The 542033-nt window shown below is 41.4% G+C and overlaps 1 protein-coding gene and 1 pseudogene across 8 annotated transcripts; both read left to right on the top strand.

Annotated features, from left to right (window-relative positions):
• The first annotated feature begins 1316 nt into the window (after nt 1-1316).
• On the top strand, nt 1317-393633 carry SASH1 (SAM and SH3 domain containing 1). Of its 8 annotated transcripts, XM_049904100.1 has the most exons (21): nt 1317-2287; nt 149400-149452; nt 216194-216322; nt 274021-274071; nt 274199-274248; nt 308082-308122; nt 311705-311791; nt 314336-314448; nt 319309-319410; nt 344756-344888; nt 352784-353130; nt 358859-358933; nt 361869-362012; nt 365871-366006; nt 367089-367258; nt 368659-368868; nt 370137-370287; nt 376435-376548; nt 385013-386151; nt 387893-388024; nt 390294-393633. In XM_049904100.1, exons 3-21 carry the CDS (start codon nt 216278-216280, stop codon nt 390555-390557), a joined length of 3504 nt encoding a protein of 1167 aa, XP_049760057.1. In that variant the 5' UTR covers nt 1317-2287; nt 149400-149452; nt 216194-216277; the 3' UTR covers nt 390558-393633. The 8 variants fall into 8 exon arrangements, with proteins under 8 accessions (XP_049760057.1, XP_049759969.1, XP_049760224.1 ...); XM_049904012.1 differs by lacking the exon at nt 149400-149452; XM_049903927.1 differs by lacking the exons at nt 1317-2287; nt 149400-149452 and adding an exon at nt 71045-86267.
• LOC126057838 (uncharacterized) lies at nt 152487-152585 on the top strand (annotated as a pseudogene).
• Nucleotides 393634-542033: the final 148400 nt, after the last annotated feature.

The raw sequence follows: 542033 nt of genomic DNA on the forward strand, positions 1-542033 counted from the left end.
ACAGGGAATGGCCAAATTAAGTGAATACATTCTCTTGGATCCCGTGAGGAGTGCTGGGTCACATAGGCCAAGTGTGAGGAATTTCCACGCCTTTATTTCCCACTTTGTCCTTGCCTGTCATCAGCTACATCAATCGTCTTACCTCTGTATCTCAAGGCTCCAAAGCAGCATTTGTTACCTCCAGTGTTGGTAGGCTCCATGAGAGAAGTGTGTTATCATAGCCCCCAAAGGAGTGACAGTGCTTTCCAGCCAATATGCCCCCCTTCCAAAATCTGCTGCCCCAGCCTCTTCTCTCTCTGCTGCTTTTCCTTCCTCGTCCTTCTCCCACCTCACCTGAATCTAGTCCCAGCGATTGCTCATGGAGACTGTCTTTGATTTTACTGAATTATAGGTAACAAAGACAACGTGCACACTAACAAAAACACACACACAGCGATAAAATTTTTTTTCCCCAAGGTTTTTTTCGGGGATATCAAAAATAAGCTACGGACAGAAAGGAAAATGTAATTTGTCTGCAAAAACTTACATAGACTTTGTTTACTGCTGGGCCACATAATGTTGAAATTATAAAATATTAGTATGGAAAAGGACCTTTGGCCTTACATAGCGATAACATTACACCCAACAGCTGCAGCTTTTCGCAGTTTCTATATTAATAAATTGGAAGTCATGTGAGTTCATCTGTACCCCAGGAAAGGAAGGGAGTAATTAAATAGAAAGCTACTCAAATAAGCTTTTAAATCCAAGGTGTCTTAATTCCCAAAACCCATGTGAAGCCCTCAGTGACTCTGGGACCTAAAGGACGTTGCAGAATTGGTCTGGTCATTTCAATCTGCTTAAACCTGAGAAATTGCTAGAGTTAAGCTCTAATGAATAATAGTTGAGGATTATGAAAAGGGTATTAGGTTGTCAATCTTCAAGTCTTACTTTAAATTTAGATGTCTTCTTAAAAATACAACCCTTTTAATACTAGTTGGATGTATTACTTTAGGATGTATTACTATACCTATAAAATTAAGGGGTTTGTTTTAAAAAGGAAACATCACTGAGTGAAAGACCTGTGGCAGTCTAACGCGGTCTCCTCATTGAAGGGAAGTGTGGTTATTTGGATCATGAAGCTATGGCTCAGGCACCCTCAGCCTAGTGGGCTCTTACCAAATTGTGAATATTGGATTTAGGTGTGCTGGAGCCCCTGCGTGGTGCAAACTGTTAACTGCCCTGTTACTAACCAAAAGGTTGAAGGTTTGAGTCTACCCAGATGTACCACAGAAGAAAGGCCTGCCAATCTACTTCTGAAAAATCCTATAGGAAATCCTGTGGGGTGCAGTTCTACTCCTTCACACATGGCGTCATCATGAGTAAGAATCAGCAGCACCTGGTTTTTTAAAGGTGTGCTGTGAACCTCAGAAAAAATTGCATTCGTTCATTCAACAGTTGATTACATGTCTGACCTGGGTTCAGACCCTGTCCTGGCACTAGGAATAAATCCACAAAGGAGACATGCTCCTACCTTTCCACGGTCTTCCAGACGGATAGGGGAAAACCTTGGCCTGAGCAGGCTACAGAAAAGGATCATATACTTATTAGGACATTTATATTCATTATGTCACATCCTCCTAATCACAGCCCTAGTCAAGTAGGTAATATTACCCCCATCTTAGAGCTGAAAACCAGAGAATTTAAAGTAACTTGCCCAAGGTCACACAGGATGTGAAAGCACAGGAATCAAACCCCGGAAGATGTGATCATGTTCTTTCCACTACACCAATACTAAACCGCATGAGCCCCATGGCTCTGTAGTGGAACGCGGGTGACCTGTGACAGCTGGGGCTCCCATTGACAGCTGCCATGCCCCTGGAAGTTTCCCCCTCAGCTGTTATGTAGATGTTGGAGCCCACATGTGTTCTTCTAGGACACCTGGAATGGGGACAAGAAGCTAGGAGGTCTGTCCCAAGAGGGTTTGCTGCGTCATTCACTAGCCACCTGGAAACAGCTCTCAGGCACTCCTGACTGGAACTGAGGAATTTCCCCTTTGTCTCCAGGTGAAGAGTGTCCTGATCAGTGAACCAACCAACCTGGCTGAGAGTGTCTTTGATAGCTGCTCAAGAATATATTAGACAGGCAGGAGACAGCTACTGGAAGAGTGGTGCTGTGGCTGAGGGGCTGCCTTGGGAATGGGGAGAGCTTAGGACAAACCAAGAGAAGAGGAGCTTCTTGTTCACCCATATCATCAATAAGAGAGGGAAGCTACTGCGTTAAGCAGAACCCGGTTCAAATGAGTGTGAAGGTAGGAGACCTGTGCTGGGTAGCAGGTTCAGCTGTGGGACAAGCACTGGTACTAAAAGCATGAATGTGGGGGTGAGCCAAGGTTAGCGTGACTCAACAGTCATAAGAATGAGGACCTTGGATGCTGAAGGAAGTAGGATTCGACCAACAGTTGTTGATAGAAGACAGGTCCGCAACTACTAATCCTCAATTTCAAAATCTAAGAGGTTCTGAAAACAGAAAGTTTTTGGTGATAAAACTCGTCCTGAATTGATGTAAGGCTGTCTGTAATCTTGATTCATCCCTCTTAATGTGAATATTCATACTGTTTTGTTGTAAAATATTAATATATTTGATTACAGGTGCTGCTGGTGATATTAAATAATAGTTTTTTTTTCTTGTTGGCAGCCATCGAGTCAATTCTGACTCATGGCAACCCCATGTGACAGAGTAGAACTGCCCCATAGGGTTTTCTTGGCTGTAACCTTTATGGAAGTAGATCGCCAGGTCTTTCTCCCACAGAGCTGCTGGGTGGTTTCGAACTGCCAACCTTTCGTTTAGCAGCTAAGCACTTAACCGTTTGTACCACCAGGGCTCCTGTTAAATGATCTAGAGTATATTGTATTTCTAAAACCCAAAAGCCTGAATTCTGAAACACACCTGGCCCCGAGGGCTTCAGAGAGGGGACTGTGTATTGTGCACTTACTCCCACAGCATCTCATTTAATCCTCCCAAAAGTCTATTTCATAGGTGAACAGAATAGCCTGTATGTCTATTTTATAGTGAAAAATACAGGCTAGGGAGGCATTTATTTGACCAAGGTCATGCAACCAGTAGAAAGTCACAGAGCGAGGACTTGAACCCAAAACATCTAAACTTAGTTCCTGTGGTATTGCCAGGACTCTGGGCTGCTGGTCATCTACAAAGTGCAGATAGGGAGCTGCAGGGTAGCACACAATGGCTCCCAGGGGAAGGCACTTAGGGACACTGCCTGGTAAAGCCTTTACCTCCTCCTGGTAGCACCAGGATGGCTCTTAATCCTCAATGCCTTCGTGTCCTCCTGCTCTAGACCCTGACATCTCCTCACTGTTGTTTTGTTTTTTATAAAAAAGAAACAACTGCTGGACTACAGCCTCCTGTCAGCCTGAAGTTCTAGAAAGTGTTGAGCTAAAGTGAAACTGGATTCCTTTTAAACTCTAATGTCTTTCAGCTACACGAGAGAACCTCCAGGACAATAGTTTTGAACCCTCAAGGGGTCTCTGATTCCTTAGAGAGTCTGATGACAGCTCTGACCCCTCTCCCCAGGGTATTGCACCTACAACCCTACAGTCTAACTTCTTCATTCCGTTTAACAGGGACTGTATCTGTGAACCCCAGAGTGGTCATCAGCTTTTAAGGGATAATTAAATCTTTCATGAGAAAATTAATAGGAAAGTTCAGCTTTAAGGAGTAAAGGCCATTTCCATTAATATGTGGTAATACTATTAATTCTATGAATATGACTCAATGATTCAGTCAAGATGTAATTGCTTATAAACCAAAACCAGACCCGTTGCCATCAAGGCAATTCCAGCTGGTAATGGCCCCATGTGTTACAGAGCAGAACTGCTCCAGAGGGTTTTCTCGGCTGTTGTTTTCACAGAAGCAGATCACCAGGCCTTTCTTCTGCACCACGACTAGGGGGGTAACTGCCGACCTCTTTAGGTTAGCAAAAAAAATCTTGTTGCCGTCGAGTCAATTCCTTCTTATAGGGACCTTATAGGACACAGTAGAACTGCCCCGTAGGGTTTCCAAGGATTAGCTGGTGGATTTGAACTGCCAACCTTTTGGTTAGCAGCCAAAAGCTTAATCACTGTGCCACCAGGGCCCCAAGGATCATATATAGAAGCCTAGAATTTCTTAGCTAAAGGATGTGTGTGTGTGTGGTGTTAGGGAGTTTGGGGGAGACAGGGAGTGCTTCCTACATCTTCTCAAGAAAATTTTCGATGGAGGTGTTATTAAACCTTTACAGTTCTGTTGACCTCACCACTCTTCTAAACAACCACCTGGTGAGTAGTGAAAGTAGGAATTGCTTCAGAGGTCACTTTTAGCTCCAGAATCTTATAATTATCTTCTGTCTGTGCTGTGTGTGCTTGGAGACTTTGGATCTCCTAGGCAGATTCCTTTTCATCATCAGCAGGCAACACTAAAGCTTGCAACCACTGTCAAGGCCCAACTATAAAGAATCTCCAGCTGGCATCTTAACTGTCTAGTTTATTTTCCCCCTTGCTCTTTGATTTACTAGAGTTCTAAGCCATTATTTTCTGAGACTAAATGTTTCCTAGTCTTTTATATCTCTGGTTTGATAGTTATGATAGCCTGTTCCCAAGAGTATAAAACTGAAAGTGATAAATAGAACAAGTGTGTTCATCATTAGCCGGTGCAGAAAATAACTCCTTCTTGGAAAATCAGAAAGTTGATAATGGCAGATTTTGTTTTTTTACATGATTACCTTTATGACAGTTCTGTCACTCCTTACCAAGTGCAATTTATCCTGGCTGGGTTTTCTCTGACAGGAGTGTCCATGGCTCATGACACTGGGCTGAGCTGTGTTTCTGATTTGCCCGTTTGGTAATTGATATAAACTGATGGTGCGTGCATTTTGACAGAAGGTTAAAAAGTAGGTATGTTCAGATGAGTAGAATGTCTGTATGCCCCTCATTCCCCCATTTTAATAAATAAGATTAAATGATAACACAAGTTAGCAAAAACAGTTAAGTTCTTGGAGTTAACCCAACCTGGGTTTGCATGTTGAATCCATCACTGATCAGCTCTATGACTGTAGACAAGTTACTTCATCTTTCCATGTCTCATTCTCTTGATCTGTAAAATGGGATTAAAAGCAATATTACCCCCTGGAGTGTTTTATAGATTGAGATAATGCATATAAGGCACTTAGCACAGTGTCAGTACAGGTTGTTCTGTTGTTGTGTGCCGTCAAGTTGATTCCAACTCCTAGTGACCCTATAGGACAGAGTAGAACTACCCCAGAGGGTTTCCAAGGCTATAATCTTTACATGAGCAGATTGCCAGGTCTTTTCTCCCGCAGAGCCATTCTGTTAGCACACAAGAACTTAACTATTGTGCCTCTGGACTCCTTCAATACGTGTTAGCTATTGTTAGTATGATCTTTCAGGATAACAGTGATATTCCAGCTCTATTCTCCCACCGTAACTTTATCTAGCATTTTTGGGGCCTAAATACAACTAAGTCCTAATTTGTGCCAAGATGTATACATAGTACTTCTCCCAGCTCTGGGATGTCAGAGAATTAGTGCTTGGACAAGTGTGAGGAGAGGCGACTCACCCTTGCGTGGGAGGTGAGGTTGCAAGCCTCTTCAGGGCAGCAACATGACAAATAGGTCGTTTTGAGGATGGTACGATAGCCTGATAGGGACTCAATATTTCTGCTGGACTGAGCTGAGCTGGTGAGACAGAGAATGATGGAACCCATTTTACCTACTTTTGCTCGCTCGTGTCTTGTCCATATCTTCCCTGTCCTTGTGGTCATGACTAGGTGGAATGGACACAGAAGCTGTGTTCCAGGCTGAAGCATTCTGAGAAGCCAGGCAGGCCTTTCCCAGTGACCTGTGGTCCCAAGGAGACCAGAGATGCTGGGTTCCCCTGGGATCAGCATGGGGAATCAGCGTGCCATGACAGACTCTGCAAAGTATTAGACTGAAGACCCCCAGGGACACAGGCAGTGCTGGGTGGGCTCGCTGTGTGAATGGCCGCTGGCCTTGCTTCATCTGTCAACCTTCAATAGCTCTGAGCCAAAACGCACCTGCCTTATTCCAACTGAGGTCCGATAAATGTCTAACAGAAAAGAACCTCATTTGGAAATCAGTAAGAAACCCAGTCGACAGAGTTCCTTGTTCTATCAAACTTTGCACATCTTAGTTTCTTGGGAAATTAATAAAATTTCAAACTGTGTATCACACTGAGGCAGAGATTCCAAATGAGAAAAAGTTTATAAGACTGACTATGTTTAAGCACTAATAAGTAGGCTCTCCCACAGCTTGGCTCTGCAAAAGTTAATCCCGTGAGTTGCCTACGCCTTGTATGTGCATGCGTGGTCTGGAGTGGCTCAAGGCTGGCTTTCTGAGTAACACATGCAGGGACTTTGCCTTGCTACCTCTCCTCAAGGCTAGTAATAAAAAAAAGAGAACTTATAATGAGTTAAAACATTTGAAAAATAGATTCTCAGTTATAAACACCTCTGTATGAGGTAATGTAAAAAAGCAACATTTTAATGACTCGCTTATAACAGTGGGGTTTTTTTCTTATAACTGATGATAAATTACAGTCCTTCCAGTAGAGCCCAAGGTTCGAATGTAAAATCAATTAAATGTAAAATCAGCTTGCAGAACATGCCTGAACTTTCTCATGGAGCTAAAAAAATGTGTTCTGATGTCTAGTGGGCAAAAGTAGCAGAAAATACCTAATCCAAAAAAAAAAAAAAGCCCAAGAACAAAAAGGCTTTTTCCTGGCAGAATTATAGAACCAGCAATACTTTCTAATATGTAACTGTGCGTAGTAATTTTCCAGAATCTGAATAATACAAAGGAATTTTGCAGTATTACGTTCCCACATCTGCTTTTATCGAATTTTAGGTTGGTTTTTTTTTTTTTTCCTACTACTTTTATTTTCGAAAGAAAATGCCCAGATTTCTTGTTTACGTGGCCTTCTGTACTTCCTTGTCCATGTGCAAATTAGGTTTTTAATATTTATTCATCATAGAAACTTTTTGGTATTAGAAGACTTGTGGCTGGAAAAACATGAAAACATATTGAATGACAGTGGCAAATGATATTGTTATTATAATACCATAAACAAAAACAATGGGCTGAGATCAGGACACGTGGGTTCCACTCGTGTGCCTGCCGGGAAGCCTGTTGGCACCCTGGGGGCATTTATGTGAGTTGACAGGTCAGGTCCACCCAGCTCAGAAGGGTCCAGGTCAGTGCCCTGCTGTGCCAGGAAGGAGGTTAAGAGCCCAGTCTGGAGGCCAGACCTGGAGGCCAGCCTCCAGCTCCGCAGCAGATTTCCTCTCTGACCTTATTCGACCCCTCTAATTTCCCTAGTATTAGGGAAGACAGCAATAGCTTCCTCAGAACAAGATGGTTGTTATTGTTGGTAGTTGCCCTTGAGTAGATTTCAACTCATGGCGACCCCATGTGAGCAGAGTAGAACCGCTGCACAGAGTTTTCAAGGCCGTGACCTTTCAGAAGCAGATGATGAGGCCTATCTTCTGAGGTGCCTCTGTGTGGGTTCGAACCATCAACCTTTTGGCTAGTAGTCCACCACTTAACCATTGCGCCACCAGGACTCCTTAGAGCATGGTTAGGGAGTTAAATTAAATCCTGTGCTATATAGCCAATTAATGTAATTGCTGTGAATATATTGTAAACCTGTAAAAAGTTGAATTGGCAAAAGTTGTGTGGTAGATATATTTACAACAACAACAAAAAAAAAAGAGTGGCTGTTGAGGCTGCTTATGTACAACAAATCACCTCATGGGATTTGGTTCCTTGGATGGAGGGTTAGGGTCATGGTTTCATGAGACAACCCAGTTAATTGGTGTAATAAAATGTTTAGTGCTTTTCTGTTCTACCTCCTAGTTCGTTGAGTAGTGCCTGAAATCTTAAAAGCTTTCAAGTGGCCATGCAAGGCACAACTGGGTTCTACTAGCCTGGAGCAGAAGAGGAAGAATGAGCACCAGGGATTGGAGTAGGATATGGAATGGCTGTCTAATTACCTCCATCAACAACTGCCTTCTTCGCTGTGAGACCAGAGGAAGTAGATGGTGCCCGGCTACCATTACTGAACATTTTGGCCAAAGATTCTGTAGAAGAATCCTCACCAAAAAGGGGAGAACGTAGGACAGAATTTCACCCCCAGGCTTTCTGGAGCCTTGGAGGTTGAATGAACCCCTGAAACTATTGCCCTGAGATAATCTTTAAACCTTAAAACAAAAATATCCCCTGAAGGCTTCTTTAAACCAAACTACAGTGTAGCTTAACCAGTAAAGAATGCCTGGAGCACTGTGCCCTTTTAAGTTCTACCTACATGGTATCAAATTGACAACAGCAACTCAAAAGATTAGATAGGGACTTAGGGGTCAGTGAGTTTATGCTGATGGAAGAGGAACAACTCAAAAAATGAGGGTGAGAGGAATAGAATTAATGGCACAGAATTGTACATGTAGAAATTGGTGTATATTATGTTGTATATAATAGCAACCAAAAAATAAATTATTTTAAAAATCATGTATAATAATGCACTTACCTCTAGTGCCAGGCACAGAGTATGCACTCCTCTTTATGTACCAGACAGCCCCATTTAGCACTGACGGCAACCTACAGATTTTGGAGCCAGCCTGCCCTGCCACTTATTGGCTGTGCCACCTAGAACAAGTTTCTTAACCTCTCTGTGCCCCAAAGTCGTTGTCTGTAACACAGTGATAATCATATTAATAGTGCCTGTTATGGATTGATTTGTATCCCACAAAAAGATATGTTGAAGTCCTAATCCCTGGGATCTGTGAATGTGACTGTATTTGGAAATAGGGTCTTTACATGTATAATTAGTTAAATTAACATGAGCTCATATTGGAGTAGGGAGGGCCTTAATCCAATTTGACTGGTGTCTTATAAAAAAGAGCAGAAGAGACACAGACACCGGGCAAGACAGCCATGGAGTTTTGCTGCCACAAGCTAAGGAATGCCTGGGACCACCAGATGCTGGAAGAGACAAGAAAGGATCCTCCCCAGGGCCTTCAGAGAGAGCATGACCCTGCTGACACCCTGAATGCAGACTTCTAGCCTCCAGACCTGTGAGAGAGTAAATTCTTGTTGCTTTAAGCCACTGAGTTAGTGGTACTTTGTTATGGTCACCCCTAGGAAACAATATAGTAACCCACCCCATAGGATTTAAAAAATCTAGATAGGGATAATGATACTATTTGGCATTAATGTGTGCTTACTAAATCTCAGCCGGGAACCAAGGTGTTTCACATACACTATCACGTTTCATCCTCACAGCAGCCGATGAGGTCCAGTTCCTATCTTAGGCCCATTTTACAGACTAGAAAACTGAGAGTGTTGTCCAAGGTCACACAGCCAGTAGGCAGTGGAGGCAGGGTTCAAGCACAGGTCTGCCTAATCTAAAGCGTGTGCCTGCCAGCCCAATAGCATGTGCAAGGCCTGTGATCCTCAGGAAATCACACGGGCAAGTCCATCATGCTAAACTGCTTCCAGGGCGGGGCCAGGCACTAACCCCGTCCCCAGGGACTCTGTCGGGATATTGAGCACTCCCAATGCAGGAAAAGCCCATCCCAGGCTGGCTAGCACACCAGCACCCTCATTTGCAAAGCAGATTCAGGACTGAGTAGCGGCGCCATCAAGAGGGCACTACAGACACTTGGCTTAAAAGTCAAGCACTTTTGAAAACATCTGCTTGAAATTTTGTGCCACTGATTGAAATGAAAAACAAACTCAGCTGCCAAGCAACAGTGGAAAGAGGAAGGGAAGGGAAGAAAAGCCCTAGTGGCAAACAACTAGTTAGCACATCAGCACAGATGGGCACAATAAGGGCCCCATCCCCAAATAAAATAACCTAGCAAGCAAGGATTACTGAGGTTCTTTGCCAAGAGTTATTGTATGTTCCATTATGAAAAATATGAAACTGTTATTTGTCTACTGAATGACATAAACCTATACGGCTCATTTTCCTTAGTGGGAAATTCCTTTCATTCTCTTCACGCAGAACCTGTACACTGACCAAGAGGCAGTCCTTCAGAAAGAATGAGAGGATTCTGCATGGTTTAAAGTCAGGAAAGGCGTGTGTCAGGGTTGTATCCTTTCACCATACTTATTCAATCTGTATGCTGAGCAAATAATCCGAAAAGCTGGACTATAAGAAGAAGAATGCAGCATCGAGTTTGAAGGAACATTCTTTAACAACCTGAGTTATGCAGATGATACAAACTTGCTGAAAGCGAAGAGGACTAGAAGCACTTACTGATGAAGATCAAAGACTACAACCTTCAGTATGGATTATACCTCAGCATAAAGAAAACAGAAATTCTCACAACTGGACCAATAAGCAACATCATGATAAATGGAGAAAAAATTGAAGTTGTCAAGGATTTCATTTTACTTAGATCCATAGTCAATGTCCATGGAAGTAGCAGTCAAGAAACCAAATGACATATTGCATTGGGCAAATCTACAAATGACCTTTTTAAAGCATTAAAAAAAACAAAGATGCCACCTTGATGACTAAGGTGCACCTGACCCAAGCCATGATGTTTTCAATAGCCTCATATGCATGTGAAAGCTGACAATGAATAAGGAAGACTGAAGAAGAATTGACACCTTTGAATTGTGGTTGACGAAGAATATTGAATATACCATGGACTGCCAAAAGAAGGAGCAAATCTGTCTTGGAAGAAGTACAACCAGAACGCTCCTTGGAAGCAAGGATGGTGAGAGTACATCTCACATACTTTGGACGTGTTAGGAGGAATCAGTCCCTGGAGAAGGACATCATGCTTGTTAAAGTAGAGGGTCAGTGAGAAAAGGAAAACCCTCAATGGGATGGATTGACACAGTGGCTGCATCGATGGTCTCAAGCATAGCAACAATTGGGAGAATGGCACAGGACTGGGCAGTGTTTCATTCTGTTGTGCATAGGGTCGCTATGAGTCCAAACCAACTCAATGGCCCCTAACAACAGCAAAGTTAGGGAGAAATGGACTAAGCTAGTACTGGTAGGCTGGGTAGTGCATGTGAGGTTCCTCAGAGTACAGGGTGGAGCCAGAGTGGGAAGGGAAGGGCATGCCTCACGCCAGGGACCAGGAGCTGGCTCTCCCAGGCCACTGCTAAGTTCCAGAGAACTCGGGAATTGGAGTCCACTTTCAAACCTAGCTTTCTCGGCGGTCATAAGGTATATTTGTCAAGTTAAAATGATAGAGCATATTTTATTTAAAAGTTTGTTAGCTTGATTTATAACCTTAAAATAGATAGAACACATTTTATTTAACGGTCTGTTATTTTGATTTATGACTTTAAAATATTAATACATGTGATGTGTGGGTTCCATTTGTATTCCTGCCCCAGGCTCTGCAAATGTTAGGGGCAGGCCTTCCCTCTGCTTCCAGTTAAAATTTTACCCACTTTTAAGTTATAGATCAAATCTGACCTTTACCAAATACCTTCTCTGATCATCCCAGCTATAAATTATTTCGCCTTTTGCTTCCTTCAACAAACCAGTCTTAGTAAACAACCTATTATGATTCAGGCACTGTGCTAGGAATGGAAAAACAGATATACAGAAACAGTTCATGTCCCCCGAAGAGCTCACAAGCTAGTAACAGAGTCACAGAATTAAACATCCACCCACACAATTCGTCAGTCCTCCTAGTGGCATCAGTTCCAAACTATATCCCAAACATGGCACATCTTGCACTCTGCCTTGCTAAAGCCTCTGTCCAGGGCATCAGATCCTCTACCCTGGACAACACCTCTGCTCTGGCCCCACCAGCTACCATAAGAATCATCTGCATGCTTTCAACCCCCAGTAGCTTTTCACTGTGATGACAGTAATAGCCAAGCCACTCCCTGGCCTACACTGTTCTACAGAACCTGACCCCTGCCGACCTCTCCAGCCCACCGCCTAGCTCTGTCTGTCTCATCTCTTCAGTGACACTGGCTTTTTCCCATTCCTCAAACATCTTGTCCCAATCCCAGGAGCCTCTGGCCTTGCTATTTCCTCTGCCAGGAGCCTCTTCCCCTAGATTTTCACCGGGCCTCCTCTTTCTCACCACTTATTTCTCAGTTCATGTGTTATCTGCCCAGAGAGACCTACCCCAGCTTCCCTAAATAAAGTACCTCCAAGTCCCTTACTCTTCCCCTACTCTTTTATTTCATTTGTTTACGCTTTTACTATCTGGTTCCCTATCTCGAATCAGACTCCCTGAGAACACAGGCTTTGTTTTGTTCATATCTGTTTCCCTTGCACAGACTAGTGTCTGGCAAGTAGCTGGCTCTCCCTAAGTATTTGTTAAATGAATGAACGTTGGCAATAGAGTGTGATATGTAGAAGCCATAGGGAGGAACCTGACTTTAACTGGGGAGAGTTCATTTTGACTATAGATTAGGCTTGAGGAGGAGGGGATGGTAGGAAATATGGAATTATAGCCAGAGCTGATGATACAATAGGCCATGTCAAGAAGTTTACATTTATTTCCAAAGAGGGTTTGAGCAGAACGTGATTAGATTTGTGTGGTAGAAAGATAACCTGGGGGCAACAGTGTGAGGAAGCACTAGAGAAGGCAAAGGTAAAGTCAGGGATTTAAGTCAGGAGAATATTGAGTATGTAGAGGAGGAAAGGGACTCTTGTCAGGAAAAAAAGTAGGACCTAGTCAGCAAATAGAGGCAATCCCATGGAGGAGTGAGAAAGATGGAGCTGTCTCAGGCTGCTGGGTCTCAGGTTCGACAATCTTTCTCAACCAGGTTCCAGGAGAGATGCCCTGAGGCACCCATTGTCAGTGATGAAATAACTTCCCACCTTAGTATCTAAGATGGTTCCAGATATATGCTGTCTGTGGGAGAATTGAGAAAATAGTAACTCGAATCATTTCCTGTGATCTGTAGGTCAGACGAGGACACCCACTGAGAGAGAGCCAGGTGAATTGTGGTATCACTGGGGAAATTAGAGGTAGAAGCATATTTGGAGGAAAGATAAGGAGTTCAGTTTTAATAAGCTGAGTTTGAGGTGAGGAGTGAGCAGTGAACTGTGAAAAAGGGAGAAAATACAACATATAGGGATTAAAATCAAGGGTATAAACACAAGGTTGCCACAAGAAAATAAGATCCATGGCAGAGCCCTGCGAAAACTTGGCAGTTCATTTCAAGCCATATGTTAAAAGGGTTGGCTGAGTCAAGGGATCCCTTGAGGGAGACCTAGAAGGAGAAGACAGAAGTTTGCAGAGAACCAGTTCAGAATGGTGCATGGTATTGGGGAAGCCAAATGAGACTCAAGAAGAAAGAGAAAGTCAATCTATCTCATGGAGCCCTGGTGGCATACTGGTTAAGAGCTCACCTGCTAACCAAAAGGTTGGCAGTTCAAATCCACCAGCTGCTATTTGGAAACCCTATGGGGCAGTTCTACTCTGTCCTATAGGATCACTATGAGTCGGAACCGACTGAAGGCACCTAACAACGACATACCCATCATGTGGTTGATTCCAACTCATGGTGAGCCCATGTGTGTCACAGTAGAATTGTGCTCCACAGTGTTTTCAATAGCTGTGAACTCTTGGAAGGAGATCTCCAGGTTTTTCTTTGGAGACACATCTGCGTGAGTTCAAACCAACAACCTTTTGGTTAGTAGCCCAACAATTAACCATTTGCACTACCCAGGAATTTCAGTGGTAAGTATAACAAAGGTGAAATAGGAAATGCACAGAAACATACATGTGGATTTAGCAATATGGAGGTCATTTTCATCCTGGTGGTGTGTGATTAAAATGCTCAGCTGCTAACCAAAAGGTCAGCTGTTCAAACCCACCAGTGGCTGAGTGAGAGAAAGATGTGGCGGTCTGCTTCCGTAAAGATTACAGCGTTGGAAACCCTATTGGGCAGTTCTACTCTGTCCTGTAGGGTCGTTATCAGTCAGAATCAACTTGATGGCAATGGGGTTGGTTTCTTCCATTTTCATCTAAGCCTCGGAAAGCACTCCTAGTAAGTCTTTCATTTTGAAATCAAGTGTACTCTTGTATTATTAGTATCATTACTAGTGATGTTAGCTGTAGTAATTCAGATTGGACAGAGAAAGCAGGAGTGAATTACCCTAATGATGTTAGAAGTGATTGTTCGAAGCAGGGCCTCAGAAGGTAGAGTCACCATGATGGATTGTGATGGGCCCTTCACCCATCAGAGGTATGGCAATCCACAGCTAGCTTCTTCAAAGTGGCCAATAGATCCTACAACTAATAAACTAGCTCTGTGTAGTTCACCATTAAAACAAAATCTCTCTTTTTTTCCAGTGATGTGAATTTAATTTATTCTCATTTTTAAAGCTACTTTCTGGGACTTGAGACTGCTTTCTAAATGTTCATTCCATTTTTACATTCGCAATCCATTTCATTCAGCACGCCCTGCTGCAGATTGAATTGCTTGCTAAATTTGAAAGAGATCAATAAATAGCAGCAGAAACCACAGGAGGTCATTTAATTTTTTTTTTTTTTTTTTGAATTAACAGACCCAATAAATCTGAGCCTATTTTCTTCAAATAAATCAGCTGGAAATAAAAAATTGCTTTTGGACAATTTACAAGGTTAAACCTAAAAATAAAATTTTACTTTCATTTGTGGCTGATATTAACATGACAAAGCCTCAACAGGGCTTGCTTAATGCTGGATTTATTTCCCCCATTTGCACAAATATCTTTTGCTTAGCTGTATACAAGTAAGGCAACAGATTTGAAATGGAATACAGTGAAATGGAAAATGCTGTTGATGAAGAAAAATTCTCTGTACCTAAAGGTTTTAGGGTACATGTTAATGTTGAGATTTTTAGGCAGAGTTTTTATGGGAATGGTTCATTTCGAAACTGACCTGGATCCCATAGAATTTACAGTGGCTGCTTAAGGCAAGATGAGGGAGCCTTTAACCTCCAAAACTGATTTGATTTGAGTTTATCCAGACAGGAGGTGATACTGCTTTGGCTACAACCCAGAGCATAATTTTCCCTTAGGTGAGCTGTGGTGGCTGTGAACGGTGATTAATTGGCTAATTAGAATTTCAAAGGGCTGTGATTAACAGTGGTAAACAGAAGGAAGTGACACAAGTTCAAATCCACTAAAACACTTCTCCGTGACTGAGACTTTACTTCTGTCTTTCCAAGTCTGTCTTTCCCTCCATCTTTCTGTTTTGCAAGCTTCTTTTCCCTGTGGGTCTCTAACCCTATCCCTTACCTCTCACCACATCCACCCCCCTCCCACTTGCCTTTTTTTTTTTTTTTTCTCATTTCTCCAGTCTCTTCCTTTATATCTTTCTTCACTACCCACGGTGGTGTAGTGGTTAAGTGCTATGGTTGCTAACCAAAGGGTCAGCAGTTCAAATCCATCAGGTGCTTTTTGGAAATTCTATGGGGCAGTTTACTCTGTCCTATAGGGTCATACTAGTCAGAGTCTACCCGATGGCAACAGGTATCACTACCCATAAAATGAAACCAGAAGACACTAAGCTTTTCCTTTATGCAATTCTTAGTTTTCCTCTTCTTTAATTCCAAAGCAAGTTGAGCTTTTTTTTTTTTCCTCCTAACCTACAATCGGAAACCCTGGTAGCATAGTGGTTAAGTGCTATGGCTGCTAACCAAAACGTTGGCAACTTGAATCTGCCAAGCGCTCCTTGGAAACTCTAAGGGGCAGTTCTACTCTGTCCTATAGGGTCGCTATGAGTCGGAATTGACTCGACAGCACTGGGTTTGGTTTGGATAACCTATGATTACCTTGATTTTGTTTTTCCTCCTCCGAATCAGTGGGCCACATTATCAGATGGATTCCCAGGTGAAGGAGACTGTTATGGATTGAATTGTGTCCCCCAAAAATATGTGTTGTAAATCTTAACCTCTATATCTGTGGCTAAAGGAGCCCTGGTGTCACAGCGGGTAAAGCGATCAACTGCTAACCAAAAGGTCAGTGGTTCGAAAGCCACCAGTGGCCCCATGGGAGAAAGATGTGGCAATCTGCTTCTGTAGAGATTTACAGCCTAGGAAACCGTATAGTGTTGCTATGAGCCAGAATCAACTTGATGGCAGTGAGTTTGTTTTGGTTTCGTATACCTATGGATGAAATCCAGTTTGGGAATAGGTCCTTCTTTGTTTTGTTAGTGAGGCCATATCCATGTAGGATGTGTCTTAAACCAATCACCCTTGAGATATAAAAAGAGCAGATTAGGTACAGAGACACAAGCACCAAAGGAGAAGACATGCACCACGTGAAGATCATCAAGGAACCAAGGAAGAGAATCTGAAAAGAGACAAAGACCTCCCCACCGCCCCATCCACCAGAGAGAGAAAGCTTCACCTAGAGCCAGTGCCCTGAATTCAGGCCTCTAGCCTCCTACCCTGTGAGAAAATAAGTTTCTATTAAAGCCACCCACCTGTGGTATTTCTGTTATTAAAAAAACCAAACCTATTGCCGTCAAGTCGATTCTGACTCCTAGCAACCCTATAGGACAGAGTAGAACTGCCCCATAGGGTTTTCAAGGAGCGCCTGGTAGCACACGGAAAAACTAAGAGACCCTTAGGTAGCTCACCCGTGGCCGTGGAGCTGACTCCTACTCATGGCCACCCTACGTGTGTCAGAGCAGTACTTCGTTCCACAGGGTTTTCAATGGCTGACTTTTTGGAAGTAGAGCCCCAGGCCTTTCTTTTGGGGCACCTCTGAGTGGACTCAAATCTTGAAACTTTCAGTTAACAACCGAGCATGTTAACCATCTGCACCACCCAGGGACTCCTTTGATAGCTTAAACTTGCCATTGAGTCAATTCCGACTAAAACCGACCCTATAGGACAAGGTAGAACTGCCCCATAGGATTTCCAAGGAGCAGCTGGTGGATTCGAACTGCTGATCTTTTGGTTAGCAGCCAAGCTCTTAAACACTGCACCGTCAGGACTTCTTTGGTAGGTTAGCAATAACGAATTTGTTTGTGCAGATAAATCAACAGCTAGGATTTTCCCCAGACACAATCAATATCACTATTTTAATAGCTTAGCAATACACAGGAATCAGATCGACTACATCTGTGGAAAGAGGCGATAGAAAAGCTCAATATCATCAATCAGAACAAGGCCAGGGGCTGACTGTGGAACAGACCATCCATTGCTTATATGCAAGTTCAAGTTGAAACTGAAGAAGATCAGAGCAAGTCCACAAAAGCCAAAATACGACCTTGAGTATATCCCACCTGAATTTAGAGACCGTCTGAAGAATATTTTTGACGCATTGAACACTAATGACCAAAGACCAGATGAGTTGTGGAATGACATCAAGGACATCATCCATGAAGAAAGCAAGAGGTCATTGAAAAGACAAAAAAGAAAGAAAAGACCAAGATGGATGTCAGAGGAGACTCTAAAACTTGCTTTTGAAAGTCAAGCAGCTAAAGCAAAAGGAAGAAATGATGAAGTAAAAGAACTAAACAGAAGATTTCAAAGGGCGGCTCAAGAAGACAAAGTAAAGTATTACTATGACATGCGCAAAGAGCTGCAGTTAGAAAACCAAAAGGGAATAACACACATGCTCAGCATTTCTCAAGCTGAAATAACTGAAGAAAAATTCAAGCCTCGAGTTGCAATACTGAAGGATTCTATGGGGAAAATATTAAATGACCCAGGAAGCATCAAAAGAAGATGGAAGGAATACACACAGTCATTATATCAAAAAAAATTAGTCAACATTCAACCATTTCAAGAGGTAGCATATGATCAGGAACCGATGGTACTGAAGGAGGAAGTCCAAGCTGCACTGAAGGCATTGGCAAAAAATAAGTCTCCAGGAATCGACGGAATATCAACTGAGATGTTTCGATAAACAGATGCAGCACTGGAAGTGCTTACTCATCTATGCCAAGAAATTTGAAAGACAGCTTCCTGTTCAACCGACTGGAAGAGATATAAATTTATGCCTATTCCCAAGGAAGGTGATCCAACCAAATGTAGAAATTATCAAACAATATCATTAATATCACATGCAAGTAAAATTTTGCTGAAGATCATTCAAAAGTGGCTGTGGCACTGTATCAACAGGGAACTGCCAGGAAGTCAGGCCGGATTCAGAAGAGGATGTGGAACCAGGGATATTTTCTCTGTCAGATGGATCCTGGCAGAAATCAGAGAGTGCCAGAAGGATGTTTACCTGTGTTTTATTGACTATGCCAAGGCATTCAACTGTGTGAATCATAACAAATTATGGATAATGTTGCAAAGAATCGGAATTCCGGAACTCTTAATTGTGCCCATGAGGGACCTGTACATAGATCAAGAGGCAGTTGTTCAGACAGAACAAGGGGATACTGAGTGGTTTAAAGTCAGGAAAGGTGTGTGTCAGGGATGTATCCTTTCACTATACCTATTCTATCTGTGTACTGAGCAAGTAATACGAGAAGCTGGACTATATGAAGAAGAATGGGGCATCAGTATTGGAGAAAGACTCATTAACAGCCTGTGTTATGCAGATGACACAACCTTGCTTGCTAAAAGTGAAGAGGACTTGAAGCACTTACTGATGAAGATCAAAGACCACAGCTTTCAGTATGGATTACACCTCAACATAAAGAGCAAAAATCCTCACAACGGGACCAATAAGCCAGATCATGATAAACAGAGAGAAGATTGAAGTTGTCAAAGATTTCATTTTGCTTGGATCCACAATCAACAGCCATGGAAGCAGCAGTCAAGAAATCAAAAGACGCATTGCCTTGGGTAAATTTGCTGTAAAGGACCTCTTTAAAGTGTTGAAAAGCAAAGATGTCATCTTGAAGACTTAAGGTGTGCCTGACCCAAGCCATGGTATTTTCAATCGCATTGTATGCTTGTGAAAGCTGGACGATGAGTAAGGAAGACCGAAGAAGAATTGATGCCTTTGAATTATGGTGTTCATGAAAAATATTGAATATACCATGGACTGCCAAAAGAAAGAACAAATCTGTCTTGGAAGAAGTACAGCCTGAATGCTCCCTGGAAGCAAAGATGGCGAGTCTGCGTCTTACATACTTTGGATGTGTTGTCAGGAAGGATCAGTCCCCGGAGAAGGACACTGTGCTTGGGAAAGTAGAGGGTCAGCGAAAAAGAAGACCCTCAACGAGATGGATTGACACAGTGGCTGCAACAATGGGTCAAGCATAACAAGGATTGTAAGGATGGCGCAGGACCAGGCACTGTTTCGTTCTGCGGTACATAGGGTCGCTGTGAGTCAGAAACGACTGGACGGCACCTAACAACAAGAACAGCAGCTACATAATGAAAAATATTTCATAAATTGCCCTTCCTGCTGAAAGTAAAAGCTCGAATCAGGACAGTGAATTAAGCTATTCCTGAGGTAGGGAACATGCCCACACAGGCCAGGTGTGACTTGCCTCACTTTGGGCTCCTACACTTGAGGAGGAAAACGGTGCCACTCCCCTCAGGAAGAGACGCCGAGGGCAGTTAGCCAGAATGCCTTCAACTCGCTCAGGCCTGCAGAGGGCTGAGATCTTGCACCAATAAGTGGAATTGCATTAGCCTCTGCCTTCTTGAAAAAAAAAAAAAATTTTTTTTTTCTAGAAAGATTTGTAACCAGCTTGTCAAGTTAATACCAATCACATTATGTTTATGATCATATGATAATACATTGTGGTAATACATTATCCCTTATAAAATTTTTTTTTTTTTTATATAGTAAGGAGATTTTGAAAAAATATATAAAATCATTTTGCTTCCAAACCCGTTGCCATCAAGTCAATTCAGACTCATAGCTACCTTGTAGGACAGAGTACAACTGCCCCATAGGGTTTCCAAGAAGCAGCTGATGGATTTGAACTGCCAACCTTTTGGTTAGCAGCTGAGCTCAACCACTGTGCCACCAAGGCTTCATTTTGCTTCCATTATGTTATAAATTTGATTATTGCAGGCAAAGGGTTTTGCATTTGAGGTTTTTCCTCCCCTTAAATGATAGCCGCTCTCCAAATCTGTTTACTACATTACTCCTAGGTATAGAAACTCCTCTTATGATTAGATCACAGGGCTGGAGACTTCTGTTTCCAATTTTGTCTTGAATGCACTTAACTGGTGTCTTTGTTCCTCCTTTCCTTATCTATGTAATGGGGATAATAATACTTTGCATGCAAACTGATCTTTGGATAAAAGGTAACTAACTGTTATTAAATGTTATCACCATCATCCTCAAACAGTGGAAATGTTCTAGGTGTGACCAAGGCAATCAGGACAATTCTGGAAAACTCCCCAAAGCAAGCCAAGAATTGAAAATGTTTCTGGAGAGACCACCTTAGCACAGTGATGAAGAGGAAGCTGGTGTGAAGGCCCATTTACTACTTAGTAGCTGTGTGTGCTTCTTGTCTCAATTTCCCCAAACGTGGAATCTGGGCATAACGGTGACCAACTCTTAGGACTGTAACCAGGGTCACGCCACTGATCTTTTGTAAAGCTCTTAGAATGGTGCTTTGAATGTCAAAGAGCTGTGCAAACATAATTTATTTTCGGTGGGGAGGGCCATAGAAACTACAATTTATTTGTTGACATTGTTATAACAAATACTGTCAACAAAATTCTGTGTATATCCATTCGCTGGTCCTTTAACTAGCTTTAATTTAGTAAAAAAAAAAAAAGTCTTATTAGTAAAGTAGCCAGTGAGCAGCCTGTGAGCCAGTGTGGTCCATCCATCCATCTATTTTGCTTGAGCCACAGGTCCTTGAAAATACAGGCGGTCCCCAGCTTACAACGGGGTTCGGTTCTGATGACTCCAACGTAAGTCAAATCTTTTTTTTTTTCTTTTTAGTTTTCATTATTATTACCTTTTATTATCAGTATCTTTATAAATCTGATCTTTATCTTTGGGGTTGGAAACATTATGTATAAACTTACAAATATATTTTAATACATACATACATAAAAAACTACACATGTCCATAAACAAAATGGACAGCTTTGGCATTTTGTCGGTTGTGCAAATAGAAATTTGTCATTTCTAATTCTGCTGAGAAAAAGACCCCTCTTTGTCTGAAAGGAAGCGGTTCTGGCTGTTGTCTCTCACAAGCAGGAGTGAGTTGAAACCAAGGGCTTTCAGCGACGAGAGGAAGGGGTGGCCCTATGGTGGAGGACGTAAGACTCCATCCACTCGTGGTCTTTAAACTGTTTTTCTTCTCTGCCTCCTAAAAAATGTTTGCTCATGTAACTCACACGTTTTAAATTTGAAATCTGAAACTTCATTATAACTTTAACTAAATTTAAGTTTATTTTTGTTATTAGGAGACAGAAAATATGAAATAAGATGAGAATTGACTGTAATTGCCAAAAAAGGTTTCATGATTTGATTTGAAAAAAACATAGATTTTTACCTACCTTACTGAATAAAGCATGACAAATCTGAAAGAAATGACATAAAATACTGATGTATGTGTTTATCGAACATATCACTAAAAATTTTAGTAAAGCCACAAAACATTCCAGTTGCATTTTAAAAAGTTAGCCATGATGGCCTGTCCTGCTTTAGCTGTTCAGAATTGAGAGCACCCATCCCTACATGATCTCCAATATTTTTTACTAGCACGAAGTTTTTACAGAAATACGTGTAAGACAGGGAATTGTGTATAAGGTGAGGCGCCCTGGTGGCGCAGTGGTGAAGCACTCTGCTGCTAACGAAAAGGTCAGCAATTTGAACTCACCAGCTGCTCTGGGAAGAAATATGTGGCAATTTTCTGCCGAACAGACTACAGCCTAGGAAACCGTAGGGTCGCTTTGAGTTGGAATTGACTCAACGGCAACAGGGTTTTTATACATAAGGCAGGGAAAGGCGGAAAGTCTTACGTGTTTAAGTAGCCTTTATAAGTTATTTAAAAATACTTCTCCAAGCCATGATTTCTATTTACACCTTGTTGTTGTTAGCTGCCATCAAGTTGACCCTGACTTTTGAGAATCCAAGTGTAATAGAGCCAAACACTGTCCACTCCTGTGCCATTCCCATGACTGGTTTCAATTTGGACCACTGTGATTCATAGGGTTTTGACTAACTGATTTTTGGAAGTGGATCACCAGGCCTTTCCTCCTAGTCCATCTTAGTCTGGAACTCACACCCAGAAAACTCTGCTGAAACCTGTTCAGCATCACAGCAACATGCAAGCTTCCACTGACAGATGGATGGTGGCTGCCCGTGGAGTACGTGGGGAGGAACTCAAACCAGGGTCTCCCACATGGAAGGCAAGAGTTCTACCACTGAACCACACCTTTGTTTGGTTCTCCAAAAGTTTCTACCTCCTGTGCAATGCACCATAACAAGATTTGGGGCAGGTGATGAGGTGTGCTTTTATTTTTTCTAAGCTGATAGAAACAATTTTGCAGCAATGTCGCTAAACAATTATGAACAAAACTCCGTCTCAAGTAGATAGCTTTAGGAAAAACATACATGGACATTCAGGATACCAAAAGTGATTCCTTTAAAATATCCGGGTTCCCTCTTTCAGATAAATGGAGGGAGTGCAGTTTACTCCCTGTCTTAGTCATCTAGTGCTGCTATAACAGAAATACCGTAAGTGGATGGCTTTAATAAAGAGAAGTTTATTTCCTCATAGTAAAGTAGGCTAAAATTCCAAATTCAGGGGGTCAGCTCCTGGAGAAGGCTTTCTGTCTCTATCGGCTCTAAAGGAAGGTCTTTGCTGTCAATCTTCCTCTGGACTAGGAGCTTCTCTGCACAGGACAGGCTCTGCTCCAGGTGGTTCTTTCTTGGTGATATGAGGTCCCCCTGTCTCTCTGCTGGCTTCTTTTATGGCTCAAGAGATAGCCTCAAGACACAATCCCATCCTGTAGGTTGAGTCCTGCCTCACTAACACAACTGCCGCCCATCCTCTTTCATTAACATCATAGAGGCAGGATTTACAACATACAGGAAAATCACACAATACCGGGAATCATAGCCCATCCCAATTGATACACACGTTTTTGGGGTGACAAAATTCAATCCATGATACTTCCCAAGGGCCACTGAAGTTTAGTGGTTATGGGAAGCAAGTAGGAAGAAAGATTTTGGTTACCTGTTACAGGTTGGTAAGGTAGAATGGACAAACTGAAAGGTGAGCAGAGCAAGAGGTGTTGCTGGTTATGGGTGGAAAGCAGACCTGTGGTTGTTTTCATCATGAGTAGTTCCTTTCAAAACTACATCACCTGACCACCCCCAAAGCCAGACAGTGAAAAACAAAGACCAAAGCAGAATTGATACATTTGAATTATGGTGTTGCTGAAGAATATTGAATAAACCATGGACTGCCAGAAGAACGAACAAATCTGTCTTGGAGGAAGTACAACCAGACTGCTCCTTAGAAGCAAGGTTGGCAAGACTTTGTCTTATTTACTTTGAACATGTCATCAGGAGGGACTACTTCCTGGAGAAGGACATCATGTTTGGTAGAAGGTTAGCGAAAAAGAGGAAGACCTTCAACAAGATGGATTGACACAGCAGCTGCAGCAATGGTCTCAAACACACCTACTATTTTAAGGATGGTGCAGGACCTGGCAACATTTCCTTCTGTTAATGAGTCAGAGCTGACTGGACAGCACCTAACACCCTCCAAACCTCGGAAAGCAGTTCCAACTGTGTTCCTAATTGCAGTTTACCAAACGTCACAGAGAGAGTTACACCTACTGACGTAGCTTCATGAAAAACATAAATATTTGGATTTTTCATCATTGTAATTCCTTACCATTTGTCCTTTAAAAATAAAATTTGAGCCAATAGAATCCAACAACACATCAAAAAAATAATTCACCCTGATCAAGTGGGATTTATACCAGGTATGCAAGGCTGGTTTAATATCAGAAAAACCATTAATGTAATCCATCACATAAATAAAACAAAAGATAAAAACCACATGATCTTATCAATAGATGCAGAAAAGGCATTTGACAAAGTTCAACACCCATTTATGATAAAAACTCTTACCAAAATAGGAATTGAAGGAAAATTCCTCAACATAATAAAGGGCATCTATGCAAAGCCAACAGCCAATATCACTCTAAATGGAGAGAACCTGAAAGCATTTCCCTTGAGAACGGGAACCAGACAAGGATGCCCTTTATCACCACTCTTATTCAACATCGTACTTGAAGTCCTAGCCAGGGCAATTAGGCTAGAAAAAGAAATAAAGGGTATCCAGATTGGCAAGGAGGAAGTAAAGCTATCACTATTTGCAGATGACATGATCATATACATGGAAAACTCTAAGGAATCCTCCAGAAAACTACTGAAACTAATAGAAGAGTTTGGAAGAGTCTCAGGTTATAAAATAAACATACAAAAATCACTTGGATTCCTCTACATCAACAAAAAGAACACCGAAGAGGAAATAACCAAATCAATACCATTCACAGTAGCCCCCAAGAAGATAAAATACTTAGGAATAAATCTTACCAAGGATGTAAAAGACCTATACAAAGAAAACTATAAAACTCTGCTACAAGAAATTCAAAAGGACATACTTAAGTGGAAGAACATACCCTGCTCATGGATAGGAAGACTTAACATAGTAAAAATGTCTATTCTACCAAAAGCCATCTATACATTTAACGCACTTCCAATCCAAATACCAATGTCATATTTTAAGGGGATAGAGAAACAAATCACTAATTTCATATGGAAGGGAAAGAACCCCCGGATAAGCAAAGCATTACTGAAAAAGAAGAAGAAAGTGGGAGGCCTCACTCTACCTGATTTCAGAACCTATTATACAGCTACAGTAGTCAAAACAGCCTGGTACTGGTACAACAACAGGCACATAGACCAATGGAACAGAATTGAGAACCCAGATATAATTCCATCCACGTATGAGCAGCTGATATTTGACAAAGGACCAGTGTCAGTCAATTGGGGAAATGATAGTCTTTTTAACAAATGGTGCTGGCATAACTGGATATCCATCTGCAAAAGAATGAAACAGGACCCATACCTCACACCATGCACAAAAACTAACTCCAAGTGGATCAAAGACCTAAACATAAAGACTAAAACGATAAAGATCATGGAAGAAAAAATAGGATCAACCCTAGGAGCCCTAATACAGGGCATAAACAGAATACAAAACATTACCAAAAATGATGAAGAGAAACCAGATAACTGAGAGTTCCTAAAAATCAAACACCTATGCTCATCTAAAGACTTCACCAAAAGAGTAAAAAGACCACCTACAGACTGGGAAAGAATATTCAGCTATGACATCTCAGACCAGCGCCTGATCTCTAAAATCTACATGATTCTGTGAAAACTCAACCACAAAAAGACAAACAACCCAATCAAGAAGTGGGCAAAGGATATGAACACACATTTCACTAAAGAAGATATTCAGGCAGCCAACAGATACATGAGAAAATGCTCCCGATCATTAGCCATTAGAGAAATGCAAATTAAAACTACGATGAGATTCCATCTCACACCAGCTAGACTGGCATTAATCCAAAAAACACAAAATAATAAATGTTGGAGAGGCTGCGGAGAGATTGGAACTCTCATACACTGCTGGTGGGATTGTAAAATGGTACAACCACTTTGGAAATCCATCTGGCGTTATCTTAAACAGTTAGAAATAGAACTACCATACAACCCAGAAATCCCATTCCTTGGAATATACCCTAGAGATACAAGAGCCTTCACACAAACAGATATATGCACACCCATGTTTATTGCAGCTCTGTTTACAATAGCAAAAAGCTGGAAGCAACCAAGATGTCCGTCAACAGATGAATGGGTAAATAAAGTGTGGTATATTCACACAATGGAATACTACGCATCGATAAAGAACAGTGACGAATCTCTGAAACATTTCATAACATGGAGGAATCTGGAAGGCATTATGCTGAGCGAAATGAGTCAGTTGCAAAAGGACAAATATTATATAAGACCACTATTATAAGATCTTGAGAAATAGAAAAAACGGAGAAGAACACATACTTTTGTGGTTACAAAGCGGGGAGGGAGGGAGGGAGGGAAAGGGCTTTTTATTGATCAATCTGTAGATAAGAACTGCTTTGGGTGAAGGGAAAGACAACACTCAATACAAGGAAGGTCAGCCTAATTGGACTGGACTAAAAGCAAAGAGGTTTCCGGGATAAAATGAAAGCTCCAAAGGTCAGCGGAGCAGGGGCTGGGGTCTGGGGAACTTGGTTTGAGGGGACTTCTAAGTCAATGGGCAAAATAATTCTATTATGAAAACATTCTGCATCCCACTTTGAATTGTGGCGCCTGGGGTCCTAAATGCCAACAAGCGGCCATGTAAGATACATCAATTGGTCTCAACCCACCTGGAGCAAAGGCAAAGGAAGAACACCAAGGTCACACGACAACTAAGAACCCAAGAGACAGAAAGGGCCACATGAACCAGAGACCTACATTATCCTGAGACCAGAAGAGCTAGTTGGTGCCCGGCCACAATCGATGTCTGCCCTGTCAGGGAGCACAACAGACAACTCCTGAGGGAGCAGGAGACCAATGGGATACAGACCCCAATTTCTCATAAAAAGACCATACCTAATGGTATGACTGCGACTAGAGGAATCCCAGAGACAATGCTCCCCAGAACTTCTGATGGCACAGGACAGGAACCATCCCTGAAGACAAATCATCAGGCATGAAAAGGACTGGTCAGTGGGGGGGAGAGATGGTCAGTGGGGGGGAGAGAGATGCTGATGAAGAGTGAGCTAATTAAATCAGGTGGACACTGGAGAGTGTGTTGGCAACTCTTGACTGGAGGGGGGATGGGAAGATAGAGAGAGAGGGAAGACGGCAAAATTGACACGAAACGAGAGAGTGAAAGGGCTGACTCAATAGGGGGAGAGCAAGTGGGAGAAGGGAGTAAGATGTATGTAAACCTACATGTGACAGACTGATTGGAGTGGTAAATGTTCACTTGAAGCTTAATAAAAATTAATTAAAAAAAATAAAATAAAACTTGAATTGCTAGGTATATTACACCAATGAGATTGTGGCTGCCTTTCTGGCCTTTGTCCAGAAAATAACAAGTCTAGTAAATATTCAGAAGCTTTGACTATATCAAAGTGACCAATAGAACATTGCAAATGAGAACCAGAAAATATTTGCAAGACAATTGGCATTTCATTTTTAAAGAAAGCTGTTTTCTGACAGCAATCATTTAGCATTTGTTGCTTTCATTTTATGTAAAAGTAGATCCAATGAAGAAACTGTATTTCAAAGAAAAGATAGTATGAAAGGGACCCCACTTCCCCCTCTCATCTCCATGCATAATGTATGCTTGTGAGAGCACTCTCTGGGGAAACAAACAAGCAATTGATTGCCATGACTGTTCTTTATTTATTCCAGTCATAAAAGGAAAGACTGAACTCTACATCAGATTTTTTTTTTTTTATTAAGAAACTCAACAAAAAACTGGTTTATTTGATGTCATATTCCTTCTTAAGCAGTTAACAACAAGTTTGTAAGCATTCATTTTTAGGGTAATACCACCACATTTGTAATTAATTTTTTAATTGTAGTGATTCTGACATTTAGTTTTCAGCCCCCAAATTTTCTCATTCTACAGTTGCTTCTGCCTAAAGAAAAAAAATAAATAAATGTCACAATCATAAAATGGAAGAAGGATGTAATTTATGCCTGCGTATAGATTTAACCTATCAGTCAGCATGCTCATTGTGTATGTGCATTTGTATCTTCTTTTGATCTGTCGAGATGCTTTAGGCTGCTGATCACAGAAAACTCAAAATGGTTTAAACAGCAAGGAAAATGCATTATCTCACACAGCAAGAACAGTCTGAAGGGGTGCCTCCAGGGTTGGAAAATTCCGTGGCTCAGCTATGTCACAGAGGCAATAGTTTCCTTCTTTCCTCCGTGCCTTCTTGGCTGTGTAGACTATGTACTCATACTAGATTTTTATGGTTGCAAGGTAACTGTTGCAGGTACAGGTATCTCTTCAAGGACATCACCTGAATTCCAGTCATAGAAGTGGCCATCTCTTCTTCCTATGTGTTATTTTTTTTTTATTCTAGTAAAAATATATACAACAAAAATTTGACAATTCAACAATTTTTACATGTACAATTCAGTGACATTGGTTACATTCATCATGGTGTTCCACCGTCACTGCTATCCTTTTCCAAATTATTTACCCCCATTAACAGAAACTCAGTGACCCTAAGCAATGATTCCCCTTTTCCCCCTTCCTCTCACCCTTGGTAACCACTAATAAACTTTGGTCTCTATACATTTACCCATTTCATATAAGTGAGATCAAACAATATTTGTCCTGCTGTGACTGACTTCATTTCACTCAGCATGATGTTGTAAAGGTCCATCCCTATTGTAGCATCTTTCAGGACTTCATTTCTCTTTATGGTCGAGTAATACTGTGTGTTACTCTAATCAGGAAATCTTTCCCAGACCTTGAGTCTCATTGGCCACTTCATTGTACACCTCTGTCTATAACAGTCACAGTCAAGGAAGATGGGGCCACTCTGATTGGTTTAGAGGGTTCAGATTAATCCTTTAGTTTCTTGGAAGGAATGGAAACCCAACAAAATTTTGGACTGATCAGCCCAGAAGTTTGGGAGGCAGGTGATCTGAGGTGTCAGGGGGCTGTCAGGGAGGCAACCAACAGTGTCAGACACAACATGGAAAATATATTAGCTATGAAATATGAATTATCAATTCTGAAATGTTCCTTATAACTCCAGGGATTCTTGTCTTTAAAATGAGAGACACCATATTGTTTTATTTTCTTAATGACTATCAGAAAAGATTTTTTGGACAGAGTTGTTTTTTGCCTGTCTCCTCTGCTAGAGTGTAGGTTCCTTGAGAGTAGGACTGTCTTGTTCACAGCTGTCTCCAACACCTATAGCAGTGTGATGAGCACACAAGAGGCACTAGGGAAATATTTGTCAAATAAATAAAAATGAAACTTACAAGTAGGACATTGTAATCCCTATCCAGCCGCATGATGGAAATTCATGATTTAATATAATGTTTTTATGTTACAAACCAAAACTGTAAAGCCCTTCATCTTTTTATACAAGTGTGATTCAATTTCATCCTCTGAAATGAGAGAACACAGCATCAGTTACTATCTACTCTTCTGTTAAACCACAGGGGTGGTTCTATGACACGGTGCAGAGAGCAGAGATTAGATTGTGCTACACACCAGTAAAACCTAGGTTTGGAAGAACGTGGCCAGAAAAATATGCCTATAAACACCACCACCAAAGAAGTCCAAACCAGTTGCTGTCAACCCATGTGTGTCAGAGAAGAACTGTACTCCATCGGGTTTTCAGTGGCTAATATTTTGGAAGTAGATTGCCAGGCCTGTCTTCCAAGGTAACCTCTGGGTGGACTCGACCCTTCAACCTTTTGGTTAGCAGTCAAGTGCTTAACTGTTTGCATCACCCAGGGAGTCCATAAGCACCATAACATAAACAATTATAATTCAAAGTAGCATAGGATGCATGTCTGGAGAGAAACAACCAAAACATTGTAGCAAATTAAATAGAAGAAGAGAGATATTCTGGCTGAGATGATCAGAGAATGGTCAATGAAAGGGGTAGCATTGGGTATGATGGGTGACTTCTGTCAGATGGGTTTTTGAGAGGTGGGTAGAGGGGCATGCCCAGAGTGGTTCCAGCCACTGGCCTCAATAATGGTACAGTTAGCTGGAGCCATTAACCAAGTCTGTCTTCAGGTGAATGTTTCTTGTTCCACCAGTCCTTGTTCTCATCTCTGTCCTGTGCAATGTTTTCATCAACATCTTGGAGGAAGATAAATTTGTTTGTGATACAAAGCAGGTAGAAATAGAAGCTACACTAGATAACAGAGAAAGGATTCAAGAAAAGCTTGACTGACCAGAATGACTGAGGAGATGTAACAAGATAAAATTTAACAAGTAAACAGTACTCTCTTCATTTTGACTAAAAAAAAAAAAACAACATGTACTGCCCAGTATCTTAATCAGGTTGCTCTAGAGAAATAGAACCAGTGATGTGTGTATGTATACAAGTGTGATCTCTCTCTCCCCGTCTATCTCTCTCCATAGATCAGGAGGTAGGCTGGAGACTCCTGCAGGCTTTTGTCCCAAGATCCATAAGTCAGAAAGAGCAGGGTAGAGAGAGAGTTCTGCCAGAATATCTATATATAGTCTGGAGACAGAGCACACCCTAAAGAAACTCCCTTATCAACTGAGTGATTGATTACATTATATTAGCTTATGTTATGGAACAGCAACGAGGCTAGCCTTTGGCCGAAGTACTGGGAACCATAGCCTAGCCAAATTCTCACATAAAATTAAACATTATATCCAAGTACAGAATGGAGTAGGACTGATTTGACAACAGTTCACATCAAAGAGACTTGGGTTGGGAAGTGGGGGGGGTTAGCTGATTACATGTGAAATGTCCACCTAAATGATAATGGACATTACATTCAATCAGCCTAAATTTTATTCATTCAACAAAATTTTTTTTAAATACTCCACACAAAGTACTATACAAAGTTTTGGAAGCATTAAAAAAAAAAAAAAATCCCTGTTTTTAAGGGACATATAACGTATGATCAAGGCAATCAACAAATACAATTACAATATAGTAGCTATAAATATATAAAGTATAAAAAAAAAACCTTGCTGTCCAGCCGATTCTGACTCATAGCGACCCTATACGATAGAGAAAAACTTCCCCATAGGGTTTCCAAAGAGTGGCTGGTAAATTTGAACTCCTGACATTTTGGTTAGCAGCCAAGCTCTTAACCACTGTGGTATCAGATCTCCAAAGAAAGTATAAAGCCCTCAAAAATAACAAATAATCCCAATGAACAAATAATGGTCAGATCATACCAGTTTTACGCAAGTTTGGACATCACATTTTTTTTTACACCTTTTTGAGATATAATTCATATACAGTATAATTCATCCATTTAATGTGTATTGATATACCACATCTTATTTTTCCATTCATCAGGTAATGGACATTTGAGTTGTTTCCTCTTTTGGCTATTATAAATAATGATGCCATGATCATTTGTGCACAAGTTTTTTTGTGTGGACATATCTTTCATTTCTCTTGAGTATATACATAGGTAGAAACCTTGGTAGCATAGTGGTTAAGTGCTACGGCTGCTAACCAAAAGGCTGGCAGCTCGAATCCACCAGGCGCTCCTTGGAAACTCTATGGGGCAGTTCTACTCTGTCCTATAGGGTCACTATGAGTCAGAATCGACTCAACAGCAATGTTTTGTTTTGTTTTGTTTTTAATACATAGGAGTGGAATTGGTGGATTACATGATAACTCCATATTTAACATTTTGAGGAATTGCCAAACTCTTTTCAAAAAGCGACTGTGCCATTCACATTCCCACCATCAATATCCGTCTCCACATCCTCATTAACACGTTATTATTTTTTTGTGAAGTGGTACCTCATTGTGGTTTTGATTTGCATTTCCGTAATGATTAATGATGTTGAGCATCTTTTCACATATGTATTGGCCACTTGCATATCTTCTTTGGAGAAATGTCTACTCAGATTCTTTGCCCATTTTTAAACTGGATTATTTGTCTTTTTATTATTGAGTTCTTTATATATTCTAGATACTAGCCTCTTCTTAGAATATGACCTGAAAATATGTTTTCCCATTCTGTGAGTTGTCTTTTCACCTTCTTGTTGGTATTGTTCACACCACAATTTTTTTTTTATTAAGTCCAATTTATTTATATATTCTTTTCTTGTTTATGCATTTGGTGTCGTGTCTAAGAAAGCATTGTCTAACCTAAGGTCACAAAGGTTTATGCCTGTGTTTTCTTCTAAGAACTTTATTGTTTTAGCTCTTATATTAAGGTCCATGATTCATTTTGAGTTAATTTTGTGCATGGTGTGAGGAAGGGGTACAACTTGATTCTTCTGCATGTGAATATATAGTTGCACTAGTACCATTTGCTGAAAGACTATTCTTTCCTCATTGAATTGTCCTGGCACCGCTGTCAAAAATTAATTGGCCATAAATGCAAAGATTTATCTAGACTTTCAGTTCTATGCCACTGATATCTATTTATCCTTATGCTGGTACCACACTGTCTTGATTACCTTAGCTTTGTAGTAAGTTTTAAAATAAAGAAGTATGAATCCTTCAGTTTAGTTCTTCTTTTTCAAAATTGTTTTGGCTAATGTGAGCCCTTTGCATTTCCACATGAATTTTGTCTATAGAAATAGATGGATTTCTGTTTGTCTGGGGTGTAAGCATAAGGAAAGAATCAACTTGAGACATCATATTTTAAGAAGGATATTGATAAATAGAGCAGATCCAGAGGATGTTAGAAGAAAAAACTACAAAAATTTGTGATGTTTAATCTGCAAGATAGAATATAAAAATGGAGCATGAGAGATGACTTCAGAAGTTTTAAGAGATGATGTAATGTAGAAAATGGTTTCAGTGACTTCTGTGTTACTCCAGGTGGTAAAAATTATTGGGAAAGGCACCTCAATTCAATGTAATAAAGAACTTTATAACAACTAAATTTATTCAGAAATAAATCAGATTTTCTTACACTCTGATCCACCCAGCCCTGAAAAGATTAAGCCAAGGCCCGATGACCTAATCTTCAGGAATGTAGTAGAAGAAATTCCAGCATTGGATAGGAGATGGTATGACTCTATGATTAATGAGCTCGTATAGCAACAAGAAACTGAATATATACACTGAACATAATCTCAATTAATCCACCCAATCATACAAAATACGTACTATTATTCTCCCTTTTTCTAGATGAGAAAAGAGGCTTAGGGAAGTTGAGTAACTTGTCCAATGACACATAGTCAAGAAGTGACAGAGCCCGCACTCGAACTCAGCTCTGGTTTATACCAAAGTTGATGCTCCTAACCTCTATAATCTAAGAATAAGTTGTGGAGGTAAATACAGGAAGAGAAATGAATGTGGTAGACTTTGTAAAGGAAGAGGATCAGGAACTATTGAATTTGCTGAATGTGGTCACTGAGGAAGAATATGTTGTCAAGGATGAGTTTCAAGTTTTAATAACTGCAGTGAGGGGAAGTTGTTAATAGGAACATGGGAGTCAATAGAAGGAACAGGTTTGGTGGTTGAAGACAATAACCTCATCCATTCAACTACATGGAAAGCGCTGTGCTAGGCACTCTGAGTATACAAAGATGAATCTGACAGAACCTGCCCTCAGGAAGTTTATAGCCTAGATAAATAATACCAAATGACAAGGTGGAAAATGACAAGTGCCACAAGATATTTACAAGTAAAGTGCCCCAGAAATTCAGGGGAGACAGAGCTGATACAGGGAGGACATGACCCTGGACTTGGGTTTTGAAGGGAAGGAATGAATGGCCATGCAGAGATGGGAGAGGAGGACAGTGGGGCAAAGACAGTAATAAGAGGATAAGCCACCAAGAAGAGAAGCATGGTGCACTAGGATGTCTATTTGTCTGGGATATAAGCGTAACGAAAGTGATTGGGGAAGGAAAGGCTGGGAAATTTAGCTTGGGTTCAAATTATGAAGTACTATGAATACCAGGTGAAGGAGTGACAAAGAAAGGGAAGAACAGTTTGGAAACTGTTATGGATTGAATTGTTTCCTCTCAAAAATGTGTCTTTGTAAATCCTAACCCCTATAAAAAAAAAAAAAAACCTATAGTGATTATAATCCCCTTTGGGAACGGGCTTTCTTTGTTACCTTAATGAGACAGCATCAGTGTAGGCAGTGTCTTAAATCAATCTCTTTTGAGATATAAAAAAGCAGATTAAGCAAGTGAGTAAGAAAGGTGGGGACAGGCCACAGGAAGATCACCAACGAGCCAAGGAACAGAAGCTGAAGAAAGACAAACACCTTTCCCCCAGAGCCTACAGAGAGAGAAAGCCTTCCCCTAGAGCCAGCACCCTGAATTTGAACTTCTAGCCTCCTAAACTGTGAGAAAATTAATTTCTGTTCTTTTAAATCACCCACTTGTGGTATTTCTGTATAGCAGCACTAGATAACTAAGACAGAGACCATGGCAGTCCAGCAAGTGATAACTGTCATCGAATCTGAGGTGTGTCTGAGGGACCCTAAATGGATGGAGGCAAGGAATAGCATGGAAACATAATTCAACTGGTTTTAGCAACATATTAAACCTGGAATGAGCAAGAAAGCATCAGTTCCTGCCCTCATGGTGCTTACAGACAAGAGAGAGAGAAAGACATTAAGCAATTAATTACGTATTGGTTGAAACTCTTTAAGTGCCCCTCCGTTTAGCTGGTCCACCAAGAAAGAGAAAACAACTAGCTTAATCATTTTTTCTAGGTGCTATAAAATGAGAACCCCTTAGGTTAATTATAGGGTCATAACTTTAGTTTTGAAACAAACCAAATTCAATAAGAATTTCTTATTTCTATTTAAATTGTGCATTCTGCAATGCAGCCCCTTTAAAAACACCTGTATCCATCAGAGTTCTCCAGGGACACAGAATCAATAGGAGGTATGTGTCAGCTGACAAAAATACCTCACAGAGGGAGGGAGCAGTTGGCAAACAAATGTAGAAGATGTGTGCTATTTGCATAAAAATATGGATGTGTGTGTGTGTGTGTGTATATATACACACACAGAGTTTATGTATGTATATATGGGGGTTATTTTAAGGAATTGGTTCGCATGATCATGTGATTGAGGGGACTTGCAAGGCTGAATTCTCAGGGCAGGCTGGCAGGCTGGCAATTCTGGCAGGATTTCTGTGTTAGACCCTTGAGACAGAAGTTTTTGCCCTTAATGCCTTCAGCTGATTGGATGAGGCCCACCTACGTTATCAAGGCTAATCTCCTTTACTTAGAGTCAATTGACTATAAATGCTAATCACGTCTACAAAATACCTTCATAGCAACACCTAGGCTAGTGTTTAACTAAACAATTGGGCAACGTAGCCTAGCCAAATGGACCCATAAAATTAACCATCACAACGTCTCAAACAAACAACAACAAAAACTAGCAAACTTAAGTGAATCATTTTTTGTAATTGATTTGAGTGGTTTGTAGATATGAATTTCACTGATGGGGGTGTGTATGTGTGTGTGTGTGTGCGCGCATGTGTGTTTGTATTCACATTTAGCTTCTACCACTGAGGTTTCTGCAAGGCAGCTGGGGTTTGGCATGACCTTTTACTTCTCTCTAGACATGTCTGGGCTTGGCCGAGTTTTGGGGCAGGGAGGTGAGGATGAAAAGAAGATGGAGCTGGAGCTGAAGCCAAAGCCAAGTAAGAAGCAGAGAAACTGGCAGAGCCTGAAAATCCTTTTTCTCCAATGTGTTGAAAGAATCTGAAATATGCTCTAAAATTAATATTTAATAAATCTTTTTTTTTTTTTTATAGGCTATTTGGGGCCCTGGTGGCATAGTGGTTAAAGAGCTCAGCTGCTAACCAAAAGGTCGGCAGTTCGAATCCACCAACTGCTCCTTGGAAACCCTATGGGGCAATTCTGCTCTGTCCTCTAGGGTTGCTATGAGTTGGACAGCAATGGGTTTTTATTATGGGCTGTTTCGGGCACAAGGCGTGATAGAAACTCCTTTTTTGTAGTCAGTTATCTTCTCACAATGCATGGATTCTCTCTTTCTTCCTCAGTACCTCCACCTGATTTAGGCTCAGACTTCTAAAGAAAAAATGGTCCCCACCTCCGGGTCACTTCTGTGATAAGGATACATGTCAATTTTAATCATAACGAAATCTGATTCTTCAAAGAACAAACATTTTAAAACACAGCCAAGGTTGGGAGGAAGAGTTGTAGGTAAATCAGTAGACCTTGACTGCTGACCTTATATAACCATATGCTGGATCTGGTCAAATGCAATCAACTCATTGAAAGAAAAGACAAAATCAGGAAAATAAAATATCTCTAATCAAAAAGATATGTTTTGTGACGCTAACCCCTCATTGTGCTTATTGACCTACTCTGTTATGGAGGGATAGCAAATTCTTTTTTTTTTTTTTTTTCAGCCTGATAATGTTTCACAGAACGTATTAAATTGATTAGAACTATGTAATTTTAAAGGTATGTATTTATGCTTGGTTACACTAACTCAGCAATTTCCAGTCTATAATAACATGTCCTGGAGTTCTGTGGTTGACTCTTATATATTATAAAGAGTCAGATCCACAGCTCCTTATTTCAGCCTATTTATTCAAAGGGACCAATACAAACATGTTTCTGGGTATTATAATCAGCAAATAATAGTACTTACAAATAGTGGTAGAAAAGTCATGAGTCAAGAACTTGAATCGCAGAAGAGTTCCTAACTCATTCCAAAAGTGTCGTGAATTTTTCCACTTAGCTGGATACCTGGTATTTCTAGTCCCTCTGTTTTAAGCTTAAAAGGTGAATAAAGTCAATCAGGCTTTGAAATGTCTCCCAAAATTAATGAAAATGTAAAAGATATATGTAGAGAAAGTATTGGCTTGTTTTCTTCTTTTTACATTTTTAAATTACTTTCCTCAATCCAAGGGGGCTCTGAGAGGACCCTGCTCACTCATTATAAATACCAGGACTCAGGAAATAATAGACCACTGGGACTGTTAGCAACCTGACGGCACTTACAGGGTAAGGATGAGGGTAAGATGGTGGCATAGGAGAAATGATCCCAGTGCGATCATAGCCTCTAGGTCCCCTACAGGAGGGCTGTCCCAAAGGTCATGGAACAAGAAGACACACAGACCAAACTGAGATACTGGAATCACACACTTTACTTAATTGATTTAAAACACACAACAAAAGCAAGAGGAAAGTGATGGGGTCAGTTCATAAGCATAGGGTGCAAGCAGGTTGAAAGCACCATCCTCCCTGCACCCTGGAGTATGCTATGTCATGTGTTCTATTTCTCTGCACTGATGCTGAGGTTGGAGCAAGGGGCCCATAGACAGGAGGCCCCCTGGGCCAATGACACACATTTACTTTATTGGAGAGATACAGGGAGAAAGATACCTGGCCATTGTCTGTAACTTGCCAATTCGCTTACCGGCCAGCCATAGGTTTTATCTACATTTTGAGGGGCACAGCTCACATCGGGTCAACATGGGATCATTGAGTGTTACCAATGGCTGGGTAATTTAGGAGTAACTTAGCTGTCAGCTCAGAGGTAGCAAAAGACTAACCTAAAGGTCGGCAGTTCAAACCCACTCCATCCTCCATGGGCGAAAGATGTGGCAGTCTGCTTCCATGAAGGTTTATAGCCTTGGAAACACTATGGGGCAGTTCTGCTTTGTCCTATAGGGTCACTTTGAGTAGGAATCGACTCGATGGCAACGAGTTTGGTTTTGGTTTTTGGCCAGAGGTAGCATGATCAAGACTTATGACAACATTTCCATCTATTTCTATCTACAAGCAACATTCTTGTTTGTTCCATCATATATTCCATTAACTCTATTTTTATTATGTCTTAAAATGTACTAAATTACTTTCTATCTATACTTACCACTAAGGTTGTATACCTATGCCTAAGGTTTCTTGTGGATTTCATCATCCCATTTTCTATCTATGCTTAATACTTTCTATGAGTTTTGCCTGTATCACATAAGATACTAGCTTACTCTCTCTCTATGCCTGAGGTTTCTTATGGGTTTCATCATTCCATTTGTTTTCTTGTCCTCTAGAGTAGAATTGAATATTCTCAAATAATATAGCAAACTTGCATTATAACTTGTGTCAGTTCTGATGGAAACTTTCATTTCCAAGTTCAGCAGGACGCTGGAGAATTGAAAAACCACCATTCAAACAGAAACATGTCACTTTTATATCTCCTTTATGGAACTCACTTATTAACTATCAAACTCAAGTACAGGCATACCTTGGAGATATTGGGGTTCAGTTCCAGATCTCCGCAATAAAGTGAACATCGCAATAAAGTGAGTCACATGAATTTTTTCATTTCCCAGTGCATATAAAATTTATGTTTACACTATACTGTAGTCTTTTAAGTGTGCGATAGCATTATGTCTAAAAAAAATGTACATACCTTAATTAAAAAATACTTTATTCATTTAAAGCCAGCACAACATGTACAAGGCAATGTCATGGAAGCTCCATAGACACATCCAGAACCTAAGGGATCGAATTGCTGGGCTGAGGGCTGTGGGGACCATTGCCTTGCAGAGCATCTAGCTCAATTGGCGTTACACAGTTCATAAAGAAAATGTTCTACATTCTACTTTGGTGAGTAGCGTCTGGGGTCTTAAAAGCCTATAAGTGGCCACCTAGGATACTCCACTGGTCTCACCCCTTCAGGAGCAAGGAAGAATGAAGAAAACTAAAGATACAAGGGAAAGATTAGTCCAGAGGAATAATGGACCACAACTACCACAGCCTCCACCAGACTGAGTCCAGGACAAATAGAAGCTGCCCTGCTACACCACTGGCTGCTCTGACAGGGATCACAATAGAGGGTCCTGCACAGAACTGGAGAAAAATGTAGAACAAAATTCTAACTCAAAAAGAAAGACCAGACTTACGGCCTGACAGAGACTGGAGAAACCCTGAGAGTATGCGCCCTGCACACCCTTTCCGTTCAGTAATGAAGTCACTCCTGAGGTTCACCCTTCAGCCAAAGGTTGGACAGGCCAGGAAAATAAAACAAGTCCAGCCCAGGGCCAAGGACTAGGAGGCAGGAGGGAACCAGAGAGCTGGTAATAGGGAAACCAAGGTTGAGAAGGGAGAGTGTTGAGATGTCATGGGGTTGTTCACCAGTGTCATAAAACAATATGTGTACTAACTAAGGAGAAACTAGGTTGTTCTGTAAACCTTCATTTAAAGCACAGTAAAAATAAAATAAAATAATACTCTAGTGATTTAAAATGCTAACCATCATCCAAGCCTTCAGCGAGTCGTGATCTCTTTGCTGGTGGAGGGTCTTACCTCAAAGTTGATGGCTACTGACTGTTCAGGGTGGTGGTTGCTGAAGGTTGGGGTGGCTGTGACAGTTTCTTAAAATAAGGCAACAATGAAGTTTGCCACATTAGTTAACTCTTCCTTTCACGAAAGATTTGTCTGTAGCATGTGATGCTATTTGACAGCATTTTACGCACAGTAAAATTTCTTTCAAAATTGGAATCAGTCCTCTCAAACCCTGCTGCTGCTTTATCAACTAAGTTTATGTCATATTCTAAACTGTTTGTTGTTGTTTCGACATTGTTCACAGCATCTTCACCAGGATTAGTTTCCATCTCAGGAAACCACTTTCTTTGCTCATCCATAAGAAGCAACTGCTCATCCATTAAAGTTCCATCATGAGATTGCAGCAATTTGGTCACATCTTCAGGCTCCACTTCTAATTCTAGTTCTCTTGCTATTTCCACCATATCTGCAGTTACTTCCTCCACTGAAGTCTTGAACCCCTCAAAGTCATCCATGAGGGTTGGAATCAACTTCTTCCAAACTCCTGTTAATGTTGATATTTTGACCTCCTCCCACGAATCACAAATGTTCTTAATGGCATCTAGAATGGCAAATCCTTTCCAGAAGGTTTTCAATTTACTTCACCCAGATCCATCAGAGGAATCACTATCCACAGCAACTATAGCCTTATGAAACGTATCTCTTAAATTATGAGACTTGAAAGTCAAAATTACTCCTGGATCCATGGGCTGCAGGATGAATGTTGTGCTAGCAGGCTTGAAAACAACATTAATCTCCTTGTACATCTCCTTCAGAATTCTTGGGTGACCAGGTGCCTTGTCAATGAGCAGTAATATTTTGAAAGGAATCTTTTTTTTTCTGAGCCGTAGGTCTCAACAATGAGCTTAGAATATTTAGTAAACCATGTTGTAAACAGACGTGCTGTCATCCAGGCTTTGTTGTTTTATTTATAGAGCACAGACAGAATAGATTTTGCATAATTCTTAAGGGCCATAGGATTTTCAGAATGGTAAATGAGCATTGGCTTCAACTTAAAGTCACCAGCTACATTAGCCCCTAACAAGAGAGTCAGCCTGTCCTTTTTTTTTCTGTGTTTCAAACTTTTTTTTTCTTTAATTGCGCTGTAAGTGAAAGTTTACAATTCACATCAGTTTCTCATACAAAACCTTATACACACATTATTTGACCCATGTTGTTCTCCCTACAATGTAACAGCACACTCCTTCTCCCCGCCCTGTTTTTCCTGTGTCCATTCAACCAGCTTCTGTCCCACTCTGCCTTCTCATCTCGCCTTCGGACAAGGGCTGACCACATAGTTTCATGTGTCTACTGGAGCTAAGAAGCACACTCCTCAACAGTATCATTTTATGTCCTATAGTCCAGCCTAATCTTTGTCTGAAGAGTTGGCTTCGGAAATGGTTTTAGTTTAGGGCTAACAGAGAGTCTGGGGGCCATGACCTGTGGGGTCCCCCTAGTCTTAGCAGACCATTAAGTCTGGTCTTCTTACTAGAATTTGAGGTCTGCATCCAACTTTTCTTCTGCTCCATCAGGGATTCTCTGTTGTGTTCTCTGTCAGGGAAGTCATTGGCGGTAGCCAGGCACCATTTAGTTCTTCTGGTCTCAGGCTGGTAGAGTCTCTGGTTTATGTGGCCCTTTCTGTCTCTTGGGCTTATATTTTCCTTGTGTCTTTGGTGTTCTTCATTCTGCTTTGCTCCAGGTGGGTTAAGACAAATTGATGCATCTTAGATGGTCACTTGCTAGCTTTTAAGACCCCAGATGCCACTCACCAAAGTGGCATGGAGAATATTTTCTTAATAAACTTTATTATGCCAGTTGACCTAGATGTCCCCTGAAACCATGATCCCCAGACACCTACCCCTGCTACCCTGTCCCTCAAAGTATTTGGTTATATTCAGGAAACTTCTTAGATTTGGTTTAATCCAGTCGTGCTGACTTCCCCTGTATTGTGTGTTGTCCTTCCCTTCACCTAAAATAATTCTTGCCTACTATCTAATTAATGAGTATCCCTCTCCCTCCCTCCCCACACTCATAACCATCGAAGAGTGTTTTCTTCTGTGTTTAAACCTTTTCTTGAGCTCTTGTAATAGTAGTTTCATACAGTATTTGTCCTTTTGCGACTAATTTCCCTCAGCATAACACCTTCCAGATTTCTCCATGTTATGAGATGCTTCACAGATTCATCATTGTTTCTTATACCACCAAACCAAATCCACTGCCATCGAGTCAATTTCGACTCATAGCGACCCTATAGGACAGAGTAGAACTGCCCCATAGAGTTTCCAAGGAGCGCCTGGCAGATTTGAACTGCCGACCTCTTGGTTAGCAGGCGTAGCACTTAACTACTATGTCACCAGGGTTTCCTTGTTTCTTAAGTTGTGTAGTATTCCATTGTGTGAATATACCATAATTTTTTCACCCATTCATCCATTGATGGGCACCTTGGTTGTTTCCATCTTTTCGTTATTTTAAACAGTGCTGCAGTGAACATGGGCGTGTATATAGCTATTCCTATGAGGGCTGTTATGTCTCTATCAGCCTGTTCTTTGAAGCTTTGAAGCCAGGCCTTGACCCCTCCTCTCTAGCTATGGCATCTTTCATTTTGTCTACACTGAAAACCTGTTGTTTAGCGTAGCCAGCTTTGTCAATTATCTTAGCTAGATCCGGATAACTTGCTTCGGCTTCTGCATCAGCCCTTGCTGCTTCATCTTGCACTTTTATGTTGTAGAGATGGCTTCTTTCCTTAAACCTCATGAACCAACCCGTGCTGGCTTCACAATTTCCTCTGCAGCTTCCTCACCTTTCTCAGTCTTCATAGAAGTGAAGAGAGTTAGGGCCTTGTTCTAGATTAGGCTTGTCTTGAGGGAATGTTGTGGTTGGTTTGATCTTCTCTCCAGACCACTAAAACGTTCTCCATATCAACAATAAGGCTGTTTTGCTTTTTTATCATTCCTGTGTTCACTGGAGTAGCATTTTTAATTTCCTTCAGGAACTTTTCCTTTGCATTCACAACTTGACTAATTGTTTGGTGCTAGAAGCCTAGCTTTCAGCCTATCTCAGCTTTTGGCATGCCTTCCTCACTAAGCTTAATCATTTCTAGCTTTTGAAGTGAGAGATGTGCGACTCTTCCTTTCACTTAGAGGTGATGGTAAGGTTATTAATTGGTCTAATTTCAATATTGTCATGTCTCAGGGAATACAGAGGCCTGAGGAGAGGGAGAGAGATGGGAGAATGGGCAGGTCAGTGGAGCAGTCAGAACACACACAACCCTTATCGATCAAGTTTGCCATCTTATATGGGTGTGGTTTGTGGTGCGCGGAAATAATTACAATAGTAACATAAAAGATCACTGATCACAGATCATGATAACAGATATAATAATAATGGAAAAGTCTGAAATATTACGAGAATTACCAAAATGTGACACAGAGACACAAAATGAGCACACACGTTTGGAAAAATGGCGCTGATGCCACAAACCTTCAATTTGTAAAAAAAAAACAATGTCTATGAAGTACAGTAAAGCAAAAGGCAATAAAATGAGATGACTTAACTCCCACACCGAGTAGGTTGGGGAACAATCAATAATGGGTCACCTCAAAAAAAAAAAAAATTACAGTCAAGTCAATTCCAACTCGCAGTGACCCTATAGGGCAGAGTAAGAACTGCCCCATAGAGTTTCCAAGGAGCACCTGGTGGATTTAAACTGCCAACATTTTGGTTAACAGCTGTAGCACTTAACCACTATGCCACCTCAGAAATAGTGATCAAAAATCACCCTGGAAATGCCGTTCTTCTATGACAATACTAGCAGACAGATTGTAGGAAGCTGAGCAGGGTTAAGGTCAGGTGGATGAAGAGACACAAACTCTAAACCTCCAAAGACTTCATTGGCTTGAGTTTGATATACCAGATGGCTGGATAAACCAGAGATATTATAATTACTTAAGCACTATTTGTTGTTAGGAACTTTTGAGTCAGGTCCAACTCATAGCAATTCTATGTGCAACAAAACAAAACATTTCCCAGTCCTGCCCCATCCTCACAATGGTTGCTATGCTTGAGCCCATTGTTAAAGCCACTGGGTGAATCCATCTTGTTGAGAGTCTTCCTCTTTTTCTATGGCCCTCTACTTTACCAACCATGATGTCCTTATCCAGGGCCTGGTCCCTGCTGATAACATGTCCAAAGTATGTGAGAAGTCTCGCCATCCTTGCTTCTAACAAGCATTCTGGCTGTACTTCTTCCAAGACAGATTTGTTCATTCTTCTGGCAGTCCATGGTCTATTCAATATTCTACACCAATGCCGTAATTCAAAGGCATCAATTTTTCTTTGGTCTTCCTTATTCATTGTCCTGCTTTCACATGGGTCCTATTATGAGGGACTTTGCAACTTATTTGAGATAGAGTTTTTTGCTCACAGATCCTAAGTATATTTGTTTGAGTAAGAGAGCCATTTCCTCGGGAGAAAGTGGGGGTTGTTGCTCAGCAGGAACTTATGAGGGCTAGTTGGAGGTGTTGGCATTTCATAAAGGAAATGATAGCATAATACGGTGCAGTCCTTCTGATTGTTGTCATTGTTAGCTGTCATTGAGTTAGTCCCTAACTCCTGATGACCCCATGCACAATGGAACAAAATGCTGCCTGGTCCTACACCATACGCATGATCAGGTGTGAATCAGACTGTTGAGATCCACAGGGTTTTCATCAGCTGGTTTTCAGAAGTAGCTTGTCAGGCATTTCTTCCTACTACATCTTAGTCTAGAAGCTCCACTGAAACCTTTAGCATCATGTAATCATCCACTGACAGACGGGTGGCGGTTGCGCATGAGGTGCGTTGGCTGAGAATTGAACCTGGGTCTCCTGTATGGAAGGCAAGAATTCAACCAATGATCCACCACTGCACCTTTCTAGTAGGAAGATAATCATACTGGCCCCCTCTCAGTGTGACATGCCTTGGGATGTTTTATTAGAGGGAGTGCGGCTCCATGCTGACCCTTCTACACTTTCCTGCTCCCAGCAGTAGTGCTCTACCATTGCCCAGGCCATGGAACTGAAAGATGCTCAACCAGCTGGCCCACTGTGGAAGGGAAGCTGTGCTTATAATGGTTTAACTCTTTTTTGTTTGTTTGTTTTAAATGCATTTTTAAATTTATTTTGGGAAAACACATAGAACATTTGCCATTTCAACCATTTTCATGTGTATAATTCAGTGACATTAATTACGTTTGCCATGCTGTGCAACCATCACCATTATCAGTTTCCAAATTTTTTCATGATCCTTAACAGAAACTCAGTACCCCCTAAGTAATACCACCCCATTGTCCCCCTCCCATCTGCTCTTGATAACCACTGATAAACTTTCACCATTATACATTTGTCTACTCTAGATATTTCATATTAGTGAGATCATGCAATTTTTGCCCTTGGCTTAGCTCTTTGACCTTCTTCCTCTGCAATATCAGGACTGCCTTAGATTATCAGAGTTCAGGAGCCAGTATCAGACATTTTGAATGTACTCCAGGTCCTGCTGTGACTTGCTGATCAATCTCAAGCCAATGGTTATACCACCGTCTTTGTCTTCTTTCCTTTTGGTTCTTTCATCTGTAAAAGTGGGAACTGGCTAATCAATTTCTCAGCAAATCGACATATAGATCATCTCAAAAATGGTGAAGAAAGACTACTTTTGGAAACGTCATTCTATAATAGCATTTCTTGGTTCTTTTGCTAAGTTAAATCCATTCTCCTGCCTCCCTTCTAACAGGGAATAAATGTCAAGACACGCAGCAAGCCTCACCCCTGCTGCGAGCTCAAACGTGAGCTCCCATGCACTCGTAGGCAGGAGGCTGACGGGTGTCAGGGCATCCCCAGCCACATGCCTGAGCCCCTAGCCTCACCCCACCTATGGCCAACCTGCATCAGCCCCATCTTCTAGGACACTGACATGTCACAGAGAGGGTGCTTGTACCGTGTGTCATTCTTTCCCATAAAGAACGCAGAGTTAAAGCAGAGAAATATCACTCAGGGGTTCTAAACTACACAAATCCTGGGCCTGATATGAGGGGCATTTCTGTTGGTGCCAATCTTGTTTTTGTTTTGTTTTGTTTTGGGGGGGGGTTGTTTGTTTAATCCTGAGTCAGGTCCCCTAGTGGCACAATGGTTAAGTGTTTAACTGCTAACCGGAAGGCTGGCGGTTCAAACCCACCCACAGCTCCACAGGAGAAAGACCTAGAGATCTGCTCCCACAAAGATCACAGGCTAGAAGCCCTATGAGGCAGTTCTACTCAACCACATGGGGTCACTATGCGTCAACATCAACTTGACGGCACCTAACAACAACCACCACCACCTGAACGGGTGTCCAGCAGAGGCAGGAGACACTCTGCTGGTCTCCTGGGATGGAACAGGATCCAGGCGGTGTCCGTCACCACTTGGCCTGAGGTTGCCCTGCAGTTCTAGTTGTCTGGGTTAAGTGCAGGCTAAATGCAGATCCTCGCTGTTTTCCACGGAATAATTGCTAATGCATAGAATCATGATCAGATGTAATTTGTTTCATTTGCAAGTTGGCAGGCCCGAAGAAGCCAGCTTTCTTTTGAAATGATTAGAACAGGGTTATTAGGGTGAGGTCATGGGTTTACAATTAAGTCATTTTTTTCCCCCTACAGTTATAATAATAGTGACAGAACCCAGAATCTCATAGCTGGCTCTTTGGCAAAAGGAGGATATCAGATTTTCAGAGTTTGGGCTGGAGTTGAAGGAATAGTTTCCCACACCCGAGGCTGCTGGTGGGGGCTGGCCTCCTCATACCACACACATTACTCTGCATATCGGGCCGTGCGGGCCGAGGGGTCTCGAGGCCCCCTCTAGCTGGGAGCCAAAGGGTTCACGTCATGACAGGGTGGGAAAAAGTTTCAGTTTAAATCTCAGGTTGGATTTATTGTCACTTGATCTGTCCTGAGATAATAAGAGAAAGAGGAATTCTTCAAAGGAGGAGAAAAAGCATAGCTAACTATTCTGTGCTACCCATGAAAGCGAAATGTCTTTTTACGGGGTCAGGGAAAGTGATCAGCTTCGGGCCACGAGGCATGGAATTTAATTTCCCATATCATTATTTTTGCCTGCTTAGTCACCGTTTTTCAAAGTTATGTTTTCATCTCTTTATCTCCCTTACAAACAAAACACTTCAGAGTCTCCTCAGGACTATTTTTGGCAAGCTCTAAAAAAAATCTGTAACATATTTAAAACCCATCCTGAGGGAAAAAAAGATCCGCTGGAATTAAAATCATCAGATTCTAGGTAGTCATTGAAATTCTGTTGCTCCATGAAAGATTGCTTCTGCCTGTTCTTGGGTTTAAGCTGAAGAAACAGCTGGGAGAACCCTGAAATGGCCATATTGTTAACTAGTTCTCAGACCCTGAGCAAGTCCGTTAACCGAGCTGAAGAGGCTGGATTATGAAAGTATATTGTGACCACGGGAGTCCCTGCAAACAGTTAAAACACTCAGCTGCTAAGCAAAAGGTTGTAGGTTCGAGTCCACCCAGAGGCTCCTCAGAAGAAAGGCATAGCAGTCTACTTCTGAAAAATCAGCCACTGAAAACCCTATGGAACACAGTTCTACTCTGACACATGTGGCGTTGGCCATGAGGCAGAATCGACTCATTGACAACTGGTTTATTATGACCTCTGCCAATCCAAATGCCTCTAGACAAGTGGACACACCCACAGGTTCTGAGGTCATGCATTTTGCAGTTGTACTTCTAGAAGACATGCACTGCTAGAATTTTCCTAAAAGGAGACAGATGGCTTCTCCTCTTGCTGTTAAAATTTACATACACCTTGAACTGTATCTAAGAAATTCTTAGGAATGTGGCCATTGTAAAGTCTCAGGGTACATGCTTGTATTCTGTGTAAATCTTTAAACAGAGAATTTCTAACACCAGATAGTCATCAAAGAAGGAGTAAGCTGCAATATCTTATAGCTTCCCAAGCAGTAACACTTTGCAGTTAAGAGTGTGGGTTCTGGAGTCGGAGTGCCTGGGTTAAAATCTCTGATCTGCCACTTATTAACTCTGTGATCTTAGAAAATTAACTTACCTTCTCCATGCGTAAACCTTCTCATTTGTACAAGGGACTGATTTTACTATCTAATAGAACCGTTATAAAGATTCAAGTAAGGAACCCTGGTGGCACAACGATTAAGCTCTCGGCTGCTAACCAAAAGGTCAGGGTTTCGAACCCATCAGCCACTTCGAAGGAGAAAAAACCTGACATCTGCTCCTGTAAAGGTTATAGCCTTGGAAACTCTATGGGGTAGTTCTGTTCTTTCCTGTAGGGTCACTATGAGTCAGAATCAACTTGCTGGCACACAAAACAAGGATTCAAGTAGCTAATACACTTATAACAATTACCTTAGTTATTGCTCACAAGAGCTCTCAATATATATTAAATATGATTTTGATAAAGTCGATTTGGGTGAAAAAATGAAGAGCATGAGATCTTTATCTACGGATTATTGTTTTAAATCTCTCTTGTTATTTTAAATCTGATAGGAAGAGTTATGTAAAAACAGTCAAAAGTGGTCTTTGCTAGTTCCTTAGTATCTTAGTTGTGTCTAAGTATAGACGTTAAAAAATAACATAGAACTAGGTTGGCAGTTTGAACCGACTTAGAAGCACCTCAGAAGACAGGCCCAGCAATCTGCTTCTGAAAAGTCACAGCCGTGAAAACCACAGGAAGCCGTTCTGCTCTGCACACTTGGGGTTGCTGTGAGTCAGAATCGACTCAACAGCAACTAATGACAACAACATTTAGAATTAACTGTAGTCAACTAGGTTTTTACTACTTGTCATGAATTGAGTTGTGTCCCCCCAAAAATATCTGTCAGCTTGACTGGGTCATGATTCCCTTATATGATTGTATGACTGTCTACCGTTTTATCTTCTGATGTGATTTTCCTACGTGTTGTCAATCCTATCACTGTGATGTAATAAGACGGATTAGTGGCAGTTATACTGATGAGGTCTACGAGATTAGGTAGTGTCTTAAGCCAATCTCTTTTGAGATATAAAAGAGAGAAGCAAGCAGAGAGACATGAGAAACTCATACCACCAAGAAAGCAGAGCCGGGGATAGAGTATGTCCTTTAGACCTGAGGTTCCCACACTGAGATGCTCCCAGACCAAGGGAAGACTGATGCATCACAAGGACCTTCCTCAAGAGCAGACAGAGAAAGAAAGCCTTCTCTTGGAGCTGACGTCCTGAATTTGGACTTGTAGCCTACTAGACAGTGAGAGAATAAATTTCTCTTCGTTAAAGCCATCCATTTGTGGTATTTCTGTTATAGCAGCTCTAGACTAAGACACTACTTATATGCAGTTAGTCAGCAAGCAAATAGTGAAAAATTGACTGCTAGTTCTAAGTGGTGGTTGGAAACAGAAGTATTTTATCATGGATTTATTTTAAAATAAGATTTTAAATTCATTTATCAAAGCACCTTTATTACAAAAAACATGGTAATTTTACTCCTTCGGACAACTACGCTTAACATTTTGGTGTTATTATTTACTTCTGGTTCTTTTTTTGTGCATAATTTTTGTTCCATAGTTGTAGTCATGCAGTATCAAAAAACCCATTGTCGGTAGGAGAGAGATGCTGATGAAGAGTGAGCTACTTGTATCAGGTGGACACTTGAGACTGTGTTGGCACCTCCTGTCTGGAGGGGAGATGGAAGGGTAGAGAGGGTTAGAAACTGGCAAAATTGCCACGAAAGGAGAGACTGGAAAGGCTGACTCATTAGGGGGAGAGTAAGTGGGAGTATGGAGTAAGGTGTATATAAGCTTATATGTGACAGACTGACTTGATTTGTAAACGTTTACTTAAAGCTCAATAAAAATTATAAAAAAAAAAACAAACCCATTGCCATCGAGCCAATTCTGACTCATAGAGACCCTAGAGGATAGAGTAGAACTGCCCCATAGGGTTTCCAAGGAGCGCCTGGTGGATTCGAACTGCCGACCTTTTTAGTTAGCAGCCATAGCACTTAACCACTGTGCCACCAGAATTCCCATGCAGTATCCTGCTATTTTCATTAACCTTTTCTCTCTTTTTTTTTTTTAGCCTGGAAAACTACTCTTTGGCTAATTTCTTTTCTTTTTTGATAGACTTTAAATTCTTAGAGAAGCTTTAGGTTTACCAAAAAATTTGGCCTGATTTCGAGGTACCGCTTTCCTTTTGTAAATAACAAGTTAGAATTAAAGGCATTGTGATTCAGAGAGATCAGCAAGGGTGGGAAAATATGCGAATGGCTTCTCCATTCCAGCGGGAACCTGGATGGAAACCCTCTTTTTGGAAGCCAAGAAGGCAAAGTTCCATTTTTTTCTTGGCAAGACATTTTATGAGACTCTGGTGTCTTTGGACTCTGTGTTTTGGTAGCTTGGAACTAGCCTGAGAACACTTTCATGCCCAACTGATTTCAGAATCTTTCTCCTAACAACAAGGACTCCTTATCAAGCAACTATTTCTAATGTTCAGTCTGATTTCTCGAGGCCGAGGAAGGCAAGTGTTTGCAGCCATGTCAAATCCCCATTTCCTTCTCCCTCATCACCCAATGTGTATTACAACTTTCACAGAAAGAGGGTTTATCATTCACAAGGTGATTTACAAGTTAAGGGATTATCTTAATATCCCATTAGTATTTCTCTCAAATACCGTAGCTGCCACTGTAACAAATACATATTACATTTTATTCTGATCTCTGTCCTTTGGGAGAATATACTTTGGGTTTCTCGGGGTCTCCTATGCCATTGACTCATCTACAGCTGGACACAATTAACACCGGATATTTTTGTCATATAGACCAGCCCAAACTAACAAAGAGAAAGAATTTCTTCCTTTAAGGACCACGGGCCATGCTGTAAGCCTGTGTTTCCTAGTCTGTTGGCACCCAAGTTGGGCGATTTTTACCCTTACCAATAGTATAAATCCCATATGTTGACCTCCCCCTGAAAACTAGATGTTTAGGTTGGCAGATTATGTGGGAGAGTTGGATGTAATCATGAAACTTGAAATCTTGCTTTAATACTGGCTTTTAACTTTTCACTCTGTAATCAATCATGATAGCCACTGTTGAGCTTTATCAGCATGTTAGTTCCTGGGAAGACTATGGAAAGAAATGATCACCAGTCTTATATTTTGGAGAAATGATGCAAGGAAGCTCACTCTTCAGTAAAATCAAACCCTGATCCTTCAAACTAGCAATGCAGGAGATATTTGTCACATGGGAGCCCTGTGGGTTGACTTAGCTAAGGCTTGGCGTCTCTCCTGTGATCAACCACCACACTGGCCTTAGGGACACTGCCTCCCTCTAACTCTAATTCTCAACTGCTGACCTAAGACCATCCTCTGGATTCCCAAAAGTGCTCTATGGCTCAGGGTAGTGGTGGTTCAATGATAGAATTCCACCTTCCACACGAGAGACCTGGGTTTTCATTCCCTGCCAATGCACTTCACGTGCAGCCACCACCTGTCTGTCAATGGAGGTGTGCCTATTGCTGTGATGCTGAACAGGTCTCAGCAGAGCTTCCAGACCAAGACAAACTAGGAGGAAAGGCCTGGTGATCTACTTCCAAAAATCAGTCAATGAAAGCCCTATAAGTCACAAAGGTCTGCTCCACAACCAATCATGAGAATGGCTCAGGATCGGGTAGTGTATTGTTCCATTGTGCATGAGGTCGCCATGAGTCAAGGACTGACTCGGTGGCAGCTAACAGCAACAACAGCAACACTCTATTACTAGCCTAGAAGACTTCAAGAGGACCTTTCCAAAGGACTGGCTTAGCAAAAGGAATTAAGAAACACACGTATGTATGACGTGCCCTCAGTGTGGAGCCTGCTCATGTTCCTTCTTCCGCAGTTCAAGGCCTGTCTGTGCCCATATTGCAAGGTCATCTTTCCCCTCCGACCTCGTAGGGCCTGGAAATTTGCTTGGATTCCGTGAGGCCCAGACCTAACTCCTACTATGTCCTGGTTTCCTGCCCTCGAACCCATGTAAAAAGTCCCTGCACAATTGACACCCTCGCAGGGGAGATGAGCTTTAATCACAGGGCATGGCCTTTCTCACAACCTCAGCAAGAAAACCCTGTCAGAGTACCACATCCATATATTGATGGGTGGACACTCCCAGTGATGGGAAGTTACTTTATTATAAATGGTTATTTTGATAATACATGTTTCAAAGATACACTTAGAGAGGGGCTAGTGTTCTTGGGTGCTGAGGAACTATTTGAAGCTCCAATTAGAAGGAAGTAGACTATGGTATGGAGTCCTGGGTAGTGCAAATGGTTAATGTGCTCCACCACTAACCAAAAGGTTAGAGGTTCAAATCCCACCAAGAGCCACCTTGGAAGAAAGGCCTGTCAATCTACTTCTGAAAACTCAGTGATTGAAAACCCTGCGGAGCACAGTTCTACTCTGACACACAGGGGGTTCCCATGAGTGAGAGTCAACATGGAAGCAACTTGTTTAGACTGTGGTATAGAACAAACAGAAGAACAAAATTTAGGGCACATATTATAGGCCTCCACCTTCTTTACAGAGAGGACACTGATGCATGCATGGGGCGGTTTGAAGAGGAATTGCTGCTGCTGTTGTTGCTGCTATCGTTTCCCCTGGGTGGCTTTTCTGGTGGCAGCTATGCTCCTGCCACGGGGTTCCACTGAGCATAAGCCCCTGGAGGGACTACTTGAGAAAGGTTGCTTCACTGGACAGAGGAGTGCTGGATTCTTGCTTCACCCAGCTGGGAGGGAAAGAGGCCATTAGTTGAGCCCTCACAGGTTCTAGGGCCAGAGGAGCCTCTGTGTGTGTGTGTGTGTGTGTGTGTGTCTGTGTGTGTCTGTGTGTAATTACAAGCTGTATCTCTATCTCAGCATTCCTTTTTCAAGCCCACATTCCATTACCCCATGTTCAACTCAGTTGGCTTCCAGGAGCCCTCCCAGGAGAAACAGCTGCTTTATGCCTTGAAGAGGAAATGTTAAAAGCTCTTGAGGTTTAGAATTTTAAAATCTTCAGGTTGATAACCTCCTTTCTGCTTATGAAAACAAACAGTATTAACTCCTCTCTTGATCAACACAAACACAATTCCCAAATGATTGTTCATCTCCCAAATTCATTCTATCAAGGGAGTGAAGGTGATACCATACAGCCTGTAATTATGTAGTTGTTATGTGCCACCAAGTCGGTTCTGACTCATGGTGACCTTATGGGACAGAGTAGAATTGTCCCATAGGGTTTTGTAGGCTGTAATCTTTATAGGAACAGATCGCCAGGTCTTTTCTTCCATGGAACCACTGGGTGGGTTCAAACTGTCGACCTTTTGGTTAGCAGCCAAGTGCTTAACCATTGCAAGTTGTAGATATTGCTAATAAAGTCAGCTGTTGATATTACAGTATGGGTACTGTTTGTCATTGTCCTACAGTCAGAAAGTAATGCAAAGATAGAGGCCAAAGGATTCCAGCTTGGGGCTGGAAAGTTTCCTGTCTCACCTCTGAAGCCACTACTGATCTAGAAATATTGTTAACCTAGAGAAATTCATTATCCCTATTAAATGAATTGTTGGTAGTCTCTGCTAGGGTTCTTTTTTTAAAAAAAAAAAAATTTTTATTGTGCTTTAAGTGAAAGTTTACAAATCAAGTCAGTCTGTCACATACAAGCTTATATACACCTTCCTCCATACTCCCACTTACTCTCCCCCTAATGAGTCAGCCCACTCCCTCTTTCCAGTCTCTCCTTTCGTGATGGTTTTGCCAGTTTCTAACCCTCTCTACCCTCCTATCTACCCTCCAGACAGGAGATACCAACACAATCTCAAGTGTCTACCTGATACAAGTAGCTCACTCTTTCATTAGCATCTCTCTCCAACCCATTGTCCAGTCCCTTCCATGTCTGATGAGTTAGCTTTGGGAATGGTTCCAGTCCTGGGCCAACAGAAGGTTTGGGGACCATGACTTCCGGGATTCTTCTAGTCTCAGTCAGACCATTAAGTCTGGTCTTTTTATGAGAATTTGGGGTCTGCATCCCACTGTTCTCCTGCTCCCTCAGGGGTTCTCTGTTGTGCTCCCTGTCAGGGCAGTCATCAGTTGTGGCCAGGCACCATCTAGTTCTTCTGGTCTCAGGATGATATAAGTCTCTGGTTCATGTGGCCCTTTCTGTCTCTTGGGCTCACAGTTATCGTGTGACCGTGGTGTTCTTCATTCTCCTTTGATCCAGGTGGGTTGAGACCAATTGATGCATCTTAGATGGCCGCTTGTTAGCATTTAAGACCCCAGACACCACACTTCAAAGTGGGGTGCAGAATGTTTTCATAATAGAATTATTTTGCCAATTGACTTAGAAGTCCCCTTAAGCCATAGTCCCCAAACCCCTGCCCTTGCTCCTCTGACCTTCGAAGCATTCAGTTTATCCTGTAAACTTCTTTGCTTTTGGTCCAGTCCAGTTGAGCTGACCTTCCATGTATTGAGTATTGTCCTTCCCTTCACCTAAAGTAGTTCTTATCTACTAACTAAGCAGTAAATAACCCTCTCCCACCCTCCCTCCCTCCCCACCTCGCGTAACCACAAAAGTATGTATTCTTTTCCGTTTATACTCTTTCTCAAGATCTTATAATAGTGGTCTTATACAATATTTGTCCTTTTGCCTCTGACTAATTTCACTCAGCATAATGCCTTCCAGGTTCCTCTATGTTATGAAATGTTTCAGAGATTCGTCACTGTTCTTTATCGATGCGTAGTATTCCATTGTGTGAATATACCATAATTTATTTAGCCATTCATCTGTTGATGGACACCTTGGTTGCTTCCAGCTTTTTGCTATTGTAAACAGAGCTGCAACAAACATGGGTGTGCATATATCTGTTCGTGTAAAGGCTCTTATTTCTCTAGGGTATATTCCGAGGAATGGGATTTCTGGGTTGTATGGTAGTTCTATTTCTAACTTTTTAAGAAAACGCCAGATAGATTTCCAAAGTGGTTGTACCATTTTACATTCCCACCATCTGCTGGGGTTCTTTAGTAAGGCAAGTCACAGAACCAGCAATGTAGTTCATAAGAATTGAAGGAATTATTTTTTTTTCTTTCCTTCAGAAGACATGCTAGTGATAGAGGGATGGAATATTTTGTTTTGATTTGGTTTTCAAGTTTGCAAAAACAAGAATTAAGCTGTAAGGCATCTGCTTGCCCCTAACACTCACACACCCACACCCACACAGGCACACATACACACTTGTTCACTATTTAATCTGGATTGCTCTCTCTCTCTCTCTTCCTCCTTTTCTTTTTCTCTCTGTCTTAAGTAGGTTATGCATATTCTTGAGGGTTGATAGGACAGTAAAGTCAGAAACAAGAGCTAACAAGAATGGATAGCTGTGATAAGTGGAACTGTTCTTTATTATTTCTCTTATCATTCAGTTCGTGCGTTTTCTTCTTGGTCTTCTCCTTTTTAACAAAGGATATTTCCATTAGAATTATTTTCTTTCCCTCAACTTCAGCTTGAAAATTTAAATGTAGTAGATAAGTGGTGAGTGTATGTGTGTGTGTATGCTTTAAAGCAAGCAGCAGATTTTTCTGTGTGTTGAAAACGATCCATGATAGCATCGATACCATTTGTGTGTGTGCCTTTTTCAATAAAAGGGTTCATCTTAGGACTGGCCTATTTTTAATACAACTGGCTTCTCATGACTGGATTTTAGTGCCAAGTACAAAATGATTTACAAACTCCCTAAATATTTGCAGATCTGATAGACATAAAACAATAAAGGGACTATATTATAAAATATTATAAGGAAAGGATTAATTTATCTCAATGATGGCCCACATAAATGTGAAGATCCTCAATCTTCAAAGTATTATGAATACTTTTGTAATGAGAAAATAGATTAGTTAAAACAAAATGATGTATAAATTTAGCTAAAATTTTCATTTTTATTAGTCTACTGGTATCCAAAGAATATCAAACAGTGTTTATTATTCCATTCACTCATTCACTAAATATTTATTGAGTTCTTCTGTGCTGTGCATTTGGGCTAAGTGTTTGTGATACAGATGGCCCCTGTTCTCAAGGAGTTTACAATCTAGTGGGGTGGTAAATAAACAGTTCCAATAAATTACTGCTGGAAATAAGGGAAGAAGGCCAAGGACAGTGGAGTAGAGCATCTGTCCCTGGAGAAAGAATGTTTATTTTAGTCAATTTGCCGTGTCCAAAGTCTAGCTTCATGGGCTCGGAAAAGTTAGCATAGAAGTGGACTCGCCTTGGCCAAGTAATTAGAATAATTCCTAATAAACTAGCATGCCAATTTATTAATTTATCATGAGAAATGGAACCGCCCAAGGGAATAGACCCTTAAACTCTACAACTAGCACAACAGGCGCTAAGTCATAATCAGAAAGGTTCTTGGTAGGAATGAAATAGAAGACGTTAATGTTTGCTGAAAGATCATAATAGATGATGCTGCCAGGCAGAGAGGGCCTGATGCATCCACCTCCAAGGTGGAGAGACCTGACACTATGACGGGACAAGTCAGAGCTTTGGGCAAGGGCACCCTGTCCAGTGGACGTGAAAGTCTCCAAGGGCATAGCCAAGGTGGGCCCATCCCTAAACCTTTACGTAGATCCCTTAGTTGGTTGCTGTTCATCCTTGTAGGCTGGGCTGATACTGGGCTGATATGCACAGTTATGGCAATGTTGTTTTTAGTTATGTTGAGTAGGTGCCAACTCACGGTGACCTTATGTATAACAGAAACATTGCCTGGTCCTATGCTATCTTCACAATCATTGGTATGTTCAAGTTCATTGTTGTGGCTGTTATGTCAATCGATTTCATGGAGGGTTTCCCTCATTTTCACTGACCCTCCACTTTACCAAACATGATGTCCTTTTCTAATGAGTAATCTTTCTAATGACGTGCCTAAGCAAGCGAGCCAAAGTCTCATCCTACTGGAAGCCTAAAGCCTGGTTTTGTGGGAGCTAAAGCTTATGCAATTTTTCGGGACCTCTTACATAAATTATATCCGTTTGTGAATAAAAGTTAGGCATGAAAGTGAATATTTATTTGGAAGGCTTGCAGGCAAGTGAGGGCCCATATACTTCACAGAAAATCCACCTCTGCAAACCAGTTGTTAAATTATGGAAATACTTTCATAGTAGTTGACAAACTGCTCTGTCCTGGTTGCTGCCACCCTGACCATCCTGCCCCCTCCCTGGGAGACCCTAGACCTCCCCACAGCCCAGAAGCTGAAGAATTAATGTCTACAGTTAGCATTAGTAGCATCTGCTCTGATCATGGTGAGTGGTAGATATTTTTACCAGGTCTTTCTCTTTAAGGCATTTTGTATACATCTCTGATCTAATACATTATGGATTGATTTTGCCGTTTAACTCTCACCGTTAATCCCTTAGTTCAAGTTCTTGACAGAAACTTCACGGTAACCCCTAAATGATGGCAATTAGTACAAGCCTGAAAATATTTAAAATGTTGTTTACAGTGCTCTATGTTGTCAAATAACAGGGAAACATTTGCCTCTTAAGCAAACTACCTTCTAGGACATTCCCAAGAAGAAAGCATAAATAGAAACCCAGCAAGGGTAGCAATCAACAACATTCACAGCACAAATTCCCAAAAGATTAGGGGAGAAAGCAATAGGGTATTTTGCCTGTGTGATGCACGTGTGCATGCGTGTGTGTGTGTGTGTGTGTCCGAGAGTCTTTACAAACCTTTCTCCTGGGGAAAGTTGACATGTTACTAAAAGTAGAAAGAATGGATGCTCAGGGAACAGCCAACTAGAATTTGTGCCATATGGATACAAACCTCCGAAGTCTACTCCCCCCTGATTCAGGTACATTTGAAGGGGTAAGGAAGCTGTGCTTCTATGTTTCTTTAAAGGAAACGTTACTATATTTGACTGTGGGACTTAGTTTTCCACAAATCCGTCATCAACTTGCTGTAATGTTGCTCTTTGGAACGTGTGCAGTATTTCCAGCTTCATCAAGTCAAAAAGAATGGTTTATGGAAGCAGTGGCTCCGCCCCCTCCACCACTCAGGTATCTCCGTATAATTTGGAACTGTGTGTTTCCCAAGGGGCACTATACAAAGGACACTGTGAGAAAATATGCTTCTCGTTTAAGCTGCGAAGTGTTGATAGAACTATCTTCTTCTGACAGTCAGTGACAACCACTGGAGATATTAAAAACCAGCAAACCACCATTGTCTTTTGCTGCATTCTGTCCTTTTAAATTAATTTGTAAAAAGATCTGCAATTAGGACTCAATATTTCACCTACTGAGAAACCATCACGTGTGGTTAATAAATATTTAACATCTCACCTAGTGTGGGGCCTGGCTCCCAGTGAATGTTTGGTGAATAACTGAATGAATAACTGAATGATTGAATGTGCAAGACAGCGAAACAGCTTACTCCCAGCAAAAAGTACACAGGTTCAACAGCAGTGGATGGCAATTTTGCTAAACGTATAACGAACAGAGTAATTTCTATGAGGAGAGAAGCCTCTGCTCAAAAGGAATGCTAAGTGCAGGGACTGGAGACGTGAGAGCATGTGTGTGTGCACATGTGAGTTTGTATGTGTGAGTGTGTGTGTGAGCACACTCTGGTCAGGAAGACCTGGAGGAGATGGGAAGGGACATTTCAGAACTACAGAGGAGTTTATATGTAAACAGTCTCTGTGATGCCAAGCAGAGCATTCAATGCTTCTAGAAGGCATCAAAGTACAGTAGGAAAAGCATGGACTTTGGGTCCAGACAGATAGAAGTATCAATCTGCTGTTTACTGACAGTTCATCCTTGAGCAATTTGCCATACTTCCCTAAACCTCAGTTAACTCATCCTTAAAAGTTGAGATAACAGCATTTACTTCTCCAGGTTGTTTCTGAGAAACTGAGGTAATGACAGCCAACACTTCTATAACATGTATTATGTGTACTATTCTAACCACTTTATATATGTTAAGTCATTGAAACCTCAAAACAACCATATGAGACCAGAATCTTCCTTCATAATGAAGAGAACTAAGGCAAACAGAAGTTAAATAATTGACACAAAATGTATTGTGTAGGGCTTGCTCACAGTAGATTCTCAGTAGATGATAACGGGCCATTATTTATTGCCTCAGCACTAAGCGCTCTGCATCCATTCTCTCCTTTGATCCTCAGAACAACCCTATCACGGAGGGATCTGCAGGGCTTAGAATACTGCCCGGCATATAGCAGACATTTTTTTTTTTTTTTTTGAGAAATAGATATTAAATTACTGGATGAATCTTCACTGTGTCACAGAATTAATTGAGGTTTACGTGAGCAGCTTCTGCAAAGTCACACAGTGAAATCTGAAACCTGCCAACTAACTCCAGGACCTGTGCTCTTAACTGGCATTTAGGGCCTCTGTATCCATCCCCCCAGGGGATCTGGGGGAAAAAGCCCAAGGTAATAGGGAGGGACACAACACCTGGGCATATCAGAATCATTTCAAGTTGATAAGACTGACCTACTTCCCGGTTGTTTAGAAGGCGTGGAATCAATTGTCTTTCCTTTTCCTTGATCTTTTTCCTCTTACCCTTGATAACTGCCTTCGCCCCTAAAAGCATTTGCTTTGCAACTTCCCATTTCTGATTCTGGCAAGGAGAAGGAAAAATATTAAAAATCATACTCTGAGCTATCTATCATTTAGGTAAGACTTCTTAAGGGTTCTTAAGTAATCAGCCATTTGAGATTTAGGATTGTGTTTGATGAGAAGAGGGCTATAATAAGATGGGCGAATAAGTATATAATCTATTTCAATATAATTTTCATATGCTGTAAATAACAAGAGCCAAAAAACCAGTATCTTAAGAGAAAGCTAATTTTAAAAAAGAATGAAATTTTAATTAAAGTATTACACATTGGCATGTAACTGCACATTAAAATTGAATTAATTACTTCTGTGTGCATCATGGAAACCCTAGCGGTGAAGTGGTTAAGTGCTACAGCTGCTAGCCAGAAGGTCGGCAGTTCGAATCCACCAGGTGCTCCTTGGAATCTCTATGGGGCAGTTCCACTCTGTCATATAGGGTCACTATGGGTCAGAATTGACTCAATGGCAAAGGGTTTGGGTTTTTTTGTTTGTTCGCTTTTGAGCATTATTTCTATAATATCGTAAGTGAACAGGGCTTCCAAAAACTATTTCTTTGATTTAGAATTAGAAAGTATAATAGTTATTTGCTTCCAGATTGGTGGACTAATTATTGAATTCTGTCATTCTTAATGTTTCAGTGCTTGATATGATTAAGCATGGATTAAAGACTAAAATTAATAAAGAAAGAAAGAAAGGCCCGTTTTCAAATACCAAACAGCTTCAGTAACTTCATGCCAGCCTCTGAAGGACATTCATGCCTTGTTATGACAACGAATTACTATAAAGTGTGCCTAGCATATAGATTGCACCCTTTGAGACAAAGAGTCATCCTTAGTAGCTGATGGAAATAAATAGGCCAGCAAAATTTAGAGGGAAGGGAAAAAGACCAGCCAGTTAAGCTCTATAATAATTGCTTGTCACTGTAACATCAAGAAGTTCATCCTTTTAGGAACTCGTTATGTGGCTAGGCCATTATGTTCTTTGGATGGAAAAAATGCAGTAATTCACAGCAAAAGAATGACAGGATTCTGCTGGTTTACCTAATGGTATTGACTAGACAGGAGAATTATGGCTTGCAAGCAAAGAGTGATTCTGTATTTGGAATTGTTTTGCTACCTTAGTGCCCTATCTAATTTTTTTCTTCTTTTTAAAAATATCAATACACTTGAAAAATATCAAAGAGACAACCACCAATTTTTTGATCCACTGGTAGAGTGCACAGTTTCCAGATTCGTGCTCAATTACTTGCCAGTGAAAACCTCTGCTGTTCCTGGGAGGAAACTGGGAAGAGATGCTATGCTTTAGTGCCCCTTGCTGGTCAACCTGAAGAAAATCTGAGTGTAGTGATTGCCAGAGCCCAGGTTTTTATAAACGATATGGCTCGTTCTATTCAGATGAGTAGGAAGCCAAATTAATTTAACATAAACATCTATATAAGGAAGAGATGATTTATATTGAAATGCACATATCAGAAGGGAAAAAGTTCAATATAAAGGCAAGTAAATGTTAAGGCCTAGCCTAACTTCAAAATAAATCCAGGTAATAAAAAAATACATCCCTGTAAATGCACCCTCGTTTTAGGTACAGTCGAATCAGTTCCAACGCATAGCGACCCTACGTACAACAGAACGAAACACTGCTTGGGTCCTGCACCATCCTCACAACAGCCCATTCTTGCTGCTACTGTGTCAATCCATTTTGTTGAGGGTCTTTCTCTTTTTTCTATGACCCTCTACTTTGCCAAACATGATGTCGTTCTCCAGGGACTGATCCCCCCGATAACATGTCCAAAGTACATGAGAGGAAGCCTCGCCATCCTTGCTGCTAATGGGCATTCTAGCTGTACTTCTTCCAAGGCAGATTTGTTCATTTAAAAAATCATGGACAAATTACGGCTAAATGCACCCTTACAAAGTAGCAAACGTTTTCCAGGCCCAAAGTATGATTTTTCTCAATTATGCCTCCAAAAATGTGTCTGGCTTCTCAAACCATGAGGGAAACAATAGATACCAAAAGATCCCTTATTGAATTCCCCATTCAAATTAACTTCCAAAAAAGAAAGAAAACTTCTTTCTATAGAGGCAAAAGAGCATACCTACATTAATGCATGAGTTGATTGATAATTACTTTATAATCTGGAATAAGGGGGCTCTGATTATGGTGAATGTTTTTTCTCTGTGTGCCATTTTCTTAGGTTCTGACTACATTATGCTAATAATTTAAAAACAGCAGCCACCATATGATTATGCTCACAAGCTGTCCATCAAAGCTAATTAACTCTTAGGATTCTACAGCGAGCCATCAGACCTAACATTATCAATCTTATTTGAAACACCACTGGAGACTGGGCTTAGATTCAATCTCTGGGAAATGGTGGGAGGAAGAGTAACATCATCAGACCCTGTCTAACTTCAGGGGGGATTAATGTGAATCACCATCAGCACAAAGCTGATTCCCATGAGATGGAGGTCTCCAACCTTTTTTACCAATTCTGACACCAGCCGTCTCTTCCATTGTACTCTCTACTTCTCTTCTGGGTTCAATAATCCATTGCAGTGGCCACATAGAATTCACAGGCCGTACTTACAATTAAGTAGTTTATTAAGGAATAGGGTAAAACTCAGGATCAGGATCAACGGGCTACAACTTGGGATCAGGATCAGGAAGCATGTAGGCAAAGTCTCCCTTCTTCAGTGCAGGGCAGCTCTCTCAGCTTCTCTTGGCCCTGCTGTCTTTTACGACCGGTTCTGCCTCTGACCCCGTCCAGGCCTGTCACTGTCTTCAGAGTTACAGCCCTTCACCATGTCAAGCTCTTTTAGGAGGTTCCTTGCCTCCTCTCTCTTTCTCTTTCTCTGTCTGCTTCTTCCTGATGCTTCTCTTCCTGCTTCTTTCTGTCTCAAAAACCTCTGTGGATCTGGCTGCTTATATCTACAAACTCCTCATCAATTTCAAGGCATGGCACTCCCACCAGTGAGTGACTAATCCTCTCTCAGTAGGCTACAGATACTTCATTTGCATAGTAGGCTACAATTTACCTCATTTGCATAGTCTGACCATTTCCTGCAAAGTGCATACCAATAATAGGGCAGGCTGCAGTCCAAGGCCAGGCAGAAAGTCTCAAACCATCCTTGTTTACAGCTTACCCAGGAAATGTCAATAAACCCAGACAAAAGTAACAAACCCCCTGGGGTAGAAACTAGAGCAAAGGTAACTCCTCAGGGCAAAAAAAAAAAACCTCTCAAGCTGTTTTTCCAAAGAACCAAGGCAAAAGGCCATATAAAGGAACTCATTTCACCATACTCTCCTACTCCACAGGAATTTGAGTCCACAAGATCCAGCGCTGAGGCTTGAAAAAAGTTTATTCAGGCAGACCAGATAATACCAAGGTACATGGGGACCACCTCATGTAGCAGCCTTGGCATAGGTACAAGCCAACCTCAGATCTCTTGGCCAACAGATAGATCTGGCAACAGGCACCAGAAAGAGGTGATCCTTCGAAAGCCTAGAGGCTTCAAGGAATCCAGATTATCCAAATCGACCTTGAAAAAGAAGAATAAAGTTGGAAGACTCATACTCGCAGTTTCAAAACTTACCCCAAAACAACAGTAATCAAGACAGTGTGGTACTGGCATAAGGACAGACGTATAGATTAATGGAATGGAATTGAGAGTTCATGAATAGACCTATAGATTTTTGGTCAATTGATTTTCAACAAAAGTGCCAAGACAAGTACATGAGGAAAAAATAGTCTTTTTAACAAATAGTGCTGGGGCAACTGGATATTCACATACAAAAGCATGAAGTTGGACCCCGATCTCACACCATATACAAAAATTAAATGGATCAAAGACAGAAATGTAAGAGCTCTAAAACTAGAAAACTCTTAGAAGAAAACATAGTAAACCGTCACGTCCTTGGATTAGGAAATGGTTTCTTACATATGACACCAAAAGCCCAATTAACAACAGAGAAATAAATAGGACATTATCAAAATTTGAAACTTTTGTGCTTCAAAGGACACACTCAAGAAAGTGAAAAGGCACCCCACATAATGGGAGCACATATTTTCAAATCATATGTCTGATAAGGAACTTGTATCTAGGATATATAAAGAACAATTACAACTCAATAGTAAAAAGACAACCCAATTAAAAAATGGGCATAGCCATCTAAGATGCATCAATTGGTCTCAACCCACCTGGAGCAAAGGAGAATGAAGAACACCAAGGTCACACGACAACTAAGAGCCCAAGAGACAGAAAGGGCCACATGAACCAGAGACCTACATCATCCTGAGACCAGAAGAACTAGTTGGTGCCTGGCCACAATCGATGACTGCCCTGACAGGGAGCACAATAGAGAACCCCTGAGGGAGCAGGAGATCAGTGGGATGCAGACCCCAAATTCTCATAAAAAGACCATACTTAATGGTCTGACAGTGACTAGAGGAATCCCAGCGGTCATGGTCCCCAAACCTTCTGTTGGCCCAGGACAGGAACCATCCCTGAAGACAACTCATCAGACACGAAAGGGACTGGACAGTGGGTAGGAGAGAGATGCTGATGAAGAGTGAGCTAATTATATCAGGTGGACACTTGAGACTGTGTTGGCATCTCCTGTCTGGAGGGGGGATGGGAGGATAGAGAGAGTTGGAAGCTGGCAAAATTGTCACGAAAGGAGAGACTGGAAGGGCTGACTCATTAGGGGGAGAGCAAGTGGGAGTAAGGAGTAAGATGTATATAAACTTATATGTGACAGACTGACTTGATTTGTAAACGTTCACTTGAAGCTCAATAAAAGTTAATAAAAAAAAAATTGACTTCACAGCATTTAAAGACAAGTGTGGGAAAAAAAATGGACATAGGATCTACATAGACTTTTCTTCAGAGTTGACATGCAAATGGCCAATAAGCACACGAAAAGATGCTCAAATATCATTGGTCACTAGGGAAATTCAAATCATATCCCCAGTGAGATACCACTCCATATCTACTAGGATAGCTATAATAAAAAAAAGGCAGACAGTAACAAGTGTTTTAAGAATGTGGAAAGATTGAAACTCTCATTTCCTGCTGGTGAGAATGTAAAATGGTGTAGCCACTTTGGAAAATATTTTGACAGTTCCTCAACAGTTAAACATAGAGCTACTGTATGACCCAGCAATTTCATTTCTAGATATATACTCTGAAAAATTGAAAGCAGGAACTCAAAAAGACACTTGTACACCAATGTTTACTACAGTATTATTCACAATAGCCAAAAGGTGGGAACAACCCAAGTGTCCATCAATGGATGAATGGGTAAATAAAATGTGGTATATCCATATAATAGAATATTATTTGGCAATAAAAAGGAGAGTAGTACTGATACATGCTACAACATAGATGACCCTTAGAAACATTATGCTGAGTGAAATCAGTCAGTCATAAAAGGACACATATTGTATGAATCCATTTATATGAAATATCCACAACAGGCAAATCTGTAGAGACAGAAAGTAGATTAGTGGTTGCCAGAGGCTTAGGGGTGGGTGAGAGGACTGAGGGTGTCAGTTAAGAGACAAGTTTTCTTTTGGGAATGATGAAAATGTTCTGTAGTTGATTTTGCTGATGGTTGCAAAACTTTATGAATATCCTAAAAACCATTGAATTGTACATTTTAAATGAGTGAATTATATGGTATATGAATTGTATCTCAATAAAGCTGTTTCCAAAAACAAACAAAAAACCCTAGGGAGCAAAAGAAGTCATTAGCTAGTAAATCTTTAATAGATTACAGGATTCTATCATTGGCTTTAGTTCTTAGCCAGGACTAGAGTCCTTAAATATGGGTAAGGAACGAAGTGTCCAGTAATGATCCTAAGCATGTTATTTCAAGGAATTGAGGGCAGAAGGGCAGATAATGATGGAAATTGATTTGGCACTTCCTTAAAAAGCTAGAAATAGAAGTACCATACTATCCAGCAATCCCACTCTTTGGAATATATCCTAGATAAATAAGAGCCATTATACCAATAGATATATGCACACCCATGTTCATTGCAGCACCGTTCACAATAACAAAAAGATGGAAACAACCTAGGTGCTCATCAACAGATGATCGAATAAACAAATTATGGTATATTCACACAATGGAATGCTATGCAAAGATAAAGAACGATGATGAATTCCCAAAACATCTCATAACATGGATGAATCTGAAAGGCATTATGCTGAGTGAAATTAGTCGCAAAAGGACAAATATTGTATGAGACCACTATTATAAGAACTCAAGAAAAGGTTTAAACACAGAAGAAAACATTCTTTGATGGTTACAAGGGTAGGGAGAGAGGGAGAGTGGTATTCGCCCACTAGATAGTAGACAAGAATTATGTTAGGTGAAGGGAAGGACAACACACAATGGTCAGCAACACTGGACTGAACCAAAAGCTTACAAGCTTCCTGAACACAACCAATTCGAGGGACAGAGTGGCAGGGGTCTGGGGACCATGTTTTCAGGGGACACTTAGGTCGATTGGCATAACGAAGTTTATTCAGAAAATGTTCTGCATCCCACTTTGGTGAGTGGTGTCTGGGGTCTTAAAAGCTAGCAAGCTGTCATCTAAGATGTATCAATTGGTCCCAACCCACCTTGAGCAAAGGAGAATGAAGAATGCCAAAGATACAAGGAAAATATTAGCCCAAGAGACAAAAGGGGCCACATAAGCCAGAGATGGCATCACCCCGAGATCAGAACTAAAATATGGTGCCCAGCTACCACCAATGACTGCCCTGACAGGGAACTCAACAGGCAGTCCCTGATGGAGCAGGAGAAAAGTAGGGTGCAGAATACAAATTCTAGTAAAAAGACCAGACTTAATGGTCTGACAGAGACTGGAGGAACCCCAGAAGACATGGGCCCCAGACTCTCTGTTAACCCAGAACTAAAACCGTTCCCAAAGCCAAATCTTCAGACAAAGAATAGACAGGACTATAAGACGTAAAATGATACTCACGAAGAGTGTGCTTCTTAGTTCAGGTAGACACACGAGGCTAAATGGTCAGCTCCTGTCTGGAGGAGAAATGAGAAGGCAGAAAGGGATAAGAGCTGGCTGAATGGACATGGGAAAGGAAACCCCAGGTGGAAAGGAGGAATGTACAGTCACACTATAGGGATAGCAACTAGGGTCGCATAACAATATGTGTATAAATTTTTGTGTGAGAAATTAACATGACCTGTAAACTTGCACCTAAAGCACGATAAAAAAAAAAAAAGGGCAGGTATGAGACCCGGTCAGGGCTGCCCTGGCTGCAAACGTGGCTTGAACCTGAGTTGCAGAGGGTTTGACTAGAGCTCCTAGAACCTCTGCCCAAGGCCAGAATCCTCATAAAGACCAAAAAGTGACATCCCGGGCTGGGGAGAAGAGAGTTCCAGAGGCTGGGAACTGGGCAGGGCCTGAGGTAACCTCTTCTGTGTTCCTGTTTTTAGTTGCCACGGAGTCAATTCTGACTCAGCAACCCCATGTGTACAGAGTAGAACTGCTCCATAGGTTTTCCAGCCTGTGACCTTTTGGAAGCAGATCACCAGATCTGTCTTCTGAGGCTTCTCTGGGTGAGTTCAAAACACCCACCTTTCAGCTAGTAGTTGAGCACTTAACCATTCGCGCCACCCAGAGACTCTATTATGTCTTCCTAACTTCCCTTTTTGATTCCTTTAAAATCAGAATGTTAGGCTTTAGTGAGCAGGTAATTCTTTCAGTATTCTTCTCTTACTAGCTCTGTGTTTTCTAAGCACAGGTCTGCCAACTGCACTTATTAAGCCCATATGCTATATTGTCGTGTCAGTTTCCTTATCGATCTTCTTTACTGGACTTCAAGATCCTGGAAAATGGGAACTATGGTTTTTATCTCTGCAACCCACAAGGCCTCACCCACTGCACATAGGAAACGCTGCATAGACGTTTGTTAAAAGAATGAATACATGAGTACTTGGCTTTCGCATTTTTACTTGTTAGAGTTCATATAGCTTCCTATTATGCTAGATTGAGCCATTTCAGAGCTTGTTAACTAAAGAATCCTAACTAAAGCATTGATTTCCCATAGACTGACATACTTACCAATAATATTAGCTTAACATTTATTGAATATTTCAGGACTGGGCTTCATGCTAAGCAATTCATATTCATCATCTCATTTCATCCTGACAACAAACCCATGAGTAGATATTTTTATTACCCCCGTTTGACAGATGCGGAAACTGAGGCTTACAGAGATTGAATGACTTGCCCAAAGTCACAGACTTAATAGTAGTGAAGCCATGAGTGAAACCTCAGACTCCAAAGCCTGTGACTCCTTGATATTTTCTCAGTGGACCCTTGTCAGAGGCCAATGGAAAGAACAACAAGAGTTGAGGCTTGAGTTGCTGGTGGTACTAGATCTTTGCTTAAGCATCTTTGCACACAGCTTCCTCAGAAACTCTGGCTGCAATGCTCTGAGATTCCCTTATTCCATAGGCACAAACTAGTGCCCAAGCAACCCCTTCCTTTGAGGAGGGGATCATAAAAATAAGGCAACCATAAAAAGAACGGGTGGGTTTCTCCCCTTTGGCCAGAAATTCAGTCTATATTCAACTCAAACTAGAAAGCCTCTTCAGATTTTTTCAGTCTACGACCCAGCTTCCAAAGTTTTCATTTTGCCCTCTTTTATTCCCCCTTTTTTTTTTTTTTATACATTTTAGCTGCACTTCACCAAGCTCTACACAAAGGGAGAACTCACAAGGAGTTGAATGCTTACCAGAATGGAACATTCTGACATTTCAAAACGGGTGGCTCAGCTTGAGGAGTTTCAAAAAGGCATGCTTCAAATGTCCGGAAAGTTGTTAGAAGAGGTTAAACAGCTTTCGCATCGACCTCAGTCAACAAAATTAAATGTTTGCTCATTACATGGTCACCATGTCCCAGTGCAAACAGCCTGGTATTTTTCCTGTTTTCTGCTTCCCCCCATCACCTTGGCTGTGTATATGTTATGACTGGATGGCACTCAGGAATTGTTTTCTCCAGGAAGGGTGGGTGTTCATGCCCCAAGTCGGGGCAACTCCTGCTCCAGGAGAGCCTGGAGTCATTCAAGACCAATGTCTACCATTAGGGAAGTTAAGATAGAACCAAAGTTGGATCCAAAGCAGTTAGGGCATTCAGCGTGTCTAGAACTAAGCCCAAATTCTAGGAAGTGACAGGGTTGCCAATAGTGGAAACTCTCTTCAAACTTCAAATTAACTGTATGGGCAGAGAAAGGAAGTTCAGGCTTCTTCTGAATTCTTCTTTCAAAGCAACAGCAAAATACCATCTACCCCTTACAGTTCTCCTCAGTACTCCTGGGTAGGTGAGCTGCACCTGTCGGAGACCCCAAGATAACATTCAGTCCTTCTCCCATCATCATACCTCTAGAACTCAGCACAGACCTGACTTAATTTTTATTTATTGCTTAAATGACTTGTAAGGTCAGTGGAGGGAAGAAATGCCTTGCGAAAGCATGGCTGGGAACTGACTCCTCCGTCATAAGGAAGACTTTGGATCTCACGGGGAGCACCCCTTACAGTAAGAAGGAGCCACACCTAATCTGCTGATAGGCTATTCTGGGCATCATAAAAAACCTGAGGAACTTTTCATCATTTTCCAAATCAGTGGCTGGTAAATTGGCCCTGACTCCTGCTAACCCTGTGTATATCAGAGTAGAACTGTGGGCCGTAGGGTTTTCAGCGGTTGGTTTTTAGACGTAGGCTGCTAGGCCTTTCTTCCAAGGCACCTCTGGGTAGGCTGGAACTTCCACTCGTTCAGTTAGTAGCCAAGTACTTCAGCCATTTGCACCATGCAGGCACTCCTTGATCATCTGACTACCCTTTAAAAGCATTGTAAAGCTTAGCTTTTAAAATGATGCCTTCCTTTGTTTTAAATTTCTGAGAAAAATAGTATTTTAAAACCAACACTTGTCTTTAACATAAGATTAAATATGTTGTTGTTTTTGTTAGGTTCCATCGCGTCTGTTCCAACTCACAGCAACCCTGTGTACTACAGAATGAAACACTGCCCGGTCCTGGACCACCCTCATAATTGTTGTTATGCTTGAGCGCATTGTTATAGCCACTGGTCAGTCCATCTCCTTGAGGGTCTTTTATGCTTTTCCTCTGACCCTGTCTGGCGAGGTCCACATGTATATTCGACGTTTATATTGTTGAAAAAAGGTATTTGCAATGAAGTCATTGGTCTTGCAAAATTCTATCATGCGATCTCCAGCATCATATTTCTATCACCAAGGCCGTATGTCCCAACTACTGATATTTTGTTTCCAATTTTAGCATTCCAACTGCCAGTAATTATCAATGCATCTTGATTGCATGTTTGATCAATTTATACTGCAGAAATTGGTTAAAATCTTCAATTTCTTTATCTTTGGTCTTAGCAGTTGGTGCAAAAATTTGAATAATAGTCATATTACCTGGTCTTCCTTGTAGGCGTATGGACATTATCCTCTCTGATAGTGTTGTACTTCAGGATAGATCTTAAATTGTTCTTTTTGATGATGAATGCAACGCCATTCGTCTTCAATTTGCCATTTGTCAAGATTACATATACTGCATATATATTTGAAATATAAAATACTTTGAAAATATTAAAAGAACAGAGATCAGAGAATACCATTTTCATAATGTCCCTTTCCATTTTCATGAAATGTGAAGAAGCTTACTTTTTTCAATTATGAAATATTTAATGGACAGAGTCTCTTAAATCTAAAATAGTTTTTAAATATCACATAAATGATAACGTTAATCATCTCGTGGCTGCCCCTTCCAAAAAAATCTTAGGATATAATTTATGCATTTGATATCTAAATATAATAACATTAACCACAGTTTCTTATGTACCTTGTTTTCAATCTGCATAATGTTTGGTAAAGCTCCTAAAACGGCTTTTTTAATTTTAATCCATTGTCCAAATTTTCCACCACTGAAGAAAGCATCAGGAAGATTTCTACCTGGTATTAGATAAAAAAAGGTCAATGGTAAATCCTAAGGTAGAAAGCCAATTTTCCCTCTCTGTATTTCAAACTCAGGTTCTCACTGAAAAGACACGCTGAGCCACCCAGGTCTTCCTGAGTTGGAAGCACATGAGCCTGACATTTACTTTCTATTATTATCTGTTGGGCCCCTTACATCCTTGCCTTCCTCCCACTTATGAGACATGTGCCTATCTGCCTAGGAGAAAAGAGAAATGATCAGAATATTTCATGCACCAAATGGAAATGGAAACAGGGCAATGTATAAGTAAGTAGAAGCAGAACATGTCATGAAAGCTAAACGGGGAGAAGAGAGGAGACTGGACACATTTCACAGCCTTAGCAAAGGATTTCCAGATACAGGTGGCAGAAGCAAATTGCCTGTCAAGAGATTCATTTCATAACTAGGCCAGCCATGTAGAACAGCCACCGTGCCGTGAGGACACCACCACTGGCCCGCATCTTGGGGGCTCCGAGTCAGGCTGCTGGAAGGACAGCGTGGGGCTCCCCAGCAACAACCACATTGCAGGTGACAGACAACAGGGTTAATGCCCCCAGCCACCCCTTCATGCTGCCACTGCCAAACCATCCATCAAACAAAGAGTAGAAGGGGGATGGGAATGAAGGAAGAGGAGAGGGGAACTGAGAGCTAGGGGGTGGGGCAGCAAAAAGAAACGGGGAGGAGGAACATCCATTTATCTCCAGGATCATTCTGTCACCTTTGGTTAACAATCAAGAAGTACAGAACAAGCAAAAGGATAGAAGAATTGAATAACACTATGTCCTGGCCGTGCTTTCTCACGTTTTTCCTCAGGCTGGTGCTCTCAGATGCCCAGGAAAACACTGCACGCTTCTGCAGGCTCACACATACACACACACCCACACATACACTCACACTCACACACATTCACACTTACACACACTCACACATACATGCATACGTTCACGCACTCATATATACACTTGCACCCTTACACATGCTCACACACAATTCTACTCACTTGCACACACTCACACTCGCACACACACACACACACACATTTCATGGTATCTTACTCATGTCTATTCACCTCTGTGCTGAAAGCTGACATGACAGTAGGAAACCTGCATTGTGGCCAGTTTGCTCACCTCCTTTCTCACCATTTAGCTCCTGTATCAGATAAATTTCCCTGGACAGCAAGGCAATGTCAAACTCAAAGTCAAGATCAATTCCAAACCCTCTCCCTCACACTGAGGAGAACCCATTTTTAATTCTTGAGCCATCGTTCTATCCCCGACAGGTGACTTCCCTTTGAGAATACAGACAGGGACAGGGCTGCATCTGTGCTGCCCCCCTTCCTCCCCTCCCCCCCCCCCCCCCCCGGTGCATCTGGAAGCCGATTCTCAGTCCCAGGTGTCTACACCAACTTGACATTGCCCAGGCTGGGCACTAGGCTGAATTGCATAACCCACGGCTGCCAACTTTAAGGAAAATCTGGCTTCAAGTCAGATGGACCCCAGGGACCAAGTTGAATAACAAAAGTTCAGTGGATAGGGGTTTAAGCTTAGGGAAAAGGAGATGCCAGTGACATAAAATATGGCAAACATTCAACAGTGGAAAAGCGCCATGACCTTGAAGAGCCAGGGAGAAAGGATGGAGACGTGCTTTTCGAGAGACAATTGTAAAGAGGTTGGAAGAAGAGACCAGAGCAGCAGGAATCACTGCAGGGTGCCTGGGGGCACACACCTTGGCAGGATCTTCCATAACTCCTCCAGGGTACCTGGCACAGGGTAGGGACCCAAGAACAGCCTGACAAGTCAGTAGATAAATATGCAGGGAGTGAGGCTTTCACTGAGAAAGCAGAGGTTGTTAGATGAGTGTCATTTTCTTAGCAAAGCCTGGACCTGCCTTTTGAGGGCCCAGCCTTCTTGCATTCTTAAGCATGTTTTCTAAACTTGGGTCCTGGGGAAGCAGAAGGCTGTTCTCAGGTTCACTGAACTAGAACAGCATTTTGATACAAACAGACCTGGACCCACTGAAAGACTTGTGCACTTGGCAGCAACACCACCTTGAGTTCAGACAGAAAGCACATCTGTGCCGCACTGATAATGTAATAACCTACATTGCATTTTTGGCCGAGAGCACCTGTGTGCAGCCCAGAATGTCAGCCCAAGGCAACCATTCTGATGGAGGTAATATTAACAGCTCTCATTAAAACTGATGACTATAGCGGTGCCCAGTAGCAGGGTGACGGTGAGGTGTCTGTCTGCATTTCCATTACAAAGCCCCTATTTCTGGACTTCATAACTCAACCATAGAAATCTGCTTTGCAGTTGAGCCGAACCAAGAAAGAAAACTGTCGTGGGGTAAAAACAGTTTGACTTTTCAAGCTGTCGAAGTATGTACGTTGTGCGTTCATGTCTGCAGGTGTTCCACTCTATGTCACATGGAACATTGCTGTCTTCTTGCCCCTCTCTGAACAATGGAAAGAAGAGGTTGTTTGAGGATGGAGGTTTCACTTCTGAGCAAGCCCAGGGGCAGTTTGAATGTCTGAATAGACATGTTAAGGGTTTATCATAATGGGCCCCGAAACTATGGCCCTGAGATCATCTTTAAATCTTAAACCAAAAATATTCCCTGAAGTCTTTTTAAAACTGAACAGTAAACCAAAACCCATTGCTGACAATTTGATTCCAACTCACAGTGACCCTATAGGACAGAATAGAACTGCTACATAGGGTTCCAAGGCTATAATCTTTATGGAAGCAGACTGCTACACCTTTCTCCCATAGCGCGGCTGGTAGGTTCAAACCTCTTACCATTCGGTTAGCAGCTGAGCTCTTAACCACTGCGCTAGCAGAGCTCCTTAACCAAACAATAGTTTAACTAGTAAAGAATGTCTGCCTTGAGCATTGTGTTCTTTTGAGAACTATCTAATGGGATCAAATTGACAACAGCGACTCAAAAGATTACATAGGAAACTTGGGGGCAGTGAGTTTATGTTAATGGGGAAGGAATAATTCAGAAAAGGAGGGTGAGAATGGTTGCACAACTTGAAGAATGTAATCCATGTCACTGAATTGTACCTGTACAAATCATTGAATTGGTGTGCTGCGTATATTCTCAACAACAAAAACAAAAGATAAATTATTTTTAAAAAACAAAAAGAGTTTATTGTAACGGGAGGTGAAACTTGGACACCAATCATATATCCTAGGTATGTACTTTTGTGTTTTATTTACTGTTATCCATCCAAAAGGAGGAAGCAAGAAATTCTCCTTGTGCCAGTTGGGTCTTCCTGAGGTTACATACGGCTGAATCTTGCATACTTTCAACACCGCACCTTTCTCTGATGAAGGAGAGACGCGAAGGCATGCGTTTCACTTTCACTGAGTTCTAGGGACTCTGCTATCTTTGCTTTTGAAAAAAACATATTGGGAAATGCATCCTTGCCCTCAGTTAGACAGATTAAAGCCTGATGGTCTACATTTCTGTAATTCTGTCCCAATTTACAATGTAGATGAACTATTGTTACTGCAAAAATATGAAGAATTATATTCATAGAAGATTGTTTTAAAAATATAAGCAGATTCCTTTTATAATTTCTGCTCTTTCCAAAAAGTATTGCTTGGGAAGAGAAAGGTCATCATTAGCTACAGTAGCCTCTAATCCTTTCACCACAAAAATCATATTAAAGCATGAATCAGCTCATGCCACTTCTCTGTTTAAAATTCTTTGATGGCTTGTTATTGAGCTTAAAATAAAATCCATACTCCTTACCATTCTCCATGAGAGCTGCGTAACCTAGTTCTTAGAGAGACTTCCGACCCCACATCATGCTTTTCTCCTGTGCTGTCCACCCGCCAATCATACTTGGCTTTTTTCAGTTTCTCAACTGTTTTGGTTGTTGTTAGCTTCCGTCCAGTCGGCCCCCAACTCGTGGTGACCCCAGGCACAACTGAACAAAGCGCTGTCGGGTCCTGTGCCACCCGCATAATAGGTTGCAGATTGGACAGTTGTGATCTATACGGTTTTCGATGGCTGACTTTTGAAAGCAGATTACTAGGCCTGTCTTCCTAGTCCATCTTAGTCTGCGAGCTCCACTGCTACCTGTTCAGCCTCAGAGCAACAAGCAAGCCTCCACTGACAGATGAGTGGTGGCATGAGGTACATTGGCTGGGCATCAAACTTGGCTCTTCTACATGGAAGTCGAGAATTCTACCACTAAACTAACTGCATCAAGCTTTTTTCCTGCCTCAGGGACTTTGCACGTACAGTTACTTTACCTGTAAGTCTTTTCTTCCCACTCTTAGAAGAGTGGCTTCTTCACTGTCTTCCGTCTTAAGCGTTGGCTTCTTCTGATTGCCCTATCTGAAGTGGGTACCCTCTCCAAACAGTCTCTGTCTTAGCCCCTTTTTGGTTTCTTTTAAAAAACTTAGCACAGGTATTATTTTACTGATTTTTTCATGGACTTGACCATTCTTTGTACATTCATTTAAGAAGTATACTTCATTATGCTGTTTTAAGAACTATCTATATGGGATCAAAGTGACAATAGCAACTCAAAAGATTAGATAGGTGCAGTGCGTTTATGTTAATGGGGGAGGAACAACTCAGAAAAGGAGGATGTGAATGGTCGCACAACTCGAAGATCATAATCAATGCCACTGAATTGTACATGTAGAAACTGCTGAATTAGTGTATGTTTTTGCCGTGTATAGTCTCGACAACAACAAAATAAATTTAAAAAAGAAAAAGTACGCTTCATGAGGGCAGAGTCTTTTCCATACTGCATTCCAACGCCTAGCACATAGTAAGTGCTCAATAAATATTTGTTGAATTAATTGAAAAGTATATATAGGATGATACGCATTTAAGCTTCTTTTAGTTACCTCAGTTGCCCATATTGGCTCTTTAGTGTAGATTAAAAAAAAAAATTCTTCCTCAGTATTTACATAGGCTCACACTTTGCAGAAACGGACTAAGATTCCCACACCAGATGAAATTGGAGAGAGAAAGGAATTCTATTCTTTTTTTTTTATTATTGCGATCAAAACACTCACCAACAAAATAACTTCCACATTTACAATTCAATGACATTGATTACATTTTTCATGTTGTGCTACCATTATCAATATCCTTTTTCAAAATATTAAGGCACCATTAACATAAACTCCACACTCCGTAAACAAAAACTTCCCTTTTCTGTCTTCCTTGCCACCGCTAGTAACCATTAATAATCTTTGATTTCTATATATTTGCTTATTTCATATAAGTGAGATCACACAGTATTTGTTCTTTTGTGACTGATCTATTTCACTCACCATAACGTTTTAAGGTTCATCCATGTTATGGCATGTATCAGAACTTCGTTTCTCTTTATGGCTACATAATATTCCATTATATGGGTATACCACATTTTGTTTCTTCATTCATCTGTTGATGGGCATTTCAGTTATTTCCACCTTTTGGCTGTTGTGAAAAGCACTGTACTGAGCATTGGTGTATAGGTTTCTGTTTGTGTTCCTGCTTTCACATCATCTGAGTATAGGCGTAGGACTGGGATTGCTGGGTCATATGGTAATTCTATGTTCAACTTTTCAAGGAACCACCAAATTATTTTCCGCAGTGGCTGCACTATTTTACATTCCCACCAGCAATGGATGAGGGTTCCAATTTCTCCACAATCTCACCAACACTTGCCGTTTTCCTTTTTTTTTTTTTTTATCATTGCCATTCTAATGGGGGTGAGATGATATCTCATTGTGGTTTTGATTTGCATTTCCCTAGTGGCTAATGGAAGCCCTGGTAGTGTAGTTGTTAAGAGCTACAGCTGCTAACCAAAAAGTCAGCAGTTCAAACCCACCAACCACTCCTTGGAAACTCTATGGGGCAGTTCTACTCTGTCCTGTAGGGTCGCTATGAGTAGAAATTGACTCCATGGCAATAGGTTTGGGTATTTTGGTTTTAATGTCTAGAGATGTTGAACAACTTTCCATGTTCTAGGAACTCTGTTCTTTTACATCTTTCTCCTTCTTTATAATATCATAAATAATGCCTAGTTTATTAGATGAGTTTATGTAGCTAACCAGGAAGCCCATGCCTCTTGAACTTTTAAAGCCCAGATTCTTAACTTGATTTACTTTGAGCTTTAGGTAATGAAATGATAAAAATAAGTTCAGTATTTTAGAAATCTTAAAATACAGGTATGAAAACACTGATTAATGTGCCAACTAAGCCTAATTCTCTCAGAACACTAAACCACATCCTGGATGTAACAGGCTCAAGAACCCATAGCTAATAAAAAAGTATTTAGGACCCAAGCCCAGACCTTCTGGAGCCAGGTAAACCTACTGCCGTCAAGTAGGTTCCACAATTCATTGCACTGTGACTGTCGCTGGGAAGGCAAAGTTAGCCTTCTGCATAAACAGGGTACCAATAAACAAAACAGGCAGTTAAGGATTAACATCAACCCAAGATTCTGCAATTGAACTATTCAAATTCTAGATACTCTTTCTTTTGAATTAAAGAATGGCTGGCAGTAACTAGATAGTAGACAAGAATTATCTTAGGTGAAGGGAAGGACAACACACAATACAGGCAAAGTTAGCACAACTGGACTAAACCAAAAGCTAAAAAGTTTCCTAAACACTTTAAGGGACAGTGTAGCAGGGGCAGGGGTCTAGGGAACATGGTTTCAGGGGACATCTAGGTCAATTGGCATAACAAAGTTTATTCAGAAAATGTTCTGCATTCCATTTTGATGAGTGGTGTCTGGGGTCTTAAAAGCTACCAAGCAGCCATCTAAGAGGCATCAATTGGTCCCAACCCACCTGGAGCAAAGCAGAATGAGGAACACCAAAGACACGAGGTAAATATTAACCCAAGAGACAGAAAGGGCCACATAAACCAGAGACTCCATCAGCCTGAGACCAGAAGAACTAGATGGTGCCCAGCTACCACCAATGACTACCCTGACAGGAAACACAACAGAGAGTCTCTGATGAAGTCGGAGAAAAGTGGGGTGCAGAACTCAAATTTTAGTTAAAAGGCCAGACTTAATGGTCTGACAGAGACTGGAGGGACTCCAGAAGACATGGTCCCTGGACTCTCTGTTATCCCAGAACTGAAACCATTCCTGAAGCCAACTTTTCAGACAAAGAATAGGCTAGACTATAAGACATAAAATGTTATATGTGAAGAGAGTGCTTCTTAGGTCAAGTAGATACTTAAGAATAAATGGGCAGCTCCTGTCTGGAGGCGAGATGAGAAGGCAAAAAGGAACAGGAGCTGGTTGAATGAACACAAGAAATCTGGGGTGGAAAAAAGGAGTGTGCTGTCACATTATTGGGATAGCAACTAGGGTCACATAACAATGTGTGTATAAATTTTTGCATGAGAGACTAACTTGAGCTATAAACTTTCACTTAAAGCATAATTTAAAAAAATAAAGTAAAATGTTAAAAATGCCAAAAAATAAATAAATAATGGCTGGTTCCAGAAGGGCATCTATGTAAAACCAACAGCGAACATCATTCTTAACGGAGAGAGGCTGAAAACATTCCCCTTGAGAACGGGAACAAGACAGGGAGACTGTTTATCACCACTCCTATTTAACATTGTGCTGGAAGTCCTAGCTAGAGCAATAAGGCAAGAAACAGAAATAAAGGGCATCTATTTTTTTTTTTTTAAATGGGTAATGAAGAAGTAAAACTGTCACTATTTGTGGATGATTATGATGGTATACATAGAAAACCCCAAAGACTCCATGAAAAAACTACTGGAACTAATGTAGAGATTCAGCAGTGTAGCAGCATACAAGATAAACATACAAAAATCAGTTGGATTCCTATACACCAACAAAGAGAATGATGAAAAGGAAATCAGGAAAACATTACCATTTATAATAGCCCCTAACAAAATAACATACATAGGAATAAATCTAGCCAGGGCTGTAAAAGACCTATACAAAGAAAACTTCAAAACACTGCTGCAAGAAACCAAAAGAGATCTACAAAAGTGGAAAAACATACCATGCTAATGGATAAGTAGACTCAACATTGTGAAAATGACAATTCTACCCAAAGCAATTTACAAATACAATGCAAACAATCCTGATCCAAATATCAACAGTGCTCTTTAAAGGGATGGAAAAACTAATCATTAACTTTATGTGGAAAGGGAAGAGGCCCCAGATAAGTAAAGCACTATCAAAGAAGAAGAAGAAAGTAGGAGAACTCACATTACCTGACCTCAGAATCTACTTTACAGCTACTGTAGTCAAATGAGCCTGGTACTGGTACAATGACAGATACATTGACCAATGGAACAGAATCGAGAACCCAGATATAAACCCATACCTATGGCCATCTGATCTTCAACAAGGGTCCAAAGTCCATCAGATGGGAAAAAGACAGTCTTTTTAATAAATGCTTGTGGGAAAACTGGATGTCTATCTGCAAAAAAAAAAAAAAAATGAAACAGGACCCATACCTCACACCATATGCAAAAACTAATTCAAAATGAATCAAAGACCTGAATATAAAGCTAAAAACTCTAAAGTTCATAGAAGAAAAAATAGGATCAACACTAGAAATCCTAATACAGGATACAAACCATAACCAACAATACACAAACTCCAGAAGATAAGCTAGATAACTGGGATCTTCTAAAAATTAAACACTTATGCTCATCAAAAGACTTCACCAAAAGAATAAAAAGAGAACCTACAGACTGAGAAAAAAATGTTGGCTACTGCAAATCAGACAATGGTCTAATCTCTAAAATCTAAAGGAAAATCCAGCACCTCTACAACAAAAAGACAAATAATCCAATTAAAAAATGGGCAAAGGAAATGAACAGACACTTCACCAAAGAAGACATTAAAGCCACTAACAGATGCGTGAGGAAATGCTCATGCAAATCAAAACCACAATGAGATACCATCTCACCCCAGCATCCTGGCACAAATCAAAAAAACAGAAAATAACAAATGTTGGAGAGGTTTAAGCTTGGAATTCTCAGGCACTGCTGGTGGGAATGCGAAATGATACAACCATTTTGGAAAATGATATGGTGCTTCCTTAGAAAGCTAGAAATAGAAATACTATATGATCCAGCAATTTCACTCCTAAGAATATATCCTAGAGAAATAAGAGTCATCACACCAATAGACATATGTAAACCCATTTCTTTGCAGCATTGTTTGTAATAGCAAAAAGATGGAAACAACCTAGATGCCCATCAACAAATGAATGGATAATCAGATTGTGGTACATACACACAATGGGGTATTACACAACGATAAAGAACCACGGTGCATCTGTGAAGCATCTTATAACATGGATGAATCTGGGGGGCATTATGCTGAGTGAAATAAGTCAATCACAAAAGGACAAATATTGTATGAGACCATTACAGTAAAAACTCATGGGAAAGTTTACACACAAAAAGAAATAATCTTTGATGGTTACGAGGGAGGGGAAGGGTGGAGTTGGAAAAACACTAGACAACAGATAAGTGGTAATTTTGGTGAAGGGTAAGACAGTACACAACACTGCGGAAGCCAGCATAGCTTGTACAAAGCAAGATCATGTAAGTTCCATAGACACATCCAAACTCCCTGAGGGACCAAGTTGTTAGGCTGAGGGCTGTGGGGACAATGGTCTCAGGGAACATCTAGCTCAATTGGCATAACATAGTTTATAAAGAAAATGTGCTACATTTTACTTTTGTGAGCAGCGTCTGGGGTCTTAAAAGCCTGTGTGCAGCCATCTAAGATACTCCACTTGTCTCACCCGTTCAGGAGAAAGGAAGAACGAAGAAAACTGAAGACACAAGGCAAAGATTAGTTCAAAGGACTAATGGACCACAACTACCACAGTCTCCGTCACACTGAGTCTAGTACAACAAGATGGTGCCCAGCTACTGCCACTGACTGTTCTGACAGAGATCACGATAGAGGGTCCCAGACAGAGCTGGAGAAAAATGTAGAACAAAACTCTAACTCACACACACAAAAAAAGACCAGACTTACTGGCCTGACAGAGACTGGAGAAAACCTGAGAGTACGGCCTCCGGACATGTTTTTACCTCAGTAATGAAGTCACTCCCGAGGTTCACCCTTCAGCCAAAGATTAGACAGGCTCATAAAACAAAACGAGACTAAAAAGGGGCACACCAGCCCAGGAGCAAGGGCAAGAAAGCAGGAGGGGACAGGAAAGCTGGTAACAGGGAACCCAAGGTTGAGAAGGGGAGTGTGTTGACATGTCGTGGGGTTGTTAACCAATGTCATAAAACAATATGTGTACTGTTTAATAAGAAGCTAGTTTGTTCTGTAAACCTTCATCTAAAGTACAATTAAAAAAAAGAATTTTAAAAAAAGAGAAAGAATGGCTAGTTCCAGAAGTTTCTTAAAAGATCAGACCCTCACGTTAGAAGTGGTAGTACAGTAAAACCTGCGAAAGCCAGAACTTGTGTAAGGCAGAAACCTGTCAGGGAAGGAAAACTCAGGAATTGACTGGATGGCAATGGGTTTGGTTTTTTTTTGGTTGATAGCGACAAAAAAGGCAGAAAACTTACTTGTGAGACCTGGAAAAACAAGGCAGTCCCATAGAGTTCCAGCTCTCACATATTTCAGTGTACAAGTCAGGAAAGCTGTAATAGTCATTGATAGCTTACCCTGAATTACTTTCAGATTCTTTCCCGTCTGCCGGTTGCTGAAATTTGGTTGACTGGAAGGAAAATAGGAAGAGGTTTAGATTATGAGTGTTGCATACGAATGTGACCTTTGGCAAGTTACTCACCAAGCCTCAGTTTCCTCACCTGTAAAATGGGGATATAACCTACCTCATGGTGCCCATGAGGACAACTAAGATAATGTATGCAAAGCATTTAACACAATGTGTAGTAAGGGTCCAATGTTGGCTGCTGCTGTTGTTATTGTAATTATTATTATTAATGGCTATCCCAATGTAAGGGGAGTTCTAAGCGGCAAGCTTTTTTTTGTTTTGTTCTGTTTCTTTTTTTAAAGGGGGAGCCTGTGAAAGCTGGAAAGCCAGTAAGGAACAAAGGGCCATAGAGAAGTAAGGGAAAAAAAAAAAGGGAATAGAGTACCTAAAACAAACCTCACCAATTCCATAATTCTGCTTGAGTAGGGTCTCCACCAAACCACTTCACCTCTCTGAGCTTATCTGCAAAAGATAACACCCACTCTACCTACCTCAAAAGGCTGTTAAGAATTCAAATGAGACACGTGTATGTAAAAGCACTTTATAGATCTTAACAGGAATGTTTGATGTTGCTCTCACATGTTACAGGACTAACTGTTGTTTCAATCAAGTCTGTGGTTCTCAACCCTGGCTGCACACTAGAGTCTCCTGGGAATCTCCTGGGAGCTTCTGAAAATCCAGATACCCAGGCCACACCTCAAACTAATTAAATCAAAATCTCTGGGGGTGGGACCCAGGCTCAGTACTATTTTTTTAAGCTCCCCAAGTGGTTCCAGTATCCAGTCAAGGTTAAGAGTCGGAGAATAAAGTGTTTCTCAAACTTGCCTGGTGATAAGGCTCCTCAGAGTCCCCTTTAAGTACAGAATCATTCTTTCAAGGGAGGAGGCCTGGGAGTCTTTATTGTCAACAAGCACCCTGGGCTGATGTTTATCACCAGGCAATTATGAGGAACATCGGGTGGAATCAAAGTCTGAGAGCTGGAAGGGCTATTGCTCAAGGTTTGCAAGCTTGAATCATCCCTAAATGATGTGAAACTTTATGAATCCTATGAACAAAAGGTGAATGTGTGTCAACCAGTTATGTGAACAACAAATAAGAAAACTGTTAACTATTTCTGTTTGTGCAGAAATCATCGCCAGCGACATTCTAGTTCAGGAAATCTTGACTGAAAGAAAAGACTGTCAAGGTTATGAAACATTTCTTAATCAAACAATGTGTAATGCCAGCAAACGCATTAAAAGATGAATTCTTTCATTTAAGAATAAATGTTTGAGTATTGTGAAATAAAGTAATAAACTCAGCTTTTTGGTGTGCATGATGGGAACTGACTTCCAGATGGGACAGACACAACTAAATTTTTTATTTTTTCCTCTCCAAAAAGAATACATTGTACGGCTCCACAAAGCCTCTGCTATTATTACTTTTAGCTTCATGAGAAAGTTAGGCAGATCAGGTTTAATGTAAATAACATACAGAGAGGTTATTATGGAATAGAAAAGTGGCAAATATGGAGAAAAAAGAAAAGCAGAGTGGAAATATGAAGGAAAAGAAGTTGGTCAAGTGCGGATTTCCAAGTTGAAAAACTCAGCCCAACTCTGATGGTGCATGGCGGCACCTATTTCCGGTCCTCTTCACTGTAATGAAAGCACCAAACTCTGCCAGGACCATTGATCTATCAGTTCCCACTCAACAGTCTAACGTTGTCTTTTGAAAACTTAAGTCTTCAAGAATGCCTTTTCCTCTGGGGGCCATACCTTCATGCCAAGCCTGGGTAGTCAACCTGAAAAACTTCCCTCCTTCCTATTTTCTACATTGTTTGAATCCAGCCATCGTCAAGGCTTTGCCTGAGCCATAAATACTGTCCGTATTTAGAGATGGTTTACTTCTAAGCTTTTAAACAAGAAAGATAATGGAAATTGATTTTAATAAGTCTTAAAAAATATGTGGCACAGTGGTTAAGAGCTACAGCTGCTAACCAAAAGGTGAGCAGTTTGAATCCACCAGCCGCTCCTTGGAAACTCTATTGGGCAGTTGTAGCCTGTCTTACAGGGTCGCTGTGAGTCAGAATCGACTCAATGGCAATGGGTTAACAGGTTAATAAATGTGTAAGATCCTTGGGTGGTGCAAACAGTTGGCCTTTGCCTACTAAACTAAAGGTGGAGGGTCGAACCCACCCAGCAGCACTGCAGAAGAAAGGCCTGGTGACCTGCTTTCATAAAGATTACAGCCAATGTAATTTTTAGAATGAGCTCAGTTCTGTTCTGTAACACATGGGTCAGAATCGACTCAATGGAAACAAGTTTAGTTTGGTTTTAATAAATATATATGTTTCGAATATTTGCATTTGTAATGATTTCTTATAAGTTACTCACTTCTAAAAGTTTGTCAGTAAGGCGATTAGGACTGATGATACTGGGTTCAGTCTGAGTTTTATCTGTAGAAACTATATCACATTGCTCTAGGCAGTAAGTACTTGTTTTAATGTGTATTCACCACACCCATTTCTGAGCATCTCCTTTTATTTTTGATAAAGGGCTTTAAGAGAGAAAATCAACGTAGCCTACCTTCTTGTGGTACGAATTAACAGTGCATTTTCATTGAATTTGTTTTTATTCATCAAAAAGTTTTTATAATTAGTAAGAGTATGTTATAAATAGAAGTCCCTGGATGGCACAACAGTTAAGCACTTGGCTACGAAACAAAGGTTGGTGGTTTAAATCCACTCAAAGGTACCTCATAGGAAAGGCCTGGGGATCTACTTCTGAAAGGTCACAGCCACTGAGAATCCTACGGAGAGCAGTTCCACTCTGAAACACACTGGGTCGCCGTGAGTCAGAATCGATTTAAGAGCAGCGGGTTTGGTTTTGGGGTTTGCTTGTGTGTTTGGTGTACTAAATACTTAGAATCATATGCCCCATAGAGGAGCTGGCAGGCAACAGCGGAGCCTCTCTTGTGCCAGTACATACAGAAACCTGAAACAAGACTGGGGACATGGGCATCCCCAGGGGTGTGTCCTCCCCATCACCCAGTTTCTTTGGGTTTTTATATATTTTTTTGTGCTTTGATGAGTCATTTGGGATATTAGGCTATGCTAGAGGGGAGAGGGGGGACATAGAAATGTTGGGAACTGTTAAAAACTAAAAAAAAAATTCCTGTTCGTGACCGTTTCCCATGGTCAGCCCACTCCCAGTGCCCATTTCTTCCAGCTCCCACATTCTTGAGCCCTAGAGAGCCTTGATGTGTTTCTAGTGAGTGTCTGACACATAGTAGGATGCAAGATGTAATGCACCGTGGGGTTCAGAGACGCCAGTATTATAGGTGACATTTTTAAAGAGTGTCCATAGATTACCAAGTCATAGTTGAGAAATGAAAACAGGTTTGTGGAAAGAAAACCTTAATTACTATGATGTTCTGAATTATTATGATGTTCTCTACAAAAGGATTTTATTGGTGCACGTCTGAGTACTTTTCTGCAGGCAAGAGTAGGCAAGACTGTTATCTCTTATAGTTTGGAAAATGACCCTATCACAGGTTAACCATAGATATTTGCCTGACCTACAGTTCTCATCTGATATACAATGAACTTTTGAGTTTATAGCCTTGGCTTCTGTGTTCCTAAGAGTCGAACTCTAAAACAGAAACTACATGCTGTGGGGCAGGAAGTCTCTCTTGGTTGTTGGGAAACTGAGACCTAGAGGAGGGGAGGGATATGACAAAGGTCACAAGGTACTTAGTAGCAGCCCTGAACTAGAACTGGGGCCTCCTGATTCATAAGCCACTGCTCTTTGCCACCCCACTCAACCCCCTACCTGGTACCCCAGCTCTACCCCCGTCACAAAAATAACCCACTGCTCACTGACAACATCTGGCTTTCCTTACCCAGATTAAAACACACACACACAGAGATGAAAATTAAAACAGATCCAGAGTCCCTGGGTGGCAGAAGTGGTTAACTGCTTGCTCAACTACTAGTTGAAAGGCTAGTGGATTGAACCCACCCAGAGGCACCTCGGAAGATAGGCCTGGCGATCTGCTCTCGAAAGGTCACCCCCTTGAAAACCCTGTGAAGTAGTTCTACTCTTCATACATGGGGTCTCCATGAGTCAGAATCAACTCGACAGCAACTAATAGCAACAACAATAAATTTGCTAAGTATATTATTGATACCCATTAGCAGGGTCAGAATTGCAGAGATGTTGGCAATTGTTTCAAAAAGAGTCTATCGACCCAAAGAAAACCTGGGTGTCTAATTTGTATAAGGTAGTAGGTTTCTTTCCTCTTCAGATCCAATGTATTAGCTAAAACTTGCCTTATCAGCCATAACTGTATGCTCCAAGGTGGAAAAAATTTGGAGATTTCAAGTCAGTGGCAATTGGTGATTATGCCCGATATCAAGTTAAGGAAAGACCTTTGCCCTCTGTTTTACCAGGTTGTTTGTAAATCATCACTGATTTTAGAGGTTTGGAATCATCTATCTTGTTGAACCTCTTTATAAATAAGGGAGCAGTGACCTGGGCAGCAGCTTGCCCAGGGTCACGTAATTTAAGAGAGATCCAAGGATAGGTCCCTTTCTATCTCATCCAGAACACCCCTTATAATGCTTCCTAAACAGTTTCTGAACCCATTCATAAGCTCCCAGAAGTTTAATCTTTCCCATAAAAATAGAAGAAATAGTAGCCTGATATTCATTAGTGATTGAATGCTTTATCATATAGCTCTATTATGCCACATTCATAATATTTATTTTAAAGAATATATGGATTTTCTGAATATATTTTTTAATGTGACTATCTTCTAAGGAGCTCTGTGGCACAACAGTTAAGTGCCTGGCTGCAAACGGAAAATTGTCAGTTGGAAACTATCCAGCGGTTCCACCAGAGAAAGACCTGGCAATCTGCTCCCTTAAAGATAACAGCCTAGAAAACCCCATGGGACAGTTCAGCTCTGTCAAATGGAGTCACTATGAGTCTAAATAGACTCCACGGCACCCAACAGGAATATCTTCTGACTAGTCGCTGAGATTACATATACCTAAACTTATCTACGTCTGCTTAATGGAAAAGTGTCATATACATGAACTTGTAATATTTTAAAGCTCCATATAAAACTTTTATTTAAATGAAAGTTTAATTATTTTTTCTTTAGGTTTCTTAGAAATTAATATTTTTCATGTTTTTTTCAAGGTTATTAAATTGGGTTAAGAGAAGGGGCTCTGAGGTACAGTCATGCCACGTGAACACTAATTCTAGAACATTAAACTTATTGTGTTAAATTGATTTCTGGATGTTTCTCTGTGGAAGTCTTGGAATAGTCCTCCCTTCCTTTTCTTGAGCCAAGAGGACTCTGAACCAGAACAATTCAATTTGTGGACAAACTATACTCAATGAACCAAAGACAAGCATTAAGATAGTTTTGTGGGGGAGAGGGGGTGACTTTTTGATTACTTTTGTGTGTTTTGAAAATACCTGGATTTCTAGTTAAAAGTTCTGAGATGGAGTTATAAGCTTTGCCTCTGAGGCACATATAAAAGGTTGGTTTTGAAGTCTGAGAACGTAGAGGAGAGCTCGCCTTTCTGTCGTTTCTGTCCTAGTCATTGTGTTATATGTTAAACATTTGGAAAGAGCCCCAGCTAGGCCTCAGGAAGCAGTTAACTGCCTCTGACTTATCATCCTGAAGGCGATTTGTTTTAAAGTTGATAATCCCTAGGGCTACAAGAGTGTCCCACATCTGCCCTGAATTGAAAACAGATTCGCTTTAAGGGCCTTACATCAGTGCTGCGGAGTCATTCCATGTGAGTCAGAAGGAAGTCGGGGAAGCCTTGGACATATGGCCGCTGGACACCCAGCAGCTCGCTTCATGGAGGACCAAGGCTGCAGGGTATGTCTGCTGTCAGTGTTTGGATTTTAAGACTGTTTTTCGTGTCCTTTTCACGTGTAGGCACTAGGACTGTTTGGGAGGGAACTGATGGTGCGGTATCTATTGTGGAAAACAGGTATAAAGTAACTTTCAGTCTCTTGGGGTTTACCGGACTATAAATGAATTGATCGAAATTCCAAGAGGTTAGTCAGCCTCTGCTTCAGTGCTGCGTATTGCCGTTTTTGTGACTTATTTATGTAAAATATATTTATTTAAACATGCAGAGATTTATATAAAAGTTTCCCTCCAGGACACTAGGAAGACTTTGTAAGCCAAGAAAAGTTTTTACTGTTAAAAACTAGAGCTTTTCCACCCTCTGCTTATCTATGAAATGATTTTAAACTATTTCCACTCATGCTAAGAATGAAGGCTGGAACTATGTGCTTCATATCACAAACCTCAGGGGATCAGGGCCAGCAGATTAACTATTTAGCATCTACTGTTCTCCTGAAGGAGTTTTCTTCCCAGCTTGCTCAACAACTTTCAGTCTTCTCTCCTGAAACAGTATATTACAGAGTATGAAATTCTTTTCCTTTCTAATTAAAAAGGAGATTGAATTTGTTGGTTGTAAATGATGAAAGGTTATGCCAATATTCGTTGCAGTATTATTCACAACTGCCAAAAGACGGAAGCAACTCAAGTGTCCATTAATAGATGAATGGATAAACAGAATGCGGTCTGTGCATACAATAGAATCTTACTCGGCCATAAAGAGAAATGAGGTTCTGATACATGCTACTGCATGGATGAACCTTGAAAGCATTACGCTGGGGAGAACCAAACCCATTTCGGTCAAGTTAGTTTTGACTCATGATGACCCCATGTTTTATAGAGTAGGACTGCTCCCTAGGGGTTTTTTGGCTGAAATTTTTACCAGGCCTTTCTTCTGTGGCATTGCTGGCTGAGTTCCAAACACCAACTTTTAGGTAAGTAGTTGAGTACAAACCATTTGACCAAGTAAGACCCAAAAGGATAAAGATCATATGATCCCACTTATATGAAATATCTAGATTAGGCAAATGCAGAGTCCAAAGTTTATTAGCGTTACCAGGGGCTGGAGGGAGGGAGACTGGGAAGTTATTACTGAAAGGTATTGAGTTTCTGTTTTGGGTGATGTGAAACATTTGGTAATGGATAGTGGCGGGAGTAGCACAGTATGGTGAATGTCATTAACGTCACTGAACAGTACACTTAAAAATGATTAAAATGGCAAAGTTTTTTAATATATACTTTGGTGGCATAGTAGTTAAGAGCTCTAGATGCTAACCAAAAAGTCAGCCCTATGGGGCAACTCTACTCTGTTCTATAGGGTTGCTATGAGTCAGAATCGACTTGACAGCAATGGTTTTTTGTTTTTTGTTTTGGTTTACCACAATCAAATTTTTAAAAATGATTCAAGGAAAATAATAGTACAGGGGCCATGAATCAGGGCCTGAGGGCCCAGCAGCCTGCTGCATGGATACTGAGCCCTCCGGCCTGACTCCCCAAGGCCCCTCCTGCTACCCTTTGGTTCTGACTGGGCTTTGGCAAGTGGAGGCCTCTCAGGTTGACTTCCAGAAGTCTCTTCTGCGCACCATCAGATCTGAGGAGCTGAGGACAGTGGCTGGCATAATCGGTGCCCACTAAACACTGGTTGAGTGAGAACAGAATGATTAATTGGAACTCTAGAAGAAATGCCTTTTTTTTTTTAGACCCTTGAAGTAAATCTTTTTTTTCTTTAATTTTTTTTTATTATTATTATGCTTTAGGTGAAAGTTTAAAGCTCAAGTTAATTTCTCATTCAAAAATTTATACACATATTGTTTTGTGGCATTAGTTGTGATCAGAAATGCCAGTTCTAATGTATGTAGCTAATGAGTCTCTGCCTTGGGGGGTTTCCTCTAGTCTGTTTGGTCAGTTGTCACAAGAAGTAGAGAAGAGGGGATGATGGGTAGTTGAGAGGAAAGTGCTAGAGTACCAGTTAGAGCCCCTGTGTAGGAAATGTATGACTACACGGTTATGGTATTAATAAACCAAAACCACTCTGAAATATGAGTTTTTAGAGGTAACACTCATACCCTGAGAGAGTGTTCCAGAGTCCAAGGAAAGCTGGTATGGAAGAAAGGGAACGAACACAGCTGGCCAGCTTCCCCTTCAACTTGGTGCAGATGTTCCAACAGCACAAAGACTAGTCTTGTTCCATGTGCTTCCCTTGGTTTCAGAAACAATACGTTAAGAACAGCCCAGTTGGCAGGTAACAACCTCGGTCCAAATGCCAAGACACTGCTCCATCTTGACTGGTTGCCCACAGTTCTTGAAAGAGGAAAGGTTTTGCAGATGCCAAAAATTGACTGCGAACTCTGTCATGGAACTATGCCCTCTTAATCCCCGCAAAACAGAGGCTTTCTTTCAGAAAAAGAAGCACATTTGGGTTTTTGTGCTAGAGGAGGCAAAAAGATTTATTGATCGACTCAGACAGAAAGGGGAATTATCAGACTTAGAAACATCATTTCTGTCCTAGCTAAAGGGACTGGTGAATGAGCCTTGAGATCTATAGAAACAGTTCCAGTTCAGCCCAGCCTCCTCTCTGAGGGATTGTATATGTATCTATATATATCATATATAGATATATACACCATATATATCTATATATACAGGCAGACCCAGGATTACAAATAGGTTCCATTCCTAAATCTGTCTTTAAGTCAAATTTGCATGTAAGTCGAAACAATTAGGTATGGTCCATATCTAAAGTCAGTTAGTCAAATGTTTATCTTAGTATATGGTATATTGTGTACCTTTCTATGCATAAAAAACATAAAAGAAGCACTTCCAGGTACACCAAAACATCTCTAACATGGTAATATGGTAATAATAATGTTTTGATGCGCATCGCAAAGTAGCGCATCTGTTGTTTCTTATTACGAACCATTGTATGTACCTCAAATTTTTAATATAATAGGCTTTATGGGGGTTGATTCATAACTACAGGCTGTACATAAGTCAGACGTTCATAATTCAGGACTGCCTCTGTGTGTGTATTTAACAAATAGAGCTAATCTGTATTATTAATTTCTCAATCCCAGAGGTTTGGAAAGGAAAAAAAGGCATGTGGCAGAGGCTTCCACAGTGATACCTGTAGTATAAGTGTGACTACGGATGTTGTTGTTAGCCGCCGTTGAGTCAACCCCCAACTCATGGTCACCCCAGGCACGACTGAATACACTGCCCAGCCCTGCAATCTGATAGGGATTGGACCATTGTGTTGCATAGTTTTCTTTGTCTGATTTTCAGAAGTAGATCACCAGTCCTTTCTTCCTAGTCTTAGTCTGAAAGCTCTGCTGAAGCTTCTTTAGCATCATAGCAACATGCAAGCCTCCACTGATGGACAGGTGGGTGGTGTCGGCATATGATGTGCATTGGCTAGGAATCCAGCCTTGGTCTCCCACATGGAAGGTGAAAATTCTACCGCTGAACCACCACTGCCCCCTTAATTACCATATGAGACTCTGGCTCATCGCGAACCTGTAGGACAGAGTAGAACTGCTCCATAGGGTTGCTGAGGCTGTAATCTTTATGGAAGCCAACTGCCACACCTTTCTCCCACAAAGTGGCTGGTGGATTTGAACAGCCGACCTTTCAGTTAGCAGCCAAGTGCTTAATCACGCACTACCAGGGCTTCTTTAACTACCGTTATTTTAAACATCCACCCCTAAAAGCCTTCTACCTCTTTTTAGGTAACAAAGTAAACAAATCTTCATGTGTGACTATATCCCCTTTCCCTTCTCTGTCCTCTCCTCCTTAACTCAACCCCAAATTTGAACACTGAGCATTTAGTGATATTCCACCACTCACCAAGGGGTTATGTTTCCATGCCTGTTTACAGCCTCATTGCTCTCCAGAAGTTTTGTAAGCCATTGTTTGGAATTCAGAGCACACTATCCCTCTGAAACAGATTTAGGCTCCCAGCTCAGGACCTGAATGCAAATTTGTCCCAAACTATAAAGAAATATGTTACATGTTTCTGGAAAAGGACAGGAGGAAATTCTGTTGTTTTGGTTAATGTCATTGGGGAATAAATTTTACAATGAACTGTAATAATGTTTGTGAGAGCATTTTTAATGTCTTTGAAAGGTAATGCTTGGCCTTGCCCCCTATTCTCTCTTGATCTGGACTCTAACCACCTATCCCAGGTACATTATCTCCTGCTACTCTCCCAAATGGTTCCCTAGGCTAGAATCCTAGCAAATTATTTGCATGTACTTTTCCACTTGTGGTTTCTTTTGCCTGGAATGCCTTTTTCGGATTCTGATTCCTATAGAATTCTTGATCACCTCAAACACTTACACAATTATAACACCTTTGTACTGCCGGCATCAAACTCCCGCCTCTACTTCATTGGCCACAAACCCCTCTGAGAAAATTCTGCACGCAACTTCAGGTGGTTCTTCCATTGACCTTCTAAGGTCTTAAAGACTCTGGTTTAAATACCCTCCCCGAGGAAAAGTTAAAAATTCCCCTTCCTACCCTTCCTGCATTTCTATAACACCTTGGAAATACCTCTATGTATTAGCATTTATCATATTATATGGCAATTTTTATTTACATGTTGTTGTCTTCCCTAGACTTCGAGCTCCTTTAAGGCAGGGATTCCCCCAGAGCTTACAACAATGCCTGGGAAATAATAAACACTTCATATAAGGATGGATAGATAGGTGGATGGATGCATGTTTGGATGGAAAGATAGATAGAGGGAGGGATGATTGAATGGATAGATATGTGATTGGATGGATAGATGAATGGGTGGAGGAATGATTGGATGGATGGATGGATGCATGAATGCATCATGGGTACATGGGTGCATGGATGGAGTGCTGGAGAAAAAGATGGTTTATTTATTTATATGAGTTATACAGAAACTTTAATGGATTCTGAAAGGGCTTTTAGATACTTTCAAGGATATGAGATTGAAGACATTTGTCCTTTATTCTTTTTCTTCTACTATTTGCTTATTGGAAAAGAGGAAGGAATTTTGAGCCATAGAAAAAGCAAGGAGCTTGGAGTAAGAACAACCCATACCCAGTGCCATGGAGCCGATTCCGACTCATAGCGACCCTATAGGGCAAACGGACTCTAATTCTGACTCTCCACTTTCTGGTTGTGACCTTGGGTATTTTTGCTTTTCTTCATCTGAAAGATGGGGAAAATACCTCAAGGTATTATCAAGGTATTATTCAAGGAGTTGTAGGGAAGATTAAATGGTAATACATCTAAAAGCCTAGAATGGTGCTTAATCCATAGGAGGTAGAAGATAAGTGTTAGTAAAATATGAATCTAAATCTAAAATGGCAGACATAGAACTTTGAATCCAGCCTCGGATTCTCTGTCCAGCCTTGGATGCTTTTTCCTTCGCTACTAGGACTCCTTCATTTTAATGCAGGTATGTCAATATCATGATTCTACCTTTTATCAGCCACTTCTCATATCACTTGGGTGAAAAAAAGAAATGAAGAAGAGGGTTCAAGGGATTTGTGAGTAAATCTAAAAAAGAGTTTGCCCAAAGTAGAATTAAGTAATCTGGGTGAAGGCAGAGGAACAAAGAAAGTACAAAAAAAAAGGAGGGGGGCGTGTGGTGGGAAGCGTAGGTGATGATGAGAAAGTTGTTTGGTACAGATAGTAGCATAGAGAAAAGAAAGAAAAAATGGCTCCTTTGTGGAGGAAATTACACTCCCAAGGTTAAATAAGGAGCAATTGTTATTTAAATACTCTGTAGGTAGACTTTGTAACCTGGAAGTGCTTTATGTAATCTCAAGAACTTTACACAAATAATGATAATACTGCATTGAAATTGTCAAGGATTTCATTCTGGTGGAATCAACAATCAATGCCCATGGCAGCAGCAGTCAAGAAATTAAACGACATATTGCACTGAGCAAATCTACAGCAAAAGACCGTTTTAAAGTTCTAAAAAGCGAAGACATCACTTTGATAAGTAAGGTGCGCCTGACCCAAGCGGGGGTCTTTTCTATCACTTCATACACATTTGAAAGCTGGACAATGAAAAAAGAAGACAGAAGAAGAATTGATGCATTTAAATTGTGGTGTTGACAAAGAATATTGAACATACTATGGACTGCCAGAAGAATGAACAAATCAGTCTTAGAAGAAATACAACCGGAATGCTTATTAGAAGTGAGAATGCCAAAACTTCACCTTGCTTGCTTTGGACATAGCATCAGGAAAGACCAACCACTAAAAAGAACATCATGTGTGGCAAAGCAAAGAGTCAACAAAAATGAAGAAAACCCTCAATGAGATAGATTGACATAATAGCCACAAAGATGGACTCAAACGTGTCAAAGATCATGAAGATGGTGCTGGCAATGCTTCACTTGGCTGTACATGGAGTGGCCATGAGTCAAAGCTGACGTGACGGCAACTGACAGCAATAACAACAAACACTTATAAAGCGCTTACCAGGTGCTGGGCACTGTTCTAAGCTCTTTACACCTATTAACTAATTTAATACTGACAATAACCCTGTGGAGTAGGTACATATAGTCCTTATCTCACTGAGAAGGGAAGAGGGCACACAAGAAATTGCACTCCAGTATATATGGGAGTCAGTGTTTGAATCCAAGCAGCCAGACCCCAGAATCTGCACTCACAATCAAATGACAAGCACATATGGACTCTCTGCATCTGATGTGACTCCTGACACTGATCATACTGCTGATTCAGCTGCTAGGCTAGTAGCATCGTTCAGTCCAGTTTGATGGGCATCCGATAAAGATGCCTTTCAAGACATTAACTCTAACACCTGAAAAACTAGAATGGTAGAATTTTATAGCTTGGAGGACATTTGGTTCATCTCACCCAGACCAGCCAGCTGATTGTGCTGAGAGCTTCCAGGGCAAGTCCAACTCAGGGTCACTGGTCAGAGTCTCTGGGGATAGACACAGGGTAGGGGTCAGATGATCTTAGCCAGCCACATAGCGTTGGAGGGAAAAAAGAAGACATCATCTGTATTCCAGATAATGTCTGGGAAACTCTTAAAAATTCCTTCTGAAAGCTTGTAGACATTATGATGTCAACACTGCAGAATTTTATACATATAAAAATAAATTGTACTTTCTTTTCTTAAGAATCATCTGTTTTTGCCCTTGGGGAAAAAAAAAAACAAGGTACACAGTCTTTGAACATTGTGTCCGTCTTTACTGGATTGGGCTTGACAGGTCCACATCCTAAAATAATTCCATCGCACTTGCATCTGTCCCTCAGCTCTTACCTCCCTTTATGAGAGCCCCGAGCAATTTGATTCCATTGTCTCATATCAAAAATACGAATGTGTTTGAATAGTTAACACATTCAACAAATTCTGATATAAGAATGTTTTAGGCTGGTAGGAATCATGTAAGTACTCCCCTTTTCTATCTGTTTGAATCATTATAAGCATTTCTATAATAAAGAAAATCACTCTCCAAGTGCTTCCCAGTTGTTTAATTCTCTGGGTATTTTAGTCATCCCCATTTTAAACACTCACATGCCCCACTGATTTTCAGGGTGTGATCCATGGGTGAATGTTGTCTTGTGCCATCAAGTCAATTCCAACTCATGGCAACCCTGTGTGTTACAGAATAGAACTGTTCCATAGGATTTTCTGGGCTGTAATCTTTAGGGAAGCCGACAGATCACCAAGCATTTTCTTCCCCATTGCCACTGGGTGGGGTTCTAACTGCCAACCTTTTGGTTACCAGCTGAGCACAAGCCAAATGTGACACTCAGGGACCTTAGGGGTGAATAGGTAGGTAAGATTGTTTGAAATGTTGCCAGAAAGTTTTGCCTATCCCCAAAGCTTCCCCTCAATAACCCATCTGAAATCCCTATCTTCCAACTCAGGAGAACAGGGAAAATAGCATTTGAATAGCATCATGAAAGTCAAGAGCATTTTGTAGACCAAGATGATCAGGCTAGAGGAAGGGAGAGGGGCAGTAGAAAAGCAGGAAGAAGGGCAGTAGGAAGTGGTTTTCCCAGGTCTTTGTCCCCATTTTTTCTCACACAGCCTGGCTGGAGAACATCTCACCTAAAATCATTTCATGTAAAATTCAATCCCCTTTAGAGCATTGTTATATCTGTTCAGATGTCCTGGAAATAAATATTAAATTAAACTTTAATTTAATTTAGATTCTGAATAAAATCCTTTACATAAACTGACTAAAAAGAGCTTAACTATCCAAAAGTAGGTCAGATGGAAAAAGGCACTTTCAACCATACAAAGCAATCCTATCATTTAGAAAATCCTGCAAATTTAATAAATACCTATTAAAAATACAAAATTAGGTTAGATGTGCCCTTTGAAAAACTGATTTTTTTTTTCTTTTTTTCCGTCTTTGAACTTCTCCAAAATGCCAAGAAAATACAGGACACCAAAATGAAGCCCAGAATCTCAAACAAAGGTTGAATTTTAAGCAAATTGCTCACTGGGCAAATGGATTTTTAAGGAACTGGTTTAAGGCCAGCGGGCTGCCTGGCAGGGCTATTGTGAGGGTAGGAAGATATTTAATGAATGTAAATCTCTAGTCCAGTGCCTGACATGTAATGGACACTCGATAACTTTTTCTGGAATGAATCCTGAATAATTCTAGACTAACTCAGCCAAGCTGACTTAGCTATCTCCTCTGGCCTAGCTGACCCCTGAGTAAAGGTCATTTCTCAGATTACGTGAAGCAATACTTCCTAAAAAGAGCAATCCATTGTGAAACAAAAGCCTCAAATTTCTGGGACTTGTTGCCTAGCCTGTTACAAAAGGGTAATAGTATAAGCGTTATGACAGGGTTATTGGGAGAATTAAATGAGATCATGTTCACTTACTCACTCATTCACTCATTTATGCATTGTTTCAAAAAATACTGATGATATATTTACGAGGCAAGATGGAAGACAGTGATGAGCAAGCCAGACAAGGTCTCTGCCCCCACGGAACTTAAATTCTTCCATAAAACACTTGGCAAACAAGTCCTGCTGTCACTAGCCCTGAGCACTCCCTCAGGGTGAGCAGCAAAGTGTTCTGGAAAGGACAGTCAGCTAGGAAATCTAACTGACACCCACTGGAGTCCTGGTCCACCACTTACCAGCTGAGCTTCCTGAGAAGTTTCTTAGCCACAGTCCTCGTTTATAAAATGGGGTTAATAACACCTACTTGCAGGGATTCCATAAGGATTAAATGAGACATACTGAGTGTGAAGCACCTAGCACAGTGTCTGGCACATAATGGGTGCTCAATAATTAGTAACCCTTATTCTCTTAATGAGAAAATAGATCACAAGGTGTCAAAGAAGGGAATAAGAGGAAGTAACAGTTACTTTCTCAGAGCGCATTCAGTAAAAGCAGTACCTTTTCAATCATTTTTGAGGTTGCATGTTGACCCTGGAAGGAGCGAGCCCTGGTGGTGCAATTGGGGGTTCTAACCCTCCCAGCGGCTCTGCAGAAGAAAGACCTAGTGATCTGTTGCCATAAAGATTATAGCCAAGAAAACCCTATGGGCAGTTCTATTCTGTCACATGGAGTTACTATTAGTTGAAATCCACTCAATGGCACCCAACAACAATGTGTTGACCTGGAGGTTGTTAAAGTGTAATATTAAGACATAAGAGAAGCAGGACTTCTGGTTAAACATAGTACATTAAACCATGTTTTTTTCTCCACTCCCTCCCCACTTCCTGGTAAAGTACAATTAAGGAGGGGATGCCACAAGAACGACAATGATGGAAGTAGGGGAGGAATAACAGAAATGAGAAACATCAACAAAAGTTGGGGAGATAGATGTTGATTGAGCATAAAAGTAGCAACTGATGTAGTACAATGGAGAAAAGCGAAACCTAATAAATTGCCCAGGGTGTGGGGTCTGGAGAACAACCATAAGAATAAGCTAATTGGAGCCACTAATCCCAGAAAGGCTCTGGGAAGGGTCGGGGGTGGGAAAGGCTGAAAATAAGAGGATTCTTTGATTTTCTGCATAGGACTAATCAGAACCCCAGAAACCTCTTCCCCCACCACCACCTCCATGTCTTTCTGGCCAGCCAGAAAGCTAAGCCATTTCTTTCCCCATCATAGCAGAAGACTGGAGGAGAAGCTGGAGGAAGCTCTGGTCTCAGCACCACCAGGAACAGCTGAGAAGGGGAGTAAGGCACTGTTATGAATTGATTTGTGTCTCCCCAAAGTATGAGTTGGAATCCTAAACCCTATTCCTATGGATGTAATCCTGTTTGAGAATAGGGTTTTCTTTGTTGTACTAATGAATCCATATCCGTGTAGGGTGTGTCCTAAACCTAATCACTTCTGAGTTACAAGGAGCAGCACAGACAAGAGGCAAGCAATCACAGAAGCAGGAAGGCAGACTCTATGTAATGAAGATGGAGGCACATGAAACTACAAGCCCGGGAACTCAAAGGATTGCCAGCTACTAGAAGCTGAAATAGACAAAGAAGGATCTCTACCAACAGCCACACACTGAGTTTGAACTTCCTGCCTCCTGAATTGTGAGAAAATAAATGTCTGTTCTTTAAAGCCACAGTTGTGGTATTTGTGTCATAGCGGTACTAAGACAGGCACCATCCTAAAAACGGGAAATGAGTGAAAATCTACAGACTGAAAGGCAAGACTTCCCAGTCACTTTTACCAACTCAGCTTTCAAATGTTGGTATCCATGTTTTTACACCACCTACCCACTCCCCAACTACCACTATCAAGAGAGGGAAGGCAGGATTCCTCATTGTTGCAAATGGCCTACCCAACAGAAAAAATCTACAACGACTGACATTTGGTGATTTCCAGCAAGAATCTAAACCCTCTACCGTCAATCTACAGTGAGGCCTACCAGTCAAAAGACCCACCAGGCAGGGCTTCCAGTCTCATTCGTGGTACCTCATTCTTAACTATGAACAGAGAAAAACGGGTCATCAAACAATGGAAAGTCTGAATGGGAAAGGTACATACCTAAACACATGAACAGGGAAAATGATCTTAGAAGTAACAGAGACAATGGGGTGAGGGGCAGAAGAATGCATCAAGAATGTACAATAAGGGGCTGGGGAAGGGGGGATGGATAGCAAAATAATGATATCTGTTTTGGACAGGTTTGCTATCACCAACAATCTTTATCCTCCTCCCAAAGCAGTCTGAAAGACCCCACCAAAAACCCTATCACCTGATCTGCTACATTTTCCCGAGAGCAAAATGGGCACCTGAGCATGAAACAGGACTGTCCTCACCTGAGAGCTCCATATGCTGGGATTTTCATTTACAGCCCTTCGCCACTTTTCTAAAGTGACCCCAAAGTGGCCAACATTCAGTGCAGTCCTAAAATATGGCAATCCTAGTCTCTTTTTTTTTCTTTAAGCTGCTTGGTCAATAACTGTATTGTCCTAATATAATAACGAAAGCACAAAGAGCAAAAAACAAATGAGACCTCATAAAAATTAAAAACTTTTGTTCATCAAAAGACTTTACAAAAAAAGTGAAAAGACAAGCTATCAACTGGGAAAATATCTTCGGAAACTATATATCCAATAAGAATCTAATATGCAAAATATGTATAAAACTTCAACAACTTAACAACGAAAAGATAACAAAAAAAAAAAAACAATCCTAAAGTGGACAAAGGACTTGAGTAGACCTTTCACCAATGAGGACGTTCAAAGAGCCAACAAACACATGAAAAGATGCTCAACGTCATTAACTATCAAAGAGATAGAAATCAAAACTACAATGAGATACTGTCTCACTCCCACTAGGATGGCTAACATTAAAAACAGAAAATAGAAGATAGAAAAAAAAAAAAAAACAGAAAATAACAAATGTTGGTGAAGATGTAGGAAAATTGGAGACTTTATCCGTTGCTGATGGGAACGCAAAATTGTATGGCCGTTGTGGAAAAGAATGTAGTGTTTCCTAGAAAACTAAAAGCAGAACTACCATATGACCCATCAACTCCACTCCTAGGTATATACCCAAAAGGCTTGAAGGCTGAGACTCAAACAGATGCTTGCATAACAGTGTTTATTGCGACACTATTCACAATAGACAAAAAATGGAAAAAACCTAAATGCCTATCAACAGATGAATGGATAAACAAAATTTGGTACATACATACAATGGGATACTGCTCAGCCAGTAGAAGAAATGAAGTCTTGATGCATGCTACAATACTCATGGAACTTGAAGACATTATGCTGAGTGAAATAAGTCAGTCAGAAAAGGACAAATACTGTATGACCTCACTTGTACAAAAACACACACACACAAAAAGGCAAATGTTTAGAGACCAAAGTTTATTAGTGGTTACCAGGAGCAGGAGGGAAAGAGGGGCTAACAGTGATGGAAAATCACATTGATCAAGGATTGGGTTGGATAGCCAATTTTTGTAATTGCAGTCAATAAGTTGTACACCTATAAAAAGTTGAATTGGTAAAAGTTGTGTGGTAGATATATTTACAACAATGACAGAAAGAAAAAAAAAAAAAGAGTAGCTGTTGAGGCTGGCTTATGCACAACCAAACCCCTCATCGGATTTGATTCCTTCGTTTGGAGGTTTAGGGTCATGGTTTCATGGAACATCTCAGTTAATTGGCCTACTGGTGTGTTTAGTGCTGCTGTTCTATTCTACCTCCTACTTTGTTGTGTAATGTCTGGGGTCTTAAAAGCTTGCAAGCAGCCATTAAAGGCACAACAATTGGCCTCTATTCACCTGGAGCAACAGAGGAAGAAGGAGAGTCAGGAATAGGAGGGGGATGTGGAATGCATGGTTAATTGCCTCCATGAACAACTGCCTCCTTTGCCATGAGAACAGAAGAACTGGATGGTGCCTGGCTACCATTACTGAACATTGTGATCAAGGATCCTAATAGAAGAATCCTGATCAAAAAGGGAAAAATACAGAATAGAATTTCAAATTTTCATTGACTCCAGATTTCCTGGAGCCATGGAGGCTGGATTAACCCCTGAAACTATTGCTCTAAGATAATCTTTAAACCTAAACCAAAAATATTCCCTGAAATCTTCTTAAAATCAAACGATAGTTTAACTTAACTAGTAAAGAATGTCTACCTTAAGCATTGTGCTCTTTTAAAATCTATCCATATGGGATAAATTGACAACATCAACTTGAACGTTTAGATGGGAAACTTAAGAGGCAGTGAGTTTATGTTAATGGGGTAGGAACGACTCAGAAAGGGAGGGTAAGAATAGTTGTACAACTCAAAGAATGTAATCAGTGTCATTGAATTGTCCATGTAGAAACTGTTGAATTGGTGTGTGCTTTTGCTGTGTATATTCTCAACAATAAAATAATTTTTTTAATTAAAAAAAGAATACACAATGAATATCCTCAGAGAGAGAAACAAAAATAGATCCTATAAAAAAAAAAAAGAACGTTAGAGAACAAAATCAATCTATAGAAGGCTTAGAAGATAAAGTTTAGGAAATCTGTTAGAATGAGATAGAAAACGGGGGAGAAAGTTTTAGGAAATGAGAAGACTAGCCCAATAAATCAGATTTTCAAATAATAAGAGTTCTAGAAAGAGAGAGCTGACAAAAAGAAAGAAATCCATGAAATAACAAAAATTTCTCAGAAATGAAAGACATGAATCTTCTGCTTAGAAAGACCCACCTAGCACCCAGCATCGAGAATAAAAAGAAACACATGTGAAGGCACGTCACTGTGTGATTTCAGAACACTAGGGATAAGCAGAAGATCCTATAAGCTGCCAGGAAAGAAAAAGAAAAAAGGGTCTCATAACATCAGAAATCAGAATGGCAGTGACTTCTCAACAGGAATTCTAGAAGCCAAGAAACAATAACTTCAAAATTCTGAGGGAAAGTGATTTCTGACCTAGAAGTCATCAATTAAGTGTGAGGGTGGACTAAAAACGTATAAGGGACCAAAACAGTTACATCACTTATACCCCTTCTCAGGAAGCTCCTGAGGACATCACAAAATGAGAGAGTAAACAAAGCCCAGCCAACCCAGACAGGGGCTCTGTGAGGAACATCAGCAAGAAAAAAGAAATGATGCTGGCTGATGTCCTTAAGTATTCAACCATGTTGCAAGGTGTTTTCTATTTCTGTCTGAAAGTTTGAATATGGGCAGGTACACAGGGAAAGCCATCACCCATCTGTCAGTTTGTCAGACTGTGGTGACTTTCATGTTGCTGTGATGCTAGAAGATATGCCATGGGTATTTCAAATACTAGAAAAGTCACCCCGGATGGACAGGTTTCAGTGGAGCTTCCAGACTAAGACAGAGTAGAGAAAAGCAGCCTAGCAATCTGCTTCCAAAGTTAGCCAATGAAAACCGTATGGATCACAACAGAACATTGTTCAACGCGCTTGCCTTGGACACGTCATCAGGAGGGATCAATTGCTGGAGGAGGATGTCCAGCCTGGTGAAGTAGAGGGCCATCGGGGTCAAGGAAGACCCTTGGTGAAATGAAATGGCACAGTATCCACAACAATGAAATTGAACATGCTGGCAATCATGAGGTTGACACAGGACCAGGCAATGTTTTGTTCTGTTGTACATGAGGTCACCGTGAGTTGGAGTCCATTCGATGGCAGGTATCTGCCTGTCTGTCCATCCAGCTACATAGAATACCAAGCAAATTATAAAAGAAAACTCCAAGAGAGGAAAAAAATTAGATGAGAAGAGAAATGTGATTATAGTACCCCATGTGACCCAACTGTGAACAATATTTACTAGATCGCAATAATGTGAGCACTGAATAGTCATATAACCATAGGTTAGAGTATTATTGTTGTAGCCAGGAAGGTGCACCACTCATATCTCCCTCTTTAAGAGACAACCTGCTGCAAGGAGTGTATCCCGCCTTCAAGATCCCGAGCTGTGTTCACACCAGAGTGGTGGAGTAGGGAACATTATCTGTGGAGAAGGGAGGGGGGTAAGGTCTGAGGACTCTTCAGCTTATTAAATTTGACTTATTAAGCATCTAATATTATTATGATTTTAATATCTAATTATATATATATAGTTTTTAAAGACATTTGATCAAGATTTTGCTAAGGAGCCAGACGTGGGTCATTTTCCTGTTGACCCCTCACTAATTTGCAGCTCAAGCTTAGCCCTCTCCCCAAGCACACGCTTCTCCCCCGTGATAGAACCTGACTGCAGCCTCTGGTTGTAGGCAGAACTCATTGTACTGCCAGAGAGGACACATCTAGAGGTGTGTCCAGAGAGCGTAAGGAGGCAGGGAAAAACACCCACATATCTCAGGAAGGATACCGGAAGAGCTCCAAAACAAACCGCTTCAAATTTTATCAGGCGCTCCACTCCAGAAGGCTTATTATGTGCTTGCAGCGAAGCAAGGATTTACCAGAACGAGTTGCCATGGAGTTGACTCCGACTCATGGTGACCCCGTGTGTATCAGAGTAGACACTTGTCTCCATAGGGTTTCCTAGGGCGGATTTTTTGGAAGTAGATCACCAGGAAGCAAAGATTTCTTTCTTCCTTACTCTGTGACATTAGCAGCAGGTTAAACTAGTCAAATACTTTTCTGCTGTATGGCTGCTGGACTGAAGAAGGAGACAGACATGAAGAAGAGAGAGGTGATTGCGGGGCAGCTCTGTCCTCCTCCTCACCCCTGCCGCCCCAGCAGCTGTGGCTGCTGCCCTACAGCCACCTGGGCCCTGAGACAGCTGCTGCGGAGCCCCTCTGGACTCCTGCCACATACCTTCCTTCACAGAGGAATGTAGGCAGGGACACTGGGGGGAGGTGAAGCATGTCTGTGTATGTGTGTATATGTGTGTGTGTGTCTACACACGTGCATGTGTGTGTACAAGAAAACTTCACACAACATCACACAATCATAGGAAGAACTTGCTCAGAAGCGTATCTATCTACCTGGGTTTCATACTGAACTGGTGAAGAGCTGTCCTCATCTACATCTAGTCTTGGGATGGAGTCCCTGGGTAGTGCAAATGTTACCATGCTTGGCTATTAAACAAAAGGTTGAAGGTTCAAGTCCACCCAGAGGCACCTCAGAAGAAAGGCCTGGAGGTCTACTTCCCAAAAATCAGCCACTGAAATCCCTGTGGAGCACAGTTCTACTCTGACACAGGCGGGGTTGCCATGAGTTGAAATCAAGGACAACGGTTACTGGCTTAGCCTTGGGATGGATGAGGCACTACGGGAAAAACACTTCGTTGTGTAGGGGTAGGGGGGGTATCTTCACGTATTCAAAAACAAAAAAAGTACGGTAAACAGTGGGTCCGGGAGGGACCAGAAACTCCTAAATCCCCGCCCATTGCCCTATGAGTGAGCTACAGATTCTGTTAGCAGAAGCAGCATATTGTCCCCTTCAGACCAAGGAACAAAAGTCATCCCAATTACCAGCATAAGAACCTACCAGAAACATTTGATGACAGAAACCAATGGGCAGACTGTTTATTACTATTTTTTTCTTTTTTATAGAAGTAATACATGCCCAATTGTAGAAAATTTAGAAGCAAGTTCAAAAGGTCCATAATTGCACGACCCTGGGGCACCCACCATTTTTATTTTGCTTTCTTTCAATCTTTTTTTCAGTCTTCCCAGAGCTTTGAAAATCGTATTTTATGCATAATTTCATCTCCTGCTTTTCCACTTAAAATTTTTACTAAATGCATTTCCTCATACTGTTAAAAACTTTTTGTTAGCATCCTTTTTTTTGAAGTCTGTATAATATTACATCTCATGGATATATCATCATTTGTGCAATCATTCTTCTTTGTTGGACTTTTAGGCAATTCCGGGAGTTTCAAATTGGAAAGAATGCTGTGATGGACTTCTGGTGTATAAGTCTTTGTCCTCTTTTCAGATGAGTGCCTCAGAATAGATTCCCAGAAATGGAGCTTCTCAGTCAAGTGATACGAACATTTTTGAGGCTAAGTAAATCTTTTTAAGACAGATAGTTAAAAAGTATGTTTAATATTAATAATATTCCTGACTTTTCAGGCAGAAATGTATAAACCAGCAAGCCTATTGCCTAGCTTAAGAAAGTATATTACCTGTACAGCTAAAGCCACTCTGTACCTCTTCCTTTTTCGTATCCTCCTCTTTCACCTCCAGTTGTTGCTGTTAGTTGCCCACAAGTTGGCCCCCAACTCGGTGACCCACGCACAGCAGAACAAAACGCTGTCCAGTCCTGTGCCACCTCATGATCTGTTGCGAATCAGACCATGGTGATCCATAAAGTTTTCACTGGATTTTCAGAAGTAGATCTCCAGGCCTTTCTTCCTAGTCTGTCTTACCCTGGAAGCTCTGCTGAATCCTGTTCAGCATCACAGCCTCCATCCCACTGCCTCCAAGTCTATTCCAACTCATAGGACCCTACAGGGCAGAGTGGAACTGTCCCATAGGGCTTTCAAGGCTGTCATCTTTATGGAAGCAGACTGCCACATCTTTCTCCCAGGTAGCAGCTGGTGGGTTCAAACTGCCAAACTTTTGGTTAACAGCCACCAGGGTTCCTTATAGCCTCCATGGGTAGCCTTTATTCTGAATTTGGTTTGTCACAAATTTTTTAAGGAGCAGAACTTCAAGGATATAATGTTTTTCTGTTAGAGGATCTGAGAGAATAAGACGAGAGAGACAAGAAGAGAGGGAAAAGGAGAGGGAGAGAGAGTGAAAAATAGAGAGATTGAGATTGACTTGCTTAGTGTTGAACCACAGTGTCCTGGAGTAGTTTTGTACTGGAATAGTTAAGAGGTAAAATTCAGGCCGTTTTGTAGGCAGTTCCTGTAGTGTTTATGGGATGGCGATGGGAGGAAAGACGTGTATGCAGACTGAACGTACATGCTACCTCCTCTCCTCCAGCCCCAGCCGTTTCACCACCACCCACCTCTCTCCATAGGGATCAGACACAATTGCTGAACCACACGGCAAGGCAGGACGTAGTAGAAAGACGCAGGTCTGGGCTGGAGCTGTCTGCGTGTGAATCATAGCTCCAGTATCTGCCATCTGTGTGGCCTTAGAAAAATTGCTTAACTATTTCCCAGGTTCCATTTCTTCCCCTGGGAAATGAGAATGAAGCGAATGCTATTCACCTGCTAGGGTTGTGGGCCAGGTTACAGTGAGATAAGCACCTAGCGCCCGGTTGTTGTTGTTAGTTGCCATGGAGTTGATTTAACTCATGGCGACCCCATGTGTGCAGAGTAGAACTGCTCCATAAAATATTCAAGCCTGGGACCTTTCGGAAGCAGATCGCCAGGCCTGTCTTCTGAGGTACCTCTAGGTGGGCTCAAACCACCAATCTTTTGGCTAGTAGTCAAGTGCTTAACTGTTTATACCATCCGGGCACTCCAGCTCAGCACCCTACCAGGTGTATAATGATATTACTTAGAGTGTGGCCTGAAGAGTGGATTGGTTTTAGCATGTATCAAAACTGCAACGCTGGACATGTTTTCACTAGGTTCTAACCTATTAGCAAAGCACCGCCAACAGTTTTCTGTATAAACCCTATGTTAGCACAAACATAATTAAGGTGGTCAGATGTCTGGATTATAGGTTTGGTGATCTGTGATGAACAGGTGCCTGACATTCATTCCATGTTACCAGAAGCTCCGCTGCTGATCTGAGTCAGAGATTAAAAAACTCAAGTTTGGCTCTGAAAGGCACCTTAGAGGTAAGGAGAGTCCATGCTTGCTAACTTTCTTACTTTAGCAGCAACTTTTCAAGTGTGATTCTTCCCTAAAGAATATATACCTTCTCCTCACTTATCTCCTATCTTGTTATCTGACATTTAACACTTATAACAATAGTGAAAAATCTACTATCCAACTATTTTGCACATTAACGACGTTAAGTCTGGTGGTAACGAAGGCCAAGGAGCAAGGCAAGAGTCACGCTGGCTGTGATGGTTAAGATTATGCGTCCACTTGGTGGGGCCATGATTCTCAGCAGTTTGGCAGCTGTGTAATGATGTAATTTGGCAATTGTGTAATGATGTAGTCACCCTTCATTTTGTGATCTGATGTGGTCATCCTTCATTTTCACATAACATCAATTTCACATAATGACCTGGTCTTTGGAAACTAACCATGTCAATAAGTGAGGAGAGGGTGTATTCTTTCTCTTAAAAGCACACATGTACACATCCACATAATGTTTACACAACGTCAAGCGTTCCAGACCTCCCTGAAGCCAACTCATGAACAAGTTGATAGAATTTATAGACATCTCTGATCTAGCTAGGTAACTGAGACATCAAGGGACTTGTCTGTGAACACACAAATGTTTAGCAGCAGAGGCAGAACTACCACCAAGGTGTCCTTTCAGCCAGTCTGCTCTACCACCCTGTCTGCTCTCCAGGTGCTTTCTTAGATCACAAGGTGTTGTCCAGGGGTCAGATTTTAGGCATGGGGCAAGAGTGGAGGTGCTACTCTTGTCCTGGTCTCCGATGGCATTAGGAAAGAGCTGGAGAGCCAGAATTCACAAGGAAGATTCCACTCTTTTTTCCTGGAGATGCCTGTGCAACACTCAAAACAATAGCTTAAGAAGTCTGCTGCTAAGGGCTTCTTAAGGCTCAGTAGGCTGATCATGGGGTCGATTTAACCCAATGTGATCCTTCCTCTACTATCAAGATCCAGTGTGGTCTGGACCATTGGCTCCTGCAGCCTTGGAAAATTAGGGGTCTTAGGGACAAGTATTTAGGGTGTAGGAGTCTCTGGGTTGTACAAACCATTAACATGCTGTGCTGCTAACCAAAAGTTTGAAGGTTCAGGCCCACCCAGAGGTGCCTCAGAAGAAAGGCCTGCCAATCTACTTCCAAAAATCAGCCATTGAAAACCACATGGATAGCCATGAGTCAGAGTTGACTCAACGGCAACTGGGTTGGTTTGGTTTCTGTTTATTTAGGGTCTGGTGGCATGTTACCATCAAGGGTTCTTCAGTCACTGCTCTCCCTCTGTTGGTTTCCAGTGACCCCTGTTCTCTCTTCTCCTGGGTGTGTCCAAATCTTTTCCAGGATCCTTTGAGGATGGGCGCACCCCCGCCACCACATCCGTAATCAGTCTTCATTTCCCCCGCCCCTGCAGCATCCCAATAACACGCATTAGATGCGGCAACTTGCTATTCTTGAGTCGTTGCCTTAATTCTATATTAAATCTACATTAATGTTCTCTTAAATATAAATATCTGTATTTAGGATTATTTTATCTTGGGGCTGTTTGCCTAGCAGAATGTTACTTCATTTCCTGCTTTGTGTGTGTGTGTGCGCGCGCGCGCACGGGAGTGTGTGTGTATAATTAGTGTGTGTGTGACCCTCTGTTGTTTGCAACACCTCCCAGTGGGGATCATTTGTAAATTTAGTTAACGAGCATTTAACACATTCCCTTTGATGAAGCTGTTCAATCGGGGCTCCACGCTGGTATCCCACCAGACATTTCCCCCCTCTCTCAAACCATTTGTATTTACCTATTCTTAACGACTTAGTTATGCTTTCTCATTTGTTGGCACAATATCAAATGACCTTTCGTCCTCTCTGGAAAAAAATAGGGCTTGGGTTGTATAAGAAAATGCTTCAATCTGTATTCAAAGCCCGTGCACTCGATTGGTGGACTTTCATTTTCGCCAAACAAAATAAACTGCAGACAGAACAAACATTTCATAATTACCCTCGCTGGTCGTGTACGTGCATCAGCTATCGCTGTCGGCTTTTGCAAGCACAAATACCAAACTCCAAATATGCCGGCTCCAGCTGTCAGATTGTTTCCCCAGATTTAATTATAACTTGATCTCTGCAGAGGGCGTGTGTGTCAAGTGTGCTTTTCAATCACTTAGAGAAATCAGAGTGAGTGGCAGAGCAGCCTCCAGACCCCCCATGAGAGGAGCCCTCGTTACGGTAGTACCCTCTTCTAGAGGCATCCTGGGACTCACCACAACCCTGTCACAGCCACAGAAACACAGTCTGTCCCCAAGGTTGTCGGGCTTATGCCCTTCTAAGTTGCAAGTTAAAGAAGACACAGCACACAGATGTCTCTAGAATAAATGATTTAAACTTCATTGTCACTAAAATATAAAAAATAAACAGAGGGGTGGAATCCTTTGGAAAAGGACAGCGATAATGGTTGCACAGCCTGAGGAATGTAATCAGTGTTATTGGATTGTAAACGTAGAAATTGCTGTATTGGTGAATGTTTAGGTATGTGGATTTTCACCACAATAAAAGAAATGAAACAAACCAAGGGGCTGGAATGAACTATATACTCATTATCATGTGAAATAGAAAGCTCTCTCCCAGCTGAGACCATCTTCCCACTGCTTCCTCTGTCTTTACCACATGTGTTCCTTGTCCACCATTCTCTGATTTCAAAAAAGATATTTTAGTTCTAGAATTCTCTATTTCTCAGTTCTCTTTCTGTAACTGTCCACCCAATGCTAGAGCACACGCACACACACACACACACACACTCCTTTAAGACCACTCTAAGGTCAGAAAAATGCCCTGGTCGCAATTACATTGAGGTGTCCAACCTGGTTTGAGCATCTGGCAGCAGAATGTGTGTTCAGTGGAACACAGCCTCCTGCTCAATTCATGTACATCAAAGCCTGGTTAGTGAATGAAGATAGGCCGGGGAACGTCCGCCTTCCAGCCTTCAGGTTTCCTCTAGAGAGGAGAGTCAGCCGGAGATAGCTGAACCTCATGTGGTATGCATGGAAGGGCATGCCTGAGCCTTTTTCTTTCTTACTATTGGAGCCCTGGTGGTGCAGTGGTTAAGAACTTAGCTGCTAACCAAACGGCCAGTGGTTTGAATCCACCAGCTGCTCCTTGGAAACCCTATGGGCAGTTCTACACCATCCCATAGGGTCGCTATGAGTCGGAATCAACGGCAAAGCGTTTGTCTTTTTTTAATGAGTAAAAACCAGAATACAATGTCAGTTTCAAGGGATTACTTGGGTTGATTCCCAGCCCAGGTCACCTGACGTAATCCATAACTTGGGAAGTGCTTTATACTTGGAGTCATGGCAGGCAAGGAAGAGGAGGGAGGGAAGCGCTGGTATTGACTCAGGACAGGGAAGGCCACTAACCTCGTGCAAGCATGGCCACTGGCCCATTCAGGTGTGAAGGCGTGATCCTACCCAATCCTACCTGATTTCAAATGCCTCCCAACCTCAAGCCTAGAGCCTCTTCATTTTTATTGCTCATTTCTTTTCCTATTGACTTTGGGGCAAAAGGTAGAGAAATGGTTAGAAGAAGGGCTGGGCCCGGAAGAGTCCCCTGCCGTCTCTGGTGGATTTGTGTGGAGGGGGTATCACGGAAGTCTTCACAGTAGCCGATGGTAGCCTTCTACAAGGAGAACAAGCTTAAAGAGACAGCTTCTCGGCAAAGGTGTTTTTAAGCCTGATTAGCCTCAGAGGCATAGACAGTTGGTACTGATAAGGCTGTTGGATTTAGAGAACATCTGAAAATGTTGTTGATAGCTGCTATTGAATAGGCAGCCCCATGCACAAGGCAACAAAACGCTACCTGGTCCTGCATCATCCCCGTGATCTGTTGCTGATCATACTGGTGATCCGTGGGGCTTTCATTGACTGATTTTCAATAGATCACCTAGCCTTTCTTCCTAGTCTTTTGTAGTCTGGAACCTCCTCTGAAACTTGTTCAGCATCATAGCAACACGCAAGCCTCCACTGCCAGATGGGTGGTGGCTGTGCTTCAGGAGCATTGGCCAGCACCAAACCGGGTCTCCAGCGTGGAAGGTGAGAGTTCTACCACGTGAGGAATTGAACCACCAATGCCTCATATATGAGAAATAGGGGCCAAAAACAAATGCAAATGAGTTTTTTATATTGGGGAGTGGGGGCTAGGCACACTCTTTCCTTTAATATATAACTAGAGCCTCGTTTGATTTCTATCCTGCCAGCCTATGTTTGTTATATACCAACCACAAACACGAATAAAAGCCATGAATTCTGTGCACAAAGGCCTAACAAAATGTTCAGTTTTTATCTGTGATTACAACTCAAAGCCTTTCGCTCTTAGTCTTTGATTCCCAGGAGTATGGTAAGGATTTTTCTTCTCTGTTCTAGGAACTGGGAATTAATGAAAAAGTTATTATAGATCTCCATATGCTTTATGAAAGAGATGAAAAAGTATCGTACCCTCCAGCCTGCCCTGTTCTCTGCATTCTCCTACCCCATTCTGTGCATTTTGCTATCATTCTATTTGTGCTTTCAGAGCCAAAAGGTCCATAATATCACTGTAGTTGAAAAGGTACAGATTTTTCTTTATGAGTATTCTTAGACTATTGTTTGATCCATGCCCATGTTCATTTAGGTATTTCCTTCTGTGATGAAGAGTGAATATCATAATAACATGTGTGACTGCGATGATGCTTTTTGGTCCTCACATTAATGGCCACCACTGGGAAATCTTCAGAACATCTTCAAGTGGGCGGTTTGGCCCACGCAGCCAGGTCTAGGAGCCAAGACCGTGAGGACCTGACATTCTTTGCTTCACTGAAAGTACAGTTAAGAAGGGGTCACACTGAGAGGAGCATAATGGGCCATTTTCCATTTTAAGTATCTCTTAAATAGTGGATAAATCTGAATTTCAACAACTTCAGAGCCATAGAGAAATATCATTGCTTGGACTATTTCCCTCACTTTTCTGGAATAAAGTTCAAGATAGTTTATATAAGTCTTGTTTAGCAAAATGCAGATTACATCAGAAAAGGAAAAAAATATTTAGCTTTATCAAGAAACGCCAAGGCTTTTGATACAGCTGAGAGCCAACGAGTTTCTCCTGCGGCATGTTTGATCTTGAATGCCTCTTAATAGCTTGAATTATGACTTAATCAGACCAGGGTTGTCCAGGTTACTGAGAATTCACAACCAGGGCAAATGCTAAGTATGAAAAGTTTGGTTTTCATTCGATAAACTAAGAAGCTTTAAAAGCAGAGATCAATAGTAAAAATGTGCTCTATCATCGAATTTCCACTAAGGTTAGCCTTCTCACCATTGTCTATGCTAGACCAACTGGGTTGACACTAGCAAATTAAAGAAGTTAGGAAAACCTAGTCTCTGTCTTTAGTCTTCTAGATTTCTTCTTTCTTTCCTCCTTGAATGGCATCTTCTTTCCCTGCTTCTTTTTAACCCTCTGTTCTTTTCAAAATAGGAAATTATATGACATTTTAATTTCTACTTTGGCTGCAACTCTTTCTTACTTTTTCTACATTTCTAGAATACAGGACTGTCTGTGATTAAAGGAATTTCAAATAACAGCAGACAGTTGAGGGAGACACTTTGAGGGCTAGGAGAGTAAAACTTTTACTTAGTTCAAGGTCTTGAAAGAACCAGTCAATGGGTACAATGGAGCACTTGGACCATATCTACTTTTCATTTTTCTACTTACCTTAATGCTAATACTTCCCCTTCTCTGAGCCAAGTCTCCAAATACGGAGGCTCAGAGACCATTTCATTTGTCCTCTCTTTGCCCTTTATTCCCCACCAACTAGAGTGGAAATCTGCTATTTTCAGCTACCCAGCATCTATCCCCCCTTTTTTGGTGACAGCATCCCAATTATCCTTTGTGGCCCACTATTACCTACTATCCATCCACACGGTCCAGTGGACTGAGTCCTCCTCCAGCTCTAAGGGTTGTGCTGTGACCTAGCTCTGGCCATTGAAGCATCACATCTGCGTGGCCTCCGTGTTTAGTTCAGGACAGGGTCCAGTAAACCCAGCCAGGCAAATCAGAGTTGATCTCAGGAATTGTGCTGGAACTATTGGAAAAGAAGGTCCCTGGATGACACAAGTGGTTTGCACTCGACTGCTAATATAAAGGTTAGAAGTTCAAACTTACCCAGTGGCATTGTGGAAGCAAATACCTGGCACTCTGTTTCTGTGAAAAAGATTACAGCCAGAGAAACCCTACGGAGCAGTTCTACTCTGTAACACATGGGGTTGCCATGGGCCAGAATTCGACAGCAGTCGGTTTGGTTTGGTTTAATCGGAAAGAGATGCTTTCTTCTGTAGTCTCTGAGATGGTTGATTTCATCTGGAGCTGTTGGTAACCATCTTCTCACCATGCAGAAAACCCTGCCAAAGATTAATACAGCACAGAGAAAAACAGGGCTTAGATAAAGAAACACATAGATACCCAATGACATCCTTGAGCCCCTGGATCTGCCCCTGATATTTCACTTACGGGAGACCATAAATTTCCCTTGGTTTAGAACATCGTGAATAGGTCCACAGTAACAAAGAGTTCACTTTTGCCCACCAACCTGGGCCTAAGCCTTTCATTCCCCTTCCTACGGCTGTCTCATTCTCTTTCACATGAGCCCCAGCACCACTCCCAACCACAACTCCAGCATCCAGGACATGGTAAAAAAAATAGGAGAGAAAAAAAGCACAGGCAGCAAACAGCTGTTGAAGGGTTCCTTCAGGGTACGAGTTTGGGAGAAGCACGGGAGTTGGGAGGGGCAAGTAGCATGGACAAAACTCAGGAAGTAGCTATCTTAGGGTAGGGATTAGGGAAAGGAAGGGACAAGAAAACCCTAACTATTGAGGGAAGGGGTGCAAGAGTCATCACCTTTGCATGTGATGATGAGGTGACTCATGGAATCACCACGAGTCAACGCCAATACCCATTTTAGATCTTAGAACAGTAAACATGAGCAGAGAAAAACCTAAAAATTTGGTCTGACTGTGTAAAGTCACACCAATTACAGTCATTTATGTGGAATGCGTCTATTTATGCCTCATTACTATGTGACGTAAGAACGATTATGTACTTTATTAAGTTTGTGTCAGATTAATTTAATTTCTTAGTTTTTATTTGATGACATCTATTTTTATAAATAGGATACATGTGTGTTCTGGCTTCCCAGTTTTACTATCAGGGCTTTGATCCAGTTCTTCCTGGTTCAGTCAAGACCTAGGAAGCAAAACTAGAACAGACCCAAATTTTTAAAATACGGGTAAACTGGAATGATAACCAGAGTGGGAAAAATCACAGGTCGAAGCCCTGAGAGAAACGTAACCTCCCTCGTAGAAAACAACAGCAGTGTACTCATTGCATAGCAGCCAAATCTCTTGCCCATTGGATTTTGAGCAGAGTCGGAAACAGTGGTGCTCCACTCAAAGATGGCGGCAAGCTGCACCACTTGGAATGTGTGCTGTTCTCCAGAGTCCTGCCAATAATTCAGTCTCATGCATCAGGCAATTCCGAGTCTCCTGTTCCAGGGTTTCAATCCATAATTTTTTCTGTTCCAGTTATCATTCTGGATCACTCAAACTGTAAAAATTTGGGTCCGTTCCAGTTCTGCCTCATCAGCCATGACTGAACCAGTTCGAACTGGTTCGAAGCCCTGATTGTAATACAGGCAGTCCCTAGGTTATGAACGAGATCCATTCCTAAGTGTGTCTTTAAGAATTTGTAGATAAGCTGGAACAGGTGTACACAGTTCTCATTTAGCCTAACTTTAGTGCAAGAAAAGGCTCAAAGCCTTTTCAATGATTTAAAAGCTGCACATGCAGCAAGTGAAGGTGACCGTGATGAATTTGTTGCAAATAGGGGTCAATGGTTTCAAAGCGAGGGCAAATTTACATAACGTTAAAGGGCAAATACAAGTTGTCCATAAATCAGATGTTCCTTTGTAAACTGGGGACTTACTGTACATACAAATTGGCCATCTGCCTACAACTTAAAAAAAAAAAAAAGGAAGTATTTCTCCTTGAGGAGATAAGGGACTACAGATTGGTAAGTAAATGTCACTGTTCCTACAGTTCAGTTTGTCAGCAGGGAGACCTCGCCATTGTGCCTCGGGCAATTAAAAAAAGCCAAACCCATTGCCAACGGGTCACTTCCAATTCATGGCAACCTCGTGTGTCAGAGTAAAACTGCACTCCACAGGGCTTTCAACGGCTGTGATCTTACAGAATTAGATTGCCAGGCCTCTCTTCCACAGCACCCTGGGTGGATTGGAACCATCAACCTGTCAGTGAGCAGCCAAACACAAATCATTTGCACCACCCAAGTGGTGAATAATTTGTCCATATTCATTTTAGGCGAAATCAGTCTAAAAGGAATATGAAGAATAGCTTTAAAAAGAACAAGAAAATAAAAAAATCCCACTGCTGTTGAGTCAAATCCAACTCATAGAGACCCTATAGGAAAGAGTAAGACTGCCCCATAGAGTTTCCAAGGCTTTAATCTTTACAGAAGCAGACTGCCACATCGTTCTCCTGTGGAGCAACTGATGGGTTCGAACTGCTGATCTTTCCATTAGCAGCCAAGCACTTCAACCACTGCACCACCAAGAGGCAGTATGGTAGAGGGAAAAGTGCAAAGGAGTAGAATGAGGCAGACCTGACTTTACTCAGCCTTGCTGGGTCTCAGTATTCAGATATGTAAGATGGGTATCATCTTACCCCATAGAACTGGTGTGAAGATGTTGGGAAAAATGTAACCGATGTCACTGAACAGTATTATTAAAAAAATAAAATAAAATCTCATTGCCGTGGAGTCAATTCTGACTCATAGTGACCCTATAGGACAGAGTAGAACCGCTCCATACAGTTTCCAAGGGGCGGCTGGTGGATTTGAACTGCTGACCTTTTGGTTAGCAGCCTGAGCTCTTAACAACTGAGCCACCAGGGCTCCAAACAATATGTATGGAAATTGTTAAAGGGGAACCTAATTTGCTGTGTTAACTTTCACCAAAAACATAATTATTAAAAAAAAAAAAAAAACTGGTGTGAGGATTAAATGGGATGATGCCGATGCTGTTCAATGAATACTAGTGGTTATCGTCTTTAGAAAAATACAGTATGCAGCCTGAAAAGGGGAGGGGCCACAGTCTTTTTTTTTTAATTGTGCTTTAGGTGAAGGTTTACAGAGCAAACTAGCTTCTCATCAAACAATTAATATACATATTGTTTTGTGACATCGGTTGCCAACCCCACGACGCGGCAACACTCTCCCCTTCTCGACCTTGGGTTCCCCAGTACCAGCTTTCCTGTCCTCTCCTGCCTTCTAGTCCTTGCCCCTGGGCTGGTGTGCCCCTTTAGTCTCCTTTTGTTTATGGGCCTGTCTCATCTTTGGCTGAAGGGTGAACCTCAGGAGTGACTTCATTACTGAGCTATAAGGGTATCCCATGGCCATACTCATGGGGGTTCTCTGGTCTCCGTCGGACCAGTAAGTCTGGTTTTGCGTGTGTGTGTGAGAGTTAGAACTTGGTTCATTTTTCTCCAGCTCTGTCCAGGACCCTCTGTCGTGATCCCTGTCAGAGTAGTCAGTGGTAGTAGCCGGCCACCATCTAGTTGTGCTAGACTCAGTCTGGTGGAGGCTGTGGTAGTTGTGGTCCATTAGTCCTTTGGACTGATCTTTGGGGAAAGACAATCTTACTCTTTCTGGTTTATGATTGACCATGAACATGAGCCTCAAGCTCTTATATATTTTTTTACCATATGAAATTATAACTTTTATAAGTGAAAAACGGCCCGATATTGCACAACATAAAGAATGTAATCAATATCACTTAATTATACGAGTAGAAACTGTTGAATCAGTGAGTGCTTTGTTGTGTATATTTTCACCACGACCACAACAACAAAAATGCCATTTTATAAATGCCCCAATATTGGCAATTTCATGGGTTCACCCTAATAGGAGTTAGGGAAGTTACTTCCCCAAGTCTGGTCAACCTCAATGCCTCCAAATTGTGAGAGCCATTCTCCCAGTCTGGTGAGTTAGACTAAGGACTCCGAGTTGTTGGACTTTGGGAAGATTTTTATATCTGAACTAATATTTTCAGGTTGTCAGAGTAGATAATGTAATAATGGTTTGAATGCTTTACAAGAACTTAAGAGGCAGAGCATTTTTCGTTTAGTTTATAAGGTTCTTCTTCTATTAAATAAGTTTGTGAATGAATTCTGAAACCCTGGTGGATTAGTTCCCTAGAGCTGTACCAAAGTACCACAAAATGAGTGACTTAAAATGACAGCCATTAATTCTCTCGCAGTTCTGAAGGCTAAGTCTGAATTCAGGGTGTCATAGGGCCATGTTTTCCCCAACGGCTCTAGGGCAAGATTTTTTCTTGTCTCTTCCAGCTTCTGGTAGCCCCAGCTTGTGACAGCATGACTCCAATCTCTGCCTCCATCTTCACATGGCCATCTTACCCTGAGTCTAGGTCTTTTCTCTTTTATAAGGACACCACTCATATTGGACTAGGGCACACTCTGCCCTGGTATGATCTCATGTTAACTAATAACACCTTCAAAGACCTTATTTCCTAGGTCACATTCACAGTACTGGGGTTAGGACTTCAGTATATCTTTTGGAGGACACAATTCAATCCATAATACCTGGTTTTCTGCTCTTCTTTACTTCCTTCTCCAACCACATAGGGTAATGAGAAAGTTGCACTACATATTTACAAAATAATGAGGCAAAGTTTTTTTGAGAACTGCACATGTCTGCAGACCCTGAGTATGCTGGTCCCCTGACAACTGACTAGGAATGAACCAAAAGCATCCTGTGCCTTATAGGCTAACTGAATAGGTACAGGATATAAATTGAGCCCATCTTAATGTATTTATGTACCCTTATTTTCTCTATTCCGGTGGTTATTGACCTTATTTCTACCTCACTGTTCACATGTGCAGACACCCCCAATTAGTGTTAACACTTTGAGTTAAGGTTAGGGTTCTAATTGAAGGGTGTATGTCAGAAATTAAAATGGAAACTGGGATGCTTAGAAATCTAGATACACTCCCTAGAAATCTAGAAGCCTCTGATTTGACTTGATTCCTCCCCACTGGCCCAGTTGAACTCATAAATGAAAACTGACTAAAAGAATTTGTCCACTCTTCTAGTTAGCCTCCCATGTCAACACCAGAATTTAGCCATGTTTAAAATAGTGCTTAAAAATAGTGCTTACCTGACCCAAGCCATGGTATTTTCAATGGCATCATATTAAATTTGATGGTTTATCTTCCTAATGTGCCCATATCACTAGAGACCTTGACAGAAATTTAGGGAAATTCTAGTTATCACAATCATAGTGTCTTTTCAGGAGACGGAGAGCAGGAAGATGCCGTTACAGTGCCTGTACCATCTCCCCATGGTGTCTTGCAAGGCGAGGGAAGGGGCACACAGCCAGAGTGGCAATGAGATCTGTGGCAGAATATTTTGTAATTAATCTGAAATGAACTCAGCAACTGAGGATAAGCTACAAAACACAACTGATCGATGATCAATACTGATGACTCTTTTTTTCTTAATTTTATTGTTGTTGAGAATATACACAGCAAAAACATACAGCAATTCAGCAGTTTCTACGTGTATTATTTACTGACATTGATTACTTTCTTCGAACTGTGTAATGATTCTCACCCTCCTTTTCTGAGTTGTTCCACCACCATTACTATAAATTCATTTCCCACTAAGATTCCTGACTAATCTCTTTAGTTGTTGTTATCAGTTTGATCCCATATGTTCATTTGTTGTTGTTAGGTGTCATCAAGTCAGTTCCCACTCATAGCGACCCTAAATACCACAGAATGAAACACTGCCTGGTCCTGTGGTATGCTCACAATCACTGTTATACTTGAGCCCATCGTTGCAGCCACAGTATCAATTCATCTCGTTGAGGGTCTTCCTCTCTTTCATTGACCCTCTACTTTACCAAGCTTGATGTCCTTCTCCAGGAACTGACCCTTCCTGACAATATATCCAAAGTATGTAAGATGCAGTCTTACTGTCCTTGCATCTAAGGAGCATCCTGGTTGTACTTCTTCCAAGACAGATTTGTTCATTCTTTTGGCAGTCCATAGAATATTCAATATTCGTCATCCATGGCACAATTAAAAGGTGTCAATTCTTTGGTTTTCCTTATTCATTGTCCTACTTTCACATGCATATGATGCCATTGAAAATACCATGGCTTGGGTCAGGCATGCCTTAGTCTTCAAGGTGACATCTTTGCTTTTCAACACTTTAAAGAGGTCTTTTGCAGCATATTTGCCCAATGCAATGTGTCTTTTGATTTCCTGACTGCCGCTTCTGTGGGTGTTGATTGTGGATCCAAGTAAAATGAAATCCTTGACAACTTCAATCTTTTCCCCATTTATCATGATGTTGCCTATTGGTCCAGTTGTGAGGATTTTTATTTTCTTTATGTTGAGGTGTAATCCGTACTGAAGGCTGTAGTCTTTGATCTTCATCAGAAAGTGCTTCAAGTCCTCTTCACTTTCAGCAAGCAAGGTTGTGTCATCTGCGTAAAACAGGTTGTTAATGAGTCTTCCTCCAATCCTGATGCCCAGCTCTTCTTCATATAGTCCCATATAGACAGTTCTTAATCTTTTAAGACTCAAGGCAGAAATTTTTTTACTATATTTTTGTTTAAATATTGTTTGGTTTTAAGAAGACTTCAGGAGATTTTTTTTGTTTGTTTTTCCAAAGGGATTGATTTGTTTATGATACTTTAGATGAAGGTTTACAGAACAAACTAGCTTCTCATTAAACACCTAGTACGTGTATTGTTTTGTGACACTGGTTGCCAACCCCATGACATATCAACACTCTTCTGTTCTCAACCTTGGATTCCCCATTACCAGCTTTCCTGTCCCCTCCTGCCTTCTTGTCCTTACCCCTGGACTGCTGTGCCTTTTTAGTCTCATTTTGTTTTATGGGCCTGTCTAATGTTTAGCTGAAGGGTGAACCTCAGGAGTGACTTCATTACTGAGCTACAAGTGTGTCCAGGGTCCATACTCTTGGAGTTTCTCCAGTCTCTGTCAGACCAGTAAGTCTGGTCTTTTTTTTTTTTTTTTTTGGTGAGTTAGAATTTTTTCTACATTTTTCTCCAACTCTGTTCAGAACCGTGTATTATGATCCCTATCAGAGCAGTTGGTGATGGTGGCCAGGCACCATCTAATTGTGCTGGACTCAGTCTGGGGGAGGCTGTAGTACTTGTGGTCCATCAGTCTTTGGGACTAATCTTTCCCTTATGTGTTTGGTTTTCTTCATTCTCTTCAGGAGATGTTTTTGATTTAAGGTTTAAAGATTATTTTAGGGCAATAGTTTCAGGGATTCATCCAGCCTCCATGGCTCCAGAAAGCCTGGAGGTAAATTGTATCTGCATTTTCCCCCTTTTGATAAGGATTCTTCCATAGAATCCTTGATCAAATGTTCAGTAATGGTAGCCGGGCACCATCCAGTTCTTCTGGTCTCATGGCAAAGGAGGCAGTTGTTCATGGAGGCAATTAGCCACACGTTCCATATCCTCCTCCTATTCCTGACTACTTCTTCCTCTGTTGCACCAGGCAAATAGAGACCAGTTGTTGTGCCTTGGGTGGCTGCTTACAAGCTCTTAGGACCCCAGGCACTATGCAACAAACTAAGAGGTAGGACAGAAGCACTAAACATACTATTAGGCCAATTAACTAGGATGTCCCACAAAACCATGACCCTAAACCTCCAAACCAAGGAACCAAATCCCATAAGGTACGTGGTTGTATATAAGCAGCTTCAGCAGCTACTCTTTTTGTTGTTGTTGTAAATAAATCTATCACACAACTTTTGCCAATTCAACTTTTTACAGGTGCACAACTTGATAGCAATTATAATAATTGCCTATGCAACCCTACCTGCAATCGATGAGGTATTTCCATCACCATTAACTCTCCCTTTCCTCCTCTCTCCCACCCCTGGTAACCACTAATAAATCTTGATAGGTACTCTCCATGAATATGAACAATTTTTCCTCATAAATATGGACCTAAAGTGTTTCATATAATCCAAGGGCCATCAGTGGTCAGAAAACTAAATTTGGATTTTTGTTTTCAAATTGCCTTTTTCTGCTTAACAATTATATTTTGAGGTATTTGTAGCATATCCAAATATTATATTTGAATCTAGCAAAGTAATACATTATGCATGTATTTATTCCTTATTCCCAATTTTAATTTTAGAGTGGCTCTTTAAAAAAAATTTTTGATATAGCAATATAAATAGATTAATTTTCTGATAATTGATGAACTTCACACTATATATGTATACCATGATATGCACCCTTGAAGGAAATTCCAAGGTTACATACCAGTTGCCATCTAGTTGATTCTGACTCATGACAGTCCCATGTGTGTCTGAGTAGAACCATGTTCCTTAGGTTTTCGGTGGCTGAGTTTCTGAAAGAAGATCACCAGGCCTTTCTTTCAAGGCACCTCTGGGTGGACTCAAACCTCCAGCCTTTTGGTTAGCAGCCATGTGCGTTAACCATTTGTACCACCAGGGGTGCCCAAGGCTACATACCAAAAACCTGTTGCCGTCGAGTCAATTCTGACTCATAGCAACCCTATAGGACAGAGTAGAACTGCCCCATAGAGTTTCTAAGGAGCAGTTGGTGGATTTGAACTGTCAAACTTTTGGTTAGCAGTGGTAGCTCTTAACCACTGTGACACCAGGCTCCCCATAGATATTATATTCATTTAGTAATTACTTTAATAGAAGTCTGTCAGTAGTGGTCTTATTAGCAATAAGTGAATAGATCATTGCAAAAATGTAAGAATATGAATGTTTCCTAAAGACCTGATATAAACTTATTAACTGCTGTGATTGTTTTCATACTTCAACTAGGAATTTTATAAGAGATGCCCCCATCAAGGAATCTATCATACCGATTCATACTTAAGAAAGTATTGCAAAATCAGTATTACCATCATTTGACAGGTATTTTGATAATTCACTGTTATCTGTCACAGATAGCACTGAACTGGTCTGTATTTATATATATATATCCATTGCCGTCGAGTCAATTTGGACTCATAGTGACCTTACAGCACAGAGTAGAACTGCCCCACAGGGTTTCCAAGGAGCACCTGGTGGATTTGAACTACTGACCTTTTAGTTAGGAGCCATAGCACTTAACCATTATGCCACCAGGGTTTCCTTGGTCTGTATCCAATATAAAATATAGATTCAGCCAACCAATTAGAATCGCCTAGTCTGATTTCTAAGGCAGGTCCTAATTAACTGATATCTCCAGGAATGCTAAGCAAATCACACTTTGAAGGAAAAAAATGAAGGTGGAGGGAGAGGCAAGGTGTGACTTCTCTGTTGTGTGCTGAAATGCTCTTTAAGATCAAATGAAAACAAAAACCAAGAGAGTAAGAAAAAGAAAACCATAGTTTGGGGGCTTAAAGTCTTTATTGTAATTGTTGTCCTTGTTGTTGCTGTTTTCCCAGGGGGGCAGTTGGGGTGAGGTAAAAGAATGGAAAAATCCAGACTTGGAAAAGTTTAGAGCCAAGAAAAATAGATACTAGTATTTAAAAGAAATCAGTTATTTTAAGTTCCTCCTGCAAAAAACAGCTAGCTTCTTTAACACTGGTAACAAAATCAGGCAAAGGAACAAAAAAAAAAAAAAAAAAAAGGCTGAATATGGAACAGGAAGGAACTCACTTTGTAAAATGTGCATAATGAAGTGTTTTTAAATGTTATTTGAGATTAGAAGTTAGACAGAGCTGTCATCTGTGATGATATTTTCATAGAGTCATGCACTGGAATAGGTGGTTTAGTCATAGCTCCTGCCTCAAGGAGCTGTATAATGAAGCCATCCAACTTGAATGTTTTTCCAATTGTTTTTTTAAGGGTTTTAAACCACTCTCTGTCCTGGGCGCTCTGGCCTGTCTGCAGCCACCACTGGGCAGAGGGTGGCATAGCTGCCCAGGGGCTGCTGTCTACTCCAGCCCCCGCCGCCACCCTGCTTCATCCTGAGATTTGAGCTAATGGCACTTTCCAGAGAAACAAGATTTTCTTTGGTGTATGGATATTACAGATATTAACAATTGAGATTAGCAAACTCAGCCCTCAATCGCTTCCAAGTGTTTTTAGAAATGCGTTCTTCAGCCTGTGGAGCTGTACAACTCCAAAATACTATTTCGAAGCCTGCACTTGGGTGGTGCAAATGGTTAACACATTCAGTCGCTAAGTGAAAGGTTGGAAGTTCGAGGCTACTCAGAGGCACCTTGGAAGAAAGGCCTGGAAATCTACGTCCAAGAAATCAGCCATTGAAAACTCTGTGGAGCACAGCTCTACTCTGATGCACACGGGGTCGCCAGGAGTTGGAATTGACACTCTGGCAACGGATTTGGCACCTGGAAGAGAGCTCCGAAGGACACGCTTCTCAAACACCGAGTCTCGAGAGAACTACTAGAGCCAGAGCTGTGCCTTGGCAGCTATGCCTCCACAGCACTCTACAGTAAATCAGCATCAGAGCAACAAATCAATCAACCGTAGCTTCTATGTCAGGCTTCCAAAGGAACCTACAGCAGCCTGCTGAGGTGCGTCAGATCTACCGTGATCTGTGATAACCTGGAGGAGCACGTTCAGCCTGGATGCCGCTCACCCAGAGTGACCACAGAGCAGCCTGCAAACCCTAGATGATCCATACCCTGTGGTGGTCAGCGGGCTGGGCTGGACCCTTCAGGTATGCTCAGAACCAGATCACTCCTGTACTAAAACAAAAACCAAACCTACTGTTGTTAAATCAGTTTGACTCACGGCGACCCCATGTGTGTAGAGTAGAACTGCACTCCATAGGGTTTTCAAGGCTGTGACCTTTTGAAAGCAGACTGCCAGGCCTTTCTTTCAACGTGCCTCTAGGTGGCTGTGAACCACCCACCTTTACCATTCGTAGTGGAGCACTTAACCATTTGCGCCACACAGGGACTTCTCACTCCTGGACTAGTGATGAGCAAAGGAGTTGCTGTTTGCTTCCTTGTGTGGCTCCTTGTGTGCAGCAAGAAATCAGCAGCCAATGACATATCCCCAATTGCCTTACAGTTTTGTCAGCTAAATGCCTGGCCAGGGGTGATCAAGGATAGTTTGTTTTTCTTCCCTTCAGAATGGAAGTGGGGTTACTGTCTGCAAAGCATGTCCGCGAAGGCAGCGAATCGGTATTCTACTTGCTTATCTCAGAGCCAGGCAGCACTGAGAGGATGCTTTCCACATACCCTGCCACCCCACCCTTCCTCTGCAGCTGCATGGGCAGATCTTAGAGCCAGAAAACCAGCTAGTCTGGGAGGAGGAGGTGACTTTGAGAAATCTTGTTCATGCCGCTGATGCTAGGATCTAAGTTTTCTACAAGTCTCCCTGCCAGGGCCTTGTAGCCTATCTAAGAGGCACCGTGAGTGTAGAATACTGGGGAGGCCATCGGCCAGTAGCTTCCCACAGCTCACAAGACACTGCACACCAGATTCTCTGCCCACTCTGCTGTTACACAGTCCTTACCTTAGTTCAGGAGTCCCTGGAGGGTGCAAACGGTTAACATGCTTAGCTGCTAACCAAAAGGTTGGAGGGTTGAGTCTACCCAGAGGCACCTCGGAAGAAAGGCCTGGCAATCTGTTTCCCAAAAATCAGCTACTGAAAACCCTATGGAGCACAGTTCTACCCTGACACACATGGGGCTGTCAAGAGTCAGAATAAACTTGATGGCAACTGGTTAGCTAGTTACCTTAGTTCAACCTCATCCATTATCCTGGGAGGAGTTAAAGTGAAGGTTCTATCCCCTTATTGAAGCGTAGGAAATGTTTGTTATTCTTAAACACTCTGTGAGCATTAAGATTCTTCACGCAGCAAGAGAAACCTGAGAAATAGTCATTGGCCTAATTTGGAGAGCTGGGCTGTTTCATGGAATAGCCTGTGAATTGCAATGGGCCCTTGGCACAGTTCCGAAACGCCAAGGGGAATCTATTCCCTGAAAAGGGCGACGTGTCTATGTCCATTGCACCTTGGCAGGCCCCTGCCAGTTAAAGATCCTGGTGTGACGGTAGTCACTTGGAGTGGGGTGTTTAGATTTTGCACAGAGAAATTCAGGTCCATGACCACAAACTGCTTTGCAGATGTGTTGTTGGTTGTTCAAGAAGGCAGACAAGAATATGAATGAGGCCACACACAGCCAGGAGACTGTCACAGAGTCAGAGGTCAAAATGGAGACCAGCGGCCCAATAGAGCAGTGGTTGAAAAGCATGGGCTTCAGGGTCAGGGTTCTATGAATCTGGATCCTTTTTTTTACTAGCTTTGTGACCCTGGACAAATGATCTAACCTCTCTGAACCTCGAAATAAGGATGATGGTAATAGGTCCTATTTCTCATCAGGATGTAAGAAGATTAAGGAACAACTGGTAAAACTCTTGCTTACAACCTGTCTGGAACATAACTAAGGACTTGATACTTGGTTGCTGCTGTTATTTTTACTATTATCTTCACAGAGAAAGGACCATATGCAGCATGGAAAAATTTGTCTTGAAAATGTAATTTTCCCTTATACCTTGTTGGGTGGAAAAAAGCACCAATTTTCTTTCTAGCGTGATTCAGCAGCTCTGTAGGGTATTCTAGCCTATGCTCTGTCTGCTACATATTAACATTTACTTTTTCCGAAGAATGCAGGTTAAAAACTACTAGCACAACCACGTTGCTAAAATACATAGAATCTTAGAATCCGTTTCCCACTTTTCAAATACCAGTGCGGTTGCCATGGAGTTGACTCTGATTTAGGGTGACCCCATGTGTGTCAGAGTAGAACTGTGCTCCATAGGGCTTTCAGTGGCTGATTTTTCCTAGGAAGATCACCAGGCTTTTCCTCTGAGGTGCCTCTGGGTAGACTTCAGTTGCCTGCCTTTTGGTAAGCGGCCAAGTGCGTTAACTGTTTGTACCACCGAGGGTCTTCACTTGTCAAATAGGCAAAGAAAATACTCATGAATGCCTAGTTACTACTTTGTATTACTACATAGGCATATACACACGTATACACATGCGACAGTGTTGCCTTAGCTTATGGTGATTTCCACTCAACTGTCCCTGGTTCATTAACATAATACAAACATTTTAGGTCTGGAAAGGCCTGAGATTGTCTCAAATCCAGTGTCTTCATTTTAAAGGTGAGCAAATTAAGGCCCAGGAGAATAAAGAAATTTTACAAAAACAGGTAGTATCCACATATCCTGGCTGCCCACTTTTAAGGTAGTTTATATTATTAAGGAAAATAATTGCCCTTGTTTGATGCTTCAGGCAGGCAGGGAAGCTCATTATAGAGACTTTTTAAACCCTTAGAGAAAGGAGCTCTGTGCACACATACATGCGTGCTTACACACTTACACAGACACACCACACACCACACACTCTCTCCCAGTTTTTGCTTTGTCCCCAAAATTCTTATACTGTCCTTCAGAGAAGGCGCTGAAGTAAACAAATCAACAATCGAGGCATTTTTGAACAGAACAGATCCATTATTCTTTGGGTGAGCAGAATTCAGATTCTGATTTCTTATCCCGGTTTCTTCTCCCTTGGAGAGAGGGAGAGATGAGGACAACTCTAACAATGGCCGAGGAGAGCTCTTTCTACTTCATTTTGAGCACGGACTATATAACAACCCCACAGGGCAGGGAGGCATCTTCTCAGCTGCCTGTGGTAAGTTCTGTGTAAGCCGACGGTCAGCACAGGCCTGTGGTGAGTTCTGTGTAAGCCGACGGTCAGCACAGGCCTGTGGTGAGTTCTGTGTAAGCCGACGGTCAGCACAGGCCTGTGGTGAGTTCTGTGTAAGCTATTGGTCAGCACAGGCCTGCGGTAAGTTCTGTGTAAGCCGACGGTCAGCACAGGCCTGTGGTGAGTTCTGTGTAAGCTATTGGTCAGCACAGGCCTGTGGTGAGTTCTGTGTAAGCTATTGGTCAGTACAGGCCTGCGGTAAGTTCTGTGTAAGCCGACGGTCAGCACAGGCCTGTGGTGAGTTCTGTGTAAGCTATTGGTCAGCACAGGCCTGTGGTGAGTTCTGTGTAAGCTATTGGTCAGTACAGGCCTGCGGTAAGTTCTGTGTAAGCCAACGGTCAGCACAGGCCTGTGGTGAGTTCTGTGTAAGCTAGTGGTCAGCACAGGCCTGTGGTGAGTTCTGTGTAAGCTATTGGTCAGTACAGGCCTGAGGTAAGTTCTGTGTAAGCCGACGGTCAGCACAGGCCTGTGGTGAGTTCTGTGTAAGCTATTGGTCAGCACAGGCCTGTGGTGAGTTCTATGTAAGCTGACGGTCAGCACAGGCCTGTGGTAAGTTCTGTGTAAGCTGACGGTCACTGCAGGCCTGTGGTATATTCTGTGTAAGTAGATGGTCAGCACAAGTCTGTGGTATGTTCTGTACAAGCAGGTGGTCAGTACAGGCCTGTGCTGAGTTCTGTATAAGCAGGTGGTCAGTACAGGCCTGTGGTAAGTTCTGTATAAACTAATGGTCAGTACAGCTGTGGAGAAAAGCAGAAATGCATTTTCCTAAGGGTTTTTTTTTTTTTAGAGTAATGTATATATTTAGAGTCATGTCTCTCCATACACTTCCTATCTTATTAAAAATAAATTAATCATATATAAACTTCAGGCCTCTTTCTTATCATCTTTCATCTGAGGCTTCTCCTGCTGTTTGAAGTGGTAGCCTCTAAAACACAATATAGATTATCAAGCTGGATTAGAGTTGCCACTGGTACAATAAATATATATTTGAAACCTAAAAAAATAATAATAATTTTTTAAACACAGAGAACATGCATCTGGAAAAAAAAAAATCCCAATAGCACAAAGGATTATAAAATGACAAGTAGTTGTCTCTCTAGAACCTCGGCCCCATTCCTAGAAGCCCAGTCTCTTACCCCTATCCCAGACCCTACATGCACTCCCCCACTTTCTCAATAGGAATGTGGTCACACTGGTTGCTGTTCTTTCTTCTGCGGCTTCAGCTTCTTCCTTCGCTGGCATCTAGGCATTTGCTCTGGCAGGCAGCCAAAGGTGGGCTAAAGGGTGAACCTCAGGAGTGACTTCAGTACTATGTTAAAAGGGTGTCCAGGGGCCATACTCTTGGGGTTTCTCCAGTCTCTGTCAGACCGGTAAGTCTGGTCTTTTTTTTTTTTTTTAAATTGTACTTCATTTATTTTATTTTTTCAGGTTTTTTTTTTTTTTTTTTGCACTTTAGATGAAGGTTTACAGAGCAAACTAGTTTCTCATTAAATAATTAATACATGAATTGTTTTGTGACATTGGTTGCCAACTCTACCACATGTCAGCATTCTCCCGTTCTCAACCTTGAGTTCCCCATTACCAGCTTTCCTGTCCCCTCCTGCTTTTCTTGTCCTTGCCCCTGGGCCGGTGTGCCCCTTTAGTCTCAGTTTGTTTTATGGGCCTGTCTAATCTTTGGTTGAAGGGTAAACCTAAGGAGTGACTTCATTACTGAGCTGTAATGGTCTTCTGGGGTCATACTCTTGGAGTTTTTCCAGTTTCTGTCAGACCCGTTTAAGTCTGGTCGTTTTTGTTTGTTTGTGAGTTAGAATTTTGTTCTACATTTTTCTCCAGCCCTGTCCAGAACCCTCTATTGTGATGCCTGTCAGAGCAGTTGGTGGTGGTAGCCGGGCACCATCTAGTTGTGCTGGACTAAGTCTGGTGGAGGCTGTGATACTTGAGATCCATTAGTTCTTTGGACTAATCTTTCCCTTGTGTCTTTGGTTTTCTTCATTTTCCCTTGTTCTAGACAGGGTGAGACCTGTAGAGTATCTTAGATGGCCACTCACAGGTTTTAAGACCCCAGGTGCTACTCACCAAAGTAAACTGTAGAACATTTTCTTTATATACTATATTATGCCAGTTGAGGTAGATATTCCCAGAGATCATGGTCCCTACAGCCCAGGAATTTGGTCCTTCAGGGAGTTTAGATGTACCTATGGAGCTTCCATGACCTTGCGTTGGTCAAGTTGTGCTGGCTTCCCCAGTATTGTGTACTGCCTCACCCTTCACCAAAGTTACAGCTTAACTATTGTCTATTTAGTGTTTTTCCTTTCCCATAACCATCAAAGATTGTTTCTTTTTGTGTTTTTAAACCTTTTCATGAGTTTTTATAATAGTGTCTCACATACGATATTTGTCCTTTTGTGATTGGCCTATTTCATTCAACATAATGCCCTCCCTCCAGATTCATTCATGTTGTGAGATGCTGCCCAGATTCATCATTGTTCTTTATCTTTGAGTAGTACTCCATTTTGAGTACATACCATAGTTTGTTTATCCATTTATCTGCTGACGGGCACTCAGGTTGTTTCTACCTTTTTGCTACTGTGAATAATGCTGTAGTGAACATGGGTGTGCATGTGTCTATTTGTGTGATGGCTCTTATTTAAAAAAATTTATCTAGGATATATTCCTAGGAGTGGGATTGCTGGATCATATGGTGTTTTATTTCTAGTTTTTTAAGGAAGCGCCATATCATTTTCTAAAATGGTTGTACCATTTTGCATTCCTAGCAGCAGTGCATAAGTGTTCCAATCTCCTCGTACCCTCTCCAACATTTGTCATTTTGTTTTTTTGTTTTTTTTTTGATTCATGCCAGTAATGTCGGGATGAGATGGTGTCTCATTGTATTTTTTATTTGCATTTCTGTAATGGCTAATGATGGAGAGCATTTCCTTATGTGTCTGTTAGCCTTCTGAATGTCTTCTTTGGTGAAACTTTCCTCCTATTTGAAGAAGCATGGTCACCTGAAGAACAGTACAAAATTGTTCCCAGCATGGCTCTCTCCCTCAGACGCCAGCACAGATGAGAGCTGAGTGATCATACCTTGCCCCTCAGTGAAATGACTTAAGCTACATGTCAATAATTCCAGAAATCCCCACAGTCTGTGTTCCATACTCCGCCCTGGTTCCATAGTGACACTGCAGTTCTTAAAATCTCCTTGTAAGTGTTGGGAAGACAACTGCCTAGAATTTTTCCAGAAATGAAAAGGATGCTATTCTTAGCCCCATATTATAGATGGGAAACTGAGGGTCAATGGGGTTGAGTGAGTGACCCAACGATGGTTTTGAACTCTGCTTGGTCAGCACCTTTAGTTGTGATCTACAGAAAGCCCCATGTACACACATGTTCACTGGCTGCCCCCTTCTTTGTTGGTGCTGGCAGTTTGGAATAAGGCAGGCAAGGGCAGGGAGAAAAAAGGGTGATGAAAACAGGAGTCGGAGGAGACAAGGTTTTCTTTACCACAGAGCACTCGGTGAGGAGCTTGCATGGAGGGTGTTGTTGTTGTGTACCATCTAGTCAGTTCTGACTCACAACGACTGCATGTGACAAGAGTAGAAATGCCCCATAGAGTTTCCTAAGCTGTCATCTTTATGGGGCTAGGTTGCCAGGCCTTTCTCCTGAGAAGTCACTGGGTGAGTTCAACCCACCAACCTCTCAGTTAGCAGCCAAGCTCTTAACCATTTGTACCACCAGGACTCTTGCATGGAGAGTGTTAAAATACAGAGAAGTTTACTATTTGTCTGTTGCTGAAAGGATTTGGGAAATTTAGCAAACTAGTGAAGGTGCATATTTCCATCCTTGCAAAGGCAAAGACAGAGCCGAAGGCCTGCGGCTGTGCATGCTTTCACCTCTGTGTGGGGTTAACCTGAGGGAGGAAAGTTCTGTGGGGAGAGAATTTCTTTGTTACTGAATTCTTAAAATGTCTAGCATTTCCACATGAACTGAGCCACTTCTCCAGAAGTGGGGCGTATCTTCTGCAACAGTACACTGATGAAGGTCTGTAATCGGAAACAGGACTTCCTCACAGAGAGTCAAACTCTGGGCCGCAGTGCCCTGGGGATTTGTGACCTTACAGAACTTCAAAGGAGAGGCCCTGTGGAGAGTCAGACCACTGCTGTCACTCGGGAGGCCATTTTCTTCCTCAGATTGTTTATTCTCCTGAAGAAAAACCATGACAGAATAGCTTAGCCTAATGACATTGTGTTTGAAGACAGTCAGTTATGGGTTTATGTGTTAGCAACATTTGTTTGATTGTGACAATAATATAAGATAAGGGCAATGACACTTGCTTTGAATCCAGGGTTGTCAGATATAGCAACAAAGAAAAAAAAAAAAATACAGGACACCCAGTTAAATTTGAATTTCAGATAAACAATGAAAAATCTTCTAGTATAAGTACACCCCTGCAATATTTGAGACATACTTCAAAAAAATTGTATTTTACCTGGCAACCCTACTGAAGTATCAGTGTTAACAAAATGCTACCACTTTAGGTAATAATTAACACATGTCTGAAACCACCAGTGGCTATGAGGGAGAGAGAAGTGGCAGTCTGATTCTGTACAGATTTACAGCCTTGGAAACCCTGTGGAGTCGCTATCAGTCGGAATCGACCTGATGGCAGTGGGGTTTTTTTTAACAGTTTACGAGGGGCCTTGGTGGTACAGTGGTTAAGAACTCAGCTGCTAACCAGAATTTCCATGGTTCAAACCCATCAGCCTCTCCTTGGAAACTCTACAGGGCAGTTCTACTCTGTCCAATAGGGTTGCTATGAGCTGGAATGTACTTGATGGCAACAGGTTTGGTTTTGGTCTATAGTTTACCAGTTTTAAGGGATAACATTCAATTAAAAGAAAATATAATAGAATGTTGATTTGAAATTAATTTTACCAGCTTTTCATGTGACAGCTTCCCACTCCAAATAAGCGTGCCATTAGGGAAAGAGTAGGATAATCATATTTCCTCTTGAGTTGAAATACCATTAAGTAATTCACAAATGAAAGTATACAGAAAAATTTACAAGCATTAAAAAAAAATTTTAAACCGTATGTAAATATTCAAGTGTTAAAAGAGGAAATTCATTCAAGAAACACCTATTGAGCACTCACTCTATGCCAGACAGTGTTGGAGGTATTTGTGGGACATCAAGAAACCAAGTGGATGTCTCTGCTGTCATGAAGCTTACTTTCGAGGGAACGGTGTTATGAGCATGTGTGAATTTTAAGCTATAAACGATTCCAGAAGACGTAGTAATATTTTCTGTGACAATCTAGCATTATAAAGATTTCTACTTCATTGTGACTTTGGAGATGGGTATTTATTAGTGTGGCGAGAACCACACATCCTGGTAAGTTTTTTTAAAGAAGCTCTGTGGAGTTTTATGCCTGAGAATTATATAAATTTCAGAATTTTGAGGGCTGAACAGTCAAACTGAATCAGGACACCAAAAAAAACATCAGTTCAGGATGTTATTTTCAGTTGCCACTGTTGTTGTTAAGTGCCTTCAAGTTGGCCCTGACTCACAGAGATTTATGTAAAACAGAATGAAACGTTGCCTGGTCCTGCCCGTCCTCACTATTGTTGCTATGTTTGAGCCCATTGCTGAAGCTACTGTGTCAATCCACCTCTTTGAAGGTCTTCCTCTTTTTCCCTGACCTACTTTACCAAGCAAGATGTCCTTCTCCAGGGATTGGTCCCTCCTGATAACACGTTCTCACTGCTAAGGAACAGATTGGTTCGTTCTTCTGGCAGTCCGTGGTATATTCAGCATTCGATATCTTCAAAGCCTCAACCCTTAAATCACAATGAATCTACCTGGTGCCCACTCCTGACTCTGGGCCCAGTTTGGGTGGAAGTTTTTCTTTTTCACAGCAAAGGATGTAGTCAAGACGTTGGAGAGGAAAGGCACTTTAAGTTCCTAGAGCCCGTTTCCATTGGTGCATGGATATCAGTTTAGCAACACATTGTAGTTCTCATTCTACACCTGAGAGGTAGTGAATTGCTTTTGGGTAGAAATGAATTAACTCTTTCCTGTGACTACATTACCATAACGTGCTGTCAGTAGTGATTTAGTAAACTGAATCTGGAAGGCTAAAAACCTTAATATAATCCCAAGAAATAAATTGATTATCGTGTCCTCTTTTCATTAACAGGATCAGAGTCACAAGATGATTTTATGCTAATACTCATTTTCACGGCTTCTATTGTCTATCTCAGTAAACTCAAAGTTAGAAGGACGTTAGAGGTTATCTAGTCCTGTGCCCATCAGATGTTTACTCCCCTCTACAATATCCTGGGAAAAAAACAAAAACATAAAAACAATTATGCCTCCCGGAAAGAAAACATTTCATTTCTTTTATTTAGATCAAGGAAACAAGATCAGGCCAGAGTTTCAAAAAATGCTAAAGCATTATAAAGAAGGATTCCTTGATCTCATACTTGAGGGAAGAATATGAACAAGTAAAAACCTTTATTATTAGTAGTAGCAGTTCTGTATCTAAAAACAACTAACATTCATCACCAGGGCTCCATGACATGATTACCATGTGCCAAACAATATGCTAATTCTTTTTCATTTCTCATTTAATTCACAAATTCATCATTTAATTTTCACGAGACCCCTAAGAAGCTAGTAGTATTATGATCTTGGTGAATAAAGATGATGGAAATGAGAAGTAGAGCGGTTAAGGCATTCTCACTCTAGAACAGAGAAATTCTCACTCTAGAACACAGAGAACATACATTTGTCTGTGTGCACAGTAGAATATGATCACTTTAATGTTAGAAGGAATCTTTGGAATCATAGAATTCACCTTTCTAGTTTTCAAGAGTCAGAGTTGTGCCAGAGATTCAAAGATGAAAATCTTAAATCTATGTAGTTTCTCTTACCTCATTCTGCCACATCCCCAACCTCATATAACATGCTACAGAAATTACCTATATCTGCTTCTACCAAAAAACAAACCAAACCCATTTCCATCAAGTCGATTCTGACTCATAGCAACCTTTTAGGGCTGCCCCATGGGGTTTCCAACTAGCTGCTGGTGGGCCTTTTGGTTAGCAGCTGAGCTCTTAACCACTGTGCCACCAAGGCTTCATCTATGTCTACAGCTGTATGTATAGCTATATATAGTAATAACCAATTACTACTCTTCGTCTTCTCCCAGTCTGACCATGAGTAAGGTGAAGGAGTTCAGAATGTATTTGATCCCAGGAACTTTGTGTCTGAAACTTGGTTAAAAAATAAGGACATGGCTCCACCCAACAGCAGCAGAATACATATTCACCTCAATGCAAATAGAACATTCTCCAGGATGGACCATATACTAAGCCATAAAACAAGGCTCCATATAATAGGATAGAAATCATACAAAGTATGTTTTCTGATCACAATGTAATTAAGTTAGAAATCAATAACAGAAGGAAATTTAAGAAGTTCATAAACATGGGAAAAGTAAACAACACACTTCTAAATAACCATTGGGTTCAAAGAAGAAATCACAAGGAAAATTAGAAAATACTTTCATATGAAGCACAACAAAAGCACAACGTACCAAAACTTATGGGATACAGCTAAAGCAGTGTACAGAGGGATATTTATAGTTGTGAATTTTTTGTTTACAATATTTAAAAGAGAATAAAGATTTCAAATCAGTAGCCTAATCTTCTGTCTTAAGAAACTAGAAAAAGAAGAGCAAACTAAACCTAAAGCAGTCAGAAGGAAAAATAATAATAAAGACTAAAACCCAGAAAATAAAGACTAGAGCAGAAATAAATGAAATAGAAAATAAAAAGAAATAAAGTCAAGCTAAAAGTTGTTTCTTCATAAAGATTAACAAAAATGACAAATTTTTAGCTAGATTGATCAAGAAAAACAGAGAGAAGACTCAAAGGAATAAAATTAGGAATGAAAGAGATGGTATCACTACCAACCTTACAGAAATAAAATGGATTACAAAATCAATACTAGGAACAACAGTAAAAAATCAGATAACTTAAAATGGACATATTCCTGGAAAGACACAAATTGTGGAAACAGACTCGAGAAGAAATAGAAAACATGAATAAACCTATAACAATTGAATTAGTAATCTTTAAACTTCTCACAAAGAAAAACCTAGGACCAGATGGTTTCAAACTGGTGAATTCTACCAATCATTCAAAGAAAAAATACCAATCTTTCACAAACTCTTCCATAAAATAGGAGGGATACTTCCCAACTCATCCAGTCATTCTATGAGGGCAGTATTACCCTGATATTAATACCAGACAAAGACACTAAAAGAGAGGTACAGACCAATATCCCTTATGAAAACAGACACAAAAATCCTCAATAAAATACCAGCAACATATAAAAAGAATTATATAAAACAAGCAAGTGGGATTTATCTCTGGAACACAAGATTGATTTACCATCCAAAAATCAATTAGTGTAATACATCATATTAATAAAAGAAAAAAACTGTGTGATTCTTTCAATAAATAAAGAAGCATTTGACAAAAATTCAACCCCTTTCATGTAAAGAACACCGAACAAACTAGGAATAGAAGGGAACTTCCTCAACCTGATAAAAAGGCATCTAAAAAAATCATACTAATTGCTAAAAGACTGACTGCTTTTCCCTTTAAATCAGGAACAAGACAAGGATGTCCATTCCTGCCACTTCTATTTACATTATAGTGGAAGCTCTAGACAGGGCAATCGGACAAGCAAATGAAATAAAAGGCATCCACACTGAAAAGAAAAAATAAAACTATTCCTGTATAGATGACATTATTTTATATACAGAAAATCATAAGGAACCCACTAAAAATGATTAAGCCAAACCTATTGCCATCGAGTCAGTTCCAACTCATAGTGGCCCTATAGGACAGAATAGAGCTGTCCCATAGGTTTCCAAGGTTGTAACTTCATGGGAGCAGATTTTCACATCTCTCTCCTGTACAGCGGCTGGTGGGTTCAAACTGGCAACCTTTCAGTTAACAACTGAGCACTTAACCGGTGGAACCAGGGTTCCTATAGTTAAAAATGATTAGTACTAATAAATGAATTCAGCAAGGTTGCAGGATATAAGATCAATACAATTCTATAAATTAGTGATGAACATTCAGGAAATGAAATTAAATAAATATTTTCATTTATAATAGCATCAAAAAGAATAAAATACTTAAGTATAAATTTCAAAAAGGAGTGCAAGATTTGTACACTGAAACTATAAAACATTGTTGAAAGAAATTAAAGAAGATCTAATTAGATGAGAAGACATCCTACGTTTATGAATTGGAAGACTTCATATTTGCAAGAGGGAGTACTCCCCAAATTGATCTACGGATGCAACACAATCGCTATGAAAATCCCAGACGCTTTTTTGCAAAAATTGACAAGCTGATCCTAAAATTCATGTAGAATTACAAGGGACCCAGAATAGCCAAAACAATTCTGAAAAAGAAGAACAAAGATGAGGGTCTCATACTTTGTGATTTCAAAACTTGCTGCAAAGCTACAGTTTATCAAGGCAAAGTAGTGCTAGTCTAAGGGTAGACATAGAGATCAATGGGATAGAGTTGAGAGTCCGGAAATAAAGCCTAACATGTAAGGTCAATTGATTTTTTTGACAAAGATGCCAAGGCAACAAATGGTACTGGGACAATTGAATATCCATATGCACAGGAATGAGGTTGAACCTCTTCTCACACCGTACATAAAAATTAACTCAAAATGGATCATAAGTATTCATATAAAAGCTAATTATAAAACTCTTAGAAGAAAATATAGGCCTCCATCTTTGTGATCTTGGGTTAGGCAGTAGTTTCTTAGAGGTGATTCCAAAAGCATATGTGACAAAAAATATATAAATTGAACTACATCAAATTTAAAACCTTTCATGGTGCAAAAAACCCATCAAGAAATAAAAAGACAATGCACAGAATGTGAGATAATATTTATGAATCATATATCTGATAAAAGACTTCTATGCAGAATATATAAAGAGCTATTGCAATTCAATTATACAAGGATAACCCAATTTAAAAACAGGATAAGGATTTGAAAAGACATTTCTTGAATAAAGATATCCAAATGGCCAATAGGCACATAAAAAGATGCTCACCATCATAGACATCAAGGAAATGCAAATATAAACCATAATGAGATGCCATTTCATACCCACCACGGTGGCTACAATCCAAAAGAGGGACAATAACAAGTGTTGGTGAGGATGTGGAGAAATGAGAATCCTCATTCATTGCTGGTGAGAATGTAGAATAGTACAGCTGCTTTGGAAAACATTTTGACAATTCCTCAAAGGTTAAGCTTAGAGCAACACATGACCCAGCAATTTTACTCCTGATTATGCCCAACAGAAATGAGAACATATGCCCACATAAGACTTGTACACGAATGTTCATGGCAGCATTATTCATACAGCCAAAAAGTAGAAATAACTCAAATATCTATCAACTGATGAATGGAATCCATACAATGAAATATTATTCAATAATGAAAAGAAATGACTTACTGATACATGCTACAATGTGGATGAATCTTGAACACATTATACTAAGTAAGTTAGTCACAGAAGACTGCGTATGTATGATTCCGTTTATATAAAATATCCAGAATAGGCATATTTATAAAGACATAAAGTAAATTAGTGGTACTTGGTGCTGGGGGATAAGAAAGTGAAAAAAAAACCCCAAATCCATGGCCATCGAGTGGATTCTGACTCATAGCGACTCTATAGGACAGAGTAGAACTGCCCCATAGGGTTTCCAAGGAGCGCCTGGTAGACTCAGACTGCTACCTTTTGGTTAGCAGCTGTAGCTCTTAACCACTAAGCCACCAGGGTTTCCTGGGGGAAAAGAGCAAGGGGTAAAATGGGGGAATTACTACTAATGGATACAAGGTTTCTTTTAGGGAGCAGGAAAATGTTCTAAAATTAGATTGTGGTGATGGCTTCATAACCCTGTGAATATGCTAAAATACATTGAATTATATGCATTAATTGGGTGAGTTTTATTTTATGTAAAGTATGTCTGAGTAAAGTTTTTGAAAACAAGTAGGGACATGCCCCCCTCAGTCTACTAATACTCATACTATCCCTCAAACCTCAATTTTATCATAGCTCTCTCGAGACCTAGCTTTAAAAAAGAACAACAACAAAAAAAACACCTTCTGGGAAACATTCTCTTCTTTTTTTTTTTTTCTTTTTTATGACATTTGTTAACAACCCTGAGACATGTCAACACTCTCGCTTCTCAACCTTGGGTTCCGTATTACCAGCTATCATATCCCCTCCTGCCTTCCAGTCTTTGCTGCTGAGCTGGTGTACCCCTTTAGTCTCCTTTTGTTTTATGGGCCTGTCTAATCTTTGGCTAAAGGGCGAACCTCAGGAGTGACTTCATTACTTAGCTAAAAGTGCGTCCAGGGGCCATACTCTCAGGGTTTCTCCAGTCTCTGTCAGTCCAGTAAATCTGGTCTTTTTTGGTGAGTTAGAATTTTGTTCTACATTTATCTCCAGCTGTGCCCGGGACCCTCTATTGTGATCGCTGTCAGAGCAGCCAGTGGTGTTAGCTGGGCACCATCTAGTTGTACTGGACTCGGTCTGATAGAGGCCATGGTAGTTGTGGTCCATTAGTCCTTTGGACTAATCTTTCCCTTGCATCTTTGGTTTTCTTCATTCTCCCTTGCTCCTGAAGGGGTGAAACCAGTGGAGTATCTTAGATGGCCGCACACAGGCTTTTAAGACCCCAGACTCACCAAAGTAGAATGTAGAACATTTTCTTTATAAACCATGTTATGCCAATTGAGCTAGATGTTCCCGAGACCATGGTCCCTACAGCCTTCAGCCCAGTAATTCGTTCTCTCAGGGAGTTTGGATTTATCTGCGGAGCTTCTATTACCTTGCCTTGGTCAGGCTGTGCTGGCTTCCCCAGTACTGTGTACTTCACCAAAGCTACTACTTATTTATTGTCTGTTTAGTTTTTTACTTTCCCCACCCCTCTCCACCCTCGTAACCAACAAAAATTATTTCTTTTTATGTGTAAACCTTTTCATGAGTTTTTATAGTAACGGTCTTATACAGTATTCATCCTTTCGTGATTGACATTTCACTCAGCATAATGCCCTCCAGATTCATCCATGTTGTGAGATGTTTCCCTGATTCATCATTGTTCTTTACCGTGTAGTACTCCATTGTGTATGTACCATAGTTTGTTTATCCATTCATCTGTTGATGAACATCTAGGTGGTTTCCATCTTTTTGCTATTGTGAACAATGCTGCGATGAACATGGGTGTGCATATGTCTATTGGTGTGATAGCTCTTATTTTTCTAGGATATATTCCGAGGAGTGGGATTGCAGGATCAAATGGTATTTCTATTTGTAGCTTTCTAAGGAAGCCCCCATAACATTTTCTAAAATGGTTGTACCATTTTGCATTCCCACCAGCAGTCCATAAGAATTCCAGTGTCCTCACAGCCTCTCCAACATTTGTTATTTTCTGTTTTTTTGATTCTCGCCAGTAATGCAGGGGTGAGATAGTATCTCATTATGGTTTTGATTTGCATTTCTCTAATGGCCAGTGATCTTGAACATTTTCTCATGTGTCTGTTAGCTGCTTCAATGTTTCCTTTGGGGAAGTGTCTGCTCATTTCCTTTGTTCATTTTTTAATTGGATTGTCTTTTTTGTTGTAGAGGTGCTGTATTTTCCTGTAGATTTTAGAGATTAGACCTTTGTCAGGTAGCCAAAACAATTTTTTTAATAGCCAATTTTTTTGTAATGGCCAAAATTTTTTTCCCAGTCTTCAGGTTCTCTTTCTACTCTTTTGGTAAAGTCTCTTGATAAGCATAAGTGTTTAATTTTTAGAAGATCCCAGTTATCTAGCTTATCTTCTGGAGTTTGTGTGTCATTAGTTATAGTGTATCCTGTTAATGCCATGTATTAAGGCCTCTAGCGTTGATCCTATTTTTTCTTCCATGATCTTTATAGTTTTTTTGGTTTTTGGAAAACGTTCTTAAAAATAACTCCTACATTCTATGGTAATCAGTTCCTGAATGGACATTTCTTGAGAATGTATTCAGCTGTTTAACCCCTATTTATACACTTTGGTTAATTGTTTCCTCATTTTCTCCTTGACATCCCTAATCTGAGACTTATTTCCTTAAGTCTTTTACCTCCATTATCTACTGCTGCATCGTTAAGGAGGAAAGTTGATCATGCTGTTTGTTCCAAAGCTCAGGCTCAATCTATGGAAAGTTTTGACCTTGATCCCTATGTCAGTCAGGGTCCTAGCAGTAAACAGGCAGCAAACTCAAAGGGTTTGGCAAGAGTTGAATGAGGGCACTGTTGAGCAGAGGTATGGGCAGGATTAGACAACAGGCAAGGATAGTGAACCACTAGACACTAGCAAGGGTAGGAAGCCTTAGGCCTAAAGGGAAAACTGGAGGAAAAAGTTGTTAAATCAAGAACTGTGTCATGGATTGAATAGCGTCCCTCAAATTTGTGTGTCAACTTGGCCATGATTGCCAGTATTGTGTGACTGTCTACCATTTTGTCATCTGATGTGGTTTTCCTATGTGTTATAAATTCTACCTCTGTGATGTTAATGAGGTGGGTTTAGAGGCAGATATGTTAATGAGGCAAGACTCAAGCTACAATATTAGGTTGTGTTTTAAGCCAATCTCTTTTGAGATGTAAAAGAGAGAAGTGAGCAGAGATACAGGGGGACCTTATACCACCAAAAAACAAGCCAGGAGAATAGCGTGTCATTTGGATCTGGTGTCCCTACACTGAGAAGCTCTTAGTCCAGGGGAAGATGGATGACAAGGACCTCCCCCAGAGCCAACAGAGAAAGGAGGCCTTCCCTTAGAGCTGACGCCCTGAATTTGGACTTCTAGCTTCCTAAACTGTGAGAGAATAAATTTCTCTTTGTTAAAGCCATCCACTGCTGGCATTGCTGATGCAGCAACACTACATAACCAAGACAAACTGTAACCTTGGAAGTGGGGCTACTCCTACTGAGCTGAGGCATTAGATGTATGGCAATCCCATGCACGATGGAACTAAACACTGCCTGGTCCTACACCATCCCCATGACTGGTTGCGGATCAGACTATTGTGATTTATAGGGGCTTCATTGGCTGATTTTCACTAACTAAATCTCCAGGCCTTTCTCACTAGTCCATCTTAGCCTGGAAGCTATGCTGAAACCTGCTCAGCATCATGGCAACACTCAAGCCTCCACTGACAGATAGATGGTGGCTGCACATGAGGTACATTGGCCAGGAATCAAACCTAGGTCTCCTGCACGGAAGGTGAGAATTCTACCACTGAACCAAACTGCCAAACACTGGCAGGAGTGGGACTCAGTCGGGGTGGACATAAATGATCTACGCTATCTCTTTTCTACTCTCTGATTCCCTCCATTGACCAAACTCAAAGGAAGTGAAGAATTAGGGAGTCAAGACCCTGTTTCTAGAGGACTGGAAAACTTCATCCTGGTACAGGACTTGGCCAGTACTTCTAGGGACTCACTGTGTGCAATGTGCTCAAGTCAGAGATGTGGGGCAGGTGACCAGGCCTTGGTATTTTTAAACATATGTGGGGACAGTTCCTCTTAGTCATCCTTGAATGCCCCCAGACAACTGCCTCTTGCCGTATCCTTAGCATAACCCTCATTGGCAGCTGGAGAGGAAGCTGAAAGCCCTGCCCTAAAAAAGCTTGCAGCATAATGAACTGCCAAACCAATTAAATAATGGCACCTTCCTGGAACAGGATATTTATGAACCAGGTTCCATGGCTGCCCCTGTGCTTCGTGCATCCTATTATATTTGCAGTTCTTCCACCACTTGCTGATCTCAGGTTTCAAGGGGTGATGAAAGACTTTCTGAGAATCCAGTCCTACCAGAATGGCCTGTCATCTCCCTCAGGCTGCTAATGGGAAGCTGTTTGTTGAATTATGTCATTAAAAGTTCTGCTTAGTTTCTTAGTCGGTGTACCTTGGCTTTATTTTATTTTGGTGGAAAACAAATCCCTTCGTTAGTAGAATTTTGTTTAATTGGCCACTTAGCTCAGAATTTGATGGCTTTTCCATTAATGCTTATACAACAAATATATTTCTCCCTGAAATAACCCAGGTAACCCTGCCTCTGAATGTTCAAGATGTGCAGAGCACTAAAGAGGAGGCATGGTCCCAGAATGAATTCTATGATAATATGAAGACAGAAAACACAAAAGAGACACAGCCCAAACATTCGGGGATTTACCAAGGGCATAAGCAAGATGGACAACCAACCACAACTCTCTCACTATTTTTTATCTCTTTCTTTGCTTTTTCTCTGGCTTCTTAATCTATATGTTTGCCTATTTTTCTCTCTCTTTAGTATCTTGGGTGTATGTGTGTGTTGCACCTTGTGCAAAATATAATATTGGCTAACAGTGTGCCATTTCTGAGAGCTTACTCTATACTGGATCCTGGTTGGAAAAAGAAAAAAAAAGCTTTCATTATTTTATCAGTGGCACATCAAAAAGCAAGTATTTTTTTTTTTTTTTTTTTGCTATTCCTTCTTACTGCCCTGTTTCTAATAACTGAAAAATGGAATTTTTTCCTTTTCAGTATGTGAGATTCTCTTCCTCTAAGTGGCCCCATCAGAAGTGGGTTGGTACCTGTAGTTATGTTGCCTTGGAAAAGAAAGTGTGGATTATTGATGAGCCCTAAAGGTTATTATAATCTAAAACCAGTAATGGGGTATAAATGCATTATCATCTAAAGTAGGCTTTGTAAGGCTTTCTTGCCTTTTCTGTGGCAAAGGCTAAACAATGGTCTGCTCGCCTTGCCCTCTGTTGAGTTCGGAAAAGCCTTTGCTTACAAATCCACAGAGCTGAAGGTCATGCACAGGGCTTGCCCACACTAGGTTGTTTACTCTATGATCAGAATCAAGACCTCAGTTAATCTCAGTTATACTGGTGTTGCATATTTCCCGCTCCACCCACATCCACCCACTAGTTCTGGCCCCAAATTTCTCCTAAGCTGACCCTCCCACTGGTCAGAACAGACTGGTAAATAATCCTTCGTTAGGACAGCCAAGGCTTGCACATGGGGCAGGACTGCTGTCAGAGGAATACAATTGTCCTCATGCCATTGGCAGACTAGGACTCATGTTATGTTCGCATATTGTTGTAAGGAAGGGCTAGTTCCTCTATCCTTGAATTAAATCGCGTAGGGCATGGAGGTCAATTCTGAATATTGGACAAGTGACCTTTCCCTGCCTGCTAGGTGGGCCAGACCTCTAAACATACAGGCGCCATATACTAAGATCCTGTTCCTTTCTTGGTCAAAGGAAAACAAAGTTCGGCGAGCTTTGAGTAATTATTATTGTTCTATCCTCCATTGAAACAGTCAATCAGAGGTACTTAGTGAGGATGTACTATGTTCAAAGCACTGTGTGTAGGAGATATAAAGAATTCTGTCAAAGCGTTTAGGATCAAGCAGAGAATTAAAAAATATACAAACATAGTACAAATTGTACTAGAACAATTGGACATCCATATGCAAAAAAAACCTATACAAGAATGGGGAGGGAGTGAGGGAGAGAGAGGGGTATTCACCAAGGAGATAGTAGACAACAACTATTTTAGGTGAAGGGGGGTCAGCACAACTGGACTAAGCCAAAAACAAAGCAGTTTCCTGTATAAACTGAATGCCTTGAAGACAAGAGTAGCAGGGGTGGGGGTTGGGGGACCATGGTTTCAGGGGACATCTAAGTCAATTGGCATAATAAAATCTATTAGGAAAACATTCTGCGTCCCACTTTGGTAAGTAGCGTCTGGGGTCTTAAACACTAGCAAGCAGCCATCTAAGATGCATCAATTGGTCTCAACCCACTTGGATCAAAGGAGAATGAGGAACACCAAGGACGCAAGGTAATTATGAGGCTAAGAGACAGAAAGGGCCACATAAATCAGAGACTACATTGGCCTAAGACCAGAAGAATTATGTGGTGCCCGGCTACAGCCGATAACTGACCTGACAGGGAACACAACAGAGAGTCCCTGATGGAGCAGGAGGGCAGTGGGATGCAAACCTCAAATTCTCATAAAAAGACCAGACTTAATGGTCTGACTGAGACTAGAAGGACTCTGGAGGTAATGGTCCCCAGAACTTCTGTTAGCCCAAGACTGGAACCATTCCCAAAGCCAACTCTTCAGACAGGGATCGGACTGAACTATAAGATGGAAACGATAATGGTGAGGAGTGAGCGTCTTGGCTCAAGTGGACACATGAGACTATGTGGCCACCTCCTGTCTGGAGGGGAGAAGAGAAGGTAGAGGGGTACAGAAGCTGGCTAAATGGACACAGGAATACAGGGTGGAGAGAAAAAGTGTGCTGTCTCTTTAGGGGGAGAGCAACTAGGAGTATATGGCAAGGTATATATAAATTTTTGTATGAGAGACCAACTTGATTTGTAAACTTTCTCTTAAAGCACAATAAAAATTAAAAAAACAAAAAACAAAACCTAGAGCCATAAAAAAAAAAAAAAGATTAACTCAGAATAGGTCATATACCTGAATGTAAAACCTAAACCTATAAAAGTTCTAGAAGAAAACATAGAAGAAAATTTTTGTGACTTTGTTAGGTATAGATTTATTATATGAAATGATGAAACACAATCCATAAAAGGAGAAAAATGGATAAATTTGACCTAATCAAAATTTAAAATTCTACTTCTCAAAAGACACTAGGGAATGAAAAGATAACCACAGACCGGGAGAGAATTTGCAAAACACATATCTGATAAAGGGCTTGTATCCAGAATATATATACAGAAATTTCAAAACTCAATTATAAGGAAACAAACAGCCCAATTTAAAAAATGTACAAATGAATAAATAGAAACTTCACTGGGGAAGATGCAAGGATGGCAGATAAACACATGAGAATATACCCAACACCATTAATTTAGGAAATGCAAATTAAAACCACACTGAGATACTTTTATATACCTATTAGAATGACTTAATTAAAAAAAAAAAACCCAACCTGGTAATACCAAATGCTGGCAAGGACGTGGAGTGAAGGAAACTCTTTCAGACTGCTTTTGGGAATGCAAAATGGTACAGCCACTTTGGAAAAACAGTTTGACAATTTCTTATAAAATTAAATATACACTTACTGTTTGTCACTGCAATCCCACTCTTAGGCATTTACCAGGGTGAAACGAAACCCAAGTTCATACAAAAACCTGTCCATGAATATTTATTGTGGCTTTGTTCATAATGGAAACCCTGGTGGCGTAGTGGTTAAGTGCTATGGCTGCTAACCAAAGGGTCGGCAGTTCGAATCCGCCAGGCACTCCTTGGAAACTCTATGGGGCAGTTCTACTCTGTCCTATAGGTTCCTTATGAGTTGGAATTGATTCGACGGCACCAGGTTTGGTTTTTTTGTTTGTTTTGTTCATAATCAACAAAAACTGGAAAATCCCAAACATACTTCAACTGGGGAATGGATAAACTGTGGTGCATGCATACAACGGGCTACTGTTATTGTTAGGTGCCCTCCAGTCAGTTCCAACTCATAGTGACCCTATGTACGATAGAACGAAACGCTGCCTGGTCCTGCACCATCCTCACAATCATTGTTATACTTGAGCCCGTTGTTGCAGCCACTGTGTCATTCCAGCTTGTTGAGAGTCTGCCTCTTTTTCAATGACCCTCTCTACTTTACCAAGCATGATGTCCTTCTCCAGGGACTGGTCCCTCCTGATAACACGTCTGAAGTAGTCTCGCCATCCTTGCTTCTAAGGAGCATTTTGAGTATACTTCTTCCAAGATAGATTTGTTTGTTCTTCTGGCATTCCATGGTATATTCAATATTCTTCGCCAGCACCATAATTCAAAGGCATCAATTCTTCGGTCTTCCTTATTCATTGTAATGGACTACTACTCAGCAATAAAAAGGGACAAACTCCTGATATCCAGAGCAACATGAATGAACCTCAAACGCTTCATGCTAGGTAAAAGGATCCAGACTCACAAGGTTACATGCAGCATAATTCCATTTATGTGACGTTTTGGAAAAGGACAAATCAGATCAGTGTTCTCTAAGGTTGGGGTTGGAGAAGGGGGTTGACTAAACAGTACAAGGGAAGCCTTTGGGTTGATGAAACTGTTCTATATCTCCATCGTGGAGGTGCTTACATGACTGTAAAACTCATAGCACTGTACAGTAAAAAGCGTGAATTTTACTGAGTGTAAATTGTACCACCATAAACCTGACTAGTACTTGGTCATTGCCAAAAATCATGAAGGTAATATTAAAAAAAAAAAAATTTTGCTCTGTCACTTAAAGTTGAGTGAGTGGCCTTAGGCACCTTCCTTAACCTTGGTAAATATCCATTTCATGGCCTTTAAAATGAGAAAAATAGCACAGTAAAACCTATGAAAGCCAAAACCTGTGTAAGGTGGAAACCTATCGGAGAAGGAAAACTCAAATACTTGCCACTAATAGAGAGCGGTAGAAAAGTGATAGGGCTGTACCCTGGCAAACGTGGAAAACTTGTGAGACCTGAAAAAACAAGGCAGTCCCGTTGCGTCACGGCTCTCACAGGTTTCAGTGTAGTAGTACTGCAGGAAGACGTGGTCTGAGAATTAAGTGACATAATGCATACAACAAAATCAGCTGAATTTTATTAACCATTCACTCAGGTGTCTTCATACTCATTGTCTTAGTCCATTCTAACAATCTTAGAGGTAGGTTTTATTATAAACATGCTAAAAACAGTGCCAGGCATATAGTAAGTACTCTATGAGTGTTGACTGTGATTATTACTATTTATTGAGTCTCTAATATGTCCAGGGAAACCCTGGTGGCGTAGTGGTTAAGTGGTACGGCTGCTAACCAAGCTATCGGCAGTTTGAATCCACCAGGTGCCCCTTGGAAACTCTATGGTGCAGTTCTACTCTGTCCTATAGGGTTGCTATGAGTTGGAATCGACTTGACGGCGGGGGGTATGGTTTGGTTTGGATTATGTCCAAGTACTGTCATCCAAGGATGACAAGGAACAAAACAAAACCTTGACTAATACAGGAGACAATCAGAGAAATTAACAATGAAAATGCAGTGTGATAAGTGCTATAGGGAGGGTTTGCAGGATACTGCTCTGGAAACAGGGAGCCCCTGGGTAGCGCAAATGGTTAACATGCTCTACTGCTACCAAAAGGAGTCCACCCAGAAGCACCTTGGAAGAAAGGCCTGGTGATCTACTTTCTAAAAAGAGCACTGTTCTACACTAACACACATAGGATTGCCATGAGTTGGCGTGGACTCGAAAGCAATTGTTGGCTCCGGGAACATGGAGGAAGGGAAGTTCTTAGTGAGTGGAGACATGGGGAAGGCAAGAAAAGCTTCCCTGGGAGGTGGCCTTTAATTGTGTCTTGAGGGATAGGTAGAAGTGTTAGCCAGCACACAAAGCTCCAGTGGGGTGTGTGGTGATTGAGGAGACAGACACACCAAAGGATACCAGGAAAAATAAACAGGACATGAGAGTTCGGTGGCAGAGGAGGAAGAGAGCAATTGAGTTGAATGTCCAACAGTGAAGATGGACTTAAATATTGCAGGAGAGAGGAAACTCCATCAGTGGAGGCTGGATCAGAAGCACACAGAGCTGACATGGTATCTTGATTCTGACATACTATTGTAATTTCCAGATATTTGGGAAACGGCTTTCATAGATCACCCCCATACCTGTCCCAGTATCTTAATCTTCACTCTGAGAAAATTCATCTTTAAGTCAAACTTAAATACTCTAGGCTGCAGTTTTTCTTCATGTTAATTTGTGAGTGTGAAGTAGAGGATGGTTCAAGAATAACTGAAAAGTTTAGGGGGTAGTGAGGCTACATCGGAGCCCTGGTGGCTCAATGGTTAAGAGCTAGGCTTCTAACCAAAAGGTTGGCAGTTTGAATCCACCAGCCGCTCCTTGGAAACCCTATGGAACAGTTCTACTGTGTCCTACAGGGTCACTATGAGTCCTAATAGCGAATAGCGACCCTGTAAGGACAGGGTAGGACTGGTTCATAGGGTGTCCAAGGAGTGGCTGGTGGATTTGAACTGCTAACCTTTTGGTTAGAAGCCTCACTCTTAACCACTGAACCACCAGGGCAACAGGTTTGGTTTTTTGTTTTTTTGAGTCTAAGTCAATGGTGGTGAAAAACTATGGGTAGAGATAGCGAGAATGGTGATGCAAAGTGAACAGTGTAACCGATGTTACTGAATTGAGTGTGTAGAAACATTGAATGGGTGTAGGTTGGGCTGTGTATATTTTCACCAAAAAAAAAGAAAAAAAATTTTTAAGGGAGGAAAATGAATAACTTAAGACTGATTTTTTCTCTTATTTGAGGCATATTGCGTATTTTTCAATGTCCTCTAATCCTTGGGGAATGCTATTTAAATACAACTGACGCTCTCCTGAATACAAAATACCACTGCAAAACTATTTGAAAGATTTCTGGCAGAGAAGGGGAGGAGAGAGGCTGGTGGGAGAGGGAGAACATAGAATCAAGTGGCTCTTTGTTTATATAAATATACAAACCTATGCCGAGACTCTTTTACCCTCTACTGTCCCCCACAGCCACTCAACAGGTGGCAAGAGCTCACTGACATTTGTAGAGCAGGTGGGATGTCATTTTAATGCTGTTTCTAATTGACAAGGGCCTTGGTGGCTGTGGCACGTGCCGCTGCATGCCTGGCTTAGGGTGGGCAATGGGATTAGAAACTGCTACCTGCTCCTTCTGGCAGAGAAATGAGAGCTGTAATTGTGTTAACTGGCTTGAGCACATGGTGCTAACTCCTAATCAAAGACTTATTTTGCTGGGTTTATTTCCCTGAACTTGCCAACCCTTCCCTCCCCCTTGCATAACTCTGAATTTTGGACCACTTGAACAAGGAAACCTTGTTCCTCTGACATTACCCTTAGAGCAAGCTCAGTGTTTTCCTGTCCAAATTTCTATAAGCAACTCAGGTTGCATTAAATTTACACCAGAAACAAGCCTGTGCTTCTCAGAAGTGGTCCAGAGAGGAAGCAAAAAGGGCTGGCAAAGAGCTCGAGCCGTCCTTGGAGCCTACCAGAGATTCTCATCAGAGCAGCAACAACATGGAGTCCGAAGCCCTGGCCCTGAGCAGCCATGATTTTTGCAGTTCTCATTTCATAAGCCATATGGTGGATAGATGCAGCCCCCTTCCTGTAGCGAACACATTCAATGCCAAGGCTACCGCTAGGTACTTCTTCACTCAGCGTCCTTGAGGACCCTGCATACTAATTATAGTACTTTTATTCACAACAAAACAAGAACAGCAAAAAATACATAATCAAATTTTGGACTGGTCTTTTAAATCTTATTGGGTTCCCTTCAATCATTCAGCTTCTTGGAAGACAAACAAATCCCAATTATCAATCATAGCTTCTTAGACCAGACTCGAAAGCAATTTATATGGTAATGAGGACCTTACTGATCCCACCGAGTATATTATTTTGTGCCTGAGTCTTGGGGTTATTTCTACAACATTCATGGTCATTTCCCTTTAATCAATGGCATACGTCTTCACTTTAGGCCTTCATCAGAATTTTGGAAATAGACATCCTTTCTAGCTCACCCTTTCTCTCTTCTCCACCCAACATCATTACTGTGTCCTTAGCTCAGGAGGAGGGACAAAAAAAAAAAAAAAAAAAATAGAGTGGATTTAGAATATCTTTTGCTCTCTGTCTTAGTTGTCTAGTGCTGCTATAACAGAAATACCGCAAAGGGGTGGCTTTCACAAATTTTTTTTTCTCTCAATTTAAGAGGCTAGAAGTCTGAATTTAGGGTGTTCACTTTAGGGGAAGGCTTTCTCTCTCTGTAGGCTCTGGAGGAAGGTCCTTGTCTCTTCTAAGCTTCCTTTCCTGGGCAATCTTCATGTGCCTTGGCACCTCACGATTCAGTGATCTACTATTAATCATTAGGATATAATAGAATTGGTGGTACAATAATTAAGCACTTGGGTGCCAACCAAAAGGTTGGTGGCTTGACCCACCCAGTGGCTCTTCAGGAGAAAGACCTGTCAATCTGGTTGCATAAAGATTACAGCCTAGGAGACCCTATGGGGCAGCCCTACTCTGTCACATGGGGTTGCTATGAGTTGGAATCAACTCAACGACACACAACAACAACAACAACATTAGCATTTTTTGAGTGCCCCTTTTGTGCCAGGTAGATATTGCATTAAATGCTTTTGCATATAATAATAATAATAAAAGTAGCTAATATATACTTATCCAGCAATTTACTATGTGCCACTCATAGTGTTAAGTTCCTTATATACTATCTCCATTTATTCCTCTCATCAACACTATATGATAGACACTATCATTAATCTTGTTTTATAATTGAAGACAGTGGGGTTTAGAGAGTAACCTGCTGGAAGTTGAACTTGGTCTGTCTGAAGTCAAAGCCGATGTGCTCAGCCACTGTCTTAGTTCCTATGATGAATCCTTAAGTGGATAGTGTTTTTTTTTGTTTGTTTTGTTTTTTGTTTTGATGCAAGTAACTCCACTAACAGATCAGATTCATATAAATTCAAACTTCTTTAAATTTAAGGGGCCTTCTTACTTCGAGGAAACCCCGGTGACATAGTGGTTAAGAGCTACAGCTGCTAACCAAAAGGTTGGCAGTTTGAATCCACCAGGTGCTCCTTGGAAACTCTATGGGGCAGTTCTACTCTGTCCTATAAGGTTGCTATGAGTCGGAATTGATGGCTGTGGGTTTTTTTTTTTTTTTTTCCTACTTTGATGGAGCCCTGGTGGCACAGTGGTTAAGAGCCCAGCTGCTAACCAAAAGGTCAGCAGCTGGAATCCACTGGCTGCTCCTTGGGAAACCCTATGGGGTAGTTCTACACTGTCCTATAAGGTCTCTTTGAATCAGAATCAACATGACGGCAATAGGTTTTTCTCACCTTGGTGGAGTCCCTAGGTAGTGCGAATAGTTAATGTACTCAGCTGCTTCTGGAAAGGTTGGCAGCTCGAGCCTACCCAGAAGAAAGGCCTTGTGATCTCCTTTTGAAAAATCAACCATTGAAAACACTCTGTAGCACAGTTGTATTCTGATATACATGGGGTCACCATGAGTTGGAATCGACTTGACAGCAGCTAAATCTCAGAAATCAGAATAGCCTGCTGCACCCCTGAGCATATCGGCCGTCCAAATCCTGGTGCTGTGGACCAGCAGAGGCTTCCTGCTCACAATCGTGAGGATACAGTAATCCTTTTGTGCATTGATTTCCTGAAGCATCAGTGTTCTCAAAATGCAATCAAAACATAGTCAAACATTACTTCTGCCTAGCTTGATTTACAAACATTCACTGTATTTCCAAATGACTTACTTAAAATATATCATTACTGGAATCATGTCACCGTGTTTACTATTTAATGTCAAGTGGTCCTCTTATCTAGGTTTTTCCAGTTGGAGGTGGTTCCCATGGCCTCCCCTCTCTGTCTTCTCTTTTAGATGCCTAACCTGGGGGCTGAGTGGAAACCCACGGGAGTTCCAGTATAAGCAATGTGAGCAGACTGGCCTCTTTATTTTTAATTCACTGAATATGAAGGGAACCGCTCTGTAGCTGTTTTCAGTCTAGACAGGATATGATGATAATAGCACAAATAAAAGTTCATGTATCCCAGCCAGGGACAAATTAAGTGGATACAGGGCATAGATATATGTCATGCTGCCATGGACGTGGAGCAGCACATAGCCCACCGCAGGGCATGGGGCCCAGATTAATTGGCTTGCCCAGAATGCATCTACGATTAGAACAAAGCCCTCAGGGTGTGCTGGACAGTGTGCATCTGGACTCTCAAGTTTTCTTCTCCTAGGCCCTGGAAGTTGGCCATTGGATTTTATAGGCCAAGAGATTGAGTGCCTTTTGACACCAGTGGTTTATGAAGTGTTTTGCTGGTTTTCCTTCCTACGTTATAAATATTTCTGAGGGAGAGCAGTCACTGTATGTTGATATGCTTCAAGCAGTATTTATTATTACTTAAGTAAGGTGCCAGAGCTGTGGTACAGCTGGGATTACAGAATTATGGGAAAAGGTGTGTATCTTGAGTATCTGTGTGCCGGAAAGATCAAAGTGAGTTCCTTTATGTCACATGAGCTACTGAAATAGAAGAAGCCCCGCGATCCCTGTGCTGAAAAATACTGGCATTTGTGCCCCAAGAAGTATAATGGTGATCATACGTGGCATCTGGCTGACTTTGAACTCCATTCTGAGTCAGCCGGAAAGAGGATGAATCAGGAGAAATGCCAACGGCACAGAGCAACTTCACAGTGTTGCTCAGTGGAAAAGCTAGAGATGAATAGTAAAGAAGATAGACTCTGTATCCAAGAAAAATCAAGGGTGAAATTGCTTGTGTTACTGACCAAAGGCTAAATACTTGTCTTGAATGTGGAAGAGCAACCCCAGTGGCCTCCACAGAACCTGTACCTGCATAAGCCAACAACAAAATTTGTCCAATAAACGGCTCTTGTTAATCTATGATATCATGTTTATCATCAAGCCTGAAAAACCAGGAAAGTTAAACACTATGGGTGGATCCAAAAAAGATGGTGCCTGAATATTTATTATTATGAAGGCAGTTAGAGAAAATACTAAGAAAACTTTTTTTTAAAAGATAACTCCCAATGGATCCTGCTTGCTTTTGTTGGACGCTGGTTCCTTTCAGGTTCCATTTGTGAAATATTTACTGTAGTACACTCCTGTTCCTTTTTGGAAATGATATGATATTTAAATCTTGAGCAACACATTCCATCATTTAGCAGTGAGGCACTTGGGAATTATCATATATATTTTTTTTTAATATAAAAATTTATGCTTTCTGAGACTGTGTCTTGAGAAGAGCGCTTTGTTGGTTTCTTGGCTTCAGGGACTTAATCATTCCAATTCTAGCAATTATTTACATAGAGAACCTAGAAGCCTGGGACATAGACTAGGTGAATACTGAGAATTCACACCCAGGCATCACACCAGAGACCTTGTGGTCTAAGGCACTAGTGTCAAGGGCCTCAGTCCCTGTCATTCTCATTCACTGATGTATCCATTCATCCATCAGACTAAGTCCTAGGGACATGTCTGTGGTGAGCTGGCATTGAGCGTGGCTCCATGAAGGCTTGAATCTGGAGTGGAAAAGTAGCAGGCATATTTTGGAAGTTGATGAATAGGTAGCATTAAAGAGCATATCATATATTGGATAGTGTCTGTAGATAGTAGATACTCAATGAATGTTGGCTACTGGCATTAATTTTAATTGTGTTTATCATTAAACAGCATAATAACAGCACAGAAAACTTACCTGAAGATAATTTAATTCAAAATCCTACCAGTCTAATGTATCAATAGTTTTCATTTTACATACATTTATTTGTTCAAAAAATATTTATTGTGTTCCTACTATGTTGCAGGAGCCAGTCATACTTCAGTGATAGGATTCTCTCCTGCCATTTGGAAGACCCCAGATCAGTTCTCAGCCAGTACACCCATCCTCAGTCACCACTCATCTGTCAGGTTTTAGCAGAGCTTCCAGATGAAGAGTAGGAGGAAAGTCCTGGCAATCTATTTCCAAACATCAGCCAATGAAAACCCTATGGGTCACCATGACCCTATCCGCAACCAGTTATGGGAATGGCACAAGATCTGGCACAGTTGTGCATGAGGTTGCCATGGCCTGGGGTCCAACTCAATGGTGGTCAACAACAACAACTATGTTGCAAATACAGGCAAAGACCATGTGCAGGTTTTCTTCACCTTTGTGCATATGTACTCTAATTTTTCAGAGTTAAGTTTTTCATACAGACAATATTTTTTCCATGTTGTTATATGTTATTTATATTAACATTTTGATCAGTGTCTATTATTCTTGTTATTTATTTGATCATTCCTCTATTGTGGAATATTATGGTTCTTTGAAAATTTTCGGTATTACAGAACAGGCAATGATAAGCATTTGATCACAGAGCTTCTGATTTCTTTTATGTAATTTACTAGGGTAAATTCCCAGGAATCTAAATATTGGGTCAGAGGATATGAACATGGTTATCGCTCCTGAGTCATCCTGTCAAATTTCTGAATCTTGTACCAATTTACAGTTAAAATGTTCTTTCTATCAATCACACTCATGGGTGCCTTCGTGAAGATACTGCTTAATTTCTAGATGGAGAATTGAGGAATACTCTAGTTTCATCAACAATTAATGCATAAGCCATTTCTTATATGGATTATTCTCCAGATGCCTTAACCCATCCATTAGATAGACAGACAGACGGATAGATTTCATTAAGCAGGAGAGACGTTCCAGTTCTCAAGCTTTTAGTGCCTTCTTACTTCCTTGTTCCTTAAGCCAATTCCTGCACCTCAACACCTGCTCATAGCGTGACAGAATGTTGGAAATGGAAGAGACTTCAGATATCTCTCTATCCCCTTCATTTTAGAGTGAAGGAAACCAGAACCAGGGAGATAGCGAATTAACTTCACACAGCTAGTGGGAGAGCTGGGCTGAGATCCTCTCAGCTGTACTCTGGTACAGCCACTCTAAAAACTGAGGGCGTAGCCTGTATACTAATATTAGAAAGAAAAAGAAAAAATTAACATGGCCTTTGGGCAGGTATGACCTGCACATTAGTGAAGGATTCCAAATTTTACTCCCTCCCTCCGTAACGTGCCCATGACTTTTCATGTGCACTCTGTTATGGTGGTTCTGGAAGTACCTCTTCAGCCCTGGGACTGTAGGTGGTACTTGATGCGCTTCACAAGTGAAATGAAGGTCACCGTTTTAGAAAGGAAATTAGGGAGCATCAAAATACAGAGGAGAAGCTCTTCCAGAAAATTAAGACCAGCCTCCTAAGCCAGCAACATACAAGGTGCAGTGCGATTGAGGACCAGTCTACCTTGAACCTTGGATCCAGCATTCCCTCTCTCAATTTTTTTTTAAACAGAGGACTTCAAGTTCCTTCAACACATAACCTTACTTTACATTTTTGTGCCTTTGCTCCTGTTCCCAAGCGAAACCAGTTTAGCCACCCATGTGGCTGGCTAATTTGACTCTTCAAGACTTACTAACTCAGGGAAAGCCTCTTACAGGAAGTCTCCCATGCTGCCCAGAGGCTGCACTGTCCGGCTCTGTTCTGTGCATCACTTTAGCACACTGGGTTGATAGTATTTGTTTTATGTATCCTTCCCAGACTGGAATCTGTGACTTATTTTCATGTTCTCAATGCCTAGTACAAGGAGCCCTGGTGGCACAGTGGTTAAGCCAAAAGTTTGGGGGTTAGAATCCACCCAGCAGCTCTGTGGGAGAAAGCCCTAGTGATCAGCTCCTGTAAAGATTATAGCCTACAAAACTCTATCAGGGAGTTCTGCTCTGTCACATGGAGTCACTATGAGTTGGAATCGACTCCGCGACACCAAACAACAACAACAATGCTTAGTACAGAGTAGAAATTCAGTAACTATTCATTGAACTGAAATATCTGAATAAGGATAGTGTGAAAAATCTGAAATCCATTGAAAATGCCCTGGGAATAGTCTCAGGGAAATGTCGCTAGAATGCAATTCTTACTTAGAATGCTTAACCTGATCAATTGTATTGTATTATTGAATGGGAAAAATGTGTTAATGGGCACTGGGTCCTCTACTTGGCCTCTATAAAAGAGAAGCCCCACGATAATAATTTCACCAAAATGTAAATTATTAATAGTGTTATCACCATCATCTGAGACCTTATTCTAGCAGTGCCCTTTCTTAAATCTTTAACCTGTTCTTCTCTACTTGTTCTTTTCTCCTTAACATACAAATTTGTTCACATCTTTCACATCCTTACAAACTCTTCTTCAGCCTTGTGATCCCCTCTGACAATAATCTTTCTTTATCCATTTTTCTCCCAGTCATCCTTCCATTTCTTGCAATCAGGTTCTACTCTTTGCCCTGACCCTGAAATACTTAGTAAGGTTACCTGTGACCTACAAGGTGCATGGTCAGCGGATACTTCTCCCTTCTTTGACTTTTCTGTGGCATTGGACACTGCCAGTCTCTCACTCCTTCCTTTAATTCTTGCCTTCCTTAACATCGTGCCGTCACGAGTCTCCTCCTGCCTCTGGGACCACCTTCTCTCACACATTGTATCAAACAAGGTGTTCTCTTCCATGCTGGTGTTCCCCTGTTCAGCCTTTCCTGCTTTTCCGTGCCAACGTACACCGATGGATTCAGCCCTGTCTACCCAGCAGAATCACCTGTGGCTCTTCTAAAAAATACCAAAACCTGGGCCCCATCTCCAATGCTTCTGATTTAGGAGTTCTGTGTGGGGCCTGGGAGCCCTCATGGCACAGTGGCTAAGAGCTTGGCTGCTAACCAAAAGGCCGGCAGTTCAAATCCACCAGCTGCTCCTTGGAAATCCTATGGGGCAGTTCTACTCTGTCCTATAGGGTCATTATGAGTTGAAATTGACTCAATGGCAATGGGGTTTTTTGTTTTTAGGTGGGGCCTGGACAACAGCCTTTTTTTTTTTAATTGTACTTTACATAAAGGCTTACAGAGCAGACTAGTTTCTCATTAAACAATTAATACACACATTGTTTCATGACATTGGTTGCCAGCCCCATGACATGTCAGCACTCTCCTATTCTTTACCTTGGGTTCCCCATTTCCAGCTTACGTGTTCCCTCCTGCCTTCTAGTCCTTACTCCTGGGCTGGTGTGCTCCTTCAGTCTGGTTTTGTTTTATGGGCCTGTCTAATCTTTGCCTGAAGGGTAAACATCCAGAGTGACTTCGTTACTGAGCTATAAGGGTGTCCTGGGGCCATACTCTCTGGGTTTCTCCAGCCTCTGTCAGACTACTAAGTCTGGTCTTTTTTCGTGAGTTAGAGATTTGTTCTACATTTTTCTCCAGCTCTGTCCAGGACCCTCTATTGTGATTCCTATCTCGGCAGTTGGTGATGGTAGCCGGGCACCATCTAGTTGTACAGGACTCGGTTTGGTGGAAGCTGTGGTAGTTGTGATCCATTAGTTCTTTGGGCTAATCTTTCCCTTGTGTCTTTGGTTTTCTTCATTCTTCCTTGCTCCAGAAAGAGTGAAACCGATTGAGTGTCTTATGTCTTAGATGGCCACTCGCAAGCTTTTAAGACCTAGACATAGCTGTCATTTTACAAAGTCTTACTGTGATGCTGACATATAGCCACATTTGATATTCACTGCCCTGTGTCATTTTGGTAGGTGACTTCATTTATCAAATAATTTTTGAATACCTACTCTATGTTTGGAAACCCTGGTGGTGTAGTGGTTGAGAGCTATGGCTGCTAACCAAAAAGTCAGCTGTTGAAATCCAACAGGCGCTCCTTGGAAACCCTATGGGGCTGTTCTAATCTGTCCTATAGGGTTGCTATGAGTCGTAATCAGCTCAACGGCAACCGGTTTTACTCTATGCCAGGTATAATGCTAGTCACTGGAATATTAACAGTGAGTAAGATATCCATGGTCCCTGCCCTCAGAGACCTTGCAGTTAAACATAAGAGACATAGTTCATTAAGTAATTACAATAAAGAAGGATACCAGTTGTTATGCACTGAATTGTGTCCCCCACCCCCCAAAAAATGTGTTGGAATCCTAACCCCTATACCTGTGGATATAATCCCATTGGGGAATAGGTTTTCTGTGTTATGTTAATGAGGCCATATCAGTGTAGGGTGTGTCCTAAACCTCATCACTTCTGAGTGATAGAGTAGCACAGACAGAGAGACCAGCATGCACAAATGGGGAAAAAATAGGTGTTATGTGGAGATTGCCAAGGAACCGAGGAATACCAAGGCTAGAGCTATGCTCCATAGGGTTTTCGGTGGCTGATTTTTCAGAAGTAGATTGCCAAGTCTTTTTTCTGAGGCAGCTCTTGGTGGATTTGAACCTCTGATCTTTTTGTTAGCAGCTGAGCCCATAACCTTTGGTCCTCCTCAGGGACTCCCTGCCACCATCACCCACTGATTCCAACTCATAGTGACCCTGTAGGACAGAGTAGAGGCAGCCGCCAAATCGGGAAGCCCCTGCTGCAGAATCACGGTGCTTCTCTTCCATATGCGTGAGCGGCTGGAAGCTCTGCACTGAGCCTCTCCCCAGTCATGAATCAAAGCCTTATTAAGCAAATGCATTCTTAGGTCCTTAACCACGCCAGGCTGCCAGGGAGCCCTGAGAAATGGGGTTTTTAGCTCTCCAGCACGTTAGAAAGGAGTTGGAATGGGTGTTGGGTGTGCAAATGCAGGGCAGTTGCCATGGTGCCATTGTAACCTCTTTCCCAGATTACTAACCTGACTTAAAAGTTGCCTTGTCTCAAATTTCAGCCTCTTCTAGGTCAAGCTCCTCATTGCCATCAATTATAAAATGAACCTAAAAGCAACAGTTAACACTTTCTTGCTCAAAACCCTCAGATGGCTCCTATTGCTTTTATTACACACCTAAGTGGTATGATTTAATCAGTTGTCAGGTAGTTGAGATTTAGATGATTCAAAAAGTGGCACAAATTAAAATTAAGGTACAGATGTTTGTGCGTGATTTTATATACATATATATAAAAAAAGAAAAAAAATTTTTTTCTTTATATATAAATCATACTACCTACCTACCTGCGACCGTCAGTCCTGACTCATGGTGATCCCATGAGTGCCAGCAGAGTGTAACTGCTCCATAGGGTTTTCTTGGCTGTAATCTTTACAGAACCAGACCTTTCTTCCACTGCTGGGTGAGTTAGTAAGTGAGCACAAACTGTTGCACCACCCAGGGACCTTATAAATTTTAGTAGGTAATATATATTCATTAGTTTTGTGTATTTATGAATAAGAGTGGATTAAATTTTATCACACATTTGCATTTCTACTCTGCTTTTTTGATTGGAAGATAAAGGGTGATGTTACATCTAAGCATAGCACGGGGAGGGACTTAATAATATTCTCACTCCTTAACTTGGCATGCAGGGCCATCCATCCTTTTGCCTTCCTTCTGTCCTTCTGCTAACATCCTATCATACCCTCCATGCTAGGACTTTGTATTATTTTAAATTCCTCTGGCTTTTCCTTCTGCCAAGAACACCTGTCCTAGTCTTCTTTGACTGGCTGATGGATTGTGTGGTCTTCAAACCCGTGATAGGGATCACCTCCTTAGTGAATTCTTCTCACTCCCCTCCAGGTTGACCATTCTTGCCTCTCTTATTTCCTCTGTTGTTGTTGTTAGCTGCCATTTAGTTGGTCCCCAGCTCATAGCAACCCTATGCACAACCCTATGCACAAAACGTTCCCCAGTCCTGCACCTTCCCTGTGACCAGTTGTGGATCAGACTGTTGTGATCCATAGGGTTTTCAGTGACTGATTTTCAGAAGTAGGCCAGGCATTTCCTCCTAGTCTGAGTCCAGAGGCTTCACTGAAACCTGTTCAGCATCGTAGCAACACACAAACCTCCACTGACAGGCGTGGTGGCTGTGCATGAGACGTATTGGCCGGGAATCAAACCTGGTCTCCCTCATGGGAGGCAAGAATTCTGCCACAGAATGACCAATGCCCTCTCTTTGCTCTCAGCACATCTTTATTTCATATCTATGCCTATTATTTACTCTTCCATCTTCCCTACTAGATTAAATGCTTCTAAAAAGCAGGGCTGTTTATTGCTGGTACCTAACCCTGTGTTCGAGACGTAATAGACACTCAGTAAATATTTGTTGCATGGACGAATGAATGATGACCACAATAAAATCTCTATAATTTAAACCAGTAGGAGACTCATCAAAATTAGGGAATATTTTCAAAGAGTACAAAAATTAGTATAAGTTGAGTGGTCTAATTAGAAGAAGTATAAACAAATTATTTTATGGCACTTTTAATCAGCTTTAAAAGATTATTTTCTTACATTGGTTAAGCACCCTCCTCTTTCTCCTCTTCAAGTTTATCCTTTACATTTAGTTAGTAAACTCTCTCTTTGTCTCGCTCTTCCTCTGTGTACGAAGGTAAATCTTGCCCAGCCTACAGTGAATCATCAGGAACTGTGATTGGTTAGTGTAGATTCAAGCAGACTTATTTATGGATTTACCAGAGAGTGAGTGATTTGTCCCTTTGCTATCATTTAGCTACGGCCTTTTAATTTTGCATTTCAGTAGTTAGTACAGAAAGAACGACAATTTCATAAAAGTATTTTACTGTTTTTATTTGTTTTCATCCCGGTACAGCAGTTCTTTTTTGGAGAATCCCTATCTCCTCTGCCACTGTTGAAAAAATTTTTACTGGGTGAAGATCTGTTGTTTTTTTTTTTTTTAATCTTTTTTCCCCTTTCATGTGTGTTCCATTTAGATCAGGAAATTGACATTTCAACCCAGAAGACTTAGGCCAGATGTTAGTTCACGGGGCTGAAAGATGGATTTCCTGCCCCAATAGGTGACCTCTGCAAGCCAAATAGGCTTTTTCTTAATGGATAGACTGTCCAAATGACCTCATTTCTAGAACAAGGGTCCTTTGTAAGTGTCTTTTTGTGGTTAGAGTCAACATCATCTGATTTTTGAGAACATTCATTAGATAAAGGGTAGTTAGTACCTACTGCCTTCATTTTGAGACCACAGGGAAACAAAATTTGCCTAGACAAATCGATTTCTTTTCTTTTACAAATATTCATGCCCACTGAGGGGGAAATGGTGCAGAAAATCTGGTGCCTGCTTGCTCCTATTAATATTTCTTGTAGATTTCAGGCCTTATTCAGGCCAGCACTAACCACAGGAGCAGAGCCTGTTATGGGCCTCCCCACTCAGGGAATTGTTTCTAGAAGCCTGACCAAGGCACTGTTTAAAGTGGTAGCCATGACCCCAATGTCCTGCTGCTCAAACCTTCTATCTGCCTGTATGAGAAGCTTATTGAGACCTTCCTGAGGCACCACCCCTTTTGATGATTCTTTCCCAAGTTCATTTATTTATATCTTCAATTGTATAAGGCAGCTCAGAAAAAAAAAAAAAAAGAGAGATAACTAAGCTTTTGTGTGTGTGTGAGAGAGAGAGAGAGAGAGAGAGTGAGTGTGAATGAGTGTCTGTGTGTGTATGTAACAGGAAGGGGGCAATTTCAAAGAAAATGCGTCATGGAAAGGAAAACGGCCTTGAATGGATGGAGGCTTTCTATATGTGGAAAAAAAGGGAGTCAGATTGTATGACAAGGCCAAGGAAGATATATGTTTCTGAGAGTCTAAAATTATAGAATTTTATAGCCAAAGGGAAAATTGAGAGGATTTTTTGGGGGGTGGCGGGGGGAGGGTGTCTTTATTTATTTATTTATTTTCAGGAACAGGAATGGGAGTGTCTGTTTTTAATAGCCAGCAGAAAAATTTTACTCCCATAAAAAAATCTTGTTCCTTGTGATTTTGAACATTTTGAAATGTTGTCTAGGGTAGAGGAAAGCAGAACCCTACACAGAGTTAACACCAGGGTTGGACAGTGCAGCTAAAGCTCACAGTTCTTCCTCACAGTTTATATAGTAAAGAGATGATATATAGATTGTGAGATAAAGATATATATGCCAAAACCATCCGAACCCACTGCCTTCAAGTCGATTCCAACTCATGGTGGCCCCATGTTGCAGAGTAGAACAGCTCCATAGGGTTTTCTTGGCAGTAATCTTTACTGAAGCATATCGCTAGTCCTTTCTTCCGGTGCACCTCTGGGTGGACTCAAACCTCCAACCTTTCAGTTAGCAGCAGAGCTCATTAACTGTTTACATCACCCAGGGACTCATATCTACACAGAGATATATACAGAGAGAGAAAGAGAGAGACCTATAGCAGCTCTATTCATAATTGCCAAAAGTTGAAAGCAGCCAAGATGTCCTCCAATAAGGCGAATGAATAACAAACTGTGGTATATCCATATAATGGAGTGTTATTATTCAGCAATAAAAAGAAACGAGCTATCAAGCCACCAAAAGACATAGGAGAATCTCAAATGCCTGTCATTAAGTGAAAGAACCCAGTCTGGAAAGGTTACGTAATGTACGATTTCAACTCTATGACATTCCAAAAAGGCAAAACTATACAGAAAATAAAAAGATCAGTGGTTGCTAGGGGCTGCAGCTGGTAGGGGGGAATGGATTAACAGGTGGAGCACAGGGGATTTTTGGGGTACCGAAACTGTTCCTTGTGATGCTCTAATGGTGGATACATTAAACAGCAAGCAAAACCCTCAGAACTGTACAACACAAAGAGTGACCCTAAGGTAAACTGTAGATTTTAGTTAATAATAATGTATCGATATGGTCTCATCAGTTGCAACAAATGTATCACATTACTGAACGAGTTCAATAACAGGGGAAACCATGGGCATGAGAAGAGGGATTATATGGAAACTGTACTTCCTGCTCAGTTTTTCTGTAAACCTGAAACTGCTCTAAAAAATAAAGTCTATTAATTAAAAATGGAGTCCTGATGGTACAGTGGTTAAAGTGCTTGGCTCCTGACCAAAAGATTGGCAATTCGAACCCACCAGCTGCTCCATGGAAGAAAGATGTGGTAGTCTGCTTCCATAAAGATTATATAACCTTGGAAACCATATTGGGCAGTTATACTCTACCCTGTAGGGTCGCCATGAGTTGTAAATGACTGGACAGCAACAGGTTTGGTTTTCTGGTTCATTAATGGAAAAAAAAAAAAAAAAGGCAAGATAAAGAAGATGTCACATCTTTCTTCGTTTTAATAAATCAGCACATTTTTCCCAGAATGTTATACTCAGCTCAGTACCTTTTTTTTTTTTAAGTCATACAAAAGTGTCATTAATCATAAAATTTTGTTGTTATTGTTCAGCCAAAATATTCTGGATAGTACTTCAACTCTGGAGAAGATGGTAATGATCTTCTGTTTATTTACATTAATTAAGCAACTGAGAATCTTTGTCCTATGTCCATAATGTTATGACACCTCAAAATAACACAGCAACAGTTTTAACTGGTGTTTTGAGACTTACTGGAATAAAAATATTTCCCGCAGCCATGTTGAAGGACTAGAGACAGCCAAGTAGGCACAGTCATAGTGTGAAGTTTATAAAATGGACAAGGTTGATGGAGCAATTTGGTTTGTGGATGCTACTTGCCAGCTAGGCTTTTAAACCTGTATTTGCATGATTTGGAAGTACATAAGCATAACTTCCGGTCTCTTATTAACACCTTCCTTTCTTTTCCCCTTTCATGCTTCCCAGCCAAAAAAGATAAATACCAGGGTACGTGATGCAAAGATCATTCTCTTTCCGTGCTTCCTTTTTCTTCTTCTCATAAGTGCCGGGTTGCTCTCCTCAGGAGGGTCTGCTCTCATCTTAATTCAGAAGTGCCTTCACGGTGAGGGGAAACTCTGGTGGTGTAGTGGTTAAGTGCCGTGGCCACTAACCAAAAGGTCAGCAGTTCGAATCCATCAGGTGCTCCATGGAAACTCTATGGGCTGTTTGACTCTGTCCTATAAGGTCATGATGAGTCAGGATCAACTCGACGGCAATAGTTTTTTTTTTTTTTTTTGGTTTGATGGTGAGTTGGTGTCTTTTGGCTCTTTGCCTTAAACATTGTGGAATTCAGTTCACATAGCAAACAATTTTGATCCTCATGGGCACTTATAGACAGCCCACTCAGAACTTTGCTTCTTGTCTATAATGTGGATTACTAAATAGTTCAGAATTCTAATATTTTTGAAGTACAAGTGGCTTAGAAATCATCTAGTCTGATCCTACTATATAAAATTAAATATCAGTCATGGTACTATTATGTCTGATGGGATAATTCCCAGGCAGAACACTGGGCTTATGTAACACTAACAGAGCTGAGGGCCTCTCACTGGGTAGGCACTAGTAGCAGCTCTTCTGGGGGCAGTGGCATCTCGGTGGTAAAATTCTCACCATCCATGCAGGAGACCTGGGTTTGCTTCTGGATCAATGTACTTCGTGCACAGACATCACTCATTTGTCAGTGGAAGCTTGCATGTTGCTATGATACTAAATAGGTTTCAGCAGAGCTTCAAGACTAAGACAGACTAGGAAGAAAGGCCTAGCAATCTAAGTTCAGCAAATCACAGTGGTCCCATCCCATTGTGCACGGGGTGACAAAGAGTCAGGGAAGGACTCAGCGGCAGCTAACAACGACAGCATCTCTAATCAGAGTGGAAGAAGAGATTTCAGAGAAAAGTCTTTATAGCCCTGTACATCCTCACTTGGAGTATTTACCTTTTCTCTGTAGCCTGTTTCAACATCTTGGCTTTCTTTTAGTTTCTGTTGAGCTCTTTTCCCATCCTTTTTATCAAGTGTTCTTTGATGATGTAGCTTTTAACCAGGCGAAGCTTTAGCATTGGGCTTGGCTAGCCTCTCAGGCATATGTGAAAAAACTTTGTTTGGGATTATGATGAGGAAAAATGTTTTAGCATTTCAGTCTTTCCTTGAAGTTAGTTCCCGCGAGGCATTGCGGAATGCACGTAGGAGTGCCAGGAGAGGGTTGCTGACTGTAGGCAGAAATGAAATGAGCTTATTATCTATTTTCATTGCTCAATTTCAGCACCAGGCAGTGTGGTAAAAAAAATAAATTGGTCTCTTTATAATCTTTTAGACTTAATCTGTGCTGTAAGCAGAAAAATGCATTGTTGTCTTTTAAAACTAATAGGTATTTTGAAGCTGTGTTCCCAAAGCATGTGCTATTCCTATTGGTAATACATTTTAATTCCAATATTTATATTGTCTGCCCTTTGAAACCAAATATATCTGAATATCTGACCTTAGAATCTTCATTTGATTGTCTCATTACAACTTGTTTTAGAAATTAATTTTAAAGAATCTATTGGTATAGTTTTTCGATATATTATGTTTTAAAACTTCATATATCCTTAGCAATGTGCTCCCATTCTTTATTTTGATATACCCGTAGTTCCTCTAAAGACACGGTTCTCAAACTTTAGCATGCTTACAATCACGGCAGGGGCGGGGGGGACAGGGGGGTGCCTGTTACAACACAGATTGCTGGGCCCACCCCCAGAGTTTCTGATTCAGTAGGTCTGGGGTGGGGCCCAGGATGTGTATTTCTAACAAGTTCCCAGGTGGTGTTAATGATCAGGTTGTCGGGGCCACACTGCCTGAGATAAAATATTAGAAGAGATAATGGTTGCATGGACTACGGTGTTGGTAGTGGAAATGGAGAGAAGTGGCTGAATTTGATACATATTCAAGAAGTGGGATCAACAGATTGATCCATGTTTTTTATTTTATTTTTCTACGGATGGGAGTGTTGGGGAGGGGGAGGGGAAAGACTGTCTCTGATGCTGGTAGCGCAAGTAAATGGATAGCTGTAACAGAACACTCAAATGGGAAAGGAGCAGGTGTGATCATGGTGGGAAATGATAAATTTCATTTTTGGAATGTTAAAGAGTCAATAAAATATTTAGATGGTAACCTCCTACCTCCATTACTCAACAAGTGCATTTCAGAGCTAGAGAGTTCATATGCGTAAGCCTCAAGATCTAGGTACGAACAAGGAAGCTTCTTGCTTATGAATGTGGTGAGTGCGTAGCGGTGGAGAAAGCAAGGGAGGAAAAAAGCAAGGAGAGGGTTCAAATTCATTGAGGCGTCTGCATTATCAGAGACATCTTCCCGACAACCGTATTAAATAGGCAGAATTAATCCACTTTACAGGTGAGATAAGTAACTTGCCCAGTGTCTTATAGACAGTTGAGTAAAAATTCAAACGCAGCTCTGTCTTGACCCCACTGTACTTGTGCTTTCTACTACTAACCTGGACCTTTACTGTTCGGCAATGGATTGGTTACCTTTTCTTATGTTGGAATGACCACCTCATATGCTGCAGGCAATACCCTGCAACTTCTAGACTAGTGGCTTTTAAATTTTTGTAATCTTGACCCACAGTAAGAACCACTTTTTACAAAGCAAGCGAGTATCTCCATGTCTATGTGTGAATATATACACATATACACATACATGGACATGTGTGCAACAATACAACTGAAACACAATTTTCAAGTACTACTTACTGAAATGGCTGCATTATCAATATTCACTCTGACTAGCTGCACTCTGATTCTTTTCATTTATTGCAGTAAATGCTTATTGGCCCCCACAGAATTGATTTCGCAACCAACTATTGGGTCTGTACTGAAAGTCTGGAAAAACTTCCTCTAGATACCTTTCCCTGGAGCTCACTCACAAACATCACGGCACTTCCAACGCATGGGATGAGAGCCCTGGTGGAAAGGTGAAAAAGCGAGAGGAGGATTCCTGTATATTTTCTGCATAAATATCTTCAGTGGGTCATCTACACTTGCTTACCTTGCAGAACTTTGTGAGAATCAAATTAATTACAATGTAGATGAAAGGGCTTTTCAAAGCAATCAGATCCTTCTGACCTTGATTCTTCCCCCGTAGCTGTGTTCATTTGGACTTACCATTTGAATTCTCTGGAGCCCATTTCTTCATCTATACAATGAGGGATTCGACCCAGATCACCTCCAGGGCCCCTTCCAACCCTCATGGGCTATCTTCTGTTATAAAAAGCCCTTTGTAAATGGGACCCTATGGAACTCCAGGATAGTGTGATGATGATGATGATGGTGGGGGGTGGTGGTGATTCTTAAATAAGGGAAGGAAAATTCTGTAAAAGAGCCTCTGCAGAAATTTTTGGAAATAAGGATTGCCATTGACCAAAGAAGAAAAGACTCAATCTTGGGAGTAGTAATCAGACTCCTTTTGAGCTAAAGCATCGTGAAGTCGGTAAGTAAAGAGAGTCAGCTTCATTTTGAGACCAAAAACCAAAAACCCAGTGCCGTTGAGTTGATTCCTACTCATAGTGGCCCTATAGGACAGAGTAGAACTGCCTCATGGAGTTTCCAGGGAGTGCCTGGCGGATTTGAACTGCTGACCCTTTGGTTAGCAGCCGTAGCACTTAACCACTATGCCACCAGGGTTGAAACCAGCCAGCAAAATTATTCAATTTCCGGAACTAGAAAAAGAACTTCAAGTGATACATCAAACGTAAAATTTCACATTTATGTACAGACAGCAAAATCATAGCCATCAACATTTCTGAAATCTATAATTTATTTCATTTCACTATCCATTTATTGAAACCCTGGTGGTATAGTGGTTAAGTGCTATGGCTGCTAACTAAAAGGCTGGTAGTTTGAATCCACCAGGCACTCCTTAGAAACCCTGTGGGGCAGTTCTACTCTGTCCTGTGGGGTCGCTATGAGTCAGAATTGACTCGATGGCAATGGGTTGTTTTTTTTTTTATCCATTTATTAGGGAGCACCAGGAAAAAGAGCTTAAAAACCTAGGTTAGATCAATTTAAATGCCAAAATGCTGGCAAAGGTTATATTAATGTGTATGTATGTGTTGTTGCTAAATACTGCCTTTCTTTAGATGACCCAAAAATATCACCTATGAGGAGGTCTTGGCAATTAGTGTGCTTTTCCTCATTCTGGATGGGGAAACTACAGCACTGACAGGTTAATTGCTTTGCCCCATGTCATCTGATGAATCAAGAAGAAAAAGACCCATGATTGGTACTTGAGAGTCAGCCATATTCTCACTCCAGGCCACGCCACCCTGTTTGTGTGGCTCCTTGCTCAGTCACTTGCCAGAAAGTGTTCATATAGAGAACAAGCTATTCCTTGGTGGAAGCAGCAGGACTTCTCTGTATTTTCTTGAACTTAGAAAAGTATCACAGAGGTCATAAACTGAAATTCTTAAACATACCAGTAATATCAACTCTAAAAGGCTATTGTACCTTTTCCCACGTGTCTTAGTTGATTAGTGCTGCCGTAACAAGACTAAAATGGGTGGTTTTAAAGGACAGAAATTTACTTTCTCACAGTTCAATCCTGTTGCCTTCGAGTGGATTCTGACTCATAGCGAACCTGTAGGACACAGTAGAACTGCCCCACAGGGTTTCTTAAGCTGTAATCTTTACCAAAGCTGACTGCACATCTTTCTCCCATGGAGCAGCTGGTGGGTTCAAACTGCCCACCTTTTGGTTATCAGCCGAACACTTAACCACTGCGCCACCAGGGTTCCTCTCTCAGTTCAGGAGGATTTAAGTCTGAATTCCGGACACTGGCTCTAGGGAAGACATTCTTTCTCTCTCAGCTCTGGGGGAAGATACTTGTCTCAGCTGCTGTAACTCCTGTGTTCTTCCATGCCTTGGCGATCTCCACGAGGCATCTTTTTTTCTTCAAAAAAATTTTTTTATCAACAACACAACAACTTCTACATTTACAATTCAATGACATTGATTACATTTTTCGTGGTTTGTGTGTGTGTGTGTATATGTGGGGTAAATAGTGGCATGTATCTTTATCCCAAGGAGTCCTGGTGGCACAAGAGTTAAAAGCTAGGCTGCTGCTAATTCAAAGGTTGGTGGTTCAAGCCCAGCCAGCAGCTCCTCAGGAGAAAGACCTGGTGATCTACTTCCGTAAAGATTACAGCCAAGAACACCCTATGGGACAGTTCTCTTCTGTCACATGTGGTCCCTATGAGTCGAAAATCAATTCCAAGGCACCTAACAACAACATCTTTACTGATTTTTACTGACTTTTCCTCTGTCTAATCTGCTCTTTTTGCATCTAAAAGGACAGACTTACTGGTCTGGTAGAGACGGGAGAAACCCCGAGAATGTGGCCCTGGGAGACCCGTATAGCTCAGTAATGAAGTCACTCCTGAGGGTCACCCTTCAGCCAAAGATTAGACAGGCCCATAAAACGAAATGAGACTAAAGGGGCACACCAGTCCAGGGGCAAGGAGGAGAGGCAGGAGGGGACAGGAAGGCTGGGAATGGGGAACCCAAGTTCAAGGAGAGAGTGTTGACACGTTGTGGGGTTGGTAACCAATGTCACAAAACAATATGTGTATTAATTGTTTAATGAGAAACTAGCTTGCTCTGTATACCTTCAACTAAAGTACAAAAAAAAAATTTTTTTTTAAGTTATTAGGTTTAAAACACACCCACGCTGATAAGGCCTTATTAACATAACCAAGAAGACCTTATTCCCAAATGGGATTACTTCCACAGGTACAGGTGTTAGTTAGGATTCTAACACATATTTTGGGGGAAAACAATTTGAACCATAATACCATCATTTACTTATTTTAATATTTATAGATGTGACAATTAACAAAGCAAAACAACCAAATCACCACTGCTTTAACTGAATTTAACTGAAATCATAGCATCATAGAGCATAAGGGAGCCTTGGAATCCATCTGGTCTACCGCCTGCACTGGCCCAGAAAAGCACCTGGCCTGGGCTATGTTGACTCTTAGACCAATGTTCCTTCCTCTTTAACACAATGCCTCACTACTTTCAGGGAGAACTTTCTCATTGTTTTTCTTTTCATTTCAAAAATGTTATCAACAGGAATTTTGCTCATAAATGTAATTACATTTGAGAAAGTATTTTACTTTTGAACTTTCCTGTAATGGTTATTGGAAACCCTGGTGGCTAGTGGTTAAGTGCTACGGCTGCTAACCAAAGGGTCGGCAGTTCGAATCCGCCAGGCGCTCCTTGGAAACTCTATGGGGCAGTTCTACTCTGTCCTATAGGGTCGCTATGAGTCGGAATCGACTTGATGGGCACTGGGTTTGGTTTTTTGGTTTATAATGGTTATTCATCCATTTGCATTGATTGGTGCTCCTAGTAGTTAATGTTTAGTAAGGGAATTTCAAGGACGTCCTCTGATCCCCATTCCTTTTATGTGGGCTCAAGGAGGAAAACAAACCTCTAAAACAAGCAATGCCTGTCTCCCTGGGGCACCTCACCTGGTTCTTGGTACCACACAAGCCTTTAAGAGAGGGGCAGATTCCCTATGGTTTCCTGTTTCACAGAGTGACCAATCACAAAATCAAATGTGACGTGTATCCTCTGAGTGGTTCTTAAAGAATGAATCACAAGTGGAGAAATACCTCTACAGGGCTATTTCCCTCGTAAAACAAATTCGTCATGGATTCTTCCCCTTGGAAAAACAAACACAGAGCCCCAAGTGTCCATTGGCTGAATGGCTACAACCATAACATTTCGTTTTGAAAACAGCCCTTCCCTACGGCCCTCGCGTAAAGGGACCATTGAAACTCAAAGCCCATTTAATCTACTTGGTTGAAACTCCCAGCAATGCTCTGCATTGTGGGCGCTCAGTAGCCAAAATGTCCCCACTAATAAAAATGATACAAAACAATGGCTCGAGCCCAAGCTTTCAAACCGTGTTTTCTAGTAAAGTCTTGGCTGACTCAGGCAGGGTTGTAATTCCTTAGGTGGCGCGACTTCACGAGGGAAGAGGCGGGGATGGTAACGACGTTACTTGTGAACTCTTTCGGCAGTAGTAGTTTAAAGATTAACTTTCTCCTGTTTCAACCAGCCAATCTGTGGCAGTGAAGAGCGTGATTGGAAACGTGCAGGCCGGAGGCTGCGGCGTGGCTGCTCTTTCAACAGGCGATTTGTTCTCCTGTCTGCGGCTCATTTCCATGCAAAGAGCCTGACATCAGAGCACCTTTTGTTGCTAAACGCTTTCTTTAGCATCGAGGGGAAAGAGTCATGTGGAGCTGGAAGAGCTCATTTTGAAGAGAGGGGTCCCGGGGAGTTGCTCCCGTGTCCCAGAGGCACCACAGTCACCCCTGCAGGGCTCTGCCCAGGCTTGCTGAAGCAACAAGTCGCGTGCCTTAGTCACTGGGTCCCTGTCACAGGAAGAGCCGCCTTGGCAGTGGGTTGAATTGCTCCTGGGAGGACAGAGTTCCCCGCGGTAAAGCCTAGTGGTGCGGACTTTGCCTTCTGCTACCCTGTTGCCGGGCCGAGTTGGGGTGGGAAAGTTTCTGGAGTTGTCAGTCGCGCGCGCAGCCTGCGGCCACCTAGAGCCGCGGTGCCGGCGCCTGCCAGGGGCCCCGCGGGTGGGCGGGCCGCAGGGGGATGTGGCGCGGGGGCGCGGCTCGCTGACGCCGGGACCCGCTAGGGGCAGCCGGCCGTCGTCTGGTGCAGGCAAGCGCGCCCCGGGGACCTGGACTCCCGGCCCGCGCGCGCAACGCAGCCATGGAGGACGCGGGAGCAGCTGGCCCCGTGCCCGAGGAGGAGCCCGCGCCCGAGCCGGACACTGGCATGTCCGAGGCATTCTCCCGACTCTGGACGGATGTGATGGGGATCCTGGTGAGTTACCTGGGGAGGTGGGAGGTACGGGGAAGGGGGCCCCGGGGCTCGTAGAGCAGGTCACCCATCTGAAAGAGGGAGCCCCCTTCTCACTGCCTGACTTGGCCACTCCGCTCATCAGAGTTCTCCTTCCCTTGCTCTGGCTCTTCTGGGGTTAAATACCCACGGTATAGGATTTCAAACCGTAATTAAAAAACCAGCCACAGATCACGTCAAGGATATTTTTTAAACGATTGGGTATTGCAGTCAATAGTTTAATCTGGGACACCTGCTGAGAAGTTGACTTGGAAAAGACAAAGATTTTTTCAAAGAGTGAACGTAAATAAAGAGTATTTGGCCGTGTACTTTCACAGCTGGATTTGGGAAGGGGTTGTTACTGATGTTTATCTCTTCACCATTTGTTTGACCAGGAGAGGAAAAGCACCATGTTCTTACTCAGAACCTCCAAAATTGACTGTGTGTTTGCACTTTTTCAATGCTTAGAATTACAGGATATTTGTTGTTAAGTGTTTGGCACTAGAAACAATGGGACTTATTTTGCTAAATCTGTACTGTCATGTATTTTGAAATGTCCAGTAACTAAAAACGCCCATGGATTTGGCATAATTCCTGAAAATAATTCTTCTAGATGGAGGACGAAGCTTTGACCTGCTCAGGGTTTCATGCCTTTGGGAATTAGTAGATTTGCTTTGGTGAGGCTGTAAGTACGCAGGTAGATTGGGATCAGAGGTTATTACACTAAGACATTTTAATCCACACGTAAAAAAGGTCAGTTTTGGTTGAAAGAGTTTGAAATTGCCAGTTGTGTAGATCATTGAACAAGGCTCTAGATTTACTTTGAAATCTTTTATTTTTCTAATAAGAGGAGGGAAGGTTTTTAGAAAGAAACTCCTTTGGGGTTGAGACACAGTGTACAATTTTTTAGCACAGTGATTAAGTTCTTGGGCTTTGGAGTGAGTTAGCCTGGGTCAAGTCCCAGCTCTTCAATGGACCGTCTGCATGATTTGGGCCAAGGAATTTAACCCCTCTGGGTTTTGATCCTTGGTTTCATCATCTGAGAAATGAGGAAAGGAAGACTTGCTTCTTAGGTTTTCTGAGATTTAGCCACGTTGATGTGTATCAGTCAGTGCTCAGCATAGTGCTTGGCATATAGTAGGTGCTCAGTAAATGATAGCTCTGTTTTTTCCCCCTGCAAATGGAGTCATGTCTTTTCAGACATCCCTAGTTAAAGTCCCAGTTATTATTCCATTTCAGGTATCATTGGCATGTATGAATATTACTGTTCAGAGAACCGGGAAGGTTGGCCAAAGATTTCTTTCTCTCTGGTATTTTTAAAATGTATGTATCGTTTGAATTTAAAAGCTCATTTTTTGCAATATCTGAACATTACAGATGGATATGGCTCTTCACTGAAATTCCAGAAAAACCACAGAGTGTGTTTAAGTTATGCTGAAAGATTGTTTTTCAAGTTCATCAAGCAGGAAGCCTCTCTTGTTATTTCTTGGTTAGATCCTGCTGTGTACACCTTCAGTCGTTGGGAAAATGGGTTCGATAATTGTGTGGGGTTTTACATTGGACCCCTTATGGAGGGTATGGGTTGGGGGAACTGAAGGGGTTGGCTTAAATCAAAGTGTGGGCTCAGGGTCATTTTGGGGGTTTAGCAGGTGGCACTTTCTGAAGACAGTCTTTCCCTTCTTTGGCAGATTCCAGTGCTGTTGGGTCACTTGTAGCAGAGTGTTTTTTGGCTGACTTAAAAGATGGGGTGGGGCTCAAGGAACTCAAACCTGTTATTCAAAGGGCAGATGCAAGAGAAAAGAAAATATGTACTTCTTACAGAGCTAATGGTTCAGCGTGAGGCTGGAAAGAATGTAAAGCTCATTCCAAACGGGTTGTATTCACTTGTTTCCTCATCCTTTATACAGCCTTATTTTCCTTGGGGTAAACTTGGGTGTTAGGGTTGTTCCTTAGTAAAAGTTAAATGAAGACTCCCTCTCCTTTGTACAGCACCTGCAGGAAGACACCCGGTTAAAAGGGGAGGACCTTCATTCTACTAGTAGAAAGCTGTCACCCAAGTATTTATAAGTGAACACATCTTTGGGGGAATATACCAAGATAGAACACGGACAATTGACGTTCCCTGTTCGTGCTGAAATAAAAGACACCATCAACTCCATTTTGTATTTAAAATATGGGATTTTTAGGCACCAACTTCAGCGTAGATGATTGGAGTGACTTGACCGGTGGCATGTGCCTTGTTAGTGACAGTGTCAGGCTGGAGCACAGCTCTCTGGCCCCCAGCATCAGCAGCTGGACATTTTAATACTCCATAGTTAGCTGCCTCATTTCGACTTAGTAGAAATGTAACTTTGTCCAGTATTTTAAGTGCAAGGCCATTTGAGGGATACTTTTTCAATACAGAAGTTGAGGAGAGGGGATCAGAGGTGGTGGAGGAATTATACATCTGAACATCGTACTTAGCTAATTTCAAGCACAGTTGCAACTTTACTTTCTTAGATTCTTCTTGTGCAAAAATCAAACCTCATAGCCTATTGAATAAAAATGTTTTTAGGTGAATGAGCACAGTAACCTTTTTCTGACAGTATAGAGAGGCAACTGCCCAGGAATTTTGTTGGCTTTACATCAGTGAAGGGTGTTACCCAAGAGTTGTAAACCCAAACCCAAACCCATTGCCGTTGAGTTGATTCCAACTCATAGCGACCCCACAGGACAGGGTAGAACTGCCCCGTAGGGTTTCCAAGGCTGTAAACTTTACGGAGGCAGACTGCCACATCTTTTCCCCTGGAGCATCTGGTGGGTTTGAATTGCCGACCTTCTGTTAGCAGCAGAGCGCTTTACCACTGTGCCACCGAGGCTTCTTCCAGGAGTTGTAGATCTCAGTAATTATGGAATGGTTGTTTGAGTTTACTAGGACACATTTTGCTTTAAGTTAATTCAATCCATGCACAATTCAGCCCCAAATAGTTGCTTTTAGATAATTTTTAACAAAGTTCTTATTTAAAGAAGAAATAATACTATAATTTATGGCATGAAAATGTTTGATAGTGCTGGAATGAACCTTGGTTCTCATAAGGAATGTTAATAAGTGAATAAACGGACATGGAATTAAGAGAAAATGAGCTTTACAAAAACACTGGATTGTGAGTGGCTGGAGTGCAGGGCCCAATCTTACTCATTTTACTTCAGGAAGTGCTTGGGACTTACTGGAGAACACGGTTTTGTTGACTGAAAAAGGGAAAAAGTATGTACTTCTTAAACACAGGAGCAACATCAAAACACAATTCTGTAAAGACTCATGAACCTGCTGTACTGGCATGCATGTATGAAGATGGCAGTAAATTCTGCTCTTGCTGAAACTACCATTTGGGCAGTTCAGTCATGCCAGCTAAGATCCAGGCCCTTCCCGCTGGAAATGGTAATGGTAAGTTGCAGAAGTTGGTAAGCACTGAGCAATCAGACCATGGCGTTCTTGCGAAATGTGCGATTTTATTCACTAAATCTGCGACCTGTGGGCTTTCTAAGAGGTTTTCTGAGCATATCACCTTTCAGTATGACAGGCTTTGGCATCTCCTGGGAGATGTAAACTGAGTTAGAATCTTGTGGGATTTTCCGCTTTTATCTTTCACTCCATGGTTGCAGACATAACATTTCTTTTTTTGAGGGGGGCGGGAAGGGGTATGTGTTTTTAAGAGTAGGAATTGCCAAGGTTACTAGATACGGTAGATGCTTAATTTTTCTGATTATCCATTTGCTAAATCACGATGGTCCTTTAGCTTCTGCCTCCAGAATTTCATGACCTGTAAAACTGAGCCTGGCCCACGCGGACACTTGGTATTTAGAGCTAAAGTGTTAATGAAGGAGCCCTGGTGGCACAGTGGTGAAGCGGTTGGCTGCTAACTGAAGGGTCAGCGGTTCTAATCCACCAGCCGCTCTACAGGAGAAAGATGTGGCAGTCAGCTTCCTTAAAGATTTCAGCCTTGGAAACCCTATGGGGCAGTTCTACTCTGTCCTATAGGGTTTCTATGAGTCAGAGTTGACTCAAGGGCAACGGGATTGGTTTGGTTTTGTTAACTGTTAACTGGAGGGGGGGATGGTTAGTAAGTGCCTATTGTTTGCAGGATCCTGCAATGTGCACCTCCCCCAAACCTTAAATTTCCTCTGTTCCTTGCTCTGTTCCTACAGTTTACATCCATTTCCCTACAGTGCTTAACAAATATTCATTGTGTATGGCCCCCTCCCCGCCCCCAGGTCCTACACAAGCTACAGAAAAGTATGTAGCTGTCCACAAAACTGTTGAGGTTATCCTATCTTGCTATTTACTCTTTTTTTTTTTTTTTTTTAAACCCTCCTTTTGTCGTTTTAAGGAGCCCTGGTCGCGCAGTGGTTAAAGTGCTTGGCTGCAACTGAAGGGTCTGTGGTTCCAACCCACCAGCCTCTCCTCGGGAGATATATTTATAGCAGTCTGCTTCTGTAAAGATATACGGCCTTGGAAACCCTATGGGGCAGTTTTGCTCTGTCCTACAGAATCTCTACGAGTCAAAATCAACTTGATGGCAATGGGTTTGGTTTGTTTTTTTGGGCAAAGTGTGGGGGAGGGGAGAGGTAGTTGACACCCTTAAAAGCCAAAAAAAAAAAAAAAAAAAAACCAAGCCCATTGCTGTCAAGTCAATTCCAACCCATAGCGACCCCCCAGGGCTTTAAAAATGCAAACTCCTTTGAAAGCAGTTAATTTACATATCCTCTTGGGAGGTGTCTTACATTAAGCCCATGGCTAATGGAATTTGAGAGTCAACCCCAGTTTCAAATATTCTGACTTCGTCTTAATTTTCTTTTCCTTTTAGCCAGCTGAAAGCCTCCTGGATTTTATAAGTGGAGACCCTCACCTAGTGATGTAGTGTGAGGGACGGAAGGGACCTTGTGGATAAGCTCTCAGCACCCTCATTTAGAGAGGAGGAGTGGATGGGCCCCAGAGTGTAATACTTGCTTAGGGTAGCAGAATGGAGACTAGAACCCAGGCGTCCTGATTTTCAATTCTTTGCTAAAGATAATTTCTCTCATAATTTTGGCTCGGGTGGCTGTCTTTTCCTGGGAAAGGAGACCCCTATGCTGAGTGAAGAGTAATACTGTTGTTGACCTTTCTCTTCTTTCATGCTCCCCTACTCCCTTTCTGCCCCCACTTCCCATTCTCCATCTTCTTCCTTTTGCTCAGAATTGTAACTCTTCTGTTTCCCACTTGGCTTGTTACCAATGTCCTGGTTTTTCATCTTTTACTCCAGTTAAAAAAACAAAGAACCAAACCCATGGCCAACAGTCGATCTCCACTCATTGCAATCCCTGTGTGTTGGAGTACAACTGTGTCATACGGCTTTCTTGGCTGTAATCTTTACAGAAGCAGATGCCAGGCCTTTCTTCTTAGGCTCCTCTGGGTGGGTCCAGACCGACCATCTCTGGGTTAGCAAAAGAGCACAAACCGTTTTCGACACCCAGGGACCTACTTACTCCAATTTAGGACATCATACTTGGTAAAGTAGAAGGTCGTCGAAAAAAAGACGACCCTCAACGAAATGAATTGACACAGTGGCTACAGCGATGGGCTCAACCATAACAAGGATTGTGAGGGTGGCACGGGACCAGGCAGTATTTCGTTCTGTTGTACATAAGGTTGCTATGAGTCGGAACTGACCCGAGGGCACCTAGCAACAACAATGAGTGGAGCTCTGTGGGGACAAGGAGGCAGAGGCATGCTCACAAGTACTGAGAGCAGGTTCTGGGTGCTGCTCAATGCCTTAACTTACCCAATTCTCTCCATCAGTGTGACCAGTATTAGTGCCCCTGTTTTATAGTTGAGAGATAAATGTGCTTATCCTAAATTACACCAATAGTTAAGTGGAGAAGTTAAGCTTTGGCTCTTGTGTTATTTCCCTAAAATTAACTCCTAGTTGCAATTTTATAGTTCATTCATTTACACGTCTACCCAAAAAACCCACACGTCTATTGAGACATTTATTGGCTCTCACTCTTTTGGAGTAAGCTACTGAGGGAAGTATTAGCAATACATGCCCCTGACTTCTAGAAAGGTAGAGTTTTGCAGGAAAACCAGTCTCGTCTTCCCCTCCCCTCCCCTTCCTGCCCCCCATAATATACAACCTCACAGTACGTGGGCCAGAAGCTAGGAGGGCAGTGTCCCATAGGTGCAGGGGAGGCCCATTTCCAGAAATTCCTTTCAATTTTGGCCCTGGCAGAGGATTAGGGAGGAAAGGTGGGCAGAAAGGCGGGAGGAAGGGCATTCTGGGCAGAGCAAGGCCAGACGAAGATGTGGGAGGATAGAGGAGCGAGTGCTGGATCATACCACTGTGGCTCCAGTATTGCAGATATTTTTAAGCTAACACGTGATAGGATTGCTTCTGTGTTTTAGAAAAGTGAGTTAGGCTGGTGTGGGTGATGATTTGGAGATACAAGAGTTTAGAGAGAAAGAAAGCTACTTTAGGATCCAGGCAAGAGATGATGAGAGCCTGGTTACCATGTTTGTTAATCACATCAATTCTCTATCTTCTGTCTTCTATCAGGCCCGATATTTTACTCTGTGTCTTTGATGGTGTAGTGGTTAAGTAGTCAGCTCCTAACTGAAGGGTTAGCAGTTCGAACCCGCTAGCCACTCCATGGGAGAAAAATTTGGCAGTCTGCTTCCATAAAGATTAACCCATTTCCGTTGAGTCAGTTCCAACACATAGCAACCCTATAAGACAGAGTAGAACTGCCTCGTAGAGTTTACAAGGAGCAGCTGGTGGATTCAAACTGCCGACCTTTTGGTTAGCAGCCATACTCTTAACTCAGGGCCCACCCTGGAAACCCTTTGGGGGTAGTTCTACTCTTTCCTGTAGTGTTGCTATGAGTCAGAATCAACTCCAACGCAATGGGTTTGGTTTTCTGTATTAGTAAGGATTGCTGCCTGGTAACTTTCTTTTGTAATTCTTTTAAGCTCTAGAGTGGGCTGAGTTAATGCAAGAAAATCTTAGAGCTGTTGTATGTCTTGTGATTTTTTCCCCCCCCTGAGGATTCTCTCATGTCTTTCATACGCACACATATAAGGGACACATACACACGTAACTCTGTCTACTTATGTTTGAGTGAAAGGTGTGGTTTCTTAAAGAGGAGAATTATTATTGATTCATAAGAATATACACATAAAGCTATAGCGAAATGATGTTTTAAATCCATCTCTTAAAAGCTAAATACTAGAGGACAGTGAAGTAGAGGAAAAGATTCAGTTGCATAAATTCACAAAGAAATCTGTAGCTTAATTTTACACAGGATTGTAGAGGAAAACCTGTCATTAGAAGCTCTCATATGTTCTTTTTTGTTTATTTTCTATAATTTAGTGCTTCAATTTGGAAAGACTATTTTAGATGACAAGGTATGTATTTTAGGTCTTTTTCATTTTTAAAATACCTATTCAGCTTTTGGTTTTGAAATCACTTTAGACTTACAAAAAAGTTGCACAGATTATGTTCAGAGATTCCATGTATCTTTCATCCAGCTTCCCCAGATGTTAACAGCTTCCATAACCCTAGTAAAATTGTCTAACTCAGGATATTGGCGTTGATACCGTATGATCTAATGTATTCTTTTTAAGAATGCCGTGGTACTACTAATTTGTCTTGGAATAAAGATTTAACCATCATAATCCCAGGTGTGATAAATGATGTTCTCACTGTGGTTTACCATACCCTTCTCATAGCAGACATGAAATTGATCTAAAAATAGTGAATTAAAATGGGTAGAGGCTAAGACTAAAAGAGTTAACCAACCTTCAGACTCATTTTGAGGTAAAATGTGTTTCTGTGAGTACACAGAATTGTCATTTTCCAGACAGAATGCTCATTTATTTATTGAAGTAATTTACTTTTGCTAATGAGACTCAAGAATGGCGGATCTGTTCCTCGTTAGCTTTGCTCCCAGCCAGCTGTCTGAGCTTCCTTCTTTTGTTCCATAAAATGTTTTACTGGGCAGCATGAATTCTTTATGGGAAAGACCATCTCACGGAGATAACCGATCTTGTCTCTTTTTCTTCCCTGTCAAGTTGCATAATGCAGATGTCTCCCTCCCTCCAGGGGCCTGTGTATCAAGCACTTTGGTGTCTGTGAGATGCAGAAGACAAAAGCTTGATAATAGGATAGTTTTTCCTCTCTGTAATCAGTATTTATTCCTTTTCTGGAGGGATCTCCTTCTATGTTTGACCTTTCCAAGATGGTTGGTGGAAACATTAATATGTTTGTATTTATAACGAATGCTCATCAGACTGGGCAGTTCATCCATAGAGATACACTGCAGTTCTCCTTGGGGGCCTGTGACACAGATTCAGTTCATTGTTGGTTTTGGCACTTCATTTGTTAGTTTGCTTTTGCTGCAAGTAGTGAGCGAGGAAGGTCTAGTATGTCTGTACCTGGTGATGGCTTCATTCTTTCCCCTGGCATGCAAATAATAGTAGAAATAAAAGTGAAAGAAAAATAAAAACATTGAAAGAGTCACACGATTTTAACTAAAAGTGCCATTGAGGAACAGAATAAAAAAAAAACCTTGGTATGTGTCCAAAGCCCTGGCTACTTTTAAAATTTTTCTTAGGCACCCTTGACTTTATTGACTTTGTTTGCCTAAGGCTTGCTATCAGCCAACAAGTTTTTTCGCTAGAGCTAAAGAAAATGTTTATATGATTTTATGTGTATGTGTGTGCTTTTAGGAAACCCTGGTGGCGCAGTGGTTAAGTGCTATGGCTGCTAACTAAAGGGTTGGCAGTTCAAATCTGCCAGGTGCTCCTTGAAAACTCTATGAGGCAGTTCTACTCTGTCCTATAGGGTCACTATGAGTCAGAATCGATTCAATGGCACTGGGTTTGGTTTTTTGGTTTGGTGTGTGCTTTTAAAAATACCGTGTTTCTATATGGAGTCACTTCTAGAAGAAAGGAATATTCTAGCCCAAGAATAAACATCTTGTCAATAGGCTTACAACATTTTCAGAGGATTTTAAAAACTTTACTTATAAAGTAAGCCAAATTTGCAAACTTCTTTGATTGGTGCACCAGGGTTTAAAAAAAAAAAAAGTTTTTAAAGAGAAAAAATAACTCTAATTATTGAATTAAAACATTTAGAGACAAAAATTTCATCAAACATTTCTTATAAGATTGAAGAACACAGGAACTAGTTCACATTGTTTGAGTTCAAATCCTGGTTTCGACTTTTAGTAGATGTGTGACCTGGGTGAATTATTTTCCCATTCAAGTGTTTTATTGTGTTGTTGGGTATAGTGACCCCATGTGACAGAGTAGAACTGCCCCATAGAGTAAAACTACCCCATATGGTTTTCTTGGCTGTAATCTTTACAGAAGCAGATATCCAGGCCTTTCTTCCTCGGGGCCACTGGGTGAGTTTGAATCACCAGCCTTTTAGTTAGCAGCCACGTACTCTTAACCGTTGTGCCACCAGGGCTCCTTCGTAAATGTTTTTCCCAGTTGCCTTAGAGTTGATTCCGACTCATACTGCCCCTATAGGATAGAGTAGAACTGCTCCTCCACAGGGTTTCCAAGGCTGTAACCTTTATGCAAGCAGACTGCCACATCTTTCTCCTGTGGAGCGGCTGGTGGGTTTGAACTGCCAGCCTTTCGGTTAAAACCACGGAGCCACCAGGGCTCCCCAGCCTTTGAAACCCTATGGGGCAGTTCTCTGTCCTGTAGGGTCACTAGGAGTTGGAGTTGACTTGATGGCAACAGGTATTGATTTAATTTAGGCCAAGTGTCCTTTTAGATTACACAGTTTAGAAATAAATGTACAATGTGCTTCAAAGATTAACCTTCAGGTTGCATGTTATGAAAATATGCTCGCATAATATTCTTTACTCGAGAGAATGAATGTATGAAGGCCTTTGAATAACGAGGATTTTTTGGAGACAAGAAGATATTTGTAACAAAAACATATTTTCTATTCAAATGATATCCAGGTTGCTATTTTCAGTTCACTTTGTGGCTAAGTGGCACAATACTGTTAAGAGCTCTTTTTAATAGTTAACTTATTAGAAACATGTGAAGTATTAAAAGCATCCACTTAACTAATGATTTCATATTTAAAGTGCTGGACTCCTGGATGCACTAAATCTATTTTCATTACCCTGATTCTTTTTTTGAAAAGTTATTTTCCCAGGATTTCACTGAATTAAGAGCTGTTTCTGTCAGGGTTGCAAATCATTTACCCTGGATCTTTGCGTTTTAAATTAGGAGTCTTCAGTCTCCAATCAAAGAATTTATAAAGGTATCACATGGTATCATGGTGAAGAACTGGGTGTTGCAAACGGTTAAGCGCTTAACTACTAACTGAAATGTTAGTGGTTGGAACCCATCCAGAGATGCCTCGGAAGACAAGCTTGGTGATTTGCTTCCAAAAGGTCACAACCTTGAAAACCTTGTGGACTAGTTCTACTCTGCACACATGGGGTCACCATGAGTTGGAATCTATTCAATGGCATCTAAGAACACCAACAGTCACATAGTAGAGGTCCTGTTGTTGTGCGCCATTGAGTTGACCCCATAGGATGGAGTAAAAGTGCCCCATACGATTTCCTAGGCTGTAAATCTTTATGGAAGGAGCCCTGGTGATGCAGTGGTTGAGCACTTGACTGCTAACTAAAAGGGCAGCAGTTCAAACCCACCGTCTGCTCCATTGGAGAAAGATGTTGAAGCCTACTTTTGTAAAAAATCCACTGGGGCAGTTCTCCTGTGTCCTGGAGGGTCACTACGAGTCAGAATTGACTAGATGGCAGTGGATTTTGTTTTTTATTTTTAATCTTTACGGGAGCAGATTGGCAGGTCTTTTCTCCCACTAAAGCGGCTAGTGGGTTCAGACTACAGACCTTTCGGTTAGCAGCTAAGTGCTTAACTATTGTACCACCAGGGCTCCTGGTAGAGATCCTACCAGAGCAAAGAGCAACCTGATAAACACATTTCAGTGTGAATATTGCAGAACGTGGGGTTCATTGTGGTTTGAAGAAGAATCGTTAAGTCTGGAATGAATAAATTTGCCACTTACATAATTTTTTTTTTTTGGTGAAGCGGGGGTTGGTAACTTCATTATACTTCTAAAGAAAACCAGGATTTTGAAACATTTGGGAAAGTCTGTAAAGACCATGAACATTTTATGCTGGAAAGATAAAACATTTTATTCTAAAAGCATATTTCATTTTGAATTACAATTTTATTAAAAACTTTCTAAGAAAGTACAGTAGTATTAGGACATAGTCTACTAGGGTATGGCCATTACTGCCTTGTCCAGTGTGTGGATCTGGCTTAGGTAACGTGCGGCATCCAGGTGATAACTTTTAATGGAAGAGCCTTGTAATATTGATGTGTAGCAGTGGCGTGCCTTGATTACAATATTACAAAATTGAGGCTTTATAATGAGCATTAAATAGGTGTCAAATGATTCATAAATGACACATGAAAGATTAGTAAATTGCATGTGATATGACTTCAGCATTAGCAAGAACTATTCACTATTTAAAATGTCAGGTAGTAGCTCACACATAAACATGCCGTGTCAGAGAGCGCCCCAGCCTCTTTGCCTTATGGGTCTTCGGGTCTGAAATGGATGTGCCTTCCGAGTTTGTGTCTTTAGGAGTCAGGATGTCTTCTGTAGTGGAAGAGCCTCCATAAAAACCAGGAGAAGAGACAGATAGGACTAATATACTCCTTACATCAAGGGATTTTTTAGCAGGTCACATTTTTTACTCTAAGAAGACCTAAAGTAGAGATTGTTGTTGTGTGCCGTCGAGTTGATTCCCATGTGACAGAGTAGAGAGTAAAAGTGCCTCCTGGGCTTTCCAGGAGCAGCTGGTGGATTTGCTGGCCTTTTGGTTAGCAACTGAGTTCTTAACCACTGTGTCACCAAACACTACTCAGCAAAGCGGGATATAGAACATTTTCTTTATAAACTATGCTATGCCAGTTGACCTAGATGTCCCCTGAAACTATGATCTCCAGGCCCCAGTCCCAGCTACTCTGTCCCTCAGTGTTTGGATGTGTCTAGGAAACTTCTTTGCTTGTGCTTTGGTCTAGCTGTGCTGACTTCCACGGTATTGTGTGTTGTCCTTCACCAAAGTTGACCCTTGTCTACTATGTAATTAATGATTTTACCTCCCCACCCTCATAACCATTAAAGAATGCTTTTTTCTGTGTTTTAACCTTTTCTTGAGTCTGCATGGATGCAGACTCTACTAGGCTTTCAGTAGAGTTTTGGGGGTGAAGCCTGCCTGGCTCCTGGGGCCTTGGATGCCATAATCTAGGTCAGTGTGGTAACTACTCAGTGCTTTGGCGGCTCACCTATTCCAAGGAGGCAGAGAGAAGCACAAACTGGTGCCTCCTTGTCATTAGCGTGTGACAGGTTCTCGACCAGCCCAACTTCTGTTCCCATGACTTCCAGTTTGCTCTTCCATTGTGGAAAATGGGAGGGCCCATCCACAACACTGGAAAAGACAAAGTCTCTTCTTGTCAGCCAAAAAACATTTCAAGATGCAAAGCAGTTTGGTTTTATAACATTAGGTTTGGCTTAAAAAAAAAAAAATCAAGATTTTAAGACACGTAAACCTATATTGTTTGTATACCTGCAGACTTATCACAAACAAGTTTGAGGATGTTCTTTTTCAAGTCCTTACATATGAAAGAAAATCCAGGGCAATAGATGCTTAAGGGCACTAGTTACAAATGATTCCAGAGGATCAGTCAAAGACCAGGTGAACAAGCCAAAGCAAGACTGCTTGAATCTTGATTCTGCTAGTTGGGTGAAGATAAGTAAGAACTGAATTATGCAATGTAGTTGGCAGAGAGGATTGATAAGGCCCTGAGTGATGTTTTGGTAGAAAAATGACTTGATAAAATGAATGGGGGTGGGGGGAGGGTTGTGACACTCTGCTATCCGGGAAAGTCCAAATCAAAACAAGCTTTATGAGCACCGAAAAAAGCACGCCTCTGTAGTGAGGCAGTGCCTTGGTCCTGAATGCACTCACTGCTGCTGTTGCTGTTAGTTGCCCTGGAGTTAATTCGGACTCCTGGTGACCTCCCGTGTGCAGAGTAGAACTGCTGCATAGGACTTTCAAGGCTGTGACCGTTAGGAAGCAGATTGCCAGGCCTGTGTTCCAAGGCGCCACCGAATGGGTTCGAACCACCAAGCTCTCAGCTAGTAATCATGTGCGTAACTGTTTGCACCACCACTGGTGATATAGTCAGACTTTTAAATATCTTTATTTTTTAAATTGTGGTAAAAATATATATAACAAGACATTTGCCAATTCAACATTTTTACATGCACGGCTCAGTGACATTGGTTATGTTCATCATGTTGTTTGTTGTGCAACCGTTACCACTATCTTCTTCCAAGTTATTCCACCACCATTAAGAGAAACTCTGTGCCCCCTAAGCAATGACTCCCCCTTTCTAAATATCTTTTAAAACTAGGAGTGATCATGTTTTTTTTCTTTAAGTTACTCCTTCCTAAACAGTTGGTTCTTTGGCTTCTGGTTTTATAATGCTATGTTTAAGCGTCGGCTGTTTTTCATGGACTTTTTTTTTTTTAAGTAAGCATATATTCTTTTGGGTAATACAGGGAAACCGTGCCCTGGTGGCAGAGAGGTTAAGAGTTTGGCGCTAAGCAAAAGATCGGCAGTTTGAATCCACCAGGCGCTCCTTGGAAACCCTATGGGGCAGTTCTACTCTGTCCTATAGGGGGTCACTATGAGTCAGAATCGACTTGACGGCAATGGGTTTGGCTGTGGTTTGGTGCAGGGTAGAATCGAAACTTTTTTCTACAAATCAGAGGAACTTGGAAATTCAGTTATCAGCAAATTCTTCAAAGGACTTTCGTTACTGGTTTCTGTATGACCCGTGAGGGCAGTGGAGGTTCAATGGGAGAATTCTTGTCTTCCATGTGGCAATTGCCTTCCCAGCCAGTGCACCTCATGTACAGCCATCACCTGCCTGTCATCGGAGGCTTGTGTGTTACTATGATGTGAAATAGCATTCAGTGATGCTTCTAGACTAAGACAGACTAGGAAGAAAGGCCTGGTGATCTACTTCTGAACATCAGCCAGTGAAACCCTATGGATAACAGCAATCCGATCTGCAACCGATCATGGGGATGGCACAGGACTGGGAAGCATTTCGTTCTGTTGTGCATGGGATCCCCATGAGTTGGGGGAGAAGGACAGCTCTGCTTCAGCTAACAACAACAGCATACAGCTCCACATTCCACGCTTCCTTGGTGCACCACAGCTCAGTGACTAGAACAAAGAGCATCCTACGATTAAGTACCCAGTCAACTATTTTAATTATTTTTTCCCCCAAGGAATTTGGTTGGAGGTTATATTTTTGTTTGATTGATAGTTGGAATATTTCTCTTTGAAATTTGACGGCCACAAAGACTTGCTTATAAAGCCTTTTTAACTGAGATGATATGGTACAGAAAGACTAGATGATCTAGTAATAATAACAATAGCAATAAGAATAATATTAATGTTTTTGTTGGGTACCATTGAGTTGATTCTGACTCATAGTGACCCCATATGACAGAGTAGAGCTACCCCATATGACAGAGTAGAGCTGCCCCATAGGATTTTCTTGATTGTTGTCTTTACAGAAGCAGATCGTCAGGTCTTTCTCCCATGGAGCCATGGGGTGGATTCTAACCGCCAAGCTTTCAGACGGCAGCAGAGCACTTAACTGGTGCACCACCAGCACTCCTTACAGTAGCGAATAACGACGTAATGAGTGTATACTACGTGCCAAACACTGTACTAAACTCTTTCCATGCCTTATTTCTTGTAATCTTCCCAATGTCCCTGTAAGCTAGATACTTTATTTTCTCCTTTCTATAGGGGAGCAGCTTTGGACTGTTGGAGAAGGAGGAAAGTATAAAGAGAGAATCTTTTTCCAGTTTTAGCACCTTGCACTGGCCAACACCTTGACCAGCAGAAAAAAAAAAAAAAGAAATTGAGAAGATAGATAACTAGGGAGGTGCAGTGCAAACCATGAACCCAGTTATGGTGGCATATAAACCTAGTCAACAAACCTTTATTGGATATGGGTGGGTACCACCAAAGTTAAGTAAGGAAGATGGAGTCCTTTCCCAAGGAGCTTAGAGAATAACAAGAGACAAAGGTCCAAAGGTAGAGGGAAGTATATTCTAGTTTCCTTGATGAAGGTCCTATTGTATATGGAATTTCTTATTAGGTTCCATAAGATGAAGGAATGAAGTGGATTTAGGAAAAGGGAAGCAATTACAATGTGTCCTATCTTCCCACCAGAACAAGGCCTCAGCTCAATTCATATGACTTCTCTTTCTTTCTCGTTCACCATTATTACTGTTTTACATAAATATATATAGATGAAGATGGGAGAAGGTGGGGTGGGTGTGATAAGGAAAAGGAAACTTAAGAATGCTTTGTTTAAGAATGCTGAAGTGGTGGAATTGAATTAAAGTCCTCAAAGAGGACAACCCTTTTTTGCCTTTTCCTCCCCATCTCAGCCACCACCCAGGACGGAGTTGGGAGAGGGTGTGGAAAGAAGAGTCCGAGCTCCATACAGATCAAAGTCCCATTGCTGCTAGATTTCTTGAACTGACCTCTTAGCCTGGGGCAGATAAGGTGAGAGGGGATCAGGGACTCTGGCAAAAGGGTTTTGGGAGATTCAGCTACCTGACTTCAAAGGAATATCAGTGGTGATATCATTAAGGCCAGGGCTGCCTTGCCTTTCCTCTTGGGCTCGCCCTTTGACTTCCCTGTTCTTATTCCTTCAAATCCAGTAAGAGGGGGATGAATCACATCATTCCATGAAGACTGAGTTGGGAAAAGAATGATAGAGGTAGCTGGATAAAAATGTTAACCTCTGCTTAAGACCCCTCTTGGTACCATTTTACCCTCTGGTTGTTTGAGGCTGTGTAGAATCCAGTTAAAATACAAGATCTGGGAACTCCTTACTGGATTGCAAAGGGTTAGGATTGAAAGTAGAAGATATGGAGAAAATGGAGATAATTATAGCATATTATGTCTTATTCTGTGTGGATTCTATACTGGGCATTATAATCAAAATCTTGTGGGACATTCATTCTAAAAAGTTCAGACCCTTGAGTAAGTTAATTTCCTTTCTAGTCATTTGTTCAGAGCAAATGCTTTCAGAGACATGTCTTCGTACAGTCAAATATCAGTGGATAGTTAGAACAATGACATTTCCTAGATCATCTGTAGCCCATCCTGTTAGTAAAGAGCTGCTCCCTACAGTACTATTACCGCCAATTACTTTTTCCAACTCCAGTTCAGTAACACAACCAAACTCTGTCTCACTTCCCTTTGGAGACTATTACACAGCCCAGCAGACATCCTATTAAGAAACTTCTGATTTGCAGAGGAAAAGGAAAGTTTTAAAGTTGAGATTGAGAAGGAAGGTGATTCATTGTCCCAAAGGAAAAGTGCCCCAGAAGTTTTAGGAGATTACCCACAGCCGGTTCTCGTTCCTGTTGAAGACAAGCGTGCTCACCAAGTAGCCATGGAAGTTAATGGAGCGTGTGGGACACCATCACTTAAAAGAATGACCGAGGAATCGATAATTTGAGATCAGGTTCAGAAATGGGTGTAGCGTAGAAGCTAAAGAAAAAAAGTTGCCTGTCCTGAGCAGTTTTAGAGTTTATGGTTAAATATTTAAGGAGAACATAAAACTAGAAATTTCTGTAGTTGTGACAGGAAATGACTCAAAGCCAAAAGGAAGATAGCAGTAAATACAAGGTCAAGGTGAGAATAAGCCAGGCCTTTTTAAATAGACAGGCTAGCTGACAAGAAACCTGGGGGGTGGGGAGGTGGGGACACAAGGGTAGCATTAGTACTGTTCCCAAGAACTCTGAAAATGGGGAATAATTATAAAAGAGTAAAAGTGAATTATCGCCGTTTTGTTTTTTGTTGGATTGAACTCTTACTAACTTTTTATTTTACTCCGAGACCTGTTGGTTTTCTGCAAAGATGTTGTTGGTTCTTCTAGTAAAGGATATGAGGAGGGAGCCCCCCTGAGGTATTCTTCCCCTGGCCTACCCCCAACCTTATGACTACATTTCTCTTTAGGAATTCAAACGATGTATCTTCCACTATCCGTAAGCACTTTTTTTGTCTTGTTGCCCCCTACTGATAAGGGCTCATTTAAGATAGGGCTCAGTTAAATGGAGCTTTCATGGAAGCAGAGATGGGGTTAGGAAGATAGAGATCATTTTTGAGGAAGAGAGGTTCAGGAAAGGAAGAGGCTATGCCATGTAGTTATAAGATACAGGCATAAAGTGTTAGATACATGGAAGGAAAAAGCCATGAAATGGATGGAAAAGAACTTCATTTACTCTGAAATTTTGTCAGATCCTGGTGAGATGATGGTAGGTTTCTAGGTCTGATTGGAATGTCTGGTCTCTGAATACAAGCTTGACCAGCATTTTGGGTTGAGCCTGAGTTTCATCATTTGTGAAGTGAAAAGAAAATGGGTGATGGAAAAATCTGGAAGTGGTGATGGTGGAACATGATAAACATATTTAATGTCACTGAATGGTACATGTGAAGATTCTTGCTATGGCAAATGCTTTGTTTTCTGTATGTTTACCACAATTAAAAAAAAAAGAAAGAAAAAGGGGCCTCTACTTAGGATACTCTTCTCCCAGTAGTTCCCATCCTTGCTTCTTCATCATCTTTGTAATGGGTTCTAGAACTAAGGAGTGGTTTTTAATCCTAATTCTTGGTGTTTAGGATTTCTTATACTGCCTTATTTTTGTTGATGGCTTCACTCTCTACTTATATATTGTGAATTCCTTGAGAGAGAACATCTTTCACAGCATTTAGAACTGTGTATCCTTAGGGAGATGACCATGTTGGAGTAGAGTTCTTTTGAAATAGACCATGTTGTTGTTAAGTGCTGTCAAGCTGGTTCTGACTCATAGTGACCCTATATGTACAACAGAATGAAACACTGCCAGGTCCTGTACCATCCTCACAATCCTTGTTATGTTTGAGCCCATTGTTGCAGCCACAGTGTCAGTCCATCTCATTGAGGGTATTCCTCTTTTTTGCTGACCCTCTACTTTACCAAGCATGATGTTCTTGCCCAGGGACTGGTCCCTCCTGATAACATGTCCAGAGTGAGATGAAGTTTCGCCATCCTTGCTTCTAATGAGTGTTCTGGCTGTATGAATGAAGATTTGTTCGTTCTTCTGGCAGTCCATGGTGTATTCAATATTCTTTGCTAACACCATAATTCAGAGGCGTCAGTTCTTCTTTGGTCTTCCTTATCCGTTGTCCAGCTTTCACATGCATATAAGGTGATTGAAAACAGCATGGCTTGAGTCAGGTGCACCTTAGTCCTTAAAGTGACATCTTTGCTTTTTAACACTCAAAACATGGACAAGAACAGGATAAAGGATGGTTTTTTCTTTACCTGCACCGCTTTAAGAAGTGTTTATTCCTTATGACTTTGAGTTGCCACCTCAAATTCATTGTGAAACAGGGCAGGATATAAATATATGTTATATAATTTATATTCTTGTGGTCTCTTCAGTCCTACATTGTAAACTCCTTGAAGTTTGAGTAATGTGGTCAAGTTTCCTCAGGGGCTAGATTTAAATAGGGTAGTCAGGAAAGGAGATGAAAATGGGCCAGACAAATGAATACTTGAGTGAGAGTACTTTCAAGGCAGAGGGAACATCAGCCCCAGAGGCCCCAAGATGGGAATGAACTTGGTGAATTCTAGGAACAGAAGCATCCTAATATGACTATTGTTTAGTGAGACTGAGATGTGAGAGATTAGGTCAAAATGACAGAGGTCAGATGACATAGATCATAGTAAGAGTTTTATTTTAAGTATGATTGGAAGCCAGAGGGTTTAAGTTAACTTATATTTTTAAAAGGTCATTCACAATGTTTTGAAAATGGATTTTGACTTACCTGCAAGTGAGAGATGATGCTGGCATGGACCAGGTTATAGTCCTGGAGTTGGAGAGAAATGGACAGACGTGGAATATGCTTTGGAAGTAGAGCCTCTGGACTGGGCTGGGCGTTAGTGGGAGGGATGGAAGGGAAAGAGAAGAGTTGAGGATGACACTTAGATTTTTTTTGGCCAGTTATCCAGGTGGACTGTTGCAAGTTGTGAGGGTTGGGTAGAGGAATCTAGATAAACCCAATACCATTGTATTAACTTATAGTGAGAATGTAAGACCACCAAGCTGTGACGTTTTCTTTCCTGTAAGAAAGTTGTCTTGGGGAATTTAACAACTACCAGAAGGGTGTGTAGAATTAGTACATCTTGATCATGCTGCTCTTGTGCCATCTACAGCTAGACCAATTGAGCTGCCCAGGATACTTGCTTCTCCTGGACAGCATTAGAGGCCCCGTCACTCATGTTTTGCTCCTTCACTAAGTGGCAGTGTGACTTGTATGGCAGAGCAGAGGTGCAGGGCACAGATACATCTCAATTACAGTGATGCAGTTGTCCACGCAGAGAATGGTGAGGAGCTAAGGTAATGGAGTGAATAGATCAGAGAGATGGTTCAGAGATAAACGATGGGGTTTGGTGAGTGATTCGTGGTGGGTTGGGATAAGAGGGAGAGGAGTGATTCCTCTCCTTAATTATACTTCAGAGCCTGAGGCACATCTGGGAAGAGGAATGGAGGGTATGTGCTAGGGGGGAGCAAAAAAGATGAGTGGCCTTAATGTGAGTGCACTCTTCAGCTAACTTTTTTTTTTCTTTAACTTGCTATCCAAATTAGTCTGCTCTGTTTTCTTGTGATTTTCAAGGGCATTTGACCAATTAGAAAAGACTTTCATTGTTCTCTCTGCCCCTCTTGTGTTTCATGACCATATGCTTTTTTCTAAAATAAGATATACATTCAGGTTAATTTCATTGGTTCTCTCAAGAAGTGAGGTGATAAAAAGCTGTACAATTCCATTCCCCTGCAAGATGCAGTCATTTGGCTGGAGTCCCCGGTGGTCATAAACACGACTGCCCTCAGCGGCCTGAGATCTCTAACATCATGTCCCACCAGACTGTAACATCACGTCCCACCAGATCCTAACGCCAGATCCCACCAGGCCTACCATCACGTTCCGGCAGCTCTAACATCAGATCCCACCAGGCCCTAACATCACATTCCACCAGCCTTATTATCACATCCCACCAACCCTAATATCACATCCCACCAGGCCTAACATCACATCCCAAGAGCCCTAACATTACATTCCATCAGCCCTAACATCATGTCCCTCCAGGCCTTGACAGCAGATCCCACCAGGCCCTAACATCATGACCCACCAGCCCTAACATCATGTCTCTTCAGGCCTTGACAGCAGATCCCACCAGGCCCTAAGATCATATCCCACCAGGCCTAACATCAGATCCTACAAGGCCCCCAATATCAAATCCTACCAGGTTCCAACATCAGAGTTGACTTGGGCAGCTAACAACAAGTCTGATGTGTAAATAGAGGAGATAATTATAGTCTCTGTATCTCATCCCCTAGGACTGTTGTGAAGAATAAAAGAGTTAACCCACGGACCTTAATATTGGACCCTGTGGTGTTGGTAGAATCCACTGCATGGGTAGGGTGATAAGTCCCACAGTCCAAATGATTGTTAAATGATACAAGGAAGGAGTTTTTTCTTGTCCTGAATCAATATCTCTAGGTGATATGAGTAATAACACTCATGCTGTTTCTGGTACTTAAAAATATGATTCCAAATAATATTTAAATGAATACTTGTATTTCGAAATCTCACGGGGGGAATAATTGTGTCAGGCTTAATTAAATGACTCAAAAATCTCTAATACCTCTGTGTTACTGTTCCTAAAAATAAAATACTTTACGGATAGAGGCATCCTAGGGCTTCGTTTAGACAATTTAATTCTGTAATTTTGGTAATTAATAATACCAGCTATGATTTATTGAGTGCTAACCGTGTGCAGGAACTATGCTAAATGTTCTCTGTGGGTTATTTCTTTTACTCTTCACAATAGTCCTATGAGATGAGATATAGAAACCATTATTACCTCTTCCATTTACACATCAGACTTGTTAGCTGCTCTCAAGTCATCTCCAACTTATGGCAACCTTATGTCCAACAGAACAAAATATTACCCAGTCCTGTATCATCCTCACAATCACCAGCAGGTTCGAGTCCATCATTCTTACTGAGGGCCTCCCACACCCTTGCTGCCCCTCTACTTCACCAAACATGGTATCGTCTTCTATTGATTTATGCCCCCTAATGACCTGTCCAAAGCAAGCTAGTCATACAGTGTTCTGTTGTGATGCATAAGGTTTTCATTGCGAGTTTTCAGAAGTAGGTCAACAGGCCTTCCTTGCTAGTCTGTCTTAGTCTGGAAGTTCTGCTGAAATCTGTCCACCATGAGTGACCCTGCAGGTATTTGAAATACCGGTGGCATAACTTCCAGCATCATAATGACATGCAAGCCACCACAGTGCAACAAAGGGGCAGACCAGTGGTAGACAGAGCAGACTTATCAAACCCAAACCAACTCATTGCCGTCGAGTCGATTCCAACTTACAGCAACCCTGTAGGACAGAGTAGAACTGCCCCGTAGAGTTTCCAAGGAGCAGCTTGTGGGTTTGAACTGCCGACCTTTTGGTTAGCAGCTAAGCTCTTAACTGCTGCACCACCAGGGATCAGACATAGTGAGGTTAAATGTTTGTCCAAGGTCACACAATGCTGAAACTGAGATACGAACTCAGGAATTCTGGCTTCATAGCCCATGTTCATTTCAAATATACTATACGCATGAAACTTTATTGCATTATTAATATTCCCCCTTAACCTAAGAAGTTTAACAGTCTTTACCACCCTGGAGGTGAGGTCTGATGACCAGGTACCAGCTCACTGTACATTTTGGCAGCGCCAGAGAATTGCCTTCCTGCTGAGTCACTGTGATTGGTGAGATGGATGTGTAGAAAAGTGGGCAGGGAAGAGAAGGGAGAGACAGCTTTCTACACTGGAGTATAAGGAACAAAAATTCCATCAGGCTTCCTGCAGCCTGAATTTATTAAGATATCATAAGAGAGAATGTATAGTGAAGCCCCGTGTTTTGATATTTTGAGTTACAAGAAAGGCAGGTACCATATTGTACTGGGAGTTTCTGTATTGTACACACAGTTAATGTGCTTGGCTGCTAACCGAAAGGTTGGAGGCTCTTGTCCACGCAGAGGCACATCAGAAGAAAGGCCTGGAGATCGCCCAAAACATCAGCCAATGAAAACCCTTTGGAGCACAGTTCTGCTCTGACATACATGGGGGGGTCATCACCACGAGTCGGAAGTAACTCCTAGGCAACTGATGGTATTTTGTCCTGAGAAAGGCTGTGCCTCAGGGGCCACAGACATCACTTGGCCCCAAGGAAATGCACCAAATGGTACGGGATGGACGGAGATGGTGTGAGCAAAAGGGATGGGGGTGGCCAGTATCCTTTCTCCTCATTTTCTTTCTCTTCCTTCATTTCTTTCCCAACCTAGTTTAGTAGAGTTCTCTTGGTGTGTATGCATACTCTTATGTGTGCGTGTGCAGTGAACCGTGTGGGGCTTTGTTATCCCCGAGAGAAAAACTCTTCACTCAACGAATATTTATTGAGCATCTTGCCATGTGCCAGGCACCATGATAAGTCTGAGGGTTTACACCAGGGAACGTGGTCCTCACTGTGTGGAATTTTATCTCTAGCCAGATGGGTCTGCGCCGGAGCTAGGCCAGTTCTAGGCTGTAAAGCATTTTGGCCTCTGTGGCTGGAGAACACCCCTTAAACGTGCTGTATTTCTTTCTGCTATTTTTTGTAATTATTCTTTTTTAAACTAAAGGTGTGCGGGAGAACTCGTCAGTCCTTCCAGCTAACCTCGGTTGAACGGCCAGCACATTTTCACTCATCATTTCTACTTCTCTGGGCCATCACTCAACCCAACTTTGTTGTACAGCTGCCAAAAAATTATTTAGCAGAGGCCCAGCTTGGGCCTGCAGGGCCACAGAACAAAACAAACTGCTCCTGTTTACATCCTCAGCCACAGCCACCCACTTCTCCAGAGTAGTCAGGATTTCCTCAGGAAGCGTTCCTGGTGGAGGGTGGACCAGGCTTAGCCAGGATGTGACAACACAGAGTCCCCTTTGCCCTTGGGGAGCCAGCATTGAGGCCAAACTTAGATTCTTATCTGGGCCCACCCTTTCAGCCTAGAGGTTTCAAGGCCAGTTCTCCTGCTCCTGCTGAAAGGCGGGGGAGTTGGTGGGGCCAGACTGGGTTCCTGCCCCCTTCCACTGGGGCTCCTTTTCCCATTTCATGCTGGAGTGAGGAGCCGGGTAGTAGTGTGCCCCTCAGAGGCCCTTAGAGTCGTGGGCAGCAGCAGCTGTGTCAGCATTTCGGAGTCCCAGCTTCTCCCGCAGGACCGGGGTGGGGTCGTTACAGGCTGCTGGATCAGCTGTGCGGTGGCCTCAGGAAGAAATGTTGGATTGGATGATGTGACGATTTGTTTGGCCTGGCCAAGCACCCAGGCATATGTTTCCTCATCTGTGGTCAAGTGAATTATTCAACCATAGGCTTCGTGCGGCTCAGGAGTACTATTAACTAACACCCAGTTTTATTTAAAAATAAAAGGGTGGCAGATTCCTCCTGCGCAAGGCCTCGGTAGGTGGCTTTATAATTTAAACAAGCAGTCAGGTTAGCTTAGGTGTGTTATATACACAGCTGCTATAAGCCTGTAATTCTGGGGTGGTGGAGTCAGGTTTTGGAGTAGTGTAGACGGACATGTTGGAAGCCTGGATCTTCGATTTATTAGCCCTGTGACAGTGAACACATTCCATCAACTCCCTATGACGCTCTCATTGTACAGCATTGTAGGTTTAGTAAAACCTATGTGAAATCTTGTATGTTTTAAGTAAAATAACATACAAGAACACCTGACATATAGTATGTTGTTGTTGTTAGTTGCCTTTAAGTCAGCTTGGACTCAGGGCGACTTTATATATAACAGAGTGAAACATTGCCCGGTCCTGTGCCATCGTCATAGGATCGCTGAGTTGGAATTGACTCGACGGCAGAGGGTTTGATCTTTGGTTTTGCACCATCTGCATGATCTTTGATATGTTTGAGTCCGTTGTTGTGGCTGTTGCATCAATCCATCTCATTGACAGTTTCCCTTGTTTTCGCTGACCCCCCATTTTACCAAACGTGATGTCAGCGAATAGATACTTAATAAATGTTAATTTCTTCCCTAACTCTCATCCTCTTACCCTCCGCCCCCACACGCACACACGCGCACACACACACACACACATTCTTTTGTCTGTCTAACACAGATACAGGAGTCTTTCTTTCCAGCCTATGAAGCCATAAGTGCAAGGAAGTCAACAGAAGGCATTCATTTTGTTTTACAAACTTTATAAATGGAACAAAAGCAAATAATTTTAAAGGCATCCCTATGATGTATGAAAGCTACATGCTGCCCCTTAGCTTGGAAAATAAAGATTTCCTCAATTGTTAAGTGTGTATTAAGTGCCTGTCTCATGCTACCTTGCATTCCAAACCAAAACCTGTTGCTGTGAGTCCATTCTGACTCATAGCGACCTTATAGGACAGAGTAGAACTGCCCCATAGGGTTTCCAAGGAGTGCCTGGTGGATTTGAACTGCTGACCTTTTGGTTAGCAGCCATAGCTCTTAACCAATATGCCACCACAGTTTCCATATATGTATATTTATATATATACACATACATATATATGTGCTAAGGCAATTTGATTGTATGGATCGTAACATTTTGAAGAATGGCAGTTCCAGAACACTTAATTGTGCTCATTGTGGAACCTGTACATATAGCAAGAGGCAGTCATTTAAACAGAAAGAAAAAGGGGATACTGCATGGTTTAAAATCAGGAAAAGTGTGCATCAGGGTTGTATCCTTTCGCCATACTTATTCAGTCTGTACGATGAGCAAATAATCTGAGCACCTGGACTGTATGAAGAAGAACAGGGCATCAGGATTGGAGGAAGGCTCATTAACAACCCGTGATACACAGATGACACAACCTTGCTTGCTGAAAGTGAAGATGACTTGAAGCACTTACTGATGAAGATTAAAGATTAAAGCTTTCGGTATGGATTACACCTCAATATAAAGAAAACAACTGGAACAATAAGCAACATCATAAAAAATGGAGAAAAAGTTGAAGCTGTCAACGATTTCATTTTACTTTGATTCACAATCAACACCTATGCAAGTAGCAGTCAGGAAATCAAAGGATGTATTGCATTGAGTAAATCTGCTTCAAAAGACCTCTTGTCAAGTGTTAAAAAGCAAAGATGTCACTTTGAGGACTAAGGCACCTGACCCAACCCGTGATATTTTCATTTGCTTCATATGCGTGTGAAAACTGGACAATGAGTAAGGAAGATTGAAGAAGATTTGAACTATGGTGTTGGCAAAGAATATTGAATATACCACGGACTGCCAGAAGAACAAACAAATCTGTCTTGGAAGAAGTACAGCCAGAGTGCTCCTTGGAAGCAAGGATGCGGAGACTTTGTCTCGCATACTTTGGACATGTTATCAAGAGGGACCAGTTCCTGGAGAAGGACATTATGCTTGTTAAGTTAGAGGGATCAGGGAAAAAGAGGAATACCCTCAAAGAGATGGGTTGACACAGTGGCTGCAACAGTGCACTCAAACATAGCAATGACTGGAGGATAATGCAGGACGGGGCGGTGTTTTGTTCTTTTGTTGGGTCTCTTTGAGTTGGAACCAACTCTGTGACACCTATCAACAACAACATTACCAAATGCCTCATGCTTAGTATCTTCCTTTTGGTTATCTCTTTGAACGTTACTGTCAGAAAACCAGCCTCGTGGAACTGTATTTTTCAGGAGTTGCCAAGCTTACTCCTTACTCTTTCTTTACCTTCTAGTAGCTTTGTTGCCACAGAGGGGCAGTGTGAAAAAGGGGTGGTAAGCCACTGGTTTAATGTTTAGCAGAAGATGAAGTGAGGCTGAAATTAATTGACTAATCTCTTTTTAGGCATTTTCTGAATTGGAAAATAGAGTTGACTCTTCAGCATTTTAGCTTGGGAGTCATGTCAAACCCCCAGTGCCATTCTTGTCTGTAAGGGAGGTGGGTAGAAGACCAAAAGTCATTCTAGTCCTAGAGTCATGGTACTCTGGGTTCATGCTGCTGGCAAAGCAAGGAAAGACAGCAATGGGAGCAAGTTGCCTTTCCCCACCCGGCTTCCCAACCGACTTGCCTTTTCTGATCCAGAAGTTCTGAGCATTAAGTTAGAGAGTTAATTACCTTAATGGCCTTTTGAGAATCTTTATTTCCCACATTTAAGGTCTTGGTTTGCTCTTGGAGGTCACAAGTTCTCGATATTCATTAACAGAGCCCCTTCCCCCTCCCCATTAGCAGTTGATCATACAATTTTCTCTCTAAGTGTAATACCAAGAACTCTCTGGAATTATGAATCTAAATCATTTATAAAGTGGATACAGATGTTTTCAAATAGTCCTCACTCATTTTTGCAAAGTGGAATACTGCATACCCTTCTTTTCTGATTATGTTTAAATTAGAGTTACGTAAGGAAGCACACCACCACCCTGCCATGAATTCCCAACTGCTAGCATGTGACGGCCTGTTTCCTGTGCCGTGTTTTCTTTCCCCACGTTCAGTCTGGCAGACCAGAGCTGGTTCTGCATAGTGAAATGATTTCTCTTTTTTAGTGGCTGTTTTGCAATATTATTGCTTTCTACATTTGACTTTCTCACACTTATGAAACTAATAAACAATATAAACTTAAAAGTGCTAAGTGTTGGAACAGACACCTCTGAGAGGTTTGTTTTTAACTAGCTTATGTAATTAACACCTTGAACTATATTCCATTCGTTTCTTTTGAAACCATACAAAGAGAGCAGGATGATACACATACAAAGGGCACCAGCATAATTAATATTGGCTTTTTAAATCATGATGAAGTCCACAAGTGTTTTAGAAGTTAAAACATGCCAGCTACTTTTAAGTCCAAAAACTGAAGAGTAGATATGTTACTTAAAGAAAAAAATTAAAATGTAAGGCAGCATATAAATTGTTTATATTCATCTTCCCAAAGGTCTGAGCCTAATACCTGGCACGATGTTTGTTGATTGATGATTTTATTTATTCCATTCGTTCATTCATTCAGTAAGTTTATATTGAGAGCCCACTAGGCTCTGTTTTGAGCAGTGAATAGTGAGCAAAACTTAAAACATTGTCTGCTGTCGTAGATTTTACATTTTAATTGGAAAAGCAGAACAGTTAAAAAAAAAAAAGATGAACACGTAATATGTAAACTGTTTTAGATGGTGAAATGTTCTAAGAAGGGATAGAAGGCATAGAATGGAGTTAGAGTGTATACGTGTGTTGTGATTTTAAGTAGGATGGCCCTTGAGAAGATGATGTTTGAATAAGATCTGCAGGAAATGAGGATCAAGCTGACTTGATAACCGGGAAGGTAGTTCAAGCGGAGGGAAGAGCAAATTCAAACGCCCCGCCAAGGCTTAGTGGGCTTGAAATGTTGGAGGAGTAACGTGGGGGCCAGTGTGGCTGAGGGCCGTGAGGCCAGGAGAGGTGGTGCAAGACAATGAGGCAGGAGGGAGCTAGGAGATGGGGCATGATGTGAGGGGCCTTTTAGGGCCATCCCGAGGACTGGGGCGTTTACTATGAATGACATGGGAGCCATTTAAGGCTTGCAGGTGGATCCACAGGGTCTGACTTTGGTTCTAGCCAGATCTCTCCACCTTTCCAACTAAAAGGTGTGCAAGAGTGAAAGGAGGGAGACCAGTATTTGAGTTCCCAGCATATGATACAGTTGTTGAAGTCTTGTACATTGTGAACGGAAAAAATACAGCCTGTCCTGCAGAATCAGCTTTTTTTTTTTTTTCCGTTTCTTTTTTTAAATTAGGTGATCTTAAGAAGCTTGCTAGGTACCTTTAATTTTCTTTGTAGATCCCTCCCACCCCCCCTTGAGGTAGCAAACAATTAAAATAAAAAGATTTGTTCTGTGCACATCACAGAGGAAAAAAGTGAAACTTTCCTTTTTTATAGAACCATTGAGACGCATACAAAAGTTTGGGGAGGTGTGGTAGACATGTTTGAACTAGTTCATTTCCTTTTACGAGATTGTTTCGTTGTAAATCCAAGAGCCTGGATGGGAAGGAGGGGAGTAATCCAAGAAAACACTGGCTGCTCCAACTGTGAAAGGGAACAAGAGTTGGTTGATTAGTTGATAAAAATGTTATTCACTGAAATGAATTACTCTGTCCACAAAAGTGCATATTAGGTATTTGAACGTTAGATGTCACGAAAAAGTCCGTGAAGTGGTGTTAGTGGATTCTCAGCTCGTGAGCCAACTGGAAAAATGCATATTCTCATTCTTCTGATCGTGGGCTTGTTAGAATGCTGTGCCTTCGTCTGAGGTTATTTTGTTCTTTTAGGCGTAAGATGACTGTCAGGTTTACATTGTAGCCCTGTATGGAATGCAGAACAAAGCAAATAGTCCCCACTTGCAACTTCCAATATGTTTTTAATCTATGAGTAAAAACAGAGCCATGTGTTTAGGATGCTTTCTCAGAGCGCTATCTCGTTATATTCTTGGCAAAAGTAGAAATCTTTTACGGTGAAAATTGAGATCATCTTGAGGGGAAATGATATAGTTGGAAAAGAACTTTTCTCTGCAAAGAAACTGCGGTGACAGCATGGTCATCATGTCATATATAATATTTTATCTGTTTATACTGACAGATGGACAGATATGTGGGTATACATACAGATAACCTTCACATATGTGCCTGGAGGAGTCCCCGGGTGGTGCAAACGGTTAATATGCCCAGTCGCTAACTGAAAGATTGATGGTTCAAGTCCACCCAGAGGCACCTTGGAAGAAAGGCCTGGCGACCTACTTCTAAAAAACAGGCATTGAAAACCCTACGGAGCACAGATCTACTCTGACACACATGGGCTTGCTATGAGTCAGGGGCCAACTTGATGGCAGCTAACAACAGCAACAATGACATTCTCTAAATTCGGTTTTTCCTGTATGTTATAGGCTAGAAGGTGATTCAGGATGAAATCAGTAGACTTTCCCTACATTCACAGGGGGCCTTTGAGCTGCTAAATAGAATCCTGGTGTACTCATTGTTACAGTGAGTGTCTTGGAGATCAGGGACTTGGTTAGAAGAGCAAATGTCAAAAACTAAGCAGTATATATACTTAATGAGGGTTAGGTGTGTATAGAAGAGTTGTTTTTGGATCACCTGGAGTTTTCCAGGGCAGTGGGTGAACTGGTTTTTCCTGGACTTGGGAAAGAAACACTCAATTGATGTCACATGAATGAAGGTCTCTTAAAGTCTGCGGTAAATAAGAGTAAACAGGTTTCCCTTCAGCCTCAGGATGGAACATATTGCAGCTCTCTACTTTAAAGGGAATCAGCATGATTTTTGCGACCACAGCATTTCTGTATTTTATTTGATCTCTTACAAGATCTGAACCAGTGTAGAGTGGCATTCCAGGTGTGTTGTCTTACTGGTTTCCCTGACTAGCACTGAATACCAAGGGTAAGTTCCTGGTGTATTCTGTGCCTTTTTGTATAGTCTGTCTTTGTCTCAAAGCTCTTTTCTGTTTGTTTATTTGTTTGTTTGTTTTAATCGGTCAGGGTGTGAGAAGAATGTGATTCTTTAGTGACCTTCAGCCCATCTCACCAAGGAACCTTTCCTTTAACCTATTGGGTGTAAGAAACTTCCGTTGGATTCAAACAAGATCTGTGGCCCTCAGCATGTTAACAATTATTAGCAATAGATGAAAATAATTAGAAATCAATAATTTCTGTACAGTGACTTAGAAAGCTTGGTTTCTTGTCTTCTGGTACAAGCCACTCAAACTCTATGGCCTTCATTGCTATTTATTCACCTTTAAAATAAAGTCATCAAATGAGATTATATATAAGGCCCTTTCCTGTATTGAAATTCTAGGTCTCGATGTTTATAGTAAATTGGAACCCTGTGTCCCATCGTGTGATATAACCCAGTTCCATCAAATTAAAGGGGAAATATCCTTAGCGTTCTTGTTAGTGGCATGAGGGCTCCCACTGAAGTGTTGTTTGTTGTTAGGTGCCGTTGAGTCAGTTCCAACTCAAAGGGACCCTGTATACAAAAGAATGAAACACTGCCTGGTCCTGCATTATCTTTACACTTTTATTGCTATGTTTAAGCCCATTGTTGCAGCCACTGTGTGAATCCATCTCATTGAGGGTCTTCCTCTTTTTCACTGACCCCCTACTTTACCAAGCGTGAGATGTCCTTTTCCAGGGGCCAATCCCTCCTGACAATATGTCCAAAGTATGTGAGACAAAGTCTCGCCATCTTTGCTTCTAAGGAGCATTCTGGTTGTACTTCTTCCAGGACAGATTTGTTCGTTCTTCTGGCAGTCCATGGTATATTCAATATTCTTTGCCAACACTACAATTCAAAAGCATCAATTCTTCTTTGGTCTTCCTTATTCATTGTGCAGCTTCGTATGCATATGAGGCAATTGAAAACACCATAGCTTGGTTCAGGCACACTTCAGTCTTCAAGGTGACATCTTTGCTTTTCAACACTTTAAAGAGGTCTTTTGCAGCAGATTTGCCAAGTGCGTCTTTTGATTTCCTGACTGCTGCTTCCATGGCTGTTGATTGTGGATCCAAGTAGAATGAAATCCTTGACAGCGTCAATCTTTCACTGTTTATCATGATGTTACTTATTGGTCCAGTTGTGAGGATTTTTGTTCCCTTTATGTTGAGGTGCGATCCATGCTGAGTCTTTGATCTTCATCAGTAAGTGCTTCAAATCCTCTTCACTTTCAGCAAGCAAGGTTGTGTTGTCTGCATAACACAGTTTGTTAATGAATCTTCCTCCCATCCTGATGCCCTGTTCTTCATATAGTCCAGCTTCTCATATTATTTGCTTGCCATACAGATTGAGCAAGCGTGGTGAAATGATACAACCCTGACACACACCTTTCCTGGTTTTAAACCACGCAGTATCCACTGGTTCTGTTTGAACGACTGCCTCTTGGTCTAACTACAGGCTCCTCATGAGCATAATTAAGTGTTCTGGAATTCCCATTCTTCATAATGTCATCCATAATTTGTTATGATCTGCACAGTCGGATACCTCTGCATAGTTAATAAAATCTGAGGTAAACATCTTTCTGGTATTCTCTGCTATTAGCCAAAATCCATCTAACATCAGCTATGATATCCCTTGTTCCACATCCTTTTCTGAATCCAGCCTGAATTTTTGCCAACTCCCTGCTAATGTACTGTTGCAGGCACTTTAAAAAAAAAAAAAATTTTTTTTATTGTGCTTCTAGTGAACGTTTACAAATCAAGTCAGCCTCTCATACAAAAATTTATATACACCTTGCTATATGTTCCTAATTGCTCTCCCCCTAATGAGACAGCCTACTCCTTCCCCCCCCTCTCTCTTTTTGTGTCCGTTCTGCCAGCTTCTGACCCCCTCTGCCCTCTCCTCTCCTCTCCAGATAGGAGATGCCAACATAGCCTCAAGTGTATACTTGATCCAAGAAGCTCATTCTTCACCAGCACCTTTTTCTATCCCATTGTCCAGTCCAATCCCTGTCTGAAGAGTTGGCTTTGGGAATGGTTGCTGTCTTGGGCTAACAGAAGGTCTGGGGGACATGACCACTGGGGTCCTTCTAGTCTCAGTCAGACCATTAAGTCTGGTCTTTTTATGAGAATTTGGGGTCTGCATCCCACTGCTTTTCTGCTCCCTCAGAGGTTCTCTGTTGTGTTCCCTGTCAGGACAGTCATCAGTGCAACCACTTTTGAATGATCGTCAGCAAAATTTTTCTTGTGTGTGATATTGATCTTGTTTGACAATTTCTGCATTCTATTGGACCACCTTTCTTTGGAATGGGGACAAATATGGATCTCTTCCAGTCAGTTGTCCAATAGTTGCCTCCCCCTTTCTTGGCATAGACGAGTGAGTGCCTCCAGCGCTGCATCTGTTTGTTGAAACAACTCACTTGGTATTTCTTCAGTACCTGGAGCCTTATTTTTCGCCGGTGCCTTCAGTGTAGCTTGGACTTCTCCCTTCAGTTCTATTGGTTCTTGATCATATGTTGCCTCCTGAAATGGTTGAACATTGATCAGTGATTTTTGGTATAGAATATAGGATTGATTCGACGGCACTGGGTTGGGTATACTTTTCCTAAAATAGAGCAAACTCAAGTATTGTGCAGGATTTAACCACATAGCCAGAGAGGTCAGGATGGTCTGTTCACGTCCACAATTCTAGAGATATCATTGTTGTGGTGACTGATTTCGACTCATAATGACCCTATAGGACAGAGTAAAACTGCCCCATAGGGTTTCCTAGGATGTAATCTTTTATTTATTTTTTAAATTGTGCTCTAAGTGAAAATTTACAGCTCAAGTCAGTTTCTCATAGAAAAATTTATATATACATTGTTATGTGACCCTAGTTACTCTCTCTATAATGTGTCAGCCAGCACGCTCCTTTCCACCTGGAATTCCCCATGTCTGCTCAACCACAGGCTGTAATTTTTATAGGAGCAGATCACCAAGTCTTCTCTTATCCCTTGGAGCAGTTGGTGGGTTCGAATCACAGACCTTTTTGGTTAGCAGCAGAGCTCTTAATCATTGTGCCACCAGGGCTCAGAGATCACTTTTTTCAGATTTTGAAAGTGGACCTATCGATGGGTCATGTGCTTGAGAATGTCCTTACCCTCTGATTTGTGCACCAAAGCCAGCCAGAGACAGTGCAAAGTGTGGTTCGTACATGTCAAAAGTCTATGAGCCTGGTCTGAAATTGTGACTTCATTCCCTCTCGACTAGCTCTGCTGTTCTTTCCAAATCTCCTCTTCTATTAAGCTCAGGGTAGTTTACAAACTGGAAATGAGTTCAGCCTAAAATTGCCATCTGTGAAACCCATGTGTCCTTTTTGAGTCTGAATCTATACTTGTACTGTTTTGAACAAATTAGTCATGTTCCAGTCATTTCCTAACATTTTCAAGTTCTGACAGTTCTTGTGTAATATTCCTTTGAGCCACTGGTAGCCTAGCAAATCGAATCTTTCAGAGCCTTCAATTCCAAAAGTCCTTATACTAACTGCAAGCTTAGTACATTGCTTCAACGAGTTTCCATGACTTAATCATATAACCACATTCAAATAAAGGCCACGCTTGGCTCTTCTGTCTAGTCATAGACAGTCATGTTTCTTGATTTTTTATATATATATGTATTTTATTGTGCTTTAGGTGAAAGTTAACAGGTCAAGTTAATTTCTCATACAAAAATTCCTACACATATTGTTTGGTGACATTAGCTGCAACCCCTGCAATGTGACAGCACACTCCCCCCCTCCCCCGTCCATCCCAGATTCCCTGTGTCCTTTTGGCTGTTTCTCTCCCTTTCTGCCTTGTCTTCCTGTTTTTGGACAGGAGCTGTCCATTTGGTCTTGTATATCTGATTGAACTAAGAAGCACATTCCTCATGTGTGTTATTTTTTGTTTTATGGTCCTGTCTAATCTTTGTCTGAAGAGTGGGCTTTGGGAATGGTTTCAATTCTGGGTTAACAGAACATCCAGGGGCCATAGTTTCAGGAGTTCCTCCAGCCTCTGTCAGACCATTAAGTCTGATCTTTGTACGTGAATTTCAGTTCTGTTCTACATTTTTCTTCTGCTCTGTCCCGGTCTCTCTATTGTGTTCCTTGTCAGGGCGGTCATTGGTGGTAGCCGGGCACTGTCTAGTTCTTCTCGTCTCAAGGTGGTGGAGTCTCTGGTTCATGTGGTCCTTTGGGCTAGTGTTTTCCTTGTGTCTTTGGTTTTCTTCATTCTCCTTTTCTTCAAGTGGGATGGGATCAATTGATGTATATTAGACGGCTGCTTGCAAGCTTTTAAGACCCCAGATGCCACTCGTCAAAGTGGGATATATAGAACAGTTTCTTAATAAAATTTGTTAAGCCAATTGATCTAGATGTCCCCTGAAACTGGTCCCCAGGCCCTAGCCCCAGCTACTCTGTCCCTCAAAGTGTTTGGATGTGTCCAGGAAACTTCTTAGCTTTTGCTTTGGTCCACTTGTGCTGACTTCCCCTGTATTGTGTGTTGTCCTTCCCTTCGCTGAAGTTGATCCTTGTCTGCTATCTAATTTGTGATTTTCCCTCCCCCTCCCTCTACGCCCTTGTAACCATCAAAGAATGCTTTTTTTCTCTGTGTAAACCTTTTCTTGAGTTCTTATAATAGTGGTCTCATATAGTATTTGTCATTTTGTGACTGACTTATTTCACTCAGCATAATACCCTCCAGATTTCATCCATATTGTGAGATGTTTCGAGGATTCATTTTTGCTCATCATTGCATAGTATTCCATTATGTGTATGTACCATAATTTGTTTATCCATTCATCTGTTGATGAGCATTTAGGTTGTTTCCATCTTTTTGCCGTTGTTAATAATGCTGCAGTGAACATGGGTGTGCATGTGTCTATTCGTGTGACAGCTCTTATTTCTCTCTTGGGTATATGCCTAGGAGTGGGATTGCTGGATCATATGGTATTTCTATTTCTAGCTTTTTAAGGATACACCAAATCATTTTTGCAAAGTGGTTGTACTATTTTACATTCCCACCAGCAGTGTGTAAGTGTTCAGTCTCTGCACAACCTCTCCAACATTTGTTATTTTGTGTTTTTTAAATAAGTGACAGCCTTGTTGAGGTAAGATGGTATCTCATTGTAGTTTTGGTTTGGATGTCTCTAATGGCTAATGATTGTGACATTTCCTCATGTATCTGTTAGCTGCCTGAATGTCTTCTTTGGTGAAGTACCTTGATTTTATATTTTACACCGAGCATCTAGCACAGCCCCTGAAACATAGTAGGTGTACAGTAAATATTATTTGAATTAATGAGATATTCTGCAGTGTTGATGGCTGTAGAGTATTAATGCAAATGCATTTTATAGCCTTGACCATTTCCTTCCTCCTACCCGACAACCAACTTGACGTGTAGAGGTGCAGTGCTCACCCTCCAGGTAAGGACTCCAGAGAAGGACTTTTTCCTCCCATTTTCTTGTAGCTGCTCCTCTCAATGGCCACTAAACTGAGTTTGGTCATATTGGGACTAAACTTTGCAAATTCCTTTCCAAGAGGTAATTGTCATTGTTGTTGTTAGTGGCTGTCCACTCAGCTGCGACTCATGGTGACCTTATGTATGACAGAGCAAAACATTGCCGATCCTGCACCATCTTCAGAATCTTTGATGTGTTTGAGCCCGTTGTTGTGGCTGTTGTATCAATCCATGTCATTGAGGGTCTTCCCTGTTTTCATCAACTCTACTTTACCAAACATGATGTCCTTTTCCAGAGATTGGTTTTTCTTGATGACATGCCTAAAGTAAGCAAGACGAAGTCTCGCCATCATTGCTTCCAAAGAGCATTCTGGTTGTATTTCTCCTAAGATTAATTCATTCCTTCTGACAGTCCGCAGTATATTCAATAAATTTTTGCCAACACCACAGTTTGAATGCATTAATTCTTCTGTCTTCTGTTTTCATTGTTCAGTTTTCGCATGCCTGTGAGGCGATAGAAAAGACCATGGCTTGTGGCAGGCATACCTTAGTCATCAAAGTGACATCTTTGCTTTTCATATGTAAGTTTCTTGCATTAGTTTTTGGTAATAACATTTTTGCTTAAAATCTCGAATATTTTCCATCATAGGGTCAAACAGGCTGCACTGGCCCTGAGAAGGTAGAAGAAAATGCTTTCTCTGGGGGCTTTAACTCCATTTAACCACAGAGGACATTTCCCCAAAAGAGTAAAGGGCATTAGAAGAGAACAGTGAAAGGGAGAGCCTGTGAAGCACCTGCATTTAAAGGAGGAGCTGAGGGAGGAGGGGTTCAGAGTCAGCAGGAGACCCACAAGGCTGTGGGGCTCTAGAGTAGAGACGCCAAAGTGCAGGGGTGCAGCCTGGGGGACAGGCTGCATCGGTGACTTGCGAACTTTTCGTCACCCATTCCCGGGAAGAAATATATTTTACATGTGATCAAGTACAGTAATGCATATATGTAACTGAAGCAGGTATTGCAGGAAACAGTATCCTTTCTTCATGAGATGTGCTCCAACAGTTTCTATTCTGTTCTCTGCTCTTCTTGTCTATGCTTTGCTAAGTCATTTAAACAAATGATAATGACAGTGGTCTTAAATGTCTGTTTCTTAAGACTCTGCAGTGCTTCGTACTGTGACAGCCCTTTCCTGTGTGGTTCTGAGTTCAAAATGGCCGCAAAAAAATACCTTTGGGAGATTTGGAAGCTGAAAGCATATTAGCAGCTGCCATACATTTAGATGCTAAAGGATGCCAGGCATTGTAGCGGCTCATCCAAGGTGTCACTGATCTGCTGGCTTACTTTGTTGCCGTGAGAAGGAGCCTGGACCCACAGCAGCCCCAGGCTTGCCAGATCTCCATCTCCTCAAGTCCTCAGCCACGTGTGTATGTGCATGTCCATTGGGATGAACCAGCTTCTCTTGTAGGTCACCCCTGGCATCAAGGTTGCAGTTGAGGAGAAGTTAACAGTCATAGATTCCAATTGTCTTTGTAGTTCTCCTGTCCTTATCTGTCCTTGGTCTTCTTTCCGTACGACTTCTCTTTTTGACTGCCAGCCTGGCTGGCATAGAGTGACTTTGGGCCTGAAAGCAGACATGCAGACAACAGACTGTATGGACTGTGTTACCAGTTCCCATATCCCTGGTAGGACTTCTGCTTCTCTGATCCAACCCTAACCCATACAGTCCCTAATGTGTCATGATCTGCATGCTGGATAACACTACAGTTGCTTATGCATTTGTTGTCAGGAGAGAACTTAGAACTTTTTATTTATTGAGTACTGAAGTTACTCCTGAGGTTCACCCTTCAGCCAAAGATTAGACAGGCCCATAAAACAAACGATAATACATGTAGCTCAACCACGTGTATGAGATTAAATGTGCACACCAGCTCAGGGGCAGGGACGAGAAGGCAGGAGGGGACAAGAAAACTGGATGAATGGAAATGGGGAACCCAAGGTTGAGAAGGGGGGAGTGCTGATATGTCACGGGGTTGGCAACCTATATCACAAAACAATGTGTATTAATTGTTTAATGAGAAACCAATTTGCTCTGTAAACGTTCATCTAAAGCACAGTTAAAAAAAAAAACTTTTAATTAATTTATATTTGTTTTTATCTCATTTAAAACATCTAATTTTTTTGTGTTTTAGTGTAAAAAGTTGTAGTTGTAAATAGATATAATTCATATTCATTAACAAAATCGTATACAGTAAAACCTGTGAATGCCAGAACCTGTATAAGGTAGAAACCCTTCAGAGAAGGAAAACTTTATTTTCCGCTAAAACTGGCGATAGAAAAGTGGTAAGACTGCATCCTGTGAAAGGTGGAAAAGCAAGGCAGCCTAGTCACATCGAGTTCTGGCTCTCACAGGAGGTTTCACTGTAGTTGTAAGTAGATATATCATGTCTACTCAGAAATAAATATGCATATGTTGAGGAGAACACAAGCCCCAATTTTTTTGTTTCCTGATATTTTTTTCTCAGAGATTTGGAGTCTAGAAGCTGAAACTGAGAGAGGCTGGGAAGGAGAATGTGACCAGCCCTGTCTTTGCTAGGCCATTCATTCTTTATGAGGACATGTGTGTTAACAGGGACCACTGGTGCACAGTAGCCGGGGCTGTGGACACCTTGACCGTATTTACCAAAGCAGGAGTTAGGAACAGGCTCTGGCAAATTCTGAGGGTGCTTTTGGAGAGAGGGGAGTGATAAGTGTGAAATCAACCCTCCTCCCACCACCTACCATGTGGCCCACCCTCACTCGCCTACACCGTCTAATGTTTCTTTTGTATATGTGTTTCGTGGTTATTTGTTAAAAACTTTTTCTTGAGACAAACTGTATTCCAGCTTCAACCTTCTGTGGGAACGCTGGGAGTGATCACACCTTGAAGAAAAGTATTTCACTTAGATTACCATAATTTCTTCAGAATGATGGGGCCTGGTGGGATGATGGAGCCAGTAGCTCTGAGTGTGGTATCGCACTGATTCAATGAGACTGAACAAGAAACCCGGAATTAAAGTCTGGTTTATGGTGGTAGCAGTTTCATCTGAATGGTTGCCAAAATTGTTTATCACCTCCAAATCTTTAAACAAGCTAATTAAGACTAAAAACACACTGTGAAGTCATTCAAGAAATCACTTAGGCTTTATTGTATTGTAGTGATTTGTTTTAGTGGATTTAGCTTATGTCGTTGTTATGAGATGCTGTCAAGTAGATTTCGACTCATAGTGACCCCATGTGATAAAAATGAACTGTCTCACAGGGTTTTCTAGGCTGTAGTCTTACGGAAGCAGGTTGCCAGATCTTTCTCCTGAGGAGCCATTTGGTGGGTTCAAACCACCAACCTTTAGTAGCCGAGCACATAACCTTTGCACCACTAAAAAAGAAAAAAAAAATCCTGTTGCCATTGAGTGGATTCTGACCCATAGCTAGGGGGACTGATACTATTTATTGCTCTGTTTTGGAGATATATCTGTGTATATATATATATCAGTGTCTATATCTATATGCCTATATATCTATATGGAAACCCTGGTGGTGTAGTGGTTAAGTGCTACAGCTGCTAACCAAAGGTCGGCAGTTTGAATCTGCCAGATGCTCCTTGGAAACTCTATGGGGTGGTTCTACTCTGTCCTATAGGGTCCAAGGAGGAGCAGCTGGTGGATTTGAACTGCCAGCTTTTGGTTAGCAGCTGAAGGCTTAATCACTCTGAATAAATGAACCAGGAGTCTGTTCTTTTTCCTTGCCTCAACTTTGGGGAGTCTAGAGCAATACATTCAAGTTTTTCCCTTGGGGCCCTATCTTTATAGATATGTAAAGTAGAAACACCACAAGTTTATTTGCATCAATTTGCATATAATCTACATACAACAGCACAGATTGCATTGTGTCTCCTGGTGTTTTCAGAGTAGTTTTTTTTTTTCTTTTTTCCCTTAAGTCCCTTAAAATGTTCTAAACCATAAATGACATCTGGGGAAAGAAGACAGTAAAAATAACAAAAGCAATGAGACAAATACCCTATATTTTCACAGTACTTTTAGTTTTCATACTTTTCAGGGCTAGAGTGAATTGGGATAAATATTAGAAATTGTGTTAAACCAATTGTGGAGAGAACTGTATTCTGCGTCTTTTTCTCCTTAATTTCAGCTGCAGCCCACCGTATCTGAATTGTTTGGTACAATGCCCATTATACCTATATTTTTGATTGGTCGCATAATGAATGGGTGTTTAGTGTAAATGTGCCCTATGGCTTTGTGGGAAGATTACTCGGGTTTTGTCTTCCATCAAGCTGACACTGGTAATATGACCACAGATTCACTATAAATCTGTACCAAGTGGAATAGATGGTGCCAAGGAAAGATACTGTGTCCTGGTTCTGTGGTGAGACAAGAAGCAACGAGAACTTGAACTTGCGTGTACTATCTCTTTTCCTTTTTCTTTGAATCAGGAATAGGAAAATTCTTCTAAAAATGTAACGTGACTCAAAAATCTCATAACTTACTTAACGACAAGAAAATTCTTTTGAGGGAAATAAGGTTTTCCCCTGTGTCAACTTGAACTAATACTGCTTTAGCTTAATGGATGAGAACCAAAGAGGGAAAATAAGAAGTGAAACAGATTAAGTAATAAATTCTAGACCAGAAACTATGAGCCCCTTAAAAGGAAATCTGCTTCAGTGTTTTCATAATCATCTTGATTATACTTGAGATGGTTTAAAGTCACATTATAGTTAAAAGTTTATTTTGTAACATAGTAGAATATTGAATCAGACACAGATTTCACATTCCCTAAAAGAAAGAAGCCATAGCTGTGTGATGCTATTGAAACATTACCTGCTTTGTTTAAGTGCAGACAAATGTTGCAAATATTTTTAGTGGAAGTAAATATTTTCACTGAGGACATTGTGGTTCATTGATAGAATTCTTCCCTCAATGCTGGAAACCTGGGTTTGATTCCCAGACAATGCATCTCATTTGCAGCCACCACCCATCTGCCAGTGGAGGCTTGGGTGTTGTTATGGTGCTAAACAGGTGTCAGCAGAGCTCCTAGACCAAGACAGACTAGGAATAAAGGCCTGGTGACCTACTTCGGAAAGTCAGCCAATGAAAACACTATGAATCACAATGGCCCAATCTGCAGCTGATCATGGGGAATGGTGCAGGATTGGGCAGTGTTTCGTTTACAAGGTTGTGCATGGGGTGGACATAAGTCAGGGCTGATTCGAAGGAGCTAACAAGAACAGCAGGTCCCTAGCTATCTCTAGGAAGAACACATTGGATAAAAATGATGCAAAGATTGCCAGATAGTCCAGAAAAAGCATGGATTTGGGGTGAATAAGGAAAAAATTATCATGTGGTTCATTTGATGATTAGGGTATAACAGATTCATTTTCAGGGATGGCAGAAATGATCTATTTCTTTAAAACACACATTTTTATTCTTTTGTGTTTCTTGGCACTTAAATCATCAAGACTGATGAAAGGGGTAATTATGGGAATTTAATTCACATCTGGAAAGTGATTTGGGAAACCATCAAGGCAGCTGTGCCACCCTCTTCCAGATTATTATTTGCTGAGCACCACGTGGGGAGTGGATGTGGCAGCCTGTGGCAGGATGTGAAATCTTTGCTGTCTGTGGCCTGAGCCGAGCTGAACAACTGTTCTCTGTCTCATGAGCAACAGATATATTTTCCTGGCCCCTAAGCTGTTGGGAAGTTGTGAGGGGTGGAGAATTACACTTTTCACTCTTAGAAAGAAAAACTTTGATCAGTAATTGGAAACTGTGGGCCAGAATTCAACATTTGGCTTTGATGGTATTCCCAGGAGAGAAAAAGTGAAAAAATTATATTTTGTTCAAGAACATTGAACAAAACTGTGTAAGTTGTTTTTAAAATTTTACCTGGTGGCCTTAATTGTCATCCTTTTGTTGTTAGGTCTGGTCTCATCGTTTCCGACTCGTAGCTACCCCGTACAGGACAGAACGAAACATTGCCCGGTCCTGCACCATCCTCGCAGTTGCTGCCATGCCTGAGCCCATCGTTGCAGCCACTGTGTTAGTCCATCTCCTTGAGGGGCTTCCTCTTTTTCCCTGGCCCTCTACTTTACCAAGAAAGATGTCCTTCTCCAGGGATTGGTCCCTCCTTAATTAGTCCAAGAAAACAGTTAACTGTGAACAAGTCTTACAGTTCACAAATGGAAAAGTGGGTCATTTTTGAGAGAAGCCAGAATTCAACATTGAAGTGCCTAGTCTCCAACATTAAAACTTGGAGTGCCATATGAGTGACAGAGATAGTTTGATTCAGTGATTGGTTGATGTCCATTCAAGAACAGCAGGCCCCTAGGAAAAGTGTTGAAATAATCCCTCTAACAATTTTTTTCAGGTATTAGAACACATGGGTTTTGAATTTGGTCATAGGCAGATACGTTTCATTTCTTGGATGGATAAAGGCAGAAGAAGTTTCAGTACCAGGATAGCATCACACTCTTTTTTTTTTTTTTATCACATTTTTCTTTTTATTATTGCTAGTTTAGAAAAATTTCACTTTTATGTCTTGTTAGTGGTGGTGGTGGTTGTTGTTAGGTGCCATCGAGTTGGTTCCGATTCATAGGGACCCTATGTACAATACAACGAAACACTGCCTGGTCCTGCGCCATCCTCACAATCATTGTTGTGCTTGAACCCATTGTTGCAGCCACCCTGTCAGGCCATCTCATTGAGGGTCTTCCTCTTTTTCGCTGACCTTCTACTTTACCAAGTGTGATGTCCTTCTCCAGGGACTGCTCCCTCTTTAGTGGTAATGTCACATATATTTTTAGAATTTTTGTTAAATTTTGTGTATATGCTTTAAAAAAAATTTTTTTTTATTGCACTTTGATGAAGATTTGCAGAGCAAAGTAGTTTCTCATTAAACAATTAATACACATATTGCTTTGTGACATTGGTTGGTAACCCCATGACATGTCAACACTGTCCCCTTCTCGACCTTGGGTTCCCCGTTAACAGCTTTCCTGTCCCCTCCTGACTTCTTGACCTTGCCCCTGGGCTGGTGTGCCAGTTTAGTCTCATTTTGTTTTATGGGCCTATCTAATCTTTGGCTGAAGGGTGAACCTCAGGAGTGACTTCATTACCGAGCAATAAGGATGGCTAGGCACCATACTCTCGGGGTTTTTCCAGTCTCTGTCAGACCAATAAGTCTGGCTTTTTTGTGTGTGTGTGAGTTAGAATTTTGTTGCACATTTTTCTCCACCTCTGTCTGGGGCCCTCTATTGTGATCACTGTGAGAACATTGGTGGTGGTAGCCGGGCACCATCTAGTTGGATAGCATCGCATTCTTGAGAGACTTAAGACAGAGTCCAGGTTACCTTCCCTGGGGCTGCAATTGTTGTGAGGAGTGGCAGAATCGGGGCTATAGCTTATAAAAATGGGTTCTCGGGTAAAGTTGTTGCCAGTCCTGTTCTTCCCTACTTCCTGAAGAACACAGTAGGAATGAGGTCCTTGAGGCAAACAGGAATGGTGAGGGCTTTGTTTTTTTGTGATATAAGCAAACATTCCTAGATTAATAGATGGCGAATGCCTTGATGCTAAAGGTAGCTGAGTGCTCTTCCTTCTAGGAACTGCCACGTCCCTTCCACAAACGGCTGAGGCAGCTGGGAATTGAGTTCCTGCCTCTCATTGTCATGGCTCATAGTCGCTGGTGGTCAAAACAGATGCTGCCACCAGAGCTGCTACTCTGCTCTCCTCTTTCCTGAAGTCTCCCTCAGTTCCCCGAATGTTAAGGGATGAGGAGAGAGTGGGGTGAGAGAGGGCCTGCCCTGAGGAGAAAGCTGCTGCTGTTGGAGGCTGGTTTGATGCTATCTGGCTCCTAGACCATAAGTCTGCAGGGCTCAGGGCAATACATGACACATGACAGCCTCCTTTCTCCATGGGGCTGGAGCTGGAGGTGATGGGAACCGAGAGCCAGGTTGGTGAGTTTGGGATTTATTTTGTAGGATGGGTGATGAAGGTGGCATGGAAGGACGTCCGTTGGCAGACAGGGAGACCTAGTCTGATCTCTGCTTTAAAGTCACTTCGGTGCTGGGTCAGAGGCAGATGAGGTGGAGAAGGAGACAGGAAAGCCAGTTGGGAGATTGTAGATTATAAATTATAAGACTTAAGTTTGATTTATCTTGCTGTATTTCCAGAGCCCCACCTTAAGATATTCTAGCCTGATTCCTCTCTCCCAAGAGTAATTCTGTTTTCAGGGAGTTTCCTTGACTGAAGCAGCAAAGGAAAGGCTGTGGGCTGGCCGCCTCCACATTTCCTCAGTGGCTCAGCAGCAGACATCCTTCTTGCCCATTGCTGATTTCCCCACAGGACACCTGACAATGAGCACTGTGCAGGGGATGGTGCGGCTCACCGCCTTTACTGTGTCCATGTTGTCCCCTGTCCCAGCCAGCCAGACTGCTCTCAGGGAAAGCCTTTGTCCAGACATGTTCAGATGTCTAAAGACCTTACGGCCCGTGTAAGAGAGTCCTTCTTGACACTAGCTCTGCACTAGGGGCTTGGAGTTGATTACCACAAACGTAGGACATTTTACGGGTGGGAGAGGATCTTAAAAAAAATGTTTTTCTTTCAATTTCTGTTTCTCTTTTTCCTAATTTCTGCGAACTCAGTGAAAGGAGAAGTGAGGGGAGAGATCCTTGCTTTCATTTACCCAAGCCTTTTGACCAGGGCCTCTAGGTCTTAGCAGAAAGGCTTTTGGAGAAGTCTAACTCCCAAACCCTGCTTGTACCTGAGTCTGCTTTCCAGTATTAGACATGCGTTGCTATGGGTAATGTGCTAACATTAATTAATCTAACGCACTGGTAGGCAGCCTGTAAAATGGAAAGTATGTGTGCAGCTTCTATGCTGCTTTTGTGTTTTCCTTGGTTGTCCTGGTAAAATCACTTATTCATAACTCAGAGAGGACATGTTGAGAGATAAAAAAGAGCAGTTTTTTTTTTTTTTTTTTGCCTGTACAGACAAATTGGTAGAAGAAATGTCGTAACTTACCAGATGTACACAGTATTTCTGTCATCATAACGGGGCACATAGCTAACTGGCTCAGCTGCTAACCAAAAGGTTAGAGGTTTGAGTCTACCCAGAGGCTCCTTAGAAGAAAGACCCCATGATCTACTTTAGAAAACTCAGCCACTGAAAAACCTATGGAGCACGGTTCTACTCTGACACATGGGGTAGCCATGTGTTGGAGTCAACTCAACGGCATCTAGTTAATGGGCACCTTCATGTTTGTGTTCCTGGTGGCACAGTGGTTAAAGTGATCGACTGCTAACTGAATGGTTGGCGGTTTGAAACCAGCTCTGCAGGAGAAAGATGTGGCAGTCTTCTTCTGTAGATATTTACAGCCTCGGAAGGCCTATGGGGTTGCTCTGAGTCGGAATCGGCTCGACAGCAGTGGGTTTGGGTTATATATGTGTGTTCAGACATGTATTTAGGAGTCAGCTACCCTAAAGGAAGACTATAGGATGCAACATAATCTTGCAGTAAATATTAGCTAAATAAATTTTGAGCACTCTCTGCGTGCCAGGTATTCCATGAGCAGGCCATGTTCTAAGTGGTTCACATATGCCAATTCACTGTGAGATGGGTACTGTTATTCCAGGGTGACAGTTGAGAAAACTAGGTGCTTTAAGGTTAAGAAAAGTGCCTGTATTCCTTTCCTATGGATGCTGTAAGAAAATACTGCCATCGGGGTGGCTTATAACAGCAGAAATTTATTGTCTCCACTTCTGGAGAAAGTCCAAATCAATGTGTTGGTTGTGTACACTTCGTCTGAAGGCCCTCGGGAAAGATCCTTCCTTGTCTCTCAGCTTTTGGTAGCCCCAGGCATTCCTTCGTTGAGGATGCATCTTCACATGACTGCCCTCCTCTGGGTGTGTTGATCTCTGTGTCTGTTCTCCTTTATAAGAACACTGCTCAGATGGTTAAGAACCTGACTGCTAACCAAAAGGTCAGTAGTTAAATCTACCGGCCGCTCCTTGGAAACCGTATGGGGCAGTTCTACTCTGTAATATGAGGTCTCTATGAGTTAGAAGGAAACCCTGGTGGCGTAGTGGTTAAGTGCTATGGCTGCTAACCAAAAGGACAGCAGTTCAGATCCACCAGGTACTCCTTGGAAACTCTATAGGGCAGTTCTACTCTGTCCTATGGGGTTGCTATGAGTCAGAATTGACTCGACGGCAGTGAGTTTGGCTTGTTCTTGGTATGAGTTGGAATCGACTTGACAACTTGAGAGCAACAGGTTATTCCAGTATGACCTCATGTGAACTGATAACATCATCAAAGACCATGTTTACATACAAGGTCACCTTCACAGGTATCAGGGGTTAGGAATTCAACATATCTTTTGAGGGGAACACAATTCAATCCATACAGTGCCTAACACCACTTAATGGGTAAGTGGCGGAAGAGCTGGGTGTCAGCTCAGAGAGTGGGATCTGGAGCAATACCCTGAACTTCCCTCAGTGAAGAGACAGATAGTGAGTTTACCTATTTATTTAGGTGAATTTGTAAAGCATCCTCTTGCGCCTGTACTTGAAATGACTCAGGGAATAAGATTTTCCATGTTTCTCAAGGTCTCATGAGGGTGTTTGGTTCAGCTTATGTCCCAAAAAGACAAAAACCAAAGTGACTGCTGTTGAGTTGATTCCAACTCATAGCGACCCTACAGGACAGAGTAGAAATGCTCCCGTAGAGTTGTCAAGGCTGTAAATCTTTACAGAAGCAGATTACCACATCTTTCTCCCACTGAGCAGTGGGTAGGTTTGAACCACTGACCTTTCAGTCAGCAGCCAAGTGCTTTACCCACTGTGCCACTAGGGCTCCTCTCAGCTATGTCCCAGACCAGCATTCTCCATTGGTTTCTGAATTCTGGGTTCCACTCAGAATTTCTGGGAATGAGGACCTAACCCTTTGCCGTTGAGTCAATCCGACTCATAGTGACCCTAGAAGACAGAGTAGAACTGCTCCATAGGGTTTCCAAGCCTGTAAATCTTTATGGAAGCAGACTGCCTATGGAACGGTTGGTGGTTCCGAACCACCAACCTTTCAGTTAGCAGCCAAGGGCCTTAGCCACTGCGCCACCAGAGTTCCTGACAACTGTGTTTTTCAAAAGCTTCCCAGAAATTCTGAGCAGCTGTACCAACACCAGCCTGGCCATGATTGCACTTTAGGGACCTCTTACTTACATGGTGCCTTTGCTGAAGGCTCTTCAGGGGACTTTGAGAGGTGGGGGCTGTTCTTCTCACAGCCCTACTATACAGCCAGGAAGGTGTGGATTTAAGATGATACCTTTGGCACAGAGAGTCCAGTCTCAGGCATGGCTTCCTTGCTTGTTAGCATTGGATCCCCGGGCAGTCACTCAACTCCTTGGAGCTACTGTTTGCCCATTCGTACTGTAAGGAGAATAATCGATCCTGTCTTGGAGGGCAATCCTGAGAATAACAAGCCTTCAGTGTAGAACTCGAAGCCTGGCACCTGTTCACACTGAATAAATATTGGTTATTATTGCTGAGGAGTCCCTGGGTGGTACAAACATTAAGGCCCTGGGCTGCTAACAGAAAGGTTGGAGGTTTGAGTCCACCCAGAGGCACCTCAGAAGAAAGGCCTGGCAATCTAATTTTGAAAACTCAGCCATTGAAAACCCCATGGAGCATGGTTCTGACACACATAGGGTCACCAGGAGTCGAAACTGGGTTATTATTACTGTAAACCTTGCGTAAAGGGAAAGATGATCAAATGCCTATGGGGCTTTTCGAGGGTGGACTGACAGCCTTTGTTCTTTTCCTGTTCCTTCCTCCCCACCTTCCTTACCCTCAGGACGGTTCACTGGGGAACATCGATGACTTGGCACAGCAGTATGCAGATTATTACAATACCTGTTTTTCCGACGTGTGCGAGAGGATGGAGGAGCTGCGGAAGCGGCGGGTTTCCCAGGACCTGGATGTGGTGAGTGGGCTAGGCTGCTTCTGTTTGCTCTCCTGGTCTAACACCCACTCCTGGTCTTTCTAACAGTCCCAGCTGTGTGTGGTGCATTAGTCTACAGGCCATTGCACTGGGGTGGGGTAAAAAATTCAGATCCCTAAAGGATCAACCCCATTCTTCTGCAGATATCAAGTTGAATCAATCTTGGCTGGGGCAGTATGATCGAATCTTTGCATTTATGGAAAGATTGAATTTTTATTTATTTATTTTTAAGTTAAGGGAAAGGCGTGTTGGTAATTGGCCAGTGTATACTACATTTTACTGACTCTGAGCCTGAACCAAATTGGGGTTTTAGAAATTCTCCTTTCAGTGTTTTTGTGACATTTGTATATCAGTGATACAATCCTGGATGGGTGGGTGGGTGGGTGGATGGATGGATGGATCGATGGAAGGATCGATGGAAGGAAGGGAAGGAAAGGAGGAAGGAAGGGAAGGAAAGGAGAAAGAAAGAATCCTAGATAGAAATCACGATGGTCAAATGTTGATTCTTTTTCCTTCTTGTTCATCAATTTAGTGACCCATAGAGATGGGTGTTAGTTTAATGAGTAGATCGGGGCTGAGAAGTGTCAGTTGGAGTAGAGGCAGAAAGCCATTTTCCCGGGAGCCCGACACTACGGCACAGGGAGGCACAGGGGAATCATTGTTGCCAAGGGCTTCTTCCTATAACTGTGTCCTCTGGTGTGTGTGGATGGTGGAATTCTTGCCTTCCTCTTAAGAAAGCAACCTCATGCGGCAAAAGACTTCCATGCTCAGTTCAAATTAATTAGACTCTTCTGTTGGGACGTAGTTAATGAAAAAAATACATTTCTTTTGCAAGATCGCAGCAGAACGGCAACATAAATGTTGCACTGAATTCTTTATTGTTTTATGACCCATGAGACATACCTTATCCCACCATTATTTTCCAGCGCTCAGGTTTCTTGGGACTCTACTTTTCCAGCTGAAAGTATTTGCTGCCCTCCAGTGGGGACTTATGCAATGGTGAAAGGTGAAAGAAACGTTCATTGAAGCAAAATAGCTGGGGTATCAGCCTTAAATGTGAGGTAGTGCATCCTGGAGGTGTGACTGGTTAAAAATGTTGTCTTTTTTGGGTTTTGTATAGTGAGATAAGCCTTGTAAGCATATTTATGGCTTCCTAGTGATTTTTTTTTTTTAGGGAGTCCTAGTGGGTTTGGGTTTCTTTGTGTGTGTGTGTGTGTGTGTCAGAGTGGGTGTCACAATAAATCCTGCCACCTATGACCAGTGGGACAGACAGGCAGTCACCAGTCCTAGTGCCCGAAAACTCTCCGAGGTTTGTGGGACCTATGTATTCCCAAATTATATTTCTCAAAATCCATATTACTAACCAGAAATTTAAACACATTCCATGACTCAGCATGCTTCCATTAAGGAAAACACATGGTATTAAAAAAAAGTTCAAAGCAGAAAATAATAGACTCTTGAAAGGGTTAATGTTGCAATTAAAAAAATATTGTGGTAAAATATGTATAACATAAAATTCACCATTCTAGCTATGTTTTTAAGTGTACAGTTCAGTGACATTAATTACACTGACAATGTTATACACCCATCAGAACTATTTCTAAAACTTTTTTCATCATCCCAAACAGAAACTCAGTACCCCTCAAGTAATAACCTCCCATTCCCTTTCCTCCTTGCCCCGATAACCTCTATCTACTGTGTTCTCTGTGCATTTACCTAGTTTAGATCTTTTTATAAGCAGGATCATATAATATTTGTGCTTTTGTGTCTGACTTATTTCACTTAGCATAATGTTGAAAACATTAGTATAAAGATCTATACTAGGAAAATACACAAAGTAGATTAGAGGTTATCAGGGGCTGGGGGAGAGGGAATGGGAAGTTAGGGCTTGAGGGGTACTGAGTTTCTGTTTGGAATGATGAAAAAGTTTTGGAAGTAGTTCTAATGGGTGTATAACATTGTGAATATAATTAATGTCACCGAATTATACACTTAAAAAATAGAACGGTAAATTTTTCAACCACACGCATCTGTCAGTTTACCATACTGTAGGGGCTCGTGTGTTGCTGTGATGCTGGAAGCTATGCCGCCAGTATTCAAATACCAGAAGAGTCACCCACGGCGGACAGGTTTCAGCTGAACTTCCAGACTAGGAAGGAGGACCTGGAAATCTACTTCTGAAAAGCATTAGCCAGTGAAAACCTTATGAATAGCAGCCAAACATTGTCTGATATGGTGCCAGAAGATGAGCCCCTCATCTTGAGGTTGGAAGGCACTCAAAATGTGACTGGGGAACAGTGGCCTCCTCAAAGTAGAGTCGACCATAATGATGTGGATGGAATCAAGCCTTTGGAACCTTCATTTGCTGACGTGGTATGACTCAACATGAAAAGAAATAGCTGCAAACATCCATTAATAATCGGAACCTGTAATGTACAAATTATGAATCTAGGAAATCTGGAAATCATCAAAAATGAAATGGAATGCATCAACATTGAATTCCTAGGCATTAGTGAGCTGAAATGGACTGGCATTGGTCATTTTGAATCAAACAGTCATATGGTCTACTATGCCAGGACTGACAACTTGAAGAGAAATGGCGTTGCATTCATCGTCAAAACAGAACATTTCAAGATTTATCCTGAAGCACACACTGTCAGTTATAGGATAATATCCCTATGCCTGCAAGGAAGAGCAGTTAATATGACTATTATTCAAATTTACGCAGCAACCGCTAAGGCCAAAGGTGAAGAAATTGAAGATTTTTACCAACTTCTGTGGTCTGAAATTGATTGAACATGCAATCAGGATGCACTGATAATTACTGGTGATCGGAATGCAAAAGTTGGAAACAAAGAAGGATTGGTAGTTGGAAAATATACCCTCGGTGATAGAAACAATGCCGGAGATCGCATGATTGAATTTTGCAAGACCAATGACTTCTTCATTGCAAATACCTTTTCTCACCAACATAAATGGTGACTCTACACATGGTCCTTGCCGCATGGGATACACAGGAATCAAATCGACTACGTCTGTGGAAAGATATGTTGGAAAAGCTCGATATCATCAGTTTGATAAGGCCAGGGACTGACTTTGGATCAGACCATCAATTATTCAGGTGCAAGTACAAGATGAAACTAAAGAAAACTAGAACAAGTCCACAAGAGCCAAAGTACAATCTTGAGTATATCCCACCTTAATTTAGACACTATCTAAAGAATAGATTTGACTCATTGAACACTAATGACCAAAGACCACACGAGTTGTGGAAGGACATCATACATGAAGAAAGTAAGTGGTCATTAAAAAGACAGAAGATAAAGAAAAGACCTAAGTGAATGTCAGAAGAGACTCTGAAGCTTGCTGATGAACGTCGAGTAGCTAAAGCAAAAGGAAAAAATGATGAAGTAATAGAGCTGAACAGAAAATTTTAAGGGGCAGCTTGAGAAGACAAAGCAGGGTATTGTGGTGACATGTGCAGAGAGCTGGAGATAGAAAACCAAAAGGGAAGAACATGCTCAGCACATGCTCAGCACTTCTCAAGCTAAAAGAACTGAAGAAAGAATTCAAGACTCCAGTTGCAATATTGAAGGATTCTACAGGGAAAATATTAAATGATGCAGGAAGAATCAAAAGAAGATGGAAGAAACACACAAATACCAAAAAGAATTAGTCAATGTTCAACCATTTCAGGAGGTAACATATAATCAGGAACCTGTTATACTGAAGGAAGAAGTCCAAGCTGTACTGAAGGCTTTGGCGAAAAACAAGGCTCTGGGAATTGACAGAATACCAATTGAGATGTTTCAACAAATGGTTGCAGTGCTGGAAGTGCTCACTCATCTATTCCAAGAAATTTGGAAGACAGCTACCTGGCCAACCGACTGGAAGAGATCTGTATTAATGCCTACTCCCAAGAAAGGTGATCCAACCGAATGCGGGAATTATCGAATCATATCATTAATATCATGTGGAAGCAAAATTTTGCTGAAGATCATTCAAAAGCAGCTGAAGCAGTGTATCGAAAGTAAAACTGCCAGAAATTCAGGCCAGGTTCAGAAGAGGATGTGAGACCAGGGTATCATTGCTGATGTCAGATGGGTCCTGGCTGAGAGCAGAGAATACCAGAAAGATGTTTACCTGGGTCTTCCTGACTATGCAAAGGTATTCGACTGTGTGGATCCTAACAAATCAGAAGAATGGGAATTCCAAAACACTCAATTTTGCTCATGAGAAGCCTGTACATCGATCAAGAAGTAGTTGTTCGGACAGAACAAGGGAATACTGTGTGGGTTTTTTTTTTTTTTTTAATTTCAGCAAAGATGTGCATCAGGGTTGTATCTTTTCACCATACCTATTCAATCTGTATGCTGAGCAAATAATCCGAGAAGCTGGACTATATGAAGAAGAACGGGGCATCAGAATTGGAGGAAGACTCAGTAGCAGCCTGTGATATGCAGATGACAGCCTTGCTTGCTGAATGTGAAGAGGACTTGAACCACTTATTGATGAAGATCAAAGACCACAGCCTTCAGTATGGGCTATACTTCAACATAAAGAAAACAAAAATCCTCACAACGAGACCAATAAGCAACATTACGATAAACTGAGAAAAGATTAAAGTTGTCAAGGATTTCATTTTACTTGGATCCACAATCAACACCCACGGAAGCGGAAGTCAAGAAATTAAAAGATGCGCTGCATTGGGCAAATCTGCTGCAAAGGACCCCTCTAAAGTGTTGAAAAACAAAGATGTCACCTTGAAGACTAAGATGCATCTGACCCAACCTTGTTTGCTGAAGGTGAAGAGGACTTTGAAGTGCTCAAAGACCACAGCCTTCTATATGGATTACACCTCAACATGAAGAAAACAAAAATCCTCACACCTGGACCTGTAAGTAACATCTGATAAAAGGAGAAAACATTGAGATCATCAAGGATTTCATTTTACTTGGATCCACAATCAAGCACCATGGAAGCGGCAGTCAAGAAATCAAAAGATGCATAGCATTGGGCAAATCGCCTGCAAAAGACCTCTTGAAAGTGTTGAAAAGCAAAGATGTCACTTTGAGGACTAAGGTGCTCCTGAGCCAGGCTGTGGTGTTTTCAGTCGCATCATATGATGTGAAAGCTGGACAATGAATAAGGAAGACCGAAGAACTGATGCCTTTGAACTGCGGTGTTGGAGAAGAATATTGAATATACCATGGACTGCCGAAAAAATGAACAAATCTGTCTTGGAAGAAATACAGCCAGAATGCTCTTTAGAAGCAAGGATGACGAGACTGTGTCTCACATACTTTGAACGTATTATCAGGAGGGATCAGTCCCCGGAGAAGGACATCATGCTTGGTAAAGTAGAGGGTCAGTGAAAAAGAGCAGTACCCTCAATGAGATGGATTGACACAGTGGCTGCACCAGTGGGCTCAAGCATAGCAAGAATTGTAAGGATGGCACAGGACTGAGCAGTATTTCATTCTGTTGTGCTTAGGGTCACTATGCGTCAGAAACGACTCGAGGGCACCTAACGACAACTAACAACAACAATGTTTTCAAGGTTCAACCATGTCATAGCATGTATCAGGACCTCATTTCTCTTTGTAACTGAATTGTATTTGATTGTATGTATATACTAAAGTAATTTTGGCCATGAATAGTTGTCTAGTAGCAGACTTGCTTGAACATTTCAATTGTGCAAGGAAATGATTGCTTTGAATTGGTAAATGGCCTGTGATACAACATTGAACTACTTTCGTAAGATTCAATCCGGGTAAGAGTCAGGGTTACAATACTTGCCCTGTGGTGTTTGGGCACCTTGGAAGACAGCTTCTAGGTAGGAAATTAAGCCTGCCTGTTGATAGATAAACAACCTCCTTCCCATTTAGACAGATGGGCCTAATTTGATGTGCTGTGTTCCAGAGCTGGGAAAGACATTCTGGGGAGAAAAACACATGAGTTTAATTAGTTTCCATCAAAGGTGTGAGAATTTGGTGGTAAGTAAAATTGATGGAAGCTAATTCGAACCAGGCTGGAAAGTTGACTGTTCATTCTTTAAAATGTAGTTAGTGAGGAAAGTAGGATCCCAGACTGGCCCATTCAAGTTTTCTTTGTATGATATCCCAGGCAAGTTACAGTGGTACAGGGGAGTCCTCAAACTGAAGTATCAGACTTGATGCTGTGTGTGTCACATGTTATGTACCTGGTTCTGGAGTCTCGAAGTCCACATGTGATGTAAGGTTGCCCATCATTCAGGCTGTGTATGTGACATTAGTGACTTATTGAAATTTCCCTCCCATGGTGGCTAGCTGATCACAGATTCAAGTCTTGTTTGGAATTTATTTTCTTGGAAAACTATAGTTTTCCATTTATGATTGTTGTTAGGTGTCATCAAGTCGGTTCCGACTCATTGCAACCCTACATACGACAGAACGAAACACTGCCTGGTCCTGTGCCATCCTCATAATTTTTACTATGTTTGAGCCCATTGTTGCAACCACTATGTCAATCCATCTCTTTGAGGGTCTTTGTCTTTTTCACTGACCCTCTTCTTTAACAAGCCTGATGTCCTTCTCCAGGAACTGGTCTCTCCTGATGACAGGTCCAGAGTATGTGAGACATAGTATTGCCATCCTCGCTTCTAAGGGGCATTCCTGTTGTACTAATTCCGAGACAGATTTGTTCATTCTGGCAGTCCATGGTATATTCAATATTGTTTACCAGCACCATCGTTCAAAGGCATCAATTCTTCTTTGATCTTCCTTATTTGTTGTCCAGCTTTCACATGCATATGATGTGATTGAAAACACCATGGCTTGGGTCAGGTGCACCTTAGTCCTCAAAGTGACGTCTTTGCTTTCAACACTTTGAAGAGGTCTTTTGTAGCAGAGTTGCTGAATGCAATATGTCTTTTGATTTCTTAATTGCTGCTTCCATGGACGTTGATTGTGGATCCAAGGAAAATGAAATCCATGGCAACTTCAATATTTTATCCATTTTCTAAAGCTTCTTTTTATTGCATCAGAATTTTATCTATATTTCTAGGCTTTCAATTCTGCCTTCAGACAAGTGGACAAGCTGTTCCCTGTTTGGCTGTTGGAGCAACTTCAAGGGCGAGAACTTGCAGCTTAATATTATCCTTTTCATGTTAGTAAGCAATCTCCAGATGAAGCTGACTGGGAGAGGGCTTTGAGAGAATATAAATGTTGCGGATTGAATTGTCCCCCCCCCCACCCCGCATGATGGCTAAGATTTATGTCAGCTTGGCTGGGCCATGATTTTTGGTGTTTATATTTAGTCACCCCCATGACATGGAATCTGCTGCGGGTAGCCAATCAATTGAAAGGGAGTTTCCTTTGGCTTGCCTCTGAATATAAGTCGACATTTCTACTTTTGCCTGCTTTGGATCCTGCAGCTGCCCCCTGTTTGTCTGACCTACGGTTCTTGAGAGTTGAGCTAGCAGCTAACCTGACTATCTTGAGATTCATCGATCTTCACAGGCTGTGAGCAAGATCCTGCTCTCTGACCTGCTGATCTTGGGTTCGTCAGCCCCTGCAGCTACATGAATCAGCAGAATCCTCTATCCTGATCCACAGATTTGTGACTTTCCAACCTCCACAATCGTTTGAGCCATTTCCTTGATATAAATCTCTCTGTACATATATTTATACACTTTACTGGTTTTTTGGAAACCCTAGTAGCATAGTGGTTAAGAGCTACGGCTGCTAACCAAAAGGTCTGCAGTTCGAATCTACCAGGTGCTCCTTGGAAACCGTATGGGGCAGTTCTACTCTATCCTATGGGGTCACTATGAGTCGAAATCGACTCAATGGCAACGGGTTTTTTTCTTTTCTTTCTTTTTTTTTTTTATACTGGTTTTGCTTCTCTAGAGAACCCAGTCTAAAAACCAAAAAACCAAACCTGCTGCTGTTGAGTCAGTTCTGACTCAGCGACCTTATAGGACAGAGTAGAACTGCCCCATAGAGTTTGCAAGGAGCGCCTGGCAGATTTGAACTGCCGACCTTTAGGTTAGCAGCCGTGGCACTTAACCACTGTGCCACCAGGGGCACCCCCAAAATATAAGTTGTATTCCTAACCCCTATACCTCTGGTTATAATCCCATTTGGAATGGGTTTTCTTTATTGTGTTAAGAGGCCATATCAGTGTGGGGTGTGTTTTAAGCCAATCACCTTTGAGATAGAGCAGATTAGGCACTGAGAAGCAGGCAGAGATGGGGGAAGATAGATACCATGCCACAAGAAGATCACCAAGGAACAGAGAAACAGAAGCTGGAAAGAGACAAGGACCTTTCCCCAGAGCTGACAGAGAGAGAAAGCCTACCCTTAGAGCTGGCTGCCTGCATTCGTACTTCTAGCCTCCTAAAGTGTGAGAAAATAAATTTCTGTTCTCCAAAGCTACCACCCGCTTGTAGTATTTCTGTTATAGCAGCACTAGATAATTAAGAAAATAACCAAAAGCAGTCGGGGAAATAGTTACATAATAGGAGCCTAACACATTTTATAAGGAAAAAAGTAGCATGAAGTTTGTTATGTCTGCTGTAAAAAAGTCATTTAGAAGACAGCCTTGAGTGTGGAGAGGTTTAGGTGTTGGGGTCAAATCAGTAACAGCTTCTGACGTTTTCATTTCAAATCCTCTGGGTGAATTTTAGGGATTGAGGGAATATTCTGTAGCATAAGCTCTTTAGATATTTGTGTTTGGCTTTAAAAAGTCAAAGATGCATCGTCATTAAGAGCTAATTACATGTCAACTGGAGAACAAACAAAGATGCTTAACTTCACCCTGAAAGATAAAGGTTCCGCTAATTATGTTAGTAATTAACTTTCTGGACTCTGTATCAAGCTACTATTTAGTATCTAATCACCTGGCTTCTCACTGGGATAGAGCATTTGATAAAGTGTCTTTAGGTCCAGATAGTTCAGGTGAAGGCAACAGAAAGTGCAGGTGGGTAAAAATTCAACAGTATAAACCAGGCTTACAATTCAAATTTATAACTCTGACGAATCCATTTATTTATCACCACATGGGCCCTGCAGGATAGGTGCGTTTGGACATGGCCTTCGTCTCTGCTGGGGATTGGGACATTAGTGCTGGTGAACAGCAGGGAGGTGCCTGTCCTTCCTCACGTTTGGCATGTCGCTTTGCACCATGTGATTTTTTGGCTGGGAAAAGCTGCAATCAGAAACGACAGCAGCTTTCCAAGTCTATAATAGACCCATCTCTAGTGATGCTAAGTTTGACACCTGTCAAAGGGACACCATGGCCAGGAAAGGAACACGTTCAAGGTGGCCTCTTATTACTGGCAGTATCAGCTTCCTCTGCCTCTTTGAGGTTGAATCTGCTCGGTTGTTGGCAGAACACAAGTTTGTGTGGCTGTCGGTGCGGGCACGGAACTGATGGAGACGCCCCACCTGCAGGCCTGGGCACTGCTGATGGTGGGTTCATCAACTGCCAAAGCCCCACCTGGCCTCAGTGCCAAATTGTTCTTCATGACTGTGCATACAAGGAAGAAGGAACCTGACGCAGACTCACACCCAGGTCTAACGACCTGGAATGCAATGTAAAGTACTTCCTATTTTAACAGGAAAATGTGATATCAGAGCCATTGCTGACGGTCAAGGGGTAGTTCTGAGCCATAAGTATTGTTCCTTGCAGTTTTAATAATTTAATCTTTCCAAATGAAGATCTTGACTAAGACATAGGCAATAAGAGTAGTGACTATTATGCCTAGTGGTAATTTTGGGGGTTCCATCAGACTGTAATACCCAGGCCCCAAGCAAGAGTCCTAGCCCCCAGGCTAGCTGCAATAAGAAAAAAGGTGTGAGAAACACTGGTGTGGAGAGACTAAAGGAATTCGACAGACTTAGGTTCAAATTCTGGCTCTTTTACTTATATAACAAGTTGCATAATTTCTTCAAGCCTCAGTTTCTCCATTTGTAAGATGGGGGTAAATATCTCATGAAGCTGTTACGAGAATTAAAAGAGAAAACTGATATAAAATAACCTGATATATTATGCGTGGCCTGTAACTGTCAATTCCCCTTTCTTCCCTCCCTTTCTCGTTCAGAAACTTCTTAATAATGCTGATGAGTATCCTATTCGTGCTTTATTAATATCCATTGACATGGGTACAGGGATTTTTTTTTAACGGAAATTTCGAGCACACAAGGAAACAGCATGATATAATGAACTTCCTGTGCCTATCACCCCCTTCAACAGTTACCAGCTTTCTGTCATTCCTCTTTCTTCTTAACTCCCCACTTCCCCTTGATTATTATTGATTTTTCTTTTTTACAGTTCTGTTTTTGAGGTAAATTTTACATACTTTGAAATGTACAACCCTGTCCTGTAGGGTTGCTGTGAGTCGGAATTGACGCGTTGACAACTTGTCTGGTTTTTAGTTTTTTTTTTTTTGACACCATCATGATACAGAACATATCCCTCGCCCTGGAAAGATACCTGTGTCCCTGCCCAGTAAATCCTGCTTTGAGGGCAGAGGTTTTGTTCAGCCGTTTCAATCATTTCTGTATGCCAGTATAGAGAAAGTGACTGGCACACAATAGGTGCTCAGTAAGTATTTGTTGAAACCCATCCATGTATATAATTATTTTTTTAAAATGTAGCTAGCATCGAGCCTGTATCTGGGATTTTACCCCTCTTGAAACACAGATAAACTATTTATCCTCTATTCAGAAAGAGGTCAGTATTTAACTGGGGCATGTGACAAGAAAACAAGACTATTAAAATGCTGTGTAGGAATGCAGAAGACAGGCCCTGACCCAGTTTAGGAAAGTGAGGAAGGCTTCCTGGAGGAGGTTGTACCCAAGCCTAACAACAAAGAACATGGACAGTTAACCTGATTGCAGGGGGAGGTGCTGACACTGAGGACTATCTTAAAGGAAAGTCACAAATAACCCAAAGGCCAAAAGTTGAGAGAGAAAATGTGGCCTTTAGTGGTAATTGCAAAAAGTTCATTGTGGCTGGAACTTCAGATATAAATGATGAGGAACAAAGAGATACATGCTGTTCTTTCACAGGCCCTTGGATTATTAACGATATCAAAAGATCTAAGGGAATGTTGTTCTGGTGCATTCACAAAACAAAAATAATTGCCATTTCGCAATAGTTGCTCAGCTGGGCCAAGGTGAGCTTGCTTGTTCTTGGTTTGCTGTGGCTTCATGCAGACATGCACGCACACATAGTTCAGTCTGTGTGGTTTTTTTTGTTTTGTTTTATTTTTTGACTGTTGTAAAAAATTATTTGCTACAAATAGCAAGGCATGTGGAAAACAGGTTTCCTACATGTTTGCATTCCTTGAATATTCTAGAAAATAATAATGAGAGTGGGTTGCCCCTGTCTCCATTCATAGGTCACTGGTGTTTTGAGGGAGTGCTAGTAGGCCCCCTAAACAAACCAAAAACCCTTTGCTGTCGAGTCAGTTCTCATACCAGTCTTACAGGACGGAGCTGAAGTCTTGCTCCATTAGGTTTCCAAGGCTGTCATCTTTACGGAGGAGCCCTGGTGGCACAGTGGTTAAGCATTCAGTTACTAACCAAAAGGTTGGTGGTTCTAATCCAACAGCTTCTTCTTGGGAGCCCTATGGGGCAGTTCTGCTCTGGCCTATAGGGTTGCTATATGTCTGAATCAACTTGAGGGCAACAGGTTTGGTTGTTGTTGTTAACCTTTATGGAAGCAGACTACCACATCTTTCCTCCGCGGAGTGGCTGGTAGGTTTGAACTTCCAACTTTTTGTTTAGCAGCCAAGAACTTAACCACTGTGCCACCAGGACTCATTGAGGGCCCCCTAGAGGCACAGAAAACAAGTTACGCCCCTGAATTATTCTTTTCATTTTCACAGGGTGAGAATGAGAACTGTGTTGCAAGCTGCCCTAAGTTTATGAATTAAACTGCTGAAGCCCAATTATTGCTCTGAAGGGTTTTTATTTTTGCCTTGCTTCCTTTTCTTTCAACATAGCCAGCTGTGGGTTAGAGGTGGAGTTCCCACCTTCCTTATATACCCGGTTCGATTCCCAGCCAGTGTGCCGCATGCACAGCCACCACCCGTCTGTCAGCGGAGGCTTACGTGTCACTTTGATGCTGAGCAGGTTTCAGCAGAGCTTCCACACTAAGATGAACTAGAAAGAAAGGTCTGGCAACCTACTTCTGAAAATCAGCCTGTGAAAACCTTATGGATTACAGCAGTCTGATCCCATTGTGTGTGGGGTCGCTGTGAGTCAGGGGCCAGCTGGACAGCAGCTAACAACAGCAAGCCTGGGTTACTTCTGATTTTCAGATCGCAGACTGAGATGGCGGGCATTAACTGATGAGCCTGACCTATGTTCTGCTGTGGGATTCGCACATGTGATGTCAAAATACACTGAGGCATTTTATCCCACACCAGATGGTAACACTGTTCTCTGCTCTGGCTGCTTCCAGACAAAGTTGCATTTGTAATCAAACGCTCAGTCCCGGCATAGTCCGTATTGCTGTACACCAACTGTGTTTACATGTCCTTAAGCAAGATCTCTTTGCTGCCTGAGTTGATCTTGTTGCCCTGTACCTGTCACAATTAAGGTTTTTTCTTAAAATGCTTACATGTAGACAACTTCGTAGTCGGCTTGTGCGATGACGGAAACCGATTAGATGTATGAGTCAGAATCGATTTGACATCAATGGGTTTTTATTTTATCTTTTTTTATGTGATATAAGGTTCTAAGAGTTGAGAGAGCCTCGTCGGAGTTTTCACGTTTGGATTAGCAACTTCAGCATCTTTTTCTGTTTGCTCCTGAGCATTTAGAAATGATGGGTTTTTTGTTTGCTTGAATAAAACGTAATATGCCTGGGGATTAGAAACCAAAATGGCACACTGCTTGAAATACAAATCCTACTAGAGAAGGAAAAGTTTGAGCTTTGTTGTTTTCACTTATATATCACAGAGGGAATTCCTACATGTTAATCAGATGGACACTAAATGGGGAGAAAAGCCAAAGGACTAAAGGAAAAGAGGCCATTTTGAAGGCAGATCTAGCCCTTGGCCAGGGCTTGGCCTGGGTGTGGTCAGGGTTTGGGAGGGTAAAGAAGCGTGGCTGCTTTTGGAATCAGGATCTTTGAGAAATTAAGTAAGAGGCCCAGGCCGGGTGCCTTTGGGAGCTCTGGAATATTAAAACCAGGTTACCAAAATGGAGGCATGACTAAATATTTACATTTAACAAATAAATACTTTTAACATAGAAGATTATAGTGTAATTCATTTGTGCCAATCACAAGGTAATTTTGGGCTACTTAAAAATGTTACTTTGTTGCTAACTAGAGGCAGTAGGGTCTTGAAATGAGACAAAATTTAAAGGAGTGTGTTGTTAGTTGCGTTTGCGTCCGCTCTGACCCGCCGCTGCCTTATGTATGACAGAATGAGATGTTGTGCCATGCTATGCCATCTTCATGATCACTGGTGTGTTCGAGCCTATCGTTGTGCCTGTTGTATCAGTCTAGCTCACTGAGTTTTTTTCCCATTTTTGCTGACCCTCTACTTTACCAAACATGGTGTCCTTTTCTAGCAACTGGTCTTTCCTGATGACATCTCCAAAGTAAGCAAGACGAAGCCTCCCCATCCTTGCTTCTAAAGAGCGTTCTAGCTTTATTTCTTTCAACACTGATTTGTTCCTTTTCTGGGAGTCCAAGGTATAGTCAGTATTTTTCACCAACACCACAGTGTGAAAATATCAAATTTTCTGTCTTACTTTGACATTATTGTCAACGGTCTAAATTTGAGGCCCCTGTTGAAGACTAAGTTGCCCTGGCCACATGGCCCACCTGCCCTCCCAGTCCCTGCTGGGGAACAAGGAGGGAGGGAGTCTGGGAATGAAGTAGGCAGATGACTACGGAGGCCAGTCTGTAAGTCACCTGGGGCAGCGTGTGAACCTTTGCTGGGGATACCACATACAACTGACACTGGCTTCCTGATCTGTAGGTAGGTATTTTAGACTGATCTCCAACCATAGTTTCTATGTACCAAAATGGCTAGGGCAGAAAGAATTGGGCCCCCGGGACACTTAGTATATTGATTGGGACTTTCTCTGGCCACTTCTTGCTGGAAGATTATTATACTTATTTCAGCAATATTTTTATATTTGGAGCTGTCTTTTCTTTCAGCTTGGAAGTTTCAAGGACTTTAAGAAGAAGAAAGCAAGATGGCAAAAATATGAACTAATTTGTTGGAGGCAGTTGGCTCAGTTATTCTGACTCTTCAACTATCCCATCTCTGGAGGGGAGGGCACAATCAAACTAATGAGGTGGCTGGAAAATCCATTTCAGTACCCCAGAGCACCTTTAGTGTTTTGCTGTATTACCCAAAACATAACATCTGGTTCTAGCTTTTTTTAACCCTCTTAATATATCAACCTGTACATTAGAAATGGAGGCTTAATTTAGCAACTGTAGCGATGATATTATAGTTCAGGTTCGGGAGTAAGTCAACTGCTCTTATCTCTGGCTGCTCTGAGGCTTGTGCGTGAATTATTTATTTATAAAGGGTAGTTTGAGAGACTTTCTACAATTATGTAGAATATTAAGATGTTCTCAATTTCTGCTACAGCAACACTGTCCATCTCACGTGCCCCAGCAGAAGCTGGTGGAACTTAATCAAAAATAAATCAAGGGCAAGGCCAAACCAAATTGGAAGCACATCATGAATATTCGTGAACATCTGGATGTGTTTGTGAGGGGGGAGTGTTGTTTTTATTAATGTGTGCGACAGCAGAGACGTGGCTTCTTAACAAAGATGCTGAAAGGAGGGCAGATTCCCATCTGTGATTTCAAAGGGCGTTTTTGTTTGTGTGTGTATGTCCTTTCTCCGTCGGGTGTGGGTTTTGCTTCTGCAAGATATTTCTTCGATCTCTTTCATCTTTTGGGACCTGTTTTGGTATTTTATCTACATTCTTCATTGGATCAATCACTTGACTCAAGAAAAGTAAACCTTGCTTTCTAAAGGAGAATTTTAACTTAGGGAGAAAGGTACTATTTAATATTTTTGATGCATCTTTTAAATGCCTGTGACATTATGATAATTATTGATGAAGCTATCCCGCATCATTGATCATGGGTAAAACCTCACATGTCTAACACTCAGGATACTTTGTCTGCCTGGCCGCATGAAGTACTGCCGAGACCTAGGGAGCAAGGGACAAAGTATGAGAAGGTCATAATAATGATTAGGCTGATAATTACCACAATAATGACATTTTTAAAAGCACATTACAGTTTATGAGGCATCCATGTCTATTACCATATTTAGTGCTTTTAATAACCCTGTGAGATGAATATTAGTGATCTTACGATCCCAGCTGGGCAGAGGCAGAAACTACTGCTCTGAAAAAACTGAACAAAACAGTTGCCGTCCGTCTATTCCAATTTACAGCGACCCCACGTGTGTGTCAGGTCGAGTAGAACAGTGCTCCGTAGGGTTTTGGATGGCTGATTTTTCGGAAATAGATCACTAGGCCTTTCTTCTGGAGTACCTCTGGGACTGCTTTTCTTGTGGTAAAACCTGTGTGAAATTGTTCACTGCAGATTAGTGAGTAAGCACAAGTAAGCCCGTGCTTACCTTGTTTACTGAGTCTTCCATCCCTGTCAGGGATTATAAATTTAAAAAGAGGCTTTGATTTTGTAGGAAGGAGAGAGACTGATGCCAGCCAGAAATCTCTGACCTGGTGAAAAAATGTGAAATTGTTCAGTACAGGTGATCTGGTAACAAGATAAGCATTGTGCTTACCTTACCTATTGGATAATGCACCCCTGGTAGTAACAATAGTAAAAACTGAGACTGGTTAAAAGCCAAATAGCTGAGAAGTATCAGAAATGAGATTTGAAACAAGGAGGTCAATACCAAATTCCCTGAAGCCCCCAGTCCACTCATTAACCCTGTGTTTTACTCTCAGGAGATTTCCTCAGATTCCATGGTGTCTGGATATAGAAGTTATTTACATGCTTTGATAATGTAATATAAACGTGTAGTATTATAAAACAAAATCCAATATAAAATACTTATGTACAATTTTTTATACAAATTATAATAATACAGTTATTATAAAAAATTGAAACAATGCAAAATTGTTTCAAGTAGAAGTTTGAAGTCTTCTGATACCCATTTCCCAAAGATAGCAATTGTAAACAGTTAGGTTTTAGATAACCTTCAGGAGTGCCACATTATTTTCTGCTCATTCTCCGTTTTCCCTTTTCTTTTCATCTCTCTCTCTGCGCACACACACACACACACACACACAGCAGATTTGTTGTTGTTGTTGTGTGTCGCCGAGTCGATTCCAAATCATAGCGACCCCATGTGACAGAGTAGAACTGCCCCATAGGGTTTCCTAGGCTATAATCTTTTTGGGAGCAGATTGCCAGGTCTTTTCTCCCATGGCATTGCTGGTGGGTTTGAACCATCGACCTTTCTGTTAGCAGCTGAGCAATTAACCATTGCACCACCAAAGGGGTTGACAGTTCGATATCAGAGGCTTCTATAATGTTGTAATTTAAGTGTATGGTTGTAGTAATTATTTTAGAGATCTTCAAATTGTGGCATACAGTATTCTTCCTGAGATCAGGTGGTAGAGAATTGGTAAAAACGGTAAAATAAAAACATTGACTGGGTTTCTGGTGTGTTTTAGTAACTTACTTGGTGTAATGGGGAAGTTACTATTAAAATAGAAAATATAAGCCACTTTTCGGGAAGACCATGTTGCAATAGGACAAGACAGCCAAACATTTTCTTAGTTATATTCGTAAGTGGCTGACACAGATCCACTTACCACAAAGTCTAGCTCTCCGTTGGTTCACACGGAGATAGATTAAGCTTTAAGACAGTAGAAAAGGTAAAGGTAGTGATGTTTGTTGTGAGGCAGCTTAGCTGAACTGGTCTGGAAGAGTATCACCCTAGGGCTACAGTCTGGACTCTGAGTGATTGGGACACGGACAAGTACAATTGCCCAGCTTACCCTGTGCATCAATGGCATGAGCTGAGCCAACAGAAACAAACATCTGGGGTTTATATGAAGGGGCCCTGGTGGTGCAGTGGTTAAGCGCTCAGCTGCTAACTGAGAGGTCAGTGATTCAGACCCACCAGCCGTTCTGTGGGAAAAAGATGTGGCAGTCAGTAAAGATTACAGCCCTTGAAAACCCAGTGGAGCCCTGGTGGCACAGTGGTTAAAACGCACTGCAGCTAGCCAAGAGCTCAGCAGTTTGAACCCACCAGCTGCTCTGCAGGAAAAAGATGTGGCAATCTGCTTCCGTAAAGATTTACAGCCTTGGGAACCCTATGGGGCCGTTCTGTCCTGTCCTATAGGGTTGCTGTGAGTCAGGATCAACTCAATGTCAACAGGTTTGGGTTTTTGTGATTATTCTCATAAGGGGAGACTCTGGCTTGTGCAGTTAACACACTCAGCTGCTAACTGAAGGATTGGAGGTGTGAGTCCACCCAGAGGTGTCTTGGAAGAAAATCCTGGTGATCTAATTCTGAAAAATCAGTCATTGAAAACCCTGTGGAGCACAGTTCTACTCTGATACACATGGGGTTGCCAAGCGTCGGGATCAACTCAAAGTCAGCTGATGGAGACAGTGTCTTTCCAGATATCGTCTTTTAATTGAATGCTATAGCTGATTGTGTTTTCTTTTATATATATATATATATATAATGATAATAAACAAGACATTTATTTTCTAGATTTGGGAGAAAAGGGAAAAGTCAGTTTGCCCTACCCAATGATAGCTTTTCTGGAACATTCTCCATTCATTCCATAGAATTGGATAGGTTGCTTGGTCTTAAGGAAGATTCTGTACACTTAATTCAAAAAGAAAACTTCTTTTGAAGAGAGTGGTCAAAGAGTGAGCCTCTGAGCAGCTTCGCTGGTGCACAGCCAGACTCCCTCTTTGAGTGAAGCTTTTTCCACATTGGCCACACAGATAGGGCGTCTCTCCTGTGTAGATTTTGCCATGCAGAATACAATTCCCCCTAGTGTGGAAACTCCTCCTGCACTGTGAACAGACATAGGGTTTCAGACCTGTGTGGACTCTGATGTAAACAATTAAGCTTCCTTTCTGATTGAAGGCTTTTCCACATTGATCACATCTGTAGGGCTTCTCACCACTGTGAACTCTCTTATGAACAGCAAGGTTATTTTGATTCCTGAAGCTTCTTTGACAAATAATACGCTCATAGGGTTTCTGTCCACTGTGGAATCTCTTATGAACAGCCAGATTACCTCGTTGACTAAAGCTTTTCCCACACTCCTTGCACTCATATGGCTTCTCTCCTGTGTGCATTCGCTGATGTGTAACAAGATTTCCTTTGGCCCTGAAGCTTTTTCCACAATGTGTACACTCAAAGGGCTTCTGACCAGTGTGGATTCTTTCATGTAATGTTAGGCTACCTTTTTGCCTAAAGGATTTTCCACATTCTTGGCAATCATAGACTTTCGGTCTCACTCCGGATGAATCTTCAGGAAGTATCTTAGAATCTGGGGATTGTTGTTCCAGCTTCTCTCTTCTGAAAGAATTCTGGAAATCCTAGCTTGAGGATCCTGTGGCCTCAGAGTGATCATATTTGTGGTGGGCTTCTATCATCACATTGAAAAATGCTACATTCTGGGCATATCTTCCATGACAGTCCAGCAGGGTAGCTGTTGGAAATCCAAACATGTCCACTCTTGCTGTATGACCTTAATCACCACTTCTTCATATAATTTTTCCATGGGCTGTTCTTGGAAACCTCAGCTGCGCATGCCCGCAGACCTGATTGTGTTCTTTAAAAACATTTATTGAATATTGTATCGTGTGAAAGCACATAGTACATGTTCTCTCCCTTCAGGATGCTTCCATGTGGCTTTTTTTTTAATGAGTTTTTTATTTACTAGTTGATGTATTTCACATACCATAGAATTCACCCTTTTAAAGTGTACAGCTCGGTGATATGTAGTATATTCACAAGGTTGTACAACTCTCATACTACTTAATTCCAGACTCTCATATTACCTTGAATTCTATTTTTCACCTTTTTATAATGAGTGTGCAACAAATATGTTGTCCACAGTGTATCACTGTGGCTAGAACAGTTCCAGCATGAGGGAGATGCTCAGTATCTGTGAAATGAATGAATGACAGTAACTGTGCATTTTGGAGATACTTGGATTTCTCTCCTCAAAGAGTATCTTCCTATTGTCCCCCTTGGCTTTTAAAATAAGTATAAATAACAAAAAGTCTTTTTAAGTAAGAAGGTTTGGGGAAGTAAAATTCTGCAAAAGAAGTGACTTTTCTACAGAATGAGCCCTCTGCCTAATAAAAGTGTGAAATATGTTCAGAGGCTCAAAAATAGAGGTTTAAAGGAGCTCCATGAAAGCATATGGGATAATGAAAAGAACCTCTTGTGGTTTAAAGGTTGCTTATGTTACCCTGGTGGCGTAGTGGTTAAGACCTATGGATGCTAACCAAAAGGTCAGCAGCAGTTCGAATCCACCAGGCGCTCTTTGGAAACTCTATGGTGCAGTTCTGCTCTGGTCCTATAGGGTTGCTATGAGCCGGAATCAACTCCAGCAGCAGCGGGTTAAGGTTAAGATGGATTACGTAAACCTATTTTTAGGTGGTTCTAGGATAGGCTGTTGGCTTACAGTGGATGTCAACATGTAAAAATCCAGGGTCCAATGAGGATAAACCACATAAAACCTGAATTAGAAGGGAAAAGTGCGTTTGGTACTCCAGTCCTTTCTCACTGCCTTAGCACCACCATAGTGTGGTTGCTCATGCCATCTCCCTGCTGAGTTGCCTGTTGCATCTGATAGTGAACTTTCCAAGGCAACAACTTTTGTCTTTTGTTTAACACTGCCAAGCCTTTGTGTGGTCACATGGAACTGCAGAATAGCAGAGAGAAAAAATAGTGCAGTGTTAGAAGTCAGGTGGGACCGATGAAAGAATCAACACTAGTTCTTCATAGTGTAGGCGAAGACTGTTGAGATTGCACTCATAGGATGCCTTGGTTAAAAGTTCCTAGTTTATGGACTTTTCCTGCAAGTGTGCAGGGGCTTCAATGAGGGGGCACTCTTCCCCTTTCCCTCTTACCTCTCTCGCCCCACTTCCTTGTTCTCTCTGTTCTGCACAGCCTGGGCATGGGATGATTCCATGCCTTCTTCATAGACCTGACTGTCCTTCTAGCGTGGCATCCTGGTCCTCATCCTCAGCCTACGATCACCTCATTGTGCGTGTATGAATGTGTATGTGTGTGTGCGTGTGTGTCAGCAAATAATGGTGGCTAGGAATAGTGGAAAATACCGTAAAGAGAAGGAATAGGAGGGAGGAGAACATAGAAAATGTACCTTCTGCAATGCCCCTTCTTTCTCTCCCCTACCCAAGTGGTACTTGGTTCAAAGGCAAAGAGAAAAAGAGAATTAGCTTCTGTTCCCATCCTGCTCCACTCCAGGGCTGGTTGCATCAGAATGAAGGTGCTGAGGAACTACCCTATCTCCCACCATCTTTCTTCTCAGGGCGTCCCTTCCTCACTCCTGTAAAGTCGTCTTTACCTTTTCCAGCCTTCATTCCCTCCTCTCACCTCCTACTCCTCCATCCACCTGGAGCTCATCCACACTCCTGTGCCCTCAGCTCCACCACAGTCCCAATAACAGCCACCAGTAATGCTTGGAGGCTGAATGCCCTCACTCCTTCACAATGTTGGGGAGGATTCATTCTGGATTCTCCTGTTAGATCTCCTGTTAGACTTCCGACTCCATTTTCCCATGGAAGCTTGTGCATCATGAGAAAAACTGGACTTTGCAGTCTGACCAGGGGATATGTTTTGCTAACATTAAAGGTCAATTTGTTACTCAAAAAAAAAAAAAAAACAGAAATTTGCAACACAACCCCTCTTGCTCTGGGAAGTGACCTGCACGGTAATGTAAAACTCTGAGACGGTATCTCAGGTGGAGATGTGCTGATGTGAGGGTGGGACCAGGGAAAAGAGCAGAGCTTGTAGAACAGGTCAGATGTAGAACAGGCATTCTTCTCATTGCTGGGTGATAGACCACGGCCTGGCCCGAGGAGATGAGAATTTTGAACACAAGCCAGCGTTTTGGTCAAATTTGGATTTATTCAGCAGTCCTTTCTGCTTGTTATGGCTGGAATTCTCACCACATGCGCCTCAAAGAATACCACTGAAGGGTTTCATGAGGAGGCCTAGTGTGAACAGTGCTGATGTGAATGAAATTTGTTTCTGAGCTGCAAAGCATAAAAAGGAAGTTCTAAATAAAAGCGCTTCAAAAAAAAAAAAAAAATTCTGACTCATAGTGACCCTATAGGACTGAGTAGAACTGCCCCATAGGGTTTCCAAGGAGTAGCTAGTGGATTTGAACTGCTGACCTTTTGTTTAGCTGCCAAGCTCTTAACCATTGCACCATCAGTGCTCCAAATAAAAGCACTTAACATGTTTAATGCTATTTTAATTTGTGGTGGTGTATTAAATGATTATTAAATGATGTTACTGTGTGCATAAAGATTCTAAATTCCAATGCTCAAGCTTAGATAGAAGAGAGTCCTACCCACCAGCATCCAGTGGAGAGGCAGCCAATGTATGTATGTCACCTTCTGGGACAACTTCTGGGGATTTCTGGGGCATGGAGGCTAATAGGTTGGGCCTAGAGATCCAGGAGCCCTGGTGGCCTACCAAGCTTGCCTTGCTTATTAGATAATATGCCCCTGGACTCCCTGCCTCCTGTCCACCACCTTTCTTGACTCTAGAACTTCATTCTGTCTATGCTTGTCACTCTGCCCTGCTCTAATGCCACATCCTCAGTGGGCTTTGCCTTAGTTTCTCAAGGGAAGTGACACTTACTCTTTTGAATGCCTGTTGCAGTTTTCTCGTACTTCTCCTCTGGTGTCTGCTCTTTTCTAGCTGGTATGATTATTCATATACTTGTAGCCTCTCTTCCACAAATTATCAGCACGCTGATGGCTGGGTGTATGTTGCATCCATGTTTCCTTCAGGGCATCAGCCATAATGCTGAGTGCCTCCTGGTGCCTTATACCTTGGAGAGGCTCAACAGCTGTTAATTGAAAATCCAACTAAAGGAGTTATTAGAAAAAAATATTTTTGTAAAATATATGTAACATGAAATTTTCCACTTTAACAATTTTTAAGTGTACAGTTCAATAGCACTAAGTACATTCTTAAGTGAAGGTCTCAAGTACATTCACAATGTTGTATAACTATCACTACTATGTATTTGTAGATTTTTTTCATCGGTTCAAGGAGAAACTCTGTACCTACCCATTAAACAATAACTGCCCATTTCCCCTTCCCCCCCAGCCCCAGTAACCTCTCTTCTAGTAACCTCTCTTCTACTTACTGACTCTGTGAATTTGCCTGTTCTAGCTACATCATATATGTGTTATTGTTGTTAGGTGTCGTTGAGTTGGTTCTGACTCATAGCAACCCTATGCACAACGACCGAAACACTTCCCAGTCCTGAGCTATCCGCACAATTGTTGCTGTACTTAAGCCCTATTGTTGCAGCCACTGTGCCAATCCATCTAGTTGAAGGTCTTCCTCTTTTTCACTGTCCCTCTACTTTACCAAGCATGATGTCCTTCTCCAGGGACCGATCCCTCCTGAGAACATGTTCAAAGTATGTGAGATGCAGTCTCGCTTGCCATCCTTGCTTATAAGGAGCGTTCTGGTTGTACATCTCCCAAGACAGATTTGTTCATTCTTTTGGTAGTCCACGGTATATTCAGTATTCTTCACCAACACCGTAATTCAAAGACGTCAATTCTTCTTCTGCCTTCCTTATTCATTGCCCAGCTTTCGCATGCATACGAGGTGATTGGAAACACCATGGCTTGGGTCAGGCGCACCTTAGTCTTCAAGGTGACATCTTTGCTTTTCAACACTTTAAAGTGGTCTTTTGCAGCCGATTTGCCCAATGCAATGCGTCTTTTGATTTCTTGACTTCTGCTTCTGTGAGTGTTGATTGTGGATCCAAGTAAAATGAAATCCTTGACAACTTGTATCTTTTCTCTGTTTATCATGATGTTGCTTACTGGTCCAGTTGTAAGAATTTTTGTTTTCTTTATATTGAAGTGTAATCCATACTGAAGCTATGGTCTTTGATCTTCATCAATAAGTATTTCAAGTCCTCTTCACTTTCTGCAAGCAAAGTTGCATCGTCTGCATATCACAGGTTGTTATTGAATGTTCTTCCAATCCTGACGCCCCATTCTTCTTCATATAGTCCAGCTTCTTAGATTATTTGCTCAGCATTCAGATCAAATAAGTATGGTGAATGGATAGAACCCTGACCCATACCTTTCCTGAAATTAAACCATGCAGTATCCCCTTGTTCTGTTCAAACGACTGTCTCTTGATCTATGTACAGTTTCCTCATGAGCACCATTAAGTGTTCTGGAATTTCCATTCTTTGCAATGTAATTCATAATTTGTTATGATCCACACAGTTGAATGCCTTTGCATAGTCAATATAACCCATGTAAACATCTTTCTGGTAGTCTCTGCTTTCAGCCAGGAACCATCTGACATCAGCAGTGATATCCCTTCTGATATCACGTCCTCTTCTGAATATGGCTTGAATTGCTGGCAATTCCCTGTTGATATACTGCTGCAGCTGCTCTTGAATGATCTTCAGAAAAATTTTACTTGTGTGTGATATTGATGATACTATTTGATAATTTCCGCATTCGGGTAGATCACCTTTCTTGGGAATAGGCGTAGGTATGGATCTCTTGCAGTCATTGGCCAGGTAGCTGTCTTCCAGGTAAGTGGAAACATACAATAGTTGTCATTTTGTATTTGGATTCTTTCACTTGGCATAATCCTTTCAAGTTTCATCTGTGTTGTAGTATGTGTCAGTACTTTTTTCCTCTTTATGACTGTATAATATTCCATTGGATGTACATACCACATTTTGTTTATCTGTTCATATGTTGATGGACACTTGGATTGTTTCCACCTTTTGCGTATTGTGAATAGTGCTGTGAACACTGGCGTACAAGCATCTCTTTTGTGTTTCTGCTTTCAAGTCTTTGGAGCATATCCTTAGCAGTGGAATTGCTGGGTCGTATGTGTTAAAAATGTAAATGCTCAGAGAAATACCAAAATTTAATGTAATAGAATATATTTATCATGAGTAGATATGATTCAAATCAGGCAGTATAAAACCGAGAGTACCAGAATGGTACTCTGAAGATGGGGTAGTGATAACGGGTTATGTAGGGGCATCCGGGCAGGGTAGCCTCCTGAAAGTCATTGTAAATTCCTTTCGTGTTGGTTACTCAGGAGATAGAGTCAGAGGATGTGCAGGGTTTCATGATCAAACCAAATACCAAATCCGTAGCTGTCAAGTCGATTCTAACTCATAGTGACCCTGTAGGACAGAGTAGAACTGATCCCTAGGGTTTCTAAGGAATGGTTGGTGGATTCGAACTGCTGACTTTTTGGATAGCAGCCAAGCTCTCAGCTACTGCGCCACCAGGGCTCCAGTGTCAGTAAGGACATACTATATATCCTAAAACACAGCTTCCAGTCAGAGGCTGGAATTCTTATTTCTTGAAACTGACTGCACATAGATAATTCTCCAAAAAAGCCAAAAACTTAAGGCAAAACAGTAGTCTCCTGTCTCCACTAACCTACTTACTAGGCTGCTGTTTGACTTGAAGGTGACTTTAGGAAAATCAGTTCCTTAAAGGCTCAATGTTCAACAGTACACCTGAGGGCAAATGGCGTGGCTAGGCCACCCCAACTCCGTGGACCCCAGAAATGTGGATTCCAGGAGAATTGGAATGGTTTCTCATATGGTAATTCTATGTTTAACTTTTTGAGGAACTGCCAAACTGTTTTCCACAGTACCCGTACCATTTTACATTCCCATCAGCAATGCTTGAGGCTTCCAATTTCTCCACATTCTCACCAACACTTTTTTTCATAATAGCACCCAGGGACTCCAATAGACATTCTAAAAAAAAAAAACATCCAACAGACATTCTAGTGACTGTGAAATAGTTTCTCGTTGTTGTGCTGATTTGCATTTCCCTAATGTCTAATGGGAAACCCTGGTGGTGTAGTGGTTAAATGCTATGGCTGCTAACCAAAATGTCGGCAATTCGAATCCACCAGGCGCTCCTTGGAAACCCTATGGGGCAGTTCTACCCTGTCCTATAGGGTCACTATGAGTTGGAATCGACTCTATGGCTACGGGTAATATCTAATGGGAGCCCTGGTGGTGCAGTGGTTAAGAGCTAACCAAAAGATTGGCAATTCGAATCCATGTCCTGTAGGGTTTCTACGAGTTGAATCGACTAGTTGGCAATGAGTTTGGTTATTTATTTTTAATGATTAATGAGGCTGAGCATCTTTTCACATGCTTATTGACCATTTGTATATCTTCTTTGGATATTCAAGTCCTTTGCCCATATTTTAATTGAATTGTTTGTTGTTGAGTTGTAGGAATTCTTATAAGGAGTTTTAAGTAGATAGTATTATGTGAACAACAATATTGAATTTAGAAGTTTTCATGATCCAAGCCTTGCTTAAGTGAATCCTTAATAAAAGTTCAGTTTTTATTTCCTTTAGGCATCAGTAATGCTATGAAAACTGCCATCAGTATTAGCGAAGTAAGAAAAGGGAGGCATTTTCATAGAACAGCACCTTGGAACTAAGGAATTTCGTACCTAAGGGGACTTAAAGGTTGTCTTTAAAACTGGCAATCGGCATTTAAAGCCAGACTACAGAAGAAGGTTTCTTTTCCTTGTGCTTTTAGTAAAGTTGAACTGCTGGAGGCAGCCGTGAAACATGGATCAAATGACAAAGTCTGGTCGCTTTGAGAGTCACTTTCTCCACAGACCATAGGGAGCACATTCTTTGCTGGACACAAACCCTCATAGTTCTCTTCTCACATCAAGATGTTTCCTGCAGAGAACCTCCTGTGTGTGTAAAAGAGAGCTTGTGATGAATGCATGTATATTAGAGTGACAGCAAACTTGGAGAGTGTTTTTGTAGCGTGATCCTGATGAGGACCCACCATCGCCAAGATATTGAGGTTAGCGTGTGTTTTTATTATAAGACAAGGCAATGTTTGTGAAAGCAATGCTTCACAATTGGATTTTTAATGGCTGCATATCCAAACCAAAAGAGATGACTAGTAATCTAGAACAGATGTTTCTTTTCTCAGAAAGTTCTTACAGTTCTCAAAATTTGTTCTCTTGAGACAAGAGCCATACCTTCCTATAAACTGATGAGACATATTATCAGTGTTCTATTTTCTCTTTGGGGCAACCTTAGTTACATGTTGTCCATAAAGTGACATTCCATTTTTAAGTGGAAACCTCAAAATGTAGTAAACAACCACGTAGCATTAGAGTTAATGTGTCCTGAGATGAGTTAGTTTTAAGGACAATCTCATTATAAACTAATGGAACACACTCTAAGTGTCACCAGCTGCCCAGTGGTGTAATATAAAACTTTGCCAGCACATCTGTGACACAGACACCAAGATTGCTTCCCAGATCCATATTTTTTTCAAAGAAACTTCAAGAATTCTAGTTAAATACGTAGTACACAATAAACCTACCAGTTGCCATCAAATTGATTCCAGCTCATGGCAACCTGTAATGTGTTAGAGTAGAACTGTGCTCCATCTAGTTTTCGGTGGCTGATTTTTCAGAAGCAGATATCCAGACCTTTCTCCCGAGCTACCTCAGCCCAATCTTTTAACCATTTGCCACCTCTCCCCAGGACTCCTGGGAGTTAATAAATTGCTAAGGATTAATTGACCACTTTACTTGATGTCCTGGAGACGTAGAAGAATACAATTTAAACAAATATTCACATTAAGCAAACACATGAAATGATAGACAACAGATTTGTGTAATTCATCGTGGTGCCAATTACATTCAGTCAGTATTTCTTGGGTCCTCACCATGTGCAAGGCTGTGCAAAAACTGTATGGAAATCCCAAATTGCCACTTGGGATTTCAGCAATTTTCTATGCAAAATTTGATACAATGAATATGAAGCACGAAATCTTTAAATTACCAATTGTTTACAAATTTACTACTAAAGACCATAATGAGTGCATTTGCCAAAACCTCTGTGCAGTCTTTGATCTGGGTGAATTTTCACATGCTTAATCCCTCCACTTTGATATAATTCATGTTGTTACATAACCCCTTCATAGCCTGAAGCTAGACTACACGATGACACTTCTGACTTGTTATAACTCGTACTTGAGGTGTTCAAGAAGCATATGTATGTCTGGTCTGTCTTAAGGTATTTAAAGATGTCCAAAATGGTTACATTTTTGCAAATAAAAAAAAAAAGAAAAAACAGTTGTGGTGGAGTCAATTTTAACTAGATTTTGATGTAAGAAGTGAGAAAATTATAGTTAATTTAAGAAATAACAGTGTTTGTTTTCGCCATAAATTTCAAGGTGTGTCTCACTCTTTCCTGGCAACAGCAGCAGGTTACTACTTAAGTGCCAGCCTTTTGAGATAAGCATTCTTTGCTACATTACAGTTAAAACGAAATCATCTATGAATGAAAGAAAAAACAAATCGTTGCTTTAGAAATAATGTAAAATGATACAAAAAGTATTTACTGTTTGATTCTTAAGCTTATAAATTGCACCATCATTGCTACAGTTTGCAATGAGTCCCTAAAAGCCAGGATACTATATAGCATGAAGTGTATACAGGGGGGAAAATCATAGAAAAAAATATACTGTTGCCCCCCCGCCAAAAAAAATCATTTCATGAAGAGAGCTAGTCAGTGTACCAAAATACTAAGGTTTTTCCCTTACTTTAGTCATTTTTCTGTTTATTTATTTTTGTTGTGCTTTAGATGAAGGTTTACAGAGCAAATTAGTTTCTCATTAAACAGTTAATACACAAATTGTTTTATGACATTGGTTGCCAACCCCACGACATATCAACGCTCTCCCTTTCTCGACCTTGGGTTGCCTATTACCAGCTTTCCTATCCCCTCCTGCCTTCTCATCCTTGCCCCTGGGCTGGTGTACCCTTTTGGTTTCGTTTTGTTTTACGGGCCTGTCTAATCTTTGGCTGAACGGTGAACCTCAGGAGTGACTTCAATACTGAGTTAAAAGGGCGTCCGCGGGCCATACTCTCTCAGTTTCTCCAGGCTCTGTCAGACCAGTAAGTCTGGTCCTTTTTTGTGAGTTAGCATTTTGTTCTGCATTTATCTCCAGTGCTGTCCAGGACCCTCTATTGTGATCCCTGTCAGAGCAGTTGGTGGTGGCAGCCGGGCACCATCTAGTTGTGCTGAACTCAATCTGGCAGAGTCTGTGGTAGTTGTGGTCCATTAGTCCTTTGGACTAATCTTTCCCTTGTGTCTTTGGTTTTCTTCATTCTCCCTTGCTCCAGACAAAGTAGGACCAGTGGGGTATCTTTTTAGATGGCCACTCACAAGCTTTTAAGAGCCCAGACACTACTCACCAAAATAGGGTGTAGAACATTTTCTGTATAAATTATGTTATGTCTATTCAGCTAGAAGTTCCCTGAGCCCATTGTCCCCAGTCCTTAGCCCAGTAATTTGATCTCTCAGGAAATTTGGATGTATCTATTAAGCTCCCATGACCTTGCCTCGGTTAAATTGTGCTGGCTTCCCCAGTATTGTATACTGCCTCACCCTTCACCAAAGTTATCACTTACCTATTGTCTAGTTTGTGTTTTTCCCACCCACCTCCCCCTCCATGACCATTAAAGATTGTTTATTTCTGTATGTAAACCTTTTCATGAGTTTTTATACTAGTGGTCTCATACAGTATTTCTTTTTGTGATTGACTTATGTCACTCAGCATAATGCCTTTCAGATTCATTCATGTTGTGAGATGTTTTGCAGATTCATCATTCTTCTTTATTGTTGAGTAGTATTCCATTGTGTGTATGTGCCATAGTTTGTTTATCTATTTGTCTGTTAATGGGCACTTAGGTTGTTTCCATCTTCTTGCTACTGTGAATAATGCTATAATGTACATGGGTGTGCATGTATCTATTTGTGTGACGGCTCTTGTTTCTCTAGGATATATTCCTAGGAGTGGGATTGCTGGATCTATGGCTTTTTAAGGAAATGCCAAATCATTTTCCAAAATGGTTGTACCATTTTGCATTCCCACCAGTAGTGCATAAGAGTTCTGTGTCCCCACAGGCTCTCCAACATTTGTTATTTTCTGTTTTTTTGTTTTTTTTTAATTCTTGCCAGTAATGTCAGGGACTACTAATTAATAATGAGACTGTCTAGGGAAATGGTTACCATTTGTGCGAACCTGGTGAGTGTTTCGATTTCTTACGAAATGCACAGTTCTTTAGTATTACTTTAATAGTTTGGAGAACTTTAGTACTGAGTTTGGATCATGTCTGGTTGCTCAAGATTAAGTACTCGGAGAGTAGTTTGGGCCCAGATTGTGGAAACCTTGAATGCCAGTTTCATAGTTTGACGTTGTTTTGTTGTTAACGTGAACATTCTTGATTAGGAGAATGATATGAGAATTAAGTTCGTGGAAAGTTTCCTTTAGCAATAGTGTATACAATTAATTTAGCAGTTAGAAGGCAGATGCTGAAGACCAAATGGAAGGTACCAAAAGCCTGAGCACAGATACTAGGTGTAGAAATGCGAATGAGGAAATGGGTACAAGAAAGGTTTTGTTGGTAGAATTTAGAACTTGATTGACTCTGTGGAGAAGGACAGGGATAAATGGAGATGCTGGGGTGGGGGTTGCTGTGGCTCTTAACAGGTGAGGGAGAGAAGGAAGCTAGATGTACAGGAAGTTGGGGAGTTCAGTTTATAATGTGTGGAGTCTGAGGTATTGTCAGGACGTTCTTGTGGAGCTGTGTAGCCTGGGGGTTAGGAAAGCTGGTCTCAAACTTAGAGAAGTAAGTGGAGTGAGAGAGGCATTCTGAGTCGTATTCATCATTGTCATCAGCACCTAGCTTGATGCATGGCCATAAACGAATGGGCCAACGGGAGGTGAATGGAGTCAGTGGTATAGAAAATTCATTCAAGAAGTTTGAACTTTGGCTCTGAAGGAATGGATGCAACGAATGAGTAGTGAATTACCTTTTCTTCCTTCTTCCCTCTCACCTTGCCTTCCTTTTTTTTCCTTCCTTCTTTCTTACCTCCTTCCTTATTTTCCCTTCCTTTCTCTTCTGAAATCTTTCATTCCCTTTTGTCTTTCTATGGGGAGCATTGAACATGTTTGGATGCCAAAGGAAAGAGAAGAAGAGGATGATGAAGAAGGATAAAAAATAGTAATAATAAAGAGGAAGAGTAGGTATATGGTGAATCACCCTCCTTTTTCTGAAGTCTCTATGAAGACAATGGAAGAAGTTTGGGCGGCTTCTGTGATCCTCCTTTGGCCAGGGGTACATCATTAATATTCATAGCAGGCACAACTCATCCCACAGGATTCATGTCTCTACTTTTGTTAGTATAATATTTGCAAAAAAAAGAGTTAACTATGTAAGAAAATAGAAGAGACACCAAAATAATTAGGTTTGAGAACCCAAACATGCCAGGTCATAAGGCACAGTTAGAAAGCATATAATGGGAAGAATTTCTAGAGTGTTCCTGCAGGGATATTCATGGGGACCTTGTGTTGAATGCAAATGGGTTTGGTTGGTAATTGACAGTAGGAGACTTCAGCAGCAGAGCGGTATGGATCAGAGAGAGCTCGGAAGGCAGGCCCACCTGGGTGGAAATCCTGGTTTTGCCACTTACTATCTATGTGACTGGGGCTTGGTGGAACAGTGGTTAAGTTCTCAGCTGCTAACCAAAGAGTTCCAACCCACCAGCTGCTCTTGTGGGAGAATGATTTGGCAATCTGCTCCTATAAAGATTTATAGCCTTTGAAACACTGTGGGGCAGTTCTACTCGTCCCGAGATTGCTATGAGTCAAAATCGACTCAATGGCAATGGGTTTTCCAGTATCTTATGTGACTGTCAGTAAATTACTTAATCCCTCTGTGCCTCGGTTTCCCTTCCTGTATAAGCATCACACCTACTTCCGAAGGCTGTATTGAGAACTATGGGAGGTAATTTTTTTATTCATTCAGTAAATATTTGAAGAAAAGTATTCTTTGTAGGAAATAACCTACAGGATAGTTTTTAAAAATAAAGCGTGATTTAAATCAAAGGCGTATCACTGTTCAAAGTTGACTAAGTCATTTGGTATGAGCAGCAATGTTGTCTGAGAGCATAGATATTAAAAAGATAAGTGCATGTGAGTCTTGAGAGCGTGCCATCTTCTGCCCCAGCAAAGTCTAAGAACCTAAACATTGATGGCTCTCATCTCAGAGCCAGCAGGACAAAGGTGGCCATGGAGCCCTCCTGATGGTGTACTATAGAAGGAAAAGCCCAGGCAGAAAGTCAGCAAAATCCAGTGTCACTGGAGGAATCCTACTCTTTTGGGACACTACCCTCAGTCCTCTTAGCCAAAGGCAATCCCCTAGACCAACATACTCAGTCCCTTTGGTAAAAGGAGGCTTCCTGAAAGAGGAAATTAGGAACCTACCCTCATTAATTAAAAATGAGCCTTTTATTTTTCCTGAAGCCAGAAAAGCTTTGTGTAATTATACTCTGTGGAGGCAAAGGAGCTCACACGTAAGTCTGCATCCACCAAGACACTCAGCTAACTGCCCAAGCAAGCCCAGCCACCACTTCAGCGGCGCCAGCCTTGGTGTTCACAGGTTACGGGCATCCCAGAAGCCTCCTCAGATGCCCTCAAATGGCCCACTGGCTGTGACTCACTTCATATACGTGGAAATGCCAACTGGACGACAAGGAGCGATTTGTTCCCTCCTTTGCCCCTCGAATCACTTGTTTTCAAAAGAATAGATGAAACAAAGCAAACTCTTTGAGGTTTTTCCTGAAAAGCTGTCATTGATTTTAACTAGCTTTTTTTTTTTTTTTCCATGTGTCCTTTGTATCTTATTCAATAATCCCCACCAGTTGTATGCTCTTTTTGAGATACTCTCAAATAAAGGGGAATGGGCTTACAATAATCCTCAAAAGGAGACACTGTAGGTTTTGCTCAACTGGTAGATGGCTTTTAAAAATAGCTCTTACATTTTGCAATGTGAAGTGCCATGTGTGAGATCCCAGGACAACATGTGTGCTACACGTTACAAAACCCTTCACAAGTGTTACCTAATTAAACAGCATAGTATCTGACAGGTGGCAGGCCCGTCAGTGGATTTCAGGGAAAGGGAGCTACTGTGCAGAGACCACCAGCTCAGAATAGTGTCTTTGTGACTTGGGGTTGTGCTATCTCTAGAGAGAATGCCCCCTCATTGGATTACAATAAAAACAATTAGATAACCCAAGAGTCCTCCCTAGGACACAGGTAATTCATATCAAGCAAGATTTCAGTACCAGTTTGGGCAGTTTCAGGCAATTGCCAGGCAAGGCCAGTTATTGAAATCAGGATGAGAAATATGCATAAGAGACCAGCACTTGGATATAGAGGCAATCAGTTGAAGTCTGGGTAAGCAACCAGTGATGGTGCCCATAAGACAGAGTAGTGGGGTGGAGCTGGCACTTGGAAGCTTAGAGAAGCCCATAGTTGGATGTCTACCCAGTGTGAAATTTGTGAGCAGGTGGAAGGACCTCAGTCACCAGGCTGACCATGCATGGGGCAGAGCCGCAGTCCTAGGAGACCAGGGCTACTGTGTAGTTATCAGAACAGGGCCTTAGAAGAAATAAAAACAAAACACTGGGGCACAGGCTAGGGAGCAGAGGGAGAGGACAGGGACTCAGGAAGCTGCAAGAAGCCTGTCAGCAACAGAGCCCTGACTGGAAGGGCCAGTAGATGTTACCGTAGCAATGAAGCGAGTGCGCCCCGGCATCAAATAGACTCAAGAGATTCTTCCACCTTCTAGCAGTGTGGTCTTGGGCAAGATACTTCATCTCTCTCTGCCTCAGTTTCCTCATTGGTAAAGTAGAAATCATGCAAGATCCTATCCCATAAGGTTTTTAAAAAAGATTAAACGAAGTAGTATATGTAAAGTGCTTAGAATGGTATCTGGCACCAAGTAAACACGTGGTAGATGTTGGCAGTGATGAGAGAGAAGTGAAGAAGATGGCGACTGATGATGATCGTCGTCTTGGTGATGATGGTTATCTTGATGATGTTGACATTGATGGTGAACCACAGAAAGTGCTATTTAAGTACCTGCTCCTTAAGACAGGTTTGGCCCTGGGAGCTTGTACTCAATTAATGGATGATGATCCAGGGTACCAGCACATGGGAAAGTGGAATGCGGTCTGTGGTCTGAGAACTAGCCTGGTGGACTTGGTGGGCACATAGGCTAGGCAGCCCCAAAGGAGTCTGTTGCTGCTCCTTCTATAGTTACTTAATAAAGTCTTGCTGTCCCGAAACAATAAAAGCTGTTGCCGTGGAGTCAATTCCAACTCCTAGTGACCAAGAGTGGAACTGCCCCATAGGGTTTCCAAGGCTGTAAATCTTTATGGAAGCAGACGGCCACATCTTTCTCCTGCAGGTCAGTTGGTAGGTTCGAACCGCCAAATTTTGGTTAGCAGCTGAGCGCTTAACCACTGCGTCACCAGGGCTCCTTTAGAGTCTTGGTGTAGGTAACTGAATTAGTCCTTCAGTTCAAGTTTTAAAATGTGCACCAGTCAAATATAATTATTTTAGGGGAAATTTTCAAGAAAATCATCATTTGCTTCACTGTGTCCCCAAACCAAGCAATTCAGTTTTTTTCCCCCTGGTTGCCCACTCAAGATAAACAAGCACAAGTGGCAGTCTATATGATCCTTCACAAAAGCCTGACACATGTGGTAGAAGACATATATAGCTCAGAGTGGTTTTTGTCCTTTTTTGAACATGTTTCTGTCATGGTTTTGTTCTACTGCCTCAATGTGCTGTCTCTCTCATGTTTTGTGGATGAAATTTATAATGTCAGTGCCCAGGGACTTAAACGTAATAGAAATGTCAATTCAGTGATTTCTTACTATGTGCAAGGCACTAGGCTTTATCTGCTACTTCCATCTCTTACACTCCACTACCTTTTATTTACTTATTCATTCAATACCTGTTAAATACTTATTCTGTACCAGGCACTTTACTAAGTCTTGGACACATAATGGTGAGCAACCTGTAGCTCCTGCCCAGAAACAAAGTGAAGTTCAAGCAGACAGAAAATGTACAATTACAGTATATTGCGGTACTGCTAACCCAATCTTGGGAGATCAGGGAAGGATCTGGGGAGAAGGTGACATCTTTACTTTTTCTAAAGTTCTGTCAGAAATATTCATTAACCTCCAGACTCCAAATCATGACTTTTAAAGCTGTTAAGGCAAGACTTTATCTCATGTACTTTGGACACGTTATCAGGAGGGTCCAGTACCTGGAGAAAGATATCATGCTTGGTAGAGGGTCAGCAAAAGAGAGGAAGACCCTCAATGAGATGGATTGACAGCCACGTGGGTGCAATGATGGCCTCAAACATAGCAAGGATTCTGAGGACAGTGCAGGACTGGGCAGTGTTTTGTTCTGTTGTACCTAGAGTCACTACGAGTCTGAACTAACTCGACAGCACCTAATAACAAACAACAACTATTTCGGTTAACCAGTCTTTTCCCAACCTTGTGTGGTAATTATCTCCTTCCCATCTTTTGTCTATTCAGTCATTGTCATGTGGTATATTGCTCATTCTGTCTTTATGGCGTTTTTTTAGTGAAATTTGGGGGCTTTTCCTATATCGCTTTGTGGGTGGTTTATGGAAAAAAACTCTGTTTCCAAAGATCATTTTCTATTTAGTATAATAAATGTTTTCATGAGTTGTTAAGTCCATGTGTTGGGTGATCAAAATTTGGAATATCCAGAGACCAAATGGTCAAAAATTACTCTAAAGCAAAAATGAGAAGGGAAGGAGGCAGGGAAACTGGTTGTACTGGCAACAACAGTACAGCCAGAACAGAACGAATGAGAATGATGACAAACCAAAACAAAAACCAAACCCGTTGCCTTTGAGTCGATTCCTACTCACAGTGACCCTATAGGACAGAGTAGAACTACCCCATAGGGTTTCCAAGGAGTAGCTGGTGGATTCGAACAGCCAACCTTTTGGTTAGCAGCCAAGCAGTTAACCACTGTGCCACCAGGGCTCTGAGCATGATGACACATTGTGAAAAATGTAAATGAAAAATGAGTGATTTGTGTAGAAATTGTTAAATGGAACCCAATTTGCTGTGAAAACTTTCACCTTAAACACAATAAAATATTTAAAATTTTTGAAATATTCAAATAATAGACTCTTCATAGCAACTTTCAAAATGTAGATGCATGACACGTTCATTTTATACTAGAATGATAATGACTTCTCACCTAGCGATTAGTTGGGGTCTTGTGGCAAAGGTGAGCATGTCGATCCTTGGACTCCCTTTATGTTGAATTTCATAGAATAAATGAAGGATTCAAGTGTTAGTACTTTGAATTGGCATACATTGTTTTAGGGCTTGACAGGGAAATAAATGTCGGTGATCTAGAAGCGATATCATATCAATACAGGGATTGCATCATTTTAACAGATCTGATTGTACCACGCAGGAATCTTGATGATTTTGATGAAATAACTATCGTGTATTTGAACTCATACCGGCCTTTTTAGATGCACATGTGGCCTTTAGGGACACATTCAGGTCTCCTAGCCTGGTTCCCAGGCACATCAGTCATTGTATTTAGACTCACTGCGTTAATCTTCGCTGCTGCAGATGTTAGGGAAGTACTACCCATCTGTTTTCTGCCCTTGGAGACCAGGTCCTAATAGGCTTCCTGTTTATATTCTCCTGAGGTTTTTGTTTGTTTGCTTTTCCTGAGAAAAAATGCTGTCTGCTAGGGGAACATTGGCTTAAGTCAAATACAAATTTGTGCATATAATATGCATAATCTTACATGAAATAACCATTTTCTAATTAACAGTCTGGTGATATTTGGATGATTCAGGCTAGTTAAGAGGACAAGAAAAATATTCCTAGTTCTTTCTTTCCATGCTACTGGAAGAGAGAATTTGACAAGGTAATTTAAGAAAAAGGGAAAGCAGAGCACACTTTTTGTGGGGGAAAAAAAAAGAGCAACATTCTAAATTATTGATGTTTTGGAATCTTTAAATATAATGCAATTAAAAAATAAGAGGATACTATAATGTGTGTGTGTTGAATAGAATACATTTAAATGAGAATGGTCCACAAAGATCTATTTGTGGAAAAGAAATTGGTCACCATATGGGATTTCTAGAAATTAACATACCTCTTTTATGTCATGGCTCTTCTCTGTCCCAGTTATGGTATGGACCCTTGATAGTGTGCATATGTGTTTAGGTAAATTTTGAACCAAATCTGATGCTGGGTCTACAGAAGGAGTAACATTAGGAAAAATGTATTTTAAATAGAAACATTTTTATTTTGCTTTCTGATTGTAAAAGCAGGATATACCCATTTACACATATGCAAAAGTAAACAAAACAAAACAAGAAAATACAGAAAAGCCTAAAAGATTATCTTTAATCCCCCTCCCACCTCCACTCCCACCCCCATCCCAGTGATAACCAGAGATAACCACATGGTGGCTTATTTCCTCCCAAGCTTTTACTTCACTCAACAAATGCTGAGTATCTATTTATTAAGTGCCAGATACTCTCCTGGGCTCTGGGGACACACCAGTGAACAAAACATACCAAATTTCCTGCCCCAGTGGAGTTTACGTTCTATATGCATACATGGACCCCCGTATACCCAAATACACATTGGGATCATGCCCTGTGAATAGGGTACTCGCTTGTTTTCCTTAGCCTTCTGAAGGATCATTTTCCTCTCATTAATTAGTCTTCAATATTGTGATATAAATGGTTATATATGTTTTGTCTTGTGCATATATCATTATTCTTTAACTATCCCTCAATTTGAGCTATTTAGGCTTTTCCCAGTTTTTGTGATTATAAAAATAAGTTACTGTGAACATCTCTGAAGGAGCAGCTTCATTTCACCTTCACAATTTTTTATTTCCTTAGGGTAAATTGCTAGACATGAGCTTACCAGGCCTAAATGTATGGACATTTTTAAGACTCCTAAAACACTGTTAAATTACAATCTGGAAAAATTGTGTTGTTTACACTCCTATAAAAAAAAAATTCCTACCAGTGATGATGTCTGTGTTTCTTATTTCATAACAGTATTTAATATTATCAGGGAAAAAAAAATCTTTACTAGGTTGATTGGTGAAAAGTAGTCTCAGACTGCTTTTTAAATTGTGTGTCTCTGATTATTTTTAAGAACAGATTTCATATCTTTGTTTCTGTGACTCATTTCTTAAAGTCATTTGCACACTTTTCTATCTAAAATAATGTTTTTCTTATTTATTTATGTATTAGTATTCTTCATATATGAGCCATTTAAGCCATTATCATGTTTGTGGCAAATTTTTCCGTAGGTGGAAAATACGTGTTTTTTTCCCCTAACTTTTCTACCAAGTAAATCACGAGGAGGGGAAATGAGGAGGTCCTGTTGGTATGGACGAGAATGTAGATTATAAACCAGATTCTCACTCCCCAGCCCAGCAGCAAGGACTTCAGTCGCTGCGATAGCAGTACCAGCAGGCAGTAAACCCAGCAGGCAGTAGTGCCTAAGAAATGCACTGTTTCTGTGGGCAGGGCTGCTTTTAGTGTCATCTTTACCTGTTACAGAGCCATTCAGGGTACATGTACATATGGGAGCACATGGCGTGAACCCTCTAAATGGTACTCCACTTTGCCCTCCCCATTGTAGCAATTATGGTGCAAGTGAATTTAATTGAGTCCTGTTACTGTGTACCTCAGTATCTCACATTAGGGTTGTAAGTTGGGCCTCATTCGTGGTTATGTATTAATGAGCGGGATTCTAACAAACAGCCGCTGTTCTGAACAGTGGAACAGGTTCATGTTTAAACCTGAATAAACAATCAACCAGGTAATGATTTTGAGCAATGGGAAGTTTGCTACAGTAACTGTTAAAGAAACAGATAAATCACAGAGATTTCACTGTGGCACTTTGCCATTCAATAAACAGGTATTTTAAATTTCATTGGCTTTTGAACTGAGTTCAATAATTTATAGGGTAAGTCACTCCAAGATTAATGCTCAGACAGGAGAAAAATCACTGTTCAAGAACGGAAACATATCATTTATGTATATTACATTGAGGCTTGGTTTGCTTATGTTTCCGATATAAACCTGATTTTGCCAGCATTTGTAATCCAGCTGTAAGAAGTTTGTCCTGGGCTAAAGTTTAGCATTTGTCTCAGTCTTCTGAGATTCTAATTTTTATTTTATTCTTTCTTTTCTTTTTTTTAATGATTTTTATTTTGCTTTAAGTGAAAGTTTACAAATCGAGACAGTCTCTCACATAAAAACCCATATACACCTTGCCAGGTTTGTACACACTCGCAATTACTCTCCCCCTAATGAGACAGCCCGCTCTCTCCCTCCACTCTCTCTTTTCGTGTCCATTTCACCGGTTTCTAACCCCCTACACCCTCTCATCTCCCCTCCAGGCAGGAGATGCCAACATAGTCTCAGGTGTCCACCTGATCCAAGAAACTCACTCCTCACCAGGATCCCTCTCCAACCCATTGTCCAGTCCAATCCATGTCTGAAGAATTCGCTTCGGGAATGGTTCCTGTCCTGGGCCAATAGAAGGCCTGGGGGCCATGACCACCAGGGTCCCTCTAGTCTCAGTCAGACCATTAAGTCTGGTCTTATAAGAATTTGAGGTCTGCATCCCACTGCTGTCCTGCTCCCTCAGGGGTTCTCTGTTGTGTTCCCTGTCAGGGCAGTCATCGGTTGTAGCTGGGCACCGTCTAGTTCTTCTGGTTGCAGGATGATGTAGACTCTGGTTCATGTGGCCCTTTCTGTCTCTTGGGCTCATAATCACCTTGTGTCCTTGGTGTTCTTCAATCTTCTTTGGTCCAGGTAGGCTGAGACCAATTGATGCACCTTAGATGGCTGCATATTTTATTCTTATTTGTCTTTCTCAAATAGTATGATACCTGTCCATGTGTTTTTTAATGTTTTACGTTATTAGGCAACACTATTAATTCAGACATTCGTTGTGGCTGTTGATTTCAGAATCCACTGAATGTTCACAAATTCTGGAGCTTTTTAGGATGGTCACAAAGTTTTTTAAGGTGGCTTGAATATATGTTTCAAAGAGTAGAGAGAAAGGTAGCTAATTGTCAAAGTAGCATCATTTGATTTTACAGCAACAAAGACAGTAAGAATGACACTCCACCATGACAAAATGTGAGCTATTTTATTAGAGGACTCATTAAAATTTGGCATCCTCTACTTGACCAGGCTACATAATTGTATAAAACCCATATTCAGACACTCCATCTGCACGCTCATCAGTTCAAATGTTATTTATGTAATAACATGGAAGCTTTCGGTGTTTTGTTTTCCATTATCTGTTTCTCTCACTGCACTGTGAGGTCCTGAAGATCAGTGACATGCTTTATACACCCAGCATCCAGCATGTCAACTACATAGAGTCAACACTGAGGAAATACTGGCTGAGTACATGGATATGTGAATGCTTGTTCAGTTACAGGCTATCACCAACATGAAGGGTATCTGTTCCTAAATGCTCAAGAGTCACTGGGTTAGGACTTGTAGTTCATCGTCTCATAATGATATAATGCAAATGGTAAATTGTCCCAGGAGAGCTGGCGTTGTTGCCAGTGAGGACACTCTAGCACAAGGAAGAGCATCACAGCAGTCAGTCAGAGGTCTGGACCAGTGAAAGAACTCCAGTCCCAGGCAGCAGACGGTCCTGTAATCTGCAATCATTGCTTGAATCTTCCAATAATATAGATTCCACATATCATAAATAATTTAATCTGTTGTCATACACCTGGGGCTTTACTTGTTTTTCTTTCTTCAATCATGTCGAATCAATCTCTTCCCTTGTAACTTTCACACCATTAAAAAAAAAAATCCCCTTTAGCACACTTAAGCCCAAGCCAGGGTTCAGGTTTGGCTCAGGGTATAGTGATCCTTTCAAAGTCCAGACCACTGAATCCCAGACTAGAGGCAGCTCTGAGCTCAGCTGGGGCGACAGTTCTTAAAGTCTGGTACCCAGACCAGCTGCATCAACGTCACCTGGGAACTTGATAGAAATGCACATTAACCAGTCCCACCGAGACCAACAGAATCAGACTCTGGGGGAGGGGCCTGGCAATCTGTTTAACAAGCCCTCCAGCTGTTTCCCTTGCACTGAGTTTGAGAACCACTGCTGTAGAGCTTTTTGGATGGTGGTACCAGGGCAAATGAGGTGGTACAGTGGTAGAATTTTCACCTTTTTTTTTTTTTTATGTGGGAGACCCAGATCTGATTGCCGGGCGATGCTCCCCCTGCCATGCTCAGCCACCGCCTGTCAGTGGAGTCTTGTGTGTTGTGATGATGCTGAACAGGTTTCAGCTAAGCCACAGGTATTTCAAATACCAGAAGAGTCACCCATGGTGGACAGGTTTCAGCAGAGCTTCCAGCTAAGACAGAATAGGAAGAAAGGCCTGGTGATCTAATTCTGAAAATCAACCAATGAAAAGCTCATGGGTCACAATGGTTTGATCTACAGCCGATCCCAGGATGGCACATGACCAGGCAGCATTTCCTTCCATTGCGCATGGGGCTTCATGGTTCTCGGCCAACTCAGTGGCAGCTAATAGCAACAACAGCCAGGGTGAGATCTATTCCTCTGGGCAGCAAGCAAGTCAGCAACCAGCTACCCAATACACTGCTGTTACAGACCGCAGTCAAGGAGCCTTGGAGCTGTTGGAAGCAATTGGCTCAAGGCTCAAGGTTCAAGCACATAGCCCAAGGCGCAGTGGTCAGAAGTGGTGGTGAGGCACGGGGACATTCTGGGCCGGTGGATCCAATCTAGCTTCAGGGTGAACAATGGCCAGGCAAGTCTGCATGTTAGTCTTTGTCAGTATTTTGTAATGCCTAATATGAAAATATGAAAAATTCCAGTTTGATTTGAAATTTGTTATATTTTCATAAGAAATTTCACTATGGTATTAATCAAAGTGCTGTTAGAGTCTTGAAATATAATTTAAATTGTTGTTAGTACTTGAGTGGTTGTACAAATGCTTCAAACAGTTTTTATCACTTAGTTGTTTGGATTAAATTTCTTCTTAGTGAAGACCAGCAAGAATTTGAAGAGCTCATCATTTGACCAGGAATGGCTTATAGCCACTTCAAGCATAAAATCTGATTTTTTTTTTAAGTTATTTTCAAGAAAGTAATTCTAAGGTTATTGCTTTAAAAAAATGGAAAAGATTTTATTTGGAAGTTTTATACCAATTCAATATACCAGTTTAAAATCTTGATTGATAGCTGCCTTCAAGTCAGCTCTGACTCATGGTGACCTTATGTACAACAGAACAAACAATTCCCTGGTCCTGCATCATCCTCATCATGGCTGGCATGTTCTAGTCCAATAGTGTGGCTATTCTGCCAGTCCACCTCACCGAGGATCTACTTTGGCCTTGCTGGCCTTTACTTTACCACACATGATGTCCTCCAGTGATTGGTACTTCCTATTGATCTGTCCAAAGCAAGCCAGCTGGACAGTGTTCTGTTGCAATCCATAAGGTTTTCATTGGCTAACTTTTGAAAGTAGATCTCAAGGGCTTTCTTCCTAGTCTGTCTTAGTCTGGAAGCTCTGCTGAAATCTGTCCACCATGGGTGACCCTGCTGGTATTTGAAATACTGGTGGCATAGCTTCCAGCATCATAGGAACTTACAAGCCACCACAGTGCAACTGACAGAGGGATGATGGTTCTTCACAAATACTGATTTTACTTTCTTTATAAGCATTGTATATTATTAGATAACATAATAAAATTTTTTCCTGCCTTAAACCCTCCCTGGTTTCCTTGAGTAGTATGTAGGATGTTCTCATTATCTGTGTTCTACTGTGGGAAAAACCTGAAATGCTCCAGGCTGGGCCACCCCCTTGCTCCCTGGAAGCCTTTGTTGTTGTTAGGTGCCATCAAGTAAGTTCCAACTCATAGCGACCCTGTGTACACCAGAACTAAACATTGACTGGTCCTGTACGATCCTCACGGTCGTTGCTATGTCTGAGCCCGCTGTTGTAGCTGCTGTGTCAACCCATTGCCTTGAGGATCCTCCTTTTTTAAAAAATTTTATTGTGATTCAGGTGAAAGTTTACAGTGCAAATTAGTTTCTCATTCAAAAATGTATACACAAATTATTTTGTGACATCAGTGCAATCCCTGCAATGTGTCAGCACTATCCACCTTTCAGCCCTGGGTTCCCCATGTCCGTTCGCCAAGTTTTCCTGTCCCTTTTTACCTTTCCATCTTTGCTTTTGCGCAGGTGTTACGCATTTGGTCTTGTGTACTTGATTGAACTAAGAAGCATGTTTCTCACTTGTGTTATTGTTTGTTTTATAGGCCTGTCTAGTCTTTGGCTGAAAGATAGACTTTAGGAGTGGCTTCAGTTGTGAGTTATCAGGGTGTCCGGGGGCCACTGTCTCAGGGATTCCTCTAGTCTCTGTCAGACCAATAAGTCTGGTATTTTTTTGTGCATTTGAATTTTGTTGTATATTTTTCTCCCCCTCTGTCTGGGACACTCTGTTGTCATCCCTGTTAGACCAGTCCATGGTGGTAGCCAGCCACTACCCAGTTCTTCTGGGCTCAGTGTGGTGGCATCTGTGGTTCGTGTGGTCCTCCATTAGTCCTTTAGAATAATATTTTCCTTGCATCTTTGATTTTTTTCATTCTCCTTTGTTCTGGATTATATGGGAAAAGTAGATATATCTGAGATGGTAGCTTGCAAGCTTTTAAGACCCCAGACTCTGTTCACCAAAGTAAGATGTAGAATATTTTCTTTATGAACTATGTTATGCCAATTGACCTAGATGTCCCCCAAGACTATGGTCCCCACCATCAGTCCCTCAAGGTGTTTGGACGTATCTAGAAAGCTTGTATGACTTTGCCTTGGTCAAGTTGTGCTAATTTCCCCTATATTGTGTTATCTTTCCCTTCATCAAAGTTAACGCTTGTCTGCTATCTAGTTAGTCATTTTACCACCCCATGTCTCCCTCCCTCATAACCATCAAAGATTTTTTAAATTCTGTGTGTGTTCTCTTGAGTTTTTATAGTAGTGGCCTCATACAACATTTGTGCTTTCGTGATTGATGTACTTCACTCAGCATAATGCCCTCCAGATTCATCCATGTTGTGAGATGTTTTGTGAATTTATCATTGTTCTTTATTGTTGCGTAATATTCCATTGTGTGTATGTACCATAATTTGTTTATCCATTCATCTGTTGATGGACACTTTAGGTTATTTCTATCTTTGTGCTATTGTGAATAATGCTGCAATGAACAGGAGTATGCATATGTCTATTTTTGTGACGGCTCTTATTTCTCTAGACTGCATTCCTAATTGTGAGATTGCTCGATCGCATGGTATTTCTATTTCTAGGTTTTTTAGGAGGTGCCATATCGTTTTCCAAAATGGTCGTACCATTTTACATTTCTACCAGCATGCATAAGAGTTCAAATCTCCCTGCAGACTCTCCAGTATTTGTTATTTCTATTTTTTTTGCCAAATCCAAAGACAAAGAAAGAATCCTTAGAGCAGCTTGAGAAAAAAAACTTACAAAGGGGAAACAATAGGACTAAGTTCTCATTACTTGGCAGAAACAATGTAGGCAAGAAGTCAGTGGGATTACATATATAAAACCCTGAAAGAGAAAGAGAACTGCCAACCAAGAATAATATATCTTGCAAAATTCTCTCTCAAATGTGATGGCAAAATTAGGATATTTCCAGATAAACAGAAATGGAGTGTATAGCAAGCATGATGGCTTTCTCCAGGGACTAGTCCCTCCTGATAACATGTCCAAAGTACATGAGAGGAAGTCTCGCCATCCTTACTTCTAAGCACTCTGGCTATACTTTTTCCAAGGCAGATTTGTTAGTTCTTCTGGGATCAGTTTTTCTTCTGTCTTCCTTATTCATTGTCCAGCTTTCACATGCATATGGGGAATTGAAAGTACCATGGATTGGATCAGGTGCACCTTAGTCATCAAAGTGACATCTTTGCTTTTTATCCCTTTAAAGAGATTTTTGCAGCAGATTTGCCCAGTGCAGTATGTGGCTTGATTTCTTGACTGCTGCTTCCATGGACATTGATTGTGAATCCAAGTGAAATGAAATCCTTGACAACTTTGGTCTTTTCTTCGTTTGTGATGATGTTGCTTATTGGTCCAGTTGTGAGGGTTTTTGTTTTCTTTATGTTGAGGTGTAATCCATAATGAAGGCTGAGGTCTTTGATCTTTATCAGTAAGTACTTCAACTCCTCTTTGCTTTCAGGAAGCAATGGTGTGTCACCTGCATATCACCAGTTGTTAATGAGTCTTCCACCAGTCCTGATGCCCTGTTCTTCTTCATATAGTGCAGCTTCTCAGATTATTTGCTCAGCATACAGATTGAATAAGTATAGGGAAAGGATACAACCCTGACGCACAACTTTTCAGATTTTAAGCCACCCAGTAGCCCCTTGTTCTGTCCGCACAGCTGCCTCTTGGACTATATACAGGTTCCTTATGAGCACAATTAAGTGTTCTGGAATTTCTGTTCTTCTCAACGTTATCCGTAATTTGTTATGATCCACACAGTCGAATGCCTTTGTATAGTCAATAAAACACAGGTAAACATCTTTCTGGTACTCTCTGCTTTCAGCCCAAATCCATCTGACATCAGCAATTGTGTCCCGTGTTCCCCATCTTCTTCTGAATTTGGCTTGAATTTCTGGCAGTTTGCTGTAGATGAACTGCTGCAACTGTTTTTGAATTATCTTCAGTAAAATTTTACTTATGTATGATATTAATGATATTGTTCAATAATTTCCACATTCTTTTGGATCATCTTCCTTTGGAATAGGCACAAACGTGGATCTCTTCTAGTCAGTTGGCCAGGTAGCTGCCTTCCAGATTTGTTGGCATAGACGAGTTAACTCTTCCAGCATTGCATTCATTTGTTGAAACATCTCAATTGGTATTCCATCAGTTACTGGAGCCTTGTTTTTCACCAATGCCTTCAGTGCAGCCTGGACTCTTCCTTCCATATCATTGGTTCCTAGTCATATCTTACCTCCTGACATGCTTGAACATTGACCAATTCCTTTTAGTACAGTGATTTTGTGTATTTTTTTCATCTTCGTTTGATGCTTCCTGCATCGTTCAATATTTTGCCCATAGAATCCTTCAGAATTGCAACTTGAGGCTTGATTTTTTTTCTTCAGTTCTTTAAGCTTGAGAAATGCAGGGGGTGTTCTTCCCTTTTGTTTTTGTAATTCTAGGTCTTCGTACACTTTATTGTAAGACTTTACTTTTTCTTCTCAAGCCACTCTTTGAAATCGTCTGTTCATCTCTTTTACTTCACCATTTTTTCCATTCACTTTAGCTACTCTACATTTAAGAGCAACTTTCGGAGTCTCTTCTACCATCCATTTTGGTCTTTTCTTTCTGTCCTGTGTTTTTAATGGCCTTTTGCTTTCTTCATGTATGATGTCCTTGATGTCATCCCACAACTTGTCTGCTCTTCAGTCATTAGTGTTCAGTGTGTCAAATCTATTCTTAAAATGACCTCTAAATTCAGGTGGCATATACTCAAGGTCACCCTTTAGCTCCTGAAGACCTGTTTTAATTTTCTTCAGCTTCAGCTTGAGCTTACATATGAGTAATTGATGGTCTGTTCCACAGTTGGTCCCTGGCCTTGATCTGACTGATGATATTGAGCTTTTCCATCGTCTCTTTCTGCAGATGTAGTTGATTTGATTTCTGTGAATCCATCCTGTGAGGTCCACATGTATAGTCACTGTTTATGTTGTTGCAAAAAGGTATTTGCCAAGCAGCCGTCTAAGATGCATCAACTGATCTCAACCTACCTGGAGCAAAGGAGAAAGAACACCAAGGACACAAGGAAATTACTAGCCCAAGAGACAGAAAGGATCACATAAACCAGAGTCTACGTCAGCCTGAGACCAGAAGAACTAGATGGTGCGTGGCTACAACTGACGACTGCCCTGACAGAGAACACAACAGAGAACCCCTGAGGGAGCAGGAGAGCAGTGGGGTGCAGACCCCAAATTCTCGTAAAAAGACCAGACTTAATGGTCTGACTGAGACTAGAAGGACCCTGGTGATCATGTCCCCCAGACCTTCTGTCAGCCCAGGACAGGAACCATTCCCAAAGCCAACTCTTCAGACAGGGGTTGGGCTAGACAATGGGATAGAAAAAGATGCTGGTGAAGAATGAGCTTCTTGGATCAAGTAGATACTTGAGACTATGTTGGCATCTCCTATCTGGAGAGGAGATGGGAGCACAGAGAAGGTCAGAAGCTGGTGAATGGACACGAAAAGAGAGAAGGGAGGGAAGGAGCGGGCTTTCTCATTAGGGGGAAAGAAATTAGGAGTACATAGCAAGGTATATATAAATTTTTGTGTGAGAGACTGACTTGATTTGTAAACTTTCACTTAAAGCAAAGTAAAAATTAAAAAGCAGAACATTATGCTGAGCAAAATAAGTCAACAACAAAAAGACAAATACTGTATGATCTCACTTATATGAAATAAGCAAATATATAGAAACCAAAGATTATTAGTGGTTACCAAAGGTGGAAAGGAGAAAAAAAGGGTGAATTTTTGCTTAGGGGCATTGAGTTTATGTTTATAGTGGTAAAATAATTAGGAAAAAGATAGTGATGGGGGTTGTATGACATAAAGAGTCAATGCCATTGAATTATGCATGTATAAACTGTTAAACTGGCAAATGTTTTTTGTGCATATTTTCACCACAAAAAAAAAAAATTCAGTCCCCCTACCCTCCCAAAAAAAAAAAAAAAGGGTATTTGCAATGAAGAAGTCTTTGGTTTTACAAAATTCTATCATGGAATCTCCCATGTTGTTTCTTTCGCTATGGCCATATTTTCCAATTACTGATCTTTCTTTGTTTCCAGCTTTCACATTCCAATCACCAGTAATTATCAATTTTATGTTTGATTAATTTGAAACTGCAGAAGTTTGTAAAAGCCTTCCATTTCTTCATCTTTGATATTAGTGGTTGGTGCATAAATTTGAATAATAGTTCTTTTAACTGGTCTTCCTTGTAGGTGTCTGAATATTATCTTCTCACTGACAGCGTTGTACTTCAGAATAAATCTTGAAATTCTCTTTTTGACAATGAATGCAATGCCATTCCTCTTCAATTTGTCATTCCCAGTGTAACAGACCATATGATTGTCTGATTCAAAATGGCCAATATCAATCAATTTCAGCTCACTAATGCCTAGGATATTGATCTTTATGCATTCCATCTAATTTTTGATGATCTGCAACTTTCCTAGATTCGTACTTTTTACGTTCCATGTTCTCGTTATTAATGATTGTTGGCATCTGTTTCTTTTCATTTTGAATCATGCCAAATCAATTATTGAAAGTTCTGAAAGCTTTACTCTATCCCCGTCCTTAAGGTTGACTTTACTTTGAGAAGTCAGCCCTTCCCTAGTTGTATTTTGAGTACCTACCAACTTTAGGGGCTCGTCTTCTGGCAGATTATCAGACAATGTTCCTTTGCTATTCATGAGTTTTTCAGTGGCTAGTTTTTTTTTTTTTTTTTAGAAGTAGATTGCTAGGCCTTTCTTCCAGGTCCATCTTACTTAGTCTGGAAGCTCCACTGAAACCTGCCCACCCTGGATGACCCTGCTGGTGTTTGAAATACCAGTGGCATAGCTTCTACCATCACAGCAACACACATGCCCCCACAGTATGACAAACTGACAGACAAGTGGTAGGGAAGCACTTTATATGTTTGTATTTTCTTTTCCTTTCTAGGTAAACAGCCTCTGGTCCTTCAATTAATCCTATTTATGTGATATTTCCCAGACAATGTTCTAGTGGAAATTTTCTTTATTTTCATTGCCCCCCCCAGAAAATGTGGAATTAGAGCTAAACACCGTTGTCCAGGTGTCATCTGTGTGGTGGACTTTACCGGATGGAAAACACAGGATTCCAATCAAGTACATCCATGGAAAGAGTCGATCAAGAAGCTCAATATCATCAGTCAGAGCAAGGCCAGGGGCCAACTGTGGAACAGACCATTAATTGCTAGTATACAAGTTTAAATTAAAGCTGAAGAAAATGAAAACAAGTTCGCAGGAACCAAAATACGACTTTGGGTATATACCACCTGAATTTGGAGACCATCTTAAGACTAGATTTGATGTATTGAACACTAATGATCAAAGAGCAGACAAGTTGTGGGATGACATCAAGGACACCATACTTGAAGAAAGCAAAAGGCCATTAAAAAGACAGGACAGAAAGAGAAGACCAGAATGGATGTCAGAAGAGACCCTGAAAGTTGCTCTTGAACTTAGAGTAGCTAAAGCAAATGAAGAAACGATGAAGTAAAAGAGCTGAACAGAAGATTTTTAAGTACAGCTTGAGAAGACAAAGTAAAGTATTATAATGAAATATGCAAAGACCTGGAGTGAGAAAACCAAAAGGGAAGAAGTCGTTCTGCATTTTTCAAGCTTAAAGAACTGAAGAAAAAAATTAAGCCTCAAGTTGCAATTTTGAAGGATTTTATGGGCAAAATACTGTACAATGAGGGAAGCATCAAAAGAAGATAGAAGGAGTATGTAGAGTCATTGTACCGAAAAGAATTGGTTGACGTTCAACTATTTCAGGAGGTAGCATATTAGCAACAGCTGGTGGTAATGAAGGAAGAAGTCCAGTCTGCACTGAAGCCATTGAATAAAAACAAAGCACCAGGAGTCGACAGCATGCCAACTAAGATGTTTCAGTGAATGGCTGCAGCACTAGAGGCGCTCGTTCATGTATGCTGAGAAATTTTGGAAGACAGCTACCTGGCCAACAGACTGGAAAAGATCCGTATTTGTGGCCATTCCAAAGAAAGGTGATCCAGTAGAATTCAGAAATTATCAAATATGTCATTAATCTCACACACAAGTAAAATTTTAATAAAGATAATTCAAAAACAATTGTAGCAGTACATTGACAGGGAGCTTCAGAAATCCAGGCCTAATCCCGAAGAAGACGGGAAATGGGGATATCGTTGCTGATGTCAGCTGGATCTTGGCTGAAAGCAGAGAAAACCAGAAAGATGTTTTCCTGTGTTTTACTGACTACGCAAAGGAGGGACCAGTCCCTGGAGAAGGACACCATGCTTCATAAGGTGGAGGGAGGTTCAGTGAAAAAGAGGAAGATCTTCAACGAGATGGGCAGACACAGTGGCTGCAGCAATGGACGCAAACATTCCAAAGATTGTGAAGGAGGTGCAGGACCAGGTGGTGTTTCATTCTGTTGTAGGTAGGGTTGCTAGGAGTTAGAACCCACTCGAAGGCACCTTACAACAACATGTTTTAAGGTGGAAAAGCCACGCTCCTCTCTTCTCAAACTGATGCCTGCCCCTCCTCTGGATATCTCTTCACTCCTCATAATGGGGAAAGGAGTGTGCACAGCCAGGATACTCCCTTGCTAGGTCCCTCACATTTCCCAAGGGGATGTCAGACCACCCTCTAGGTTGCTGAGTGTTAAAGCACCTAACAGATCAGATGCAGTTATGCAGGAAGGTGCTTGTGATATCCTTCAGTACAACGTCGTGTCCTCTCCACTAGAACAATGGATAGGACGTCTGCACATTAGTCCTCGTCAGTATTTTGTAATTAACGCCTAATACGAAAAATTCCAGTTTGAATTGCACTTTGTTATGTTTTCATAAGAAATTTCACTGTGATATTAACCAAAGTGCTGTTAGAGTCTTGAAATATAATTTAAATTGTTGTCAGTACTCAGATCGTTGTAGAAATGCTTCGAACAATTATCACTTAGTATTTTTTTTGTTTGTTTGTTTGAATTAAATTTCTTGTTAGTGAAGACCAGCAAGAATTTGAAGAGAACCCAGAGGAGAAATTTTCCCTGGCAGGAACAGGGGTGTACCCTTTGAATACCTTACAAAATAAAAATACAGATCACGCCAACCTTGTAATGAATCATGTCTTGTTTTTAACTTTCAATACTGCAAAGTTTAGTGCAAAATTCGTGTAGGACCTCAAGACTTGCGTTTTGTGAACTAAGCTAATTCCTGGATCAATTTTACCTCACAACCTTCGTTCATTTTCCCCTTTGCATCACTTAAATTAGCAATTTAACCTTATTTTATGGTGTAACACTGAGTATAGTTTTGGAAGTTAGCTCCAATTGTTTTCGGAATGTGACGAGGTCTAAATATATCTGTAAGTATCCTTGCAGAACAGAGACGACTGCAGCAAGGCGATGCAATTTTTTTTTTTACTACGGAGCCGTAATGACCAGGTGCAAATTGTCTCTTCTGGTTTCTTCCTAATCAATGGTTCTAGAAATTCACTGATCTCTTAATTATTGAGAGGCTTAAAGGTTGCAGTTTGTGGAATAGCAATCATCAGCTGTGAAAAAATAATTTTCCTTGAAAACTTTCTTCTTTGATGTGATGGGATGAAAGTGCTTTTCTGTTCACTTTCACTCATTAGGAGAAAGTTCCTTGTATCAAGCCATGAATTTATGGAGCCATAAACATTATTAACATTTTCTCTTTCACCTAAGACAAGTCTGGGTGAAATGAGACATAGAAAGGTGAAAAAGTAAGAACAGGGTTAAAATATACAGGCCATTGCTGATTTTTCCTCTGAGTATTGATCAAACATAGCAATATTTGCTTTTTAAATTCTTAGAGATAAAGGTTGTAGATCTCTTTCAAAATATTTGCTGAATTGCTTTTTACCTACCAATAGAACCCTGCAAACTAAATCTTGAGTCAAAACGTGCAAAATGCATGTCCCAGTGTGTGAAATTGCTAGCAGAAATTAATACAAGAAAAAGCCAAGCTTAGTGGCAAAGTGATTCAACTCAAACACGCCAAACCCATGCACACCCATCCAGCACTTCTCTAGTGCAGAGAGCCTATACAGTGGCCTAGCTAGGGTATTGCACCAGCCCTGGGTGTGTGGCGCCACCGAGCAGCTTCTGTTAACCCTGTGCTGATTGCCAGTGTCCTTCCTCAAGCAAGGCAATGTGTTAATTAAAAGATTAACAAGTTTGACTTGTATTTTAGAGCTGGTATTATGGTAAGGTTATCTAAAAGATGGGTGTCAGATGTTTGGAGAGGGATGCAATTTCAATTCTTGCCATAGGCACCATTTCCCATAGATATGTTGCTGGCTGTACTGGGTTAGGAAACCCCGGTGGTGTAGTGGTTAAGAGCTCAGGCTGCTAACCATAAAGGTCAGCAGTTCAGATCCACCAGGCACTCCTTGGAAACCCTATAGGGTGGTTCTACTCTGTCCTGTAGGGTCACTATGAGTCGGTTTTTGGTTTTATGCTGGATTAGTAGGAACTGCTCAGTGGCACCACTTGCCCAGGGCCGGTGCAATGCCTGCCATACCCTAGTTATGCCTCTGTCTGTGCAAGGCTTTAAAAAGTAGCATCCTTGAGGGGAGGGACTTGTGTCTTGTTCAGTGCTCTGTCTTTAGCACTTTATATGGGACCTGGCACATAATAAGTGCTAAATAACTGGTTTTTGATGAATTGTAGGGAATATGATGAGTCCCTGTTAGGAGGACATTTATAATCTTATTGACGAAATAAAACACAAATAAGTTGAGCAGAAGAGTTGGTACACATAGGTAGTTAACAAATAAACGATGTTGCTGGTTGTTATGACCTTGCTCAGTCATACCATTTAAGGCTCAGGTGGGCAGGGAAGGCATAACAGGAGGTGGAACTGGAGTTGGATCTAAATAATGAGTAGGGTTTGGATAGACAGGAAGGAGAAGAATATTCCAGGTGGTGTAAGCAAAAGGGAGAGATACCAGGTTCAACGTGCATTCAGGGGACAGTGGACCTAGCAACCCTCCACTAAGCAGAGAGTGTGTGATCAGACCAGACTGTGGAAAGGCCTCTCCTTCAGAAATGGGCACTGTATCCTGCTGATACTGTTTTCATGAAAGATTGGGACAGAGAAATGACAGAGCAGTGGGCTTTTCAAACAGAAATGAGCATGCAGTTCACCTGAGGACCTTGGTGAAATGCAGACTCTGATTCAGGAGGTGGGGAAGGGGGTACACAAAGGAGCCCTGGTGGAGCAGCGGTGAAGCATTAGGCTGCTAAGTGAAAGGTCAGTGGTTCAAACCGATGAGCTGCTCCATGGGAGAAAGATGTGGCAGTCTGTTCCCGTAAAGATTTTCAGCCTTGGAAATCCAATGGGGCAGTTATACTCTATCCTATAGGTTGCTATAAGTTGGAATTGACTCGATGGCAATGGACTTTTTGGGGGGAGGGGGGATGGGGCTCAAGACTGTACATATCTAACATGCTCCCAGGTGATGCTAATGCTGCTGGTCCATAAACCACACTTTGAAGAGTGAGGGGCATACAGTACTATTTCTTTTTTTCTTTCTTTTTATTACTGTACTTTAGATGAAGGTTTACAGAACAAACTGGCTTCTCATTAAACAGTTAGTACATATGTTGTTTTGTGACATTGGTTACCAACCCCATGACATGTCAACACTCTCTCTTCTCGACCTTGGGTTCCCTATTACTAGCTTTCCTGTCCCCTCTAATCCTTGCCCCTGGGCTGGTGTGCCCCTTTAGTCCTATTTTGTTTTATGGGCCTGTCCAATCTTTGGCTGAAGGGTGAACCTCAGGAGTGACTTTATTGCTGAGCTAAAAGTGTGTCCAGGGATAGAGCACTATTTCACGATTTATTTGACAGTAATGATTGTGAGGGATGTGAGACTACTTCATCAGAGTTTTAGAATCAGAGTCAGGAAAGCAATGTAAAGATAATCGAATGGTCCATTTTTTCATGGCTATTGGACAAACCAAATCAAACTGAGGTCCAAGTGATTTGCCTAATAAGGTCTCACTGTAATGGACTTGGAAACCCTGGTGGCATAGTGGTTAAGTGCTATAGCTGCTAACCAAGAGGTCGGCAGTTTGAATCCACCAGGCACTCCTTGGAAACTCTACGGGGCAGTTCTACTCTGTCCTATAGGGTCACTGTGAGTCGGAATCGACTCGATGGCAGTGGGTTCGGTTTGGTTTTGGGCAGCGGACTCAATTCTCCTATTCCCAGTAGGAGCCTCCTATTCCACCCTGTAGTGATGGCTCAGGTCCTGTGGGGCTAACGACCTAAAAGAAACTAATGTCTGTGGGAATGGAATGGATTGGTGGATCCAGGAAACCTTGGAGAGCAGTAGCTCCTGGTAGCTGGTTTAATGGGGAGTGAGAAAACTCCCAAGACAACGCTGAGATTTAAAGCCTGGTAAAATTATCAGTGATGACTGAGTGATTGACTGACTGTAATAGAGAAATTTGACAGTGGAGCTGGTTTCCAGGCAATGGTGAAATTAATATTTATAGCCAAGATTGCTTTGCATTAGGCTGTGTGTTGCTGGCAGGCTATCTAGTGGGACTCTAGGAAGGATGATTAGCCTGGTACAGAGGGGGAACATGCCCATCTTTTCAGCTCTTCCATCAAGGCAGTATTTGTTATGCCATCACACACTCTTTCTGTTGGGGACAAGCAGAATGGGAGATGGAAGAGGAATGTGTAGTCTAAAGATGAAGTAGAACTTTGACTCGTTTCTTTGAAGACGTATATATTTGAAGTCATCTTTAGTAGTTGACGTTAATGGTCCTGGGGCAGGAAGTGAAGGAGATCTAATATTCATTATCATTCTCAGTGATTTACACCCAATCCCTCATTCAGTTTTGCACAACCTCATGGAATGGGTACAATTCTCCCTCATTTCTTGACGTGGATATGGAGAAGTTAAATAACAGCCACTAAGTCGTGGAGGAGTCAACACTTGAACTCTTAGGACTTTGTGAATAGTTAGGGTATTTTTTACTTTGAAATAACAAGAAAGAAGTGATGAAAAAATTTTTTTAATGTTTAAAACTTGAGGGAAGGGGACTGTTTTAAAAGTTAAAAAAAAACAATCTGTTAGAATTTGATAGCACAGATTCACTTGGCAGTGAGAGGGAAATAAAAGCCAAGATTAGGTTGTGTGCAAGGTAGTGCTTTTTTTTAAAGTAGCATTTACCTATAAGTTTCTCTGTCTTGTTTTTCTGTTATTTTGCAAGGGTTCCTCCTGAGAAAGAAAAACAATTTACTTTGCCAACTGGCAGGTACCACAGCTCTGTGGTCTTCTTATGAACTGGTAAATGCCATGTGAGTTTTAAAATCTACCACCAGCAGCAACTTTCCCCAGCAATTTAGAGCTTGGTTCCCTGTAGATAATTGGATGCATCAGTAATAGACACGTGGTATTTTGCTTTCTGGCTGAATGTTGCTAAGCCTGCAACCCTCTCTGTCTCTTGCCACCTCCTCCTTCCTGTACCCAACATGGAGGAGGAGAACTTGGCTTTGGGCTGAGCTGGTGGGCGCCTGATGTTCTTCCCCCCCATTTTTGGAAGAGGACAGGGGTTTATTCCTTCTGCTTTTCCATCTGTAAAGCTCATTTGGCTTCAAACGCTGGCAGTATCAAGGGAGGGAGAGATGTGGATTTCCACAATAAAGTGGAAACAAAGTTGGAGTGGGGATAAGGCATGATATTGGTTTTCCAGTTTCTTATTCTGCCCTGGGTGGGTTTTTGACTCTGTTGTATGTATCACCAATGGGTTGTGGCCTTTAAAGTGAATGTATTCATTTAGGTGAGTGTCTTTCTTATATTTGACCAATGGCCTTTCAAGTGTAACTGTAGTTGTCATGTGTTATATAAGCAGGTGAAAACACATGTGTACAAATATTTTTTGTTTGCTTTAGTTTTGGCAAACCACTGACTCCATCTTGAAATATTTGTTCTTTTCTTGCTTCTATGTTAGGCATAATAAACATTTAGGGAAATATTGTTTCCAGAAATTGTTCAAGTTGACAAGAAATGGATTTGAAGTTTTTCCCCCCAGTAATTTTTTGTCATCTGATTCATTTTTGAAAAACAAACTATACGGTACTATAGTTTCATTTCTTTCATTCAAAATATGAAGGAGAAGTTTCTTTCTTTCTTTTTTTTTTTATTGTGCTTTAGATGAAGGTTTACAGAACAAACTGGTTTCTCATCGGACAGTTAGTACACACATTGTTCTATAACGTTGGTTAACAACCCCACAACATGACAACACTCCCTTTTCAATCCTGGGCTTCCTATTGTCAGCTTTTGTGTTGTCTCATGAAAGGAGATGGTTTTAGTATAAAAAACCTTCTTAGTTAGTCATAAAATGCATACATGTTTTTATTAAAACTCTAACACCGCTACAAAATATTTTAATACATGGCATAATGTAATTCAAGAGATTAAGTTTTAATATTTCTTAGGTAAATATTTAGTTGAACTTTTGGGATATAATTTGTATTTTTTTTTCCCCACCAAATTTAGTTTTTCAAACTTTATTATGTTTTTTAAAAAATATAAAAGTAATATATGCTTGAAAAATACCTCGGTGTCTAAGAATCCTTTTGCATGTTTTCTCATGCATTCGTAAACATACACGTATATAGTTGAAAAACATATAGGGTATTTAGAGAATGTATTTTTAAGCTGATCTTGACCTTTCATCTTTAAAAGAATAAGAGAAGTAATACACAACTATATGATTATAAAAAAATACCAAGAGAACAGAAGCATAGATTGCTGCTGTAAAAATTAAGTGTATATCCTTTCAGACTTTCCCCTGTGCATAGACACGTACATACACATACAAAAATACATGCACATGCATGCAAACATGTTGAGACATATTTATATTTTAGTTTAGTTTTGACTGTTACGCTTCATTAAGTTGGGAAAGTTTTCTTAAGAGTTTATATGTTAATGATATTTGTCATCCTTAACTAAAGTATCCATCTATGGCTTAATGAAGAACATTTTAATACATAGGTTAAATTCCATTCATCCACTTTTTTTTATTTTTTAAAAATTTGTAAAAATTCTAGTTATTACAATATATTGTAGTATCCTAACATTCCAAGTTATGATATGACAATATATAATTATAGGTTATTGGGTTTGGCCACAAGTGTTATGCGACCCTTTCAGGTAATTGTGGATCGTCATATCCAACATGGACACAAGGAGTTATTAGAACTCTCTGTTTACTGTGAAGACAATGAGCGTATCCTTCTCAAACACTGTGACGATGATGTATTTACCCTGGGAGAGAGCAGCCGGTACTTTCCTAGTGAATTTCTGGTTGCATTCAGTTGTGGAATGCCTTTCTCTATGTTCCGCTGTAACATTTAGGTGGAATATCTAAATTTGATGACTGTGATTTTTTTCTCTCTCCAGTGGCCAGAGACAGTCTTCAAGTGTTAAGAGTCAGAATCCTGACAATTGAGGCATTTTCTCAAGATTAAAATCTCAAAATGTTTTAGGCTATGCAATTATTATCTCTCTCTTGTTTCAAACTTATTATTGTAGAAAATCTCAAATATACAAAGATAGATCAGTATAATAAACTCCCAAATACCACCACCCTGCTTCAACAAATACCAGCTCATGGCCAACTTTATTTCAACTCTACCTCCCCCATGCCTTGTCTACATGAAGAAAATTGTGAAATCACATCATGAAATATCACAATATTTAATGGGATATTTTTTCATAACAAGGCCTTGGGACTAGGGGTGAGTGAGTTGCCAGTCTATTGTATACTTACTTTGATATTTCACTGCTACTCTTATACTTCAACAACACTTTTAAAAATATCAATCAAGTTTTGTAACTATGTTAATGATGAAATGTACAGCCTTAATATGGCAAACGGTAATTTTTTAGATTTGTAAAATAAGATCAAGTTAGTTTTCCAATTTCCTAAAGTCACCTGAAACTTTTAGCCCTACCTTACTCTTAGAACTTGAAAATCAGGTTGGAACTATATTGTTGCTAAAAAATAAACAACACGGATGGATCACAGTAAATTCAGTGTCTTGGTGATATTCTGGAGCCCTGATGTTGCAGTGGTTAAAGCGCTTGGCTGCTAACCAAAAGGTCAGGGGTTCGAACCCATCAGCTGCTCCGTGGAGAAAGATGTGGCAGTCTGCTCCTGTAAAGATTTACAGCCTTGGAAACCCTATGGGACAGTTTTATTCTGTCCTATAGGGTTGCTGTGAGTCAGAATTGACTCGATGGCAGTGGGTTTGGAGTGACACTCTTAAATCCATCCAGAGAATTATTTCCCCATTAACTCTAGTTCGATTGTGCTTTTTTCTTGTGCAGTAAAGTCAGCAGTGTCAAGCAGTGAAGTTTGGTAACAATTCAATTTTAAGAGACCAGAGCTCTCATTTTAAAAATACTGTAGTTTTTACAGAAGAATCTGTTCATCTCCACCATCTCCTCCCACTATACCCCAGTGTTTCCCAAATCCTCCCGTCTCTTCTTACACATCTATTTGTCTTTCTGGCCTGTGCCACGTTTGGACATCTCATTAAACCAGCATCTGTTCTGTTTTAGGAGAAACCCGATGCCAGCCCCACGTCACTTCAGCTGCGGTCCCAGATTGAAGTAAGCATCATCTATTTTTGCTTCTGCCTTTTTCTTTTAAAAAAAAAAAAAAAAAAGTGATATTCTGTACAAGTCAGATGAAGCCTGTTGCTCGGCCTGCACTGACGCTAAGATTCCTCTCTTATAGGAGTCACTTGGCTTCTGTAGCGCCGTGTCAACGCCAGAAGTGGAAAGAAAGTAAGTATCCCTCCCCCTGCCCAACATCAGAATTTCCAAGGTGTCCTTTGAATCCACACTGATGGAAATCAAATAGGTGATTGTGTGTGTGTGCCCTGTTCAGTTTGATGTCATTATCTTACATGCTGTGTGTACTAGATGGTGTAGAGTGCGTGTATTAGATGGTGAAAAGTGTGTTTTGTAATTCAATTGGCGATGCCTAAGGATTCTGGGAAGAGTAAGTTGATTGCACACTGCTTTTGTGAGTGAACCTTGAACAGAAATCTGGGGTAAGCATGGAGAAAAGGGAAACGGCAGTAAGTCAACCAAATGGACTTTCTTCTTTTATATTAATTTTTTTGATAGAGGATAAAAGTTGTAAAGAAGCAAGGCACAGAAATAAAATGCATGCCAGCGTAAAACAACAATTATAAACGCTTCCCCACCGCACCTCACTTTGGTAGGTGACCTTAAACAAGAATGAATGTGTGTGACAGAAGACAGCAAACACTTGCTAACCTTTCCTGGTAGAAGTAATGTTTTTTCTTCCTGTCCTAACTTGGACTCTGTAATTTCTACTCTCATGGAAGGTAATTCTATGTTACATCTCCTCTATTTCCAGTATTTCTTCTAGGCAACTTAAAAAAAAAAAAAAACAGTGTTGTTGTTTATCCCCCATAACCTTTTTGTTTTCTAATTTATTCCATCATAATTAACCCTAAAATGTTCTATTTGTGATCTTTGGAGGTAAAAAAATTTTAAGAAAGTCCAAATCTCTAAACAGACACTTCCTTTGGCACAGAGCCACTTATGCAGTTTCATGCCAAGAGAAGCATAGAAGTGGTTTTAGGAATAAAGTATTCCTGGAATGAGAAGCACACATTGGGAGAGCGTGTGTCTGCTTTACAGCCCAGCTCTGCCTAATCCATCCACGTGTGTGTGCTGCTGGCACAGAGGCAGCTTCAAGGAGGGAAGCCTACTGCACCAGGAAGCTGTACTTCTAAACTTAAGAGGCTCTGTAGGATTGGCTGAGGATGGAGGAATATCGAAGGTGATAAGCCAAAGAGAGCCAAGGACATTGTCCAGTCAAGGTTAGGAAAAATGTGCGAATACCATGAGCTTCCCTTTGTTTTAGTTGCGTTGTATCACTCCAGGAACGTGGGAATGTGGAGACTGAAATGGACAAAAGGTTTGAGTTGACATTGATTTCTGAAACTGGAGGTAGTGTGGTGGGACTCCCTGGGTGGGACAAACGGGCAACTCCCTCAGCTGCTAACTGAAGGGTTGAAGGTTCAAGTCTACCCAGAGATGCCTCAGAAGAAAAGCCTGGCAATCTATTTCAAAAAAAATCCATCATTGAAAACCCTGTGGAACACACTTCTACTTTCTGACATTCATAGAGTCACAATGAATCTGAATCAACTCGACGGTAACTGGTTTTATAGTGGTGTTGAACGGGGTGTGAGCAGAAGCATTGAGTGAATGGGCTATAGGTTCTCCTAACCTAGTTTACTGCTTGTTTATATGTCCTGATTCTGACTAGAACTCAGTATCTCTGAATCCTTCAAGAAACAAGAAAGTTTGCCCTTCCTCCTCAGAGGAAGTGACTCACCAAATTTGTACTAACCTTAGTTGGTTACCCTCAATTGTGGGAAATCATTCTTTCCGTGTTTATATCCTCCACTTGGTAAAATGTGGCATGACGCTTGTGGTCAAGAGAGCGACTGACAGCCTCCTCTGAGGCTTCTCTGAGGCTAACAAAAAATTTAAAGTACACGCGCGTGCACACATACACACACACTTACAACCTCCAGCCTTCCATCTGTAATACTGCCATTTCACTGTTGCTCTTTTAAATAATTAAACTTATATATTTCCAAACAATTTGAAAGTTTTAATCGATTTTGTTCTTTATTTCACTATTAATGACATTTGAAAATTGTGGTACTCTTTAAAACACTTTGTTTTGAAGCAATTTTAAACTTACAGAAAAATTACAACAGTGGTGCAAAACCAAGAAAAAGAAAAACAAAACAAAACTCACTACTGTTGAGTCAATTGGGACTTATAGTGACCCCATAGGACAGAGTATAACTTCCCCATAGCATTTCCAAGGCTGTAATCTTTACAGAAAAAGAAACCCTGGTGGCGTAGTGGTTAAGAGCTAGAGTTGCTAACCAAAAGGTTGGCAGTTCGAATCCACCGGGCACTCCTTGGAATCTCTGTGGGACAGTTCTACTCTGTCCTATAGAATCGTTATGAGTTGGAATCAACTCAATGGCAACAGATTGGTTGTTTGGTTAATCTTCATGGAAGCAGACTGTCGCAATGAACTCTTTTATAACCTTCACTTAGACCCGCCAGCTGTTGACATTTGCATGTTCTTTCTTTTTCCTACACACATAATATAAAATACTGTTAATAATTGTTATCGCTGAACCATCTGAGAGTAAGTTGCAAACATCATGACCTTCCCCCTTAAATACTTGAGCATATATGTCCTAAGAACAAGGATATTGTCTTATAGAACTCTATTACTATCAAGTGGATTCTGACTCATAGTGACCCTATAGGGCAGACTAGAACTGCCCCCATAGTGTTTCCAAGGCTGTAATCTTTACGGAAACAGATGCCACATCTTTCTTCTGCTGGTGGGTTCGAACTGCTGACCTTTTGGTTAGCAGCCACACCCTTTAACCCCTGCACCAGTGGGGGTCCGTCTTATAGAACCACAGCGTATTATCAAATACAGGAAGTTTAACAATAGTTTTTTTCTAACGTACAGTTCATATTCAAGTTTCTCTAACTGTCCCAGTCATATGTCTTTAGCACTTTTTTATTCAGTCACTCTTCACATTTATGTGCCATGTCTCTTTTCATCACATTTAATCTGAAAGGGTTTTTTAAGCCTTTCTTTCTCTTGCATTCTTTTGACTTTTTTTAGTTTAGTTGTTTGGTGAAGTGTTCCTTGATTTGGGCCTGATTGGTTCTTTGGTAGATTCAGATCGTGTATTTTTCATGTTCTGTTCCCTTCAGTACATCACATCAGGAGGCGCATGACGTCAGCTTATCCCATTACTGGAGATATTTTGTTTGACCACTTGGTTAAGGTGTTGCCTGCCAGGTTTCTTCTGAGAGCTGACAATTTTCACTTTGTATTTAATAAATAATCTGTGGGAAGATAACTTGAGACTGTGTGAATATCCTGTCCCTCATCAAACTTTTACCTAATAGGCATAAAAAAAAAAAGAAACCCAGTGGCGTCAAGTCGATTCCGACTCATAGCAACCCTATAGGACAGAGTAGAACTGCCCCACGGAGTTTCCAAGGAGCGCCTGGTGGATTCGAACAGCCGACCCTTTGGTAAGGAGCTGTAGCACTTAACCACTATGCCACTAGGGTTTCCCTAATGGGCATAGCGTTCTTTAATTATTCTTGCCTAATTTTTTTTTTTTAAATCAGTTATTACTATGATGGTTACAGAAGGATGATACAGTCTTAAATCAATATATTGGTAATAATTTTGATTAAATCTTCCAAAAGTTTGTGGATTGATTACACTCTGAGTAGGTTTGGTACAGTGTTTATGTTGAACAGTTTGTGTTCTCTGCATTTGAAAATGCCAATACTTACAAAGCAAAATTCTGCTATTCTTCAGATCAAAATGTTTGCTGGTAGCTTTGCAGTTGGATATTAAAGCCCTGGAGGGTGATCTCGAAGACCAGTTGCTTGTGTCTGGTTGGTGTCTGCCAACCAAATTGTGGTTCTGTGTCAATAGTGCTGTTTTACGGGTAGAAATTTTCTTCTGTTTTTTATTCAAAAGGCAAGAGAACTCAGTAAACAAAATTGGACAAAGTCTATAGCAGCCGCCCTTAGAAGCAGAGGTGTAGATGGCACAGAAAACAGGGGGAGTTGAGACCCACAGGTTTCACCCCAGTTGTCTCAAGGCCTCAGTACAAGTCATTCCCTCCCTTCTCTCCTAATTAAAGCCTATGCTAAGGAAGATACCTGCATTATGATGCAAGTGCTTGATTTCTTTAATTAAAAAAAAAAAAAAAAAGCTTACCTCTCCCAATGGTATTTAGCATTTAAAAGGTTTAAAGTCTTAAGTTACAGAAATGTAGCCCTGACCAGAAGAGGTAGAGAAGGTTTGTTTCTGTTGTGGGGAAGTGAGAATTCTCACATACCTGACATCACACCACCTGGATACTCTGCCAGATGGGCTGCTGGAGCTTTATTTGGCCTCTCAATGAGCTTGGTCTGCATAGTAGATAGGTAGGTAGATAGATGGGTGGATGGTTAGGTAGGATCTGATTTTTTTTTGTTTCTTTTTTTTTTTAACTTTAAAACAGCCTGTTTTGAAAAAATTCTGAGAGTAAGCTGTAGACATCATGACCTTCACCCCTAAATACTTGAGCATGTATGTCCTAAGGACAAGGACATTGTCTTACAGAGCCCCCATTGCAGTTGAGTCTATTCTGACTCATAGTGACCCTATAGGACAGAGTAGAACTGCCCCATAGGGTTTCCAAGGCCGTAATCTTTACAGGAGCAGCTGCCACATCTTTCTCTTGCTGACCTTTCAGTTACCAGCCAAGCAGTGAACCACTGCACCAGCAGGAGTCCTCCTTACAGAACCACAGTATGTTACCAAATACAGGTATTCCTCCTTAGAATTCCCATTCATCCTTATTTTCTTAGAATCCACCTGGTCCCTCCAAACAATTTTTTTGAAAATGTACCAAAGGAGGCCTAGTGAGCTTTCACTTGAGCCTCTTCTATTTATATCTATTTGTTGCTTATTGATGAGGCTCCCTGCTTTATCACACCATTCTTGGATTTGTGTTAACTGGCTGAAAAATTCAATGTTAGTTAAATTTCTCATTAACCATCAGCTAGTCTCAAGAATATCTAGAGATAAGACTGTTTTGCTGGGAAATAGCTTAATAACTGTATCTACTAGGAATGGGAGTACCTGGGTGGTACAAATGGTTAGCGCACTCTGCTGCTAACTGAAAGGTTGGAGGTTTGAGTCCACCTAGAGGCACCTTGAAAGAAAAGCATAGTGATCTAAAACGCAAAAAAACCTGTTGCCATTGAGTCAAGTCCAACTCATAGCCACTCTATTGGGCAGAGTAGAACTGCCCCATAGGGTTTCTAAGGCTGTAATCTTTACGGAAGCAGACTGCCACACCTTTCTCCCATGGAGTGGCTGGTGAGTTCGAGCCTTTTGGTTAGCAGCCGAGCACTTAACCACTGTGATCACAAGTGGTGACCTACTTTTGAAAAATCAGCCATTGGAAACCCCATGGAGCACAATTCTGCTTTGACATACATGGGGTCTCCATGTGTCAGAATCTGTTCTACAGCAACTGATTGGTTGGTTGGTTATTAGGAATAAGTTCAGCCACAAAGAGCAGAAAATCCGACAAATAGTGGCATAAACAAATAAGAGGTTTATTGGTGCATCCCTGTTGCAGGGATAGGTCCAGGACCAGCACCATGGCTCAAGTAGGCCTGCAGTGACCCAGACTCTGCTTTGTCATCCTTAGCTTGCAGCTTTTGTCCTCATGGCCCCGAAGTGGCTACTGTATTTTTCAGGTGGGAAGGGGAAGCAGATGAAAGGGAAAAAGGCAGTAGGGCAAAAAGCCCAAGGCACATCCTTTTAGAAAGCTTTCCTAGTCACCCTATCCAACACAATCCATGTTATCCCATTCTTTTCTTCATCCAGCAACTGTTTATTGAGCACTTACCTTGTGTGCAGGGTATCCATCTAAGTGCTAGAATATAGTGAAAGACCAGACATCAGCTGTGTATAGATTACACTCGAAAGTAGGAAGACTTAATAGGGGGAAAAATCATATATTTCAAATGGTACTATGGGCAAAAATACACTAAAGAAAGGGGAACCAGAATTGAGTCACTTGGTCATCATAGTTACAAATGAGTTTGGAGAAATGCGTATTTTTAGCAGAGCACATTAGTTCAGCTACCCTGAACAAAATGGGACTCTTAAAGGAGGAGGGAGAATGGATGTCGGGTAGGAAACTAGCTGTATTTTCCATAATAAGTTAATCTTTTATTTGTAAATGTATACGTGTAAAACAGGGTAATCTGAAAATTAGCAGGATGTTCAACAAATAAGCCCTTTGTCAGGATTTATTTAGAGTCTTTACTTTTGAGGAAGCTAATTGTGTGTAAGGCCATCTGTTTATTTCTGGGTATGGCATAGTGGTTAAGTGCTATGGCTGCTAACCAGAAGGTCAATAGTTCAAATCCACCAACTTGGAAACTCTATGGGGCAGTTCTCCTCTGTCCTATAGGATTCCCATGAGTCAGAATTGACTCGACGGTAACAGGTTTTGATATATAGATAGTGACTCAGTCTTAAAAGAAATACACCCAGAATACTCTTTAGAATGGAAGCTGATAAGACTTTGGCTCATTCACTTTGGATATGTCATTAGGAAAGACCAGTCTGTAGGAAAGGACGTCATGGTTGGTAGATTAGAGGTCAGCAAAAATGAGGCAAAACCTCAATGCATGGACACGATAGCTAGAACAATGGATTCAACCATATCAACAATCGTGAACATGGCACAGGAGGGGGCAACATTTTATTCTGTTATAGATATGGTTGCCATGAGTTGGAACCAACTCAACAGCAGCTAACAACAACAGAAATATAGTTTTTATGGGGTTTTTTCATGTGAACCGACAATTGGAAAAGGAAAAGCAGATCATTATAGTAATATTTATTGAGTACTTATTACATGCCAGGAACTGATCTCAGCATTTTACACTTATTTAATACTCACAATGACTTTATGAAATTTGGTATAGTATTATTCCCATTTATGAATGCAGAAACTGAGGCACGGAGTGGTTAATACATTGCCCAGGGTTACACTGCTAATAAGTGGGAAAGCCCAGATTTGATCCCAGTTGGAGAGCCCATGCTCTAATTCCAAAGGATTATGCCAACCAATACTACAATTCTACTGCCTATAAAAAGCATTGAATAAATAAACCAACCAAACCAAACCCACTGCTGTCGAGTCAATTCCGACTCATAGCGACCCTACTGGACAGAGTAGAACTGCCCCATAGTTTCTAAGGGGCGCCTGGCTGATTCGAACTGCCGCCTTTTTGGTTAGCAGCTATAGCACTTAACCACTACGCCACCAGGGCTCCCATTGAATAAACAGCCGCCGTTAAAACCCATAATCCGGTGGTTCTCTTGGGAATGTAAGCAAGTTTTACCCTCATCCAACTGTAAACCAGGTCTCAGTTATTTATCTGTAGAAGCAGGAAAGCCCGTAATAAATCTGCAAACCTCACTGTACCCAACATTTATAACCTCTTTTGTACGAAGTCTTTCACCAGAGTTGAAAAGTCACTGATTTAGTTTCACTTTCTTTCATTGCGTTTGACTATACTCGAACTAGTTTATAGTGAAAAAGTCCAAAAATATATGCCGCGATGGAAGAGAAAAGTAAATCAAAGGAAGGAAAGTCGATAGAGCAGTGTTCTGTGCTTGAACCTAGTGGAGAGAACATGGTTCATAAACGTTTTATGCCCCTCTTCGCCCCATTGGGGCATAGCTTCGCTCTCACATTTGTTTCACCTGACAAGCTGATGACTCTTTTGACTATGCCACCTTTCCTTTTCTCTCCTGCAGACATCTCTGTCTTCCCGCTCTCTTTCCCCTTTGACTGCAGGGAAAAACCTCTCCACGTGCCCCTTTGTCCCGTTTCTGTATCTGCCTGCCTTGTTCGGGTCCTGTTGTTCCTCTCTGCTCATGGTCTGCCCTCTGTCTACCTGTCTGCCTCACCATATGCCACCTACTCTCCATGCAGATGAACTGAACCAAGCCTGTTACTGTTGAGTCGATTCCAATTCATACATAGCAACCCTACAGGACAGAGTAGAACTGCCCCATAGGGTTTCCAAAGAGAAGCTGGTGGATTTGAACTGCTGCCCTTTTGGTTAGCAGCCGAGCTCTTAACAACTGCGCCACCAGGGCTCCTGCAATTTCTCATGCTGACCATGTTCTCCCACAGCAAGCTGAGCGTCTGAAATGGCTGGTGCTTCTGTTGGGGTGCCCTGCCGTCCACTCTCATGGTCTGACCTAACCTCCACCCCTGGGCAAGAGCCATTCAACCTTAAAAACTCAGCTCTCATTTTGGCTCCTCCCACAAGCCTTCTCTCATCCATGGAGTTGAGGTGAAGTGTCCTGCTGCTGGCTCTACAACTCCTGGGGGCCTCTGTTACTGCCCCAGTGGAATACAGTTGTGTGCCGGAAGCACATGCATGAGTGTGTAAGGGAGCGTGAGTGTGTGTGAGAGCGTATGTAAGAGTGAGTATATATGACCATGAGAGAGTGGGTGGGAGAGAGTGTGTGTGAGAGAGTGTGTGAGGAAATGTTAGTGTGTAGTCCCCCCTGTCTGAGCTCCTTGAGCCCTGTGTCTTTTATTTCTCTATCTCAGCACCTGGTATAGGGCCAGGTGCATAGTTTCCTTTTCCCCCATTGCTGTCGAGTCAATTCCAACTCATAGGACCCTATTAGGACAGAGTAGAACTGCCCCATAGGGTTTCCAAGGAGCACCTGGTGAATTCAAATTGATGGCCTTTTGGTTAGCCCCTGAGCTCTTAGCCACTGTGCCACCAGGGTTTCCAGTTTCGTTTCAGTAATGTTGAATAAATGAATGAGTCATTGTGTACAAACATGCTTAGTTCTCTACCCTATAAAAATTTTGCCGTCCTCTCAAAGTGTAATTCCTTCTAACTGAACCTGTCCCTTGAAACCTGAAGGCTCTCTTCATGTCCTGTGAAAAATGTTCTTTTAGAGGTCAATGAGCATAATAACCCAACCAGAGCCTCTGCCACTCACAGCTCACCTGTCACACTTGGTACTGCAGACTTTTCCTCTGTCTTCTCCCTTGGTGTCTGTGGCACTGCCGCTGCCAGTTTCTCCTCCTCTCTTTATGTCCACTCTTTGCAGTTCCCTTTTTTCTGCCCACCCCTTTCTGTGGGTGTTCCCTGGAGCTGTTTATCCAGCCTGCAAGCTCTTCCTAGGCACTTATCTGTCCCATGGCTTTGAATTGTTGTCTCTAGGCACTCACCCACATTGACATGTCTGTTGTTGTCAGTTGCAGTCAGTCATAGGGACCTTACGTATAACAGAACCAAATGCTGCCCGGTCCTGTGCCATCTTCGTGATGGCTGGTATGTTTGAGTCCACTGTTGCAGCTATTGTGCCAGTCCATCTCACTGAGGGTTTCCTTGGTTTTCACTGACCCTCTACCAAATAGGATGTTCTTTTCTAGTTGATTGGTTTTTCCTGATGACGTGTCCAAAGTCTCACTATCCTTGCTTCTAAGGAACATCCTGGTTGTGTTTCTCCTAAGACTGATTTGTGCATCCTTTTGGCACGTTCTTCACCGACACCACAGTTCAGGCACATCCTTCTTCAGTTCGAATGCATCCATTCCTCTTCTGTCTTCCTTTTTCACTATCTGTTGTAGCCTCTTGCTGGATGCCTGATGGCACTATTCCCCATTACTCCGAGCTGCACATTCTCAGAACAGAATTCATCATCCCCTCTTTATCTTCCTTTCTCCTATCCCTGACAATCCGCCTTTTGTCCATCCTTCCATATTTCTAGCCTAAGGACCACTTTTTTGCCCTTCACCCAGTCTTTGCACCTTGGAGGCATCACAAGCTGCTGTTTTTAATCCTCAACCCCAAACCATCAATTGTCATGTTCCTTCTACTTTCATAACGTTCCCCATTGTGCCTCTCTTTTTCTCCCTCAAGGGGAGACCCCTAATGCTCTTCTCATGAACTAGTGAAGAGTGTTCAAGAAATACTACCTGGTTATTCTTTCCAAAATACAAGTAGGCAACATCACAGTGAGGTGATGCTCAAACACCCTTAGTGACATCTATAAACTGGGACCTCTACATGCCTCTTTCTTGGGTTGTCAAAGTCGCCAAGAGACAGCCCAACCCACCTTTCTTACCAGATCTCCCACACCTCTCAGTCACATAACCCAAGCTCTGGCCCAACTGGATCTTCTTATTTCCCAGATGCCTCCCGGGCTGTCTGGAGTTCCTGCCTTTTTTCGTATTTCTACCTCACCGCTCCATCTTAGGTTGTTGAAAACATTTCCCTCCCATAAGTTCCATTGTAAGGACTAGGACTGCTTCTCCTTGAATGCTTTCTTAATCCCTTCACTGGCTGTGTTCTCTCCTTGCTTTTGGACCCCAGTAGCATTTTGCATTAATCTGATCTCTGTCTCTTTAAAAGCATTTTATTGAAGAACAACACGCATATAAAAAAGTACATATATCTTGAATGTACAGTCAAACAATTTTCACAAACTGAACACATTCCTGTAACCTGCACTCACGATTTCATGTCTCCTAATATACTGTAACATGTATCATCAATATCATGGCCATTTTCATCATCAACATCATCATCAGTCTCATATCATCACTTCTTGGGTTATTTCTGTGTTGGACACCGTACTGATCCCTTTTACTGCATCTTATCACTTAGTTTTTCATGAACCCTTTGAGGTATATACTATTCTTGAAAGTGATTAGGTTGCCTAAGATCCCAGAGCTAGGAAGTGCTAGAGACAAAAATCCAAATTCAGTCCATATTCATGATAGCCTTGGGGTTAGGAGGCCCTGCCTGGAAATAGACTCTCTGGGCTCAAATCCAGGCTCTCTTCTTGGGCAAATCTTGGGCAAATTCCTTAACCTTCTATCTATAGTTTCTGCAGCTATGAAATGAAGATGATCATTATAGCACTTACTCCTTTAGTGAGCTATCTGGCACATAGTAGGTGCTCATTAATCTTTGTTATCACTTTCTATCCTGTGTGGCCCCAAGTTCATGCCCTTGGCCATAGCTCAAGACATTTTGTATACTTTTCTGATCCCACCTGAGCCAGCATGATGATGGAGCAATCTGTCTTTCTCTTTGGGATTTTTTGCAAGTGCTCGTTAACTATCTGCATCCAGTTCATTGAATGTCCCTGAAATAGGGTTGAAAATGGATTGTTTCCAGGACTGGAGTTACAGAAGACCTTCCGTGGTCTCACCTGTCACTCAGCATGTGCCAGTTCTCCCCAAACTGGTAGCGGTGTAATAAGAAGTGCTTTCTGTTCACGAATGTTAACATTAAAAAAGACACCTGTTACAGTTTTTAAAAGCATTCAGTGGACAGAATAGTAGCTGCCACAAATCCCCAGATCTGTTTCTAAGAGCTCCCCCCTCCCCGCCCAGTTCCATACTGCAGTTTTGTTCAGGTCATCCCAGAGTTTCCTCCTCTGTAAAACAGAAATGATAGACTACGCGTAATATCTCCAGATACAGGTATAATATTAACAAATGTGTGCACAATAGAATAATTATTTAAACAACCTTCCAAACTTTTTAAACCTGACATTTTGTAATTCTTTGTTAAGAAAATGTAAATGTAAAGAAAAAAGTAAATTTTTGAAAGAAAATGTATTTGTTTATAACAGAATAAGACTAAAACGTTGAGTCCAACTCTTGGTAACTTGGTGCCCAACTTCTTTGAAATTATTCTCCATTTTGAACATTGTTTCCTAACTTAGAACTACTTCCCTTTTACTCAACAAGCATGGTCCCAGAGGCTGGGATTGAGGGGAGGGGGTCGGGTCCCCTCCCGTTGTGGAAGCACCCTGAGGACAGGGTCTGCAGTCTGTGGTCATTGCTGACCACCCTTTCTACGCTCATGTCTAGGAGTGAACAGTAGAAATCCACATGGTGTGTGGTTGTAAGTCATCCTTTGGAGGTCGACCAGATGTAGGGAGAACAGCTGATGAAGTTGTGAGTTTGCCGGGAAATCCAGGTCAAGCCTTATTCCCTGTAGCCGAGACGGATGCATCCTGTTTCCACATCCTGTTTGTGGCCAGACTGTGGTGTGGAGAAGGAACACCAGTTTTTTCCCATGGGGAAGGTGAATGTGTACACAGGGCCTGGAGCCTGAATCTGTGTATTAGAGTGAGGCAGCCCTGTGAAGGCAGGTCCTTCAGAGCAGTTAGCAAATTGATTCTGTCCTGTCGACGTGGGTGTGTCCACTCTTTGCCCGCCCTTCTCCCAGGAAAGGGTGGTGGTGCCCGTGGCCTGTTACCACAAGTTGGCCACTGTTGTTTGGACCTTTGAGCTCACCAGGGCTAGAAGTCAAGGCAGAACAGCAAACTTAGGTTTCAGAGAATAAATTGAGTTGGAAACAACCAGGAATTAGAATGTTGTTGTTGTGGTTTATTGCCGTCAAGTTGACCCCAACTCACGGCAACCTCATGCACAATGGAATGAAAACCTACCGGGTCCTGTGCCATCCCCATGATCCGTTGTGGATTGGATCATTGTGATCCATAGGGTTTTCACTGGCTGCTTTTCAGAAGTAGATCACCAGACCTTTGTTTCTAGTTCCTGTTAGTTTGGAAGCTCTGCTAAGGTATTGGTATATATATTATATATCCTTTTGTCTTTATGTGACATACATCTACAGAGGCTGTGGGACACGAGGGCAAGGTTCTTGGCTGGGAAATGGGAACTCTGGGTGCACTCCCCGTCTCTGGCTTACCATTGGTGTCACTTCACCCATCAGGGCTTCAGCTCCCTCCTTACACGGGGGGAAGACTGGGCTGGGTGGTCTCCAAGGCTCCTTCTAGCTCTGGCTGCCTTTCATTTTCTGACCCAGTCTGAAACATGCCCTGGACCAATCAGTTTTGCTTGGACTTTCTGCATATGCTGTCTTGCTTGTAGCCGGTGTAGACTTGGTGTTGGATAGAACCTGAGCCAGAATTTATGCTCTGCTCGTTGTGGGATTAGGAGCAATTTATTTAAATTCTCAAAGCTTCAGGTGGAATCCATGGGTGGCCCAAACAGTAATTCCCTTGGCCGTTCGCCAGAAGACTGGGGGTTCAAGTCCGCCCCAGAAGACAGGACTGATGATCTGTTTCCGAAAAATCAGCCACTGAAAACCCGATGAAGCACAGTTGTACTCTGACACACATGGGGTCACCGTGAGTTGGGGATAGGCTTGACAACAATTTTTTGTTTGTTATTTTAAGCCTCAGGTTTTGAATCAATATAATGTGCCCAATAAAAGCACTTTCATAGGGTTATTGTGTGAAATAGCTAGCACAGTGCCTGGCATCTAATATGTGCCCCATTTCTCTTGTTTTCCCCCCGACCCCCTCCTGTAAGCCCTTGGCAGGGGCAGGATGTCTATGGTTTCCATCCTTGGTCAATAGATGATGCCATACACACAGCTCCTGCAGGGCCATAGCCATCCCCAAGTGAGCTTTAGTTGCCTTTTTGATGCCCCCCAAAAGGGGAGGCTTGGAAACCTCGGTGGGGTAGTGTTTGAGAGCTACAGCTGCTAACCAAAAGGTCAACAGTTTGAATCCATGCGGTGCTCCTTGGAAACCCTATGGGGCAGTTCTACTGTGTCCTATAAGGTCACTATTAGTTGGAATTGACTCGACGGCAACGGGTTTGGTTTTTTTGGTTTAAAAGGGGAAGTTAGGAAACAGCAACCATTTCAGCAGAGCCCGTGTGGTGACAATGTGCTGAAGTATGTGTCTCTGCAGGCATATCTGCACCCACACGTGTGTCTCCATCACACAACATATTTGAGGGGCTCAACATTCCAGAGTGCAGGACTTGGGTAGGAGCAGCTGTGCCAGAATTTTCTGCCTCAGCTGTTCCCAACTTAACACTCTGTTGGCTTTAACTGTGTCTGGGGAGGGAGCCTCCAGCTGACCCAGCCACGGCTGAAGTCCCCACGCCTGGGTTGGATCGTCCCTAGGCTGGCCAAGTACACTAGTGCTGCCATTGCCGGAGACGGGAGCCACTGCCAGGAGGCCCTGAGTGTGTGGAGGAGGCTCCTGCTCGTTCTTGCTCCTCCATGAGAAGAGAACATGGGCCAGGGGTGGGCGTGGAAGGGTATAAGTCGACGCATTCTTATTCTGGCAGGACTAGGGAAGAATGCTGCCTCAGTGTGTTGAGTGGCATCTGCATATTTTATTAATCCTCCTAAGATATCTGTAACGCAGGTGGTTTTTTACAGTAAGTAAACCAGGGCTGAGAAAGGTTAAATGATTTACCAAGATTACGAACTTTGCGCAAGGCAGAGCTGGAATTCAAATCCAGATCTGTTTATCCACAAGGGCCAGGCTCGTCATCATACACCCCACTGCAAGTACAATACAGAGGCTGGTGTACTTAACAAATGAGCTAGGCAGCTGTTGTAGTTGTTGTGTGCCATCAAGTTGATTCCAGAAAAAACCCCAAAATCAAACCCATTGCCCCCAAGTTGATTCCAACTCACAGCAACCCTATATGACAGAGTGGAACTGCCTGATAGGGTTGTCGGGCTGAAATCTTTATGGGAGCAGATCACCAGGTTTTTCTCCCATGGAGCTGCTGAGTGGGTTTGAACTGCCGACATTTTGGTTAACAGCTGAGTGCTTAACCATTGTACCACCAGTGCTCCCACCTAGACAGCTAATAAAGTTTAATAAACTTTTATCTAATTTCTGCTATAGGCCAAATATTCTAGGCCTGGGAAAGTGAACAAGATAGGAAGGGGAACTGACCTCTAGCAACTTTTGTTGTTGTTGTTGGCTGCTGTTGAGTTGGACCAGACTCATGACACCCTCATGCACAATGGAATGAATCGCTGCACAGCCCTGAGCCATCTGTATGATTGGCCATAGATAGGATTGTGGGGACCCATAGCATTTTTATTGGCAGATTTTCGGAAGTAGATCACCAGGCTCTTCTTCCTATTCTTAGTCTAGAAGCGCCACTGAAACCTGTTCAGCATCGCAGCAACATGCAGGCCTCCACTGACAGATGGGTGGTGGCTGCACATGAAGTGCTTTGGTCAGGAATCGAACCCGGGACTCCTCCTGGAAGGCAAGAATTCTACCACTGAACCACCAATGCCTGCCTTCTAGCATCTTACAATCTGAAGAAGACATAGGGAAACAAAGATTATAATGTGAAACCATTAGGACAGATGAACTGCAAGAGGACCAGTCTCCCCGCTGGGGAGTAGGGGTGGTGGGGAGGACCACGTCAGCTCTCTCTTACTCAGGGTTCTATTGGAGAAGCAGAATGTGAAGATGTCATAAGGGCTTTATGATAGGGTTTTGACCTCTTGCAGTGTGAGAGCTTACACAGCCCAGGTGAGGCTATTCTTTCGATGTCTGTTGACACAGCCAGAAGTCAACGGGGTGGGCAGTGGGGGCATAGAAGACTGTGTGAAGTGGGGAAGCAAAGATAGCCTGGGACCTACAAGGACAGCCTGGAATCTACAAGGACAAGCTAGAACCTACAGGGACAGTCTGGGACCTGCAGGGACAGCCCGGAACCTACAGGGACAGCGTGGAATCTATAAGGACAGCCCGGAATCTATAAGGACAGCCCAGAAGCTACAGGACAGTCTGAAACCCACAAAGATGGCCTAGAACTTACAAGGTCATGTCAGTCTCACCACCTCCAAGCCTCTAACTTCAGTGATGCTGGGAACCTACAGGGGAAGCTGGCATCCTCCCCCAGAGCTAAACACGCCCAGGCCCAGGAGTGAGAGAAGCTGAAGGAGGAGACCCCACAGGAACATGAGCCCTGTGAGTCCAGCTGCTGCCCCATGCCACTCAGTAACTCAGCGGATAAGTGAGGACACGCATGAGCTACAGCAGTGCCTTGTGCCCTGCACCAACCTTGAAGCAGAGAAAGCAGACGGCTACTGCTTTACTTCTGGCCTTTGCATCTTACGTGAAATGTCTCTTGTGGCCCCAGAACAATTCAGGAAGGAGCATTCTGGGAAATGTAATCCCAGCTGAGTTAAATTAACAGATTAGAAATGCACCACAGGTGCCCAGAGGGGGCTTTCTTAGGCAGAAGTGGAGAGGGAGGGAACTGCAGGCAAAAGGAAGGATGTGCAGAGGTGAGAGAGTGCGGCATCTTTGGGGAATGGTTCAGTGTAACTGGAGCCAAGGGCTAGCTCATGGAAGGCCTTAGAGCCAGCTCAGTAGTGGGATTTATTCCAGGGGCAGCGATGGGTTATTAGTTGTTGTTAGTTGCCTTCAAGTCATTTCCAACTCATGGCAACTGCATGTGTGCGGAGTAGAACCGCTCCGAGGATTTTCAAGGCTGTGACCTTTCAGAGGCAGATTGCCAGGCCTGTCTTCCAAGGTGCCTCTGGACTGGTTTGAACCATCAGCCATTTGGCTACTAGTTATGCACTTTACCTTTTGTGCCACCCAGGGCCTTGTTAGTGATGCATTTAGTATGTGAGAAGGCTCATTGAGGAGGTGAGACTGGATGGGGTGGACCAGGAGGCCAGAAGACCAGTGGTAGAGGGGAGAGACCTTTGAGAATCATGGCCTTTTTTTTACTTTGTTTCCGCCTTGTAAATTTTTTTCAACCTCTGGCTAATTCATTCATCCAATCCTTAAAGAGTGTCTCCTGCGTGCTAGGCACTGGGGTACATGGTGATCAAGACCAAACCCAGCCCCCAGCTTCTTGTCTCAAAGTTTAGTCCAAATAAAACCTTACAGTCAGGATAACACTTGAAGAATATTGGCTGCTTGTTTTTTCTTCTCGCTAGCTGCCATTGAGTCGGCCCGGCTCATGGCGTGTATGACGGAATCAGACCGTTGTGGTCCACAGGGTTTACACTGGCTGGTTTTTGGAAGTAGATCACCAGGCCTTTCTTCCTAGTCTGTCATAGTCTGGAAGCTCTGCTGAAACTTGTTCAGCATCATAGCAACACTAAAACTTTCACTGACTAATGGGTGGTGGCTATGTGTGAGGTGCATTGACCAGTAATCCAATGGGGTTTCCTGCATGGAAGGTGAGAATTCTACCACTAAACCACAACTGCCCTCCGTTTTATCTTTACCTTATTGCTCTATATTCTTTTCGGAAAGTCTCACTTCTAATATTGCTTATTTTATTTTTGGAGGTTTTGGAATGGAAGGGTAAAAGGGAATGGAGAAGGAAAGAGGGAAGAGAAAAGGAAGGATGGAGGGTGTGTTTCCGAGTCTCTGTTGCTTGGTAGAGGGTCAGCAAAAGAGAGGAAGACCCTCAACTAGATGGAATGACACAGTGGCTACAATGGGCTCAAGCATAACAACGATTGTAAGGATGGCCCAGGACTGGGCAGTGTTTCCTTCTGTTGTACCAGGGTCTGTATGAGTCAGAACCTATTTGACGGCACTTAACAGCTGTCCGGTCAGTGGCTCCAAGCATATCTAAGCAGCGTCAGAATCACCTGGAAGCTTGTCAGAAAGACCGATTCCCAGCCCCGCCCTGTCCTAATGAATTGGATTCTCCAGGTGTGGGGCCCAGTAGATTCTCAGGAGATGCCCACGGAGCCAGCTTGGTCTTATGAACCACCACCCAAACCAGTTTCTTGTCAGTTGAATTTAATTCTTGGCTTCCACTCCACATCTCAAGCATGAGGGGAACTGGAGGCCACGCAGCTGATGGTGGAAAAGGTCATTTTATGGACACAGTGACCCTGGCAATGCTTCCTGGTGTCCGACTTCTCTCCAGCGGGTGCTGGTGAGCTCATTTCGGATAAAGCCGCAGAATCAGAAGGGAAAAGGAAGTGAAGCAACCAGAGGGCAAAGTGAGCCCAGCCAGCGGAATTCCAGAATACAGGGGCACGTCATCACTGCTTCGTGGGTGCAAATACGGAGGGGTGGGGCACGGATGTGACAAAGAAGATGTGCGGGAATTGGAAAATGAGTTCTGAGAACAGGGAAGCTCAGGGTCCCATTTTCACAGTATTTGTAACATAAACATTTTACATCAGCTGTGCCTGAAGGAATTAAGAAAACAGTGGCTATGACAGTCTCGCCATTGAAAAGGCACAGAGTTGGGGCAGCCCCATTGTTCATGCTGCCTGCCAGGAAAGTAGGGTAGGCAGGTGGCTCCCTGAGTAATGTCACCCTTGCGGGGGGAGGTGACGGTGCCTCCTAGCATGTGAGCGTGAGGGCGGGCCCTTCCTGCAGGTACCCAGGGCCAGGTCCTCCATGCACACAGGCCTGTAACTGTGGCCTTCAAGGGCAGCTCCACCCCAACTCCACTGCTGCCCCTCCCAGCAGCTGAAACAGAAAGGCTGGTAGCTACCCGCCCCCCATCCCAGGCAGGGGTCCTCTCTGTCCAGACTGCACAAGCAGCCAGTGTGGCCACCGAGGCTTGGGTGATGGTGAATGAGAGCCGCTGTTTGTTTCCACTGAGAAAGTTCTGACCTGCTTACTGAGCCATCGCTATGGAAACAGAGTGAGGAGATAATTGAATGGAGGAGCCTCTTTCCTCCCATCTCTCTGCTCCTCTTCTCCACCCTCAGCCTAAAGCTGGTCAGGCCCAGCCTGGCTTCCCTGTAGGTTCCTGCACAGTTGATAAGAATACTAAAGGTGCCAGTGTCCACTGGGAGAATTTATCCCATATTCGCCGTATACCAGTTAAAGTGGCCGTCTGTGTTCACACCAGTTATTGAGCTGGAGCCTGCATTGTGCATACTGATAACCAAATGGCCTTTGGAGGAGCGTGCAAACGCTTCCCTATCGATTCAGGCAGCCTTAATCCCAAGGACTTTTCCTTGCATAAAAGCCTTTGGACCACGTATTTATTACAGATGTGTAGTAATTTTTAAAGGGGATATGAAAGGAAGGGATGATTTTGCTTCAAGTGTGGAATAAGTAAATTAAAAAAAAAAAAAAAACCCACTGCCATCAAGCCGATTACAGCTCCATAGGATTTCCAAGGTTGTACTCTCTTCAGAAGCAGCCTACCACATCTTTCTCCCATGGAGCTGCTGGTGGTTTTGAACCACGGACCTTTCAGTTAGCAGTCCAGTGCTTTTCAGCAGCAGTCATTAAAAACATGTTTGTTTCTTTGTTTTGATAACAGGCTGCTTAAGCTCATACAAAGCTGCTTACTTTTTTCCCCCTCCTTTTATAAAAACCAGTTTTGTGGTGAAAATAATATACTAAAAACCTACGTTGTTTTATTTTATTTTGCTTATGATAATTATTTAGATGTTTTTAAAACCTAAAGACCCAAGTGAAATGCAGAATTGACATTGAGGCAAGAAAATGAAGGCATTTGTTTTGACCGGTCACACCAAAAGCAGGATGAACACGAGGGGAAGTTCAAGACCCTTTCCTTTTTTTTTTAACCCCTTAATTGTTGAGGCAACTCTGAAAGTCAGAACTTGACCCGGGCTGCAGTTTCCAGTGGCCAAGTTAGGAACCTCTATTGTACATTCAATCCCAGCAGTTCGAGCGAATGCACATGGTTTGGGATTCTGCTCACAGTATTGTGCCTGGCCCTGTACGAAGGACTGAATGTAAGTAAGGGATAAGACATTCCTTGCCAATGGAAAGAACATTGGGTTGGCAGTAGGAAGAGCTGAATTAAACCCCCAGCTCTGTGATTTACAATTACACCAGTCGGACAAGTCACTTCCTTCAACACTCTAGGCCTCAGTCTCTTCATCTGTAAAATGGGGCTAGTTCTTCTCAGCATCTTTGTGAGCATGAAGTCAGATGAGATAGATTTGAAAGTGCTCAGTAAACCAGACATGCTTTACAGAAGCTAGCCATTTTTCTTTCTTAACCAATGGACCTGTTAGGATTATATTCAGCTGTGTATAACAGAAACCTGATGGGAGGGGTTGAGGTAAGTGGGGGCTATATTTTTCTCATATAACAAGGGGTGTGGAGGTAGTATTCTAAGGCTAGTGCAATGTTCAAGAAATTATTTCCTCTCTTTGTCCACCACTTAGTATGTCACCTTCTTCCTTCAGCTGGAATGATGGCTGCTTTGGGCATTGAGCTCATGTTTCAGGCAGGGAAAGGGGAAAAGACATAGGAGCACTGAGTCAGTTCTTTTCACCACAAAGCACGAGCTTTCCCTGAACCACCACACAAGAAAGTTGCCGCTGTATCTGCAGGGGAGTTCCGGAAGGTGAACATTTTAGCAAGACACATTGTCATCTCCAAACTAAATCAGATTCTACCAGCAATAAGGAAAAGGAGAATGAGTATTGAAATGGAGGCAACTGGCATCGCCTGCTGTAACCACTCGCTTAACTGTTCATATCTTGCCACACACTGATAGAATCTACCCAGTTATGTTGCAGAGCCCTGGAAGGCGTGGACCTTGTACATTTCCTTCATCAAGCCATACCGGGAATTCATCATGTATACGAAGCACACAGTAAATTGTTGCTTTTTTTTTCCATGAGGCAGGTTAATTACTGATTCCTGTTTATATTGTCTTACATAAGAAATGATGTCCCATAGCCTCTGGCATGTCATGGGGGTGTTCGAAGATTAATTTCTAAATTTGAAGGAATTGGGAAGGCATTTGGGGAGTCCTCAGTGCTGAAATGTATGTTTTTACTCTCAGGAGTGTTATCAGCATCAACGCTGGCATCCCTGCAGCAATTTTAGATCAGCTTCTTGGAGTGCCATGAGGTGGAATTGACTAGAGAGTAACTGGTTTGGTCTGAAGGCACCTAACCTGTAGCTAATCCATTGCTGTCGAGTCGATTCCAACTCACAGCAACCCTATAGGACGGAGTAGAACTGCTCCATATGGTTTCAAGGAGCAACTGGTAGATTTGAACTACTGACTTTTTGGTTAACAGGCCATAGCTTTTAAACACTGCACCAGCAGAGCTCCTGAAGATGCCTACGTGGTGCAAATGGTTTGTGCTCAGCTGCTAACTGAAAGATTGATGATTTGAACCCACCTAGTAGCACCACTGAAGAACAACGTGGCAATCTGCTCCTGTAAAGATTACAGCCAAGAAAACCCTATGGAGCAGTTCTACTCTGTAGAGCATGAGGTCGTCATGAGCCAGAATCCACTCGATGACAGGGGGCTTTGGTTTTATGGTTATACAGCCTACACCCTCAGGCCCACAGATGAAAGGAAATATGGCCTGGACATAAAATAGACTTGACGAGAGGCTCTTGGGGACGTTGGAGGAAGACTGTATCCTATCGGATATTCAGCTCTCCCTACTTCGAGTCCACATCTGAGTCATGTTCCACTCCACTCTCCTCCACTTGTATGGTCCTGGCCTTAGTGAAGTTGTGCCCGGAAGCCAACCAGGCCATGGGCCCTACTGAGGAGAGATGGCATTCGGCTGCTTTTCAGACTCGAAACTCTTACACCTCTGCCAACGCCCTGCATCATTAACTTTCAGGATAAGTTACCAGTTGCTGAATGAAAGGACAGAAATCTCTTCAAAGGCACCTTTGTGAAGGATTTTCAGCTTCAACAGCATTGGAGCCCTGTACTTGGCTTAGAGAGTTTGTTGGCTACTCCTGAGGTGCCAGAGAACCAACTGCTTTTATGTTGAGAAACTGAAGTGCGTTTTGAGAAGGACTACAGCCTTCAGTATGGATTACACCTCAACATAAAGAAAACAAAAATCCGCACAACTGGACCAATAAGCAACATCATGATAAACAGAGAAAATATTGAAGTTGTCAAGGATTTCGTTTTACTTGGATCCACAATCAATGCCTGTGAAAGCAAAAAACAACCAAAAAAAAACAAAACCCATTGCTGTCGGGTCAATTATGACTCATAGTGACCCTTTAAGGAAGCAACAACAGTCAAGAAATCAAATGATGTATTGCATTGGGCAAATCTACTGCAAAAGTTTGCTTTATTTTTTATTGTTTTTACTGAAGGTTTACAGAACACAGTAGTTTCTCATTAAACAGTATACGTATTGTTTTATGACATTGGTTGACAACCCTACTACATGTCAACACTCTCCTTCCTCAACCTTGGGTTCCCTATTACCAGCCTTCCTCTCCCCTCCTGCCTTCTAGTCCTTGCCCCAGGGCTGGTGTGCCCTTTTAGTTTCATTTTGTTTTATGGGCCTGTCCACTCTTTGGCTGAAGGGTGAGCCTCAGGAGTGACTTCATTACTGAGATGAAAGGGTGTCCGGGGGCCATATACTCAGAGTTTCTCCAGACTCTGTCAGGCCAGCAAATCTGGTCTTTCTTTTTGAGTTAGAACTTTGTTCTATATTTTTCTCCAGCTCTGTCTGGGACCCTCTGTTGTGACCCCTGTCAGAGCATTCAGTGGTGGTAGCTGGGCACCATCTAGTTGTCCTGGACTCAGTCTGGTGGAGGTCGTGGTAGTTGTGGTCTCTTAGTCCTTGCAAAAGGCTTCTTTAAAGTGTTAAAAAGCAAAGATATCACTTTGAAGACTAGGGTGCACCTGGCCCAAGGGATGGTATTTTCAGTCGCCTCATAGGCATGTGAAAACTGGACAATGAATAAGGAAAACTGAAGAAGAATTGATGCCTTTGAATTATGGTGTTGGCGAAGAATACTTAATATACCATAGACTGCCAGAAGAACGAACAAATCTGTCTTGGAAGAAGTACTGCCAAAATGCTCCTTAGAAGCAAGGATGGTGAGACTTTGACTCACAAACTTTGGACATGTTATCAGGAGGGACCAGTTTCTGGAGAAGGACATCATCATGCTTGATAAAGCAGAGGGTCAGTAAAAAAGAGGAAGACCCTCACTGACATGGATTGACACAGTGGCTACAACAGTGGGCTCAAACATAGCAACGATTGTGAGGATGGCGCAGGACTGGATAGTGTTTTGTTCTATTGTACCTAGGGTGGCTATTAGTTGGATTGGATTCTATGGCACCTAACAACAACAAGAGGAACTTGACTCCATAGGTGGAATTGATTGAATGAAAAGGGTAGTCATCATAATAGTTAGCATTTTTTCCCCACACTTCGTATGTGCAGGCATGTTGTAAATGTTATACAAGTGGTAGCTCACAGAAAATTCTGAAAAACGCTATGTAGGAATATAGGTATGTATATATGTGTATGTATGTGGGCCTATATAGACGTATCTGTATGCGTGTGTATATTTATATAAGCATATACATTCATATATATTCATATATACAGTAAAGCACAAAGAGGGCACAAACACTGATACTTCTTAGACTTAACCTAACACCTCATGGGATTGATTTATGGCATCTGAAGTCTTAGGACCATAGTCTTGTGGGACAACTTAGACAATAGGTATAATGTAGTATATAAAGTTTATGTTCTACATCCTAGCTTGGTGAGCAGTATCTCAGGTCTTAACAGCTTGCAAATGGCCATCTAAGATATAACTGCTATTAATTTCTACATGTAAGGATGGCACAGGACCGGGCAGTGTTTCATTCTATGGTACATAGGGTCGCTATGAGTCAGAACAACAACACGTCCAAAGTAAAAGAGAAAGAAGGAAATCAAAGACTCAGAGAAGAAACTAGTCACAGAACTAATAGTATATGTGAACCATGACCTCATCTACCCTGAATCTAGAAGAACTAGATGGTGCCCGGCTACTGCTACTGACCGTTCTGATGAGGAACACCATAGATCAATCCTGATAGAATGGGAGCAAAATTTTGAACAGAACTCAAATTCTCAAATAGTCCAGACTTGCTGGAATTGTTGAGACTGGAGGACTCCTTGAGACTGTTGCCCTGAGATACTCTTTAAACCTTGAACCAAAACTATTCCATGAGGTCATCTTTTAGCTAAATAACACATTGACTCATAAAATAAACAATATCATCTGTGAGTACTGTGCTCCTTTAAAAAAAAAATCTGAGATTAAATGGTCAACACTTACTCAAAAGCAAAGACGAGAAGGCAAGGGGACAGGGAAACTAGATTACTAGTAATGGAACAACAAGAGCGGAAATAATGAGGAAGTTGACACACTGTGAAAAATGTAACCAATGTCACTGAACAAATTGTGTAGAAATTGTTAAACGGGAACCTAATTTGCTGTGTAAACTTTCACTGAAAACATAATAAAATATTTTAATAAAAAAAAAAAAACCCTTTGTGATAGGAAATGTTATTGTCTTCGTCTTGCACAAGAGGAAACGGCAATTCAGTGTGACTAACTGACTTGCCCAAAGTAACACAGTAAGTGGTAGAGTTGGGCTTTGAGCACTGGCGGTTGGATTCCAGTACCTACATTCTCAGCCGTTGTACTGTGCCAGTTCCAGACGGTGGGTCTTCTGAAAACATTTGAGACAATATCATTCAAGTCTATGTACCAATCAGCTGCCTATCATCTCTACCGTGTACCAAAAAAAAAAAAAAGGCTTGATTTGCAGCAGGAAAGATCATGTTTAAGAACCCAAAAAACCCAAACCTATTGCTGTCGAGTCGATTTCAACTCATAGCAACACTACAGGGCAGGGTAGAACTGCTCTATAGGGTTTCCAAGGCTGTAAGCCTTTATGGAGAGAGACTGCCACATTTTTCTCCTGTGGAGTGGCCGGAGGGTTCCAACCACTGACCTTTTGGTTGGCAGGTGAGCACTTAACCCGTTGTGCCATCAGGGCTCCCTCAACCCATAACACCACCACCAACAAAAAACTTCATTGCTGTGAAGTTGATTCTGATTCACAGTGACTGTATAGGCCAGAGTAGAACTGCCCCATAGGGTTTCCAAGGAGTGGTTGGTGGCTTCAAACTGCTGACCTTTTCGGTTAGCAACCATAGCTCTTAACCACTGCACCACCAGGGCTTCTTGTATGAATAGCTATGAGTCAGTATTTATGGGACACTGTTATGGGTTGAGGGAGCCCTGGTGGTGCAGTGGGTTAAGCACTCAGCTGCTAAACAAAAGGTTGGTGGTTTGAATCCACCAGCTGCTCCATGGGAGAAAGATGTGGCAGGCTGCTTCTGTAAAGATTTACATCCTTGGAAACCCTATGGGGCAGTCTTCTCTGTCCTATAGGGTTCCTATGAGTTGGATTTGACTCATTGGCAATGGTTTTGGTTTTTGGTTTGGTTATGGGTTGAATTGTGTCCTCCAAGAAGATAACGTTGAATTCTTAACACTAGGTACCTGTTAACGTGATCTTGTTTGGAAATAAGGTCTTCAAAGATGCTGTTAACATTTTATCATACTCAAGTAGGGTAAGCCTTAATCCAATATGACTGGTATCCTTATAAAAAGAGGACAAGCAGCACACAGAGGCACACAGGGAATATGGCCATGTGGAGACAGTGGGAGAGATTGAAGTGATGCATCTACAAGCCAAGGGTTATCAGGAATCACCAGAAGGTGGAGGAGGCAAGGGCGGATCTTCTCCTAGAGCCTTCAGAGGGAACATGGCTCTGCCGGCACTTTGATTTCCGACATCTAGCCTCCAGAACTGTGAGGCAATCAATTTCTGTCGTTTTAAGCCACCTGCTTTGTGATAATTTGTTACACCAGCTCTAAGAAACTCATACTGGCACTTACCAAAGGCTAGGCACTGTGCTAAGTGCTTTACATTTAGTGTCTCATGTAATTATCATAACAACTCATTAAGGTGAAAATCCATTGCTGTCGAGTGGATTCCAACTTACAGCAACCCTAGAGGACAGAGTAGAACTGGCCCATCGGTTTTCCAAGGCTTTAAATCTTTATGGAAGCTGACTGCCACATCTTTCTCCCATGGAGCACCTGGTAGGTTCGAACTACTGACCTTTTGGTTAGCGGCTGAGCACTTAACCCACTGTGCCACCAGCGTCCCTCAATCCATACAGTCCTCCATAGATATTGACTCATAGCCATTCACACGAAGAGCCCCTCAACCCGTCACCAAAAAACCAAACCAAATCTGTTGCCATCAAGTCAATTCTGTCTCATAGCAATGCTATAGGACGGAGTAGAACTGCCCCATGAAGTTTTCAAGGAGTGCCTGGTAGACTTGAACTGCCGACCTTTTGGTTAGCAGCAGTAGCTCTTAACCACTGTGTACTGTTTGTTTGTTTTTGCATACTGTTTTTATCGTCCCAACTTCACATGAAAAGGAGATCAAGGCTTAGAGTGAATGCAGCCTTGCCTGGTGTCCCACTGGAAGTAGCAATGCTGCGCCTGCCTTCCAGTCTCCCGGGCTCCTATGTGTGTCTCCTTGAGTCCTGTGCTATGCCCGCCCTGCCTGGGATTTGGCATCTCAGGCACCTGCCTTGATCATTCGTGAAAGTGACCTTGTAACAAGGAGCCAGAAAGTATGGTCTGGGAATAGACTGGAAAATGAAAGAAAAGGCTCGTACGATGGATGTTTTGACTAGCGTGACAAAATGTCACCAATGTTGTCATTGATAATAGATAGCCGTGGAGTGCTAACAATATACCTGATTTTGGCAACAGAATTGCTTTCAATCTCACTCAAGTGAATTTACAAGCTAAATTCTGTGCATGGGAGCCAGCAGTTACTGGCTGCCCAGGGCGACGACTAGGGCAAGAGAGGTGCGTGGGGTGTGGAATTGAAGGAGGTGCTCAGTTTCTGCACTCGCAGGACCCTGAGAGTGGGTGCCTCCTTTACACGTTGGGCCCTTGGCGTGGTGTTGGGCCCTCGGCATCTCTCTTCCCTCACCCTAGTCTTGGCCCTGTGGCTAGGAAAGGGCAACCCTTGAATTTTTATAGCAGATAGTTGTTGCTGTTGATTCCGACTCCTGGTGACCCCACGTGTGCAGAGTAGAACTGCTCCGTAGAGTTTTCAAGGCTGCGGCCTTTCCAAAGGAGATCACCAGGCCTGTCTCTCGAGGCACCTCTGGGTGGGTTTGAACCACCAACCATTCAGCTAGTCATTGAGTGCATAACCATTTGCACCACCCAGTGACTCCATAGCAGTAAGTAGATAGTGTGAACTGAATTTTGCTTTATATTTATCTCTATATATTCCCAAAACCAAACCTATTACCGGCAAGTCTATTCCAACTCATAGCAACCCTATAGTGACCTTTTAGGACAGAGTAGAACTGCCCCATAGGGTTTCCGAGGAGCGGCTGGTGGATTCAAACTGCCAACCTTTTGGTTAGCAGTTGAGCTCTTAACCACTGTGCCACCAGGACTCCAAGAGATATATTAGCATGATGAAAAATATCTGTGATACTCAAAGGATAATAAGAAATACCAAATTCAGGGATTATCTATTTTACATAAAATGATTCATCACTAAACAAGTAAAATATGAGTGTCAGTTGTTAGTCATACTGAAGGCCTAAAGAAAAAGAAAACAGTAACTACTGAAAATCCACTCAGCCTTTACCTTCTCTGTCTGCCCCCTACACACACACAGCTCAGTAGCACCAATATTTCAGGCCTTTTTCTACATCTGAGGACAATGCTGCTGGCTTTGGGGACTGCCTTGGCAGGCCTGAGAGGATGCAGGACAAGCCCCAGTTGCAGCAAAAGCGCCGATTGAAAATGCAGCAGAAGTAAACTAGTAGAAAAATTTATTTCCTGACACTCAAGATTAAGAAACCCTACAATCTCTTAAGTATACGTTTTCCAGCAACGTATAACACATGGTCCATTCTTAGAAATTAGATTTTAACAGTTTTTCTTTCTCTCTTTTGGTTTGGTTATAATAAAGTTTCTGTGCAGCTCATCCAAGCACAAACGTAAAGTCTATTTTAGGAATTTCTTTTCACATGGGCATTCGTTGTACTCTTCGCATGTGCTACTCTTTGTGTAGCAGGATATAGAGTTGTGTTTGCCTGGATGTACCTTAGACTGTTTATATATAGATAAATAGACATAAGGAGAAAAACGGGCTTGAGCCAAATTATTTGGCCTCCTTTCCTTCTCCACCACCCATCTGTCAATTTGTCGTACTGTGATGGCTTGTGTGTTGCTATGATGCTGGAAGCCATACCAACAGTATTTCAAATACTAGCAAAGTCACCCATGGTGGACAGGTTTCACTGGAACTTCCAGACTAAGACAGACTAGGAAGAAAAGCCTAGTGATCTACTTCTGACAATTAGGCGATGAAAACCTTATAGATCACAACAGAATATTGTCCGATACAGTACTGAAAGATGACCCCAACACTACACAATAGCCACAACAATGGACTCAAACATACCAATGATCATGAACATGAAGGTCACCATGAGTCAGAGCCAACTTGACAACAGCTAACAAGTAGACAAGAGGATCATGCAAGACCAGTAATACCAAATCTTGAAAAGTGTTCTTGAAATACTTAAATCTCATCAATTCATACACCATGTTCACATTTTGTGTTGAAAACATGTTCTATTTTCACAAGTTCTTCTCGGTATCATTCTGGTAATTTATTTACCAAAGCCCAGTGCCAGGATGTGGTGGTGTCCCTTTTAAGTCTATCCCGTTAGTAATAGGGAAGGTACATAAGTAAAGTGTATAAAATAGGAATTTCTGTTAAGTAAATGAGAAGCACTGTGGTGACATGAATGAAGCATTGGATTTGGGTCAAAAAATATGACTTATAAGCCTAGCTCTGTGGCCTCAGGCAGCTCATCACTCCCCAGTGTCTCAGTGATAATCCCTATTCTGTAATGAGAGGGTCTGTGAGGGTGTTTTGCTTAAGAGGTAGAATTTATACAAATGTAAACCATTTCATTTTGATCTGTGTTACTTCCTCCTTTTCCTGTATGGGCTCAGGAGTATCTCCACTGTAAAGCAACAGACTCGATATTCTATTGCCATAAAAAAAAAAAAAAAAATTGCCATATATACTATTAAGTCAACCTAGACTTTATCCTATATGTTGTTTAGAGGAAGCAACATAATTTTTATAAAACTGAGTTTGATATTATCCTAGGCAGCAAAGGTAAAACCATACTCTCCTGGTTTCCCTTCTACCCTCTGACTGTTCCTCAGCTCCATTGGCTGATACAACCTTCCCTTCCTGGCCCGTAAAAATTGGGTTGCTCTAGAACTCAGTCTTCATTACCTCTTCTCTTCTGAATCTACAGCTACTATAATCTATTGTGTTCAGTTGGCCTCATAGCTTTAAAAAAAAATTTTTTTGCTTTAAAAATATTTTATTTTTGTTGTTGATGACAACATACACAGCAGAACATACACCAATTCAACCATTTCTACGTGTACAATTCAGTGACTTTGATTGCATTCCTTGAGCTGTGCAATCATTCTGACCCTCCTTTTTTGAGTTGTTCCTCCTATTAACATAAACTCGTTGCTCCCTCAGTTTCGTATCTAATCTTTCAAGTTGCAGTTGTCAGTTTGATACCATATTGAAAAAACCAAACCAAACCCATTGCTGTCAAGTTGATTCCAACTCATAGCAACCTCATAGGACAGAGTAGAACTGCCCCATAGGGTTTCCAAGGAGTGGCTGATGGATTCAAATTGCTGACCTTTTGGTTAGCAGCCATAGCTCTTAACCACTGCACCCCCAGGATTTGTGATACCATAAACCTTAAACCTAAAATAGTCCCTAAACTATTCTTGAAAGCAAACAATAGCTTAACTAGTAAAGGATGTCTGCCTTAAGCATTGTGCTCTTTTAAGATCTATCTTTTTTGATTTAAAGTTTAAAGCTTATCTCAGGGTAGTGGTTTCAGAGATTCATCCAGCCTGCATGACTCCAGAAAGGAGAATCAGATATTCCGTTCTGCATTTTCCCCCTTTTGATCAGGGCTCTTCTATAGAATCTTTCATCAAAATGTTCAGTAATGGTAGCCGGGCACTATCCAGTTCTTCTGGTCTCATGGCAATAGGCAGTTGTTCATGGAGGCAGTTAGCCACACATCCCGTACCTTCCTCCTATTCCAGGCTGTCCTTTCTCTGTTGCTCCAGGCGAGTAGAGACCAACTGTTGTATGGGAGGCCTCAGATTACTAATGAGTTGATTTCCTAAGTATATCTTTAAGTCGAATTTGTGCTTAAGTCAGAACAGTTAGGTATGGTGGTTCGTATTTAAAGTCAGTCAAGTGTTAGTATATAGTGTACCTTTCAATGCATAAAAAACATAAAAGAAACACTTCCAGATACACTAAAACATTTTTAACATAATAATACAGTAATAATAATAATAGTAATGTTTTGATGCATGTTGCAAAATAGTACCTGTTTGTTGTTATGAACCATTGTTACGTACCTCGAACTTGTAATAGGCTTTACAGGGGCTGGTTCGTAACTGGAAACCCTGGTGGTGTAGTGGTTAAGAGCTACATCGGCTAACCAAAAGTTTGAATCCACCATGCGCTCTTTGGAAACTCTATGGGGCAGTTCTAGTCTTTCCTATAGGGTCACTATGAGTCAGAATCAGCTTGATGGCAATGGGTTTTTTGGGTTCATAACTACAGGTTCTACATAAGTTGGATGTTTGTAACCAGGTACTGCCCATACCTTAAATGGCTGCTTGCAAACTTTTTAAGACCCCAGGCACTGCTCAATAAACTAGGAGGTAGGCAGGCTGGCCTCATAGCTTTAAATACGCAGATGACTTCCAGATTTTTATCTCTAGCCATCAACAACTCCCCTGAGCTCTAGACTGTATGTTCAACTGTTGCCTTGATATCTCCACATGGGTGTTTAATTAGCACCTTAAACTTAACATGCCCAAAAGAGACCTTCATTTCCTCCCCTCCTACTCCACCCAGGCCTGCCCATGAATGGCAAACCAGCTCATCATTGAGGTCTCTGCTCAAATGTCACCTTTTCAAAGAGGACTTCTCTGACCAGCCCCCACTCCTTGACTCTTAGCATTACCCAGCTTCTCTCCCTCTCAGAGCTCCAGGGGAGCAGGGATCTTATCTGTCTTGCTTATGTGTTCTCAGTGCCTCCCAGGATGCCTGACTCATACTGGGAACTGAATCAATATTTATTGAAAGAAAGAAAAGCTGAATGAATGAATGAATAAACAAGCAATTTAACAAAGAACTTGCTACAAAAGAGAAGGAGGACAAAAGGGCTGCTGTCTCTTAAATTGCTTCTCTGATCTAATTCACAATTTCCTTAATTTAGGAATTTTCTCAAGTGAATTTTGCTTTCAGGGAAGGCTAAAGGATTTTAAGGATCCTGAGTCAAAATGTTTGGAGCCCTGGTGGGGGAGTGGTTACGAGCTCAACCGCTAACCCAAAGGCTGACTGTTCGAATCCATCAACCACTCCTTGGAAACCCAGAGGGGCAGTTTTACTCTGTCCTGTAGGGTTGTTTTAAGTCAAAATCGACTTGACAACGATGGGGTTTTATGAGGAAAAATGTTTACACTCAGTCAGTTTTTGGGTCTGATAGTAGTTATTGAGGAAGGGGTATTTGTTAAGTTTGAGTTCAAATTTTAAAGGCAATACTTGATGATTACTAAATACATAATAGACTTTCCAAAGTGCCCCAGAATGGTAATTATTGTTTCCTAGTCATCAAAATCCACGCTGAAGTTCCCACTCCTTTCACCCCATAAACAGTGAAACTGATGGATAGAAAAGGGTGACAAACCTGCTCCCAGCACCTGCCATTCTCAGGCCTGAGGCTGGTTAGAAGAGGGACGTTCTACCAGGGGGCCTCTTTGGAGCCGACTTCTGAGCGTTAATTTTCTCCACCAGGAGATCAGTAACTAGCCCCTTCCACCTGCTGCCATCCCTGTTTGGATTTTGGTTACATCATCGATTTCTGCCCCTGCTGGATGAAATTTCTAATCAGTCTCAAGGAGAAAGGAGATGCCATTTCGCATCACTGCTCTGCCAGCTTCTGTTTGCTGGGACAATTCACCGCGTCCAAATTAAACTTCATACGGTGTCGTCTTCCCCCTTTGAAAACTGAGTGGGGGAGTCTCACAGTCTTATGAAACATTGGCTTGTTATTCTTTGGCCAGTACCTAGATTGTGAATGAGATTTTTTTTTTAAAAAAAAAAAACGCTAGACAAATTGTTTTCACCCCAGCAAGATGAATGAAGAAACTACAATGCCCTCTGCTGGCTTCCTTGGAAAATGCAAGCGACAACCAGGACAGAGCCAAAGTCCAAACCCAAGGATAAATAATTCGAAATGTGTGATGATTTGAAGACAGATAAAAATAAGGAAAACATTGTATGTCAGCATTTTAGAGAGGAAAATACAATTAGATGCTGCGATAGCTGTGTAGGAGTGAGAACTTACCTTTTTCTGCGGTGTAAGTTCTGAAATATTTTAATGGTGTTGGATGTTCTCATTTGGCAGAAATAATTAAAAATGGATTAGAAGAATAGAAGTGAGCCTTTGACATTTTCTCCAGACTAGGGAAGATGAGGCATATACTGGAAAAAAGGCTGGGCATGCATGGTCCCTGGTCTGCCCCTAATTAGCCACAGAACTGTGGGCCGTTTCCTCAGTTTCCTATAGAATTGGGATTGGGATTAAGTGGTAAAATTCCTTACAACACAAGGTTTCTTATTCTAAGTCTAAAGAACTGTAAAGTCTAAAAGAAAGTTATGTTTCTTTAGACCATTTTCCCATGAAAATCTTTCTCCTAGAAAAAGTGAAAGTTCACATCTATGTTTTAAATTTATTATATAGCTAGCTAGCCTTATCAAGACCTAAGTGTATTTGATATATTGAGTCTTTACAAATTAGTTCAGGACTTGCCTAGTCCTTAGAATGAGTATAAAAATAAACCTGGGGCTTCCTTTCTGTTAAGTGCCCATCTGCAGAAAGCATGGTGCAGTAAGGTGGACTGATACATGTCACCATGGGTTTGAGTTCAAAGTACTACAGAGTAAATTTTTTTACAAAAAAAAATTAAGAATCCAAGCCTTAGTTTGAACATTATTTCTCTTTGAAGATTTCCTTCCCTCAATCTCCAGCCATCTGCTCTCTGCTGCCTATTTGCAATTCCCATACCTCTGAGGTTCTAAGCACATTGCATGTGCCCCCCTTCCTCTTCTTCTTTGCATGTACTTTTTTGTTTGTGTTTGTCTTCCCCCTCAGTCAAACTCTTGAGTTTCATTTCTTCATTCATGTATCTCGTGCATAATAATACAATAATCTTCTTGTAGTGAAGATTCAGATGTCTGTTCTTCTGATAATGATGCTTATCTCTTCTTCTGATGTGGGTTCCTTCTTTCTCGTTTTCCTCGTCAGCAAGCCCAAGCATACTAACTTGCTCTCTGGGCTTTGGAGCTACCTAATTTAAGATTTTGCTCCAAACTTTACTTTTCCCTTTTTGACGTAACCAACTTTTCCTTTCCTTAGTTTCCCAGTCTTCTTGCATTAAGCTGGTATTTGCCTATATGTTTTCTGGAGAAATTATTAATTAATTGGTTTTGGGCTGTGTACTCTTTTCCAGTTGTTTGGGTTCATCTGTCAGGATCACAAAATGGCAGCCAAGGGTGGGGGGGTGGACCAAATGTGGTACTCAGAAAAGTGTGGAGTGCTTGTATAAAAAATGTAGATTTCTGGCTTCTCTTTGGACAACGGAAGATCTAGCAACATGCACATCACACTTGCCAGTTGGCAGCAACTGGAACCCCTCTGTCTGGGCCATGCCATCTCCTCTTTTCTTGAGTCTCCCTTCTGCTCTTATTTATTTTTTGCAGCCGACCACTTCATTCACCCCAGCAGCCTTTGTGTTTGTGATGCTGGATCTGTATTCTCATTATTATTTTCCTTTTCTTTCCCTCTTAACACAAGAGACTTCTCCATGGCAGCAACTTCGCTTGTAGTTAATAGTTCACAGAAGTGGAAAGTACTTTAGTGCTCATCAAGTGAAGTCCATTCTCTTCATTTAATACAGGTATTTCCCTGGAGTGGGTTCTTCAAAAATGTTGACAAATGGCACATGTGTCTGTTTCTAGGCAGGCAGCAGTAAATATCCTGTAAAAATTTCCCTGGCTCTGTTAAGTAGTGTTAATGCTGAGTCCAACTAGTTAGGAGGATTTTTCAGTTCTCCCATGAAGACATTGCTCTCTAGTAATCTGACCTTTTTTCCCCCCCCTTTCTAGGAATCCTCTTCATAAATCAAACTCAGAAGACGGCTCTGTAGGTCAGTACCACTTTTCTTGGCTTAACGATTTAAATAATTATTTTCTTTTCATACTTTGTAGAAAACAAATACATGTAAATACAAAATTCACAAAGAATTCTTTCACCCAGCAATAAATACCGTTAAGATTTTTATGTACAACTTTCCTTTCTCTTTCTGTGTTTCTCTCTCTCTCCGTTTGGTATGTATGGTTATTTAAAAAAAAAAAAAAGCGTAATTGGGATCATACTCACTTTATAATTTTTTTCAATTGGATGTGTCATAAACATTTTCCCACGATTCAATAGTCTTTATAGTACGATTTCTAAGTTCATGTATTATTCATCATATTGAATGTGCTATAATTTAATTAACAAATCTTGTTTGTTGGGCATTTAAGTTGTTTGTAATTTTTTTGTTGTCACTGACGAATGATGCTGCTGAAAAAATCCTTGTGTTTATCCCTCATCATGTCCTTAGGACAAATCCATAGATTTGAAATTTTTGAATCAAAATTTTAGATCAATTTGATTTGGGTCAATTAAAGCTTTCTACACTGTATGAGTCGGAACCGACTCAACAGCAGTGGGTTTTGGGGTTTATGGTGGTGCAGAAGCCCTGGGGACACAGTGGTTAAGAACTATGGCTGTAAACCCAAAGGTTGGCAGTTGGAATCCACCAACCACTGCTCCTTGGAGACCCTATGGGACAGTTCTACTCTGTCCTATAGGGTCGCTGTGAGTTGAAATCAACTCAACGGCAATGGGTGTTTTTTTTCAAGAAGTACATATATTTTTACATTTCTATAATTGACTGTTGATTTACTAACAGCTTTTCTTTTTTATTTTCCTTTATATATTTTTTCTTTTTTTTAATATTTTGTTGTTTTTGAGAATATACACAGCAAAACGTACCAAGTCAACAATATCTACATGTAAAATTCGGTGACGTTGACTACATTCTTCAAGTTGTGCAACCATTCTCACCCTCCTTTTCTAAGTTGCTCCTCCTCTATTAATATAAACTCACTGCCCCCTAAAGCTCCTATCTAATCTTTTGAGATGGTATTGTCACTTTGATCCTATTTAGATAGTTCTTAAAAGAGCATAATACTCAAGGCAAACATTTTTTACTAGTTAAACTAGACTATTATTTATTTTTAAGAAGGCTTCAGGAAATATTTTTGGTTGAGAGTTTAAAGACTATCTCAGAGCAATAGTTTCTGGGACCCATCTAGCCTCTATGGCTCCAGAAAATTTGGAGTCCATGAGCATTTTAAATTCTGTTCTGCACTTTGCCCCTTTTGATCAGAATTCTTCTATAGAATCTTTGGTCGAAATATTAAGTAACAGTAGCTGGGCACCATCCAGGTCTGGTCTGATGGCAGAGGATGCAGTTATTCATGGAGGTAATTAGCCATACATTCCATATCTTACTCCTATTCCTGACTCCCCTACTTCCTCTAGTGCTCCAGGTGACTAAAGACCAATTGTTGTGCCTTGGATGTTTTTTTTTTTGGATAGCCATTTACAAGCTTTTAAGACCCCAGGCACTATGCAACAAACTAGGAGGTAGAACAGAAGCACTAAACACATTATTAGACCAATTACCTGGGGATGTCCCATGAAACCATGACCCTAAACCTCCAAGCCAAGGAACCAAATCCTATGAGGTTTTTGGTTGTAACTAAGTAGCCTCAGTTTCTACCCTTTTTTTTTTTTTTGTCATTGTTGTAAATGTAACTATCACATAACTTTTGCCAATTCAATTTTTTACAGGCGTACAACTTACTGACAGTTACTATAGCCGTCGGTTGTGCAGCCCTACCCTTAGTCAATGCAGTTTTTCTTTCACCATAATAACAGCTTTTCTGTTGGGCTTAGAGGGTAGATGGGAAACCTGGCAAGGTGATGGTGATTAGGAGTGCAGACACTCAAATCAGGCTATTTGGGCTTGAATCATGACTTTGTCAACTTAATAGTTAGAACCTTGGGCAAGTCACTTATCTCTCTAAGCCTCAGTTTTTTCATCTACTAAATGGGAACAATAGTACCTCATATGTTCATTGTGAATATTAATTGAGATATGCCATTGAATAAGTGCCTATATACAGTAAGTGCTGAGTCAATGTTAGCTGTTACCATTTATTTTTAAGCTACATCTCCTTTTCAGAAACATCGAAAGGCAAAAGGGTGGGTGCAGTAGCTTACACTCAAAGAAATACATTATCATCTCAAACTGCTCCAGAGAAACGTTGAACTAGTTATCACTCTATTTCTGTTTTAACCATTGGTTGTTGGCATTAATTTAGGGCTTAGTCCAAAGGCAGCAGGTGCCATCATGTTGGCCTTCAAGATTCTGAGACCATAAGAAGTCTCAGGTGACCCAGCTCTGGTTTCATTCCCATAGCTCTGGGGTTGTCAGAGCTTAAATGAGGGCATCCTGTTTTGACAAATGATACCCTCTCCAGCCAGGGAGCACCCTGGAAGGGGTGTCCACATGTCTGTTTCATGCAGTAGTGCTTGGCACCACCAGTCTAGACTATGGAAACCAACATGCATCTCTCCGCTCAGCCCTGTTTCCAGTGGTATCAAAGCAACCAGACACCACATGGTGACTCAGCCTCCTGCTTGATTGTGCCAAGTCGGCATCATGGTACATATAGCTGCTGCTTTTTATCTTTAAAGAATAGAGGACTGCTCTAGCCTTTCATTTTGCTTATTGCCTCCTTTTCCTTTGCTTTTTAAAAGGTATTACATATTGTTGATGACCAGACCCCTACCACATATTAAAAATGTCTGGTTACAACAGTGAATTTGTTTTCACTTGGAAGTTACCCAGGATAGTTTGAGAAGGAAGGCAGGGGTCAAAGGTGTGGGCCTGGGGGATAAGGACCTAGTCGGGGATGTCACAACAGGATGGCAATCTGTTTTTCTTGTAATTTTGCCCTGAACAAGTTGTAGGTAGGTCACCAGGTAGCCTGAATGTCAGAGAGATGGAAATCATGCTGCACCCATGCCGTAGCTAGACCCATGCCAAGTGCACACCATGAAGGAACCGCCCAGGTAAACCCCACAAACCTGTGGAACCAGCTGTATTGGCCCGTTGACCAATGGGTTCACGGCATACCAACCATACTGTCATCTCATTAAATCTGGAGTCACAGAAATAAGCCAACGGTAGGTGAACAAAATAGGAGAAACAAAACAGAGTCAAATTCTTACAGTGTCTTATCTGGGTGTAGTTGAGATGAAATGTGGCTGAGACCCAAGGGGGAAAATACACCACAAAACAAAGTCGCATTAGGCCTACTAGTTAAACAAACATCAAAGCGAATGGAAGAATGTATGTTGTGTCTGCCTTTTTGATGTCTCTTTATTTCTCATCTTAACCCCACTCTACCATTTCTTGCTAGTAGGAAATTTGCATTTCTTTTAAATAACTTTTATAGGCATTTCTCAGTCTTTCCCAAACCAAAAAAGAAAAACCGTCCTTTTTTGTGAAATCAAAGTATTCTTACTAGCTTTGAATTATAAGGAAGAGGCTACTTTTGTTATTAATGAATTTATTGCTTGTGCCTTTTCTTTTTTTTTTTTTTTAAAGGAAAAGGAGATTGGAAGAAGAAAAATAAGTATTTCTGGCAGAACTTCCGAAAGAACCAGAGAGGAATAATGAGACAGACTTCAAAAGGTACAGTGACACAGCTGGCAGACAGTAGGGCCTTTTAGCTCTAAAATGTTAAGAAGCCTGTGCCACGAATCTGAACGGATGCTGCAAGTTAGAATAACTCATTACATGTGCCCGTAAAATGTTCGGCTTTTCCGAGATTCCTATCATTATTTTAAGACTGCCTCCCAGTTCTTTTTTATTTTAACCAAAGAAAACAAAATAGAAAGAGTTCTCCATCCCTCCTTTTCATAGAACCGACAGCAAAGACCAATCTTTTGTTTTCTCAGCCAAACCAACCTCAGGAAGATCTTCACTCTTACCATACCAAGATCTAACTGAAAGGAGTCCAGAAAGTTTAAGCATTTTGTTATTTGGGGTCCTCCTCCCATCCCACCACCACCTCTTGGGGCCCGTGAATCATCTGAACTTTTGATGGTCTTCTGTCACTGGGACAGTCACGGGGTTGTTGCCCCTGGAAACTCTCATGGTCCTGACATCATGGGAGATTGCCCAGGCTGCTTTGTAAAGGGTATTCTGCCCTCCCCTTGGCTGGGTCTTTTGTTGTTGTTTGTATAGTAAGTAAATACGCCATCCCTTTGAGGCCCAGTTATATAATTTATGTTTCACTGGTATTCAGAGAAGCAGCCAAGCAAACCCACATCCCAATTCTAGACCAGCTGAATAAGGTTATCATTAGAGGAAAATTGTCAGTCCCTCGCTCATCAGTGGCATGACTTATTTTCCTTTACAAAACCTTAGTGTTCTTCCCTGCTTGGAATGCGTCTCCAATTATTTAGACACATGGAAATGAGAGTAGATTTGGACAGCAGACAGACCAGTTGTACACCTGGGTGCCTTGGCAACACACGCCGTGGTTATTTTTTTAGTTGTCCTGATTCAAGGGGGTTGTTCTTAAACATTCCCAGTTTTCCCTTTTCGTACAGGCCTGGGATCACTTGTGATTCAAAATAAACCTTGGATTCTAACAAAGTCTTATTTAGAAAGGAAGGGAGAGAAGAGCGAGCAGGAGGAAGTAAGGGAGAAAGAGAGGCAAGAGGAAGGCAATAATTTAGCAGCTCATGTGAATTTTTTATAAACCCAATTAATTCCCTCTCACCCCCTCCCAGGGGCAGATTAACCAGTAAGCATACATCTTTGATGTGGTGAAAAACAGGTAAAATTGAGCACTACAGATAAGTAAACACAAGTAAGCCCATACGTACCTTACTTATTGGGTAATCCTTCCCTAGACACAGAGGATCATAAATTCCAAGGTAGACCCTGACAGAAGTGTGCTGCTCTCAGTCTGCAGGCAGCCTCTTTACGCTGTCCCTATCCACCAAGGGCAGATTAAGACATAGCCGAGCATCCTAATGACATCGGAAGGTAGTAAAATATGTGTGAGAAAGACAAGGCTGAAGGAGAAGGATGAGGGCCTAGAATACGGGCATATTGCCAGTCTGTGTATTACAGGACACTTTCCCTGACATATCCTTCCCCACACACTGACCGACCTAAGATGCAGTTGGCCAGCATGGCTCACATATATTAGAGGTGACGGCAATCTGTTTGCGTCGCAGGGAAGCACTTTAGAAGGAACCTCACAGGAGAATTCACGCTTCCTTGCAATTCTGGCTGCCTTCAGTTTCGAGTTGGAAACACATATCCCTCCCTAACAGTTTGGAAGCATATTATGATAAGAATACTTTCAGATACATACATGTATATCACCTTCTCTTTAACCTAACCATAGCGACCCTCTTTAGTGAACTCAAAATGCTTTATATCTGTGACTTTATTTATTCGCGTCATCCTCCAGGCAACAACTGCATAATGGCTTAGTAGGAGTCTGGGGGTTGACCAGACTATAGGTTTGTTTTGCACTTGACTGTGGCGTTCCCTTCCTCTGTTATGATAGAGGATTTCTTCCTATTCCCCTGCAAAAATGTCTTCTTCTCTTTCATGCAACAAATGGAAGGGCATAGAGAAGACTCAGCCTAAGGAATCTTGGAATGGTTGTCAGATTTAGTTGAGTTTTTACGTTAGATCTGTGGCCCCACCCCATAACTAGGAATTCCCTGTCAATATTCTTCTAAAATGCCTCCCCTAGATCCTCCATCACAAAAGCCCTGATTATTTGGAAGGATCTGTTTCTACTGTAGCATTTATGTCTTCTTGAAGCCTATTTCCCAAATTAGATGAGTTCATTGACTTCCTGTGGTTGCTGGGTGGCACAAATGGTTAAGTGTTGGGCTACTAACCAAAACGTTAGCGGTTCAAATGCACTGAGAGGGGCCTCTGAAGAAAGTCCTGACGGTTTGCTTCAGAAAGGTCATAGCCATGAAAACTCCATGAAGTGCTGTTACAATCAACCCAACAGCAACTAGTATTGGCTTCCTAAAGAGCAGCATTACTGCTACCCCGTTGCCCCATAGTAGCATACAGTGCAAGACGGTGCCCCCAAATAGCATCCTTCTCCAGCCCGTGATGATAGACTTCCAGAATCTGTGTTCTGTTTCATCTTACTCGTTTTTATTCTTATTACTCTTTGTCTTCCATCTCTAGGAGAAGATGTTGGTTATGTTGCAAGTGAGATAACAATGAGTGACGAGGAGCGGATTCAGCTCATGATGATGGTCAAAGAAAAGATGATCACCATTGAGGAGGCGCTTGCTAGGGTAAGCTTGCAAATACTTGGTTGGCATATGAGGCGACTTGACTCCTTTACATTTAAAAAGGTGTTGGGATTAGGAGCCGTGGTGGTGCAGTGGTTAAGCACTCAGCTGCCATCTGAAAGGTCAGCTGTTTGAACCCACTGGCCGCCTACGAGAGAAAGATGTGGCAGTCTGTTTGCATCAATATTGACGGTATTTGAAACCCCGTGGGGCAGTTCTACTCTGTCTTATAGGGTCGTTATGAGTCAGAATTGACTCAATGGCAACGGGTACGGGTATGGTCAACTGATTTTCCGCAAGGGTGGTAAGTCCATTAAATGGGGAAGAAATAGTTTCTTTAAGACATGGTGCTGGGAAAATTGAATTTCCATATGCAGAAAAATAAAAATGTTGTGGAGCATCAAAAGCTATTAAAAAAAAAACAAACCCGTTACCATATGTCTAGTGGATTCCGACTCATGGCTACCCTATAGTACAGAGTAGAACTGCCCCATAGGGTTTGCAAGGAGCAGCTGGTGGATTCAAACTGCCAACCTTTTGATTAGCAGCCAAGCTCTTATCCCCTGCACCACCAGGGCTTCCAAAATTATCAGATTTGATATTTATTCCATTCTATTTTTTTTTTTATTTAGTTAATGGAAGCATCATGAGGTGAACTTACCATGTTAAATGAATGCAGCAAACGCAGATATTTTTGATCTGTGGCCCACATTAATGAGGAAAAAGCCCCTGTAACTGCCATTGCGAAATTCACAAGTGTTGTAAAAATATTGATAAGAATGTAATAAATGACACAAAATAGTAAATGAAAATCAAAGAAAATTAAATATGTTATACACCTTAAAAATACCAGTTTTATAAGACGCATCGCAAACCTAATTTTGAATAATAACTCAAAGGTTAAATGTTAGTTATACCTTAAAATTTTACTTCTAAGTAGATATGAATTACCATCTATTGTGTCATTTTGCTCGTTTGTTTTTTTGCTCTGAATTGGGCACTAAAAGAAGCCAGATTAGCCTTTAAGACCCTGGGGTAGCATTTATGGTAGGGAAAGAGCAATTTAATTAAGAGATTTCCTGGTTTGTGGTTGATGGGTTCACCCTTGGACGTTCACTGTGAACGCTTGGTTCAGCACTGTGTAGTCAAGGCTAAGTTAGGTGTGTCTTGAAACTAACGAAAGCTTTCAAATCGCTGAAAGCAGAATCGTTGAATTAATCATAACTTTACCGTAAAGTAGAACCTTGAAGGTCTAAAACCTTGAGACAGTGACAAGCAAACTCGATTGATTGGTATACCTGACTCTAAACCTCAGTAGTTTTAAAAAAATTTAAAAAAAAAGCAATTTGTGGCTGAGTCACTGTTGCACTGCAAAATAAAAAAGCAGTGATGTTGTTTGTCATGAACTTGACTGCCCTTTTGGCACTGTGACCTTTTCTTAATGCCAGGTGGCTTAGGTCAGCTAGGTTCCCTAGAGGCAGAGCCTGAGACGGGGATTTTTGTGCAAGTGATTTACTGAAGGATGGCTCTCCAGAGAAACCACTGAGTGAGGGGGTGCAGCAGGAGAAGGCAGAGGAAGGAGCCGGACAGATGTGTGGGATCAGAGAAGTCTAGCCACAGCCTGATCCCACAGGGAATGGGGAACTCTGGAGGCTGAATTGCATTGCAGGGTTTGTCCTGCTGGAGTGGAGGAAGCTAAAAGCTGATTGGGGAGGGGGAGAAGCCTGGGAAGGCAGTGCCTGTGAGCCACGGGCAGTGGCATAGATGTGAGCCCACACCTGCAGTGGGCGGTGAGGGGGTGGGGGTAGGTGGGCAGGTGAACAGCTTCTGAAGGGGTCTGGGCATCTGGTACACCAGAGTCCAGATTATGAACTGGGAACCTGTGAGTATTATTGAATCATTGCCTTGTAGCAGCTATTCTGCATCAATCACAGAGATCTAGACACATTAAGAGGCTTGTGGAGAGCATCCATAGGAGGGCAACAAAGTGATTGAGGGCATTTTTAATAGGTCCCCTGAGGAGACGTTGGAAAGGATTTATTTCAGAGAAGTGGAAACGAGCTGAATCACTGTCTTCAAGTATATGAAAGGTTATTAAACAGGATGTACTGAAGAGTGTTTTGTTTTGTTTTAATCTCTACTGAGCACAGAATAGACGGAAATAAATGAAAATTGCAGCTGGAGGGGATTTAGATTAGGCAGACCATACATGTTCTTTACAGTAAGTGCTAGTAGAAACCGGAACATTCTAGAATCTCTTTCTCTAGCAGTCTTTATGATAGGATAAGCGTTTATCTGCTAAGAATGGCCATTCCTCTGAGAATAATGTCATGGACTTGAACTAGGAGAAAACTAGGAGACCAGGGAAAACAGGATGAGAGGAGAGTATTCCTCCTGAGATATCCAGACTCACACATATGCACACAGATACTTTAAAATGTCATTATTTTGGTACTTCTGGAATTAAACTAATCCTCTGTAAGCTTGTTTTAAAATCAATCAATTCTCAAATGGAAATCAGAAATTGCCAATTCTTCATGAGACAATAATTAAAGCAAAACTTCTTTGGACCGAAGTGGAAAATAAAAATGTAGTTATATACATACTAACCAATTTGGTATTTCCCTGTGAAAGGCACTTTTAGAAAATTTTAGAGATCCTGTTTGGTAACTTCAAAAACACATAGCATTTTGAAATTAGGATCATTAAAAAAGAGTAGTTACTAAGTGGCAAAATTTGAGTCTATATCAGAAGAAGCACATGTCCTTTTAGGACCCAAAGGAGATGATGGAGACAGACAGAGAGCAGAAGAAAAACATTAAGTCTGTTTATGATTGTATCTAGTTTCCTTAAAGAGGAAGTTTCATTAGCGACTTTTAGGAGTTGGGGCTAAGGGAGTAGATAACTGGAGAAGACAAATGATAATCCCATAATCCAACTGGCAGTGATTCCCTATCATACAGGGAGAATGTAGCATCTCAAAAGCCAATATGTTCAAAAGCAAAGAGCATTCTAGTACATAACATAAATATACTGTAAAGATTAGGACAGCATTAGTGCCCCTTACGTATTAGTAACGTATAAGGAAAACCGAAGAAGAACTGGTGCCTTTGAATTATGGTGTTTGGGAAGAATATTGAATATACTATGTGCTGGCGGAAGAAAGAACAAGTCTGTCTTGGAGGAAGTACAGCCAGAACGCTCCTTAGAAGCAAGGATGGCAAGACTTCGTCTCATGTACTTTGGACCATTCCCTGGAGAAAGGCATTATGCTTGGAATAGTAGAGGGCCAGTGAAAAAGAGGAAGACTCTCACAAAGTGGGTTGACACAGTGGCTGCAAACAATGGACTCAAAACATAGCAACAATTGTGTGGATGGTGCAGGACTAGGCAGTGTTTTTATTCTGCTGTACACAGGGTCACTATGAGTCGACATGGACTCAACAGCACCTAACGACAACAGCGTATTAGAAAGACTAAAATGATATTCATCTTTTACATCTTTTATATCTTGATAGCAAAAGTTCAAACACCTGGAGCTTGTGTTAACTTTGATCTCTCATGTGTCTGAAACTACAAGGTGAACCTAATAATGCTATAATAATAACTGTATTGTATAAACTGAGTGTGCCAAGAGCTTTGCGACATTCTCTTATTTAATTTTGATAACAGTTCTGCATAATAGATTTTATTATCATCCCTATTTTCCAAGCAGAGAAACTGAGGCACAGAGGAGTTAAGTAATTTGCCCAAGGTCTCTGAGCCGGAAAGCTCTTAATTGTTAATAGTGTCTGCTACTCCTGGCCATCTCCTGTCATACATATGTATAGAAAAGAAAAGAATTTCTTGGGTCGAAACAACAGGAAAATGGCTTTTCCTGGAGGGATAATTGCGGGAACGATTGTTTTGCCTCAGCCCCCGGAGCTCTAGTGGCCGAGGACTGTCCTGATCCCACCATGTGAGCTATCAATTTAGTCTCTGTTTTTTAGTTACTTGGGTTCATGGAACATGATTTGTTCAATGCTCTATCTAAATTCATATATAGAAGCTGCTTTGTAATAATTTTAATGCAGTGACGTCTTACTGTTATTAAGTCATGGAGTTAACTTTCTGCACATTTAGCGAAAGCACACATAGAGCATCTCACGCTTGCCATTCTGAACCACCCTTCAGCGATTTCTACTAAATTAAATTTGCTAACTTTTCTATATCATTTCATTTACTTTCCTATGTTTTTCAAAAACTAGAACCTAGTATCTAAATCGAAACTTAAATGTCTCTGAAGATATTGTAGATGTGTTGTTATCTTCCTCCCCATCCTCAAGGGTTCCCAGTAAACCCCCGTCACATTCATTAGGCAATAACATCGAACTGGTAAACTTCAAGCAGTTTTGAACAAGAAAAGCATGCGATTTCAAAAAATAAGTTCCAAGTTTCCATCTTGGCTTTACTGAGATTCCTGTAGTCCGCCATATTGTATCTTCCTAAAGTGGAGTGTGTGTTTGTGACTCACACACGGGAGAGGTAATTCATAGGCCAAACTACAGATATTTTCTGTTTTCGAAATTACAATTGAACTGAGAAAGATGATTTTTGATGCTGGAGGTCAGATAATAACAGGGAAGGGGAAGGACTCAAGGGCATTTTAGAACACAGAATACAAAGAGAGCTTTGTGTCTGTTGGTTTGATTTAGATTAAAACCCACAGGGAAGGGAATGTATCTTCCTTGCAGTTTTGGAAACCCCCTCTGGCCAACACGTAGTCACCCACAGTGGCATGAAGAAGGTGTCCAAAGCTCTGTATCTGCACTCGATAGACAATGCTTGGCCATTGCCTCCATTTCAAGTGCCCTCTCATTGCAGCTCAAGGAGTACGAGGCCCAGCACAGGCAGTCAGCTGCGTTGGACCCTGCCGACTGGCCAGATGGTTCGTACCCCTCATTTGACGGCTCATCAAACTGCAACGTAAGTTGGCCATCTCTTTGAGTGTCTTACCCACCGCTGTTAATGAGTGGCAGCCTACAATGGTTTTGGCCTTTAGAATTCTTTTCACCTATAATTGTGTTTATTTCATGTGGTGACCTGTTATAAAACCCCTTACTTAGTCATACAAGGAGCCCATTTGTGCCTTCCTAAAACCCTGTGGGGAGCTCTGATGGAGTTAAAGCCTTCAGCTGCTAATGGAAAGTTTGGCCTCCGTACCCACCAGCCATTCTGTGGATAAAGATGTGGCAGCCTGCTCCTGTGAAGATTACAGCCTTGGAAACCTTATGGGACAGTTCTTTTCTGTCCTGTATGGTTGATATGAGTCAGAATTGGCTCGATGGCAGTGAGTTTGGTTTTGGTTTAAAACCCTACGGAGCAGTTCGACTTTGTAACACATGGAGTTGCTATGAGTCAGAATTAAATTGATGACAGCAGGTTGATGGCAACTTTCTTTATACAAATATCTATTTGCTGGGCACTTTGTTAGCGGCCCTGGTGGTGCAGTCGTTAGGGGCTGAGCTGCTAACAGAAGGATCTGTGGTTTGAACCCACCAGTGGTTCTGTGGGAGAAAAGACCTGGCCATCTGCCCCCGTAAAGATAACAGCCCAGGAAATCCTATGGGGCAGGTCTCTCCTGTCATATGGGGTCACTATGAGTCAGAATCAGCTGGAGAGCACTCAGCAATAACAACAATGACTAATGACATTGAGGATGCTGTTTTAATGTGAAATAGTGCTTTTCAAACTAAGAATTCCAAATACACATTTCATGGTGCCACGATCTAACTGTGTGGACCAGGAAGGAGGGAGAACCCTTTTTCATCTATTATGTAGCAGTTTCGTTGGTTTATTAGATTATTTTCCTTAAAATTTGGAAGCAGCCCTAACTCCCTGTCTTTGGCCTCTTGTCTCCTCCCATCCACACCCCATCCAAGCCACAAGCCATCTTTTTAAAACATGCATCTTTTCTCACAATCATGTTAAAGCTCTGTGTCTTTCAAGGTGAAGTCCAACTGCCACTTCCTTGACCGCAAGTGTAGTTTATTGCTTTCTATTCCTTTTGTTTTTCCAGCTGTGGTGAACACACACACGCACACACACACACACACGACAAAACATTTGCCATTTCAACATTTTTGTGTATACAATTCAGCGACATTACGTCATCATGTTTTGCAACCATCACCACTATCCATTTCCAAATTTTTTATCACCATTAACAGAAGCTGCTTTCTATTCTTCACTTTTGTTCACCAGCTTTATACATCAAGCCTAACAGCTATCCTCGACTATTAGAATTAATAGTATATGTGTTGGTCTCCTTGAAAATCACGAGTTCCCTGAGCAAGAAAAGAATGCTGAATTATCATGTGTCTCCAGTGAGAGTCCAGATCATGTAGTGTGTTTGAGAAATGTTTAATGAACAAAGTTGTATTGGGATTTTTGTCCTTCCTGGCTTCTTTAAGAGTGTGTTTTATGTCTTGTAATCACAGACTCAGTCTCTAACTTTCTCTGCATCTCAGCAACAATGGTGGTTTAGCAGAAGTAAATATAGCCCTCCTACTACCTTCTTGTCCTTGTTTTCCTGAAAGAAGCACCATGTTTCCATTGCAGCTAAAGCCAAAGGATTATTAACTTGAAAGCCCTGCCTGGTTTGCTTTTGTGTAAAGGAGACTGAGACGTTACCATTTATAATAATCAACGTGCTCTATGCTAGCCAGCAGTGAGCCCTGGGACTATGAGGTAATCAAAAGAACCATGTCCATGACTTTCAATGGGCCTTTTAAGTTTCTTATCCCCAAGTCTTAAAGACCAACATAATATAAATGTAAATCCTGAACCTAAAGTATCATGAAGAATAAGTACAGTAACTCAGGGCTGATGTAATTCAAACCCAAGTCAGGGGGAAAAACAAAGGCCCAGTTGTCCATAGTGGGGCCTTTAGTATCAGACTGTGTACTCTCCTGATTAATAGCATCTGAGTCAAGAGAGAGGTTACGAGACTTTGTCCATTAAGAGAAATAGAACTGTAGTTAAACCTCACACACTTGGACTGTAAGAAAAAAAGCTTGTTTCACTTAGAAGCAAGTTAAGACAAATTGAGTACTATTGCATTTTGAACAAACCACCATGAAAACATGATTAAATATTGGTTTGTTGGATCTTTTCCTGAGGATAAATCAAAACCCATCACCACATGTAAGTTGTCAGAATGACATGGGTACATCTTAAGTGTTAGACATGACGTCCCTTTATTATTACTGTTGTTGTTTTATGGTGGTAGATATACATATATATAAAACATCTGCCAATTCAACATTTCTTACATGTACTATTTGGGGACATTGATTGCGTTCATCGTGTTGTCCAAACCAACCACTCACCCCAGTCTGTTTCCAAATTATTCTACCACCATTAACAGAAATTCAGTGTCCCGTAAGCAAAGACTCCCTCTTTCTCCCTCCCTCCCACCCTTGGTAACCACTAATAATCGTTGTTCTTTATACATGTTCCTATTTCATGTAAGTGGGATCGTACAGTACTTGTCCTTTTGTGTCTGACTTATTTCACTCAGCATAATGTTTCCGAGGGTCATCCATGTAATGTCATGTATCAGGACTTCATTTCTCTTTATGACTAAGTAATATTCCGCTGTATGTATATAGCACATTTTGTTCATCCATTTATCTGTTAATGGACACTCGGGTTGTTTCCACATTTTGGCAGTTGTGAACAGTGCTGCAGTGGACATTGGTGTACAAGGATGTAATCTTTTTAGCATTTCTTTGTTCCTTTAGGAGACATTTGTGGAGCACTTGCTATGTAGCACTAGATGCTCAGGTTGCAAAGGTGAAGGAGGAAGAGGGACAGGCCCTGCCCAGGTGGAGTTAGTGCTTTAATGAAAACCCACTGCCATCGAGTTGATTCCGACTCAAAGTGACCCTATAGGACAGAGTAGAACTGTCCCATAGGATTTCCAAGACTGCAGTTTTTACAGGAACAGACTGCCACGTCTTTCTCCTGCAGAGAGGCTGATGGGTTCGAACCACTGACCTTTTGGTTAGCAGCCAAGTTCTTGACCACTACGCCACCATGATTCCTTAACACTTTAATGCAGAAGTTAAAATCAGAGTAGTTTTATACACATTCGCCCACACATACACATACGCATAGCCTTGACTGCTATGTACACATTTACATTACTAACTTCGTAGCAAACTATTTCCCCATAGATGGCTAAGAAAGAAATTCATCCTGTCCTGGTTGGATGAAGGGCCAGGAATAGATGTGCTCACTGTGCTTACAGCACAATCTACCAGAAGCTCCGAAGAGTGACTTCTCTGTTTGCTGAGAGCTGTAGGTGAAGACAGGCTATTCAGCAATGGGGAGAGTTGTCTGAAGCAGTATTATTATCTACACCCACTTCTGGACATGCTATTGAATACTACAACCGACCACCATTGTCACTAAAGTTTGCTTGAACTTGATTGTAATCCTAACGCATATGAAACTTGTTACCCTGACTTTAGCCCATCTTTGTATTTTTGTGGAATTCCTGGGTGATGCAAACAGCTAACAAGAGGTTGGGGGTTTGAGTCCACCTGGAGGCATCTTAGAAGAAAGAGGTGGCAATCTGCTTCACAAATATCAGCCATCAAATACCCAATCAAGCACAGTTCTACTCTGACACACATGGGGCTGCCATGAATTGGAATTGACAACAACTGGTTTTTGTGTTTGTATGAAGACTCAGCAAGAAACCCTATCCAAAATATGTCTTCTCATTATTCTAGATTTGCATTCAAAGTAGAGCAATTAATTTCAGATAATTCCTAATGTATCCTACTTCAGCTGCCAAGGGTTAGGTGCTTTAATTATCTTTTGTGCGAGGGCCAGAATGTTTCAATTTTCCATCTATTCCTTTCTATACCGAGATGGAAATAGCTCACTGGCTCTACTCGAGAATGCCCAGGCCGTAAAAGTCTCAGGGATCATAAGGCCTTTGTCACCAGACCTCAGTGCCTATATTGATGCTGGTCATGCTTCAGGATTTCATTTGCATTGACTTTATAGACTTCCCCACCCCCATAACTCACATGAGATAATTGCATGTTGCCTAACCATAAATCCATACTCACATTCCTGGTTTGCAAGAGTGTTAAGAACTAAAGATAGTTACCGGGGGAAGTGAAAAATAGCTTTCTCTTTGCCAGAGGAGAATCTGTTGTCTGCTATCTGTTTTTCATTAATAATAAACTTCTGTTGTGAGTGTTGCAGTTTTAAAAAGGATTTTTGGTTGAGCCCATAACTTGATTCCTTGTTAAATATCTGAACATTATATTAATATTGTTCATTTGAAGTTTATTTGGATGATTTTTTTTTTTTTTTTCATTTGCCTCCTACAGGGAGAGTGCTGTAAGAGTTGTCATTTTTAGGTTTGCAACTTTGTGCCTTGGGGTCCAGTTTACCTTTGAGTTAGGAAAAATGTTTAAAGAAATCACGCTGTCAGGCTTACTGGATTTTTTAGAAATAGTTTTTACTTAAGACACAGCTCCTAGGAAATCTTAGTTTTTATGTTTTTACCAAACTGGTAGGTAAGAGGTGGTGATCTGTGTCTGCTGCCTGGATATTAGTGAAAATGTCTGCACCGAAAAATCCTTCTAAAAATGTCAAACTGCTAGTCATTAATTATCACGCTGTTTCAATTATGTTAGATGTATATAATTCATAAAGAGAAATTCAAGCAATAACAACAACCCATCAGAGGCCATCACAAACATCGATTTTGGTACCTCTCAGTTGCTTCATTGCATAAAAAGTGTGTTCCAGAAAAAGTTGGAATTGTGTTTCTGTATCTGGAGCTCCTTATGAGCTTGAAGTAACTGTGGTGAAATATTTTGCGGAGTGAGTTATTTTGTAAAGCAGGTCAGCGTTTCATAATTGATCCCTTTTACACTTGGGAAATATCTGTGGAAAGAATGTTCTAATGTTATAACTGCAGTGTTGTCATCATACCTTACCTCCTTACCTCCATGGCCGCTTCTCCTCACAGCCTTTCATTCCAGCTATAGATGTATCTTTCTCACTGACCCTGTTTGAGGTACAGGAGAGCTGTGTGGTTGAACTGTGTTCAAAACTTTGTGTCACAGAGAGAACACAATGTGGTCACCGCTTTCTTTCTTTTTTCTTTTTTTACAAAATGCTATTTATATATTTCCTTGATTGAGGACCTTCAAGGTCTGAACCAAAATATCCCCGTATTATAAGAGGCGTGGGTGGCATGACATAAGTCTGTTAGATCTTTTTCGAGGCTTTCTAAAATTATAAGCTGTGAACATCTCCCTCTTCAGCAGATAGGTTTTACTTAGGCTTTTCACCTGCCTCAATAACTTAGGCAATAACACCTGCTTGATGTTGTCTTCAAGCCAGAGGGTTCAGGCTTGATGTTTTGGAAGGAGAGGTTGCCACATCCTTAGCCTAAAGTAGACCTTTATAAAAGGTAATTAGCAATTCTGGTCTGTACTCAAAGCCAGGAGGGTATCCCAGAAGGTCGCTTTTCAGTGGTTCTTGTGGCAGGTGGCTTCGTTTCTATTATGGCAAAAGAAAAGGCTGAAGAGTTAATCACTTCACAGGGACTGTGGTGGCTGAACCCAGCACGTGCTCAGAGGGGCCCTGGGCAGCTTGTGCTCTGGCTAACTTAGGGAGCAGTGTGGCAGTGTGCCTGTGCTTGGCCAAGGGGCACCTGTCCTTCCAGTAGTGCACTAGTATGGTATTCTAGATTGAAGCAGCATCATTAAAAAATGGGCTTAATGTGTTATGTGTGTGGGTATGTATATATATGCATCCCCCTCGCATCCGCCTGTCAGTTTGTTGTAGTGTGGGCACTTGTGTGTCGCTGTGATGCTGGAAGCTATGCCACCAGTACTCAAATACCAGCAGGGTCACCCATGGCAAATAGGTTTCAGCTAAGCTTCCAGACTTAGACAGTCTAAGAAGAAGGACCTGGCAGTCTATTTCTGAAAACAATTAGCCAGTGAAAACCTTATGAATAGCAGCAACGCATTGTCTGGTATAGTGCTGGAAAATGAGCCCCTCAGGTTGGAAGGCACTCAAAATACAACTGGGAAAGAGCTGCTTCCTCAAAGTAGAGTCAGCCTTAATGAAGTGAATAGAGTCAAGCTGTCAAGACCTTCATGTGCTGATGTGACATGACTCAAAATGAGAAGACATAGCTGCAAACATCCATTAATAATTGCTGCCTGTAATGTGTAAAGTATGAATCTAGGAAAATTGGAAAGCATCAAAAATGAAATGGAATCCACAAATATCGATATCCTAGGCATTAGTGAGCTGAAGTGGACTGGTATTGGTCATTTTGAATCAGACAGTCATATGGTCTACTATGCCAGGAGAGACAACTTGAAGAGGAATGGCTTTGCATTCATCAACAAAAAGAACATTTCAAGATCTATCCTAAAGTGCAACACTGTTGGTGATAGGATAATATTCAAATAGTTATTCAAATTTACTCAGCAACCCCTAAGGCCAAAGATGAAGAAATTGAAGATTTTTACCAACTTCTGCAGTCTGAAATTGATCAAACATGCAATCAGGATGCACTGATAATTACTGGTGATTGGAATGCAGAAGTTGGGAACGAAGAAGAATAGGTAGGTAGTTGGAAAATATGACCTTGGTGATAGAAATGATGCCGGAGATGGAGCAATTGAATTTTGCAAGACCAATGACTTCACCGCAAATACGTTTTTTTCACCAAAGTAAATGGCAACTATACATATGGACCTTGCCAGATAGGATACACAGGAATCAAATCCACTACACCTGTGGAAAGAAATGATGGAAAAGCTCAATATCATCAGTCAGAACAAGGCCAGAGGCCAACTGAAGATCAGACCATCAGTTACTCGTATGCAAGTTCAAGATGAAACTGAAAAAAATTAGAGGAAGTCCATGAGAGCTAAAGTACGACCTTGAGTATATCCCACCTGAATTTAGAGACCATCTCAAGAATAGATTTACTGCATTGAACACTAATGACCGAAAAGTAGGTGAGTTGTGGAATGACATCAAGGACATCATACATGAAGAAGAAGACAGCTATCTGGCCAACCAACAGGAAGATATCCATAATTATGCCTATTCCCGAGAAAGGTGATCCAACCGAATGGGGAAGTTATCGAACAGTATCATTAATATCACATGCAAGCAGAATTTTGCTGAAGATCATTCAAAAGTGGCTGCAGCAATATATCAACAGGGGACTGCCAGAACAAGCAAGATTCAGAAGAGGACATGGAACCAGGGATATCATTGCTGATGTCAGATGGATCCTGGCTGAAAGCAGAGAATACCAGAAAGATGTTTACCTGTGTTTTATTGACTACGCAAAGGCATTTGACTGTGTGGATCATAACAAATTATGGATAACATTGCAGAGAATGGAAATTCCAGAACAGTTAATTGTGCTCATGAGGAATCTGTACATGGTTCAAACAGAACAAGGGAATGCCGCATAGTTTAAAGTCAGGAAAAATGTGTCAGGGTTGTATCCTTTGACCATATCTATTCAATCTGTATGCTAAGCAAATAATCAGAGAAGCTGGACTATATGAAGAAAAATGGAGCATCAGGATTGGAGGAGGACTCATCAACAACCTGCATTATGCAGATGACACAACTTTGCTTGCTGAAAAGTGAAGAGGACTTGAAGGATTTACGGATGAAGATCAAAGACTACAGCCTTCAGTATGGATTACACCTCAACACAAAGAAAACAAAAATCCTCACAACTGGACCAATGAGCAGCATCATGATGAACAGAGAAAAGACTGAGGTTGTCAAGGATTTCATTTTACTTGGATTCACAATCAATACCCATGGAAGCAGCAGTCAAGAAATCAAAGGAGGCGTTGCATTGGGCAACTCTCCTGCAAAAGACCTCTTTAATGTGCTGAAAAGCAAAATGTCACCTGGAGGACTATGGCGTGCCTGACCCAGGCTATGGTATTTTCAGTAGCCTCGTATGCATGCGAAAGCTAGACAGTGAATAAGGAGGACTGAAGAAGAATTGATGCCTTTGAATTCTGGTGTTGGCGAAAAATATTGGACATACCATGAACTGCCAAAAGAATGAGCAAATCTGTCCTTGAAGAACTACAACCAGAATGCTTCTTAGTTAGAAGCAAGGATTGCGAGTCTACGTCTTACATACTTTGGACATAATGTCAGGAGGGATCAGTCCCTGGAGAAGGGCATCATACTTGGTAAAATAGAGAGTCAGCAAAAAAGAGAAAGACCCTTAATGAGATGGATTAACACGGTGGCTGCAACAGTGGGCTCGAGCATAGCAACAATTGTGAGGATCGTGTAGGACCGGGTAGTGTTTTGTTTTGTTGTACATAGCGTCACTATGAGTTGAAATTGACTTGATGGCACCTAACAACAACATATACTTGCATGTATGTATTTTGTTTGTTTTAATGCACTTTAGTTTTTTTAGAGCAGTTTTAAATTAACAGAAAAATTCTACAGAAAGTCCAGAAGCCTCTGCCCAAGCATGGACATTAGAGGGGATTCGTTAAGCACACGGACATGAGTCAGATGTTGGGTTCAGATCCCAGCTCCTCCACCTGTTATCTTTGCACCTGTAGGCAAGTTACCTAATCTGTTTGTACCTCAGTTTCCCCATCTGGAAAAGGGAGACAATAATATCTATCCCATAAGGATGTGGCAAGGATTAAATGTCATAAAATAAGTACTGAATGTATGTTACCTTCTATAACTTTTTGTGAAGATTTTCTGCCCTTTTCATAAATTGTTATTCTTAAAATATTTGTACGTACCATTAAGCTTGCTGAAAGGGAAGAGGACTTGAAGCACTCACTAATGAAGATCGAGGACCACAGCCTTCAGTAGGGATTACACCTCAACATAAAGAAAACAAAAATCCTCACAACTGGACCAATGAGCAACATCATGATAAACGGAGAAAAGATTAAAGTTGTCAAGGGTTTCATTTTACTTGGATCCACAATCAACAGCCATGGAAGGAGCAGTCAAGAAATCAAAAGACGCATTGCATTGGGTAACTCTGCTGCAAAGGACCTCTTTAAAGTGTTGAAGAGCAAAAAAGTCACCTTGAAGACTAAGGTGTGCCTGACCCAAGCCATGGTATTTTCAATCGCATCGTATGCATGTGAAAGCTGGACAATGTATAAGGAAGATTGAAGAAGAATTGATGCCTTTGAATTGTGGTGTTGGCAAAGAATATTGAATATACCATGGATTGCCAAAAGAATGAACAAATCTGTCTTAGAAGAAGTACAACCAGAATGCTCCTTAGAAGCAAGGATGGCGAGACTGTGTCTTACATACTTTGGACATGTTGTCAGGAGGGATGAGTCCCTGGAGAAGGACATCATGCTTGGCAGAGTACAGGGTCAGCGGAAAAGAGGAAGACCCTCAATGAGGTGGATTGACACAGTGGCTGCAACAATGAGCTCAAGCATAACAACGATGGTAAGGATGGCTCAGGACCGGGCAGTGTTTCGTTCTGTTGTACATAGGGTTGCTATGAGTTGGAACCGACTCAACAGCACCTAACAACAACAAAAACATGTACGGTTAATATGTAAGCAGTGCTTACATTTTTGTATCACAGCAGATAGTCTAGAGTTGTCAGATCGAGCTTGATGGAAGTAGTGCCTGTTTGCTTGGTTATGCTTTTACCACGCACATTGCTTATTTTCTGTTTCAGAAGGTGTCATTATGTAAGTGGGTTTAGGTGAGGACTCGGCATGATTTCAATAGGTGGTGGGTGTTAGAAGTCCTGTTTGCAAAGAATAAGCAGTTAATTATACTGAAGTTTTGTAGGGCCCTCCAGTGTTAATGAGGTGGCCTCACTGAGTGTGTGGGTGTGGGCTTCCATGCCTCTCATGTGGGAGTACACTCTTGTGACAGGCCCAGAAATAACAGTCATGTGGAACTAGCCAGGTACCTCTGTCTTCCCTGGTTTGTACAGTTACAGGGAGTTGAGGGTGCTGCCTGTAGACCCTTCTCAACATACCAGGGGCCCCTGAACAAAGGTTGATAATGGCAAAATATCCAGGTACTACATAATCTAAGGAAACCCTGATGGCATACTGACTAACTGCTATTGCTGCTAACCAAAATGTCAGCAGCTTGAATCTACCAGGTACTCCTTGGAAACTCTTTGGGGCAGTTCTCCTCTGCCCTGTAGGGTCACTATGAGTCAGAATGAACTCTACGGCAATGAGTTTGGTTTTTTGGTTTGGTTTGCATAATCTAAGGGTACCTTTTTTTTTTTAATTAAAAATGTAAGGCAGCCAGCTGTTGGAAACAATCTGTTCTGGCATCTCTTTTTTTAGGTTGTATCATGTGAAATTGGTCATATCAGATAGCTTTTGACCTAGAAAGTGGCAATTTCATTTGTTCAACTTAATACATGAGTACCAAACAGGATATATCACATTTCCACTGTTAGCTGGTTGTATCTGAGTACAGGTATTTGTAAGCTCATCTCTGTTAGGGATTGGTATTTAGATTTGCAATACCTGTTTCTTAATTTGCTCTTGGTCCAGGGCAGTTGGGATTTCTGTCACTTGCTTAGTATTACTGATTTATCCCATTAATGCCTCATTAACTCTTTGCCCAAGTGCCAATGCTTATTTAACGGATAGACTGGAGAGATTCCTAGGCCCTATTGTGATCCATGGGCGTCCCTGGATGGTGCAAATGGTTAACGAGCTTGGCTGTTAACCAAAAAGTTGGCAGTTCAAGTCCACCCATAAGTACTTTGGAAAAAAGCTCTGGCAATTGACTTCAAAAAAAATCAGCCATTAGAAACCCTGTGGGACCCATTTCTATTGTGGAGCACATGGTGTCACCATGAGTGGGAATCGACTCGATGACAACTGGATTGTGATCCATGGATCAGATCCAGACTTAGGGTCACCTCCAACCTAAGCCAGTTTATTGAAGTCTTAGGCTGCCTCTCACTTGTTTCAGGTCCATTATTATTTTAAGTCACCATAAACCAGTGGCTGTTGAGTCAATTCTGACTTAACGTGACCCCATATGTTGCAGAGTACAGCTTGTGCTCCATAGAGTTTTCAATGGCTATGATTTTTCAAGATTAGATTGCCGGTCTTTCTTCCGAGGCAACTCTGGGTGGATTGAAACTACGAACGTTTCAGTTAGTAGCTGAGTGCTTAAACCGTTTGTGCCACCCAGGGACTCCTAAGTCATCATAAACCAAAACCAAACCTGTTGCCGTCGAGTCGGTTCTGACTCATAGTGACTGTATTGGACAGAATAGAACGTCCCACAGGATTTGCAAAGGAGCAGCTTGTGGATTTGAACTGCTGACCTTTCGGTTAGCAGCTGAACTCTTAACCAGTGCTTCACCAGGGCTCCAACATACCGTGTCACCATAAAACCAGAACCAAACCAACCCCTTTGCGGTCGAGTCGATTTCGACTTATAGCGACCGTATAGGACAGAGTAGAACTGCCCCATACAGTTTCCAAGGAGCGTCTGGTGGATTCAAACTGCCAGCCTTTTGATTAGCAGCTGTAGCTCTTAACCACTATGCTACCAGGGTTTCCATAAAAAAAAAAAAAAAAAAAAAAGGGTTTCCATAAAAATAGCTACCCATTATATCACAACTCTTAGAATTATAGCCCTCAGAAAGTCCTCATTTGGAAAGCAATATTTAACACAACTAAATTCCAGTTCAACAGAAAAATTTCTATAAAAATGCCCCTTTTTTCACATCTCTATGTCCCTGTTCCTCTCTCTGTCTGTACTACACCACACCTTCTCCCACCCCAATATTGATTGTGTTGTTACTAGTAGTAATGCTAATGGCATTGTGTAATTAGTTCCTAAAAGGGTGTAGATCCCATCCTCCCCTGAAGTTTTAACCCATTTATTGTGTACCTGCTATGTGCCAGTCCCTAAAGACAAGCAGTTCATGTTTGAGGAAACAGACTAGTGGATAGTATATGAATTTAATTGGGATGTTCTGACGTGGTTCAATAGGGTGCATACAGGAAGTCTATTAAGCTCCAGTGAGAAGAGTCTGAGAAGCCTTCCCAGAGAAGGTGGCTTACACGAAATAAGAGTTCTACAGGAGAAGGAAGAGAAAAGTGTGTCAGGTAGAGGGATCAGCAAGGTCAAAGGCCTAGGTGAAGAGCTGGGTAAATCTTAAAACTTGGCTAGTATGAAAAAATTAATTTAAATAATATAAAACTTTTCTCCTATTAATATTTTCACTTTTAGGGTATAGATTTTTTTTTTTGCGCGTTTTTGTTATAAATTGGTTTTCTAATAGGTTATTTTGTATCTCTATTTCTTTATGTCTGCAGTTTTTAAATTCATATTATTCTGTTATTATTCACCTTATCTTTGAGCCTTGTTTAATTGAATTTTTATTCCCATTAAATTATAGAATGAAGCAACTGATAGGAATTTCTTCCTATTCTTTGACTTATGTTTTCTCCTAGGATGCAATCTTTGTCTTTTGCCATGCTTTTTTTCTCACCTTGCCATAGTTTGAATTGTTGGCATACCATTCTTTTCACCTTGACCATGCCTGGATGGCTCTGGTCAAATTTTCCATGTATGCTGTTATATGTGGGTTACTTTTTGATCCATTTGCCGTGCTATCAGACAGTAGATTGTTTTCCCTGCTTTCAAGCTACAGTTGAGGGCTTTATTTTGTGGTTCATCCATGCTTGTTTTTGTTATAGCCTTACATAATGGCCAGGGAAGGGAGAAAATCCAGCTGATTTGGAATGTAGCTTTTGGGGCTCTGTTTTCTCTCTTGTGAGATTGTGTTAAAGATGCTGTATCATGGTCCATATCCCTTGGTTCACAGGTGGGTGATGATGGGTGGGACTTAGCCATTCTGCCTTTAATTTATTTTTGCAATTCCTGGTGAGTTTCTATAGCCTGTATTTCCATCAGGAGCCATGGTGGTGTAGTGTTTAAGAGCTTGTCTACTAATCAAAAGGTCAGCAGTTTGAATCTACCGGTCACTCCTTGGAAACCCTAGGGGGAAGTTTTACTCTGTCCTGTAGGGTCACTATGAGTTGGAAATGATTTGATGGCAAAGGGTTTTATTTCCATCAAGATCAGTCTTAGGAATTGACTTTTTACCTTTTCACTCATTGTTCTCCTGTTACCATTTCCACTGCCTCACAATCTGCTTCCTTCCAGATTTCCACAGTTCCCACCACTATGGCTTTTGAAGAAGTTGGGGGCCTTTTCTAGTGGGCTCTGAAGATTTGATGCTTACCTTGATCATGGGGTTTTTAAGTTTAATGCATTAGATTATATACTGTGTCTTGTTTGATTGCTCTTGGTGGAAAATTTTTGCTACTTTTTGGTAAATTTTTTTTTCCTCTTTGGCTGTTACTCATTTTATTAGTTGTTGTGGGAAGGATATTCTGTGGTTCAGTTTTCAGCAGTAATTGTGACCCAGTAGTTTTGCCAATGAGATGATCACAAACAACTTTTCTAGCTCTAAATGATACCTATGCTAAAGTAGGGACCAGCCTAAATTTCTTTAGCGTGGAACTTGAAATAAACATGTTTATTATTTATTCTGCAAACATGAGGAGGCTTATATTAAGCTTGTAGGTGGTGGCACTAGGAGGTGACGTTGGGCCACCTGCCTCCAGCTTTGACAGACGACTGTGCTGATCTAGTGACATAAGGTGAGGTTGGAGGAAAGAACTTGGTGTCTGTACCCTCCCCCCGTTGCCACTGGGCTCTACCTGTTCTCCATGTTCCTACATCTTCATTTGCCTGGACAAGTTTGTTTGGCAACCCTGTCCGAGAAGTCATCATGCCTGCTTCATGAATCAGCCCTTCTAAAATGCCATGCGAGTAATGTGGCTTCCCAAACACACCCAATCCCTTCGGAGATTTACCACTTCTGGGATGAAAACCTCCATCAGCTCCAGAAATCAGAGCCTCAAACGCATGTGTAATTGTTCTACTTGGCAGTCCTGTTCTGAATCACCCTTTTTCCATGGCACAGGACTATGTGAGAAACGAATGCGTTTACTGATGTGTCACTGGGGAGTGAGTGGGTTTGGATTTTGCTTTGCCTTAGTCTTCCATGTGCCTGACACCATAGATTTGCTTTGGGTAACACCAACCCACTCTTAAGGGGGAATGGGAGGGGAGACCTATAGAGTTGTCCACTACCTTCCCAACACTTCTCTGTTACCCTAACTCATCTGTTTATGTGAACAGTGGGGTTCCAAGGATTTACAGAGTAGAGGAGAAGTCAGGTCCTTTTCCTTCACTTACCTCCTTGTCCGTCAGAAGAAGGAAAGGCATTCTCTCTGCTCTGTGGCAACTTGCAGAATTGGGGCAAGAGGACTCACCAGCATTCTTATCTTCCTAGACTTGGCTATAGGATTCCTGATATCTTATTTTTTTCTCACATCTTATATGAATTTCCTAGGACTGCCAGAACAAAATGTCATATAGTAGGTGGCCTTAAAGAACGGAAATTTATTATCTCACGATTCTAGAGGCTAAAAGTCCAAACCAGGGTATTAGCTGTGTTGATTCCTTCTGAGAAGGGAAAACTGTTCTATGCCTCTCTTCTAGCCTCTGGTGGTTCCCAGAAATCCTTGGCATTCCTTAACTTGTGTCTGCCTCCAGAGTCACATGGCCGTCCTTCCTCTATCTCTGCCTCTGTGTCTTCTCACCTCTTTTATAAGACACCCCTCAAATGGGATTAGGACTCACCTTGAATTAGTATGACCTCATGTTAACTGATGACATCTTCAAAAGACCCTCTTTCCAAGAAGGCCGTGTTCCTACCAGGGGTTAGGACTTCACCATTTTTTTTTTTTTTTTTTTTTTGAGGGACACAGTTCAACCCATAACACTTCTTTTTATGGGGAAAATACCAACATTATTTGGAGCTGATCAAAAGCAATTCAAGGTTCATGAGTTTTAAGAAAAGGGTAGAATTCATTGTGGAAGCCATTACTGCTTCTTTGGCTTTAGAGCTAATTTTTAAAACCATTTCTTAAGTGAATGAAGTGTGACAAGGCGTTGCCCCTAGGGAACGGTAATATTACCTCAGATTCCCACATACTTTCCCAAATAAAATCATCATGTAATTATCGTCTCCTCTTCCACCTCTTCCTCTCTTTCTTCAAATCTGGCAACAACTAGTTAATTTTGAAACTGCCAGAGAGATTATTTCAGCGTTACACTGTACCTCTGGGAGAAGAATGGAATCTCATCTTTTTTTCCATATGCTGACAAAAATCTCCTAACTTCAGAGGGCAATGATGTCACCAGCTAATAAGCAAAATATTTCTGGCTGAACAGATGACTCCTTCCCTGACTCCGTTGTGAAAAAGGACAAAAAAAAAAAAAAAATTACTCTCAATGTGTTTCATATTTAATATAGTTACTTTAGGCAACTTATAAACACATTTTTAAGTAATTTCTTTAAACAAAGAGACTAATTTTCGTATAAACACAAAGAATAACACATTAACCCGATTTCTGTGACTGGGAGGGCTCTGCCATGACCGGACATGGCCGTCAGTTGTCAGGGTTGTAAAAACCTGGAACATACTAGGTTTTTTTCAGAGAGCGGCTGGGCCTTCACAACAGGAGCCAATATGCTGCCCCCAAGGTAGGGAGGGGCCTTGAATGCATCACTTCTTGGACCAGTGGAGATCAGGCCTGTTGGAGAGGTTATGAAATCAAGCTTGGAAAAGAGGAGGGCCACAAAGCTGTTGTTGATTGGTGTCACATGCTGTTTATAAAGGCACCAGCATCAGATGAACTCTTCTTTGTCTGTCTAGAGAGGCGGGCACCTGAGGTCAGTGGGGGAAAAGGAAGTGGGGGCCCCAGGGTCATCTGCACAATGGACATCTACACTCATATTCCAGTTGCCGTTGAGTTGACCCCAACTCATGGTGACCCCACGTGTGTTGGACTAGAACTGTGCTCCATAGCATTTTTTAAGGGCTGATTTTTCAGAAGTTGATCACCAAGTCTTTCTTCCGAGGTGCATCTAGGTGCACTCAAACCTCCAGTCTTCCAGTTAACAGCTGAGTTCTTTAACTGTTTACACTACCCAGGGACTCCTAGGCTCATATACCAAAACCAAACCCATTGTCATCGAGTCGATTTCGACTCATAGTGACCCTGTAGGCTCATATAAAAAAAATAGAGACCTGGAAATGTCCACAACCCATGCCAAGGGTCCTCCCTTCCATTGAAGCATTTTCAGTTTCCCCAGCCAGAAGTGAGTTCTCCCATCTCTGAATCCCTGTGTCTCTTTGGTTGTATTTATCTTATGTATTTGTCACAGTTGGCTTATATCAGTCATATCCCTGAGCTTCTTCTCCTGGGGCTCTTCCTATCCCTAGACTACTAGATTTCAACCTTTTTGTGAGTCCACCTAATGCCATTATACTTATACTTGGATTACGTGTGTTCTTCCTAATGCCTTGAGTCAGTGTGCTTTTTCATTCATTCATTCATTCATTTCAATCAGAAAACACCTATTTAGCGCAAACATAGATACTGTTTATATTTAAGTAGGAAGGATATTATAAAGTTTGGTGTTAGCCATGGTGTGGATAAATAGGCATGCTTTTGGCTTATGTATTTATTTAGAGAAGAGGTGATCATGACTGGAACCTGTTTTTTTGAGGGGGGTTGGTTAATTTTTATTGTGGTGAAATATGTTTAGCAAAACGTTTGCCATTTCAACCGTTTTTACGTGTACAATTCAGTGACATTGACCAAAGTTTATTAGTAGTTGCCAAGGTCGGGGAAGTTATTGCCGATGGGTTCTGAGTTTCTGTTAAGGATGATGAAAACGTTTGGAAATGGATAGTGGTGCTGGTTGTGCAATGTGGGGAACAGTCATTCTTTTCATGCTGCTGGTGAGATTTTAAAATAATACAACTTTTTTCCAAAATGTTAATATGTATCAAAAAATATTAAGGAGCCATGGTGGTGCCAGTGATTCAGCCCTCCCTTGGCTCCGCAGGAGAAAGACCTGGTGATCTGCTCCCATAAAGATTGCAGTCAAGAAAACTGTATGGGGCAGCTCTACTCTGTCACGTGGGGTTGCTATGAGTCGGAATCGACACAATGGCACTCAGCCACAACAAATTAAAAACCTTGACGTTATGCCCATTCTTTCACCCATCCACTCTACAGTCTAATCATCGTTCTAAAAAGAGAGCGTGTCAGTCGTGTTAGAGATTTTATTACAAAGTGTTCATCGTAGTATTGTTTATGATACTGAAAAGCTGGAAACCATGCAACTGACAGTGATGGGGACATGATTTAAATAGATATACTCCTGTGATTGAACACTGGCGAACCATTAATACATTGTTGTATCTTATTTGTTGAACGGTTGTTGACATGGAAAAATGTTCAAAACATTAATTTTAAAGAGCAGGTTATAAACCAGTTTGGGCAGAATACATCACTGGCTCCAGAGTTTTGAGGCAGCAGTGTGGCTCAGAGGGACCACCATTGCAGAGCAGGCCTGTCGTTTCTGCTTGGATTCGTGTGTTCACTTGAGGAGCTCTGGGGCTGCAGGTAGTGATTAGGGGTAGTGGGGCAGCTAGAGATCACCAAATTATCACTTTTCGTAAAAGAAAAAAAGAAACATGGTGGTATATATGTGTTTGTGTATATATAGGAAAAAAAAGTGAGAGAATATAAATCAAAACATTACCAATTTTTATATTTGAGTGGGAGGATATAGGTGAGTTTTCTTTCCCCTTTGTGTGTTTATTCATTTTCTAATTTTTCTATAATGAAGTACATTTTACCTGTTAGCAGAAATAATGAATGTTATTAAAAGTACAAATGCATTGTATCATCCCTACTCATCAATAATGTGGCTGCAAAGCCAAACCAAACCCACTGCCAGCAAGTGGATTCCAACTCGTAGAAACCTTATAGCCTTATAGGACAGAGTAGAACTACCCCATAGGGTTTCCAAGGAGCGGCTGGTGGATTCAAACCACCAACCTTTTGGTTAGCAGCTGAGCTTTTAACCACTGCACCACCAAAGCTCCATCATGAAGTATAGTGAGGGACAAAACAATATAGGGAGTCCCTGGATGGTGCAAACTGTTAATGCACTCAGCTGTTAACCAAAAGGTTGATGGTTCAAGTCTACCCAGAGGCACCTCGGAAGAAAGGCACCTTCAAAAAGTGATGTACTTGTGGAAAATCAGCCATCGAAAACCCTAAGGAGCACAGTTCTACAATGACACCTGTGCGGTTCCCGTCAGTCAGAGTAGACTCAACAGCAGCGGATAAAGTTTTAAGTATGATTTGTCGCTCTTGGGTGCAGAAAGCCCACGTGGGGGTAGGATAGCACGGGAGTGAAACCATGAGGTCTCTGATTTTGCCCCTGCCATTTACTGCCTGTAGAATGAGATGATGTGCACCAAAACCAAAAACCAAACCACTGCTATCAAGTCAGTTCTGACTTATAGAGACCCTAATTTTTGGGAGAGTAGAACTGCCCCATAGAGTTTCCAAGGAGCGGCTGGTGGATTCGAACTGCTGGCCTTTTGGTTAGCAGCTGAGCTCTTAACCACTGCGCCACCAGGGCCCTCTACCAAGAGACAGGCCCTGGTATAATGCATAAATAAATAAAGACACACAATGGAAGAGACTCCCAGGAATGGCAACCCCAACTCTACAAAAAAAAAAAAACTCTACATGGGAGTAATAAATGACTTGTTGTTGGTTGCCATCGAGCCAATCCCAACGCATGGCGACCCCGTATGTTATGGAGTGGAACTGCTCCACCGGGTTTTCTTGGCTGTAATCTTAATGGGAGCAGATCATCAGGCCTATTTTCCTATGTTACTGCTGGGTGGGTTCTAACTGCAACCTTTAGGTTAGCAGTTAAGCGCAAACTGTTGGCTCCACCCAAAGACCTAAATGACTTATCCAACCGAATGAATTTAGCCATGAAAATACAGGCATGACTTGCAGCCCACGTCATGGAAACTTCATATGAGTTTTGTTGGTGAGAGTTCAGTCCTGTCTCGTTTGGACGATGTTCTCATAAAGTAACAAACAGCATGTGCCTGGTGTCCTCAGAGACCTGTGAGAAAATTGTTTGTCTTGTGACACTGTCTCCATGTTCCTTTTCCAAGTCCAAGAGAGCTCAGCTGCCCTGCAGTGATCATTGAAACAATTGGGTAAGAGTTTTAGAAGCATCAATGAAGGAAAAAATATCCTACGTTTCCTCTAGTAGTTAAAATAGACAAAGGAGTCGGGAGAGAGCCAGAGAGAATGTGACAGCTCTCTGGGAAAACCAAAATCATAAGTTTTAATTCAGTAATTTCAAAAATAGCTATTGGAAGGTATCTATTTTCAATGGAGACTACTCCCTTAAGGGGGTGTTGGGGAGGCAAGACTATTTGGAAAAGCGATCTTTTTTTTAAGTTTCGTCCCTTTTAAAGCTTAGTCCTCGTCCTGGGTTTGCGCAGATCCTCGCGTTCTTTTTTTCCTTCTCTGGAATTCCATAGACAGTAATTAAGGAACTGGAGGCCAGCAAGGGGTCAGGGAGCCTTTATTAGTGAAAACCGGGATTGTTTGCCATGTACAACACTCCCTTTTTTCCTTGTGGTGAATAGGAGATTTGCTTAGAGCTGATGACTTATGCCTTTCTTACAAGTTATGCAGCTAGCGAGTAACTAGGGAATCAGTCAGCGAGCAGAAAGAAGCTAATTGAATCCAGTGTCCTGACTTTCTTCTCCTTGGGATTCTAAGCTGTGACGGTGGAGCCTGTTTGGTCATGTAACTCCGGAGCAGCATGTCGGAGAAGCGCCCGGTCCTAACTTAGAGATTACAGAGTTGACGGGACAAGAGGGAAGACGCCGTCTGAGTGGGGAGGGGTGGGGGGCACTGGACATTTGCAAAATTGTCCCTGAGGCCTGCTAAATGCCGAAACCGGTAAGTCGCTGAATGTGTTCAATGTGAAAGGAAAAGACATGTTTTCTGTTGCTTCCAGAAACAGCTTTTTGAATGCTCCTGGCTGGGATGTTTTCTTCTTTTCTTCTCAGATTGCTCTAGATTTGTCTTTCTTGCCTTGCTTACTTCCCTGTTTTGTAACTGTGAGCACTCTTTCCTAGCACACTCACCCGATAATAACAGATAGCTTTTGCGGGAGAATAAAATTTTGAAAGAAAAAAAAAAGAAAAGAGACAGTGACAGAGAATGAGTGTTGATGAGAGACAGGAGCTCAGTTTGAATCATGGAGGCTATAGCTGGAAGGCTTGCACTCAGCATTTCAGGTGGCTTTTCATACGCCTGGAGCTGGTTTGCTTCCTTCTGTTCCCTTTGTTTTAAGACGAATGCCACTGACAAAGTGGACCCAGGGAGTTGAAGTGTCTGTGTCCGATTATGGACTACATTCAAAAGTTGTGTGAATTTCATAAGCAAATACATTTCCACTTCCGAAATACTGTCAGGAATGTTTGGAAATCTTATAGTATTGTATGCACAGCTCTGCGGGTTAAGTTGGTTTATTTCAGGCATTAATTGGAGTTAGGGGAACAAGCTGAAGCAGTATGTTTCTGCTAAGGGCACCGTGGCAGCCCCGTGCTCGGCGTGGTCTCAAGCAGTCCGCAGAAGGGCTCTAGTTGCTCTTTGCAGGTTCTGTTTAACTGTTGTTACCGCGCGTTACTACGGAGCCTGCACGACTGTGCCGTGCCGTATGGCTTTTGGAAAGCATTTGTTCTGGTGAATTCTAATTACAGGACCCATTTGTTAGAGGGTAAAGTGAAGTATCTGTTACCGACCAGCAGTGACAGGCTTAAGTAGAGCAGTGAGGGAGGCTGGGGGATGCATTTAGTTGGTTCGAGGGCACAGACCTTCGCATTTACAGATGCCGTTAATTTTGTCCCTTTTTTCTGACGGTCCTTAATGTAGCAGTGTTACAAAGAGTCTTCCACGTTGGCTCCATGTCTTTCCTATTAGAACATTGCAGATGTGTCAAGGGTGCACTTGTTCCAAAAGAAGCTGGGAGGGGTGGGAGGAGGCTCCACCCTCCTTCCCAGGCCAAATGGGCCCCATAGGTTCTTCATTCAGCACCCTGGCAGCCAAAGGGTACGCTATCTCTTTAAAGCAGCTATAGTTTGTGCCTTGGCTTGGTCAATTTGTTATGGTTTAAAACTGTGGAGCCAGCTGTCTGCAATCTGATGTAATGTTGCCGTGGAAACCAGAAATGAAACACTTAAGCATTCACCACAAAGTTATTACATATAGCATTAGCCAAAGTAATTCCAAGTTGAGCCATATGGGCTTTCTGGTGGAAAAATCTGCAGTAGAGAGGCTGGGAATCCGATGTTTCTGTTTACGGTCTCGTAAATCTACTTTTCTCCATCCTTCGGTGGGATATGTTGCCTTTTTCTGTTAACGGTTTAGAGGTGGGGGGCTGTATGCAGCTGATGGGGTTCACCTTCTGGTTTAGAAAATGATCAAATTAAAGTCTATCTGAGTCTCTTGGAGGGGTGGATTAGGCAGGGGACAAGACACCATCTCGTGTTTAAATATGCATGAACACAGAGCCTTTTTTTTTTTCTTTTTAGTTTATTTCAAATCTTTTCTATAATAGGTCTGAATCTATTTCTTGAAATCACTCATTTTCTATACAGCGCAGGTCGTGTTTGTCTTCTACCATGTTCCACCAGGTGGGAAGATTTCTTTAGGAACATATATGATATTTCAATGAAAATATTTTGAAATGACCTTTTTTTTTAATCCACTAGCTTTTAAAACAAATTTCCCATGCCGCTATCCCTGGGTGTATTTGCTGAATTAAAAAAAAAAAAACACTGTGTTATTTATAGCATTGGGGAGGTGGAAGGAAGAATGTGAAATGTGGAATTTAAGCTTTTCTCCCCAGTTTAAGAGAAATGTGTGCCTTTTACAGCATCTTTATGTTAAAACAGCTGGAGAGAGTTTTTTAAAGGCAAATATTTCACAACTTTGTTTTTTTTCTGGACTTGGGAGGAAGTGAGAAGTCAATACTTTTCCATCAGTAAAAAGCATCCTTGGTGATGCATTGTTGAACTCTGGTGGCTTCTAGATTGAGTTAAGAGGAAACTTTGTGTTAAAATATAGATATATACACACACACACATTTCTTGAAGAACATTGCTTTTGTCATACACTTTTCATCATATAAGTTGTGCTGTATCTGTCTCGTCTGGGGTACAAAGCATGAAAATGCAAAGAAAGTTCGTGGTTGCCATTATTTGTGAATGGGAAACAACCCCCAACCTTTTTTTTTTTTTTTTTTAAGGAAAATAAAAGTAACATCAGTTCAAAGTTCTAAAGAGTTCATGGTTTTCAAAAATAGATGGACCATGTGAAAGCAATGACTTAAGTACCTGGAATATGTTATTTTTTTCACTTCAGTGAATTTGAGTACAGGGAAGTTGGGTTTTCTGAGGTGGCCATTGTCTTTAAATAAGTTGCCCTCACTTAACTATTTCAATATCACCCCGGAAAGTTCCCTCTTTTGGCACACATTTCTAACTTAGGATTCGTGTCTTTGTGGACTAAGACTTTTGTACCACCTCTTTCTTCATTCCGTTTCTCTTTTTACTTCACCGTCCACCTGCCACACACCAAACACACACCAATACCACCACCACCATCAACCAGCAAACTAGGTCTGAGGTATTCGTACATCAGTGGTTTTCATCCTGTATTGTAGTTTACTGTTTCTGGATTATAAATAATCTGTGCTTATTTCCTTTTCACTTGAATTCAAAATGGTTCATGTGAAGATTATAGACATATTCTAGGTTTGTCCCATTGGTGTGCACACCAAACTACTGTAATATAATGTTGCTCCTTCTTCAATTAGAATTGCTTGGCAAAATGTTTTTGAATGTTTATGTGTAATTCCATGCACTGTGGATTATTCAGGTGCTGATTACCCAGAATAAGGGTTAACCAACTTCTCGTTCCTCTGGTTGACCATTCTATTTCATCATATGTCAACAATTCAACCAAGTAAAAATGAAATTCGAACCAAGCAATACATTGTTTATCAGCAGCTGTACTTACCTTTTTTTTTTTTTTTAATTTGAAGTTTGAGAAGATAAACACAGTAAGCCTAATGGCCAGCAAGCAGTGTAGCCTCCTTTCCCTATTACTGAGATGTCAAGTTTTTATTCTTCATTATCTAGTAATTGATGGCAGGGGCGGGGGGGGGCGGGGAGACGGCAAAAATAAAAACCTAAGCCCATGGCCATCAAGTTGATTCTGACTCATAACAATCCCACGTGTGTGGAATATTACTGTTCATTGAGTGTTCTTGGTGTAATCTTTATACAAGCAGACCAGGCCTTTCTTCCACAGCACTGCTGTGTGGGTTCGAACTGCCAACCTTTAGGTTAGTAGTCCAGCAAAATTGTCTGCACACCCAAGTATAATTAGCCTTAAGTTTGAAATGTGCAGGTTATATTTATCTAGGAACTTTTGAGACATTAGGACCTAGATATTGTTGCACTTCACAGAAGGGAAGATTGAGAAATACCCCTGTCCTAAAGACTTGCCATTATAGGTTTATAATAATTATTCATCTGTGGGTGAAATTGTTTTGCTCATAGTCGTGCAGAGACATAGTACAATGGCTCCATGCTATTAGCTACAGGTTGGGGGACCCCCTCCAAAAAAGAAAGCAAACCAATTTCCATTGGGTCAGTTTCAACTCACGATGGCCCCATGTACTTCAGAGTAGAATTGTGATCCATAGAGTTTTCAAGGCTGTGACCTTTCAGAAACAGGTTGCCAGGGCTTTCTTCTGAGGCTCCTCTGGGTGGGCTCGAACCCACAACCTTTCAGTTAATAGTTGAGTACTTGACTGTTCGCGTCACCTTAGAGCTCACAGGTTGGGGATAGAATCCAGGAAGTGGGTTGTATTCATCCGTTCAGTTCCATAGTGCTAAGAAAATTTTTATAAACCCCATCACATGCACCATTTTCATGTCTAAGTTATTACTATAGTCTCTGCCCCCTCTCATACTGTCTTCTGCTAACTCTTGCTTGCCTCTTTTATTGTCTATAAAACTGGGATTCATGAGAGTTCATTGGGAAAAAAGTCTCCCCGTTAGACTCACACTCAGAAACGTGGTTCTGTTTTGTTTATGTGAGGCATTTCTCTCCCAATCCTTTAGAGAACTGGGCTTGAGGAAGTGGAGAGGAGACGGTTGTCAGCATGTGAAGGATTAGCTGGCCTTGGTCGCGGGCTGCACAGGGCGCGTGAGGCTGTGCGCCCCCGCCGGGCTCCGCGCTCCAGGAATGCCCCAGCCCCGGCCCATGCAGCACGCGCTCTGGGTTGGCTCCTTTTGCGTTTCCACATTTTGAACAGATAAAGTAGAGGAAGCAGCATATTGAATGTTGGAACCGACTTGGAAGTGAAACCGTCATTTTGTTCACAAGGCAAGGATTGTTTTAGCCTGGGTCAGTACTGCTGGGAGAGAATTTTTTCTCTCTCTGTAATGTTTGATACTAGAGGGAAAACAGCTGGGCCTGAGCATACTGGAATCGCTGCAAAATGGAATAGGATGCTGGGGAATATGGACTGTACTGTATGGCTGAAAAGGTCAGCTTTTTCCCTTGTCCCTCTTGGAGGAATGCATGCTGTGTCCTCAGGCGCGCCTTGGGAGCCCTCAGAAGGAGGAGGAAGGGATGGCTGTGATGTGGCAGACGGTTCCTAGCAAGTGGGATAGAAGCAGGCTTTTTGCATCTCTTCCCTTTTCTTGCCTGGCTGTTTTTGATTTGGGGGAGAACTGAAAGAAGTCAACAGAATTTTGGTTTGGAGAAATAGTTGATCAGCACATTAAACAGCAAGTCCTGATGGGCCAGACAGATGAGAGCCTGGCCCAAACCACAGAGGCATAACTCGAATTACAGGGCCGGCCTGGGAGAGTCCTGCCGGAGTCAAGCTAAAAGAGGACATGGAAGTAGTTGAGACAAATTGCACCCTGCACAAGTCATGGACCAGGATGCGTGTTTTGGTGCCTAGGACTTAGTTCTGCACCGAATTAGGCATTATGATGGTATGTGGAGCTTCATAAACCTGTTGGGACAATTTGATGGTACCCCGGGTTCAGCTGTGGAACTGCCAAGGTGCAGACGGGCAGCAAGGCTGGCTTCCACCTGGCTGCCAGGGCAAATCGAAGGAGCAATTATCTGATTAACTTTTCCTTTGTTTCTTTGCCAGTCAAGAGAACAATCGGATGATGAGACCGAGGAGTCGGTGAAGTTTAAGAGGTTGCACAAGCTGGTAAACTCCACTCGCAGAGTCAGAAAGAAACTAATTAGGGTGGAAGAGATGAAAAAGCCCAGCACTGAAGGTAAAAGAGCCACCTCCACCCTGATTGTTCCAAATTAAATCATTTGGGGGCAGTTGTTCAATAGAAAACGAATATGATTTCCAGTGGAAAAGAGATTGAGTCCTGGGTGAGGCCGATGGAGAGAATTGTGTTTGCATGCTAGCAGGCCAGTGCTCGGCCCCTTCTGGAAGGAAGCATCCTGAAGCAAAGCCATTCTGGAGTGCTTAGTAGTTTCCATGTTACAAAGCTGGAAAAAGGCTAATATGTTGCAGTGAAATTTTCTCAAGGTGGGGCACAGCTTTAATTTTGAGCTTATACCATTTTATATAAACTTCATATTATGATTTCCTCTTAGTGTAAGGCTCTGTCTCTCAAAAGAACTGTGGCTCGTGCCCAGGGAATTTAGTCCAAATTTGGCATACATCCATCTTGAACAAACAGCTAACAACTGAGGCACTTATAATGTCCTTTCAAATCTCGGAGGGATCATTTGTTCTCCGGGTAAACAGTCTGAGGTCTCCATTAAAGGGGGCCTTAAGCACCTTCTCTTCTAAGTGGACCTCGGAGAACCATATTGCTGTCTAAGCCACTTGTGAGAGGAAACAATAAGGGCACAAGAGGCATGAGCTCGGGTCTACTGTAATGAAGAGTTAACCTTTGAGATAAAATTATGTTAGTTTAAGTCTCAACCTATTATTCATCCCTTTTATTGTTGGTAGTGTGCCTTTGCAGCCCATTGTAAAATCCTCCCAAGAAGGGAAAACAAAAGAATAATATTTTCCTGTTTGGGAGTGTTAATAAGTGAATTGGAGAAAATATGCCTTTTTTTTTTTTTTTTTTGAACCACATTACTTATTAAAATGTCACATCCACATGGTAAGGAATTTCAAATTTTTAACATGCAGACGTAAAAATTATCATTGTAGAGGCCCTTTTTGTCATACAGAAATAAAACCAAGCAGTGTAAAAGAATCCCCCCTCCCATTTGCAAAGATGAGAGTTTCCTGTTGATATTATTACTGTCTGATTTGTATGGTTGTTATCATCTGGCAGTATAAAAGTCCAAGAGGAATACCGAAGGTGGGGGTTTACTGTAGGAGAGTAGAGGTCAGAATGGAAAAGAAAAAGAGGTCTGCTTTGTGACCAATTTCATCAACTCTGAGTTGTGTTTAATCGCAGGGCTTCATTTGGGTGTCGTTTTCCATGGTAGTTCTGCTTCCATGTGGGTGACAGGCTGGCTTGACATTGGGAGGTTTTAGTACCTGCCTGTCAGTCATGTTTTTTCACAGTACTGAGTAGACCTCTCTCCCCTCACCATGGCAGCTCTTCCCCAGGTCACACCGTGTCTGTTGGTAACTGCAGGCTGTATCATATGGGGTTGCCAGTGCTCAACCTCGGGGAAACATTTTAAAACAAACCTCATGCACACTTATCCAAATTAAAATATACAAATAGCACACAGATTGGCTTTTTTTTTCCATAATGAAGAGAAAATGGGTGGAATGCCTCGTGGAGGACCTACCACCTGGAGGCCTTCCATACGTGATAGACATGGGCGGTGGGGCAGCCTTTCCACTCAAATACATTTCTAAAAATACAGAAATGTTCTAATTTGCATATTTATGTCAGAGTGAATCAATGCAACTAATTCTGAGAGGCATAGTTAAAAAAGATATACCAAGGAAAGTGGCTTTAGGTAAAGAGTAATAACCACGTGGACCTCTAGCTCTGAACTGTAATTCATCTGGGTGTGGATTAGAGTTCACAGGTGGAAGATGGATTTAATGAACTTGAGTCCCAAATTATACCTCTACTGTCTGTGAATCAGGGTGGGGGTGCTGGGTGCCCTTGGTCAGACTTGTCTCATGTCTCTAGGAGGACCAAGGGGGTACATGCAACTCAGAGCATGTGTTTCGGGCTGCGCCCAACACTCGGCTACACTGGAAACTGCGTCCACCCCTGGTGGAGCCAGGCCAGGTGTAGTTTTTCACCCAGGCTCCCCTTGCAGGGGGCCTTCAAGTCCTTATTCTGGGCAGAGATGCCCTTGGCAAAATGAAACAGCAGGGCATGTGTGCCGTTCATCATTCAACCTCTCTGAGGTTCCCCAGAGGCAAAGGTACTGTTACTGGAGAGAGGGGAATTTCACCCCAGCTTCTGCAAAGCAGGAAGGGTTCATACTGCACTGGCCCTTCCTGCCTCTTGCTCTCAAACTTAGGAAGAGTTGATCCTTTTGACTTTCTGCAAGCCTGTGCCAATACTAGGTTGTCTGAATGATCATGACCATTTCTTGAAAGCATTCTATGTGTCAGGCACTTTTCTAAACACTTCAGCGTTTATGTTCCCCTTTAACATATAACTTTAGAGCGGCCCCCATATGCAGATACTATAACTAGCCTTAGCCTCATTTTTCAAATGAAGAAACTGAGACACAAAGAGGTTAAGTAATTTGCTAAAGGTCACCAGCCAGCCAGCAGAAGACCCAGAATTAAATCCAGGCAGTCTGACTCCTGTCTTGTGTTCCCACCTGCTCCCACCCAACCCCTGCTCTGGAGCCCTGGAAAGCCAGGCCAGGTACAGTTGTCTACCCAGGCTCTCCTTGGAGCGGTTTCAAGTCCTTATCCTGGGATGCCCTTGGATAAAATGAAAGAGCAGGCCACGTCTGTGCCCTTCATCTGCCCATTTCTGTGCCTTTCCCCTCGAGCTGACACCCTTCCTGTCCCCTCCCCTCATTGCTCCAGCTCATCTGAACCTGATAATAAATCGTTGGCTTTTGCACAGAGCTTTTCAGCTTATGCAGTGCTTTCACATTATCTTTTTGCATTTAATTTTATCTTCATAATAACTTTGTAGGGCATATTACTAAGATGAACAAAAACAGTTGCCATCAAGTCAGTTTCCACTCATAGCCACCCCATGTGTGTCAGAGTAGAACTGGGCTCCATAGAATTTTCGAGGGCTGTTTTTTTAGAAGCAGATTACCAAGACTTTCTTCCAAAACACCTCTGGTGGACTTGAACCTCCAACTTTTTGGTTGGCAGCTGAGTGCATTAACCTTTTATACGACCCAGGGACTCCATTACTAAAATCCCTCCCCCAGAAAACCAAACATGTTGCTGTCGAGTGGATTCCGCCTCATAGTGACCCTATAGGACAGAATAGAACTGTCCCATAGAGTTTCCAAGGAGCGGCTGGTGGATTCAAACTGCTAACCTTTTGGTTAGCAGCCGAGCTCTTAACCACTATTCCACCGAGGTGCCACATTACTAAGGTAGGTAGGCATTATTGCAGGTGAGGAAACAGAAGCTCAAAAGAGGAAGTAATTGCCCAAGGTCACAGAGCAGCCCTGGAATCTAAGGCATAAATCCATGCCTTGGCACTGAGCCATGCCATACCCTGCCTTCCTGCTCCTATTCAGATTGCCTCCCCTTCAGCATTCATATCCATTGAATATGATACATAAAGGTCATTATATGAAGCAAATCGTACCAAGTGATCATGGAGGGAGAGCACTTTGTCATTCTTCATATAGAGAATTGGACTTTGAAGTCAGAGGAGGATGGGAGCTGTAATGCTCAAAATTGAAAGAATTAATGTGAAGTGTGGGCTCTTTGGCTGCAGGTCAGGTGCTGACAGAAGGGCCGGTGCTCCGTCAGGCCTGCCCTCATCACGGAATGATGCAGTCACTCTGGAAGTGTTGGCCACATCCCCCTCTGCTCTCCTTGCCAAAAGCTGACTTTCCAGAACCAGGAAGCAGAGGCCATCCATATGTCATGTACATGTGTGCACCACCTGGTTCCAGCTCAGATAGACATGGAAGCATTGGAATTTCTAATGACAATCATAAACACAGAGCCCAGGATAGTTCCAGACCACTGCTGAGTGACAGATCCTTAAAATACCCACGGTAGATCCACCTGATTTTCCCCACACCCCTTTAGGACCTGGGATAGATAAGGGCCATTCCACATCCCTGGGGACACCTGACTGAGTGGGAAGCACAACCCATGTGGCTTTCTTGGAGAGCTCAACTATTTGCTGCCTCTGCCACCAAGCGGCACCTCTTTCCTTGGCTCAGTCCCTTCTTCTCAGGAGTGGAGTGTGGGCTGTATCTAGAAGGGAATGCCATTTTTCACATGTAAGGGCCCTTGGTCTTCATATCTTGTTAGTCAGATGTTCTGAGGAAGGTGTAGGAGATTTTCATGATATTTGAAGACTGCCTCTGGTCTGACAAATTCCTGTCAGAGCCCTGGACACCACTTTTAAATGTGTGAGAAAGATCCCTGAAGATGAAGAAGAATTTTTTTTATTGTGGTTACAATATATGTAACAGAGAAATTGCCATTTTAATCACTTTTTAAGTGACATTATGTATGCTCACAATGTTTTACATCCTTCACCATCACCCATTTTCAAAACTTTTCATCAGCACAAACAGAGACTCCATACCCGTGAAGCAATAACTCCCCATTTCCTCCCTCTCTAGTCCCTTGTCACCTTCTTGTCTCTGTGAATTCACCTATTCTAGATATTTCATATAAGTGGACTCATACAATATTTGTTCTTTTGTGTCTGACTTATTTCACCCAGCATAATGTATTCAAAATCCATCTGTGTTGTAGCATGTATTGGAATGTCATTCCTTTTTTATGGCTGAGTAATATTCCATTGTATTAATATACCATATTTTGTTTATCCATTCATCTGTTGGATGCCTTGGATTTTGTATATCCATTCATCTGATGGACGCTTGAATTTTTTCCTGTTTGTTTTTTTTGGCTACTGAGAAGAATGCTGAAGTGAACATTGGTATACAGGTATCTGTTTGAGTGCCTGCTTTCAGTTCTTTGGGGTGTATACCTAGGAGTACAATTGCTGGGTCATATGGTAGTTCTGAGAAACCACATAGTGAGCTTTTGACTGGACATAGTTTTAGTCTTCTTCCCCACTTCCTACCCCCTACCCTGTCTCCTCAACATTAACTTAAAGTTTATATTTTGTTGTATTTAGCAGTAACAGTTCTTTGTTTCTTTACATTTGTAACTATAATTGCCATCATTTGGACAAGGAAGAAATACACCTGCCAGCATTCCAAGCCTATTCCCCTGTCCTGAAGTGAGCATCCCTCTCCCTTCATCTCTGACGTTTAACCGTTCACTATACCCTGGTCCCTGCTGGTATATTTAATGCCATCCTTCTCTTCCAAGGAACTTTTAATTTTTTCCCCCTTCCCAATTCAGCTGGCAGAAAGCTGCAGTGCTACAGAGTTTCTTTATAATTGAAGGGACACAGCCAGTTGGGATCACTACACCCACAGCTTGACCTACTTCTTTGCTCACATCTGTTCACATAATACATGCAGAAAAGAACTCAGTTTTCCTGCCAGCAAGTTCCAACCTTTCCACTGGGCTCTGGAGGGCTTTGGCTCAGTACCTGGCACTAGCAAAGGCCTCGAGAGCTGGAATCCTTGAGCTGGGGTGGAATACTCGTTGGGTCTGCCTGCGTGTCAAGGCCCTTAAATGCCCTTGGTCGCTTCCTAGCGGGGCCTGAGTTGATGGGAACGTCTGGCTGAGATCACCCAGTTCCCTAAATTTTGTGTTTGGCCTTTCACTGGAGACCATTTATAAATTGCATTTGCAAGATAACAGCCCTTTATGGTGTTTTCGAACCCAAATTCCCTTGGCGACTTAATCACTTGAGTATCATATGTACTAATAGAAAAAATCAGTGTCAGCACCGGCCCAGGGGCAAGGACTAGAAGCAGGAGCGGACAGGAAAGCTGGTAATAGGGAACGCGAGGTCGAAAAGGAGGGAGAGTGTTGACATGTGGGGTTGGTAACCAATGTCACGAAACAATATGTATGCTAATTGTTTAATGAGAAGCTGGTTCTGTAAATCTTCATCTAAAGTACAATAATAAAAATAAATAAATAAAAAGCAAGGGGAAAAAAAATCAGTGCCAGCCACATGGCATTCATAACATTCAGAGTCAATGTTAGGAGGGCCTTCCAGAAGGGAGTAAGATTCTGACTCCTAGCTTCTGAAGATTACACTTTAAAACCAGGGAGGGTAATTATCTTTAAATTGCTAAGGAGTTTCAGGATAATGCCTGGAGTCCGTTTTACAAATGGCGTTGTTAATGGCCCTGTTGAGGTGTTTAATTCTCTTGAACAAATCCTAGGCTAAAGATACTTAAAGAAGAAAACACATCCAGAACATTATAACACTAAGCTTGAGGGAAACATGCTTTTGCACAGTGTATTTCCTTTTCTATATGCGTATGTAAGGGGGAATAGAGTTTATGAAGAGGGGAAAAGGCCCCTGGGTAGCACAAATGGTTTGCAATTGGCTGCTGACCTGAGGTTGGCATTTCAAACCCACCCAGTGGCACTGCAGAAGATAGGCCTGTAACTGGGATCACAACAGAACGTCCCGGACAGAGCAGGAGGAAAATGTAGAATAAAAATAAAATTCACAAAAAAGACCAGACTTACTGGCCTGACAGAGAGTGGAAGAACCCCCAAGACTGTGGTCTAAGACACCCTTCTGACCTGGGCCTGAAGCCATTCCAGAGACTACCTTCCAGCCAAACAATAGACAGGCCCATAAAATAAACAATTATGCCTGAGCGGTATTCCTTAGAATAATCCATTATACAAGATCAAAACGGCAATATCTGCCCAAAAGCAAAGATAAGAAGGCAGGAAGAGGTAAGAAAATCAGGATGAAAGGAACAGGGAACTCAGGGTAGAAATGGGGAGAGTGCTGACACATTTTCAGGAATGAAACCAAGGTGATGGAATACTTTCTGTACAAACTATTGAATGGGAATCTAAGTTGTCCTGTAAACTTTCACATAATGCACACACTGACAAAAAAGATAGGCCTGGTGATCTGCTTCTGTAAAGATTAAACCCATAACATAGCCAATGAGTCAGTTATGACTCATAGCAACCCTATAGGACAGAGTAGAACTGCCCCATAGGAATTCCTAGTCTGTAATCTTTACGAAAGCTGACTTCCACATTTTTTTCCCGTGGAGCGGCTGGTGGATTCAAACCACCAACCTTTCAGTTAGCTGCTAAGTGCTTAACCACTGTGCTACCATGATTCCCTGTAACGATTATAGCCAAGAAAACCCTATGGAGCAGTTCTACTCTGCAACATGGAGTCCTCATGAGTTGGAATCTATTCCACGGCAGCTGTTTTGTTTTTTCTTTTTAAAGTGAGTTAGGGATGGGGATCACTGTGGCTTCTGTGTAGACTAGCTTTTTTTTTTTTTTTGCATGGTTGGGGGTGTAAAGACCAGTGAGAGAATGCAAAGGTCTGTCACAGGAGGGGCATGAATATTTCTTTCTTTCTTTTTTAATATTCTATTGTGACTCTGGAGAAAATTTCCTTGTCCTCTCTTACCTTCTCATCTTTTGTCTAGGGTAAATGTTGACCATTAGGCCTCATTTAGATGATTGTTTAGAGGAGGACAGTACTCATGGGTGATATTTATCTTATGAGCCACTCTGTCTCTTGGCTGATAGATGACCTCCGGGACTGGTTTGAGTTCCAAGTTTAAGGGTAACCCAGGGCAATAGTCTCAGGGGTTCCTCTGGTCTCTACCAGTCCAGTAAGTCTGGCTTTTTTTTTTTTTTTTTAGGAATTTGAGTTTTGTTCTACATTTTTTTTTCACATTCTGTCCAGGACCATCTACTGTGTCCTCAGTCAGAACGGTCAGTAGTGGTAGCCGAGCACCATCTAGTTCTTCTGGTGTCAGGGTAGATGAGGCTATGGTTTGTGTAGACTATTAGTCCTGTAGTCTAGTTTCTTCTTTGAGTCTTTGGTTTCCTTTTTTCTTTTTTGCTCCAGACACATAAAGACCAGTAGTTGTACAGGGCATGAACTTCTCTGTGTTGATTCTCCTGCAGGTGGAGAGGAGCACGCCTTTGAGAATTCCCCGGTCCTGGATGAAAGATCTGCACTGTACTCAGGAGTCCACAAGAAGCCATTTTTCTTTGACGGCTCTCCTGAAAAACCTCCTGAAGATGATTCTGAGTCCCTCACCACCTCGCCCTCATCCAGCAGCCTGGATACGTGGGGAGCTGGCCGGAAGCTGGTCAAAACCTTCAGCAAAGGAGATAGTCGGGGCCTGATTAAACCCCCTAAGAAGATGGGAACGTTCTTCTCCTATCCAGAAGAAGAAAAGGCCCAGAAAGTTTCTCGCTCCCTCACGGTAGGGGAGATGAAGAAGGGTCTGGGGTCCTTGAGCCACGGGGTAAGTACAGATGGTGTTTGCGTCTATGACAACCACAGGCGCAGGCACCACCTGCTCGTGTCCCTAGAGGAGGTTCAGAGTGTCCGGAAGCAAATCCGCTTGAAGAAAATGGATACTAATTATTCATGTTCCAGAGCTTTTCTCTGCCAGCGTCCCTCCAGAAAAGGAGTTAACAGCACAACCTGTGACCTACAGTTGCTCCGGCAGAAATCCAAAGGGGGGGGCAGCTGCGGCTTCCCCAGCAGGAGGGTGCGTGGGCGCACCTCAGTCAGCGAGTTCAATATCACCTACGTGGTGGAGCGGAGTCTTTACAGCCACCTGAACCTGACCCAGCTAGTGCGTCCTGCCTCAGACAGGACCCTGAGCAAGGCTGAGAAGCAGGACCTGAGGCGGTGCTTGCTGGAGGAGGAGGAGGAGGCAAAGAGGAAGTGGGCTGCCACAGTCGACCGCTGTACTAAAAGGGTTCTCTTGAGAATCCACCAGAAGTCTGTGAGTCACGATGATGGTCACAAGGACAGCCTTGTCATTTCTGTGATGTGCAGTCAAGCATTATGGCCTTTCTTCTGCTAAGCCCGGCTTCCTCCTTCTTCCCTTTAACCCAAGACATTAGGGTCCATTCCACCATCACCTCAAATTTGTAATCCTACTTCAATTTAGCAATGGCCTCCCCCTCTTTTTTTTTTTTTTTTCCATCTGTCCTCTTGCCCATTGAAGTTCTTAGATTTTTAATTAAAACTAAAGGTTAACACCAGTCTGGAGAAGGGTTTCCCAGTTAGGGATGGGGTTTGGCTTCCTTGAGGAGTGGCCATCTTGATTCCCAGCCATCATGTCACTTGACCTCTTAGAAGCTGATTCAAAACAGAAGAACAGTTTGCTCCTAAAAGAGGTACTTATTCTTGCAGTTAATGAAAACAATGGGAACCAGCTCGTGGAAAGTTTGCTATCATCACAGTGACCGACTCAGTGATTTGAAGAGATTTGTTAAGTGCATTTCTTTTATCAGTGGGGAGAAGGCGGGGGCAGATCTCAAATCTAAAAGGGGGAAAAATAAAATAGAGCTGTATTGTTTTACTTAAGTCTATTCCATGTGTCTTTTCTTCTTAAACGAAGGAATCCACATTTGGAAATGTCCCCCTCTGCCCCAAAGCTCCTTCTATACGTAGCAAGGAATGAAGTACTTACTTTCAAATAGTAAAATAGTTTCCAGGCTTTTTATTGAATGATTAGAGGCCCAGTAAAATATATTTTCAGGGCATAACTTATTTTAAACTTGAGAATATACACATTTTCTCCCTGAACCCCCACCCCACTTTTAGTCTGCACAATAGCCCATATAAACTGGCACAGAGCAAGGAGAAACTATGGGGTCCCTGGCTATGCTTCCGCCTGGCTCCCTGCTTAATCCACTCAGGACTGCTGGCTGGGTGCCCCTTTAGGGCTGGAGGCTTAGAGTAGGTTCAGCCTCCAATGGTGATTTTCCCAGAGTTCCTTCACATTCATGAGTAAGATATGCTTTCCCAGATGATTATTTAAATAAAATCATTACTTCAGTGATTTAAATTTGCTGATGTTCCGCTTTGGTGGAAATGGAGACAGACTGATCAAAGCCATCCTTAAGATAACCTTCTCTGTACTGGAAAGATTGTAGGTCCTTCCTAGCCTTTGGTGTTTCCAAATATTCCCACATGTGTTAGCTTTCTTCCTGGATCTTATTTTCTATCTTTCCACATTCTTGTAAATCTTGCAACACTTTTAATACCATTAGTATGTAGCAAAACCTTTCTTCTGGTTATTTCTCTCCCATGGTAGTAGTTTTTGTTGTGTTTTTGTTTTACAGTAACCTAATTCTCTTTCCTACTCATTCAGCTTCTTGTCTGCTCTGACTCACAGATCTTTTGTAAAATACTTGTGGCTAACCAGTCTTAGTATAGTTTCATTTTTGCTTTTTTGTATGCTTTTTTTTTTTTTTTTTTTTTACCTTAAAACATGGTCTCCCCAGATCATCTGCCTCTGTTCCTTTGGACGTGACCCTGATAAGAACAGACCTCCTTCTGTTGATTGGATGGCTCACCCCCTGTGAGTCCAAATCCTATAACATGGAGAATTTCCCCAAATTTAGCACCTGGAGTTGTTCATGTATCCCTCATGTTTCTTATTGCCAGGTTTATACTGTAACTTCATCAGAAACTCCTCTCTAGAAGTTACTTCTCTAAATTTGTGCTAATTGACATTGTGGGCCTCAATTGACATTGAGGATGGCTATTAGGAGATGCTTGTTTATCTTCAAGCACTGACTTGTCCCTCTCCCCACTTCTTCCCCCATGGAGGTACTCTGAGCTTAATGCAGTACTGGGCAGTTTTAATAATGGCTGAAATATGTGTTCGGTGCTCAATTAGAAATTTCCACATCCCTTTTCCTGGAAGTACAGTTGGACAATTGGTAAAACAACATTTGTAATTTTCTAACGATCCAGAGAAAGCAATAGAAAATAAGTGTCTTAATAATACAAATAAGAGCTTTTTTATTTTTTCTAAATTAAGGGCCTAAGATCGCGTTCTTTGCTTGGTTTAATTTAGAAGTTCATTTCCAATCTTCTTGGCATATATCATTTTCATTTCATCTGAAAGTGTACTGTTTCCTTTAATCTTCAACCTTGATCTTTTTGCCTCTTGAAAATGCCATATTTGCTTGATGAAACCTCAGAGAAATGATAATGCCTGGTATTCACTGGAAGTGGTCACTTGTCTTGCTTTTTTCTTTGGTCATTTGATTTTTGTTTGAGAAAACAGACATGCATGACATTTTTGGAATTTTGTCCATTTTTTAAAAATTCAACTCTCCCGAAACATGTTTTCAACTGCATGCCCATCCCATTGACCAGCTCTCCTCATCCACAAGCATCTCTCTCAGATGTTTTTAGGGTTCTCTGTACAAGAGATGTGTGAATGAAAAACTTCACTTAGCCTTCATCTATTTATATCATCAAAGGTTGGTTTATTTTTCTTTTAATGTTCTCTGTACAGCCTGTTTTCTCTGTTGAAGGAGTGCTGCTTTGAGAACTAGTTGATTTTACAGAAAAGTTGGAGATTAGTCCAAGGAATTCATTGTCATTCCTGTATTGATAAAAACGAATGCATTCCAGATACCTTAGCAAATCACTGAAGTCTTAGTTGGTATTTAAGAAAACCGGTCCATTCTTTGCTTTCAGCTTTTTATTTCATACAGCAGGCGTATGAAGACTTAAATGAGCTTTTAATTCATTGCAGTCATAGTTTCCACAGAAATTCCTTGTCAGTTATTTCATATGTGTTAGAAAGTTTCAGAGAACGCTGTAGTGAAAAGCAGGGAGTGCAAAGCCATAAAGTGACGAGGCATCTGGGTGCCATACTGTGCCTGGGAAGCCCTGCATCACAGGAAAGGAACTAGATTCAAGTCACTGCTTCAGCAAAAGAAAAAAAAAAAGGAAAAAATTTATAAGCTGGAGAGGGAAAGCAAATGTTAAAAATTAGCCTTGAGAGGCGGTCCTAAGAGCACTTGCCAAATTAGGTAACTTGGTCAGTGTTTTTACAGATAGAGGTCTTTCTCTTTTTATAGACTAGATATTGTTGCCGTTAGCTGCCATTGAGTCAGCCCGACTTATAGCGACCCCATACACAGTGGAACAAAAGGTTGCCCAGACCTGCTCCATCGCCATGATGGGCTGGGGATCAGACCATTGTGATCCCTAGGGTATTCACTGGCTGATTTTTGGAAGCAGATTGCCAGGCCTTTCCTCCTAGCACATCTTTGTCTGGAAGTTCTGCTGAAACCAGCATTATACTAACACATATACCTCCACCAGTGTTGGCTACATATGAGGTGCATTGGCAGGTGATCACTCTGGGTCTCCTTCATGGAAGCTGAGATGTCTACCACTAAGCCACCATGACCTCCTATTGAATAGACACAGATCCAGCTAAGCTGATTATAAATAAAATCAGCCCATCCACTGACACTTACTGTAAGATTAATGTCCCATTGGAAAGTATGTCTGTAATAGATAATTTAAAACAGCCACAACAACTTTAATAAGAAGAAAAACAGTTCTGTGGCAACCTGAATCTTGGTTATCCCCAGATGCCATTTGGCAGCTTCCACATTTGGCTTCCTCCATCTCTCTCCCTCTTGGCCCATTCCTGAACATGCTGGTTTTATAAGCAAAGCTCCCAGAAGGTGAAGCCCACGACTATCAGCCCTTCATTTGCGTATTTCTAATGTTGACTAAGTGTAAACTTCATTATAACAGTTAACAGGATGAGCTGCTTCATTCATAGAGTGTGTGCTTACTGCCAGGAAGTGTGTAAGAAGTCTTCAAACACATGAGATAGGTATTGTTTTACTGATGAAGAAACGAAAGCTCAGAGAGTTTAAGTACTTTGCCCATAGTCACATAGCAAGTAAGTGGCAGAATTCAGACTTGAATCCACATTGTGAGATTCCAAAGCCTAGGCATTTCCCTTCCAGAATGTCTCTATTCTCTCAATTCAGATCATTAATACGTACCTACAGTAGATTTTTTTTATAGTAGATTTATTTTAAGTGAGCAACACATATAGTATGCATTGGGCTTTCCTGTTTATTTCTTCCATTTAATGGCTACTAACTACAGTTCTTTGTGGAACATGTAATAAAAAATATTGGGCCCAAATCTGCTATTCAACTTTATTACCATTGCTTAAAAAGATGAAGAGCTGTACTAAAAAGTAGCGTGCTTTGGGTTTCTCTTTCTTCTTAGAGGTTTTTGTTTTTATTTGTTGTTTATATGTGTTAGTCATCGAATAGCTTTTACTAATAAAGTAACAGCAAATTCAAACTAAATTCTGGAAATTCAAAGTCACTGAAATATAAGCAGTGTCATAAAGTTTGAAACAAGCTAAGAGGGCGATAAAGTTCTCTTTTTGAAGCATCACCATTTTTTCCTTTCAAAATTAAAGCCTGTGGTCAAAGACAGTCACTGAATGACATTTTTTCTTTCTGGGGAAATGTGGTGTCTTCATTTTATGCGCTATGAGAAAAAGGGTCATAATTAATTAAGCTGGGCAGCTGGATGGGAAAGTTATCTGCATACTTGGCTAAGATGGGGAAGCAATGAGTGAGTAATTCTCTTGGCCTGATTAGACTACTATAAACATAACCTCTTTTTCCTTTCTCAGTGATTTAAAACTAAACAAAACACAAGTTTGTTAGAAAAGCCTGCTGTCAGTAGCCTCTGAGATGAAAACCCATGACTCTTAGTGCTGTAGGATTTCAGGCTGGGTTTCTAAGACCACTGACCACATTGGTACCCTAATAAATATTCCCTCACCATGATGACTCTATGTAGCTGGTATTAAGGAAAGTTGAAGGGGAGGTTTTGTTTGAAGAGACTGGGACTCCTTCTGCTCTAATTATGTGGGAATTTTTCCTGTTCTTTGTTTTTTGTAACCAATTGGTTTTTGCATCTTAAGGAGATTCTGGACCTCAAGTGTAGGAAAGTTCTAGTTCAAAGGGCAAATTGAGTCAAGTGTCTCTATAACATGACCATGTATTTCTTTTTTTTTCTTTCATCATTTCTTGTTTCCTACATTCATCTTGTACACACATTTGTGATTCGGTGGTACCGACAAATGGGAAGTGTGTGGGGTTGGTGCACTGCTGGCTGACTTAGTGTAAATGGATTATTCTCTCCCTGCCCTCCCCTTTCCACAGAGAACCTGTAGTTTTGGAGGATTTGACCTGACGAACCGCTCTCTGCACATCGGCAGTAATAATTCCGACCCAATGGTGAGTGTATGTCAGAAGCAGGCAAGCAATTCCAGTATATGTGAGAAGAACATATTGGATTCAGGCAATGAGGTTGATAAAAATTTCACATTTAGTATCTTTGAAAATTGATACTGGGGAGCCCTGGTGCTGCAGTGGTTAAGCACTCAGCTGCTAACCAGAAGGTTGGCAGTTCAAACCCACCCAGCAGCTCTGTGGGAGAAAAACCTGGCGATCTGCTTCTGTATAGATTACAGCCAAGAAAACTCTATGGGGCAGTTCTACTCTGTTACATAAGGTCACTAGGAGTTAAAATTGACTCAACAGCTTTTCCTCAGTGATCGTAAATCGAATATGGAAAGAAGCCCTATTTCACCTATCCCAGGACTCCTCACTGTTCCGTGTGGAATGAATGGTGACCTCCTCTGGCCTCTACCTCTCTCCTTATGGTAGCCCAGTTCCTTTAATGTCTTTATTGTCAGTTTTCCTCAAGTAACAAATCCAGATGAGTTTGGCTCCTGTGGACTTAATCATTTGTGCACACGTGTTTTTTCTTCGTACTAGTGCAAGTATGTTTCACTACTACCCACAGGTAATACGCTGGAATGGAGGGACCCTGGGATTTGAATACTGAGAGTATGTGCCACCATTTCTAAAAGTCAACCTGATCATGGGCTGAGTGTGCAGCACTCAAGGCTTATATTAAGCCTGGGTCTTTCTGATCTGATGTGTCATGGAATCATCTAGTCTCTTTGGGGCCAAAACAGACTAGGGCCCTCAGGCCCACAAGGTTTTTGCTCCTGGGATGCTTCTGGATCACAGCCCAGGGACAGGCCACTGCTGTAGGGCACAGGTTCTCTCCATTAAGTTTCCTTTCTCAGGTTCCAAGGATTTAGGCAAGTTTGACATATAGTTTTGTTTTTCCCTTATGCATTTTGTCATGAAACTGGGAAATTTAGAGTTCATGCTTTATATTTGTTATCATCACATGTCACCTAAAATATCCCTGTGTGACATATGAAGTATTTGAGAATTTTCTGGAAGAATAAAACTATTTTATGTGGATATAAAATTTTATTGACTCATAAACCAGTAATTTTATATAGTGAATATTTAAAAAATGAAAGTATGATTTTCCCCCCTTTCTCAAAGGAAAGTTATTTTTGCTTTGTTTTTAATGCAAAATAGAGTGAAAGGTGACCACAGTCTAGCTTATTCAGAAGAAATGTAAATGTGTTCTTAGGAGTTGATCACAGTAAGTGCTGTTGTTGTCACTGGGTGCTGTCAAGTCAATTCCAACTCACAGCGACCCCATGAGACAGAGTAGAACTGCCCTACAGGGTTTTCTGGGCTGTAATCTTAACAGGAGCAGATCACCAGGTCTTTTCTCCCAAGGAGCTGCTGGGTGGGTTCGAACCGCCAACCTTTCAATTAGCAGCCAAGAGCTTAACCATTGTGCCACCAGGGCTTACAGTGGTATAAATTCAATCAAATGTTGGATTTTTGATGACTGGGCTTTTACCATTTTGTTTTTTGCCCTTATCTAGAATGTTTTGGTAGTATTACTGATGAAACACAGTTCCTTTGGGTTTTTTTTTGTTTGTTTAATGTTTTATTGTGTTTTAGGTGAAAGTTTACACAGCAAATTAGATTCTCATCCAACAATTTATATACAAACTGTTCTGTGACATTGGTTATAATCCCCACAATGTGTCAGCTCTCACGATTTCCACCCTGCCTACCCCATTTTCATCCATCCAGTTCCCCTGCCTCTAGATTTTGCCTTCTCATCTTTGTTTTTGGGTAAATATTGACCGTTTGGGCTCGTGCAGTTGATTGTCTAAAGGAGTACATTCCTCACTGGTGTTATTGTTTATTTTTTAGGCCAATCTATTATCTGGCCAAAGGGTGACCTTTAGAAGTGGCTTCAGTTCCTAGTTAAAAGGGCATCCTAGGGTGATAGTCTCGGGGGTTCCTGTCCAGTAAGTCTAGTCTTGTTTTATGAATTTGCTTTTTATTCTACATTTTTCTCCCATTCTACCTGGGACCTTCTATTGTGCATCTGGTCAGAACGATAGGTAATGGTAGCTGGGCACCATCTAGTTCTTCTGGTCTCAGCCATTTTTGTGGGCCATTAGTCCTGTAGACTAATTTATTCCTTGAGTCTTTCGTTTCCTTCACTCTCCTTTTTTCCAGGTGGGAGAAGACCAATAGTTGCATTATAGATAAGACTAGGATGTAGAACGTTATCTTCATGAACTAAGTTACGCCAGCTGACCTAGTTGACCCACAAGACTATGGTCCTGAGCCTTCTCACTCACATATTTTTTTTGCTTGTTGTTACTATGTTACGAAATTTTATATGTTATGGCATTTACCGTAGTTGTCCTTTATTCTTGCATACCTCTCAGTGTCTTCATTTACCTGGGTCAAGTTGTGCTGAGTTGGGTTTTTAAGATGGTAGAAAAAATGTAATCAGAGAAAAATATACTAAGTGTGAGTAAAATAAAAAAATGATTCACACCCCCACTTTAAACAAACAGGCAAACAAGAAGCTCCTTAGGGCTCAGGAGGTTTAACATTTTATCCAGCAGATAAATTACATAGCACTGAGTCACCATAAGAAAAACCTAAAGAACCTGGCAGGTGCCAGTATTGGTTTGAGAGGTGGTTTGAATAATAAAACCTGCTTCTGGACTTCATTATCTGTGATTACCATTTGCCATCAAGTTGACTCTGAGTCATGGCAACCCTGTGTGTGTCAATGTAGAACTGTGCTTCATTGGGTTTCCAATCGCTGATTTTCCAGAAGTAGATTGCCAGGCCTTTCTTCCAAGGTACTTCTAGGCAGACTTGAACCTCCAACTTTTTGATTAGCAGCCAAGCATGTTATTGTTAGTTAGTGTCATAAACTGTTTTCTGTGATCAAAGGCACTTATAGTGTTTTGTTTTACAGAGTAAAGAAGGAGATTTTGTATACAAAGAAGTAATCAAATCACCCACTGCCTCTCGCATCTCTCTTGGAAAAAAGGTGAAATCAGTGAAAGAAACTATGAGGAAGAGAATGTCTAAAAAGTACAGCAGCTCTGTCTCTGAACAGGTATGCAACTACCTAGCAAAAAGCCCTCTCAGTTCTTCCTGGCAACAAGGAAAGCCAAGGGTCACCAGTCGAAGATTTTACGTGGTGCTAGAGCCCTGGTGGAAACTCTGTGGTGGTGTGGTGGTTAAGAGCTATGGCTGCTGTTCAGCACTTCGAATCAACCAGCCACTCCTTGGAAATTCTATGGGGCAGTTCTACTCTGTCCTATGGGGTCGCTATGCTATGACTCAGAATCGACTCGACGGCGATGGGTTTGGTTTGGTTTTTGGTTAGAGCCCTGGTGTCACAGTGCTTAAGCATTTGGCTGCTAACCAAAAGGTCGGCAGCTTAAATCCACCAGCTGCTCCTTGGAAACCCTATGGGGTAGTTCTCTGTCCTGTAGGGTTACTATGAGTTGGAATCGACTCGACGGCAACGAGTTTGTTTTTTTAGATACATTTCTTGGCACACCCGGTCCCCAGAGCCATGCTTTGTTTTTGTAGACAAACATTCAGTTCAACAAACATTTATTACATGCTTACAGGCATCCAGGCGCTGTGCTTCGTGCTAGGAATATAAAACGCAGGCCCTGCCTTCTGTGTACAGAGGAGAGGCGAGACAGATGTGTAAAGAAATTATTATTTTCTTTATGCAATGAGTGCTGTAATTTGGACACAAAAGAAGGATTTTATTTTCTAAAATATCACTTGCTACAAATGGATCTCACCAGAGTCAAACCTAAAAAAGACACTCCAGTTTTCTCAGACAGCAGACTTCTCCAGTTGTTCGAGAAGTACGTGGCAAGCCTGAGAGGTAAACCTAGAAAGTGCTTCCTGCTTACAGAACTTCAGTAGTTTATGTTTCCATGGGGATATTTCACTTACTGGCCCTATCTGTAAGGTATCATGGAATTGATTTTTTTCCCCTAGTTTTATAATTTCATCCCTAGAAACATGACTAGATTTTGTCTTTGCATGATGGAAGGAATAGCCACGTGGAGACCTGGGCATTCAGGCAGTTTCGACCACAAGATTCTCAAACCACTCTCTGGTGCCCTGATAATACTCTTTTTGGAGTCTGTCAAAGTATCTGTACATGAGCTGGTCACTTACCTCAAATATGTAGGTCATGCCACTTCATCTACCAAGTAAAAACAGCAAGGAAAGCAGATGTCTGCTCAGCTGCTGCCCTCTGCTGGTCATATAAGCTAAGTACCCAAGCCTTCCGCTGTCAGAATCACTGAGCAACTAACCAGACACCCTCGCTGTGTGTGATTCAAACAAAGCCAGCCCGACTTGACATCTTCAGTTTATTACAGAAATTCCAACAGGGTTGATTTTGCTCCGTCCCGACTCCGAGGCAATATCTGGAGACACTTTTGATAGTCATGACTGGGAGAAGGGGCGGGCTACTGGCATCTAGTGGGTACAGGCCAGGGATGTGCCTAACCATTCTGTAATGCCCAGGACAGCCCCCACAACAAGGAATTATCTAACTCAGGATGTCAGTAGTGCCGAGGTTGAGAAAGCCTGGTTTATTAGATCTGTAGGGTGAGTCAGCACAGCCTTCTGTCTTCTCCACGAGTTTTTTCCTTGTTCTTCTCATTTGCTTGTCTCTGTCTGTGTGGGAGCAATGGTGATTCTGTATTTCTGCCCAGCAGTGAAGCAAACCATGCATGATGTCCTGTGAATCGGACATCATGCTGATGAAAGAACCCTGCTCATTTAAAGCACTTTATTTACTTTGCTTTTCCCCAGAATTAAAACAGCCGCTGAAAGCCCTTATAAACGTAAGTTCCTAGGGGTTTACTGCTGAATGGATCATAATCATAAAATTTTAATGTCATTTTGAGTGTTCTTCCATAATTTTACTACCATATAGCAGCCTTGTATTCTTAGTTACCCTTTTTGTTATTTTAAGTAATCATTTCACATACATTAAAAAATAGGAATAATTTATCCTTATAATGCTTTTTGAAGGGAGAAAACTCATGCTGGGAGGTTTCGTTTTTTCATTTTTGTTACAACCATGATGGTAGGAATTTTTGTCTTCTCTGTACATTGCTACAACTGCAGCACCTGGAATAGTACCTGTTCTTTTAGGTAATCAATATGTATGTGGTGAGTAAATCAAATTATTAACAGCTTTTGAGGGCATGTTATATCAGAGATGTGTATGTCATACATCTTTCAAAACGTGTGCTTTTTTCAGAAGCATTAAAAAAAGATTTTAATTGGAAAAGTCACTTATTTTATGATTCTGAGAGGCAAAATGAAAATATATCCAGGAGGCCATGCTTTGCAATTTCAATTACTTCCCAGTAATGATGTCTGTTTATAGTACAGTAGGTCCCTGTAGCCCCCCCTTATCCATGGGGGATATATTCCAAGACCCCTCCCCCGCCATAGATGCCTGAAATTGTAGATAGTACCAAACCCTATATATACTATATTTTGTCCTATACATACATACCTATGATAAAGTTTAATTTATGAATTAGGCACAGTAAGAGACTAACAACAATAACTAATAATAGGATAGAACATTTATTACAATATACTGTAATAAAAGTTATGTGAATACGGCCCTCGGGCAGGGCAGAGCAGGACAGCGTGAGATTTCATCGTGCTATTCATTTAACATTTTTGGTTCGCAGTTGACCGCGGGTAACTGAAACCGCGAAAGCAAAACCATGGATAAGCAGGGACTACCAGAGCTGTTTCGAGGTTGTTTGCTCACTTTCCTTAAGTGTGTGTTGAATAAAGCTGCCATGCTGTTGTCCTTAAGTGTTAGTAGGGCCTGCAGGATCGTGCTAAACTCCTTGTGATGATTCAGCACCATGCAGATAACAGGTTTTGTTTAGATGGTTTGTATTCACATGGCTATGTAACGTGCCGGAGAGTTTTCTAGTTTGGCAGGTAAACACTTCTCACTGCAAACTCTTTGAAGTGTCATATTGTCTGTCTGTATAGCATCACAAATCGAATAAACATGCTATGCTTATATATGCAGACCAGGAGCTGCTGAACTGAGAATACACAGCCACCCAAAGAGGGCAGAGTATTGCTGAGTTACTGCAGTCAGCATTCTGGTCTCTTTCAGACTGATCTCTTTCTGACTTTACAACTTTTTACTCACTACCCACAAAAGAAGTAAAAGAAGCCCAATCCCTATTGTGACATATAGAAATTTTATTACAGACTGAAAAATCTGGGCCCTAAACTGGTATTTCTTTAACCAATTTTAACAATTTGTTACATTGAACTATAAAAATCTGACCAATTTTTTAAAATAAGGAATACACTTTTTTCTAATATAAACGTCTCCCTCCGAAGTAGTTTAATTATTCTCTGATAGTACTTCCCGATACTACATTAATAGTCAATTGTATGTGACCTATATTTGAAGTCCAGCCTTGATACTGGACTGTATGATGAGTCTCTAAGCCTTTACACAAATATTTTTTCAAAGATGTAGATATATTGTTCTCAGTTGGAGTTTTCAAGCACATCTGTTTAAGTACGAAAAATAATCTTTGCATAACACAATAGTTATGTGGGTCACAACTTTAAAATTAAGTAAGAATATAGACTAAGAAGGAGAGAGTATTGGGTATAAAACCAAATGTGGGTATGATGATCGATTTGATTGATTTAGTCAAGGACTAAATTGCTGGGAAATGGCTGCAACAATGGACTCAAACACACCAACGATCATGAAGATGGTGCTGGTGGGACCAGGCTCCGTTTTGGACATAAGGTCACGATGAGTTGGAGCGGACTTGATGGCAAGCTCTAATAATGGCAACACATTGCTGGGAATTACAAAATGACACGTGTCCATCCTGATGAAACTTTGTTTTGTTGAAATCCCTCGCAGGACTCTGGCCTTGGTGGGATGCCTGGCTCCCCGCCATCGTCACACCCCGACTCTGAGCACGTGGACAAACCCAAGCTCAAAGCTGGAGGCTCCGTAGAGAGTCTGCGGAGCTCGCTAAGTGGGCAGAGCTCAATGAGTAAGTTTCATTTCTAACTGTGGATGATTTCCTTGGGAGTCAAAATCTGATTTTTGTTGAACGCCAAGTTTAGGTGATTCCGAGTTAAAGAAGCCCAGTTCCTACGCTTAGGGAGTTGATAGTGACACAGGGCTGCTCACACCTGGATTTGAGTTGTACTTTTGTTCAGCAGTGCAAGGACAGCCGTGAAACAAAGGGAGATGATTTGTTTTGATCAAGGAGGATAGGCAAAGCGTCTTAGAAGAAGGATCTGGAGAATAAACCAAGGGCCAGGGCATATGAAAGTGACCAACAAAATAAGCGTGAGACTTAGCTTAGTAGGGGGAAGAGAGGGAAAAAAGAACCCATTCGCCATCAAGTTGATTCTGTGCTTCACAGGGTTTTCAATGGCTGATTTTTTGAAGGTAGGTCGTCAAGCTTTTTTCCAAGGTGTCCCTGGGTGGACTCCAACTTCCAACTTTTTGGTTAGCACCCAAGTGCCTTAACTGTACCACCCAGGGACTCCAGGGAGAAGGAGGGGAGTTATGTATGTCACTGGTAACAAACACTCTTCACCCGCTCCAGCATCAGCAATGGGACAGTGGTGGTGTAGGCCTCCCACAGTGGGGAGGAAGCCAAGGTTTAAATCTACCACTTTAAGCTCTTGGCTTGGGCAAGTGACTTGACCTCTCTGGGTTTGTTTCCTCATCTGAAAAATGGAGTAAGGATAGTATGTCTTGCAAATTAGAGGTCATGGGTGTTAAGGGGGCAGGGTTGTGGGTGTTAAGGGCAGAGTCAGGTACCTAGCACTGCGGTGTCTTCTTAGGGAGTCTTGATGTCGTATGGAGTCCCCCGCCATAATGATAACATGTTGTGAGTTCCCTCTCCTGGTAGATGTTTGATTAGGGACAACAGCTAGAGCACTCAGGTCCTGCCCTGGCTTCAGCACTGGGCCCTGCTCCAGTCCTGACACTTAGTGGCTGCGGCCTGACGTCCCTTCTCTGGGCTTTGGTTTCCTGATCTGCGTTACCTTCAGCACCTTTCGGTTTTGCTCTTTGGGAGGTCTGTGCTTACCCATGTTCTTCCTATTTTTTTCTGTACAGGTGGCCAAACAGTAAGTACTACCGATTCTTCCACAAGCAACAGAGAAAGTGTGAAGTCAGAAGATGGTGATGATGAGGAGCCCCCCTACCGAGGCCCCTTCTGTGGGCGCGCCAGGGTGCACACTGACTTCACGCCCAGCCCCTATGACACAGACTCGCTCAAGCTCAAGGTGTGTGTCTTAGTCTCCTCGGGCAGCTGTGACAGAAATACCACAAGTGGGTGGCTTTCAAGAATAAAGATTTATTTTCTCACAGCTAAAGTCCAAATCAAGGTGTGGCTCTAGGGGGAGGTCCTTGTCAATTTCAGTGCCTGTCGTTATGTGTGAGGAGTCAATTCAGACTCATAGCAACCCTATAGGAGAGAGTGAAACTGCCCCATAGGGTTTCCCAGGTTGCAAATCTTTATGAGAGAAGATCACTAGATCTTCTCCTGCAGAGTGGCTGGTAGTTTCCAACCGCTGACCTTTCTTTCAGTTAGCAGCTGAGTGCTTGCTTGACCACTGCGCCACCAGGGCCCCTTTTTTAGCTTCTAGTAGCTGTCAGTCCTTTGAGTTGCTGAGCTTCTAGATTCATCTGCTCCATGTCCAACAGATAGCATCTACTCCACGCTCCCCTCCCCGACTTGTGCTTGCTCCTGTGTTAATCTGCTCTTAATTATAACCCAGAAATGATTGAGTTTAGGACATACTCTACACTGGATAGCCTCGTTAACATAACAGAGAAAACCCTGTTCCCAAATGGGATTGCATCCACAGTTATAGGGGTTAGGATTCCAACACATATTTTGGGGAGACACAATTCAATCCATAGTAATATGTCTCTCCCTGGCCTCAGAGCAGTTAGGTACACCTGGGCTCTTTGTTTCTTCACGAGGTTTTCCTTTTTCCTTACTGTTGTGTGCTGGGCTATTATGGTACATGCTGGACAATAACTTGGCCACCTTGATGAACTGGTCTCCTCTATGGCAAAGAACAAACCAGAGACCAGCCAGCATTCGAGACTGAAATGGGTCTTGCGTTAATCCCTCTGCCACCACCTCATCCTCTGACCTGAGCTTCCCTCTAGAATTCCTGTTGCCCTCTACCCCCACCCCTCACCTCATTTGCTATGCTTTCTTCATCTAATGAAATGTTTCTGCCTCCTCTGTGCAGTCAGTGGTATTCATATGAGAGAGCTTCCTAAAATGTAGGAAGCAATTACAGGGCAGATTGCTACTGGCACTTGATTGGTGGAAATTTTTTCGTCTAAGAAGCAGGGTTTTCTGAATGATAGGAAGGCATTCAGAGGGCCAGGTGACTAGTCTAGGCACATCTCAGCCCCACCTCATACTGTAGTACAAGAGCATGGAGGGACAAGACCTAGGGCCTGCCTGGAATCCAGCACCATTAGAAGTGTTCCGTTTTGGCCCTTGTCAGAATTCCCAAGTCGTATTTTATGTTAATCACTCAGAAAGGTGACTTCATCTGGTTCTGGTCTTCACGGTGGTTCCACAGCTGAGTAGTTAATACATCTGATGGATTTATACTTAGAAATATACCTAATGGAAAGATTTTTGTTCCTTGGGCCACAGAAAGGAGATATCATTGATATAATCAGCAAACCACCAATGGGTACTTGGATGGGCCTGTTGAACAACAAAGTCGGCACATTCAAGTTCATCTACGTGGACGTGTTAAATGAAGAAGAAGAGAAGCCCAAGCGCCCCACCAGGAGGAGGAGAAAAGGAAGACCACCCCAGCCCAAGTCTGTGGAAGATCTCCTTGATCGGATTAACCTGAAAGTCAGTTACTTCTTATGATTGTCATTCATTATTTACATACCTTCTCCTCTTAAAGCAAGCAAGTAAGAGTAGTTTTAGGGTAGGGGTTGGTCTACGTCATTTAGCAAGCACGGTCCAATAATATGATAAATATCCACTATTTTGCAGAAATTTTTATTTTTGTTGTCACTTGCCATCGAGTCAGCTCTGATTCTTGGCAACCCTAGGGAACAAAATATTGCCTGGTCCTGCCCCATCTTCATGATCATTGCTGGCATTGTGTCATTCCATCTCATTCAAGGTTTCCCTTGTTTTTGTTGGCCCTACATTTTACCAAACACGATGTCCTTTTCTAGGACTGGGTGTTTCCTGATGATTTGTCCAAAGTAAGTGAATCAAAGTCTCACCATTCTCGCTTCTAAGGAACATTCTGGTTATATCTCCCCTAAGACTGATTTGTTCACTTTTCTGGCTGTCCACGGTATACTCGATATCACAGTTCAAACACGTCAGTTCTTCTTCTGTTTTCTTATTTCACTGTCCAACTTTTGCATGCATACAAGGCAATTTGAGAAGACCATAGCTTGGGTCAGGTGCACCTTAGTCATCAAAGTAACATCTTTGCTCTTAAACAAGCAGAAATAGTTACATTTTCTAATGCTGCTCTCAACCTCTGCTATGGTGTTGACCTTAGCCCTGGGTCCAGATTTGCTAGTGGCTCAAACAGCAGCCTTTAAAGAGCTATGAACTTTGAGCTGCAACCAGGAAGGACCATGAGCAAAAGCCCCTGGTACTTTGCTCACTGCCAGCTGAATAGCCAGCAGCCAGCCTCCACAGGGGCCATGGGAACTCTTTCCCTCCAGCCGCTGCTCTCTCTTACCGTTCCTCCCAGCATCTAGCAGGGTAGATCTACGGTGGTAGATTCTGTTTCCTCCTTGCAAAGACCTGAGGAATCCATAGTACTCTCTGAGCTGAATTTCAATAGCTCTGTAAATGAAGGAGGACTCTCCTCCATGCTGTGATGTGTTCCATTAAAGGAATCAGCTCATGTCAAGGGCACAATTATAAGGCAAGCCAGTGGAATCTGTCACAGCATGCCCTCTTCTCAACCCATGATTAATAAAATTTCCCATCTGCCTACTAAGCTGTAGGAGTGGGTTGTGCAGATTATATTATAAATGACACTAATCTCTAGATTAGCATAGAAATGATGGGAAAAGAGTTTAGGGGTTTAGGCTTGTGTCACAGGGCTGGGTCTGCGAACTCACTCTGCCTTCTTTCTCTCTCAGGAACACATGCCCACGTTCCTTTTTAATGGGTATGAAGATTTGGACACCTTTAAGCTCCTGGAGGAGGAAGACTTGGATGAGTTAAATATAAGGGATCCAGAGCACAGAGCTGTCCTCTTGACAGCAGTGGAGCTGTTGCAGGAATATGACAGTAAGTCCCTCCATGCACAGAGTTTGGTCGATGAGTCACATTAGTAGTTCAAAAGCAGGTCTCTCCAGAGCCGCCAGCATGTGTTTAAGGCTGGGTAGTCATTCATTTGGTCCTGCGCTTTCCGAAGCCAAGGCCAATTTTTGTATTAATTATGTCAAACAGCGCAAAGACATGTAAGTTCCCAGTGCTGATGTTCCTGTTAATGCAGGAGCCCCGCCAAAAAAACCTTACTACAGATCCCTCTGCTGGCATGTTTCCAGATAATATTTCAGTAAAAATGCTGCACCAAGTGCCTGACAACTGAATTGCTGTTTTTTAAAGAAATATGGTAGATTCCCCTTAGGTACTGTTGGGATGTGTAGCTTTCAGCAGGTCGTTAGGATACCAGGGCACAAACGTGTGAAAAATTGGAAGTGTCTTACCCGGCCAAGGGTTAATTACTTCCCATAGCACAAGAGAGGTTGCTTTCTTGTTGAATAGGCTGCTTAATGAATAAATGGAATTCACCACCTTCCATTGAACAAGGAGAAAATGTCTGTCTGAAGTGAACATGAATAGCACAGGATTCCGTATTGACTTGTTGCAGATTCCCAGCCTAAGGACAGTTCATGTTTACAGCCCACGGAGAGAATCCGGTGAGCTCACAGAGTTGATGCAGTCTATTTGAATGCACAGGATCTTTTGCTCCATTAAGCCAGTCTTATCTTGCTCTTTATTCTTCAATCTGACATCCAAACTATCCCTGAATTTACTCATCACAAAGGGAGTATACTTTCCAGTTACTGAATTCAAATACGTTTTCTTTCAAGCACTCTGCTTCAGGGATATCAGTATCTAATAGCATTTCTATTGCTGAAAGACATACCAAAACCACGGTTAATGGTGGAAGAAAAATTATACATTGTTGGGTGTATCAAGCCTAAGAGAAGCAAGTGTCTCAGTAGAGTTAAATTCAATTCTACTTACTAGGTATTCCCTCTAAATTGACTGATAACACAGAAACGTGCACCATCAGATAGATGTCTGAGTCCTAGATAAACACGGCACCTTTGGGGAGAGAGCTGCGGGAATTGTGTTTCACTGTTAATATCACTTTATAACCAGGTCTCTGTAGTATTTGAATCCCTCAAGAGACACCTTGGAGGTTTGTAGCCAGGTTGTGCGTAAAGAGCCTGGTACCGTGCCTACTGTAGCCAACAAACAATTAATCAATATTAAATCATCCCTTCTTCTGGACCACACGATGATAAAACAGCTTATTTACTCTTTCTCAGCTACTGACGACAACTGGCTTATATACTCTGTTAATGCATTTCCTTTAGCATTCAGAAGGGAGGAGGAGCAAAGCTAGATACTAAGTATTGGCAGGGCCTGTGCTTAGTCTATGCCCTGCCACGTTGGCTTAAGCCCATTGTCCCTCTCCCACCGCTTCTTGAGATTTGCACCAAAACACAAAAAATCGAACCCGTTGCCATCAAATCGATTTCAACTCATAGCAACCCTATAGGACAGAGTAGAACTGCCCCATAGGGTTTCTAAGGAGCACCTGGTGGATTCACACTGCCAATCTTTTTGGTTAGCAGCCAAGCTCTTAACCAGTGTGCCACGGGGGCTTTGTACGAGGGGACATTTAATGGGCTGGTATCTTTGCCCATCAGTCTGTGTCATGCCACATTGGCTCAGATCTATTGTCCCCTCTAGGATCCTGTTCCCACTAGGGGACATTTAGTAGTCCATAGTGATGCTAACTCTGAAGGCTAAGTAGGGCTGTTTGCTTCTTCATAAATACCATCTTGAATCTCTGTTGTACCACCACTTAGAACTTTCCTGGTATGTAAAGTGGCACTGCCTTTTATTGCTTCTAAGACAAAGGCTTCAGGGGCTCAGGGGTGCTGAGTAGTGCCAAGATTCTGGGTCCAGACTTACCCTAGGGTTGTAAGATTTTACATTCAGCACAGTTCATCGTGTTTAAGAAGTTCTCCCTCTAAGTAACTGTTCTGTCCAAACAAATACCTATTCACTGGAGAGATGCAGCAATCTATCAAGATCTATGAAGATAGGTAGAGATATTGAAGGCTCACTAGTCCCGCCTCCGAGCGAGAGTAAACAGCACACCGCCAGCATTGTTTGGCAGTCGGGTCTAGCCAGCCTCTCTCACATCCATGGATGGGCAGTGCTAGCCTCCAGACATGCTTCCATGTGGAAAAGATGCTAATTAGCAGGCAGCTCTTCCTTACACTAAGCCCAAACCCACACTGTCTGAGGTCTGCCAAGTGACAGCTCCCTTTTTAATAACTAATTTTCAGATAAGAAGTTTAATTAAGAATTATTTCATATATGCAGGAAAGCACAGAGAAAAATAAAACAAAAACCTATGTTTCCACTTCCTAAATCCAGCTAGAATTAACATTCTACCATATTTGCTTCGACTTTTACCTTTTTTTAAAGATAAGTGTCGTGAGACTGTTGGAAATCCTGCTATCCATGAACCCCTCTCTTTCTTCCTTCCTGAGGTAATTGTTCTCCAAAAAAAACAGTGAGCGTCCTCGCACACAATCACCCCCCCCTTTTTTTTTTAATTTTATTGTGGTGAAATATTTATAACAGAAGATTTTCTGTCTTAGCCATTTTTATATGTACAATTCAGTGACATTAATTACATTCACTATATCGTACAACGATCACCACTATCCGTTCCCAAATTTTGTCATCATCCTTCACAGAAACTCAGTGTCCGCAAGCAATGCCTCCCCATTTCCCCCTCCTGTCCTCCTCTGATAACCACTCATAAACTTTGGTCTCTGTGCATTGACCTATTCTGGATATTTCACATAACTGGGGTCATACAATATTAGTCTTTTTGTCGTCTTTTTTTTTTTTTTTAATTTTTACTGTGCTTTAAGTGAAAGTTTACAAATCAAATCAGTCTCTCATACAAAAATTTATATACACCTTGCTATGTACTCCCAGTTGCTCCTCCCGTAATGAGACAGCACACTCCTCCTCTCCGCCGTATATTCCCCGTGTCATTCAGCCAGCTTCTGTCCCCCTCTGCCTTCTCATCTCCCCTTCAGACAGGAGCTGCCCACATAGTGGCAAGTGACTACTTCAGCCAAAAATCTCACTCCTCACCAGTATCGTTTTCTATCCTGTAGTCCAGTCCAATCCTTGCCTGAAGAATTGGTTTTGGGAATGGTTCCAGTCTTGGGTCAACAGAAGGTCTGAGGACCATGGCCTCTGGGGTCCATCTAGTCTCACTCAGATCATTAAGTCTGCTCTTTTTTATAAGAATTTGAGGTCTGCATCCCACTGCTGTCCTGCTCCATCAGGGATTCTCTGTCTTTTTGTGTCTTATTTCACTCGTCATGATGTTTTCAAGGGTCATCCATGTCATAGCATGGATATGACCACCCCCCCTTTTTAAAATAATTTTTATTATGCTTTAAGGGAAAGTTTACAAATCAAGTCAGTCTCTCACATGACCACCCTTTTGATGTTTGAAGATTTCATCAGTGTCTTAGCATCTTCTTCCTCAGTGTGTGTGTGTGTGTGTGTGTGTGTGATTTGGTAGGGGGGCCTTTAGCCCAAGTAAAGTCCCTCAGGCCCAAATGCAGGTCACATCCAAATGGGGCTTCAGCCCCACAAACCATCCTCTCATATTTGACTGTAATAATTTCCATTGTTCCCTTTGTATGCTGGCATTAGTTTTAGTCAGTATGGGGAGAAGGACATGGACTTGATTCTGTAGTACATGTTAGGGACACCCCATCTCTTCTTACAAGTAAGTAAGGGCAACTTACTTGGAAAACACTGGCTTTTAGTTTTAGGGAATTTTACAGAAGTTGATAGTTGGGTTCCTTCTTAGTAGCTGCTACTTAGCTCATTTTGGAAGACAGTGACTCTAGCCCCTTGACATATGCATCATAGTTTTATTAATTAAACTGTGGTTTTCAGGACATGCAAAGGATCCCTTCCATCCCCATAATTACTTCAGGTATCTTGCTGTCTCTTGTGAGGTTGGAATCTCCAAAGCTGCCAACACAGTATGCATTTTCCTGCAGGGGAACATTTGCTGCTTTATTCCCATTGGTCAGCACTTTGGAGGCTGTTTTGGCCGCAGTGGTACACTGAACAGTAGTCACCAGGGACAAACTATATCAGTTCTTCTTCCTGGCATGTAACCAATAGCTCAAAGCCCTTATTTTATAAGTATCATTTTCCTAAATAACATGGTAGGCTAGAACAAAGGCCACCTCAAAAATCCACAGACTCTTCCGCACAATGAGGACATCACTCTAGAATGTTCCACCGTGTGTGTGTGTGTGTGTGTGTGTGTGTGTGTGTGTGTGTCTCGGGGAAGGGGTATTTTTCTCTTGAGCTTCCAAATTGTGAAATTTTCATTAATCATTTTAAAAATAGCACTTCTTACTTTGGGGTTCTAAGTGAAGGACTTATATTGCTGTAGTGTGTTATAAAATGCTTTCCATGTGGGAAATACAAACAGGAAGTGGCAAATGGACAACAGGAACAGCTGGTGCAGATGTGGAACGGCGGCCCTCTCTCTCCCACATTTTTATTTTGGCGACCTGAGGGAAGGCATCAGATTTCTCATTTATTTATCTCTTTGTTCTCGGTGTGGTCAGGACAGGGAGAGGGTGAAGAGAAAGGAAAAAAAATTAAAGCCGTTCATTATGCAACTGGTTATTTTATGTAGCAAATGTTTTCTTGGTTTCCATTGTATGTGACCAAGCACTTAGTCTGCATGGTAATGCCAAGACGCTCTGCGTGTAACCTCCATGTCCCGTGGAAGGCTACACGTGCCCTCTTCGTAGAGCACGTGGAGAGACACTCGCTGGTGGGGTATTGAAGACACTCATGACCTTCCACGTGATTTACTCCAAGCTGACCTGCACACAACAGAAATATCTGACCCTTCTCTTTAAAAGGGTTCCTTAGAGTGAGGATGTACAACTTTCAGTCATCTACCTTCAGAGTTTCCATTACTACTTTCAAGCTAAAAAAAAAACTGCCATCAAGTCAATTCCATCCCATGGTAATCCCATGTGTGTCAGAGTAGAACTGTGCTCTGCAGGGTTTTCAAAGGGTTATTTTGGAAGTAGATCACCAGACCTTTCTTCCGAGGTGCCTCTGGGTGGACTTGAACCTCCAACCTTAAGACAAGTGTTTAACCATTTGCACAACCTGTTGTTTTTGTGGCTGGGTACTGTTGAATCAATTCCAACTCATAGTGAACCCATGTTATAGAGTAGAACTGCCCCATAGGGCTTTCTTGGCTGTAATATTTAGGGAAGCAGATCACCAGGTCTTTCTTCTGCCAGAGCTGCCAGGTAGGTTCGAACTGCCAAGCTCTTGGTTAGCAGCCAAATGCTTAACTGTTGCATCACCAGGGCTCCTGATTTCAAATTAGAGGGAGTTTTGGGGGCTTTCCCTGTCTTACCCTTTGTGTGCAGGGAGTTGAAATTCTGGCCCAAGATGAAGGGAGAAGGTAGCCTGGCAAGAAAGACATTCCATACGACAAAAACAAAAGATTTGCCACGGGCTCCTCTTAGGTTCAGGAGGTTTTGCCTCCTCTTGCCAGCCTTCCTTCTGCTCACATGTCTGCAGGGGCTAAGACTCCTCATTAATGCTGATAAAAATTGAAATTTCATTTGACACTTTTATATTCATTCCCAAAAGCTGGTAATGTAAATAACTGAAACATAAGTCTTCTTGATCTTTGAAAAACATATGGCTTAATATCACCTTGTGAAAGGGGCATCTATTAACTATTTGCTTCCACTCGATGTTGCCATCACTCATAAAGGACAGAGTGACGGCACGCTGCACTGAGTGTCTCTTCTTTCCGACTAACCCAAAGGCCAGAGCCATCCTTGTTTGGGTAACTTAGAAGGCACTGGTGTGTGCCAGCCATGTCCTCTCTCTCCAAATCTTTATCTGAAAAAAAAAAAAGTTATAACCTCAGCAGTTCATTTTGATTGCATATACTTTAAAATAATTTGTTCTCTTTCAAAAGCCCAGGGCTTAAAAAAGCATGGCGATGATGGGCTAAGATCAGGATTCGGTTGACTTTGAACCTCTGCTTTTCACTCCCCTTATGGTTCCATGCTGTTTGTTCACCTTTTGCAGGTAACAGCGACCAGTCAGGATCCCAGGAGAAGCTGCTTGTTGACAACCAGGGCCTGAGTGGATGCTCCCCACGAGACTCAGGATGCTACGAGAGCAGCGAGAACCTGGAAAATGGTAATGTCAGCACGGGTCGTTATGGGTACCTCTTCATACGCACGCCACTTTGTTCATCTCCTGACGTCTGCGCTTTGGCTGATGACTCTCTTCCTTAGCTCGCGCCATGGATTTGGGGGATACTGGTTGTAGGGAGGGGAAATTTTCCGGGAATATTGATGCTTAATTGTATATTGAAGAAGGAAGGATATCTCTTCTAGGCAACTGATGTTTTCTGAGATATGAAATATACAGTCATCTTCTCACCATCGCCACCCTTCCGTCCTACTTAGCATGTAAAGGGAAGAATTGAAGACTAAACTTGTGTATCAGAGGAGGGGACCCAGAGCATTAGAGCAGTCCTGAAGTAACTTAGAGTCTTAACCCCTAGTGTGAATCATGAAAATAGCCAGAGATTTAGATTTAGAGGAAGGAAACTTAGCATTTGAACCCTGTATAGGGTACTTACAAGCTGAAGACTTTGGTCAAGTTACTCCATGTCTCCGAGCCCTCTTACCTATGAAATAAAAATATGAAATTCTCTTGTACAGATTCTTCTAAGAATGAAACAAAGTAATAATATATTAGTGATTCCTAGCATTTATTAAATGGACATTCAAGCTTAGAAAGTTTAAATAATAACCCGAAGCTATTGTTCTTTTCTTCTGAATCATGTTTCTCACATGGCAGCAACCTGGCTTACAGTAAACTCTCAGTCACTGGTAGACAATATTTTCTTCTTCTTGTTATTAGGTCCCTTCAAGTCCATTCTGACTCATGGCAGCCTAACGTATAACAGAATGAAACATTGCCTGATCCTGAGCCATCCTCACAATCATTGGAGTATTTGAGCCTATGGTTGCAGCCACTGTGTCGCTCCATCTCATTGAGGGTCTTCCTCTTTTCCACTGACCCTCTACTTTACCAAGCATGACGTCCTTCTCCAGGGTTCAGTCCCTCTTAATAACATGTCCTAAGTAAGTGAGATGAGGTCTTGCCATTTTTGCTTCTTAAGAAGCATTCTGGCTGTACTTCTTCCAAGACAGATTTGTTTGCTCTGGAAATCCATGGTACATTCAATATTCTTCACCAACACCATAATTCAAATGCATCAATTCTTCGGTGTTTCTTATTCATTGTCTAGTTTTCGCATGCATTTGAGGTGATTTTACTCAGATCTGCAATCAACACCCATGGAAGCAGCAGTCAAGAAATCAAATGACATATTGCATTGGGCAAATCTACTTCAAAAGACCCCTTTAAAGTGTTTAAAAGCAAAGATGTCACTTTGAGGACTAAAGTGAGCCTGACCCAAGCCATGGTATTTTCAGTTGCCTCACAGACATGTGAAAACTAGGCAATGAAAAAGGAAGACAGAAGACAATATTTTAGACCTCCTTATTTTCCAGTAGTATAAGCATTTTCAACTCAATACTCTTCACTACTTAGTCTCGTCATACATCAGCCAGTGACATCTCGGCTTATTTGAGCTTTAAGCAAGAAGGGATTTAATTTGCATTTGTTCTAATAGTTACCTTCAAAAATGACTACTGTAGTCCCCCCTTATCTGTGGCTTCATTTTCTGTGGTTTCATTTACCCATGGTCAACCACAGTCCAAAAATGTTAAATGAGTAACATGATGAAACTTTGAGCTGTCCTGCTTTGTCCCGCCCAGGGACCACAGTCACATAACCTTTATTACACTATATTATAATAATTATATTATTATAATTGTTCTATCTTATTATTAGTTATTATTGTTAATCTCTTACTGTGCCTAATTTATAAGTTAAACTTTATCATATGTATGTATGTGCGGCCAGAATGCTTAGAGGCAAGAATGGCAAGACTGCGTCTTACGTACTTTGGACATGTTGTCTGGAGGGATCAGTCCGTGGAGAAGGACATCAGCTTGGCAGGGTACAGGGTCAGCGGAAAAGAGGAAGACCCTCAACGAGGTGGATTGACACAGGGACCGCAACAATGAGCTCAAGCATAACAACGATTGTAAGGGTGGTGCAGGACCGGGCAGTGTTTCATTCTGTTGTGCATAGGGTTGCTATGAGTCGGAACCGACTTGACGGTACCTAACAAAAACAATAACAACGACATGTATGTGTAGGAGACCTGATGGTGCAGTGGTTAAGAGCTTGCCTGATAACCAAAGGTTGGCAATTTGAATCCACCAGCTGCTCCTTGGTACAGGACAAAGCATAGTATGTAGCGGGTCCAGTACTAGCCACGGTTTTAGGCATCCATGGGGGGGTCTTGGAATATATCCCCCATGGATAAGGGGGACTGCTGTATTTAGACTTAAATATGTGGACCTATTTTTAAATAAGGATAAAACCAGTACATAGCATGGAAGGCTGCTAGGCCTATTTGCTTATTTATTCTGAGATGCAAGACTATCCTGTTTATGTCATTTATGTGGCTCTTATTTCAGTATGAGGATTTGGAGGAGCCCTTACTGAGAAAAAGATGCCAAGCCAAAGAATGAAGGTTTGGTTCCCTTGGTGATGTCATTACCCCTCACCCCAATTTTTCATATTAAATAGACTGTAAGCCTGGGCAAGGGCCACCCTTGGCATTCAGACACTGCCCAGTGAAGCAGACATGCTGGTCTGCATGGGGATCGCAGCTGCAGAGCGACCCTTTGATGACAGGATAGATTCCCATAGTGACAAACACATCAAAGATTATAATATGACACTACTTATATTAACATAACGTAAAATGGCTGAGTTATCCAAACAATAATGGCTTTTTTTTTTTTTGCAAAATGGGTCTCTGAGTAAATGATTAAATTCTAAAATAATATTTTTTGTTTGTTTAAAAAAAAACTCAAAAATTCATATCAGCTAGACCCAAGACAATTACCTACCTACATCTAATGAGTATTTACTTCCATCTCCGTCAGAGAGCATGAATACAGGCCATTCACGCTTGGGCCAGCCCTACCCATGGTCCAGTTATTGGAAGTTATGGGAGAGTATGTGCTTTTGCTGTTAACTGGAGTATGGAATTCTATACCCACTGCAAATGATGAACTCAGCTTTAAATCATGGCCTGCTCATAGTATATCCTCCATAGATGGGTTAAAAAAAAAAAAAAAAAACTGTTGCCCTTGAGTAAGTCCAGACTCAAAGTGACTCTATAGGACAGAGTAGAACTGCCCCATAGGGTTGCCAAGGAGCAGCTAGTGGATTCGAACTGCCAATCTTCCGGTTCACAGCCAAACACTTAACCACTGTGCCACCATAGATGAGTACATATGGATATTTAATAAACACTTAGATTTCGGAACAGTGGGATTAACCACAAACTTCACTGTGAAAAGCAGCATAAACATATACAGCCGAAGTGTGAAATTGCCAGAAGTTCACAATTCAAATGAGCTAAAAGCACTTTAAAAGAGAGATGTTTTCACAACAGACTTGAGTTTTGGGGGATTCCATTTCATCTTTTCTGCTTTGCCCTTACATGGCTCATAGTAAAGTCGATTAAGTGAAAGGCCATGGTATCCCCCACCCCCACTTTTATTTATTCAAACATTAAACCAAGCTTCATGATGCTGTTCTTATTCTCTCTAGGAGAGTATTTGTATTGAATGGTGAGATCAACACCAAAGCATGTTAAAAGGAGCCAGTGCGTCTCTATGTGATTCATAACTTCTGCTTCAGAAAGCCATGCCACTTGCAATCCTGGTTTTTACCTGTAGTCCGTGGTCCCTGAGCACCTCAGTGGCCACAGGGTCCTTGGTGGTTTTAGGGGTGGTGGTCACGGCAGAGGTGGGGTTGATCCTAGACTTTACCATGAGCCACGCCAACGCTTCGACTTTGATCTGTTTTATAAATTGAGTCTCTGAATTAAATTTCATTAAAAAGCACACCCCTGCTTTGAAAATGACTAATTTCAAAGGTACAGTTTTCTCAAAAAGGATGATTCTATAACCATAATTAACTCCATGGTAATCTTTTCCTTTCTGACCTCTTCATCATTCTAGTCTACTTAGATTCTTCTGTCCTCCTATTGGCTGTGTGAGGTTATCAATTCTGTTTAAAACACCTGCAGCTATAAAACCTAAATTTTGTGTCTCCTGTGACCCTTTTTTTACTCAATAAAAACACACATTTGAGTGTTGGGAACTATTAGAACCATAAGGAAAACAATTTACCAGGTGGACGACCCATCAGGGTCACACAAGCTGCGGTCTCTTAAATGCCTTCATAGGCATCCCCTGTCCAGAGGCAGTTACCGCCGGAGAGGGTGATTTGAAGGCCACGACTCCTGGTTTGTGGCCTCTCTCTACTTAGACTCGGGGAGCAGTCAACATGAAATTTCAGAAAGCTCACTTGTATCACACAAAAGAAGAGTCTTAAGTGGAATGGGGTCAGGTAGGCTAAATATTGATTGCCATGGCTCCGTGGTTTCCTGTTGTGACCCAGAAACCCCCATTATAGCCAGATTAGAAACAATAGTGGAGGGTTCACACTGCCGCAGCAATCTCAATCTCTGTCGGACGCCTGAAGACCATAACCAAAAAATGCCTGGGTTTGATCATTTTTAGCTGCCATTGGAATCCCATGTAGTAGCGCTGCATTACAGTGTTTATGGAGCACGTATGACAGCAAAGTTCTGTAAGTGCAGGTCGTAATTCATTCGTGGGTTGTGAGATAGTTTCAGTGGGTCACGAAAGCAGTTTTGTAAGATAGAATAAACAGAAAATATCAGAGTGCATTCCACAGAGAAAGGGTTAGCGTTGTTACTTATAATCTGTTTTGGTCGTGTGTGTGCGTTGGTGTGTATACTGGACAATGAATGTAAATGTATTTCCTACTGTGGATCAGGGTAAAAAGTAGTTTGATAGCCATTGTGGGCACCCAGCCAGGACTAGGGTGAAGTAGCGGCACTGCCTGGGGCCCAACTTTGAAGGCAGTGCTCACTCATGTGCCAGCCACCCACTTGCACAGCTCTGAGAGTAAGCACCTCCAAGTTTACACCCTATGCACCACACTTGCACCACACTAATCCTGATTCTGATGGGGACTGTGGAGCCCTCGATGCGTGGCCCACGAGCCCAGCCATGCCCAGGTATCTATCAGCTGGGAAGAGAGCAGATCTCCCAAAGCCCCAGTATTGACAGGGCCTAGGTCAGCATTACAGTGAACACCCCACTTCAGTAAAACTCAAACTCTCGTCTGGGTCCTGAAGGTTTTTCTTTTAATAATCTTTCCATATTCCAAAACTGTTTTCAGTTAATTCTCCAAGCTGTTCTGGGTTGGTGAGGATTCTACAGATAACATTGGCAGAATTTTTAATGCCCAGAAGAATCTGGGTACACCTGCCAAAGACCTAGATTAAAGAAGCTGGCAAATGTGCTTGTAACTCAGGGTGAACTCAGGGCTCTTCCCAGTACACGCAGAGTGTGAAAATGGACTTTATGCATATACAGTTTATTGTGGGGGTGAAGGGGAAGGAAAACCATATTTCTAAAATTTGTGCAAAAAGGGTTTTAAGAATTTTACCTTTCTTAAACTTTAGATTTAATGTGATATCCATTCTAAAGAAGTACTTCCCTTTTCCATTTATCTGTAATGATATTGCTGTTAATGAAAAATGAGACCATGGCCAGGATATTCAGCAGTAACACTGGGCTAATGATATCTGTCTGACAACTTTCATTTATCAATATGGAGCATAGCTGTGGATAGGGAATGGGGCCTTAGGTCAGTGTCCCCCATGTTTTCATATATACGGGACAGACGTCATTTGACCATGTCCCTGCTTGGCCAAATGCAAAATACCTCGTGTTGATGTGTGTCTTATAGGAAAAGATGGGATCATTAATAAAAAGTCTGATTGAGTAGACCAATATTCTTATTCATCAGTCTTAGAGTCTAGAATTATGCATGATACGATACGTTTAATATTAACCAAACCAAATCCTTTGCCATCAAGTTGATTCCGACTCATAGCAATCCTACAGGACACAGTAGAACTGCTGCATAGGGTTTCCAATGGATTCAAATGGCTGGTGGATTTGAACTGCCGGCCTTTTTGTTAGCAGCCGACCTCTGAACCACTGTATCACCAGAGCTCCACATTTAATATTACTGGTTTGAAATTAAAGTGAGCTTGGTAGAAAGCTGTGAAATCATGGAAGGAAACAATTTTTTCCCTGCTGATAATGGCCAAACCCCTTGTAATGTACCAGCGCCCCCACCCTATTCTTTCTGTTCCTTTTCCCTTGTCTGTACATCATGCTGATGTTGTTGGGTGCCATTGAATTGACTCTGACTCATAGCAACTATGTGTGACAGACTAGAACTGCCCTATAGGGTTTCCTAGGCTGAAAGCTTTATGAGAGGAGATTATCAGGTTTTTTTCTCCCTCAGAGTGACTAGAGGATTTGAACTGCCAACCTTTCAGTTAGCAGCCGAGTGCTTAACCATTGTGCCACCAGGGCCCCTTGTCTGTATACCATACATGTAGAGATTTTACCAGGGAGTGTCCATTTTTACCCAAAAGTTTCCACTTCCCTCTGAGAGTAGGCACTATTGACACCCCTGATTTCTCCTAGCTTAATGGGAAATATCAAAATTCTAAATTAAAATGTTTAATTCAAAATGTTTACTAAAAATATAGACTGGGAAGTAAACATTTACTTATAAGACAGTGGCTTTGTAGAGATTAGAGCCAGCACTTTTTCCCACCTTCCGAACCTGATGTGGGTTTAGGATTTTTATTTTTTTTCTAGAGGCCTATCCAAACCAAAACCAAACCTGCTGCCATCGAGAAGCCTATAGCCATTGCAAAACCCTTTGCCTGCAATAATCAAATTTATAAAGTAATGGCAGCAAAATGGAGCCATGGTGGCACGTATAGGGTCACCATGAATCAGAATCAGCTTGACAGCCATGGGTTTGGTTTGGTTTTTATACTCATTGGGGAGCCCTGGTGGTGCACTGGGTAAGAGCTCAGCTGCTAACCAAAAGGTCGGCAGTTCAATCTGCCAGTCACTCCTTGGAAACCCTATGGGGCAGTTCTGCTTTGTCCTATAGGGTCATTATGAGTCAGAATTGACTCCATGGCAGTGGGTTTGGTTTTAGTTTGATGTAATCATTGGATCACTAAGCTCATATGTTTTTATCACCTGGAGTATTCCCATCAGACATTTCTGCTCAGTGTCAAAGCACACCAACATGTTATTAACCAAAAATGTAACCAAAAAACCAAACCTGCTGCCTTCAAGTTGATTCCAACTCATAGTGACCCTACAGGAGAGAGTCGAACTACTCCATAGGGTTTCCAAGGAGCGCCTGGTGGATTTGAACTGCTGACCTCTTGGTTAGCAGCTGCAGCTCTTAGCCACTATGCCATCAGGGTTTCCCAAAAATGTAAAAAAGGACGGTTAATAATAGTGTGTGTGTGTGTGTGTGTGTGAGACAGAGAGAGAGAGAAAAGTATTAATAAGAATAAAGTGTTTAGCACAGCACCTGGCCCATAGATAGTAAGCTTTCAGTAAAGCTTATTAAGCAGCAGCAGCAGTTGATATCAATCGCCAATCATCAAGAAAGTAGAGTATGTCTGGTTGATAGCTCCATCATCAATCTAATGGTTCGGATAATATAAGCAGGGCTGTAGCTTCCTTGGGACCTAGAATATATCAAAATTTTATAGGCTGTCAGTGACAAAGTACTCACTTGAGCTAATGTTTACTTGTTATTACCAAGGTTGGTTGATTGTTTCTGCACCAAAACCAAAAACCAAACCCAGTGCCATCGAGTCGATTCCAACTCATAGTGACCCTATAGGACAGAGTAGAACTGCCCCATATAGTTTCCAAGGAGCGCCTGGCCAATTTGAACTGCTGACCCTTTGGTTAGCAGCCGTAGCACTTAGCCACTATGCCACCAGGGTTTCCTGATTGTTTCTAAGATACTTCTGTTTCGTACACATAAACAAATCACTAAGTGGGGAACCGCTTCAAGGAAGGTAAAATTTGAGTGTTCATTGACCAGCGATAAACCTTAGGGGCACCACTTATATGGAACCTATTCTGGAATTGAGGCCACCTCTCCATTTCAACTATGACCTTAGGAAACCATATTCACCAAACAGAAATCAACTGTCAGTGTGTCAGGACAACCAACCCTCTGTCATACTGATTGCAGCCAAGAACAGACACGAAGCCCAGACTTATTTTACTTCCTGACAAAGCATATTTCTTTTTCATATAACCCAATTAATTTCAGCCTCCACAAGTCCTTCAATAAGACTAAGAATTCTTTCTAAAAATAAAAATGGGACCATAATAACCCTCTATCACTGTATGTCATAAATGGTGATTTTATGTCCTTAGTGTCATTCAAGAATGGGATGTAGGAGCTGGAGATTTTAAGTATGTTAACACACCTTTATATATCAAGTTGATTGCTTCTCTTTTAAAATATGATTGTAAAATATTTTCTTGTCTCCCAGGCAAGATGAGGAAAACTAGCCTCCTATCTGCCAAGTCATCAACCGAGCACAGCTTTAAGTCTTTCAACAGAAACCAGCTGGGCAACTACCCAACACTGCCCTTAACAAAATCAGCAGACACACTGAAGCAGGGAGAGCAGAGCCGGCTGGGCAGTGGGCTTACCCCTCACGCCTCCACCACCTGTGACCAGCCGTGTGCGACTGGTTTGAATAAAAACCGAAGAAGCCTCCCCGTTTCCATCTGCCGAAGCTGCGAGACCCTGGAGGGCCCCCAGACTGTGGAAACTTGGCCCCGATCCCATTCCCTGGATGACCTTCAAGGAGAGCCTGATGCTGAAAAAGATGTGCCTAGTGGGATGACGGGACCCTCCCCTCAGATTCTACCAGAAGTGCCACAAAAGACAACCGCCTCCATCACCAAGGTTCAAACCCCTGAACAACAATCTGCTGTAGACAATGCATTGCTGCTGACCCAAAGCAAAAGATTTTCTGAACCTCAGAAAATTACAACTAAGAAAGTGGATGGTTCAGTAGCCGTCTCTTCACGGGGCACATCACCTCCTCAGTGTTTGCCCAAAAACTATGATGCTCAACCTCCGGGAGCTAAACACAGTTTCACAAGGACGCCTCTTGAGGGTCACAAAAAAGGGCACGATTTTGAAGGAACAAATCATCCCCCAGGCACCAAAGAAGGGGTAGATGTTGAGCAGAGGGTCCCTGAGGCAAGAACGCAGCCAAAAAATCCTCAGCCTCCACCTGTTCCTGCCAAAAAGAGCAGAGAACGCCTGGCTAATGGACTCTACCCTGTTCCCGGTGGCCCTGGGGGGACCCTCCCCAGCCCTGATGCGCCGTGTCTGCCGGTTAAAAGGAGTGGCCCCATCAGCCCCACTGACTGCCACGCAACACAGGCTGCTAGGCCCGCCTCAGGGCAGGAACCTGGCAGCCCCCCAAGCCCAAGACCACCTCCCTGGCTCTCAGAGCTCCCAGAGAGCATGAGCCTTCAGGAGCATGGCGTGAGGCTGGGCCTGGCGTTGACCAGGAAGGTGTCCTGTAACCGAGGGGTCGATCTGGAAATGCTGACTGAAAACAAGCTACAAGCAGAAGGCATCGATCTCACTGAGGAGCCATACTCTGATAAGGTATCAAAGGCCCTGTCCCCGGTTCCACAGGCCTTTGCTTTTGTAATCAGGCAGCCTGGTCAGATGAACACTCTGGCTGTCCTGAGGGGCCAAGCGGCAGCCCCAGCTGGGTGAGCCATTCAGAGAGCCGCTGCAGCTGACAAGTGGTGAGCCCAGTCTTCATATAAAATCACAAACGACCTTGAAGTTTTCTTTCATTTTACTTTTACGTGTTTGTTTTTAATTTTTGGTAGCTAAACTTGTCACTTGTCAGAGTCCCTGGGTAGTGAAAACACCTAAGAGCTCAACTGCTAACTGAAAGGTTGGCAGTTTGAACCCACCCAGAGGTACCTCGGATGAAAGGCCTGGCGATCTGCTTCCAAACCGTCACAGCCATGAAAACCCTATGGAGCAGTTCTACTCTGTAACACATGGGGTCGCCATGAGTCAGAATTGACCCGAGGGCAACTGGTTTGTTTTTTTGGTTTTATATTTTGCAGAGAGAGCTGTCAATGCTATAATTGGTTTCTGAATGGAATGATTCAGCACCCAGGAGAGACCAGAGTTCAGGTTTCCACGTCTTACTAGACATATGGATTTTCAGACAGTCACCTCTCCCCACTTCATCTCCCCATGTGTAAGGTGGGGTTAATAGCAACCTGCATAACTGCCTCCGTGAGGTATTAATAGGAGCAAATAAAACAGATGTGAACATACTTTGAAAATTGTTGAACACTATTCAGCGATAATAACTCTACTGTACAATTAACTATATGGGTAACAGGAAAAAAATAAGATTGTATCAAATACCCCTCTCGTACTAAAAAATATGTAGATCTATAATAAAAAATAATTTTCATTTGGGGAAAAAAAAGTCGATCTAGCAATACCAAAATGACTTTGGAATGAATAACTGATAATAGATCTGTGTGTACTTTGCTCCTGGAAATACATGTCTGGCTAGAATACATTTCTGGGAGTCGTTATAGAAATCTGATAACCAAGAACACATTACAATAAGCTCTCCCTTTTCCCTTCCTCTTCTTCATATCTTCCTCCTCTTCCTCTGTGTTTAGTGAATGGAAAGAACTGTAAAATTCTACTGCAAATACTGGCCCAGTGACGTGGCAGCTTAATTCTTTATAACCAAGAAAACCAAGCCAGTTGCTCTTCAGTTGATGCTGATTCACGGCTGCCCCACGTGTGCAGAGCAGAACTGTTTTCAAGGCTGTGACCTTTCCAGAAGCAGGTCCCCAGGCCTGTCTCCCGAGGTGCCTCTGGCTAGGTTTGAACTGCCAACCTTTTGGTTAGTAGTTGAGAGCTTATCCATTTGTGCCAGCCAAGGACTCCTTAACTCTTAATAGATGAAGCCTAAAAAGTGTATTGAGTAGGTTCTTGTCCCTATCTCCTGCGATTTAGCAAACTGTCTTCAATAACATCAGGGGAACCGTGTCTTGAGCAGTGATCAGGCAGGGTGAGGTGAGGGCTTTGGTCCAGAAAATCTCAGATGATTCTGTTCCGCCTTAATTAAGTTTCAGAACATTTTACTAGAGCTCACCAGAACTTGAAAGGTAAAGATGTAAAAGTATTTCCTCTGAAACACCCACCTGACAATAAAGAAAATCTACACATTTCAAATAAAAAAAAACTTTGATATTTCCCAGCAGTTAAATGCCTTACCCTCCCTTATCTTTGATGCACCGTGGAGAAAAGCTAAAAGTTCTTGCCTCCTTGATGCCACGTTTCTGCTCTTCTGTCACAGCACGGCCGCTGTGGGATTCCGGAAGCCCTGGTACAAAGATACGCAGAGGACTTGGATCAGCCTGAGAGGGATGTGGCCACCAACATGGACCAGATCCGTGTGAAGCTGCTTCGGAAACAGCACCGCATGGCGGTGAGTAGCCTGCACTTCGCATTTTCCTGCAAACGGCTTTCTGAAGTGTGTCTAGTTTTGGTGCTTTAAGGATTCACGTGCTGGCAACTGCTGACTAGCCAAGGGCTCATTATAGCTCTAGACAGGAGATCCTGGAGAGTGGGGAGTAAGTAATACATGTTCAGCCTAGAAATATTTTTATTTTATTTATTTTGTTGTTGTTGAGAATATACACAGCTAAACATACGCCAATTCAATGGTTTCTACACACACAGTTCAGTGACACTGATTACTTCGAGCTGTACAGTCATTCTCACCCTCTTTTTCTGAGTTGTCCCTCCCCGATTAACATAAACTCTCTGCCTCCTAAGCTTCTTGTCTAATTGTTTGAGTTGCTGCTGCCAGTTTGATCCCATGGAGATAGTTCGTAAAAGCGTAATACTCAAGGCAGACATTTTTTACTAGTAAAGCTAAACTTCTGTTTGGTTTTAAAAAGGCTTCAGGGGATATTCTTGGTTTAAGGTTTAAAGATTATCTCAGGGCAGTGCTTTTCAGGGTTCGGCCTAGCAATTTTTGAAAAAAAGAATTTTAGGGGAAAAAAATGATCCATCATCCCAGCACAGGTGAAAACTTTTTGTACACCCGTCTTGGCCTGTCTCTGTTGTCCATGCAATAGTAGACGTACTGTTTTGAAACTTGGTTGTTTTCAGCTATCACATAGTAAATCTGTTCCCCTGTGTTTAGAAATTCTTTTATAGTATTAATATTTCAAAGTATTTGAGCGATGGAAGTACTGTAGGTTAGGCAATCTCCTACGTTGGACATTTAGATTGTTTCCAACTTTTTATTGTAAACAATTGAGTGAAGAACATCCTTGTTAATAAATCTTTGCAAACTTTCAAGCTTAGTTTCTAAGGATATAGTCCTTGAAGAGATTTTGCTTGACTGAGACTATGCAAAATGTCAAGGATTTTTATACTTATGAGCAAATTACCTTTCTGAAAGGTGTAATACTTTGTATTTCTGGTTGTTGGTGGTGGTGGTCGCCACTGAGTGGGCTCCTGCTCACAGTAACCCCACGCACAATGGAATGAAATGTCGCCCAGTCCTGCCCCATCTTCATGATCATTGCCATGTCTGAGTCCGTGTTGTAGCTACTGTGTATCTTGCGTGCCCTCCAACCTAAAGGGCTCATCTTCCAGCACTATATCAGACAGTATTCTGTGTGATCAGTAGGATATTCACTGGCTGATGTTCAGAAGTATATCACCAGGTCTTTGTTCCTAATCTGTCTTAGTCTGGAAGCTCTGCTGAAACCTGTCCTCCATGGGTGACCTTGTTGGTATTGGAAATACTCGTGGCTTAGCTTCTGGCATCACAGCAACACACAAGCCACCACAGAATGACAAACTGGTGAATATTTCAAGTAAAACTGTCAATTCCTACTCATAGCGACCCTATGGGACAGAGTAGAACTGCCCCACAGCGTTTCCAGAAAGCGCCTGGTGGATTCGAACTCCCAAGCTTTAGGTTAGCAGCCATAGCACTTAACCACTATCCCACCAGGGTTTCCATATTTCACGTAGTAGAGTATAAATTTCCATTTCCCTGCCTTAGCCAACACTTACATTATTGCATATTAAATTCTTTGTAACTATATTGATTAAATGTTTAATTTTCTGATTGTTAATGTAGACTCAAGATACAGTGGAAAATGTACTTTATAAAAGCCATAGCCATTGAATATCTTACTTTCCACACTATCATGTAGGTTTGCCTTTTCAGGTCACCTTAGGAGTCTCTCGTTGTAGACCACAGTACAGTGAGACAAATGCTTACAGTTTAGAGATTTGAACACGTAGTTGGCATTTGATCTCATTCCAAATACCTTCTAGAGCCTAAACCAAAAAACAAAAACCAGGTGGTGTCAAGTCAATGCCAACTTGTGGCGACCCCATGTGTAGAGTAGAACTGCTCCGTAGGGTATTCAATGGCTGATTCTTTGAAAGTGGATCACCAAGGCATCTCTAGGTGGACTCGAACCTCCAACCTCTTGGTTAGCAGCTAAGTGCATTAACCATCCGCACCTCCCACAGACTCCTACACATCCTTCAAAATTTGTCTCGTCTTTTAAGAAGTCAAGAAAGAACTCTTCATCCTAGTCTTTGGCATTTCACGTTATCACTTTCAGATAATAGTCCAGCAGTGAAAGACTGCAGGACTGCTCCTCTTATGCACAAAGGAAGTGGCATGTGTCGATTCTATAATATTGTCTTTTTTGTTTGTCCAGATCCCAAGTGGTGGCCTCACGGAAATCTGTAGAAAGCCCCTCTCTCCTGGGTGCGTGTCGTCCGTGTCTGACTGGCTGATTTCCATCGGTCTGCCCATGTACACCAGCGCCCTCACAGAGGCGGGGTTCAGCACACTGAGCCAGGTGCCTTCTCTGTCCCACACTTGCCTTCAGGAGGCTGGCATCACAGAGGAGAGGCACATAAGCAAGCTCGTATCCGCAGCCAGACTTTTCAAACTGCCACCAGGCCCCGAGGCTGTGTAGCCAGACCACGGCTGGACCTCCCTGGACAAGAGCCGCCCTTTCACTGTGCTTGTGATGCAATTCCTCCACCCCTGGATGTGCAGAACCAGACCCAGAAGACAGGCCCAGTGTGTAGCCAAACACAGCATGAAACCTTGGCACAGGACTGAGAACCTTCTCTCCTCCAGAAAAGCCCCCTCAAGGAAATTGGTGTGGTTCTCCTTAACCCCCAAAGAAAAGACAAGTACTTATTTTTATTTTCAGAACACAAAAGAACCAAGATGCCAGCTAGCTGCAGACTCTGCGCCTCCAGACTATCCCTGTGAGCCAGGAGAGGTGGGGTGGAGAGGGAGGGGCACCCTGTTCCTGCCCTTGCCTTCTATCTGTCACCCTGCAAGATGCCCGAGGGCCAGACCGGCTTTAGCTAGGCCAAAGTAACAGACTGGTGAATTAGTGGACACTATGGACCATGCTCATTTGTTCAAAAGTAAGAAAATCTGGCTGCACCAGAAGGAAAAAAAAGGTCCTGTTCTCCTTTAGATAAACAAGAGACATGTTAATAATTGCTTTCTAGCAATCAGCTTTTATTTGCCTTAACATAAGCTTTGAGCAGTTATTTAACTCGCATTCACGACCCTGTAACCATAGTTCCAAACCTTCAGCTTAGACTGCCGTCTAGTATATCTGGGGTGTTTTCAGCAAAATTGGGCTTTTCTAATTGTTTCATTCTGACATGGCTTATTTTGTAGGGGTGTTTATCCAGCACAAATTTCATGTTGGCTTTCAGTTTTTAAACTAACTACAAATCCAGTAAGAATCTATCTGAAATACACAAGGATATCTTGTATATGTGCCTGTGTATTGTGTGTGTGTGTGTAGTAACTACCTTTCATTTTAATCAGTTTATTTTTGTTATGGTGTTGGTCATCATGCTGCTGCCTTGGCTTGGAATCAGGACTGTATCCATTCCAAACTTCAGTCATCAGCTAACAGGTTGCCTTTGCGAAAAGTCATTGTAAGATTGAATGTTCCAGAAAGATGTTTTTAAAAAGGGAAGTAGTCTATATCTTCTAAGTTTTTTAAGTGTTATAATTAAGACGTTGTTATCTTTCTTTTCTTCTTTAGGTAATTCTTTTAATTCAAACAAGGGCTCATTATGAAGCCAGAGCAACCACGCTAGCCATGTATTAAGTATTTGCATATTTTCAATTGCTTTCCCAACTGGTTTCAGCATCTTCTGTCATCTTTTAATCTAGTGTCTGATTTTCCAGCAAACAGCAAATTTAGACAACAAACTATTAAGGTCTTCATTGCTTACAAAATGATTTTCCTTTACGTTCTCATCGTAAGCGCCACTTTAAGCCTCATGTGATCATTTACAATAGAAACACTTTGATCACAAGGCTTTGATCAAAAGTTATTAAAACAAATGAGTTCCCTCAGGAAAAAGAAAAAGTGATTCCATTCATTAGCAAGGCATCTCTGGCATTTGCTTTACATACCTAGATCCATGTTTTCTGAGGAAACGGATGTTCTCAGGTGATGTAATTTTTTTTTTTTTTTGGCATGCATTTTTGTAAAATAATGTCTGTTTCTTCAATAATATTCACCTTCTATGAGATACCCCATGAAGATGTGGTAAAAATGTAGAATGGCTAAAGCTGCCGAACTTCAACCGAGCTCTTAAAACCAACCAGCTCGTTTTAGTCCTCTCCAGTTTTGGCGTTCCTGTGAACATAGCCTGTTGGGAATGTAGCCAGGCTGCAGGGTTCTTGTGTAATGGCATCATTTAGGCGTATTTTAAGTGACGTGGTGCAGATGGGCAGGAACAGGCTCTTCGTGCCTTCACACTCTGCCACCTCTACATCCGGAGACATCTTGCTCATTGCTGAAGCTGAGCAAAAAGACCACAAGAGTCAAGTTAGAGGTAACAAAGGAAAAGAAGAAACCTGACGTGCATTTCCAAGTTTTAGTTCATGTTCTGTGCTAGATTTTCATTTAAGTCAAAGTAGCCTCAGAAAAGGGAACTTTCTGGATTTGAGTGTCTTAAGAATGCCAAACCCTTCTTTGGAAATCATTGCCTTTGCATAGGAAATCGAATTCAGGGACCATGAATTAATGTTCAATGGGAAGGTCTTTCTAGACTGAGATGTCTGTGGTTTTTATTTTACTGCATTGTTTTTTAAAAAATCTTTTTAGTGTTTGGTCTTCTTTCGCTTTAAACTCTTCAGTGGATCCAGAAAAGCCTGAATGTGTGTGACATTTGACTGCGGTGGGTTGGGGCCACTGGTGGGTGTTAGGAGACGGGGTGGCTTCAGCAATACCCAGTTTCAATCAGTTGCATTTAGTACAGAATTCCGCGTAACAGAAAATTGTGTGGTTTTTAGAAAGCACAAAGGACACCTGGAAAGGTAGTTCAGCTCAGGTAGCTACACATCCATTGTGTATAATTTTTACTTCAGAAGCTGTCTGGAAGGAAAAGCAGCCAGCCAGCCCCCACTACCATTTACATTCCCAGATAACCAAGAAGCAGGCATCTTCTCATGGCCTTGCCTTACTCAGAGGCCCTTGCTGGTACCTGGACCCAGGTGTGGGTGTAATAGACATGATTAGCCTACTGGAAACCAGTTCCTGACAGAGCAGAGTTTGCTGTCGTAACTGCAGCAGCAGAGGCCACTTCACCAAGCTGCTGCCGCATGGGTGCACTGTTATTTTCAGAAAAAAAAAAAAAAAAAAATCGAGTAGTCTGAGTCCAAGTTATCTTGCTTTCAGATTGATAGAGAAAACAAGAAACTGTCAAGCAAGTTATATAACAACTAACAACATTGCACTTTCTGTATATGAAATCAATATTTAAATAACTTATTTTTCTCCATGGCTGTTCTTAAACCTTGTAAGTAGCTGTAATATACCGGTACCGATGTGTTCTTGCAATTGCTTCAGCCCAGGAAAGCTGTGTATTGTTTTAAAAATTGTAAAAATTATTGTGATGACTCATTTAGCAAAAAGAGAGCTGGACAGAAGGGTTTCCCTATGTATCAAAACTTGTCTGTAATTATGTCATCTATGTACCTAGAAAAAAAAGTAAATAAATTTCTTCAATTGAATGTGCGTCTTTTTGTCATTCTTGTTGTTCTTTGGGTATTTCAAGGATGGAGTAGAAATGGAATTCCTCAATAGAAATTCTAGGAAAGAAATATACAAAGTACGGTTTGAGAATGAAATCGATTGTAAAAATAGTAAAAAAAAAAAAAAAGTAGTCGTGCACAATTACTTCTGCTACATAATCATCAAAACTCACTCTCGGACACACACCCAAATTCTTTTTGTGGGGGTTCTCCTCTACCTGGAACGCTCTTCCCTCAGAAATTCCGCCTAATTCCCTTATACTCTTCTCTGACAGGACTTTGCTCAAAAGTTACCTTCTCCTCCAAGTGGCCTGTCCTGACTACATCATCAAAAATTGGCCTCTCCCCTGTCCCTCACCTCTGCCACCATCCTGATCCTCTGTACCTGCTCTGTTTTCCCCATAGCGTGGATCACCTAGCATGCTATGTCATTTACTTGCTTATTGTAACGAAAAACAAAAACCAAACTTGATGCTATCAAGTCGATTCCGACTCATAGCAACCCTATAGGACAGGGTAGAACTGCCCCATAGGGTTTCCAAGGAGCAGCTGGTGGATTCGAACCACCAACCTTTTAGTTAGTCAACCACTGTGCCACCAAGGCTCCATACTAATTGCTTATTATCTGTCTCCTCCTTCTGTAATTTAAAGTTTGGGAACGCAGAGATTTGCTTTCTGATATATCCCGTGTGTCTACACCTGACACATAGAAAGTCTTAAAGTATTTGTTGAATGAATGATTGCCCTCAAATCACAAGCCATTGAATCCTAAATGTTAAAGCTGGAGATAATCTATTTTAATTCCCTCAACTAACGGGTAGGGAACAAAGACCCACAGAGGAGCTGAAGGTCATACGTGGATGGTAGTAACAGAGTAAAGAGATAGAGGGCCTGAACCCCCTGTTCAGCGAAGGCTTAACTGCACCATGTGAGCTGCCTTGGCCTAAACAGAGATGGAACAAACTGGAAGATCGCAGAGCTGCTTTCAGCCAACAGCCTTTGTAAAGGGAGTAGCTATTGCAGCATGTGACCACCAGAGGGCACTAATCTTCCAGATGCAAGGGAGAACCTGAATTCGTGGAGGGCGGGATGTGAGAGGGTCGTCTTCCCAAAGCCAGGGAGGAAAGCACAGAGAGAGCGAACAATGGTGTCTGGCAGATGCTTCGATCCACACATCCCTAAAACGAAATCCAAGAGCAGGAGGGAGAGCAAGGCCTTCATGACTCACCAAGTTGTCAGCAAAACCTTGTTGAGTGTCGTAGAATGGATTCCAACTCACAGCGACCCCATGAGACAAGGAACTCAGGTGGCGCAATGGATAGGCTCTTGGCTGCTAACTGAAAGGTTGATGGTTCAAACTCACCCAGCAGCTCCCCAGAAAAAAAGACCTGGTGATCTGCAAAGTTTAAGGTCTAGAAAACCCTATGGGCGGTTCTGTTCTCTCACATGGGGTCGCTATGAATTGAAATCGACTTGACAGCCCCCAACAACAATAATCTTCGTGGAGGCAGATTGCCAGATCTTTCTCCCTCAAAGCCACTGATCTGGGGTTCTTAAAACCAAATCACTTATTGAAACATGGGAGATAGGACAACTTACAATTAAAAACAAAACAAACCAGGGAAAATAATGAGTGTTGGTGAGGATGCATAGAAATTGGAACCCTCCTGCTAGTGGGAATGTAAAAAATGCGACAGCCACTGTGGAAAAGAGTCTGAAGTTTACTCAAAAAGTTACACACGCAATTACCATGTGACCCAGCAATTCCACTCCTGGGTATATACCCCCAGAGAACTGAAAACATGTCTTTAAACAAACACTTGTACACAGATATTCATAGCAGCACTATTCATAATAGCCAAGAGGTAGAAACAACCCAAATTTGCATCAGTGGACAAACGGATAAACAAATCATAGTATGTTCATACAACAGCCAAATATTATTCCGCCATAAAAAAGAAATGATACATGCTACAACATGGATGAACCGCAAAAGCCTATGTTAAGTGAAAGAAGCTGGACATAGAAATCCACACGTTATATGATCCCATTTGTATGAAATATCCAGAATAGATTAAATCCATAGAGAAAATAGATTGGTGGCTGCCGGAGGCTGTGGGGGAAATGTGAGAATGGGAGTGACTGCTCAATGGGTGTAGGATTTCCTTTTGCAGTACTGAAAATGTCTGGAACTAGATGGAAGTGGCTGTTGCCCAACATTGTGAATGTACTAAATGCTGCTGAATTGCTCACTTTCAAAATGGTTAAATTTATGCTGTGAATTTTACTCAATTAAAAAAAGTTCCATAGGAAAATGATGGGTGACTGATAAAATTAGAACTTATTTTAATAAACATTGTGGCACTTACCTGATGAGGACAGTAACCCTGTCTACAGAACACCTTCACAGCAACACCAAGATCAGTGTTTGACTAAATACTTGGGGCATGTAGCCCAGCCCCACTGACACATCAAAGCACCATCACGCCTGGGAAGGCTTTGGAAAGCAGGCTAGGTCGTTTGAAAACCTGCAGACAACTGAATCTGTGTCTCAGGGCAGGCAGCCTGGACATTCATTTTCTTTTTTTTAAGCTCCCAGGTTATTCTGATGCATGGTGAAGGCTGTGAACAATGATACTGGCAGCAAGGGAGTCCTGGGGTCTTTGGGATTTGAAATAAGTACTTGTATCAGGGGCAATTCAAGCCTCAGTCACACAACCTGCCCCGACCAGCTTCCAAACAGACCTTCTAGTTGGGGAATTGAGCCGGATTATCCTCTGGACTTACCCTTCCCTAGAAGTGGGTTCCTTATGAGGGCCCTGGGTGTCCTTCCCAGTCTGAACCATCTCACTCCATCTGAGAAGTTCTGATGACATTGCATTCTCGAGAGGAAATAGTGTCAACTTGTTCCCTCTTGGAATTTCTCCCAAGTGACTGCTTTACATAACCAGGGATATAGGGAGATTGTTTCAGGTCACATTTGTACCAGGGCAATTAGTGCCTACTTGCCTTAAAACTGAATCACCCAAGTGACCCCACACACAGGGGTGACTGGCTGCAGGCACCGAGACAGAAGACCAGCTGATCATTTTATCTGGCAGTTACTTAAACTCTGCTTTATCAGGCTTTTATGAGCACAGACTTTCAGCTCTATAGGGACTCAATCATCTCCAAGCATAGGAACCCTGAGAAAATTAAATGGAGTCATGTGGGAGGAGTCAGGGACTTTGGCTCTGACCTGTCTTCTGACCCTCCTCCCTTCCCTGTTGTCCAGGTACTTCCATCTCGTGCAGATCTGGGAGGCCTCCCACTTGGAAGGCCAGGTGGGGCTAGGTCAGGCTCTGGAAACCCCACAGAGCAAACTGTCCAGGCTTACCTCTTGTCTTTATGGGGGTAGAGTAGGGCTTGGGGATTCCACTCCGGGGCTGTCATTGCATATCAGGGTCTGTGACCACTCTACCTACTGTCCTCTGACATAGAGCTACTGAAATGAAGTTCAATTCTTTTCCAATTGGCCAGCCCCAGTCTTCATTCAACTGCTACTAACCTCCTCTTGGCTTTCAAGAGGTGCCAAGCTGAAAAACCTGAAAAGAGATTGTTTCTGGAGCATGGTGTCACGGATTGAATTATGTCCCTCCGAAACCGTGTGTATCAATTGGGCTTGGCCATGATTCCCGGTACTGTGTAATTTTCCTACAAGTCGTAAATCCTGATTCTATGATGTCAGTGAGGGAGGATGTGCGGCAGTTCTGTTAGTGAGGCAGGACCCAACCTACAGGATTGGGCTGTGTCTTGAGGCAATCTCTTGAGATATAAAAGAAGCAAGCAGAGAGGCAGGGTGACCTCATACCACCAGGAAAGCAGTGCCAGGAGCAAAGCACATCTTTTGGCCCCAGTGTTCCTCTGCAGAGAAGCTCCTAGTCCGGGGGGAAGATTGATGAGAAGGCTGACAGAAAGAGAAAGCCTTCCCCTAGAGCTGACACCTTGAATTTGGACTTTTAGCCTACTTTACTATGAAAAAATAAATCTCTTTTTGTTAAAACCATCCCCTTCTGGTATTTCTGTTACAACAGCACTAGGTGATTAAGACACATGGCTGGTTTGGAGGAAAGGAGGACAAAAGGATGGGGTAGGAATTAGAAGTTGCCCCCAACGTAGGACCTGTGTCTCTGGCAAGAGAAAGTCCCCTTACTCCTGGCTTGGGCTCATCGCTTACTACTTCCAAATCGGCCCGAGTGTCGGGGCCTCCTCTGGACAGTGAGGCCCCACGTCAGAAAGTAGCTGCTCCCTGCCAAGCACCACAGTAGTTTGCAGAGCCCACTCAGTGCTGTCTCGCTGGACGCAGGGACAGTGTGTACATTTCTTCTATCTTCCTCAGGGGGGTTTCCAAACGTTTTCCAAGGGCCCTTTCAGCTGTGGTCTAAATGCAGGGCATTGGCCCCCCTCCGAGGAAGAGCCTCATTTACTTTGGCCTCGGGGCACCTCCTATTTAGTCCCAGGCTCCAAACATATGGAATAGGGTTTTGCTGGAAGGCACACCATGGTAATCCTTGCCCTGTGGAGACAGATGGAGACTGTGGCTGCTCAAGCCCCCGGGGACCTCCCATTCATGCTCCCCCAGAATTCTTCCTCTGTTGGCTTTGAGGTTTAAGGGACTTGCCCACAAAAGAATGTTTGATGAGAGGTTCATGCTGGTTGGGGTGTGGAAGACATTACAGACACTCAAAATTTCCTTGTACATATTTTTCCCCCTCCAAAAATTAGAGAAAAGATACAACTTTCAGAAGTTCAAGTCAAGAAATCATCTTCTCTTCTTCAGGCTCTTGGTTAGCACAGCCAGGGGAGACCAAGCATTTGTCTGATGCAGAATTGCTGGTTTTGCTTATGGTACACTCTAAAAGTATACAAATTGCACAGTTAATTTACTCTCTTATTTTTGGTAGAGAAAGGAGAGGTGGGCTTGCCAGGATGCATTACTTCACCTCATCCACCCCCAGGAATGTGCTAGTTACTGGAGTGTTATGAAGGCCACCAATTTTGCTATAGTTCAGGTTATCAGCTCAACTTTCTATCTCACGTGTCCAACCCAGAAACTAACCGGTTATCATTAAGAAGAGATCTAAGAGGCTGTTCCTCCATGGAAATCAATGGAAATTCCAAGTTTTACCCAAAGCATCTCCCAGCAGCCTCCCCTGCCAAATTTCCTAAGGGAACACAATGCTCACCTGCACCAAGACTCACGTTTCTTCTCGGCAGTTGCTACACCACTTGGACTTTGGCCATGGTGGATGGTACCTCAGATATCTGAGTCTCTGTTACAAGTTCCCTCTCTTAACCCGGATATATTAACATGCTCACATCTCTCAAAGGGATGGCAACCAGAGTTAGTTTTCAAATGTAATTTCTTTACAGGATTTTATAAACAGTTTCATCCTTGTTTTTGATTTCTTGATGTTTTTGTTGACTTTGGCAGGGTCAAGACAGGGGGAAAGGTGTGTGGGAAGTGGGACTTGGTGGGAATTCAGTGTTTTTTCAAGGGGTGATGACAAGCCATTGGTTCCCCATTCTCCCCCCTTGACCTGATATGTTGTTGTTTACATTTCTGCATACGGTTGAAACTCCTAAAAGGAAAGTAACCTAAGTTTAAAGGGTTTTATTGTTAATGGTTTAAATAAAAAATTTTGCCTATTTTTTTTAAGTGAAGCTCTTTTTTTAATGGGATAAATGAACCCTTCTGCCTCCCTGCTCCCTCAGCACCTAAGACATAGACTTCGGAGCCGGACAGTTATCACTCTAACTAGATGCTGTCAAGCCAATTCTGACGCATGATGACCCCACATGCTCCACAGGGTTGTCTTGGCTGATGTTTCAGAAATAGATCTCCTGGACTTTCTTCTGAGGTATCTCTAAGTGGAATCGAACCTGCAACCCTTAGTTTAGCAGCTGAGCATGTTAATGGTTTGCACCACTCAGAAGCTCATGGTAATTATTTGCCCCCCTGTCTGTTTCCTTGCTAGACTGAACTCAGAGAGGGGGCTTGGTTTAATTCAGGGTCCTGTCTCCAACATCACACAGAGTGCCTCGCACATTTCAGGCTCAGGAGATATTTACTGGATGGACAGTGCACACCAGCACTTGTTTTTTTTCTTTTCCAGGCAGATGACCACGGGAAAGCGGAACTGGGTACAAAACAAATGGGCAGCCCAGGCCTTCAGTCTCTGCTGTAGCCTGCGTGTTCCAGCAGTGCTCCTTTGCCCTATCTCCTGCTTCTGGATTTCAGAATATTTGTTTACAGCTATCAAGCACAGCTAAGGAGGTCAGCCCGGTCTTTATTCTCACCAGCCAAGGGGTCAGTGGGTCAGCTTTCCCATCCAACACCACCCATGCAAAACACGACCATTTCCTCTTGGGCTGACTCAGTTGGCTAGCATGTAGGCGGAAACACATGGCTCTGCCACTGAAAACAATGAAGCATATCATTGTGTTTTCATCGGAGCAAGCGTTGTAAAGCCAGGGACTCCCCTCTTTCTCACTTTGGAAGACCACACGCATTGTGTGCTGCCATTGGGTGAGGGAGAGGCAAGAGGAGTCCCTGGGCAGTGCAAAATGGTGAATCACTTGGCTACTACCTGAAAAGTTGGTGGTTCGAACCCACTCAGAAGTGCCTCAGAAGAAAGGCCTGGTAATCTGCTTCTGAAAGGTCACAGCCTTGAAAATTCTATGAAGCGCAGTACTACTCTGCAACACATGGGGGAGCCATGAGTCAGAATCGACTCAATGGCAACTCGTTTGGTTTTGGTTTTGAGGCAAGAGGAGGTGGTGAGGCCTTTAATGGGTCATCCGACAGGCACCTAAATCTTCCCAAACCGTACTGTATGTTCATCTAAAAACTGACCCAAGCCAGGTTTTTCTACTAGTCACACTTAGACATTATGTGGCTATTAGACCCACTGCTAGGTCTTTTTTTTTTTTTTTTTTTTAAATGCATTAGTAAAGAAACACACAGTACTGTATCACAAACTGGTTTTTAAAAATGCTTTTATGACTGCCTGCCGTCGAGTCGCTTTTCAATATAATTAATTTTTTGTAATTCTATGTGTTTTGTATTATGCATTTTAAAACATTATTTTGAGAAAATATATACAGGTTTCCCCAAGCAGCCAAAGGGGTTCAGGGCTAAAAGAAGGTTAAGAACTCCCCTTAGGACAGCTCTGCCCTGGTGGCGCAGTGGTTAAGAGCTTGGCTGAGCAGTTCATACCTGCCCACCTTCTTGGAAACCCTATGAGGCAGCTCTACTCAGTCCTAGAGGGTCACTATGAATCAGAATCGACTTCACGGCAAAGGGTGTGTGTGGGTGTGCCCTGTGGCCCCCCAACCTCGGCTTGGAGGAAGCAATTCCTCAAAATAGAATATCTCATTTTGTATCCTTTCAATATGCTTAAGGGAAGGAGAGTTATCCCGGCTATGGAGTTATTGCCTCTCAGTTTATTCTTGGATAGAGCTGAGCGGGCACTGTAACCCTTTCTTCTTTGCACCTGGCACGATGTTAGGCATTGTCAGTAGGGGGCGCTAGAGGGACACGGCCCGTGGAAGGCGCCGCTTTCTAGTTGCAGCTTCCATTCGTTTCTTGTTGCTCTTTCTGCTTTCCCGCTTATGGCCTGCCGGTCGTGGCTATGTGGGGAGCATCACAGGCGCTCACCCCCATATTGTGTTTTTCTGTCCACCAGCTTCAGCCTCAGGCCTTCGGCACCTAGCAGGAGCCTCAGGAGGCTTCAGGCTGATAGCCTGGGGGCGGCGGAGGGGCTGTTTCCTGCAGCCTGGGGTCGGGGAGGTTGACCATCTCTGAGCTAGGGCACTTCAGCAAACTTACCTGTTATCCTTGGGGCTACGACCACACTTTCCCTAATGAGGGCTGAATTCCAGCTGTGGGGAGAAGGCCTCCCTTCCAAGTTTGCTCGTTCCAGGAATATTCTCGCTCAGCCTTAGGGTGTTCTTCAGGTGGTTCACCCCCGGTTCACCGCCGGTTCACCCCCCCGCCCCCTTTATAGCTAACTGCTTGTTAAACCAAAATCCACATCCATTGCCGTCGAGTCAATTCTGACTCATAGTGACCCTATAGGACAGGGTAGAACTGCTATAGTGTCTCCGAGGAGCACCTGGTGGATTCGAACTGCCGACCTTTTGGTTTGCAGCTGTAGCACTTAACCACTACACCACCAGGGTTTCCAGCTGTTTGGTATTAGATAATGATTATTTTAAACTTCCCTTTTTCTCTCCTTACCGAAACCGATTGATTTAAGGGTAAAGGGAACATTTACAGAATATCTACCAGGAGCTTTACTTTTTAAAAAGTTTTTTAAATTAGAAATTCTTTTTGTGTGTGGTGAAATACATACAACACCGCCATCTCAACCATTTTTACACGTACAATTCAGTGACCTTAATTCTGTTTCCCGTGTTGTGTAGCCATCACCGCTGCCCATTTCCAAATCTTTTCATTGCCCTTGACTCAGTTCGCCTTAAGCAATGCCTCCCTATTTCTCCCTCCTACCTGCCCCTGGTAACCACTAATAAACTTTGGTCTCTATGCATTTGCCTGTCCTAAATATTTCGTACAAGTGGGATCAAGCAGTATTTGCCCTTTTATGTCTAACTTGTTTCATTCGGCATAATGTTTCCATCCACGTTGTAGCATATATCAGAACTTCATTTCTCTTTATGGCTGAATAGTATTCCATTGTATCGGATATGCCACATTTCATTTATCTGTTTGTCTATTGATGGACACTTGGGTGGTTTCCACCCTTTAGCTATTGTGAATAATGCTTCAATAAACATTGACGTACAAGTATCTGCTTGAGTCCTTGCTTTCAATTCTCCTGGGTATCTACCCAGGAATGAAATTGCTGGATCATATGGTAGTTCTAAGTTTAACTTTTTGAGGAACTGTCAGCCTGTTTTCCACATGGCTGTGCCATTTTACAATCTCACCAGCAACGGTTCCAATGGCTCTACAAACTTGTCAACACTTGTTATTTTCTGTTTTTATGATAATAGCCATCCTAGTGGGGGTGAAGTGGTATCTTGTGGTTTTTATTTGCATTTCCTTAATGACTAATTCATTGCTGTGGCGTCAACTCCGACTCATAGTGAGCGACCCTATAGGACAGAGTAGAACTGCCCCATAAAGAAAACAAAAATCCTCACAACTGGACCAATAAGCAACATGATTAACAGAGAAAAGATTGAATTTGCCAAGGATTTCATTTTACTTGGATCCGTAATCAACAGCCATGGAAGCAGCAGTCAAGAAATCAAAAGATGCATTGCATTGGGTAAATCTGCTGCAAAGGACCCCTCTAAAGTGTCGAAGAGCAAGGATGTCACCTTGAAGACTAAGGTGCGACTGACCCAAGCCATGGTATTTTCAAGCGCATCATATGCATGTGAAAGCTGGACAATGAATAAGGAAGACCAAAGAAGAATTGACGCCTTTGAATCGTGGTGTTGGCGAAGAATATTGAATATACCATGGACTGCCAAAAGAATGAACAAATCTGTCTTAGAAGTACAACCAGAAAGCTCCTTAGAAGCAAGGATGGTGAGACTATGTCTTACATTGGACATGTTGTCAGGAGGGATCAGTCCCTGGAGAAGAACGTCATGCTTGGCAAAGTACAGGGTCAATGGAAAAGAGGAAGACCCTCAACGAGATGGATTGACACAATGGCTGCAATAATGAGCTCAAGAATAACAACGATTGTAAGGATGGCGCAGGACCGGGCAGAGCTTCGTTCTGTTGTGCTTAGGGTTGCTATGAGTCTAAACCGACTCGAGGGCACCTAACAACAACAACAATGACTAATCAGAAACCCTGGTGGCATAGTGGTTAAGTGCTACGGCTGCTAACCAAGAGGTCGGCAGTTTGAATCCACCAGGTGCTACCTGGAAACTCTACGGGGCAGTTCCAGCCTGTCCTATAGGGTCTCTATGAGATGAAATTGACTCAACGGCAACGAGTTTGGCTTTTTTTTTTTTTTTTTTTTTAAGGAATGACTGATGACGCTGAACATCTTTTCATGAGTTTATTGGTCATTTGTATATCTTCTTTGGAGAAATGTCTATTCAAATTCTTTGCTCATTTTTTGATTGGATTGTTTTGTCTTCTCATTGTTGAGTTGTAGGAGTTCTTTATATATTCTGGACGTTAAACTCCAGGAGCTTTACTTTTAATCTTTCCTCAACCTCGTGAGGTAGGTACTATATTGTCAGCCCAATTTACAAAGAGGTTATGTAACTTGCTCAAGGCTTCACAGATAGTAAGTGGCAGTCCTGGATTCAAATTCAACTTTTTTTTATTTCAAAGGCTGTGTGCCTCCTACCACTCAGTGCTGCTGCTGTACTAAAGATCCCTGTGTGGGTCTCTGGCAGGATGACCTCAGCCCCACAACAATGCACACCACAAATATAGGTGTGCTTATGTATTAACAAGTTACATAAGTGTATCGCTATCCTAGTTACCTAAAACAAAACAAAACTCATTGCCATTGAGTCAATTCTGACTCATAGCAACCCTATTGGACAGAGTAGAACTGCCCCATAGGGTTCCCAAGGAGCAGCTGGTGGATTCAAACTGCTGATATTTTGGTTAGCAGCCAAGCTCTTAACCACTGCCACCACCAGGGCTCCAACGTACTATACCCAGTATGAAACGTGAACGAAATTTTAGAAGAATGAGATAAAGACAAAATAAACAATAATTTAAATAAATCGTTTATTAATGTGGTCAAAAGACCTTGACCTATCACCAAACAAAAATGTCATTCTTAATGAGAGCTCTGTGATATGCTTTCTTCCTGAAAATCCTGATTTACGTTCTGTGTTACAGTGATTTGAAGGTTTATTTATAAGCTTGGTTTTAATGGCATCAGCAGCTGAAGTAGTCAAACAAAGGTGCAGATGGAAGAAGTGCATCATGGACTGAGCTTACTAAATCATGGCAGTCATCAGTGTGTGGTAGGCTAAATGGTGCCTGAGGACAATATAATGGTGCCTTATCTTCCTAAAGGGGATTGGATGGCTTAAGCGGTTTGTGCATAGCTGCTAACCTAAAAGTTGGCAGTACAAACGCACCCAGTGGCACTGCAGAAGAAAGGTCTGGTGACCTGCTGCCTTAAAAATTACAGCCCAGAAAACCCTATGGAGCAGTTCTACTCTGTAACACATGGGGTTGCTATGCGTTGGAACGCGCTCAACAACGGTGGGTTTGGGTTTGGTTTGGTGTCTTCCTCTAGTTGCCCAGAAATGAATAAATACATATAAAAATAGGGTACATTCAAATATTTGGTGTTCAGCAAATCTTAGGATATTAACTCAATGTAAAATTGAAATGAAAACTTCTCTGACTGGTGTCTTCGCTGCTTCCTCGTAGCCTGACATCTTTGCACTCTGTTTACCACCACGCTCACAAAATTCTACTTCACATAGCAGCCAACTTCCCAAAGCGCAAGAGAGGAGTCTGAGGGGGCAAGGAAAGAGCTGAGGTGCCGTATATGACCAAGCCTCAGATGGCACACAGCATCACTTTCACAATATTCAATTTGTCTCACTGGTCAGCCCTGATTCAGTGTGGTCAGGGACAAGAACACCAGGAGGGAGGTTCACAGGGGCCGTGGGAGGCTGGCTACCACAGGAGGTTACTGCAGAACATGGGCCAGAAATATGAGAGAATAGGTTAGAAAAATATAAGAGCTAGGGAATAGAGAATCCAACACAGGAAAGAAACAAAGGGAATTCCCAGGATGACACTGTGTTGGTATTAGTAGGTGCTGTCGAGTTGGCTCCAATTCAGGCGACCTTAACAGTAACAAGGAAATGTTGCCCAGTCCTCTGCCGTCTTCATGATCTTCCATATGTTTGAGCCCATTGTTGCAGCTATTGTGTCAATCCATCTCACTGAGGGTTTCCCTTGTTTCTGCTGGCCCTCTACCAAACATGATGTTCTTTTCTAGTGACCAGTCTTCCCAGATGATATGTGTGAAGTAAACAAGCCAAAGTCTCACCATCCTTGATTCTAAGGAGCATTCTAGTTTTATTTCTTCTAAGACTGATTTGTTTGTTCTTTTGGCAGCCCACGGTATAGTCAGTATTCTTTGCCAACACCTATGGACACTGCTTTGCAGGCTTGAAAAGCAACCAGATCAGATTGTATGAGGAGGATGAAATGTGCTGGGAGAGAAGTCTCCAGGAAAAAATAAAAATAATAAAGACATGGGAGCGGAGCCAAGATGGCGGAATAGATGCTTCCGTCTAGCCCTCTTTGCAACAAAGACCCGAAAAAAAAAGTGAGATGAGTATATTTGTGACAAGGTGGGAGCCCTGAGCATCAAAGGCAAGCTTAGACAATGCACTGAGGGGCAGGGGGAGGAAGAGGCCGTTCAGAAGTGGAGAGGAGTTACCGGACCTGAATCGCAAGGAGCCCTCAGGCACCATTCCTGGAGTGGCAGCGGCAGCAGCGGGCTGGTCCTAGCATTCCGTTGCAGTTTCCTCAGGGAGAAGCAGCAGCTACACAGCCCACTCACACCTCCGGAACCTGAGGCGAATGGTGCTCTAGGCAAAAGCTAAGTACTTGGGTATATTTTACCATGCCCCGCCCCCCACCCCCAAGCCAGCTTCAGCGGCTGAATCCCTGGGCCTGAGATAGACCCTGGTGAGTACCTAGAGCCGTCCTCCCGGCCTTGGGGAAGGAAAAAAAGTTGCAATTGGGGGAAAAGATAATTTGCTAGCTCCAATAACCAGGAGAGCTCAGGACAGAAGTGGCTCCTGTCCGGGCGTAAACTGTCTGTGGACCTTGAGCACCTTTCCCTTCTGCATGGACCTGTGTGGGCCTATATCCGGAGAATAGGCCCTTGTTTGCAAACTCCAACCATTTCAGCTGTGCAGTGGAGAGGTGGGTATTTGACGTTTGACATTGCTTTGCCTGTTAAACAAGGTCCTCACCTACTCACATCAGGGACCTAAGGAATGGTAGCTCCACTCAGGTCACCCAGCCACTCATGACAGGGGTCCAAAGATAACTGGTACCTTCCAGTCCTTACAACCAAAAACTATGGGTGCCCACGGTCCCTCTGCAGAACCCACCCACCAGCACAATCTAGGAAACAGAGACACGTTTTCCTCAGAGACACATGGGGGTCGGTTCTCAGCCCCCTGCCTTGTTCAGAGTGTGACCTCCTGCTGCAATCAGATACGGGTATATATGCCAATCACCCCTGCCCCTCTAAGGCTGTAGGACAGAGCCTATACCACACACTTTGGTATCAGCTATGTGGAAACCTGAGCTGAATTCATACAAGAAACCTGAATGGACTCCTAGACTGATATACCTGATAACAGCTCTAGCCAGCTGGTGACAGGACACCAGAGCTCCAAAGTCAAAAATAATCAAGCTAGCTCACTCAAGCAAACCATAGGGGTCTACCAAAACAAAACAAAGCAAGCAGCTTCAACACAGTAAGCAAGCATAAACTACATACAATAACTTATAAATGGCTCGGAGGCAATAGTCAATATTAAGTCACATAAAGAAACAGACCATGATCACCTCAACGGGCTCTCAAAACAAAGAATCCAGGGATCTTCTAGATGAAAGTGCATGCCTGGAATTACCAGATACAGAATACAAAAGTTTAATATACAGAACCCTTCAAGACATCAGGAAGGAAATGAGGCAATACACAGAACAAGCCAAGGAACACACAGATAAAGCAACTGAAGAAATGAGAAAGACTATTCAGGAACATAATGAAAAGTTTAATAAGCTGGAAAAATCCATAGACAGTAGTCAGAAATTCAGAAGATTAACAATAAAATTACAGAATTAGATAACTCAGTAGAAAGTCAGAGGAGCAAAATTGAGCAAGTAGAAGCTAGAATTTCTGAACTCGAATGCCGGGGGCCAGCCTCAGCAATGAACAGGGTTACCAGAGGAGGGGTAGAGTTCGGCGAAAAAAGAATGAGAGGTAGTGTGTCTTATATTTTCATTTTGCAGAAAAAGAAGCCTTTGCTCTTTATTTTTTACATGGTCTTTTATATCATAAGCTTACAAAAGCATAACATCGCATGATCAGTAAAGGGGCAGTACAAGATATAATCATAAACATCATTTCCCAGAGACATAATTTTCCAAGTGACACATAGTACAGTTCCGCATACACACACAAATACAATGAGTTTTTGTTTAATTGAAGAGAATATTTTGTTGATATATTTTTACACAAAGTAACAATTGACTTCATACTGCTTTACACTTTATGCTTAATCTTGCAATTCCTTCCACAGTTTTTATAATAATTAATCTTTTTGCAAAAACTGTTGCCACATAGGCTTTGTCCATTTTGTCCAGGGTGGCCAAATTCTTGTAGTCCAGCCACTTTGGGTTACGTCATATTGTCCACGATTATGCCAAGGACAATTAGCCCAATCTCTATACCCAAAGACCAGTCAAGCGCAGCAGTTAGCGAGGTAAACGAGAAGGTTGAGCTGTAATTGGCTGAGAAATTGGCTGAGAGAACTCACTGCCTTTTGTTTTTCCACTTTTATGGGGTCATGTGTGGGTGGTGGTTTAATCACAAAAAGGGCCTTGGTAAATACCAGGATTTCACCATTCTATTCTTATTTTCCATAGTCGAGCTATTTGTTTTTCCCCTAAGACAACTTCATGTTGATCCCCAAGTAACACACGGGCTGTCCCTACCCGGGATTTCACCAGGCGATAATGAGTAGGACGCCCCCCGTCCAAAGGTCTCTAAATCTATAATGGAATTTTATGCTTATACATTCTGCTATACACAGGCTGAAAATGAAATAGAAACATAACACAGATGACAGAGATATTCCTGACTTTTCAGGAATTCTTCAATGTTTATGCTGGGGGCAGTGGGTGCAGAGGGGCTGCCCTTGCAGCCTGGCTCCTCCTGACTTTTCAGGGATTCTTTGATGTTTATGCTGGGGGCAGTGGGTGCAGAGAGGCTGCCCTTGCAGCCTGGCTCCTCCTGACTTTTCAGGGATTCTTTGATGTTTATGCTGGGGGCAGTGGGTGCAGAGGGGCCGCCCTTGCAGCCTGGCTCCCAGCACTCGAAGATAAATCACTTGGCACTAATATATTTGAAGAAAAATCAGAAAAAAGAATTTAAAAAAATGAAGAAACCTTAAGAATCATGTGGGACTCTATCAAGAGAAATAACCTACAAGTGATTGGAGTACCAGAACAGGGAGGGATAACAGAAAATACAGAGAAAATTGTAGAAGATTTGTTAGCAGAAAACTTCCCTGATATTGTGAAAGTTGAGAGGGTATCTATCCAAGATGCTCATCAAACTTCACATAAGGTAGATGTTAAAAGAAAGTCACCAAGACATATTATAATCAAGCTCACCAAAACCAAAGATAAAGAGAGAATTATAAGAGCAGCTAGGGATAAACAAAAAGTCACCTACAAAGGAGAGTCAATAAGAATAAGCTCGGACTACTCGGCAGAAACCATGCAGGCAAGAAGGCAATGGCATGACATATTTAAGAAATTGAAGGAAAAAAATTGCCTGCCAAAAATCATATATCCATCAAAACTGTCTCTTAAATATGAAGGTGAAATTAAGGCATTTCCAGATAAACACAAGTTGAGAGAATTTGTAAAAACCAAACCAAAACTACAAGAAATACTAAACGGAGTTCTTTGGTTAGAAAATCAATAATATCAGGTATCAACCCAAGACTAGAACACTGGGCAGAGCAACCAGAAGTCAACCCATACAGGGAAATCCAAAAAAACAAAGCAAGATTATATATATATATATATATATATAAAAAGCCCAAAACAGGATAACAGTGATGTTATTATATAAAAGAAGACAACATTAAAATAATAAAGAGGGACTAAGAAATGTAAGCATACACCTTCCATATGGAGAGGAAGATACGGTGATACAAAGAAATAAAAGTTAGTTTTAAATTTAGAAAAATAGGGTAAATAATAAGGTAACCACAAAGAAGACAAACTATCCTACTCATCAAAATACAAGGGAAAAATACAGACTCAGCAGAAACAAAATCAACAACAAGAAATATAAGGAATGGACAATATATAAAGAAAGTTTACTCAGCACATAAAATTAAGTGGGAAAAAAGAAACTGTCAACACACAAAAAGACATCAAAATGATAGCACTAAATTCATACCTATCCATAATTACCCTGAATGTAAATGGACTAAATGCACCAATAAAGAAACAGAGAGTGGCAGAATGGATTAAAAAACAAGATCCATCTATAAGCTGCCTACAAGAGACACACCTTGAACTTAGAGACACAAACAAACCAAAACACAAAGGATGGAAAAAAAATATATCAAGCAAACAAAAAAGAACAGGAGTGGCAATATTAATTTCTGACAAAATAGGTTTTAAAGTTAAATACATCATAAAAGATAAGGAAGGACACTATATAATGATTAAAGGGACAATACACCATGAATATATAACCATAGTAAATGTTTATGCACCCAATGACAGGGCTGCAAGACACATAAAACAAACTCTATCAGCATTGAAAAGTGAGATAAACAGCTCCACAATAATAGTAGGAGACTTCAACACACCATTTTCGGTGAAGGACAGGACATCCAGAAAGAAGTTCAATAAAGACACGGAAGATCTAAATGCCACAATCAACCAAATTGACCTCGTGGATATATACAGAACACTCCACCCAACAGCAACCAAGTATACTTTCTTTTCTAGCGCACATGAAACATTCTCTAGAATAGACCACATATTAGGTCATAAAGCAAGCCTTAGCAGAATCCAAAACATTGAAATATTACAAAGCATCTTCTCTGACCAGAAGGCTATAAAAGTGGAAATCAATAACAGGAAAAGCTGGGAAAAGAAACCAAACACTTGGAAACTGAACAATACCCCACTCAGAAAAGACTGGATTATAGAAGACATTAAGGATGGAATAAAGAAATTCGGAGAATCCAATGAGAATAAAAACACTTCCTATCACAGCCTTTGGGACACAGCAAAAGCAGTGCTCAGAGGCCAATTTATATCAATAAATTCACACACCCAAAAAGAAGAAAAGGCCAAAATCAAAGAATTATCCCTTGAACAAATAGAAAGAGAGCAACAAAAGAAACCCACAGGCACCAGAAGAAAACAAATAATAAAAATTAGAGCTGAACTAACGAAATAGAAAACAGAAAAACAATTGAAAGAATTAACAAGACCAAAAACTGGTTTTTTAAAAAAAATCAACAAAATTGATAAACCGCTGACCAAACTGACAAAAGAAAAACAGGAAGCAAATAACCCAAATAAGAAATGAGATGGGTGATGTTACAACAGACCCAACTGAAATTAAAAGAATCATATCAGATTACTATAAAAACTATACTCAAACAAATTTGAAAACCTAGAAGAAATGGATGAATTCCTAGAAACACACTGCCTACCTAAACTAACACAAACAGAGGCAGAACAACTAAATAGACCCATAACAAAAGAAGAGATTGAAAAGGTAATCAAAAAAACTCCCAACAAAAGAAAAGCCCTGATCCGGACAGCTTCACAGTAGAGTTCTACCAAACTTTCAGAGAAGAGTTAACACCACTGCTACTAAAGGTATTTCAGAGCACAGAAAAGGACGGAATACTATCAAATTAATTCTATGAAGCCACCATACCCCTGATACCAAAACCAGGTAAAGACACCACCAGAAAAGAAAATTAGAGACCTATATCCCTCATGAATGTAGATGCAAAAATCCTCAACAAAATTCTAGCCAATAGAATTCAATGACATATCAAAAAAATAATTCACCATGACCAAGTGGGGTTTATACCAGGTATGCAGGGGTGGTTCAACATTAGAAAAACAATTAATGTAGTCCACCACATAAATAAAACAAAAGACAAGAATCACATGATTTTATCAATTGATGCAGAAAAGGCATTTGGCAAAGTTCAACACTCATTCATGATAAAAACTCTTAGCAAAATAGGAATAGAAGGAAAATTTCTCAACATAATAAAGGGCATTTATACAAAGCCAACAGCCAATATCACCCTAAATGGAGAAAGCCTGAAAGCATTCCCACTGAGATTGGGAACCAGACAAGGATGCCCTTTATCACCACTCTTATTCAACATTGTGCTGGAGGTCCTAGCCAGAGCAATTAGGCTAGATAAAGAAATAAAGGGCAACCAGATTGGCAAGAAAGAAGTAAAAGTATCTCTATTTGCAGATGACATGATCTTATACACAGAAAACCCTAAGGAATCCCCCAGAAAACTACTGAAACTAATAGAAGAGTTCAGCAGAGTATCAGGATACAAGATAAACGTACAAAAATCAGTTGGATTCCTCTACACCAACAAAAAGAAGATCGAAGAGGAAATCACCAAATCAATGCCATTTACAGTAGCCCCCAAGAAGATAAGATACTTAGGAATAAATCTTACCAGAGATGTAAAAGCCTTATAGAAAGAAAACTACAGTACACTTCTGCAAGAAACCAAAAGAGACTTACATAAGTGGAAGAACATACCTTGCTCGTGGATAAGAAGGCTTAACATAAAAATGTCTATTCTACCAAAAAGGGATCTATACATTAATGCAATTCTGATCCAAATCCCAACAACATTCTTTAATGAGCTGGAGAAACAAATCACCAATTTCTTATGTGAGGGAAAGATTCCCCAGATAAATAAGGCATTACTGAAAAAGAAGAACAAAGTGGGGGGCCTTATTTTACCTGATTTTAGAACCTATTATACCGCCGCTTTATACCGCCACAGTAGTCAAAACAGCCTGGTACTGCTACAACAACAGATACATGGACCAATGGAACAGAACTGAGAATCCAGGCATAAATCCATCCAAATAGGAGCAGTTGATATTTGACAAAGGCCCCAAAACAGTTAACTGGGGAAAAGACAGTCTTTTTAACAAATGGTGCTGGCACAACTGGATATCCATCTGCAAAAAAAATGAAACAAGACCCATACCTCACTCCATGCACAAAAACTAACTCAAAATGGATCAAAGACCTAAATATAAAATCTAAAAAAATAAAGATCATGGAAGAAAAAACAGGGACAACATTAGGAGCCCTAATACATGGCATAAACAGTACACAAAACATTATAAAGAATGTAGAAGAAAAACTAGGTAACTGGGAGTTCCTAAAAATCAAGCACCTATGCTCATCCAAAGACTTCCCCGAAAGGGTAAAAAGACTACCTATAGACGGGAAAAAGGTTTTAGCTATGACATTTCTGATCAGCGCCTGATCTCTGAAATCCACATGATACTGCAAAAAGACAAATAACCCAATTAAAAAATGGGCAAAAGATATGAATAGACACTTCACTAAAGAAGACATTCAGGTACCTAAAAGATATATGAGGAAATGTTCACTATCATTAGCCATTAGAGAAATGCAGATCAAAACTACAATGAGATTTCATCTCACTCCAACAAGGCTGGCATTAATCCAAAAAACACAAAAGAATAAATGTTGGAGAGGCTGTGGAGAGATTGGAACACTTATACACTGCTGGTGGGAATGTAAAATGATACAACCACTTTGGAGATCAGTTTGGCGCTTCCTTAAAAAGCTAGAAATAAAACTACCATACGATCCAGCAATCCCACTCCTTGGAATATATCCCAGAGGAATAAGAGCCTTTACACGAACAGATATATGCACACCCATGCATATTGCAGCACTGTTTACAATAGCAAAAAGATGGAAACAACCAAGGTGCCCATCAATGGATGAATGGATAAATAAATTAAGGTATATTCACACAATGGAATACTACGCATCGATAAAGAACAGTGAGGAATCTGTGAAACATTTCATAACATGGAGGAACCTGGGAGGCATTATGCTGAGTAAAATTAATCAGTTGCAAAAGGACAAATATTGTATAAGACCACTATTATAAGAACTTGAGAAATAGTTTAAACTAAGAAGAAAACATTCTTTTGTGGTTACGAGAGGGGGGAGGGAGGGAGGATGGGAGAGGGGCATTCGCTAATTAGATAGTAGATAAGAACCACTTAAGGTGAAGGGGAAGACAGCACACAATACAGGGGAGGTCAGCATAATTGGACTAAACCAAAAGCAAAGAAGTTTCCTGAATAAACTGAATGCTTCGAAGGCCAGTGTAGCAGGGGCCAGAGTCTGGGGACCATGGTTTCAGGGAACATCTAAGTCAACTGGCATAATAAAATTTATTAAGAGAACATTCTGCATCCCACTTTGAAGAGTGGCATCTGGGGTCTTAAACGCCAGCAAGCAGCCATCTAAGATGCATCAATTGGTCTCAACCCACCTGGATCAAAGGAGTATGAAGAACACCAAGGACACAAGGCAATTACGAGCCCAAGAGACAGAAAGGGCCACATGAACCAGCGACTACATCATCCTGAGACTAGAAGAACTAGATGGTGCCCGGCTACAACTGATGACTGCCCTGACAGGGAACACAACAGAGAACCCCTGAGGGAGCAGGAGAGCAGTGGGATGCAGACCCCAAATTCTCATAAGACCAGACTTAATGGTCTGAATGAGACTAGAAGGACCCTGGTGTTCATGGCCCCCAGACCTTCTGTTGGCCCAGGACAGGAGCCATTCCTGAAGCCAACTCTTCAGACATGGATTGGACTGGACAATGGGTTGGAGAGGGATGCTGGTGAGGAGTGAGCTTCTTGGATCAGGTGGACACTTGAGACTATGTTGGCATCTTCTCCCTGGAGGGGAGATGAGAGGGTAGAGGGGGTTAGAAGCTGGTGAAATGGACACGAAAAGAGAGAGTGGAGGGAGAGAGCGGGCTGTCTCATTAGGGGGAGAGCAATTAGGAGTGTGTAGCAAGGTGTATATGGGCTTTTGTGTGAGAGACTGACTTGATTTGTAAACTTTCACTTAAAGCACAATAAAAATTATATAAAAAAGTGATAAAGACATGGACTATCTGATGTGCTTAAACATTTTTTTAAAAGTTGGTTGATTACATAAACAATATGTTGGGGAAAACATTCAGCGTTCAATATATAGAAGACTACAAAGGGGAGAAAGACAAGGCAATTATAATATCAGGAAACCAAAACATTTGGCAAGAAAGAAAATAGTCATAAGAAATTACTTCAGTTTTGCAGTGAATATTATTTTCACAAACATACTAATGTCAATATTTTATTGATCTATTTTAAAAATGTGATATACTATTGGAAGAGAATATAGGAGCACGAGATGGTGTAGTGGTTAATAGCTACATCTGGTAACCAAGAGCGTCAGCAGCTTAAATCCAGCAGGCTCTCCTTGGAAACATTATGGAGCAGTCCTACCCTGTCCTTTAGGTTCGCTATGAGTCAGAATCGACTTGACGGCAATGGGTTTTGGGGTTAAATATTCAGAAGAATTGATGCATTTGAATTATGGTGCTGGCGAAGACTATTGAATATACCGTGGACTGCCAGAAGAATGAACAAATTTGTCTTCAAGGGAATACAGTCAGAATGCTCCTTGGAAGTGAGGATGGCGAGACTTCGTCTTAAGTACTTTGGACATGTTATCAGGAGAGAACAATCCCTGGAGAAGGACATCATATTTGGTAAAGTAGAGCGTCAGAGAAAAAGGCGAAGACCCTCGAGGAGATGGATTGACACAGTGGCTGCAACAATGGGCTCAAACCCAGCAATAATTGTGAGGATGGTGCAGGATGGGGCAGTGTTTTGTTCCATTGTACATAGTGTTGCTGAGTCGGAATTGACTCAACCACACCTCACAACAACAACAACAACAACAAATGTTCATCCAAGGAAACAGTACAAGGCAGTTTTACTCTGTTACTTGATTGCCATGAATTGGAATTGACTCAAGGGCACATAACAGTAATGAATCCTTATCTAGCAGAACAGAACATGAATAGATAATGTTCAAGTGTTTTTTTTTTTTAAATAGTCATGTGAGCATACTCATTAGAAAGCCAGGAATAAATATTATAGTAAACAGTTAAAGAACTGAAAGTGATCTTCTCTGGAGACCAGGACCAGGGTGGAGAGATGGAGGGGAGAGGCAGGGGACAACTGCTTTTTGTTATAAACCATTTAGCAATATCTAATTTTCTCTGCTCATTTAAAAAAGAATAATTTAAACAATATGCGTAAAGTAGAATTCATATGAAATAGCAACCAGCATTTCTGAGTTTCTAGATCATGCTTTAAAATGACAACATTTATGACTGTAAACATATTTAGAGAATAAACTGCCACTGCAGGTCATATAAAAATGATTTTACCATATCAATTATCTGGACTAAAAAGTACTAGAAAGATAATCAAATAAACAACTACTTCGATTATCCATTAAAAAAAAAAAGTCAAAAGGTTGGAAGATTGAGTCCACCCAGAGGCACCCCAAAAGAAAAACCTGGCGATCTACTTCTGAATAATCAGCCACTGGAAACCCGATGGAGCACAGCTCTACTCTGACACACGGGGTCACCATGAGTCACCATGAGTTGACCCATCGGCACCTGGCATCCCTCAGGGTTCTCTTCAACGCTCTCCCCTCTCAGCATGGCAACACCAGTGCTTCACTCCCTCTTCCCCTCCAAGTTAGAAGGCAGCTTTCCTTCTGCTCAACTCCCACCACACCTGATCCAAACCTCATTTATGACGTTTTAAACTTCTACACTAGTGGAGCAGTGGTTAAGCACTCGGCTGTGCACCAAAATGTCAGTAGTTCAAACCTAGCAGCTGCTCTTCGGGAAAAAGATATGGCAGTCTGCTTCTGTAAAGACTATTGCCTTGGAGACCCTGTGGGGTAGTTGTACCCTGTCATATAGGGTTGTTATGAATTAGAATCGACTCACCAGTACTGGTTTGTTTTGGGGTTTTGGCCTTGTACTGTAGTTATTTGTCTGCATGTCTTGAGGACAGAGTCTGTATTCCATGAGTACCTTTAGCCTCCTGTTGTGCTTCTGAGATGAGGTGCTCAAGGAACAAGATCCCACTAATTCAGTGTAAAACCGAAAGGGAAAATTATCTGACCTGTGTCCTGGCTGCCCTCCCATAGACAGACACCTGGGACACTGCGTCCCCTTCTCACCCCCTTCACTATATATTTTATACTCATTTTTTCAATTGCTGAGTTACTATAAGCAGCCAACTGCCCTTATCGAAGCTTAAGAAGGGTCGTGGTTATTATGTTAATATGAAAAGGGTGGTTTTTAAAAATTGTTGCCTGGAGGCGTAGGACTTCTTATTAATATTTTTGAAAAGCTAGAGGCTCCTGGGAAATTGAATGAACGCTTTGGTCAATAGCTGGCTTTCTTCAATGGCAAATTCAGGTCAACATAACTCCGCTATCCTACTAGCGTTCTTCACAAACGAGCTACAGTAGTTGAACAACGAGCTAAACATGGAGGCTCTCCCTGGACCAGGACTTTTGTCAGATTTACTTAATTTTTACCCAAGTGAAATATGCATAGGCACAAGATTCTTAAATGGAAGATAAAATGTGCATAATTTTTTTAGGTAAAACAAAAGAACTCAGGGAAATGTCTTGCTTCCAAAATTTCCCTTTCCCTGTTGTTGAGTGCCACCAACTCATAGGGACCCTACAGGATATAGCAGAGCTGCCTCACAGGGCTTCCTAGGTTGAAATCTTTATGGAAGCAGATTGTCAGGTCTTTACTCCAGCGGAGCGGCTAGTAGATTTCAACTGCCCACCTTTCAGTCAGCAACCAAGCGTTTAATCACAGGCTCCTTTCCTTAGGGTCCCCAAAGTCCTCCTTCCCCTCCCCCTGCCTCAGGGACATTCCAGGAGAGGGTGAGAAGTGAATTCCTGAAGATGAGCCCTTAAGGCCATAACCCTGTGTGCCACCAAGTGGGACAAGAAGGATTGATTCAATAGAATGATGAAAAAAAAATATTAGAACTTGTATTTAATTTTTACATTAAAAATTAATTAATTATTATTATATCTATGGATCATTGCTGACACCACCACTCAGTTCATATGTCAAATGCCTCCTGCCACCAGGAGACCTGAGAAAGATTCCACAGCATGGGTGGGGCAGGGGGGCTTGACAGTGCCCCTCACTGGTTTGTTCTCTGGAGGATTTCCAACGTGTTGCTGTTTCTGTGTGACAAGTCAAGTGGTTTTAAAGATTGTTACCTATCTGACTCAACTAATCCTCACAAAACAGACAAATGAACATTAACTAAACCAAAAACCAAACACACTGCCATAGAGTTGATTCTGACTCATGGTGACCTTAAAGAATAGAATAGAACTGACCCATAGGGCTTCCAAGGCTGTAAATCTTTACAGAAGCAGACTACCACTTCTCTCTCCCTTGCAGCAGCTGATGGTATCGAACGTCCGACTTTGGTTCAAACCACTAACTTTGGTTAGCAGCCAAGTGTTTAACCACTGCACCACCAGGGCTCCTCACAAACACTAACTAAATCAAACCCAAACCCATTGCTGTCAAGTTGATTCCGACGCATAGTGACCCTATAGGATAGAGCAGAACTGCCCTATAGGGCTTCCAAGACTGTAATCTTACAGAAGCAGATTGCCACATCTTTCTCCCTTAGCAGCTTGTGGGTTTGAACCACTGACATTTCCGTTAGTAGCCAAGTGCTTAACCACTGCGCCACCAGAGTTTCTTTGCAAAAAATTAAAACAAAAAAGCCAAACCCAGCGCTGTCGAGTCGATTCCGACTCATAGTGACCCTACAGGACAGAGTAAAACTGCCCCATAGAGCTTCCAAGGAATGCCTGGCAGATTCGAACTGCTGACCCTTTGGTTAGCAGTCGTAGCACTTAACAACTATGTCACCAGGATTTCCTACAAAAAAAAAAAAATTAGAGGAGTTGAATTGGGGCATCGTTTGTCCACTTTTCCCCCAAATTCTTTGACTTACAAAAGGGTTCTTCACAGGATTTGTATAAATATCAAGCATCCTATGTGTAATTTTAACTCAGTTGTCATAAATTCAACTTAAGAAAACCACTCGCACGTCCAGGCTCTGCTTTATCCCAACAGACAACTGCAGAGCTGACAAGTCCTGACCACACAGTGGAGCTGACGCCCTTCGCTTGACTCAAGGGAAGCTCCTGAAGCGGTTGTTTCTAAGGAAACCTCCAGGGTACCTTACTCTGGGGAGAGGAGGCAGCGACTTTGAGCTCTGCTCCACAACAACAGTCTTCGGGAGGAAAGACAGCTCCTTTTCTCCCTGATGACAATTGGCACCAGCTGTACACCCACAGTCCTTATCATCCTCTTTATTCCTTAATGTCCATTGAGTTCCAGGGCATCATTGCTCCCGGGCCACACGTAGAGAACTTCTGCAAATGCATGGAAAGTATTGTGAGTGATTGCTGCCTGACCCCTGTACCTGACAGAGACAGTTTTCTGTAGGTGACTGTGCCCAGTGGACCAAATCCAGAGTCACAAACTCTCTGCCTGGGGTCCATCTGCCCCCCAGGCGTGTTTTATTCGACCTTTTGTTGTTGTCAGTTGCCGTCCAGTCCAGTTGATTTTGACTCATGGCGACCCCAGGTATTACAAAGTAGAATTGCTCCATAGGATTTCTTTGTCTATAATCTTTGCAGAAGCAAGTCACCAGGCCTTTCTTCCAAAGCACTGTTGGGTGGGTTTGAATCACCAACCTTTAAATTAGCAGCTGATTGCAAACTTCTTGTGTCACCTAGGCTCTGTTTGACCTGTACTGTTTAGTAAATGCTTTTAAATAGCTATTACCATTTTAGGATGAAAAGAATTACATAAAGTCCAGATTTTCCACTTCTTTTGAAAAATAGGTATAACTGGCAACAGTGGCCCCCACATGCTTATGGGACAGCTTCAGGCTGGACGGAGCAAGGGCTCCTCAGATCACCACAGACCCTGCTGACTGACCGACAAGTGTATAGGTACTCCTCTGGACACCACAGAATTAGAATTAATGACCCTTTAAGGCCTCACCCCCCTCCCAGCTCAGACTGCGGGCTTTGGGATGTCTGTGTGGGTTGCGATTGTGTTTAACCACTTCTGTATGAGTGGCTCATCCTTGAGTCACCACTTTCTCCTGCCAACTGCCTGAGATGTAGCTGAATCTTATCTCTCAAGGATAAGAGTTTTTAATCCCTCAGCCTCAAAAATAGCTCATATTGCCCCATATGTGGCTAGCTGACTATGCCAGAGAGCTCTCCCTCAGACTCGGTGAGATCATCAAGTCTAGCCATGAACTCAGTCAGTGGGGAAACTGAGGTCTAGTTAACTAGAGCCGGAGAACCGGGGCTGGGGCAAGCTGGGCATGTCTCCACACACAGCTTCTTCCTCCTTCACTCCAGGGCCAGCAGAGTGAGGGGACAGCCATGCTGACTGGGACCCCGCCGGGCTTTGTACATGAGATGAAATCAGAGTGGAATAGATCACAAATAAAAATAAAAGTTGTGGGAGAGGAAATGAGGCTCAAATGAAAGGAAAGGGCTGCATATAGCGAAAGACGTGAAGAAATAGGGAGAGGAAGCTAATTGCTCTGACATATGGCCTACCTGTGGGCATAGGGGCAAGCAGTAAATTCTGTAAATTCTGTCTTGGGACATGTAACTACTCAGTAAAAGCCCTTTGCTAAAGAGATTCACCACCTATAGTCTTTTACCCCTCTTAAGTGTGTAGTTTTTTGTGTGCTTTTTTTTTTTTAATTAAATACAGAAATTGGATTTTTTTTCCTCCACACAAGTTGAGTATATTTTACACCTCTTGTGTCTCTCAGTGTGGTAAGAGGAATTTCTAGATGTTCCTCTTCCTCATGGGTGCACAACAAGATTGAATTTCCCAGCATCCCTTTCAATTGTTTCTGTTGTTGTTAGGTGATGTCGAGTCGGTTCTTACTCATGGCAACCCTATGTACAACAGAACGGAACACCGCCCAGTCCTGTGCCATCCTCACAATTGTTGTTATGCTTGAGCCCGTTGTTGCAGCCACTGTGTCAATCCATCTCGTTAAGGGTCTTCCTCTTTTTCGTTGACCCTCTAATTTACCGAAGATGATGTCCTTCCCCAGGGATTGGTCTCTCCTAATAATATGTGTAAAGTATATGAGACATAGTCTTGCCATCCTTGCTTCTAAGGAGAATTCTGGTTGTGCTTCCTCCAAGACAGATTCGTTCATTCTTCGGCAGTCCATGGTATATTCAATATTCTTCGCCAACACTTGCAATTAGGTATGGTTGTTACTGTGTTCTGGTCAATGGAGTGTGAGAGGAATTAAAGCTGTCCCTTACAGTTTGGCCCATAAAACCTCTCATGTTCTTTTCCGCTCTGTGCTAACCTTGGAGGTGTGAATTATGGAGGGCAAAGCCCCAGGATGGAAAACAGTCTGATTCCCTGAGCTGCCCTGTGCAAGGTCACCTGTCAACTGAACATCTGCATTGAACTCTTAGGTAAGAAAGACATTCCTGCTGCATTAACTCCCTGAGATTTGGGGTTTTATTAGTTACGGCAGCTAATGTTGCCCTTACTAATACCTCCGTTTTGTCTCACCTCCATTTCACTTTAGAGTCTGTGTGTTTTCCACCACTCTCTCTGGGCAGGTTCGCATGTGTACTCTAAGGGCAAATGGCTAAAATTCACCTACCAGCTCCACCACTCTCTACCTGGGGGATCTTTGCAAAATTTCTTAGCCTCTGTAAACTTGTGAATACTCATCTTTTGTAAAGTGATAATACAAGAACCCTGGATCCAGACTGCCCAGCAGGATCCCTGCTCTACCACTAAGGCGAAAACTATTTAACGTCTCTGTGTCTCAATTTCGTTCTCGTTTTTAGCTGCATCAAGCCGGCCTTGGCTCATGGCAACCCCATGCATGGTGGAACAAAATACTGCTTGGTCCTGCATCATCCCCATGATCCATTGTGGATCGGATGGTTGTGGTCCATAAGATTTTCATTGGCTGATTTTTGGATGTAGATCACCAGGCCTTTCTTCCTAGTTTGTCTTAGTCTAGGAAAAGAATGAAACCTGCTCAGCATCATAGCAACATGCAAGTCTCCACTGACGGATGGGTGGTGGCTCTGCTTGAGGTGCATTGGCAGGGAATCGAGCCCAGGTCTCCCACATAAAAAAAAAAAAAAAATTTTTTTTAAGACGGCGAGAATTCTACCATGAAGCCACCACTGCCTCTGTGCCTCAATTTTACTCATGTGCAAATTGGGGATATTTATAGTAACTACATCTTAGGGCTACTGAAGTCTTAAATGAGTTATATTTGTAAAGCACTTAGAATAGTGTTCAGGTTATATAGTAAGTACTGCATTAAGGATTTCTTAAATGAAATATTGAGAGCTCTGTAAATGTTGGTGCCCTGGTGGTGCAGTCGTTAAGAGCTACAGCATTCTATGGCTGCTAACCAAAAGGTTGGCAGTTCAAATCCACCAGCCACTCTTTGGAAATCCTGTGGAGCAGTTCTACTCTGTCCTATAGGGTCGCTATGAGTCAGAATCCTCTCAATGGCAACAGGTTTTTTTTTTTTTTTTTTTTCTGTGAATGTTATTGTATTTTCCTCTGTTACTATTATAAACATTTTAACAAATTTCTTTGGATGATGACATGAATAACCTAGGCCGATAAGCTTTTTTCAATAGAACATAGAAGTTATGAGCTGTGGCTTAAGTATTAGATGGGTTGGCCTGGGTTGGAATGTTGGCTTTGTCACTCACTAACTGTGAGACATTAAAAAAATTACTTAACCTCACTAAGTCTCAATTTTCTCATTAATTAGATTGGGAGTGCCTGTTTCACAGGGTTATTGGAAAACGAATAATAAAAAGTTTGTAAAAAAGTCAGTTAAATTCCTGCTACATAGCAAGTGCCCATTAGATAATGTTGTTCTTGGCAATAAGTGATAAGTGGCCAGGTTTGGGAAGCAGATGTCAGACATCTGTAATTAATCTCACTTGTTACCTCATCTCTAAAATGGGGTGAAGGTGATTAAACTAGATTTGATTGTGATTTTCAAGCTTTCTTGTTTTTAGCTACAAAACTCTTCCTTTAAGCAAAACCTTACGTAAAAACTGAATATCTAAAATAGATGAAAGCACTGGGATAGGGACTGGGTGGAGGAGACCTTCTCTCCACTCACTGGCTTCCCCTCACACCCAAGGGCAGATTATCCAATAGGCAAGGTAAGCACAGTGCTTATTGTGCTTACCAGGTAATCTGTAGTGAGCAATTTCACATTTTTTCACATCAACCATTCTGCTTCTAGGTATGGATGGCATCTGTCTCTTCTCCAACCCCACAGCACCTTCCTACAGAATCAAAGCCTTTTTTTCAAATTTACAATCCCTGTCAGGGGAGGATGACCCAGTAAGCAAGGTAAGCACTGGCTTACATGTGCTTACTTAATAATCTAGAGTGAACAATTTCACATGGGTTTCACCACATCTAAAACCTATGTGAAATTGTTCTGTACAGATGATATGATAAGCTTACCGTGCTTAACTTGCCTATTGTATAATCTACCCCTGCTCACACCTTCTCTGTAGATTGTCCCTGAGTCACCTCTCTCAGCAGTTTGATCATTTACAGGACTTGAAGTTCTCTATTCTGTTCAAGTTCTAACATTTTATGGCCATGAGAACAGGCATTTGGCCATTAAATAGAACTTGAAGGTGAAATTATACTAACAGAGCCTGTTCTCCATGCTAAGGCCTCTTCTGACTTAGCAAATTGCTTCCCTCACCCCGCCTTTCAGGCTCACCAAAACCCCCTCACTCAGGGAGCAATCACTTCCCTACCTACCCACTTCTGACACTTGGAGGAAGGGGCAAGAAGGGGCCACTACTGCACTGATGAGTTGTCTTAGTCATGGAATCAAGACCCGTCATTGGGCTCTAGATGAGGAATGGGCCCACACTCGATTTCATCACTAAAGCAGAGGCTGAGTTCCTGAGCAGTAAAATCCTTGGCCAACTGCAAGGCATGATTTTAAAATGACCAAATTATCTAGAGAAAAATGAGCTGTTTCGATACTTCAAAGTTTTCATCCAGTTGAAGGTTAAATGACCACTCCAATCGCCCTTCTCTATTTTACTTATTTGTGTAGGCGCAAACTGTACATAGAACTCCAGATAACTCAGGCTGGGCCAGGAAGCTCCTTTTCTGCATTCAGAGCAGGCCACTTGGCTGCTCAAACCCTCAGGAGATTTCCATCCTTCACGGAGATTATCTTCAAAGCCCTTACCTTCCTTGGCCTCAGACATCACCTCCTATCACCTTCCTCCCGGCCCTCTCTGTCCTGGTCACACTTACCTCCTCATGGTTCCTCCAACACATCAAGCATCTTCTGCTCTCACAGCCTTTACACTTGCTATTTCTATGTCTGAAAGCCAGAGTGCCACATGATTCCATCCTTCATCAAATCCCCCTTCAGGGACGCCTTTCTAAAATGGCATCCCTAGGCCATTTCTGGAGCCCTGGTGGTGAAGTAGTTAAGAGCTCAGCTACTAACCAAAAGGTTGACAGTTCAAACCTACCAGACACTTCTTGCAAACCTTATGGGGCAGTTCTACTCTGTCCTATAGGTTTATTATGTGTTGAAATCGACTTGACAGCAACAGGTTTGATTTCTTTTTGGTAAGGCCCTTTCTATACCCATACTCTGTTTTTCATCCATAGCAAAAAAAAAGGAAAGTCCTCAATGAGATGGGCTGACACAGTGGCTGCAATGATTTTGAGGATGGCGCAGGACCAGGCAGTGTTTCATTTTGTCGTGCATAGGGTCACTATGAGTTGGAACCAACTTGACTACACCTAACATCAACAACCTCTATCTACACATAGTATTTATATTGGCAATTCCCCGTCTCCATCCCCTTCACAAAAATGTAAGGAGAGCAAAGACTTGAGCTATTGTGCTCCTCACTGTATTCTCAGCTACGGAATCAGGGCTGGGTACGTAGGTGCTCAATTAATGTATGTGGATTGAATGAGTAAATGACCACTGCTATGATCTGTGCATCTGCATTTAGGTTACGAACTCATGCCCTGCAGGGGGAATGCAGTGAACATAGATGCATGAGGAAGACATTGACTCTCAGCTGCTTGATTAGGTGATAGATTAGATTTGTGGCCTTTTTAAAGCCCATGCTGACCCAATAAAAAGGACAAGCAAAACATGTCTCTACTCAGCAGGCAGCCCATTTGTGCCCCCCCAGATCTGTGTTAATTGTATTTTAACCATAAGGTCATGGTTTTATACCTCTGGTGCCCTCACTTAATTAGAGTCAGTAGTTTCCATCCTCTATTCCTTTACCCATGTGTCTGTCAGTTTGTCATACTGTGGTAGCTTGTGTGTTGCTGTGACACTGAAAGCTTTGTCACCAATATTTCAAATACCAGCAAGGTCACTCATGGTGGATAGGTTTCAGCGGAGCTTCCAGACTAAGACAGACTAGGAAGAAGGATCTGTCAGTCTACTTCCGATAAAACTGGCCAGAGAAAACTTTGGGAATAACAGTGAAATATTGTTTGATACAGTGTCAGAAGATGAACACCTCAGGTTGAAAGGCACTCAAAAGACGACTGGGGAAGAGCTGCCTCCTCAAAGTAGAGTCAACCTTAATGACACGGAAGGAGTCAAGCTTTCGGGACCTTCATTTGCTGTTGTGGCATGACTCAAAATGAGAAGAAAGAGCTGCAAACATCCATTAATAACCGGAATGTGGAATGTAAGAAGTATGAATCTAGGAAAACTGGAAGTCATCAAAAATGAAATGGAATGCATGAACATTGATATCCTAGGCATTAGTGAGCTGAAATGGACTGGCTTTGGCTATTTTGAACTGGACAATCATATGGTCTAACATGCCAGGAATGACAGCTTGAAGAGGAATGGCATTGCATTCCTCATCAAAAAGTACAATTCAAGATCTACCCTGACCTACAATGCTGTTGGTGATAGAATAATATCTATACGAATACATGGAAGACCAGTTCACACGACTATTATTCAAATTTAAGTACCAAACTACTAAGGCCAAAGATGAAGAAATTGAATATTTTTACCAATTTCTGCAGTCTGAAACTGATCAAACATGCAATCAAGATGCATTGATAATTACTGATGATAGAAATGAGAAAGTTGTTAACAAAGAAGGATTAGTAGTTGGAAAATATGGCCTTGGAGATAGAAATGGCACCAGAGATCACATGATAGAATTTTGTAAGACCAACAACTTCTTCATTTCAAATTCCTTTTTTCAACAACGTAAATGATAACTATACACATGGACCTCACCAGCTGGAATACACATGAATCAAATTGACTACATCTGTGGAAAGAGATGGTGGAAAAGGTCAATAATCATCAGTAAGAATAAGGCCAGGGGCAGACTGTAGAACAGGCCATCAATTGCTCATATGCAAGTTCAAGTTGAAACTGAAGAAAATTAGAACAAGTCCACGAGAGCCAAAGTATGACCTTGAGTATATCCCACCTGAATTTAGAGACCACCTCAAGAATAGATTAGACACATTGAACACTAATTAATAAAGACCAGACAAATTGTGGAATGATATCAAGGACATCATACATGAAGAAAGCAAGAGGTCATTAAGAAGAAAAAAAAAAAAGAAAAGACTAAAATGGATGTCAGTAGAGACTTGAGTGTCGAGTAGCTAAAGGAAATGGAAGAAATGATGAAGTAGAAGAGTGGAACAAAAGATTTCAAAGGGTGGCTTGAGAAGAGAAATTCAAGTATTATAATGAAATGTACAAAGATCTGGAGATAGAAAACCAAAAGGGAAGAAAATACTCGGCATTCCTCAAGCTAAAACAGCTGAAGAAAAAATGCAAGCCTCCAGTTGCAGTACCAAAGGGTTCTATGAGGAAAATATTAAACAACAAATGAAGCATCAAAAGAAGATGGAAGGAATACACAGAGTCACTGTACCAAAAAGGAATTGGTCAACATTCAGCCATTTCGGGAGGCAGCATATGATCAAGAACTGATGGTACTGAAGGAAGAAGTCCAAGCTGCACCAAAGGCATTGGTGAAAAACAAGGCTCCAGGAATTGACAGGATACCAATTGAGATGTTTCAACAAATGGATGCAGCACTGAAAGTAATCACTCGTCCATACCAAGAAATTTGGAAGACGGCTACCTGGCCAATCAACTGGAAGAGATCCATATTTGTACCCATTCCAAAGAAAGGTGATCCAGCAAAATACTGAAATTATCCAATAATATCATTAATATCACACTCAAGTAAAATTTTGCTGAAGATCTTTCAAAATCAGTTACAGCAGTACATTGACAGGGAACTGCCAGAAAACCAAGCCGGATTCAGAAGAGGATGTGGAACAAGGGATATCATTGCTGATGTCACATGGATCCTGGCTGAAAGCAGACTACCAGAAAGATGTTTGTGTTTTATTGACTATGCAGAGGTATTCAACTGTGTGGATCATAACACATCACGGATAACATTGCAATAGGAATTCCAGAACACTTAATTGTGTTCCTGAGAGATCTACACATAGACCAAGAGGCAGTTTTTCAAACAGAACAAGGGGATACTGTGGGATTTAAAGTCAAGAAAGTGTTCAGCATGGTTGTATCCTTTCACCATACTTATTCCGTATGTATGCTAAGCACATAATCAGAGAAGCCGGACTATATGAAGAAGAATGCAGCATCAGCACTGAAGTAAGACTCATTAACAACCTAAGACATGCAGATGACACAACCTTGCTTGCTGAAAGTGAAGGGGACTTGAAGCACTTACTGTCGAAGATCAAAGACCACAGCCTTCAGTATGGATTACACCTCAACATAAAGAAAACAAAAAAAAAATCCCCTTAACTGGACCAATAAACAACATCATGGTAAATGGAGAATATATTGAATTTGTTAAGGATTTTATTTTACCTGGATTCACAATCAACACCATGGAAGCAGCAGTCAAGAAATCAACCGACACATTGCACCAGGCAAATCTGTTGCAAAAGGCCTCTTTAGAAGTGTTAAAAAGCAAAGATGTCAGTTTGAAAACTAAGGTGCACCACACCCAAGCTATGGTGTTTTCAGTCACCTCATATGCATGCGAAAGCTGGACAATGAATAAGGAAGACCGAAGAAGAATTGATGCCTTGGAATTATGGTGTTGGAGAAGAATATTGACTATGCCATGGACTGCCAAAAGAACAAACAAATCTGTCTTGGAAGAAATACAACCAGAATGCTCCTTAGAAGCAAGGATGGTGAGACTTCATCTCACATATTTTTGACATGTTTTGAGAAGGGATCAGTCCCTGGAGAAGGAAACCATGCTTAGTAAAGTAGAGGATCTGTGAAAAAGAGGAAGACCCTCAACGAGATGGATTGACACAGTGGCTGCAACAATGGGCTCAAGCATAACAACGATTGTGAAGAATGTGCAGGACCAGGCAGTGTTTCGTTCTGTTGTACATGGGGTTGCTATGAGTGGGAACCAACTGGGAGGCACCTAAGAACAACAACATTCTTCAGCCTTTGCGCCTGGGTAGTGCAAATGGTTAATGTCCACAGCTGCTAACCGAAAAGTTGGAGGTTCAAGTCCATCCAGAGGCACCTCGAAAGAAAGCCCTGGCAATCTATTTCTAAAAAATCACATTGAAAAACCCTGTGGAATATAGTTTACTCTGACACAGGTAGGGCTGCCATGAGTTGGAGCTGATTCATCAGCAATTGTTTTTTGTTTTAATTCCTTTACATTACATTTTTCTTCCCATGGTATGACGCCTTTATACTTGAGTCAACCTGGCTCAGATGGAACTACATTTTCCAGAATCTCTTTCTCTGTACGGTTCTGAGCTAGAGTTGGCCAAAAGAAAAATTTGCATGCTCTGGGGTAGTCATATTTAGAGGTTGGGAGAAACAGACGCTGAGATGCCAGCTACTGCCAGTCTTCCTCACTCTTCCCTAGTCTGAGTTCAGCTTCTCTTTCTGACTGCTGACCTTGGTAACCAATAGGGATTCAGGCCCCCCATTGATGTACAGGCAGCAGCTTGCTATAGACCTCCCAACTGCCTCTGCATTGTGGCACCACTCCAGCAGCTGGATATGTCTGGCTTCCCAGGTTCTCTTTAAGCTCAGGCTGTCTACCCACACCAGGGCCTCAAGGGGGCTGAGTAGTAGACTTTCACTGAAGCTCCAATTCCCCTGTTCAGACCTTGACCTCCCAGCTCCTCCCCCAATTGTATAAGTTCTAATTCCTATAATGGGGGCAGTGGTGGTTCAGTGGTAGAATTCTTGCCTTTCATGGGGGAGAGCTGGTTTGATTCCTGGCCAATGTACCTCAAGCGAAGCCAGGGATGGATTACCCAGTAAGTTTTTTTTACTAAGGTACACCTGGGCTTAATCGTGCTTATTTACTGATCTGTAGTGCAAAATTTCCCTTGATTTTCACCACATATTTGGTGATCACCCATGCGAAATTGTTTACTACAGATTACTAAGTAAACACAATTAAGCCTGCATGTACCTTGCTTACTGTAACCCGGTGCATACTGTGCTTACTGGTCAACCTGCCCCTGAGTGCAGCCACCACCCAAGTGGAGGTTTGTGAGTTGCTTATGATACTGAACAGATTTTAGCAGAACTTCCAGACTAAGATGGTCTAGGAAGAAAGGGCTGGTGATCTACTTCTAAAAACCAGCCAGTAAGAGCCCCATAGATCACTACAGTCTGATATGAGTCCATTGTGCATGCCGTAGTCATGAGTTGGCAGCCAACTCAATGGCAGTTAACAATTCCTATAATAAAGTCGTATGCCACAGTACTTCTCATGGTTCCACTTCCCTGATTGAATTTTCACTGATACACATGGAAAGTATCCTGTGCTGGGTCTGCTGATTTCTGATCGCTTCTCCAAAGTTACCAACATCAATTTAAATGCAGATATTTTCCTTCAAGGTACTTAACATCTGCTCTCTCCTCTACTCAATAACATGACCTCTATAATAATGTCATATAATAATTATTTTTATTATTAATTACATATTATTAAATAATAATTATATACTATATTGACATTACCTAATATATAATGTAGGAGCCCTGGTGATGCTATAGTTAAGCGCTGGTCTGCTGACCAAAAAGATCAGTGGTTCAAACCCACCAGTCCCTCAGCAGAAGAAAAGACCTGGCAATCTCCTCCCATAAAGATTACAGCCTAGGAACCCTATGGTGCAGTCTTGCTCTGTCCTACAGGGTCACTATGAGTTGAATCGGCTGAATGGCACACAACACATCAACAATATATAACGTAACTTGGTATGTCCCAAAATATGCTGTCATGATTTTAGGTGAGATATAGACAAATGTTTTTTTAAAAACTATTTTAAGAAGTGCTATGAAGTAGAAGGAAACCCTGGTGGCATAGCGATTAAGAGCTATAGCTGCTAACCAAAAGGTCGGCAGTTCAAATCCACCAGGTGCTCCTTGGAAACTCTATGGGGCAGTTCTACTCTGTCCTATAGAGTCTTTACAAGTCAGAAGCCAATTGACAGCAGTGGGTGGTGGTGGGTAAAGTAGAAAATATAACTAATACATAAACTCATGATCAAATTCCCACTTTTGGGTCCACTTTGGTTGGATTCGAACTGCCAGCCTTTTGGTTAGCAGCCAAGAGTGTTAACCATTTGCACCATCCAAGACCTCCCCTCTAATACTAGCTTCTATTATTAAAAATTATTAAAAATACCTGCTAATATTTATTGAGCAATGACCAAGTGCATTTTATATTCCACTTCTGACTATAGTTACCCCACATGACAGACTAGAGCTGCCCCATAGGGTTTTCTAGGCTGTAGTCTTTATGGGAGCAGATTGCCATGACTTTCTGCAGCAGAGTTGCTGGGTGGGCTTGAACCACCAACCTTTTGGTTAGCAACCAAACTGCTTCGCCACTGTGCCGCCAAACGAAACCAAGCCCATTGCTGTCAATTCAAGTCCGACTCATAGCAACCCTATAGGACAGAGTAGAACTGCTCCATAGAATTTCCAAGAAACTGCTGATAGATTCGAACTGCTGACCTACTGATTAGTAGCTGAGCCCTTAACCACTGTGCCACCAGGGCTCCTCAGATGGAAGTAGGTGGAGAATTTAACATAGCTGTATTTGACTGCAGATTACTTCTAGCTCTCCACAGCCAGTCCACTACTGTTGGGCTGCACTCAGCCTGGAGTTGGAGCAAAGTTATCTGTACTGTATTTGAATTTCACTGTGCCAAGTGCCCTCTAAGGCTAGAAGGCTCTGCTATCCATCTTAACTGCTTAGCCCTGGAGGTGAGATAGGTCTTTACACACAATGGGCACGTAAGTCCATTTGAGTGATGATCAGCCTGCCTTTGTAACCCTGACAGGAGTTGGAACCAAAGTCTAGGACTCTAGGGCACTCGATAAATCTATCATTAGAATGATTGCTGATGGCAATTCCTTCCCTTTGCTGGAGTACTTATAGGAGAACTTTTAGCAAGTTCCGAAACGTAATGCTCTCCAGAGATACTTTCTGGACTTTGAAACCATGTCTTGCAAAGAAAATAAAATTCCCTAGGATTTGGTATAAGGTTCAAATATTGATATGTACTTGGAGTACTCAGTTGTAGTTAGCTGATCCGACTCAATTCTTCTACCACTGTTTTAAACAAGCCATTAATACATTCAAATCAATTCCATCTAGAGTAAGAATTTAAAAATACTTTTAGTGATTTTGTTGCCAAAAACAAGTTCCTGAATTACTTAAAACCCTTCTCAGAATCTGAGAATCGAACAGGAAATCTAGAAACCATGTAGCCCAGTCCACTTATTTATCAGAATAGGATGGTGATACAGAAAGAGGGCGTGACCTTGGCTGATGTCAAAAGCTAGTCTTTGCCTCGGTTATGAGTCGCATATAAAACTCAAGGACAATAATATGTGCTTCTCGGTGTGGCTGCCCTTTTCTGGGAGGGCCAAGCCTGTTAAAGGATCTATCCTTGTGGGGAAGTCCGATGCGACCCCACGTCCCAGTCACTGTTGATTACCTCAGACTGCTTGAGTTCCTGATCCAGGTGAGACCAGTGGGTCCATTTCTAGGGCTGTTTTTTGGTTTGTTTAAGTGACATTAATTACCTTTATCATGTTGTTCAACCATCATCCATTTCCAGATTTTCCCATTACTCTTAACAGAAACACAATATCCAAAAAAAAGGAGATCTAGAAATAGGAAAAATGATATAAAGGGGAGGAAATAAACAACTAAACAATTCAAGATAATATTTCAGTACCCTCCAGCTTGAAAGGGCCCACTGCGTGCCGAGCACAGTGGATCAAATAGCTCTCAGGCTAAGGTGCATCGTTGTAAAACTTTAGTACGTTGGGGGCAAAAAGAAGATCCCACAAGCTTCCAGAGAGGAACAAAACAGGTTACATACAAGGAACAAGAGATCGAATGACTTTGGACTTCTCAGTAGCAACACTAAAAGCAAGAAGTCAATGAAACAGTGCCTTAAAATTCTGAAGGAAATTTTTTTGAAGAAAAATGTTTTCCGGCAGAGAATTTCTACCTGTCCAAGATAACATTTATATGTGAAATTAGACTAATGAGAGTTTTGGACATGCGAAATCTCAAACGTTTTACCTCCCATGGACTTTTTCTCAGAAAGTTAGTGTGTGTAGCCAAAACAAGGGAATGAACCAAGAGTGAGGAAGTCAGGGAATATAGATCTCAAGGGCCCAATACAGGAAAGTGGAGAAAGGAACCCCTAGGATGATGGGAAAGTTGATTTCAAGATTACAAGTATGCCCAGCTAATAGGGCCAGTTTAGACTAAGACAGATGAAAAGATTTCCAGTACCATAGTTCAGTTTAGACTAGGACAGGTGAAAAGATTTCCAGTACCATAGTTTTCTTTATGAAGATTGTTGTTGTTATTGAACTGCCCCATAGGGTTTTCTTGGCTATAATCTTTATGGGAGCAGATTGCCTGGTCTTTTCTTCTGCAGAGCCACTGGGTGGGTTCAAACTGGCAACCTTGGGGTTAGTGGTGAATGGCACGTTTCTGGGACCAGTGATCCTTCATGTCCATCAGTTCCTGTGCAGATTCCACACGGAAGAGGATCCTGGGTATCAGGTGCCAGGGACTTGGCCTAGAATTCCCAGGTTGTCTTCCAGTTGTGGAGTCCTGGTGGCACAGTGGTTAAGAGTTTGGCTGCTAACCAAAAGGTTGGCAGTTCCAGTCCACCAGATGCTCCTTGTAAACCCTATGGGGCAGTTCTACTCTGTTCTATAAGGTCACTATGAGTTGAAATCGACTTGATAGCAATGGCGTTAGTTTGGGTTTTCTTCCAGTTGTATTTATTCAACCTCTCCTTATCCTAAATAAGCTGTTGTTAGGTGCCAACTAGTCAATTTTGACTCATAGTGACCCCATGTAGTAGAGTAGAACTGCCCTTAAGTGTTTTCTAGGCTGTAATTGTTACAGAGCATATGGCCAGGTCTGTAAGTGATACAATGCTTGAGAAGAGATTTATATGTTTGACAAACATTTGGGGCTTTAACTGACGATAAGCTCATAGAAACTGAAGCAAAAATAAGCAACGGGGCAATTATTGAATGTATGGAAAATAAAAAGCAATGATAATCTGCTATGCCCCCACAAGTCTATCAGCTTGTCGTACTGTGGGGGCTTGTGTGTTGCTGTGATGCTGGAAGCTATGCCAGTGGTGTTCAGATACCAGCAGGGTCACCCAAGGAGGACAGGTTTCAGCTGAGCTTCCAGACTAAGACTTACTAGGAAGAAGGACCTGGCGGCTGTTTTTGAAAAGAATTAGCCAGTGAAAATTTTATGAATAGCAGCAGAATATGGTCTGATGTAATGCTGGAACTTGAGCCCCCTCCCAGGTTGGAAGGCACTCAAAAGAGACTGCGGAAGAGCTGCCTCCTCAAAGTAGAGCCAATCTTAATGATGTGGGTGGAGTCAAGCTTTCCGGACCTTCATTCGCTGATGTAGCACAACTCAAAATGAGAAGAAACAGCTGCAAACATCCATTAATAATTAGAACGTGGAACGTATGAAGTATGAATCTAGGAAAATTGGAAATTGTCAAAAGTGAAATGGAACCCATAAACATCAATATCCTAGGCTTTAGTGAGCTCAAATGGACTGGTATTCGCCATTTTGAATCAGACAATCATATAGTCTACGATGCTGGGAATGACAACTTGAAGAGAAATGTTGTTGTATTCACAGTCAAAAAGAACATTTCAAGATCTATCCTGAAGTACAACACTGTCAGTGATAGGATAATATCCATACGCCTACAAGGAAGGCCAGTTCATATGACTATTATTCAAATTTACACACCAACCACTAAGGCCAAAGATGATGAAATTGAAGATTTTTACCAACTTAGTCTGAAATTGATTGAACATGCAATAAGGGTGCGTTGATAATTACTGATGATTGGAATGGGGAAGTTGGAAACAAAGAAGGATTGGTAGTTGGAAAATATGACCTTGGTGACAGAAACAATGTCAGAGATCCAATGATAGAATTTTGCAAGACCAAAGACTTCCTCATTGCAAATAGCTTTTTTCACCAACATAAATGGAAATTATACACATGGACCTCACCAGATGGAATGCACAGGAATCAAAGCGACTACATCTGTGGAAAGAGACAATGGAAAAGCTCAATATCATCAGTCAGAACAAGGCCAAGGGGCAACCATGGAACAGACCATCAGTTGCTCATATGCAAGTTCAAGCTGATGCTTAAGAAAATAAGAGCAAGTTCACGAGAGCCAAAATACAACCTTGAGTATATCCCACCTGAATTTAGAGACCATCTCAAGAGTAGATTTTTATGGGCTGAACACTAATGAGCAAAGACCAGAAGAGCTGTGGAATGACATCAAGGACATCATACATGAAGAAAGCAAGAGGTCTTTGAAAAGACAGGAAAGAAAGAAAAGACCAAGGTGGATGTCAGAGGAGACTCTGAAACTTCCTCTACAACGCTGAACTGCTAAAGCAAAAGGAAGAATTGATGAAGTAAAAGAACTGAACAGAAGATTTCAAAGGGCAACTCGAGAAGACAAAGTAAAGTATTATAATGACATGTGCAAAGAGCTGGAGATGGAAAACCAAAAGGGAAGAACACGCTCGGCGTTTCTCAAGCTGAAAGAACTGAAGAAAAAATTCAAGCCTCAAGTTGCAATAGTGAAGGATTCCGTGGGGAAAACATTAAACGACTCAGGAAGCATCAAAAGAAGATGGAAGGAACACACAGAATTAGTCGATGTTCAACCATTTTAAGAGGTAGCATATGATCAGGAAGGAAGAAGTCCAAGCGGCGTCAAAGGCATTAGCAAAAAAACAAGGCTCCAGAAATTGACAGAGTATCAACTGAGATGTTTTAACAAACAGATGCAGTGCTGGAAGTGCTCATTCATCTATGCCAAGAGATTTGGAAGGCAGCTACCTGGCCAACCTACTGGAAGAGATCTATATTTGTACCCATTTCAGAATGCTGAAATTATTGAACAATGTCATTAATATTATACTCAAGTAAAATTTTGCTGAAGATCACTCAAAATCATTGCAGCAGTACATTGACAGGGAACTTCCAGAAATCCAAGCCAGATTCAGAAGAGGACGTGAAACAAGGGATATCATTGTCGAAGTCAGGTGGATCCTGGCTGGAAGCAGAGAATACCAGAAGGATGTTTACCTGTGTTTTATTGACTATGCAGCGGCATTCGATTGTGTGAATCATAACAAATTATTGATAGCATTGCAAAGAATGGGAATTCCTGAATACTTAATTGTGCTCATGAGGAACCTGTACATAGATCAAGAGGCAATTGTTCAGACAGAACAAGGGGATACTGAGTAGTTGAAAGTCAGGAAAGATGTGTGTCAGGGTTGTATCCTTTTACCATACCTATTCAACCTGTATGCTGAGCAAATAATCCAAGAAACTGGACTACATGAAGAAGAACAGGGCATCAGGACTGGAGGAAGACTCATTTACAACCTGCGTTATGGAGATGACACAACCGTGCTCGCTGAAAGTGAAGAGGACTTGAAGCACTTACTGATGAAGATCAAAGACCACAGCCTTCAGTATGGATTACACCTCAACATAAAGAAAACAAAAATCCTCACAACTGGACCAATAAGCTGCATCATGATAAACGGAGAAAAGATTGAAGTTGTCAGAGATTTCATTTTACTTGGATCCACAATCAACACCCATGGAAGCAGAAGTCAAAAAATCAAAAGACGCATTGCATTGGGTAAATCTGCTGTAAAGGACATCTTTAAAGTGTTGAAAAGCAAAGATGTCACCTTGAAGACTAAGGTGTCCCTAACCCAAGACATGATATTTTCAATCACATCATATACATGTGAATGCTGGACAATGAATGAGGCAGACCGAAGAAGAATTGATGCCTTTGAATTGTGGTGTTGGCAAAGAATGTTGAATATACCATAGACTACCAAAACGATGAACAAAACTGTCTTGGAAGAGGTACAACCAGAACGCTCCTTAGAAGCAAGGATGGCGAGACTGCATCTTACATACTTTCGACATGTTGTCAGAGGGATCAGTCCCTGGAGAAGGACATCATGCCTGGTAAAGTACAGAGTCAGAGGAAAAGAGGAAGACCCTCAACAAGATGGATTGACACAGTGGCAGCAACAATGGGCTCAAGTGTTTTGTTCTGTGGTACATAGGGTTGCTGCGAGTTGGAACCAACTTAACGGCACCTAACAACAACAACAGCAACAATCTGCTATGTGACTTAGCTGTCAGTAGAAAGTTTAATAATCAAAATAATGTAAGCATTAAACATTAGCCCCGTAATTTTATTTGTTTTTATTTGGATGGTTAGAATGTGTATCTAGGCCATTGAACTACAAGAGAGAAAAGCCCCTAAAGATACATGTTTGTTTCAGCTAACGATTGAGGTTTTTAAGGAGCCCTGGTGGTGCAGTGGTTAAGTGGTCAGCCACTAACCAAAGATCAGTGGTTTGAACTCACAAGCCACTCTGTAAAAGAAAGATGGGGTGGTCTACTTCCGTAAAGATCACAGACTAGGAAACCCGATGGGGCATTTGTACTCTGTCCTATAGGGTTGCTATGACTCTGAATCAAATCAATGGCAACAGGTTTTGGGTTTTATTGAGGTAAATTCATATAGAATAAAGTCTATCCATTTAAACGTTATGTTTGATGAGTTTTGACAGAGGTATTCACCCATGTAACCACCACTATTATCAAGAACATTTCTAGCACCCCAAATTTCCCTTACAACCCTTTGCAGTCAGACCCCACCCCTAGCCCCAGGCAACCAGTGGTCTATTGTCTATCACTATAGATAAGGTTTCTCCATTAAGAAATTTCATATAAATGAAACCATACAGTACCATCATTTCACGATTTTACATTCGGAAATGCATGCGAATACCAGTTACTGCACATTAGCTCTTGCCAGTCTTGTCAGTCATTTAAATTTTTTTTAACTGATCTAGTGGGTATATGGAGCCCTAGTGGCACAGTGATTGAGAGTTCCGCTGCTAACCAAAAGGTCTGCAGTTTCGAATCCACCAGCTACTCCTTGGAAACCCTTTGGGACAGTTCTACTCTGTCCTATAGGATCCTATATGTAGGAATCGACTGTATGGCAATGGGTTTGATTTTTTTCAGCAAGTGTATAGTGGCACAGCTTTTAGTACATATAACATGATTTTGTTTTCTCTGTCACATAGAATTTCAATTACTTCATTTCCTGGAATGGGTGAGGAAGGCCAGACATCAGCAGACAATATATTTCAAGATACTTTCCAGGTGTAGGATTTAAGTTATTGTACCAGTATCAGTACCAGTGGCCATGGGGTTGACCTCAATTTATGGCAACACCACGTGTGTCCGAGTAGAACTGCTCCATAGGGTTTTCAATGGCTGATATTTTGGAAGTAGGTTGCCAGGCCTTTCTTCTGAGTCCACACTGGGTGAACTGGAACTTCCAACCTTTCAGTTAGCAGCTGAGCACTTAACCATGTGCACCACCCAGGGACTCCTATTTATATATATATATTTATATAAATTATAAAACCTAAAATCTTTGTCATTACTGTAGTTGGCATTATCATTCTAATTGTAAAAAAAAAAAAAAAACCTATAACCAAACCAAAAAACCAAATTTTGCTGTTGAATTGATTCCGATTCATAGTGACCCTATCAGGCAGAGTAGAACTGCCCCATAGGGTTTCCAAGGAGCAGCTGGTAGATTTGAACTGCTGACCTTTTTTTGGTTAGCAGCCAAGCTCTTAACCACTGTGCCACCAGGGTTCTCCTATAACTATAAACCAAAACCAAATCCATTGCAGTCGAGTTGATTCTGACTCATAGCAACCCTAGAGGACAGAGTAGAACTGCCCCATAGTGTTTCCAAGGAGCCATTGCTGGATTTGAACTGCCAACCTTTTGGTTAGCAGCCAAATGCTTAACCACTGCATAACTATATTTGTTGCAGCCGAGTGGATTCCAATTCACAGCGACCCCATATGACAGAGTAGAACTGCCCCACATGATTTCCAAGAGCACCTGGAGGATTTGAACTGCTGACCTTTTGGTTAGCAGCCGTAGCTCTTAACCACCATGCCACCACCCAGTGCCCAGTGTGTAACTATAATAAAAAAAAAAAAATTTTTTTTTTTTTAGGTGCCCTTAAAACCATCATACCACCAGGGCTGTTTCTTATGTTTAGCCCTGTTAAATCCCTCTAAACCTACTAAAGGCCAGGTCTTCTGTGTTCAAATCTCACACGTTTTTTTCACCATATCATAATATCTTTCTTTTAGCTCTTCGCTTCTTCAGTGGTCAAATTATTTTTTCTCAGTCAGTCTTGCCTTCAAAGCTCATGTTTGATGTCTCTTTTTTTTTTTCCTCTCACAAAGACTTTCAACCTCTCTGTAGTCACACAGCAGCATCCCTTGTATAAACATGCCAGGAGAAGTCTTCATAAACAAGTTTCACAGTATGAATGTTTGTTGTTGGTGCTTCTCTCTTAATGAACACAAGATTCTTAAAATCTGTGTATAAGTCCATTTGTTCGTAAGTCTGAACCAATACTTTTTAATTAATTAACATATCCATATTCACACAAAGTTAGGTTTCTCCAGAGAACTGTGGGTATCGATGGCACGAATTCAGAAGTCTTACTTTCCTGGGTCTGTTTGTATCACTTTCATCACTCTCTCCGATTTGCCCTTTTTGGACGTGATGGAGTTAACAACGTTAATAAACTAACTCAGAAAACAAACAGTTTGGCCTGCAAATCTGTGTGTGTTTAGTCTCCACAGGGCTTTTAGAAAAGGTGGATTAGCTGCCAAACTTAAAAAACAGGAACGTTCACATAAAACTCAAAATCTTCACCTGAATTTTTATGTCGTCTTAAAAACTCAGAATATATTGCCACAATGGGTCCTCAATCCCTCAGGACAACAATTGACTGAGCTGAGATTTGGCGGCTACCTTTTGAGAGGGAATACACGTTCTCCGGTTTGTCATAATTGTTATCACTCCCTATTGTCTGACACAAGTCTCACTTCATTTATTCACTTTATCTGCCTGAGTTTATGATTTTGGCCCAGGCTAACAAACTTGCTAAGTGAAGGCTGAAATGTGCACAACCATGGCACCATCCATTGGGAAGGACAGGGATGGTGGGTTTTTACTCTGAAAAATTGTTTTTTTTTTCCATCTGTATGAATCATTGTAAGTTGGTAAATAAAGAAGCATCTGTATTTATTAAGTATGAATATGTAGCGGCAAAATTGTTCCCCAGATATCTTACACCTGTTCAAGTGAAATGGAATGTAGTTCAATTCCTGGACCTGACAGGTCTTTTAGGACTAAGTTTGTGTGTGTGTGGATTGTGGGATTCAGGAAGTGAAATGAGTAGCCTGCTTCCCTTGAAAATAATTTTTGTAAATCTAGTATTGCGGGAATTTGTTCATCTAGCTTTTTGGAAGAAGTCCCACCTTTTCTGCATTGCTGTTGAACATGACTTTTCATCACATAGTAGAAAGAGCAGGGCATTCGGAATCAGAAGACCTTGGGAACAGCCTATCTCTGCCATTTACAGGATATTTGAATAGAGGGCTGTGGTGGTTCAGTGGTGGAATTCTTGCCCTCCATGTGAGAGACTGGGGTTTGATTCCCGGCCAGTGCACCTCAACAGTAGTCTGATCTCGTCGTGCATACCCCCGCCCCCACTCCCCATGAGTCAGCAGTCAACTCACTGGCAACTGACAACTACTATTTGGCCTGGAGCAAACCACCAAATTTCTGTGGACTTTGGTTTTCTCACGCAAAAATCAAGATAATAATAATACCACTTAACAAGGTGGCTGTGCAATATTGCACGTCACAGCCCTGTATTTACCTTATTGTCAGTTTGCCGTACTGTGGGGGCTTGTGTGTTGCTGTGATGCTGGAAGCTATGCCACTGGTATTCAGATACCAGCAGGGTCACCCATGGAGGACAGGTTTCAGCTGAGCTTCCAGACTAAGACAGACTAGGAAGAAGAACCCCTCAGTCTAATGCTGAAAAGCATTAGCCAGTGAAAACCTTAAGAATAGCTGCGGAACATTTGTCTGATACCGTGCTGGAAGATGAGCCCCCCAGGTTGGAAGGCACTCAGAAGATAACTGGGGAAGAGCTGCCTCAAGCATAACAAAGATTGTAAGGATGGCTCAGGACCAGGCAGTGTTTCATTCTGTTGTGCCTGGGGTTGCCGCTACGAGCCGGAACCGACTTGACGGCACCTAACAACAACAACAACAACTTAGTCATGGCATATTATTCTAGGAACAGAGATGACAAGACACGTTGTATCACACAAGAACGCATCATGTTTATGGCTGATTTACACAGTGCTTCAGGCTTGGAGGTTGAAACACGTTAATTTTAAATTTAGCGGAAGTCAATACCTTTTTAAAACAGCTCCCTTACAGATTTCCTATAGCAGAATCATTTAATTAAGTGTGGTAGTTTTATGTACACAGCTCTATTATTGTGAGATCTCTTTGTACTGGGCAGACTTCTTTCTGTGTGTAGTATAACTGGTCCTCGGATTTAAGGAATAATAGCAATAAAGCTTTGCCCTGGGCCTCAGTCTTCTCTCGCTATAGGTCCCTTCCTGGGAGTGCTGGACCACTACCCTGACTTCAGGTATCACATTCTTGCAGGTGGCTATTTTTATGGCTCTCACCTGAGATCCATGTACCTTACCTCCTTGATTGTTATTAGTTGTCCTTGAGTCAACTCCAACTCATGGCGACCCCATGCGTTATAGAACAGAACTGCTTCTTGGAGTTTTCTTCGCTGTAATCTTTTTTTTTTAAATTCTTTATTGTACTTTAGGTGAAGGTTTACAGAACAAATTAGGTTCTCATTAAGCTATCAGTACGTACATTGTTCTATGACATCGGTTAACAACCCCACAACATGTCAACACTCTCCCTTCTCAACCTTGGTTTCCTATTACCAGCTTTCCTGTTCCCTCCTGATTCCTAGTCCCTGCCCCTGGGCTGGTATGCCTCTTTAGTCTCGTTTTGTTTTATGGGCCTCTCCAGTCTTTGGCTGAAGAGTGAACCTCAGGAGTGACTTCATTACTGAGCTGAAAAAGTGTCTGGGGGCCATACTCTCAGTGTTTCTCCAGTCTCTGTCAGGCCAGCAAGTCTGGTCTTTCTTTTTGAGTTAGAATTTTATTCTACGTTTTTCTCCAGCTCTGTCCAGTACCCTCTATTGTGATCCTTGTCAGAGCAGTCAGTAGTGGTAGCTGGGCACCATCTAATTGTACTGGACTCAGTCTGGTGAAGGCCATGTTAGATGTGGTCCATTAGTCCTTTGGACTAACCTTTCCCTTGTATCTTTAGTTTTCTTCTTTCTTCCTTGCTCCTGAAGGGGTGAGACACGTGGAGTATCCTAGATGGCCGCGCACAAGTTTTTAAGACCCCAGACGCTACTCACCAAATTAGAATGAAGAACACTGTCTTTATAAACTATGCTATGCCAGTCGAGCTAGATGTTCCCGGAGATCATGACCCCCACAGCCCTCACCCCAGCAATTCGGTCCCTCAGGTTGCTTGGATGTGTCTATGGAGCTTTTATGACCTTGCCTTGTACAAGTTGTGCTGGCTTCCCCAGTATTGTGAACTGCCTTACCCTTCACCAAAGTTACCACTTATTTATTGTCTATTTAGTGTTTTTCCAACTCCATCCCTCCCCTCCCTCGTAGCCATCAAAGATCATTTCTTTTTGTGTGTAAACTTTCTCATGAGTTTTTATAGTAATGGTCTCATACAATATTTGTCCTTTTGTGATTGACTTATTTCATTCAGCATAATGTCCTCCAGATTCATCCATGTTATGAGATGCTTCACAGATTCATTGTTGTTCTTTATTGTTGTGAAACACTCCATTGTGTGTGTGTACCACAGTCTGATTATCCATTCATCTGTTGATGGGCATCTAGGTTGTTTCCATCTTTTTGAGATTGTGAATAATGCTGCAGTGAACGTGGGTGTGCATAGGTCTATCCATGTGACAACTCTTATTTCTCTAGGATATATTCCTAGGAATGGGATTGCTGGATCATATGGTATATCTATTTCTAGCTTTCTAAGGAGGTGCCATATCGTTTTCCAAAATGATTGTATCATTTTGCATTCCCACCAGCAGTGTGTAAGAGTTCCGGTCTTCCCACAGCCTCTTCAACATTTGTTATTTCCCGTTTTTTTGATTGGTGTCAGTAATGCTGTGGTGAGATGGTATCTCATTGTGGTTTTGATTTGCATTTCTCTAATGGCTAGTGATTGCAAGCATTTCCTCATGTGTCTGTTGGCCACTTGAATGTCTTCTTTGGTGAAGTGTCTGTTCATTTCCTTTGCCCATTTTTTAATTGGGTTATTTGTCTTTTTATTGTAGAGGTGTTGGGTTTTCTTGTAGATTTTAGAGATTAGACCTTTGTCTGATTTGTAATAGCCAATTTTTCCCCCCAGTTTATACATTCTCTTTTTACTGTTTTGGTGAAGTCTTTTGATGAGCATAAGTGTTTAATTTTTAGAAGATCCAAGTTATCTAGCTTATCTTCTGGAGTTTGTGTGTTGTTGGTTGTGGTTTGCATCTTGTTAATGCAGTGTATTAGGGCCTCTAGTGTTGATCCTATTTTTTCTTCTATGAACTTCATAGTTTTTGGCTTTATATTTAGGTCTTTGATCCATTTTGAGTTAGTTTTTGTACATGGTGTGATTGGCTGTAATCTTAGTGGAAGTAGACTGTTAGGCCTTTTCTTCCCTGGTCCTACTGGGTGGGTTCGAACTGCCAACATTAAGGTTAGCAGTTGAATGCAAACCATTGGTGCCACCCATGGACCTCCTCTTTGATTAAAAATTAGTTAAGAGATATTTTGATTTGGATTTTGCTTCATCATCTCATAGTCCATGAATTTAAAACCTGACTTCTCTCCTTTCCCAAAGAGAAGGCCTTGGGAAGTCCCCTTCACCAGTGGTATCAATATTCTTTCAGCACAACGTAACATGTTACTCAGTGATTACCATGGGCATGGTCACTGGATTTGGAGTAATCTCTGACTCATTCTTCTTCTTTATTCCTTGATAACTTTTTTCAATATTCCCTTCTCTCCTTCCTTTTCCATTTCACTTATACCAAGTTAGTCTAAGCCCTCATTGCTACCACTTGAATTATAATGGGAGACCCTGAGTTTATCCAACTTCATATCTAGCCTGCATTTTGTTGCCAACTTAAGTGTCCTGAAATTAGCTTTTCAGCAAAACCCTTTAGTGGCTTCCTATTGACAACTCCTTTAAATCTGAATGTCTCTGCCTGTCTTAAGGCTCTGCATGTTCTAACCTTACTTATCTTCATCTTGGCTCTCATTTCTCACCAGTAATACCCTCCACTCCTTCAGCCTATCTTTTTTTTTTTTTATGGTAAATATGTATGTAACAAACCATTTGTCATTTCAACATTCTTCACATGTACAATTTAGTGACATTAATTGTATTCATCACGTTGTGCAACCATCACCATTATTCATGTGCCACTTGTTTTCATCACTCTTAACAGAAGCTCAGTGACTCTTAAGAAATGAGTCCCCTTTCCCCCCTCCTTCCTGCCTGTCCCTGGTAACCACTAATAACCTTAACTATGTTTACACTTGCCTGTTCCTTCAACTTATTCTAGGTATTCATGCCCACCACAGTTTCTTGGCTTTGATATTTTCCCTGCATGGACATTCTTCCTCTGTATCTAAGTTCAACAAGACCTTAGCAGTCTAGCCATATACTACCCACTTCCAAAGGCTTCTCTGACTATTTCATCCTATACTCATTTCTCTCTGACTGACTTCTAAAATATTTACAGTCAGTTCCAAGCAATTGTCACACTTACTCATATGCAATCATTCCTGAGTGCCAGTTTTGCTTTTCCAACTAAATGTCAACTCTTTGGTTGCAGGGTGGGGGGTGGGGGATATCATGCTGATTCTCTGTCTCTCAAGCTCCTAGTATATGGTAAATATCAGTTAAAGGAAAAACTGAAAGCCTTCTTGATTCGTTGGGATAAGCAAATCAAGCCTTAGATTCAATTAGGTTTTGACAAGGCTTAACTCACTTTTGGAGCCCTGGCGGTACAGTGGTTAAAAGCTTGACTGATAACCAAAAGGTTGGCAGTTCAAATCCACCAGTGGCTCCTTGGAAACCCTATGGGGCAGTTCTACTTTGTCCTATAGGGTAGATATGTGTCGGAATCGACCCGATGGCAATGGGCTTGGTTTTTTGGTTTAACTCACTTTTAAATTGTGTCGCCATTTATAATATGTACATCTCTCTTGGGCAAATAACTTACCTTCTTTAATAAGCTGAATAGAGTAGGTGCTGTAACCTTATTTTTAAAGGCAAAATTGGGACCCAATCTGGTGAGTACAGAATGTACTTTAAAAAGGCAATGGGACAGGATATTTTAAATCAGGCCTGTTCTAGAAAAATCTAAGATATTTAGCAAAAATATCATTGGTTCTTCTAAATTTGTCATATTTATAATACTTACATACCTTTAGCCCACAAGAGAGGAAATCATGACAATACTGGCTATAGACACTAACAATGGGATTGATTGCCCAAAGAAAGTGACAGGAACCTTCCTCCCACACAAGTACCATGTCATTTTTCCATGAACTGGGCCTGCAGTGATTAAGTATGTGTACTTGAGAACGCTTCCAGAGCTTTGCGCAATCCATTTGGCAGAAGCATTTAACGCTATGGGATTTGTTATTGTGGTGCTGTGCCAGCACTGAGACTTATTTAATTGCATTAGTCATCAAACAGCAGTGCCACTAATCTTGGACCTTACTGAGTGGCGTCTGGCTTGTGTGTTTGAAAGACCAAACAAACAAAGCCAAGCAACTACAAAATTCTACAACTTTTGAGTCTGAGGACTGAGGTTCTTACCCTAGCTCCCACTCAGCCCTGCAGTAAAACTATAAGAGTCACCACCATGCAAAAGAGGCACAACTGAGGTCAAAATGACAAGAGTTGAGGGCTTTCAGTTGGTCTTGTTCACCCAGAACACAATTACCCAGTCATGTCCTGAAAAAAAAAAAACTTGCTGCTCTCAAGTCGATTCCCACTCATAGCAACCCTATAGGACAGAATAGAACTGCCCCCACAGGGTTTTCAAAGAGGGCTGGTGGATTGAACTGCCGACTTTTTGGTTAGCAGCCTGAGCTATTAACCCTCACTGCTCCACTAGGACCCCAATTATGTGCTGAAGGTCCCCAAATCCTTACCATTAAAGTAATGCCTGTACACTTGGCAAAGTCTCATAGAAGCCCCAGTTTAAGTACAAATGCACTACCTGAAAGTACCAGTTCACCAGTTGCCATAAGTTGACTCCAGGCAACCTCATATGTGGCAGAATAGAACTATGCTGCTCCATAGGGTTTTCGATGAATGAGTTTTCCAGAAGTAGATTGCCAGGCCTTTCTTCTGAGATATCTTTGGGTGGACTCAAACCTCCAACCTTTTGCTTGGCAGCTGAGCACATTAACTGTTTGCATCACCCAGGGACTCTGACCTGTTCACATGTAGAAGAACTAGCTAGCTTCCTCAGGTTGGGCATTCAGGGAACTGAGTTTAAGTGGATTAGTTGTTTTGATAAATTCAAAGAAGGAAAGGCTGTGACCTTTGCTGCTGACTGGGAATACCAGGTTCACAAGGATGTCTCCCAAGAAGCCAGCCATCGTAGTGAGAGGGAAGAGGGGGGAGACAGAAGAGGAGAAAACTTCCTACTTCATGATTTTGCCTATATCTGACCAGGCATTCTTACCTCCATCTACCAGAGATCATTCAACTGGAGCCCAGTCATTATAGCTTTGCCAACTGACACATTAAAAACATGCTCAAAATTTCCCAGCAACTCTCTTAAAAGTTCAGCCAAGAATAAAGGCACTAAAAGGCAAGAAGGAGGAAAAGATTTAAAAAAAAAAAAAAAAGGTGTTTTGTTTCAAAAAATCAATTTCCTTCTTTCTCTTGAAAATCTCCCTTTCTGAAAAATGTTGTCTTGTTGTGGAAAGTTTTGTAAAAGTACAAACCCCCTTGGAGCCTTCCATGCACTCTTTGGTGATCAGTCTCTAAAACAGCCCCAGAGAAACCAAACATCCTGCTGCCTGTGGTAGGAGAAGTGACTAACCAAAGCTTAAGATGGAAACTAAGGTGGTGGGCGGCCTTCCAGTGGAGGAATAACTGGCTAGAAGCAGTATGTGGGGCTCTGGTGGGCAAACATGAGGTAGAGGAGAGGGAGGAGCCACAACATATAATTCTCAAGAAACATCTTCCCTGCCCACTGTAGATCTGAGACCTCTGATTTAAGAAACAGTTTCAATGTCATCTGAATATTATATTTTGGCTTACTCTAATAGACACATGGTTATTAGTCAAAACATCAGATTTTATAAATTAATCTTTGTTATATAAATAAACACCACCAGCTACCACTTACCAGTAAGACTGATTTTCCTGTTAAAGCCCTGAGATAAAAAAAAAATCATCTAATAAGATTACAAACATAATTCAAATGTCTAAGAATTTTATTTTCAGAAATAGACATCAAGACAAACTGTATTCATTAAACAAAACAGACCAAGGAATTGTTTATGCCCAAAATGGGCATTCAGATGCCCAGATTACATTAATGGCCAAAGCAATGATTTTTTTTGTGTGTGTGGTAAAAATGTAGTACAGGCTTTCTTAGGCATTGTCTGAATCTCAGGGACTAAATATCTTACTGAGGTTCCTGAGGCCCATATATGAGGAGATAGAAGTGGCTGAGAGACACCAAGTCCACCATTTATAAAGCCATCTTCATAGAATGAAAAACCCCTGTATAGATAGGTATCAAAACTCGAGGGTGAGAGTCTTCCTTACCTGTGCATACTCCTCTCACTTTAAATTGGTTTTCTTCATTCTCTTCCATCTCCACTTTTTCTACCCTGACCGTGTAAACCACTAAGACTATTTCTTCTCAAGTATACGTGAGTCTTCTTGGAAGAGGCAGGATGATGTTATGGTCAAATGCATGGGCTCTGAAATCAGATGGACCTTCTTTCAGGTCCACACTTGCTAGCCGTGTGACCTTCAGCAAGTTACTTATCCTGTCAGAGCCTCAATTTTCTCACCTGTAAAATGGATGGGCACTATAGGGCCCATTTTCCTGCACTTTTATGAGATTTTTTTTTTTATTGTGCTTTAGCTTAAAGTTTATAGAGCAAATTAGTTTCTCATTAGACAATTAATGCACAAATTGTTTTGTGACATTGGTTGCCAACCCCGGGATGTGTCAACATTCTCCTCTTCTTCACCCCGGGTTCCCTGTTTCCATTTGTCCAATTTTCCTGTCCCTTTCTGCCTTCTTGTTTTTGCTTTTGGGCTGGTGTGCCCATTTAAAAAAATGAATTTTTCTGCCTGGTTTCCCCTAAAAGCACTCTTTTGTCTGCTATGATGCACTGATCTGTCACACCCACGTTCGACCACCTCAGCCCCTCTACCTAGTACAGAAGGGAGCAGATTCATTGCAACTCGTACACCACAGAGTCACAGGCTCATCCAGCGGGAGGTTATGAAAAACATCAGTGGGGTCTCCAAGATTTTGTCCTCAAAATGCTCCCATAGAGCAGCCATTCTGACCCTACAAAGAAGGAACTGAAAAGGATAGATTCTGGAAGGCCGTAGAATCATGTAAGCACTCCCTTTGCCACTCATCCTTCACCTTGGCAGGCATACATCTTCAAGTTCAGTTCAGGACTTGCAACGACCAAGAGACCGAGGCGAAGTAGATTTGGCTCTCTTGGCCTGGAGTGGATTCCTGGCCTAAAACCCAGGGCACTGACTTGAGCAATGATAGTTCCAAAATACAAAAAGAAATAGGAAGGGGGAGGGAAAAAGTGAATGGTGTGTGGGGGTGTGTGTGTGTGGTTTCAGAGGTGTGTGTTAGTGGGAAAGCAGAGTGTAATAAACAGATTAGGAAGCTCACTGAGCCCCCCACAGTGAATTTCTCCCCCTATATCCTGTGCTGAATGTTTCTTGTTTGCCTCTCCAGATTCACCCTCCACCCTTCTCTATGTGATCTTGCCCTGGGAAGCTGACCTTTATGGATGTCATCAAGGGCTCCCATGCACTCTAACTTCTACTTGGGTGAAAGCAATGGGAGGCACTGGCAGGAGTTCTGAAAGCTTGAAGACAGTCAGGTCACAGTTGCCAGGGATTAACTGTACCTTCCTACGACGGCCACAGCTCCAGCCAGATGGGCTTCTCATGATGCTCTCTGTGGGTCCTGGGGGACTCCTCTTCCGTTTTGTCCTTCAGACCTAGGAATGGTAACGGTGATAATGGCCTCTTGTTGCCAGCTCTGGGGTCCTCCACTATTTTTGTTACTTCCCCTAACCCTGCCCACACCTCTGTAAATGGACACATAATCAGGATGGATCAATTACTGGAGGAAAACATTAAGTTTGGTGAAGTAGAAGGCCTGTGAGAGCAAGGGAAACCCTCGGTGAGTTGAACTGGCATAAGAGCTGCAAAGATGGATTCAAACATGTTGGCAATCTTTAGGATGAAGCAGGACCAAGCAATGTTTCTTTCTGTTGTACATAAGCTTGCCATGAGTCAGATGGCTCTATAGTCTATGTCAATGAATTCAAGTTTTGTATGACTCAGTTTTCTCGTTTATATAAGGGAAAATAGTTTGATTAATGTACTTCAAATCACTGCTATGAGATTCAAATAACATTATGCTTTGAAAATGAAATATACCATACAAAGACTTCTCCATACTTACCCATTATAAAAATGCTATATTTCTTTCCAGGCAGTAATATCACCTCCTTTGAAGACTTCCCCAAGTCTCCCCAGAAAAATTAATTCTTCTTCCTCTATTTTCACATAGCGATTAATTCCTACCACCATTAAAACATCATCATATTATATTATAGGTGGCTACTTATAAGTTTATTGCTTCAGTAAAATGATAAGCACTTTGCAGGTTGTATCCAAAGCATCAAGCATGGTGCTTAGCACATAAAGATTTCAATGCCTGTTTGTTAAATAAACACATACAATCTTCCCTTTCATTCTCATCTCTTCATCATTAAATAGGCTACTGTTTACCTTACCATCAGCTAGACTTACCATATAATAGCCTTGCCCCATGATGGCTGTCCCACTAATAACTTCTGGAAGGAGCAGCCCTTAAAGTAACATATGACATCACCCAGTTGATTGAGTCATGGATAGATCCCAAAGACAGCCTAGGAAGACACTTAGTCCTACATGATCTGGTTTGAACATATGAGCTATCCAATAAGATTTCGTTTCTCAAGGATTTGAACTATTTTATGCACAGACTTTGTCAGTCAAGATAGCTTTGAAACAGGAGAGTAATGGAAACCTAGGACTTAGCGTGGGCATTCTGGAGACCAGGTAAAAGCAGATGAGGAAGCTGAGGACAGAAGCCTGGAGAGGGAAGAAATGGAGAAGGCATGTAGAAAGAAGGAGACAGAGGCTACACCGCCACCAACAAATGGAAATTCTATCCCTGGGGGCTTTTCAGACACTAGAGGACAGGGTCTTAGATTCTGTGACACTTCTCGGTGCCTTTCTCCATCTCTTTTTTACATGAACTAGCTTCAGTGGCTTTCTACTCCTTGGCACTCAAGTGAGCTCTGAATGGAAGATCCACTCTTAGTTTTCTTTTCATGGCCTTGAGGGGGTGGCTGAGATACTGTGTGAGTTCAGCCTGATCAACTCTGCCATTTGGCGGGGGGTGGGGGGGCACTTTCCTTTTGTCAAGTATGGCTATGGGGTGCCTTATTTTTTGTATTCATAGGCTCTCTTATTCACAAGGTTCCCAGGGTTCTTGTTGAAGCTTCTTTATCTCATATTTGCTGAGCAGATGTCTCTTCTCCTTTGCCATCAAGCTTCACAATCATTTTATTTTCAGCCACAGCTGATTGTCCCTTTTCTCTACTTCATAGGTTCTCGCATATCAATTTCCCCAGTGAAGGAAATGGAATTAAAAAAACAAGTTAAGAATAAAGCTTTTAACCAAATGATATAAGCAAGACATAGGCCTGGGGAAGCTCCAGTCTTGGCTCTTCCAGGTCTAATTAGTGCCTGTTCTCCTGAGGCTCTTGGTTGATAGTGATTCCAATGGGCCCAATTCATACTGAATCAAGAAGGTAAGGTTGGTTTGATTCCCCTTTATTAATTTGTTTCTGGGGTCTGATGAAGGGGAATCTTAAACTCTCTCTCAGGGCAGCTAAGGGACCATCTGACTTCCTCCAAGGCTTAGAACCAACCACCTCTTTCCAGAGTTCTCAAGATAGGAATGAGATGGATTGATGCAGTGGCTGCAACCACGGGCTCAAGCATAACAATGATTGTGAGCATGGCATAGGATCAGGCAGTGTTTCACACTGTAGTGCACAGGGTCACTACGACTTGATGGCACTAGACACCAATTAACAAGAAGAAGAAGATGGTGAAGTTCCCAGAGCAGTTCTAATACCTGGAGCTGCTCTGAATCAGAGCTCTAAATTTAATGTCAAGTTCCTGTATCAGTGTTTCGAGAAGCGCTGAAACAGAGAGGAGAAGCAGAAAGCTAAAAGAGGAAGGGGGAAAAAATGGCTCTTAGGGACGGATGTATGTGCTGCCTTATGCCGGTGGAAACTGGTGTACTTTAGCAACCACTTTGTCTTTACAGTTATTTCTGTGGAAAAAGCCATATCCTTTGAGCTACAGTTTAAGTGCTTGCATTCTGCTTTTAGGAACTTAATGGGTTTCATAAATAATTATCCATGATGATAGATTTTATTTAGTGTTTGATTAATTATTAAAGGAATGAGGTAGCATCCAGTTATAGAGTATAATAATAGCCTTTACAAATATTGCAAGTTGCAAACTTTCTGGGTGAAGTGGTCTTTTTTAGTTTTATTTTATTTTATTGTTCCAGCATGGCTTTCATAATACAAATGATAGTACCAAAAAAATATTAACAGAATGACCAAGAACTCGGCTTTACTTCCAAGGATGATAACTGATCATCAGAGGTTGTGCAATGGCACTTGAGAGAGGGAAAAATCAAAGAAGGAAATCTAAATTCTTTGGCCGCATGTTCTGTTTGTTCCGACCAGACCCCATTCACCATCCTCCTCCCACGTCTGGGATCAGGGATTCATTGCCGGCAGCTGCGTTAACCGTTCACCGTAACGCAATTTCCACCGGCAAATTATCCTTCGAACCTCATGGTGAGAAATATCACCTTCAGTCACCAAGATCTTTGTTCCTTACTTTAAAGTGAGAATTCGAACCTTAAAGTTTATTAAAAACCTTATTGAAAAAACAGTGAGTAATGAAATGCAGTTTAATGTCACAGTTTAAAAAAGAAAAAAAAGGATATAGTCATTTCAAAAAAGAGGCCATGATGAACACATTTAACGTGTTAACCCCGGGTGAGCTGTAAATGGAGTCCTGAAGCGCCGGAGCCTAGCAGTAACCACATGAGCCCTGGAACAAATGCTTGAACCCACGTTCCTGCTGTGTCCCAAGGTATGCACTGACCTGAGGCCATTAGTGAGTTTCTTGAAGCTTCAGTTTCCTTACCTGCAAAAAAGGGAGAGTGACAATATCTTGCCTCAGGGCTTTTATGAAAAGTAAACAAGATGTTATGTAAAACAAAACCAAATCCTTGATGCAATGACTGGCACACAGAGGCGTAATAGTTAGCAGGGAGAAGTACATTTTTGACAGTTCATTCCACTTCACCTGGGCCACATTCAATTTCCTAATTTATGAAACCCCAATTGTGGATATTCAGTTGAGATGAACAGTTCATCACCTCTCTCTCCTATAGTCCCCCACCCCCACAGCAACCAAATCGCTAATCTTCCTGGCACCTGGACCTAGCCGCCCAGCAAGCGCTGCTTGGATTCACCTGCTGGGAATCAGGCATCTTTCCTGCTTTCATTTTTTTTTTTTTATTATTATTGTGTTTTTTCCTGCTTTGTTTCCAGCTTTTCCTATCTTTTCTACTCTGCATTTCTTTTAATTCTATCTCAGCCTGGCTCCTTTTTTTCTTCTTTCTCTTTCCCCTTCTATTTATTACCCCCCCCCCCATGGCTTGTAAACAAAAGAATTGTCCTAATGACACTCCTGTTTTAGAAGAAAACTAGTATCAATGTAATAAAAACCAATTCTGTTAGTTTATAAATTCATTAAAAGGACCAAGATAATCCCTTCTGGAGTATTGGCAAAGTATCTATCTCCCTGTTCCCACTCTGACTTTTTTTCTAATTAATTAACCTTCTTTTTCCCTCAAACATCAATGTGCAAGATAAAATAAGGCATTTAAAACCTGATTTCTTAAAGAACTATTGGGTTCACTCTATGTTTTATCTATTCTGCAACATTCATTGATTCAATAAAAATATATTGGCAACTAATGGACATGCGGAACATCAATACGCTAGTAAAGACATTGAGCAGAGCCACCTCAAGGACCTCATAGTCTTGCTGGAAAGAGAGGTAATGACAATTCAGAATGACAAGTTCTCTAGTAGACGTTAGCCCTGGAGAGGCAGTGGATGCTAGGTGCAAGGGTTATTATTTTTTCTCTTTTAAGAAAGTGTTTTTAAAAGTCTCCTTTGAAATGGGCTTATGGTTAAGATGGTGAAGTGTGAGCCGAATTTCAGAAATCTTAGATAGTTTTGCAGCTGGTTGGCTAACGAGACGCAAAGGATATTAATTCACGATCAGTTTAACCTGTATAGGTTTCTAGTGGGGACCCACAGGGCTCTGAGGCCTTCTGTTACTCAACTTGTATATTAGAAGTTTAAATAAAGCCATAGCAGGCATACTCATAAAGTATGCAAAAGACACACCCCTGCTAGGAACAACAACTTCAAAGATGATGGAATCAAAATTTATAATGATCTCAATATGTTGAAACATTGCATCAAAAAAATCAGATCCAACTTAAAAGTGAGGAATTGTTCATTTATAATTGCACTGTTTTAGCCTTCCAAGAAATAGACCTATTAATTGCACTGGTTGTGTGAATTTCTTTTCTCACAACCAAATGATCCAAACTAAGACAACTAACAGTAAGCAATAACATTTGTGCTTGTCGGTGCGATTTTTCCCTTTCTAACCAAGTGATCTCAAACTAAGACAATTGATGGCATCAGCTCCTCAGAGGGCCTAATCTCAAGGGAGGTCCTAGGGAAGGAAGGAGGGGAGCAAAGATACCTCCTACCTGCTTGGCCTCCTCACCTCAGATCAAGGGAGGTGTGCTAATTAATTTTCTTTTACATTGAAAGCAATTAAATAAAGCGCAAAAACAAAAAAGACATGCTTTGGATGTCATACTTACAAATTCTAGGGTTAAACGTATTTCCGGCATAGCTAGAGCCAAGTGCTCCATGTCAGCAGCAATCTGCCTCTTTCCATCTCTTGACTTTTGCTTCCTCTGTGTTGTATTCACTCTTAGATAGGTTTTACTACAAAATGGTAGTGAACATGACCATCAACATCTACCAGCTACAGCCTACTAACTCAGCAACCCCAGTAGAATGAGGAGCCCTTTCCTACCATGCCTGTTTTATGTAGATCAGGCTCTCATTGATCTGGCTTAAGTCACATGTCTGAACCAATCACTGTGGCCAGGCAAGAGATAATGTTTTTTCACCACACCCAGATTATAAGTCTACTCCCAGTTTGGAGGTGGTAGTAGCAGTAGATAGAATTATTTCTATTAAGCCACATGAAATAGGTTTCCATATGAAAGAGGAATCCTACCAGCAGAAGATGGAAATGGGTGCTGGACAGGCAAACACATCAGATGTCCACCTTGGAGGTAATGTCGCCATTGTAACTATTCATGACAATACTTGGGAAGACTGGATGACAAATGGTTAGAAGAACTGGAGATGAGAAAACTAAAGGGATACAAGAGAGCTGCTTTCAAGTTTATGAAGAGTGAGGTGTCTTCATGGAGAAGAGAGGATTGACTTGGTTTCTTATATTCAGAGGTCATAAATAAGATCATGGAATAGAAGCTTCTGAGAGTCTGATTTTAGTCCCACATGAGAAAAAACTTTATAATGACTTAAGTTGTCCAACAATGGTCCAACTCTCTCCAAAGAGAGGGACTGAACAGGAATTCATGCTGATGAAGAGCCTTTCATTGGGTGGGAAGCTGAATTAGATGGCCACCAAGACATCTACTTCATCTTTAAGATTCTATAATTCTTTGATCTTTAAATGATATGGTAAACATCCAGTATACTATATATAGACAACCTTGTTGGATTCTGGCTACTTCAAACTATCAAAGCCCAAGGAAATCTTAATCCTCTAAGTTGCTTCTAAATGTCTCTACACATATGTATGTGTCAAGTTTTTTTATAAATGGAACTTTTATGCAAGTATTTTTTATTGTTTGAGAAGCCCAGGTAGTTTCTGGGGAATTATTTTGTATTTCTTGGCTTAAGCTTAAGCACTAAGAAGTCTCAGAAATACATCCTATGGCTTGACCTGGAGATTTCCATTTATAAACACTTAGACCACTTTGAGACAGCACTGGGTTTCTAGGGTGGATGCAAGTAGTTAAGAGGGAGAAAAATTAGTTTTATGTTCTGCTGTGAGCAGATCTGGTGAACTTGGAAAATTTTGTAATGAATGTTTTTCTAACTCATTTAGAGTGTCTCGATGATGATAATGGTTATAGCTTCTATTTATTGAGTGCTTATTACTAAAATCTTAATAGCTAACATTTATTGTTATCACTAATATTATCTGATATCATGTGCCAGAAACAATTCTAAGTACTTTACAAGTATTATTTCATTTAATACTCAAAGACCCCTATAAAGCAGGAACTATCACTATTATCATATTACAGATGAGCAAATGGAGACACAGAGTTTAATAACTTGTCCAACATCATATAGTTGTAAGTAGTAGTACTTGGATGTACCAAAAAAAGTTTCCTATGTATTATCTTCTTTAAATCACACAGCCTTGTAAAGAACGTATAGATAGTTCTCTTTTACAAATGATGAAAATGAGTATTAAGAGTTAACTCATTTGTCTAAGGTCATGTCACCCAGTTAGCAGGTAATGAATCAGAATTTTAGTCCATCTGCCTTTAAAATTTGTGCTTTACTGCCCACCGTATCTGGAATCCAGAATGTCTTATGCATCCTTCTCAGCTTTGGTCCTGGGCTCTGACATGAATGACTTTCTTTTCCTTGGAGGTAGGTTCTGCCACAGCACCCCCTGCTGGTCTGGGGTGTAGCTGGTTGCATTAATTGCTTGCTCAGTTCTTCCTAGGTTCCTGAGCATGTCAAGGAAATTCTCAGAGTTCATCTCCTGACCTATGTCCAGATTGTGGTTCCTTGGGCAATACCATAGTTTGGTGATTTCGCATGTGGGTGTTCAGGGCCGTTGTGACCCAGTCTTGCTTCTTGTGCTTGTCCTCCACATGTCTGCTGCCAGGGATCATTAGAGAAAGGCGCTGGAGTTATTGCCACGTGACATGTCCCATTTTCCTGAAGCTTACATTTATGTAGCAATTAACAAGGATTTGGAGAAAAGAGTGAAAGGTCAGTGACCATGACTTATCTTGTTAGAGTGTCTTATGCCTTATGACAAGTCTGTTGTATTTTTAATGCAAGTATTTGGCATCCCAGAGATCTCCCTATCTTTATAACTAATCTTTTGGTGGCTCTGAGGTACTGAGATCAACAATACAAGAAATAAAGTGATCTTTCTACATCATCATGAGTTATGCGCCATTATGCACATAACATTGGAGGGTATGTGTTTAGACATATAGGGTCTCTACAAAAGTATGTGTTTAGAATATTCATTTGTCTGTCTTATGTCTTTATATTTCTTACTCCATGTTTTAATCTGCACTATGCAGATAGGGTCTCTATGAGTCGGAATCGACTGGATGGCAATGGGTATCTAAATTTTATTGTGTTGAACACAATGGCATTTTCCACAGTAAACATTCTGGAAACAGTTCTAAAATGGTGATAGGGACTTGGGTGCTGGGTGAGAGGGCCATCTCTGAGATGATGCCTGTGGCAGAGGGCTCTGCGCCCAGGTAGTCCAGGAAGTAGTACATCGCGTGTAGAATGGGAGCCTTGGTCATGCCTGACTCAAGCTGGAGGAGATAGAAGAGACAGAGATAATTAGAGAGCAAGCTGGTATGCTCCCAAAAACAATAAAATTCCTAATCGATTTGTCCAAAATACGTGAAGTCAGTTGCATTTTGTTTTTGCACTGGTTTCTGTACTATAATTTTAATCAAGAAAGAATATAAAAACAAAGATAATTTATGAGCTTTTTGTAATAGCTTTTTCCCTGTGCCTTCTCTACCCAGATGGTGTCCTTTCTGCCCATCATCACTTCTCACAGCAATTTTCTCAAAAAGAAACTCATTCCAGAACTTTCAAAAGAAGGAATAAACGAACACATAAAAATCTGAAGACTCAATGCTAGCATAAACCTGGAACTTCAGTGTTGGCATACAAAGTTTAACTTCATCTGCCATTGTTATCAAGTTAATCAATCTTGGTTGTTGCTTTCCCAGCCAGGCTGTCCAGGTCTCAGAGGCATTACACATCCCCTTACTGCTTAGGCCCAGCCAAGGACTTCGGATAGTCCAGAATTCTCATCATTCATTCCATGTTGTCTAAAACACGTGTTTTCCCAGAATCATGCAGGAAGAGAGAGCTTAAAGATCTGACTGGTGGCCGTTTATCCAAAATCAGTAGCCAGACTGAAGGAGCGTCATAGACCCGGCGATATTTTGGGGAAGTTTGCTGAATCAGTGGAGAATTGAGTGATGCTTTATTAATTTGGAGTCCCTGGGTGGCGCAAATGGTTACCACACGGCTGCTCACTAAAAGATTGGAGGTTCAAGTACACCTGGAGGCACCTCAGAAGAAAAGTCTGGCTACCTACTGAAAAACCAGTCACTGGAAACCCTATGGAGCACAGCTCTACTCTGACACACATGTGGTTGTTACGAGTCAGAGTCGACTTGATGGCAACTGGTCTTATTAATTTAATCTCATCTTATATAACTTTGTCTTTGCTCAGTATACTTTCACATTTTTTCAGTATTTAACTCAGAGGGCCTAAAATATTCTTTTTGCTTACAACAGGTGTGGTGTTGGTATTATTGATAAAATAACCTAATGGAAATAACCTGCTAATTCACATTATTTGCATACAAGTTGTTAGAGTACCATTAACATGAAATTTCTCACAAAACTTCTTTTTGCCTATGTCTACTTATGCAGAGACCTAGCACAACTCTGTACGAGTAATTGCCACTCCTCTGTTTCCCACCCCACCCCCCATTAATTTAATTGCTTCATCTGTGGTAAGGTCAGGTCCCTGGGTGATGCAAACGGCTTGTGCTTGGCCACTAACTTAAAGGTTGGCATTTCGAGCTCATTCAGCAGTACCGTGGAAGAAAAGGCCTCGTGATCTTCTTTGGTTAAGATTATAGCCAAGAAACCCTTACAGTGCGGTTCTACTCTATAACGGAATTGACTCCATGGCAACTAACAGCAACAACATGGTGCCATTTAGATGCGGGATGGGATGAGGCGTGAGGAGCAAAGAGAAGCAAGTGGTTCACGACTGAGTTCACCCCCATGTAAGGTACTCAGAACCTGCTTAGGGATTTGACAAGGTAGCTCAGAGTCAGTGGTAGATTAAACAATAAGGAGGAATGTGCTGTTGATGAAGAGGAGAAATAAAAAGGAAGTATCAAAACGTAGTTACCTATGTTGGTTTCTCAGTAACTCCAGACATATTCAAATGCCTGTGGGCTCACCACACACTCCACGTCAGAGTGTGAGTGACTCGCAGATTCCCAAGTCCTCCGGATAATTCCAAATCTGTAGGTCGGGAGAGGCCCAGGAATCTGCATTTTCTACAACACTCAGTGTGCCTCTGACTCAGGTGGTCAGTGGGACATCCTTCCAAAAGCTGCTGTAGGCACTGTTGTGGGTTTGTCTTAACCACTTTGAGTTTGGAGTAGAAAAAACAATTTTATCATCCCATCTTTTAGTGAGCTGATAATAAAGTTTACTGTTTAATAAGTTGATTCTCTTATAGTACTTTTTGTTTGTTTTGCAATCAGAATAAAAAGTATTACCAGCTGAATTGGTTGTAAAAGCCTTGGAAAAGAAATACTTTGACATAAATTATCTAATTTGAAAATGCATAAGGGAACGATTGTGTTATACACGGGGCTTGGAGAAGCCAGAAGGGGGCAGGTGAGAGTGGGGGTGGATCACTCAGTAACAGATGAGTTCAATGATCCCCAGGCTGTGCCTTTAGAGAGGGGCACCAGGGGCAGGGTCATAACTGCCCCAGAGTGACTAGGCTCTGGTTTTTTTTGGAGGCAAAACAGAAAACTCAACCCAAGGGAAAAGGAAAGAGCAAGAAATGAGCTTCAACCAGAAGTTTGTCTGCTGCTATGGCTGGTTTTAGCTGCCTCAGTCACAACTATGGGTACTGTCCTGGCAGGTAAGGCAAGCTGTTTTCGAATGGCTACTATTGACACAGTGGCTGCAACAATGGGCTCAAGCATAACAATGATTGTGAAGATGGTGCAGGACCCGGCAGTGTTTCGTTCTGTTGTACATAGGGTCACTATGAGTCGTATTGACTCCACGGCACCTAGCAATAACAACAACAACTATTTGCTGGGAGTTTTTATATAAATTAGGAAATTAAACCATAAACAACTGTGTAAAATGGACTTCATTTCAGTTATGGCAAGGAGGCTTGTAACTAGAAATTTCCATTCAAACCCTGGTATCCTGACTCCAGTTTTAGAGTTTTGAGTTTAGTTATGCTGCCTGTTTCCCTGGAAAAGAGCTGTCTGTCAAATATTTAGGTCAATTTTAAATTTCTCCAGAGTTAAGCAAAGCTGAAATGACTCATGGTAAGAGTTATTCTTAAGAGGTTGGTGTGATAGCTTTCTGCAGAAATAAAGTTTTCGTTGCAACAGAAATTGCTCATAATTTTGCAAATCAAGTAAACTGAGTCATTTGGATAATGTTAAAAAGTATTTACCTAAACATGTTTTAAAGCTTCATTTCCTGGAATTCAAGTGTTTAAATAACTATACTTTGGTAAACACACAAATATAATTTTGCTAAAAAGTTTATTTTGGCTAGAAGCCATCAGATTAGTTAATTGGTAAGAGGATGATGTAGTCCTTGGGGAGAAAGTATTCAAATACGACATTCATTTAAAAAATTAAAAGAAAAAACCTTTTAAATATTAATTTTAAGTCTTTAAAATATTTAGAGAGAAAATGAGAGGGTTGTAACCTCAGGGAATATGCATCAGTTTCTTCATCTGTCTTAGTTCAAAATAATTATCATGTAATTCCTCTAATTCATCTGGCTCTTCAATAATATAAAGACTACAAATAAATGCTGAGAATTTGATGAATATAAAACCCCCTTTGGGGTAAAAGAATTTATTTTGATGGCATATTTATTTGTGCACTTGTTCTAGCAAAGGTAATTTTCATGTTTTTTGAAAACATGAGGTTCTGATTTTTTCTTCTTTATGGAACACAGCTGCCAGATAAGACACACAGACGCACACACACACACACAAAAGCTTAGTCAACCTTCCAAAATGTTTTTTATTTTATTTAATATGCCTGTGCTTTCATTGCTAGTCATTGGTAGTTGAAAAAGCTATGTAGTATTGTGGCAAGAGCCCCAGCTACTACAATAATTGAATGAAAATAAGATTGCAGTACTTGAAGGCTTCTGGCACGTAGTTGTTCTCATTAGCTGCTGATGGCCCCCAACTCATGAGGACCCCATGTACAGTGGAGCAAAATGCTGTCCAGTTCTGTGCCCCCCCATGATCAGCACAGAGCCATAGAGTTTTCGTTGGCTCACTTTAGGAAGTGTATCGTCAGGCCTTTCTTCCCAGCCTGTCTTAGTCTGGAAGCTCTGCTGAAACCTGTTCAGCATCATAACAACATGCAAGCCCCTTCTGACAGACACCGGACACATAGCAGTCCCTCAATAATCAAGCACAGTAAAACCTACAAAACCCAGGGCCTGAGTAAGGCATAAATCTGTTAGAGAAGGAAAACAGAAATATTTTCCACTAATAGCGAATGATACAAAAGTGGTAAGACTGCACTCTGTCCAAGGCAGAAAACTTTTGAGAACCAGAAAAACAAGGCAGTCCCGTTGAGTTTTGGCTCTCACAGTTTTCACTATACTGCATTGAATTCTTCATGGAGTTGGAAATTTGTGGAGAAAGTTGATTTTATTTGAAAATTCTACTTTCGAAAATCTTTAAAATTTACTTAGCTCCAAACTTTCAACGAACCTATTGTGTTCTTATGCATTTGAAGAGACCTTGGAACCACTGTTACTCTCCCACAACAATGTAGTTTATGTGCCCGTGATTAACTACAAGCATCCTTTATTTTGTCTTCATTAGTGAGAGCTGACAAGAGACCCAGTTTTCCAGCCTTATGAGGAGTCGGATTTGATTAACTTGCAATACTCATCCTTACTTCAGTTCTGAACAAACAGCACTTGGGAGGCAAACCACCACCGAAATCAACTAGGTTTCTCAAATCAAATGGAAGCAATAGCTAGACTTCACATGGGCTCCATTTTCACATACATAAATGTCAGACAATTCTACTGTGTATAGAGTCTTTCAGCCAAGCTACTTTGTCCCGTCATTGAAGCCTGATGAAGGAGGTCAATATTTAGATTAAAAATACTAGCTGATGACTAGTTTACTGATTCTTCTAATGTCTTTATCGAAGATCGTGTTAATTTCATTTGCCAAGTCCATGTAAGTATAAATAAACATGCTTAGATGAGAAATATTTTCTAATGAACAAAAAAAGAATCACAGCGACTTGTCTCCTTATCTCTGATAGACTTGTGACCTTAATCAAAATCCTTGTCTCCTGAATCTTTCCACCTGCATCAAATAAACAATTACGATTAACAGCTAATTTAAAAAATATATTAATAAGGTGTTGGGGAAGCAAAATATTTATCCCTCTAATTTCAATCCTGTAAATATCTATTCATAGTAAATCCATTCATCCATCCATCATTGTATTAGACACAATAACGAGGATAAGGAAAGAAAAACCATCAAGAAATCCTGGAGATACTAGACATGAAGACATAATGGCATAGTGTGAAAGAAAACAAACTAAATGTAGGTCCCAGCCCGTGTCTTCCCTTTACTAGTTGTGTGCCATCACAGAGGTTGTTTAACTTCTCTGACACTCAACTATCTTACTTAAGATGGAGAAAATGTTGGCTGTATCTACAAGGTTGTCATAAGGACCAGTTAAGAAATGCATATGAAAGCCCTTTGTAAACTGTTAAGGACTTTACATATGTTGAGTATTGCATATTAAGTACACTGTGTGATGTAGACTCCAAGTTAGTTTTTCTTAATATTAAAATCCACATGAACCAGAGACCTACATCATCCTGAGACCAGAAGAACTAGTTGGTGCCCGGCCACAATCGATGACTGCCCTGACAGGGAGCACAGCAGAGGACCCCTGAGGGAGCAGGAGATCAGTGGGATACAGACCCCAAATTCTCATAAAAAGACCAAACTTAATGGTCTGACTGAGACTAGAGGAATCCCGGCGGCCATGCTCCCCAGACCTTCTGTTGGCACAGGACAGGAACCATCCCCGAAGACAACTCATCAGACATGAAAGGGACTGGTCAGCGGGTGGGAGAGAGACGCTGATGAAGAGTGAGCTAATTATATCAGGTGGACACTTGAGATTGTGTTGGCAACTCTTGTCTGGAGGGGGGATGGGAGGATAGAGAGAGAGGGAAGCCGGCAAAATTGTCAAGAAAGGAGAGACTGAAAGGGCTGACTCAAGAGGGGGAGAGCAAGTAGGATTAGGGAGTGAGATGTATGTAAACTTATATGTGACAGACTGATTGGATTTGTAAACGTTCACTTGAAGCTTAATAAAAGTTATTAAAAAAAAAAAAGATATATTACACCTTGAGATTCTGATATGAAGAAGTAGGGACACAAGGCAGTCTTGGCCCCTTGAGAAGACAGCTTCTTTTTTGCATATTCCTAACAACCAATAGGAGCACTGCTGTCAGACTGGTTAAGAACTTGGCTGCTAACCAAAAGGTCGACAGTTCAAATCCACCAGCCACTCTTTGGAAAACCTATGGGATAGTTCTACTCTGCCCTATAGGGTCACTATGAGTTGGAGTCAACCTGACAGCAATGGGTTTTGTAACAACCAATAATAATCGTCTCTTATTTCAAGATATATCATAATATCATTTCAAATTACAACTAAGATGCTAACATGCTAACTTCCCCCCAACTCCCACACCCAGTTGACAACCCCTGTTCAAAATGCAACAGCTCTTCAAAAGAGAATTCAGTGATGGCTGAAGTTACACCTCCTGGAAGACACTGGGCCTTTAATCTGGGCACAGAAAAAAGAGAAGACTTTGGCCAGGAGGAGGTGAGAAAGAACAGTCTTCCGGAATAAGAGAAAGGCATAAGCAAAAACAAGGAGATGACAAGAATAGAGTGTTCAGTGAAAATATCTTAAGACCATTTTTAAAATATAACTCCAAAAATCATTTAACATTTAAAAAAAATTGTTCCTTCTGAGAATTCAGTTCAGTGAACATTTTTGTTCTTCATGAATCCTAGATATTTTATTTTACTCTCTCTCTTTCTGAAGAACACGACCTAATTAAATTCACTATTTTGAAGGCCAAGATAAGAGTCAAAAATGGCTACATATAAAGTCCTATATAAGGATTCTATTCTTTCCTCACAGAAGGCAGCCTTAATTTGGCTGAATGCAATGGTAATTTTTCTTTTCAGTAAGAACTTTGGGTAAAAAATAGTTATTCAAATCTGCTTTTGAAAAATGCATTAGCTGAGCTTTTAGAATCAAATGGAAATGACCTTTTTAGACACAGGCAGCCAAGAAGTTTATGAAGGTACCCAGCTCTGTTTTAGTAGTGAACCAAGAAGATGTACTTTGACAAAGTTTATTTTCAAGTTGGTAGAAAGGAAAGGACACTGAGACACTTTCCTGTACTACTTCCTGTACAGCAAATTTGTCGCCTTACCAGGCTTGGTAATTTGAAATAGAGTAAACATTTCTAGTGACATTTGAGATAGAAACAATTACCACACACATGAATAGTGTCCTTCAATTCTCTATGTTCAAAATAAATGTAAAATAATGAGCTGCTTCCTCTCTGGAAGATTCTAGAAGTACCTCACAGAGGTGGCTGCTGAGAACAAGATAATCAACTCTCCTAAGTCAAAAGAGTGCCTGGCTGATGAGTCCCCAGGCTGATTTCAGGAATGTGGAACATTCGGTTAGTTTGCATATTATAGCCTGATACCATGTTTGCTTTGCCCCTTAAGCCAAAACCAAAAACTTCCTGTGGAGCCAGCAGCTCTTCTGCCCTAACACAGCCCTTTGAGAAGTCCCCCTCCATTCATTTGCTCACAAATACGTATCAGATCCCTACAATGTGGAGGGTATTGTGCTGGGGGATTAGGAAGACAAATGAGTATAAACACACAAATCCCTCTCCTGAAGGAGGGTTCATTTGTAGGGGAGACAGGCATACATACAAATAGATATATTGAAAGTTAAAAAAAAAAAAACAGTGCCAGGAGGCACATTCATTCTATCTTTCAACAAATACACTTGATCACTTATTATAAGCCAGACGGTTTGCCTTGTTAAGGAATTGAGACTTCATCTTGTGAGTATTGGAGAACCTTTCAAACGCTTAAACGATGGACTAGCATGATAGAATTGCGCTATAGAAAGGTCTGTTGTAAGTGGAGCCCTGGTGGCGTAGTGGCTAATGCACTCGACTGCTAACCGAAAGGTTGATGATTTGAAACCACCCGTGGCTCCACGGGAGAAAGATGTGGCAGTCTGCTCTTGTACTGATTTATAGCCTTGGAAACTCTATGTGGTCGTTACGAATCAGAATCGACTTAACGGCAGTAGGTTTGTTTTTTCTCGTCTGTTGTCAAGTGGGAAACTCTGGTGGCATAGTGGTTAAGTGTTACGGCTGCTAACCAAAAGGTTGGCAGTCCGAATCCACCAGGCGCTCCTTGGAAACTATGGGGCAGTTCTACTCTGTCCTATAGGGTAACTATGAGTCGGAATTCACTCGACAGCAGTGGGTTTGGTTTTTGGTTTTTGTTGTCAAGTGGCAAGATTAGAGTCAAAGCAACCAAATGGAAGTTGTTTCAACAATCAAAGCAAGAGATACTGGTGGCCTGAACTAAAGGAGAGGCCATGGAAGTGGAGAGAAGTCAACAGGTTTGAGAAAGTGCCATTGGGGGACTTAGCCATAGATCAGATGTGAGAAAAAGGTAACGAGTTAATCAGCTGCTTTGGAGCTGATTCTGACTGTGATGACCCCATGTGTGTCACAGTAAAACTGTGTCTCAAAAGGTTTCAGTGAATGTTTTCTCAGTACCTCACCAAGCCTTCCTTCTGAGGTACGTCTGGGTAGACTTGAACAGACAACCTTTAGGTGAGCATCTCAGAGTGTTAACTGTTTACACCACCCAAGGGTTAGGGAAAACTCTATGGCAGGCACTTCTCATGTTTGGAAAAGATCTGGAAACAGCATTAAGAAATAGAAACCACTGCACTGGTTCCACTTAAGGGAAGACCTAGAGGGGAATTTCAGTGAGAAGTGTAAGAATCTAAGGGATCTTGTTTACAAGAAGCAGTATTTTCCACAATGAATCATGACCCATTAACCAAAAATTAAAAAAAAAACAAAACCTGCAACAGGTTGCCATTGAGTCGATTCCAGAATCAAGTCACAGTGACCCCACATGTTAGAGAGTGGAACGGAGCTCCACAGGTTTTTTTTTTTTGGCTGTAACTTTACAGGAGCAGATGGTTCAAACCCACCCAGTGACTATGGAAAAAGATTACAGTCAGGAAAACCTTACATGACTTATTGGTGAATCAAGAGATCAATTTAGTGGGGTTTAACCAACATTGTTCTTAATTTTTTTAAACAGCTTAATTAAAGTATAATTTACACTCTGTAAAATCCACCCACTGTAAGTGTACATTTCAGCAATTTTGAGTAAATTTATGAGTTATAAAACCATCACCACAATTCAGTATTCGAACATTTTCATCACCCCAAATATTCCCTTGTGCCCATTTGCACTTAATCTCTGCACCTATACCCAACCCTAGGTAAGCATGGAGCTGCTTTCTGACTCCATAAAGGTGTCTTTTCTGAACATTTCATGCACATGGAATCACACAGCATGTAGTCTTTTATGTCTGGTGTCTTTCACTTGGCATAGTGTTTTTAAGGTTCATGCATATTGAGTATGTATCAGTAGTTTTATCACTGAAGAGTAGTCCATTGTGTGGGTATGTCACATCGTGTTCCCCATTCACCAATCATGGACATTTGGATTGTTTCCAGTTTGGGGCTAGTTTGAATGAAATTGTTATGAACATTCATGTGCAAGTCTTTGTATACATACACAAGTCTTCATTTCTCCCTAGGAGTAGAATTCCTGTGTCATACGATTAAGTTTACGTTAAGCTTTTTAAGAAACTGCCAATTATTTTTCAAAGTAGCATTTTACATTCTGTTCAGCAATGTATGGAGGGTTCCAGTTCCTCCATATCTTCCACTTAGTATTATTAGCCTTGTGGTTATAGCCATTCTAGTGACTGTGTAGTGGTCTCATTATGGTTTTAATTTGCATTTCCCTTACTAATATGGTTGAGCATCTTTTAATGCACTTATTGGCCATTCATATATCTTCAAATCTTTTGTCCATTTTTTAATTGGGTCATTTATGTTCTTATTATTAAATTATAAGTGTTCCTGATTTTGGGGGGGTACAAGTCCTCTGTCAGATATATGATATGCAAATATTCTCTTCCAGTCTGTGGCTTGTCTTTATTTTCCTAATGGTGTTTTTGAAGTGTAAAGTTTTTTAATTTATAAGAAATTCAATTTATCAATTTTTTCTTTTGTGAACTGTGCTTTTGGTAATTTATCTAAGAACTCTTTGCCCAACCCAAGTTCACCAAGATTTTCTCCTATGTTGTCTTCTAGAAGTTTTCCAGTTTTACCTCTTACATTTATTTATTTTTTCTTTTTTTATTGTGCTTTAAGTGGAAGTTTACAATTCAAGTCAGTTTCTCCTACAAAAACTTATACACACGTTGTTATGTGACCCTAGTTGCTCTCCCTATAATGTGACAGCACACTCCTCCTCTCCATCCTGTATTTCCTGTGTCCATTCAACCAGCTCCTGTCCCCCTCTGCCTTCTCATCTTGCCTCCAGACAGGAGCTGCCCACATAGTCTCATCTGTCTACTTGAGCTAAGAAGCACCCTCCTCACCAGTCTCATTTTCGTCTAAAGAGTTGGCTTTGGGAATGGTTTTAGTTTTGGGCTAACAGAGAGTCCAGGGACCACACCCTCTGGGGTCTCTCCAGTCTCAGTCAGACCATTACATTAATGGTCTTTTTACTAGAATTTGAGATATGCATCCCACTTTTTCTCCTGCTCCATCAGGGACTCTCTGTTGTGTTCCCTGTCAGGACAGTCATCAGTGGTAGCCAGGCACCATCTAGTTATTCTGGTCTCAGGCTGATAAAGTCTCTGGTTTATGTGGCCCTTTCTTTTTCTCGGGCTCATATTTTCCTTGTATCTTTGGTATTCTTCATTCTCCTTTGCTTCAAGTAGGTTGAGACCAATTGATGCATCGTAGATGGCCACTTGCTAGCTTTTAAGACCCCAGATGCCACTCACCAAAGTGGTATGCAGAAGGTTTTCTTAATACACTTTGTTATGCCAAATGACCTAGATGTCCTCTGAAACCTTGGTCCCCAGACCCTCACCCCTGCTGATCTGACCCTCTAAGTGTTTGGTTATATTCAGGAAACTTCTTAGCTTTTGGTTTAGTCCAGTTGTACTGACTTCCCCTGTATTCTGTGTTGTTCTTCCTTTCACCTAAAATAATTCTTGTCTACTATCTAGTTAGTGAATACTCCTCTCCCTCCCTCCCCACCCTCATAACCATCAAAGAATGTTTTCTTCTGTGTTTAAACCTTTTCTTGAGTTCTTATAATAGTGGTCTCATAAAATATTTGTCCTTTTGTAAGTGTACCTCTTACATTTAGATCTATGATCCATTTCAAGTTAAATGTTCTGTATGGTGTGAGATAAGAGTCCCAGAACAAGAAGCATTTAAAAAAGAGAGAGAGAGGATAGAGGATATCAGAATGCATTTCACATTGTTTTATGAAACTTATGTATATTTTATGTGTTTTCTGAGTTACAAAACAAAATAAAATGGATTCATTTTTTTGGGGTCATGATCAAAATATCTTTAAAGCCACTGCAGTATGGCTTTCAGAGTGTTCAGATTTGGAAAGGAAGACAAGGAGGAAGGAGGAAGCAGTTGAGAGCAGGGATCCTGAAAGAGGAAGCCCACAGCCAGAACTTCCATCGAGGGCAATGACCAAGCATGGAGTGATAGGAGCATGGTAAGGTTCCTGTGATGTTAGAAGACTTGGGCTGTAGATGAACACCAACCACGGAGTGGAGGAAATCTGTGGAAGCGCATCTAAGGGAGTGTGTAAGTCTCAATTCCCCAAAGGAGAGAACCTTTGAATTGGACTTTAAGGATGAATGAGACTTTGTTAGGGATACCAGAAAGGGAGACACTTTACTTGAGGGAGGATCAGAGGTATGAAAATGAATAGATCAACCATAAAGAATATAACCAGTCACCCCCTGTGGTATGAGGGGATGGAAAAGTAAGTCAACTGTGATGAAAATTCCATTAATGAGGAAATCTGGAGTTTGAGGTTTTCCAGACCAAAACCTTACTTGCTTGGACCTTACTACCTAACTAAATGGGGAGTTCTACTCTGACACACGTGGGGTTGCCATGAGTCAGAGTCAACTCAGCAGCAACTAGTACTGCAATCACAAGCTAGTGTCCAAAAGCAACAGCTAAATTCACCAACTGGACAGAGAAGTATGATTTATAAGGGTAATGACTATCCATATGCATTTATAAGAAATACATATTTCCTTTCACATTAAACTTTTATATTCTTAAGCACTTTAAATACGTTGTATTTTCTCTTGCAACTAGTTTGTAACAGATGTGATTTTTCATTGAGACAGCATGCACGTATTCATTTATTCATTCAACAAATATTTCTGGACCATATCTGACATGAAGACTACTGACCTGGTCCTGTAATGGATACAGACACCCAACCATGGTCATCTCATGACCCAATAAAAGGAGCTAGGACAGGAACACAAATAAGTATGGTACTAGTCAGCATGCATGGTCAATAGGCTGAGGGAGTCACAGGTAATAGCTACTATAAAGTTCAGGAGAGGGAGTTATCACTTCCGAACGTGATGAGGAAGACCCGAGAAGGCAGGATTTCAGAAAAGTCTTCTGCGTCCTCCTAAGCACCTGCCAAGAAGAATGAGGACTGTTGGAAAGATGGCTCAGCTTTGCAGAACAGCAGCAGTGTGATTTGTGTCGGTGTGAGAGCCTACGAACCTAAACACATTTAATGTTAGGTCCGTAATCCTTGACTGTGTCCCCTCAGAATGTTTAGGGCATTTCCTGTAAATGACCCTGCTTTTGATACTGCATCTATTGCCTAATATTTTCTTTTTTCAGCTGTTAGTTTAGACCCAGAGATATATCACAGAAGCACAGGAACTACACATGGAGGTTTAAAAATATTTACTGTACATTGAAATAAAACTTAGGAAGTGGATGATGTTTTAGTATGCCATTTCAAATATCACATTTCCTCTTTTTTAAGCTGGGATAAGTCACAACTTGGTTATTTGAATGTCTTTACAGACTAAGACATAGTTTTCTCTGACTTACTTTTAGTCTTAAAAAACAATGTTGTGTTTTAATCCAATCTTGGAAGCAGGTAAAGGTGATTTCTAACAAGCATGTATATGAACTTACATAAGTATTAACAGTGTTTAGTAGGCAATAGTGTGAGAAAGAGAGGTCAGGTCTTAGAATTAACATCTACTTCTGTAGCAACTCTTGGGTGGATCTCATAACTTTATTAACCCTGAGTTTCCTCAGCCATAAAGTCAGGGGGTTGAAAGAAATGATCTCTAAATCCCTTTTCAGTTCTAGTGTTTTTTTGCTGTATTTATAATTTATTCTGTATAAAGGCAAATTCCCAATCTTTTTTAGTTTAATATTTACTTTTTAATGCGAACACTGGAAAGTCTGCTTAAGTTGAAGCAGATCAGCCAGGGTGGACTGCTTGAATAAACAGATGTAAGTAAGTAAGTGTGTGTTGTGTGTGGCAGAGCCGAAGACTGAAGGCCAGTGACTTTTTTTGGTTTTTGCCTTAGCATCAAAACTAATGGAATAGTTGAATTAGCTCTGAACTCTTTGCAAATCAACCTAACTCATTGGCAAATGGGAGAATTTTTGAGGAAGCTATTGCTTGGCTTTTAGTTTGAGAGCTGTAAATAGAGTATGAGCTAATAGCTCAGTATCACAAAAATACTACTTCTCACAATAATAGAGTGGCAAATTTAGGCAATTAAAAAGAAGGGCTTAACCCCATAAAGACAAAAGCAGCAATCTGATAATTTAGTTCAGCTACTCAGTGGGAGACAAAGTTCTTCAACCAAGGAAATTTCCCTGAGTGTCCTATAATCATCCCACACCCAGCAGTCTCCTCCACCACACTCAAGGCTGGTTCTGTTTGTCAGTCTCAAATAGGTTTGTGCTAAGGGATTATTCTGCCATAGTACTAGTTGCAGGAAATGTGCTAGACTCAGGAGAGAAATGTCAAGGACAGAGTGCCTCGGGATAACAGGCAAGCTTGTAGGAAATGCCTCAGAACATGGTACCCAGCTTCCTGATGATACACTAGCTGCCTTCGAGTCAACTCCAACTCATGGTGACCTCCTGTGTGTCTGAGTACAACTGTGCTCCAAAACATTTTCAATGGCTGATTTTTCACGATTAGATCCCCAGGCCTTTCTTCCAAGGTGCCTCATGTGGACACAAATCTCCAACTTCAGGTTAGCAGTTAAGCACATTAACATATCCATTTGCACAAACCAGATACCTCTCCTGAGGATGTTGTTGTTGTTAGGTGCCACTGAGTTGGCTCTGACTCACAGCAACCCTATGTACAACAGAATGAAGCACTTCACAGTCCTGTACCATCCTCATAATTGTGGTTATGCTTGAGCCCATTGTTGTAGCCACTGTGCCAGTCCATCTCCTTGAGGGTCTTCCTCTTTTTTGCTGACCCTCTACTTTACCAAACATGATGTCCTTCTCCAGGCACACAGGTCCCTTCTGATAACATGTCCAAAGCACATGAAAGGAAGTCTTGCTGTCCGTGCTTCTAAGGAGCATTCTGGCTGTATTTCTTCCAAGACAGATTTGTTTGTTCTGGCAATCCATGGTATATTCAGTACAGCCATACATCACTTAACATCGATGATACATTCTGTGAAATAGGACCTTATGTGATTTGGCCATTGTATGAACGCCATGTCATATACAGGCAGTCTCTGAATTACAAACAAGTTCTATTCCTAAGTCTGCCTCTAAATTGAATTTGTACATAAACTGGAACATTTAGGTACAGTTCATATCTAACATCAGTTAACCAAAGGTTTGTCTTAGTATATAGTGTACCTTTCTATGTGTAAAAAAGATTAAAGAAACACTTCCAGATACACTAAAACATCTTTAACCTAATAATACAGTAATAATGATAATATTTTGATGTGCATTGTGAAGTAGCGCCCATTTGTTGTTACGAACCGCTATATATGTACCTCAAATTTTTAATAAATAGCCTTTACAGAGGTTGGCACCATGGACGTATATGTGGTCGGACTTTGCCTGAATGGATGTTATGCAGCCCATGGCTGCATTTTTCACCAACATCGTAATTCAAATGCATCAATTCTTTGGTTTTCCTTATTCATTGTCCAGCTTTCGCATGTACATAAGGTGATTGAAAACACCATGGCTTGGGTCAGGCACACCTTAGTCCTCAAAATGACATCTTTTGCTTTCTAATACTTTAAAGTGGTCTTTAGCAGCAGATTTGCTCAGTGCAATATATCGCTTGATTTCTCGACCGCTGCTTCCCTGGGCATTGATTGTGGATCCAAGTAAAATGAAATCCTTGACAACTTCAGTATTTTCTCCATTTATTATGATGTTGCTTATTGGTCCAGTTGTGAGGATTTTTGTTCTCTTTATGTTGAGGTGTAATCCATACTGAAGGCTATAGTCTTTGATCTTCATCAGTAAGTGCTTGAAGTCCTCTTCACTTTCAGCAAGGAAGGTTGTGTCATCTGCATAAAGCAGGTTGTTAATGAGTCTTCCTCTAATCCCAATGCTGTGTTGTATCCTTTCACCATACTTATTCAATGCTGAGCAAATAATCCAAGAATCCGGACTACATGAAGAGGAACACCTGTAAAAAATCACAGCCTAGAAAACCCTACGGGGCAGTTCTATTCTGTCATATATGGTTGCTATGAGTCGGAATCAACTCAACAGCACACAACAACAACAACAACAATGTTAAGGATTTAGCAATTTGGTGGAGAGGGCCTGTTCTTTTTAGCAGGCCCTTAGCTGCTGAGCTGCTCTTTTCTTCTTCATTTGGTCTTGGCTATAGATATGATGTCTAGCACTTCAGTAGCTACGTTGTGATAATGAAGACAGCAGACAGGAGGACAAAAAGTCAACATACTAAAAATGGTAGAGTGCACATATAGAAAATGTGCATTTCCCTGATGACATCATTGGGCTGCTGGACCAACACCAAGATCACTGACTTTGTCTTAAGTAAACAGCTTTTTTTTAAACAGCAAGTGTCATTGAGAACAGGTCCTCTGGTACTTCCAGCTGAATGTGTTCCTCATTGTGACAAATGAAATAGCCAAAAACCAGAATTTTTAGCCCAAAGCTATAGTTTGCATGTTTATATTAGATTTAACTTTTCCCGACAGTAACTTGCAAAGTTTTAAGACATTTTTCCCTACTCCTTTCTTTCTTTCTTTTCTTTATTATGCTTTAAAAGAAGGTTTACAGAATAAATTAGTTTCTCATTAAACAATTAATACACATATTGTTTTGTGACATTCATTGCCAACCTCGTGATATGTCAACACTCTCCTCTTCTCAACCTTGGGTTCCCCATTTCCATTAATCCAGCTTTCCTGTCCTCTCCTGCTTTCTCGTCCTTGCCCTTGGTCTGGTGTGCCTATTTAGTTTCATATACTTGGTTGAGCTATGTGTATTATTGTTTGTTTTATGGACCTGTCTAATCTTTGGCTGAAGGGTGAACCTCAGGAGTGATTTCAGTACTGGGTTAAAAGGGTGTCTGGGGGCCATAATCTGAGGGTTTCTCCAGTCTCTGTCAGACTAGTAAATCTGGTCTTTTTCTGTGACTTAGAATTTTGTTCTACATTTTTCTGCAGCTCTGTCCAGGACCCTCTATTGTAACCCCTGTCAGAGCAGTTGGTGGTGGTAGCCAGGTACCACCATCTAGTTGTGCTGAACTCAGTCTGGTAGGGATCCTCCCAACTCCTTTCTTATCATTTAGTATCATTTTTACTGCAGAAGGTCTCTTTCTCACTTTAGTACCTTGTTTCTCTAAAGATTCCTAGCCTGGTGCTTTTCCTATATTGAGTAAAGTAGACATATCATCAAAGGTAAAACAGATCTCGCCAGAAGTCAAAGTTGAGTATTTTTCCTTTGCCGTGAGATACATAGATAGATTTCCAGCACCATCCTTTGAATGAATTAATTAAAAGAAATACGCTAAATGTTTCCAAGGCTTGTTCTGAAATGACTCCCCCAATTAAAAGTTTGTTACTTTTGGCCTCTTTTAAAACTTCCTGACATGTTTTTTAAATTTAAATGAAGAATCTTTTAAGTTTTCTGGAGTTTCAGGCTATTTTGCATCTACAGTTGTCACCTGAAGGACAGGAGAGAGGTAAAGGCTTGAATTTCTAATTTCTCTTTCCCTTCTTCAGTTGTCAAATTAATGAGCTGTATGCAACTAGGTGGGTGGCAAAGTAGGCATAGGTTAGTGTCTTCCTTCATTATTTAGTATCTCATGCCCACCCTGTGTGATTTGGCAGGCTGAAACCTGCATAATTTTCCATTAATGATCTGATTTGGCCCATGTGAACTTCACCTCCTGTCCACATACCTAGCGGCTTCTGCTCGGGAAAGCTTCCCATTTTCTTCATGATTGGAAATCACAACGAGCTGTATTACTAAAACACCTGTAGGAAAATGAAGTAAAGGGCCTGCTAATATGCTTAATGGCCTTAATAGCACTGAAAACGAATGGGCTTAATGCTGATTTCATTCACAGTTGCCCTTGGCATTATGGACCGCAAGACCATGCATTATGCGGAGGCAAAAATGGCCCAAAATGTCATTGTGAGGGTGAAATAGGAGAGAGAGAGTGAAATATTAGAGGAACGTTACACAATTTCAACTCAAATCCATCTTCATAAAAAGATTTGTGTTCTATGAAAAAAGAGTCAGTCAAGCAGGAGACTGTTGCTAGCTTAAAGGAATCTAGCTCGTGCTGAAAACAAGAAATCCTGAAAGGCTGTGTTGAATGAGTGGTCCTGCAGGAAAGACCAGTGATATGTAAAGTAGAGAAAAATTCTGAGAAATGGAGAGCTTTTCAATTCGTGAGATCACTCTTTCTTTTCACAGCCTGCTTCCCAGTTCCATGGTTGCAGAGTTTTCTCCTCACCTAATGAGCTGTGTTCCAGACCTCTACCTCTTTGTTCCATATCACATTTCTAGGGCCCTTTCACAATAGGTAATTGGATTAATTAATTCAAATCACTACATCATGACTTAGCCTTGCATAAGAAGATATTTTAGATGAGGATCTCTGGAGAAAAGCCTCAAGCATCATCTATAGTTGGGAACCTCAGACACCAAGGCAGGCCTTTTCAAGGTCCTCAGATCGTTTAAGGAAACATTTGCCAACTCCAGCCTGACATAGAGATGGTACTGAAGAGACAGTTGGCATAAATTTTCTAAACTGTGAAGATAAAATTCACAGCAACTCTAGGTCCTCTTTTGCAACTCCACTGGCTCAAATCCCAAAGACCCCGGAGGGGAGAGGGTATTTGTTCCCTCTCTTTTGGTGGTCCCAACACTGGCAGAGGCCCAGATAAGACAGGGGGTTAAAGAAGAGTAAGAGGAAGTCCGGAATTATAGGAACAAACTGTGGGCACCATGAAATCCTCTCCTTCCTGATGGCAGGCATCGATATGGAGACATGACTCCAAAAGGCTTGGTCCAGAGATGTGTCTCTCCTGCCAAGTTCCGATCTCCAACATGGCACCACCAGCTCCCCATTGTATTCCTACTCAGCTTTGCAGGGCCCCACAAGTCCCTGGAGAACATCATACTTGGTAAAGTAGAAGGTCAGTGAAAAAGAAGACCCTCAATGAGATGGATTGACACAACGGCTGCTATGATGGGCTCAAACAGCAACAATTGTGAGGATGGCATAGGACCGGGTGGTGTTTCCTTCTGTTGTGCATAGGGTTGCTATGAGTCAGAACTGACTCCACGCCACATAACAGCAACAACAATCTCTTTTAGTAAGATTGCTGAGTGACCTTTTCCGTTAACTCCAGGCAGTGGGTTGTGATGTGTATGGGGAAGGAGAACTTTAAAATTCTCTCTCATGTGAATGAATACTAGCAATGTAACCACTGGGATTTGCAAAAAATTCAAGTATAAGCCAAAACATATGTATTGTGTAGGTCATCATAGTTCACTTCTCTCAGTTTTCATCAGAATTTTACTTTGGCCATAGCATCTATCCCTGTACTGGGCATTAGTGTTTACTAACAGCTGCTCGCCCCCCAGGTGTCACACATACCATTCTGTATTGGTTAATGTTTTTAAGAACCTCTGTGGCTTTACTTGGTGACAGACAGTTCAGAAATAAAAAAAAAAAATAAGAATAAATTGCAGAAAGAAGACCATGAAGACAAATAGTGAGACTTCTTAATAGTCTGGATAACCTGAAGAGAGTCCAGCCACCACAGCTCCCTAAAGCCCAGATAGTCCATTTACTGCCCCACCTCACTGAAATCACTGATTCCCCAACTTCAGTCTGATTTCATCTTATTTGAGTTTTTCCCTTGGAATGAGTTTATGAAGTGAACTCTTCCAGATGAAAAGAAAATTTCGTGGACTGACTACTTTCTAAATGGTTTATTGGTACTTCCAGTTCACCACTCAGTTTTGAGGATTTATTTAAAAAGCAGAGAGAGAAATATAAATTAGAGCACAGGTAAGATTCTTTTCTATCAGCAGCTACTAAGAGAAGCTTCGTTTTGTTGACATCTAGGAAAAGGTCATTCCTCAAACTATAATTCAGCCATATGCTTCACTTTCTTAAAAGAGCAGTTGAAACTTGGCTTAATGGTCCCTATTTTCTGGCACCTATAGTCACTAATCCAGATGTTTGGGGCTCTATTTACGTAGACAAAAAAAAAAAATTTAATTAAAGCTATGTCTTTAACAAAAAAACTGAAGTATTATATTACATATTAAAATGTAAGAATGTTTTGGTAAGATCCACAGGCTGTAAAAGCCCAACTTGTAAACAAGCCAAAATGTCAATAATTGGAATTAATTTAGGTGTCACTACTTACTAAATTTAATTTCCCTTCCAGCCTTTGAATGTACTGCTATGGGTTTTAGAGGACATGTGGCCAATGCTAGGCCCTCAGGCGCTAGGTATCAAGGGCTCTTCTTGCTTCATCTTGCTGGCTTTAACCTGCCCACCCTTTCCAGCTTTTCCTACCTCCAAGGTTTGCCTAAGACAGAGCTAGTTTGACTTTGTTTTTCCCAATTTCTAAGTGTTAGGACAGATTATGCTCAGAAACTCCATAGTATGCTATTTCTCTTCTCTCTCTCTCTCTCTCTCTCTCACACACACACACACACACAGTTTTTCTCTTACTACAAAAGTAATCTTTTGTAAATCTTAGAAAAGACAGCTAAGCCAAAAGATTAAAAAAAAAAAAAAAATGCCGCATTTGATTACATCCCCGAGAAATAAACACTGTTAAAAGCTTGGTGTTACTTCATCTATTCATGTGTATATGTGTTTGTGTATATACAGTTTAGACTACAATGGTTCAGTCTAAATTTAAAACGAAAACTTGAGATATGGCTTTATTATACCATGATTGCTTTAAAGACTGCCTCTCTACTCTACATCTTATGCTAACTCTCCACTGAACCAGTAACCAGCTGCCATGGAATCGACTCAGACACATGGCAGCTCCATGCGTATGAGAGTAGAACTGTGCCCCTTAGGGTTTTTCAATGGCTGATTTTTTTGAAAGTAGATTCCAGGTCCTTCCAAGGTGCCTCTGGGTAGACTTGAACCTCCAATCTCTTGGTTTGCAGCCAACATTAGCCATCAGGCAATTTTAGTACCTGGAACCTTCCTGTATATCAGTGGCAGAAGCTGCAGCCATAGCCTCAAGCAGATGTCTGTGGAAGCAGCAGCTCTGTTCGGAAGGAGACAACCATGTGTGGAGGGCATGGTGGGCTATGTGGAATCTGGGGTTTCCCTAGGGGAGCATGAGGGTGATGTTCTGCAGAAGCAGGGCCAGTGCCCAGTAGAGGCAGCATGCTCCTAAAGAATCCTGGGGTTGGGGTTTGGGATGCTTAGTAATCATACTTTCCCATCTCCCTCAATTGTGCCAAACCACCAGAGGTCCAGACAAGATAGAAGGATAAGAAGAGCAATAAGAAATACTCAGAGTTAAGAAAACACAATTTGTTACTGTTGTTAGGTACCATCAATTTGGCTGCAATTCATGGCAACCTCATGTATAACAGAAAGAAATGTTGCCTGGTTCTGTACCATCTTCATGATTGTTAGTATGAGTCCCTTATTGCAGCTGTTGTGTCAAGCCATCTAAGTGAGGATTTCCTCATTTTACTGACCCTCTACATTACCAAACATGATGTCCTTTTCCAGTGCTTTGTCTTTCCTGATGACTTGTCCAAAGTAAATGAGCCAAAGTCTCGCCATTGTCACTTCTAAGTAGCTTTCTGCTTGTACGTCTTTTAAGACTGATTTGTTCTTTCCTCTGTCAGTACAAAGTATATTCAATATTCGTTGCCAACACCACAGCTCAAACGCATCAAGTCTTCTGTCTTCCTTTTTCATTATCCAGCTTTCGCATGCATATGAGGTGATTAAAAATTCTGCTGTCAGAATTCTTTCTTTGGTTTTGGAAAGTTTCATTATGATATGTCTTGATGAGTTTCTTTTGGGGTCTATCTGTATGGGGTTCATTGAGCTTCTTGGATGGAAACTTTATCTTTCATAATATTCTGGGAAGGTTTCTGCCAATATGTCTTCAAAGATTATCTCCGAACCTTTTTTCTCTATTCCTTCTCTGGAATTTCTGTCATGTGTAAATTATTCTTCTTGAAGGTGTCCCACAGGACTCTCAGGCTTTCTTCATCTTTCTTCATTCATTTTTCTGATTCTTCCTTAAACAAATTAGTATCCAGGGTTATGTCCTCTATTTCACTGATTTTTTCTTCCATTGTTTTAATTCTCCTTGCATTGAGTTATCCATTTCTGATATTTTATTGTTAATATTCTGGATTTCTAGTTTGTTTTTTTAATAGTTTCTAAAGGTCTATTTATTTTGTTGTTTTGTTCTTGTATTGTTTTCCTAAATTCTTCTTTTTTTTTTTTTTTCTGTGTTTTCTTTTAGGAAACTACATATAAGTCTGTTGAGTCCTTATCAGGTGATTCTATTACCATTTCTTCTTCAGGAAGGTTTTCTGTCCTTTTATTTAGCTCACTTGTTTGAGCCATCTTCTCCTGTTCTTCATATGATTTGTTATTGTCAGCTGTCTCCAAGGCATTAAAGTTTTTATTTATATATTTCATTATTGATTGTATGTTTGTTTGTTTCATCCTGATTTTTTTATTTGTTTCGTTTCGATATATCAGGAGCTTTGTTTCTTCTCTTTCTTTTTAGAATGTTTTCTTTTCCTTTGTATTATTTTAATTGTTGTTGTTTTGTGTTACTGGTCTATGTGTGACTTTTGGTAGTGTCTGTTGATTAGGTGTGATTTCCTCTCACTAGTGGGTATGGTGGGTCACACCCACATGTGAGTCCTCTGTGATTAGGTTTATATGTCTTCCCTTACATGATTGATTGGAGGTGGAAGATCAGGTTCTTTCCCTGATATTGGGTGACAAATATTGGGTGATCACGGTCCCTCCATAGCCCTTGTGGGACTGTGGGGTCCTTCCAGATTGGTGCTAGCAGTTAGTACATCCACTGGAGGTCAGGGCAGGATATCTCTGTAACCTCTGTGAGCAAGGTCTACCCAAATGGACAGGATAGGCCTTTTGTATGTGTAAAAATTGACATCCCAGTAGGTGGGGGGTGATCAAAGGGTTTCAATGCATGTGCACTTGGCCTACCAGAATTGTTTGGGTGTGCGATGTGTGACATTGCAGCTGGGTGGAGGTTGGATGAGGGCACTAGAATCTCCTGCTCATCGTTTGGCAGAGGTATAGTTGCTAATGAGGTGATGTGCCTGTTCGGCAGGTCACTAGGTGTGGGTGCAGGGAGCATTCTTGCCAGTTGCAGGGTTATGGGCACTGTGGGTATACTGCTTGTTGCTAGGTGGTCAGGGCTGGGGTGCACAGATCACCGATTACTGGGCAGGCAGCACAGAAGCTCACACTGCTGGTTCCTAGAGGAACAAGGCAGTGGGGGAGGGCAGTCAGGGCAATGCGTGCACTGGTCACCCATCTGGGGGTGCAGGAGTATGTGCCACCGATCATCAGGAGGGCAAGACAGCAGAGAGGAATGGGTTTGGAGGGCACGCATTGCTAGCTGCTGGTCCAGTGGCACAAAAGTACGTACCACAGATCACTGGGCAAAGGGGGAATGCCAGAAGGGGTGCTGCCAGTCACCAGGAGGGTAGGGTAGATGTGCGTTGCCAGTTGCAGGTAGGGCAGGGGGAGATGGAGGGGCTAGTACTGCCAGTTGCCAATGGTAGGATGGGGACACACTGCTGGTCATGGGGTGGGGTAGTGGGAGGTGGGGAGTGTGTTATACCAGCCACTGGCATCGGTGCTCACAGAGTACAACTGGTGATCAGGACCTGGCCCCAACCAAATACGAGGAGGAAGGGGCTGTCCAGAGTCCAGTCAGGTGGGGGATCTCCAGCTGCCCCTCCATGAATCCTCCCCTCATTGGCTACCACCTGCCCAAATGACAGGAACCACTGCGGGTGAGTAGTTCTGTCCACATTTTCTGACTCCTTCCCTGCTCTGCGGTCACCTGGATCCCTGGAGCTCTCACTGGCCTTCCTGGACTTTCCCTTTTTAGATCTGTCTCATGTTCTGCTTACCTTGCTTTGTTTCAAGTTTGTCTACACAGTATCTCTGTCTGCTATTGGGAATTCTATGAATTTGCCTTCCTGTGCTCTTCACCTGGGAATGCTGCTCACTTTGTCTCAAGATGGCCACACTGCACTGGGCTGACTGGCAGAGCACCTATAATCCATAAATCAATTCGTTCACTGTTTTCATTCAGTTTATCCTTCTATTTCATGTTCAGTCTAATGCTTCATCCTTCTGTTTGCTCAGGGTTCCAAGGTTTTCATCTGTATCTGTTTCACTTGGTTTCCTTGGGTTTTGCTGTAGGGGGATGGCATGGCGTGTCTGGCTAGGCTGCCATCTTGTGTCCTTCCTCAGGGTCTGTACTCTGAACCATCATGCAGGAAGAAATTTCTTAGGCTTTTTTAGTATTAGGATGATAATATGCACTTCTTCAACATGAAGGTTCTCTTCCAAATAAATTTAGGTATTAAAAATCCTTCTGACATGAACCCGTAATATTTTAGTGAATCTAGGTCAGCCTCTTTACTCTGGCCCCCATTTCTTCATTAAAAAGCAGCATCTACCACCATTACTACAGATAATTAAAATAATAGTGACAGTAACTTTGCTGATCTGCTGCTTATAAATTCCACTGTCATGATAGTATAATAAATAAGTACAATTTCTTCACAATTAGGTGTGCTAATATCTGGTGTCTTTTCCTCTTACAATTTTAGTTAATTGAATGCCAGTAAACATTGGCATAGTTTTTAAATCTTTTAGTTTACTTTTGGAAAATGAAATCTTCTCCTTGAACATTTGTGAGGTTTTTCTTTTATTTTTCTTAACAAAGTAAATATTTCAGATGCAGAGAATTTAGTCCCTTTGCCCTAGGTTTTTCCTTCTCTTTACATCTCTAATTTAATCTTGTACTAATTCCAAAGAACAATTGTGCAATTTCTAGTTCTTCTGAAATATGTCTCATTCATTTCCTAAAGCCTTGGAAACTCTGTTTCTCCATGATGTTCTCTTCCCCAGGCTTTGTTCTTTTTTTTTTCTTTTAAATTCTCTTTCTTGTAGCTAAAAAGTTTGCCTTTCTCCTAAACCTCTATATTTTTTTAATCTTCTTTCTTTATCCAATTTTCTCATTATTGAGTGAATTTTATTTCTATTGTTTTTCTCCCCCCCCCCCCCCCGCCCCCGATTGCTTTCGGTGATTCAATTTCTGGGCTCCAAAAGTATAGTTGTCAGATTTTACTGCTATTGACCATCAATTTCTGCCCAGTCACTAAGCCGTGAAAAAGCAGATGCAGAATTGCTCCTACTGCTGCCCAGCTGTGTCACTTGGAAGCCAGAGTCAGAGAAGACATGCTTTTTTCCCCCACATGCCTTCAATTCAGGAGCCTGTTCAATACATACTATCTGGGACTCACAGCCATACCTTACAGGGGATGACCCATGCAATTGCCTGTGAATAAACACCTAGAGCTTCTTATTTGTTTAAATAAAGTTAGTTTCATTTTCATTTTCTTTGAACCCACATGTTGCTACCATACAGAGAATGTTTTCTTTTTACATTGATTTTTTATAAAAATTTGTTATCCTTATTCTGTAGTTTCAGTGATGCCATGTTGACATTGGTGTTTTAGGTATTTAGGGGCTGTTTTCTCTTTCAAGACAAGCAACATTCGCATCCCGAGCCTTGGCTGGAATTTGGAGATCTGGAACCTAGGTAGCGGACCTGTAAAAAAAAAAAAATTTGCCATCCAGTCGATTCCTACTCGTAGTAACCCTGTAGGACAGAGTAGAACTGCCCACTAGGGTTTTCAAAGAGGGGCCGGTAGATTCAAACTGCTGAACTTTTGGTTAGCAGGCAAGTCTTAAGCACTACAGGGGCAGGGGATGGAAATGACATTACATTAAAAAAGAGAGAGAGAAGAGAAACACCCTGGAGAGGAACCAAAATAAGTCATCCAGGCTGTCCCATCGAGTTGGCAATCCAAAGGGATCAAGCAGCAAAAGAATCTATGTGGTAAGCAATGAAGTTGTTGTTAGCTGCCACCATGTTGCCCCCGACATATGGCTATTCCATGCACAACAGAATGAAACACTGACCAGTCCTGTGACATCCCCATGAATGATTGCAGATCAGACCTTGTGATCCATAGGGTTTTCATTGGCTGGTTTCAAAGTAGACTACTAGGCCTTTCTTCCCAGTCCTTCTTAGTCTGGAAGCTCTGCTGAAACCAGTTCAGCATCATAGCAACACATTGCTTCCATCAACAGATGGGTAGTGGCTGCACTTGAGTAATATCAGCTGAAAATCAAACATAGGTCTCCCTCATGAAAGGGGAGAATTCTGCTCTAGAACTACCAACACCTCATAAGCAATGGAGTAGACATCAGATAATATTAACAGCTAATGTATCTGTTAATTTTCTCATTTGAGTCTCATGGTTGCATAGCCAGGAAGAGGCAGAGCTAGAATTTGACACATGCAGTCTGACCAGAGAGCCTCTACACTTCAAATCTATGCTCTACTTCTTTCTGGTTTACAGGCTGCAAGAGGTCCTTTTGACTTGCCCTAAGTTATCCACTAGTATAAGGGAAGCCAGGCTTATAACATGCCCTGTCTGATTCTGGAGTCCTCCATACTCTCAAATACTCTACTGAAGTTGAGACACAAACCTAGAAACTTTCCTAAAACTGGAAAGGGACTGTTGCAGTTGATTTTTATAGGAAATCTATAAAGAGATCTCTTGGCCTGACTTGTACACATAGTCTCAGTGAGGCTGATTTTTAAAAATAGAGCTACTTCTGCTTTTGCTTATATCGTGGCCCTTTATAATGCCCATGTGATCATCTTGTGGTTGTTTTTTTTTTTTTCCATATTGAGTGGGTATTGCTATTTTTCTTCCTGGCTACTTGTTTTCCTGCCTTTATTGTTTTAGGTCCAACTTACTACAAAATATAGATGTTCTTAGTATTGTTTTTCATGTATTAGTGGAGCCCTGGTGGCGCAGTTGCTAAGAGCTTGGCTGCTAACCTGAAGGTTGGCAGTTTGAACCCACCAGCCTCTTCTTGGAAACCCTATGAGGCAGTTCTACTCTGTCCTATAGGGTTGCTATGAGTTGAAATCGACTTGACAGCAACAGGTTTGATTTTGAGTTTTTTTTTTGTTTTGCATTTTCATGTTTATTTTCATTGTTTCCTTTTGTCCAAAAATTTATGTGCTCATATAGCTGTGTTTCACTTTTAACCCCCTTTCACCTCTAGCTTTTTTCCTGAGTCCAAAAGAGTCACTAATCCTCAGCTCCTACAGGTCAAGCCGCTGGCCCACTCACCCCATAGGTTGCATCATATTTTATGTAGGAGAATGGGAACAACTATTAGCTTTTAATCATTTTGTGGCCTTAGGCTTTATTACTGTGGCTCCTTTTAGTAAAGCTCCCATTCAAGACAGAACTGTCTTCTTATCAGCAATAGCAGGCAGAAAATTTTTCTGGAAGTCATCTTTGCCTTGGAAATGATCCCAAGATTAATTGTCAATAAATGTCTACCTGTTTGGCATCATTGTAAACTTAGCCAAGTTGCTTTCAGAAAATTTCCCTTTATAACAATAATGCTAGAATGAAGAGATGCATACTCAGAAAAGAAGCAGCCTTTTGTAAGGAGAATTCCTAGGAATAAAACTGCCTTCAAAATATTTCACAACAACAACGATAAAAAAGAGATACTGCCTAAAAAAATAATCCCAACTCTAATTCCAAGGCCAGTGACACCACACTGTATATAATACAGTGTCTTTTGGGCAAACTAAGAACATGAGCACAAAGGGAGCGTTTATGAAAGCCAGCGTGATCAATTTGAGGAAAACGGCTAGAAACTGCAATCCAAATTTTTTTCTTGTCTAGAAAATAAATGAACCTCAATCATCTAATAAATTGGTCAATTATACACAGATGCCAGGCTCTACAAAAGATCTAATATTCGGTTTTGCAAATCATTACAGTCTCGCAGAGATTTTATGATAGTAAGCTCTACTGATTGAAATGTCAGTATAAAACATTGCCTTCCATTCAAACAGCCAGTAGAGGCTCACCCTCTGTAATGATGGAATGGAATAATTAGTGGGCAAAGCCCACAGGTTGGCAAACAACAACAACAAAACATCAGACTGCTCAAAGAAAATGACAACGCTGGTGAGCTACAGCTGAGATGATTTCAGGTTTACCTCCCCGATGGAAACAGCCAGTACACCCAGGTACTTAGACCGCAGGCGCTGGGTGCGTTTCCCTGACAACCCTAAGGCCCTACCTGGAGACTTATTGGGGTTGCAGTTAGGATTTTTCCGAAAGAGGAATTTTAAATTTTTCTTAAGTTAAAAAACACTTAAAATTCTTTTCTTACTAGTTTTAAGGCCCCAGGTGACTCAAATGGTTTGCATTCAACTGCTAACCTCAGAGATGGTGGTTCAAACCCAGCCAGTGGTGCTGCAGAAAAAAGTCCTGGCAATCTGCTTCTGTTCAGATTGCTGCCAAAAAACCTGATGGAGCAGTTCAACTCTGTAACACATGGAGTCACTACTGAGTTGGAATCAACTCAATGGCAACTAACTAACAACAACATTCCTAATTAAAAAAAAATATTAGATCATTTTTTAATGCCATTGAGCCCTTCCTCAGCTTCATTGCCTGGGGTACCATTTGCATGGCCTGGTGAGTACCCCTTCATATTCACAGCAGAGCTGACTTTGTCTCTACTCACTATCCACGAGTCCCCAGCAGTGAGTCTGGGCAAGTGAAAAGCCTATTTGTGTATGTATGTGTATGTGTGTGTGTGTAGGGGGGGTGCTCTCAGCAATAATGGACCAGAAAAAATATTTACATAATATATGTTCTGGCTCCCCCTTTGGATCTTATATTTTTATTCACACTGTCTTCCTAGCCCTGACTACTCAGGCAACACAAAGGAAATCTCTGTGCTTGGCCTCCCTCCTCATTCTAAGGGGGAAAAGAAAAAAACAAACAAACAAAAACATTCCCATCAAGTTAATTCCAACTCAGAGTGACCCAGCTGAGAATCTACAGTAGCCTAATAGTCAATAGTGAGGGACGCTGGTCTCTATGCTTGACTCCAGATCCTGAGTCACTGTCCCCGACCGGTGTGAGCCACTGTGTAACATTCCTTTAAGCACTTCCTCAGAGAGCGAGACAGCCATCACATAACATTCTCTCTGCCAGACACAGATTGTATCAGCACTGATGGTCCCGAAGCCTGTAATAAAAAGTACCATACCACTGACCTTCATTTTGGAGTAATAGTATTTTCTCCCTGTCTTAGGCTGGGTCCTCCAGAGAAGCAAAACCAGTGCAGTGTATAAAAAATATATATAGAGAGAGAGAGAGATTCATATAAAGGAAATGGCTCACACGGTTGTAGAGGTTGAAAAGTTCCAATTTTGTGGGTCAGGCTGGTGGGTTCTCCTGACTCACGTAGCTGCAGGTACTAGTAAATCCAAGATTGGAAGGTCAGAGAGGAGGCCTCTGGCTCACAGACTGTGGAGGCTGACAAATCCCAAGATCAGTAGGTAAGACAGATAGTAAGCTGCTAGCTCATGTCCCAAGAACTACAGATCAGATGAACAGGAGCCAGCTACAGGGTCAAGAGTGAGCAAAAGCCCATAAGCCTAGCCAGAAAGTCCACCTATGTTAGATGCAGGCCATACCCCCCTTTCAACTGATTGGCTCCTTACAGCAGAACCTGTCATGGAGGTGATCATATTATATCAGATCTCATTATGTAGTCACATCATTATACGGCTGCCAAACTACATCATAACTGCCAAACCACTGAGAATCATGGCCCAGCCAAGTTGACACACAACCTTAATGATGACAATCCACCCCTTGTCGATTTGGCACCCGTACACATCTCCACAAACCATACATAATCTCTGAATAAAGGCAATTATAAAGTCATAATTGTGCCTAACATGATACAATTAACATGTGTACAACCGAAAATTCACTAGCCCTGTTTACATCTTATAAGTGAAGAAAACAAAAATCTTTGGTGCACACATACCAGGAAGAAATACTCATAACAGTTATAGTACTCATTTCTGCAACTGGTCACGTGGTCTTAACGGGTATTTAGAACTACCTCCTTCTACCACCCGTTCTGTATTCCTTTTGTCCTCAACAAGCACCTTAGCTAGTTGTAATTCTTTGCCTGGTGGGATGACCCAAACCTTCATTCCTGAAGGATCTGGGCCATTAGTAGTCATGGCAGAATTAGGTTGCTGTAGTTTTCCATTGACTTTAATCACAGGACATGGTAGTACTAAGAGATGCCCTAAGGAATCTCACACATTCCAGACATACTTTTCTTTGCCTCCATTATGTAATATCAATCCGATTTCCTCTTGGTAATCAGGATCAATCACACCAGCCAATATGGTAACTCCCTTCTTTGCCTGTTGATCCAGAGGCATAAGGAACCGAAAGTGGCCAGGTGGCATTCTTACCTTACAGTTGAATGAAATCAGTGATGTGTGTCCAGGTGGGAACATTCCTCCCTTTGGAACTAAGAACTCTAGACCTGCAGAGTATAGGGTCATGGGGACAGGAAGCAAAAATTTTGTGAGTTGTTCACTAGGGGTAATAGTGAGAGGTACCACTCTCATTTCCACTCCTTGATTCCTGGACCCAAGAACTCTGACTATGGGAGAAACAGCACCATATATTGGACACTGGTTTACAGCATGTACAGCTTCCTGAAAAACACTGCCCCAATCCTGCAAGGTATTGCTGCCTAGATGGTGCCATAATCAGGTCTTTACAAGACCATTCCATCGTTCTATCAAGCCAGCTGCTTTAGGATGATGGGAAACATGGTAAGAGCAGTGAATTCCATGAGCATGGGCCCATTGCTGCACTGCATTTGCTGTCCAGTAAGTCCCTTGATCTGAGGCAATGCCATATGGGATACTATGATGGTGGATAAGGCATTCTGTAAGTCCACGGATGGTAGTTTTGGCAGAAGCATTGTGTGCAGGGGAGGCAAATCCATATCCAGAGCAAGTGTCTATTCCAGTAAGAACAAAATGCTGCCCTTTCCATGAGGGAGGTGGCCCATTGTAATCAACCTGCCACCATGTTGCTGGCTGATCACATCGAGGAGTGGCGCCATATCAGAGACTCACTGTTGGTCCCTGTTGCTGGCAAACTGGGCACTCAACAGTGGCTAGCCAAATTGCCCCAGGTGAGTGGAAGTCCATGTTGCTGAGCCCATGCATAACCACCATCCCTGCCACCATGGCCACTTTGTTCATGAGCCCATTGGGCAAGGACAGCAGTGGCTGTGGAAAGAGGTTGGCTGGTTTCCACAGAACACATCATTCTATCCACTTGATTGTTAAAATCCTCCTCTGCTGAGGTCACTGTTTTGTGAGCATGCACATGAGACACAAATAGCTTCACTTCTTTGGCCCGTTCAGAGAGGTCTATCCACATACCTCTTCCCCATACCTCCTTGTCTCCAATTTTCTAATCATGTTCCTTCCAAGTCCCTGATCATCCAGCCAAACCATTGACCACAGCCCATGAATCAGTATACAATCACATATCTGACCATTTCTCCTTCTAAGCAAAGTGAACAGCCAGGTGCAGTCCTCAAAGTTCTGTCCTTTGGAAGGATTTCCCTTCACCACCACTGTCCTTCAGGGAGGTACCAGAAAGGGATGTAGTGCTGCTGCTGTCCACTTTTGAGTGATACCTAAATATCACACAGAACTATCCATAAACCAGGCACGAGTTTTCTCTTCCTCAGTCAACTGCTCATAAGGAACTTCCCATGAGGCCATAGGGGCAGACTGGGAGTTGGAAGGTAATGTGACAGGAGTGGAGACCACAGGCTTTTGGGCCATTTCCTCATGCAACTTACTTGTGCCTGCAGGTCCTGCTCAGGCCTGATCTCATATATACCACTTCTGTTCAATGATGGAGTGCTGCTGTGCACATCCAACTTTACGGCTCTGTGAGTCAGACAACAACCAGTTCGTGATGGGCAGCTTAGGCTGCATAGTGACTTGGTGGCCCATGGCTAAGCATTCAGTCTCTACTAGGACCCAGTAACAAGCCAAAAGCTGTTTCTCAAAAGGAGAGTAGTTATCTGCAGAGGATGGCAGGGCTTTGCTCCAAAATCCTAAGGGTCTGGGCTGTGATTCACCAAGGCTCCAAACAGCATCTCTATCTGCCATGGACACTTCAAGCACCATTGGATCAGCTGGAGCATGTGGCCCAAGTGGCGGAGTGGCTTGCACAGCAGCCTGACTGAGCCTGTTGCAGAGCCTTCTCTTGGTCTGGGCCCCACTCAAAACTATCAGCTTTTTTTTTTTTTTTTAAGATTGTAATCTGAAATTTAATCTTATGAATGCACCAAGGGGAATTAAAATATTTAAGATTTCTCACAAAAAATATAAAATCTATAAACTGCACACATTGTCATAGATTCAAATCAGCACTCTTTTCCTACTAGAGACACATTAAAATAATTACTTCAATTATCTCACTTAGTTTTAAATATTAAACTCTGTAAAAGTCATGTTATTTTCATGTAACGTGTCAATCATAATGCGTCCATTTAAGGTAAAATATGTCTCTTTTAATTTTGATACTATATCTTCTAAGTGCACATTCAATGGACGCTCTCCAACAAATTTAGAAGCTTTCTAGTTGACTGCACATGCATACTTTTTTCCTCCTAAATTTTTAATGTATCATCATGCTTATATAATTTATTTTAAGAAATGCAGAAGACTTCCAATCTTTTATGTCCCTAAATGTATTATTACTATTATTATATCATAGTTATTTAAATGCATGCAGTAAATATTTTATGCTTTGGAAATATTAGTGAAGAGATAAGGGAGATACTTGCAAGACAAAATTCAGTGTGCCAAATGTTATTTTAGTTTATCCGGAACATACTGACTGAAAACCTGCAGCATTACAGTAGAATGTGTGAGGAATATTTAGAAGGATGTACCATGTTTCAAATTCTCAGAGTATTACAATTTTTTTTAGTGTGCTTTAAGTGAAAGTTTGCAGTTAAAGTTAGTTTCTCACACAAAAGCTTATACACACATTTTTATGTGACGCTAGTTGCTCTCCCTACAATGTGACAGGACACTGCTTCTCTCCACCTTGGATTTCCCGTGTCCATTCAGCCAGCTCCTGTCCCCCTCTGCCTTCTCATCTTGCCTCCAGACAGGAGCTGCCCATTTAGTCTCACGTATCTAAGTGAACTAAGAAGCATACTCCTCTCTAGTATCATTCTGTGTCTTATAGTCCAATCTAATCATTGTCTGAAGAGTTGGTTTCGGGAATGGTTTTAGTTTTAGGTCAACAGAATGTCCAGAGGCCATGTCTTCTGGGGTCCCTCCAGCCTCAGTCAGACCATTAAGTCTGGTCTTTTTACTAGAATTTGAGTTCTGCACCCCACTTTTCTCACGCTCTGTTAGGGACAGTCTGTGGTGTTCTCTGTCAGGGTGGTCATTGGTGGTAGCCAGGCACCATCTAGTTCTTCTGGTCTCAGGCTGATAGAGTCTCTGCTTATGTGGCCCTGCTAGCAGCTTTTTAAGTCACTTGATTAATAGGCCAGAGTAATACACCCAGACGAGGAATATGTTGCCTCCAAAATCCAAATAGGCCCACTAGGCGTTGTGCCTCCGTTTTAGTTGTGGGAGGGGCCAGGTACAACAACTTATCCTTTACTTTAGAAGGAATATCTCGGCATGCCCCACACCACTGGACCCCTAGAAATTTCACTGAGATGGAAGGCACCTGAATTTTTGTTGAGTTAGTTTCCCAACTTCCACGTTCACTATGAGTCGGAATCGACTCAATGGCAACAGGATTTTTTTGTAATTAGCGCACAAATATTTTACCAATAAGTCCAGAGTCATTGACATTTCTTCTTTACTAGGTCCAGTCAACTTAACGTCATCAATGTGACCAATGTGACGTCTCGTGGAAAGGTAAGGCAATAAAGTTCCTTCCAGACTAAATTATGACGTAGGTCTGGAAAGATATACATCCCTGAGATAGGACAGTGAGGATGTATTATTGCCTTTGCCAGCTGAAGGCAAGTTGCTTCTGGTGCTTCTTTGAAACAGGTGTGGAGAAAAAGGCTAGTCAGATCAACAGCTGCACACCAGGTGCCAGGAGATGCATTAATTTGCTCAAGCAATTAAACTACATCTGGCACAGTAGCTGCAATTAGATCTACCACCTTGTTAAATTTTTGATAATCCACTGTCATTCTCCAAAGTCTATCAGTTTTTTGCACAGGTTAAACAGGCGAGTTGAATGGGGATGTGGTGGGAATCAACACCCCTGCATCCTTTAAGTCCTTGATGGTGGCAGTAATCTCTGCAATTAGGCCAAGAATGCAGTATTGCTTTTGGTTTACTATTTTCCTAAGTAGGGGCAGTTCTAATGGCTTCCACTTGGCTTTTCCTACCATAATAGCCCTTACTCCACTTGTCAGGCATCGAATGTGGGAGTTCTGTCAGTTGCTCAGTATATCTATTCCAATTATGCATTCTAGAACTGGGGAAATCACCACAGGATGGGTTCAGGGACCCACTGGGCCTACTGTGAGATGGACATGAGCTAGGACTCCATTAATAACCTGACCTCCATATGCCCCAACTCTGACTGAAGGGCCACCATGATCTTTTGGGTCTCCTAGAATTAGTGTCAGTTCAGAGCCAGTATCCAGTAATCCCCCAAAAGACTGATTATTTTCTTTTCCCTAGTGAACGGTTACTCTCGTAAAAGACCGTAGATCTTTTTGGGAAAGGCTGGGAGAAAGATTAACAGTAAGAATTTTTGGCAGTGTAGTGGGATCCTTCCTCAAGGGGATCCAGCTTCCCTTTCATTCAAGAGCTTGTGGGTCTTTCAGTTGGCTCGATTCTGGGATTTGAGTGAGGGCCCATGACTCTATTCTAGCAATTCAAATTAAACTGCCATTCACTTACCTAGAATTCTTCCACTTGTATAGATCAAGTAAATGTTTAGTACATTCTCCATCTATTTCACTTCTAGGGACACCATGACTAAGTAGCCAATGCCATAAGTCCACACAAGTCAGACTGTTCTGATTGCTGCTTTGACTCCACTGTCCATTATGGTAACCACACCCACCTTGTCTTTGTTGAGTGCTGCCATTTGGCCCCTACCACCATGGGGTCCAATCAGCCCCATTGTAGTTAGGTGTCTTGATTCAGTTAAGGCAGTTCCCACTGTCAAATCCGGCTTACATAAAATAGAAATCACAACAGTCTTCAAGGGTGGTGGAGCTCCCTTCACAAATCTGTTCCTCACTGTTGTGGTATAAGGTGTGTCCTCCGGGCACTCCATGTGTGGGTCTGTGGGTCTAACCTGATAAATCCGCTCTAACACACCAATTTCCCTAAACCTTTGGGTATCTTCTTCTACAGTATACCAGGGCAGGTCTGGAACTTCAGCTCGATTTAGTGTAGGCCACCACATAATCCATGCTTCAGCAACCCAGCCAAATAAACTATTACATTTTCCTAATCTCTTGACCTGAAACACTGAATGAAGAATCTGTGCTTAGCTGGCCTGTATCGATAAACTCAGATTGATCCATCTTTATATTCTTTGCACCATTATCCCACACCCTTAATAACCATTCCCACACATATTTCCCAGGTTTCTGTTTATACATATTAGAAAATTCAAGCAGTTCTTTTGGAATGTAGTGTACATCCTCCTCGGTTACACTTTGTACTTTACCTTTTGGGGCTCACTGGGACGTAAGTCTACTTATAAGTCTAGAAGCCAAAATAGGGGACGGGGCTGTGTTTTGAGAACATTCAGTATTGTTTGTAAGACATATGTCTCAGGTGATCCCCCAGGCAATGACTCAGACAAAGGCTCTTCAGACACAGCTAGGGGTAAAGAGGCTATTGGTTTTACTGTTTTTTTTTTAACTTAGCAGACAATGACGGAGTTATCTCTTCGGATGGGAGTGAGAGGAATGGTTCTCTTGGCAGGAGTGATTCAACAGAATTTAGGGACTCAGTGTCCCCAGTTTACTGATTTTCTGCCCATATGTCCCCACCCAAAGTTTCAGGATCCCATTTCTTCACAATCAATGCTCTCACTTTCACTTCAAACACCATTTGAGGTTGGAATTATGTTTCTAATTTCTGTGGTGTAAACACTCCCAGCATGTCTTAATTCAAAGTATCAACATGCTGTCGCTGAATATGGAGTTGGTAAGAGACACAGTTGATTGGTTCTCTAGCTTCAGTATATGGCTGGTACCAGATAAAAATATTTCATAGAAAGGAAGAATTAACCCTCTGCCCCTGGTTTTACATAAGAGCTCTGCTTCCAAGGATTCTTTATTCCTTAAAATTGGCCATTGTTACCTGACCCTGCATCCCTGGTGCATAGGCTAGTTCCCCAAACAAGATAGAAAAAAATATAACAAGGATTTAAAAACACTGCGAAATCTGAGAGTCTTCCTGCACCCTGTCCCCAGGCCACACCCTTCACTCCCTGTAAGAAAGAAACAATATTTCACCATAGAGAATTATTTCTACCATGTCTGTCTGATCCAGTTTTTCATTAAACACTGATAAGTACTGTTTTCTGCCTCAGTGAAAGATGGAATGACAATGAGGAAAGAGTGATAGTGGTTTATATAAAATCAAAAAAGAACAAGAGAAACTTGCAGTCCCTTATTCATGTCCAAAATGAGAAAATGGTTCATTGTCTTGTGTACTGCAGGTATGGTAACATCCAGTGGTCAGTGGTGGCAAGAGAGACATGAGTGGTGGCAGCAGGGGCAGTGGTTTCTCACTAGAGCAGCTATGCAGAGTGGTTTCAGGGATTGTTTCTGGCTGTCTAGTCTCATGCAGTTTCTCCAGCTCTTTCAAAAATTCTGTTGGCTACTCACTATCCTTTCAATATTCCTTTTCTGCTAAGCTGAGCCAAATTGGTTTTTATCTCTTGCAGTTAAGAAGAGCTCCCAGGTACCCCACCTACTAGTTTTTGTCCCTAGGCAAATTTCTCTCTGCGACTCAGTTTCCTTGCCTGTAAAATGGGCATACTTCTCATGCAGTTACTATGAGGGTAAAATGAGTTAATGCTTATAAAGCCCTAAGAACAGTTCCTGGCACAAAAGTAATCCTCAATAACTGTAAGCTATTGCCATCATGCAGGGTACATGCTAGCAAAAATTAGTCAAAGTAACCCAATTCTAAATATGAAGGAGAAACAAACAGCTGTTGAGCCTGTTATGGGTTGAATTGTATCCCCCCAAAATGTGTGTCAACTTGGCTAAGCCATGATTCCCAGTATTGTGTGATTGTCCACCATTTTATCATCTGATGTGATTTTCCTGTGAATTTTAAATCCTACCTCTATGATGTTAATGAGGCAAGATTAGAGGCAGTTATGTTAATGAGGCAGGACTCAATCTACAAGATTAGGTTTTATCATGAGTCAACCTCTTTTGAGATATAAAAGAGAGAACCAAGCAAAGAGACAGGGTGGCCTCATACCACTAAGAAAGTAGTGCCAAGAGCAGAGCACATCCTTTGTACCTGGGCTCCCTGCACCTAAGAAGTTCCTATACCAGGGGAAGATTGATGATAAGGACCTTCCTCCAGAGCCAGCAGAGAGAGAAAGCCTTCCCCGGAGCTGGCGCCCTGAATTCAGACTTCCAGCCTCCTAAGCTGTGAGAGAATAAATTTCTCTTTGTTAAAGCCATCCACTTGTGATATTTCTGTTATAGCAGCACTAGATAACTAAGACAAAGCCATTGATTTTGGGGGCACATATTTTACATTTTCTCAAACATAAGAAGCCTCTTCATAGTATAATAGCTTCGAACTTGGTACAGAACAAAGAACATGTATTTAGTTTTTCCGTGACAGTCAGCAGCTTAGAACTGATCACTCTTTAAATCGAGCATCTGTTAATGTTTAAAGCAATTCATAGTTTTCCTCAGAGCACACGATTTTGGACAAAGACGACAACAAACAAAAGTGCCAAAATGGGCTCACTGGCTGATTTGCATAAAAAGAAATCATTCAAACAAAATCTCTCTGTGTACTATGTATGCACTTACTCAGTTCCATAGTAACAAAACTTTTTATTGTCTTTTTCAAAAATTCCTCTGATACTTGCCTTTTCAAATTTTGGAATGACTATGCTAAAATTAACATTGCATTCTTGTTTCCTTCTTGGCAAAATGTGTTGTTTTGCCTTAGTGCTCTGATTTTTTTTTTTTTTTTAATGTCTCCAACATTTCTAACATTTGGGCAATTTTTAAAACTCTAGCCTTTTCCTTCATTATTAATTTTTTTGACTCAATAAAAATTGAAAAGAAAAGAAAAAAAGACATGCATTTTACAAAGTACACTTTACAATTACATAGTTGCCTAATGGCTTAATTTCTAGAGAGAGTTCATTTATTCATTCAAAAAAAAAAAAAAAAAATGCACTGAGTCCTTACCATCTGCAGTCCTGGACTAGGTGCCAGAAATATCTTGGCGAACAAGACATGACCCCATCCTCAAGAAACTTGCAGTTTACTGGGAAGTGAGACAAGCAAACAGGCAGTTCTAACACCCCTTGACTAGAGGTAAATTCATGGTGCTTTGCGGGAACGTCAGAGAGGCACCTAACCCAACTCAGGGGATCAGAAAAAAATTCCCAGAGGAAAAGAAATTTAGCTGAGTCCTGTTACTATAACTAAGAGTTAGCCTAATAAAGGATGGTAATTTTCTTTAACCTGCTTGAGGAACGGTATGCAACTTAACTATATAATGCTATGAATATGTCTTTAGTTAATGTCATGGATTGAATTGCGTCCCCCCAAAATATGTGTCAACTTGGCTAGGCCATGATTCCCAGATTGTGTGATCATCCACCATTTTGTCACCTGACGTGATTTTCCTATGTTTCGTAAATCCTACCTCTAAGATTTTAAGGAGGTAGGATTATCGGCAGTTATGTTAATGTTAATGAGGCAGGACTCAACCTACAAGATTAGGTTGTACCATGAATCAGTACCTTTTGAGATATAAAATACAGGAGTGAGCAGAGAGACATGGGGAACTCATACCGCCAAGAAAGCAAGACCAGGAGCAGAATATGTCCTTTGGAACTGGGGTCTCTGCATCTGAGAAGCACCTAAACCAGAGGAAGATTGATGACAAGGACCTTCCCCCAGAGCCAACAGAGAGAAAGCCTTCCCCTGGAGCTGACCCCTAAATTCAGACTTCTAGCCTCCTAGACTGAGAGAATAAATTTCTCTTTGTTAGAGACATCCACTTGTGATATTTCTGTTATACCAGCACTAGATAACTAAGATAGTTATGTAGTGCTGATGTAACACATATACCACAAGTCAGTGGCTTTAAAGAACAGAAACTTTTTTTTTCACCAGCCTGGAGGCTAAACGTTCATTTTAGGGTCTTGGTCATGTTGGTTCCTTCTGTAAGTCTCCTAGTTTTTGGTGTCTGTAGGAAATCCTTGGCATTTCACTGCTTGTAGGCAGGTCCTCATATGGTGTCTGTCCTCCCCTGTGTGTATGTCTCTGTGTCTGTTCTGATCTTTTTGTAAGACACCACTCAGAAGTGATTAGGTTTAGAACTCACCCTTCTCTTGTATGACCTCATTAACATAACAAACGAAAACCCCTATTTCCAACAGGGTCCTATTTACAGGTACAAAGGTTAAGACTTCCACATTTCTCTTTGGGGGGACATAATCCAATCCATAACAAATACATTTTATGAAACTTTTCTTTTAAAAAAGAGAATCAAATATATATATAATATATAAAACCAAGTCAAAAGAAAAAAGGGTTTCATACAGCACAGACAGTATCAAAAAGTGAAAGAAACACACTAAATGCAAAGTAGTGGCAAGTAAGTCCATAGCCTATTGTAGCAGGTCCTTCCAGCATCACCCAGATCTCTTCTCCTCTGCTGTTTCAAGGTTATTTGCAGATGTGGTGGCTTCAAGAAGAGTTTCTCATGGGAGGGCATGTTGGCTTCAATCACTGGTTTCAGGATCTGTCTGTAGTATTCAACTTGGCATCCAGGTGTCCTTTCATTTTCAACATGTATGCATCCAACTGGTTGTCCAGCTGCTCCTTGGCCAGTACAGTGCAAGAAACGGCACCTCTCCTTTGTCCATGGCCTCGGCTTCTTCCAAAGCACTCTCTTTCCCAACCTGTCATACTCTCACCTGGCCCAGAAAAAAAGGTGACAGTTACAACTAGGCTTGACAGGTGCTACGGTAAGTGCCGCTTAGAATAGTGGCGCCTACCCGAGAAAGGCTGAAGGCAGGGCAAAGAAGAGCAAAATCTGAAAAAATAACGAACACATTGGGTAGAAAGCAACACATGAAAAGCATACATAATGAATCCCCTATTACATGCTTATCTCTAAATTCTATTTAAAAAAATATGAACTAATAATTCATGTAATTGAATGAACTAAGGGGAAATAACTAAAAATTAAAATTAAAAAAAATCTTACTCAATCTCTTCTTAAACAAGGAAATTACCTAAAGTTTAGACTACTATAAATTCAGTTTGTCTGTCAGTTTGTTGTACTGGGGGGCTTGTGTGTGGCTGTAATGCTGAAAGCTATGCCATCAGTATTCAAATACCGGCAGGGTCACCTGTGGCAGACAGGTTTCAGCTGAGCTTTCAGGCTAAGACAGACTAGGAAGAAGGACTCGGCAGTCTACTTCTTAAAAAAATTAACCAGTGAAAACCTTATGAATAGCAGCAGAACATTATCTGATATAGTGCCAGAAAATGAGCCCCTCAGGTTGGAAGACACTCAAAAGACAATTGGGGCAGAGCTGCCTTCTCAAAGTAGAGTCGATTTTAATGATGTGGATGGAGTCAAGCTTTTGAGATCTTCATTTGCTGATGTGGCATGACTCAAAATAAGAAGAAACAGCTGCAAACATCCATTAATAATTGGAACATGGAATGTATGAAGTATGATCTAGGAAAACTGGAAGTCATCAAGGATGAAATGGAACACATAAACATCGACACCCTAGGCATTAGTGGGCTGAAATGGACTGGTATTCGTTATTTTGAATTGGACAACCATATGGTCTACTATGTCAGGAATGGCAACTTGAAGAGGAATGGCATTGCATTCATTGTTAAAAAGAACATTTCAAGATCTATCCTGGTGTGTAACGCTGTCAGTGATAGGATAATATCCATATGGCTACAAGGAAGACTAGTTAATACAATTATTTTTCAAATTTCTGCACCAACCACTAAGGCCAAAGGTGGGAAATTGAAGATTTTTACCAAATTATGCAGTCTGAAATTGATGGAGCATGCAATCAGGATGAACTGATAACTATTGGCGATTGGAATGCAAAAGTTGGAAACAAAGAAGAAGGATTGGCAATTGGAAAATATGGCCTCGTTGATAGAAACGATGCCGGAGATCCCATGATTGAATTTTGCAAGACCGATGACTTCCTCATTGCAAATACCTCTTTTCACCAACATAAACAGTGACTATACACATGGACTTCACCAGATGGAATACACAAGAGTCAAACTGACCACATTTTTGAAAAAAGACAATGGTAAAGCTCAGTATCATCGGTCAAAACAAAGCCAGAGGCCGACTTTGGATCAGACCATCAATATGCAAGTTCAAGTTGAAACTGAAGAAAATTAGAACAAGTCCTTAAGAGCCAAAATACAACCTTGAGTATATCCCATCTGAATTTAGAAACCATTTCAAGAATAGATTTGACGTGTTTACCATTAATGACTGAAGGCCAGACAAGTTGTGGAATGACGTCAAGGACATCATACACGAAGAAAGCAAGAGGTCATTAAAAAGACAGAAGAGAAAGAAAAGACCTAAATGAAGGACAGAAGAGACTCTGAAACTTGCTTTTGAATGTCGAGTAGCTAAAGAAAAGGAAAAAAATGATGAAGTAAAAGAACTGAACACAAGGTTTCAGAGGGCAGCTGGAGAAGACAAAGTATTATGATGACATGTACAAAGACCTGGAGATGGAAAACCAAAAGGGAAGAACACACCAGCATTTCTCAAGCTGAAAGAATTGAAGAAAAAATTCAAGCCTCGAATTGTAATACCGAAGGATTCTACGGGGAAAACATTAAATGATGCAGGAAGCATCAAAAGCAGATGGAAGGATTACACAGAGTCACTACACCAGAAAGAATTGGTCGATGTTCATCTATTTCAAGAGGTAGTATATGATCAGGAGCCAATGGTGCTGAAGGAAGAAGTCCATGCTGCACTGAAGGCACTGGGGAAAAACAAGGCTCTGGGAATTGAGGAATACCAACTGAGATGTTTCAACAAATGCACGCAGCACTGGAAGTGTTCAATTGTCTATGCCAAGAAATTTGGAAGACAGCTACCTGGCCAACTGACTGGAAGAGATCTGTATTTATGCCTATTCCCAAAAAAGGTGATCCAACCAAATGTAGAAATTATTGAACAATATCATCAATATCACATGCAAACAAAATTTTGCTGAAGATCATTCAAAATTGGCTGCAGCAGTATATCAACAGAGAACTGCCAGAAATTCAAGCTGGATTTAGAAGAGGATGTGTAACCAGGGATATCATTGCTGATATCAGATGGATCCTAGCTGAAAGCACAGAAAGATGTTTACCTGTATTTTATTAACTATGCCAAGGCATTCGACTGTGTAGATCATAACAAGATTATGGATAACACTGTGAGGAATGGACATTCCAGAACACTTAATTGTGCTAATGAAGAACCTGTACATAGATCAAGAGGCAGTTGTTCATACAGAACAAGGGGATACTGAGTGGTTTAAAGTCAGGAAAGGTGCGTGTCAGGGCTGTGTCCTTTCACCATACCTATTCAACCTGTATGTTGAGCAAATAACCTGAGAAACTGGACTATTTGAAGAAGAACGTGGCATCAGGATTGGAGGAAGACTCATTAACAACCTGCATTACGCAGATGACACAACCTTTCTTGCTGAAAGTGAAGAGGACTTGAAGCACTTACTGATGAATATCAAAAACCACAGACTTCAGTATGAATTACATCTCAACATAAAAAAAAAAAACAGAAATCCTCACAACTGGACCGATAAGCAACATGATGATAAACACAGAAAAGACTGAAGTTGTGAAGGAGTTCATTTTACTTGGATCCACAATCAACAGCCATGAAAGCAGCAGTCAAGAAATCAAAAGACGCATTGCCTTGGGCAAATCTGCAGCAAAAGACCTCTTTAAAGTGTTGAAAAGCAAAGATGTCACCTTGAAGACTAAGGTGCATCTGACCCAAGCCATGGTATTTTCAATCGCATCATATGCATGTGAAAGCTGGACAATGAATAGGGAAGACGGAAGAAGAACTGACACCTTTGAATTGTGGTGGTGGCAAAGAATATTGAAGATACCACGGACTGCCAAAAGAACGAAAAAATCTGTCTTGGAAGAAGCACAACCAGAATGCTCCTACATTTCACATACTTTGGACATGTTATCAAAGAGGAACCAGCCCCTGGAGAAAGACATCATGCTTGGTAAAGTAGAGGGTCAGTGAAAAAGAGGAAGACCCTCAACGAGATGGACTGACACAGTGGCTGCAATGATGGGCTCAAACATAACAAAAATTGTGAGGATGGTGTAGAACTGGGCAGTGTTTCGTTCTGTTGTGCATAGGGTTGCTATGAGTCGGAACTGACTTGACAGGACCTAACAACAACAACAACATAAATTCACAATGAAAATACCTTATAACTGATACGGAGGAGGGAACAAGTACACAGAGAATCAGGGGTGTGAAGCTATAGCTTTCACATTAGGCTTTATTGGAGGCCCTTTTGAAAAGTTATCTCATCTCTCCTTAAACTTATCAGGCACAGTGAGCTGGCCGCATGTCAAGAGACCGAGGAGTTATTTTGACATAGGAACATTGTGGGGAGACGGAAAAAAAAAAATTCAATACTCTCAGTCACTTCTACCTCTGATTTTAGTCCCGTTATGACAACTATGACTATCTGAGAGAGGGTTTCAATTCACCTAACAAAATATACCCAGCTTTCTGAAAAGTTACTGTGTCCCCCATACCCCTGTGATCTCTCAGAAACCAAGTCAAAGAAACATGTTATTTCATCCTGAGACACAAACTAACTTGCACTTCACTCCATAAGCCATGAGGCATATAAGGGGAGAGAAGAAAACAAGCCCTGGTATCAAATTTCATTTCCTAACAGCCATTAAGGTGCCCTAGTGGCACAGGGGTTAAAGCGCTTGGCTGCTAACTGAAAGGTCTGCAGTTTGAACTCACCCACTGCTCCATGGGTGAAGGATGTGACAGTCTGCTTCCATAAAGATTTACAACCTCGGAAACTCTATGGGGCAGTTCTACTCTGTCCTATAAGGTTGCTTTGAGTCAAAATCGACTCAAGGTCAATAGGTATGTGAGATATAGACAAAAGTATTTTACTTCCACTATTCCTTTTAACAAATCAAATTTTATTCAGAATGAAACATTTAATTTTTAAGGCCAATAATTATAAGGAATTGAAAGTGGGTTCTTTAACTCATGTTGAAAATTCATAGGTAAAATTAAATCATTTTATTACATATTAAAGATAAAGTAATTATTTTCTTTTTTGGCTAAAGATATTTCTGCAATGTATATAGTGGCTATTTAAAAAAACATAACATCCATGAGGAAATATTACCCACATTTCAAATATTTGTTTTGAAATATGATATTGTATTTTTCAGTTTTAACATATTAAAACATGACATTTCAAAGTTGTTGACCTTCTTCAATCTTGCTTTTCTCTCCTTTCTATTATATGGTGCTACCCTGGGCAAACCCCAGCCTAGGTCAACCTTCTTACCTACAAATTGTTAAAGATAGTCTTGCAACCAGGCTGACTATTGACACTTCATTGATAGCCACACACCTCAAAAGGCATTTAACACCAGTTGAACGAAAAGACAAGCCACAGACTTGGAGAAAATATTTGTAAAACACATATCAGATAAAAGATTTGTATTCAAAATATACAAAGAACTCTTAAAACTCAATCATGAGAAACCAAACGAGTCAATTAAAAAATGAGCAAAAGGTCTGACCAGACCTCTCGTCAAAGAAGATATACAGATGGCAAGTAAGCCTATGAAAAGATGCTTCACATCACATGTCATTAGTGAATTGCAAATTAAAAAACAGTGAGATACCACTGCACACCTATTAGAATAGCTAAAATACGAAACACTGACAACATCAAAAGGTGGTGAGGATGTAGAGCAACAGGAACTCTCATTAATTGTTGATGGGAATGCAAAATGGTACAGCCACTTTGGAAGACAGTTTGGTGGTTTCTTACAAAGCTAAATATAGGCTGACCACACAATCCAGCAATTGTACTCTTAGGTATTTACCCAAGTGAGTTGAAAACATATGTCAAAATGTATGTAACAAACATATGTAACAAATGAATCACAGAAATGCACAAATGTTTTCTTAGTTGCCATCAGTCAGTCAGGAGGTCTTAATGTATAACAGAATGAAAGGTTGTCCACTCCTGTGCCATCCTCACGATCTTTGGTATGTTCGAGCCTATTGGTTGCATCCACCTTGTCAGTCCATCTCATGGAGAATTCCCCTTCTTTTCACTGACCCACTACTTTACCAAACATAATATCCTTTGTAGCAATTGATCTTTCCTGATGACGTGTTCAAAGTAAGCAAGATGAAGTTCTGCCATTCTTGCTTCTAAAAGCATTCTGGCTGTACTTTCTCCAGGCTGATTTATTCATTCTCCTGGAAGTCCACAGTATATTCAATATTCTTCACCAACACACACAAATGTTTATAGTAGTTTTATTCATAATTGAAAAAACTTGGAAGCAACCAAATGTTCTTCAATTGGTGAATGAATAAAAAAACTGGGGTACATCCATATAATTGAGTATTCCCCAACCCCCAATTTTTCAGCAGTAAAAAGAAATGAGTTTTCAAGTGATGAAAAGACATGGAGGAGCCTTAAATGCACATTGCTAAGAAAGAAGCTAGTCCAAAAAAAAAAAAAAAAAATTATATACTGTGTGATTTTAACTATATAGCATTCTGGAAAAGACAAAACTATAAAGACAGTGAAAAGATCAGTTGTTTCCAAGGGTCCAGGGGAAGGGGAGATGAATAGATAGAGCATAGGGCATTTTCAGGGCCTTAAAATGGAAACCCTGCTGGCGTAGCAGTTAAGAGTTTGTATGCTAACCAAAAGGTGGGCAGTTGGAATCTGCCAGGCATTCCTTGGAAACCCCGTAGGGTAGTTCTCCTCTGTTCTATAGGGTTGCTATGAGTCAGAATTGACTCGACAGCAACGAGTTTGGTTTTTTTTATATTACTAAAATAGGGCACCATGGTTAAGAGCTCGTCTGCTAATCAAAAGGTCGGCAGTTTGAATCTACCAGCCCTTCCTTGAAAATTCTATGGGGCAGTTCTGCTCAATTCTATGAGGTTGCCATGAGTTGGAATTAACTCAGTGGCAACAGGTCTGATTTAGTGAAAAGGAGCCCTAGTGGTGCAGTGGTTGAGCACTCAGCTGCCAACCAAAAGGTCAGTGGTTTGAACCCACACAACAGCTCCATGAGGGAGCCAAGAGAAACCTGGCCATCTACTTGTGAAAAAGATTAAAAAAAAAAAAAAAAACATTGCCCTGCAGTTGATTCCAACTCATAGTGACTCCATAGGACAGCATAGAACTGTCCCATACGGTTTTCGAGGCTGTAAATGTTTACAGAAACAGACTACCACATCTTTCTCCCACGGAGCAGCTGGTGGGTTTTGAATTGCAGACCTTTCAGTTAGTAGCTGAGTGCTTAACCACTGCACCACCAGGGTTCCTTCAAAAATGACAGCCTGGAAAACCCTATGGGACAGTTCCATTCTGTAATTCATGGGATCACCATCAGTCTGAATCGACTCGAAGGTACCTAACAACAATTGTAGTGAAACTATTCTTTATGATATTGTAGTAGTGGACACTATTATGCCTTTGTCAAAACCCATAGGACTGTACAACACAAAGAGTAACCACTAATGTGAACTGTGGACGTTGTTGTTAGGTGCCATGGAGTCAGTTCCAACTCATAGTGACCCTACATACAACAGTATGAAGCACTGCCCAGTTGTGCACCATCCTCGTAATCATTGTTATGCTCGAGCCCATTGTTGTAGCCACTGTGTCAGTCCATCTCGTTGAGGGTCTTCCTCTTTTTCGCTGACCCTCTACTTTACCAAGCATGAAGTCCTCCAGGGACTGATCCCTCCTGATAACACGTCCAGAGTATGTGAGACGTAGCCTTGCGATCCTTGCTTCTAAAGCGCATTCTTGCCGTACTTCGTCCAAGACAAATTTGTTCATTCTTTTGGCAGTCCATGGTATATTGCATGTTAGATCAATTTCAGATTCACAGACTTTAGTTAATAATAATTTATCAATATTGGTTCATCAGTTGTAACAAATGTACTCCCGAAATGCAAAACGTTCATAATAGGAGAAATAGTGTGCAGGAGGAAGAGGGGGTATGTGGGAACTCTCTGTTCTTTCTGCACTATTTTTCTGTAAACCTAAAATTCCTCTAAAAATAGTCTATTTTTTAAAAAGGCACTCAACACTGCTTTGTAATTCTAAGATTTCCTAGTAAGTTTATTATTCTCCTTTGTGATGACTATTTTACATTTTCTCTCTTTTGCTTAAGCACCCCACACACCTTTTCCCTCCCTACTCTCATTTCTCATTTAGGGAACAAAAATATAATAGAAACTAATTTATCAATCGTAAATCCAAGTATGCCAAAATATAACTTATTTTTCTATAATTTAACTGAGTTTTACCTCTAACTCTCATTCCACTGATGGCAAAATTTATATATCAGATTTCATTAGTCACTTCAGTGCTTTTTCAGTACTTTCAAACTTAGTGCATTCAAGACTTGTCTTCCCTTTATTCTTTCCAGGGTGATATCTAAAATACAGGGGATTTACATAATGCGATCAGGAAGGGGCTTATATTCTAGCTCTGTACACTGAAAAGGCCTGGAAACAATGACCACAGTAGCAATCGTGATCTGGAAATAGCATTCCCCACTGTTCCAGGGCTTCCAAATTCAAGGCTATAGGGTGTTCACTTAGTCTTTTCATTATGAAATTTCTATTCCCTTTCAAACACAGCAGGGATATTGGTTGTTAAGAACAATGGGATGACGAATTAGAATTTCACATAAATGCTCATTTGCTTTATTCTAAGTTACACATAAAACAATCTAAGAATAACAATACTAGTTCTTTCAGCAATATGATTATGAAAATATTTAGATTGCTTTTGCATGAGCTCTGTCCATTTTTTTAAGTTGTAGCATTTCTACATCGTCAGATCATAAAGGCTTTATATACTTTATTCTTTCCCTTCTATTTCTCATTTAATCTTAATTCTCCACATATGTATATATTTAGAGCTTACACACCAGTGTTTATGTTAGTGTTTTTCCTATGATTTTGATCGTCTGAAGCTTGGTCTCTAGTTTTCTAAGAAAGACTCATTATTTGCTGAGTCCTTGATTTTGATAACAATTTGTCTGTGACCTTTAATACTTGAAAACCATTTGGGCTGGATATGAAACCCATGGCTCACATTATCTTTCCTTGAATACTTTAAATATACTACTTTATTTTTCTTCTGGCATAAAGCATCAATGTCATGAAGTCTGAGGACAATCTAATTTTCTTTCCCTTGGCTTTTTCATCTTGGTGCCCAAAGGACTATTTTATTTAAAAAATGAATAATTTTATTAGAATACGCTTTAGTATTTGTCATTCTGGGTTGGTTTTTCTCAAGATTGTAACATCTCTTTTCAATGCGCAGTTTAAATTTTTTTATTATTATTGCTAGTATAGGGATTTTTTTTTTTTGTAGCTTTTAATGTTTGTTCTGTTCCTGTGATTTCATTTTCTTCCTCAGAACCTCCTATTATACATATGTTGGATCATGTTTGCCAACCTTCAATAGTGGTCACATTCTTCCTAACCTCTTTTATTACTTTATTATTAATTTTTTTATTTAAAAATGTTCTTTTTAATCTTCAATTTTTCTTAAAAATTTTTCTATTCTATTTATTAATTCTTGTGTTTCTTCTGGCTCAAACTTCAGAATAATATTTTTCTTTTGCTTTCCTGAGTTCTGTCTCCTCATTTTTGAGTTTTTCTTCTGACCTATTCTGTTCTTTTATATGTTGCATAATTTTCTTAGTGTCTTTGAGCTTGTTTGAAATATTCATTTATATTTTTCTCTACTTGGAGGACATGTCTTTCTGACATGTCTTCATTTTGTTTAGGGATACTAGTCTGCATTTTCTTTTCTCTTTTTCTTATAACTTTGTGTGGGATTTTACCTAAATTCTTTTCTGCTGCTCATTCTTGTATAAAATTAATATTCTTGAATTCTAGAAGGAAGGAGAGGTTTAAGACAGTTTTTCCAACTTCATGGCTCTAGGACTCCCTCTTTTGTTGTTTTTGTGATGTATTTGAAAATGTAACAACTTAATTTACGTGACCCCCTGTCTCTGTTCCATTTTCTTATTTTATTCAGACTTTCTTTTACCCTTTGTCTTTATTCACCCTGTCCTGCTCTATTTGGATGCAATTTCCAGAAATTTTACCTCGGTATAGGGTGTTGTCCAAGAAGGGAGCCTTTGCTACTTAGTTTTGAGAGTTCGTAGGTCTAGACCACTTCAGTAACCTATGACTACTTTTGGCCTACTATTACAGTGTGCAAATCCCTCCAACTTTCAGCTGCTCTTCTCAGATTGGCTTACGGAGATTTCAATTGAGTATCTATGGTGATTTTGGAGTTCTCAGTTCTTTCATATGCCCTGTTGCTTTCATCTACTTTCTCCATAAATGCCGATTTCATGTAGGTCAAGATAGAACTCACTTACATTTTGGGGTTAATGAGGTTACCTTTTCACTATTTTTTGTTGTAGATACTGTCCATGGGGTTTTGGTTTCACTATCATATTTACTGTTTGCTTTTATGGAGGAGTTTGGGATAATACCATGGCTACTGCCACTGCTATCTTCCCAAATCTTCCCTTGTATAATTTTTTAAAAACTGTAGCCTGATAGTGACATTTTCTTGCTTAAAAACTTTTAATGACTTCTCATTATATTTAGAATAAAAGAACAACTCACCATGGCTTAAGAGATCATACATAGCCTGGCCTTTGACTACTTCTCTGTCTTTACTATCTACTGGTGCTATAACAGAAGTATCACAAGTGGCTGGTTTTAACAAAAAGAAGTTTATTCTCTCACAGTCTAGCAGGTTAGAAGTCCAAATTCAGGCTGTCTGCTCCAGGGGAAGGCTTTCTCTCTCTGTCAGTTCTGGAGGAATGTCCTTGTCATCAATCTTCTCTTGGTCTAGAAGTTTTGCACAGGAATCTGGGGTCCAAAAAATGTGCTCTGCTCCTGGTGCTGCTTTCTTGTTGGTATAAGGTCCCCCACGTCTCTCTGCTTGCTTCTGTCCTTTATATCTCAAGAGAGATTGGCTCAGGACATGAGCCAATCTTGTAGATTGAATCTTGCCTTGTTAACATCATTGCTGCCAATCTCATCTCATCACATCATAGAGACAGAGTTTACAACACATAGGAAAATCATATCAGATGACAAAATGGTGGAAAATTCACAAAATACTGGGAATCATGGCCTAGCCAAGTTGACACATATTTTGGAGAAACACAGTTCAATCTATGACACTCTCTAAATCTACTTTATACCACTTTCCCCATATTCTCTATACCACAGATTCACTGACCTTTTTTTGTTTCCCAAATAAACCAAGTTTATTCACACCTTTGGTTTTGCACTTGCTGTTTCCTTTACCTAGGAAATTCTTTATTCAGATGTTCTCGTAACTGAAACACTCTAATCTGTTAGCTCTCTGTACAGTTTTTATTTCCTTAGGAGGCACTTCTCTAAACATTCTTTCTAAATTACATTTCCCCTCTCCATTGCAGTCACTCTCTACTACATCATCCTGTTCATTTTCTTTCTAATATTTATCCAACATTATTTATTTGTTTAGGTACTGTTATGGATTGAATTGTGTCCCCCCAAAATGTGTATCAACTTGACGTGGCCATGATTCTCAGTATTGTGTGATTGTCCACCATTTTGGCATCTGATGTGATTTTCCTACATGCTGTAAATCCTACCTCTATGATGTTAATGAGGTGGGTTTAGCAGCAGTTATATTAAGAAGGCAGGACTCAATCTACAAAATTATGTTGTTTGTGTCTTTAGTCAATCTGTTAAGATATAAAAGAGAGAAGTGAGCAGAGGGGCAAGGGAATCTCATACCACCAAGAAACCAACACTGGGAACAGAGTGCGTCTTTTGGGCCTGAGGTTCCTGTGCTGAGAAACTCTTAGACCAGGGGAAGATTGATGACAAAGATCTTCCCCCAGAACTGACAGACAGAAAAGCCTTCCCCTAGAGGTGGCTCCCTGAATTTGGACTTCTAGCCCCCTAAATTGTGAGAGAATAAATTTATCTTTGTTAAAGCCACCTACTTGTGGTATTTCTGTTATAGCAGCACTAGATAACTAAGACAGGTACATATTATACTTATCCCTATATTGACATAGTGAAAGCTGATGTGCCTCCCAAAATCCTCTTTGGAAATGAAGGATTTATTGCCCTGGTTGCTGGACGTACTGTCAGAAAACAGCCCTCAGCTTTCCACTTTATTTAGGAAGTACCTCTCTGGTCCTTTAACCTCAACTCTAAAGGGCCATCTCAGCTTTAGAGCCCCCCATGGGATCAATGGAGACTTTCACTGAAATTGCATCACAGCCCAACTTAACTAGCCTCACCAACCATTCCAGTGCTGGTGCAAAGAGAGCAGGGATAGAATAGCCATAGCCACAGGGACAGAGTCAGCTTGAGCCCAACAGCATGGCCTCCTATACACCATATCTGCTACTGCCAGTTGTGCAATTTGCCAGTAACAGAAACTAACAGCAATTCTCTGGTACAACACTATTCTCCTCAAGTGTATATGTTATGATGGAAGGAGAATCCCGGTAGTTGCTTATCCAATAACCCCATTCAGCCTTATTTATGACTAATAGAACCCTGATTTAGTTTAGGCCAACAGTGAAAGCAGTTGAAAATACCTACTTAGTTTCCCTTGCAGCAAAGGATCACAACATGACCCAATTCTGGCCAGGAAGAAATAAGCATAAGTCAGCAGGTTGTTGCTGTGTGCCATCAAGTCAATTCTGACTCATAGTATCCCTATAGGACAGAGTAGAACTGCCCCATAGGGTTTCCAAAGATGTAATCTTTATGGAAGCAGATTGCCACATCTTTCTCCCATGGAGCAGCTGATGGGGTTTGAACAGCCAGACACTTAACCACTGCACCACCAGGGCTCCTTATCTTGGGGTTAGGACTTCTTAAAAAGCCTTAAAATGCATTCTCTTTGCTTTTTGCTCTTCACTCCCTGTGTCTACTTCATCTGGCCTAGAACATGGAAGTAATATCTGGAAGTGGAGCAACCGTCTTAGGTGAAAAAGAAAGCCACACGCTAATAATAAGTATCAGGAAGCTAGAAGGAACCTATTTCCAAACTTGGGTTGTCTTTTCACTTTCTTGATAGTATCTTTTGGTGTACAAAAGTTTTTAATTTTGATGAAGTCCAACTTACTATTTTCTTTGATTGATTATGCTTTTGGTGTCATATCTAAGAAGCCATTGCCAAATCCAAAGTCACACAGGTTTTCACCTGTGTTTCCTTCTAAGAGTTTTATAATCCCACCTCTTACATTTAGATCTCTGGTCAATTTTGAGTTAATTTTTATATATCTTTTGTCATATACAAGATTTCAGGAAAAGAAACCCAGACTAGTATACAAAGCCTTTAAGCAACTTAAAGAGAGGAACCAGAATTATTTTACTTTATATCCCCAGCACTGGAATAAGAAGGGTCCCATAAAAATTTACTGAGTGTTGGATGTTGACAGAGTAACTAACTGAATGAATAAATGAATTCCTGACTCAGAACTAGTCTGGCAATTCTTACTTTCTTATGTAAATAATTTCTCAAATATTTTAGAGGATGTATATATAGTTTAGCCATGTAGATTATGATATTGACATGTATAAACTCAAACCCACTGCAGCTGAGTCGAGCCTGAGTCATAGTGAACCTATAGGACAAAGAAGAACTGCCCCTTACAGTTCCCAAGGCTATAAATATTTACAGAAGTAGACTGCCACATCTTTCTCCCACATTAACGTGTATGTAGCCTCAAAAATATAGGAAATGAAAGCCAAGCCATTTCAAACTGTGTACCAACAGAACATGGGCAAATTTCAATAGGAGTGTTTTTTAATGAAGAAATTCTAAGTAAGATTTCTTCAAAAATCTTTGTGTATCACTCTAGTGATGTAGAAAACAAGGGAGTGTAGCATAACTAAAAGGGGAAAGATGAGCACAGCTAGTTGGAAAATCAGTGTCCTTTTCTTTGTTTTGCTACTATGAGGCTGGAAAGTAGGCAACGTGACTTCATGTTGTTAGGTGCCAATGAGTCGCCCTGATTCATGGTGATTCCATGCACAATGGAACAAGATGCTGCCCAGTCCTGTGCCATCCCAGTGATTGGTTGCAGATCAGACCTTTGTGATCCACAGGGTTTTCATTGGCTGATATTTGCAAGTATATCCCCAGGCCTTTCTTCCAGTCCTTCTTAGTCTTGAAGTGCCACTGAATTCTGTTCAGCATCATAGCAACACACAAGCTGTGATGGACAGGTGGTAGCTGCACGTGGTAGGAGCACCGGTGAGGAATCAAACCCAGTCTCCCACATGGAAGGTGATCATTCTACCACTGTACCACCAATACCTCCCTGATATTTAGTTTTCTAGCCTGTCAAATAAGGGTAAGACCTGCTTTTGGATAAGGAAACAAGAAATGAAAGGTAAACTAAAATTTTCCTTTTGAAGTAACAACAGCACCATTAAATACTGTTGATCATGTTTTGAGTGTCTTCTGTGTTCAACATAGTGTGTTTTGCTCTGAGAATACAAAGATGTGGAGAACACACAGATTCTGCCTTTGTGAGGTTTAGAGGAAGCTGAAGGGAAATGCCAATATCAGCAAAAATCCTGAAAAACCCTTGAAAAAATTATGAACATTTGCTCATAATCAACAAAAATAAAGGAAATACCTGCAATTCTAATCTCACTCTCACTCCAACCCTCTAACTCTACCCTCCTTATTACCTCAAAAACAATTATGAAGAGAAGCCAAAACATTGAGAAAATCAGATTTGGTAATGGTTCATCAAAATACATATTATAAATCCTTTACCTGGGTTTGTACTTAGGGACTAATAGGAAGAGACATGGGGAAACTTGAAAATATTTTGTACTAACCAGTACACTCAGTTCCTTAAGCTTTAAAAACACTGTAGCAAACACTTTTAATTTTTAAGCCCCTGTGTATTTCAGTGGGGATTAATTTTGTCTGCCCTTAAGTCATTTAAACCTTATTCATGAAGATCCAGATTTGTAAGATTTATTTTGCATCCATAAAGATTACAGTCCTGGAAGCTCTATGGGGCAGTTCTACTCTGTCCTATATGGTTGTTAAGAGTTGGAATTGACTCAGTGGCAATCAGTTTAAACCTGGATGGCATTTTTTCTTCTTTTAATCAAGTTGCAAATTTGAAAGCACAAAATTAAAGAGTGTTAAAAACTTGGGGAAATGCCTGCCACTTCTGCCTTTAACTTTCTAAACATCTATTTGAAAGCAGATTCCTAATATATGTAAACCAGCTATATAATACTATTTAGAGCCATGAACCTTGGACACATGTGCAACTAGAATCCCAGCTTGGGCCTCAAAGATTCAGAAGTCCTTACTTGCGAGGCGTGTCTGAAGGGCTAAAGGTATAGAACTTCCAGAAAGGTACTGGCATGAGGAATCAAAATACATAATGTGAAATGGGAAAATGACATGATGTCTCATGTCTGTCCACTTGGTGGGCCAAGATGCCTAAGACTCCTTAACCTCTGGGAAACCAGGAACATCTTTTATCTCCTATACAATGTATCAGGTGGGGAAGAGCTCACCCTGAAGAAAGAAAGAGTGTGGGAAAAATATTTAGGGTTGTCAAAGAGGGCTGGTTGAGTATGTTTTGATGTGATATCACTGATAATTTTATTCCTTTCTGGACAAAGGCCAGAGTCCTAGATGGACTTTGGTGTGGTGGCTGTAATAAAGAAAAGTAATAAAGAGTAAGTAAAATAAGCCTGGTAGTCATTCCCAGTTTCTTTGTGAAATAAAAAGACCATGGGCATTCATGCTTTCGGCCTTAAAGCAACCAGACCACCAATAAGGAAGAGGCATCTGTTTGAAGTAGGTAGGGCAGGAGTGTCCATTCAAGGCTATAGTGATAGCAACAAACAGAGGTAGAACCAGGCTTCTGATACATTTGGAGCATCTGGCACCACCAGCCACAACCACCAGAAAGTCATGAAGCTAGGTGGGAAGGTGGTGAAAGAGTAATTTATATGATGAAAGACAGAAGGAATTTGACAAGGCTGAGATTCAAGTGAGGTCAATGATGACCTGAGAAACACATATAATACAGTGGAGTCTGATCTAACTCCTAGGCCATAAACAAATCTCCAATGATCTTGTCTTGGGCACTAAACTACAGTGTCCCTCTGTGCTCTATGGATCACCTGCATTAGAATCACTAAGGGCACTTGTTTCAAATGCAAATTCCTGAGGTCCACTCTTGACCCTACTGAATCAGACTCTCAGAGTGGAGATAGCAGAAATAACTAGGGAATCTGAAAATTTTAACATATTTCTCAGGATATTCATGTATATTTGGCACCTGAGAACCTCTGTGTAAATTTAGTCACCTTACAAATTCATTACGATAGATTTTGATGATTTTGTTTTCAAGTTTACACTTGAAATAAATACATTTGAGAAGGAAACACCATTATTATCAGACTTCTTAGCACAAATAAACCTATCGGATGATTTCCAACCAGGATAGTGAAGTGAGACTCTAGGAACAAGCCTGGTGTGGAGGGGGAAGCTTGACTACATAACCATCAATTTCTTATCCAGCCAGTGAGTCACACTAGTAGAAAACATCCACATACCTAATCGTTTTCATGATAAAGAATAATAAAGAGATGAGGTCAGGAGCAGAACACACACCAATGGCACTGGGATGACTCACTGAAGCAGATGCAGTTTTGCTGTGGTGTTTTCTGGGATTTAAAACCTGACAGCTGTGGCCCCAGCGACTTTCATTCTGAGGAATCCAAGAAGTCTTTTGATTTCGCTATTTCTCCAAAGCTTTTTTTCAACTCCAACTTTCCTGGAAAGCTAGGCTCCTCTTTTTCCCTTTCAGTGCACATGTAATGGAGTCCTTGGATGGTATAAATGGTTAATGCTCTTGGCTGCTAACCAAAAGGCTGGTGGTTTGAGTCCATCCAGAAGCTCCTTGGAAGAAAGGTTTGATGGTCTACTTCTGAAAAACAAGCCATCGAAACCCTATGGAGCACAGTTCTACTCTGACATACATGGGGTCACTATGAGTTGGAATCAACTGGAGGGCAACTGGTTATATATTTAATATGTATGTGGGGGAAGGGCTGCACAAATTTAACTCAACAATAACTCCTGTGCAGAACAATTATATTATTTTATCTATTTCTTAGTTTCTTAGTGTTGCGGTATTAGCAATACCACAAGTGAGTGGTTTTAATGAACAGAAATTTATTTTCTCAGTGTACAGGATGCTAGAAGTCTGAATTAAGGGCATCAGTTCTAGGGGAAGGCTTTCTCTCTCTGTTGGCCTCTGGGGGGAAGACCTTTGTCTCTTTCAGCTTCTGTTCTCAGTTCCTTGATGATCTTCATGTGGCATCTATCTCTCACTGTTTGTCCTTCCTTATTTTTGTGTCTAATCTACTGTTTTATATCTCAAAAGTAATTAGGTTTAAGACACATCCTATACTGATATGGCCTCATTAACATAACAAAGAAAACCCTATTCCCAAATGGGAATACATTCACATGTATAGGAATGAGGATTCCAACACATATCTTGGGGGGATGTAATTCAATCCATAACAGTTTATAACTAATACAGTTTTCCTCATAAGCTCCCTGTCACAGGCTAGCAATCAAAAAAAAAAAAAAAAAAGTCAATGAAATGTTTAAAGTTTAGTCCAATCCAATATTTTATGTTGTCTCTCCATTAAATAGTTCTGTTGCTAGAGAGACTTCCCCTCTCTGCTTCTCTCCCAAAGATAATATCAGGATATACGCAGAGAAAGGGGATTCAGGATACTTGAGCAAGGCATCCTCTGGTCTCCAGGGCAAAGCCCTGTCCACTTAGCCACTGGGCACCCTGCTGTTCTCTGATGCTGAGGTTTCCACTGTCACATTTGCAATCTGGACTCTCAACTCTGGCTCTGCTCATGACACCACTCTCCTGCTTGACTCGGCCTCACCTTGACTCTTGCTGGCTCCACACACTTCAGCCCTTGCCAGGTCTTCAACCAGCCAACTGGGCTGGCAGCCTACTCCCAACCTTTATTGTAAAATCACCTGGCCCTGCTCTGGTGGACCCCTGCTGGCCCACCAGCTCTCAACTCAGCATCAACATTACTCAGCTGAAAACAATGTCTGCAAGGCCTACCTCTTCCTGGTCCCATTGCAATATTCTATAGTTACTTAAAATTCTACACACTGGAGAAGGTGGGGGCAAGATGGTAGAGTAGTCAGATACTTCTTGTAGTCCCTTTTACAACAAAGACCTGAAAAAACAAGTGAATTGATTATATATGACTATCTAGAAACCCTGAACATCAAAGGCAAAGTTGAGGAATTGGACTGAATGGCAGGAAATAGCGAGGACCTGACCCAGTGGCAGCTGGTACCTGCAGGCCGAATCTGCTGGCAAGAGCACAGGGAAGCAAACAGTGGCATTCAGGATGCATTTTCTGCATCAGGAGAGGCTGAGTGGCAGGGAGTCTACTCACACCTCCAGAATCAGCAAAAAACAGTGCTCAATCAGCAAAAGATAAGTACGTGCATCTAACCTACCATGTGGAACAAAAAATACCCCTTTGGGAAAAACCTCTCTCCCACTTACCTACCCCCTTCCCACTCTGCACTGGGTCCCAGCCGACTTCATCCCTAGGGGCAGAAGTAGGATCTGTCACATACCCTGGGCCATTCTCCTAGCCTTGGAGATGGAAAAAATTAACAAATGGAAAAAAAATAATCTGCCAGCTCCCCTAAGCTGGGAACTCAGGACAGAAACAGCTCCTTTGCCTAGGCATAGGCATAAGTGGTCCACAGACTTTGAATGCCTTTCGCCCCCATGTGGGCCCATTTCAACAGTGTAGGCCCTCATTAGGACAGTACAACAGTGTGTATATCTGAAGTCTAACTTCAACTGTTTCAACTATATGGTGGAAAGGCAGGATTGTGGCATTTGACACCACTCTGCCTATTAAGTATGGTCCTCACCTACCCGCATCAGGGGCCTGAGGACTGGTAGCTCCACGCATGCCACCTGTGACAGGGGTCCAAGAATAAGTGGTGCCTCCCAGTCCTTACAGCTAACAGCATTGGGTGCCCATAGCCCAACTGCAAAACCCACCCACTTATGCATCCTAGGGAACAGGGACATGCTTTCCTTACAGACACTCAGGGGCAGTTGTCAGCCCCTTGCCTTGCTCAGCTCATGTCCCCTACTGCAGCCAGGTACCTGTGCCTACGCCAATCACCCCTGCTCATCTAGGACTGTGAGAGCCCGCACCACACTTTTGGTAACAGACTACCTGGACACCTGACCTGAATCCGTAAAAGACAAGTGGATGGACTCCTGGGCTCATATACCTAGTAACAGCTTTAACCACCTGATGACAGGTTGTTAGAGTTACAAAGTAACCAGTAATTAAACTAGCTCACTTGAGCAACCTATTTGGGCATATCAAAAGAAAACAAGAAGCTAGGACACAGTAAGCAAACATAAAATAGATAAATACAATAACTTATTGATGGCTTGGAGGCAACAGTCAATATCAAACCACTTAAAGAGGCAAACCATCATGGCTGCAGCAAACTCCCAAAACAAAGAATCAAGAAATCTTCTAGATGAAGATAGCTTCCTGGAATTACTGGAGGTAGAATACAGAAGATTAATATACAGATCTCTTCAAGAGATCAGGAAGGAGATCAGGCAAAATGCAGAACAAGCCAAATAGCACACAGACAAAGCAATAGAGGAACTTAAGAAGATTAGAGAAGAGCATAATGACAAATTTAATAAAAAACTAAAAAAAAAGTTTATAGGCTGTAAGAATCCATAGAGAGACAGCAAACAGAAATTCAGAATATTAGCAATAAAATTTCAGAATTCGACAACTCAATAGAAAAACATAGGAACAGAATTAAGGCAATGGAGGGTAGAATTAGTGAGACTGAACATAAAGCACTTGACACCAATATATTTGAGGAAAAATTAGATAAAAGAATTTTAAAAAATGAAGAAGCCCTAAGAATTATGTGGAACTGTATCAATTACATAGGAATAACCTACGAGTTACTGAAGTATCAGAACGGGGGGATAACTGAAAATACAGAGAGAATTGCTGAAGATTTGTTGGCAGAAAACTTTCCTGATATCACGAAAAATGAGGAGATACCTATCTAAGATGTCTGTTGAACCCCACACAAGGTAGAGTCCAAAAATAAAGTCACCAATAATATTTATTATAATCAAGCTTTCCAAAACCAAAGATAAAGGGAGACTTTTTAGAGCAGCTAGGGATAAACAAAAAGTCTCCTACAAATGAGAATCAATAAGACTAAGCTCAGACTACTCAGCAGAAACCATGCAGGCAAGAAGGCAATGGGATGATGTATATAAAGCTTTGAAGGAAAAAAAAATGCCAACCAAGAATTATATATCCAGCAAAACTGTCTCTCAAATATGATGGCAAAATTAGGACATTTCCAGATAAACAGAAGTTTAGGGAATTTGCAAAAACCAAACCATAATTACGAGAAACACTAAAGGGAGTCCTCTGGTTAGAAAATCAATAACATCAGATAATAACCCAAGACTAGAACACAGGACAGAGCAACCAGATATCTACCCAGATAGGGAAATCACAAAAATAAATCAAAGCTAAAATGCTCAAAACAGGGAAACAGAGATGTCATTATATAAAAGAAGAAAATATATATATATAAAAAAAGGCAACTAAAAAATGAAGTCATAGATCTTTCATATGGAGAGGAAGTCAAGGTGATATAAAGAAATAAAAGATTGGTTTAAACTTAGAAAAATAGTGGTAAATATTGAGGTAATCACAAAGGAAACTAACAATCCTACACATCAAAATAAAAAACAAGAAAAATATTAAGACTCAACAAATACAAAAGCAACAACAATGAAAGCATATAAAGAAAAATGACTTAGCACAGAAAATTAAGTGGAACAAAGAAACTGTCAACAATACCAAAAAAAGACATCAAAATGACAGCACTAAACTCATAACTATCAATAATTACGCTGAATGTAAATGGACTAAATGCATCAATAAAGAGACAGTCAGTGGCAGAATGGATTAAAAAAAAAAAACACAATCCATCTATATGCTGCCTACAAGAGACACACCTTAGACTTAAAGACACAAACAAACTAAAACTCAAAGGATGGAATAAAAATATACCAAGCAAGAAGCAATTGAAAAAGAGCAGGAGTGGCAATATTAATTTCTGACAAAATAGACTTTAAAGTAAAACCCACAACAAAGAATAAGGAAGGGCACTATATAGTGATCAAAGGGTCAATACACCAGGAGGACATAACCATAACAAATATTTATGCACCCAACAACAGGCCTCCAAAATACATAAAACAAACTCTAACAGCATTGAAAAGAGAGATAGACAGCTCCACAATAATAGTAGAGGCTTCAATACACCATGTTCAGTGAAGGACAGAGCATCCAGAAAGAAGCTCAATAAAGACACGGAAAATCTAAACACTACAATCAACCAACTTGACCTCGTACACGTATACAGAACACTCCACCCAACAGCAGACAAGTATACTTTCTTTTTCAATGCACATGGAACACTCTCCAGGATAGACCACATATTAGGCCATAAAGGAAGACTTAACAGAATCCAAAACATCAAAATATTACAAAACATCTTTCCTGACCATAAAGCCATAAAAGTAGAAATCAATAACAGAAAAAGCAAAGAAAAAAAATCAAATACACGGAAACTGAACAACACCTTGCTCAAAAACGACTGGGTTATAGAAGAAATTAAGGATGGAATAAAGAAATTCATAGAATCAAATGAGAACGAAAACACTTCCTTCCAGAAGCTTTGGGACACAGCAAAAGCAGTGCTCAGAGATCAATTTATAGCAATAAATGCACACATCCAAAAAAGAAGAAAGGGCCAAAATCAAAGAATTAGCCCTACAACTCAAATAAATAGAGCCACAAAAGAAGACCTCAGGCACCAGAAGAAAGCAAATAATAAAAATTAGAGCAAAATTAAATGAAATAGAGAAACAACTGGAAGAGTCAAAAAACCAAAAGCTTATTCTTTGAAAAGATCAACAAAATCATTAAACAACTGGCCAAACTGACAAAAGAAAAACAGGAGTGGAAGCAAATAACCCAAATAAGAAATGAGATGGGTGATATCACAACAGACCCAACTGAAATTAAAAGAGTCATAACGGGATACTATGACAAATTGTATTGCAACAAATTTGAAAACCTAGAGGAAATGGACAAATTTCTAGACACGCACTACCTACCTAAACTAACACAAGCAGAGGTAGAACAACTAAATAAACCTATAACAAAAAAAGAGATTGAAAAGATAATTAAAAAAAAAAAAAAAACTCCCAACAAAAAAAAGCCCTGGCCCTGATGGCTTCACTGGAGAATTCTACCAAACATTCAGAGAAGAGTTAACACCGCTATTACTAAAGGTATTTCAGAGCATAGAAAAGGATGAAATACTCCCAAACTCATTCTATGAAGCCAATATAACCCTGATACCAAAACTGGGTGAAGACACCACAAAAAAGAGAAAATTACAGACCAATATCCCTCATGAACTTAGACACAAAAACCCTCAACAAAATTCTAGCCAATAGAATTCAACAACATAACAAAAAAATAATTCATCATGACCAAGTGAGATTCATAGCAGGTATGTAGGGATGTTTCTACATCAGAAAAACAGTCAATGTATTCCACCACATGAATAAAACAAAAGACAAGAACCACATGATCTTATCAATTGATGCAGAAAAGGCATTTGACAAAGTCCAACACCCATTCATGATAAAAACTCTCAGCAAAATAGGAATAGAAGGAAAATTCCTAAACATAAAAAAAAAAAAAACAACACATAATAGAGAGCATTTATACAAAGTCCACAGCCAACATCATCCTAAATGGAGGAAGTCTGAAAGCATTCCCCTTGAGAATGGAAACCAGACAAGTGTGCCCTTTATTACCACTCTTATTCAACATTGTGCTGGAGGTCCTAGCCAGAGCAATTAAGTGACATAAAGGAATAAAGGGCAGCGAAATTCGTAAGGAAGAAGTAAAAGTACCTCTATTTGCAGATGACATGATCTTATATACAGAAAACCCTAAAGAACCCAGAAGAAAACTACTGGAACTAATAGAAGATTTCAGCAAAGTATCAGGATACAAGATAAACATACAAAAATCAGTTGGATGCCTCTATACCAAAAAAGAGAACATTGAAGAGGAAATCACCAAATCAATACCATTTACAGTAGCCCCCAAGAAGATAAAGTGCTTAGGAATAAATCTAACCAGAGAAGTAAAAGACCTATACAAAAAAAACTACAAGACACTATTGCAAGGAACCAAAAGAGACCTATGTAAGTGGAAAAACATACCTTGCTCATGAATAGGAAGACTCAACATTTTGAAAATGTCTATTCTACCCAAAGTGATTACAGATACAGTGCAATTCCAGTGACATTTTTAAAGAGATGGAGAAACAAATCACCAACTTCACATGGGAAGGGAAGAGGCTCTGGATAAGTAAAGCATTACCAAAAAAAGAACAAAGTGTGGGGGTCCTCACACTACCTGATTTTAGAACCTATTGTACCACCACGGTAGTCAAAACAGCCTGGTACTGGTACAACAACAAGTACATAGACCAATGGAACAGAATTGAGAATCCAGACATAAATTCATCCACTTATGAGCACCTGATATTTGACAAAGGCCCAAAATCCGTTAATTGGAGGAAAGGCAGTCTCTTTAACAAATGGAGCTGGCATAACTGAATATCCATCTGCAAAAAAGTGAAACAAGACCCATACTTCACACCATGTACAAGAACTAACTCAAAATGGATCAAAAACCTAAGTATAAACTCTAAAATGATAAAGATCATGGAAGAAAAAATAGGGACAATGCTAGAAGGCCTAACACATGGTGTAAACAGTATACGAAACACTACTAACAATGCACAAACACCAGAAGAGAAACTAGATAACCGGGAGCTCCTAAAAATCAAACATGCTCATCAAAAGGCTTCACCAAAAGAGTAAAAAGACAACCTACAGACTGGGAAAAAAAATTTGGCTACGACCTATCCAATCAGAATCTAATCTCTAAAATCTACAAGATACTTCAAAACCTTAACAAAAAAAAGACAAACAACGTGATTAAAAAATGGGCAAAGAATGCAAACAGGCATTTCACCAAAGAAGGCATTCAGGTAGCTAACAGATACATGAGGAAATGCTCATGATCATTAGCCATCAGAGAAATGCAAATCAAAACTACAATGAGATAACATCTGACCCCAACGAGGCTAGCATTATTCCTAAAAACACAAAAAAAATAAATGTTAGAGAAGTTGTGGAGAGACTGGAACACTTATACACTGCTGGTGGGAATGTAAAATGGTACAACCACTTTGGAAATCCATTTGGCGCTTTCTTTAAAAGTTAGAAATAACAATACCATATGATCCAGCAATCCCACTCCTTATTTCCTAGAGAAATAACAGCCGTCACATGAATAGACATACGCACATCCGTGTTCATTACAGCACTGTTCACAATAACAAGAACATGGAAACAACCTAGGTGCTGATCAACAGATGAATGGATAAACCAATTATGGTATATTCATACACAATTTAATGCTACACAATAATAAAGAATAACAATGAATCCATGAAACATCTCATAACATGGATGAATCTGGAAGACATTATGCTGAGTGAAATTAGTCAGTTGCAAAATACTGTATGAGACAATTATTATAAGAACTCAAGAAAAGGTTTAAACACAGAAGAAAACATTCTTTGATGGTTACAAGGGTGGGGAGGGAGGGAGTGGGGTATTCATTAACTAGATAGTAGACAAGAATTATTTTAGGTGAAGGGAAGGACAACACACAATACAGGGGAAGTCAGCACAACTGGACTAAACCAAAAGCTAAGAAGTTTTGTGAATACAACCACTTTGAGGGACACAGGAGCAGGGGTAGGGGCCTGGGGACCATGGTTTCAGGGGGCATCTAGGTAAATAGGCATAACAAAGTTTATTAAGAAAATGTTCTGCAACCCACTTTGGTGAGTGGCTCCCGAGTCTTAAAAGCTAGCAAGCAGCCACCTAAGAGGAGTCAATTGGTCCCAAACCACCTGGAGCATAGGAGAATGAAGAATTCTAAGGACACAAGGAAAATATGAGTCCAAGAGACAGAAAAGGCTACATAAACCAGAGAATCCATCAGCCTGAGACTGGAAGAACTAAATGGTGCCCAGCTACCACAAATGACTGCCCTGACAGGGAACACAACAGAGAGACCCTGATGGAGCAGGAGAAAAGTGGGGCACAGAACTCAAATTCTAGTAAAAAGGACCAGACTTAATGGTCTGACTGAGACTGGAGGAACCCCAGAGGACATGGCCCCCAGACTCTCTGTTAACCCCAGACTAAAATCATTCCCAAAGCCAACCCTTCAGACAAAGATTAGACTGGACTATAAGACATAAGATGATACTGGTGAGGAGTGATTCTTAGCTCAAGTAGACACGAGACTAAGTGGGCAGCTCCTATCTACAGGCAAGATGAGACAGCAGAGGGGGACAGAAGCTGGTTGAGTGGACGTGGGAAATACAGGGCATAAAGGAGGTACGTGCTGTCACATTATAGGGAGAGCAACTAGGGTCACATACCAATGTATATATAAGTTTTTGTATGAGAAACTGACTTGAACTGTAAACTTTCACTTGAAAGCACAATAAAAAAAAAAGCATGAGTCAAAAACAAAATAAAAATAAGGATATTTCTCAAAAAAAAAAAAAAAAAAGGAGTGAGGTGGGGATCCGGGTATCATCAGCCTCTGGGGAGTCTGGACACAGGCATAAGACCCAATCATGCTGAGGATCAACACCTAGATGGTCTAATAGTAGTGGTGAGGTCCTAGCATAGAATAGGAGTGCCTGTCATAGTGGGTTCAGGCACATAGGGCCTCAGTTCTAAAGAACCGGGTTGTTGGGATGAATGAGTGCATTCATCTGGGAACTAGTCAAGGACTGGTAATGAGGGGCAGATACATTCAAATTAGGGGCCTTGGATTTTGGAGACCCTCACCTAATTCTAAGCTGTTAAAAAGAAGATGGGTTATATACCTAAGAGACTTGAAAGCAGAGACTCAAACAGATACATGTACACCAATGTTCATCACAGTATTATTCAACCAAGTGTCCATCAACAGATGAGTGGATAAACAAAATGTGATATATACATACAATGGAGTAGTATTCAGAAGCAAAGAGAAATGACATTCTGATGCATGCTATGACATGGATGAACCTTAAACACATTATGCTAAGTGAAATTAGTCTGACACAAAAGGACAAATATTATAGGATTCCAGTTATATAAAATGTCTAGAATAGACAAATGCACAGAGACGGAAAGTAGATTAGTGGCTACCAAGGGCTGGGAGAAAGGAGGGGAAGAGGGAGTTATTCCTTAATGGATTCTGAGTTTCTGTTTGGGGTGATGAAAAATTTTGGAAATAAATAGTGGTGATGGTTTAAAAAAAAAAAACTACATACTGTAAGTTGTAGTCATCCACAAATTTTAACATTCATTTAAACTTATACTTGTCAATCAATATCCAGATTTAATCATTAGTTGTATCTCCTTTTCTCACCCCAAAACTCTAAGACTCATTGCATGCTTTCACTTCACCCCTTTTCTTATTTACTGCCCCCCAACAAGGTAGCAAATCCACTGGTTGAGTTTGATTTACACTATACCACATCCTTCTAAGCTTTATAAACATAAATTAATATATTAAAGGAGTTTATTTCAGAGGTGGAGTCAACATGGCACTATAGATAGATGTACCATGCCATTCCTCTGCAGCAAAAACCAAAAATACTAAGTAAAACAGAAACAAATGTCAACCCTGGAACCCTAAACATCAAATGAAGGGATAAAGGGATCAAGCACTGAACAGAAGATGAAACTGACAGGCAACAGAGAACAAGGAGAGCTACAGAGTGGCGGTCCCCTGCCAATTAATGCTGCACAGCTTTGCCATTTTGGAACACAGCCAGCTATCATGCTGGACAAGGAGTACAAGAAGGCAACTTCACAGAGCTCCCAACAAGAGACAGAGCACCCAGAAACGGGAGAAACATGCTTTTCCACCCCTTCATCCTTCTTTCCTGTACACTGCCTCTGCTGCTTTCCAATGGGCCACACCATGCCAATTGGCCAGAGAGACACTGGCTTTCCCCAATCCCAGGTCCACCTGTCCCCACCAGCTGGCTCCTGCAACACTATTTTTTTTCTCCCTTTTTTCTTTTTCTTTCTCCCACCCACCTAGTCCCATGTGCCACCTCCGGTCCTTCTATACAGGCCATGCCATGGTGCTCAGTGAGAGACACCAGCTTGCCACCAACATGTGTCTGCACTACCCCCACTGGCCAGCTTCTGTCATACCATTTTTTCTTTTTTCTTTCCCTTCCTTCCTTTTCTTTCTCCTTTCATGTAGCCCCATGCACCACCTCTACTGCTTCCCAACAGACCATGCCATGCCACTCAGCTGGAAAGGCACCCCCTTGCCCCCAGCCTGGGTCCGCCCAGCCCCCACTGGCCAGCTCCTGCTGTATCATTTTTTCCCCTCTTTTCCCCTTTCTCCCTCCAACCTAGCCCTGTGCACCACCTCCATCCCTTTCCAGTGGGCCACGTTGCACCACTCAGCTGGACAGCAGCCGGCCTGTGACCACCTTGGGTCCACCCCTCCCTCAATGGCTGGCCCCCACTATCATGTTTTTCTTTATTGTTTTCTTTCTTTCCCTTTCTTCCTTTTCTTTCTCCCTCCCAACTAGCTCTGTGCACCACCTCCACCCCTTCCTGATAGGCCATGCCATGCTGCTTGGCTAGAGAGCCACCAGCACACAGCTGCCCTGCCTCCACCTGCCAGCTACTACTGTGCTGCCATTTTCTTGTTTTTTTCTTTTCTCTTTCTCCCTTTCTTACTTTTATTTCTTCCTCACACCTAGCTCTGTATGCCACCTCAACCCAGTCTCACTGGACCATGCCTTGCCACTTCAGCTAGAGAGTCACTCAGCTAAAGAGCTGACTGCAGCCCTGTACATCTGGACAAAACAGTGAGAACTATCGTGCTCACAGATTAGCAAGCAGCTAACATGCCTGGCCTGCCTGACCCGACATATCAAAACAAAACAAAAAAGCAGAATGAAACAAATGAACATATAATCAACAAATAAAGAAAATAATGCCTTAATGCCTCAGAGAAAGCAGGCAATACCAAAACATGTAAATAAGCAGGACAAGGTGGCTCCAGCAAGGGACCAAAATAAAGAATCAGATGACCTTTCAGTAGAAGAAAAGGTGGTGGAATTACCTGATATGGGAGTCAAAAGACTACTATTTAGGGCCCTCTAAGAGACACTTTGTAGTTTTTTTTTAAGAGATACTAGGAAAGATATCAAAGAAAACTAGAAAAAATCATGGAAAACACAGAAAAAAAGAGAAATATAGCCAAAATCTAGGAAAACACAGACAAAGCGATAGAATTCAGGAAAATAATACAAAAACAAAATGTCAAACAATTACAAATCATACAAAAACAGCAAGTAGAAATTCAAAATCTAAACAACAAAATTTCAGTAATAGAAAACTCAATAGAAGATTTTAGGGGCAAAATTGAAAAAGTGGAAGATAGAATCGGTGAGATTGACAATAAATCCTTGAAGACCACTTTGTTTGAGGAAAAATAAGAGAAAAGAATGAAGAAAAATGTAGAAAATCTAATAATTATGTGAAACACAGTAGAGAGAAAAATTTGCGTGTGATTGGAGTTCTAGAACAGGAAGAAAATGGAAAATACAGAGAAGATTGTTGAAGATTTGCTGGCAGAAAACTTAACAACTACCATGAAAGATGATAAACTGACCAATCAAGAAGCTCAATGAACCTCATATAGGATAGACCCCAAAAGAAAGTCACCAAGAGACATCATAATCACACTTTCCAAAAGCAAAGACAAGGAAAGAATCCTGAAAGCAGCTTGAGAAAAATGAAAAGTCACTTACAAAGAGGAAAAAATAAGACTAAATTCTGATTAGTAGGCAGAAACTATGCAGATAAGAAGGCAATGGGATGACATATATAAAACCTTGAAAGAGAAAAACTGCCAACCAAGAATTGTCCTGCAAAATTCTCTCTAAATATGATGGTTAAATTAGGACATTTCCAAATAAATAGAAATAAAGGGAATTTGCAAAAACCAAACCACACTTACGAGAAATATTAATGGGAGTCCTTTGGTTATAGAGCCAACAACATCAGACGACAACCATAGTCTAGGTAACAGGACCACTTCACCCAGATACCAACACAGGTAAAGAACTCTCAATAAAACAAAACTGAAAGGCTTAAAACAGGGAAACAGAGACATCAATCGGTAAATGATGACTCTTTCAAAACAATAAAAGGGGAAATAAGCAGTGTAGGTATAGAACTTTCAAATGAAGAGGAAGTCAAGGCTATATCAAGTAATAAAAGATTCATTCAAACTTAGGAAGACAAGGGTAAATTTCACGGTAACCACAAAGAAAGATAACAAACCTACTCATCAGAACGAAAAAGAAGAAAAGCAAAGACTCAGTAAAGACAGAATCTACAATAATGAAAGAAAAGAAAATCCACACACACACAAAAAAGGAACTCAGCACAGTAGAGTAAGAGGAACAAAGAAAATATCAGCACCACAATAAAAGAAAAAAAGCACAATATGATAGCAATAAACTCATATTTATCAATAATCACACTGAATGTAAATGGTTTAAATGTACCCATAGAGAGAGAGTGGCAGAATGAACTAAAAAAACACAACCCATCAATATGCTGTCTACAAGAGACACACGTTAGATACAAAGATGTAAATTTATTAAAAATGAAAGAATGGAAAAAATATATCAAGCAAATGGTAACCAAAAAAGGCAGGTGTGGCAATACTAATCTCAGATAAAATAGACTTTAGGGCAAAATGAACAATAAAAGACAAGAAGGACATTATATAATGATTAAAGGGACAATCCACCAAGAAGCCATAATCTTAATAAATATCTATGCACCCAGTAACATGGCTCCAAAATACATAAAAGAAGCTCCAACAGCACTGAAAAGAGAAATTGTTCCATAATAATAGTAGGAGGCTTCAACACATCACTCTCAGTAAAGGATGGAACATCTAGAAAAAAACTCAACAAAGATACAGAAGATCTAAAGGCCAAAATCAATCAACCTAGCCTCATAGACATATCTAGAATACTCCACCCAACATCAGCAAAGCATACATTCTTTTCCAACACACATGGAACATTCTTCAGAATAGACTCCATTTTAGGCCACAGAGCAACCCTCAATAAAATCCAAAACATCGAGATAGTACAAAGCATTCTCTCTGATCAATAATAAGAAGAGCAAGGTTAAAGGAGTTTACTTCACTGTTCGATTCACTCTACTGGTACCTAGGGATACTTCTGTACTTGCCTGAGAATTTTTAGTAAAAATAATTAGTAATATTTGTTCAGCAAATATTTATCGATAACTTGTCACGTGCTGAGCACTGTTCTAGATGGTAGGGAATACAGCTCCTTACAAGATGGATAAGGTCTCTAATTTCACAGAGCTAATTTGCTATTTCCTCTCAATGGAAACTGAAGTTGGCCCACCACTGCAATCATGATATACATTTCTAGTACTGATCAAAAGTGCCTAGGGCAGGCTTCTTTCAGCTTGGTCGAGAGTGGGTAATTACTGGTGAATTGGTTATACCTCTTTAGATTTGGGTACTATATCATTTAGTATTTTGCTTGTAAGTTATAAATTATTCAGTTAAATATAGCTTAAACTATGGTGCATTTGTTATTCACATTTCAAGAACTCTGAAGGTAGGTGCAGTGGTTTAGATTGTGTGTCAACTTGGCTGGGCCATGATTCTCAGTGTTTTGGGAGCTGTGTGATGTTGTGGTCACGTCCTGTTGAAATCTGATATGTGATCATCCCCATAGTGGAATCTGCTGTGAGTGGCTGATCAGTTGAGGGGGAGTTTCCTTGGACGTGTGGCCTGCATCAAGTGTGGGTGGACATTCTGGCAGGGCTCAGCGGCTTTTGTTCATTCTGGACCCTGCAGCTGGCTCCTGTTTGTCTGACCCCTGTATCTTAGGATTTGAGTTAGCAGTTTGCCTGTGGTCTTGCCTGCCCATCTTGGGATTTGTTGATCTTCACAGCCTGTGAGCAACAGCCCTGCTCTCCAACCTCCCGACATTAGGTTTGCCAGCCCCTGCAGCTACGTGAGTCAGGAGAAGCCTCTATCTTGATGCACGAACTTGAGGCATTATAGCCTCTTCAACCATGTGAGCCATTTCCTTTATATAGATCTCACTCTATATATATATTTATATGCTTTATTGGTTTCGCTTCTCTAGAGAACCAGCCTAAGACAGTAGGGTTATGCCATTGTTGGTTAATTCTGTGGCAGAGGAATGTAGGAGGACCAACTGTGCCTGTTGTCCCGAGAATGAGGGGTTTCCTGGAACACAGGACTTCTGGTGCTAAAACTGGGACAGTCTTGGGCACACCAGGATGGTTGGTCATCCTATCATATCAACAAGGGCTCAGTCCTTGGCTTTTGTCCTCTGGGAGCAGCTCCAAGCATTGTATCTTCGTTGAATAATTTTCAAAAGAAAAAAGTGAATTAATTCCTATCTTTTAGGTGAAAAAAATTTTTTTTTTCTAGAAGCCTCCTTACAGACTTCTCCTTTCATCTCATTAGCCAGGGTTGTGTCATAAGTCCATGCCTATAATAACTGTCAAGGGACAGAATTACCATGATTGGCTAAGAAAAATCAATATTTATCCCTTGGGACTGGAAAGGGACAGAAAAAATATTTATCTTACAATATGTGAACAGATTCTGAATCTATTAAAAAAAAATGAATCTATTAGAAAGGAAGAAATACAGAGAGGGGCTTCTCTGCAGACAGCCAACAGTGTAGTCCACAAGTATATCCCATATATACACCTGTGTAAGGTGACCATGGACATAAAGGATGATTCACAATAAGACAGAAGAAAAGTTCCTTAAACGGTATGCATATACAAAGTTTAAAAGATGTAGAAGAAATATTCAAATGCATACTCATAAAATTTTATACATTTATTTAATGATAAAGACATACTTAAAGCCAAATAGTACATGATTAGTATATTGATATTATAATACTGTTTGTTCCACACTTATTTTACGAGAAAAATATTCAAGTTCTTCCAAATCCTATCTTTAACAGAATATCTTCCCCATGATTAAAGCTGGGTTTTAAATGTTTAAAATAATTTAACACAGTTTTCCAGGGAATGTTATCTTTACTTCAGCCTGTTGTTGTTAGGTGCTGTCGAGTCGGTTCCAAGTCATAGCGACCTTACGTATGATAGAGTGAAACACTGACCAGTCCTGTGCCATCCTCCGCCTAAGGTAAGTGAAAATTCTTATACTATCACTGAATATTTTATCCCAAACCATTAAGAGCCCATTTGAAAAACATTGGGGCAGACTTTTGTTTATCCTGTAGGTTATGTATCTGGAAGATCTCCACAGCTTAACCATTTTCAATATTGCTATTTAAAAGTGTGTTCATGTGGTTTTCAATCAGGTAGTTATACTTGTAAATTAGGTGTGACAACAAAACCTGTGTTAAATTTCTTCACAGTTCCTTTGCAGAAAACTGGATGAAACTGTTAGAAACAACTATCACAAGGGACAAGAAAATGACCAAAGGCAGACAATAAATTGAAAAGAATGTACTCATGAAAAACTTCTACTGCCCAGATAAGACCCAAAAGACTGTGGGCTTCTTACCTGAAGGTCTTCCCATCTTCGTCCTACCTGTAGCTCAAGTAAAGATTACAGCTTTACGCAGCAGGGGCAGACTTGTTTGTCACAGATGGTGAAAAACTGTAGCTTTACCAGCTGGAGGTGGCATTTTCAGTTCAGGCTGAAGAGGATGTTATGGATTGAATTGTGTCCCCCTAGAAAGATATATTGAAGTCCTCACCCTTGGTACATGTGAATATGATCTTATCTGGAAATAGGGTCTTTGAAGGTGTTAACAATTAAAAGAACAGCTTTATTATAGCAAAAAGGATACAACTCAGAATGAGTACAAAGAAAAATATAAAGGATGAGGTCTGAGAGGGTTCTATCCTCACAATTATTGCTGTGCTTGAGCCCATTGTTGCAGCCACTGTGTCAACCCATCTCGTGAAGGGTCTTCCTCTTTTTTGCTGATCCCCTACTTTACCAAGCATAATGTCCTTCACCAGGGACTGGTCCCTCCTGATAACATGTCCAGAGTATGTAAGATGAAGTCTCATCATCTTCAGTTCTAATGAGCATTCTGGCTGTACTTCTTCTAAGACAGTTTTGTTCATTCTTCTGGTAATTCATGGTATATTCAACATTTCTCACCAACACCATAATTCAAAGACATTAATTCCTCTTAGGTCTTCCTTATTCATTGTAAATGCATATGAGGCAATTGAAAACTCCATGGCTTTGGTCAGGCACACCGTAGTCCTCAAAGTGACATCTTTGCTTTTTAAAAGAGATCTTTTGCAGCAAATTTGCCCAATGCAATGTGTCATTTGCTTTCTTGACTGCTGCTTCCATGGGCATTGATTGTGGATCTAAGTAAAATGAAACCCTTGACAACTTCAATCTTTTTGACATTTATCATTATGTTGCTTATTGGTCCAGTTGTGAGGATTTTTGTTTTCTTTATGTTGAAGTGTAATCCATACTGAAGGCTGTGGTCTTTGATCTTCATCAGTAAATGCTTCAAGTCCTCTTCACTTTCAGCAAGCAAGGGTTGGTCATCTGCATATTGCAGGTTGTTGGGGAGTTTCCCTCCAATTCTGATGCTGTGTTCTTCTTCACATAGTCCAGCTTCTGCATAGAGATTCAATAAGTATGGTGAAAGGATACAACCTTGATGCACACCTTCCTTGACTTTAAACCATGCAATATCCCCTTGTTCTGTTCAAATGACTGCCTCTAAGTACAGGTTCCTCAGGAGCACAGTTAAGTGTTCTAGAATTCCCATTCTTTGCAATGTTATCCATAATTGGTTATGACCCATACAGTCAAATGCCTTTGCATAATCAATAAAACACAGGCAAACATCTTTCTGGTATTCTCTGCCTTCTGCCATAATCCATCTGAAATCAGCAATGATATCCCTCATTTCATGTCGTCTTCTGAATCCAGCTTGAATTTCTGGCAGTTCCCTGTCAATGTACTGCTGCAACCGCAGCTTGTCATACTATGGTGGCTTGCGTGTTGCTGTGATACTGGAGGCTTTGCCACCAGTATTTCAAATGCCTGCAGATCACCCTTGGTGGACAGGTTTCAGCGGAGCTTCCAGACTAAGACAGACTGGGAAGAAGGCTCTGACATTCTACATCTGAAAAAAGTGGCCAATGAAAACCTTACGAATAGCAGTGGAACATTGTGACAGTGTATTGCAAAGTAATAGCATGGCTTTCTTTTCTTATGTATTTCCCTTCTCACTTGCTTCCTTACTGGTACCCTACAGAGGGAACTCCAAGCCTAAAATAAGGCAGAAGCCAAGTCTCAAAAAAAAACACTAACCTGAGGTTGAGACCAAAATATTTGGATTTACGCTTTCCTAGTCAATTCCAACCTGCCCTCCCTCTTCTACCTACCCACAACACACTCCTGAGAATTCATAGTACTTGGGTCGGGGAAGAAAAAGAGAAGCAAAGGGACAGCTGGGTTGGCAGAAGAAGCTGAGGAGAGACTGGATTACTCAGCATGGTAAGAAATCTTTTTAAATTTCATAAATAACTCGGATCTCTCTATCCAGAGGCAAGACTCATCATGAGGCTAATGAAGCCTATGAAGCTGAAGAAGTTTGTCAGACTGTGGTGGCTTGCATATTGCTATGATCCTGGAAGCTATACCACCAGTATTTCAAATACCAGCAGAGTCACTCATGGTAGACAGGTTTCAGCAGAGCTTCCAGACTAAGCCAAACTGGGGGAAAAAGGCCTGGCAATCTACTTCCAAAAATTAGTCAGTGAAAACCCTGTGGATAACAATAAGGATGGTGCAGAACTGGGCAATGTTTCACTCTGTTAGACATAAGGTCCCCATGAGTCAGCCAACTCAGCAGCAACTAACAAGAACAATGAAGCCGAAATAGGGACTTTCACTAACACAGCCCTTTCTGTGATGTGGGAGGGGCACTAGCAAAGTGTTCACCTGGTCAGATGTTTTCTGTAAAATTATAGATTTCTAACTGTTAGATATGTAACAGGAGCAATTAAAGAGTGACGTCTCTTTCGGCTCTGCCTTCCTATCTCACTTCCTCTTACTTCGGTGTTAGCCAGTGGCTGTGGCTGTTTGTGGGCTACAGCTGAGGGAAAGCTTAGCTGTGGAATACATTTAGGTTGGTTTCATAGGGTTCCCAATCACCCCTGACCACTAATGGTGCTAGTGTAGTAATAACTTCAGAATTTCTCCTATCCCCCTTGCACCATCTCACTCACCCTGTATTATTACACGAAGGTGCAGGACTGAAGGACCAAAGACATATTGCCATATGGCCTTGTGCTACAGGGCCCTTACCAGCAACATGCAGGTAACCAAAGAAAAAGCAAGGTTAAATACACAGGGAAGCCTGTTGTGCAAACTTGTTAGTGGTACCTTTGGTTCTCACTGATGCCTGGTTAAAACAGAAGTTCTTTCCTGTCATGAATTTTCTTGATAATGCAACATACAGATAAACACTCTGCAAAAAATTTTTTTCTTTTATGGGGAGAATTACGCAAAACAGAACTTGTCAAAATTCTTGCAGGGCAGACACCGGTAGCCCTGCTATAAATAGCAAGTGTGTCTGTGCAGTCGCCTGTCTATGCACTCCAGATAACAACAATTAAAATTTTTTAATCGTCCATGCTAGAGGAAAGGCTGAATTACCTTTCTATTTCTGTATAAAAAGATGTTACAAAATTGTTGTCACATAAAGAGGTAATCAAAGAGGATGCAACCAAAATATGTAAGGAAAATAATATAATAGTTATTATGTTGTATTCAGTTAACTACTAAAAATACTATGAAGCTTTTCTGAGTTTTGTGTCATTTGTAGTACAAATCAGCTTTAGAAAATTCACAATTTATTGTACCTATTTTTTGTGATTTTAAATAAATATTAACTCTCATACCTAATTCTATATTCATAACTTTGTATTCTTGCCTTTAAGAGGGTCCCTCAAATTGTATTCATTTCAGACCCACAAAATCTGTGTTATTGCCCCAGCTAATTTCCTTCTGGAGCCCTGGTGGCACAGTGGTTAAGAGTTAGGCTGCTAAGGAGAGGGTCAGCAGTTTAAATCCACCAGCTGCTCCTTGGAAACCCTATGGGGCAGTTCTATTCTGTCCTATAGGGTCGCTATGAGTTGGGATCAATTTGATGGCAAAGGGTTTGGTTTTTTGGTTAATCTCTTTCTTTCTCTTCTTACCAAGCTTAGAGTCCAGTGTCCAACATCATACCCTTCCTTTGCAAACACCATTAAACACAACCACCATGCTTTCTATTTCCCCAGTGAAGCTCCAGCCATGGTTAAGTGCAACTAAACACTTACTCTCCATCTACCCTCAAATAACTGAGCTAGGCACAAGAAAACACCACCAGGGCTGACTAGATTAACTTTAAAGTCAGAACCACCAAGTTCAAATGGCTTCCATACTGTCCAGCAATCCTACTGTACCTTCTTAGTATGTGTTTCTCACTCTCTAAAATAATCATGTCACATATTCAAACCTCCTACCCTCCTTTGGCTCACCCCTTCACTTTAGTTGCCTCATATTCCATTGATAAAATCTATGTAACCACACAAGAATATCTTTATTTTCTCATCAATACGTTTCCAACACAGCCACCTTCTTTCAATGGATGGAATGCCTTTGCTCTTTTCAAAGACTAAACCCTCCACTTAATTGTGGATCCACCCCTTTTCCGCATATATCTGCTGTCTTTCCTGCATCATCAATCCATCTGTTTCTACTGGATCACCCCGCATCACTCCACTAACTCTATTATCTCTCACTTTTAACCACGGGGAGAGCAGGAGAGACCAAGGGGCTTCCTGAACCCCTATAAACTTCCCAGCTATTGCTCCATTTTTCTGCTCTCTTACATAGAAGAACATCTCAAAGATGTTTCTATAGCCATTGATATATAGCTCCACACGTCTGTCAGCTTGTTGTACTGTGGTGGCTTGCATATTGCTGTGATGCTAGAAGCTATGCCATCAGTATTCAAATACCAGCAGGGTCACCCGAGGCGGACAGGTTTCAGCTGAGCTTCCAAACTCAGGCAGACCAGAATGAAGGACCTGAGGGCCTACTTCTGAAAAGAATTATCCAGTGAAAACCCTATGGATAGCAGAGAACATCGTCTGATACAGTGCCTGAAGATGAGCCCCTCAAGTTGGGAGACACTCAAAATATGTCTGGGAAAAAGCTGCCTCCTCAAAGTAGAGTCAACCTTAATGACATCATGGAGTCAAGCTTTCAGGAACTTCATTTGCTGATGTGGCACAACTCAAAATAAGAAGAAACAGCTGTAAACATCCATTAATAACTGGAACGTGAAATATACGAAGTATGGATCTGGGGAAATTGGAAATCATCAAAAATGAAAGGGAACACATAAACATAGATATCTTAGGGATTAGTGGGCTAAAATGGGCTGGTACTGGCCATTGTGAATTGGACAATCATATGGTCTACTATGCCAGGTGTCTTAGCTATCTAATGCTGCTATAACAGAAATACCACAAGTGGATGGCTTTAACAAAGAAAAATTTATTCTCTCACAGTCTAGTAGGCTACAAGTCCAAAATCAGGGCGTCAGCTCCAGGGGAAAGCTTTCTCTGTCTGTTGGCTCTGGCAGAAGGCCCTTGTCATAAATCTTCCCTTGGTCTATGAGCTTCTCAGTTCAGGAACCTCAGGTCCAAAGGGTACTCTCTGCTCCCAGCACTGCTTTCTTGGTGGTATGAGGTCCATGTTTCTCTGCTCGCTTCTCTCTTTTATGTCTCAAAAGAGATTGGCTCAAGATACTATCTAATCTTGTAGACTGAGCCTTGTCTCATCAACATAACTGCTGCTAATTCCATCTCATTAACATTGTAGTGATAGGATTTATAACACACAGGAAAGTCATATCAGATGACAAAATGGTAGACAATCACACAATACTGGGAATCATGGTCCAGCCATGTTCACAGATATTTTCGGGGGACACAATTCAATCCATGACACTGGGAATGACACATTGAAGAGGAATGGCATTGCATTCATCATCAGAAAGAACATTTCAAGATCTATGCTGAAGTACAACACTGTCAGTAATAGATTAAAATCGATATGGCTACAAGGAAGACCAGTTAATAAGACTATTATTCAAATTTATATGCCAACCACTAAGGCCAAAGATGAACAAACTGAAGATTTTTACCAACTTCTGCCTTCTGAAATTGATCAAACATGCAATCAGGATGCATTGATAATTACTGGTGATTGAAATAAAGAAAGTTGGAAGATATGGCCTTGGTGACAGAAATGATGACGGAGATTGCATGACAGAATTTTGCAAGACCAATGACTTCTTCACTGCAAATACCTTTTTTCAACAACATAAATGGTGACTATACAGGTGGATCTTGCCAGCTGGAATGCACAGGAATCAAATAAACTACATCTGTGCAAAGAGACTATGGAAAACGCTCAATATTATCAGTCAGAACAAGGCCAGGGCCCAGCTGTGGAACAGACCATCAATTGCTTACATGCAAGTTAAAGTTGAAGCTGAAGAAAATTAAAACAAGTCCATGAGAGCCATAATATGAACTTGAATATATTCCACCTTAATTTAGACACATCTCCAAGAATAGCTTTGACACCTTGAACACTAATGTCTGACAACCACACGAGTTGTGGAATGACATCAAGAGCATCATACTTGGAGAAAGCAAGAGGTCATTAAAAAGACTGGAAAGAAAGAAAAGACCAAAATGGATGTCAGAAGAAGCTCTGAAACTTGATCTTGAACTTTGAATAGCTAAAGCAAAAGGAAGAAATAATGAAGTAAAAGAGCTGAACAGAAGATCTCCAAGAGTGACTTGAGGAGGCAAAGTAAAGTATTAGAACAACATGTGCAAAGGCCTGGAGTTAGAAAACCAAAAGGGAAGAACATGCTTGGTACTTCTCAAGCTGAAAGAACTGAGGAAAAAATTCAAGCCTCTGGTTGCAATATTGAAGGATTCTACAGAGAAAATATTAAACAATGCAGGAAACGTTAAAAGAAGATGGAAAGAATACACAGAGTCACTATTCCGAAAAGAACTGGTTGATGTGCAGCCATTTTAGGGAATAGCATATGAACAGGAACTGATGGTACTGAAGGAAGAGGTCCAAGCTACACTGAAGGCATTAGCAAAAAACAAGGCTTCAAGAATTGACAAAATACCAATTGAGATGTTTCCAACAAATGGATGTAGCACTGGAAGTGCTCACTCACCTATGCCAAGAAATTGGAAGACAGATGCCTGGCCAACCAACTGAAAGAATTCCATATTTATGCTCATTCCAAAGAAAGATAATCTAACCAAATTCTGAAATTATTGAACAGTATCATCAATATCACACACAAGTAAAACTTTGCTGAAGGTCATTCAAAAGCGGTCGCAGCAGTACATTGACAGGGAACTGCCAGAATTCCACCCAGATTCAAAAGAGGATGTGGAATGAGGGATATCGTTGCTGATGTCAGATGGATCATAGCTGAAAGCAGAGAGTAGCAGAAAGATGTTTACCTGTGTTTTATTGACTATACAAAGGCATTTGACAGCATGGATCATAACAAATTATGGTTAACATTGAGAAGAATGGGAATTCCAGAACAGTTAATTGTGCTTGTGAGGAACCTGTACGTAGATCAAGAGACAGTTGTTCGTACAGGACAAGGGGATACTGCGTGGTTTAAAGCCAGGAAATGTGTGCATCAGGGTTGTATCCTTTCACCATACTTATTCAATCTGTATGCTGAGCAAATAATCCAAGAAGTTGGATTCTATGAGGAAGACTCATTAACAACCTGTGATATGCAGATGACACAACCTTGCTTGCTGAAAGTGAAAAGGACTTGAAGCACTTACTAATGAAGATCAAAGACCACAGTCTTCAGTACGGATTACACCTCAATATAAAGAAAACAAAATTCCTCACAACTTGACCAAAAAGCAGCATCATGATAAACAGAGAAAAGGTGGAAGATGTCAAAGATTTCATTTTACTTGGATCAACAATCAACGCCCATAGAAGCAACAGTCAAGAAATCAAATGACGCATTGCATTGGGCAAATCTGCCACAAAAGATCTTTTTAACAATGTCAGTTTGAGGATTAAGGTGCACCTGACCCAAGCCATGACATTTTCAATTTTCTCCTGTGTATGGGAAAGTTGGACAATGAATAAGGAAAACCAAAGAAAAAGTGATGCTTCTGAATTATCATGTTGATGAAGAATGTTAGCTGTACCATAGACTGCCAGAAGAACGAACAAATGTGTCTTGGAAGAAGTGCAGCCAGAGTGCTTCTTGGAAGTGAGGATGGCGATACTTTGTCTCACATACTTCGGAGATATTATCAGGAGGGACCAGTCCCTGGAGAAGGACTCCATGCCTGGTAAAGTAGAAGGTGAGTGAAAAAGAGAAAGACCCTCAAGAAGATGGATTGACGCAGTGGCTGCAACAATGGGCCCAAACATAGCAATGATTGTGATGATGGCACAGGGACTGTGCAATGTTTCCTTCTGTTGTACATAGGGTCGCTATGAGTTGGAACAGATTCAACAGTACCTAACGACAATGACAATAGCTGCAAAAGAGGGTGGGAAATGTGGGTAGCCACGATAGAACTAGGGGGCTTCAATTGCTAAAAGGAAAATGGAGAAAATGGGTTCAAGGGACAATTAGCAGTCTCTGCTACAATGTCTTAGGAGCACTTGCCACAGTTGATTATTCTCTCCTTAAAATACTTTTGTTCCTTTGGCTTCAGTGACATAACCTTCTCCTGGTTTTCCTCCTACCCCACTGCCTACTCTTTCTCTGTCTCTTGCTGGCTCTAATTGTTCTGTTTGACCTCTAAATGTTTGACTCCTCCAAGGCTAAGTCTTACACAATTTTCTATTCTCTGTCTGCATGCTTTCTCTAGTTAATTTTATTCAATTACATGATTTTACATACCATCTAATGATTCCCTAATTTATGTCTTTCTCCATGACCTTTCCCTGTAGCTCCAAATCCATATATCTAACTGCCTACTTAACATATCTGAAACACAACTCCTGATTGCTTGCCCCAACCCCACCCCTCACCCAAGCCTCCTCCTCCTCCATGTTCTGCAGCTCAAGAAATAGCTTCAGCATTAATTCACTAGCTCCGGCTAAATCCTAGGAGTCACTCTTAGTTTTACTCTTTCTTTCACCACCCTCCCCACATCCAGTCCACTGGTAAGTCCCAGCCCCTCTACCTCAAAAACATATCCTAAACCTGTTCACTTTCCTCGATATTCATCATTACCACCCTGGGAAAAGCCACCATCATCACTTTCCCCAACTATTCATTTCCCTTCTTCTACTCTGGCCCTCCACCAACCCATTCCCACATAGTAGCTTGAGTGATCTTCTGAAAAGATGAATCAGATCATGTCACTCCCCTGAACTCTTCAATGTTTCTCACTGCACTTAGAATAAAATCTGAACTCTTCACAGTGGTCCACAAGACCCTGCAAGGTTGGCCAACACCTACCTCTCCAGACTGATCTCATGCCACTTGCTCTTTCAGAGAGGGCACATTCCAAGTTTATTTCCATGCTAAGATCTCCTCAGAGAAGCCTTCCTTGTCTACACTGCCTTCAGTAGACCCACACTCCCAATCCATTATTGTCTACCACATCACCCTGTTTTATTTTCTTCATGGCAGTCGACATTACCTGGCAATATATAGTTATTGGTTTATTGTCCATCTCCTCTCACAGTGAGTGTAAGCTTCCTGAGAGCAGAGCTTGTCACTCAGCAAGAAACCACTGAGTGAATGCCTGAATGTGGCTCCACTTTTGGAATATCCCTCAACAGCTCAGGGGTGCTTTAAGGACTGTGAAAATTTGAAGAATGATTCTGCACTTCCAGTGTCACTTTAAGACTTTCCCAAACTACCTTACACCGTAAGATCTGCTCTTCTCTTCTGTCATAATGACCAAAAATGATATTGATAGTCTCATTTGGTAAATGCACCCAGAGATATTTAGGAGAGATGGCAGACTGCGGTCCATAATGCAGGGGTTCTTTATCTGGGTCCCTGGTCTCCTAGGAGATCCAGGATGGGCTAAAATTATAAGCAAAAATTATGTACATTTTTTTGACACAGCTTTTGTCAGATTCTCAAAGGGCTCAGTGACCCAAATGAAAATCACTTCATTGTAGGTAAAATATTAGAGAGGGGTTCACAAGATCTGCTTTTGAGTTCTGTTGCTCCCACTTAGAAGCAAAATAAACTTGTGGAGATTACATAATTCATTTGAATTCTAGTTTCCTCATTGGTAATAATCTTTTGTAGTCTAACTTACATGTACTGGCACAGTAAAAATGTATTTAACATCAGCACTGAATGCTAGGGGCTTTATGCCATCTTGTGGGTAATGACAATGAGACTCAGAGCACTTGGGCTACTTGCCCAAGATCATATTTGTTCCCAGGTAAATTCTGGATCAAGACCCATGTTTTTTGTACCATCCAAAATTGCCTGCTCTTTAAAAAGGGTCTGCACTGTCTCATCCATTCTGCAGTCCAGTTTCCCTGGGTAGGATAATTTCTTGGATCAGTTCACTGCAAGTACCAGGGAGAAAAGCAGCTAGCTGGTTGTGTGCTTTCTTTCCCTGCCAGGTAAGCTCTGTCCTGATCCAGACAACAGCTCTGAGAGCCCAGGAGAGCCCAGCTTATTATTTGTCCTTTACAGAAGTGAAAATGGAGGCACAAAGAGCTTAAGTAACTGACCTTAGGCTGCAAGGCTAGTAATTTGCAGAGCTGGGAGATTAACCTTCAAACTCTAATGTTCTATTAAGATTACCTTGGGAATCTTTATTCTACTAAGATTTTTGACTGGAAAGTAGACTCTCCATCTCCATAGTTCAGTTTTTGGCTGCTCATCAAAAAACTATTTTGCAAAATCCTTTGCAAAGCTTGAGTAATATTTTTCTTGAAGCAGACAGGAAGGTATGTGGCATGCCCACTGAACAAGGACTAATGACATTGTTAGGAAGGGAGGAAAAGGATATCACTTCTACATCGATTTCAGCCCGTATGCATTAACACCAGACAATGACCTCTAGAATGAGAAAAGTGCTCGCATAGCATCGTAAATTGACAAGGATCTTGGAAATGAAGAATTAAGGTTGGCCAGAGATTCAACTCTAGAGGTACATGGCTGGATAAGAAGCAACTAAAAATAACACGAAGGCAACTGAGTGAGTATTTGACTTGCAATTTTTTCCCTTTCCCTCTGTCTATACCAAGTGTCTATTATACTTTGTAAAAAACAGAAATACTGAGGCCATGTCCAACAGAGCCTTTAGATGGCCGATAATAACACACTGCCCAGTCCCAGGAAACAGGCTGTTCAGTGCAACTTTTGACTTTAAACACGTTTGTTCTTAAACGCAAGTTGAAGGCTAAGTTTTCGAGAGCTGTCATTGCAGAGTTGCAATATAAGCAATCCATTGTAGGTCTCTGCGTGCATGGTTTTCATTGTCCCCCCATGTGCACTTTGTCGGGTAGGCTTTGAAGAGGCTGTTCAGGAAAGGGCAGGTGCTACAAGCCCCCGGCTCTGACTCTGTTTTCAGTGCCTTTCTGCCCCATACACCAGTGCAACTTCCCAATAGCTGTCTTCCTTGCTCTCTTTTTTCTCTTCTATCAATGCCTCCAGTCTATTGACCAAATCGGTTATCCGCTTTATTCAGCAGAATTGTCTTAGAATAATTGTCTCTAAAAAATCAAATGAGGACATTGGTAGAATGCTCACCTTCCCTGCAGGAGACCTGGGTTCAATTCCTGGCCAATGCATCTCATATGCAGCCATCACCCATCTGTCAGTGGAGGCTTGAGTGTTGGTATGATGCTAAGCAGGTTTTAGCAGCATCCAGGCTAAGACAAAATATGAAAACAGGCCTGGTGATCTACTTCCCCAAAATCAGCCAATGAAAACCCTGTGGATCACAGTGGTCCAATCCTTTTGTGCATGAGGTCAACATGAGTCAAAGCTGATTTGATAGGAGCTGTTGTTGTTATGTACCGTCAAGTCTATTTCAACTCAAAGTGCCCCTATAGGACACAGTAGAACAGTCCTATAGGGTTTCCTAGGTTGAAATATTTATGGAAGCAGATCACCAGGCCTTTTCTCCTGCCAAACAGCTGGTGGCTTTGAACCACTGACCTTTCAGTTAGCAGCCAAGTGTTTTGCCATTATGCCACCAGGGATCCTTTGATGGCAGCTAACAACAAAAATCAAATTAGTCATCAAAGGATGAAGACATGCTGCCTTTAAGGAACTGCTGACACCAAAGGAAATTGAGAAATAAAAGTCTCAAAATACACAATGAAGACAATATAGTTTGAATTATTTTCTCTGTTTTCCTGGTCTTCTAGTATCTTTCCCTGTGACTCTTTCATCGACATTGACAAGGAAAACATTTCTGGTTTGTGGAGCTGGAGGACAGAGAAAAGGAGAGAGAGCAGGCAAGTTGAGAGATACACTGGCCTTGACTGTTGCACTCTAGGCCAGAGCCCTGGACAGGGAAGTTTCGAAATAACCAGATAATTTAGGAGCATTCCCAGAATGGTAGGGTTTGTTCTATACTTTCCTGAAACATAGGAGAATCTGTCAAGCCTCCAGATAATAGCTGAATTACTATAGTGCCAACTGGAGATTAGAAGTTATTGAGGAAGAATTCTAAGCAGAGAAGGCTGGAGATGGCCCCCAAGTCTACCTTGGTCAAACAGGATATGCCCAAAAGTTCCTGGGTCTCCTCCACGTGGGGACACAAATGTGGCTTGTTATTATGACCTGATGGGTCTTTCATGCAGGGTGAGGAGACTTTGTGGCAGAAACTACTGAGCCAAACCAAAACTGTTGCCGCCAAGTCAATTCCAACTCATGGAATGGCCCTAAACTGTAAGCTGCGTGAGGACATGGCTGAATATCAAAGCATAAGTAAGATCTGTGAAGATCAAAGAACAAATGGAGAGTTTCACCAGCCATGGACCTCAGCGGCCAGAGCAGACAGGGTGATTCAGCCATAGCACCCATCACCTCTCTCTGTGAGGGACTTCAGCTTTCTTTACTCTGCACCATCTTGGCCAGGAGGATGGGGAAGCTTTGTAGGGAGCCAGCACCTTAAGTTTGACTGAATATTGATCCTGAAGGGACTACACTAACCCGAAAGAGGTTGTTTCCAACTAGAAGAGACAGAGCTGGATCAATTCCTCCCATCCCCAACCCCTACCACAAGTGGGAATAGAATTTCAGAGCAAGCTGTGGTAGGTTATGGGAAATAAAGTTTCATATTTTTGTATTTTAAGCAAGGGTGTTAGGATTGAAGCAAATATACAAAATTTGAAGGGAATAACACTCAATGTGTTCCCAGGTAGCACAAATGGTTTGCACTGAACTATTAACCTAAAGGCTGGCTGTTTGAACCCACTCAGTGGCACTGCAAAAAGAAACCCTGATGATCTGCATCTATAGATATCACAGCCATGAAAACCCTATGGGAGAGTTCTACTGTGTAACACATGGGGTTGCCACGAGTTTGAATCAACTCAATGGAAATGCATTTTAACATTCATTTGGATTAATAATAATCAACAAAATCCTATTACTTAATTTTCATGCATTTAAAAGCAAGGCAGTTGAGTCTATCAAATCACTGCTCTAATTAAAGGAAAAAAAAAGAAAGAAATTTTTGATAGGTAAGTATATTGGGACTCATTATATTTATACTCAGGGGCATGAAAAGCACTAGGCATTTTTAATAATAGACCCATA

This window comes from Elephas maximus, chromosome 1 (genome assembly GCF_024166365.1).
Source record: "Elephas maximus indicus isolate mEleMax1 chromosome 1, mEleMax1 primary haplotype, whole genome shotgun sequence".
NCBI classification, from domain to species: Eukaryota; Metazoa; Chordata; class Mammalia; order Proboscidea; family Elephantidae; genus Elephas; species Elephas maximus.

What these genes read in the sequence shown, in the direction of transcription:
- SASH1 (XM_049903845.1), top strand. Translation starts at nt 168,984, where the DNA reads ATGGAGGACGCGGGAGCAGCTGGCCCCGTGCCCGAGGAGGAGCCCGCG. An exon ending in AATGAGACAGACTTCAAAAG is followed by an intron (nt 311,792 to 314,335) that starts GTACAGTGACAC and finishes TTCCATCTCTAG; the next exon opens with GAGAAGATGTTGGTTATGTT. An exon ending in AAGTGGGCAGAGCTCAATGA is followed by an intron (nt 366,007 to 367,088) that starts GTAAGTTTCATT and finishes TTTTCTGTACAG; the next exon opens with GTGGCCAAACAGTAAGTACT.